The sequence below is a fragment of the Ochotona princeps genome, chromosome 26, assembly GCF_030435755.1.
Source record: "Ochotona princeps isolate mOchPri1 chromosome 26, mOchPri1.hap1, whole genome shotgun sequence".
NCBI classification, from domain to species: Eukaryota; Metazoa; Chordata; class Mammalia; order Lagomorpha; family Ochotonidae; genus Ochotona; species Ochotona princeps.
In genome coordinates this window covers 22,258,321-22,829,514 of record NC_080857.1, presented here as the reverse complement: position 1 = coordinate 22,829,514, position 571,194 = coordinate 22,258,321, and the positions used below count along the sequence as shown (strand labels likewise).

The 571,194-nt window shown below is 49.5% G+C and overlaps 9 protein-coding genes, 1 non-coding gene and 1 pseudogene across 15 annotated transcripts; 7 read left to right on the top strand and 4 right to left on the bottom strand.

The window, feature by feature from the left end:
* Positions 1-23,276: 23,276 nt before the first annotated feature.
* ACTN1 (actinin alpha 1) lies at positions 23,277-112,223 on the bottom strand. 3 transcript variants are annotated; one of them, XM_004584448.3, is made up of 22 exons: positions 111,722-112,223; positions 63,331-63,445; positions 59,038-59,157; positions 52,994-53,080; positions 52,017-52,104; positions 51,190-51,268; positions 48,427-48,508; positions 45,853-45,938; positions 39,363-39,455; positions 38,165-38,395; positions 35,737-35,884; positions 33,217-33,367; positions 32,557-32,665; positions 31,986-32,126; positions 31,129-31,311; positions 30,698-30,832; positions 29,530-29,709; positions 28,380-28,526; positions 27,405-27,485; positions 26,972-27,037; positions 25,721-25,879; positions 23,884-24,083 (listed from the first exon to the last, which is right to left on the bottom strand). In XM_004584448.3, exons 1-22 carry the CDS (start codon positions 111,824-111,826, stop codon positions 23,925-23,927), a joined length of 2,745 nt encoding a protein of 914 aa, XP_004584505.1. In that variant the 5' UTR covers positions 111,827-112,223; the 3' UTR covers positions 23,884-23,924. The 3 variants fall into 3 exon arrangements, with proteins under 3 accessions (XP_004584506.1, XP_004584507.1, XP_004584505.1); XM_004584449.2 differs by lacking the exon at positions 26,972-27,037 and having other exon boundaries at positions 23,277-24,083; positions 111,722-112,220; XM_004584450.2 differs by lacking the exon at positions 27,405-27,485 and having other exon boundaries at positions 23,277-24,083; positions 111,722-112,220.
* A 25,812-nt stretch (positions 112,224-138,035) lies between these two features.
* On the top strand, positions 138,036-138,124 carry LOC118759822 (U2 spliceosomal RNA; annotated as a pseudogene).
* A 25,071-nt stretch (positions 138,125-163,195) lies between these two features.
* DCAF5 (DDB1 and CUL4 associated factor 5) lies at positions 163,196-235,641 on the bottom strand. 2 transcript variants are annotated; one of them, XM_058655565.1, is made up of 9 exons: positions 235,325-235,641; positions 222,041-222,184; positions 215,626-215,662; positions 214,643-214,782; positions 212,979-213,108; positions 197,413-197,626; positions 185,289-185,355; positions 173,800-173,927; positions 163,196-165,081 (listed from the first exon to the last, which is right to left on the bottom strand). In XM_058655565.1, the coding sequence occupies exons 1-9, from the start codon at positions 235,536-235,538 to the stop codon at positions 163,312-163,314; spliced, it is 2,844 nt and encodes a 947-aa protein (XP_058511548.1). In that variant the 5' UTR covers positions 235,539-235,641; the 3' UTR covers positions 163,196-163,311. The 2 variants fall into 2 exon arrangements, with proteins under 2 accessions (XP_058511548.1, XP_058511549.1); XM_058655566.1 differs by having other exon boundaries at positions 235,504-235,639.
* A 571-nt stretch (positions 235,642-236,212) lies between these two features.
* Positions 236,213-293,762, top strand: EXD2 (exonuclease 3'-5' domain containing 2). 2 transcript variants are annotated; one of them, XM_058655567.1, is made up of 11 exons: positions 236,213-236,276; positions 238,749-238,877; positions 254,453-254,672; positions 268,719-269,131; positions 275,706-275,962; positions 280,038-280,164; positions 284,260-284,591; positions 286,185-286,291; positions 286,574-286,709; positions 287,617-287,973; positions 293,126-293,762. In XM_058655567.1, the coding sequence occupies exons 4-11, from the start codon at positions 268,763-268,765 to the stop codon at positions 293,340-293,342; spliced, it is 1,902 nt and encodes a 633-aa protein (XP_058511550.1). In that variant the 5' UTR covers positions 236,213-236,276; positions 238,749-238,877; positions 254,453-254,672; positions 268,719-268,762; the 3' UTR covers positions 293,343-293,762. The 2 variants fall into 2 exon arrangements, with proteins under 2 accessions (XP_058511550.1, XP_058511552.1); XM_058655569.1 differs by lacking the exons at positions 236,213-236,276; positions 238,749-238,877 and adding an exon at positions 251,458-251,474.
* On the top strand, positions 245,053-245,246 carry LOC118759819 (U2 spliceosomal RNA). Its single transcript, XR_009244289.1, has one exon. It is a non-coding gene; the product is annotated as a U2 spliceosomal RNA (small nuclear RNA).
* A 16,768-nt stretch (positions 293,763-310,530) lies between the features above and the next one.
* GALNT16 (polypeptide N-acetylgalactosaminyltransferase 16) lies at positions 310,531-393,464 on the top strand. The gene is made up of 17 exons (XM_012926741.3): positions 310,531-311,289; positions 311,664-311,958; positions 365,333-365,490; positions 367,639-367,737; positions 368,545-368,612; positions 369,488-369,553; positions 370,619-370,740; positions 373,335-373,422; positions 374,982-375,066; positions 375,356-375,459; positions 378,930-379,056; positions 380,353-380,445; positions 381,097-381,180; positions 385,388-385,529; positions 387,643-387,768; positions 391,620-391,759; positions 392,787-393,464. The coding sequence occupies exons 2-16, from the start codon at positions 311,782-311,784 to the stop codon at positions 391,755-391,757; spliced, it is 1,677 nt and encodes a 558-aa protein (XP_012782195.1). The 5' UTR covers positions 310,531-311,289; positions 311,664-311,781; the 3' UTR covers positions 391,758-391,759; positions 392,787-393,464.
* Positions 393,465-396,566: 3,102 nt separating this feature from the next.
* LOC131478021 (large ribosomal subunit protein eL33) lies at positions 396,567-397,006 on the top strand. The gene has a single exon (XM_058655168.1). It carries the CDS (start codon positions 396,632-396,634, stop codon positions 396,962-396,964), a length of 333 nt encoding a protein of 110 aa, XP_058511151.1. The 5' UTR covers positions 396,567-396,631; the 3' UTR covers positions 396,965-397,006.
* A 27,982-nt stretch (positions 397,007-424,988) lies between these two features.
* Positions 424,989-436,331, bottom strand: ERH (ERH mRNA splicing and mitosis factor). The gene is made up of 4 exons (XM_004584446.4): positions 436,177-436,331; positions 433,443-433,530; positions 428,733-428,853; positions 424,989-425,493 (listed from the first exon to the last, which is right to left on the bottom strand). The coding sequence occupies exons 1-4, from the start codon at positions 436,177-436,179 to the stop codon at positions 425,391-425,393; spliced, it is 315 nt and encodes a 104-aa protein (XP_004584503.1). The 5' UTR covers positions 436,180-436,331; the 3' UTR covers positions 424,989-425,390.
* Positions 436,332-437,156: 825 nt separating this feature from the next.
* SLC39A9 (solute carrier family 39 member 9) lies at positions 437,157-472,501 on the top strand. 2 transcript variants are annotated; one of them, XM_004584444.3, is made up of 7 exons: positions 437,157-437,423; positions 449,769-449,877; positions 459,460-459,657; positions 463,164-463,232; positions 464,571-464,656; positions 465,237-465,371; positions 468,778-472,501. In XM_004584444.3, the coding sequence occupies exons 1-7, from the start codon at positions 437,328-437,330 to the stop codon at positions 469,006-469,008; spliced, it is 924 nt and encodes a 307-aa protein (XP_004584501.1). In that variant the 5' UTR covers positions 437,157-437,327; the 3' UTR covers positions 469,009-472,501. The 2 variants fall into 2 exon arrangements, with proteins under 2 accessions (XP_004584501.1, XP_058511148.1); XM_058655165.1 differs by lacking the exons at positions 437,157-437,423; positions 449,769-449,877 and adding an exon at positions 459,133-459,366.
* Positions 472,502-480,174: 7,673 nt separating this feature from the next.
* On the top strand, positions 480,175-514,275 carry PLEKHD1 (pleckstrin homology and coiled-coil domain containing D1). Its single transcript, XM_004584604.3, has 13 exons — positions 480,175-480,592; positions 494,814-494,907; positions 495,108-495,197; positions 495,340-495,416; positions 496,087-496,178; positions 496,863-496,915; positions 508,699-508,793; positions 510,449-510,542; positions 512,098-512,255; positions 512,697-512,829; positions 513,150-513,294; positions 513,674-513,823; positions 514,084-514,275. Exons 1-13 carry the CDS (start codon positions 480,444-480,446, stop codon positions 514,266-514,268), a joined length of 1,515 nt encoding a protein of 504 aa, XP_004584661.2. The 5' UTR covers positions 480,175-480,443; the 3' UTR covers positions 514,269-514,275.
* A 30,037-nt stretch (positions 514,276-544,312) lies between these two features.
* Positions 544,313-546,482, bottom strand: CCDC177 (coiled-coil domain containing 177). Its single transcript, XM_004584443.2, has one exon. The coding sequence runs from the start codon at positions 546,480-546,482 to the stop codon at positions 544,374-544,376; it is 2,109 nt and encodes a 702-aa protein (XP_004584500.1). The 3' UTR covers positions 544,313-544,373.
* Positions 546,483-571,194: the final 24,712 nt, after the last annotated feature.

The following is a 571,194-nucleotide window of genomic DNA, read 5'->3' as shown; positions in this document are numbered from 1 at the left end:
TGCGACTCACTCCAGCGAGTTCCAAGTCTGGGTTCATATGTTAGATTTCCATCATGGTCTCCATAGCCCCAGCTCCTGGCTCACCAGTTTCCACCTCCTGTGATACCATGCTGAGGCTGCACCCGTTGTCTCTACAATCTTTCTCCCATTTCCGGTTGGAGCGGGTCCCAGGTTTAGGAAGACATCACGTGTCCTATAGAGCTAGGTTGTTGTTGGTGGTGATCTTGCTGGAACCTGTTGGCTGTTAGGTCTGAGGGTCACACGGATCTATTTTGACCCATACGATGCCACAATTGGTATTCTTTTTCTGTGGGACCAGTGCAATGCACTGAGCTCAGTGAGTTCTCGCTGAACTCAGCGCATGTGCAGCTCACTGTTGTCCACTGCAATCTTAAATTCTTTGCCACACTGTAAGAAATGGTGCCTGATGTGCCACTACTAGAGTTCTTGATCTGCTGGCCATCAGGTCTGAGAGCTACCTGGACCTGTCTTGGGTGGAGCCTGTCGGATACTACATTGTTGCAGTTCACTGAGTCAAAAATGAGTTCATTCCCAGCTCTGTGCATGGGCAGTCCTGCCACATAGCCTTTGCCTGCTTAAACAAAATGGCTCCCAATATGGCTCTAGTAGGCAGACTAGGCTATGAAATCCACCCCGTTCCTGCACTGCCCAACTGGGACCTGCTGCTCTGTCTCTGCTCCTGGTCAAATCAAACAGACCAGCAGGATGAGCAGTTCTTTGTCTGAGTTCACCTCTGGAGCTCCCAGTAAATGTCCCTTCCCACCTGGTTGCTGGTGGATTCTTGGCTGTGGGTGGAGTTTAGAGCGCTGTTTGCTGAATGGCACTGGGGTATCAGTCACTGTAACACCACACCGTTATGTCCGCTGCTTTCCTGTGTCTGTCAGTCTCTGGGTACCCCTCTGCTGTTGTTCTGTCCTTTTCTATTTCCTGGAATGTGTCCTCTCTGCTTCATACTGGCTAATATTTCTCCATCTGTTTAAATGTCTCCTTACCCTATTCCAACATTTTGTTTCCCCATGTTTTATCTTTTTAAAACCTTTATATTTTTGATTCTATTTTAAAGACAGAGAGAACAAGAAAAAGAAATCTTTCATCTGCCACTTCACTCCCCACATGCCAGCAACAGCCAGAGTTGGACCAGGACAAAGACAGACCCAACTGGATCTCCCACATTGGATGGCAAGGATCCAACTACTTCAGCCATCATCTGCCACCTCGCAGGGTCTGCACTGGAAGGGAATTGGATCAGAAAAGGAAGACCTGGGACTTGCACCAGGCACTCTGATGGCCCAAGCAGAGCCTTCACCATCGTACTAAACACCTGCTCCTCAATTCCATTTTCCCACAGCTATTTAGGAAACCCCTAGTACACGGCCCTCTTATTTTTCTAGTACTACGACTAAGAAGGATGACATTAGCAAGAGTGCAAGTGATTGTAACCCTCACGGTGTATGAATGAACCAAAGGTGGGCTTGCGCAAGAACCAACAGACAGTAACTGGCAGGTGCAATGCCAACCCTGCCACTTCCTGGGAACCCACTTTGCCCAGAGCTGAGTTCAGAGGCCATGTCCAGCTACAGGGGGCTCCTGCTTGTCCTGTCTCCTGCTCCCCAAGGAGGAAGCTCATCAGGGAAAGGGCGGGGGGTGCCAGAGTCACACTTCCTCTCCTGGGTAACAAAAAAGATCTGCCATCAACCTTGCCTTGTCTTGTGGCTCCCTCCCGTGGACATCCGCTTGTGTTGCACATGGTCAAGGTCACACCAGCCCTGGGCAGGGAAAGGCTATAATCCCACACTCCAGGTGGTCCTAGAATGAACTGTCCACTGAACTTCCACTGTACACCGCCACAAGCCCCACCTGGGGCTGAACTCAAATTAAGCCTCAATAGATTCAGTAAGATATCGATCTGGTGGTATCGTGGCTTAATGGGCTGAAGGCTCCACCTGCGGCATTGTGTCTGCACTACTCCACCAGCTCCCTGCTAATGGCTTGGGAAAGCAGCAAGACATGGTTCAAGTCCTGAAGAGCCCTGTTTCTTTATGGGAAACCTAGAGGAAGCTCCTGGCTCCTGTCTTCAGACCGGCTTAGCTTTGGCTATTGCAGCCATTTGGAAAATGAACCGCTAAGGAAGACCTCTCTCTCCGTCTCTGCTTCTCTCTGTAAAACAGCCTTTTCAAATAAAAATAAAATAAATCTTTTAAAAAACAGTAGCAGTCCTACAAACTACTACCTCCAGCGAAAATAAAAGACTCAATGACAGAAGAAAATCTGGAAAATGCATGAATTTGTGGAAATTAAACAACATAGTCTCAAACAAGGAATAATTTTTTTTTTAAACCACAAGGGAAATTAAAAAAAAAAAAAGAACTTTGAAATAAAGGAATGAAAAACACAGCCTAGCAAAACTTAAGAGACTTAGTAGAAACAGGAAATCTGTACTTAGAAATGCAAGAAACATCTCAAATCAACAACCTAACTCTACAACTTCAGGAACTAGAGAGAGAACAAACCGAACCGAAAGCTGAAAAAAGGAAGGAAATAATAAAGATTAGATCAGTGGTAAAGGAAATCGAGACTAGAAAAGTAACAGAAAGAACAATGAAACCGACAGCTGGCTCTTTGAAAAGATCAACAAGATTGGCAAACCTTTAACTGAAGGAACCAAGAAAAAAAAACAGAGAGAAGACTCAGATGATTAGAATCAGAAACAGAGACATGACTATCGGCTGTAGGAAAATAAAAGGGGTTAGGGCACAGGTTTTTGATGTAACAGGTTAAGTCACGTCTTGGAACATCACAGCCCTTACCAAAGTGGCCCAGCTCTGCTACCTGCAGCTTCCTACTCAGGTGCACCTGGGAGGCAGCCAGTGATGGATGGTACCTGGGTACCTGACACCCATGTGGGAGACCTGGGCTGAGTCCCCGGCTCTTAGCTTAAACCTGGCCAGGGCTTGACTGTGGAAAGCTCTGGAGAGTGAATCGATGGATGGCAGATCTCTCTCTCTCTCTCTCTCTCTCTCTCTCTCTCTCTCTCTCTCTCTGCCTTTCAAAGAGGAATACTGTTTTAAAGTCATATCCGAAAACCCCACAGCAAACATAGCTTTTTGTATTAGGAACAAGGCAAGGATGACCATTTTCTTTTCTTCTTCGTTTTTTTTTTTTAATGCTTTTTACATAGTTGATTAGGGTGATTAGGGTCAAGGGCTACAGGAAGACGGGTGAGATCATTATTTCCACATTCTCTCTTTTTCCTTCCTGTATCTGGGGGAAGTGGGGAGAAAAGGGGAGAAGCCACATCCAGCCCCCACAAACCTCTCCGTACCCTGGGATGGCAGACAGCCACCTGATACCACCCCAGGTTTCCCGATGTGGGACATGCTCTGAGGGTCCTGCTCATGAGGTTTTGATAGTTCAACAGTCCTGGATTACTGCAGATCCCACCACTACAAGCACATTGAAATCTCTCTAGAATCCACATAGTCTCACTTTAGAGTCTCCATTTGCCCAGATATTCACTGCCAACACATGGCTCGGGTAATCAACTTGTTCTGTCCTCCATCCTCTGTTGTGGTACCAGGTGTCCTCTGCAGGCTCCAATGTACTGCCATATCCTCCATGTGCACCTGGATATGCTGTCCACTGCTCTGTCTAAACCACTGAGGAGGCCCAGCTCTGACACATGCACTCCACGGTCAGACCATGGAACCTGCAATTTTCTCCATGGTTGGGGTTCTGAGTACAGCAATTCAGTTGGAAGGAATCCCCCACAAAAATTTCATCTGAGGTGATCCCAGACCTGATTCTTGTATGTGCTTGCCAACACAGGGTTCGGCACAATCCATTGCCCCATCACCTGATGCACACACTGGTGGTTGCAATTGCTGTGTCAGTTCTGTCTCCAGCCCTGTCTCCTACACAAACCAATGGGTGTTGCAGCCCATCCCGATCCCACCCACCACGCACTTGGCCTTCACCTACACTAGTGGAAGCTGCAGCCTAGTCAGAGCGACCCACAATAACCCCCAGCAGGCCCGCCCCCACCCTGGTTCCCGTGCTTGCCAGTATGTGCAGCAGACTGCTCCAGCCTGTCCCACAAGATGTGGCCATTTTCAACATTTCCATTCAGCCTGGTCCTGGGGCTTTCCAACAGAGCAATTAGGCAAGAACAATAAGGAGCATCCAAGCCGGAAAGGAACAGCTGGAAGATCTCCTTCCCAGAGATGATGCTCCTTTGTGTTAGAAAACCATGACATTCTACCAAAAGGCCCTCTCTAGACAAGAACTGAATTCAGAAAATTGGCAGGATACAAAGTCAATACACAAAAGCCTAGATGGATTTCATTTTTAGAAAGATTTTATCTGGAAGACAAATGGAGAAGGACAGAGAGAGTGAATGAGAGAGAGAGAGGAAGAGAGAGCCCATCGTCTGGGTCATTCCCCAAACAGGCCTGGGCTGTGGCAAAGCAGGAAGCTAGAGTTCAATCCAAGTTTTCCATGTAGGTAGCCAGGACTCAAAAACTTGAACCTTCACTGCTACCTCCCAGAGTTCCCGTTGGCAAGAAGCTGGGATTGGAAGCCAGACCCAGCTCCAGGCTATCCAGTGGGGGGTGCAGGCACCTTGATTTCTAAGTTAAATACATCTCTCAGCTGCATTTCTGCATACTAGAAATGAACAAAGAGGAAATGAAATTACAGATGCAATTTTACTTAGAGTAGCATTGGAAAGAACAGAACACTAAGGACCAAACTTGGCGAAGCAGGGGGAAAGCCAATACAACAAAAACTACTAAGCACCGCTGAGAGAGGGCATGAGGCGTGGAGCCATGGCCCATGATCACGCACGAGAAAGTCTTCATTTTCTTAGGATGTCACAAGGGTTTAAGTCAATGTACAGTCGAAGGAATCCCCATCAGTATCCTAACGGCTTTTTCTTTTTCGAAATAGAAAACACATCCTCAAATTCACATGGAATCGCAAGGACCTAACATTGCCAAAACAGTCTTGAAAATGAAGAGAAAAGCTTCAAAAACTTCTGCAAAGCCACAGGAATCTCAACTGTGGTTCTAGATTAAGGCAGACACGTAAACCAGGGGAACAGAATAGAGGGCCCAGGAATAAACCCTCATACACACGGCCACATGAATTTTTGATGCGGAAACCAAGGGAAAGGGACAGAATTGTCAACAAGCAACACTGGAAAACTGGACAAATACATGCAAAAGAACCAGAGACCTAAAAGCAAGACTTGTAACTTTGAAATGCTTAGAAGAAAACCTTATGCTCACTATACTTGAGAGAAGACAGGGTTCCCACCTACCAGTTCACTCCAAAATGCATATGAAGGTTAGGCTGGGCCACAGCCAAAGCCAGGAGCTGGGGGCTCAGGGTGGGTCCCAGGTGTAGGTGACGAGGACTGAGTTACTCGAGCCATTAGCCACGGCATCAGCCAGGAGCAAGAGCTGGGAACTGAGGCCAGACACAGTGATACGGGACACGGGTGTCCGAGCTGGCCAAATGCCCACCACAGGACTGTTTTGTTTCTTCACTGGAATCTGAGTTACATGGGTAGACACATTTGTTCAAACTCAAATGTAGCTGACATACACAGCTCAGGCCTCGGGCTGTCATCGTGGCTGTAGTGGGTACAACACACATAAGCCTCACTGCGAGGCCCAGCTGCTCCACTTTGGATCCAGTTCCCTGCTAATGCTCCTGAGAGAGCAGCAGTGGACCACCCAACTGCTGGGGCCCCTGTACTCACGTGGGAAACCTGAGTTCCAGGAGCCTGGCCTTGGCCTGGCCATTTGCAAGACAGAGAGGAGAGGGGGAACTAGGTGAGCTGCGCTCTTCAAACCCCAGCAAACACATGGCCAGGACAGCGCAGTCAGCTGGATGCTCTGAGAGGGAGGTCCAGGCTGGGGCTGCAATTCTGCATTTCATTTTAAGATTTATTCATGTTTATCTGAAAGGCAGAGTTATAGAGGAGAGAGCTTCCATCTGCTAGTTCACTCCCCCAAATAGCCACAATGGCCAGACCCAGGCCAGTCTGAAGCCAGGAGCTTCTTCCAGATCTTCTCCATGGATGCAGGGACCAAGGACATAGGCCATCCTCTGCTGCTTTCTCAGGCCACAAGCAGGGCAGCCAGGACACGAACCAGCGCCCTGCGGAATGCTGGCATACTGGATGGTGGCTTCTTTCACCTGCGACCCCACAGCACCAACCCTCACAGTTCTAAGCCTCCAGGTGCTGCTGCTGCTCACAGACCCTCCTGCCCCCGCTTGCAGCAGCAGGCTGTTGAGGATCCCACCTCTTCCCCCTACGACCCCACCAACTCCCTCTCCAGCTTGCACGGCCACCCCACGCATCTGCGTCCTTCTGTGCCCCCCACCAGCCTTCCTTGCCCTAGTCGGCCTCTTGCAACCAGGACAGCTAACAACACGGTTGCCATCAACGACTGTGCCAGCAGCCACCCAGAAGCCCTGACTGGGTGCCAGGGACCAGGCCATATGCTGGCCACAGCATCACCCGGTTGAATTCTTTCAAGAGCCTCATCCGATGAGGTTGATGCTGATATTACCCCCACTTTATGGATGATAACACTGAGTCTGGAGAGGCTAGGTATGTGCCCAAGATCACAGGGGCTCAGCCACTCTCCTGCTGCCCTTGCCTACAACTAAGGACACATGTGTGTATGTGTGTGTGTGTGTGTGTGTGTGTGTGTGTGTGGTTTCCACCAACTGTTGAGATCACACTGCATTCAAAGATCTGGTAAGAGCGCTCCCTCCTCTCTCCTAGTCACATCTCCCAGCCTCCCCTGGCAGGAGTGTTACAGCCCCAGTCCACCTCCCACGGGACTCTCTGCCTGCTGGCCCCTCTCTCCCAGCTCCCTACAGCCCTGAAGCTGCCCCAGTCCCCCAGCTGTGGCCACCTGCAGGCCCTGCCCTCTGATTCAGTCCTTCCTACCACCCCCCTAACCTGAGCAACTCCAGCCAATCTACTCTCACTTCCCAGGAGGACCCGAGACTAAAGCAATGGCTGCCCGCCACCCCTCTACCCTGTGACCTTAAGGAAACCCCACCACCCCACCACTCCAAGCCAACCGTTTCTAGATCCCAGGGGTTGTCCCTTTCTCTCTGCACCACTCTGGGCTCTGTGGGAGCAGGCACGGGCCTGTCTGGCCACAGCTGTGTCCACAAGGCCTGGCACTTCGCGTAGGGAGACCGGAAGAGGGGCCCCAGAGCTGTCTTGGCGCCCAACCCACCAAGGGCTTCCACACCCATTCCATCTCTTCACCATCCAAGTCCCAGCCAAAAGCCAGAGGCCCCGTGGTTGGGAGCTTGGCGTCCTCTGAACGACCCCGAGGTAGCTCGCCCCCCAGTCCCCCGAAGCCCCGAAGCCCCGGCTTGCAATTCCCAGCCCCGCCCTCCTCCCCACCAGTTTGCAGCGGTTTTGCTCCACCCTACCCGGAGATGGCTCTCGGGAGCAGGGCTGACTTTCCCAGACAAACTCGGAGATGCAATTTCTCCTCCGAAGAGGTTAGGCTAATTGCTCTTCCCAGAAGAAAATCCTCCGAGGTTTTCCTTGTGGTGGAATGCGAGGTTTGCAAATGACACGTTCGCGGCCTCGGTCGGGGTTACTATATTAAGTCCCGCATTCCACGAGGGGGAGTGAAGCGCCGCTTGCTGGCCACGGGGAGGATTGCAAGAGACGTCGGCGCCCCACCGGGCACTGGCGGACCCGCACAGCCCTTGGCCGCCTTGGGCAACGGACGGGGGCTGAGACCTCCCGTCGAGCCTTGGCTTTTCTCCTTTTAGCTAAGACTCCCATGTTCTTGTCCCAGGTCTGCTTGGGATTCTAATTTCCTGCTAATGCCAACCCTAGCTGGCAGCACCTGCTAATGCCACCCCTCTGGCACACCTGGATGGAGTTTCCTGGCTCCGGGGCTTCCGTCTGGTCCAGCCCTAGTCATTGCACGCATTGAGACAGTAAACCGGCAGATGGGAGCTCTCTCTTTTTGTCTCTTTCTCTCTTTGTCTTTCCCTTCCCTCTTAAGTCAATGAGGACGTTGATTAAAATGTCACTTGGGTAGCCCACACATTCTATCACAGGGGCTGGCTGCATCTGCCTCTCTGTAGCTCTTTCAAATTAATGAACAAAACAGAACACAGATTGTATTCTCTTGTTAACCTGTGTGTTTGTGTGTGTGTACGCGCGCGCTCATGCATGCTTAAAAATTTATTTATTTGAAAAGCTGACAGACACACTGAGGTGGCTGGAACAGCACCGAGCTAAAGCCAGCAGCCTGTAATTCCATCCCATTCTCCCACATGGAGAATCACCTACGACTTTCCCAGGCACAGGAGCAGGGAGCTGGACTGGAAGCAGAACAACCAGGACTCAAAACTACTACTATGGATGGGATGCAGTGTCACAGGCAGAGGCTTGGCATGTTGTGCCACCACGTAGGCCCCTCAACCACCCTTTGTGACAGGAATATCAACCTGCTCTGTGCCCACAGGTCTCTTATACACATGCAAACACTCTAAGACATTTAACCATTTCTCATGCCATGTAAGCAGTGCAGCTCTTCTCCCATTAGGTGAGTGGATGGATGGATTGGTGCACTTGGGAGAAATCCAATTGCAAACAGGCTCTGTCCAACACTGAGAGAGGAGTGTACGTTAGAAGGGACTCTCAGAGCCCGGTGTGGTGGCCTAGCGACTAAACTCCTTGCCTTGCACGTGTCAAGATCCCATACAGACGCCAGTTCTAATCCTGGCGGCCCCACTTCCCATCCAGCTCCCTGTCTGTGGCCTGGGAAAGAAACTAAGAACAGCCCAAAGCCTTGTGACCCTGCACCCATGTAGGAGACCCAGAAGAGTCTCCTGGCTCCAGGCTTCGGATTGGTGCAGCTCCAGCCATTGTGGCCTCTTGAATCAACGGACGAAAGATCTGTCTCTCCTCTGTGTGTATCTTTTCAATAAAAATAAAATAAATTTTAAAAAAGGGTGGGGAATTTTCAGTGGCTTCCATTATAAAAGGGTCAACTTGTGAATGCAGCAGCCCCCGGTTGACAGTGGTCTCTACATTCACATCCATATCAATGGGTACAGAAACCACAGTCCAGTGAATGGCAGCAGAGAACGGGATCACCAATAGGGCACTGGCTGAATACATGATTGTCCACCCCAGGGAGGGGAAACCAGCAAGCCCCAGAAAAAAAAGACTCGGGCTGTGGCTGGGACTTTTCCCTCAAAGACTCTCACACGGCAAGCCTGGTCCCCAGGGCAGCGGCGGTGTGAGGTGTAGGACACTGAAGGGGAGGAGTGGGCAGCGCTGCCCCAGAAGGGATTGGGGTGTTCCCCGGCTTTGTCCCTATGATGGAAAATCGCTATAAAACAGGCTCCCTCTTCTTCTGATCTCCTGTGTCTTTTTTTCCCCCAAATTTTCCAAAATTTATTTTGTTTGTAAGGCAGAAAGAACAAGCAAGACAGAACAGGCTCCTACCCAACTGTTCAGTCTCCAAATGCCCCTTCAGCCAGGCTTGGGTCAGGAGTCGGGAACTCAATCCACGTCCCGCAGTGGGGTTCTCACCCCTGCCTCACAAGCTCCGCTTCAGCAGGGAGCTAGTGCCGGGATCTGAACCCGAGGACTGTGACTTGGGAGGTGGGGGCACTCCCCACTAGCCTCCAGCTGCTTCCTCTGGGCTCCTGGTTCACCAGATGACCTGTTTGCTCCTGCACTCGCGCCACAATGCCATCAGACCCCAGGGCCTCAGTGGAGCTGCAGCCATTCTGCTGAAATGTTCAACCTCCAAAACTCAGCACAGTAGCCTAGAGGCCAAAGTCCTCACCTTGCATGCTCCAAGATCCCATATGGGCGCCGGTTCTAGTCCCAGCAGTTCCACTTCCCAACCACCTCCCTGCTTGTGGCCTGGGAGAGCAGTCGAGGACGGCCCAATGCATTGGGACCCTGCACCCGCGTGGGAGACCCGGAAGAGGTTCCTGGTTCCCGGCTTCGGATCGGCGCGCATCGGCCCGTTGAGGCTCACTTGGGGAGTGAATCATCGGACGGAAGATCTTCCTCTCTGTCTCTCCTCCTCTGTGTATATCTGGCTGTAATAAAATGAATAAATCTTTAAAAAAAAAAAGAAAATAGGTTTATTTATTTATTTATTAAAGATTTACTTATTTTTATTGGAAAGTCAGATATACAGAGAGGAGAAGAAACAGAGAGGAAGATCTTCAGTCCAATGATTCACTCCTCAAGTGACCGCAATGGCCAGTGCTGAGCTGATCCAAAGCCAGGAGCCAGGAACTTCCCTCAGGTCTCCCACACAGGCGCAGGGTCCCAAGGCTTTGGGCCGTCCTCGACTGCTTTCCCAGGCCACAAGCAGGGAGCTGGATGGGAAGTGGAGCCGCTGGGATTAGAACCGGTGCCCATATGGGATCCCAGCGCGTTCAAGGCAAGGACTTTAGCCGCTAGGCCACATCGCCGGGCCCAACCTATTTTCTTTAAAAAGTGCCCAGCCTCAGGAGTTTTGTTTTGGTAGCACAAAGAAAGACGAATCCACTTGCTGATACAGAGAGCAAAACAATGCCCTAACTCTGGGGCCTGCGGGGAATGCTGCATGACCCCATAAAATTACTTCAAAAATCAGCGAATGTACTCATAAAACATATGGATTTTATAGCATATAAATTACACCTTAGTAAAGCTTTTTTTCTAAATAGAAGACCATAAAAGAGAATATGTAATTTGTCCTCATCAATAAAACAAAACAAGAAATACATATATTATTATACACGCTTGCATATGCATAGTAAAAGTTCTGGAAGAATATATAAGAAATTTAATAATAGCTGCTTTTGGGGGTGGGGAAATTTTTTATCATATACACTTTGCACAATAAATAGCTTTCCTATGAGTAGGTACACTTTCAACAGTTTTTTAATAGGCACATCCATCATCGCAGACAGGGTCCATTGCAATACCTTCCACAGCAGCATTTGATGCAGAAGTTTAAATAAAGTATGAAAGGGGGCCTGGTGCAGTAGCGTAGTGGTTAAAGTCCTCACCTAGCAAGCACCAAGATCCTGAATGGGTGCCGGCTCTAATCCCGGCAGCCCTGCTTCCCATCTAGCTCCCTGCTTGTGGCCTGGGAAAGCAATCAAGGACGGTCCAAAGCCTTGGGACCCTGCATCCATGTGGGAGACTTGGAAGAGGCTCTGGGCTCCTGACTTCAGAGCAGCTCAGCTTTGGCCATTGAGGCCATTTGAGGGGAGAACCATCAGACAGAAGATCTTCCTCTCTGTCTCTCCTCCTCTGTGTATATATGATTTTGCAATAAAAATAAATAAATCTAAGTAAGTAAATAAAGTATGAAAATATTTTAATGATTTAAGGAGGAATTTGTTTCACCCAAAGAGGTCATCTTTATATCCAAATCCTTGTTCATACATAGAATTTATTTTTTTTTAAAGATTTATTTTATTTTATTACAAAGTCAGATATACAGAGAGGAGGAGAGACAGAGAGGAAGATCTTCCGTCCGATGATTCACTCCCAAAGTGAGCCGCAACGGGCCGGTGCACGCCGATCCGAAGCTGGGAACCAGGAACCTCTTCCGGGTCTCCCACGCGGGTGCAGGGTCCCAATGCATTGGGCCGTCCTCAACTGCTTTCCCAGGCCACAAGCAGGGAGGTGGTTGGGAAGTGGAGCTGCCGGATTAGAACCGGTGCCCATATGGGATCCTGGCGCGTTCAAGGCGAGGACTTTAGCCGCTAAGCCACGCTGCCGGGCCCCATACGTAGAATTTAAAGACAACTTTTTTTTTTTACAGTGATAAAAACCAGACAAGACACAGACAGTGAGTGGGATTTTATAAAAATACTACTTGTGTATGAGAAACATTTTAAATAGTTAAAACATACGAAGGAGAAACAGCAGTCACTCTGACACTCCCAACCACAGCCACCCGCGGACACGTGCAGATCCTGCCCACTGCCTCCCGGGAGCACAGGTCCCGTTTTACACAGCTGTACACGCTTCTGAGCATTTATCGGCATCCTACAACACTGCATTCCACCCTGTCTCACAGTTCCCTCAGCATGCACAACTTGCAATGTACTCAAATAAGTCCTTCGAGACGTGCTTTTCCACCTGTGCACGCTAGTCCACGGGCCGGGCTTTGTTGCCTGGCTCTTGCCAGTCTGTCTTGGTGGTGATTAACTTCAGCGCACTTCACTCCGTGAGCGAGCCGGAGCACTTGTCAATGTTCTGCCTCCCATCAGCGTCAAGCCAATACCGACCAAGCAGGCCTCTGTCGCTCTAATCCATTCTCTCCCATTGTAGGCGAAAAAGAACAACAGGACAGTGTCCAGAGCAAACCACTTGTCTAGGTGCCTGAGTGCCCAGAGCCCTAGGTAGGATTTCAGAGTCAACTCCAAGTCCATGAACCCATCAGGAAGAAGGCAAATATAAGCTTCACATAGGAAAAAATAAACAAAGTGAAGAAGATAAACAACAACCAACTACTTAGCCAGGATATTTCACAACAACAGCTTCTATTCCCCAACTTGATCGTGCGATGAGAGGGAAGTAGAGGTAAGGTCACATATTGAAGGAAAATGTCCACCAGGATGGAATAGGCAGCAAGGCCGAATCGCAGACCGTGGTAGGGCAGGCAGCAAGTCAGGGACCCTTGCATCCCTTCCCCAGGTCTCGGGGCACCAGTGAGGGGGGCCACAGGTCAAGCAGGAGCCAGTTGCCCTACACCTCTACACGCTGGAGCTGAGGGGGGGAGTCAGCTATGCGTCCTGACCTCCGGGACCTGGGGGAGTCACTGCAGCTCCTACTGGCCTAGGATGCACCTCCACTGGTGTCACGTCCATGGTGTCAACATGGTTGCTTAGAGGCAAAGGAGAGCTCAGAGACAACGGGTGCACAACCATAGCAGTGTGGGGGGGGTGGTTTCGGGGGAGAGGAGGGAAACCAATGTCCTTCTCTCTCCACTCCTTCCTGGCTGAGTCCTCACCTGGGCAGCTGGGGCAAGGCCAGACTATTACTGAGCGTTCTCGGAGCCGCATCAGTCCATTTCCCACAGCTGTAACAAAGTGCTGCAGACTGTGCAATGGGTGTGGAGAACCAGTGTATCCAGCTTACACGGGGAGAGGTAGCAATCCTAACGGCACAGCCCCGGCTCTGGTGGGGGCCCTCTGGTTGCATCGTGGCTAGAGCATATGCAACAGGGAGAGATCACATGGGGAGGGGCCAGCCTGGCTTTTATACCCCCACCCCAGTCATATAGGAACTACTTGGGGTCTCCACAACTCCTACTGTAGTTAATGCCTTCTGAGGGCAGCTCTGCTCATGTCCTGCTGGTAGCTTCACCTCTACTGGTTGCGATATGGAACCAGCCTTGTGGCTTAGCACGTTAGGTTTCCTCCAGTGAGGCTGGCATCCCACATCACAACACTGGTTTGACTCCTGGATGCTCCACTTCCAATACCACTCCTCACCAGCGTGCTGAGAATTGAACCCTCAGGGGATACCAGCGTTGCACACAGTAGTTTCACTTGTTACACCCCGGCGCGGGCCCCTCTGTGTGTCGGGGAGAGCTGTAGTCCTCAACGTCACAGTCCTCTTCTCTGCCAGATTCAACGATCACAGAGCAGAAAGAGTGAGTAAAGGGAAGGAAGTTTACTGAAAGCAGAGTGCACACCTGGCAGTAGGGAGGGGTTGCCAGAGAAATTCACCTGATTGGTCAAGGTATATGCTAATAAGGTATTTTATGTGAGCCAATCAGGGGACTGACATCAGAGCAGCCTATTTTGCATAGAAGCTCATACATCTGAGATGTTCTGTCCACTTCCTGGTCTAGGTGTTCTGAAGACCGTATTGTATATGCTTTTTCCTTCTCCCTCTCTGGGGCTCCTGGTGGGTTGCCCCATCCCCTCCTTTCCAGTGTCCCTAGAGTCTCTGTCACCTGTGTGACTTAACCTGCTGCTCTACAACCTTGGGCCCTGAACAGTGTCCTTTCTTGAGCCCTAATTATGTTGTAGGCACTAGAGTGGCCAGTTGGCATGCATCATCATACAGCTCCAACATGTCAGATGAAGATAAGGGCTCAGAGAGGTTAGGCAATTTTCCCGAAGTCGCACAGCTAGAGGGCAGCTGAAGCAGAGTTCACAGTCTGCTTTGCTGGGCCCTGGGACCCCTGTGCTTCCTACCATGTCACGCTGGTCTCCTTCTCTCCTAGGGCAAAAGGACACATCACCGTCCTCAGGTTTGCAGATCCTGGGGGAGGTCATTCCCCCAGGGAACTCTGCTTGGGTCCCTTGTGGCAGTAGACTGTCTGAACCCTCCTGCCAAACAGATGTTGGGGTGTGGTTTATTTGGGGTGTCCGTGTTCACAGCGAAGTACCTGGGCTGCAATACTGCCTCCACTTCCAATCCAGCGTCCCACTGATGTACACTCAGTGTGATGGCCAAGGGCTTGGCATCCTGCACCCAGGGGGGAAAGCCTGCACAGAGTTCTGGTCTCCTGGTTCTTCCAGACCCACCCTGGCTGTCGTGGGCATTTGCAGAATGAGTCAGCAGATGGTTCTCTTTCTGCCTGTCTGTCCTTCAAACAAAGCTAAAATGAACAAGCAAAAACCTGGCCCCTAGCACAGTTGGCAGGGAAGCCTATAGGAGGATATTGGTCATGAGGATGGAACCCTCAGAAAAGGGTTACCAAAGAGACCCCAGGGAGCTCTCCACCCCACTCGCCATGCCAGGACACAGACAGCGTCATCTGTGAACCAGGAAGTGGGCTGTACACACCTGACTCTGCTGGGACCTCAACCTTGGACTTTCAGCTTCCAGCCCCACGAGCAATCGTGACCTGATGTTTATAAACTGCCCTGTCTGTGCTGCCATGCTGTCATGGCTGCCCAGGCCGACTCAAGCCCCTTCTTACCCAGCAGCAAGTCCAGAAGCTTCTGGGAAGGCCTGGATTGCAGCTTTCAGCCTGGGGCAGGCCCTGGGCCCAAGCAGCTCAGATGAGTTGGCTTCTGGAGTCCGCCTCCACCTCCATCCTCCTCCGCTCTGTCTGTGGTTTCCTGTTGCCTGCCCAGGCCCATTGGGCTCCCAACTGGCCAAGCCACTCCTCCACCCAGCCCAGGGCCTCAGCAAAGAGGTAGAACTTCCTCCCCAGGGTAGCGGTTTGGGGAAAGATACTAATTTGCAAGTACTCTGAACTGCTGCTTACCCCAGTGGCCAGGCCTGGGTGCAGGGACAAGAGCCACCTGGAAAGCCTGCCAGACTCCCGCCAGCAGGCAAGGGGGTGGCAGCCAGGGTGCAGAGGTCAAACCAAGGTCACGGGTCAGAAGGACACACCCCCTTTTCTTCCTCTATGCCAAAACTCCTTTGCCCCCGCCAAGGCCCTGATATTTCCCACACACATCTGCTGTGTGTTTAATTCCTCCCTGCCATGGCTAGTACTGTAGCTCAGCAAGTTAAGCTACCACCTGAAAGCCAGCATCCCATATCAGTACCAGTTCAAGTCCTGGCTGCTCTGCTTCTAGCTTAGCTCCCTGCTGATGTGCCTAAGAAAGCAGAGGAAGATGGAACCCTGCCACCCATGTGGGAGACCCGGATAGAATTCTAGGATTCCAGCTTCAGCCTGACCCAACCCAAGCTATTGCAGCCACTGAGGTATAATCCAGCAGGTGGAATATCTCTCTGTCTCTCTGTCTCTGTCACTCTGCCTTTCTAACTAAATCAAATACATTTTTTATTTAGTTTTGAAAGAATAACAAGAATGGGAACAAGGTAATGGGGGCAGGGAGGGAGAAAGGGATTTTTTTTAAGATTTATTTATTTTAATTGCAAAGTCAGATACATAGAGGAGGAAAGACAGAGAGGAAGATCTTCCGTCGATGGTTCATTCCCCAAGCGGTCGCAATGGCTGGAGTTGAGTCCATCCGAAGCCAGGAGCCAGTAGCTCTTCCAGGTTTCCCATGTGGGTGCAGGGTCCCAAGGCTTTGGGCCATCCTTGACTGCTTTCCCAGGCCACAAGCAGGGAGCTGGATTAGAACCGGCACCCATATGGGATCTCAGTGCGTTCAGGGTGAGGACTTTGGCCGCTAGGCCACGATGCCGGGCCTGAGAAAGGGATTTCTAATCCACTGTTTCACTCAAATGGACTTGACAACCTAGGACTGCGCTGGGCTGAAGCCAGAACCTGAAGTTCTATTTGGGTCTCCCATGGGGTTGGCAAGAGCCCAAGCACGTGGGCCAGCACCTGCTGCTTTCCCAGATTCGTTAGCATGGAGCCGGACCAGAAGCAAAGCCGTCAGGACTCAGCTGGCATTGTCACGGGGGATGCACTGATGCAAGTCCCCGCTTCACACTGGGCCTCCAGTGGCTGTGTGTGAAGCTCAGTCCCTTTTACCAAACAGCAACAACTGAATTCTCAAGAACAAGCCAAGCGACAGCGTGAATCTTCTCCAAGGGTTCCAGGCTCACCCGAGCACCAGCTGCTCACAGAGCCCCAGCGGACTGTTCAGTGACTGGTGGGAGGTGAGTGGGGACCAAGGTCAAGTGACCTTCCAGAAGGAGGGGCGTTGCCCAATCCTGGCAGCCCATCTGGCGTAACCTGATGAGCCCGGGCACCTTATGCCTCAGCTGCAGTTTCCACCATCTCCAACACTGGGGCTGGGCCCTGCGTGATAGCCTAGTGGCTAAATCCTCACCTTGCATGCAACAGGATCCCATATGGGTGCTGGTTCTAATCCCGGCAGCTCCACTTCCCATCCAGCTCCCTGCTTGTGGCCTGGGAAAGCAGTTGAAGACAGCCCAAAGCTTTGGGACCCTGCACCCGTGTGGGAGGCCTGGAGGAGGTCCCTGGTGCCTGGCTCCAGATCGACGCAGCACCAGCCGTTGCGCTCACTTGGGGAGTGCATCATGGGATGGAGAATCTTCCTCTCTGTCTCTTCTCTCTGTATATCTGACTTTGTAGTAAAAACAAATAAATCTTAAAAAAAAAAAAAAAACATTTAAAAGAAAACAAAATCCTGGGGCTGCTGCCAGCCGTGGTCTCGTGGGCACTTCCTCCAAGGAGCCAGCTGGAGGCAGAAGGGAAAGGAGGGTCGCAGAGGAACCTGAGACACATAGCATCCCGATGGCCACCCAACCCTCTCTTCTGGGTTTCCCGCACAGGCGCAGAGTCCCAAGATTTTGGGTTGTCCTCAACTGCTTTCTGGGTTCTGGCCCTGCTCTATGGAGGCCTTAGCCTGTGACAAGCTTCGCTAATGCCTGTGTGTTTAGATTCTTCTTGGCATCCTGGTATAACATTTCTTCTCTTTGCATATGGGGCAGGACACCTGTCACGTGGGGTGGAGCGGTGTTTTTGAGCCCAGATGATCCCATGGCGGCATCTGAACACACACCCATTTGTTGATTCAGTTCGCATGATGTTGGGACAGAAAGCATTTGCTATTAAAATGATGGAGTCAGAACTTGCTACCCCAAGCCTGGTGCCTTGGTGAGCCGAGTTCCTTGACGGGGAGACAGCAGGGATTGTGTCCAGCTCTCTCTCCTCTTGTTCCTGCCCCACACATGGCAGCTGGGGGCAGAAGTGGTGCAGAGCTAACATATAGGCTGCATATAGCCTCAGCTGCATGGCCGGCTGAGGCATGCAAGTTCATTCCCAAGGCCTCCATGTCACAGAGCCCTTAGACCAAACAATCTGGTCTGTTCCTCTCCCGTTGAGTTCCCGTGGTCTCAGGGGTGTTGGCTGTGCACCTGGCAGTGGGCAAGGAAAGGTTCTACCCTGTGAGAAAGCTGGCTACACAGGCCGGGAGCCAGGGCTCTGAAAATGCCTTGCTTTTTCTTCTTTTTTCCCCCCTCCTATTCCATCTTCCAGCTGGGCTTAAAACACAGGTTATTTTTAACTCCATCAGGAAACTGAGGTTTAGCGAATTCAGTTGCTCAGTCACGGAGCTGGGCAAGAACAGATCTGAGATTTGAACACAAACAAGCAGAGCCTGAACTTTCAACCCCACCATGTCCTGTGTCTCTGGCTTTGGGCTCCAGTGCTGAGCGTCCCTCTACACAGTCACGGCTTCCCCCTCGGTGACTTCCAGGTAACATGTGGCAGAGGAGGGGCAGGGGTCTCTCAGCATCGCCTGCACATGGCTGATGGTTTCTCACACTGGAGTCTTCAACCCGCCCACGTCCAGGAACTGCCATTCTCTGAGTATCCATCAGTCTTGTCGGGCAGACATTTGGCCTGTGGTTCAGACGCTTGCATCCCACTTCAGAGTGCCTGGGTTTGAGTCCTGGCTCCTGCTCCCGACCAGTTTCCTGCAAACCCTGGAGGCACCCGTATCGGTTCAAGTGGGTGCATTTTTGCTGCCCACAAGGAAGACCGGAAGTAACATTCCTAGCTCCCAGCCCTGGCCTTGGCCCAGCCCAAGGGTTGTGGGATCGCCTTGTGGGTTAGTGAACCCGAGGGTAGCAGCTCACTTGTTTGCTCTCTCTGCTTCTCAAAGGTTTTTTTTTTTTTTTAATATTATGCTTTTTATTATGTTTTAAAAGATGACAGTTTTACTTTGTGTGTGAATGACAGACGTTTTAGCAGAAGACCTTAAATGGGCCCAGCACGATGGCTCAGCGTAGAAATCCTCATTGAGCATTGGGATCCCATATGGGCGCCAGTTCATATCCAGCTACTCCATTTCCCATCCAGCTCCCTGCCTGTGGCCTGGGAAAGCAGACGAGGATCATCCAAAGCCTTGGGACCCTGCATCCACATGGGAGACCCAGAAGCTCCTGGCTCCTGGCTTCGGATCAGCTCAGCTCTGGCTGTTCAGCCTATTTGGGGAATGAACCCTTGGATGGAAGATCTTTCTATCTCTCCCTCTTTCTGTAAATCTGATCTGCCTTTCTAATAAAAATAAATCAATCTTTAAAAGAAGGAGGAGGAGGAAGAGAAGACCCTTAATTGGCCAAGGCCTGAGATGATTTGAGAAATCCATGAAAACAAGCGCTTTTCCCCCCTTCTTTTAACAGATTTATTTACTTGGAAGGTAGAGTTGAAGGGAGGCAGGAGAGAGAGAGAAGCAGAGATAAAGAGAGTGATCTATCTTCCATCTGCTTGTTCATTCTCCAAACAGGTGCAACAGCTGGAGCTGATTTGAAGCCAGGAGCCTGGAACTGCATCCGGGTCTCTGGAGGTGGGCATGGACCATCCTCCTATACCTTCCCGGGCACAATAGCAGGGCTGGATGAGAACAGAAGCCATCCCTCAAAGGGGGGCACCCCCTAGGATGCCAGCGTTGCAGGCAACAGCTTAGCTCACTGTGCCACAAAATCAGGCTTCCTTGAGATGAGATGACGCCTACAAGCTGGGCCATCGTTGCCTGGGCTGGGCACACAGCACTATGAGAAGCCGGAGTGACGCCTTGCACTGGCTGAGCAAAGGACAATGAAGAGGAAGTGAGTCCAGGAGGACACCTGTTGTCTTTGCTTGTCCGGGTCTAAGAGCTGGCAGGGGGCACCGAGAGGTACGCTGCCGCCCTTCCCCCAACCCCGCCCTAGCACGTTAGCTTTGCGCCTGGACCTGCCTGAGCAGCCACCTGGAGGAGCCCTTATCCTTCCTCCCTCGGAACTGGTCAAGACAGCAGGTGCCTAGAACGTGGAGGGGCCCGAAGCCCGGTGCAAACAGGCAATGGGGTGCAGGGAGCGAACAGGAGCAGGAAGGAGGATGAGAGGAGCTCACTGTTGGGGGTGTCAGGGCATGGTATCCTCACCAAGAGCTCACTGTTGGGGGTGTCAGGGCATGGTATCCTCACCAAGAGCTCACTGTTGGGGGTGTCAGGGCATGGTATCCTCACCACGGACACGCGCCTTGGAGAGCGAGGGAAGGAACTGGGACAGAGCACAGACAGAAGACACCCCCTTTCCCCCCAGCCACTGAATCTTCTGGATCTCCTACGGAGGTGCAGGGGCCCAAGCCCCGAGGCCGCCCTCCACTGCCCCCTTAGGTGCAATGGCATGGAGCTGGATGGCATGTGGAACAGTTGGCACCCATAGGGCATGACGATACTGCAGGTGGTGGCTTAACCCAATGCAACACAACACTGGCCCCTGGAAAGTCCTCTTCTTTCCAGACACCACCTCCCTCTTGGTGAACATGCGATGTTAATCTAGAACTTGTCACGTGTGTTCTGTGAGCCATGAGTTTGGGTGAGCCGCTCGGTCCTGAGGCTTCTTAAACCTACTCAGCAATTCATGAGCAAGAGTTTGAGCATCTCTGACATGGCGGACGCAACATTTCCTTGGGGAATAGGGTCTGCTCTGGCTTCTGTCTTTAGCTCTCAATGGGGATAATACTGTCTAGATGAAGATCTAATGTGTCTAAATTGTTAAAGATGTGTGCCAATCCAGCATAAGCATGCAGCAAATGTCCATCATTAGTTTTCTCTCCGTAAGTGTCCTGCTCCTGCTGTCCCTCCTCCGGCACAGACCCAAGCCGCACGGCTGTCCCAAGAACAACTTGGCAAGGGGCTCCCTTGTCCTCTCCCACTGTGAACTGGTGTAATGTATCTGGGGCCACTAGGAGGCAGCATCGACCCAGCTAATTTCAAATTCCCGCTGTCTTAAAAGCAGCTGCGGGAAGCATGGAAGGGATGAATCCTTCTTGGGAGCCTCCTGGACACTGGCTTGGTTACTTGAGTCCAGGATTTTCTACTACATGAATAGATGTAACCAACATTAGGTTATAGAAAACACAAGTCATACAACGACCCCACTGCAATTCCCATTGTTTTTACCATGACCAGATGAAGCCTGTCCCCCTCAACCTCACCAACACAGTTACTGCCTGGGGTGGTAGAGCAGCCAGAAGAGAGATTTGGGGGTGGGGAAGAGGGGAATCTTTCCTGTGCGTTGCCAGATCCCTATACTGCAGTGGACTCAGGGTACAGGCCACCTTAGGGTTTCCTTTCCGCCTGTCCCAGCTGCCCAGGGACATCTCTAGCCATGCCCTCTTGAAATACTGCTTTCACCATGCGGACCAAAGTTAGAGCCAGAAAGGATCTAGCAGTGAGTGGAAGCGTCCAAGCTTCACATTGAGTAGAGGACGAAGGCGGGGAGCCAGCCCTAGCTGCTCAGGTGTGAAGACACGATACCCCAAAATCAAGGCAGTGGGAGCACGGCTGTTTCGCCTCCCCCAGTGGTTCATTCCTGCTAGCATTTGAAGAGCTGCTGCTTGTCTGAAGAACAGTGAAACATGAGCCATCTCTCATTTATTTTCACGTACTTAAATGATGAAGTGAGGTCTTCCATCACTTCCTCTTTGTCTTCCCAAATACAACAGCCAGAGCCGGGCCAGCCAAAGTCAGGAGCCTTGGAACTCCAACACCTCCACAGGTGGCGGGGCCCAAGCAAGCACCTGAGCTACCATCCCTTGCCTCCATAAGAGATGCTTGTCCCCTGAGCAAGTGGCTAACCCGTCACACAACGCCTGCCTCTAGGACAGCTTCACATAGCTCTTTCTCAAAGCCTGATCTGTAGACAGGCAAGTGGAGCCCCTTCTTGCTGGAATTGACGCTTGCAAGTCAGTTAAAATAACAATGTTTGTTTATTATTAGCCATGGGCCAGTCCTGGGCCAGAACTGAAGCTGGGAGCCAGGACCTCCATCAGGGTCTCCGGCATGGGTGGGAGGATCCAACTCCTGGAGCCATCAGGCTGCCTCTTGGGGACAGTGAGAGAATCTGTCATGTATTCGCTTTGTGTTTTAGTCTGAAATACTGTTGGCAAATAGCATTCGGGTCACCCAAGGAATTATCTTCAACTCAGTTACGCTGAGTGAGACTGTCCTGGAGACTTACTACAACTTGTCAATATAACTAAACATGTTTTAACAACATTTAATGAAATTTGCAAACAGGGTTGATTACTTCTGGGGAACTTTGTCACGTGTATGAATGATTAAAGAAAGTGTAGTAGAAATAACTTCACAGACAAACGCACCATCAAGACAGCATGAGGTATATACAACCTTAAAAACTAAAGAACCTGGGCTTTTGGTCCTGGCGTGATAGTGTAGTGGTTAAAGTCCTCACCTTGAACGCACCAGGATCCCATATGGGTGCCAGTTCTAATCCCGGCAGCTCCACTTCCCAAGCAGCTCCCTGCTTGTGGCCTGGGAAAGCAGTGGAGGATGGCCCAATGCTTTGGGACACTGCACCCACGTGGGAGAGCTGGAAGAAGCTCTTGGCTCCTGGTTTCGGATTGGCACAGCTCTGGCCACTGCAACCACTTGGAGAATGAATGAGCAGATGGAAGATCTCATTTATATCTATTGAAACTGTTTTCTGTTAAGAAAATATTGAGAGTGAATTGCAGTAACTTTCTTTCCACCCCAGGCAGCTTAAGCATCACTCTAAGGAAGGGCTCACATACCACTGCCCACAGAGCCGTGAAAGTTCAGAGAACTTGCTGGTTGCAACCACTCCACTTTCTCCGAAACAATTTTGCACATAGACTTGCCCCTTAATTAACTAAGCACGCCTGGCCTCTCTCTGGAGACTTTGATCCTCGGGTCTGAGTGGGATCAGATATCCCCTATGTCCAGCAGGCTCCCAGCAGATGCTGGGCAGCTGCACTTGGTGAACTTTTGGGGGGTGGGGAGTAAGGAGAATTTATTGATTGGAGAGGCAGAGAGGGAGAGCACGCCCATGAGCTGGTTGTCTCTCCCAAATGCCTGTGACTGCCAGAGCTGGGCTGGGTCCAAGCTGGGAGCTGAGAAGTCAACTCGGATCTCCAAAAGGAGTGGCAGGGACCCAACTGAGCCATCCCCTGCTACCTCCCAGGGTCTGTGTGAGCAGGAAGGGCACTCAGGAGCCAGCACAAACCCAAGTGTGGGCTGTGGGCACCTTAACTGCTCAGCTCAACCGGGTGCTGTCCCAGGAGAATTGATACAGCTAGGGAGGGAGAGGATTCCTAAAAAAGACATTGAAGAGTGAGGAGACATGCAGTTGCAGGTGGCCCAGGGCACAGCAGGGAGCATCTTTTTAATAAAGTTCTTGCTGACCAGCATAGCTGCCCTCACTCTGCAGGTGCATTTGTCCCACTCTGTCCTAAGGCAGAATTCAAATGTTTCCTGCTTAATCAAGAGGACAGTCACACGCCCACAGGTGGACTTCAGATTGTTGAGAAGCCACATGAATTTTTCTTCCTTAAAAAAAAAAAAACAAGCCATTTCAAAAGATCTCCTTTAATATCATAAAATATTTCCATGGACAAGTGAGCTAGCAAACACATGCACCCGTGTGCCTTCTGATAGAGCACCCCGCCCCCTCCCCAGCTCCTCTCCCACACCCGGGCGGACGTGAGACCGGAGAAAGGAATACAGCAGATGGAACAGATACAAGAAAAACAAGATCAGTAAAAAGGTTGAAATATGACTTTGTGCTTGGTTATTTTTTTTTCCTATGTCACAACAAAACAAAAACATCTCGGTGCAAATAGTTAATTTTTCCTCTTTTCCATTTAAGTCTGGTGGAGAAAAAATACTTTTTCTATAATAAAATATGTAGGGTTTTTTTGTTTTTTGGCTTTTTTTTTCACTTTTTTTAAATATAACTTTTTTTCTCCTTTTTCTTTTTTTTTCTTTTTTTTTTTTTTTCTTTTTTGCAGAAAATAATTTTGTAAACTGTCACTTTGCGGGCAGGGAGGCTTGACGCCACGTGGGTCCCAGCTCACCCGGGTTGGAGGCTGCTGAGATGTGACACCAAGCCCGAGCAGGGAATGGGGGAGGGTAGCAGAGACACGGACAGGGGGGTTGAGGCCGGCTGGACAGGGCAGGGGGAGGGGCGGAGCAGAGCGGGACTGAGCGGAGAAGGCGGATTAGAGGTCGCTCTCGCCATACAGCGCTGTGGAGAAGGACATGTAGTCCAGGGCCCCGGGCACGGCATCGGGGCCGGTGTAGGGCGCCATCCGGGCGATGCAGTACTCGGCCTGGTCGGGCGGCAGCTCGCGGCGCAGCTCATCCACGGTGATGTAGTTCTGCGGAGACAGCGTGGTCAAGGCGGCCGCAGGGCCCCGCAGGCTGAAAACTGCTTCCTCCCGTGCTTCCCGTTCAGGGCCCCTCCTCTTACTCCCCGGTTTAGGAAGACGCTTTCGAGCAGTTTATCCGAAGCGGAATGACAAATGGAACGACCGAGTGTTGTTTATTTTGGTGCAAAAAATTTTTTAATTCATAATACATGCGAAGTGCATGTTATGAAAAAAAATTGCACAATTTCATGAATTTTTTGCACCAAAATAATTCTCAGTTCTATTTTCCACAAACTGTTGGAGGTATCTTTATATGCATAGACAGACATAACCGCATGCCAACACACGCATCTGAAAAGGCACGTATAAGAGGGGGCCTCTAACGAGAAATCAAAGTTTTGCATTGTCTTTCCATTCCATTTTCCATGATCTTTCTGACGCATTCTCTTGCATTTGTAATATGTATTTGCAAAAGCACCTTGTGTTTCCAGAGCCTCTTCCAGAGCTAATTCATTGTGCTGATAACCACACCCTGAAGCCTCCCCTGTTTCTCATGTCTACAGAGGCCGTGCTCTGGGCAGTACCCCTGGGCATCATGAAGGTTCCTAGGAGACCTCTGGTCCATTCCCTGGGCCCCTCTGCAGGCTAAGGATTTATGGAGCCTCCTGTTGGTGATGGTGAGCGTCCGGGTTTGGGCATCACTGCCGCCAACAGCCTCTAAGGTCCTGCTGTACTCTCAGCCCCATTTACCACAATGTGGGCCTTGTCATGTCCTCTGCCACCTGCCAGCTCCCGCCCCGGGTCCCTTGCCTCCTCTCTCCCTCAGGCTCACTCAGGACAAATGTGCTGGAAATGGCCCGGGGGCTCAGACCTGCTGGCCTATCCCCCAGCTCCACACCAGTCCCCCCAGGAAGCAGCCTGAGCTGGGACCCCTTTCTGGAGCGGTCTTCGGGAGACGCCTTCCCGCTCCAAGGTACCGTAACTAACCAGGAATGCCAGAGCCTCCACCACACCTGTGCACCCCGCACGGCCTCAGTCTCCCCACACCCCACAGACTGAGACAGTTCACAAACTACATTCCCTGTTGTTTTGGGCTTCCCCCCAGCACAGGCTTTTTCTACAGACTTTACAGAAAGCAAGTCTGTCCCCCAAGCACCCCATCGACCCCCCAACTTTTCCCTGAATCCTCCTGGAGTCTTTTCTGTAATGAGACAGAGACCTGTGGCTCTTATAGATCCCTTTAGGTCCCTGGACCAGAGATGGTGCTGGAGCTGAGTGACATGCAGGCCCACCCATCATGTCCCAGCCTGCACCTCTGACTCCACTCTGCATTCATCCCTCCCACTTTTCCCAAGCCATGCCCTCCAGGAGATCTGGAAGCCGGAAGTGGCCCAGGGAAATGAGCGTGTCTCTTGCTTCCTACCTACACAGCATGTGTGAGTGTGGGAGGATTTTAAGGCAAGGGCCTAGGGCTTCTCATGAAGTCAGGCACCTCCCCTCACTCCACAGCCCTGCACCCTGGTTACATCCTCCCAAGGGAGAAACAGCCCTGCCCATGGCACAGGTCATGCTCTGTCCTAACATGCCCAAGGCATGGCAGAAACCCCTGACCCCTGATGCTCCATGCGCACGTCACAGGGCCTCACCTTGTCCCCAGCCAGGATCTTGAAGGAAGCCATGACTTGGTCCGCTGTGTCGGTATCTGCTGTCTCGCGGGACATGAAGTCGATGAAGGCCTGGAACGTCACTACACCCAGGCGGTTGGGGTCCACGATGCTCATGATGCGGGCAAACTCCGCCTCTCCCTGGAGGGAACAGCCCATCCCCGGGCCCGTAAGCCCACCATGGCCAGCTGGGAAGGTTTCAAGTGGACTTGAACCATCTGGGGGCTCAGAGTAGACTGCGATGAATGGAGGTCTGGCAGCATGGTGACCTAATCTGGGCTGTCCCAAGGGCATGACAGGGACACAACACCCATGGATGGGGACCCAGCTCAGGGCTTCCATCCCCTGCAGATGCCCAGGTTGTCCCTGGAGCAGACAATGTTGGTATTTCTCATCCTGATAACAATGACCATGGCTAATGCTGACATCGCTACATACCAGGCCTGACTTTAACTGTCTTATTTATTTTAATTCATTCAGTCCTCACCACCACTCTGTGATTTCTAGGATATATACATGGAACCTCTGAGGCCCCAGACAGGTTAACTGTCTCTTCCAAGTTCACCCGGCCAGTGGGAGAGGTGGGATCTGAGTTGGGGCAGTCTGGCCCCACAGCCTACCCTCTCGTCTCTACTCTGTGTTTTAGAAATATGAGGTTCGTGCAGGGGGGTCCTTAAAGCCCCTTCCCTGAACCCTCATAGTCAGGCTGCAGGCTTCCCCTCACTTCCTCTGAGGTCATAGGCTGGGGGTACGATAGTGAAATTGGCTCCCAGGGGCCACTGCGTCCAGTCCAGCCCTTGCCTGGGTGGCCATGGGCTCTGCATTTCCATGGCCTGCTCATTAAGACCAAGGAGAGGCCTAGGATGGAAGCAGTCCACCCAGGAGGCAGAAATGGCCATTTCTGTGCCTCACGGGAGAGCCAACCCCCTAAACTCAGCATGTCCAAGCTGCCAGCCCGGAGCTTGGTCCAGCTATCTGAAGATATGCCGTCTGCGCGCTCAGTGCCAGAAGCTGGGCGGGCACAGAGTTGGAGGTGACACAGGCCTCACGTCCAGGATAGAATTGTAGGTACAATCTTCCCTCGGAACCAGAGGTGGGAGGCTCTTCCGGGAGGGTAGACCCCAGCCAGTGGGACCCAGGCCTGGCATGGCCAAAGGTGTGGCCTCTCCAGCCAGCTGCATCCATGCCAGGGCAGGGCGAAGCCTGGCAGACAGAGGGCAGGGTTTACATTACCATGTTGTAACCCATGGAGATCAGGCAGGCGCGGAAATCATCCGTGTCCATCATGCCTGTCTTCTTCTGTAGGGTCAGAGAGGCGGGAGGAGGAAGGGCAAAACAGGCGGACGGCACAGGACCACAAAAGGAGGAGACGCACGGACAGCTCCGGGGAGATGTCCCCGGGGAAGAGGAGGACGAAGAGGGAGGCATGAAGCCATCCACGGGGAGAACAGTGGGGACCCGGCAGGTTCCCACAGAAGACCATCAAGAACGGAGGAGCCCAACATGGGGGCAGGCAGGGACAAGAACACAGGATGAGCCCCACGGCCCACAAGGAGAGAGGAGGGGACAGCAAGAACCAGACAGACAGAGAAGAGAAAAAGGAGAAAGGCGTTATTTCTTGCCCCAGAGACTACCCCTGAGCGTGCTCCATGCAGGAGGCGAGTACCTGGGGGTCGTTGCCAATATCATAGCCCAAGCTGATGAGGCAGGCTTTGAACTCCTCGGGACCCAGCGTGCCGGAGTGATCCTGGGGCCGCCGTGCGCCAGGCAGCGAGCCATGCGGTGCCAGGGAGGTGGAGGCCGTGAGGGGGTAGGGGAGGGAGGTGGGCCATGCCCGGTGGAGGAGAGGCGTGTGTGGGAGACACGGGAGGAAGCATGCAGATGGAGGGAAGGGGTGGAGGTGGAGGGGAGGCAAGGGGGAGGGGAAATAAAACACACACAGTTAGACGCACGGACCCAGCTCCCAGGGGGCCCTGTCCCTGCACTCACAGCCCTGCTTTGGGGCGGCAGGGCCAGTGGGAGCACTGTGAGCCACGAGGGTGAGAAGCTCCAACTGTGAGTGTCCCCTGAGGGCGTCCCCCACCCAGGTGCCTGGAGGGTGGTGCAGCAGGCAAGGCAGGTGGGCAGCACCCAGCCCTTCGTGTTCCTGTGGAGCCCCAGGGCCCCGGGAAGGGCAGCCCCTTGAGCACTGGCCTGTGCCAGGGCCCAGGATGGAAGATGGAGGCAGCCGCAGCAGAGGGCCCAACGGCAGCAAGGTTGGGAGCAATAGGTGGTGGGGGTCTGTCCTCTGCCTCCCAAGGGACAGTCCTTGAGCCAGAGTGTTTCAGGCCTTCACTGGTAGTCATCCTGATGGCCTTGTCCATGAGGGCTGAGTCCTCTGGGTAGCAGAGCAGGCAGCAGGGACAAAGGCCCTTTTGTCAGCAGCTCTCTCCAGGGAGGTCCTGGGGGTGTGGGGCTGCACTTTCCCAGGTGGCCCTGTGGAGCACACTGGAGCCAGGCAGGCTGGCAGCGGTTCCTCACACTGCCCCCATTCCTACTTGTCCAAGAATTGGTGATCTACAACCGGGGCTGTGCCCTCCAGGGCCCTGGAGCAGGAGCAGGGGCTGGGGCCACTCTAGGCCAGCACGGCAGGGGCTCTCACCCGATCAAAGTGGTTGAAGGAGGCCCGGAACTCATTCATCTGCTCCTGGCTGATGCCCTTGGCATCGCGTGTCAGGATCTGGTTCTCCACCTCATTGATGGTCCTGGCAATGGTGGTAAGCAGCTGCTCCCAGCCCACGCGGATGTGCTGGGGGCAGGAGAGAGATCAATAGTCATCCGGTGAAGCCTGGGCCCTGGTTCCCGGCCACCCCTGTCCCTTGTACTCCCTGACCATAGAAATGGCCCAAAACAATCAAACACAGGCAGTATTGTTGGGGTTACCAGGAGCAGGACCAGCTGCCTCCCAGGACAGAGGGCCCCAAAAGATGAAAGGGATTGGGGTAGACAGCAGAGGCTAGGACTGGCACAGGGCAACTGGGTAAGGATGGAGGGCAGATTTGGTAGTAGGGAAGAGTGACCAACAGAAGATTGGGTGAATGCTTGATTGTTCTACTCCACACCAAGCCATGTGCAGGTGCACAGAACGCCAACCTTCCCATTCAAAGCAAGTAGAGGTGAGTACCACACTCGAGACAGGGATACTGTCAGATTACAACTGGTCACCCCATCATCAAGAGACCACACAGCTGTCCTGGTTGGTGTAAGTACAGCTCTCTTAACCTGTTCCCTGGAGAATCAAGAAGGGATTGAAGACTGAAGCTTCAGGGGTATAGAGTAGTGGGAGGGGCCGGTGCTGTGGCATAGTGAGTAAGCCCCTGCCTGCAGTGTCAGCATCCCATACGGGTACCAGTTCAAGTCTTGGATGCTCCACTTCGGATCTGGTTTCCTGCTAATGCACCCGAGAAAGCACTAGAAAATGGTCCAAGTGCTTGGGCCCCTGTACGCACATGGGAGACCCGTAAAAAGTTCCTGGCTTCAGACTGGCTCAGGTCTGGCTGTTGTGGTCATTTGAGGGAATAAGCCAGTGGATGGAAGATCTTTCTTTTTCCCTCTCTTTCTCTAGAGCTCTGCCTTTCAGAAAAATCTTTTCTTTATAAAATAAATAAATACATAAATAAAAAGAATGGGAGCTCATCCTCCTGCTATTTTGTCTCCTTGGGAGAGAAGTCACCTCCATCCTCAGCCCTGGGCCCTGCTTCAGGAGGTGAGGAGAGAAAGGCGTACAGGCTTCCCGCCAGAGGCGCGCTCACCTCCATGGTGTAGTTGGTGTGTTTGTTGTCGAAGATGAGCGCCTCCTGGATGAGCTGGTGGTCGCCCTCCAGCTGGTCGATCTTTGGCTTGTAGTTGACGATGCTCTTCTCATACTGCCGCAGGTGGTTGAGCTGGTCCTCCAGGGTTCCGTGCATCTCAATAGAGATCCTCCCAATCTCCTGCAAGTTGTGAGGGAGACATCTTCATCCCCCTCCCTATACCAGCCCAAGGGAGGCTGTGCCTGGTAATTACTAAGGCGCACTTGGTAAGGGTGGTCCTTGGTATGGGAAGAATATACAGGTGTACAGCAGCATTTTCCCTGGGTGCAATGCCTCCATCTTAGCATCCATCAGCCTCAGTAAGGGAAGTCAGAGTCAGCTGATTAAACACATCCACTCTTTTGCTTGTCATCCAACTCCCCATCCTTCTGGAAACTATTCCCAACCCTGGTGCAATTCGGAGCCCCTTGCTGTACCCACCAAGACAATACCCTCACAGCCTTGGCACACCTGACTTAGCTCTGCAGTGGACAGGTTCTTCCTCCCGCTGTTCTCCCTCCCCAGAAGCCTGCCCTGGCCCACGCAAATCCCACCCACCCCTGCAGTCCAAGCATAGTGCCCGTTTCATCTGTTAACAATGCTGTGAAAGCACTGGCCGTCCACCTAGCCACTCAAACTCCAACCTGCAAAACTGCCCAGAGCATCTACTAAGCACAGTATGCCAACAGGGCATCGGCAGGGGAGTATAGCAGTGTGAGTTTAACATGGTCTCTATCCTCCAAGAGCTCAGAGACCATGGTCTAGCCGAGCCATGCCACTTCTGCCTGACAGCACCTCACTCTCTAGCAAAAACAAAAACAAAACCCAGTGCTCAACCAGGCTTCAGTTCTCTTTGTGGGAAGATCATCCTCTCTGATCCAGCTTGTGGCTCAGAAAGAACATGAAGGAAGCAAGGGGAAGCCAGGCCTGTGGGACAAGCCCAAGGGCTCAAGTGGAATGGGACTTTTGGAAGTGGAGCTTGTCCTAGGTAGCTCCTTAGTCTTGGCCTGCCACATCAGAAACCGGGATGGAGGCACCAGGCCTCTGCCAGGCAGCCAACCGGTCAATGGGCTCAGTCTAACCCTGGCTGGCTGCTGTCTACTTCAGTTGTCTGTGTGCTGGGACCCACCTCCATCTTGGTCTGGATCCAGGGCCCAATGACGTTGGCCTGGGCCCCAAACTGTTTGCGTAGCCTCTCATTGTGCTGCTGGCGTGCGTGCTCCTCCGTCAGCGCTTGGTCCCTCCGTGGCACCAGTTGCCGCACCTGGGGCAGGAACAACCACAAGACTTTGTGGAAAGGGCTGGCCATCTGCCCCATATATATGGTCCCTACCCCTCCATGAGAAAAGACAGGGCCTGGGATAGAGAAGGGCTGAGCAACAGAGCAAGAATGGAGACTTAAACCTGTTCAGCAATCTACTCACTGGACAAATGACAATGGATAAATGTGACAATTAAGAGAAAAAGGAAACAGACAGAAATCAAGCAATGACCAAGAAGATGGATGGAAGACCCTGTTCTGGCTCAGCCACTGCCCTCCGGCCCAGCCCTTGGACTCACGTGGTCCCATTTGCCGTTGATCTCCTGAGGTGTGATGGCCGTGTAGGGGTTGGTGCCTGCCATGTTGACGTGATATGTCTGGACGATCTTGGATACCTCGTTGTGAATGCCCAGGATGGCCAGGCGCTCCTTGTCAGCATCAGGGAGAGTGGCCTTGAACTGCTCATGGGCTGTGGTCAGTCCCTGGACAGAGATGGAGAGGCCCGCAGGTGAGATAAGCCAAGAGAACCACAGCGGGGCCACCAGGCCATGCAAGGGCCCTCCTGGAGGTTGCGTTCCTCAAAGCATACATCCTTGTGACTGGGCACCACTTGGGCAGGAGAGCAGGGGAAGGCACAGTGGTGTCCTGCAAGGCTGGCAAAGCTGGCAGCAACCATCCTGGCCAGTCAGACCATCGCCCCCCCAGGCCACCTCCCTGACCTTGGCTTCCTCAGCTCTCTGCCAGAATTTTTTAGTATCACACCCTCGAGCTGTAGAAAAGATGAACGAAGCTGGTCACAGATGTGAAACGAGCTCTGTGGCACATGCTGTGTTAACACTCAGCAGTGAGGACGCAGCCTGAAGCACTGTGTGTGCAGAAGGAGTACAGAGAAAAGCATGGCTCCGGGTGTGGGTATCTGCTGGTTATGCAGACGGCATGGAGATTTCCTCCAGGGTGAGGGGAATGGGGCTGGGTCTGGGTAATGACAGGAGACTTACTGCATACCTTTCTTATTTTGGGGAGTTTTATACCATGTGCATGTTACTGTGTCAAAATAATAATACTAAAACGCAAAGGCTTCCAATCTCAGGAAACCCTTGGGATACCCTTCCTCCATGTTCTGATATCAGGGTGGCCGGGCAGGTGGTGGGTGTACCTGAATCTCCTCGATGGTGTGTACAATGAAGGTGTCCTGCAGGTCCTCCATGGCCCCCTCCATCCAGTTGTTGAAGGGAGCAGCCCGCTTGGCGTACTCCAGGTACAGCTGGTCGATGGTCTCCAACAGCTTCTCTGTGCGCTGGGAGAGCCCGACAAGGGGAGGAGTGTTCAGTGGGTGACAACCAGGATCACCCCTATTGCATTCAAGATCTTCCTGGGGATCCCCACTCCCCAAAAGGGGTCTAGGGCCAGAAACACTGAACCTAAGCAGGCAGAACAGGCAGTGGTTCTGAGTCTGGGATAAAGCTCTTCTCACCCCAGAATAACCTGGCCTGGCCAAAAGGGAAAGGTCTCAGAGAGCTGGGGTGGGGATATGAAGACACTCAGCTGAGAGAGTTAGGCTGGGTCGGAAGGCACCTGCACCAGGGTGAGCTGAGTCGGCCACAGACAGGTCGACGGGGCAGGGGAGTGGGGCGTCCAGGGAACTCCTGGCATCTTTCAGCCCACACCAAGAAAGCCAAGGGCCAAGTGGTACATGCAGAGCTGTGGACACACGCGCTGGCCCTCACCTCCAGAGCTTCCCTCCGCTTCTGGGTCAGGGCTCCCAGGTTGTCCCACTGGTCACAGATCTTTTGGCAACGGGCATTGACACTGGGTGAGTCGTAATAGTCCAACTCACTGCAGCGGGAAGAGACAAGGAATTCAGGTAACTCAGGCTGATTCCAGGACCTGCTCTCCCTTTTCCTGGGGCAGGGGTGCAGGGGGCACTGGTGGCACTGGTGCAACAGCAGGGGGCTGCTCCCTTAGAACATTCCAGGCATCCCTCACAGCCCAACTGCTGCTCTTCCAGAAGGTCCAGAAATCACAGAAGACCCATCTTCCTCTCCAACACTCTCTCTGCCCCAACAGTCAAGGCTGAGGGTGAGGCGAGCCTGGGCCCTTGATGTCCAGCAGCAGGGAGCTGCTGAGGTCCAGTAAAGAAGCCCAGAGCTCAGATTCAAGATATGCATGCTCATTGTCTGGTCTCGCGCTAGTTGCAGGTAAGGATCAAAGACCCAACAGAAAGAGGGGGTGCGGGTTGTGTGGTCCCTCTTGGTAGGCACACCTTGTGTCAGCACCCATCTGGACCCCTGTTCTCTAGGCCACCCCATCTCCCCTACTGAGAGTAGCTGAGGAACCAGAGCCCTGGTTCAAGGGCAGGGGAGAGGGAGGGTCAGGTGGAGGCCTACTTGAGCTCCTGCGCAATGGCGGCGATCTGCTCCACTCGGTCCTGGTGGGCGGCCAGGTCGCTCTCGAAGGCCTCGTGCTTCTTGAGCAGGGCCTTGATCTCTGAGAGCGTGGCTGTCTCGTAGTCTTTCTGCCGCAGCATGGCCTCCTTGCCTGGTTCAGAGAGCAGGGACACTTGGTCTGAGCAGGACTAGGGGCGGGCACCTGTCAGGGTCCTGAGCCCCGTTTCTGGGGCCCAGCCCACGGGAGCATTTCCTATACAATGATGCAGAGAGACAGCTATGGCCAGGACACCCTCCTGCAGGTAGTGACAGGCCGGGAAAGCGACTGCTCTCCCAGGAGCACTTCCCTGGCCACTGAGAGTAGCCTCGGTGGCAAGAGCTCAGCCTGGCATTTGGGATGCCTGTGTCCCTCGTACGGATCTCTTGCTGACTCCCAACTCCAGCTCCCTGCTAATACAAATCCTGAGAAACAGAGATGATGACTCAAGAAACTAGGTTCTTGGGCCCGGCGTATGACCTAGTGGCTGAAGTCCTCGCCTTGAACACACCGGGATCCCATATGGGCGCCGGTTCTAATCCTGGCAGCTCCACTTCCCATCCAGCTCCCTGCTTGTGGCCTGGGAAGGCAATCGAGCATGGCCCCAAAGCCTTGGGACCCTGCATCCATGTGGGAGACCTGGAGGAGGTTCCTGGCTCCTGATTGGCTCAGCACTGGCTGTTGCACTCACTTGGGGAGTGAGTCATCGGACGGAAGATCTTCCTCTCTGTCTCTCCTCCTCTCTGTATATCTGACTATGTGATAAAAATAAATCAATCTTCAAAAAAAAAATCATAAAACTGTTAAAACAAAAAAGAAAGAAACTGGGTTCCTGCCTCTGGACCACACACACACACACACACACACACACAACCTGGATTGAGCCCCTTGTTCCTTATTTTGGCCCTAGCCCAGTACTGAAAATTTGGGGCATTTGGGGAATGAACCAGTGGATGAAAGCTCTGTCCCTCAAAAAAAAAAAAAAAAAAAAGTCATTTGTGCAGAAGTACAAGTGTATGTCAAAAAGTTCATGGAAATGGGAATAAAAATTGTTTATTTTCACAGGATTTTGAAAGCCATGAACATGAAGGGTCTTTCCAAAGTTCATGAAAATGTACATTATAAAGAAATTTGTATTTCCAGCTTTTATTGATTTACTTGAAAGGCAGGGTGACAGAGAGTGGGAAATGAGACACCTGTGGGAGTGATCTCCCATCCACTGATCTAGTCCCGCAAATGGCCACAGCAGCGGGGTTGTGCTAGATAACATTGTGAAACCACTCACTGCCCACTTGCAGCGGGGGTGGTTGGCCCTTATTACAAAGGTTGCCCTACAAAAGCTTGCATCCAAACACAGGATTCCCTGCAGACATGGAAATGAAATTGCTAAGTTAGGGTGCAACTGCCCCATTGGGAGGAGACAACCAAACTGTGTGCCCAGAGGTTGTGCTGGCATGCCAGCACTCTGTGTGCCCTGGCTGTTTCTGGTCAGCTGATGTGGCCTCTCTTGCTCTGCACCTTGGTTGTGACCTGTCCTGTGGCTGGCAGAAAGTCCCCAAGAAGCATCTGAGTGTTGTCCACTTCCAATCATGTTGCTGATTTCAGAGTGCCTGAGTTTGAGAATATGTGCACGGACTTCGCTGTCATAGCATCCCTAAACTTAAAAGACCATATCTGGTGCGATGGACCTGCTGAAGAGCTCGTCTTAGGTGCAAATAGACAGATAGTAAACACAGCCCCTCTACACCTCAGGTCAGAGCAAAGGGATGGGCCCCGGTTCACCGTCTTGGGCATTCACTGAGGGCCACACCCATCTGAAAGCATTCCACTTGCAAGGCACTGAATGAGGCTAAAAAAGCCTCACCCCAACCCTGCAAAGAGGTGGTAAGGGGCTTGAGTGGAATCCCTACCCCCAAATATACATCACTCCAGAACCTCGAAACATGACCTCTCTGTCCCTGTTTAAGATGAGGACTTAACCGCACTTGGACCCAACAAGCAGCCATCATTACAAAACACAAGCCAGATTCCATTACAGACACGGAGACAGAGAGAAGCTGTGTGAGGGCACGGGCAGAGACTGTCACAGGCTGAGAAATGCCAAGCGTGGCCAGTGGCAGCCTAAAGCAGGGAGGGCCTCCTCCTGACCCTGCCTGCCAACACCTCCAAGGGACAGAGCCCACATCTGTGGCCTGGAGCCTAGGAGCCTAGATCAGGAGGGCCCAATGTCATCTGTATATTACAGGTGGGGAAACAGGCCAGACTCCAGCTTCAAGGTGGCAGAGGCAGGACTCCAACCCAAGCTAACCGGCTCAGGGGAAGAAGAGATGAGGATAACAGTGATGAGATTGGGTCCACATTCATGGATATGATTCTCCAAAACCCGTGAGGGCAGGATGCCGAGGCAACCGAAAGCCCCAGGAGGTCGCCTGGCAGCAGACACGCAGTAACAGCAGCAGAGAGCAGGTGTGGGCCCGACTCACCATCAGTCCAGGCCTCGTGGATGGAGGCCTTCTGCCGGAACTTCTCAGCCAGGTGATCCAAGCGCTCCAGCCTGCGGATCTCATTCAGCAGCCACTCCTCATAGCCCTTCTCAGCCTGCTCCAGGCAGCCCCAGGCGTTGTTGATGTCCTGCCGTGGAGGGTGGGGAAGGGAGGCACAGGGTCACGGCCTGCCTGGAACCTGCTGCACCCCTTCCCCTTCTCCACCCCGCCACCTGAGCCATCCCCTTTTCTTGCCCCAGCTCTGGCTCCTAAGAAGCAGAGGCCCAAGCCACCATGAGTGCCAGCTCTGGGGGCTTCGGGAGTGGAGCTTGGTGGGCACAATCCGTGTGCTACAAACAAAATCCTCAGCTCAGATGTTGATGATGCTGCGGGGGGTGGTGGGGGGCGATCTCTGGGAGATGGATGGATCCTGAGGGTTCTGCCTGCCTGAGTGGGTAAAGCCGTTCATGGACTCAAGGGCCATAGTGTGAGTGCTGGAGTGACCAGGGCAGGTGGCTGGAAAGCCCTCCGCCATGTGAGGATGCAGAATGCCAGCACCAAGTCCTTGACCTTGCCAGCCTATATAGCCATGAACAAATCAATCTCAGCTCCTTATGGGGTTCCTGCTCATGACAGATGGAGGGAAAAGAGCCCACAGCTTTCCCCATCACAACTGCCTGGATCTCCCAGGGCTCGGACCAATCCCACATGAGCAGTTCTGCTCACAGGGGTAGGCCTCAGGGTGGGAAGTGGCACAGAGCAGCAGGGACCCAAGCCTGGGGAAGCTGGCCAAACATCTGAGAAGCAGGTGCCAAGCACCAGCTCACAGGCCCCTTGAGACACTCCCTTGGTAAGCACCAGGGGATCTGGCTGAGCGGTACATCATCACCCTGGGGCTAGTCCGGGTCTGTGTTACAGGAAGAACACTTGTTTCTGCTTCCCACAGAACATTCTGGCTGTCTGTCTGAGAGCTGAAAACGATGGCCATCTTCCAAAATTGCACACCTAAGGTCAAAGGGCTTGTGTTCTCCCTCCGAGAGCACCCAAGGCCACCTGCATCTGCTTGTCCCTGCTCATTTGGTTCTACATATCCATCCACTCTTACTATTGTTCATCTTAAAAGGTGATGAACCTGCTACATTTTCTGAGGTTTCTCTGGCTTATAAAGAATTTCCCCAAGACCTGAAGGCAGGAGGACAGATAACATAAAACTCAGGAAGTAGGTCACTATGGACTATGTCAGCTATGTGGGCTTGTTCAGTTATTTTTAATTGTGCCTTGTTTTGTTGCAAGAGACAGACAGGAGAGCTTCCATCCGCGGCTTCACTCCCAATGTGCCTGTAACAGGCGAGGCTGGGCAGAAGCCAAGAGGTCCATCAAGGTCACCTGGGATGGTTGAGGGACCCGGCACTTGAGCTATCACTGCTGCCTCCCAGGGTCCACATTAGCAGGAGCTGACCCGGGGAACTGAACCCAGATCCTCTGAAGAGGACCTGATGTATTAACCACTCAATCACTAAACGTTCACCCCAGTTTTTTTTTTTACACAGAAATTTATTATATGAAATATATTATCTTTAAAAAGTATGTGGAATAAAAGGTTCTTTCCAACAAAACTTTTTAAGAAGTTGGTATTAGGGCCTGGAGTGGTAGCCTAGCAGCTAGTCCTCGCCTTGCACACGCCAGGATCCCACGTGGACACCAGCTCATATTCCGGTCACCTTGCTCCACTTCCCATCCAGCTCCCTGCTTGTGGCCTGGGAAAGCAGTTGAGGACGGCCCAGAGCCTTGGGACCCTGCACCCACGTGGGAGACCTGGATGAGGCTATGGGCTTCTGGCTTCGGATCAGCTCAGCTCTGGCCATTGCGGCCACCTGGGAAGTGAACCATCGGACAGAAGATCTTCCTCTCTGTTTCTCTTCCTCTCTGTATATCTGACTTTACAATAAAAAAGTAAAAAATAAATCTTTTTAACAAAGTAAAAACTAGGTAAGAATATGTAAGTAATTTTTGTTTTCCATATTGTGTATATTTATATCCGTCAAATATCCTATCCCCTAAAACCCTAACAGATGTAGAATAGGTAATAAATGTACTTATATTTTTTTTAAGCACTGAAGATTGCATGGAAGTAAACATTAACTTCACTGTTACTGAATTAGGATCTGTTCATTCAGGATGTCAAGAGGCATTGGGTTTACCAAGATGATTTTCAGGGGCTGATGGAGGTGGGTGGACAGGCGCCCAGTGTGATCAGTGCAGGTGCAGTGCCTGGCAGCAGCTGGGAGTCCAGCCTTAGCTCAACCGTGTTTGCTCAGCAGAAAACCTCCCACCCACAGTGCAGCATAGTGCCACATAGCGCAGCATGGCACTACGCATGGTCACTGCGCAGCCCTGGGCTCAGGGGCCAGGCTCGGGCCATGCTCACCGAAACCATCCTGCCCTCGGAGGGCATGAAGGCAGGCCGGTTGCTGAGACGCAGCTTGGTCTGCAGCGTGTTGAAGTTGATCTCCAGCTGGCACTTCTCCTGCACCTTGGGTGGCTTGTGCAGGCGCCGGTAGTCACGGAAGTCCTCCAGCTTCTGCTGCATGGCGTGCATCGTGTTTTCTGGCATCCGGTTCTCCAGCCATGGGATAGTGCGGCGGATCCACTCCAGCAGCTGTGGGGAGGGCAGAGGGGCAGGGAAAGGAAGCTGGCAGGTGGGCACAGTTGGGCGTACACATTCCTCTTAAGTCTCCTACCTCCCTGGGGCCTTCCTCTGAACTTCCAAACTCCTCGCCTTGCTATACCAGAATCACGAGCCCAAGAATTTTCTGGGCCTCGTGTTGCAAGGGATCAACAGCTGCTCTCTGAAGTTCTGGTCCCCTGACCCTCTAGGGTTCTAAAACGTGGGATCTCTGTCCCAGTAAGGAAGGGGCTGCTTCTGGGGCAGAGGTCTGGCCTAGAGCACAGGCAGGGGACCATTCAGGATTGTTTTTCTGGAGCCCAGGGGATGGAAGATGGGGGAGGAGTGGAAATGAGAATGGGAAAATCCACGCCATGCCCCACAAGGTGGCTCCATTAGTTATGGATGGTTTGTAGTTCCCTTGCACTGGAGTGGGGTCAGGAGAGAAGAAGTATTTGTAGTTGGCCCAAGCTACAGACCAGGAAGCTGGTGAGGGGAATATAGAGCAGGGCTTTACAGCCAGGCCCTCTGGCTCTGTGGTCAGCAGGTGCACCGAGAGGTGGGGCTGGGCAAGTCACAAGACTGGCTACTCTTAGGGCAGAGGCCAAGGAAACCCTGGCCCCTGCCCCCTGCCAGGTGCTTGGCCCATCCTGTGCCCAGCCAGGACCACCAGCAGCATCAGTCACCCGACTCCTTCGTTTTACCTGAGACTCACTCACAGACTCCTGGTCTAACAGAACTCAGAGAGGTTCTGCTTCAAATCTCAGGGGAAGCCACCGAGACACAGAGAGCTAGGAAGGGACTGTCCAGGCTCACAATGCCCTGAGCCTCTCTGCCCTCGGGGAGATCAGGAACAATGGCCAAGGCGCCCTGGGTTAAGTGGGCTGGGTCCACAGGAAGGAGGTAGAGGGACAGATCTCAAAGGGACAGCCCGTCCAGCAGAACCCCAAGGGGTACCCACATCGCTGGCCAGCTTCTCGTAATCTTCCATCAGCTGCTCATTCTCCTGGTTGACGGCCAGCACCTTGCAGATGCGATTGGCTGCTGTCTCCGCCTAGCAACAAGACAGACAGGGTAAGTGCCAGCCAGTCAGTCAGTCCCCGCAGCAGGGGGACCTGGCATACACCTGTGCTGACAAAGCCCCTCCCTCACTCCTGCTCGCCACGTGGTTGTGGGGAGCTGTCACGCCTTCTCTCCTCTGCCCTCATCGCCCCCCGTATGAACCCATGGCTAGATCCCATGGATTGATGAGCCTGGATGGGGTTTTGGGAACTGACTTGGGAGCCTATAAAAGAGCCCAAGTTTGAGGCCCAACAGGCACATGGTGGGCAGACATGAATCCAGTGACCAGCAGAATTCTCAGGGCAGGTAGAGGAGCTGAAAAAATTGAGGTTTATCCCAGATTTTCAAGTGATGGCACGGGCATCCCAAAGTTGAGGGTCTCGGGGCTGGGTCTGCCAGGATCTTGCAGGTCAAATCTGGGAGTCCTGAGTGAAGGAGCTGACGGAGAGGCCATGGGGCCTCCTGATCCCTGCAGAATGTCCCCAGGTCAAGTGCACATTAGAAAACCGAGGGATGATCAATTATTGCAGCAAATGCGCAAGGGTTACAAACCAGCCCAGTGCGGGCGCAATGTCCAGCACGGGCACCTCAAGCAAAACCACGCTCATCAAGCATGCAGTCCTGGACCAGCAGATTGGAGAGAGGCCTCAGCCACAAGGAGATGGAGACTAAACATAATCAGCCTGGACCCCCTCCCCAGGGAGGCGCCACCTCCTGTGGCCAAGCAGGGGGCCACCACCTAACCAGCCACACTCTTGTGCCAATTTCAACTCCAAACCAAAACAAGACGGACTCGCCATGAGGGAGAAAGCAAAGGAGCCCTGGGGGGTCAGAGGAGGTGACCTTGGGGTCATAGAGCTGGGGATGGGCACTGGATGCCTGGATTAAGGTGACAAGGATAGGCCATCCCAACAGGCTAGGGAGGAAGCCACCGAGATGGGTGTCTAAGGCAGCAAGACGAACTTGCTGAGCCTGAGGGTGCTTGGGGAGACACAAAGGCAACATTAGCAACACCTCCTGGAACAACTTTTTCAAACAGGATCGTGTGCTCTGCTGGTGACGGTGGGGAAGGGGAATTACATCATCTTAAACATCCTTGTAGGACTCTGCAGAGCCAGGGGCCAGAGCAGGTGGGGGCTCCCTAAGGAGGTGACACACAGAGAGGGCAATGGCTGATCCAGGTCCTCTGGGTTGGGGCATGGAGCCCTGGGTCTCCAGAGATGCAGGCCAGGAGTCACACTCTTAGGTCTCATCTCCTATTCCCAACCATTTCCATTCTGCAGGGCCAGGGCTTGCCTCACAACACTCCACCTAGCTCTTCATGCCGCCCGAGACCAACAAGTCACCCCCGAGGAATTTCAAGACAAAGCTAGGAGGGCAATTTCTTGCCTGCACCTTCCCAAAAGGCACGGGTTTCAGAGAGGGCAGGGTCCTGGGAGCCCCTCTGCTGTGCCAACTACCCATCCGCAGCATGCTGGCTACCTCTCTTGAAGGCCAGAGCAGGGCAAGAGATAGCCCAGGGGTGTCCCTTCCAGGCTGACATTCACGAGAGGGGATAGCGTGGCTGCAGGCCTTGCTGTTGTAAGGCCCACCTTCCTCTCCATACATAGTCAGCTCACCATGAGCGCTTCGGCTCCAGGATTATAAATGGGTCTGTCTGTAGTTGAACTCCCTGGGGTCTGAGCTGGCTGTCCCAGGGGTAAAGGGGGCCTTTCTGGAGGAAGCCTACTGCAGGGTAGAATGCACCTGCTTCCACAGCAGTGCCCTGATGAAGGAGGGTCAGCCTCTACCAGCCACAGCCCCAGGTGAGATCAGCTCGGGAGTTATGGGCCCAATTGGGCATCCAGGGCCTGGGGGGCCTGGAGTAGCGACCTCTTGATGGCAGGTGCAGGGCCTAGCCCAGTGATGCCAGCTTTCTGGCTTTCTAACTTTGGGCTCCCCTGGCCACAAGAACCTCATACACCATTGAGGCATTTGGGAGACAAGCTAGAAGCTCAAAGAGAACATTTGTTCTGAGTTGAAGCGGTTTCAGAAGCCCATGCTGGGAGGGTCCTGCTAGTTGTGCAAGAGGAGCTGGGCTGCCCTGGACCCAAGCAAGCAGCATGAGAAGACTCAGAGAGCTTGCTGCAGCCAATAGGACCCCCCCAGGTAACAAGGTAAAGAGCCAATAGGAGCTGAGTGCACCATGTGAGAGCATCCAAGAGACTCACCAAGGCCCTTGGAAACGTGGGCTGTGGACACCCTACACATGGCTTCCAATTTTTTTTTTTTGCACCAAAATAAACTGATATTTTAATCCCACTTTCCGTGAGATTTTGGAAGTAGCCTCATTCCACGGAAACAGGCCAAGTGTTTATTTCCAAGGCTTAAGGATAGACTAAGATATGCGGGCTTCCTGCTCCATGGTTTGTGTTTGCGTATTTGTTTTGTGACTTACTTTAAACTGTACTATACAGCTAACACGCAGTTGCATGACTATTTCTCTATTAAAGAGGAACTTTAAAAAAGTTTCAGACTACTATCCCCAAGGTCTTAGCTGTCCCAAGCCAAAGTGCCACCCTAACAGTCAGCATCTACCAAGGTAACATAGCCAAACACGGCCAAACGACACGCCATGACTTCACATCCCACAGATCCATGTGAGTGCCACAAGACTCTCGTTGGTGACATTTTTAGACCAAACTCTCCCTGGACTAGCTGGAATTTTCTTTGTCCCCTCCCACAGCCTACTCTTTCCACATGTCCTGAGTCAGCCCCAGCTCTGGCGTTTCTGCTCACGAGATACAGGGTTCTCAGGCCAAGGGCCCCATGTCCCCAAGGAGAAGGGATGAAGGCAGGACGAGGCTGGGCAAGGGGACAGAGTGAAGCTAACCCCTAGAAGACACAAGCTTCTCTCCCGCTGCCGCCACCTCTGACGGGGCCCCTGGTTTCTTCTCCACCCCCCCACCCTCGTCTCTCTCTACACAGGTAGTCAAGGGGACGTTAACCTGCATCCTCTTAAGCTGCACTCTCTCAGCTCAAAGGTTCTGTGCAAGCTGTGGGCTGTGCTTCTCAACAGCTGGGCACGCCCTTTTCTGTGTGGACCCTTAGTCAAAGACTCTTGAGGTCAAGTGTATGCTGTGCTGGAGAACCTTCTCAGCGCCCTGTGGGCCCCACCCCACCCCTGGGCGGATCTAGACACTGCTCAGCAGACACTGCTCCTTGCAGCCACTGCTGGTTTCTCAGACCACCAACTCCAGGGCAGGATCAGGTTGGGTTCCCCACACCCTCGCCCTTAGACTGTGGGACGGAAGAATGGATGCCGAAGTTCCACCTGCTCCTGAAAGCACCCAGATCAAGTTCATGCTGTCAAGCGTTGGTCCTCAGAAATACCTCCTAGGCAACCACTTTAAACTTCAATACATGGACTACATTAAACAAATACTCTTGTTGCTCTCCACCATTCATTCTCCCTCCCTGTGTGGGATCAGGAAGGGAGAGGAAAGTGGAGCAAGAGTTAGAATCCCAAACCAACCTGTCCAACAGAGGTGCACCTACACCCACGGAGGATGGTCAATGTACACCATGGCTGTGGGTCTTTAGTTCCACTCCAAGGTTCCATGACAGCAGATTTTCACTTATCAGCGCCAGCCATGGACACAGTAAAGATGATATGCCAGGCAAAGAGAATTCTCCCTCCTGTGGCTCCACCCCACCACAAGCGGTGGGGGGTTCCCATACTGCTGGCCTCCTAAGCTCATGATCGGGGACAACAAAGACCCCTAACCCAGGATAGGCAAAGAGCACCACCTTCACCCCACCCCCTCTCAACTGGTGACCTTGTCCTTGGATGTGGACAAATACAGCGTGAAATGGTTGCAACAGGAATGAGTGAAGGGAAACGAGGGAGTGGGAGATTCTGGAAGAGCAGGCTGCCACACGTACACCCCCCACGTGCACACCGCACACGTATATGCACATCACACACCCCCTTCCAAGCTCTGATCAGCCAGGACACAGAAGGCCGCTGAGACAAGAAAGGCCAACATCAGTGGGCATGTAGCCCAGGGCAGATCCCTGAAGGGGAACAGGAGGAAGTGCAAGAGGAGGAGGAGGAAGGAGAGTTGGAGAGAGGGGGTACACCACAGAAGTCAGCCAAGCCAGGCACACGAGTGAGTGAGCTCACTGGACCAACCAAGGCAAGCTTGTCCCAGCCCAAAGGTGGGGGGCAGGGCTTGGGGGAGGATGACAAGAGCGCAACGGCAGAGGGGGTGGGATCGAGAGAAAGAAGACATAGGAGACAGGCCAGGGAGAGGGCTGGGCAGCCAGGACGAGTCCCAGTGGGCTGCTCTGCCCATGCCATGGAGCCCTGTGAGGAAGGCGAGGAGGGCCGGGGAGGGGCAGTGAACGGGCAGTGAGCAAGGCTGCTGCCAAAGGGCCTCTCTGTAGGATGCTTTTAAAGGCATCTCCTCCCCCAAGTTGCTTCTACAAGAAAGATGCCACGCTGATTTTGTTAAGAGACATTTTCAGTGACATCCACAGAATCATGTGAACACTCAACATTCGCATCTCCATTGTCTGCAGCACACACAGGGTATTCTTGTCTCATGGGCAACCTGCACAACCAGCTATGGCAGTCCTGATTGGGAAGCCCTGGGCAGGGCTCGAACTGGCCTGGACCCCAGAAAGATTCCTCCCTGCCCTTGGCTGCTGGCTGTATTTGGAGGGTGACCTTGCTCAAGCAGGAAGGAAGGAGATGAAGAGAGACAAAGGGGTCCTGGATGCTTAACGGATTGAGTCAAAAAGTAGAGCCAAGAGCCACAGCACTTGGGGCAAAGGCTCTTAATGGGGAGGCGCGGGGACAGGAAAGAGGCTAAGACCAGGAACTTCTTTTCTGTTTGGGGGTGTCCGCTCTTCCCAGCGCATAGGGACAGAGACCCCAGGGGCCATCAGAAGTTGAGCTTCTCTGGCATCTTCAAGTGTCCTGGCCCAGGTTCACACAGCATCCTGTCCCCTTGTTCTCATCCCTCCTTTCCCCCTGGGGCCTACTGCTGGAGCATCCAAGGTGGAGAGAGAAATAGAGAGAGAGAGAGAGAGAGATGGGGCAGGAGGGCGGCAGGGAGAGTGGGCGAGGCCAAGGGAGAGCTCACCTTCTGCGTACCCGAGAAGGCGTAGCAGTGACATGAAACATTAGGTCACATGGCCTTCCCATCCGGCCTACACATCTGCACAGAGAAGGAGAAGAGGTTGAGAGGAGAAAGTAGGCGGCAGCAGCAGCAGCAGTAGCAGCACAGAATAAACCCAAACAGCCATGGTGGACAGAAAAATCACAGGACAGACAGATGCGCGCGCACAGACAAACGAAAGGAAGGCAAGGGAGGGGGGATGAGACGGCAGCGAAGAGGGGGGATGGGTTGGAGATGAGCAGGTAGGTAGGAGGCAGGGCCAGAGGCAGGCGGGAAGGCAGAGGGTGGGCGGGGGGTCCCCTCATGCATTTCAGGACAGGTCCGCGGACGCCATGCGGAGGCAGGACACCTGCACAAGCATGGGATGAGGCCCCCAAAGCCACGAAGTTCTGCAGTCAAGGCTGCTTCTTCTCCCGGGGTCTTCTGGCCTAGGAGGGGAGGTTTCTGGAGGAAGGGGATTCTACTGTCTGAGCTAAACCTGGTCAGGAAAATGTCCAACTCTCCTACGCCTGCAGTATACGGGGTGCCCTTGCATGGTGCAGGACCCGCACAACTGGACTCCAACGCTCCCTGAGCACAACTGGGCCAGGACACTTGAAGGGGCTCACAGCTGCTTCCTTCCATCCTCTACCCCAGAGAGTGGAGTCTCTCTTCCTCTTTCTGGGATCACTTGGGGTGGCGGGGTGGGGGTCCTAGACAGGGGCCAGGAGAAGGTACTAGGGCTCACAGGGACTGCGGACAGATCTGCTAAGACACGTCTTAGGGCACAGTGTGGGAAAGGTAAGGGCCTGATGATACTTTTGCGAAATGGGTTTGTAAAGACAAGAATCTGTCCCCACAACCAGCCTCCCAAGGGGAAGCCCTGGAGCTCTGCCAAGCCAGGGACCGCTGCAAGAGGTAGGGTTGCTGCCCACCCACCTCCCGGGACTCAGCCCCACCCGCTCTCACACACACAGCCCGTCCTGCTGATGCGAGGCACCCGCATCTCAGAGGGCGCTGAGCCCTCGTCCAACTGTCTCAGGTCACAGTAGTGGGAAGATGAAAGAACAGAGGTGCGGAGTGGGAGAGGAGCCAGGCAAGACCAACACGCCACTGCAGAACCAGGGGCTAACTCTATCGACGAGACCATCAGGGTACCTGCCATGGGGGAAGGCGGGACAGGCAAGAGAGGAGGGGGGCATGAGGTATGCTGGGCATGGGAGGAGCAGAGGGGGCCCTGGGTACCTTCTGGGCTCCAGAGAAGGCGTGGTAGAAGCTGGACACATAAGTCATGATGGCTTTTTCATCTGGGCGGGCGGTTCCGACGATGTCTGTCGAGAACAAACTGAAGTTAGATGCAGCTCAGTAGCTCATGAACTCCACTCACCAAAGCATGAAGCCAAATCTAGCTTCTTGAGAATAGGTACTTTGATAGGCAGCAAAGGATGGCTCGAGTGACTGAGGGGGGGGGCGGGGGCGGGGCGTTGCCACCCATATGAGAGACTTGCATTGCAATCTGAGCTCCTGGCTTTGGCCTGGACCAGCCCTAGAGGTTGCAGGCATTTGGGGAGTGAAGCAGTGCATGGGAGACTTCTGTCTCTTTGCCTTTCAGATACATTAAGGAAACAAGAGAAATGATGTCCGAGCAAGCAAACAGCAAACCCTAGGCAGGCTATACCTTATAGGGCAGCAAGTCTGCTTTCTGTCCCAAACTCATGGCAGAAGAAGGGGAAAGAGCTGTAAGACAAATAGCATCTAACATGCAAGGGCCACACCTGCTGATTACAGCCAATGGATGAGACACGTTTCTAGACAACTAGGGAAATCTGATCTTGAACTCAGCGGTGGATACATCAAGAAATTACTGCTGGGGCCGGGCTGTGGTGTAGGCAGGTAAAGCACTTGCCTATGGCGCCAGCATCCCATGTGGGCACCAGTTCGAGTCTGAGTGATGCCACTTCTGCTGCAGCTCCCTGATATCAGTCTGGGAGAACAGCAGCAGATGGTTCAAGTCCTTGGGCCCCTGCACCCACGTGGGAGACCCGGAAGCAGTTCCTGGCGTCTGGCGTTAGCCTGGCCCAGTTCTGGCTGTCCGAGAGTTAACCAGTACACTGGAGATCTCTGCCTCCCTCTGTGCAATGCTACCTTTCAATTAAACACATCATTTTTTAAAAAAGAAAGAAAGAAATGACTGTCAATTTGCCAGCTGTGGGAGTTATTTTATGGCTCTAGAAGAAAATATCCATATTTGCAAAGCATGTTCTTTCAAGCACACAGCTGAGATTTGCTTTAACATATTTCAATTTTTTTAAAAAAAAGGAAAAAATATGACAAAGTCTCAAAGTCTCACTCATTCCATCTGGATAACATACACAAAAGCTCACTATAACATTCTTCCCGCTTTTGTGTGCTTGGAAGTGCTTAAAGATGTTCTTATGACACCGTAGAACTTCGGAAGCCAGGGATGAGGTAGGTGTTTGGTCTAGTAACGAAGGACCCCATGTTCCATACTGCAGTGGCTGTGTTTGACTCCAGGCTACTGGGTCTCTGCTATGCACGTGGGGGACACTGGACTGAGTTCCTGGCTCTTGGCTCCAGCCCAGCCCAGCCCAGCTCAGCCCAGCTCAGCCCAGATCAGCTCAGCTCAGCCCTGCCCTTGCCCAGCTCAGCCCAGCTCAGCCCAGCCCAGCTCAGCCCAGCTCAGCTCAGCCCAGCTCCAGCCCAGCCACAGCCCTGCCCAGCCCAGCCTTAGCCCAGCCCAGTCTAGCCCAGCCCCAGCCCAGCTCAGCTCAGCCCTGCCCCAGCCTAGCCCAGCCCAGCCCAAGCCCAGTCCAGTCCAGTCCAGCCCTTGCCCAGCTCAGCCCAGCCCAGCCCAGCCCTTAGCCAGCTTAGCCCAGCCCTGCCCCAGCCCAGCCCAGCCCTGGACTGTGTGAGCCTTGGAGGAGTGAAGCAGCAGATGACCGCTCTTCTCTTTCTCTGCATCTGTTGCTTGAAATTTGAAAAAAAAAAAAAAAAAAAAAAAAAGCCATTGGTGGGGCAGGGAGCAGAGGGGAAGAAAACAGGCTTGGATTGCCTGTCCAGCCCCAGTACCGGGAAACGGAGTATTTAAAGCCAAGGAGTCCCAGAGGGGAGGTGGCCATGGCACACCCGGCCCTCCAAGAGGCAAGAAGAGCAGAAAGCACGGAGTCCTAACTCAGGGTTCAGGCCAAGCTTCCAGAGGCCTTTCTCTCACCTCTCTAACCTCTGTGCACCCCGAGAGCAGCTCTGCATGGCACAAACATCCTTTCCCACCCCAGCCTCCCATCCTTGGTACAGATGCTCTTGTATCAAACCCCAGCCTGTCCCTAAGCAGGGTCTAACCCTATGAGGCACAGGAGCCCCTTGCTCAGGCTGGGTTTGCTCTGCAGGTCAGGCAGCGTAGGGAAGCTGCACCACTGGGGAGCCCCAGACAGAGCGGGTCCCCAGGACTGCCAAGACTGTGACAGTAACGGGAGGCCTCAGCACACACAGTCCATGGTCACAGCAGAATCAAGGCCATTGCGCCACCTACAGACTGCAGATCATCCCAGGGTTCATAGGGTAAGGAGAGAGGCGCCCCTGCAAGACGGCTGGCAGCCAGGGTGGACCTCCGGTCCCGAGCCAGCATCCTCTACGGCGACTCCTAGAGCCATCCTTAGGCGACCAACGCATGAACAGCCTCAAAGTCCTGAACTATGCCAGCTGCTACCTCACCCTTCCAACCTCAGGGAGTTATGGAATTCCCGACCTCCCCACCCACTGCCCCCAACTGCTGGCTGGCAGGTGGTGGCCGCCCTTCACCTTCAGCGTCCAGCATCTTGGGAATGTCCAGGTACTTCTCCGCCACATCGAAGGCCGTGTTGAGGTTTGTGAGGGGATCATCCTACGGGAAGGAGGAGAGACTGATGAGAACCGTGACAAGGACCCTGGGGACACCTCCACTTGGGAGGCGGTCAAAACAGGGGACCAAGGTGACTCTGCCTACCAGCCCCTCTCAGGAGGCAGCTCTGGGTGCAGAAGGTTATTCTCATTGGCTGGGGAGTTAGAAGGTTCTTTCCCCCTCCTCAGACTTAGGTGAGTTAAACACAGCAGCCCCATCACAATCAACAGTTCTGTTCCTGGCTTTCCACAGAAATTACTAGAAGGAAGGTCTCGCACACCCATTGCCACAGCAGTGTTACTTACGGTGAAGCAAAGATATGGCCCCAGGGGGCATCTGTGGACCAATGAATAAGCAAATAGGTTCAGACACACAAGGGGCGGGGTGGGAATGAGTCACCTTCAGGCCAGAAGGCCAGTGTGACAGGCTATACCACCAAGGACAAACCCCAGAGAATTCCCCTCTCGGGGCAGCCTGACTTGGCGAGGCAGAAAGTGGACGTGTGGTGCCTGGGGACAGAAGGGGAGGAAGAAGTGGACTTTAGGACAGGGGTGGGCATCAGCTGAGAAGGTTCTGGAACTGGGTGATGGTGATGAGTGGACAACGCTGTGCACATACCTAACACCCCGCAGCGTGTACTCAAACATAGCTGCCATAGTATGTTGTATGCCTTATATGTGTATGCGCATTTTACCAGAAGTTTCAAAACAAAACACAATAAAATTTTAAGGAGGCAAACACCCTGCATGAGGCCAGGTTCCTTACTGGTCTCTTAAGGGTTCTCAGGCTAACCGATGCCAGAGGCTTTGCCCACCCAGGCCTCCGCTGCTGTTTGCTCGAGTGAACATTAGCAGGTAATTGAGGCGTAACAGATTCACTGGGGATGTTTTCAGGAACAAGTTGCTCAAGACACAGAAGGTGGAGTCCTTCTGGGAAAGTCCGACAGGAGCCAATGGTTGAAGTCATTTCTGCTGGGGGCTCCAGAAGCAGACACAAGCACCCAGGTCCCTGAAACTCACTCGCCTGGTACACATTGAGCCCCCGGGGCCCTTCCTAGCCAGGACAGGAGCAGAGAGTTTCCCAACCAGGGCCTCTCTACTCACTCCCTGATTCCCAAGCATCAGTTGGCTCTGACCACTTCTGCATTTTCTGGAAAGTTCCTGAGGACCAGGTTCATGCTGGGATTTGGGCAGAAGGAAGGAGGAGGAGGCAAACACAGGGGGAACCGGACAAGAGTGACTATACAGCCACTAAGGGGGTCAGGGATGGGGTGAGCGTCAGTGAGGATCGGGCAGCGCCCCCTGGACACCCACCCTGACTGAGACCCTGGAGCTGCTGCATTGGAGCTGGGGACGTCAGAGCCATGGTCGGCACAGGCCCAGCCTTAGATCAGGACGGGTCATGGCTGAGGCTGACCTGGCCCGTTGCCGTGCACACTCAAGGTATGGGACCATGTCTTCAAATAACGGCCACCTCGAGGACTTCACAAGTGACTTTTTGCCCTTCTGAAACAGTACAGTCGGGAACTGGTGTCATGGTATAGCGAGTGAAGACGCTATCTGTTGCCGGCATCGCATAGGACCACCAGTTTAAATTCTGGAAGTTCCTCTTCCAATCCAGCAGTGGAAGATGGTGCCCGTGCCCCTGGGTCCCTGCCCCCGCACAGAAGACTTGACAGCATCCCAGGCGCTTGGCTTTGGCAAGGCCCAGCCCCAGCCAGTATGGCCATTTGGGAGGTGAACCAGTAGATGCAAGATCTCTATCTCCCTGTAACTCCTTCAAAAAATTAATAAATCTTTTTTGAGAAAACTGAAGTTAAGTCAGGGGAATGGAACCCCGTGCTCTCTGAGAAGGGAAAGGGCAGGTGTTTGCTGTCCACACAGCCCAGGACTTGACGCCGCACAGGGCTGGGCCGCTAGCTCCTCTCCCCCAAAGAAGCCCTTCCCGCCCCGAGCTCCAGTGAGGGGAGGTGTGGGGATCCACTGCTCTAAACACTCCTCCACACACAAAAGCCCAGAGTCCCAGGAGCTGCCAGCAGCCCCTTCTGGGGGAGGAGTTGGATATGCCTCCCTCAAAGGGTGCCTGGCCATGCAGCCTCTTGGCACTGACATGGACAGAAGGGGGCGCTCATGAGTTCAGTCATACAGTCATGGGGCAGGGCAGAGCAGGGATGCTCAGATCAGGCCCTGACCCAGCTCGGACATCAGAGAGAGGCAGCATTCACCCGCTCTTCTACCCTTGGAGCCACACACACACGTAACCTCAGGACAGAAGCGTAGGGGAAACCAAGCAACAAAGTCACAGCAAAGACCTCCCAGTGGCAGCCAGGTAGGAATCAAATTCATGCGTGGTACCAGTGGGGGAGCCTACTTGAGCCTGCAGTGTGGCTGGGAGTGTGAGCTGCACAGGTGAGCTGCACAGATTACAGCACCACCTTACAGAAGAGAAGGCAGGGATGTGGTTAAGGCTGTCTCGGTTGTGCATCTCTTTCTCCCAGCAGGCCAGGTACCAGCCCATGGACCTCTGTCACAAAGGAGTCCCCACTAGCAAGTGCCTTGTCTGCTCACATCTGCGCAGGTATGGCTGGCCTAAGAGGCAGACACCTCTCAGGGCAGGGAAGACCCTGCCCCATGTCCTCCCCGCCCCTGCCCAGCCAGAGGGCGAGGTCAGGTGAGGGCACTCACCTTCCGCAGCTTCCCGTAGTCAATCAGCTCGGGCCGGTGGCGGTGGATCAAAGCACAGAATCCGAGGCCGTCCTTCCAGCTGCCCAGGGTGAGGGAGGGAGGGAATTGGTGAGGCAGGCACCCTTGTCCAACCCCACCCCACCTTACCAGGCAGCCCGGCCCTAACCAAAAGCGGGGGAAACAGTAGGGGCAGGCATTGAGGCCCAGTGGTTAGAGATCAGCTCTGCCTCCTGATCACGCAGACCCCGAGAAGCAGGGTATTGATGCCTGTTGAGTGCCTGGTTCCTGCCACCCACAAGAGAGACCTGCATTGTGTTCCCAGCCACAGCCCCAGCCCAGTCCTGGCTCACGTGGGCATTTGGTGGCCAAGCCAGCAGATCAAAAATTTACTATCTCTCAATTTTTTTTTTAAACAGAATTTATTTTGGCACGAAATCTTTTGATACCCAAGCATGATTTTTTCATAGTACTCATTTTTCCAAGAACTTTTTGAACCCTTATCCCTAATTCTTTGGAAGCGGAGTTAGGAGAAGACGGGTTGGGAAAGAGACATTACTTCTTGTTGCAAATCTGAGACACTGGGACAAAGCTGCTACTCCAACACCTACCATGGTCCCTGGCCCCAGCTTGCTGTGCTGGAGCCCAGGCTGGGGTTTCCAGAACATTCTCCTTGGGGCCTCCTTGGCAGCGTGACTGTGAACCACAGGTAGTCCACCAACACCTCTTCCCACGGCCAGGTGCTTCCTCCCCCGGGGGGTCTTGACACTGCTGTGGCACCAAAACTGCCCCAACCAGGGACCCAGGGCTCACTACACCCGGCCACTCACCTTATGTGGAAGTTCTGAATATTGACGTTTTTGTAAGGGGCCGTCTTCCTCTGACACCACAAGAGAAGCCCTTCCTTGGCTGATGTCTCTGTGTAGGGAGGGGGAAGGCAGGAGGGTCAGTGGGCTGACCCGTGTGGACAGAGGCTGCCAGCGGCGGGAGGCCCCACCATGACACATGGGTATACATCACCCTGCCGCTACCAAGGACAAGGGGAGACACCCCGGGCAGCAAGTCCACGTCCTTGAGAGAGTGGGAAGAGTGACTGAGGGCCAGGAAAGCAGGCTTGGAGGTGTGTCAAAGCCAGTCATGCGGCACCTTCTACATTGGACATGTGGCAATGCTTGGCCTCGTGGCGAAGGCCCAACTTTTTTGCCATTTTTTGCCTAGATCTTACTGTCATCCAAGAAACAAGGTTCCTCTTAGGATTACGGGACAGTTGGAAATTTTGGGCAGTGTGTATCTTGTGTGCATAGTAAACATGCAAAGATTGCAGAGTAAATGCGTTCACATCAAAAGCAAAACTCAACAATGGCTGGAAGGCAGAATACTGAGCCACCAGTCACTGCTCCCAGCCACGGTAGCCCTTGCAGTTCTGCGAGGCGGCCAGCAGAGGGAGCTAAGGGAGCAGCGAGGAGGGCCTGGGTCATCTCTCCCTCCCTCTCTGGGCTGCTACTGCCCAGTTCTTCAGGGCTTTCAGGAGCCAAAGTAAGGTTTGCAAGATACTTCCCGCTGCAGCCTTGGGATCTTCCAAAGAGGGTAGTTTGCCCATACATATATGGGGATCGGCAGCCCAACATGTCCTTACAGACCAGGAGACAGGGCAGAAGCCCTAAAACAGGGAAGGAGCAGAGGATGCGTGGCCCATGAGGCAGGGTCCACTGAATGGAGTGAGGGAGAGTCCTCTCCAAGCAGAGGTTGCACATGGAGCTGGAGCTGCTGGAGACCCTAGGGGAGCAAGAGCCGCGCAGAAGCCCACCTTCCACGGAGATGTCCTGGATGGCAAAACGGAGGATGATGGTCCAGATCATGCCCAGGGTCATCTTCACGTTCCCGTCCACAATCTCTACAGAGACAGCATCAGGACACGTCAGGACACAAGCAGAGACACGGGCAGCACCAACGGCACCCACCACGTCCTGCGCCAGGAACACAGGATACCAGGAGCCAGTGTGACAGGTGCAGGTGCCAGCAGAGAAATCTGCGCGGAAGATGGAGTCAATGCCAGCCGTGGGCGGCGGGTGCCTCGGGGAAGGGCCACAAGAGGGCGCCCCAAACCCTGAATGGGGCTCCCCAGCCCGACCCAGAAGAGGGGAAGGTTTTCCCAACCATCTCAGATGTTCTGGCAATTCCATGAGCTGGGATGGGTCTCTTAAGTATTCAGCTCCCCACACAGCCATCCACACACACAGAGAGCCAAGCAATGATCCACTGATTCCCATGTCAACCTGCACCATGGGTGGCAGTTCTTCAGACCCTCTTCTTAGAAAGCCAGTTTAAGATCACAAGAGATAGCCTGCTCTCTTTAAACAGCACTCCCTAGACTTTCAAGCACTATCAATTCTATTACATTTTTCCCCTCTGTGCCCAGGAAAAAAAGCCCCTTTCTGAGGCATCTACATTTTGACCTCGTTACGGGCATGAGGGCTCAACCACTGACGCTCAAATGAAGCCTCCTTTTCCTCATCTCCATGAGGAAAACGTCGCCCAAACACGACGTCATGTTTCCCTACCTGCAGTCCTACTTAGGAGGGGAGCCCCAGCAGAAACACAGGAAGCGGCAGTTTCCAGGGCGTCCTGATTCCCACAGACTGTGTCCATTGAAGCTTGCGCCCCACAAACCCCATACACAAGATTGCCTTCCCATTAAGGAAGTCAGACCCTAAAGGCTCAGCCCCTTGCTCAAAAATGGAGCAGTGAAAACACTGCTTGGCTCGTCTGCATCCTACACTGGTGTGTCTGGATTGAGCCCCAGCACTGCTGGGTTCCAGCTTCCTGCCAATGTACACCCTGGTGCGGTGGTGGGTGAGTGAGAGGAGCACTAGCTGTAGTCCAAGTGGGTATACCCCAGGAACCCCCAGGAGACCCCTAGGCTGAGCTCTAGGCTCTGGGCTTCAGCCTGGCCCAGCTCCAGCCACCGCAGACATTTGGGGTGAACAAGTAAACAGAGGGTCTCCTCTGCTTTCAAATAAATGTAAATAAATAAGGTGCTAACTTTCAAAAAAGTGACCTGCTGCTCCACGGCCATGCTGGTACTAAGCAGGGAATAATGATAGCGCTGGAGGCAGGCCACAGCGCTGGGCCTCTCGGAGGGCTGTGTGAGGGCACAGCAGGGTTTAGCCTGGACAAGAGGGAAGAAGTGACACCAGGGGACACAATCCCCACCCGCGGAGACAGAGAAGATGATCACTGTGGTGGCATGAACAAGCGACACTGGGCAAAGTGTATCGGGGAAGCAGAGTCAGTTTGGAAAACTTCATCAGTGTGGGGTTGGTGCTGCGGTGCAGCTCATCACACTCTGTCTGAAATGCCAGCATCCCATACAGGTGCCAGGTCCAGTGCCAGCCACTTCACTTCCGATCCAGCTTCCTGCTAATGCCCTGGGAAAGCAACAAGAAGACGGCCCAAGCACTCAACACGGCAGACCTGGACGCAGCCGCTGGCCCTGGTCTGCTCCAGCCCTGGCTGTTGTGGCCACATGGAGAGTGACCTAGCAAATGGAGACTCTCTCTCTGTCCCTGCCTTCCCCCCCACACTCTCTCTTCCAACTAAATAAATATATTTAACAAAATTTTTTTATTTGCAACTTGTACTGGTTTCACATCTAAGAATCCAAAAGCTGATTTTCACCAAGGAGACAGAAAGCCTAACGTCTCAGTGGATATATGGGCTAAAGCCACAAACAGATCAGCCCCAAATCATGACCCATAAATAACCCACTTACAAGAATGTTCCATCTTACATGTAATCAGAGTAATAAGCCATTTCCTAGCTATTAAACTAGCAAAGTTAACACACACACACGCACGCACACATACCTTATGTTAACAAGACCACCATGCTGAAGCCACAAGTATAAACTGGAAAATACTGTAGCAAAAGACAGCATGCATCCTGAAGTCATTTGACTTGCTAACTTGAAATTCTCCCTAGGAATCCATCCCCGGTCAATGAGCTGAGATGCCAAGCAAGGATTCTATGTAGACGTACTTTTTGGGAAGCTGCTAAGCACAGCCCCAGCCTAGAAACTACAGACCCCAGGACCACCTCAATAGGAAAGCCTCACCTGGAGCCATGGTCAGTGAGACCCTCACAGTGCAGCCATGCACCACTGCAGCCCAGTTCCCATGGACTCCCCCACCTTGAGGACCCAGCCCACCCGGAGGTTCTTCGCCCTGCTCCCCATTTTATCTGACATTTCTGTGGCTGCAGTAGGGGGATGTCCATTCCTACAGGCAGCTCTATGGCAGGCACCTGCCAGGAATACTGGGCCCAAAGCCACAAGCAGGCTCCATCGGAATAACCTCAATGATTGATTAATAATGTCTGCCCTGGGAGTGGGAGGGAGCGGGCTTGTCTGGATTTCCCATTCCCGGTCTATAGGGAACTACAAGGCTACTCGTATCCTGTTTGCACTAGGAACCTGCTTCTCCCTTCTCCCCACTCCAGGGGAGAGAGAAAGAATGATACTGTAGAAGTTCCAAGTGATAGAAGCCGGAAGCCCAGGGCCACCTCCCCATCCAACACATTGGCTACTGCACCTCTTAACTCCTCCATCCTAAGGACAGACACCACATCAACAAGACCATTCCCAGTTCTTGACACCCAAGCCACCAAGCTTCTAAATAAAACATCTTTCTCATGTCCCCTTTGTGGTTCAATCCCAACCACTGAGGTGAGCGCTGGGTACAGTGGTTAGGGGCCCATCTGTGACATCCACTTGCCGTATCAGAGTACTTGGGTTCAAGTTCTGGCTTCACTTCCAAATCCAGCTTTCCTGCTGCCGGGCACCCTGGGAAATGGCAAGGTGATGGCTCAAACAACTGGCTCCCTATCACCCACATGAGACCGGAATTGAGTGTCAGGCTCCCAGCTTTGCCCTGCTCCAGCCCCGGCTACTGCAGGCATTGGGGAATGAACCAGCAGCTAAAGATCTCTTTATATTTGTCTATCTCTGCATAGCCAAAGGGGAAAAAAAATCGCAATTCACTCAGGACAAGTTTAACTCTGTGAAGTCTGGACATTCTGGAACCCAATGTAATCCGGGAAACCACAGGGACCTGACCTAACTCCTCCCTGCCATGGGGATGTGCCTGACCTCCAGGCTCCATTCCCAGAACACAGCTGTTCTCCCTATGGCTCTGCACTGACCAGAACTGGGCTGCCCTGGAGCATCTCATTTCCAGCCTGGTTCTGTCCTTCCGGGAGGACCGGCAAATCTGGCTCCTGCCCAGACCACTCCAGGGACAGCCAGCAGCACCCCACTTCCCGGACAGCTCATGGCACAGGGCGGTGCCACCGCCACCGGCTGCTTCACACGTCACAGCAGCAAACGTCATTTCAACTAGCTTAATTACATTTCAAAAACCCACTAGTTCTTGAACTCAGCAGAGTGGCCATCCCACCAAGAAGCCCCCACTAACAACACTGGCTCCCCACGGTGGCAGGAAAGAACACCTCATTTCTACATGAGCCCTTTGAAAATCTCCAGAGAAGCCAGGCCTGTGTTACTGGGACTAGAACTCAGGCCTGGCTGGGCAGGGTGCAGGCAGGCCTGGGCAGGGTGCTCTGCCATCCAGTAGCCGAGGGAAAATCAGATGTACAGGATCTGCCCTGGCACCACATGCTTTGTTCTGGTAACTTTCCCGAGCCCGCCACGAGGGTCCAAAGAGACAAGCCAGTGAAATATCCTGGCTGATCAGGCACACACGGCATGACGGTGGGAAGAGCTGTTCACACACACCTTCCCTTTCCAGCCCTCCTCCCCTAGGGTAAAGTCTTTCTGAAAAAGAAAAAAAAATTTTTTTTAAGATTTTTTACTTTTTATTGGGAAGTCAGATATAGAGAGAGGAGGAGAGACAGAGAGGAAGATCTGTCCGATGATTCACTCCCCAAGTGACTGCAACGGCCGGTGCTGCACCAATCCAAAGCCAGGAGCCAGGAACTTCCTCCAGGTCTTGGGATCCTGCACCCGTGTGGGATACTCGGGAGAAGCTCCTGGCTCCTGGCTTTGGATCAGCTCAGCTTTGACCATTGTGGTCAGTTGGGGAGTGAACCAGAGGACAAAAGATCTTTTTGTCTCTCCTTCTTTCTGTAGATCTGACTTTACAATAAAAATAAATAAATCTTAAAAAGTTAGAAATCTCACATCTGCTAATTGACTCCCAAAATGACAACAGCTGGAACAGAGTCAGGCGGGCCAAAACCAGTCCCCTCATCCAGGTCTCCTTGGTGGGGGCAGAAGCCCAAGTACTAGAACTTAGATCATCTTCCACAGGAACATTACCAGGGAGCTAGATTAGAAGTGGAGCATTCAGGACTCGAAGCAGGATATATGGGATATACTGGGGTTGCAGGCAGGGGCTTTAGCAATGACACCACAGCGCCAGTCCTGCTGAGAAGAGAAATATGGTCTCTGCAGCAGTTCCTGACCTCTGCCTGCTCTGTGCTCTGATGTTTACAGAAAGCCGTGGCAGCGAGGTCTGTATGCTGACGTGCGGGCCGGGGCACTCGAGCTGCTGAGTCCCAGCAGAGAGGAAGTGGTCATCGGTCATGCTCAGGAGAGGAGAGCCTTTCCCTAGTGTCACACACACCTGGATTTCAGCTCGGGCTTGGCCATGTGTGGATCCTGGGCAAGGAGCCTAACCTTTGCAAGCACCTGTTTTCCCATGGCAACGTGGGGACCAAACGTAGAACAGCTGCCTCCTAGGGGTGCAAGTAGAGATTTTTGCAGCGATGCTGCTGCCTTGGGCTCACGGACTGGCCAGAGCAGAACACACAGCACACACAGTCACGGCTCCATCTCAGAGCAAAGGGAACGTGCGTCGCTCTCTAAACAGCTGCCCAGTAAATATTTGCTGAATCCACAGCCATGCTGCTTGAGGGTTGGAACATTTTAACTCCATGTCTCCCTGCCCATCCTGTGCTCAGGCAGCTGAGCCGCAGTGGGTGTCGTGCACAGCGGCTCAGGTGCTGCGTGGGACAGCTGCATCCCACAGTGCCTGCGCCTGAGTCCTGTCTGCTGATTCCAGCTTCCCTCTCAGGTGTACCAGGTACAAGGGTTCCTACCACCGACGTCAAAGCCATGGAGTTCCTGGGCAGTTGCAGGTTTGGAGGTAGTGAGCCAAAAGAGGGGGGGAGTCTCTCTGCCTCTGTGTCACTGCCTTTCAAATAAATAAAGCTTACACAAAGTGAACTGTTTTACCTTTGTTTAATCATTGGGGACATGCTGATATGAAGGGACTTCAAAAAGCTTACAAAATAATGGAATTTAAAGATGTGTTTATTTTGGTGCAAAAAAAAATTTTTTTAATCCAAGCATAGTTTTTTTCATAATTCGCATTTTCCATGAACATTCTTAAGATGCCTCGTAATGGTTTAAACAGCTTTTCTAAGTGAGAGGAAAAACACCAAGACTACTGAAGACGTCCCTAAGGATTTGTGTCTAGTGGCTCCCTGCAGTCCAGGGAACCTCGGGCACTCCCCAGCCACTCACTGTGCTGGCAATACCCCCCTTCCCCTTCCAGAGCCCCAGGCACGGATCTGTGGATCTGTTTGGTTCTGGCCAAATGGCAGAGAAGAAAGACGGCATTCCGCCCCACCCCCTCCCCACCCCCAGATTGCAAGGCACCAGGATCTGGTTGAGGATGGAGCAGGAAGCAGCTGGGGGCAGGGCGGCGCCTGAAGGGCTGCAGGAGCAGTCCACAGTGCTGGGGGAACCACTTGCAAATGCCCCCAGCAATAACTGGGCACCCTCCCTAGCGGCGGACAACATCAGGGTGACTGGCGGTTGTGGGTACTCACCCTCGGCGCCAATGGACACCAGCTTGACGCCTTTGCTGGCTATGAAATCCAGGGCCTTGTTGACGTTGGAGATCTTGTGCACCCTCATCTTGCCTCTCTCGGGCTTGGCCAAGCGTTCGCCTGCGTGGATCAAGCAGGCAGAGAAGGGAGGTGAGCTGCTGTAAGCCAGGCAGGGCACACCTTCAACAGGGGTGTGTGTGTGTGTGTGTGTGTCACAGGCACAGCACAATGCTGCCCTGGAGGGAATGCAAGGGCAGGTCCAGCCTGCCTCTTCTCAGACCTAAACCGGCGTGTGGATGGCCCCTCGTGGTGCGCTCATAAGCCCCTACACGCATGCACGGTAGGGATGCTACGAAGAGGGGGCTGAAAAACTGCTCCCCGCATTTGTGTAATGATACCCCGGGACCTTAGATGGGGAACACACATGATCACACACAGGCAACAAACACCAAGAAAGATAAGTGTTCTTCCAAAGAGGAGGGGAAGGAATAACTTGGAGCTTACAGGAGGGGATCTTTGCTGCCAGGGGATCACACAGAAAGAACCGTAGGCTCTTTTGTTCTGGCAGTGGGGCAAAGGTCACCCTGATCATTCTGGAAAAGTTCCCCGATCTAGGGGAAGCTGCCTCCAGCGTCCCCCTCCTCATCTGAGCAGAATGCCCCCGTCCCAGGACACTGCCTTCCTGTGACCCCAGCTGCACCCCAGCCCTCTGTCCCGGGATAACCCCTACTCCTGCCCCAAGAGTTTCCACAAGAGTTTCTGCCTCTCAGAGTTCAAGGTCAGAAACTGTGGGGAAATGGGCACAGAAGCTGGCTGTCCAGTACCTTCATCCCAGAGTGGAGCGTATCCAGGGGCCTCCTGAAAGGACTCAAAGCTGCAAAAGTACTACGCATGGTGACACCTGGCCGGAGGGCGTACCTCACTTTCAGAGCTTCTAGGGCCTTCAGAATCCCACAACATTGAGAGCCTGGCACCCAGGCCTCTCCCATGCTTGTCCTATCTGGGCAATGGTCCAGCTAAGAGGGCTCAAGGGGCTGGCTACTGCAAGGCTGAGCCAGGCCCACCATGTTGGAGCCGCGGCAGCCAGCCAGGCCGGCTTCTGCAAACAGGCAGACTTCCTGTCCTACAGAGGATCTGGCTGTCGGCTCCCGGGGAAGTACAGCTGCTTTTTTATGAAATCAAGACTTTCTCTTGGAGTTCAACCAAAGCTAAGGCCACTGCTCAGCCAGGCAACCCGCCAGGCTTGGGGTAGGCAAGACCCGGGGGCTGCAGGGATGGTGGGCGGGCCACATGACTCTCACTGGCAGGTGCTGCCAGGCGCCTGCCTGAGCTCAGTGGGCACTTGCCAGCTGTACACACTGACTGGGCAGGGACCCTGCCACAAGGATAGTGGACAATGACTGAGAACAGGCCAAAGCTGGGACCAGGTGTTCTCAACCATTAGCGACAGCAAAAACCCCTGGAGAACTTGCTAGACAGTCAACCCCTGCCCCCTCCCAGGAGTCTGCATTTTGATAAGCAGATCTGTTGATTCTGATGTGGGTGGTCTAGGAGCCATGCTTGGAGAAGCTCTATGGGCAACATTCCTCTTCCTTCCCCCTGCCAAAAGATACTTAGGAGGAAAAGGGAACGTTTTATTGACCAGGTCTCCCCTCCGTGCCAGGGGAAGACACACACAGGCTGCCCTGAAGCATTGGCTGGTCCTCAGCTCAGGCTGGACCCAGCCAGCTAGATACGCCGCGCGGGTCGCACAGCTGCAGCTCTAGACAGTCGGCCATTCTGATACCACTGGAGTGTCACTCACTTGCCACGTGATGAGTCCCGCTTACCCCTCCAGGAGCTCAGCGTGCAGTGGGAAAGAAAACAAACTGCCAAAAGCACAGACACCTGACAGGCAGCTGTCCTGCTTGTTAGGACACGGGCCATCTGACGTTGGAGGACCTGGGTCACAAGCTGGGCTCCAGCTCCCTGCCAATACAGACCCGTGGAGACAGTGTGGATGGTTCACACGACTGGATGGCTACCACTCACGTGAGAGCCAGGGACTGAATATCCCACTCCTTGACCAACCCTAGTCATCATGACCAGGGCATGAACCAGCATGTGGAAGCTCTCTGAGTCATTAAATAAAAACTGAGTATGCCATATGGTGAGTGACACAGCAGAGGGCCAGCAGGTAGGGAGACAGACCAGGCACCTCCTCAACCCAAACTGGAGTGGGGGCAACAGAAGCTAAGGGAAGACTTCCTGGAGGAAATTCCCAAACTGGGTTTTCAGATTTAAAACAAAACAAAGCAAACAGACAGCCTTGTTTATTTTAAATGCAGACTGACAGAAAAAGAAGGGAACAGAGAGCTCTTCCATTCACTGGTTCACTCCCCAAAAGGCCAGAAGCCAGGGACTCCCTCCTGGTCTCCAACGTGAGTGGCAAGGGACCCAAGCACTAGGCTGTCTTCCCCTATTTTCCCAGTATATCAGCAGGCAGCTGTGTTGGAGGTCCAGCAGCCAGGACTCGAACGGGTGCAAGTATGGGACACCAGTGCCACAGGCAACAACTGAACCCACCTGCACCCCCTGGTTTTGAAGGAGCAAGGGTCCACTTGCTTGTTTCCACCTAGGGACTCTTTGGGGGAAAGAAATAGGAAACGACATTCCCAAAGGCAGTTAGAGGGAAACCAGTGTGGCAGTTCCTCAAGAAATTAAACACAAAACTACCATACGACCTAGCAACTCTACTTCCCAAAGAATTTATCACAGAGATGCAAAAAAAAAAAGTATCCTGCAAGCCCAGGTCCTTGCAGCAGTAGCCACAGTGGCCCTAAGGGGCAAACAAGCCAAGCACTCATTAGCAGGTGCATGCATGGACAGAGCGTGCTGGCAGCTACAGTGGAACCTCCCTCACCTATCAGGACAGGAAGCCGGACACCTGCTCAGACCTGGAGAACAGGCTCTACCGAAGGAAACACACAGTCCCCTGGGAGTGCTCAACTCACATGAGGCCCCTAGAGTGGCTGGGAGTCACGGGCACAGAATGGAAACTGCCAGGGGCCAGGCAGCGAGGAGAATGGTAAGTCAGGGTTCACTGGGGACAGACTTGACTTTGGGAAGACAAAAGTATTACGGAGATGGATGGCTGTATACAATGCCACATTTGCACTGTGCTTAATGTCACTTACAAACGGTCAAAACAGTAACTTTGATACACACACAGAGAGACTTTACCTGAAAAGGCAATATTTGCAAAGGTTAAAGTCAAAGCCAGCTAAGAGTTCAGGCAGAGGCACAGGGAATGGGGCATGCCCTGCCATCCGGAGAGAGCCACAGGTCTCCCCAGTGCATACGGCAGGGGGTCTAAGCTCCATCCCTTTTTGGTAAGAGTGGAAAACAAAGCAGGTGCCAGCTCCCACAGGGTCCTGCAAGCTGCTAAGGAATGCGGACTACAGGCTCCAAGCCCCAGGGGAGGCGGTGAAGGGCTGAGCAAGGAACAGCGTGACCATATTTGGGCTGCCACCCGATCCCTCGGGGCTGCTGTGAGCAGGGGAGGGGCAATGCAAGAGCGCTGGAGGCCTTCCTGGTGGTGTCATCCAGGTAAGAGATGACCCAGGTTCACGCTGAGACCCAGGCAGTGGAGGTTAACAGGATGATGAAGATGCAAATGCAATGAACAGGACACAAAGGGGCATGCTGGATAGTTCCCAGATTGGGGCTAGAGGACAAGATGAGGACTATGGGAGGACAGCGGGTTGTGAGGGCCAGGCGTGGTGTGGCCCAAGGTGACGAGAGCCACCCTGCTAGGGTAGCATGGGAGGGGGGCTCAGGGCGGAGGCCTGGGCTAACATTCGTTCTCAGGCTTATCGTTCTCAGGCTTATCAGCACCAAAGAGGGAGGTTCGGGGAAGAGAGGGGCTGAGAAGGTCCAGCAGATAAACCAAGGCCAGGTTCCCCAGGCCCCGAGAAGAGGAAAGTGCCCACCAGAGAGCTGGGATATGCACTCCAGACATCTGAGGTCGGAGAGGGCAGGGCTCATCGGGGTGCAGCCACAATTTAGACGTGGCCATTCGAGGTTTCATTCTCGGCCACAGGATCCTGACATTTGGAAGGACCTCCAAGATCATCCTTCCACAGGCAAAGTCAATTATCCAAGTCACCTAGACAGCTGGGAGCAGGCCCAGAAGCCAGACCCCTGCTCCCAGTCTCAGCCAGCACCCCCCAGCTTGTTCCAAACAGCCCAAAGCTAGTTCCAGCCATGGGTCCAGGACTCTGCCCAGAAGCCAGGGGTCTGGGGTCCCCTCACCTGAAATGACCTCCAGTAGCAACATGAGCTTCAGACCATCCCGGAAGTCCTCCTCAATGTTCTCAATCTGGGTCCCCGCCTTCCGGAGGTGAGAGTTGCACCATGCCGTGAACGTCTGGCCAAACAAAAGGAAGCAATGGGTTAGTCATTCCCACAACTCTAAAGCGCCCTGGCCCCTCAACAGCAGCCCCCCATGGGTGCCTGGCACCCGCCTGCCCTGGGGGATGTCCTTCCATTGTACTGATGGAGACACTTGCCCAGCAGAGCTCACAAACCCTGTGAGGAGCTGAGGTGGCCCACGCAGGGGGCACCAGTGAAATAGGCAATGTGGCATCACCCTCCACAACTCCCTCCCAGCCTCTTCCTTTCCACATTCACAAGAGCCGATTCCATCCTTAGCTATTTGCCTCTATGAGGCGTTGCTTCAATCTGCATTTTTTGGGAAGATTTATTTATTTTTATTAGAAAGGCAGATTTACAGAAAGAAGGGAGACAGAGAAAGATCTTCCATTAGCTGGTTCACTCCCCAAACGGCCACAGGACTGGAGCTGAGCCGATCCCAGGAGCTTCTTCCAAAATTAGGCCATCCTCCACTGCTTTCCAGGCCACAAGTAGGGAGCTGGACGGAAAGCAGAGAAGCAGGGACACGAACCAGTGCCCATCTGTGACCCCAGCCTTGCAAGGGGAGGTTTAGCCAATTGAATCATCATGCTGGGCTCCACTCTCTGCAGTTTTAAAGCACAGTAACCCAGAAGTAACAGGCTAAGCCAGATTGACACCTTAGGGTAAATTAGCTGATAAACACCTTTCCTGATTGGCAGTCAACCAAAGCAAAAATTGAACGAATCCTATTGGGGGCCCAGTTCAGAGACAAAAGAAGGGTGGGATTGTGTGTGCGCGCACGCCCACATGTGTTGGTTCAGAGCAGGAACACTTCACACTGCAGAACCAGATCACCAAGAGGTTACATGTGAAGTTGTGAACTCTGTAGCTACCTCTCTAGGAAGCTGACCACGATGGAGTAGGACACCAAGCTGGTATCTGCCAACAGCACCACCTGTGGCTACGGCCAGGAACAGCACAAGAAACAAGTGCATACCCACCCAAATCCCCGCCAGGCGTCTGTGACAGCCAGAGAAAAGAGCCCCCTTGCTCCCGATCTGCACTATTCTCTGGCAGCGCTGGACGTCTCTGCACCAGATGACGCTAGCCGCCACACGCCAGCCAGTGCCCGGGGGCAGGGCGTCGGCCTTCTCCCCATGTAAAGTCCCCTGGGTGAATAGCGGATGATTCATCATCCTAGTGTAGTCCTTCCTCCATCACTTCCTTCTGCCCTGGGGAACTCCGAAATGAAGAGTCCGCAAGTGGGCAGGCATGGTGGACGCAACCCTAGCGATTATTAGGAAGAAAGAAATGGTTGCTTAGATTTATGGAGGCACAGAGAGAGGAGAAAGACAGCACTCCACGCAGACAGGAAGTACTAACATCGTGACCCACACACTCCTCACCAACTTTCAGCCCCGTCTTTGCTTTTTTTTTATTATTATTATTCATTTCTTTATTTACTTAGTTGAAAGGCAGAGAATAGATTTATTCCATGACCTGCTTTGCTTTCCCAAGGCCTGCAATTGCTGAGACGGGGCCAGCCAAAGCCAGGAGCTGGGAACTCAGTTCAGATCCCCCAAGTCGGCAGCAGGGACTTGATGGCACTTGAGCCATCCCCTGCTGCCTCTCAGGATGTGCGTTAGCAAGAAGCTGGAATCAGCAGCACTTACACCCAAGCACTATGACGTGGCATACCAGCATCCCAGGGCATCCCTAACCACTATGCCAACAACCCGCCCTCGACTCTGTCTTGAAATCGTGTCTCATGATCAACTGAACCAACACAGGATACATCTCTCTCTTACAGACACCTCTCTGCTCTGGAGGCCAGCGCGCCCCTAGCGTACAGAGAACACGTGCACGGGGGTCTATCCCAGAGCCTCCGGAAGACTAGTACAGCTTAGGAGGTGAAGGCTGGGCAGAGGCACATCCAGAACTTTCAGCCTGTACCTTCTTCGGAAAGATGACTTCAAAAGTTCTTGGAAGGAGGCCTGAATGGTAGACACAGGCTAGCCTTTGCTAGTGGTGCCAGCATCCCATATGGACGCTGGTTCATGTGCAGGTTGCTCCACTTCCAATCTAACTCCCTATTAACAGCTTGGGAAAGCAGCGGAAGATGGCCCAAGTACTTGTGCTTCTGTACCCATGTAGGAGATCCAGTAAAAGCTCCTGGCTCCTGGCTTTACATCAGCCCAGCTCTGGCCATGGCAGCCATCTGAGGAATGAACCAGCAGATAAAAGCTCTTTCTCTGTCTCTCCTCTCTCTCTCTCTCTGTAATTCTGTTTTCAAATAAATAAATAAATCTTTCAAAAAAAGTTCATGGAAAATGATTTATGTTTTGAAATCCATGCATAGCTTTTCCCATAAGCCTTCTGAAGATCCAACATAAACCGGAAAAAAAAGTCTAGCCTTTAATTGCACCTGCCATGAGCAGAGGTCTTGCTGGGCAACTCACACCATCTTTCAAGATTGGACAAAAATATCAGCCCCTCCAGGAAGCCCATCTGGCCTGGGCCCAGGACCAATGGCATTGTCTGTTCACTCTGCTACTACTTGAGCCCCATGGTGTGGTCCTTGCCTGGCCGCCTATCTGTCCTTCACCCCCAAGACTGGGAGCCCCTGAAGGTCGGGGCTCAGGGCTTACGCCTGTACCTGAGTCCAGGCTAGAGCAGTGAAGAACTGGGCAGCTGGAGGAGGAGCTGTAGCAGAGCTGGGGCAGCCCCAGGGAGAGGCGGGCATAGCTGGTGTGGACACCCCTTGTGGGTGATGCTGTTTGGCACGGGGCGGGGGGAGGGCAGGAAGAAGACGGACAATAGTACACCTAGGGACGCTGAGAAGCAAAGACAGTTGGGACTGAAAAATACAACAGGGCAGGAGGGAGACACAGCAGGCGTCCTCCCTTAGTGCTGCCCCACGCCGCCCCCCAGGCAGACCTGCCGACAGGAGTGAGGGGAGCATGACCTGGGCTTCCATGGCGGCTGCACTGTAACTTTCTTGCAAGATCCCTCACATCATTTATTTTGGCTTTGCACCCGCTCTCCCAGCTGTCATTTGACCACGTCAGGCAGCCCAGTGTCACTGCACTGTGCATTCACAATGTGGTGGTGGCAAGGGGGGAGGGGCGCCATTTTCAGTGACCACCACCGTGGAAGCTCTGTGGAACCCTAACTCACCGTCCCTTCTCCGCCCACCTGCAGGCTTGTTCCTGCCTCAGGCAGAACTGGTCAGCCTCAGCAAGTCCAACAGACAGTTTCAGATCCAGGGTGGTTGGGGTCATAGTGGGAAGTGTCCAGAGTGAGCCCACCCAGATTGGGGCTGAAAAGCCCCCCTGCTTACAGCCCCACAGTGCAGCAGGGTTTGGGGGTGGGAGGAAGAAGTCACTCCGGTAAAAGAGACAGCGCTTTGGCAAGCGGAACCAGACTGTTGAAAACAGCCAGCCCCATTTCCGGGGGAAGCTGGGCCCCAGGAGACAAAAACACACCTGTGTTTGCTCAGCTCTGCTGGACAAATCCCACAAAGCCCTGAACTGAAGCTTTGCTACAATGCCTAACCTCCTTGCCCTCATCCCAGGGCCTCAGAGTCCTGCCTCAAAGGGGGCGCTGAGGCACCTCCCCAGCAGGCAAGCTCCTCTAGGCAAACTCAGGAAAGGGTGCAGGTCCTTCAGTGGCTAAGGACAGGCACCGCAGGAGGCGCACGAGCCAGGCTCAACCCCCACATCCACTGACTGTATAACCTTCAGCTCAACCTCCCTGAAACTCCCCCTTCCCTTTGCATACCACGGGACTTCCAGTGCAGCACTCTGGAAAAGTCAAGAGGAGTAACATTTTCTCTTTTTCAAAAAAAAAAAAAAATATATGAAACACAGTGACACAGACTCAAAGAGGTCTTCTATCCCTTGGTTTACTTCCCAAAGGTTTACAACAGTAGGGTCCTGGTTAGGCCAAAATGTCAGGAGTCCAGAATTCAATCTGGAGCTCCCACATGGGTGGCAGGTACCCAGTCCCATGAGCCGCCACCTGCTGCCTCCCATGGTGCAGAGGCAAGACTCGAACCCAAGCGCTCCCACGTGGGTTACACAGGGACCTCGAGCAGCATCTGAACAATGGCACCAAATAGCCACCCCGAGAAGATTAACGACAGAAAAGTGCTTATGAAGTATCCGCTATGTGAGTGAACGGTAGGAGGAGGAGAAGAAAGCCTAGTTGCCCTAACACATTCTCATGGCTGGGTCTGCAGACTCACTCCTCTGCACATCCAGCACCCCTCCCTGCCTCCAGCCACTAAATTCACCAGTCTTTGCTTCCACTCCACCATCCCACCCTCCCCCCACCCAGGGCAGAAGGCATTTTGCAAGGTGGGCTCCGAGTGTCTGGAGTACACTTCCGTGGGACCGCTGCTGTTGTCTTCAGGGAAGAGGGCTAAAATCATGAAACCAAATTTCCCACGGTGCCCTTACACACCTGCAGCAGAGGTTCTAATCCCAGCGGCCCCGCTTCCCATCCAGCTCCCTGCTTGTGGCCTGGGAAAGCAGTCGAGGACGGCCCAAAGCCTTGGGACCCTGCACCCGCGTGGGAGACCTGGAAGAGCTCCTGATTTCAAATTGGCTCAGCTTCAGCTGTTGCGGACACTTGGGGAGTGAACCACCGGATGGAAGACCTTCCTCTCTGTCTCTCCTCCTCTCTGTATATCTGCCTTTCCAATAGATTTATTTATTTTTATTGCAAAGTCAGATATACAGAGAGGAGGAGAGACAGAGAGGACCTCCGTTTGATGGTTCACTCCCCAAGTGAACACAACGGCTAGAGTTGCACTGATCTGAAGCCAGGAGCCAGGAGCTCTTCAGGATCTCCTACACGGGTGCAGGGTCCCAAGGCTCTGGGCTGTCCTCCACTGCTTTCCCAGGTCACAAGCAGGGAGGTGGATGGGAAATAGAGCTGCTGAGATTAGAATCGGTGCTCATATGGGATCCCAGTACATTCAAGGCAAGGACTTCAGCCACTAGGCCACTGTGCCAGGCCCATCCCTGCTGTCTTTTTTTCTTTTTTTTAAGATTTTATTTTATTGGAAAGGCAGATGTACAGAGAGGAGGAGAGTCAGAGAGGAAGATCTTCTGTCCGATGATTCACTCCGGCCGGTGCTGCACCAATCCGAACCCAGGAGCCAGGAACTTCTTTCCAGGTCTCCCACACGAGTGCAGGGAGTGTACAAAATATAGAGGTGTGCCACACCAGCAACAGCAGTTCCCCATCACGGGGGGACAAGGGCCAGGGGGCTCAGCAGAAATGCTCCCCAATGGGGGAGGGCAGTTCAATGAGTTCCGGAAAAAGGTAAGATGCAAGTTCATTGTGGTACTAAACATTTTGAAACCCACACAGAGTGTTTCCACAATACATAATTTTCACAAAATTGTTTTTAAAACGTTTATCCAAAAGGCAGAATGGGAGTTGAAGGAGAGAGAGCTTCCCTTCATTGGTTCATTCCCCAAAGGTCCATAATAACTAAGACTGAGCCAGGAGCCTGGAACTCCACTGAGTCGCTCATGTACAGGTGCCACGGCCCGCGTGGGCATCTCAACGGTGACTCAGCCCAGTGTAACACAACATGTGCCCCTTACATGAACTTTTTAAACAGCCAAGGATTTCCTTTTTTTTTGGCAGCAAACTTACTTTTTGAACTGTATTATTTTTGAAGCCTCACTTACAGGTCACAAGCGACCTATAGCTGCAGCTTGTGAATTCAAACAAGGGAACTTGTTTCATTTGCTAATCCCCACTTAGGGCGGGCACCATGACGGAGTGGGCTGTTTCTGTTCACTTCTGCTGGAGAGCAACTCGGAGTTGCTGGAGTGAACTACCAAGGCACACACCCTCAGCCCAACCCTGGCACTCTGTCCTGGGTAAACAGGACACCAAATAAAGGTAAAAGCTTTCTCGGCAGTGTTATTGACAAGGGGGAAAAAAAAAGCAACATTATCCCCAACTTTGATCAATAAGGTATAAGTTAGTTACGACTCATCTGCTCCACAGAATCTTACAGGCCAAAACGATGGATCCTCAAACTGCAATTCGATGTGAAAAGTGTAGGCGTAATTAACAAGAGCAATAAACAGACGGCATGAGCAAACACAACAAAAGGACTCGAAGGAAAACGCGTCCCCAGTGCACCTGAGACTTTAGTGCCCTGGCCTTTTAGTCGGCCCTGGCCTCTCTCTGCTTTCCTTGCCCGGCTGTGTGCAAATGTGCGTGCACGTGTTTAAAGATTTCTTTATTGGAAAGGCAGAGTGACACACATGAAGAGACAGGTGTCTCCCATCCACTGGTTCACTCTCCCAATGTCCCTAACAGCCACTGTCCCAGGCCAAAGCCTCCATCCTGGTCTCCCGTGTGGGTGGCAGGGGTCCACACGCTTAGGCCATCCTCTGCTGCGTCCTAGGTGCAGTAGCAGGGAACTGGATCGGAAGCAGAACAGTGGGAACTAGAACCGGCTCTCAGATATAGGTTGCCTGGTCACGGGCTGCAGCATGATCCGCAGTGCCACAAGTCTGGCCCCTGTGTCACTGGTTTTCCATGCCTGCTTCCTCCCTCTTCCCGGGCTCTCTGACTCGCCTCCAGGAACGCTCCACCCCCTTCCACTCCTGGCTGACCTCACCAGAGCAGCCTTCAACAAAGGTGCTTTTCTCTTCACACAGCCTACGTAAACAAGACAACTCACCTGCTGCTGAATGGCCTTGGCGCAGCGGACACAGGGACCACCAGACCCTGCCCCGCCTTGCCTGGCAACCACACTTCTGTCGGCACATCCCCCCCACTCTCTTGGACTGAGGATGCTAGCCCGGGCTCACGGCAGGGGAGCTGGTGTTCAGGAACCAGGGAACAGGAAAGCTGGGCCCTGCCCTGATTCCACCCAGCGTGTGATCTCTGGCCAGGGACCTCCACCCCTCCCAGCTCTGTAAAATCAACAGTCCTGCATACTTTACAAACTGGTGTCCAACGCCTTTCACTTTTTTTTTTTAACTTGTATTTATTTCAAAATTGACTTAAAAGGCAGAGAGATCCGCTGGTTCACTCTCCCCAATGTTCTCATCAGGCAGGGCTGTTGCTGGAAATAGCCAGGGCTGTGAGCTGGGAAGCCCTCCCACAGATGGGTGCTAAGGGCCCAAATACTTGGGCCACCCCCACCCCGTTGCCTTCCAGGGCGCACATTAGCAGGAGGCTGGATCAGAAGCAGAGTTGGGGCCAGAACCTAGGCACTCCCATACTAAATGCCAACATCTCCAGCAGCCTTTCAGGTCTGTATCAAAGTTGCCTCCAGCAACTTTACATGCCATTTGATACGACAAGTTTTGGGGAAACGGAATTAAAAAATGACTTGACTACATGGAAATGGAGTGACATCTTCCACAAACTTTCTGAAGACTGCTTGTAACGCACCTAGTTAAAACACATACCTAAAAGAACAGGCTGTGACCATCTTTCGTCCCCAGGGGGTGTTTATTTCCGCTGCTGTCAAAGGCAGCCAGTTCTCGCCACCCGCGGGGACAGCCTTGTCCCTGAGGAGTGAGAGCACCACTGGGTGTCAGTGTCACAGGTCCTGACTCTCCGACCTAGCGCATCGCGGTGACGAGCTTCCTGGACAAGCCGTAAAAGGTTGATACGAAAACACGCCAGGAGGACGTACAAAGATCCGGGAACAGAGGTGCCTCCGATGGGAAGGACTCCTGCTGCTTTTGCATTTTCTGTCCTGTGCTGTCACCATCTATTTCAAAACAAAAAAACAAAACTATGCAAATGTAAAGAAAGTATGTCTAGATGTGTGTAGATGTCAGTGTTAGCGCAGACCTAACAGTGGGCTGGGACACCAGGGACCTCCTATATTCCTGGGTGGGGATCCAGGACAGTGGCTGGACAAAGATGTTCCTCCAAATACAGGGCAAAGGAAAACAGAAAAATTTAGAATATTGATCAGGCTATCAGAGAGAGAGAGAGAAAAAGAGGTCTCCAAAAGGAGCTTTATCAATGAAAAAAGTCATAATTAGGAGCCAGGACATGAGACTAAAGCAGCAATTGGACATACCATCCCCATGGCTGAGCCAGTGCAGGGGAGGAGAGAGGCCAGTGCCCTGGCCTTATGAGCCCAGAAAACACTCTAAGCTTCCTTCTCACTCATAGTCTCCCCTTCCCTGTGCGACCCAGAGCCCTCCACTCCTCTGCTGGGTTGGCCTGAGTTTGCCATGATGAGCCTGTGTTCCGATCAGGGGATCAGGGTCCCTAAGGGGATGGCAGAGCCTCTTGGGCAGGCAAGCCAGGTTAAGGTCCCTGCCACATCCGCTGCTGGCAGAGAGGTCACTTGGAAGCAGGCTAGGAGCGTGCTCTCTCCCTCAGGCCACCGTGGCCGGTCTGTCCAAGCGAAGACCAGCCTAGAAGTGATCTCAGATGTCCGGTGTTCTGATGCTGTAAATAGCAGTATCTGGTTAACTTCTCCGGGGCTAGTGCCAGCCGTCAGCTGGTTTACTTGCACATGAAAAGGCAGAATCTGCCAGGACCTCTCGTCCCAGATCTATTTACTTTCCACCCATCTGGGTGTGGCTGTTGACAATGCTAACACTCCCCCAGGCAGTCTCCTCTACTCTCCAGCAGCCAGTCCAGGGGACAGGAGAAGAGGAGGGATCCAGGGACCATAAGTACAAGCAGATGGGGGTGCCTGAAGGAACTGGGCTGTATGCCTCATTAGGCCCTTGGACAGGATTCAAAGCCCCTAGCATCCCCATCTTGTTTATGGGGATAAACAAGACAGAACGGTAGCAAGAATCAGGTCTTCAATCCTTGAAGACACAGTCCCGCGCGAACGTTCACAGCAGATGCCTGAAAACTGCCAACCCAGCCAGCCCCTTCCACTCGCTGGTGGCACAACCTCAGTGCTGCATCTGTTGAGTGGGGGTAAACCACCTCATCGCTTGGCAGAGCTGGTATCAACATCAGCAAGAAGCCTGAATGCACCTGCTGAGGCATGGCTTCCCCTTGCCCTGCCCTCCAGTCTAACCAACAGGGATTGTATGCAGAGCCCTGGCACCGGCAGGCAAGGTCCTGTGATGTTTCCCTCCAGGAGGCTGAGACCAGTCTCTAGCCAGGGCCAAGAAGAAGTGGGAGCAAGGACAGGGGCCTACACTCCCTGCCTACTGCCAGTCCATTTCAGAGACACAGCTCTGGGCATCCCAAGCACCGCCAGGGCCAAGGAGCAAGGGGCCAGGGCTCACTTGGAGAGACTGTTTGACCTCATGAGCACACCCCACTGGTAGAGGAATTTCAGGACCAGCCATCACAAGGCCCTAGCATGGGCTTCCCACCTAGGCCCTTAAAGGGCAGATCATGACCTGAGGATGAATTCCTGTCTGATAAGACAGAACCTGTCAGCTCCTTGGGAAAGAACTCAAAATCTTCTCAACATTTCAGTTTAGGAGGTGAGGGGGGTACCTATCCATTATAATGGTTTGACACCCACATTCCTCATGCAAGAAATCTGAGGTCAATCTCCAATTCCAACTCCTGGCTACAGCTTCCTGCTCATGGAGACCCCCAGAGGCAGCATGGGCTCAACTATGCATTCCTACCACCCACACAGGAGACCTGGACTGAGTGCCCAGTCACTGAGAGAATCTAGGGGGTGAACCAGTGGACAGAAGAGCTGTCCCTCTGCCTAGCCCCACAAATAAATAAATAAAAATTTGGAATAAGACAAAGCATCATGATTCCAGGGAATAAGATCCATCCTGGTTATCGTTTGACTGTGATTGGGCCCCAGACTTCCTACAGGACTTTAAACGTCAAAATCAGCATGAATGGTACCTAAGGATGCCTGGGTTTGTGTCTTGGCTCACTTCCTATTCCACCTTCCTGCTGCCTTTTGGGGTACACATGAGCAGAATGCTGTAGCCAGGAGTTGGCAGCCCTCTTGGGCTAGCTCTGCCTCCAAATAGCAGCTCATAACCACACTTGGATGACGACTCCAAGCCATGAGGCACTGATCTCCCCCCAGGGGGCACCTTGCTACAGGAGGGCAGCATGAGGCCACTACTCATTCCAGTAGGGTCCCCAACATCTAGAGTCCAATCCTAGCACTGAGACATCTGACAGCACACAGACCTTGGTGGGCCACAGCTCACAAGAGTGGCCAGTACATTCCTTTCCCAAAGAAGGAAAAGCCACCCAAGGTGACATCATTTGGTTTTTTTCTAACACAGATGCCAACAGTTTCAGGTCACCCAATTCCACAGAGAATTTGTCCCAGATCACCAGAATTTGGCCAAGCCTGAAGCATCCAGTAGGCCCAGCAGACAATAGTCCTTAAGTTGACCCCTCACACAGTGGAACAAAACGCGATGGACACATAGTGGCCCTGTGTAAACCCCAGGTGACAGGGGCCAGGAAAGTTCTCACTCACTTGACTCCTTCCATCTGTGGTCTAGCAAAAAAGTTTTTTCTCTCAAAGCACACAGAGATCAGGGTGTTAGCAGACAGCTCTCCAAGCCCCTTTATGGAGAGGGCTACAGGCAGTCCATGAGCCACGGAAAAGGCCACTCTGGCCTGGACAAAGTGGCCCAGTGCCATCACGGCCTTCCTGCCCCCCCGCTGGGCCTGTCAGTGGTCAGGGGTATGAGCAACCCAATAAAATAGCACGGCCAGCTGGGCTCCCTACAGCAAGGAGGAGGGGGCCGGGGGACCAGGGCTCTATGTATGGGAACGCCCACATTTCCAAGCAGGTGTGGGACATTCAGCCACAGGCAGGCCTGGCTAGGACTCTGCACTTTTGCTGGGCAGCCCAGGCGGCTGTCTCCTGGGTGTTGGTGCATCCATCCACAGCCCTTCTCCAAGTGCCAAGAGCTCCATGTCTGCTGTGCCCACCAACAGCAGGGCTCCTAAGCTGGACTACAGAAGCCATGTAGCAGGTGCCACCCCCAGGGTGCCCACTCCCACTGCAGCCTTGTCCAAATCTTATCTTGGAGGGAAGTACAGTGCTGTATGCTCAACTGGAAGACAGGGATGTGAGGCAAACGGACCTCGGGAGCCCCCAGGAGAAGGACGGAGAGACAATCAGATCCTGCAGCTGCTCAAAGATACTGGCCTTGTGTGGAGCTTGGGTAAAAGTGGGCCTTGGGGACCAGTGCTGTGGTGCAGTGGGTTGGGCCGCTGCCTGAGTCACCGACATTCTCATATAGATGCAAGTTCAAGCCCCTTGTTACTCCACATCCGATCCAGATCCCTGATAATGTGCCTTGGAAAGCAGCAGCAGATGACCCAGGTGCTTATGTCCTTGCAGATAGACCTTAGGGTCAGAGATGGCAAGCAACCATCTCACAGCCACACAGCATAAGACAGAACACAGACCCCCAGGCTGCAGGAGCCTGCACCCTCTCCCTGCCTAGGGAGGGTCCTGCAGCTCTCCAGGCAAGCCCCTTACACTCTGCACAGCTCTTAGCACCACCCAGCTCTGCCAACCACCAGGTCCCAGTCCCAGGAGAGCCATGGGCAGCCTGCTTCCCCCCACACGGTCCCTGGGCTGGGAATGGGAAAGGCCACTGCAGGGTAGTACAGATGCCAGCCCAGCACCTCCCCTAACACCCACAATCAGCGATGAGAGAAGGCTCCCTGGAGAAGCAGAAAGGGTTGGGCAAGTTTTTCCTCCAAGTCTCAGTTTGCGACAGGCAGAAGGAAGGATTGGATTCTATCTCTCTTGGCTTTCAGAACACAAAGCCCATTGAGAGGGAGACCATGAATGATGACAGGGGCAGCCAAGCTGCTAGTGCGGGTGCCAGAGTGTGCACCACCGGCTTGTCCGGGCTTGGGCTGGCCCCCGGCAGCAGCCTCCCTCACAGCAGGCTTGCAGATGTGCCCAAGCTACCCAGGTTCCAGCTCCATGCCAACCAACTACAGCCGGCCAGGCACGTTCACACAGCAGGGACTTGGGGTGGGGGGGGACAGGCACCCGAGTGACACAGTGGGTAAACAAAGGCCCAGCACCAGAATCACAGAGCCCATAGTCTGATGGGGAAGACAAACCAGCAGTGATCAGGTCCTATCTGACCACTGCTGTCTAAGGCACTCGATACATCTCGAAGGCTGAGGATGACAACTTTGTAAATGGCCCAAGAGGGAGGCATAGATTCTGTCATCCCAACCAGGGCACCAAGAAATAAAAAAGAGGTGTCAGCAGCAATTACACAGGGACAACCAGGTGCAGATGCAAGATCTCTCTGTCTCTCCTCTTGTGCCCATTGTAATTGTACCTTTCAAATAAATCTTAAAAAAGAAGTCTGGAAAATGGCAGTGGGTGGGAGTGGGGCTGGGGCAGGAGAGGAGGTGAGGCTGTGATAGAAGTCCACAGGCCAGACATACTGGGGCCCATCTCGACACCTGCCCGATGTCATGGCAACTTCTGAGAACAATGAACATCACTGAAGACGTCTGGTTGGATTTCAGCTACAACACGTACATGAGGGGTGGTGGGGTGGGTGTGGGAATTGGGGGTTGGAGAACCAGCGTGACATGCACCTGTGTCTTAAGAGACGTGGGATAACAGCCAACAGAAGCAGACAAGAAAGGCAGCCAAGAGTCCAGCCGTGGGCCTGTGCAAAGAAGGCCCAGGCTTGAGACAAAGTCATCTCAGACCAGGTGGTGCTGGAGCCGAGTGGGTGGGTACAAGAGACACTTAGAAGAGCAGAGGGAGGGAGGGGCCAGAAGCCACACCTGGGTTTCAGACCTGAGCCAACAAGATGAACAAACAGGTGGAGAGGCCGGCGCCAGCCCGCAGCTGTTCCAGCCCACACTCCCAACCTGCCCAGACACCTGCAGCAGCTGCTCATGGCTATGAGATGCTCCAAAGATCTCAGTTTGACAACCCAATGGGAAAAAGGAAGGTCCCGGGGGGGAAGGATCCCCAATACTGAGATGCTGTCGCCAGTCTGCTGCACTTCAAACTCAGTGAACCCTGTAATCCACCTAGGAGGTGGGTGCCGTCACCAAGCCCAGTTTACAGACGATGAAACTGAGGCACAGGGAAGCTCCCTAAGTCACTCCCAAAGTCTGCAACAAACAGTGGTAGGAGGAGGCAGAGCACAAGGCAAGACTACAAAGCCCACATGTCTAGCCACAAACTTGACATGTCTAGCTATGAACTTAACTTGTCTCGGCAGCAGACTCCTCCTTCTTGATTGGTGCTGATCCTCTCTCCCCAGAGCCTTGCAACAGCAAAGTTCCTACAACTGCCCAGAGAAGGGCTCCTCCACCCTTGCTGCCCACAACCCACCCCACTCGATGAGTTCAGCAGGGGAGGAAGTCCTTAGATGGTAGCCAGGGCAGACAGAACTCGCCTGGGCTTTCCCCTTCTGGGCTACCATGCTAACCTCGGCAAGAAGAAAGCAGCAGGCCCGGTGAGGGACCCGGTGAATGGTCTGGACTTACCTGGCCAGCCAACCCTAGCCATCGGCATGCCTCTATCCTTCCATCTCAACAGGAGTGGTCTGTACTTACAGAAGTGCTCCAGGTCAGCCACAGAGAGGGGAGGAGAGCAGACCTCCAGGACTCTACCCACAGCCTGGGGAAGGTTGTTCCAACCCTGCTGGCCTGACCCGTATCACCTAAAACCATGCCTTTGTCAGCCTTGCAGCAGCCAACACCTGCTGATGATCAGTGGCTTTCAGAAGTCCCAGTTTTCAGAAGGCACACCTGGGAAGGTTTCCCAGCAGAGGGGGGCTGGGTTATAACCGCCCTTGGTCCCCCAAACCCATCTCTATGGCCCCCAAGTGGCCACTGCAGCCCACGCAACTGACCTCCTTCCTGTCGCTTCATGTCTCTCCATCCCCCAACATGTCCGCACTCCAGTAGAATGCCTACTGACACAACGGGTGCCCAGCCCTGGAAGATCCAAGTTCTAATTCTAGCTCCACCACCGAACAGGTCCTTTCAAACTTCAGTCGGCCCCACCTTACATGGGACCACAGTGGCCTCACTTCAATGGGTTCTGTGCAGAGTAAATGATAGGGCCACCTGCAGAGTCATTCAAGAAAGCAGAAAAGATATTGAAGATAGAGCCCCCCTGCACCTCCAACTACCATTGGGATCCAGGAGTTCTGGGGTGGGATCCATGGATTGATGCTTTAACAAGCAACAAGTATCCACAGGTAAATCCTATCATCAGGCAAGCCTGGGCAACTAAGGGCTCAAAGAGAGCAAGTCTATCACCTCATCTGTGGCACAGGGAAGACAAGCAGGGGGCTCTCCAGGGGATCCCTAGTACCTCACACACAAAGTAACGATACCTGCCCACACCTGGGAGCCCACCAGGTGCAGGCCACCAATCTGGCTGGGTGATGGCTGAAGATATCCATTGTCTTGTTTAGCCCCGGCCACAGGCCTGCACCATTGTGTCAGAAGGCAGACATGGAAGCTCAGAATGAGGTCTGGGCCAGGCTGCTGGGTTCAGGGGTTAAGGAACTGCTTGGGACACCTGCAGACAAGCCTAGGTTTCAGTCCTGGCTCTCTGCCCCTGACTCCAGCTGACTCCAGCTGCCCTTAGCAGTAGTGAAGGCTCAAACCATTGGGTAGGTTCCTGCCACCCTGATGGGAGACCCAGATGGAGTTTCAGGCTCCTGGCTCCTGCCTGACCCAGCTCCAGTTGCTGTGGGTATTTAAGGAGTGAAATGGCAGATGGAAGACCTTTTATTTACCATTTGAGTTAAAAACAAAACAAGCAAAAAAAAAAAAAAAAAAAAAAAAACACCAAAACCTCATGCTGGAATGAGGGGCAATTTCCTCTCCTGCGGAAGCCACCACCACCCAACTGTGGGCTTCCAGGCTACTCCCTCATCTCCTGCAGCCTCTCTAAGGAGAGCTTGACCTGGAATGGACACGGGCCCAGAAGCAGAGGGAGAAGGACTCAGGGGCCTCCCCAGGCCCCACCTAACTGAGGAGCAGGCACCATGACCCCTTCTGACACCGTGACAGCTTGCTTAGGAGACAGTTTATTATTTGAAAAATTGCATTTATTTGAGAAGCAGAGAAAGAAACACACACACTGACCAAACAAGAGACAGCGCCCATCTGCTTTTTCACTTTGCAAATGGCCAGCAAAGCCAGGGGCCAGGGACTCAGTCTGAGTCTCCCGTATGTGTAGCAAGAACCTGAGGATGGACATGAACCATCACCTGCTGTTTCCTAGGTGCACACTGGAAGGAAGCTGATGTCAGGAGCTGGAGCTGGGAACCCAATGCAGGCATTTAGACATGGGTTCACAAGCGGTCAAGCTGAACATCAGCTCTCAATTTTACACTGGTAACCATCCTTTAGAGCAAGTGGATTATGAGGTAGATGTTGGGGGATCCCCATTTTAGAGGTGGAAAAACTAAGGGGATAGGAGCATTGGGTGATTCAGCTTATGAAGAACAGGTCTCCAACCCAAAGCCAGGAGGTTCCCCAACATCAAATTCCCAATTCTTTCCCCATTACTTTATCACTCTTTCTAGCCCACCAGGTTGGGGGGTGGGGTACAGCCGAAGGGGACCAGATACAAGGGACAAGACCAACCACTAACAAAACCCCAAGAAAAAAATCAGAGGTAGTCCCAACTGTGATCTGCTGCTCAGAAGGTAGGTGCCCCAGTGAAACAGACAAGAGCCCCAGAGGGGCACCACACGTGGGTCCCTGCCAGCCAAAGGCCAGTGGCTCAGCCTAGAGCCCACGTCATGAGCAGGGTGACAGTCACATCTCTGAGCAAGCGGGTGGAGGGTGGAAGTAAGGCATATCTGGGGTCCCCAGATAGTAGTGGTCCACTGCTGGCTACAGCTGACTTACCGGAGCAGGAAAACAGGGGTGGGGATGCTGCTCCCTTAGCAAAAAACAGCCAGAGCTTTTCTCCAAAGGAAGCCAGGAAGTTCCCCCACACCCCCCCCCCCCCGCCCCCCTCCTAAGCTGTGACTCACTGGATCCTACACTAGCCCTTGGGGGCAGCCCTGGAGAGAGAAAAGCCTGGGGCAGGGAGGGTTGGGGGTGGGAGGCTGGGGAGAATGAGGCCACAAATTCTGGTGTCCACACTTCTCCCCAAGGCACCCAGGAACCTACAACAGGAAGAAATCAAGAAGGAGCATTGGAGACCTGACCCAAAGAGATTGTTTATCATCAGAAGATTCTGGAAACAATTTCAGACTAGCTCTGTGGTCCTAGTCTCTCCCAGAGCTGTGCCATAACCAGCATGGGCCATGACACATTCTTGGGGCTGCAGCTGGCCAGGGGAGCTGGAGGGTGTTGGGGGTGGGCAAGGCCAAGGTACTGCTGTCCTGCTAATCCTGACTGGGAAGCTTCAAGGACCCAAAGAGTACCACTAGCAGATACATCAAATTTAGCAATGCCACTGGTGCATGCAGACAAAAAAGAATGAAATGGAGGCCCTCCAACAGGTAGCTGCACATCCCTTTTCATAGCAGCACCACTTATCCCAGCAGTCAAGGAAAAAGCCAACCAAGTACCTAGACCAGAGTAGCAGATCGAGCAGGTGTGGTGAGGCAGATGGTGGAATATTATCCAGCCTTAAAAAGGAAAGAAATTCCAACACAGGCTGGAACCTGCGGCACAATGAAGATATCATGCTGAGTGGAAGCTTTCCCAGGAAACACACATGCTATCAGACTTAGCTCCCATGATGTTCCTGGGACAGTCAAGTTCAGATAGACAGAAAGGAGCATGGCGGCTGCCAGGGGCTGCTGGGAAACGGAAAACCGTCCTACGGGTTGAGAGTGTCAATTTTGCAAGGTTTCTGAACGTGGATGGTTTAGAAGCTGCTTCATGTCTCTATAAACTGTCTGCTGACCATGCTGGAAGAGCAGCTGGGTGTCTGGCCCAGCTGTTAGAAGGTCACTTGGGACGCCCACATCCCATGTCTGAGGGTCTGGGTTTGAGTCCTGGTTCCTCTTCAACTCCATCCAGCTTCCTGTGCTGGAACAGCAGATGACGGCCCAAGTGGATGGATCCCTGTCACCCATGAGGTTCCTGGTTCCTGATGTCAGCTTAGCCCAGCCCTGGCTATTGTGAACACTTAGGGTATGAACCAGAAGGTAGAACACCTCTCTCTCTTTCAAGTACGTAATACATAAAAATTTAAAGATTGTTAGTTGCAACATACACATATGTATCTGCTACATATATAATATACACCCATTGTATGTCCATATGGATTCAAGCCAGACATATACTGTTGAAATCTCCCAGTGGGCACCTGTTCTCATGTTACCATAAACAGGTCACATTTTTAAAAAAAGATTTATTTTTATTGGACAGTCAGATAAACAGAGAGGAGAGACAGAGAGAAAGATCTTTCATCCATTGATTCACTCCCCAAGTGGCCACAACATCTGGAGCTGAGCCAATCCGAAGCCAGGAGCCCGGAGCCTCTTCCAGGTCACCCACACATGGGTGCAGGGTCCCAAAGCTTTGGGGCATCCTCTACTGCTCTCCCAGGCCACAAGCAGAGAGCTGAATGGGAAGTGGGACAGCCGGGAGTAAAACCGGTGCCATATGGGATCCTGGAGCATGCAAAGTGAGGACTTCAGCTGCTAGGCTACCACACCGGTTCTGAATGGGTCACATTTTTAAGGCAAAACAAAACAGACCCTGAAGACTTGTAGACCAAACGCACTGCAAAACCCTGACTCCTGCAAGTGCTGAGTGCTTGCAGCCTGAGGAGGGGGGCAGACTGGGCTCCACCGAGCCTTTTCTGCCCTGTCCCCCGGCCCCCCGACCAGCCTGACCTGCAGAATACAGACTTGGGGTCAGCGCCTGCAGTACACAGAGCCTTCCCTTGACCTCAACCCTCTGGGAAACACTCACAGGAAGTGGTCCCCAGAGCAGGAGATGAAGGTGACTCAGCTCCTGTCTCCCAGGAAGGAAGTGAACCAACCTGCTGCTTTTCCCTTTCTAGGAAGGCACAGGGGCATGACTTGGCCCAATCCCAGAGGCCCAGAAAAGTCACTCAGCCTTCCAACTCAGGGGGGAAAGCAGCCAGAGAAGCAGGGAGGGCAGGTAGCAAGGGCTCGCCCCACTTGGGTGCACGGGAGAGGCAAGGTGGACGGGACCAGCCTGCTCTGGCCACCCTCACCCCAACACACACCCACCGGGCGGGCTGTCTGAGGCTGATGTGGGCTCTGACCCAGATGTGTCCACGCCTCTTGCCTCAGTGTCCTCATCTACTCCAGGGGATGGGACATTTGCTGTCTCAATTCCCTTTCAGCTTGGAAATTCCCTGCTTCTGTTGAGAGCTGGGGGCGGGGGGGCAGGGGGAAGGAGGGCTAAGGAAAAAAATAGGACAGGACGTGGCCTGGGAACATGGAGGCAGGGCCTCGTGCCTAGAGGCCCTTCCAAGGGCGATGGTCCTGCTGGGTACCCCAGCACCCTACTCAGGCCCAGCATCCCACACCAGGGTTCACACAGTCTGAGCCCTGACTCTGTACCAGGCACCGCTAGTGATGGAAATGGCAGGCAAGGACAGCCTTGGGGGCACTAGCAGCTTTGTGAATTGAATGGTCGCTTCCCCTAGGCTTCGGGGCCTGATGCCCACCAGCCCCTGTCCCTAGGGCCAGCCTATGAGAGAGAGTTCAGCCAAGTGACACCAGCAGAAAAGCAAAGAACCAAAGCCTGCTTGACGCCCCCCCAAGACTGTCAGGGCCCCTGGAGCAGTTTCTGTCGCCTCCCTGGGCCAGTCTTTATGTGGCCCAGGGGCTAGGTCAGGTCTCTAACCATCTAAGGATTCACTCCATCCGGGATTCAGGAGGGCAGGTCCTGCCCAGGACTGCAGCCTATAGACAAGCCCAGCTGACCATGGCCAACTCCGGGGAGTCTGGCGACACCAGGGATGCAGCTCCAGCCTGACCAGGCCCAGCTGCCGGGGGCCATCCGAAGGCGGACATCTCACTCTGACTTCGGGGTGGCGAAGACGGACATGGCTTGGGATGGGCTACCGGTGCCCTGTCCCCCATGCTTTACTGCCTGCAGGCGGGACATCAGGGTCCCCCACCCCCACTCCTCACCACCCCCTCCCCAGTTCAGCCAGATTGGAACCATAAACACAGCCTTCTTCTGAAGGCAAGGGCTTAACACAAACCAGATGCAATGGAGACTCCCCTCACTCCCCCTCCTTGGCCCTCAGATTAAACTTTCAGTGTCTGCTCTGGCAGAAGTCACTGGAAGGCCAGGCCTTAAAGAGCCACAGCCTCCACTTCTCACCCTCACACACCCTCAATCACGATCCCGCTTAAACAAAATGTCAAAGACCCCCCCCACACCCCGCAGAAGGGAAGCGAGAATGGGGTGGCCCCCAGCAGTGCCTGGCACCCATGCAGCGTGGGGACATGCTTAAGAGCGGGAGGCCGCTGGAGAAGCACAGAGAATCAGGGTGGATCTTCTACCACCAGCATTGCCACCAGCTCAAGGGCCAGAAACGGCAGTCCTGGGCCAGCCAGCTGCCGGGGCAGCTGAGGGAGGTGCCCGCTGGGGCAGCTGCCCCCTGAAGCACAGCTTGTCTGCTGGGAGCTGAGCTGCACCCTATGCCTGTCCCTGGTGACTCCAGAGAAGCCCGGGAGAAGCTCACCTCAGCTGGACCTGAACTTCAACTTCTAGGCTCCAGGAAACCACGAGAGGTGCAGACACCTAGCCAAACTCTGACCTCACTCAGCGCTGCAATGATCTGAACCGACAACCAGACCCAACTGTTCTTTCCAGGCCCACCGTTCCCATGCTGCCCCAGCCTGGGCCAACGGCTCCTAACAACTCAAGTCAAAGGCCCAGGTCCCTTCCAGCCACTCCCCGCCCTGAGTGCCACCCCTCACTTCACCACGCACTTAATGTGACACACAGCCCCTGGGCCCAGGCTCGGGGCACCATGTCTTACAGCCTGTGTGTGCCCCCCACAGAACCCAGCCACACACAGCATGCACTAAAATGCTGATTTGATTATTAACTCTTGCATAGATAATGCTTCAGATGGACATTCTCTTTCTTGCTACAATCTTTTTTTAAGGATCTTTTTATGCTTGTTTATTTGAAAGGCAAAGCAAGGGAGATGTGGGGAGACAGAGATCTTCCATCATCCACCAGATGACCACAACAAGCAGGTTGGGACAAGGCTGAAGACAGGAGCCAGGAGCTCCCTCTGAGTCTCCCGTGGGTGGCAGGAGTGTTAAGTCTTAAGCCATCAACAGCTGCCTTTTCAGATGCATAACAGCTGGATCAAAAAAGTACGGCAGCCTGGACTCAATCCAACACCCCAATATGCAATGCTTGTGTTGCACATGATGGCTTCACGCGCTGTGCTACAAGCCAGCCCCTTGCTGTGAAATTCAAACACTTTTAAAAAGTATCTACTCCTATAAGCATAATGTAGCCATGTTAGTTTTGTCTTTGACTTTGCTTCTTCGCACTGATTTCACAGTTGCAGCTAAGGGTAATGTACACACCACAGTCATTGTCCTACTTCCTGGAAACCACAGCACCACAGCCCAGACATACTGCTGCCCCTGTACACACGACCCCAAATTCAATGCCTTCTGTTCTTAACCAGGCATGCGTCTGCACTGTGGCCGTAACCTTTCCAACTTGAGGTGCGACAGCGAAACTAACCCAGATTTCTTTTTCTTCTTCATAAGTTCACAGGTAGAAGATCCACTCTGTATATCTTAGCAACTTCAACATACTATTTTTCTTATCAAGTTGAGATCTTTCACCTTTTCCCTTAAACAAGGCACTTCACGGATTCTCTTGCATTCCCAAACTGTCAACATCATTGCTCTGCCACTTTGGGGCCATTACTAAGTCAAACAAGCATTAGTTTTCACACAAGACCCCTGACACTGCAGCAGTGGCTGTAACAGCCAAGACAGCCAGAGTGACTGACAGGCAGGTAGCATGCACAGTGTGGAGACAACCCGCCTCCCAGGCAGGACACCGTGCGACGGCACAGGATCTCATCATGCTACTCAGGGTGATGTGTAATTTAAAAGTAGTGGATTGTTTCTGGAAGTTTCCATTCAATGTTATTAAATGCTGGGTGGGGCCATGAGAAACTAGAATCAGGGATGAAGGGATCACTCCATTTAGTAATTCTGCTTCCAACAGCCTGTGGAACATCTCTGTTCCTGCAGACGCTTCTTGATTATCCTTGTTAACGACCGTACCATCATTCTACCATGGTGAATCATGATGGTTAGCTCAGTTCCTCCCCCACAGTTGGAGAGACAGGGAGATGTTTTCTTTTCCCAGTGCTGGGCTCATGCATAGTACCAGAGAGCATTTGTAAGCATGTCTTCCTCTTAGCTGAACAGTTTCTGTAGGATGTGATAATTCAGGGGGAAGGGAGTGTGGAATTACTAAAACAAGGTTATGAACATGTTCATAGTTATGCAACATCAAGAGCCAGCCCCATGGCTGCACCCATCTGCAACACCTTTAGAATCGAGGGCATTTACTGATTTCATCAGAAGTGCCTGGGTCACTGTTGGAAACACACACACACATGTTTGCTTATGTGTGTAAGAGGAAAAAGAGAACAGGAGGAGACACAGAGCTCCCATTTGCAGGTTACTGGCCACCAAGCACCCCAGGTCTCTCTCAAGGGTGGCAGGGATTCAAGTACCTGAGCCTTTGCCCTGTAGCTGCACAGGTGGACAGCAGCAGGAAACAGGCGCCAGAAGCAGAGCCAGGACTTGAACCTGGCACTGTGATGTGCAGTGTAGGCGTTCCAAGTGGCAGCTTGATTGCCACATCCAACGCTCACCCTCAATCACTTTCCTTTTTAGGAATTGTTGCTCAGTTGCTTTGAGTGAGAAATATCACCTTCTCCAGGCCTCCAGCCAGCGCACCCTGGACATTTTTTTTTCCTCTTAAACCCTCAAATCCTACCCCGTGTTCACCAAAAACCCCAGCGCAGTCCATCAGCAAACTCCCAGCAGCCCCCCTGATGCGCTCTCTCTTAAGCCTTTCTCCCCGTGCCCTGTCTCACTGTATTTCTAGCTTCCTGCTCCCCATCCACTCGGGGTCCCAATCTGCTTCCTCAAAGCTCTCACCACACGCAGAAGCAGCACAAGTTTTCTTGACTCAAAATTCCCAAATGAACCCTGAGGGTGTGAGTCCTAGGGGTAACCCAGTCAAACTGTGTCCTGCAAGGGTTCTGCAGCTACCCTTTGCATGGACCCTGTCTCCAAGGGGGCTGTTAAAGTCTGCACCAGCCACAGAACTGACGGTTGCCGGCAGAACTCCACGCTGACGTAACTCCGCCCCAAGCCCTGATGGAGCACTGTCTGGATGGACACTAGATCCCAGGAGGCTCAGAGTGTCCAAGGTCATCCAGGAAGGACAGCTGCATGAGGCAGGCTGCACACAGCTGAAAACCCTCTTTCCAGGAAACCAAGCAACACACTGGCCAGACTAACCAGGAGAAGTTTGTGCTCAGTGACGGGGGGCTTGCTGAGCATGCATAAGTGATGAGAAGAGTGGATCATCTGAATCCCCATGGATGAATGAAGGGCAACATGATGACCTTGACCGCCATCACTGCCCTGTGCAGGCTCTTCAAAGGGATGGGGAAAGAGGCTGCCTGCCTGGCTGATTGCTTCACTCTGTACATACATGTTAGGATACTGATCATCCGGGCCCAGTGCGAAAGTGTAGCAGCTAAAGTCCTCGCCTTGAATGCGCCCGGATCCCATATGAGTGCCGGTTTTAATCCCGGTGGCTCTACATTCCAGCCAGCTCCCTGCCTGTGGCCTGGGAAAGCAGTAGAAGACAGCCCAAAGCCTTGGGACCCTGCACCCATGTGGGAGACCCAGAGGAAGTTCCTGGCTCCTGGTTTTGGATTGGCTCAGCTCTAGCCATTGCAGCCACTTGGGGAGTGATCTTCCTCTCTTTCCAATAAAAATAACTAGATCTTTTAAAAAATGATACTGATCATCCAAAAAAATTCTTGTTTTGAATATTTTTTAAGAGAAACAAAATGATCTTAAAAAAATAGAAGTGGGCATTTTGAGTAGCAGTTAAAAGTCACTTCTTGTGCCACCCACAACTGGTACTGGAATTTCCAAGTCTTGGCTCTGCTTCTAACCCAGCTTCCTGCTAATGCAGGAGGCAGTAGATGATGGCTCAAAAGCTTGGATCCCTGCCACTACATGGGAGGCTCGGCTTGGGGTCTGAGCTCCTGTCTTCAGCCTGGTTCCCTGGATGCTATGAGCATTTGAGTAAACAGATAATGAGAGATCTCTCTCAGGGCTGGCGCCATGGCATAGCGTACTAGGCCTTCATTTGCAGCACCAATATCCCATAGTGGGGGCAGTTCAAGTCCCAGCAGTTCCACTTCCAATCCAGTTCCCTGCTAACGGCTTGGGAAAGTAGTATAGTCCAAGTCCTTAGGCCCCTGCACCCTCAGGGGAGACCAGGAAGAGGCTCATGGCTCCTGGTTCCTAGTGTCAGCCCAATCCAACTCTGACCCTTCTGGCCATTTAGGGAGTGAACCAGTAGATGGAAGATCTTTCTTTCTAACTCTCCTCTCTCTAACTCTGGCTTTCAAATAAAAATACATTAAAAAATTTTCTTTCCATCTCTACCTTTTAAATAGAATGAAAATATAAACTTTTAAAAATTTAAGTAGTAACTAATAGACAAGATTTTGGTTTATAGTGCATAGATAGACTTACCAACCTTATGGTAAGGTAGAAGGGGTTCCATGCAAATCACCCCACCCCGATGATGGGACCATTGCACCTGTGCCACAACGGGCATCTTATATTTAAAAGGGAAAATTACACAGAGACATAAAGAAATCTCCCATCTACTGGTTCACTCTCCAAATGGCTTCAATGGCAAGGGGCTGGGACAGGCTGAAGCCAGGAGCCAAGAACTTCATCTGTGTCTCCCATGCGGGTGGTGGGGGCCCAAGCATTTGGGCCGTCTCTGCTGTTTACCCACGTGCATTAGGGGGGAGTTGGATTGAAAGTGGGGCAGCTGAGTTGGATTCAAACCAGTGGTCACATGGGATTCCATACTCTCGAATACCTTTAAAATAGCTTCCAGTCACCCTGTCTGCCTGCTCCAAGGCCAAAAGGAATCCACAGTGCTTCCTGACTATTCTTTACTTTCCCTCTAAGTAACAGGGGGCTTGGGCTGTAGGCGAGACACCATATTCCACTAAGGGCTGGCTAGTGAATTTATGGTCTTGGTCACGAGGAGACAACACGCTTTCAGAATATCCTGGAAAATGAGTAAACAAAAGGGAAGGCACAGAGTTTGTTTAGTTAAGCTCCTCCTACTCAGACGGAAGCAATTTATTCCTCCAGATGGCCTCTCCAGGTTTAGCTCCAAGTTAAGGGGGAGGTGTTAGAATGCAGATGCCTGGGCTCTGGCTTGAGCCTAGACAACACCCAGAAAGTGGCGGTGTATGTGAATCCCGGGTGGCCTGTGTGGACCACCTTTGCAGAAAACTGTAGTGGGGTGGCACAGGGTGGCCATGCCCAGGGGCACGGATGCACCCCCAGGGAGCCCCTGGAGGCCAAGACCATCTACTCTGGGGTGAGGCAAGAGGCCCTGCTGGATCACATGACCGGCTTCCAACCTCAGGGCACCGGATCTTCTGGAGGGAGAGAGCCTGCTCCTCCACTCCCTCCTGATGACTGGCAAGGAGACCAGCCAGCAGGGTTCTCTGCAGTTTTCTGGTGGGGAGGGGCAGGAAGGAGAGAGCTGTACACAAACCAGATGGAACAAATCAGCACCCAGCCCTGCCACAGGACCTCAAGTCCCCCAAGCCGGAGCTAGTCACTGTGAGCCCCAAAGGGCAACTCTCTCGGCCTCGGCAATGCGAAGAGCAGCTGGGACATTCTGCCAGCTTCCCTCTCTTAACCCCCTTTGTTGTTGTCAACTTCTGACTGCCCACAACCCCTGGTGAGGGCGCAGGTGCTCCTGGGTAGGCGGGGCATCAGGAATCCCCAGCAGAGCCCAATTGCTATCACTGTGTAAGGGGTTTGACCAACTCTACCTGACCGTCATCCAAGTGCTCACCTTCGCCTGAGACACCTGCAGATCCACAGCTGATCCCTGCTGGAGCCTATCCAGCCACGAGAGATGGACAAACCCACATAAGCCAGGGCCACCTGTATGCTACCCAGTGGCTCAGCCACCCAGGCGAGTTACCACAGCCACATAGCACTAACCCACCAATGCCTTCACCTGTTTCAGCATCCACCAGATGTTTAGAGCTGTTAAAGCCTCACGCCCTGTCCCTATTTCCTCCCATCCCAGCTGTGGGAAGAGCTTGGCTGCCAGGGGAGGGGACACTTGGGCCTGCAGAGGTCAAGAATTCAGCCAGCCTACTGGCAGCCAGTAGCCAGCACACCTCCTGGGGACAGTGGGTGGACAAGCATGGCTACCTGCACATAGAAGGGGAAGCCAGAGTGGGGTGTACAAACAGCAGATTCAGTTTCTCTTTAGCACATCTCCCACTTCCCTTCAAGATGAATCTCCCCTAAAGGCAGGAACCTAGGAGAGTGGCCAGTAGCCAGAGGGGGCCAAGAGGCCCCAGACAGCCACCTATTTGCTGACCATATCTGCTGTCCACACACCTGAAGCCCAGCATGTCCCAAGGAACCTGCCAAGCTGCAAGCTTCACTATATTCTCCCAAACATGTCAGTTCTGCGAGCAGTGGGCATTTGGCCTGGCGGTGACGAAGCCTGAATCCTACTCGTACCGCGGTCTTCCACGAAGACCCTGCTCTTGCTGCATGGCAAAGTGCATGAGGCCACAGCACCTGCTGACATCCAGAGCAGATCCAACACCGTCCTTAGAAGACAGCTTCACCCTCAACAGCTGGCTTACACATTCACAGCTCTCCCCCACACATGCCCAGCACCCACTGGAGACTGCCTCAGATAACCCCAACAGCCCCAAGCCAGAAGTCTACCCAGACAGTCCTCCGGCTCCTGTGGAACAGGGGCCATGCAGGAGGCTGCAGGGAGCAGAAGAGAAAGCCCTGAGAGCACCCAGCACCATGTTGCTTCTAAAACAGTAAGGCCACAGCACTCAGTGCTGACAAAGGCATCACTTCCTTTGCTGAATTGGTCTATTTCTTTTTACCGGAGGGGGGGGAAAACTGTACTCTTTCCAGTTTCCCTTTTTGCTTTGGTGGCCAGGGAGCTCAGCACCAGCATGTGTGCTGACTTCCAAACACTAATCTCTTCTGAAATGCAAATGCTACATTTTCTTGCTTGGATGTGGAATTTGAAAAAGCTGGACACACAGAAGCAGAGAGTGGAACCGTGGTTGCCAGGGGCTAAGGCAGACGGCACAAACTTTCAATCCTAAAGGGGATTTAATGGACAGCATGCACCTGACTGCAGTTAACAACCTTGTAATGTTTGTTTCAACTGTGCTGAGAATAGATCATCGTGCCCTTGCCTCACGAACATACACACACATAAGATGGTCATTACATAAAACGATGTCTGTATTGTTTAACTTAATGGTGACTGTTTTCTAATGGATGGCTATCAGACTGTCACACTCTACTCCCGACCTATAGATCTGCGCGGGGGGTACTTCAAAAAGTTCACAGAAGACAAAATAAAGAGATAAGCACATCATGCTGCAATAAATGTGGACATCTGGGCCCAGCGCAGTTGCCTAGTGGCTGAAGTCCTCGTCTTGCAAGCACCAGGATCCCATGTGGGCACCAGTTCTAATCCCGGCAGCTCCACTTCCCATCCAGCTCCCTGCTTGTGGCCTGGGAAAGCAGTCGAGGATGGCCCAAAGCCTTGGGACCCTGCACCCACATGGGAGACCCAGAAGAGGTTCCTGGTTCCTGGCTTCGGATCAGTGAAGCACCGGCTGTTGCGCTCACTTGGGGAGTGAATCATTGGACGGAAGATCTTCCTCTCTGTCACTCCTCCTCTCTATATCTGACTTTGTAATAAAAAAAAAATCTTTAAAAAAAGTTTAAAAAGAAAAGGAAAAGAAAAATGAGGACATCCACGCACAATTTTTTCATACCACGCATTTCCATGCACTGTTTGACAGCCCTCATACGCACAGATTTCAACATTTCGCACCTAAATAAACTTTCTTAATCCTAGCATCCACAAACTTCATAAACTTCACACACTTTTGCAGTGATTACCCCCTTAATAAAGCTGGGTAGGGAATTAAGTGAAAGGTTTGAAACAACAAATCTCTGTGCATTATTTTCTTGAACAAGTGTCTTGACTATCATCATAAGAAACTTCTAGACTGGGCTCAGCACCATAGACTAGCGGCTAAAGTCCTCATCTAGATGCACCAGGATTCTATATGGGCACCAGTTCGTGTCCCACTTCCCTTCCAGGTCCCTGCCTGTGGTCTGGGGAAGCAGTGGAGGATGGCCCAAAGCCTTGGGACCATGCACCCGCCTGGGAGACCAGCAGATGGGAGATCTTTCTCTCTCTCCTTCTCTCCATATATCTGCCTTTCCAATAAAAATAAATAAATCTTTAAAAATAAAAAAAAAAGTTCTAGGTCAGTGTCCAGTGTCGTGGCACAGTGAGTGGATAAAGCTGCCGTCTGCAATGCCAGCATCCCATATGGACACTGGTTCAAGTCCCAGCTGCTCCACTGTCACTCCAGCTCCCTGATATTGCACCTGGGAAAGCAGTGAAGGATGGCTCAAGTGCTTGGGCCCCTGCCACTCACGTGGGAGATCCAGAAGGAGCTATCTTTGGCCTGGCCCTGCCCTGGCCATTCTTCCCACTTGGGGAGTGCATCAGCAAATAGAATCCCCCCTTCTCTTTCTGTAACTCTCAAATAAATACATAAATCTTTTTTTTTTAAAGAAGAGTTCTAGATCTTTTAGCTTTAATCTAAAACTCTGCTGCAGGCTGTTGCGTCTACTGCACCAGCTTTTGTGGAAAAACGCAGAGAAACATGCGAGTCATTGCACATTCATGGAATAAGCCCTGTGCTTGAATGTCATGCTCTCCAGGGAGGGCCCATAAAGGCCGTGTGGCTATATAAACAAGTCATGCTGACAAAAGGCCAAGTGGGGAAACAGAAAAGAAGAATGAAGTTGCATATGCACCCTCACTGCCACTATCAAAACAATGGGGGTACAAAGACAAAAACGAAAAATAGGTTTCTGAAAGCATACATTGCTTGTTCAAGGGGTAGGATTAAGGCGGCCTCCATACCTACCCTGAAGTTTTATTCCAGGATCGGAAGGGGTGGCTCTGGGGAACAGAGGCAGTGCCACACCCAACAGGAAGTCCCCAACCACCATGAGGAACTGCAGCCACCAAACTGGCACACACACACACACACACACACACACACACACAGAGCCCCGGGCATCCTCTGGAACCACAGCCGCCCAACACACTGAATGGCAAGTCCTGGGCCCTGCACAGTTAAGGTTGATCCCAGGCCACATCAGCCAAGCGGCTCGCTGTGGGGATGACCAGCTGGGCTGGAGCGCAGCCAGAACGGCTTAGGGGCTGTCCTTCCTGCCTGGTCCATGGCTGATAACTCCGCCCTAGGCAGGGCAGCTAGTAAGTTTGGGCATAGGGTCTCCAGGTTCCTGCCTGGCCTAGGGGTGGGAGATCAGAGGCCAGGCTGACTCATCGGGTGCAGGTGGAGTGAGCTCATATAACAGGGCATCCTTAGAAATGGAAACCCACAGCCAAGATGGTTCCCATGGCAACCGGCCAGCACCTCCTCCACAGCTGCCTTCCAGAGAGCCCAGTCTCACTCCGCTGTCCTCCGCAGCCTCAACCTGCAGCACAGAGAAGAAGGCGGGGCCTGGGAAGACCAGGCAAGGCAACCGCATTGCATTCCCGTACACATCACTCATGCCCGACCCCAGCCCCCCTCCCACTCCTGCTTGGGGCAGGTGACTCTTAACCTGACTCCGAGCCGCATGCTTGCCCTCAGGCCAGCTCCACCCAGCCGTCTTCCAAGTCGCAGCTGGGCCTTTTTTCCACCGGCCAGATGCCTCCACACACTTATCCGACCTGAGAAGTGCGTCCTCTGTCAGTCTATGGCTCTCCCCACAGTGCAGGAGCCAGTCCACGTAACCACACGCTGAGCAGGTTCAAGGGCAAACCTGGTGCCTGTGCTGCCCACAGATGGCCACAGCTTGTCCTCGGCTGACACACCCAGGCCTCATCATCATCCCACACTCAGCTGCTCCACCACCCCTTTCACACTCACCCCCACACTTCCCTCTTGTCCCTGCCTCTGGTCACACTCACCTGGCTGGGTCCACCCTGTCCCCCCTACCCGTGTGCCTGATTCACCCTTACATATTCTAGGTGTGATTCTCAGCTCACATAATCACCTCTTCCAGGCAGACTCATCTGGTTCCTCCTGGTGGGTTGGACTCTTCCTCTGGGTTCCCTTGACTCTACTGACCCCAATATCTCTGCATATAATAGGACAGCCACGGGTGTCTCTCAGCCTGTTCCGAAGTGGAGATCATGTACCTGGACATGCAAGAGTTTAAATCAGTCCTCAGACACACAGCATGTTCAACTATGGTCCTTTAAGATTATAATGGAGGGACCCAGCGCAGTAGCCTAGTGGCTAAAGTCCTCGCCTTGAATGTGCCAGGAGCCCATATAGGCTCCAGTTCTAATTTTGGCGGCACTGCTTCCCACCCAGCTCCCTACTTGTGACCTGGGAAAGCAATCGAGGATGGCCCAAAGCCTTGGGACCCTGCACCCATGTGGGAGACCCAGAAGAAGCTCCTGGTTCCGGGCTTTGGATCGGCGCAGTTCCGACCATTGGTGGCCACTTAGGGAGTGAACCAGCAGACAGAAGATCATCTTCTCTGTCTTTCCTCCTCTATGTATATCTGACTTTTCAATAAAAAATAAATCTTAAATATATATATATATTACAATATATATATATTAATATATATAATCTTATATATATATATATATATAAGATTACAATGGAGCTTGGGTCGGTGCTGTGGTATGGTAGACTAAACCTCTACCAGCAGTGCCAGCACCCTTAGAGGTACCAGTTCATGTCCCAACTGCTTCACTTCCAAACCAACTGCTTGCCAATGCGAGGAAAGCAGCAGAGGGTGGCTCAAGTGTCCTTGGAGAGACCAGGAAAAAGTTCCTGTCTCCAACTTTGGAACGGCTCAGCTCTGGACACTGCAGTCATTTGAAAAGTGAACCAGCGGCTGGAAAATCTCTTTTCTCTTTCTTTGTAACTATGCCTTTCAAATAAAAATAAAATGAACCTTAAAAAAAAGGGCCCGGCACAATAGCATAATGATTAACGTCCTTACCTTGAACGCCCCAGGATCCTATATGGGTGCCAGTTCTAATCCTGGCAGCTCCATTTCCCATCCAGTTCCCTGCTTGTGGCCTGGGAAAGCATTCGAGGATGGCCCAGGGCATGGGGACCCTGCACCCATGTGGGAGACCCAGAAAGAAGTTTCTGGCTCCTGGCTCCGGATCAGCACAGCACCGGCCGTTGCAGCCACTTGGGGAGTGAGTCATGGGCCATGGGCACCCTGCTCTGGGGCAGTCATGCAAAGGCAGGCCCGGCACTCTGGGATCCCAGGAAGGCACAGATGCCCAGCAGAGGTGCATCCCAGTGTCAGGGATGTCCCAGGACAAGGGTGGCAAGTGGACAGACTCAAATTGAGCTTTGTGCTCCTGACATTGGTCTGCTATTGCAGTTGCAGGTATTTGCACAGGGAATCAGATGAAAGAGTCTCTCTCTCTACATCTCAAATAAATAAGTGTAATAAGCAACGATAAAAATTATATAACATAGTCTCTAAAAACCCACACATGGCCCTGAGCTGTTCCCACTTCTGCTCACAAAATAACAGAGATGGGCCCGGCGGCGTGGCCTAGCAGCTAAAGTCCTCGCCTTGAAAGCCCGGGGATCCCATATGGGCGCCGGTTCTAGTCCCGGCAGCTCCACTTCCCATCCAGCTCCCTGCTTGTGGCCTGGGAAAGCAGTGGAGGACGGCCCAATGCTTTGGGACCCTGCATCCGCGTGGGAGACCCGGAAGAGGTTCCTGGTTCCCGGCATCGGATCGGCGCGCTCCGGCCATTGCGGCTTACTTGGGGAGTGAATCATTGGACGGAAGATCTTCCTCTCTGTCTCTCCTCCTCTGTGTATATCTGACTTTGTAATAAAATGAATAAATCTTAAAAAAAAAAAATAACAGAGACTTCAGTCTCCACAGCCAGGACCAGAGACGGACCTGGTTCTTCAGGAGTGCACTGGAATGTACCAGTCAGGAGAGAGGCATGCGGGGCCTTGGCAGGGTGGCGAGGCGGCCCCAGCTCTACCAGGGGCTGGCAGCTGGTGCCTCTGACCAGCTGGGATGACCCAGCAGAGAGGAAGCGGCTGGGGCAGGGCTTAGGAGAGCAGGCTCCAGACAGGCAGCCCGGGGTCAGAGCCCAGCTCCCCACTAAAGCTGTGGGAGTTGGAGAAAATGAGTTACAGTGGGTCTCAGTTCCTCCTGTAAAGCGGGAATGAATGTCCAAGCAACTTCTCTCCATAGCACATTGTGCCTGTTCACTCATGCAAGGCACCCAAGGGATACAGCCCAGAGCTAGGTAGACAGGAGTGTGAGGTGTTAGCACTGGACCCACCACCACCACCGCTACCATTGCCAGGCTGCAGCAGACCCTCAGGATCCTTGCTCATGGCCTCCCTCAAATCTCCCATCCAAGTACTAACCAGGCCCGACCCTGCTTAGCTTCCGAGATCAGATGAGATCGGGCGTGTTCAGGGTGGTATAGCCGTAGACAACCTCCCTTTTAAACTCAGGAGGCCAGCGTTGTGGTGAAGTGGATTAAGCTACTGTATGCCACACCCACATTCCATGTGGCCACCAGTTCAAGTCTCAGCTGTTCCACTACAAATTCAGTTCCTGCTAATGCATCTGACAAAGCAGTGGAAGCCAGCCCAAGTGTTTGAGCCCCTGCTATCCATGGGAAAAACCTGGAAGAAGCTCCTGGCTCCTGGCTTCAGCCTGACTCACCCGCCCCAGCCACTGCCACCCTTTGGGGGATAAACCAGCAAAAGAGAGACTTCCCTCTCTCTCTCTCTCTCTCTCTTCTCTCAGTAAATAACCCTGCCATTCAAATAAATAAATAAACCTTATTTTTAAAAAATGTAAACTCTGCAGCCAATCCCTGGAGGACCCACCTGTCCATCACCACCTCCCCCTGCCAGGGCACAGCTATCTCCAAGTGTGGAATTCCCACGATAAGGACCACCCACATGGCAGCCAGAACCCCGGCAGCTCCATCTGCCTATGGAACAGACACCAGCCCACGTGCGCCCACCAGCCAGGGCTCTACAGTGTCAGCAGACAGGTTCTGTGGACCAAGAGAAGAGACTCCACCTTATCGAGTCCAGCCCTGAGGAATGAGCTCATGGACAAATCAGATCACCATTAGGGCCCTCAGCCCCTTGCTCTGAAGAGGGGAGGTCAGGTGACAGCATGGGTACCTTCTGGTGTGGGCTTTCTGATTAGATTTCTTTAAATGGCTGGCTAGAAGGTGTGGGCTTTCTGATTAGATTTCTTCAAACGGCTGGCTAGAAGGTGGGGAGAAGAGCTAAAGCTGGTCCCAGAAAGGAAACAAGTGAAAAACAAGGCTCCAGGTCCTGGGGCTGCAGGTCCTGCTCCCCAACTCCAGCACCAGGTCCTGGGGCTCCAGGTCCCACTCTGACTCCAGCACCAGGTCCTGGGGCTCCAGATCTGTACCCTGACTCCAGCCACAGTTTCTCGGTCTATAGATCATTCTGAATCAGCCAAGCCAACACGCGGCACCAGCTCAGGGACAACGTCCCGCTCCTCCTGAGCCCATGGCCCCTTTCCCCACCACGCCTGGAGAACCCGCAGAGCTAAAGCTCCCTTCACCAACCCGATAAGGCGCCATCCACTCTCCCTCCCCTGGCACCCCTGCTTCCCACTCAGGGCCACACCCTCAGGAGGCATTTCCAGAGGCAGAGCAGAGAGGCAGGGCCCCAGGAGTCACTCGGCTCTCCAGCTCGAGTTTGCCTGGGAGGGAAGCGCATTCACCTGACCCCACCCACGCCCTCCCTAGAGGGTGGCAGCAAATTCCTGAAGGCTGAGGACACAGAAGACTCCTAAAGATAAGGTCTGGCATTCCCAGAAGCCTGGCCTGGGAAGCCCAGGGGCCAGCCTCCAGCACGCCACCTCACCCAGACCCTAGAGGCGCTCTCCACGTGGTGCTGTCCCTGGGCTTGGAGGAGAGGCACAGGTGCACCTGGTCCAACCTCACCTGGTACCAGGACAAGAACTTGCATCTCTTGAAGCTATGGTCTATAATACAAGATAATTCTTCCTGCTCCATTAAGACGTGGGGCCCCAAGCAAGCTCTCTGCTCCCAGTGGCCCAAACAGGACAATTACGGCCAGACCCTTCCCTCACTCATCCTGGGGTTAGAGGCTGAAGACAGCAAGCTCCTGACACCCACCCCTGAAAGAGCTAGGCCTCAGCCCAGAGCTGGGGGAGTGAAGGAAAACCCAGGCCCAGGTTTGAGGTCCCCAAACCCACACAAGAGAAGCAGAAGCTAAGAGCTGGCTGAAGCAGGAGGCCCATGGCACGCGCAACAACCCCCACCTCCAAGGAAAGCGGCAGGGTGTAGAAAGGGAACCAGCCAGCTGCAGGGCCAGCACCTCGGGGAAGGAATGCGAGGCAGGCAGTGAGCCGGAGGAGGAAAACTTACAGCTGGCCTGCCGAGCAGAGCTGGGAGGCCCACACTGGCTGCCCATCGCCATGCTGCCTGCCACCAGACACCCAGGGTGGCGGGGAGGAGGGAGGCGCACTGTAGTGACCCCCAGGGCTCTGATCCTACCCCAATGAGAAGGCCACTTTCCTAACCCCCACCACCTGTGAATTCCAGAAGGAGCCACCCAGGCATCTTCTGTTCTGGGCCCAGGCATCCCCGTGCCCCCGCCCCCCCGCCCCCCGTCTTTGCAACATCCCTTGGCGGCTCGGGACCTCGCCAGTCAGCGCCTCAGCAGCTGTCAGATGTCTCCTGCTAGACTGCGGCTGTCCACACTGCCCCCCTTCCCGTCCACCCGCCCCTGCCACCATGCATCACCACCCCAGATAGTCAACAAGCACCTACTATGTGCAAGCTGGCCTGCCTGGCTTCCTGCTGTGCCAGGAGCCGGGATGAGCTGCTCAGGGGGCTATCCAAGGAGCCCCCTGTCAAGCACAGATCGGGGACATCCGTGAGGAGGCAAATAAATGCCTCCCAAATTCAGGGTTTTGCAACAGTGCCCAAAGGGAGCATCATGAGGGCTGCCAGCCAGCTGCCAACACAGCTATCCTGTCCAGCTTTCACCAGTCCATCATTCTGTCCAGGTATTCCCTGAGCAGCTAGAAGCCAGGGGACCAGCTCAGGAACAAAGGCCATGTGACTATGACCATCCTCCACTCCCCTACAAAAAAATCACTAGCTGCCCTCAGGGGCCCGGCTGAGAGGGGCCCACCCTCAGCCTCACCCCTGCAGCACAAACCTCTCCTGCAGTGCACCACCACACTGGCTTCCAAGTGCTGCAAGATGCTACTGCGAGGCAGAAGATATAAACCCACTTGGGAGCACTCCCAAACCCACAGTAGCTCTTTGTCCTTAGGTATCTGCTTCCACAACAAGTAATTAAAAAAAGAGAGAGAGAGAGAGCGGGTGTGGCAGGGAGCGACAGGCACTTGGCTAAGAAGCTGCTGACCACACCAGCATTCCACTCTCACAGGGCCAGGGTTGGAGTCCTGGCTGGGCTTCTAGCTCCAGCTTCCTGCTGGTGGACACTCCAGGAGGCAGCGGCTCAAGTGCCCAAGTGCCTGCCACCTGCAAGGAAGGCTCGGGATTCAGCTCTACTTCCTGGCTTCGGGCTCACCCCACCTATTGTGGACATCTGGGGAGTGAGCCAGTGAATCAAAGATCTCTCCTTTCATAAGATAATGAAAGCATAAATGCTACCCTAGGAAAAAAAAAGACAAAAGGAGGTGTGTCCCTAAGAACCTGGCACTCAGAACCTCAGGAAAAGAAGGCCAGAGGGCAGATACCCATAGGCGACAGGAACCAGCTGCCAAGAAAACAAGAACAGCGACTGACATCTCCTGCCTCCCTCATCAAAGGGCAGCAAGTCTTTGAACTTCAACAGGGCAGGGCACAGGGCAGCAGGTGCAACCTAAGAAAGCCGCCACAGAGACAGGAAGCTGGTTCTCATTGCCTATGCCACCTGCAAGGAGCTGTGTCCTCCCAAGGGGGCATGGGCAGGTTCCCCAGGCCTCAGCAGCGTCTCAGTGTGAGATCTGGAATGGAGACCTCCTGCCAAGTCCACATGGAGAGTGCCAGGGGTCAGGAGAGCGTAAGGAGAGAGGGGGAAGGACTAGCTGTGCCATTGTTTAATCAGGTTCTGAACTGGACACAGCCTGCTACAGAGGCAGGAGCAGGTCTCAGTACCCGCTGAGGAGAAAGAACACCAAATCCCAGACCTCCAGCAAGGGAAGGGGATGGGACTGGGAAGAACGCACAGCCCTCAACTCTCCCTTGGAATAAAAAATGGGGAAGGCAGCGCAGTTTTCGTGAACCAGGTTAAAAAAAAAAAAAACAAACTCACAGGTCCCTCATCCCCTAAGTCACAGGTGGATGCAATGGGGCTCCAGAGGGGCCTGAGGCTTGGTCCCCAGCTGGCAAGGTGGGCCTGACTTGACCAGGTCCTCCTATCCAGTAGCTACCGGGAAAAGGTGGGGGGTGGCCAGGAGCAGCTCCCTCAGGTGGGTACATGTGGGTACCATCATGGCATCACTTGCCCACACTAAGCACCCAAAGGTGAGCTGGGAGGAGGGTGCCACAAAGATATGCCAAAATGAGGCCACAACGTGGCATTCCTTAATATATATTTTTTAAACGAACAAAGGTACAGTGGGCCTTTAAGAAAGAAAGGGAGGAAGGAGCAGAAAATGACAGATCTGTCCTTTGGGTCTCAATTGGGAAAAATATCTGAGTTTCTACAGAGAGGCCTCAGGACGTGGTGTGGGCAACAACACCTCCAAACCTTCCGGGCCACGGGCGTCCTGGAGGAAGGCGCAGGAAACGTGGGGTCTGGCTGCGTGCCTCCCAGCCTGCAGGAAAACACACTTCTCAAGCCGCCTGCCGCCTCTAGGGCCCAACTCCCAGGGCCGAGTCTGGAAAAGCATTTTGGGTTCCTGGAAAGAAAGGCCCTTCCGAATATCGGGAACTGAGCTGGCAAGGGCCAGTGTGTGTATTATCTGGAGGATGTCTGAGGCGCTTGAATGGCAGCTACTCCTCTGCCAAGGTCAAGGCGGAGGCCAGCAACAACAGAGGGGCTTCCCGGAGCTACACACACACACACACACACACACACACACTCACACGCGCGTGCGTGCATGCCTACACGTGTGCAAACACCCACGCACGGATCCCACCAGGCACACCCACGTGGGCTCTGACCAAGATAGCACAGGCAGGTAGGATTTTGGTAGGGGCCAAGCCTCACCCCAGGGGTGGCAGGAATCCTACCCCTGGTGTTTTGCACTTGACTAAGGAGAGAAAATGCTGCCGGCTCCCCTGCCCCCAAATCACGTGGCCAGCCTGTAAGGGGCCGTGAGGAAAAAAGCCCCCCTCCCCACCCACCGTGTGTCTTGGTGCCTCTCTCTGCCATGTGAAGATCACCCACCTTGGGGCTCCCCACCCCTCCTTATGTCACCGCACCTACAGACAATTTGAAAATAGAGCCAGGCAGGGGCTTGGCGGCGTGGCCTAGTGGCTAAGGCCCTCGCCTTGATCCCATGTGGCCGCTGGTTCTAATCCCGGCAGCTCCACTTCCTCTCTCTCCTCCTTTCAGTGTATCTGACTTGGTAATAAAAATGAAATAAATCTTTAAAAAAAAAAAAAAAGAAAGAAAGAAAATAGAGCCAGGCAGCCCTGCGTCTCGCTCCCATCAGTTATAATCAGCTTTGCCGAGGGTGTTTGGAAAATAAATCTACAGGCCCATAAAAATGCTTCGCTGCAAGCCCCAGCCTGGCCGCAAATCACAGTCCTGTGACCATCCTCCAGGTAGCCCCACAGCTTCAACCACCAAGGAACAGAAAAAACAAGGGGACAGAGGGGACAGACCCTGGCCCCGCCCCTCCTTCCCCCTCTGCTTTTCTTCCTGAGCTGAACCATTTAGATCCCCACCCTGCTAAGGGTCAAATTTGGGGGTAGGATGAGAAAACAGCACTGCCAGGTGCAGTTCCTGGGCCTGGCTCAAAAACTCCCAGCCCTGCATCCAGGCAGACCCTCGGCAACTCTCCTAACAGTTTAAAGAACTCTGTGTGTTTCACCTGCACAGGCTGTTAAAAATCCAAATAGACCATGGGTTCAAAATCGGCTTGGTTCCCCTGGTGACCGCAAAGGAAGACTCCTAGCGGAAAGAGAGTGGGGAAACTAAAGGATCCCACACACAGTAGAAAGGGGTGAGAACAGAGGGTAAAAATTTGCAACAGGGCCAGCCAGCTCCCAAAAGCTGAGATCAGCTCCCAGAGATGCCAGCAGGGATGCGGAGCCCTCCAGGTTCAGGGATCCTGAGTCTGCTCCTGACAGTAACCCCCTGTGCTGAACAGCGGGGAGAAACCAGCTAGTATCTCCCTCCAGCACGGCCACTTTATCCCCTCAGGAGGACCAAGGCCCGTCAGCTCAGCCTCCAAGCCCTGCACAGCACCGGACCCCAACCCAGGACCCTCCCATCCCGCGCACCACAGAGTCTCAGTTACAAAGAGCATTCCTGAGTCTGACTTTCCCCCTCTAGAAAACGGGGCTTGGGCCGCACAGGCTCATGCATCACGACGCACGGGCGGAAGACCGCGTGTGCCCGTATAAAGGTTAAAAATCATGAATCACGTCACGAGCACTTGATTACACACCATCTTGGGTTCTTAACTTGTCTATTTATAATTCTTGTCTCCCAAATTAAACATCAACTCCTTCACAGCCAGGGTGTGTATGGACGCAGGTACTTCAAAAACCTCACCGATCACTTGACTTGAGGGCAATTTTTTTTTTAAGTTACTTATGTCAAAGGCAGAGAAACACAAAAAACACACAAGCTTCCTATCGCTGGTCCACTATCCAAGGCCCATGACATCCAGGAATTCAACTGAGGTCTCCCAGGGACCCAGGGCTCCCATTAACAGGAAGCAGAGCCAGGATTCAAACCCACGCACTCCCTGGATGACATGCACCTGTCCTAAGCATCTCCTTATCCCCCAGGCCAAATGACTACCCTAGGGAACAACCTCCCCCCAAAAACCTCTGAAATATATGTTTAATTTTTTCATACTATATTCTCTATTAGCTTTTGGGAGGTCCCTGGTTCTTCCAGCTAACAGCAAGGTTCTGGAGCCAGTGCTGTGGCACACTGAGTTAAGCCACCAGTGCTATTTCCAGTCCCAGCTGCTCCACTTCCCATCCAGCTCCCTGCTAGGGTACCTGGGAAAGCAGTAGAAGATGACCCAGGTACTTGGGCCCTTGCAGGCACATGAGAGACCCGGATGGAGTTTCTGGCTCCTGGCGATGACCTGCCACAGTACTGACTGTTGCAGCCATTTGGGAAGTGAAATCAGTAGATGAAGACCTCTCTCTCTTGCCCCCCGCTTCTCCCTGTAACTCTCCCTTTCTTTTTTTTTTTTTTTAAAGATTTACTCATTTTATTACAGCCAGATATACACAGAGGAGAAGAGACAGAGAGGAAGATCTTCCATCCAACGATTCACTCCCCAAGTGAGCCGCAACGGGCCGATGCGCGCCGATCCGAAGCAGGGAACCAGGAACCTCTTCCGGGTCTCCCACGCGTGTGCAGTGTCCCAATGCCTTGGGCCGTCCTCAACTGCTTTCCCAGGCCACAAGCAAGGAGCTGGATGGGAAGTGGAGCTGCCGGGACTAGAACCGGCGCCCATATGGGATCCCGGGGCTTTCAAGGCGAGGACTTTAGCCGCTAGGCCACGCCGCCGGGCCCAACTCTCCCTTTCAAACAAATTTCAAGCAAATAAATAGATCTTAGACACACACATGCACAGCAGGGTTCTGAAGTCAAACTGCCTGGGTTCATGTATAACCTTGCTTATCAACTGGTCAGTCCTGGGGAAGTTACTTAGCTGCTCTGAGATTCAATTCCCATCTGGAATTAAGGCATTTAACAGTACCTTCCCCAATGGCTTGTGTGATAGAATGAGGTAAACCAAGCCCTTTGACCTTCCATCAGAACGAAGGTTGAGTCTTTATGTTTGTTTGGAGAATCAGGACATTGTGGATAAATCCTGGCTAGTCCCTGGGTGGATATAAAACAGCTAACCCTCCTGCCCAATCTCCTCTTCTCTGACATCAACTCTCCCTTCCCAGGCAGCAGCCAGCGCTTACATTCATATCCCAGGGTCCTGCATCTACGAATGCCTTGAACCAAGTGGAACAGCTCCCTTCAGGGGTCAAAGGTGCCAGCCCTTCCTGGTGCACACCCAGGAGCAGCTCAGGCTCCCAGGCCAGGTTTCACCTGCAGTGTGAGCATCCCACAGGCCTTACCAGGCTGCCGTGAATGTCAAGTGAGGTCACGGGCAGAACACACCTAACATGCAGCTCACGTGCAAGGCTTTCTCCACTTCTCCCCTCCCACCACCCCTGCGATCCTGTAGGGCACAGGCCTAGAAAAGAGCCGCTCCCTCTCCACAGAGAATGGGTGCCATGCCGGTTCTAATCCCAGAAGCTCCACTTCCCATCCAGCTCCCTGCTTGTGGCCTGGGAAAGCATTGAAGGACGGCCCAATGCTTTGGGACCCTGCACCCACGTGGGAGACCCAGAAGAGGTTCCAGGTTCCCGGCTTCGGATCGGCGCAGCACCAGCCGTTGCGCTCACTTGGGGAGTGCATCATCAGACGGAAGATCTTCCTCTCTGTCTCTCTTCCTCTCTGCATATCTGCCTTTGTAATAAAAATAAATAAATCTTAAAAAAAAAAAAAAAAGAATGGGTGCCATTCCCAGAAGTAGCCGGCTGTAGCCAAGGACCCAGCAAGGCAGTTTCCAGGGGAACAGCATCCTCTGCATCTCCATCTCGGTTGCCTCGGGGGTGGGCTAAGTCACCTTTCCCCCACCGTTCCACGATTGCTAGGCAACCTGTGAGGGTGGTGCAGCTTCCTCGTGGGCGGGGGACCCTGCCCACGCCTGGGGCCCTGAGGGAGCCGCCTTGCTCCTCTTGCTGGCTCGCTCAGTCACCCTCTTCCCTGAGCCCTGGCACTGACGGAAGGGGAGAAGCAATGCAGGCCACCAGCATTTGTAGAGGCAGCTGAGATGCTCCTCGAGGGCTAGGGTTGGAAAAGTAAGAAAGGCCACCCCCACTTCCCTCCTCTCCTCCCCGCCCCAACCCTAGGTTGCTCCAACATCTAGCAATCCAGGCCAAGGGCGACATCAGACATTATGGCTTTCAAAAAAGCCACCTTTCTTCTAGGCTCTGTCATTCCCCAGGAACCTTGTGCATGAGCAGGATAGATAAGCCAGACATGCATGTGCAAGAGCGTGCGCGCACACACACACACACACACACACACACACACAAAACATGACACCATCAGGAGCCAGCCAGTGGTTGACAACCACTCTGGGAGATGGGGCGACAGGCAACTGCCATCTCCTTCTTCATATTACCTAGTATTTTTCTCAGGATTGCACAGTAATACTTATAAATGCCACAGTTACAAAGCATACAAGCCAGTGGTTTGGAATACACTCACAGAATTGTGCAACCAACACCACTACCTAATTCCAGAAGCCTTCCATCACCAAGGTTTTGTTTGCAGACGTTTGCTTGGGTTAAATGTTCCTATCCAACCCAGCACTGCTTTCATAAGCAACAAAGTGGTGAGCAGCACAAGTGCCGGAGCCAGGCAGCTCAGCTTTGGATTCCGGCGTGCAGGCCACATGTCCCCGGAAGTCCTCTACAGCCACTCTGAACCTGTTTTCCCATCTGTAATAATAGGCCAGCAGTGGTATCCACCTCATGGGGTTAGCTGTATCGGTGCCCAGGAAGTCCTTAGGACAGACAGCTGCTGGTAGGTGGTACACAGTCAGAAAGGGGGAGCCACTCTAAGCATTCTGAGAAATCTTTCTTAACTTTCGTAAAAGTTCTGCCGCGTTCCCAGCTCCGGTCTGTGCCGATGACCCTGCCCCGTGCACTGGGACAGCCACAGTGTCTGGAAGGGAGCTGAATCCATCCATACTGCTACAACCAATGGCACCACTTTGGGGTGCTTGAAGACAGAAGGGTAGCAATATTGCCATACGTGGCCCTGCAGCATCCAAAGACAAGACACACAGCGAACTCTGCCAATCCAAATCCAAGAAGGACCCAGCCCCCTCACCTGCTGGGACACCAGTCGGGGAACAGGTGGGAAGTCATGCTATGCATCATGAGAAGGCAGCTTCTCGGCTGGCTGTGCCCCTAGCAGGCTTAGTCTCCTGCCCTCAGAACCTCCAAGGCTCTACCAGACCATGGCTTTGGACCGGCACTGTCCAAACCACCACCCACTGCTGAACTCCCTGTTTCTGCATTCTGGGTGGGCAACCAGCCCAGCCCAGCTCAGTGGCCGCTCCTGCCAAGATACGGCCTGCCCACCACTCTCAAGGAAGTGTTTCAAGCTGGGCTACTGTAAAAGGCGTCCCTCAGCTTTACCAAGTCATGGGTTACATGCTGGGGACATCTCAGGTAGAACTAGCTAACTTGTGGGAATGATCCCAAGATCATCTCTCAACCTGCAAGCTACACAGCCAGCCCAGCCAGGCCATGCCATGCTCTCAGAAAGGAGAGGGAGGCCAAGCGAACTGGAGGCTGGGCCTCACCGCAGCTCGGCTGGGCTCTGCTTTGCTCTGGCCTCCTCGGGCACCTCCCCATCCCCTTCCCTGTCCTACTGTCTTTGACATACACACACCTTCGGCCAGGAAGAAGTGAGTATCCCAGCAGAAGTGGCTTCAAGTCCTGCACATCCTCTGAGACACAGCTCTCCACCTTCTCTATCATAGGACTTGGCTCCTGCCTTCTGTTGTGGCCACACCCTGTGGCCAGCCCTGACATAGCCTGGGGTGACCCTGTGTCTGCCCTTTCTACCTGCATTGTTGTCCGTGACCACACACAGAGCCCCTACGCTTAAGTGAGCCGCAAGCAACACCCACTGGCTCCACCAAGGAAAATCTTACCCAGTGAAGGAGCTGGGCCCTTTTCTAGAGATGTTCAGTGGCACTTCCATGACTGGTTCTCCTCTGTGACTCGAGCTGCCTGCCCTGGCTCCAAATCCACAACAGGCACGCACCACTAGGTTCTGTATGACAAGTCCTCAAGCCAGAGTCATGGCTTGCAGCTACTGGCTGAGAACCCAGCCGCAAGCCTGCCTTGAGAAGATGGGCAAGGAAACCACATAGCTGGCAGTATCCTTCCACCAAGGCAGCCATGCACAAACAGGGTCTCCTATTCCTCTTGGAAAACACCAGCCATGTATCCTGCAGGAACCTGCCAGTCTCCTACTGCTACAAACCCATTGCCAGCCTAGCCCAAGCTCCCAGCATGCCTCAGAACTGACATCGCTGGGACTCACTGCACTCCCAGCCTCCAAAGGCAGTCCAGGTGACAGTCACCCACCTGCCTCTGGGACCCCGCAGTCCAGCCCTGCTCCAGCTCTCTCCCCCACAGGTTGTAGTAATCACTTCACTAGTCGGTGAGGCATCCATTCTCAGCTCACCCATGTGGAGCAAGCAGGCTTTGGAGAGGAAGGAAATGTATAGTGTCCTGGGGTACAGCAAGGCTAGCTGAGCTGCTGGGAGGAGTGGGCAGGGCCCAACATGCCCTGAGCTGTTAAATGACGGGGTCTGAAGACACTGCCGGGCTAAATAGCTTTCTGAGCACATTCATACTGGGCAGTCATTTTCCCAGCACAATACCCAACTGACATCATTTGTAGGCATGTTAGCACACACCCCTTCATCTTGGATACCCAGGAAATGGGAAGAAGGGGAGGCAGGAGAAGCAATGACATTCCCTAGGTGGAAGAACTTAGAAATCAGAGATTAAGTAGCTTAGAATGAACCAGGGTTAAGTTTGGGGCCAGAAAGACAACACAATTCCCATGCACCCTAGGTAATCTTGGCTCCTCCGAAGATGGGTTCATACGCTGGAGCTTGTCTCCAAGCCTGGAGTTGGGGTTACAGGTGTGTGGACTTTCTCCAAGTACTGAACACGTATTGAGCACTCACTACATAAGAGGTGCTATTCGCAGTGCCCTACCAACATTGCTTCATTAAAACCTCAGGCAGGAACTACCAGGACCTCCACTTTCCCTCTGGTATCACCAGTCAGCAAGGGTAAGAGGTTTGTTCAAGGTCACACAGCTGGTCAGTGCAGGGACTAAGCTTCAGACCCCAGTGTGCCCAGAGCATGTCCTGGTGGGAGTCAGGGTACAGGCTCAGGAGGGTGCAGTTGAGCATTTCATTCCCACCCTCACCCACCCTCACCCTGGGGCTGGGAGCCATGCATGAGGCCATTTAGCTGATGTTTCAGTCCTATTGCTTCACCAGGCCATCCATAACACACTTGTACCTGTGCTTGGCACCGGGCATTCAGCAGAGAATGGGACAGACTGGGCCTCCGCCCCAGGGACACCGGCCTGGGATGAAGCAGGCAGCGGTACAGTAAGGGGTCTGAGCGCGGAGACAAGAGCCTGTTCCTCCGGCTGAATCCCCGCCAGGCCTGGCCCAGGCTCTGCATACCCACCCCCTTCAGTGCTGTCTTCCAGCTTTGTTTTTGTTTCCTTGCAAATTCAGATTTACAGAGAGAAGGAGGGCAGAGAAAGATCTTCCATCCACTGGCTCACTCCCCAAATGGCGGCAATGACCAGAGCTGAGCCAATCCAAAGCCAGAAACCCTGAGACTCTTCCAGGTCTCCCAGGTGGGTGCAGGATCCCAAGGATTTAGGCCATCCTCGACTGCTTTCCCAGGCCACAAGCAGGACGCTAAAAGATAAGTGGAGCAGCCGGGATACTAACCGGTACTCATATGGGATCCCAGTGCATGCAAGGTGAGGACTTTAGCCACTAGGCTAACATGCCAGCCCCAAGATGGCTTCTATTTGTCTGCCAGAATCCAGTGTGAATGCACATGGCGATCCGTCTTCCTGTGACCTGGCGTGACATGAGTGCCGGATCTGTGCCTTCTTCACAGCCACCCCTATGCATCTGCCAAAGCTGTCTCTCTGTTTCAACATTCATTCACTCAACAAATATTGGATGAAGTCTCTCCGTGCAAAAAGCCCCAGGGCTGGCACCTGTGAGAATACACATTCAAGCAGAGAATCTAGGACCAAAAAGGAAGCAGGGTCCGAGATGTACCAGCAGACTCTGACTCTTCCTCTGTCCTCTCAAACTTCCCTGCAGGCTGGGTCTCAGCTCCTTAGGAATAAGGAATCAGGGCTTAGAGGAAACTGCCCAAGGCCACAGCCTGAAGATCAATGTCACACAACTCCTAGACCCAGTCCATGCTCTCTCCAGACAGCCTGACACCTGCGCACACAAACACGTCAGAACCTGGGGGAGATCCGGGGGCGGGGGTGGCACCAGAAGCCACAGAGCCAGCCCCAAAGAACAGTCACTGACTCTGCCAGTGGTGCCTTCAGGAGCTCAGCCTGGAAGATCAGCAGGAGGGCACAAACTGGTAAAAAAAAAAAAAAAAAAAAAAAAAGCCAGGAAAGCTCCTCTACAGCTCAGGCCCTACCTACCCCTAGTACAACCGCATCTCATGTGCTTGGATGCACTGAGACCAGCTCGGGGACTCTGCACTGAGACTCTTCGGAGACAGGCCACAGCTAACCTGCTGGAACTTCCTGATTCACGTATGCCTCTTGCCTGCTCAGGTATCTGCCTGCATCTGTACTGACTGGGCCCTACTTTCACCAACGAAGCATTTCCTACGGTGGGGTTGCTTCAGATCCCGTAAGAGCCCCAGGGGCCAACGAAGCAGGAATGCATCCTTTTACACACAGGAAACACAATGGAAGCGCCACAAGAATGCAGGCCTGGCTTATCTTGCCCAATGCCCTAAACTCAACTCCCGGAACCAGGCCTGGCACAGAACAGGAGCTTACCAAGTACAAGAGCACTTCATAGAGTTGGGGGGGGAGGATCAAAATTAACAGCTGAGAGTTTTCAAAAGAAACCCATGCATACTTTTTTCCCTCACTATCCATGGCCCAAGCATTTTTAGAAACTCCTTTTGTTTTTGGAACAATCTAATACAAGCTCAGGGGAGGATGATGAGTTGCCCAAAATCCTACAAATGCCCAAGGATATGCCAGGGTAAAAACGGGCTCTGGGAGCAGGGTTAAAACTCGGGCTGGGAAGCTTGCATCCCACGCCAGGGTGCCTAGGCTGGAGCTGCTCCACTCCCAATTGTACGTCCTGCTCATGGGAGCTCTGGGAGGCAATAATGATGTCTCAGGTCATTGGGCACTCATCAAGCCAACTGAGTCCCTGGCTCCCAGGTGTTGCAGGCAAGTAAGAAGCAAACCATTGGATGGTAGCTCCTCTCTCACTCATCTCTCTCCTCTCTCTCTGCTCTTATATAAACTCTTTATAATATTTTCTTATATAATTATTTTTTTAAAGCTCCTTGGCTTCTTACCCAGTGTTCTTCTGTGTCTTCCCCCACCTCCCCCTCATTCCCGACAGTCCTGGTCCCCACTCAACCCCATCCTCCCCCAGTCAGCAGGGAGGCAGTGGAAATCCACAAGTTTCCTTAAGTAGCATAACCCTCAGCCCCCTTCCCTATGTATCACCACCCCCCTCATGAGTACCAAGCAAGGCAGAAAAGCCACAGACAGGGACACTGCAATCCACATGGAGAACCGATGGCAGGGAAAAAAACGCAGACACAGGGCTCCTTCTGTAGACCCCGCCTCCACCAACCCCATGGAGCAGGTGTCCTGGAGAGCCTCTGGCTCCGGACATGGGATGCCAAGCTCAGACTTTTCTGCCTCCCTCACCAAATAGGGCCCAGGGAGGGCAAGCCGCCTGGCCTGAACAGGTCCCATGGCACAGCAGCAGGGCATGCAGGCGGGCGACTTCCCCTCAGCGTTCCCAGCTCAAAGGAGCTGTGGGCACCATCCCCCACCAGCCAGTGCCGGCCCAGCTGAGTTCACTCTCCAAAGGCAGAAGTTCCTAAGTGGCCTGTTCCTTACAGGGCTGCACCACTCAGTTCAAGTTTTGCCAGTCTGCAGTTTTTCTCCCCCACCACATGTGAGACAATCATTCATTCATTCCATGGTCCTGCACTCTACACGCACATCTAAGACACTCAGTGACTGTCCCCAGGGAAGCAGTATACAGTGCTGGTCAGGGCCTGGCCAGGAGACAGGGCTCTCCTGGGGCACCTCCGGGCACAGGCAGGCCCCTCCAGAGCTCAGACGAAGGTCCTAAGGCTTACACCATGCTTACGCTCTTCACTTTTCCCAGACAATTTTAGATCATCCTCAAAAAGCTTCCCCCTGAGTTTCATTTATTTATTCATTTATTTAGTGTCTTGGTTTGTCCTCTATAGCAATTTCTAAATCACCCAACTGCTGTCAGCTTAACTCCACCAACTGGGGGGGTGTCCCAGGAAATCAGTGCGGTAAGCCTAGACTCATCCCCCAGACCCCAATTCTTCCTGAGAGGCCATAGGAACAGAGGGAGGGTTTGTTGAAGCCAGCACAAGGTTTGGAAGGAGTCAGTTCAAAGCCAGGGAGAACCTCCCGGTGTCACTGCAGATCCAGCAGAAGCCAGCACTGTCCCAGGTCCCCTCATGTGGAGAAGCGCATGGTGGGTGTGTTTTAAATTACCTCTGCTAGTCTGAGTAAAAGGGCGCCGATTCAGGGTTTAGGATTCCTGAGTGAGCTAATACAGGATGCCTTCGTCTGAGGAAAAAAAAAACTTCAGTCGGCTCTCTAAACTCCCCCCCCCCTTTTAAGTTTAAAAAAGGGAATGAATGTTACCATTTTTGGACATGAGCGTTCTCCCACAAGCCCAGCCCTAACCGCGCTATCCAGAGGGACGCGCCATCCTGCCCCCCCCATTCCCGGGTCAGAGGCAGCGGGGAGTGGGGGACGATGTAAAACGGGGAGGGGCCGGATGGGAGCGGGCAGCGGGCAGTAGGGGGGTGTGAGGGGTAGTGTGAGGGGTACGTGGCCGCCTGAGGCAAGGGCTCCCGGCGCAGGCAGGAAGCGGCACCAGGGTCGGGGTGCCCTCTCCGCTCCCCCCTCTACCCCGCAACAAGAGTGGTTTCCGACCTCTTCCTGCTACTGGCCACTGAGGCCAGGGTCCCCTTGCCAACCCCGAACCCAAGACCAGGGAGGAGCGCGCAGTCGCACGCGGGGATCCACACAGAAGGGTCCCAAATAATCGCGCGGACAGTCCCCAGCCCTGCAGTCCCTCCGTTACCCGTACTCAGCTCTACTCGGGATTAGAGAGGGGTCCTGGGGAGCAGGACGCAGACGTACGCCATGTGAGGCTTGCAGCCACCAGTCGCCGGGGTGAAGCAACAACCCAACCGTTGGCGGTCCCGACCCCGCCCCCACACGACCCACAGACAAGCCCGCGGCCGTCCCCAAGGTTTTCTCTGCCACAACCACACTCCAACCGGTCCACCTCCAGGAGGATCCCGCAGCGACCCCCAGCCCCCTCCGGCCTAGCAGGCAGGAAACACGGTTCCTCAGGTACAGAACCCACCGCTCCCCAGGAAACGCGCAGCCACCGCACGCCATATGGAGAGGCGGCTAGAGGGGCGGGGAAGAGAAAGGAAAATCGATCCTGAGCAAGCAGTCTCCGAGCCGGGGTCTCGGTCCCGGGGACTCCGGAGCGGCGCCCCCGCGCCCTGCCCACGCGGGGGTGGCGGCGGCGGGGTGGCCTGGATCGCCCACCGCACGGCGATCTGCCCGCCGGCGACGCCACCTCTCCGTGCTGGAGCTCAGCGTTCGCGGGGTCCAGGGCAGGGACGCTCCTCCTTCCGCCCGGTGCCTGTAACCCAACACCCGGCCGCGCCGCCCCCGCCCGTGCGCGCCCGGAACCCGCTCCGAGCCGGGAGCTGGGAGCCGAGAGCGGTGGGCGCAGCGCGGCGCGGCGCGGCGCGGCGAGGCCGGGGGCTGCGGGTGGGGGCGACCGCTAACCTTTCTCTGCTGCTTCTCCCAGGCCGGGTCCAACAGCAGGTCCCGGTCCCAGTCTTCCTCCGGCTGCATGTAGTCGTTGTTTTGCTGAGAATCATAGTGGTCCATGATGATGGTGCACGCGTACTAGGGGCTGGAGTTCTTCCCGGGGAGACCCAGGTGGCGGCGGCGGCTGCCCTGGCGTGGGGATGGAGTGGAACCGGGTTCTGGGCTGGGCAGACGGGGCCGGGCTGGCTCCCCTGCGCCCCGATCCGCCGCGGCGTTGCTTGCGGAGGCTGCTGCTGGAGGCGACGGCGGCAGCTGGAGCGCTGGAAGCCCGCGGAGCTGCCTGCCTGCCTGCCTGGGCGCGGGTGCTCCGACCTAATCCCCACGCACACTGAACGAGGCCGACACACTCGCGCTGCGGGAGCAGAGGCGGGCGGGGGCGGGGGTAGGGGCAGAGCCCTCCCGAGGTTCTTCATTGGCCAGGCCGACTTGCCCAAACTTCCCCCCATCGCCTCTCATTGGGAATTCCTGGCATCCGTCAGCCGGGCCGCGGCGCATATAGGTGGACCTGGGCGGCCCCCTCCCGGAGTGCACGCCCCCGCCCACTCCCCGGTTCCCACTCCCCGGCGGCTCATGTGACACCGGCTTAAGCAGAACACGACCGAAGCCGGGGGACACCTCTCTGAGCTCGGGGACCAAGCGGCCGCGTGCGCTTGGGGGTTCCCTCTTCCCCTCCGCCCCGGAGCCGCAGGGAGGCTACTCCAGTTCCCTGCCGGCGGGGAGGCGGCCGACGGGGGCTAGCCGGTGTCCGTGCGCTCCCACGCTCGCTGCAACCCCTAGCCCGGGCGAAGCGGCAGGCCGGAGGCGCGAGGGAACCCCCAAAGCATTTCACTTTCTCTTTCCCGGGGCACCTAGGTCCCCGGCAGGTTCGGGGGGCGGGGATGGGCCGTTAGGGAAAGGAATTTGCTGGGAATTTCCTGATCCGCCCCCCAGCCCCGCCCTGGCTGATCCTTTGCCCTGCAGGGCCAGGTTTCTTGCCCGCCCGCGGCTCACACAGAAGCTGCGTTCCCGCCTCGCCTCTGCGCTCCTCTCGGACCCGCTCGGGGACTCGGAAGACCGCTGCGCCGGGCCACTAACCAGGTGGCCGCTTCCTGGAATCCCCCCGGGCACGCCCCGGAGGCCGGCGCGGCGGAGGCGACCTCCGGTGTGGCCCAGGGTCCTGCCTGCCCCTTCTGCAGACCCTGTCACCGTCTTGGGACAGCCCCTCTGTGATCTCCCCACTAACAACAGATGGAGAGACTGAGACTGCAAAATCTAAGCTCCAAAAGAGACTGGTTGAGCCGGCTGAGGACTCCACGAGCTGGTCCTGTAACCTAACGCCTGCCCGACAAAGCCTCATTGTTAGCAGAGGAAGAAAGAGGTCAAAGATGGACCTAACACCTCTCTAACTTCTGCTTCCTACCTTCCTGAACTTCCCCCTTTGGACTCTAAGCGGAAGGGCTAACCGCGCTGGGCCAGCAGTACAGACCCCGGAAAGAAGCAAGCATCGCATCTGCAGAGGAGCAAGTCGGTCTGCGTGATGGGTTTTCCGTACAGGGTGATGGACAGCCCACGTGCTAGTCCTAGCCCGCAGGGGTCCTGAATTTGCACAGTCGGCCCTCTGTATCCTGGGGAGGGCTTGGTTCCAGGCCCCCGGGGGGGGTGTGAAACTAGTGGGATGTTCAAGGCTCTTATTAAAATGATACAGTATTTGTATCTAACTACAAAGACCTGTGTGCTTGAAATCACCTTTAGATCACATAGAATACTGAATGCAATGTAAATGGTTGTGATACTGTATCATTTGGGGCATGATGGCAAGGAAGAAGAGGATGTGTTCCTCATCTTTCCCCCCAATATTTTCCATCCACCACGTGGACCAACTGTATTTATAGGCTGAACGGTGAGTCCGCAGCAACAATAAATATCGAAGGAAACCCCACTGGTATGTCAATCCTCAAGTGAGTGGAGGAATTGAGGAGAGAGGCCCACCAACAGGAAGGTCCCTGAATGAGGAAAATGGAAAGGCTACCGATAGAAAAGGGGACGGAGGAATACCTCCCATGCTGCTGTAAGCAGACACAAGGTGGTGGTTTCACTGGCCGCATCATTGGGCAACCGCACACTTGTTGGTACAAGTGTCACCTGTCAGCTCTCTGCCTGCCACAAGGCCTTGGCAGAGGAAGTTCATCGTCTCGGCCAGACTCAGCAGATTCATGGACTCTCTGTGATAGATTTCTAAACTGTGGCTCTAAACCCCACCTAAAGGGGAATAATGCACTCTCTCCAATCAGTGCCTCAGTAAACATTTGCTAAGCACCTTCTGTGTGCCGGGGAAAGTGTTAGCTGTTATGTATAGAGACGCCACAAAGCTATAATCCTTGTCCCCACACAGCCCCGGAGAGATAAACCCAAAAACAGAATCATAGTGCCCAGGAGTGCAAGGAGACAGATGCTGGGGAACACAGACTTGGCAAAGGTGCTGTAGGAACCAGAAGAGGAGCCACAGGCTGCGTGGGAAGGGCAGCTCCAGGTTTTACATTTTGGAGGTGAAATCTGAATAAGCCTTAAGGAGGGAGAAAGCTGCCAAATAAGGAGGGTGGGAGGTTGGCCCAGGCAGCAGGAATAGCGTGAGCTAGCACACAAGAAACTGTGTGGCGCACAGTGAAATGCCTAGCGTCCTCGATGTGGCTACAATGGAAAACACAAGGTCCCAGGAGTGCATGGGGCCGAGAGGCCGGCAGCAAGCAGACCATGGAAGCCTCATGGGCAGTCAGCCAGCAGATCTGAAGGGGACAAGGAAGGCTGGAAGCTCTCATACCGAGGGCAAAGCTGTGGCCATCCGCGGATAGCAGCGGGAAGAACGGCTGGACAAGAGACACTTGGCAAGTAAACCTGGCCGAGCCCGGGGGTCTGGTGGGATAAACAGAGGAGAGTGAGAGCTCCTTACTGACAGGTCCACCCCTGGACGGAGCAAGCACTCTCCCAATGAACTCTACTCGTCAGATGAGAACTGTTGCCATTGCACAGACTAAGGCTCCACGAGCTAGTAACACATCCCCAAGTAGCATAGGTATGTGTGGCCTTTAGGACCCAGCCTTTAACCAGTGGTTCTCAACCACAGAATTTAGTGTTTAATTATTATTACTGTTTTAAATTGTGTTTGTTTATTCAGGAGGCAGCGTGGCGAGGTCAGGAGAGAGGGAGAGAGGGATCTTCTGTCTGCTAATTCACTCCCCTCAAATACTTGCAACAGCCAAAGCCAGAAGCCAGGAGGCTTTTCCGGGTCTCCCACATGGGTGCAGGGGTCCAAGCACTTGGGCCACCTTCCACTGCTTCTCCAGGCACATTAGGAGGAAACTGGATCAGAAGAGGAGCAGCGGGGATGGCAACATGGCAGGCGGAGGCTTAACTTGCTGTGCTACAATGCACTCATCTTAACCAGGTAACTCAGTGAAATTTCCTGTGCCTATACCTGTGGATTTTCTGCCCAGGTCAAGACGTAAAATACTTCAGCACCTCAGGTTTTCTCATGTACCTTCCAATTTATACTCCCAATTCATGGAAGGACTCTTTTTCTGTCTTCTGCTTGTTTCTAAACTTCATAGAAATATAAGGGACAGGCATTTGGCACAGTGGTTGAGACGCTGTGTGGGCCACCTGCATCCCGTATTGAAGTGCCTGAGTTTTGGGTCCTGATTCCTCACTTTCATTCCAACTTATTACTTAATTGCCTTAAATTCTTGAGTCCCTGCAACCTACATGGAGGACCCAAATGGAAGATACTAGATGTTCTCTCTCTCTCTTTCTGTCTTTTTCAATTAAAACCAAATAAGTGGACCCAGTGTGATGGCCTAATGACTAAAGTCCTAGCCTTGCATGCACCGGGATGCTGTGTGGCACCAGTTGTATTCCTGGCCACCCAGCTTCCCCATCCAGCTCCCTGCTTGTGGCCCGAGAAGACAGTTGAGGACAGCCCAAAGCCCTGGGACCCTGCACCCATGTGGGAGACCTGGAAGAAGCTCCAGACTACTGGCTTCAGATCTGCGCAGCTCTGGCCGTTGCGCTCACTTGGGGAGTGAATCATTGGACGGAAGATCTTCCTCTCTGTCTCTCCTCCTCTCTGTATATCTGCCTTTCCAATAAAAATGAATTAATCTTTAAAAAAAATAAGTAAATGAAACCTTAAAAGTAAACAATATAGACACTTTGGCTTCTGGATTTTTCACTCTCTAATATGTAAGAGATTCATGTGGCTTGGATCAAGTTTATTGTTGTATAGTATTCTATTGAGTGAATTTACCTTAAGTGACTTTTTTTTTCTGCGTGGAGATGATCTGTAATTGGTTACCAAGGCTACACAAGGCATGGCTTTGCTTGCAGTTCTCATCCCAGTCACCGCAGGGGTTCAAGCTACATGACCTCTTGGTATTCCAGATACTTGGTTGTGATGGGCTCTTCCAGCTGGATCCCCGCACTGCCCATCAGTGCAAAGGCTGGGTACATGGTGTGCGAGCAGTCCACGGGCCGTTCGTACAGGCACCTCATGTGCTCCATGTCGTAGAAGCTCACCTGGCCTTTGTCACAATCCAGGCAGATCCTTATGCTTGTGGGCATGGGCAGCACTCTGTCTTCAGGCTCATTAGAGGACGTCGGTGACTTGGGTATAAAGAACTTCTTCATGCCGACAGTGACCAAGGTAAAAGGTTGTGAAGAATCAAAGCTTGCATCTTCACTTCCGCTGTCATGACCACTGTCTTGCTCGTATCGTGGACTGGCTGCGTCCCGAGGAGAGCGGAGCCACTCTTGCAGTTTATCGCTGGAAGCCACGCCCACTTTCACCAGGTAAGAATACGGCTCCACGCGCAAGGCCCAAAAGTGCTTCCCCTTGGTGACGCAAGGGTCGCCGATGATGTAGTCCAGGGTCGTGTAGTAGCCCACCTGAATACGCTGGGCAGCGAGAAGGATGTTAAAGCCGGCTCTGCTCTCCACCCGGTCCCGCTTCAGGCTCAGCAAGATGATGGATATTCGTACTTTCGAGTCTGAAGCTGCTATGAACATTTTTCTTAATGACAGTGAATCAATGGCAACTATATGCTGAAAACAATAACCAAACCAAAGGCAACAGATAAGACGTATGATACTGTAGATTAGTAGAGCTTTCCTTGAGTATACTCAATGTTGGCAACTCAGCTTTAGGAAAACATTATGTATAAAAATTATACATCAGAATGAGTTAAGGTTATCTAATTCTTTCTCAGGAAACTTCTTCATTGTTCACATTTTGCTATAGGGAAATAAGCATTACCTAATTACGTCTGGTATTTTGTTCCACTTCTAATTCTTGTTTATGGAAAATAAGTAAATTATATAGAGCATGACAACCATTGGCTTGTATATATTGAGTGGGTAAAGGTAATCTATTGAAAGACTATAGATACTGGGGCTGGTGTTATGGCATAGTGGGTAAAGCTTCTGCCTTTGGCGTCACCATCCACTGTGTATACCAGTTCGACCCCTTTACTTTTGCTCCAGAACCTGTTAATGGCCTAGGAAGGCAGAGGGAGATGGCCTGGATGTTTGGGACCCTGCACCCACAAGGGACACTTGGAAGAAGTTCCTGGTTCAGGCTTCGGCCATTGTAGCCATTTGAGGAGCAAACCAGCAGGAGAGGATCTGTCTCTCCCTCTCTCTTAACTCTTCTTTTTAAATAAGTAAATAAATAAGTATATATATACATATATATATATATACACATATATATAAAGGCTAAGTATGATGAATTACATTTCTTATTCATATTTGCTCTCTCTTTTTTTTTTAGATTTATTTATTTTTATTGGAAATTCAGGCATACACAGAGGAGGAGAGACAGAAAGAGAGGAAGATTTTCCATCTGCTGGTTCACTCCTCAAGTGGCCACAATGGCTGGTGCTGAGCTGATCTGAAGCCAGGATCCAAGAACTTCTTCCAGGTTTCCCACATGGATGCAGGGTCTAAAGGCTTTCGGTCATCCTCGATTGCTTTCCCAGGCCACCAGCAGGGAGCTGAATGGGAAGCGGTGTGGCCAGGACACGAACCAGTGCCTATATGGGATCCTGGCACATGCAAGGCAAGGAATTTAACCACAAGGCTACCACACCTGACCCATATTCTCTTTTCTTTTTAACAGGTTTCTTTTTATTTGAAAGGCAGAGTGACAGAGAGGGAGAGAGGGAGAAGGGGAAAAGAGGGATATCTTCCACTTGCTGTTTCACTCCTCCAAAGGCCTGCAGCAGCCTGGCAGGGCCAGGCTGCAGCCAGGAACCAGGAATTCCATCTGGGACTCCCACATGGGTGGCAGGAACCCAAGCACTTGGGCTGCTGTGAACAGTTTAAAGCATGCATTTCATGAACATATGCATCCATTTCTGCTGGGTATATACGTAAGAATGGAGTTGATGGGTCATAGTATAGCATATGTTTTACTTCAGTAAATAACAGTTTTTTAAAAGGGCTGTAAATATTTTCTCTCTAAGTAGCAGGATGTGAGAATTTCAGCCACTTCACATCCTTCTACCACCTGGTATTGCCAATTTTCAAAAAAAAAAAAGCCATTATATTGGGTACATGAATAGTGGTTTCTCTCTTTGTAGATTTAAGCTTTTCATATGATTCTTGACCATATCAATTAATTAACAGCCATTCTTTTTTCTTTTGTAAAATTTATTTCTTTTTATTGCAAAGCCAGATATACAGAGAGAAGGAAAGACAGAGAGAAAGATCTTCCATCTGATGATTCACTCCCCAAGTGACCGCAACAGCCAGAGCTACGCCAGTCTGAAGCCAGGAGCCAGGAACTTCTTCCAGGTCTCCCACATGGGTGCAGGGTCCCACGGCTTTGGGCCGTCCTTGACTGCTTTCCCAGGCCACAAGCAGGGAGCTGGATGGGAAGTGGGGCCGCTGGAATTAAAACTGATGCACATTTGATCCAGAGATTAAGATGTCAGGATGCCCAGCTGGGTGCCTGGGCTGCAGTCCCAGTTCTAGCTCCAGACTCCAATTTCCTGTCCAAGCAAACCTGGGAGGCTTTAGTAACTGGCTCAAGTAACTGGGTCCCTGCCACCAGAGTGGGAGAACAGGTTGAGCCAGGATTTCAGGCACATGGGGATGAACCAATGAATGAGAATTTTCTCTCTCTCTCTCTCTAATTAATTAATTATTTTTACAAGAGGCCAGCCGTGGCTTAGCAAGTTAAGCTTCTGCCTGCAATATCACCATCCCATTGGGGCACCGGTTCAAGTTCCACCTCATATCCAGCTACTCCACTTCAGATCCAGCTCCCTGCTAATGACCTGAGAAGCAATGGAGGAAGGCCCAAATGGTTAGGTCTCTGCCATATGGGAAATTTATATGAAGCTCCTGGCTTCAGACCAGCCCAGCTTTGGCCATTGCGGCCTTGGGGAGTGAACTGCAAAAGAGAGATTGATCTCTCTCTCTCTCTCTCTGTCAAACTGCCTCGCCTGCCTTGCAGATGAAAGACTTTTACACGTATGTCTAAATCCCTGGGGTTTTATGTGCAAAGTGCAATGAGCTAAGACAGGAAGGAAAATGAGCACAATGGGAGAACTCACTGCAAACAGCACTGCCCTGTGCTCCCCAGGAGCTTTTTTGTTGTCCCTTCTCTCATCCATCCCTTGGATTTCTCAGGGGGCAGTGACAAAGGCAGAGTGTGTGGACAGAGTTCTGGCCATTACGCACACCAGTGGGTGTGAACCGAGTCCCGCGGCAAGCAAGAGGACACAGACTCTTCAACCAGTCAAGGGCCTTTCTCCAGGGCCAGAGCTTCCAGGCCACAGCAGCAGGCCAAACTAGCCTTAGGCATGGCCAAACAACCACTTCTGCCCAACACAGCCAGAACTAAGCGGTTTAGACCTGAAGATCCACCTTCGCTGGAGAGAAGGAGGCATCACCATGCCTCCAGCAGTTGTGGGCATCCCAAACCATGGGCTTCCTTGCCGAGAAGTCACTTGTCTGTGCTACACATGCTTACAGAGGATGAAAATAGCCTGGGCTGATGGGATGGCATGAGTGTGGTGCCAGCCCATTACCAGCTTCACTTAAGCTCTCCCTGGTTCTTCTTGCCCTGCTGTGTGTAGTTGACCGTGCAAGGGCCTGTGGGGAGCACAGATGATGTAAATGTCTATAAACTGAAAGCACCATGGACCAGAGACCGGGCGATTCCTTCACTGTGCCTTAGGTGCTCTAACCTCACAGTCTGAGGGTAATAGATCCTTTACGGGTGCTTCCTAAGGTTGAGCATCCCTAACCCAAAACTCTGAAATCCCAAATGCTCCAGAATCAGAAACTTTTACCTCTGATGTGATGCCACAAGAGGAAAATTCCACCTTGGCCTCAGTCAAAGCAGAGTCAAGGAGCAAGCGTGTAGCTTGGCAGTTGACACTTCTTGGGTTGCCCACAGCCCCTACCACAGTGCCTCAGTGTGACTTCCAGTTCTCCTGACTCCAGTTTCCTGCCACCGTGCACCTTGGGAAGTAGCAGGTGATGGCTCAAAGGACTTGGTTTCCTGCCAGCCGCCTGGGAGACCCAGACTGAGTTCCTAGTTCCTAGCTTCATCTTGGGCCAGCTTCACTGTTGGGGACATTTGGGAAATAACCAGCTGATGGGAAGTCTAGTGTGCTCTTGCTCGCTCGCTGGCTCTCCTCTCTCTGTCTCTCTTCTCTCCCCTTCCTCCTCCTTCTTTGCCTTTAAGAAGAAAAACACCTCAGTTACACTGAAAAATGTCCTACGAAATGACCTTTAAAGGCAGGTGGTGTGACATGTGACTCAACAGGTTTAGCTGCGACTAGAGACACCAAAAGCCCATGTTGGAATGACAGCTTGAGTCCTGGCGATCGGCTTCTGATCCAGCATCCTGCTGATGCATCCAATTTGCGGAAGACCATGCAGCAGCCGCTTGAGTCCCTGGCACTACGTGAGAGACCCACAGAGAGTTCCTGGCTCCGCGCTTCAGCCTTGCTAAGCCTCAGCTGTTGCAACTATTTGGGGAGTGAACCAGTACACGAAAACCTGCTCTCTCATGCTCTTTCTTACTTGTTTTTTTTTTCCCTTTGTCACTCCATCTCTGTCACTCTGCTTTTCAAAAACAAACAAACAAAAATGTCCTTTTTTAAAATGACCTTCAGGCTATGCTTACAAGTGTATATGAAACATGAGTGAATTTCATGTTTAGACTTGCCTCCCATCCCCAAATACCTCATTATGTATTTGCAAGCATTCCACGATCCCCAATAATCTCACAAAAGGAGCACATGTACACTTCAGATGTAAGCATTTCCAATAAGGGAGTCTCAATCTGGATTTACAGGCAGCAGGAAAGAAGTAGGAACATCTCTGGTATATGGGCTTTCCAGTTCAGGAGGCCAGAGCTGGGCTTTACTCACAGCTCTATAGCATTCTAACAGCCTCACTTACCCTGAACTCCACAGCACACACCTGTGGAGGAGTGCCTCCTTGGTCTTTCAGCCTTCACTCACCTCCTCCCCCTGGACCCTGCCAGGTGGTCTCACCCTCCTGCTTTCCCAACCTGGCTCCCCACAGTGCCTAGGACACGCCGGGTGCTTGAGTGGCCTGGCATATAAATGCCATCTCTCTGACTCCATTGCCCTCATTAACCTAATCTGTCATAAGCATTTCCTAAGTCCTGGGGCCTCCTGAGAAGCCGGTGCTAGAAACACTGTGTGGTCTTCCTGTACGTCTCTCTCCTCTCTCTGTTGTGCTGCCTTTCAAATATGTAAGTACATCTTTAAAATAATAGCAAATATTTCTTTGACTCTTCCAGGATTTTTTTTTTTTGAAAGAGAGAAAAAACTCCTACACACGGGTTGGCCCTGCAGATGTCCCAAATAGCTGGACTGGACCTGAACATGCCTTTGGTAGCTGGGACTGAACCAGGCTCAAGCCAGGAGCCAGGAACTCCATCCAGATCTGTCACATGGAAGACAAGAGCTCAGTTACACAAGTCACCACCATGAGACCCCACTTTTGCGGTCTGCTGTAGCAGAAAGCTGTGGTTGGAAGCCAGAGCCAGGTACTCTGGTCTGATGTTCTGGCACATTGGTACCGTAACCGCTGGACCAAAAGTTAGCTCCCTTCTGCGCATCTCCTCCTCCGTGTAGTGGTGGAAGTGCTCTCCTATCTCTCACTCAAACATTCCAGGAAGGACATGTAAGCAGGACCCTCAGATAACACACTGAGTCAGCTTTGAGCTTGTCCCACTCAAAAGCTGCCCAGCCTGAACCCTCCCGGTCATCTCTGGCTCCCAGCAGATAGCCCAAACACCCAGTCACAGTGGGAAAATTCCTCCCGAATAATCCCCACACTCCCTTGCAAACCGGCAGGAGTTTCCAGGCAGGGAAGTGTAAGTTGCAACAAGCTTCCCAGGTCCTCTGTAAGAGCTGAGCCCTAGAGGCATGGCCTGGCCTCTTCCAGGGAAATGATAGGATAGCTGGGGTGGGGGGCAGGTTGGACAGGGAGAGTGGGAGAGATATCCTTACTGAGAAGCAACAAAGGTAAGAGACCCTGGAGTCAGGAGAGGCCGAGGGAGAGGGCTACACTCCTCACTTGGACCTTAGGCTCCTGGCTACACAGTTCAAAGTCCTGTTGTCACACCTGCCGCAGCCCTAGAGTGCTCTCCCTCAACCCTACCTTCCTTTCAAACATTTGTATCAGCCTGAAAAATAAATCACTCCCAGACTCCTCCTTCAGGTCTCCAATGACAAGAGGGTTGGAATCTTCTGAAACAGTGTTTCCCAATCTTGAACACTAAGTGAAGTGCTTTATAATGGCTACAAATTTCTACAGCCTTACTTACATGCTATTAAAGGCCCTTAAATGTATTCAAACCTAAAGCTAGGCACCAACTGCTTAAGGTTTTAGACTCTTAATCAACAACAATAATAAAAACAAGCTAACACACAAGTTCTGCTTAAAAGAAACTATAAAATGAGTAAGACTCAAATTGGCCATATTCTTTGAGAAGTGGCTGTTGCTGTCTGCTAGAGTGAAATGGCTACTCCCAGGGTGGTTTCATACTGACAGTGAGCCAGCAGGTGCCTCTGGTTGGGTTGGGATGCTTGTACTGTCTTGTGTCCATGATGACTCAATTCTCCTACCACCTTTCTGAACTAGTACATCCAGGCATCACTTGACCTTCACTTGGTGGGAACACCGTGCAGTGTGTTGATTTTCCGCTGTTTTACTATTTGTGCTAACAGGATCTTTCTGTCAAATTTTAATATCCACGGGGCTGGTGCTGGGGAGCAGTGAGTTGAGCCCAGGACCGGGATGCTGGCATTCCATATGGATGTCAGTTTAAGTCCTGGCAGCTCCACTTCTGATCCGGTTCTCTAGGAAAGCAACAGAAGATAACCCAAATACACGAGTTCCAGCATCTTGGGTTCAGCCTGGCCCAGATCTCACTATTACAGCCATTTGTGGAGTGAAACGGGGGGAAAGGAGCAGAAAACTGCTTTTCTTTTCTTTTCTTTTTATTTTTAAGATTTATTTATTTTTATTAGAAAGGCAGCTTTACAAAGAGAAAGAAAAGCAAAGATCTTCCACCTGCAGGTTCACTTCCCAAGTGGCCACAAGAACCAGAAATGAGCTGATCCAAAGCCAGGAGCCAGGAGCTTCTTCTGGGTCTCCCATGCAGGTGCAGGGTCCCAAGGCCTTGGACTGACCTCTACTGCTTTCCCAGGTCAAAAGTAGGAAGCTGGATGGGAAGCGGGACTGCTCGGACACGAACCAGCACCCATAAGTGGGATCCCAGCAGATGCAAAGCGAGGATTTAGCCACTAGACATCATGCCAGGCCCTGTAACTGCCTTTCAAATAAATAAATACATATTTTTTTAAAAAAATGTTTTCAATGTCCTTGTCTATAACAGAGGGAAAATCATCTCCAATCCACTTACTTCACAGGATGACTGTGCATTCATTAATTCCTTCTTTTTAAATTGAGCTCCTACTACGTACCAAGCAGTGTTCCAGGCATGGAGGATGTTGCAGTTACCAGCATGAAGAAAGATCTCTGGCCTGTAGAGCTTATATTTCCATGGAAAGGATGGAGTTGAAGTTAGATAAATAAATTAATACACTGGCCTGAAGCTCAAGGGGTGAGATGTAAAGGGGGCATGAGACAGGTGTGGTGCACAGGATAAGCCCCCTCTTTGCTACATCCCAGATCAGCATTCAGGTAGCAGGTAGAAGAGTCTCCCTCTCTCTCTCTCTCTCTCTCTCTCTCTCTCTCTCTCTCTCTCCCTCCCTCCCACTCTACCTTTCAAATAAACAAATAACTCTTTTCTTAAAATGAAGGGAAAGGGAATAGAACATATAGGAAGAAGAAGATAACATTTAAAATATTTTTAAATAGAACTATTACCATTGTCTATTTTCATTGGGTTTATTGTGATTTGATTCTGTGTAAAATGAACAAATTGGGTTAGCTGGCATTTCCATCTCCTTAAACTACTAAAATAACTTTATGAACATCTAATAACTATGCATATTCATGGAGTGCAGGATGATATTGCAAAAAGGTGCATTTGTGAAATGGGGTACTCAGGGGAGGTCTTGGCTGAAATCATCCTTCGGACCAAACGGGATGAGGACGTGAGAGCATTTCAGGAATAGCCCGTAGGACACCGGGACAAGCACACAACAACAGGGGAATAACCCACATCCCTTGTTTCCCCAGCAACCGCCCCCCTCCTAGCAACCGTTCCCTGGTCTTCCTCTGGGGAGACTCCACCCCTGCCCCAGCGGGCGGTTCAGGTGGAGCTGACTCCACCTCCCGACTGCCAGGGTTGGGCAAATGGCGGGCTGCACCAATCAGAGCGCAACAATGGGTTAAGGGTTGGGCATAGGCCCAATCAAAGTGAGGGACGCGCCAGAAGCTTCCTGGGGGTGCTCGTGGGAGGGAGGTACATCCTTCTCCCGGAAGCAGCTAGGAGCTTTTGGAATCGCCGGATGCAACTTGAGAAAAAGGCCAACTCAGAGGAAGATGGAGCTAAGAGATGCAGGGAACTAAGCCCTACGCCACTGAACAAGAACAAAAACAGTATTTACTCGAGAGGCAGAGTGAGAAATCTTCCATCTGCTGGTTCACTCCCCCAAATAACAACAGCCTGGCCTAAGCCAGGCCTAAGTCAGGAACTAGGAACTCCATATGGGTTTCCTACAAGGGTGACAGGGGCCCAGGCGCTTGGGTCATCTGCTGTTTTCCTAAATACATTATTAGCAGGGAGCTGCCATCAGAAGCAGCACAGCTAGGACTCGAATCAGCATTCTGATACAGGATTCCAGCGTGGCCAGTAGTGGCTTTCACCCAGTGTGCTGCCTGCTAGAGATGTCATTTGATACCTGGCATCTGGTTGTACCCACCTCTAGACTGCTCGCGTATGTGTCCTAGTTAATTCTCTCTTTGCTTAGGCTGGGATTCTCATTATCTATCACTGCGTGATAAACTACAGTAAACTTAGCAGCTTAACGAACAAATATTTATTATCTCAGTTTCTGTAGAACGGGATTTGGGAAGAGCCTAGGCTGAATGGTTCTGAATCGGGGTCTCTCGGTGGTGTCAGACTGGATGTTTAACAACATGTCTACAGTCCTGCCTAGCCCTGCAGGATGTGCTTTCTAGGCAGGAGGTGTTAGCTCTTACCACGTAGGCATTCCATAGACCGAGTGTCTGTTGTGGAGCCAGCTTCCATCAGTTGAGCTGCCCGGGACAAAGCAAGTGGCCAGGAAGCCCAGGTGCTAGACAGCCACTCACACTTACTCTGACCATTAGAAGGGACCCACTAGGTCTCCTGCACTGAAATGTGGGGGAAGGGGGAAGGTTATCTTTGATTTGCTGGTTCATTCCCCAAACACTTGCAGCAGCCAGTTCAAGGCCAGGCTGAAACCAGGAGCCAAGAACTCTGCGTTGGTGGCAGGAATCCAAGCACTTGGGCCTTCATCTGATGCCTCCCAGGTGCGTTAGCAGGGAGCTGCATTGGAAACATGGTTGGGACCTGAACCCAGGGATGCTGTAAGATGCTGGTGTCCAGTGTACCGAAGTGCCCACCCCATATTTTAAAATCCTCGCGCCCAACTTGAGTTTAGTTTTCTGACAGATATTTAGGCCACCACTACTGTGTTATTGCTATCATAATTCAGGGCTCATAGCAACAGACAGAAATAGCTGAGAAAATGCCAACGAAGTATCTTATGAACAGCAGTTTGATCCTGTCTTCACCAAACTCAAAAAACTGGCTCCCAGTGTATAAAGGTTCAGATTTCTGTTTTTCTTTTTCTTTTCTTTTTTTTAAATTTGATTGAGTGTATTTGAAAGGCAGAGAAAAAGCTCTCTCATCTGCTGCTTCACTGCCTGGCTGACAGCCACAACGGGGGCCAAAGGCAGAAGCTCGGAATCAGGTCCAGGTCTTCCTTGCTAGTGGCAAGGATCCAAGTCCTTGAACCATCACTGGCTTCTTCCCCGAATACATGTCAGCAGGAAGCTGGACTCAGAAGCAGAGCAGAGGTGCCAATCTGCGCTCTGTGATGGGGGGTGCAAGCAGGCATCCGAAGCAACATCTTACTCGCTGCGCCGCACATCCACCCCAGACTTGGCCAGGATGCAGATGGTTGTGAATGCATGCATGGGAACTGGGTGGTCCCCGGCTTCCCAGACCCCACCCTCTCCAGAAAGGGGCTATGACACTGCTGCTTCCCTGCCTCAGCTGGTGGAGGAGGTGTTTGTAGACAAGTTGGGTGGAAATACTTTAATTGGAAACCAAGGGCCCTTGCTTCTGGTTCTGGCTTGTCCTCTACCACCTGGGCCACCTTGGGCAGGTCTGTCTGCCTCCAACAGCCTCTTCCCTCACATCAAAGGTAGAACTGCTACAATCAGGGCCAGGCAGGATTTGTGATACCTCCACAGAGCAGAAGCAGTCCAGCTCTCTGTGGGGTCCCACTGTCCAGGAGGCCGAGGCCCAGTGGGCACACTGGTGACTCAGGTGGGCTCTACTCAGACCCACGTGAACCCCTGTCCCACCCCCAGCACCATATCTCACAGAAGATAACTGTGATGCAGTCTCACCCCTCCGGATCTCCCACACGTGAGTACAGGGTCCCAAAGCTTTGGGCCGTCCTCCACTGCTTTCCTAGGCCACAAGCAGGGAGCTGGATGGGAAGTGGAGCTGCTGGGATCAGAACCGGCGCACATATGGGATCCCAGATCATTCAAGGCGAGGACTGTAGTTAACTAGGCCACCACGCCGGACCTGGTACATTTTCTGAAGCCCTCTAGGTAGGAGCTGAATGCAAAAAAAAAAAAAAAATTTGCACCAAAATAAACATGTTTTGTTATCATTTTCCTGGAACTTTTAGAAGTTCTCAGATCCAAACTATAGTATAAAAAAATTACAATATTATTACAATTCATGTACACAGAAATCAGGCCTGGGGTGCTTGCTCTGGCTTGCTTTCTGCTTCCTTATTCTTTCCTTCTTTCTTTCCTCTACCTAACATCAGAATACATTTGCTGTCTCACAGAAACTACCCAGTTGCTAGTTAAAAGAACCTCTGCTCCCCCTCAATCCCAGGAATTTCCAAAACATTTTGGGAACCACAGCTGCTCAAAATGTGTGAGCAGGTCAAACACCTTTTCCTGACTTGTTTTGGAAATAAACCTGCAGGCAGGCAGGGGATTAGCTAAAGTGAGAAGAATGTACAAAGAGGTAGGGGAGATGAGATAGCTCTCTCTCCACAACAATCGCTGTGACTTGACAACAAAATGGAAGAATGTGTGTTCTGGAACATTTTCAGCTGGGAGAAAAGGAAGTACCTGGGAGTGGCCGGTTACCCTAGCAGCTAAGGCATCAGCACCCCACAAGGGGAGCCTGGATTCAATTCCTGGCCCCAGCTCCAGACCCCAGCTTCCTGCTAATGGCAGATGCAGATCCTAGGCAGCAGCAGGTGAGTCCCTGCCACCTGCATGAAAGACCCGGATGGAGGATGGAGCTCCTGGCCCAGGCTTGGCTGTGCAGAACACTTGAGGGAGTGACTTAGCAGGTGGAAGCTCTGTGTGTGTGTGTCTCTGTGTCTCGTTTTCTCTGTCTGTCTCTCAAATTGAAATAGATAAATAAAAAACAGAAAGTGAGTGCGGAGCCAAGGGAGGTCAGTGACTGTGATTCAGTCACCCGTGAACATCTGGCAGCCCTAGCTTCCTGTAAAAGCATCACGGGGAGGGAAAAACCACAGCTTGCAGCTTCATGCAGAAGCCAACCCTGGGCGAGGAAAGGGGCTGGCGATGGAGCCTTCACCCTGGACAAGGTGAGCTATGGGGTACACAGACACAGGGAGGAAGGCAGGAAAGACCGAGCAGAACCAGAGTGAATAGAAACCAGGGGTGCTGCTGCACAGGGCGGGCAGTGTTCACCTGATCAGGAGAGCAAGATTTTGAATATCAGTATTTATTTGAGAACGAGACAGAGAGAGAGGCCAATGTGCTCCCACTTTCCTCGCCCAACTTCCTAAGCACTATTACCAGGAACCCAGAGACTCAATGCTGGTCTTCTTGATGGGTGGCAGAAACCCAGTCATTCAAGTCTTCACATCACCACTGCTTCTCAGGATCAGCATTAACAGGAAGTGAACAGGCTGGCACAGTGGCTCAACAGACTAATCCTCCACCCTGTGGTCCCGGCACAGAAAACAGAACTGAAAGATAAATTTATTTTGGTGCAAAAAATGTTGAGTTGCATACACATGAAATGCCTTTAAAGGGTTCACAGACAGAGCATGTCTTGAAACATGCATCTCCCTCTCCCTCTGTCTCTCCCTCTGTCTCCGTGTGTCTCTCCCTCTGTCTCCCTCTGTCTCTCCCTCTGTCTCCCTCTCTCCCTCGGTCTCTCACACACAATTTCTTTAAGGCTCAATTAGATCAGATGAGAATTAAAAATACCACCAGAAATGACACAGAGCCATAGGCAACACAACTCCACCAACTTCCTTTGGATCTTAGAATCCCAGAGGACAAAGCGGAGAGGAGGTGTGTGACTGTCCCAGCAGGTTGGGCTTCCTCTGATGCCACCTGCCTTTTACTGGAGGGTGTTTCCATCATGGTCCCAGGAGCTTTCTCCTCTAACACTATGCACACATCAAGCCAGCATCCTCCTGCACGGCCCTCTCCTTATTCTGGGCCCAGGGCCACACAGTGGAATCCTTGGACAATCTCTACATCAGGTTTCTGGGGAGCACGTTCCTTGGGGTGCCCTGTCCAATGGCGCCCATGTCGTTGGGGTGAGGAACAGCCTCAACAGAGCTGGACAGACTCCTCAGAGAACTCATGTCACTGCTGAGACTTGGCCCTGAGCCCCAAGACAAGGGGGCTCAACCTAGCCAGCAACCCTATACCAAGCACTTGGTCACATGGACTGTGACCTGAAACAAGCTCTGGCATTTTCTTCCTGTGACACTTTTTGAATCTCTTAGTTTAAATACCTCCCACCCCCTGAAGCTGCATTTTATTTACTTGCAAGGCAGAGAAAGAAAGTCAAGAGGTTCCATCTGTTAGTTCACCCTTCAAACGTGTGCAACAGCCAGGGCTGGCTCAGGTCTCCCACATGGATGGTGGGGACCCAAGTACTCGAGCAAGTCACCATCAGCCATCTCCTGGGATGCAGACCAGCAGGAAACTGGATTGGAAATAGAATAGCCGGGACCCAGATCAGGCACTCTGCTGTAGGATATGCGCAGTCCAAATGGCAACTTAACCTTTTCACTTACAAATCACACCACGTGGAGGGCTCAGGACTCGGAGGACCTGGGTCGGCCAAGTCAGTGACCGGCCTCTCTAGACATCAAGTTCCTTGCCTGTGACCATGGCTGTGGGGCAGATGGAATGACACCCTGAAGGCTGTGGGCACCCAGCCTCGTGCCTGGTGAATGCTTGCTGAATGTGGACTTTTTTTGCGCTCTGAGTATGAAGTTTAAAGTCAATCCACGGCCTATCAAGGTGGCAGTTTTGAGAGGCACAGTGCTTATCTGGGTGTGTAGGTCAGGAACATTCATCACGAAGCCAGTCCCACTGCTTTGGCCACAGCTGCTCCACAGGCCTGCTGCTTTCCTTCAAGCCCAGCTCCCCAGGAGCTCCCTCCCGCGCACGTCCGGCGTTGAGAACAGAAGCCAAGGACAGTGTTTACTTTGGCACAAAGCAGACCTGAGGAAGGATTTTAGAGGCACCCGCCATTTTAGAGAAAGCAGCCGTCTGTCTCCCAAGGAGGCAGCCTGTGAGGAGTGGGATACGTGCTTTGGAGTGCTCCGGGCCAGAGCCCTGCTAGCTGGGCTGTGCTCTGCGGGTTAGCTCCAGGTCTCAGCACAACCACCCCACGCTTTGAAAGCAGACCTCAGGAGCTAGCACTGTGGTGTAGGAGACAAAACTGCCACCTGTGACGCTGGCATACCAGCCCCAAGTGCTGATTTGAGTCCTGGCTGCTCTACTTTCTATCCCGCGCCCCACTAAGGCACCTGGGGAAGCAGTAAATGCTTGGCCCATTACCACCCATGTGGGAGATGTAGATGGAGTCCCCGGCTCCTGGCTTTGGCCTGGCTCAGTTCAGCCTGTTGCAGCCACTTGCGAGTGAACCAGAGGAGGGACGATTTCCCTCGTCTTCTGTCTGACATTCTGACTTTCAAATCCATGCAACTGTTTGGTTTTTGTTTTGTTTTAAGATTTCACATTTTAAAAAGAAAGAAAATGCCCCTTCATTTCTCTTGAGCTTGCGCAAGTTGGGCTGGAAGCCTGGCCCTTGCTCCTACCCTCTCCCTGAGGCTGCACGGGGAAGAACGCGTTCATATGTGAGTGTGTCACTGGATGGAGGTGTGTGTGTGTGTGTGTGTAGGTGGAGTGGGTGGCTGGATGGGGAGGTGTGCCCCTGGGAGTGGGTGAGGGTGTGAGAGTGTTGGTGGGGAAGAGTCCAGGAGAGTCCCTTCAGCTCTGCACAAGTCTGCTTTGGACCTCAGTAGCTTCTAAGCTTTTCTCCTTCTCAGTGGGATTCGAGACATGGCGTTTCTGACAGCTCAGGCTGATTGCACAGAACCCCACGGGACATCTCAGGCACGGCCAGGCCGTCAGCACTGAGGGACACCTGTCATTTGCTTCCCAGGTGCATTAGCAGGGGATCTGTGTCAGAAATAGAGCAGCTGGGACTGAAATCAGTGCTCATGCAGAACATAAAGTTACAGGGAGCAGCTTAACTTGCTGTGCCACAGCCCTGAATTCCCCACCCGCACACACATTACTTAAGAGTTTGGAATTAATTAAGATTATTTTACATAGATTTTACTTAATTTATTTTTATTGTGAAGTGACGTTTTCACAGAGAAGAGACAGAGAGAAGGATCTTCCATCCATTGATTCACTCCTCAGGTGGCCGCAATGGCCAGAACTGAGCTAATCCAAAGCCTGGAGCTTCCTCCAGGTCTCCCGCTCGGGTGCAGGGTCCCAAGACTTTGGGCTGTCCTTCAATGCTTGCCCAGGCCACAAGCAGAGAGCTGGAAGGGAAGTGGAGCAGTCAGGATATGAACCAGCATCCATGTGGGATCCCGGTACTCTGAAGTGGACGATTAACCTGTTGGGCCACCATGACAGCCTGTAAAATTTATTTATTTTAAAGTCAGAGTTATAGGGCCTGGCGCAGTAGCCTAATGGCTAAAATCCTCGCCTTTCCATGCCAGGATCTCATATGGACATTGGTTCGTGTCCCGGCTGCTCTACTTCCCTTCTAGCTCCCTGCTCATGGCCTGGGAAAGCAGTTGAGGATGGTCCAAAGCCTTGGGGCCCTGCACTCATATGCAAGACCCAGAAGAGGCTCTGGGCTCCTGGCTTCAGATTGGCTCCGCTCTGGCCATTGCAGCCACTGGGGGAGTGAACCAGCAGGTGGAAGATGCTTCTCTCTGTCTCTCCTTCTCTCTGTAAATCTGACTTTCCAAGAAAAATAAAATAAATCTTTAAAACAAATAAATAAATAAAAATAAAGTCAGATTTACAGAGAGGGAGAGACAGAGAGAGAGGGCTGCAAGAGTCAGGGCTGGGCCGGCAGCAGGAGCTTTGCCAGCATCTCCCACATGGATGCAGAGGCCCAAGAACTTGGACCATATTCCTTTGGTTTTCCAGGCACCTTAACAGAGAGCTGGATTGGAAGTAGAACAGCCCCGACATGAACCAGGACCTGTATGGGCTGCTGGCCTCCCGAGTGGCACCTTTATCAGCTACGCCACAACACTGGTCCCTGTTATTGTTGCTGTTTTTGACACTGAGAAGACAGTTGGTGGTAAATAAGGCAGGTGCACTCTCTCCACCCCCTACTCTGATCAATCAAACCTCCCCACAGCAGGACACAAGCCAGCTGGGTGGTAGGATGGGGAAAATGGAGCTGCCCCAGCTTGCTGCAAATTCAAGGTGGAAGCTGGCGGCTGCGAGTTCCATCTCTCTCAACAGCCTCAAATTACCGCCCCAGGTCTTATAGAGGTAATGAAATGGGAGTGTGGAGAGACAGTCCTGCGCCTCTGCTGCACACAGGGACTGTGTGTCCGCCTGCCCGAGGAATTACTGATCTCACTGCCACTCCCAGCAGCGTGGGCCAGCTGGGCAGGACTGCCCTTGCCCACAAGGCAGCGGCTGGCTTGGGAAGAGCAAGGAAGCAAGACTGAGGGTCAGCACTGTGGCACAGTGGGTTGAGGCACCAACTGCAATGACAGCATCCCTCGTGGGTAGCTGGTTCGAGTAGCAGCTGCTCCTCTTCTGGTCTAACTCCCTGCTAATGCACCCAGGAAAGCAGAAGATGGCTCAATTGTTTAGACACCTACCACCAATGTCAGAGACCTGGATGGAGTTTCAGACTTCTGGCTTCAGCCTGGCCCAGCCCTGACAGTTGGAGCCATTTGGGGCATGAAGCAGCAGATGAAAGATACATCTCTCTCTCTCTCTGTCATTGTGCCTTTCAAATAAATATTTTTAAAAACAAGTGAACAAGAAATAACACTGAGGGATCAGTGCAGTGGTGCAACAGACTAATCCTCTGCCTTGCAATGCAGGCATCAGTTCATGTCCCGGCTGCCCCACCTCTGATCCAGCTCCCTGCTTGTCACCCAGGAAAGCAGTGGCAAATGATCCAAAGCCTGGGCACACTATACTCATGGGGTGACCCAGAAGATGCTCCTGGCTCCCAGCTTCAGATCAGCAAATGTCTGGTTGTTGTAGCTATTTGTGAGAGAACCAACAGAGGGAAGAACTCTCTCAATGTCTCTGTAAAATCTGTCTTTTAAATAAAAATAAATACATCTTTTTAGAAGAATAGCATTAAGAGAGTTCCTTCTAATGGCCAACAAGGAGCTGAGAGCTTGAATTGCAACCACATGGAACAGGGATTAGCATCCCAGAGCTGGGACCATGATTCAGGAGGAGCAGGGGCAGCACTGGCTCAGTTATGCCACAGTAACGAACAGGTGAGAGAAGTTCTGCGTATCCCATAGTGCTGTCCAGGCACAGACTCGGGGACGCTGATTGCCCTGATTTTTTTAAGATTTATTTATTTTTATTGGAAAGTCAAATATACAGAGAGGAGAGGCACAGAGAAAGATCTTCCACCTGCGCAGTTTTCTCCCCATGTCTGCCATTCTCCAAATCCACTTCTCTTATTGTTGGCTCACTAATGTGTCCGTCTCTCACCGCCCACCCCGGTCATCTCCCCTAGGAGGGTCTTTGCTGCCTGCCTCTGGCCTGCTGTACTCCTGACACTTGGCATGCAGTCAGAACACTTATCCTGGCCGAGAGGATAAGTATTTCCTGGTGAGTGCACCACCTCGCACTTGGGTAAGGGCTGTTATATGATGCACCTTGTGGCTGCTCATTACCGCAAAGAAACAATTCCTGGAGGAAGCCAGATGGCCTGAGCGGACACATTGTTACTTCCTGGAGCAGAATGCACCCCCCGCACCAGAAGTAGATGCAGCAAGGCCAATCAAGTCCCCTCCCTTCTGGGGCGGGTGTTTGGTGCAGCAGATAAGACGCTGCAGGGGGCACCTGCATCCCATACCACAGTGCCTGACTTTGTGTTTTGGCTCCACTTCCTATTCCAGCATCCTGCTAAAATGCACCCCAGGAGGCAGCAAGGATGGCTTAAGCAGTTGGGTCCCCACCAGCCATGTGGCAGAGCTGGATTGAATTCCTCACGTGCAGTTTTGGTCTGCCCCAGCCCCTTCAGTTGCAGGCATTTGGGGAGCAAACCGATGAATAAGAGCTCTCTAAATAAAAATAAAGAAGTAAAAATAATAATTTTTTAAAAAATACATGAAAATGTAAGGCTTTCATTCTTTCTTGGCTTCTAAAACAACAAAGAAGTAAAGCCAATCCACCAGGCAGGGAGGCCCTGTTCAAACACCACCCAGGCTGCTCTTAATGAAGATGAATAATTTAATGCCTCTCAAGTCAGACAGTGGAAACATTAAGAGTTTCCACCAAAACATCATTTTGGCCAAGTGGGCCAGGCTCCAAAAGTCTCCCAGGACACATGTAGAGTTGGGGAGCAGGCCTCTGCCTTGTTTGGGAGTGAGGGTGGGGCTTGGGTGGGGAGAAGGCGGTAGAAAGGGAAGCTGGGTCTGAATAGTTTTCTTCTTCTTTTTCTTTTTAAGATTGATTCATTTATTTGAAAGTCAAAGTTACAGAGTGTGAGAGAGACAGAGAGAAGGAGGGAGAGAGAGAGAATGAGAGATCTTCCATCCTCTGGCTCACTCTGCAGATGGCCACGATGGCCAGAGCTAGGCCAGAATGAAACCAGCAGGAAGGAACTCTGGTATTCTACCTGGGTAGAATACCCAGGCCACTTTGCCCCTGCTTCCCAGGTGCGTTAGCAGGTGCTCATGCTTGGAGAGCAAGAAGTCTAAGTTGATGTGGACACCTGCGGGGAAGAGTGGGGAGTGAGATTATCTGGTGGCTTTTTACTCCCTAGGATCGTGAGCAGGTCCCTGTGGTTCCTGGGGACAAAGAGACTGTTCCTCTCCGAATCTGCATTTCCATGGCCAGCCAGGGCTGAGTAGGCAACCTGGGCACTGCTGCAGTGCAGGGTGAGCTGAAGGTGTTGCTGCCAGCCGATGGGCATCCACACCATCTCGGGCTGCTCCTGGCACTGGCTGTGACAGGGCCAGTTCCATCTCTCTGGTTCACCTGTAAGAACATCAGGGGTGAGGACAACAGGGCTAAGGCATCTCAATATTTGGGCCATTCTTACCTGCTTTCCCAATCACATCAGCAGGGAGCTGGAATGGAAACAGAGCAGCTGGGACTCAAACCAGTGCTGCAATGAGCTATGCTGGTGCTGCAGGTGGCTGTGCTGCTGGCCCCATCCACTCACATTGTCAGCGCTGCCTTCTGAGGCTGCCTAAATCTAATTGCAAGCCTCACCAGTTACTTCACTTGCCACCTTGGCTTGTTCGGATCCTGAAGCTTACATGATTGTGGAGGGTCCCATCTTAGAACCCCTTTGTGAAATCCTTGGATCCCATTTGCGTGGTCCTACTATGACAAGGGCTCTGCAGGACACGGGTCTCCCATGTTCAGGCTTCAAATCCCTGGCTTTGGAGCAGGGGGAGGCTCCCAAGGCATTCCCCTCACAGCCTGATTAAAATGTTATGTGTCCTTGAGCCGGACTAAAATGATCTTACCTCCTGCTGATTGGAAGCTCTGGCAGATGAATGCCTTTGATGAATTCAAACGCAGAAATAAATCAATTATGGTTTATAAAATATGTGTTTGCCTCCAGAAGCCTCTCTCTCAGGCATAAGATTTCCAGAGAAAAATCCTGGCAATAAAGGAAGGATGGTCATGATACGATCTCAGTCCTCGAAAGACCCCCATCAGTCAGGGTGTTTGGGGGTGGCTAGGTCACATTCAGATCCAGAGACTCGGTGAAAGACAAAAGGATGTGGCTTTTCTGATGGGAAGTGTCCCGTCCAGCAGGACAGTCAACGGGGTCGCAGCCACCTAGGAGAGAATGACTGGACAAGAGACACAAAGAATGGACAGCAAGACAGTAGGTCTGATCAAGCTGTCAGTTTATTGATTTCAACTGAGGGTTTTTATATTCTTCGGTAACTAAGGCTCAGGGAAAGAGAAACTGGGATGCAGGCCATGGTCTCAAGACCGATTGTTCTTGAGCAGCCACCATATCAACAATAGTAACCAACATATCGACAATAGCGTAGGTAATCAGTAACAAGATGTCGGTAAGTACAGCACTCCTGGCAGGTGGCAGGGCCTGCCTGCCATCCTAGGCCCCAGCTGAAGTCCCAGGGGAGCATGGGAGCAGAATTAGAGGAAAACCAGAATGTTTGTGATTTTGCCTTAACAGAAAAGATTGTTAACAAAGCGGCCTTTTCCTGAGCTCCCATCAAGTCCCAAGCACCTGACTTATCCTCTTTCTGAATTCTCCCAACAGCCTTAGAACAGATGGTACTATACCCAGAGAGAATGCCTTCATTCATCCATTAAGTTTTTGAGGGGCAATGAATGTCACAATGGGTTAAGCTGCCACTTGGAATGCCCACATCCTGCAGGGAGCAGCTGGATCCATCCCTATTTCTCATACAGCTTCCTGCTAATGCACTGGGAGCAGCAGGTGATGGCTCAAACACACTTCATCTTAGCCAAAACGCTGAGAAGCAATGTGATGGCTCAGGTACTTGGGTACCTGCTGCTCACATGGGAAACTCAGATGGAGTTCTTGGCTACTGGCGTCAGCCTGGCGTCCAAGGGCTGTTACACACGTCTGTCAAATGAACCAGCAGATGGAAGATTCATTCCCTCTCTCTTCCTGCCTTTCAAATGAATAAGAAAACTTCCCTGTTTAAGCTATCGAGTCCTACCATGTGCTCAGTGTTTTCTGGAGGTCCTGCTACACACAGCAGAGTCAGTCCAGCCCTTGCCTTGTGGCGTTTACCATCTAGCAGAGGCCAATCTTGTTGACAGCCGCAGATCCTGTAGCAGAATGTGTTTGGCACCGGGTCAGATGAAGCTGTCTCAAATAGCCCTGCTCTCCCTCCAATAAAGAAATGCTGCATCCAAAAAAAAAGTCTTAGAAATACAAAAACACTTCAAAAAGTTCATGGAAGATGGAATTAAAAGCTATTTTTAAAAAAAGATTTATTTTTAATAAAAGCTAAAAGGGGCCCTAAAAGCTATTTTTAAAAATTATTTATTTTTATTGTAAATGCAGATATACAGAGAGAAGGAGAGACAGAGAGAAAGATCTTCTGCCTACTGGTTCACTCCCCAAGTGGCCTCTCTCTCTCTATCCTCTCTCTCTCCCTCTTTCCTCCACCTCTTTCTTTCCCTTTCTCCTTTGCACGGTCTTCTCAAGGTTGTCATTTCAGTTCTCTTAGGAGAGAGAGACCAACAAAGGAAATAAAGAGGCGGCCGTTTGGCGCTCACGCCTGCAGGGTCCGCAGCACCTGCCATGGAGGGTGGGTGAATCCTCTGATTTGACAGGTTGACCATTAACCTCAGCAAGGGTTTGACTGTGGCTTGTCCCTGCTGTCACTCATGTTGAGCCTTGGTGTTGGGAAGCAGGGAGGTCTGTAAGAGGTGTTTGGGCCATGAGGATCTGTCTTTGTGAATGAGTTCACATTTTTCTTGCAGGAGAGCATTCTTGCTTTCGTAGGCCTGGTGTGGTAATGGTGAGGGCAGTTGTTCTACAGGGAGCCCGGCACCTGCTGTGGCTGGCACACATGCTCTTCCTGCTTGTGCCCACTCCTCTCCAACCTTCCCGGCATGAGCTAACACAGCATGAGGCTCTCACCAGGAACTGAGCAGAAAGTGGCACCATGCTGTCGGTTTCCAGAACAGTGACCCAAATAAACCTCTCTTCATTTACTTCCATTTTTATTAAAAAGGCAGAAAGACAGAGAGATTGTCCATGTGTTGGTTCACTCCCCAGTTGTCTGCAATATCCAGGGCTGACTAGGCTGACACCAGGAGCTTGGAACTCCATCTGGGTGCACATGAGTGACAGGAATGCAAATATTTGAGCCATCATTTGCTGATTAGCAGGAAGCTGGATTGGAAGCAGAGCAACTGGGACTTCCACCAGGCATTCAGATACGGGACACAGGGATGGGGAGCTGTGGCTTACCCACTGCACCAAATGCCTACCTCAACCAATCTTTCTTTCTTCCTTTTCTTCTTTCTTTCTTTAATCGCTTCTCGGCCTTTTGGCTAAGATCAAGTGTAGTATCTTTCTTTCTTTCTTCTTTAGATTTATTTATTTCTGTTGGGAAAACAGATCAGATTTACAGAGAGAAGGAGAGACAGAGAGGAAAAAGATCTTGCACCTGCTGGTTCACTCCCTAAATATCACACTGGCTGGAACTGAGCTGATCTGAATCCAGGATCCAGGAGCTTCTTGCAGGTCTCCCATGCAGGTGCAGGGTCCCAAGGCTTTGGGCCATCCTCTACTGCTTTCCCAGGCCATAAGCAGGGAGCTGGATGGGAAGCAGAGCAGCTGGGACACGAACCAGCACCCTTATGTAATTCACTGTGCTTGCAAGGTGAGGATTTAGTCACTGGGCTATTGTGCTAGGCCCTCAACTCCTTTCTTTACAAATGGCTTGTCTCATGTATTTTGTTATAAGAACAGAAAAAGTATTAAGACAGCCTTGATTATGTATTGTAATAAATTTCTACAAGCCCCCCAATGGTGAACTTGTTAAAGATGGAGAAGCAAGAAGTTAGAAAAAGATAAGTCCCAATGCAGAAATCAGCATCTTGTACCTGTGTGGTCCTGGCGGACACTGGCCTTCTATTCTCCTTGATGTGAAGTCTCTGCACCTGTAAGAGTTCATAGGTCATACTGGCTGCTGAGGACGAGGACTGAGTTCCCTGTGTGCATAATGGGTCTGCCCCGGTCTCCAAGCAAGGACATGTGATTTGGGTCCCTGGCCTTGAGGACACACAGCCTCTTGACCAGGACTGACCTGGCACTTGCAGTCTCAGACTGGAGTCAGATTCCTGAGTGAGAATCTGTCAGAAAGGTAGGCCAGGAGATTGGGGCAACAGGCAGTGATCCGGTTACACTGCCTTCCTGTCATCAGTAGGCTGCCTGGCACAGAGGGAGGGAAGGGACAGAGCAGGAATCTTCTCTCCCACCTGTGCAAAAAGTGAAAGTACTGTCTTTGGCTGAGGTTGGCACGCAAGCAGATAGAATGTACCAGAATATTTTACCTACTGACATGTTTCCCTTCCTGTTGGTCAGTGGCCATAGTCCTGCGCCTATGCAAGGGACCCAACGCTCTGTCCACTCCTTCCTCCTGGGGGGTCTCCCCACCTCCAGGACCCTGCCTCACACCCCCAATCTGAAGTCAACTGTATTGGGTCAGTCTCCTGGAGTGCTTGGTGCTGTGTGGAGCACCCCTACTCCTGGGACTTACATGTTGTTTACTGGTTGAAAGTTTGGCCCAGGAATGACCATCATAACCAGCTGGTTGTAACCACAGGAGCACATTGTAGAACAGCAAAGAGCATGGATGGCTCTCCTGTGGGTCAGGGCCTCAGGAAGCGCTGTGCTGCCTGCCCTAGACTGGACAAGTCCTGCACCTTTGCCCTGGAGGGTACAGCCTTGCTCTGGCTCTTATGTCCGAGCTGTGTGACCTTGAGAAACTCTTAGCCTTCGTGAGCACCCGTGAAACTGCCCCTGCTACCAGGTTGCCAAGCGAATGAATGTATTGAAAACTTGGGAACTCAGCCCTCATCTCAAGGTCCTGGGCTAAATGAGGAATTGTAAATATAGCAGCGAAGGATCAGCCTCCGCCTGCTGGCTCCTGCTGTTCCCAGAAGCACTCCCTGTCCCTGGTGATGGTTACCAGGATGCCAGGCTGTCACCAGGTGCTTCCTGGACCAGGGACAGCTTTCCCCCCATTCCAGGGCCTGAGGATGACAGGCAGGGAGGTGACAGGAGAGGGCTGTGGCCTGTGTGCTTTGCTCTGTCCTGCCTGCTTTCTTGGGAGTATGGCTCGCAGCAGGAAAAGGAGACAGAGCATCCATCTAGAATTCAGCATTGGGGACACAGTTCCATGTCTCTCCAGCTGCCTCCCATATCACAGCCCCAACCTACACCCCTGCACACATTCACACAAGTCCTGCATCACCACTCACACACACTCCTGCACCCACACTCACACATGTGCACCTGCTCACACACCTTCATAAAGCTACTCCAAAAGTTCAGTATTTGATATCTTTTTTTTTTAAATGTCTTTAACTGTCAGGAATTGGAGGAAGATGGCAAACTTGGGGGCCAACATTGTGGTATAGCAGGTTAAGATGCTATTTGTGACAATAGCATCTGTGCTGGCTCCAGTTCCAATTGCTCCATATCCCGTCCAGTTCCCTGCTGGTGCACCTGGGAGACAGTAAATGAAGACCCCCACGTTCTTGCGTTACTCCCACCCACCTACCTGGGAGACCTGGCCGGAACTCCACACTCCTGGCTCTGGTATAGCTTAGTCCTTGGCTACTGTGGCCATTTAGGGGGTTGAACCAGCAGATGGAAGTCTTCCCTCTTTCTCTCTTTCTCTCTGTAACTGTGCTTGTCAGATAAATGAATCTTCTGCAAAAGAAAAATTGCACATTTGCTCATCTGAATGAGGCGACCGCTGGGCCAGCTTCTGGGCTGCAGCCATAGGGCCTCACACTGCACGCAGGCTGTCTACGTAGGCTGTCTACGCAGGCTGTCTTCGCTGGGTGTGCTGAGGCCACAGGATTCACGGCAGAAACATTTTGATTGATGAGAAACTTGCTAGAATTCAAGCACTCAGAATGTTCCAGGCAAGTGTAAAATGCCTTATTTTTTTTTAATTGTCTATCAGGTGCATTTTATAATGGTATAAATAATATGCTCATAATGGTACATGATTTATCTGATTCTTGCACCAGCTCCATAGCAGCAATAAAGTAAGTTTGCTAAGGTGCAGAATTATATGGAAAGGGCACCGGCTTTGTGATGTATGGATTACTGCCTATTACACGATCATCCCATTTAGGCACCAGTTCAAGTCCTAGCTGCTCTATTTCTGATCCAAATTCCTGCTACTGTGTGTGGGAAAGCAGCCAAAGGTAGCCAGGATCCGTGGGCCCCTGCCACCTTTGTGAGAGACCCAGATAGGGTTCCAGCCACCTGGCTTCCCCCTGGCTCGGCCCCAGTCATTGCAGTCGTTTAGGGACAGCACTAGTGGATGGAAGATCTGTCCAGCTCTCTCTCTCTCTCTTTTTATGTGTAAATATGTCTTTCAAGTAAAGAAATATATCTTTAAAAAAGAAATATATTGAAACATATGTACAGTTTTTCATAACATGCATTTCCATGAACTTTGAAAAACTATTTATTTATTTGAGATGTCATAGAACAGGCAGCCAGAATGAATTCTCATCTACTGGTGCGCTCTCCAAATGCCTCCAACAGCCAGAAGGCCAAAGCCAGGGGCTGGAAACTCAATCAAGGTCTTCCACATGGGTGGCAGAAACTCAAGCTCTTGACTCATCACTGTGAGGAGCAGACATTGGGTTTATTTGCAAAGCAAGTTGTTCAGCTGCGAGGAGAAAATCACTCATAACTAAATAGCAGCTTGCGATGTAGAAAGTTACCCGGAACAAGCTAGCATAGGGCCCGGCGGCGTGGCCTAGTGGCTAAAGTCCAGGACTTGGGGTGGGTGGGAAACTGGGTGGGGCTTCTCCTTCAATATCCCCGTTTACCTCAGATACATGAAGGAAACAATATGGAAATAATAGTCTTACCCACTTTCCTATAGCACTTGAACCTTTTTACCCTAGTTAACTATGTAAAGATTGTCAAAAATAAAATTAAAACAATGAAAAAAAAATGCTGGCCCAGATATGGGGCAACTGGAATCTCACTTTCGCCAGTAGGAATGTGAAATGCCGCAACCATTCTGGAGAACAGTTTGGCAATGTCTCAGAACATTAAACATAGCGTTGCCCTGTGACCCAGCCATCCCCCACCCGAGAGAACTGGGAACATGTGTTTACACGCGAATGTTTACAGCAGTGATATTTATAATAGACCCTAAGTGGAAATAATCCACGTTTTCATTGACAGATGAATGGATAAACAACCTATGACATATTTATATAATGGGAGCTTCGTCAGCAGTGAAAGCAAGGAAGTCCTGGTACACGCTAAACGTGGATGAACATGGAAAATAACGTGCTGGGCGAGAGAACGCAGCCACGGAAGGCGACGCAGTGTGTGCTCAGAATCAGCTGACCCAGACAGACAGAAACCAGATTGTGGTTAACTGGGGATGGAGGAGGGGGGGTGAAGATGATCTGGAATCCGATCACAGTGTACAGAATTGAGTGGCATGAAATTTTGAGCATAGGAATAATCAGTGATGCGTGCGCTTTAAAATGGTGACTCTAGGTCAAGCTTCGGCCTAACAGATAAGACTGGCTGGGACACCCATGTCCCATATTGGTTCAGTATTGAGCTCGGGCTCTTGCTTCCTGCTAACGTAGATCCAGAAAGGCAGTGATCAGAAGAGACTTCTGCCACCTGCATTTAAAAAAAAAAATCCCTGAAATCATGAATTTCGTATGTTTAAGTAAATTGAAGTCAAAAAGAAATCTCCACCAGCAGTCCTTCAGGGTCAGATCGTTTCCATGGCAATGTCTGCCTAACATTTAAGAAAGAAAGAGCATCAATTTTACACAAACTCCTTCAGAAGCTAGAAAGCAAAGGAATACCACTCAGCTCTTTTTTTGAGAACAGCACTATGCTGATACCAAATCAGGCAAGAGATTTGATTATAGAGTTCCAAGAAAAGAAATGAATGCCTAATGAACATCGACGCATAGATGCTTAACAAAATTTTAGCAAATCAAATCTAGCAATAGATAGACAGGGAAATGAGCCATGACCAAATCAGGTTTATCCCAGGAATGAGAAATTTGTTTACTCTTTAGAAAATCAATCCACAGAATTCACCATACTAACACAATTAAAAAAAAAAAGACTATTGATCATCTCATTAGAGTTGTTCTAAAATGTTGACAAAATTCAAAAGCTAATCGACAAACCGGAAATACAAATAAACTGTCTGAACTGCATGAAGGACACCCATGGGAAAGCTGCAGTTGTCTGCATCTCTCTGAATAAACAAGTGTGTGTACACACACACACTTATATACACTATATATACACACATACACATACACTATATATATACACATATACACTATATATACCAAACATATACACACATATACACTATATATACACACATACACATACACTATATATATACATATACACTATATATACTAAACATATACACTATATATACACACATACACTATATATACATACATATACACTATATACACACATATACACTATATACACTATATATATATACACACATACACTAAATGTACACATATATATATGTAGTAACAAAAAATGGGGGTGAGTGTTTGGGGTGCTGTTTAGGCCATGGCTTAGGATGTTCATAGCCCATGTTTTGGTGCTTAGTTTATATTTAGGTTTCTATAAAATAATGTAATACCCAAGGTGCCCTGGAGGGTCTGCAAGGTGCATTTTTCTTGCTTCATCATTCCTATAATTTATTTTTTTAAATGTTTATTTGAAAATCAGAGTTACAGAGAGAGAGAGTGAAAGGCAGGGAGAATCTTCCATCCTTTGGTTCACTCTCCAGAGGGTCACAATGCCCAGAGCTGAGCTGATCCAAAGCCAAGAGCCTGGAACTTCCTTCAAGTCTCCCATGTGTATGCAGGGGCCCAAGGATTTGGACCATCCTCTGCTGCTTTTCCAGACACATTAACAGAAGCTGGACTGAAAGTGGAGCAGTCGGGAGAAGAACCGCTGTGCATGTGGAAGCTGATGCTGCAGGTGGTGGCTGTACCCACTACACTGCAATGTTGACCTCAGCACTAAGTGTTTTACATACATTGTCCTTTCCTTTTTCCAGCAACTCTTCAGTGATGCTGTATCGCTCCCTGTCATTGGCAGGATGTGAAGGACACTCAAACTGTGAGTTTTCCCAGTGCACACACACACACGATGCCAAAAGAAACGCACCTGTCAGAGCCATGGACCACAGGCTAGGTCATGCCTCGATGACATACGAGCGTTCTATCTCACTTACACTGTGAGGCAGATGTCCTTCTCACACAAGCCATCCGGAGCTCACGGAGATGAAGGTGTACTCTGAGAGGTGGGGTGAGAATGCACACTCTAGAATCATAATCCCTGGTTCAAATTCCAGCTCTGCCACTTGCTCTGTGGCCTTGGGTCTGTGAGGGAAACCCTGGCGCCTCGGTCTCTCCATCTATACAATGGACTGATAACAGCGTCAGAGCTCTGCTGAGAACACAGAAGCCTGCACAAGCAGGTCTCGGCACGTGGTCATCCCTCGTTATCCCTCAGTAAATTGCAGGGGGTGTGGAGCTGGTGGAGAGGCTGGGCCAAGCCTCACTGGGCTTTCGATGTGACCCCAACTTCCTGCCTTGAAGGTATGGGGTCTGTGTCCACGAGGGGCCTTGTCGGACAGTGGCTTCGGGATAGGTCTTGAGAATCTACTATGGATTCCTTAAGCATTTAGAGCATTTGACGATACATAAAGCAGCTTTAAAACTATTTATTTATTTGAGGGCCTGGTGCAGTAGCCTAGTGGCTAAAGTCCTTGCCTTGCACATGCTGGGATCCCATATGGGCGCTGATTCCAATCCCAGCAGCTCCGCTTCCCATCCAACTCCCTGCTTGTGACCTGGAAAAGCAGTCGAAGACGGCCCAAAGCTTTGGGACCTTGCACCGTGTGGTAGACCTGGAAGAGGCTCCTGGCTCCTGGCTTCGGATAGCTCAGCTCCAGCCATTGTGGCTGTTTGGGGAGTGAATCAATGGACATAAGATCTTCTCTGTCTCTCCTTTTCTCTGTGTATCTGACTTTCAAATAAAAATTTTAAAACAAGTCTTTAAAAGATTTATTTAAAGAGAGAGAGAAAAAAAGATCCTCATCTGATGGTTCACTCCCCAAATGCCCACAACAGCTGGAACTGGGCGGGTCTGAAGCCAGGTACCCAGAACTTGGACCATTCTCTGCTGCTTTCCCAGGTGCATTAGCAGGGAATTGGATCAGAAGTGCAGCAGCCGGGACGCGAACCAGTGACCATATGGGATGTAAGCATTGCAGACAGAGGCTTAACCTGTCACAGTCCTGGCCTCTATAAAGCATTTTCATGTCCACTACCTTGTGAAGAAGGGTTTTTTTTTATTTTATTTTTTATAATGATTGCATGGTTGACCAGGGTGGGAAGGATTGAGAGTTAGGGAAAAGGAGGTAAAATAATTGTTTCCAAATTCTCTATTTCTCCTTGTCTCTAGGAGGAGGAGAGAGATAAGGGGGAAGCCACACCCAGCCTCCCAAATGTTCCAGTACCCAGGGAAGGGGAACTGCCACACAATATCAACCCGGGATCCTGATAGAACACATGTTGTAAGGGTTTTGAGCAAGTAGCTTGGATAGTTCTGAAATGCTGTCTATTTCACTGCTTTTTTTTTTTAAGATTTATTTATTTTTATTGGAAAGTCAGATATACAGAGAAGAAGAGACAGGGAGAAAGATGCTCCATCCACTGGTTCACTTCCCAAGTGATCAAAACGGTTGGAGCTGAGCTGATCCAAAGCCATGAGCCAAGAAATTGCTCCAGGTCCCCCATGCAGGTGCAGGGTCCCAAGGCTTTGAGCCATGCTGTGCTGCTTTCCCAGGCCATGAGCAGGGAGCTGAGTAGAAAGTGGAGCAGTCAGGACGCGAACCAGCACCCATATGGGATGCCGGTGCTTGCAAGGTGAGGATTTAGGCACTGAGCCGCTACACTGCGCCCAAGGAGGAAGATGCTGATTCTATAGACGAAGTAGAGGGAAGCTGGGTGCAGGCACGTGACGGTGAAGGACAGAAGTCCAGAGCACCAGGGCCCTGTCCACCCAACTCTGAGTCTTTGGAGTCTGAGCTGGGCTGCCCTCACACTGGTTCTCTTCCTTGTAACTGAGCGCCTGGGGTATAGCAAGCACAGGACATTGACCTGGCAGGCCAGGTTCAGGGGCGGAACTTGCAGTGTGTCAGAAGCAGTGCATGCCCCTCCCATCACCTTGGCCAAGTGCAGGAGTGTGGGGAGAGGCCTGACCCCCCTGGATGGGGTCCTTACCAAGCCCCATCTTCTCCACGAGGCTGCCAGCTCCACCAACACAGGGTTGCCTGTAGGTAAGAGCCAAATTCTTCCAGGACACTCTGAGGACAAAACCCAAATTAGTTTTTGTTGATTTTTTAAAGATTTATTAATTATTTTTATTGGAAAGTCAGATTTACAGAGAGGGGAGCAGGAAAAAAAGATCTTCCATCCATTGGTTCACTCCCCCAGTGGCTACAACGGCCAGAGCTGAGCCGATCTGAAGCCAGGAGCTTCTTCCAGGTCTCCCACATGGGTGAAGGGTTCTAAGGCTTTGGGCCGTCTTCGACTGCTTTCCCAGGCCACAAGCAAGGAGCTGGATGGGAAGTGAAGCAGTTGGGACATGATCCATATGGGATCCCAGTGCATGCAAGGCAAGTACTTTAGCCACTAGGCTACTGCACCAGGCCCCTCAAATAGTTTTTTTTTTTTTTTTCTAAGAAGAAAAAAAACCAAAACGGAGACTTACTCTTTCAACAAGCATCTCCACATCCCTTGCCCCTGAAGAAGATTCCTGGGACTGAAACTAGTCGTGAAGAGAGGGCCACAGGACCCCTGGGGGCCGGGAGTGGTAGTGGCTGGAGGCCTTCTGGAGATGCAATCCCGCCTGGCCTCACTCCTGGCCTGAGAGGTTCCTGAAAGCTGTGGATGACCCTGACCTCCTGCGGTGTCAGCATACACCTGCCCCACGGCTCCCTACCCCTCCCACATTTCCCACAGGGCCTTGCCATTGGCTGAGACGCCGTCCTTCCTCTAGATGTAAATAGTTTGGGAACAGATCTAAAAACTGAATGGGTCTCTCTCTGGACCCATTTTTAAACTAAATGCTCAATAGATAACTTGCCCACAGCAATCAACCGGCTTCACCAAGCAAATAGTAGCTAATTCTAGATGGCAAAGCCCGTTAGAAAGGCAAGGAGAGGGTTGTGCAAATTAAAGTGGGGTGCTTTAGTGTATCTTTTTCATAATTAGCCTCAGCTCATCATTAAAAAAGAAGAAGAGGGGGCTGGTGGGTTAAATTGCATTTGTGCTGCTGGTATTCCATATCAGAGCCTGGTTTGAGTCCCAGCCACTCTGGCTCCCCAATAATGCACCTGAAAAAGTAAAGATGGTCCGAGTGGTTGGCCCGTCACCCATGTGGGAGACCTAGAGGAAATTCCTACCTTCAGCCCGGCCCAGCCCTGCCGCTACATCTTTTTGGAGCATGAACAAGTGGATGAGAAATTTCTCTCTATGTCATTGTCTCTTACTGTCTTTTGCCTTTCAAATAAATAAAATAAATCTTGTCTTTAAAAAAAGATCATTCATGGACCCAGCGGCGTGACCTAGCAGCCAAAGTCCTCACCTTGAATGCGCCCAGGATCCCATATGGGTGCTGGTTCTAATCCTGGCAGCCCTGCTTCCCATCCAGCTCCCTGCTTGTGGCCTGGGAAAGCAGTCAAGGATGGCCCAAAGCCTTGGGATCCTGCACCCACATGGGGGATCTGGAAGAGGCTTTGGGCTCTTGGCTTCAGATCAGCTCAGCTCTGGCAGTTGCGGCTGTTTGGAGAGTGAATCACCGGACACAAGATGTCTTCCTTTCTGTTTCTCCTCCTCTGTATATATCTTACTTTCCAGTAAAAATAAATAAAAATCTTTAAAAAAAAAAAAAAGCTCTGTGTGTGTGTGTGTGTGTGTGTGCACGCGCCTTGATTGCAGGTTAAACTTTTCTGGCGATACCCACAATCACACATCTGACTGCTGGTTTGAGGCCCAGTTCCTCCTTACCTGACTTGTCTTTCTGCTAATGTGACCCTGGAGGCAGGGAATGGTGACCTGAATGCTCAGGTCCCTGCCACCCACGTGGGAAACCTGGATGGAATTCTGGGCGGTAGCAGGCTGTTGGAGAGTGACCCAGCAGGTAAAAAGATCTCTCCCTCTGCCTTTCAAGCAGATAAAAACCAAAAAACAAACAAAAAACTAACTAGACATTAAAAACAGCTTCCATCTGCAGTTGTTTGGCTGTCCAGTGCAGGTCCCAAGGACACAGAAGGTCAACTGTGCAAACTCCATGGGCTATATGCTCTGATTCCTGATTCAATAAAGTTAGGCAGGGAAATGGTCCCCCATATTGTAATTATATCGACATTAACAAGCACACTGAAAGCATCTAACCCTTGGAGAGAAAAGAAAATTACAAATGAAATTAAAAATGATCTAGCAAATAACAAACAAGAGGACACTTCATCGTGTGTGCTGCAGGTGCTGAGTTCGCCCCGGGCCTAAGCTTGACCTTGACACAGAGCAGTCCTTGGTTCACATCCCCTGCCCCCCCGCTGGGAGCGAAGACAAATAAAGCATCAGGTAGTGATGTGTGCCAAGCGGTCAGAGCAGGCAGGCAGGCAGGCAAGGTGGGAAAAGCGGCTGGCAAGAGGGAGGGTCAGATGTGGGGCTGACCAATGGGGATCTAGAGTGCAGGAAGCCCTCCCAGAAGGGCTGGCCTTTAGGCAGATTTGCACCGAGTTGGACAGCGAGCATGGGAGAGCTAGGCCTGGAGTTCCTTGCAATTCCTGGGAGGAAAGTCAAGGGGGACAGTGGATGACAGCCACACTCAAAGGTGGCTCCGGCTCTGGCAGTGGAGACCCAAGAGCAGGGGGTGGCTCCTGACCATGGCCTCCCAGGGAAACAAGTGGGTTGACCCCAGTCCCAGTTTTCCGAGAAGGAGGCTCCAGCTCAGAGTTCACGTGCGTTATCCAGGGTCACAGCTGATGGGTGGCAAAGCTGCCTCGCTCTCTGCCCTGCCACACACTTGGCATGATCCTTGACATGCTGAGCTTTCATAGAGGTTGGGAGTGGATGGGGAGGGGAGGGTGGCAGGAATGAGACCCACAGGCACCTGTTCAGGCAGAGGAGCGAGATGGCAGGTCCAAGCTCCACTGGGTATTTTGCAGGGACATTTTGCCTGGTCCCGTTTCTCCCTCGGGCAGCTACCTGGGTCACACCAGAGCAGGTGCCAAGCCCTTGCATCCAAGGGCAAATCCCAGAATGCCAGGAGCCCTGGGGGAGCAGTGCCAGGCCTCCTGCCTGGGCTTGCCTGGGGGATAATCTTAGACAGGAAGCCCCAGCACCAGGTGTGACACATAGTAGGTGATCAGCCAGCGGCTGTTTATTATAAGAAGGGAGACTAGACTTTATTTGCAGAAATTGAATTGGAAGCTGAATTTCCTCCTGGTCTGAACCCTTGGGGCCAGGGCCGTGTGTTACAGATGAAATTTGCACCAAATGGGGTTCTGCACAAGCTCAGCTCAGAGTTCTATCGAATTAGCAGGCCCAGCGGACACAGGGAGGGCAGCAGGCTCCTTCCTGAACCAGGGCCCCCACCATCTCCCCTTCACTCCCCTCCCAGTCCGTCGGAAAATCATATTACAGGGAGGGCAGGGCCAGGGAGGAAACTGAGCTAACACAATTAGCAGCTCTGGCTTAGCCAGTGCAGCCTGGGCACAGGCAGGGCCAGGGGAGAGCTGTGGGGAAGCCAGACCCTCTCTCAGAAAATGACAAATCTGAGAGTGGATGAGACCAGCCCAGGGTCCATCCTCTGGCTATGCCTGCAGAGCCACCACTGTCACTTGCCCAGTGGGTCCGGTCTTGCGACAGCCAGGATGCCAGCAGCCAGGACTTGAACCTCCTCACTGAAGCCTTGGAGTGCACTACGGACACTCAAGCCACCAGCCAGATCATAGCTGAGGCTGCAGACAGTCCGTTCTGGACTTGCCTTCAACTAGATGTTGAGCCCGGAGAAGATCTTCAGCCTGTTTCTGCAGGGTTGTCTCCTCTCCAAGTGAGCTTTATGACTCTGTGGCAGGCGCTGGGTGCAGCAGGTTCTCAGCGTGCGTCCTCCCGCTCCCGATGTTACGGAAGCTGCCATCTTCCCAATTGACTGTGACTGATAGAAGCCCAGCTAGACAAGGCCACGCTTCTCCCTTTCTGGCATTGCAGGGATGGGAGGAGAGGGTCACCGAGGGCGTTGCCATGCCTATGGTGGTCCAAGCAGAGCCATCCTTCCGAATGCCTTAGGGGTAGGGTGCAGGATGCAGGATGGTGTTGGTGCCCTGGTGGGAAGGAGGTGGCATGTGGCCCTGAATGGGGATGGCGGCCACCTGCATGCTTCCAGGGAAGCCAGCCAAAGACAGAGAAGAGCCAGAGAGAGAGGAGAGCAGAGGAGGAGCCAGAGCGCAGAGGAGGAGCCAGAGCCCTGAGACAGCCCAAGGCCATCCTGTCCCAGAACTCCACAATGGCCACACCTCAGAGTTAGCTGTACCTGCCGCCTCTCAACGGTGCTAGCTTGTTTTAGGCAGAGGCTTCTTTTAGGCTTCAGAAAGCCACAGTGCTTGATGGGAAATGGGCTGCAGCAGGCCCACCCTGGAGCGCTCACCACTAACCACACCCACTTCATTCCCACAGGAACGGAGCCTGGGGCTTCCACAGCTATCCGGAGATGGGAAGGTCAGGAATTTTCCCAGGCTTCAGAGGAGGGTGCCAGGGAGGGCAGGGTAGATTGCAAATCTGCTGCTTTAGAGAGACACCGTCCTTCTTCGCTGTGCACCTGCTGCCAGTGTAAATAGTGTATATCCAGCTGCTCTTACACCCTGGATAGCTGACTCATAAGGCCATTGGATTCATGTCAGCCTCCCAGCAGCCAACATGTAATAGGATCTCAATTATGATTGCTCAGTTCAGACGCCTGCATCCCATACTGATACCTGACTCTGGCTCCCGACCCCAGCTTTTTGCCACCTGTGCCCTGGGGAAGCAGCAATGATGGCTTAAGTACTTGGGTTCCTGCATTCCACACATTGGGTTCCAGGCTACCAGCTTTAGCCTGGGCCAGCCCAGGCTGCTGTAAGCATTTAGAGAATAAAAAAGCAGGTGGGAACTCTCTCTCTCTCTCTCTCTTTTTTTTTTTTTTCTGTCTGCCTATAAAGAAATAATCGGGAGTAAAATAGGTTATGACCTTACTGGACCCTTCTAATCAGTTTCCCCAAGCTCAAGATTACATGAATGTTTTGACAGCATGTTTTGGGGGAGCAGGTTTCATTTTCGGGAACAGGCACGACATGTAAATTATGGTGCCTCATATTCCCACATAAGTTACATCATTTACTAAGCAAATTGCTCCAGCTTTATTTATGCAGATCTTCCAGAGAGGAAAACGGAGCCACACAGACATTAGTTAGGTCAATACTGACAAAGCCATGCAGGAAACATACACGGGTAGTAAGCTGTGAGCTGCTGGGGTGTGAACAGGAACCCCCAACCCAAGCCAGGACCAAGGCCCTGTGCGGCCCCTGCAGCTTCCTTGTTGAGGAAGGCCTCTGGCAGCTCGGTGGCCAGCAACCTTACGAGGCAGAGGAAGTGATCCGGGAGCTGGGAGCAGAAGTGGTTGGTCAGCCCTTTTCTGGAGTCAGCTCTGAGACAGTGCCTGACAGTTCTTGGCCAGTGCTGAGTTACCACGCCAGATGGGGCAGAAGCAAGGGTGCACCGGCGGTGCGAGGACGGCAAGGGCCTGTAGGCAGGGTTACGGCAGGTGAACCTCACCCTCAGCCGGTTCCCTTGTGAAACCAGAAGCACAAAGAGGAAGCAGCCAGGGGCCACCCGCATGAGCAGCCTCTCCTGCTCCACTGTTTCAAGAGGGAGCAGGAGAGAGAGAAAGAGAGAGAGAATGAGATCTGCTGGCTCACTCCCCAAATGTCCAACATGGCTGCGACAGGGGCGAGGGCTGAAGCTGGGAACTGGAACTCCAGCCAGGTGGCCCACATGGATGGCAGGAGCCCCGCTACTTGCCCCATCATCACCTGCTGCCTCTCAGGGGAACAGGAAGCTGGAAAAACGCGCAGAGCTGGGATTCCAACCCAGGCACTTCAAACTGAGAGCATATTAACTGCTATACCAGATGCGTGTTTTTCAGGGTTTTTTTTTTTTTTTTTTTAGATTTATTTATTTCTATTGGAAATTCAGATTTACAGAGAGAATTAAAGAAAAAGATCTTCCGGGCTTGGCAGCGTGGCCTAGTGGCTAAGGTCCTCGCCTTGATCCCATATGGCCACTGGTTCTAATCCCGGCAGCTCCACTTCCTCTCTATCTCTCCTTCCTCTCAGTATATCTGACCTTGTAATAAAAAAATAAAATAAATCTTTAAAAAAAAATAAAAATAAAAAAAAGAAAAAGATCTTCCATCCTCTGGTTCATTCCCCCAGTGGCCATCATGGCCAGAACTCAGCCAATCTGAAGCCAGGAGCTTCTTCTGGGTCTCCCATGTGGGTGCAGGGTCCCAAGGCTTTGGGCCATTCTTGACTGGTTTCCCAGGCCACAAGCAGGGAGCTGGAAAGGAAGTGGGGCAACCAGACACAAACCAGCACCCACATGGGATCCCAGCACATGCAAGGCAAGGATTTAGTCACTATACTGCACTGGACCCAGATTTTTTTTTTTCTTTTCTATTCTTTTTTTCTTTATTTAGATGTCTGCCTTGCAGTACGACTTGTGCTCCATAAATTTCACCCATATTCAATATACATACAGGTCAATTTTTTGTTTCTTTTTTTGTTTTTTAGTATATTTACTGAGTTGATAACCACAGATATAGGTTCACTCCATCGCTTTGCGTGGTCCCATGGTGCCCCTGGACACCTCACTTCATTCATCCACTCATCAGTTGACATGCATTCTCATTGTTTCCATGATCGGTTTCAGGAGTAACATTCACTTGCCGTGTTTTACGTGATCCGCATTTTCCTAGTCTGTCGTGTATCCCTCACCGTCCTTATTACACTCAAGTAGGTGACATGTTTATTATACAGAATGTGCGTCCTGTTTTATGTCTTGATTTTTTAAAAAATGCATATTCTACAGCCAGGATTGTGGTACTGTGGATACAGCTGCCTTTTGCAAGGCCAGCTTCCCACATCGGAGCACCAGCTCCAGCCTCAGCAGCCCCACATCCGATCCAGCTGCCTGCTATTGCACCTGGGAAGGCAATGGAGAATGAGCCAGGTGCTTGGGTCCCTGCCACCCCTTCCTTACGAGTGACCCGGATGGAGTTCCCTGGCTGCTGGCTTTAGTCTGACCCAGCCCTGAACGTTGCAGGCATTTGGGGAGTGAACCAGTGGGAGGAAGATTTCCATCTCTGTCTGTGCTTCTCTCTTTCAGCCTTCCTTTCAAATCAATAAATTTTTTAAAAAGATTTTTATTTTAGTTTTATTAGAAAGTCAGATATACAGAGAAAAGGAGAGACAGAGAGGAGGATCTTCAATCCGATGATTCACTCCCCAAGTGGTGACAACTGCCAGAGCTGCAGCGATCCGAAGCCAGGAGCCAAAACCTCCTCCAGGTCTCCCACGTGGGTGCAGGGTCCCAAGGCTTTGGGCCAACCTCAACTGCTTTCCCAGGCCACAAGCAGGGAGCTGGATGGGAAGCAGGGTGGTCAGGATTAGAACCAGTGCTCATGTGGGATCCTGGTGCATGTAAGGCAAGAACTTTTGCTGCTAGGCTACCACACCAGGCCCCACAAATCAATAAATCTTAAAAATTTTAGAAGTTGCCTTTGTTCTTAGGAGCAAGGGCCTTGACTGCTACTGACCATCTTTTAAAGATGCACTTATTTTGGTGCAAAAATTTTGAAAGTCTCTGCCTAGTTTTCTATTACTGTGCCTTTCACATCTCTTTGGAAGAACCACTGCTTTTTTTTATCTCTTCAGATGAATTATCTTTCTAATACATTATTGAATTTGATTAGCTAGCATTTTCCTTTTTTAAAACACATATTATTATTACATATTTCCTTTTTAATATACATATTATTATTATTATAGGTTCTGGGATTTCCTTTACCCCTTACTTCCCCCACCCCAATTTCCTCTATATTATTACAACAGTATAGTTCTTCATAACCTGTCATATGTCCATCACTGCGGGCATGGACAATGGCAGAGAGTCCAGCATCCTGTTGTTAAGATATAGTGAACAGTTTCATTGGGAGTCCATCTTTGATCTGGAAGTAGAGATGCACACTGCACTGTATCTTCACAAATGGATATAATAGTCTCCATTACACAGTTACTATTCACCCCCTTAAATAAAAAGCCACAAATCAAAATCAACAAGAAGAAAATAGAAATTTACAATATCTTGAGGTTAAATAACATGTTACTGAATGACTAGTGTGTCACTGAAGAAATGAAAAAGAAAGTCAAGTACCTTCTTAAAGAAAATGATGCTACTGTATGATCTGTGAGTCAGTGAAGAATTTAATATGAGGAAAAAATTGTTTTGAAGAAATGAAAATAGTAACAAACATATCAATATCAATGAGATATAGTTTCTGCTGCTGTTCATTGGTGAGATGTGGCTCTGTAGGCAAGATAGATGGGTTTCATTTTGTTCCAGTCTACTAATCTATGACATTTGATTGATGAGTTTGAGCCATTTATATTCAGAGTTAATATGAATAGGTGGTAATTTGGTCTTGTCATTTTGTCAATGGGTTGTTCATTACTTGCTTGATTTAGTCTTCTGTTATTTTACTGGGATGTTCTTCACATTTAGCTTTGGTTTTGGTGGGTGCTATTACTTTGTCAAGATAACATCTTTTTTTTTTTTTTTTTTTTTTTTACTTTTTTTAAAATGATGTTTACATAGTTGATCAGGGTGGGAAGGGTGGAGGATCAGAGGAAAGTCGGCAAGGTCATTGTTTATACATTTTTTTTCTTCTTCCTGTATCTGGGAGAGGGGCATCATTTTCTTCAAGAATGTTCTTCAAGAAGGCTCCTGGCTCACCACTCTCCACTACCCGTAATCCCGTGCTGTGGCTGCAACATTGTCTGTACAACCTTTCTCCCACTTCTGGTTTGAGCAGTTCCCAGGATTATGGCGATATCAGGTGTCCTAAATAACTAGGTTGTTGGTGGAGCTGATCTTGTCATAACTTGCTGGCCGTTTCGTCTGAGGGCCACCTATTTTGCGTGGGACCCATAGGATGCCAAAGTTGGTACTATTGAACACTGCTACAGCTTGACCACTTACGGCTGGAGTGCTGACAATCCAGCTTTATCCCCGTCTCTGACTTCTTGTCCAGTGGGGTCCTGGTGGCCAGCTTGGCCCATGTCCTTTGCATGTCTCTCCTTGGCTCCCTTTCCCCTGGGGGTCCAGGGCATTGACCTCAGAAGTTAGGACCAGGTTAGCCATCCCACAGTCCCTTCCTCCTTTCCTACCCAATGGCACCCATGGGCTTACCTAATCCTGAATTCTTCATTTCATGCACGTTGTCCTGGGAGACAAAATGAGTCTAAAACACCACCAAATTCAGCATCAGAGGATCTAAACCCCCAACTCCTCAAAAACAACTCAAATGTTCCTGTTGGGCTTGGATTGGGAAGGGGGATACGATGCTGTCTCCCAGATCCCAGATCAGGGGAGGGAAATGAGGATTGGGGTGAGTGGACCAAACAAAGGTGCTTCCTTTTGGCTTTGTTAGCCTCATGGTGTCACCCCCAATGCCCATCTTCAGCAGGGGTCCTGGGCCATGACATCTTCATAGGTCTTGCCACTGAAAAGCAACCTAGGGGAATTGTGGGATTAACAGTGGCCTAAGTCTCACCTCTACAGCCAGGTAGACCTGGAATGAGGCAGCGTCAGGACTAGCTGCCCACTCACTGCTGTTGCTGACCCACTCTCCCCATTAAGCTGAACTTGGCAGCCACTATGGGATTCCACCCCGGCAGCTGCTGGAGGAGCAAAGCACTGGGGTTTGCTTCCAGTAGGGACACTGGACATAGGGATGAGGCTAGGACCTGTGAGCTGCAGGCTCAGCTAGGGACAAGATCTTATGGGGCCCAAGAGGTGAGCGGAGCACAGGGACCTGACCCAGCCTTTGGGGTCCCTGCTGAGCTCACAGAGCCTGCTTACAATGTGTGTTTTCCTCTTTGGCTCAGGGTGCTTCCGTCTTGAAAGGTGTTCTTCCATTCTCGGAAGCCCAGGCGTGCCTAAACATCCAGAGAACTCAACTCTTTGCTCCCTTCTGTCTTTTTCATGGCAGTCATTCTAGTGGTTTATGCACATCGTCCAGCCTCTGAGACCTCGGGACACCTTCCAGAAAACTGTGAGGAGTCAGCGCTGGGGAGTTGTGCAGGCCCTGGGTGAGCATGGTCCAAGGTTAAGCTCAGCTGACCCAGCCTCTTTGCCAAAGGCTCTGTACTCCTCACTCAGCCTTCTAACAGGTGTTTCAGGTCCCTTGCTCTTGCTGCGCATACCGATGGGAGACTCAGCTGGAGTCATGCTGGGTGAGGGTGGGGAGGTGCTGGTAAGTTTCCTCAGAGCTGGCTGGCTGAGCCTTTGCCTCCCTACAACGTGGAGCTGAGCGGGATGATGCAGCCGGCCACTCTCCACACCTTCAGGACAGGCGCTGGCTCTGGAAGGCTTTGGCTTTCCCACACCTGCTGTCTCCCATGCTGCATCTCTTCCAGCAGATGGGTCTCATGTGAAAGACTTCTCTCCTGTCCCAAGTCTAATTCCATTGCTTCCTTTTTACTCACATTTCAAATCCCTCTTCAGGTTTCCCTGCCTGTCCCTTTCTGCACATGGGCCATGGGATTGCTGATCTGGATCTGTCCCCAGGGCACGGTGGGCTGGAGCTCAACTTGGAGCTGTCTCCTCCTTGGCCTGGTCAGACTTCCTTGTTAGTTTTGTACAGCCGAGTTTCCTCATCAGTCACAGAATCTCTCTCTCTCTCTCTCTCTCTCTCTCCTCTCTCTCTCTCACACACACACTGCATGGGACTCTCCAGTCAGAACTTTCATTGGCATACACAGAGCTTATCTATGGCCTGCCACTTGCCTGTTTGTTGTAGGGCTGGCCCAGTGCTGCATCGCAACAGTTCAGCTCCGAAGGCCAAATAGCACTGTGCTGCCCCAGCTCCAAAGGCCTGGGTCAACTCCAGCACTACCATGTTGAAACTGCAAGGTTCACCAAACCAGTCACTCCTGCCCGCCCACCCTTAACCAGCAAGGTTTCTAGAAGGCCTCCATTAGCCAGGCCTGGGTTCCCCAAGCTTCCAGGCTCCCAAACAGTTGGCTCCCTAAAACATAGGCCCACAGGTCAGCATCTATCTGGTCCTGTATTTTCAGATTAAGACTTTGTAATAAAGTGAATTCCTTCCTACAGATCTTGCTTTTTCAAAAGACTTATTCAAGGTCTGGCGCGGTGACCTAGTGGTTAAAGTCTTTGCCTTGCATGTGCCAGGATCCCACATGGGTACTGGTTCTGATTCTGGCTGTTGCACTTCTCATACAGCTCCATGCTTGTGGCCTGAGAAAGCAATCGAGGATGGCCCAAAGCCTTGGGACCCTGCACTCACGTGGGAGATGGGGAATAGGCTCCTGGCTTTGGAATCTGCAGAGCTCCAGCTGTTGTAGCTGCTTGGGGAGTGAATCAATGGATGGAAGCTCTTTCTCTGTCTCTCCTCCTCTCTGTATATCTGTCAAATAAAAATAAATCTTTTTTAAAAGATACATTCAGGCCTGGCGGCGTAGCCTAGTGGCTAAAGTCCTCGCCTTCAACGCCCCGGGATCCCATGTGGGCGCCGGTTCTAATCCCGGCAGCTCCACTTCCCATCCAGCTCCCTGCTTGTGGCCTGGGAAAGCAGTCGAGGATGGCCCAAGGCCTTGGGACCCTGCACCTGTGTGGGAGACCTGAGGGAAGAGGTTCCTGGATCCTGGCTTCGGATCAGCTCAGCATCAGCTGTTGCGGCTCACTTGGGGAGTGAATCATTGGACGGAAGATCTTCTCTATCTCTCCTCCTCTCTGTATATCTGGCTTTCCAATAAAAATAAATAAATCTTTTTTTTTTTTTAAAAGATACATTCATTTTTATTAGAAAGGCAGATTTACAGAGAAAGATCTTCTATCCACTGGTTCACTTGCTAAGTAGCCACAGTGGCAGGAGCTGAGTTGATCCGAAGCCAGGAGTCAGGAGCTAGGAGCCAGGAGCTTCTTCTGGGTCTCCCACATGGGTAAAGGGTCCAAAGGCATTGGGCAGTCCTCTACTGCTTTCTGAGACCATAAGCAGAGACCTGGATGAGAAGTGGAGCAGCTGGGACATGAATCGGCACCCATATGGAATTCCCTGTACTTGCACGGTGAGGATTTAGTCACTGGGCCATCGTGCTGGGCTCAGAATTTGCTTTCTTATATTCCTTGGCAAACTCCATTCAGAAACACCTTCAGTGGGGTGTGCACGTCAGTATGACTCAGCGCTGTGAGCAGGACAGCAAGCACTTCTGTGCCTTCTAAGTACCAGGCACAGTCCTAAGCTTATGGCATAACATAAATATCTTCTCTATTTATAAACTAATAAACATTTATACATATATATGTTCAATTAAAAAAAATTTAGAGTGATAGAAAGGAAGGGAGGGAGAGGTATATTGTATTCACCGACTCACTCTCCAAATGGCCACATAAGCCAGGATGAAGCAAGACTAAGAATTCCATCGGGATCTTCCACGTGGGTGGCAGGACCCCCAAGTACTTGGGCCATCACCCACTGCCTCCTGGGTGCACTAACAGGTAGCCTAATCAGACTCATCAGAGTGGCTGAGACCTAAGCCAGGCACTCCAATACTGGATGCGGATGTTCCCAGCAGTAGCTCGACTTGCTGTATACTCATGTAAGCCCTCTGAGCAGGTGCTGCAGAGGGAGGTCACCATTTTGCAGATCTCAAGGCTCTGAGCAGCCATGCCAAGGACCCTGGCCACCAACTACTTTTGGTGGGCAGAACAGTTAATGCAAGAGTAAGAATGCATCAGAGTGGGATGAGCCCCCACAGAAGCTGGGGTGGAGGGATTGAGATTTTAAATTTAAGAGGTGAGGGATTTTCATTTTGCTGTGTTTTGTAGACTGAGTGATATGACCAAGACTAATTTAGGTGTGGCATTGAGGAACTGTTAACCAATCCACTTCTCTTGCTAGTTCAAGGTCATGGAGAGGAAAGTAATAGTCTTAACTTCATTTTTTTTAAAAATTTATTTATTTTTATATGAAAGTGAGATTTACAGAGAGAAGGAGAGATGGAGAGACCAATCTTCCTTCTGCTGGTTCACTCCCTAGGTGGCTGCAACAGCCAGAGCTGAGCTGATCCAGTCAGGAACCAGGAGCTTCTTTCAGGTCTCCTACACAAGTGGAAAGTCCTAAGGCTTTGAGTCATCCTCTGCTGCTTTCCCAGGCCACAAGCAAGCAGTTGGATGGGAAGTAGTGCAGTTGGGACATGAAATGGTGTCTATATGGGATCCCAGTACATTCAAAGCGAGGATTTACCCATTGAGCTATTATGCCAGGCCCAGGGCTTATACCTCCTAATAAGGTCATTTGCCAAGGGAATTTTACCCAATCTGATGCTTTTTAACTTGTTACATCTGGGGATTTTGGTTGGGAGTTCTGGCGACATGTTTCTAGACAGCAGTGTGGTAGCACCCTGAATGCTGCCTCTACGGTCCAGGAAGCTGATGAATGCTGCCTCTCACTCATTTTTCCCACTGCAAAGTCTTCTTCATCTTCTGCTCCCAAATGTCTTCCTGTCCAGCTTCCATAGACAACATGAACTTCTTTGATGCCTCAGAATTCTGGCCTGGCATGTGGGTGTTTTATTGCCTTTCCATAGTTTTGCCGAGTACTACCAGCCACAAAGAGAGACAGGCCTATGTTAGCATTCTGGACGTCAGCTGTAATATTTCACAAGCTCATGACTTGGTGGCTATGAAAGGAGCCATTTCTGCACTTGAGAAATGTATCATTTCCTTATGATGCGATCATCTGCCAGTATAATAGAAGCTGTCTGTCCCTGGCAGGTAAGAGCTTGGTCTCTAAGCACCCATTCCTGGAGGCGTCTTCCCTCCTCCACATCGACCACGCAATCAGCTAGCATGCAAAGGATTGCACTTGCTTCTCATGGAGACTCTTCCCTTGCTTGCGAGATCAAAAATTACTTTCAAGTTCCCCGACTTCATGCTATTTCACTCCAGTACAAGCTCAAGGCCAGCCACCCTGCTGCTGTGAGCACTCTGGCTCACTGAGCCTTCCTCCCCACCTTGGCAATTCAATCCTGACATGCTTTGCTAAGAGGGCCCGAGGGAAGGCCTGCATTCTTACAGAAGTGCTGGTTTTCCTGATGGGAGTCTTGGTTGGCAAGAAATGTCCATGAACTGGAGGAGGAAGGATGAGTTTTGCTTCTCATTTTAAGAAAAAAAATCTGCAATTCATACCTGAGACAGGGAAGGGAAAGCAATTTGGTATTTGGAAACATCAGAAAACATAGTGTGCTATGTGTGTTGGTGTAACATGTGAGCTTGGGGAGGAAACCAAGCAGGTGTGGCCTCCTACCCCACACTGGCTGCCAAGGGTGTTGTTCCAACACGTAGAAGTGATAAAGACCATTGTCTTTAACATGACTTTGAATCAGAGGCTCCACAAGGCAAGGACTAAAATGAGCAAGAGGAGGGATGTCTAGGCAACCAGGTTGTCCCTGGAAGACGTGGAGAAGTGTATAAAAGGTTCATTTGCATAGACACCAGGGAGGGAGGGGCAGGGATGGGGAGGGAGAGGAAGGCAAGACCTCAGTGGAGGAAGGCACCTGGATTAATAAAGACACGCGCTTGGCTCCCTAAACCAAGCACAGTGGCCAATTTCACCTACCTCGAGTCAGCGGCTCACTACTTTACCCAGCTGCCGTGGAGAATCACTCGCCAAACCCAGAAGAACACAAAGCAGACAGGGACACTCCCACATCTCTCGACTTGCCACTTCGGCTGTACAGGATGTAGGGAAAATAGAGACACTCCCACCTTCCAAAAAGCCCTTAATCTTAATCAGTGCTAGCTGCCCTTTTGTAAATCTGTTGGTAAAAATACCTGTAGAGAAGAATGGAGTTTAACTGTGCCCCCAATCTACAAGAATTCAAGCAGAGGGAGCCAGGCATGGCATCTGCTGGACTTTCAGGGTCATGAGGTCTCTAGAAACAAGTGAGGTGGCAACAGAAACGTGCACGTCTCTGCCTGTCCCTGGGGGCCCCGTGGGGGCCTGCTCCCAATGAGCTGATCCCGGGCTGCTAAGGAGTCTCCAAATCATGGAAGGCATCCTTACTAAAAGTGACCTTTCTTGGTTTCTCAAGTTAATCAGAATGAACTCTGTATCCAAATCAGATCCAGGTTTCCAACATGAAGACTGAGTTCTGTATTTGGGAACGGTTGCAATGCAGCAGCTGGTGCTGCAAGGAACTTAACTACTTCTCTTCCTCCAAAAAGAGAGGACTGTCCTTAGTGAAGTCACGAGAGGCTCTCCGCTGATGGTAGGGGGCTGGGTAGACTAACAAGGGGAAGAGAAACACACACTGAGTGAGTATATCTTTTCTTGTGTATAAAGGGTTAAAAATTCCAATTTAATACATTTTTGGAAAAGCAGATGTAAAATGACTTGGGCTTATAAAACCAGAATTTACAATTATCTGTGAATAGTCAAAGACAAAAAAAATCATAGAACCATCTTGATTACAAATCCAAAGGAATTCTGCCGTTGGTTACACAATCTCTTTCCCGGTCCCCGGGAAGGGTCCGCGAGTTCATTGTATGTGCCCTCACTGCTACTCACACTCCCACAGCATGTTCACACCCCAGCGACACCACACATACTAGGCACTCTGAGTCCCTTCCGCGGAGCTCAGCAAGATGATGTCTACTTGTGGCTTCCCTCCACCACCTTCCTTTCCAGAGGAAGCCCTCCCCCAGCACCTGGATTCCTGCAAGCCTCCAGTATCCACAGGTTGTCATCCTTTGGTCCCAGGCCCAGGAGGGACAAGGTCCTTACCTAAAAGGCAGGCTGGCTCACCCGGGATACAACAGCCTTGTACCAGGCTCTGCTGTGCCAATTCCAGCTACACTCTACCATTGTCTAGCATCTTTGTGCTCAAAACAAAAGTGGCTCTGTTCTCCCTCTCCCCTTCATTTTTCACCAGTGATACCTGGCCATCCCTAGGTCTTCCTGTCTGGAACTACCCTCCGTTCATAACTATAACCACCACGGCAGTGCTGAAAATCACTTGGCCTTTTCTCAATGAGATGGGTCTCTTCTGAATTTCAGGGGTTTTAAGGCAGAAAATTCCTCTCCTCATTCCTTCTCTGCCTCCTAACAGACCTACTCAGTAAGAATCTGCCACCTGGAGATGCCAACTGCTCTGTGAAGTTCAGCCCGGACACTGCAGGCCCGAGGGAAGATGCCAGTCCCAACAACTCCGACCGATGGTGTTGGGTTGAATTAAATGAACATAGTAGCACATTCTGTTCACATACCTACAACATCTGCTCTAGTAGTCTGAGCGCAAAAGCTCCTGAGCCTTTCCCCGTCTTCCAGTATGCCTGGATGTCATCATGTGGTGCCCAAGAAACACCTGCTGGCTCTCAGGAACTAGCACCTGACCGGTTAGTGTGTCATCCATAGTCATATTGTACGCCCTCCAAACACTGCATGTTGTACACTGCTCGATTTGCAAACAATGAAACTGATCAGGGATCTTTACTGTCTTGATCTGATCTTGAGTGCTAACCTCTCATCAGCATTGAACATGCTCTGCTCGTAGTGTGTCCACACTAAATGTTCAGTGAGGAAGTATTATTCAGAGAAAGTGTGGAACCATGCTTTCCTCTCCAGCACAGCCAGCGGGGCTTGCAGGCCACTCTCCATTCTCCTCTCCTCAGCATCTCTGCTGCAGCTACTTACAGCTCGCTAGCATCACAGCCTGCTTTAACAGGCACTCGCTGTGTTACAACAGAACACCCATGGCCAAAAAACACAGACCCCCTAGGTGCTTGTTGGTGACTGACTAGAAGAAAGGTCTTATCAAATGTTCTCACACACACAAGATCAGGTCAATCCACGCGCACAGGGACACTATGCCGACTTCAGAGGAGTTGCTTGAGTTTCCCCCCACCCCATCTTAGCACGAGGCAGTGGCTAGTTAGACACTCAGACCCACTGTTGAAGGTTCAAGAGAAGGGAGCAGCATTAGACACAACATTTCAGGCCCTGGTTTTATGTGCCTTTAATACTTTTTTTTCCTTTCCTCTGTGTTCACTAAACAAGACATTTTTTTTTTTAATAAGGCTACTCTTTGTAGCTTTTTGTCTTCCCTTTGTGTTTGTCATGTTTTTAATTTCTTCTCTGAGGAGGAATTCTCTGAATCTGTATCTTCCAATTCAACTCGGTGCCTTTTCAGGCCACTGTGGCCATGAACAGCCCTGCTGCCGTCTGGGGCTGCGGGGTCAGAGGGGTCCTCTTTCGCTCCAGCACTGGGGGTTTCACAGGCCATTTCAGACCCACAACAATCCTTGTGTAGGAGCGTCCCCGCCAGGGATGAGTTATCACGGTCAGTGTCTGAATGTGCCGGGGAAGCGTAGGCTGCAGCCTCCAGCTCCCCCAGGTTCTGCCCGTTGTTGTGGGGGTGAGGGGGCCTGGGGTGTAAGCAGCCATTGTTGTGGTTGGCACAGATGGTGTCGAGACTCCTGTCCTCACTGTCGTCAGACTGGGTCCTAGGACAGCTGCCATGCCCACTGCTCAGATTGGAGCCCGATGTTTTGGGGACAGGAGGAGAGGACGGCTCCTCGGCCCGGCTGCTCAGGGCCTTGCTCAGGGCCTTCCCATTGAGCTTCTTGGACTCAAAAGTGTGTTCTACAGCGCCACTGTTGGTGGTGTCCTGGGAGGTGCCCTCCTGGGCCTCAGCACAAGGGGGGCCGCTGTGCTCGTGGCCTGGGCTGCTGCTGGGATTTCTCGAAGTCCCCTCCTTACAGACATCCTTGCTGCAGCCTTCAGGGGGCAGGTCCTGGTTCCTCTGGGCCAGGACTGAAGGCAGACAGGCATCTTTACTGGAAGAAGGGGCTGGGCTGTCCTTGCTGTGGCTGGTTCCCGCACTCCCTTCTTCAGCCTCCCCCACTCCCAGGGACGGTTCTCCATCTTTGTTATTTGAGTAAGAGATGTAGGAATAGCGGAGCCACTTGTAAGCTTTGTAAATCTTTCTCTCCACGGACTCCATGTCAGAGGTTGGGGATGTACGGCTCTGCTGGCTCTCCAGAGTGGCTGTGCCCCGCTCAGGGGAGGAGGCGGGGGAGGAAGAGAGGTCGTCCACTTTGATCTGGGGGTAATCGTAGTTGTCTTCTCCGATGTAGGTGGGAGTGGGCTTGACAGGAGCCCCGGGCCTCTCCTCCCGCAGTGCCTTCTGCCGGCGCCGCATGGCGTTCCGCTGCCGGGTGGAGGCCCGGCGCTCATTCAGCTCCTCCTCGTCCTCAGAGCTGCTGGAGCTGCTGGAGCTGCTGGACTCGTCCTCAGGGCTGGGTGAGCGGGGCCGAGGGAAGAGGTCTGTGTCCAGTTCAACCTCGCAGGCGTTCTCTTCAGAGTCGGACTCGTTGGAAAGGGCCAGGAGGCGCTTGTCCTGGTAGCGCCGTAGGGCAGACAGGCGCTGCTGGCGTGAGGCCGCATCCTCACACGTGGAGGTCGGAGGAGTAGAAGCCACTGTGTTGGTGGCAGGGACCCGTAGGGACCCCAGGTGGAAGGCGTTGTCGGCAGACTCATCTACTGTGGGAGGTGGGGAGCGGGGCAGTGAGGCCGAAGACTCGGAGTCCGTGTAGCCCGAGCGCTCGCTGACCCCAGCGTGTAGCTGCAGGATGGTGCTCTCGCTGAGGTCACTGTCTGAATCGGAGCTCCAGCCCTCGATCTCCCGGCGTACCAGGGAGTCGAAGAAGGCCATCATGCGCGGGTCCTCCTGCACCGACTGGTTGGCGTAGTCGTGCGACAGGCCACTCCCGCTGTTCAGCACTAGGCTGATGTACTCTTCGTGGGTATAGAGGCAGCGGGAGTCATCCTCGATCCGACCGTCCAGGTCTCCGGTACACCCTGGCTGCTTATACGGGCTCCAGATCTGCACAAAACGTGAAAAACAGCAGCAGTCAAGATTGATGGGCAAACAGGCTGCAGCTGAGGCCGAGCTTCCAGGCCCTGCCTGCCACCGGGCCAGAACCGCTAACCAACATGCCAATACACTCTTGACCAGACTGCTGCGCATGACATGGGAGGCTTCCAGAGGCACAGAGGAAGAAATGGAGCTGGACCTGTGAAGACCCTGAGTGCTGAGTCTAAGCCCGGGGAAAATCACACACTTTCTCCCCTACACACTCTCCCCTGCAGCTTCTCTGTCAGTAGCTTAGATGCTATGAGGAATGGGTGGGTTTTACCAGTGTTGTGTTCAAAACTTTCCAAAGACCGAAGCTGTGCACGGAGAGGTACCACGTTCCCAAGGAAAAAACAGACCAGTAGTTAGTCCTCTGTGACAGTTAATGTTCTGCCTACAGCCCCACTTCCCCCAACTGTACCATTTCTATTTTTAACTAATGGGAATTGCTTATTGGAGCTGGATAAGAATAGCCAACTGCCTACACTGCGGTTCCCTCTTGGACTTACAAGCATCAGTTACCCAGGAAACTGGTCTCTCTTATCCAGGGAGGAACCGGCTTGCTTTATAACACCTCTGTTAGCTGACGAACAGGTGGGGTACAGGGCCCTTGGAGTGGTGACCGCATCCCCGCCCTTAACATCCTCTACTCCGTGATCAGAGATATGGGCTCATAGCTAAAAGGCAGAAGAACTAACACTTGAACACAGGCCTGACTCAAAGGCTTAACTTCACAAGTTGGGTAAGTTATGCAAAAATCAGGCTCCAGGTAATTAAGCTGTCCTGGCAGAAGAGAGTGATGAGCTCCACCCAAGTGCCAGACTGGTCCAAAGAGCAGAGGAGCAGTTCGGTTCTAGCAAGCCTGTAGCCATGGCAACGCAGAAGCAATTCCAGGTGATGCCTGACAGGCTGGTGTCTATCTTTAGATGACAGCCGACCCAGAAATCGGCGGCCCCTCTCTACCCTTCCTCTATCAAGACAAAAAATTTTATTTTCCCAAAGGTATCCAAGGGCAAATCCACCTCTTGGTGAGAACTTCCCTGTGGCTTACTCCTGCCCCAGAAATTCCTTCACTAGGAGTTCCTGGGCGCAAGCGGCTCTTCCAAGGATCCCCAGTTCAAAGGGGGGGGGGGAGAAACCCAGACCAGCTTCCCTTTCAGTTGTTTCTCCAACCTCCCCGCCCCCACCACTTAGTCTCCTCCTTGGAGTTTGACACAGTGGTTCTCACACGGTGGAGTGCACCTACAGAGCCATTCATTACTATGTTGACTGCCAAGAGCCATCTTAGAGGTTCAGACTTAATTGAGTCCTAGGACTGTTTACTAAAAACAGTTTTTGAATTGGATAATCAGATATACAGAGAGGAAGACAGACAGAGAGGAAGATCTTTCCTCCATTGAATCATTCCTCACACAACTGCAACGGCTGCAACTGAGCTGATCTGAAGCCAGGAACCAGGAGCCTCTTCCGGGTCTCCCACGCGGATGCAGGGTCCCAAGGCTTTGGGCCGTCCTCCACTGCTTTCCCAGGCCACAAGCAGGGAGCTGGATGGGAAGTGGAGCTGCCCGGATTAGAACTGGTGCCCATATGGGATCTTGGCGCATGCAAGGCGAGGACTTTAGCCACTAGGCTACTGTGCTGGGCCCAAAAACGTATTTATTTTTTTATTTTTATTTATTTATTTATTTATTTTTATTATTTAACTTCATTGATTACATTGTATTATGTGACACAGTTACATAGATACTTGGGTTCTCCCACCCCTGCCCAAACCCTCCCACCATGGTGGATTCCTCCACCTTGTTGCATAACCACAGCTCAAGTTCAGTTGAGATTCCCCCATTGCAAGCATACACCAAACATAGAGTCCAGCATCTTATTGTCCAGTCAAGTTCAACGTCTTCTTAGGTATACCCTCTCTGGTCTGAACCCAAAAACATTTTTAAAAATTCACTTTTAACTTACTTGAAAGACAAAAAAGATCTTCCATTGCTAATTTGATCCCCAAATTCCACAAAACCAGGTCAGGGCCAAGCCAAACCAGGAGCTCAAACCCTATTTGGGTCTTTCATGTGGATGGCATTGACCTTGAGTCATGACCTTCTGTCTTCCAGGATGTGTGCTAGCAGGAAGCTGGGATTGGAAAGAGCTGGGACTCAAATTCAGTAAGGACTGCAGGTGGCCTGAACAGCAGGTTAACCGCTGTGCCCGGTGCCCGCCCTAACTCTATTAATAAGCACTCGGAGGGGAGTAGATAGGTGGGCCACCTTTTCACAAACAATGGGAAATCATCTGCAGAAAAGAGAAAGCTTGTGTGAATGGATTCTCAAATTCGTCATGAGACTCAATGTTTGTGAAACATTTAGACGCGGTCTCCAAACACAAGGCTCAAGCTATAAATGACTACATCTGAAATAGAAGTCTGAGGGAATAAAAAGAGTTTGGTGGCTTAGAAAAGAAGCTGAGGGAACCAAAAAGGCAAAGCCCCGGGATGTTTCTGGGGCCTTATTCACAATTCTGAACCAAATCTTTCATTTTTAGTTTAAAAATAGTAATATGTTACTACATTCTTTAATACGAGAATTCAGAGAAACAGAAGTTGTTGAAAGCGGTGCAGACTAACAATGGGGGGATGCTGTGTTAACTCCTCAGTGGCTGGCTTGAAGACTCCACCAGGTCACTCACTATCCAGCCTGCCTCCCACATCTTCACTTCAGCAATGAAAATCCCAACACAGAAAGTTGGCTTGTATTTGGGCTCTGGAATGTATGAAGCTGAGGTGGACTGTTCATTCCTGAGGACTGGAGTAATGGAACAAAGAGCAGCGGAGGCAGGCAGGAGACCTAGTGTGGGTTCCCACTCAGCTCCTGGTAAGCTGGAGACCTTAGATGAGCGGGTTAGGTAAGTCTCATTCAATCTTAGATCCCAGGCCACGACACTCCTCAAGGGACTGGCCGGAGTGCAGCACTGAAGCAGCAGGCACGGAGGGCAAGCAGCCCAGGCCCACCACTGCCCATGGCCCTGAACGCATGACTGCACTCTTGAAAGTCTGTCACCCATCAAAATCAGGCTGATGGAATGAAACAAATACCAATCCACACAGTGATTTCTCTTCCTTTTGGCAACTGCATACTTCAACCTGTGTCTGTGTGTGTTTTAAAATTTCTTTTTATTTCTATGAAAAGCACAGTGACAGAGTGTAGAAAAGGCTCTTCTATGCATTGGTTCACTCCCTAACTGGCTACAATGGTCAGGGTTGGGCCAGTGTAAAGCCAGGAGCTATACCCAGGTCTCCTACATTGGTGCAGGGATCCAAGAACTTGGGCCATCTTGTGCTGCTTTTCTAGAAACATTAGTAGATACATCCTATACATAGCCTGTATAAGATTCCACACTGCAGGCAGCAGCTTAATCCACCATGCCACAATGCGGGCCCCAATCAGAAATTTTTAGAGCTACCCTCTGAAAGACTTTCGGACACCAAAAGTACTCATTATTCCTATTCCTATTTAGGTCCTCACCCTTAAAACAGCAATTTGAAACATTGTAAAATTGTTCATTCCTTCATTCTGAAAACTGGCAACTCCGAAGTGAAGCAATGGAAATAACTTTCTGTTATATTGTAGTTAAATACGGCTAGACATGCCCCATCACGAGGCAGGCTCAGGACAAGGGAAGAGATGAGCTGCTTTCTCCCCAAGTTCAGCAGAATGTTTAATTCAGAGGGTTTGAGAAAAGGGTATGCAGTTCAATTCTTGTTCAAGGCTCATCAAAATGAGAAGCAATTAAGAGACAGACATTTGAGCCACACAGGTGACCACAGCATCCTTCTAGCTCCCAGCCCTTTTCATCGTTGGCACTGTTGTCCTGAACTTAGAAGGGTGTCTATCTACAGAAAACAACTGCACAGATAGGTCCTTGACTGCAATTCAAGAGCTCCCCCAGCTCCTCTGGAAGCCCCTGTCTGGCAGCTCTGCTCCTCAGCTCTCTCCTAGCCTCCCTTCTGCTCCTCTTCAGTTTGGACAAGCATGGCAGTATCAGGAGCAGTTCCTGGGTTGGGCTGCTTCTGAATACAATGCCTGGCACACAGAAGGTGGTGAATCAACATGTTTATCCCCTACCTTGAATGTCCCTCCTATCTTTATCCTCTTTCCTTCTGAAGTCTTTATCTACTCTTGACAACCTGGCTCATGTTAATATATCAAAGAGATGATCCCAGAAGAGACTCTACCCTTTTCCCATAGCCCTTTGTTTCTTTCTCTCTTTCTCTTTTAAACATTTATATTTATTTAAAAGAAAAAAAGAGATACAGACAGACAGACCTTCCATCTCTCGGTTCACCCCTCAGATGGCTGCAATGGCAAGGGTTGGGCCGGGGCAAAGTCCGGAACCTCCAGACTCACTGGGCACTCCTGCATGGGGAGCAGGGGCACCGTCTTCACCTCTGTATTTGCTTCTCGGCCCGGTATAAATAGCACACAATAAGCATATATCAAAAATAGGAGGTGAATAAGCAAATATTGATCTTTGGATGAAAAAAAAGTCAGAACTTGTCCAGCTCTTTCCCCTCAGCCATCAGGGTTAGCCCCAGAGCAAAGGTGTGGCCATTCACGGGGACAGCTGCGTGGTGAGCAACGGGAGTCTGGCCCTGGCAGCAGGCACTCTTCCCCCAGCTAGAAGGGAGGCAGCTAGGGGCAGGACAAGGACGAGGTGGAGCAGCAAGAGGAGGTGGACCTCAGACAGGGCACAAGATGCTCTCTGAACTACAGGTCCTCTGAGAAACAAGCAGGAGAGTGACATCTGCTCAAATAACCAGAAACTGTCAGACATGAGTGACTAACAAGAGCCTCCTGAGTAGATAATCCAAATGTTGCAACTGGGAGACAGAGCCCAGGCTGCTGAGGCTTGGTGGCCCTTCAGGCTGATGTTAACCCACGCCAAGGTAGGCACTCCAGCACACAGATGGGGCCAGCTTCCCACCTGGTCTCGTCCTTCATCTTCTCTCCTTCCTTCCTGTAAGGCTGTAACACTGTTCCCAAGAAGGCCTGTTCTTGGAAGAAGAAACCTGTGAGAAAGCAAAGTGAAGCACTCCAGAGCTTCCTGCTTTCCCGTCACCATGGCCATCTGTACACTTAAGGCTTGAGTGGCTAAATCTGCCTCCTGATGGGGCAGGATTCAGATCCCACGGGAACCTGGCAGCAGTGAGCTCATACTTCTGTCTGGATAACCTCAGAGGGAAAACATTTTCTTCTCTTTCTCCTCTGAGAACTTGGCTAGTTTCCAACTTATGACCTTTAGGGTAAAGACTGCAGTCAACTCAACAATAATTGGGGAGATTTAGCACAGAAGCATCCCAGAGTGCACAGACAAACAGGAATTTCTCTTCTAAAGGAGATGCCCAGGCAGACAGCTCTCTGAGACAACATGACGTCAGTGGGCCTAGAGAGGACATGTTACTGTGCCAACCCATTAGTCACAGGCCAAGCAAGAAGGAAAAGCCATGTAAGCGACAGGGCCATTTCAGGGACTGCCCAAGTGAAGTATCCTGAGTGACCATATGTGGCAGGGGTATCAGGCTACATGCTGCAGGACACAGTGGGCCACTGGGACAGCCAACAACAGGCCTCTATCCTAACATGACCACTAATTAGTGGTGTGACTTCAGACAGTTAATCGCTCATTTAAATATCTGTAAAAGGAAAACATTGGATAAAAAAATTGATCTTTTAGCTATGAACGTCAGTAGTGGTCCTCAGGTGCCCCCCCACACACAGAAGTTGACCCACACAGCCCAAAGCAATGACCAAATACCACTTTCTCATAGCTGCAGCTTGCCATCAAACTATTTAATTCTGGATTGTGAATAACAAGGAAAGAAAATGAAATACTGATTCATCACAAAAATCAGAATTTCTACTTGTCTTCGAAGCCCTTCAGCTTTTCCATGTCATTTTAATTAAAAACAAAAACCTGAGGGGTTGGTGCTGTGCTGTGGCGGTCAAGCTGCTGCCTATGTCTGACATACGCAGAGTGTCCTTTTGAGGTCCGTCTGCTCTGCTTCCAATCCAGTGTCTAGCTAATGTGCTCAGAAGTCAGCAAAAGATGGCTCCAGTGCTTGGGCCCCTACACTCACATGGGAAACCAGGATGGAGCTCCTGCCTTTGGCCTGGCCCACTTCTGGGTGTTGTACCCTTCTGGCCTGTGAACTAGATGATGGAAAACTTCTCATCTCCCCCCCGCCCCCGTTGCTCTTTCAAACAAATAAATATATAAATAAATGAATGGGGGGGGGGGGAAGAAACGAGCTGCTTAACTTTGGGGGAGAATATCTTCTATCCTCAAGACTTTATCACTGACCTTGAATTCTTATTTCCTCAGATGTGAAGGTTTCTAGCAATGGGAATGGGAATGAGGGGCAGTGAGCTATGCTTCTGGGAACACAGGTCTGGTGGGTCTGTCTGTCGCAGCTATGACAGTCCTCCTCAACAGAAGCAAGTGCATTCATCCAATGCGCAGCTGGTGCCAGTAGTTAGTATTCAATCAAAGAAGCTTCACTCACAACCAATATGGGTTTTTGACAGAATTTGGTAATTCATGGTTATAGTTCTGACAGTCATTTAATTATGCCTGCAACATATTAGGGCAGCAATGAATATAAAATGCACACTGCATGGGTGAGAAGATAGTGGCTTTCCTAACTTTCAGCAGAGGCTAGGAATGGAGAACTCATTATACTCAAAATTGAAGCCAAGGGACCACGTCATGGTATAGAATGCTAACCTGCCACCAGAAATTTTGAGATACCTGCATCCCATTTCAGGGTGTTTGGTTCAAGTCCTAGCTACTCCTTTTCCAATCCAGCCATCCTACTGAAGCATCTAAAAGGCAAGAGTGACGACCCACATACCTGGGTTCCTGCCATCCACATGGCAGACCCGGATAAGAGCTTCTGCCTTCTCGCTTCTGACTGGCTTAGTTCTGGCTATTACATGCGTTTGGGAACTGAACTAATTCTCTCTGTTACTTTGCCTTGTTAAATAAACAAAATCTTAAAAAAAAAACCGCAAAGATAAAAATGCAATAGTATATAAGCAGCATCTAGAAGACACAGCTTTCAAAGCTGAGTGACTTGTCTAAAAAATGGTTTTGGAATCGACTTGCCACATGATCCTGCAATCATACTTTTGTTTATACCTAACAAGACATGGACATGCTGCAGTAAAGAGACGCTGGCACTGGCACCCCCATGCTTACAGCAGTACTATTTACAATGGCCAAAATTTGGAATCAATCAGTGTACATGATTAGATAAAAGGATAAAGAAAATGTGGTGCATATGCACAATGGAATACTATTCAGCTATAACAAAGACAAACTGGACACAACTGGAAGACATCATTCTCAATGAAATAAAGCAGACCCAGAAAGACAATTGTCACATATTCTCCCTTGTTTGAAGAAAAAAAAAAAACGTCGTGTGCTTCAGCACTGCTGCAAATAGTCTTGTGAAATTTTTATACCTTTGTCAAAACAGTCATTAAGAAAGTTACACTAGGGCCCGGCAGCGTGGCCTAGCGGCTAAAGTCCTCGCCTTGAAAGCCCGGTTCTAATCCCGGCAGCTCCACTTCCCATCCAGCTCCCTGCTTGTGGCCTGGGAAAGCAGTCCAGGACGGCCCAGTGCATTGGGACCCTGCACCCGCGTGGGAGACCCGGAAGAGGTTCCTGGTTCCCGGCTTTGGATCGGCTCAGCACCAGCCGTTGCGGCTCACTTGGGGAGTGAATCATCGGATGGAAGATCTTCCTCTCTGTCTCTCCTCCTCTCTGTATATCTGACTTTGTAATAAAATAAATAAATCTTTAAAAAACCAGAAAGTTACACTAGCATAGTTTTAACGACGTGTGATCAGTCTAAAATCCACTGCATATGGTCATCTTCAATACTGATAACGGCCATTGTCTTCATTCCCTCCCAATTAGTCTTTTTGCTTTTTACTTGTTAAATTTCTTATCTGGTAAAATGGTGAAGTGTCAGGTCTTTTTATTAAAATCTAAATCTAAAGCATGTTACTGCAAAAACTAACCAAAAACACGGAAAAGAAGGGAGGCAGCATATGACAGTTTAGGTGCCTGGCCTCTGTCACCCATGTCAGACCCAGTGGGGGAGGCTCCGGATCGTGTGCTGGCATGGCCTGCTACAGGATGGAAGGCACCTCTCACACTCTTTCTTTCTTTTTTTTTTTACGTAGAATATTTATTTATTTATTTATTTATTGTTAAGATTTATTTTTATTTTTATTACAAAGTCAGATATACTGAGAGGAGGAGAGATAGAGAGGAAGTGGAGCTGCCGGGATTAGAACCAGCGGCCATGTGGGATCAAGGCGAGGACCTTAGCCACTAGGCCACGCTGCCAAGCCCCTCACACTCTTTCTGCCTCTCCCCCTACTCCTTCTTTAACTGCCTTTCAAGTAGATGAAAATAAATTAATGAACATTTCAAAAGGCTCTGAAAAGAGGGCTTTAAGTCACCTTTTTTGTGGCAACTTTCCAAAATTTTGCAACATGCTAAAATTCTTCAATTTTAAGAGACCTTGTATATGTTTAGTTATGAGGTCCTACAGACATGGTGCTAGTTTCCTATAACTTGGAATTACAGTAATTTCTCTAAAAGGACATCAAGATGTCTCACCTTGATAATCTTCTCTACACCGGAAGAGCAGATCATGTAGGTGTGGGGATTGAAGCGAACCTGGTTGACAATAGAACGATGTCCCTTCAGCACCATGAAGGCTCCGTTGACCACCCTACCAATGCCACCTGGGAAGACAGAAGGAAGCAAAAAACAAAGGGTAAAGTGAATGAAAGCCACAGGTTTCTAGCTACAACAGATAAACAGCTCTGCCTGGGAATCAAGCATTTTCCCCGACCTATACCAGCAGCTGAACAGGGCATCTTACAGATAAAGTTGCCAAGGAGCGAGACTAGAACACCTATCAGCCTGGTGCTCATCCCCAGAGCCTCTAGGGAGCCCTGAGGCACTGCTGACACCCACCTGCTGCAAACCCACTGTCAACAAAACCACAGCTACTTAGAACATTGAATTGTTGGTCTCCAACAAAGGCCTCTCATGAACAAAATAAGACAGAATTGCTTGGAAATGGTCAGGTGGCTGAACAGGGACATGCAGAATTAGAAGCATATCATGGGCCCGGCGGTGTGGCCTAGCAGCTAAAGTCCTCATCTTGAACACGCTCCAGGATCCCATATGGGCACCGGTTCTAGTCCTGGCAGCCCCACTTCCCATCCCGCTCCCTGCTTGTGGCCTGGGAAAGCAGTCAAGAACGGCCCAATGCTTTGGGATCCTGCACCCATGTGGGAGACCTGAAGGAAGTTCCTGGCTCCTGGCTCCGTTTTGGCGCAGCACCAGCCGTTGTGCTAACTTGGGGAGTGATTCATCGGACAGAAGATCTTCCTCTCTGTCTCTCCTCCTCTCTGTCTCTCCTCCTCTCTGTATATGCGGCTGTAATAAAAAAAAAAAAAAAAAAAAACCAACAAATTCTTTGTTCCATTTGCCTTCAAAAAACAAATTTTTTTTTTTTAAGATTTATTTTTACTGTAAAGGCAGGTTTACAGAAAGAAAGATCTTATGTCTTCTGGTTGGGAAAAGCAGCCACAGTGACTGGAGCTGAGCTGATCTGAAGCCAAAAGCCAGGAGCTTTCTCCAGGTCTCCCACAGGATTGCAGGGTCCCAAGTCTTTGGGCCATTCTCTACTGCTTTCCCAGGCCACAAGCAGGGAGCTGGATGGGAAGCAGAGCAGCTGGGACACAAAGCAGTGCCCATATGGGATCCTGGCGTGTGCAAGGTGAGGATTTAGCTACTGAACCATTGCGCCGGGCCCTGCCCTAAAATTCTCTGATGAAGAGAACAGAAAAAATTTAAAAATCCATCCCTTGCCACCCATAGCAGAGAAAACTAAAGGCAAAGGTACAGATCACTTTCATTATAAGCAGGGCCCAAGTATTAAGAATCTGAGTGACAACAGTAGCAGAACCTGCAACTCAGAACAAAACAAAGATGTCATTCATTCAGGAATCCAGGATGCACTCAGAGGTTCAGCTCCTCTGGGAATGGTCTCACACTCCTACAGAGCACACGTAGGCAAGTTCTGAATAAGGTCACTTCATCCACAGCCCAGTCCACAGCGTTCAACCTGGTTCCTGGGTCGCTGGCTGCAATCTGATATGAATAAGTGTTCATTTACTTAATCAGAGAACACCTTTTTGGTCCCTACCAAGAGGACAGCACCACTAGGGAACAAAGCATCACTAGGCACAATTCTTCTTCCATCTTGTTCAAACACTCTAAACATTTTCAGCATATCTGTGAGGGAAAAGGATAAGAAAATTCCTTTCCCCCAAAACTTTCAAGTTCTAGATCCGTCTTCTACTTCTGGCCCTCAGGGCACAGCACTTCCTTTGTTGTCATTTGCCAAAAAGTTCATGAAAAAAATGGAACTAAAAGACAAGTTCAGCTGCTATCTTAAATTCTTGAAACCGATTTAGTTTTTCTTACAATCACACTTTCTGTGAACTTTCTGAAGACGATGCATCTTTTTTATTACAGCAGGTGGTTTCAGACTAGACCCTCGGCAATCTGCTCCTTGGTGGTACCAACTTAGCCCAATCGATCTGGTGGGTGATAGAATGTCTTGGTTTTTGAATTGCCTTAAACATCTGCATTGCCTAGGATGGACAGCATATTTGAAGCCATTTATATTTAGTCCAACATCACTGATTTTGTTAATAAAAGACACAGAGTGATTAGTGTACAGGACCCGCAGGACTTTAACAAAGGACAGGGAGGCACCGGGGTCTATAGGCGCCGTGGGCACCTGGATCTGGTGTATTGTGCTCCTAGAGTGCAGCAGGATGAGGGAAGGTGACCTGGGCCCAGTCAAAACCAAAAAATCTACTTGAGAGAGTTAAGAGGGATCCATGGGAACCTAAGGAACCCAAAACAGTTGGCTGATGCAGAGATCTCAACTATATCCAAGGGGTTTCTTTGACTTAACTTCTTTTCCAATGCCTAATATGCTTCACATATATTGGGATTGGAATAGGAATGAAGTCCAACACACTACACAAGTGATAGGGGACTAATATCCAGGATTTACAAACAGCTTCAGAACCCCAGGGACATAGGGAAATCTGTTAAAAAATGGGCAAAGGAAATGAACAGACATTTTTCAAGAGAACAGATTCAAATGGCTAACAGACATATGAAAAGATGCTCAGGCTTCCTAGCCATCAGAGATACAAATGAAAACCACGTTGAGGTACCACCTAACTCCAGTGAGACTGGCCTACATTCAGAACTCAAGTAACAACACCTGCTGGTGTGGATGTGGGGAAAGGCACCTTCCTTCACTGTTGCTGGGAGTGTAAGCCAGTACAACAACTGTGGAAATCAGTATGGAGGATGCTTGGAGAAACTGTCATCAGCCATATGATCCAGCTATCCCACTCCTAGGAATATAACCAATAGAAATGAAATCTGCATATGAGAAGGGGATCTGTAATCCTTTATTTGCAGCAGCACAATCCACAATAGCAAAGACATGGAAACAATCCAGATGTGCATCCAAAAAAGAGTGGTTAAAGAAACTGTGGTGTTATCTACTCCATGGAATATTATTCAGCTATTAAGAAGAATGAAATTATACTATTTGCAACTAGGTGGTCCCAACTAAAGACCACCAGGCTAAGTGAAATGAGTTAATCACAAAGAACAAATGCCATTTGTTCTCTCTTATATAAGGAAACCAGCATGGAAAGTGTAACTTCAATAATCCAATCCATACTGGTTTTTTTTGGGGGGGGGGGCTGCATCCCGTGTGTTTTCATGTTTTTTTATCAGTTTTATTTATTCCAAATACTTTTTCTCTTGTCAAATTCATTGCTGACTCATGGATTACATGGTGGCATCATTTTTCCCAAGAGACTTCTGTGTTTCCTTTTTGTCATCCATTTATTGGTTACTCAGTGGTGCTTTCTTTCATGGTGCTGTAATTTGTTGTTGTTGTTGTTGTGGCTATTGTTCTAACTCATACCAGTTGTTGACCTTGTTTCATGGCTTCTCAATTATGGAAATGTATAGTGATGGAGTATTGGGGTCTACCATACCCAGATGTGAGGGTATAATGCATCCCTGCTTCCAGATGAAGGATGGATTCCCAATGAAACTGTTGGACATGTGTAAACAATGGGATGCTGGACTGTCTGACATTGTCTGTACCAACAATGTTGGGGTACACTTAAAGAGACTGATGGAATTATAATTCCTTATGAAGGACAATACCATTGTAGTAAAATGGGGAAAATCTGTTGGGGGGAATCCCAGTCTATAAGGAAAAAGAAAGAAAAAAAGGAATGGAGTCAAAAGCCTATAACTGGTTTCTAAACATTTGAAAAAAATATTACTTACAGAAAAGAAACAGATTTTATATCCATAGTCTTAAGAAATTACAATACTTGCTACTCTCCCTCCCCCTCAACCCTCTTCCTTCTTTGCTTCTAAATATTTCCAACAGCTACTAACCAAGCTGGTTTTCTTTTGAATTCCTCAATCTAAGGGGCTGTGGATGGGAGTAATCCCTTCCAATGGTTTGTTGAGTACAAGCTCCACAGAAGTTGATTTCTTTTACACTTGAATCCCTGGAACCTGGTGGGACAGGATAGGTGGTGGCAATGCCTAAAACATGCAGGTATACAGTAACTGTATTCTGAATGAACAGTGTTTCACGAGAGTGAAATTTTAGAATAAGTAACATCAGTGGAGAACAGATCGAAGGTTTCACATCTTAAAGAATCAGCTACCACAGTGATTTATCATTTATCAATCAAACCAACATTTCCGACAAATGCTATTTGGAAAACAGTTACAGTAACTTTCAGATCTAAAAAACAGCTGAAGGATAGCAATGTCTAAAAATTTAGAGCATGGAAAGCTGTTTCTAGTATTCTTTCATGTGCCATGATCTTAGCTTATTTAATCTGATTTCTCTTATTTCCAGCAATCCTTTATATAAGGTCACCTTGCCCCCCAACTCCTGCCAAAAAAAAATCCTGGTACCTAGTAAAAAAAGAGAGAGAGAGAGAGAGAGAGAGAGAGAGAGAGAGAGAGAGAGAGAGAGAGAGAGAGAGAGAGAGAGAGGCAATACAGCTAAGAGACTGATGCCGCAGACAAGCACAGAAAGAGTAACCACAGCCCCTTTTTGAGGGCTCTGCAGACAGAATCCTAGCAGTGCATGGGCTTCAGGGAGGTTCTCCAGTTTCATTCCTGCTTTCAGGGTTCAAACGATTGAATATAGCTGGCAACAAAGTTGAACTACAATCATTTTTCTGAGAAAACGCTTTTATTAGTCATGAAGGTCTGTGTCAGGATGAATCTTCCTCCACTACACAGCCAGACTGCTGGTCAACAGCAGGATCAACCGGAAGGACATCAGGCAGGGCATATTTTTTTCCCAAGGGTTATTTAATTTACACAAACTCCCTCTAGGGTTATTGCTAGCGCTGTGGATGAGGACTCTGACGAGATTCAGTATCACTCCAAGTGTGCTGAGCTGAATCACTAGCTGCTCATTAATGATGACACCAGTGGATAAAACAGAACACCCAAGACAAAGACGGCGGCCCGTTCTTGAGCTGCCACTGTTTATACAGCTTGCACAAGCCAACAGCAACTTCTTTGGGACATCTGCTCTGAAACATGAGGAAACTTCTTTATATACCTCACCAGGAAGTGGAGGCCCAAGTTCCTATCCATCCATCCATCCATCCATCCATCCATCCATCCATGTTTGTTTTAGAAAGGGTGCTGGACAGATAGAACAGATGATTTATATAGCCTACTCTAAGACCTCAGAGAAAAACGCTGGAACAGGTCACTCATAGAATTCCAGCACTGGTGACTCACCAGCTCCCATGTCTCCAGGATCCCAGGAAACTCACAAAACGCTTTGCCTGGGACTCACATCAAGACCTTCCTGCAATGCCAAGGCAAATGTCTCCTCCAGAGAGGGCAAGGGGCCAAGCCTCTGGGTCCTAATTTTCCCTTTCCTTCGCCACCTAGGCTCCTCTTTTCAGGACACTAAGCTGGAGTCTAATCCCCTAACCTCTCTGAGGTCAGAACAGGACGCCTATTTCTAGTTTCCTTCAGCCACTTCATTCTTGCCAATTCCATTCACCTCACAAAATGACTGAGCTTTTGGCTCAAAAAGCAAAACACAGCTTGATTAAGGTTTCTGGATGCCTTTGGCCAACAGTAACATCAATCACTCTAGCAAGTGGATCTGAGTAGCACTTGGGACGTAAAACAGTTCTTTCAAGTGGATTGCTCTGAAATGAATTCCAAATACAGAGTCAGAGTCTTGGGATTTTTCTCCCTTCTCTTAGTAAGCCATTAACCCATGGGTGAGACAAATACCTGAGTGAGAACAGGCAGAAAAAAACTACTGGAATAACTAATTAAAAAGATGCATTCCCTCCCCCTCCCCCATCACCTTGCTCTGCTCTTCCTATTCTCCCTTTAGAAACGTACTGTAGGGGGCCTGGCAGCGTGGCCTAGTGGCTAAAGTCCTCGCCTTGAAAGCCCCGGGATCCCATATGGGCGCCGGTTCAAATCCTGGCAGCTCCACTTCCCATCCAGCTCCCTGCTTGTGGCCTGGGACAGCAGTCGAGGACGGCCCAAAGCTTTGGGACCCTGCACCTGTGTGGGAGACCCGGAAGAGGTTCCTGGTCCCGGCATCGGATTGGTGTGTACCGGCCCGTTGCGGCTCACTTGGGGAGTGAAACATCAGATGGAAGATCTTCCTCTCTGTCTCTCCTCCTCTCTGTATATCCAGCTTTCCAATAATAATAAAATCTTTAAAAAAAAAAAAAGAAAGAAACGTACAGTAGGACATGTCTGTTGCTCTCTGTCTTTCCCTTGCTAGCACGGAGGCTCCGTAACGGCAGGCCTGGCATCTGCTAGGCGGACTCCTTGGGATGCAGTGGTGTTGGTTCAACTTACTGTATTCCTATCACCCACATGGGAGACCTGGACTGAATTCGCAGTTCCCGGCTGGTTTAGCCCTTGGCTGTTATGGGCATTTGGAGAGAGAACCAGCAGATAAGAGCGCACACGTTCCCTTTATCTTTCACACTGTAACTCAAATAATTTTTTTGTTTTGAAATTCATGCACAGTGTGATCTTCAAAAAGTTCAGAGAGCCTAGTACAGCAGCCTAGCGGCTAAAATCCTCACCTTGAATACGCCAAGATCCCATATGGGTGCCAGTTTGTATCCTGGCAGCCCTGTTTCCCATCCAGCTCCCTGCTTGTGGCCTGGGAAAGTTGAGGACGGCCCAAAGCCTTGGGACCCTGCACCGGGGTGGGACACCTGGAAGAGCTCCTGGCTCCTGGCTTTGGATTGGCTCAGTTACAGCTGCTTGTGGAGTGAATCAACACAGGGAAGATCTTTTTCTCTCCTCCTCTCTGTATATATGTGACTTCCCAATAAAAATAAATCAATCTTAATTAAAGTTCACAGAAAATACATGTTATGAAAAAATAATAATTTATAAATTTTTTCTATCAAACTTACCCTTAATTTCCATTTTTCTCGAATTTCTTGAAGTACCCCTTAATACATAGTAGTAACAAAGTCTCTCATTTGCTTGCACAGCTTTCAGAAAGTTTCCTGACTATTAAATCGCACAGTATAAGGCAGGGCAGAAGCATTCTACAGAAGTGATGTCTGGACAGTTACTTTTACATCATTTGCCTACAAATGAGCTATGCTCAAGGCAGCACTGGCCTTGAACCCAGGTATGACTCTAAGCCCAATACGCCCTCCAACATCCCACAGGCCTTTATGTGGAACTGCTCATCTGTTTATTCCTCTTCAGTATCACAATATTAAAACAGATGGCCTTTCAATGGGGTAAAATGTTGCACTGGGTTGCCTTTTTCCCTCCTCTGACACAGCAGAATTCACAGTTCATTCCTTCCTCTGATTTTAAAGGGAGGTTTTTTTTTTTTAATCGATTTTGAGAAGCAAGTTATTGTTTGACATTAACTAAAAAAAAAAAAAGAACCTGATCTTGTCAGGAAGCAAGTTTTATAAGGTGAGTCCAGGCCTTACATCTCAAAACAATATCCTCAGTCCATTAGGAAGCCTGTGAGTTGCACAGGGAGTTCATTTAGTCAGTATCCAGCTTACACAGTAAATAACATTCATCTCTGGAGTTTGGAGAGCATTGAGAGAAACTAACGAGTCTTTCTGAGCAGAACAGAGAATAACACGCCCTTGCCTTTGGCCCACATAGCTCAGCTCTCCATTCGGTTCTCTCAACATTTTGCACACACTGAAAAGCACACAGCAGGCATTCTATAAATGCTGATTGCTTGCCATCTAAAGTCAAGCTCTGCTTATGCCATTAAGGTATAAAACAGCAGTTCTTCCCGTGTGGCTTGCCTTGGTGTCTTACGTTCAACAAGCATGCTCAGTGCTGGCTCTCTGTACCATGTGTTGTCACAAAGGCAGGAGGTTGGATGTGGTGTTTTCTGACAGGATTTTCTCCATCTAAGCAGTCAGAGCTGCTACTTGTTTTTATTTGGCTTCCAGAATCTGGCCGTTTTTTTTTTTTTAAACCTGTCACTAATTGCCAATATTTAATAATGTACATATGCCATATATAAATGAGAGGTACTCAGTCTCCCTGAACCCGAGCTAACAGGGGGCTAGCAACAGCGTATTCAAAGCACACAGAAAGAGCAACAGGCCAGCACACTGCCCTGAGCCCACAGGGCCACGAAAGGGCCCTCCATGCCAGGAGAGGCCTGCGGGCTACCCAGTGAAAATGACCTCTAGAAGTTTCAGGCTGGATGGAACAATAAAATAAAACTTTTGCAAAATAAATTTTAAAAAGTAACAATACATTAAAAAAAAAAAAAAAAGCTTTTGAAAACTGGGGACACAGAACATAGCTGGTGGAGGGATTAAATAAAAAGATGTATAAACTTTTTTAAAAAAAAAAACTGCCCCAGAAAAAAAAATATTTAAAAAACTGTCCTACAACTTTAAAAATAATAAATTAAAACATGCACGTAGATCTGCCGAACCTCACAGATGACTCCGTTATCCTGCTCTCAGCGCAGCCCAAGTGCCAAACGCCTTCTAGCCTCTTTTGGTAAACTGACTGCTTTGGTAAACTGTACAGAATAGTACAAAGTCAATCATAAAGACCAAAACTGAAAACTCAACAATATTATTAGCATATCATTGGGAGAAATACGTCATTTTTAAAAAATCTGTAATAATTAATTTAAAAACTCCAAACCTGTATTACTTTGGTAAAGCGAAGCATTTAATTATAAAATAGAGGAAAGAAATCTTATAAAATCATAAAAGTACCCAACTGTAAAGCATAGTAGAAGTAGAGAAACCAAGAACAAGAGAAAGCAGAGACACTCGAGGAAGGTTGAATTCCCACAGAGGCGAGGCTCACCAACAGTAGTCATACAACGGCACTTGGGCTCGGTGTATAAGGCCAGCAAGCTACGCTGTGGCTAGGGACACCTGCATCCCATCTCTACATCTGTAACTCTGTCTGTCAAGCACATGAAAATGAGCAGACATTTAAAGAAAAAAAAAAGCATGGTGTTTTATGCAGATCAAGATGATGATCAAAGGGACAGACTTGCCAGGACTGATGACACAATGCTCAAGAATGATACAGAGAAACAAACTCCTCGAAAATCCAATAGGAGGGATAATCATACGTGCTCTCTCTCTGTGCAGACACCCGAGCACCAAGCAAAGGCTAGAGAGCCGTGTCAAACCACAGCCCTGTGTTAACGATGGGGCTTCGAGCCGCAGCTAAGTATAAGCTGACTGCGGGTTCTGTGGCCTCCAAAACAGTTTCTGTGACACTCGTTGCATTTCCTGCAACACCATGGAACACAGTTTAGAATCAGGAAGCTAAAGATTTTTCACTGGTCTCATCAGACTACATTGGTCGAATTTATTCAAGTATCCTTAAAGAGGAGGTCAAACACATTCAGGAGTCAGTACAGCAAGGGAACTACATCATTTCTTTGAAGAACTACTAAATAAACTTGAGGGAATTACCTCAAGAGAATATGCAGAAATGGCCATGAGTGTTAGCTTATGAGAAGGGGAAGCAAGACAGGGGATGCATGTTTGCAGTAAACGTTAAGGGCACAGTGAGAAGATAGACATTTGCAAGCCAAGGAGAGGCTCATAAGAAACTAAACCTGCTGGCAATGTAATCTTGAATTTCTAGCTTCCAAAACCGTGGGAAAACACACTTCTTTTGTTGTAGCTGCTCAGCCCATAGTACTTGATTATGTTAGCCCTAGCATCAAAACTAGCAAGGAGAGGAAAAATCCTATCATATTATGCTAATTTATCTGATTTTTCTTTATACAAACATGAAAAAGGTCTGAGAGAAAGGTTTTTCTGGAGGGGAAGGAGTTCACTATTTATTTATATTGGAAAGTCAGATATAGAGAGAGGAAAGACAAAGAGGAACACCTTCCATCCACTGGAACTCCCCAAGTGGCCACAACAGCCGGAGCTGAACCAATCCAAAGCCAGGAGCCTCTTCCTCCAGGTCTCCCACATGGGCGCAGGGTCCTTGGGCCTTGGTCCCTCCTTGACTGCTTTCCCAGGTCACAAGCAGGGAGATGGATGGGAAGCAGGCTGCTGGGATTAGAACCGGCAGCCCTACAGGATCCTGGCGCAGGCAAGGTGAGGACTTTAGCAGCTAGGTTACAGCACTGGGTCCCACTTTCTATTTAAAGTCACATAGATTTAACTAAAAGCTTTCCAAGATCAGGTAAAAGATACAGTGAAGGCCAAAGATTATTTGTCAGCTAATTAATTTAGGATTTATATGGATGACAGAGTTAATCCAGAACGATCTCCAGGTAGAACACCACTTGTCTGCTGCTATCCCATTGGCTCTGCTTCAGAGGTAAGCAGTTTTGCTTATGCCTTTAAGCTCTAGGACAGGAAAAGCCCTCTTCTAATTTGTTGGTATCAGACCACAGCAACTGAATAGTTAAGCTGAAAATGGACCTCAACAGGTTTTGAAAGGCAGATGTTTCAACAGGCAAAGCTGAAAGTTTCCCTTATCTCAGAACACTAGGCATATTTTGTGTAATGCACTTGGCATAATACTCTATTATTTTCCTGATGGCCATCTTGATGTTTGCAGCCATGTACCACCTGGAGCAGATGGCTGGGTTGAGCTGACTGTAAGCAGAAAGAGCAGACATTTTTGTACCCATTAGGTAATGCTCACTGGGCCCATGAAGATGCTATTATCAAGAATAAACAAGAATGCTCCATGCTTTTGGAAGTCAGAATGGCTTAGGTCCAAATTTATGGGAAGTACAAGCTGTTCTCAAAATGTACCTAGACCAAATGCAGAGATCCATCTAACTTTTTTGACATATGTCCATTAACGAAGAAAGCCCCCTTTTCGTTAACATCCCAGGGAAGCCAAACAAACGGAAGAGGCCCTAACAATGGTTTATACAGTAATAAGCAGGAATGTGAGAATGGATAATAAAGGCACATAAAATCAAGATAAATATTTCAGGTATAAACAGTAACAGAGGGGTAACAACACAAAGAAGATACATGAGGCCTAACAGAAGTTTTAGGATGAAAACAAATTAGGCATTGTTTATAAGGGAATGTTTGACAGCCCATCCACTGTGTTTGCTCCCCCAACGCCCACAGCAGCTTAGAAGTGGAGGCCCAGTTCAGGAGCTGGGGATTCAACTTGGGTTTTAGATTAAGTGGCAGGAACACAAGGAATTCAGCCATCACCTGCTGCGTTCCAGGGGACATGTTTGCAGGAAGCTGCAAATGATTGCAGAGCCCGGGACTCGAACCCAGCCAATCCGATATGGGCTGTGGGCATCCATGGCAAGGTCTTCACCAAACAGCTGCCCCTAATTTTCATTTTAAAATTTCCTTTTCTGACAATTGGCTTATGTTAAAAGAAAAATTTCTTCTTTCTACAGGTATGTGATTTCAGGGCCTAGCACACTAAAAGTCAGTAGAAGCACAACAGCAGTGGGTTCACACTGGGACTCTCACCTGCTTCTGGATCCGCAGGAATTCTCCACATATACAGGTTGAAGTCATCCGAGCCTGAGAGGATATACTGTTGGGGCAACAAGCATATTTTAATGTAATTTATTATTATAATTTATAACTGGGTATATAATTATCCAATTACAACATATACTTATATACAACACAAACCCTCACAGATTTCTATCTTATAGGAATCCATGCAGAAATGTAACTAGATAAATATGATAGATGGGTATGTATGTATAAGGTATAGCACATAACAAACATCCTCTAAAAAATAATCAAAAATAAGAACATAACCAAATTCAAAAATGGGTAGAAGACTTGAAGATGCTTCTCCGAAGAAGACATAAAATAATAAAGTAATACAGCAAATGATAGTCAACATCATTAATAACTCGAGAAACACAAATTTAAATCACAATGAAATACCAGCTCATACCCATCAGGATGGCTACTGCCAAAGAAAACCAAGTCCTGGTGAGGACGTGGAGAACATGTGACTTTGTGCATTGCTGACTGTACAAACGTGCAGCCACGATGGAAAACAATGAACATGGCACTGCCCTCGGACCCAGCAACTCTAATCCCAGGTATACACTCAAAAATTCAAAGCAGAAACTCTGTCGGCAATATACTCATGTTCATTGTGGCATAATCAATAAGAGCCATAAATACAAGTGTTTACCAACAAGTGAACATATAAACAGAAAGTGGCATTAAACACATTGAAACATTATTCAATCTTTTAAAAAAATATTCATTTTTTATTGAAAGGCAGTTTTACAGATAGAAAGATCTCCTATCCACTAGTCCACTCTCCAAGTGGTTGCAATGCTGGAGCTGAGCTGATCTGAAGCCAGGAGCCGGGGGCTTCTTCCAGGTGTATGCACACAGCTGCAGGGTCCCAAGGCCTTGGGCCATCCTCTACAGCTTTCCTAGGCCACAAGCAGGAAGTTAGACGGAAAGTGGAACAGCTGGGACATGAACCAGCGCATACATGGGATCCCAGAGCATACGAAGCGAGGACTTTAGCAGCTAGGCTATCGCACTGGGCCCACGTTATTCAGTCTTTAAAGAAGAGATTCTGCCATGTTACAACATGGATGAATCTTCAGGACATTATGTGAAGTATTTAAGAGCAGTGGAACTCATAGTAGCAGAAAGTAGAACAGCAGTTGTGAGAGGCTTGGGAGAGGAGAACGAAGTTCTTATTCAAAGAGTTCAGAGTTTCAATATGGGGTGGCCTCCACAGCTGGAGCTGAGGTGATCTGAAGCCAGGAGCCAGGAGCTTGCTCCAGATCTCTGTGGGTGTAGGGTCCCAAGGCTTTGGGCTATCTTCTGTTTCTCCAGTCCACAAACAGTGATCTGGATGCAAAGTGAAGCAGCTGGGACACGAACCAGTGCCCATAGAGGATCCTGGTGCATGCAAGAGGATTTAGCCACTGAGCCATTGCACCAGGTTCCCAATTTGGACTTAAAAACATTATCTAGGGCCCGGCAGCGTGGCCTAGCAGCTAAAGTCCTCGCCTTGAAAGCCCCGGGATCCCAGATGGGTGCCGGTTCTAATCCTGGCAGCTCCACTTCCCATCCAGCTCCCTGCTTGTGGCCTGGGAAAGCAGTCGAGGACGGCCCAATGCTTTGGGACACTGCACCCACGTGGGAGACCCGGAAGAGGTTCCAGGTTCCCGGCTTCGGATCGGCCCGCACCGGCCCATTGCGGCTCACTTGGGGAGTGAATCATCGGACGGAAGATCTTCCTCTCTGTCTCTCCTCCTCTGTGTTTATCTGGCTGTAATAAAATGAATAAATCTTTAAAAAAAAAAAAACATTATCCAACACCGTGTAATTACAATAAGCGAACATTCTAAGAGCTCATTTATTTCCAAAGATTAATGAAAGTTTTAAAGTGCAGTCACAAATATTCCTTATCTTTTTGTTTCATCTGCTTATTCCTTACTAAGTCTGTTGGTGTTTTGTTTTTTTAAAGATTTATTTATGTTATTTCAGACAGACAGAGAAAAGGAGAGAGAGAGAGATTTGATCTGCTGGTTCACTCCCCAAATGGCTTCAGTGGCCAGAGCTGGTTGACCCAAACCCTCTGGTTCCCCGTGTGAGCAGGAGCCTGAGCACTCTGCTCACCAGTTGTCTGTCGCTTTGCCAAGCGCATTAGCAGGAAATTCCATCATAAGCAGAGCAGCTGCTGGCTTAGCCTCTTATACCACAGTGTTGGTCCAAAGCTTGATTTTTGAAAAAAAAAAAAAAAATTTAACTTGAAAATGACATTGTAAAACAATGTAAAACAATTCTAAAACAGTGGTTAAAGTCCAGCATACCTACATCATTGAATGCTCGTTTTTTTAAGTATAGTATAGAATACAAACATGTAGGTATAAAACTACAACTCCATGAAACAGAAATCACTAGATTTCTGTTACTGAGGGTTAACAGAAGTGTCAAGAAAGATTTGAGAACTGAACCAGCCTTAGAGAAAAGATGTGGTTTTAAAAGGTGAAGAGATGGCAAGGAACACAAAGCAGTGGCATTCATGGAAACTACTACTGGCAACAGTACCAGGAAGTCGGTACAGCTTCCTTCAAGCCCCTTAGACCTTAATGCTCTGCCAGCTCTCCAGCTGCCAGGAACCACATCTGTTGGCCTGAGGGCTTTGTCCAAAGCTAGTGTATCGGCAGGCTGTCCTGGAGTGAATCCACTACAGGCACTGTCCTCATGACACTGCTGTGTTAATGTCCCGTTTCCTCGTCCCAGCCTCACTACTCTGATGAGGACCTTCCTTGCCCTTTCCTCACCCTCCAGAATCAAACTCCAGGTGCCCATGGGTGTGGGCAGGCTCCTCCAGCTCCCTCCCTCTCCTCCTCTACTTCTGCACGTCCAAACCAATTATTTGAATCTGAAACCTGACAGTAAATTGAGAGAAAGAGGAAGGGAAGCAGAACACAAAAGAACTATCCGCCTATGACTGACAACTTACTTGGTCCACAACAGCTCGTCCTTCCCTACCCTATGTTTACAAGAGGCCGTGCATTTCATAGAGAATGTCCCCCGCCCTCCTATCTGCACAGGCTACAGAAAGAAAACTTCAGATTAAAAAAGAGTATTCCACGGGTGACCTTCTTAGGCATTCAGCCCTCACTGGGAAGGACCAGTGCTTTCCAGTTTGCTCATCTGTTCCTCATGGCAAATCCCTGAAAACAGAAAAGGGAATGGGACTCCCAGACAGAATGCTGACTCAGAACCCTGCCTTAGAAGGAAGAAAACTCAGCGCGCAAGCTGGCTGCAATCCACATGACAGCTCATAGCTACACAGGAAATGTGGCGTGTACAGCCGTCCACTCAGGCGCAAGAACCACCCCAACCTCTCCTCCTCTTAGAACTGCTCTTCCAGGCCCTGACAAGGCAGTGGTCTGGGGTGTATCAAAAGAGAGGGTCCTGACCCTCTGATGTTTGGAGACACACACAACCCACACACACGCCATGTCCCCGCCCCCGCGGAACCACAAAGCAGCTCAAAGAAATTCTTTTACGACATTTCACGGTTGTCCGCTGGACTTCTTCCAATATTCAAAACTGGCTGCCTGTGACACTGCGGACTATGAAAGACCAAACTAAAAATGAATTCATGCTTTATTCGTTAAACAAATATTTATTGAGCGTCTGCTAAGTGTTAGGCCCTGTTCCAGGGAAGGGAACACAGAGCTGCTGGAGAGACACTGCCCTTGTCCTCATGAAGGTTACATTTTATACAGTGGGAGAACCAACTATATGCAAATTAGATACTTTTATAAATTTGTAGATAAAGGGACCCACGTTGTGGTAGCAGTAAAAGCCACAGCCTGGGACCATCAACCCACATGGCAACGAGTTTGAGACCCAGCTAATCCATTTCTGATTCAGCTCTATGTTAATACACCTGTGAGAGCAGCAGCAGCCAGCCAACACCAGCGTGAGAGATTTGGAAGACACATTGGGCTCCTGGCGTCAGCCTGGCCCAGCCCCAGATGTTGTGGCCTTCAGGGAGGAAACCAGTGAAATAAAGACCTCACTCTCTCTGAATGCCCTTCACTTTTAAAGGTTTTTTTTTTTTAAAAAGGGACTCATACAATGTCCACGACCACTGAAGGAAAGCTTACCACTTTAGCACTCCGTCATTATCTCAACTGCCCAAATTTCCTGTGTCTACTCATTAACTTTCATAAAAACAAGCCACTCACATACTACTTCCTGTTTTCTGACACCACTGCATTGTCCAGTAACCCCCTCCAAGAACTTCAGCCCCCTTAACAGTCTAAAATCACACAGGTTCTCTAGAAAGATCTTTTTTTTTTAAATTTACCAAGTGTTTTGCTAGCTGGTTACCCAGAGACAACTACATCTTTTCTTAAAAAAATTCACTTATGGGCCCCAATTTGTGTCTCAGCTGCTCTGCTTCCCTTCCAGCTCCCTGCCTGTGCCCTGGGAGAGCGGTGGAGGGTCACGCAAAGCCTTAGGAAGCTTCAGCCATGTGGGAGACCCAGAAGCTGCTCCTGGCTTCCGATTGGCCAAGCAATAATCGTTGCAGCCACTTGGGAAGTAAACCAGCAGATGCAAGATCTCTTTCTCTAGTTTCTCCTTCTCTCTGCAAATCTGACTTTCCAATAAAAATAAATAAATATTTATTTTTTAAAAAAGGATGAAAAGGATGAAGATTCGTTTGTTTTTATTAGAAAGGCAGAGTTACAGAGGATAGTGAGAGATCTTCCATCCACTGATTCACCCCTAATAGGCCACAACAAGAGCCAGAAGCAGCTTCTGGGTCTCCCACATGGATGCAGGGACCCAAGAACTTGCACCATGTTCCACTGCTTTCCCAGGCCACAAGCAGGGAGCTGGATGGGAAGTGGAGCTGCCAGGATTAGAACCGGCACCCATCTGGGATCCCGGGGCGTTCAAGGTGAGGACTTTAGCTGCTAGGCCACTGTGCCAGGCCCTGGAGTTCTTTTAAATATCAAAGCTATACCTTCATTGGGTGCTCCTCTGGCCTGAAGGGCATTTACTGCTACATTCCTATACCTGTGCTATCCTCACATAAGATCAACACAGAGAGGCTGAGTGTTGATGTAATGTCTGGAGCCAGGCCATGCTTTGAGCCGTTTTGTTGGATCACAGAGCACAAGTCAGCTCTTTTCTCCAGGGAATGGAATAGAGGATTTCTTGATCACAATCTAGACGAGTCTCGCTATCTATCAACCTCAAAAGGAAGACCTGTAAGAGAGAACCTCACTGCTCAGGCGCTCCAGTGCTCAGTCTTTTCAAGGAGACTCAATTACACTTCCTGCCCCGTCTCACTTTCAGCAAGAGGCACCAACTATGTAGGCCAGGCTCAGATGAGATTAGAGCAAGAGATCCTCAAATAATCGAGCTGTCCATCTCCAGGCACACATGCCTGCTAACTCAACAGACTTCTATGCTCTGCTGGACTCACAATCTAGGACAAGAGCCATTTAAGGGATTGTGAAAGAGAGGGAACAAAAGCCTAGTGCTGTCTTATAAGTGTGTGCCAGGAAAGCTGGCAGCTGAAAGTGGCATTCTTTTTTTCGCCCTGTTAAGAGCCCAGCTCACTGAATGCGCAGAGGAGACTGTAAAGGTTAGAGGACAGAATGCACCCAGTTAGGATTCAACCAAACAGCAAAACTCCAAGAGCAATGCAGAAGCCAGGGGGAGAATCCTTAGGTTCAGGCAGCTTCCAAATGAATGCTATGCTACTGTAATATTCCTCAGTGTAGTTGAATGAGAGAAGGTGGAATGACTTACAGAAAAAAAATCTGTAGAGGAGACTGTTTCTGTTGAGGGGCCAGCACGGTGGCATAACAAGCCAAGTCTCTCTCTATGGTGCAGGCATCCCTCACGAGCGCCAATTCAAGTCCCAGGCACTCTACTTCCCATCCAGCTCCTTGTTTAATGGACTGGGAAAGCAGTGGAGGGTGGTCCAAGTCCTTAGGCACTCTTAGCCATGTGGGCAACCTACAGGAGGCTCCTGAGTCGTATTCTAGACCAGTCGAGCTCTGGTCATTGCGGCCATCTGGGGAGTGAACCAGTAAATGAAGAACTCTCTCTCTCTGTCTCTCTGCTTCTAACTCTGCCTTTGCAATAAATATAGATAAATTTTGGGGAAAAAGAGGTAATTGAAAATGTTATTTACTGCATAGTAAATGCTCAGTAAATTATCTGCATGGAGGGGGAAGTGCATGAAATTAACAATTCAGTAAGAGCCAGGAGGAAGGAACCTGTCTCCACTCATCCATGACTCAGTGACTGATAGATCGCAGAACTCTAAATATGAAAAACAAACATCCTGTGGAAAGACACTCAGCGGTTTCAAACTACTGGCTGTCGAGCAAAGGAGGTCTGGTGGACAGATTTTTTTTTTCACCCACATAGTGAAGTACAGTTTGTTGTAACACTTAAAATTTAAAAAGGCTCTGGCATGCTGGGCCACATGGCAACCAAACAGAAGTTGTCCCTTTCGATGAGTCCTGCCTTTCCACGTTAGCCACAATTCCCCACTCTGCATCGTTACCACTGCACTCCCTGTTGTGCCTGCCCTGTTTCTATCAGCATCAAGTGATGACCATTTCTACAGCGGAAGGAGTCTCCACCAACAGCCCAGACACATGGGTTCTCGTCTTAGCTCATGTTGTATATGCTATGACTTGCTTACTTAACTTTTCTGAACTTCAGTTTTCTTGTCTATGAAAGGGAGAGTCTGTACAAAATGATCTTTGATCGCTGTTAATTAGAATTCAACTGCAATGATGGCAATGAGTATGGAGAAGATACAAAGTAGACTTAGCATGTTTTACACTTTATTCCTTGAATCAGCTTTCTTGAAATGTTAATTTCACTTGGAGATTAATGAATTACCTAGTGATCCTAGAATAATCTAAACAAAGTACAGGCTTCCTGGCACTGTATCTGGGTCCGTTTGTGTGGACTGACTAACCTCCTTGAAATCAAACGCCAGAAGCCTGCCTCAGCAGATAGGATCACTGACGGCTTTTCTTGTCCTTGTTCATTCCTATTATGGAAATTCTCAGGTTCCTCTTTGGGATGGTTACCCAAGCTATGACTAACTGAGGACTTCCAGAGCACAGCGCCTCGACCTGTGGGCATACTCAGGGTAACCAGGAGCAAGGTCAGATGTAAAGATCAATATAAGGGAAGAGCAGGCTCTAAAATCTAAAACATGCAAAACAGATTGTGTCGAGACCAGAGCATAGAGCCTGTCAGTGGTGCAGATCACATGGGGCTGCAGCGGCAGCTCTAGCCCTGCGTGTGCAGTCAGAGACCAGAAATCACCTTTGAGAGGCGCATTCCCAGGCTGGGACACCAACAGGGTTGGGCCTCTTGTATAACACTGCAAAAGCCATAAGCTCAAAAGATTACTTTCACTCTAAGTCCATTATTTAATTCATCTCCCTAAAATCCCCTGGAATTTGTGTAGGAAGATGATACATATTTATCCTAACTCACAGCTAGAAAAGCCTTAAACCCAGACAGCTTAATGCTGTATACTGACCAAATTACTGATGTTTCATTTCAACAAAAATTATGCTTTCCCTGCACGCCAGGATTTGGATACAAGACAATAATGAGTTTAGCTACATGTCTTAGTTCCTAAGGAGTGGAAAAACAAAAGCACATAAGTCTTTGGTTTTCCATTCCCTAGGTTAGATGCCTATGATAATCTGTAGGGGGACTATGAACAGATTTTCAGGCTTAATAACTGATCCAAAGTGACTTTCCATTCTTCTTCATCCAAAATCACTTTGTAGTGTAGTTTGTGAGAGAAAACAATGCCCAGAGATTCTTTCCATAGGATAAAACTCCTCAAATAATAAATTACTCAAACATGAGTAGAGAAAAATCAAGCCACTCCATATATTCATGATTTTACATATAATGTTAAAGGCAAAGACAACTCCATCACCAATGTACATACCCAGAATCAATATAAAACAAACACCTTGTGTGGTTCTGCCTGTGGCAATACTTGTCCCAGTGCTTCTGGGCAAAATGAGTAACAACTGAGATCAAAAATTCTTGACCTGGGACAATTTTCCCCTTAGGGGACATCAGGCAATTTCTGGAGACATTTTTGATTGCCCACAGATAACTAAGGACATTACTGGCATGTAGTGACCGTGCATGGGAGAGCCCCCACAGCACAGGCCATGCAGCCACAGTGTGAGTGGCGCCAAGGCCAAGGCACATGGTAGGTGTCAGCAATGTGGCGTCTTCTAGTCACCCTGGGCAGGGAAGCTGTGGCTTCCCAACCACAGCCTGTAGAAACCTCAGCGTCCATTTTCCCTTTACTTTTCTCACGTTTCACCTGTGTTTTTTTTTTAGCAATAAAGCCAAATAAGCCATTATATTCATACATAAGAGGTTGACAGAAATGGCAAACCAATTTTTTTTAAAAAAGGGAAAAAAATAAGAAAAAGAGGGTGATAAGGCGGGCTTAGATTGTCTTCTTCCATGGCCAATGCTAAATCAACCACTCCATACATTGGGCAGTTGTATGCTGTGATCTGCCTCAGAAACAACTTCCTATTCAAGAAACAAAGTGCCCGCAGCAACAGATAGGCAAATTGAAACCAACTCATTTAAAGGCATTTGGGGCATGCCGCTTGGGATACCCACATCTCACATTGCACTATCAGATATGAGTCCTACAAGTGCTGCTTTCAGTCCAGTTTCCTGCTAATCAGCACCTGGGTCTCTGCAACTCACATTAAGAGACGTATAAAGTACCAGGCTCCTGGCTTTTGCATGGACCAGCCCTGGCTGCTGCAGACATTCAGAGAATGAACTTATAGAAAGAAGATCTCTTGCTGATTGTGTGTCTGTCCAGCTGTCTCCCTTTGTCTAACACTCAAATAAATGAAAACAAACAAATAAAAATGATGCTAAAGTCCTTCTGGCAATAAGGCCTCCCTAAAACATGGCTTACGAATACATAACTGGGGCCACCTAGTGGTCAGCAATATGGATCTCAGCTTAGCAAACCGAGGATTTTATTTATTTTTGTATAGTTCTGTTATTTATTTATTTATTTATTTATTAGAAAAACTGTTGCTAAGAGAAGGAAAGGTGGAAGCAGAGAGAGAAGGGCTCCAAACTTTAAGATTTTAACTGGAGTGTAAATTCTGAATTTGGATATAGTCTGTATTTATAAAAGGGGAAAACTTAAATGGATATTCTTACCTGTGTACATGTCACTCAATCCTAATTAGCATTTATCCTGTTCTTACTATATATTCTATTCCTTAAACTAGATAGGGAGAAGTCTCTTACAACCTTAGCGCAAGCAAAAAATCCTAGCTTCCGCCTTTGAAAAGTATGGTATTGGCAAGTTCTCTACGAATTATTCCTTTTATGTCTTTTACCCCAAAATAACCCTGAAGAGGTGGGGTACCGACTGTAAAAATTATGTCAAAACTTGACATATTTGACAGTTCCAAAGACAAGAACTCTAAGCACTAGCAAGAAAACAAGGCTCCTCATTTTTCTAATCAATAAGTAAAGGTTTGTTGTGCTTGGGGTGGACAGGGAGCTAAGGGTTAAGGGACCGGATAGAATGCCTGAGTGCCATATCAGAGTATGGACGTCCGATGTGCAGCTATGACTCCAGCTTCCTGTCAACGCAGACCATGGGGTGCGGGAGGTGATGGCTCAAATAGCTGGGTCCCTACCATCCATATGATTTAATGTCCCAGCTCCCAGCCTTAGTCTGGCCCATCATGACCACTAGGAATTAAACCGGCAGATGGAATACCGTTCGTGCTCTGCTCTGAAATAACTTTCCTTAAGAGAGACAGAGAGAAAAAATTGTTTTGAAAGTCGGAGTTAGAGAGCAAGGGAGAGATCTCCCATCAGTTGGTTTACTCCCCAAACTGCCACACTTAGCCAGGCTGAAGCCAGGAACTTCAGCAGGGTCTCTCACATGAGTGACAGAGGCTATTTCTAAATACTTGGCCCATCCTTCCCTGTGTTTCTTGGGCTTTTACAAGGGAGCTGGATCACAAGTGAAGCCAATGAGAATACGAACTGACACCCACATGGTATACTGGCTTCTTTTGCTACGCCACAACATCAGTTCCAACAGCTCAAGAAACAACTACCACCGCCACTGGCGCAGTAGCCTAGCTGCTAAAGTCCTCACCTTGCACGCGCCAGATCGCACATGGGTGCCAGCTCCGGACCCCAACAGCTCTACTTCCCTTCTGGCTCCCTAGTTGTGGCCAAGGAAAGCAGTAGAGAATGGTGCAAAGCCTTGGGCCCCTACACCTTCAGACTGGCTCAGTTCCAGCCACTGAGACCACTTGGAGATTGAATCAGCAGATAGAAGATCTTTCTGTCTGTCCTCTGTAAATCTGACTTTCCAATAAAAACAAATAAATATTTAAAAAAAGAAAAAGAAACAGAGGTGCAACGATGCCAAGGTGTGTTCTTTTTGGTCTGTTTTGTTTGTTAACTGATGGGTCTAAGTGAAGATCAGTGCCTGCATTCGCAGTACGGTTGAGAAAAGGCTGGAAAGTCACTGCTGGGCCTTTCATTCCCGGTTGTGACGTTGGCAGTAAAGAGAAGGAGTTCGCACCTGGTTCCCTCTCAAGCCTAACTGCTCAGTCCAATTCAGCCAAGAAAAAGAAGCTATTCCAACACGCTACTTAGGGCATGTTAAGTCTCTTGGATGGTACTTAGAACATTTCGGCATTGTGTTTTACTGACACACCAAAAAAAAAAAAAAGTCTCTTGCTGGAAGGATAAGTTATAATGGGTTTTATCCTCTCATAAATGACACTTTCAGGAGCCCAGCACAGTAGCCTAGCAACTAAAGCCCTCGTCTTGCATGTGCCGGGATCCTATACGGGCAGTAGTACTAATCCCGGCAGCCCTGCTTCCCATCCAACTCCCTGCTTGTGGCCTGGGAAAGCAGTCGAGGATGGCCCAAGGCCTTGGGACCCTGCACTCGAGCGTGGGTATAGCTCATGGCTCCTGACTCCTAGCTTCGAATCAGCTCAGCTCTGGCCGCTCCGACCGCTTGGGGAGTAAATCTGCAGATGGAAGATCTTCCTCTCAGTTTCTCCTCCTCTGTGTATAGCTGACATTCCAATAAAAAATAAATCTTTTTTTTTTTAAAGATTTATTTATTTTTATTACAAAGTCGGATATACAGAGAGGAGGAGAGACAGAGAGGAAGATCTTCCATCCGATGACTCGCTCCCCAAGTGAGCTGCAACGGCCGGTGCTGCGCTGATCCGAAGCCGGGAACCAGGAACCTTCTCCGGGTCTCTCACGCGGGTACAAGGTCCCAAATCTTTGGGCCGTCCTCAACTGCTTTCCCGGGCCATAAGCAGGGAGCTGGATGGGAAGTGGAGCTGCCGGGATTAGAACCGGTGCCCATATGGGATCCCGGCGCGTTCAAGGCGAGGACTTTAGCTGCTAGGCCACAGTGCCGGGCCCAAAAATAAATCTTAAAAAAAAAAAAAAAAAAAGACACTTCTCAGGGACCAGTGCAATGGCTCAATGCCTGAATTCTCACCTTTCATGGGCCGGCATCCCATATGGGTGCCAGCTAGTGTCTTGGTTGTTCTACTTCCCATCTAGCTCCCTGCTTGTGGCCTGGAAAAGCAGCTGAGGACAGCCCAAAACCTTAAGACCCCTGCACCTGCATGGGAGACCCGGAGGAAGCTCCTGAATTCACAGCAGCTTTCAGCCATTGCAGTCACTTGGGGAATAAATCAGTAGATGGAAGATTATATTTTCTTTTTGTCCTTCTCTCTATAAATCTGCCTTTCCAATAAAAATAAAAGGTACTGTCCGCTACTGTTCACAAACCTGGTAGTTGGGTTGCTCAGAAGAACACAGGGTCGGCCTTGGCATTACCATGCATGTCTCACCTCTACCCAATGTCACCTTGTGAAGAGCCCAACTGTCCCCAGGTACCTACTGTTTCCCCTAAACTGTTTCTATCTGACTTGACACTGAAGAGAGGAAACCCAGTATGGTAGGAACAATCAGAGAGGAAGACACGCATGCCATGCAGTAGGCAGAGGGCACTCACCTGGTCACGGTCTCCTGCAAAACAGCAGCTTTTCATGGTGCACGAGTTAAAGTAACCCTGATTGTCAAACTGGAACACGGGTAGGCGGGAGTGGATGTCATAGAGTACCGGGGGCAGGCGACGCCTCAGGGCCAGGAGCTGGGTCCCGTTGCTGTTGAATCGCACACTCATGGCACTCTGGAGGGACAGGTTGCCACCATAGCGCAGCAGCGAGCTGGGGAGGAGAGAGCACAGAGAGCAGGCCTGAGGCAGCGAGATGGACAAGAGCAGCAACCACCCAGAGGCAGAGAATTTAAACCGTCAGCTTCCCCTTTCAACCTGAAAAGGAGGAAATCTCTTTAAATTCACAAGAAAATGAAAACAAAAACATTCTGAAAAAAAAAAAAAAAAGATGCATCATTACTGATTCTGTTTATTCAAGTTGACAGCGCAAAACAGTTCTCACCAAGACTGTGGGAAGTAAGTCCTGTCCAGCCTAACAGCCCAACCATGGATAATATTCACGTGACATGTATATTCTTTGTATTGTATTAAAGACACAATAACCATCAATAAGACAACAGACACTTTATTTATACTAGATTACTTGGTGGATCATTCATTCATTTGATGCCCATCTCTGCATCTTCTTCCCAGTATGTACTATCACTAATTAGGCCAATTTTTTTCGTCTTCATATTTATCACGTTAGTTTATGTGTGTGTTCTGTTTATTCTCAAAATACACACACACACATGCATTTATTTATTTGAAAGGCAGAACTAGAGAGTGATCTTCCATTCTCTAGTTCACTCCCCAAATGGCCATATTGATTAGGGGGTTGAGCCAGGTCAAAGCCCGGAGCATCTTCCAGGTTTTTCTCACAAGAATGGCAGGGACCCAATCATTGGGGCCTTTATCTAATGCCTTTCCCAGGCCATTAGCATGGAGCTCGATCAGAAGTGGTGCAGCTGGACCCAATACAGAGGCCTAGCGGCTAAAGTCCTTTACTTGCATGCGCTGGGATCCCACATGAGCTCCAGTTAATTCCTGGCAGCTCCACTTCCCATCCAGCTCCCTGCTTGTGGCCTGGAAAAGCAGTTGAGGACGGCCCAAAGCCTTGGGACCCTGTACCCGCGTGGAAGACCTGAAGGAAGCTCCTGGTTCCTGGCTTTGGATCAAGGTCACCTCTAGCCATTGCAGTCACTTGGGGAGTGAATCATTGGATGAAGATCTTCCTCTCTGCATATCTGACTGTCCAAAAAAAAAAAAAAGGTGGAGCAGCTGGGACTTGAACGAGTACCCATGTGGATTGCCACAATCGCAGGTAAAGGCTTCACTTGCTGCGGCCATGACACTGGTATATTCCCAATTTTTATATTCCACATGATGTAAGTAGATGGCTCATATTAAAGATAATTTTTAAATTAAAATGTGCAGGAAGTAGAACATTTGGAAAGGAAGAAGGCTTGTTTATTTTTACACCTCCAAAGCTTATACTTAACTTGGAAATATATTTGGTTAATAAATTTAATTTCATGCAGCCTTGCTGAGGAGTTTAAGTTCTGGCTTACCTAATATTCGATAATTTCACAATGTCCCTAACATGTTTTAAAAATTCACATGGTATGATTAAAAATAATTTTTAATATTTTATTTAAAAATCAGGGAGAAAGGCAGAGATGTCCCACCTGCTGGTTCACTCTGTTATGCCATTGAGAGATGACAGTTCACTGTTCACCCTGTCATAGGTAAGGTCTCTTTTGTATATGGGTTTAATTCTTGGAGTACTCAATTACTGGCAGAAGAGTGAGGCTAACTCATGTTAGAGGGATACCACAGACACAGGTGGCACATCCAAACTAAAAATGCAGTCAGCTTATAACTCTAATAGTATCAAAGAAAAAAAAAACAACCTTATAAATTCAAGACAATCTAGGAGCTGAAAATGGCCTCAAGATAACTACACTGGAGCCTGGCAGATTTCTCTGAGACTTGGAAAGTCAGCATTACAGAAAGATCTTCCGTCCACTGGTTCACTCCCAAAGTGGCCACAATGGCCTGAACCAAGCCGATCCAAAGCCAGGAGCTGGAAGCCTCTTCTGGGTCTCTCACGCAGGTGCAGAGTCCCAAGGCCTCGGGCCATCCTCTACTACTTTTCCAGGCCACAAGCAGGGAGCTGGTAGGGAAGTGGAGCAGTCAGGATACAAAACAGACATGAACTGGTGTCTATATGGACGTTAGCCACTAGGTCACCACACTGCACCCAAAAACATTTTTAAGGAAGAAGACTCAATAGCGTTTTATCTGAGCAAAACCTTAAACAGGCATAGGTTAAAAGAAAAGATATTTAATATGGAATGGCAGCATTTTGTTTCTTCTTTTGGTCAGTCCATGTGCCCCTGCCCCTTGCAGTCTTCCCACCAGAGGGGAGAGTGTTCTGGCACTGCAGCATACTGTGGCTGTGTGCAAAACCCAGCTTTGTACTAAACAGCCTCTGTCTTGTGATTGCAATGAAAGTAAGACAGAGAAGATTCAGAAAACCACCCCTGGAACTCCAGACATCGAGGAGAAATCTGGTAGTCCTCCTGAGAAATGTTTGTATAATGGTCCTGAACACAGGTCCCTCTTCACTGCCAGAGAATGAATGCCAGGGTTGTTGGAGTTCAGACACACTTCCTTGACAGGGTGACCCGACGGTCACAGGCAGGTGGTGCTATCTAAACACTGAGCTCAAAAACAATGAGAGGCTTTCAACTCAACATCAGCATCAACTGTGCAAATAAACCAGCACCTGTAGAACTGACTGGGAGTGCTAGGGATGGGAACAGAAACCAGATCTCAGGAGAATCAAGACGGTGGAATAGGGTAAGGACACATTTAAACAGACTGAGAAACATTAGCCAGTGTGAAGCAAAGAGGGCACATTCCAGGAAATAGGAGAAGACAGAACAACAGCAGAGGGGTACTGGAGACTGACAGACACAGAAAAGCAGCAAAAACAGCGGTATGGTGTTGCAGTGACTGATACCCCAGCGCCATTCAGTGAATGGCAATCTGAATTGCACTGGCAGCTAGAACTCCACCAGCAACAAGGTGGGAAGAGACTTTCACCAGGAGCTCCAGAGGTGAACCCAGACAAAGAACTGCTCGTCCTGCTGGTCTGTTTGATTTGACCAGGAGCAGAGACAGAGCAGCAGATCCCAGATGGGCAGTGCGGGAACAGAGCAGATTTCACAGCCCAATCTACCACTTAGAGCCATATCAAGTGTCATTTTGTTTAAGGAGGCAAATGCTACGGACAGTACTGCACATGTGCTGAGCTGGGAGTGAACTCATTTCTGACTCAGTGAACTGCAACAACATGGTATCCTACAGGTTCCATCCAAAACAGGTCCGGGTAGCCCTCAGACCTGACGGTCAGCAGATCAAGAACTCTAGTAGTGGCATATCAGGTGCCATTATGTATGAGAACTCACTGAGCTCAGGGCATTGCACTAAAAATACCAACTACGGCACTGTATGGGTCAAAATAGATCCATGTGGCCCTCAGAGCTAACAACCAACAGGTTCCAGCAAGATCACCACCAATAACAAGCAGATGCAAGCAGCGGAGCAATGTAAGATCAAAGAAATTACAAGCAGGAGGCTTGTATATCATCTTCCATGAGCACAGAACCATGGCCCAGAAAGTAAAGTGACTTAATCATTGGGGTCTCCTGCTCTTGTGACACCACCATCCTTCAAGTGAATTAAATTCATCCATCTGTTAATCTATGTAAGTGGCCAACAAGAAGGAAGAACATAACAGGTATTTACATGTTTTAAACATGTTATTTTAATTATATTCCATACTTTAAAGGAAATTGCTGATATTTGCAGAAACAAAGGAGAAAAAGAAAATTATTAAAGCTTTAAGAAGCCACTTAACAACTTAAACTAGACTCATCTGCTTTCAGAAAGTGACCCATGAAATAGATCTGTAGGAACTGACTACACGCCCCTTTGCAACCATAGTTTAAAACACTGACAAACACACAGAGTGATGGACACACTGACATCAAGCAGAAGGCATCGAGGGCCCTTTGAATGCTCAGGGAAAATAGAACTAAAAGGTAAGTTTATTTTGGTTCTAAAATCCTTTAAAATCCATGCATAGTTCTTCCATGCATTCATTTTCCCTAAACTTTCTGTAACCTCATTAATTAGACCAGCTTTTTATCTTTTTTTTTTAAAGATTTTATTTTTATTGGAAAGGCAGATATACAGAGAGGAGGAGAGACAAACAGGAAGATCTTCCCTCTGATGGTCCACTCCCCGAATGACCACAACAGCTGCTGCTGCACCAATTCAAAGCCAGGAGCCAGGAGCTGTTCCGGGTCTCCCATACGTGTGCAGGGTCCCAAAGCTTTGGGCCGTCCTTGACTGCTTTCCCAGGCCACAAGCAGAGAGCTGGATGGGAAGCAGGGCCACGGGGATTAGAACCAGCGACCATATGGGATCCCGGTGCATGCAAGGCAAGGACTTTAACCACTACACTATCGTGCTGGGCCCAAGTTTTTTATATCTTTTATTTTAATTATATATAGATGTATGTTTTATTTCCCACATTTTTCAACAATGAACATGAGCTTCTACAATCAGAAGAACGTAAGTTATTTCAAAATGCTTGCGTGTACATATTCCCTCCTTCAGAACAGTGCCATGGAAGATCATCTTGAGAAAAGAATTAAAAAAATAATAAGAATAACAAGCTTAAAGAACCTCTTACCAGAAATGTCCTATAGTGAAGTGTGCCATAGGATTCTGGCGCAATGCTAACTCATTTGATTATAATAATAAAATAAATTTTAGAGTATCTTTTACCATTGTTCTCACTGAGGACAAACCAAACCCTCCTCTGATGGGTTTTTGGACTCCCTCGGTTAGTACTGGACAAAGTCTTCTGGTCACTCTCTCTACCTCTCCTTCTGCTTTTCAAACAAAAATATAAATACAGCTTTAAAAATTAAAAATACATTAGTGGCAAAGTTATACTATCAGAAAAGAGTGCAAATTCAAAACACGAAGTATTAGGGTTGGCACCATGTCATAGTAGGCTAAGCCTCCACTGTGGTCAACCAGTGGATGGAAGACATTGCTCTCTCTAAATTTGCCTTTCAAATAAAAATAAATAAATCTTAAAAAAACTCGCATACACATGAACTATTTTATACAGAATCCAGAATTTACGGGCAGATTCTGGGTAAAGAAGCCGAGGTCTGTGAGCATGTACTAAGAAGCCCCTTTCCAGAATGTGAAACTTGAAACATAAAATTTCAGTAGTGATGACTCCTGTGATGATGAAATAAAACACCCACTGATACCCTTACAGAAGTGGTTGATTCATTTCCAATATGCTTTCATGTATCCTGTATTATCTAGTAATCCCACAAAGTGGCACACGGAGCAATACCATCCCAATTTCCTACCTGGGGAGAACGAGGTCCCGCAGGGATGGTACTTGGCCCCAAGCACACATTCAACAGCCGACAGGTATGTTTTCTCTGCATACGAGTTCAATCCAGTTTTACAGAAGCCACTGTGGAGATGGCTGATCCCTCCCAACCAAGAGCAGAGCTCCAGACTGCATGCTTCAGGGTCCCAAAGATTTCCGGAAGCCACTGGACCTTGCCTAAAACACAGTAACTCTTTCACTCAAACACTGACTGACTGACTATTTGCTTGCTATCCTAGGTACTGCGCCAGGATTCCAACATGAAATCAGATGAGTGAAATACATCTAATGACTAACTAGGGACAAAGCACACAACAGTTTCTGCCTTGAATGCACATGGATTTCTGTGAGTACATGCAGGAAAAAGCTGCAGGATCATACAGTGTAAACTCCTTACACTCCTGACTGCCACAGGAAGGGACAAAGGAAGAGTGACCCGAAGGGAGGGAGGCATGTTAGCCTTATCAACGGCTTTTGGCTTTTCTGTCCTTTTTAAGAAAAAAAAATTATTATGTGCTACTTGCATGCTTGCCAATAACTCTCTTTTTGAAATACAAGGGAATTTCAAAGCATTCTGGAAAAATGGAAGTAAGAGATAATATGTACTCCAGCAAACTTTCTTCTTATTTAATTACAGATTCAGAGAAAGTTGCAAAAAAATGTACCTTCACCCAGTGAGAGACTGTGGAACTAAAGTAGGAGCTAAATAGTACTAAGGTGTGCTGAGTGACAGATGAATCAAGAGAATAGTGTGTTAAGCAGTAGGTAAATAGTGCTAGAAGGATAGTAATAAGAAATAGAACTAAGGAGTAGTAGTAAGGAATAGTTCAATAATAAATGAATGTCTAGCAACAAAGAAAATAAAGTTAGGTTAAAGGCAAAAATGTGTTAAAAGATGACTTTAGGTGATTATAGATTAAGATCAAGGGATAGCTTTAAATAAGTAACTAATAATAAGATACTAAAACAAACATGTAGGTATTAAGACAGCGACTGGCAGAGGGTTGGATAAGTAATGCTAATTAGAACATATGACAAATGATGTTAAAATGATGCTGACTGATCACCTGGTTAAGCTAACCACTAAATGTGGCTTCTGTAATGAGAGCTTCTCTTGCTGCAAGGGGAACCAAGGTAAAGCCGTGACAGGCCTCACACAGGCTAGGCCTAAGTTTCAGTCCCGAGAATTGAGGCACCCGATTCCCCAAAATGGGCCGCCATACACCCTACACAGAGCCGACCAATCACAGGAGACTTGAAAGGTCCCTAGTCATCAGGTGGTCATGGCAACAGAGGCTGACCCCTGGGGTGGGCACAGAGAGACCAACCACCAGAGTGGTCGCGGGTGATAGAGACTGACCAATTACAATCTTGCCAATGCCTGTTCGTAGAATCAACGGCCCATTCCTAGAATTGTAGCCAAAGTCCTATATGAACTATGTGAAATATATGGTTGGGGTCCTTGTCAAGACTCCACTGCGCTGGATGAGACTTGGACCCTATTGCGCTAGCAATAAAGTTCCTTTATTTTTACATTATCTCGTGTGGAACTCTTCTATTCAACACCAGCTTCTCCCAACGTTACCAATTTGTAGAAAATAATCATCTATCAAAACCAGGAATGTTCACATTGGTACAATCCAAAGAGCTCAATCAGATTTATTCACAGCCACACTCGCCTGCGTGTGCAGACCCTACTAGGCATCCCGTCACATCTGAAGGCTCGTGGAGCCAGCACAAGTCAGACACCTGCATGCACCATGACAAAGGCTCCCCCGTTCCCACTCCCTCTACTCAGACTATTTCATGCAAATGAGACAGAATCACACAGCACACAGCCTTTTGAGATTGTCTGCCATCAGTTAGCAAGTTACTGCACGCACCAGCAGTTCACGCCTTGCAGATAACTCAATGAACAGCACTCCGCAATGCACCAAAGTGTGACTCCTCACCCACTCAGAGTCACACAGATCTGTTCTAGGTTGTTTAAGAAAAAAAAAAAAATTTCATTTCTTTTAGAGAAATGAGCAAGAATGCAATCGCTGGGCCATATGGCAAGTTCACCTTTAATTTGTGGAACTGGGTCTGGTGTGATAGCCTAGTGGCTAAGTCCTCACCTTGCACATGCCAGGATCCCATATGGGTGCCAGGTCGAGTCCCAGCTGCTTCATCTCCCTTCCCATCCCGCTCCCTGCTTGTAGCCTGGGAAAGCAGTCAAGGACGGCCCAAAGCTTTGGGATCCTGAACCCACGTGGAAGACGCAGAAGAAGCTCCTGGCTCCTGGCTTTATGTTGACTCATCTGGCCGTTGCAGCTACTTGGGGAGTGAACCAGCAGATGGAAGATCTTCCTCTCTGTCTTTCCTCCTCTATGTATATCTGACTTTCCAATAAAAATTAATAAATCTTTAAAAAATAATAATAATAAAAAATAAAGACACACATTAACAACAAAAAGAATTTCTAAGTTGCAAAAAATATGCCCAAAAAGCAGGCTCGGGGGTCCCCACCCAGACCAACAATTCCGTCTCTGGGTATGGGCTCCAGACAGGGGCATTTTCACAAGCTCTGCAGCTCCCACAGCGGGATAACAGGAGGGCAAAACTGACGCTGCAGCTCCACCTGGCGGCCTAAAGCCAGAACGCAGCCCCACAGAACCCCTGGCTCCCAGGCATTCGAGACTAGCAAGAACTCTTTCCTGTAAGTTTTTTATTCCTTACAACATGTGATCCATGCCATCATGCTCATGGATTGATAGGTCCAGAAATATTACCAAAATTTAGCTTTCAAAGCACACACCAATGCAAAATGCCACCTTCCAAAATTGAGTATTTTACTAATTTGTGTTCTCTGTGTATTCTGGCTAAGAATTTTTTAATTCAATATTATATTTCTTATTGTCCTTGATTCATATTTTTTCTTGGCAGTAAAATTGTGAGTAAAATTTTTCAATTTTGTATTTTTTAAATGTATTAATCTGGGGCAACAGGCTAATCTTCCACCTCAAGCACTGGCATCTCCTATATGTGCCGGTTCATGTCCCAGCTCCCCCACTTCTCCTCCTCCCTGCCCAGAGCCTGGGAAAGCAATGGTGGACGGCCCAAAACCTTGGGACCCTGCACCCACATGGGAGACACAGATGCTCCTGCTCCCTGGCTTCCGATCAGCTCAGCTCCTGCCACTGTAGCCACAAGGGAGCAAACCGGTGGATGGAAGATCTTTCTCGATCTTTCAAATCTCTGTAAATATGCCTAATAAAAAAATAAAAATTATTAATTTGAAAGAATGACAGAGAAAGGGAGGAGGGTGAAAAAGAGGTAGAGATTTTCCCTTCACTGGTTCACTCCTCAAATGCCTGCAACAGCCACGGTCTGGATACGCTGAAGCCAGGAGCCAAGAGGCCCTCAGTCTCCCGCGTGGACGACAGGCGCCCAAGCCCCTGGGCCATCACCCCAGGCTTGTGGGCAGGAAGCTGGGTCAGAAACAGAGAAGCAGGGACTAGAACCAGCACTCAGAGAGGACAGAGCAGGGGCCACAATGCCACCAAAAGTGCTTCATTTTAACGAAATCCAGTTACTCATTCTTTTTTCCATATATAATTGGTTCTGAGTGCTGTTGAACAATTTCAAAGAATCTCTGGCCAAATAGCCTTGTGGCCAAGGTCAGGGGAGCCTCACTGTTTTGACACACATGAAAGCCACGTTCCTTTTCCTGTTTCTGGGGCTGAATGCTGGGGCTCTGTTTATCCGAGTGGGCAGAGGACGGTCTGCCCCGACCAGAGGTGAGGAGTTCAACTCCGTGCGTCTTCTGTAGAAGCAGGATTTTCACGGGCCACAAAGAGCAGACACTTGACTTGGAGTTCTAACAGCAACTTCCTCTCACAGTAAGGATTTACATCCATGGCCCACGTCCAGATGTGTCATTCACACCCATGTAAAAGCGCCAGCTCTAGGGATGTGTTTAAGGTATTCCCAGCTTGTCCCCATCTCATTATTGAGTGACAAAGAACAATTTTCTTTATTATTCTTGTCAAAGCAAAACACTGCTACCTGTCACGGAACTAACAGTTCCTGACAGAAACTAAAGCGCTTACAAGAGAAGTGGTGAGTGAGCAGACAACTATAGCAGGCATCGAGAGGGGGCAGCGAGACGGGCAGAGTGACAGCAGGGAAAACAGCTTTTCCTAAATTCCCTGATACTCGTTAAGGGAGCTTGGTTTGGAAAACCGCTCCTACAGCCGCAACAGTCCAAGCAAGGCACAATGGGGAAGCTGACAGTGACCGAGCAGGAGCGCTGTGAATGACATCGGCAGGAATCACCTACGTGTAAGCACGCAGTGCTTTCTTGCACGCGTGAGACTGTTCTCTGCTAAGCAGTCATGTGGCCGCCTGGGGCCATCTCTGAGGCACACCTTCCCAGCTGTACTGTCTCCAGAGCCAGGCAGCATGCCCAGCCTGAGCCGACAGCGCCTGGGAGCCGTGACACTAGCATCCCACATGGAGGCCAGGTCTAGTTCATGTTAGTTCACTCCCGATCCAGCTCCCTGCTAACGTGCCTGGGAGACAGCTAAAGACAACCCAAGTGCACGGGCCTCTACCACCCATGGGAAAGACATGCATGGAGTTCTTGGCTCTTGTGTTTGGCCTGGCCCACAAGATCTCTCCCTCTATATAATTCTGTTTTTCAAATATATATATATATATTTATATATAAATACATTTATTTATATATATGTATATATAAAAGATCCAGCAGAGTGACTTTGAGCACCTCCCTTCACCCGTGACTCCGTCTCATCTGACTGCAGACAATGAGACCAAAGATCCAACAACAGCACATCTTTTGACTTTTTCAAGATGTTAGCAGTGGCCAGCTTTTACTGTGTAATTTTCCATGCTTGCATATAATATAAAGCAAAGTGTTGCTGTGGTTGAATCTAGCCTTCAGATAGCTATTTACAGTCTCATTTCTTTAAAAAAAAATTATTTTTATTGGAAAATCAGATATATAGAGAGAGGAAGAGAGAAAGAGAGGAAGATCTTCCATCCGATGATTCACTTCCCCAGTGAGCGCAACGGCTGGTGCTGTGTTGATCCGGAGCCAGCAGCCAGGAACCTCCTCCATGTCTTCCATGTGGGTGCAGAGTCCCAAGGCTTTGGACCGTGTTCCACTGCTTTCCCAGGCCACAAGCAGGGAGCGGGATGGGAAGTAGAGCTGCCGGGATTAGAACCAGCACCCATATGGGATCCTGGTGCCTGTTCAAAGCGAGAACTTTAGCCGTTAGGCCACCACGCTGGGCTGTCCTCTACTGCTTTCCCAGGCCATAAGAAGGGAGCTAGATGGGAAGCGGAGCTACTGGGATATGAACGGGCGTCCACATGGGATCCCAGTGCATGCAAGGTGAGGACTTCAGCCCTTAGGTTACCATGCTGAGCTTTACACTCCGTTTTCTAAAGCTTTGCAGGAAAATAAAAAGCACAGCCGGCTTCAGCACTAGAAAAGCAAGAAACTCAGCAAGTCAGCATGAAAACAGCTTGGTGAGACAGTGAAAAGAGGATTAACTTCAAGGAATAGAGTGTAAAAAATGCAGACTGTGGAGATGGGCAAGTCTCTGAAAAAATTGACAGGAATTATGACAAAGTTCTGTTCAAGAAGGCACAGATGAAATAGGGAACCCATTCAATTGAAATAAAAGGGGACACACAAGGAACATACTAGTTATCTTACGGTGTGTTCCTTGATTTTCTTAAAAGCAACAGAACCCACTTGGTGAGTTTCCAAATGATTAGAAGCGGCCATTATTCCCGTCCTCTGCCCCTGGTGTGTAATGCTGCCTGTTAGCTGTGACTACCTGAGGCACCGAGAGGTGAAGCAACTTGCTGCTGGCCACAAAGAGCCCAGGCCTGCTGCCTGCATCTATCCCCAGGTTGTCTGCCTTTACATTCTACCTGCCACCCCAGCCTGCTGAGCTCATTATTTAACCTGTATAATAAAGTCAGGTGAGCTGATACAAGGCCTTCTAGAGCTGACATCGTATCCTCCAATCAGCTTATTTCAGGGCAGCAGTAGCCCAAAGGTAACTCCGCTTCTACAGAAAGAGCGATCATGCTAAAGCAGGGAGGTGCAGGCAGCCTGAGCTTGCAGTAAGCCAGGAGAATCGGTCAAGCCTTCAGCAATGCACGGAAAAGAACCGGTGTGCAGCGTGAGGCCCCACACTGCTCTAAGGGGACTGTGTCTGTCTCCAGGAGCCCAGCGGCCCTGCAGTCACCCGCACGTCCACTGGAGTCACTATAAACCTGGAAAAGGACCACAACAGGTTCTCAACCTAGAACCCACACAAGCACTGAGCAATTCTCCCTAGGGTCAAGGATCTCTTTAAGAATATACAGTACATGGGCCTGGTGGCGTGGCCTGGCCTTGAACACGCTGGGATCCCAAATGGGCGCCGGTTCTAATCCCGGCACCTCCACTTCCCATCCAGCTCCCTGCTTGTGGCCTGGGAAAGCAGTCGAGGACGGCCCAATGCTTTGGGATCCTGCACCCGTGTGAGAAACTTGGAGGAAGTTCCTGGCTCCTGGCTTCAGATGGGCATAACACCGGCCTTCACTTGGGGAGTGAATCATCGGACAGAAAGTCTTCCTCTCTGTTTCTCCTCCTCTATGCATATTTGATTTTCCAATAAAAAAATAAATAAATCTTAAAAAAAAAAAAGAATATACAGTACAGGCTGTTGTTCTAATGGGATGCTGGGCTATCTGACATTGTCTGTACCAACAATGTCAGCGTACACATAAATAAGAGACTGATAGAATTAAGATTCCTTATGAAGAACTACACCATTGTAGTAAAACGGGGAAATCTGTTGGGGGTGGCAGTTCAGGGGGGAATCCCAGTCTATACAAAATTGTATCACATAATTCAACAATTCAATATAAAAAATATATTAAAAAGAATATACAGTACATACAATCTCATCTGCAATAACAAGGGGTCCCCCAGATCCCCTGAAGGTTCTTCCTAGACTTTCAATATCCCTCAATCTTATTCCAAGCGTGTCCTCCAAAGTGACTCAGAACTGCCCTCGAGACCTGGGTTGGGGTTTCTAGGAGGCTGTGCTGTGGAGACAAATTATCTATTGCAACTCAGCATAATGAAGCCTATATGGGGAAGAGAGAAGGCCCTCTCTCACTCGCCACAACAAGTTGCACTGAGCAAATTCAAACAGAAAAGATCAGTAAGCATCCCAACTCCAGAGGATGTGAAGTGACAACGTGTTCCAAGAGTATTTCATACCTTTTTTTCTCAGACACAAAAAGAGTTGAAGAAACAGGCATAAACATGCTAGCCCCCATGGCACCGTGTCCCTCACTCTAGTTCAAGAAGGAAATCAGACAAGACCGCCAATTAGCCTTATTAGATGACTGTTCTCCCACACGGGCTTTGAGAACTATAGGTTACCAAAGAAACCACATAACCTCAGCCATAATTGAAGAGGAAACCAAAGCAAGAAGATAGAATTTTTCCCTCCTAGGAAGAGGAAGTTTCCATGCATGTGGGGCCTGAAGAAACACACAGCCTCACACACAAGCATGGAGTTTGAAAGTCACTACTGCCTTGGGTGGTGGGCTATGACTTAACACTTTAATTGAAGTGCAAATGCCTTCATATAATTCATATTTTAGAAAGAAAATCCATTTATTTGTTTGGGGGAGACACAGAGATATCTCCATCCCCTGGGTCACTTCCCAAATAGCCACAAACCCAGGACTAGTCCGGAATAAAACCAGGAGCTAAAAACTCCATCCGGCTCTCTCACAGGTGTGGCACAAACTCCAGCATTCTAGCCAGCAGAGTAACCAGGATGTGAACAGACAGTCCCGAGTGGCAGCTTAACCCACTACATCAGACACTGGCCTCAACATATACCCATTGATGCATGCATGCAATCTTCTACAGACATTTGCGAAAAGCTAGGCCAAGACAGATGTGTAACCAGGTTCAAAGTGGCATTATTTACTACAGTCAAAAACAACAAGTCTTGGTTGTTGGAATATCACTTTCTCATGAACAGAAGGAGCTAGATCTGTAAATGCTTCCATGAAAAGGAAGCCAAGACAAGAATAATTGAGAAAAGAAGCGGGGAGGTGACTGCTGTGGTTGAGCAAGTTCAGTCACCACGTGAGCGGTCCGCGTTCCCTATCAGAGCACCTGGACTCAAACCCCACCGCTGCTGCTTCTCTGTTTTCCTGCGAACGCACTTGAGAGGCAGCAGGTGACAGCCCAAGTGCTTGGGCCTCTGTCAGGTCTTCGGGAGACCTGGACGGAGTTCCCAGCCCCCGGCTTTGATCTGGCCCCAGCTGCTGCAGCCATGTGGAGAGTGAACCAGCAGACAGAGGATACCTCTCCCATGCCCCCAACCCTTTTACTCTGCCTTTCCAATAGATAAATACACAGAGATAAACCAGCCTTTAAAAAAAAAAAGACCGAAAACAGTGAGAACAATGAATGGATGGTTCCTTTAACATGCATTAGAGGGTACATGCAATTAAAATTGCTGGTATATGCATGAAATTGTTCTGGAAGGATACACAGCAAATTATTTAACTACCTTTGGAAGGACAAGAACCATACTAATGAGCAAACATTTAAAAACGCACCGATAACAGTATCATCTGCAGATGGCAATTTTCTTTTTCATTATAATTTTCTACACAAAAATCTTAAACACTATGCATTAATACAAGAACAAAACAATTATCAAGTTAAACAAAAAAAGTCATGAGGAAGGAGGGCCCATTGTGTAGCGGGAAACCAGTGTAGCAAGCAGAGGCTGAGGCTCGTGGTCAACTGCAGGGAGGAATCGGGGAGGCAAAGCAAACCCTCATGTCCTCGTTCCTCTCCAGACACGGCTGACATCAGGAAATCCTCAGGCTTTCTGCTGAAGAGAAACAGCTCAGTGTCTCACTTCCGTCAGCATCTGTTCGCCACAGTTCTAAGCGGGCACAGAGTATGATGGGAGAAGGAGGCTCTAGTTCAAATGCTGTCTTGCAGAGCAAGGACAAGGCAGTCATTCCTAGACAGGAGACCGTCTTGCTGGCGGAGAACAACCTCCTTCACGCACAGTGCAGACACCTTAGGGTCCTGCCTCTCTATGCCTACAAGAGCAGGATTTCTCCAGGCCCCAAGGGCCCTGTTCAGCAAGAGGCAGGGCTACAACTGATCTGCTACAACAGCTCTGACCCACAGACTTCCCCACGGAGAGGATCGACTAGGACTAAGACAGAAACCATCAAGGAGAGGATCTCTGTATTCAACTGCTCCTTTCATTTAAGGCCCACGGAATACACCATGACCTCATGTTCCTTCTGCAACACAGCTACACGAAGTGAGAAATGACTTCCAGGTACTGTTTCCAGAGGAACTGGCTGGCCTTGCTCTGGGGAGAGGTACTGGACAAAGGCAGTCAGTCTCTCCCCTAAGACTGACCGGACACAACAATGCCTCCCATACTCCTCCCCCGGCCCCTGTCCCGATCTGCACACCCTTTAAGGATGCCCCCAGTCTCCTGCCAGTGCTGGGATGATCAGTTCAGGACTGCCTTCAGGAATGCAGACAGACAACACACACACAGGTCCTCAACACCACAGTGCATGGGGGCGCAACCTTCTGTTATTGTGGTCACTGATCCTTTTGAGAAACTGGGAAAAGGAAAGATTTACCTGCCCAAATACACAATATAGTGTTCGCATTATGTGGGGGCATTGTGTTCACACAGATCACTCAGAGAAGCCCTCCAGCCCGAGGTGAAGTACACCTGCACAGTAGCAACAAGTTGGGGAAATCTCTGCTCACTGCGCCTACAGCTCCCTCGCACCTGGGGAACACGGAGACTCGCACTACTTCACTGCCCAGGGAGCAGCTGAGCCGGGACTCCTCTCCGAAGTGCGCACGTTCCCGCTCTCTGTGGTTCAGAAGCACCAGTACAGGTCAGGAGATGACGCCCAACGACACCAACTGTCGCGCTGGCTGATCACATTACTGACAACACAGCTGGGGAAGTTTTCACTCCTTACGAATTAAGAGGGGGCTCACCTCTGAGGCTTCCGAATATCCCAGAGTCCCACTCCTTCCTTCGAATTGGCTGTCGCCAACAACCTGGGCTCCACAGGGTTGAACATGACACTGTGAAAGGCTGATGGATAGTTTGCCAGGCAGAAGGGCTCTGTGAAAGGGAAAATGGTGCGCAATTAGTCCATTCCAGGAAGCTCTGGACCACTGGTGGGCAGATAAGCAAGAAAGTGGGTGTAGGTGGGAGCACACTTCCTCCCACCAGGCACCCTGGTGCGCAAGGTCCCTGTGAATACAGTGCACACTTTCAGTACTAAGTCTGAAAACAGTGACCTAAACACACTTACACAGATTTAAACCTTTACACTCAAAACTACCTGTAGTGCCTGTTCAGATCCTGTGAGGAAACAGGGATAATCACTGAAGATGAGCTGTTACAGTCAGTGAAGCTGAAACCCACATGAGTAGGAAAAAACCACAAGCAATTACCAGCACAATCATTATACTTTTAAACTAAATGTGTTAGATCTAGAAACTATAAATGCCTAAACTTCACATGGGTATAAAAGTAGTTTTCCCTGTGGTTTACAATGTTCCATAAAGTAGAAAATGGCCTAATCATAAAATTTTATTATTTGACTGACAGCATTGCATTAATATATATATATATATTTTTTTTATTTAAGATGCTTAATAGAGTCAACCTCCCCCAGAAGGTTCACATTTATTTGTGTCAACCAGCAGGTTCCAGATGAGGAAGGAATCTCTGCTATCTTGGACATGCTCCTTTGGAACCTACTGAAATAACTGCACTTCTCAGCCTAGGATTCCACACAAAGTATTCCCAGGCCTGGGGGAGGGGACTGCAGCCTGCAGGCAATCCAAGCCAAAGGGGACCTGACCCACCAGCCAGGCCTGCTACACTTGCCTCACCTTACTTGGCTGGCCTCAGGAGAAGCTTCTTACAGTCTGTACCTCAACCATGAGCACAGCCCAGCATGGTAAGGACTTGAAATATAGAAAATGTTAAAAGACCCACATGCTGTCAGGCAACAGAACAGTAACTCTGTGTACCCGGCACCATTACAAAACTGAACATAAGGCGCCCCTATCGGAAGGGGCCTTTGAAGACAAGACTTAGAGAAAAAAATATCTCTGCAGGAAATGAACTGAGAACATATATTTCCTGAAGAACTCTGGAGAAAAACTAAAAACCAAGTTCTTCATTGTGTACATCAAACTCAAAGAACCTGTTTGGAGCAGGCAGAGAGCTTCCCTTAAAACAGCGTGTTTGCCATCACTTTAAGATCTGACACACAGATAAAGTGAGGTTTTGCAGCTCTTTCAACAAAACAAGCTAGAACCAGCACGTAAGAATACATAATACCCTTAGCACAAAAGCCCCTCCTTGGTGGCACACTCTGCTCCTTGGGGCTGTTCAACAGCCAACCACAGGGCTTGTGGAGGGTCACAGGAGGTTGGAGAAGGGGTGGCCAACGTGCCTCACCTCTGACCACTCTGAGTCAGGTGACCTTCAAAGACACGTGTACCCACCACGCAGCAGACTCATCCGCTCCTTTGGTTATTACTCTTCCTCAGATGCTCATGTTACCAAGTGAACTGGCAATGACCCCAATGACATCAAACTTGCTCAACACAACCGAACAGCCTTTGGCACAAGGACCTACCTCCATGGGGAGATTCCCGGATGTCCCAGATGAGAACCCGGCCATCGTCTGAGGAGCTCGCGAAAATGTTGTCATTCACTGGGCTCACCGACAAGCCATACACTGCATCTTCATGCGCGAACACGTCCAAGGTCTCACTGCTGAAAGACAGAGCAAGACAGGAATACAGGCAATTACACACGCCGCATAGTGCAGAGCCCAAGGGTACATGCTGCCTCTCATTTCTAAACAAAGTCAACTTCACCAAACCCAAAGGGCATCTTATTTCCTAAAAAGTAGCAATTTAACTTGCAAGAAAAACAAAACAAAAAGGTACTACTGTTTATATAAGATTGTTTTGTAGATTTCATGGCAATTTCCTTACTAAACAGCATATTCAAAAGTGACTCAACAGCCAAGTGTTGTGTTCTCCCTTACTGCAAAGTATGCCTGCTTGTGTACAGATGTGGGGATACTGGATGAATTCCAAAAAGCAAGGAAAAGCTTGAAAGCAGCCAGAGCTCATGGCAGCGAGAGTGCCAAAAGCCTCTCCTAGTATTCTGACATGCTAAGCAGAAATCTCATAATAATTTTACAAACCCCTTATTTATTTTTCAAAAAATTGATTGATTGATCTGAATGGCAGAGTGACAGATATCCATATGGGAACAATAGCTGGGATTGTTCCAGGAGTGGCAGGGCCAAGATTCACTGTCTTGCCAGGCACATTAGCAGCAAGCTGGACTGGAAGCAGAACAGCCAGAATTCAAACCAGCACTCCAGGTGCCAGTGCTGTGAGCATTGGTCAACGTACCGCCCCATACCGTCACCCTTCCCTACTTTTATTTATTTCACAACTATCACAGAAAAACTTTCTTTCAGAAGAGGGTAACTGTTTCCATGTTATTTTCCTTAAAAACAAAAATATTTTAGCCCAAAGAGGTATTTGCCTTTCTTCATTTGATAAGCTGAGTCAATCACTTTCACACCAAGAGTCTATTTACCTTTCAACATCATGGAGGATAACTTGCTCATCGTTTCCTAGAAAGGGAAAAGGCGGACATTTAATGATTCCTGTAAGGCGGTCCTTGTTCACATTACAACTTACTATTTTGAAGTTCACAGGGAAAAAAAATGAACAAAGTTTATAAATAACATAAATGGAAATGCTGACTAAAAAAAAAAAGGCTTGTAAAAAATAGTTTGGAAAGGATAGAATAGACTTATACAGAAATTTTTTTTAAGTAATAGTAGACAACTAGGTATAACAGTTATGACAATGTATTATCCAGTGCATGGAATAAAAAACTTAGGTCATTAAGAAAGAGTACCACATGATCATGAGCAAATCTGTGGGTTTTTTTTATTTCTTTTTTATTATTATCATTTTATGATACAGTTCCATAGGCCCTGGAATTTCCCTTACTCCCTCCCCGCCTTCCACAAGCACTTATTATTAGATAGGCTGTTTGTCTTCAAAGAGGAATATAAACTGTACCTGCCTCTCTGGGTGATTGTGACTGTTAAGAACACAGAGGTAAAAGCATGCAGAATAGGACAAGATGGTTCATCAGCCCCAATTATACTAACTGTTCACTACTATTTTTTTTTTAAAAGATTTATTTTATTACAAAGTCAGATATACAGAGAGGAGGAGAGACAGAGAGGAAGATCTTCCATCCGATGTTTCACTCCCCAAGTGAGCCGCAACGGGCCGGTGCATGCCGATCCGATGCCGGGACCTGGAACCTCTTCCGGGTCTCCCACGCGGGTGCAGGGTTCCAAAGCTTTGGGCCGTCCACGACTGCTTTCCCAGGTCACAAGCAGGGAGCTGGATGGGAAGTGGAGCTGCTGGGATTAGAACACCGCCGGGCCCTGTTCACTACTATTTTTAATTTCATTTTTATGGCATTAATATTTTAGGGCTATATGGTTCCAAATGTTGGAAAAGCTTTTAATCCACAAGTACTTCTCTTGAATTTCTACTATTCCATGGGGATCCGTAAGTACTATATTCATGACTGTACAGTCCTGTCTTTAAATGGTTTACAAAAAAAAAAAAAAAAAAAAACCTGAAGCTTCAATCTAAAAAGACACATTGGGGCCTGGTGGCGTGGCCTAACAGCTAAAGTCCTCGCCTTGAACACCCCGGGATCCCATATGGGCGCCGGTTCTAATCCCGGCAGCTCCACTTCCCATCCAGCTCCCTGCTTGTGGCCTGGGAAAGCAGTCGAGGACGGCCCAAGGCATTGGGACACTGTACCCGCGTGGGAGACCGGAAGAGGTTCCTGGTTCCCGGCTTCGGATCGGCGCGCACCAGCCGTTGTGGCTCACTTGGGGAGTGAAACATCGGATGGAAGATCTTCCTCTCTGTCTCTCCTCTCTCTGTATATCTGACTTTGTAATAAAAATAAATAAATCTTAAAAAAAAAAAAAGACACATTGGAGGTTGCACTTAAATGTACAACCTACAATAACTTACATAAAATGCAAAAGAAAAAGTAAGGATGTGGTCCAAGCCATCTTAAACCAAACATTGACCATAAATTCCACTGCAGGTGCATACTATCTAGATACATCCACACTAATGTCCTGCAGGAGTCACGCACAGTACCGACTGCTGATAGGAGAATAAGATTGGCCAAATCTTTGAAGAACTCACAGTCCAGCTGCTCTAACAACCAACAGCAGCAAGTGCATTTGCCTTCTTGTAGTGGAATGACCAACTTACTGGCACAATTATTTCCTTCATGAGCAAAAAGTAAGTTCATGAGAAAAGAAGACAGTTAAAGAGAAATTCAAAAACTAAAAACATTCAACCCTGAGACACCTAGGAAAACTCGTGGGGAACTACAGTTAAGACAAAAGAACAGCGAGAGCAAAAAGCATAGGAACAAATTAGTGAAGCAGTCTGTGATGTAAGGACGGGAATTGAGATAGTTCCCATTGGAGTTTATACCTTATTCTTTAGGCACTATAGGGTCAAAAGTTCATATGGTCAATTCTTTATTTTAAAAAAACAATTAACATAACCCCAGCTGTTGGCAACTGCCTAGGTTACCTTGTACCTGGCAAGTGTTACACTGCTGGGAGAAAAACAGCCAGTAACTGGTAGACACTCTGGCCCTGGTTAATGCCAAATTTGTGCTAACTCTACTAGTATGCCAGCACAGCTGTTTATACTTTTTTTTCTTTTAAAGACACATGGGCAAGGCAGGGAACACCAGGCTGGGACACACCACCGCAGCCCCAGGTAGGGGGGTTGCAGACTGCCTGAGGAAGAGGGTCTGGGGACATATCAGAGTGGGAATGGCTGAGGGCATGTTTGACAAATGGAGAATGGCTGAAGGCCTCTTTGACAGAGGAGGAATAACTTTTGAAAGCTAATACAGATTGAGCCACTGCACTTACAGGTTGGCAAGGGAGATAAGATGGAGTGCTTTAGAGTGGGGGAAACCAGAGGGCATGTCTGGGTCAGGTAAAGGCATCCACCTGCATATGAGACCTGAGGTTGGCCTAGGCCACAATACTTACAGCACCTACTGGAACGTGAAAGACCCAGATCTGGGGGCAGATTCTGCAGGGGACTTGTAGGCTTACCTCTGTGGGACTATAGCACCTACCAAGAGCTGGCGGTGATGATGGGCCAAGCCAGGCTGGCCACAGAACTCACCTGACAGGAACTCACCTGTGGACTCATATGAACTCATGTGGGAATGGGGCTGGGAAGAAGTGGGGTGGGACAGGGCTGCAGCACCTCTGGCACAGGCAAGGCCAGGACTGAAGCAAGAGCACGCCAACCAGGACTGCTGCATCCACTGGCATGCATGTGATCCAGGGATGAGAGCAAGCCTGGTAGGAACTCCCCTGCTAGCCTGCAGCTCCCACTGTGAGTATGAGCTGGAGCTGAAGGCGAGTAAGGCTGGGCCAGTGCACAACACACTGGCACAAGAGAGAGCCTGCAATGGAGTGCAGTCCAGGCCTGGTTGGACCACAACACCCACCAGTTCACATAAGGACTGGTACTAGGAGTGGACCAGAGGTATGTCATTTCAGACTGAGCCGCAGTACCCACTGGCATGCGTGACACCTGGATCTGGGAGTGGGCCTGGTGGGGGAACTTCAGGGACTCTCTTGATGGACTGCTGCTTCCACTGGTTGAGCACGAGAGCTGGGACTGGAAGTGGGCCATACCCACAGGAGAGCCAGACTGGGAGCAGGCCAGTAAGGCTAGGCCAGAGCATCAGTTAGCAAGTGCCGGGACTGTGTGCAAATTCTGTAAAGGCTTGACCACTGTATCCACTGACAGGCATAGGATCTGGGGCTGGCAGCATGCCTGGCAGCGGAACTGTGAGCACTCCCTTGCTACGCTGTTATCTATCACTGGTGAGCACAAGAAAAAGGGCTGGGGGCAGGCCATGCTGGGCAAGGGGGCAGCACCTCTCAACAAAATGAGGGTCGGGTCTAGTGACAGGACAGGACAGGCCTGGCCTCTAAAACCCGTGAGTGTGCACAAGAGCCAGATGGGATGTGGGTGGGACTGGGTTAGCTAGCAGCAGAGGCCAGCATGCACAAAACTGGAGCTGGGAGCAGACATGTTAGAGTTATAGGGGAGTCGTCCCAACTAGGTTGCGGCACCTGCTGGTATGTGTGAGGCTGACTGGGCTAGGCTGGGCCACAGCATCCGTTGGTTCATGTGAGGTATGGGGCTGGGATAGAACTAACCAGGCAGCTGCATCTACCACACCAGTATGTGCACTGGCTGGTGCAGGTGAGAGACCAAACCTGACCATGCACTGTTGTGGCACACACAAAAGTCTGAAGTCACTCCAGACAAGGTTTCTTGGGGGACTCACCAACTGGACCGCTGGACCCAGACTCCCACCCATAAGGAAAAATCACAGGATATGTTGGATATGTTGTCAGGCCTTTAAGTGCGTGTATTGAGACTGGGCTTCCTCGAGTGCTGATGCCTGTGCAGGGGACAGCATGGCCAGATGCACGTAGGGGGACAGGAGAGCCAATTGAGGCCTACCGAGGACCTCAACTGCCTCGTCAGAGGACAGAAAGTAGAACAGGCAAGACTGTCCAGACTGTTCTCCTGGCTAAGCTTTGCAGCATGTTTTTGGGTGTGTGAATGTACTATGTCAGCCAACAGACCTTGGAAAGATTTCTCAACCTGGAACAACAAAACCAGCAACTTCTCAGAACTGTCAAAACCACTCAATTAACACCCTCAGAACACTCCTCCACATGGGAATAGCTAGGGCCTCATCACAGGACCCCACATCCCAGGGTGCTGATGTAGTTTGAGGGGCTAGCCCTGAGGACCTGAGGACAGTGGAAAGAAAAACTGAAACACCTGTCCCACCTACCTTCCTCGGTACCTGCCTTCCACGCCCTAAGCAGAGGCCCACAAGCCGTACAACCCTCTCAGTTCAAACAAAATCTACAGAAGCAATGAAAGGGAAGGAGGGGTGGTCTAACAACAGAAATCACACATCACTGCAGTTGTCAAGGCCAAAGTAATCAGCACAGAAAGGAAACAGAAACTTAAGGATGAACAAGAGAGGCTTTCAAGCGAGATGTGACAGGACTTGGTGACTGACTAGATAGATAAATGAAAGGCAGGTTAGAAGACAGCTCCAAGATCACTGTAAGGATGAACCATGTGAAACTGCCATTACTCTAGGCTGAAGATGATAATATGCAGACTCCTAAAGTTAACCCTAACGGTTTGGAAGAAAGTACTTTAAAAAGTTTGTGGAGGACCCAGCACAGTGGCCTAGCAGCTAAAGTCCTCACCTTGAACGCGCCAGGATCCCATAACGGTGCCGGTTCTAATCCCGGCAGCCCCGCTTCCCATCTAGCTCCCTCCTTGTAGCCTGGGAAAGCAGTCGAGGATAGCCTGAAACCTTGGGATCCTGCATCCGTGTGGGAGTCCTGGAAGAGCTCCTGGCTCATGGCTTTGGATCGGCGCAGCACTGGTCCTTGTGGTCACTTGGGGAATGAACTAGCAGACAGAACATCTTTCTCTGTCTCTCCTCTCTGTATATCTGACTTTGCAAAAAAAAAAAAAGTATATCATCAAAAAACAAGTTTGTGGAAAATGTAATTAAAAGATGTATTTTGGGGGCCTGGTGGCGTGGCCTAGCAGCTAAAGTCCTCACCTTGAACGCGCCAGGATCCCATATGGGCGCCCGTTCTAATCCCGGCAGCTCCACTTCCCATCCAGCTCCCTGCTTGTGGCCTGGGAAAGCAGTCGAGGACGGCCCAGAGCACTGGGACCCTGCATCCACGTGGGAGACCCGGAAGAGGTTCCTGGTTCCCGGCATCGGATCGGCATAGCACCGGCCATTGCGGCTCACTCGGGGAGTGAAACATCGGACGGAAGATCTTCCTCTCTGTCTCTCTTCCTCTCTGTATATCTGACTTTGTAATAAAAGTGAAATAAATCTTAAAAAAAAAAAAAATGTATTTTGGTACCAAAAGTTTATAAATGCAAGCATAGTCCACAGTATGCATCTTCTACAAACTTTCTGAAGACGACTCCCATAACAGTGAATAGCACTAAGTGAATCCAAAAGATGATGGGAAGAACTAATCCTCTTGGTTCTAGATAACTTTAGGAAAACAGGCAGCAACGTAGCGGGAAGATCTACAGCTCAGAGAGAAGGTGGGGGCTAGAAAGGTGGTGTCAGAAAAGGATGTGACTGATGAACATCGTTCCCAAACGGCTGGCTTCAACAAAGGTGGACTCTGTCAGCCAGTGGATTCTGAAGAGGTTTCACCGTGCTTGGAATGGCGAGACTGCCAGCAATTCAAAACAGCTGAACTATCGCAACCAGTGAGCAGTGCTCTCAGAGCATGTCCCACATCGGGGACCCTGGGATGGTTGCAAGGCTGGGTGTGGCTTCTCCCTTTGTCTCTCCCCTTCCCCCAGATACAGGAAGGAAAAAAAGAGAATGTGGAAACATTGGTCTTACCAATTTCCTGTAGCCCTTGACCCTTTGTGCCCTAATCAACTATGTAAAGACAATAAATAAAATAAAACGTTAACCAAAAAACAGAAGCCATCTAATAGGCTGTTAGCAATTTGAGTCACAAGGAAATAAAATAGAATTTTTAAAAATATAACCCAAGGGTGTATATCAACTAAAGCATTTTTTCAAGCTTGTGTATTAATTTATTTCTGTGTATTAGATTGTTATGTGAAAAGTCTTCAGACAGAGAGCAAGAGGAGGAACAGCAAGGACAGCCATGATACACATTTCTAAACTGCAGCAAAGCAGGGAAGACAACCGGGGGAAACCAGAAATGCTACAACTCAGGGGGATACAGGAAGAAAAACTTGGGGTTATTTTAGCATTCCTAAGAGTCCCAACCACTTTCCCAAAGTGGAATCTCCCTTCTTCTCACCTCCAGAGAACACTTTGGTGTTTCCACTGTTGAACGCCAGGCAAAAAATGTTGGAATGATGTTCCCCTTTCAGCTGGATGGGCTTGACCCTGGAGTGGATGGCTTGCTCCATGTGCCAAAGCAGAACCCGGCGGTCGTCTCCTCCTTGGGAGGGAGGAAGAATCTAGGTTAAGAGGCTGACAGTGCTGCAAGGCCGATGCTTGTATTAACCTTCAATCCCATCCTATCCACAGCTAAGTCTCCCTCAACCTGCCAAGACTCTGGGGAGGCAGAGACCCAGATCCCGCTTCCACTCTTCTCCAATATCTACTTGTTTATAAATTTTTTCATTTGCCACCTAGAATATTTTACCAAAGTCCTTTATTATGTCTGAGTTGTTTTCTGCTTACAACCAAAGAATCCTAAAGTAACATACCTTCAGATGTAAATCCCCAGCACAATCTCCTGGATGTGATCTCATCATCTACAGACACTATAACAAAGGACACCCAGGCAATCCCTTGCCTTTCACAGCAGCAGGGTCAAAGTTCAGCTCAGCTCTGCCCTGTTTATCTCTCCACAGGCTGAATTAAATGAACAACATTTTACTGCAGGAATCAGCTCCCAGCAATGAAAAGAAATAGCTTCTACAAATTTTTTATATTATTGGAAGACTTTAAAAAGTATGGATGGGGGGAAAGTCGGGCAGGAGGCACTGACTGTTAACAATGGAGAGCATATACCTCTAGCAACTATGATTCAAGAGAGGCAGAGCGGACTGCTGCTGTGGTGCCACAGGTACAGCTGCACCTGCAATGCCAGCATCCCCTATGGGCACCAGGTTATGTCCTGGGTAATCCACTTCCTATCCAACTTTCTGATAACGGCCTGTGAAAAGTTGGCCCCTATAACTCATGCAGAAGACCTGGATGGAGTTCCTTGCTCCTGGCTTAAGCCTGGCTCAGTCCTGGTGGTTGTGGCCATCTAGAGGGTGAACCAGAAGATAGCAAAAAAAAATTTTTCTGGGCCCGGCGGCGTGGCCTAGCGGCTAAAGTCCTTGCCTTGAAAGCCCGGGGATCCCATATGGGCGCCGGTTCTTATCCCAGCAGCTCCACTTCCCATCCAGCTCCCTGCTTGTGGCCTGGGAAAGCAGTAGAAGACGGCCCAAGGCATTGGGACACTGCACCCGCGTGGGAGACCCGGAAGAGGCTCCAGGTTCCTGGCTTCGGATCGGCGCGCACCGGCCATTGAGGCTCACTTGGGGAGTGAATCATCGGACGGAAGATCTTCCTCTCTGTCTCTCCTCCTCTGTGTATATCTGGCTGTAATAAAATGAATAAATCTTTAAAAAAAATTTTTTTTCTGCCTTTATTTCTCTGGAACTTTGTCATTCAACTAAAACAAATAGGGGCCAGCATCATGGCAACTGGTCAAGCTACCAGTTAAGCTTCTGTCTGTGACATAGGTATCCTTATGGGTGTCAGTTTGAGTTCTGGCTACTTGACTTCCAGTCCAGCTCCCTGCTCATGTGCCTGGAAAAGCAGTAGATGGTTCAAGTGCCTGCGCCTCTGCAAACAACTGCTATCCACTTTCAGGTCATTTTTATCACCTCAAACAACAAAAACTCCATGGAAATCATGTTTCTACTTTCTGTCTTTATCAACTGGACTGTTCAACTATGTGCAAAAAAGTTAATCTATGCAAAGACTTTAAATTTAATATTCAAAACAATGAAAACACAGGAAGCAATCCTAGATAACCTTGAGTGTGACAATAATTTTCTAGATACAACATGGATTACATGATTCATTAAAGAAATAACAGACAAGTTGGGCTTCGTCAAAATTACAAACTTCTGCTCTACAAAAAAATAGTATCAGGAGAATGAGGAGACAAGTTACAAAGTGGACAAAATCATTGTAAAAGATACATCTAATAAAGGACTATTGTCCAAAATATGCAAAATGTACAAGCACAGGCCCAACAAGCACTTTCATTCGGGGCGGGTGGGAATGTAAAACAGTACAGCCAATTTGGCAGTTTCATACTCTTAATATACAATATCCACCAATCATGCTCTTTGGCATTTACCCAAAAGAGCTAAAAACTTATTTCTACATAATGACTTGCAGATGAATATTTATAGCAGCTTAATTCATAACTGCCAAAACTTGGAAACAAACAAGATGTCCTTCAGAAATATGATTGTTCAATGTTTAAAAAAAAAAAAAGAAATGGGGCCTGGCGCAGAGGCCTAGAGGCTAAAGTCCTCGCCTTGAACGTGCCAGGATCCCATATGGGCGCAGGAAAGCAGTGGAGGACAGCCCAAGTGAACTAGGCTTCGATGCCCATTGACATGTATGAGAGCTAAATGGGATGTGGGACAGACTGAACAAGTCTGCTGTACATACTGGCAAGCATGGGAACCAGGGTAGCGGACCGGCCTGGTGGGGGTTAGGGGGAGTCGCCCCGACTAGACTGCAGCTCCCACTGCTTTGCGTGAGGTCCGAGTATGAAGTGGGCAGGATTAGGCTAGACTGTAACACCTGTCGGTACTCATGGAAGACAGTCCTGGAAACAGAACTGACCCAGCAATTGCAATGACCAGCATGTGCATAAGCTGACTGGGGAGATGGACGGTGCCAGACCCTGTACTGGCAAGCACACACAAGAATCAGGTCTAGGATCACCTCAGACGAAGTTTCTCTGGGGATCCCTCCAACTGAACTGCTGATCTCAGAACCCCAACCATGAAGAGACTATGTCAGCCAGTGGATTCTGAAGAGATTTCATCGTGCTTGGAATGGCAAGATTGGCAGCAATTCAAAACTGATGAACTATCAAAACTGCTTGAGCAGGACCCTTGGATCATGTCCCACATCAGGGACCTGGGATGGGTGGGAGGCTGGGTGGGGCTTCTCCCTTTGTTTCTTCCCTTACTCCAGATACAGAGGAGAAAAAAATGAAATTAGTGTGGAAACAATGGTCTTACCCACTTTCCTGTAGCCCTTGACCCTTTGCACCCTAATCAACTATGTAATATTATCAAAATAAAAATATATTTTAAAAAAATTACATGAGAATGGAAAGGAATAAGCAGTCAAGTGCAAGGGCAGGGAGGTGCAGAGAGATGAGAAGATGTGCGACCTGCCCTTCACCAAAGGAGGGACCACAGGCACTGACCTCTGTGGACACCCTGTCTATACCCACCATCTGTCTTTTGAAGTTGAATCCACTTATCTACCTATTAACTCATTTCTTCATTAGGTAACTAGGACAGAAACATTCCACAACATGTAAGAAATTGTACAGCCAATAAGTCACTCACTTAAAAAAACTACAATTCCTGAAATCCCGGGGCTTCTATAACTTGAGAGAAGCAATATTCACTCCAGAGGCATGCTGGTGCTGCACGGACCTGCCACACAACTAAGCCTGTAGAAAATACGTAACATTGCCAGCCAACCCATTTTAGGTTAATAACTCCTCAGAGGAAAGAAAAAAGCTACTGAATAGAAAAACTTTCCTCAAAATGCCTTTCTTCAAAATCAACATTTCAGAGCAATAATTCAAAGGAAGATTTTAAGATCTTATATGTTGTTATTTGAAAAGAATTTTACAGAGAAAAAGATCTTGTATTCACTGGTCCACTTCCCAAATGGCTGTTAACAACCGCCACTGGACTGATAAAAAGTCAGGAGCCAAGAGCTTCTTCCACGTCTCAAACAGAAGTGCAGGAGCCCAAGGACTTGAGCCATCCTTTGTCATTTTCCCGGGCCACAGGCAGGGAGCCAGATGGGAAGTGGAATAGTTGGGACATCAATTGGTACTTTACCTGTTACACCACTACGCTGGCACAGATCACAGGAAGACTTCTAAAACAAATAGCAATGCTCTCCTACTCCACCTCCCGTAGGGGGTCGGTGCAGTGGCATAGCAGGCTAAGTGTCCATTAGCCCAACTCTACTTATTGAGTCAATTTGGGGGAGTCAATTAGCAGATGGAAGATCTACCTCATTCTCTCAGTAACTCTGTTTTTCCAATAAAAATAAATCTAAAAAGAAAAAAAAAAAAAAACAAGATGGCAGCACTGTGGTTCAACAAGTTACTCCTCCACCTACGAGTGTGGGCATCTCATATAGGCCCCAAGTTCATATCCCAGCAACAAAGGATGGCCCAATGCCTTGGGACCCCGCACCCACATGTGAGATTTGGAAGAGTATCCTGGCTCCCAGCTAGAGATCAGCTCAGCTTTGGCCACTGCAGCCATTTGGAGAATGAGTCAGTGGATGGAAGATCTTCTGTATCTTTCCTTCTCTCTGTATATCTGTGTTTCAACTCAAAATAAATAAATCTTTAAAACACACACACAAATAAATAAATAAATAACAATGAGGGAGTGTGCTATGACCAGAGTAAGCTGCTGGCACAGTGCCAGCATCCCACAGGAGCACAGGTTTGAGTCCCAGCTGTCCCACTTTTGATCCAGCTCTCTGCTGACTGTCTGAAAGCAACAGAAGAGGGCCCAAGTATTTATAAGACTGCTTAAGCTCCTGACTGCTGGCTTCAACCCAGCCTAGCTCCAGCCACTGATGCACGAAACTGGATCATTAGGGATTCCAAGTGGCGCTCTAATTTGGGACACCAGTATCCCAAGTGCTGGTCACAATCCACTGTGCCCCAGTGCAGTCCCACAAACTCTTTCAAGAAGGAAAAGAGTGCTAACAACGTCATGAAGACAACAGCAAATGTTGGATAGTCATAAATACACCAGATACACCATCACCATCCATAGGCAGAGAACTTGCATCACATCACCTCTGCAGCCTTGTTACAAGGTAATCTTTGCTCATCTCATCAGGCTGCGGGGCCCAGGCACAGGCAGAAGGGAACATGGCCATCAGCCTTCCCGCCAACATGCTCCCCACCACCTGGATGCACTACAGCCCTGTCCACCTCCTGAGATTGCATCCTCTTCTTGCTTCCTACACACCCCAGGCCTGAGAAATGTAACTTTCAGTTTTAAACTGGCCCTGAAGGTAAAACAGTGTAAAACATAATATAGGGCCTGGCACCGTAACTAGTGGTTAAACTCCTCACTCTGAATGCACCAGGATCCTATATAGGTACTGGTTCATATCCCGGCTGCTCCACTTCCCTCCCAGCTTCCTGCTTCTGGCCTGGGAAAGCAGTCGAGGACAGTGTAAGTCTTGGAACCCTGTACCTGTGTGGGAGACCTAGAAGAAGCTCCTGGCTCTGGATCAGCTCAGCTCTGGCCACCGTGGCCACTTGGGGAATGATCTAGCAGATGGAAGATCCTTCTGTCTCTCCTCTCTGTAAATCTGCTTTTCCACGAAGGCCGTGTCTGTTCTCTAAGCCACAGATCCCAACACTCATCCATCACTGTCCTTTCTCGGTTCTTCAGCACTTAGTTATGACAACCAACAGAACCTTCGAATCCCCTAGCCTTTCTAGAAAACAGGTAACACTATGTTCCAAAGGACAAACAAGACCTACCAAGCACTTAGCAGAGCGCCTGGCACACGATCCATCTTGAATAATTGTAGAAGAGTAATTCCTATGGCACGTATAATGTGTTCTCAACAAATACTTTGATTGGATAAACATACTTAGGTAGAACACATAACTTTATTTACAACAAAACACAGATATGATTTATCATTTAAGAGTAGCAACTGGACTTAAATACATACTCCAGAAATTCTATTATTCAACTTCCAGTTCTTCAAGAGATCCAAAAAAGAAAAGACGTACCCATTTAGAAACAAAAAATAGAGACAAAGAGGCAGTTTGAGAAACTCCTCTGGCCTGGGAGCAATGAGCCCTGCTGAGTGCCCTGCTTGCCAAAGGCTACGCAGAACAAGTCACCTTCAAGGTCTGCTCCCTTTCCCAAAAAAGAAACATCCTCCCCTCTTCTATCAGAAAAGATACAAAGGCTTACATAACACAACGTTCCCTCCAGCTTCTTGTCAGTCTTGATCTCATTTTCAGTTATGCCATATCCACATAGCGCCTTTACCATCATTCTTTAAATTGCGTTTCTAGGGCCCGGCGGTGTCCTAGTGGCTAAAGTCCTCGTCTTGAACGTACCGGGATCCCATATGGGCGCCAGTTCTAATCCTGGCGGTTCCACTTCCCATCCAGCTCCCTGCTTGTGGCCTGGAAAAGCAGTCGAGGACGGCCCAATGTATCGGGACCCTCCATCCACGTGGGAGACCTGTAAGAAGTTCCTGGCTCCTGGCTTTAGATTGGCACAGCACCGGCCGTTGTGGCCAATTAGGGAGTGAATCGTTGGATGGAAGATCGTCTGTCTCTCCTCTTCTCAGTATATCTGACTTTCCAATAAAAATAAAATAAATCTTTAAAAAAATAAATTGCCTTTGTAGAGGGACTCCAGCATCACATAAGCTCTAGTTTGACTTCCAGCTGCCCTGCTTCCAATCCAACAGCCCACTAACAGACCTCGGAAAGAGGAAGACGATGACCTAAGTACTTCACCCCAGCCACCCATGTGAGAGAAATGCAGGGAGTTCCAGTCTGCCGGCTTCGACCTGCCCCAGCCCTGGCCACTGCGATCATTTATGGAGTGAAACCACAAACGGAAGTCATCACTCGCTCTCCCTCTTTAACTCTGCCTTTCAAAAAGATCTTTACACTGCCTTTCTAACTCTGCCTTCAAATAAATAAATAAATCTTTAAATTGCCTTTTTTAAAAAAAAAGATTTATTGATTTTTATTGTAAAGGCGGATATACATAGAGGAGGAGAGCAGAGAGGAAGATCTTCCATCTGAAAATTCACTCCCCAGGTGACCATAATGGCCAGACCTGCACCAATCCGAATACAGGAGCCCACAGTACGTTAGGTGCTAGGCGACCACACCGGGCCCTAAATCGCTCTTTTAAAACCTCCAGGGTCCTGATTCCAGAAGGGCACAGTTCAGCCATTGTGTCTACTTGGGGAGTGAAACAACAGAGGAATATCTTGCTCTCTGTCTCTCCTCTTCTCTATATATCTGATTTTCAAATAAAAATAAAATCAATCATAAAAAAACAACCTCTCCTTAAGTAACAATTCCGTTAAAGCTTTTATCCAGGCCCAGCACAGTAGCCTAGCAGCTAAAGTTCTCATCTTGAACGCACCAGGATCCCATATGGGCACCAGTTCTAATCCCAGCTGCTTCACTTCGCATCCAGCTCCTTGCTTGTGGCCTGGGAAAGCAGTCGAGGATGGCCCAGAGCCTTGGCACACTGCACCCGCGTGGGAGATCCAGAAGAGCTCCTGGCTCCTGGCTTTGGATCAGCACAGCACTGGCCGTTGCGGTCACTTGGGGAGCGAATCATCGGACATAAGTTATTTCTCTCTGTCTCTCCTCCTTTGTATATATCTGACTTTGCAATAAAAACAAATCTTTAAAAAAAAAAAAAGATTTCATGGGCCCGGCGGCGTGGCCTAGCGGCTAAAGTCCTCACCTTAAATGCCCCGGGATCCCATATGGGTGCCGGTTCTAATCCCAGCAGCTCTACTTCCCATCCAGCTCCCTGCCTGTGGCTGGGAAAGCAATGGAGAACGGTCCAAATCCTTGGGTCCCTGCACCCACGTGGGAGACGTGGCAGACCCAGAAGAGGCTCCTGGCTTTGGATTGGTGCCACTCCAACTGTAGCAGCCTCTTGGGGAGTGAATCTACAGATGGAAGATCTTCCTCTCTGTATATCTGACTTTCCAATAAATTAAAAATAAAATCTAAAGAAAAAAAAAAGTTAATGCCTTTCCAGCAACAGCTTATCAGTATGTTTTGGAATTTCAAAGAAAAAAGCTCAAGAGTCAATCTGCTCAGCACCTCGAGGAAAGGCATGTTCTGTGAAAACTTTTCAGAAATCTGCCCCCCACCAGCCACATTTCTCCTGATAGTGCTAGTAGACAACCCCCCCCCACAAAAAAACCTGAAATCTGTAAAATGTCATATAACCAATGACTGGGCAACAGGAACTGACCATTGACTAATAGGTCAAATTAGCCATAGTTAAAATCATTGCTATTATTTCATGCTTAAAAATAAACTGTGATGACAATACTGTGGGTGATCTTACAAATCAGCTCACCTCCTTGACTGCTCCTGTGGAACTGAAAGCCCCCACCACCTAAACATTTCTCCTGAGGTCCAGGAAAACAATAATTGCACTGGCTGCGCCAGTGGCAACCAGTGCCAAGGCAGGGTGAGGTAGGGCCCTGTGATAAACGTTTACTAGTGCCACTTCCTTCAGTCCTCACAACTCGGCGAGGTATGACTGTAACCCGGGAAAGTTACCTCAGTGATCACTCAGCTGACTGCTACCATCCTGGCTGTCTGACTTCAGTGTTCATATTCACAATCTCTCTATAAATCCTCCTAATGATCAATAAGGTCAGAGGCCCAAGTGAAACACAGACTAAACATTTAATCCCGACAGTAAACAGTATGACCGACTTTTAAATATCTTTCCCCATGCAGTTGCTGATGCCACTGAAAAATTCCTGAACTTACTTTTTCTACGTTTAGTTTATAAGCACAAAGAGACCTTAGGGTCCAGCAGAGTAGCCTAGTGGCTAAATCCTCACCTTGCATAGACCAGGATCCCTGGGCCTGTTCGTGGCCCAGCTGCTCCACTTCCCTTCCAGCTCCCTTGCTTGTGGCCTAGGAAAGCAGACTAGGACAGCCCACAAACCTTGGAACCCTGCACCCACATGGGAGACCTTAAAGAAGTTCCTGGCTCCTGGCTCCGGATCAATACCGCTCTGGCCACTGCAGCCACTTGGGGAGTGAACCAGTGTGTGGAAGATCTCTCTCTCCTTTTCTCTATAAATCTGCCTTTCCAATAACAATCAATCTTTAAAAAAGAGAGACCATCCTCTGTAGGAGGACATTGTGACCGTAAGTCAGCGACTGTAGTCAGGGAGCACAGGATTACAGTTGATGGGACAATATTTGTATGATAAACAACTCAATGGATGTCTTGTGTGTGACTGATTGGATATCCTTTGCATGAGAACAACTGTATGGCTACCTTTCGTATACCTGATGAGATATCATTTGTATAAGAACAGTTGAGTGGGAAGTAATATACAAGGCAAAAGGACTTCCAAACTAAGGCATAGAAACAGTTGATGGTTCTGTTGATGAACTAAGTATCTCTACCCTAATCCTGTATGACCCTCAGCATATAAAGTCTGTTGCCCCTAATAAATTTTGGCTATTGATCATCAGTCAGTAGTCCAAGCGTGTTATTATTGGCTCCGTGCACCAAGTCCATCGCTGACAGCAACAATCGTCTTGCCATAATTCTAAACTTAAGTTTTAAACTTCAATTCAGGGCAAATATAGCAACTCTCAGAGAGCTCAATCTCTCCTATTTACTGCTAAGATGTCTGTTTGCACAAACCCTTTACAAGATAAAGGCGGAGTTACAGTCCAGGTCAGACACACACAGAGCTGCACTGTGATCAGTCTTCCAGGCAGGTTCCACAGACATGTTTATCTTCTTCACAAACAAGGCGGCAAACACAAATGAGCCCACTCAAGGGAAAAGGGAAACAAGAGACAGTGAACACAGTGCAAAGTATTAGATGCAGCCAAAACCTAAAATGTAAAGCCAGGACAGTTCCAACCGCGTACAGTAACTCAGTCTCCTTGCTGCTGTCAGATCTCTCATGCACAGCACACCAACAGCCCCCAGCCCTCACAGGATTCACCCCGAGAATCCTCATTAACAAGACCATCCTCACCATGCATGAGCTGGTCTCTGTAATGACCACTCAGAGCCAGGTGGTTTAGTGCTCGCACATATAACATGTCATCAACCCTTCACCACCATCCTGTGAGGGAACTGAGGCAATATGTTATGCTACATGTACAGATGAGTGAAGGGATTTACCTAAACTCACACAATGTGTGATGGGTGTAGCCTCCAGCGCCAGTCAAGGAATGCCAACCCAGGGTTTTCCACACCTCAGTCAGAGTACCTATTCGTCCCATACCAAAATGTCTTCACCATTTGCACAGCCTATTCCCAAAACTATCACGAACAAACGCCAGCTATGAATGACACCGGGTGTCCTGAGCACAAAACAGCATTTTCTCTGAGAGGCCTCCGACCTATACTTTGCCTAAAGCACTGCTCACAACAGCCTGCAGGAAGGCAACGCAATTCCTAAAGTGTTCCTCCACAAGCAGCAAGGCTTAGCAACCTGGCCTGGGTCACACCTTAAACACATAGCACAAAATGTGTCTGCTGTCACCCACTGCTTTGTATGGCAGAACAGGGAGGCCAAAGAAAAGCCTTTTTTGGGTTAAAATAAATTTTAAGGTTGTAAGATCGTCCAACAAGCTTTGTGCCACTTGTTGGTGTCACGCTCACTTCCCAGCATAGCACCTTCTTCCTGACTTTCTCTGGGTTACCCTTAACATCAGGTGGTCCGCTATGCCCTGGACAAAGAGCTGGAGCGTTAAAGGAAAACCAATCCATCTTCAGCAGCAGCACTACACACAGCCATGGGGATTATGTAAACATTATTTTAGCCCTGGGTCTAGATTAATTTTATCAAATAGGATGTGTCAGTTACAAGAAATGTGATCCTGCTGAAACAATTACGAAATGAAAATAATGAATCAGCTATGAACAGTCTATCATTTTAATCACTACTCTCTTAAGGGCTCTAACCAGTCCAGACAAGATACACAAACAATATGCATAAAAGTCATCTCACTGGCACCCCATCCCATTAGGGCAGGTATTATTGTGTATGATTAAGGATAGATAGCTAAAGTCTCAAAATACTTACCTGCCCCTCCCTCGGATTTTAATGTTAATGAGGGACTGGGACAGATAAGATAATTAAAGGATTTCCCAGAAAAAAATTTTTAATTAACTTTAACAAATTAAGGTGCTTTGAGACTCCCAAAAGGGGGTGGGTTCCTTATCTGAAGCAAACAGGAGGAACTCTGCTGAGGTTCACACAAGCTGTACTCAGGATGGCAGGTGCATTCTAACCAAAACTCAGCATTAAAGGAACAAGAACAATCAGGTCTAAATGAGCCAAACTGGAGGGGCCAGTTTAAAAAAAAAAAATCCTGCTAGAAGGCATAAGCAGATAAAAAGCAAAGAGGAAGAATTGAAATGGGAGTGTGAGGGCAGGAGGAGGAACAGCAGGGGCCAAAAAAGCCTGAAACCCAGGAAATACGATGGAGACTCTGGCGGCAAGGTCAGGAAATGAACTGGCAGACGCGGAGGTCTGTCACAGTAAGGACAGGGCCCTCCTCTTCCACAAGCTCAGACCGGCAAAGCTGACACACGGGGGAAGGTCCCGATAGAAATACAGCGGCGCTAACCAGTAGGGAGGGGAGTGATATATATTTTATAATTTTGTTAGTGCTTTCTAAACTGCATTAACTTTAAGTAGGTGAGTCTCGTAGAGTATGTAAATAGTATTTCCACAAAGCTGTTGCTACAATGTGTTAACCCAGGCATTCAGGATTAACTCAGTTGTCTGTAAGGCACCGACTCAGTGGTTAGCTTTTGGGGTCTGAGAACACTCCTGTAGGAATCTATCCTTTTAAGAGGAAGTCGGCAGCATTTTGAGAATAGAAGAAGTAGGAGAGGAAAACTGGCAACTCTGATTTGGAAAGGTCTTCCCCCACTTTTGCCCTTGACAGTTATTGTATAAAACATCATCGAGGAAGCTTCCGTTTGGGATGTGCCTTGAATAGGTGTGATCGGGTCCCCTCAGGGGATGATCACAGATACTCCGGTCAACACTGGAGAAACTCCAGGAGGTTTATCAAGAAACCATCACAAGTCCCGTCTCTGCTACCCGCCCCCATGGGACTGTACACCCCATGTCACTTCCGACTGCAACTCGCGAAAACGGATGCTATTGCCATGATCCCAGAAGTTTCTGGCGAATTGCCCACTGACGCAAACTAGAAAGCCATTCGAGGGCCAACCTGGGGGAAGCCAGGCGCCACGTCCAGCGCTGCTCTCCCCAAGCCCCCCCCCAACCTCAGACCTTCCAATACAGGAAGGGATCGAGACCCCTCACCCCCATAAGACGGGCGGATACCGCAGACCACCCGACCACCCGTCTGCACAGGGTCGGGATTGGGGAAGATGCCGCCCCCCCCCCCCCCAGCCCTGCAAACCTCCATCCCCTCTCCCGCTCCGCCCTTCGCCTAGGGCCGGCGACCCCAGGGAGCACTCCCTCCCGCCGGGCGCACCTCCTCCCCCGGGGCAGCTGTCGCCGCCGCCCGACCGGTCGGCCGGGGCCTCCCCGGGAGCAATAGGCTATCGATTCAGCGGCCTGTCGCTAGGAGCCCCGGGAGAGCGAGGCCTACACCACCCGGCCGGAGCCCCGGCCTCGATTTCGCCACTTTCCCCATACCGGAGGGGAAGCCGGGGGGCAAGCCGACTGGGTTGGGAAGGAGGGAAGAGAGGGAGACACGGAGACCACCTGCAACGGCAGCCGCGGGGAAAACGAGTCCGGGAGCCTAGCTCCCACCAACAAGTCCCCCGGGGGTCGCCCACCGAGCCCCTGCCGCGCAAGTTGCGCATTCAAGTTCAGACGGTGTCTCTCTGCCCTCAAGCCCCCAGCCGCTCCCTAACCCAAAATAAAAACAAGGGGCGGAAGAGGCCGCCGCCGCAGGAGAGGATCTGGGCCCTTCCCAGCGGCCGAGGGGGCAGGTCCCCTCGCCTCCGCTGACCCCGCCAAGCCCCTTGGGGTCGCGGCCTCCCCGGCCCTGGGGCGTCCGGCTCCATGTCAGCACCCACAGCCCCTTCTCCAAGACACGGGCGGCCGGGACTCCAGCTCCCCTCCTTGCTTCAGGCGGGCCTCCGAATCCCCAAATTTGCCCCCCCCCCGCACCTTTTAAAGTATACGGAGGAAGAGTTTGCCATCAAACTTTGTCAAGCGGTAACCTCGCCCCCTCCCCGACCCACACTTCCAGGGCCTTTGCTCCAAACAGAGCTCACTTTGCTCTTGGGATGTAGTGAATTAGGGACCTGTCAACCATTTTAGGTCTCTTTTTTTTTCTACGGAAGACATCCTCTTCTTCCCCTCCCGCCCGCCCTCCCTCCCCCTGCAATGGTCTTAATTTGACACCAAACCTTCCCACCGCAGAGAAAGGGGGTGGGGTGGGGTTGACAAGGAAGAAGGGGGGACGGAGGGCAGGAGGGGGTGGCGAGGGGAGAGCGAAGGGGGTGGCGGGAGAGGCTGGAAGGGGGACCGGGAGGTGCGGGGAAGGGGGTTGATTTACCTGAGACCAGCCACTGGCCTCCATTGTTGGAGAATTCAATGGCATTGACACAGCCGAAGTGGCCCAGGAGGTCCTTCTTGTAGAGGTTTCTGCAGCCCCGCAGGCGTCTCCTCTGAAAGTCCTGAGTGAGCAGGGGGTCCCCATGCAAGCCCCGCTGGGACAAGAAGCCCACCACTGACCTCATGCTGCCCCCCAGGCCAGCTCTCCTCTTCATGCTGGAACCGCCGCCGCCGCCGCCGCCGCCGCTCGCGCCGCCGCCCCTCCCTCGGCCTCCCGCGCGGCAGCCGTCCGCTCGCTCTCCCCCCCGCGCCCGGCCCTGCCCCCAGCGCTGCGATCCGGATGGTTCTTCAACCAGCCATGGCAGCCCGAGCGAGATGTGCAGACACTCGGTGGCGTTCGCGGCTTCCTCACGGCCGCCGGCCTGCCAGCCTCCCTCCCCTTCCCTGCGAAGCTCCTCCCCTCGGCTTCTCCGCCTCCTCCTCCTCCTCCTCCCTCAGCAGCTGATCCTCAGCTGCGGTCGCGCTCCGGCGATGCGCGGCCCTGGCGCCGGCGGCGGCGGCGGCGACGGGGACCGGGAGGACGCGGGCGGCGGCGGCGGCGCGGGCGGCGGCCCTTCCCCCACGGCGGGGGGCCGGCCGGAAGAACGCGGGCGGCTGCTTGGAGACCGCGGGCGGCGGTGGCTGCGCCTTCCTCTTGGCTGCTCCTTCGCGCGCCGGGAGTTGAGTGGCGCTTGGGCGGAGGCCCCCGCAAGCGCCCCCCGCACTCTGTGAAGTTGAATGCGCGTAACAATCAAAGCGGCCGTCCGGCCGCGGGGCTCGCCGTCTCTTCCCTCGGCAGCCGGGGCGAGTAGGCAGCTTACCCTGCAGGCCCAGCGCGTTTGAGTTCGGGGACGGGAGGGTAGGGGAGTAGGGTTGCGGCCCAAAGTAGCCAAGAAGTGAAAGCTGAACTGCGGGTAGGGCCTCCAGTTCTCCTCTCTCAGTCGATCCCACACCTTCCCTGAACCCACCCCGGCTCTAGCAGGTAGAAGCAAACGGGGATTTAGGACTGGACTTTTGAAGGGAGACAAACTCCCAGGGGATTTCGTACGTCTGCCTCTTCCTCCCCTCCCCTATTAGTTCTCTAATCGTCCCTTCACTTTGAAACAAATGGGGGACAGGGAGCAAAATTGTCCAACCAGGGAGATACAACAACAGTGGATGGAGGGGAAGAGGATTTTACTACAAGAAGACTGCCCAAACCAAGTTGGCCTGAGAAGTACTTCCATCCATCAGTTGCAGGTGCGTTCACAACATCAAAAGCATGGCTGAGATATGTGATATCTGCTGTGTGTGAAGCCGGCGACTGGCCCCGTGGCTGGGACCCCGATCTCCTACGCTGAAGGACCCGGCTTTGAGTTCCCTTCTTGCTAGGCTTCAAGAGGCAACAGTGGGAGGAGGCACTTCTGGTTTGAATTCCAGCTCCTGGCTTAGGCCTGATCCAAATGCCCGGCTGTTGTGGACATTTAGGGAATGAGACAGCAGAAAGGAGCTCTGTCTTTAAAAAAAAAAAAAAAAAAAAAAAGTTGCCTTTAGGGGGTCTTGAGTTTGGAGCAGGTGATTGTAGGAGCAGCTGTTCCCGGGGAGCCCTGAAGTGGCTGCGCTGGGCTGGGAGTCCTGGGTTGATCCTGGTGAGGAAACTGGGTGTGAGTGCTTTGGCATTTTACCAGTCATTTTAGAAGTACCCTTTCGAATATGCTGCGGTGTTTTTCCTAAAAGTTATGCCCTGTCATTAAATAGTAATCAGCGACTGAAATAGGCAGATGCCAGTTTTGCCCGTTCAAGTTAGCAGGAATTCTTGTCCTTTGGATCAGAGATGGCACTCGGGGGCATACAGCACAACCACCTTTGAAAGATGGGCTTCAGGCTGTTGACCATCCGGCAGTACACATGTATTACTTTTGGCTTCGTACACCAAGTCCATCACTGCTGGATAGCGAACAAGTAACACCTGAATAGGGACTTGAAAGAAGACAGAAAGTCTGATGGAAACCTCTACAGAAAGAGAATTTCCTTATGGATCCTCCAAAATACTGTAGGTTCCCCTAGGGCTCATCTGGCCTCAGAAATGCAGCAGTTTCCCCAAATACAACCCTGCCCTGGATAGAATGGAAGCTGCAGCAGAACCTCCTCTAAGACTGGAAGAGAATGCTCATAATTAAAGATGACTAAACTAAACTTAAAAAAAAAAAAGGAAAGAAAGAAAGATGGGCTGCAAGTCCTTGGGACCCTTAACCCTCATGTTAGACCCAGAAGAAGGTCCTGGCTCCTGGCTTCAGATCAGCTCAGCTGTAGCTGTTGTGGTCATTTACGGAGTGAACCAGTGAATGAAAGATCTTTGTCTACATCTGCCTTTCCAGTGAAGATAAATCAAGAAAGAAAAGTGGGCTGAACGCTGAAGAGGGTCACCTGTCAAGCAGAATGATCTATTACTTTTTTTTCTAATAACAGCAATAACTTGAAATACATTATCAAGTGTGCAAATGTTTAATTTGAAAATGCATGTTATAGTAACTATTGCTAAACCTAAAAATTCCAGAAGTTAACCCACATCTGAATACTGCCTTCCTAAATAAGGAAAATGTGTACTGTAAAAAAAGAAACATTTTCCAGATTAAATTATTATTGTTATTTTTGATGATTTTTACATAGTTGATTAGGGTCAAGGGCTACAGGAAAGTGGGTGAGATCACCATTTCCACATTCTTTTTCCTTCCTGTATCTGGGGAAACACCTCTGCACCCAGGGATGGAGGACAGCCACCCAGCACCACCCCAGGCTCCCCGCTGTGGAGCATGCTCATGAGGTTTCAATAGCAACAGTTTTGAATTGCTGATATCCCGCCACTGGTTGACATAGTCCACCTTAGAATCTCTATTTACCCAGTTATTCACTGCCAACACTTGGCTGGAGTAGTTGATGGATTTGTTCTGTCCTCTGTCCTCTGTTGTGGTACCAGGTATCCTCTGCAAACTCCAGTGTGCTGCCATATGTAATTTAGAGTATTTAGTCATGTAATCTCCATATCACAATCTAGTAGTGCACCTGTTTGATTAGATTTCTAGTGCCAACATCTTCCCTTCACAGCAATATCATAATGCAGAATTATTTCTGTGACCTTCTCTGCCAAGGTCAGGGAGCATGTCACTTCTACGCAGCTCCCATCTCACTGTCCCTTGGGCGTGAAAAAGTCAGTCCACACGCTCAGAACAGGGACCTCTGCCACCTTCTAGTTAAGAGGCCACCATTATTTGCTTGAGATGGGGAAGAGGAACATAGTAATGATGTGTTTTAAGTGATGGTTGCTACGCAAAATGTGAGACACACCCTTCTCCGCCCTCTTAGCATACCCTTCTCCACTACTTCAGCTATGACTCTTTTTTCCCCAGAATTCCTGGGGAAAAAAAGCCTGTCCCATTTACCTCAACCTAAAAATAGACAAGATCTGTTCACACGCCAGCTTTGTGGGAAACTTCCTTTACTGTCCAGTGTCAGCAGCAGTACAGACCATCAAGCCTGTAAGTATCCTACGGCTACTCCGTATTTTTATTGGAAATGCAGATTTACAGAGAAAAGCAGAGACGGAAAGATCTTCGATCCACTGATTGACTCCCCAGACAACAGCAATGGCCAGAGGTGAACAGATCCAAAGCCAGGAGCAAGGAACCTCTTGCAGGACTCCAATTCAAGTGCAGAGTCCCAAGGCTTTGGGCCATCCTCTATTGCCCTCAATAGAGCACAAACAGACAAACAAAATGGGAAACGGAGTAGCCAGAACACAAATCAGCACCCATGTGGAATGCTGGTGCCTGAAGTGGAAGATTAGCTAGTTGAGCCATGCTGTTGACACCTTGACAGCTTTTTTTAAGCAGGGAGGGATATTACTAAAACCTTTGTCTTCTATTCTTATCATTAAAGTTTCCAGATAAAAAGGCACCCAGTTCAGTATAAATCTCCCCTGAACAAGGAGCTGTGTGTTGTAGCATAAGTATGTCCTATGCAATATTTGAGATACAAGGAAATGTCCCATTTTTTATTTGAAATTTAGATTGAATTGGGCATGTTGTGTTTATTTGCTATATCTGGCAGCCCTGCCTGTGATGCAACTAACTTGAGAAAATCAAGCCCTGTGGCATCTGTTTGCTTTTTTATTAACAGTTCAGCACACTCTCCTTGTGCAGTTTATGGCAAACTAACATTTGCTGTGGTTTGACTGGTTCTGTTCCCTTAAACTCCTGCAGAAGTATAATCTTCCCAGTCTTAAATTAATGTGATAAACTGACTAGAGTTTTAGAGGTGGAGCCCCTGGAGGGTAATTCCATGATGTCATTAGGGTGGGACCCAGGATTGACTCCTGGTAGCTGTGTAATAGAGGCAACACCACACAGCTCCAGGAAGACTTGCCACGTGGTTCTCTGCACTGCCTAGAGACCCTGCCGGGAAGAAGATCATCACCAAATGAGGCCTCCAGACTTTGCACATCCAGAACTATGAGCCAGAATAAACCGTTTTATTTGTTTGAAAGGGAGAGTTGCAGCCAGCACGTTAGCCTAGCAGCTAAAGTCCTCACCTTGAACCGGCCAGGATCCCAAATGGGCACCAATTCTTATCCTAGCAGCTCCACTTCCCATCTAGCTCCCTGCTTGTGGCCTGGAAAAGCAGTTGAGGACGCCCAAAGTCTTGGAACCTTGCACCTGTGTGGGAGACCTGAAGAGGTGAGGTTCCAGGCTTGGGATCGGCACAGCACCGGCCATTGCACTCACTTGAGGAGTGAATCATCAGACAGAAGACCTTCCTCTCTGTCTTTCCTCCTCCCTGTATATCTGACTTTGCAATTAAAAAAATTTAAAAACAAAAAAACAAAAATCAATCCCCTTGCCAAACATTTCCGAAGTTTTACTATATTAAGGTGGATACTACTCTGCCCAAAGGCACGATTATTTGGATATTTCAAGTTAATGGAATCATAATATACTGACTTTGTATATGGCTTCTTTCATTTAGCATAGTATTTTAAAGGTCTATCCATCTCATAGTGTGTCTCTATATGCTATTTTTTTAAATATTTATTTATTTTTATTGGATAGGCAGATGTACAGAGAGGAGGAGAGACAAAGATCTTCCATCTGCTGGTTCACTCCCCAACTAGCTACAATGGCTAGTGTTGAACTGATGTGAAGCCAGGCTCCAGAAGCTTCTTCCAGGTCTTCCATGTGAGTGCAGGGTCCCAAGGCTTTAGGCCATCCTCTACTGCTTTCCCAGGTCACAAGCAGGGAGCTGGACAGGAAGTGGGGCAGCCCGACACAAACGGGCATCCATATGGGATCCCAGGGCATTCGAGGCGAGGACTTTAGCTGCTAGGCCACACCGCCGGGCCCGGGGGGAAAACATTTAAGCATCATGTTTTTGTCACTGGATATGTATCTGGAATATGTTAACAACTTTTACAACAACAGAAGGACAAAAGAGCTCAATTCAAAATGGGCAAAGTATATGAATAGACATTTTTCCAAATAAGAGATGCAGCAGGTACATGATAAGCCATTTAACCTTACCAGCCACAAGGGAATTGGAAACCAAAACAGTGATAAGACCCCACTTCACATACTAGGATGGCTATAAGATAGGGAGTAAAAAGCATGGTAAGCTAGTGGCTAAAGTCCTCGCCTTGCATGCGCTGGGATCCCATATGGGCGCCGGTTCTTATCCCGGCAGCTCCACTTCCCATCCAGCTCCCTGCTTGTGGCCTGGGAAAGCAGTCGAGGACGGCCCAGAGCACTGGGACCCTGCACCCGCGTGGGAGACCCGGAAGAGGTTCCAGGTTCCTGGCTTCGGATCGGCGCGCACCGGCCCGTTGTGGCTCACTTGGGGAGTGAATCATCGGACGGAAGATCTTCCTCTCTGTCTCTTCTCCTCTCTGTATATCCGGCTTTCCAATAACAATAAAATCTTAAAAAAAAAAAAATGTTTTCCCCCATTCTGTGAGTTGTCATTTTACTTTCTTGTTTATAGCCTTGAAAGATGAAAGTTTTTGGTTTTTATGAGCCCAAGTTGTCTATTTTTGGTTTTTATGAGCCCAAGTTGTCACTTTTGCTTTTGGTGTCATGTCTAAGAAACCACTGCTAATCCAAAGTCATACAGATTCCTAAAAAGTTCCTACTTTTAGCTCTTACATTTAGATGTGTTATCCATTTTGAGCTAACTTTTGCATATAGTGTGAGATAGGGAGTACTTTTTCACTCTTTTACATATGGACATCCAGTTGTCTCCACAGAATTTGTTTTAATATATGACTTTTTCCTCCACTGAATTGCTAATGCTTAGAAATAGTTTTTAAAAGATTTATTTTATTTTTGCTGCAAAGTCAGATATACACAGAGGAGGAGACACAGAGATCTTCTGTACACTGATTCACTCCCCAAGTGGTTGCAACCGGAGCTGAGCTGATCTGAAGCCAGGAGCAAGGAGCTTCTTCTGAGTCTCCCATAGGGTGCAGAGGGTACCAAGGCTTTGGGCCGTCCTTGACTGTTTTCCCAGGCCACAAGCAGGGAACTAGATGGGAAGAGGAGCTGCTAGGACACAAATCAGCGTCCATATGGGATCCCAGCACATGCAAGGCAAGGATTTTAGCCACTAGGCCATACTGCCGGGCCCCAAGCAGAGTCTTAAATGCTGTGCTATGCACCCAATGTGATAGCCTAGTGGCCAAATTCATGCCTTGCATGTGCCAGTATCCCATGTGGGAGCCTGTTCGAGTCCCGGTTGTTTCCATTTTCCTTCCAGCTCCCTGCTGGTGGCCTGGGAAAGCAGTTGAGGATGGTCCAAAGCCTTGGGACCCTGCACCCCTGTGAGAGGCCCAGAAGAAACCTTGCTCCTGGCTTCAGATTGGCTCAGTTCCAGCCTTTGTGGCCACATGGGGAATGAACCAGCGGCTAGAAGATCTTTTGTCATTCCTTCTGTCTGTAAATCTGCCTTGCCAAGAAAACAAATAATTTTTAAAAATGCTATGCTGTATGTCAGCCCCTCACAAATCTTAAAGTGAATTCCCAGAATGTGGAATAGTTAGACTGAATTATTAGTCATAAAGTTACTAGACTTTTCTAATCACATTTTAATTACTTTACGGACATTTGGTTCAAGTTTTTCATGCACATTTGTTCATGATGAATGAAGAAATCTACTTTAAAATAATATTTATGGAGTGAAAGTAGGCAGAAATCCTCAATGGCAACGATTATCTGCTTGATATTTATTCAGTGACATTTACCTGTACCATTCTTTGCCAACCATCTTTTTTTTTTTTTAATTTATTTATTTTATTACAGCCAGATATACACAGAGGAGGAGAGACAGAGAGGAAGATCTTCCATCCGATGATTCACTCCCCAAGTGAGCCGCAACGGGCCGATGCGCGCCGATCCGATGCCGGGAACCAGGAACCTCTTCCGGGTCTCCCACGCGGGTGCAGTGTCCCAATGCATTGGGCCGTCCTCAACTGCTTTCCCAGGCCACAAGCAGGGAGCTGGATGGGAAGTGGAGCTGCCGGGATTAGAACCGGCGCCCATATGGGATCCCGGGGCTTTCAAGGCGAGGACTTTAGCCGCTAGGCCACGCTGCCGGGCCCCAACCATCTTTTTTTTTTTATTTTAGCAGTCCATATTTATAACTCCTAAGGAGTGGAACAAAGAGCTACTAAAAAGAGCTAGTGGGGCCAGCGCTCTGGCATGGCAGGCCTGTGGCACCAGCATCCCATATGGGCACCAGTTTGACTTTCCAGAGCTCCACTTCCAATCCAACATCCTGTTTAGTGGTCTGGGAAGACAGCAAAGGAGGGCATAAGTACTTGAGCCTCTGCACCCTCATGGGAGACCTAGAAGAAACTTCTGGCTCCTGGCTTTGAATCAGCTCAGCTTTGGTGGTTGTAACCATTTGGGGAGTGAACCAGCAGATGGAAGATCTCTCTTTCTCTCTCTCCTCTCTCCAACTGTGCCTTTCAAATCGATAATTACTTAAAAAGAAAAATGAATGCCATAGGAGTTAATGCACCATTTGGGACACCTGCGTCCTGCATCATAGTTGTGGGTTCAATTCCCAGACTAGAGGTCTATTGCAGCTTCCTGCTCATCTGCAGCAGGTCATGCTTCAAGCAACTGGGTCCCTGCTGTTCATGAGGGAGATCTGAAATGAATTCCCAATGGCCAACTTTGGTCTGGCTCTTGCAGGCATTTGAGGAGTTAGCCACAGACAGGAGTTCTGTTTGCATCTCTCTCTCTGGCTTTCTACAGAAGCAAGGAAGGAATAAAGGAAGAAGGAAGGAAAGAAGGAAGAGTGGTAGGGAGGGAGGGGGAGGGATAGAAGGGAGAAAGAAAGGGCAGGAAGGGCAGGAAGAGAGGAAGGGGAGGAAATGGAAGAAGGGAGAGAAGGAGGGTGGAATGGAGGGAGGGAAGAGGAAGATCGTCCATCTGCTGGCTCATTCCCCAGGTGGCTGCAACACTGAGAGCTGAATTAGACCAAAGCCAGGAGCCAGGAGTTCATCTGGGCCTCCCTTTTCGGTGGCATGGGTCCAAACACTTGAGACATCTTCCACTGCTTTTCTCAGGTGTGGAGCTGGTTTAAAAGTGCAGCATCCTGGTATGATAGGGGGTGTCAATGTCACAAGAGACAGCTTAACCCTCTGCCCCACAGCACCAGCCCCGACAGATGAATTACTTTTTTTTTTTTTAAAGATTTATTTTTATTACAAAGTCAGATATACAGAGAGAGGAGAGACAGAGAGGAAGATCTTCCGTCCGATGATTCACTCCCCAAGTGAGCCTCAACGGGCCGGTGCGCGCCAATCCGATGCCGGGAACCTGGAACCTCTTCCGGGTCTCCCACACAGGTGCAGGGTCCCAAAGCATTGGGTCATCCTCGACTGCCTTCCCAGGCCACAAGCAGGGAGCTGGATGGGAAGTGGAGCTGCCAGGATTAGAACCGGCGCCCATATGGGATCCCGGGGCTTTCAAGGCGAGGACTTTAGCCGCTAGGCCACGCTGCCAGGCCCCAAGATGAATTACTTTTGGCAGGGTGCTTAGATAGGTGCCTGGCTTATATGAGGGTGCTTCACAAAGTTCACAGAAAATGGAAGTAAAAGTGTGAGTTCAGTTGCTACTTCTGAGGGGCAGGTAATGCACTCCCCAAGTGACCTCAACGACCAGAGCTGTGCTGATCCCAAGCCAAGAGCCAGGAGCTTTTTCCAGGCCACCCACACGGGTGCAGGGTCCCAGTGCTCTGGGCCGTCCTCGACTGCTTTCCCAGGCCACAAGCAGGGAGCTGGATGGGAAGTGGAGCTGCCAGGATTAGAACCGGCGCCCATATGGGATCCCAGGGCGTTCAAGGTGAGGACTTTAGCTGCTAGGCCACGCTGCCAGGCCCTGCAGCTATCCTTTGGGATGGCCCTAAGTGCTGATTTGCATTCTGGCTACTCCTAGCAGATGACAGCATAAGTATCTGCCACTCTCATGAGTTCTGAATGACGTTCCTAGTTCCTGACTTCAGCCTGGCCCAGCCCTAACTATTGTAAGCATTTGGGGAAATGAACTAGTGGATTGGATGACCTCTTCCTTTCTGTCACTGTGTTTTTTCAAGTAAATAATAACTCTTTTTTAACAAAATTTAAATTTACAGGTGTTTTTTTTTTCCAAAACAGATTTTATCGCTTCTCGGCCTTTTGGCTAAGATCAAGTGTAGTACCTGTTCTTATCAGTTTAATATCTGATACATCCTCTATCCAAAATGCAGATTTTCCATGTACTGTAAAAAAAAAAAGTTTGCATAAAATCAGGTTGATAGGGCCCAGTCTGAGAGCCTAGTGGCTAAATCCTTGCCTTGCGTCCACTGGAATATCAGATGGGCACCGGTTCATGTCCCAGCTGATTCAGTTTAGCTCCCTGTAAGTGGCCTGGGAAGGCAGTCGAAGACGGCCCAAATCCTTGGGACCCTGTACCCAAGTGGGAGACCTGGAAGAGGCTCCTGGCTCCTGGCTTCAGATTGGCTTAGCTCTGGCCATTTAAACCACTTGGGGAGTGAGCCAGAGGAAGGAAGATCTTTTTATCTTCTCCTCTTTGTATACCTGCCTTTCAAAAAAAAAATTCAGGTCTATATTTATTTAAAGATTTATTATTGATTTGAAAGGCAGAGTTACAGAGGGAGAAAGAGAAATCTTGTATCAGGTGGTTCACTCCCTAAAAGGCTGCAACAGTCAGAGCTGGGCTGCTCTGCAGCCAGGAGACAGGAGTTTCTTTCAAGTCTCCCATGTGGATGCAGGTGCACAAGCTCTTGGTCCATCCTCTGCTGCTTTCCCAGCTGAGCTGGGGGATGGATTGGAAATGCAGCAGTCCGGATTCAAACGGGCCCACGTGGGATGCTGCGGCTGGCTGCAGGTGGCAGCTTTACCCATCATGTCACAGTACTGACCACCCAGAGGCATATTTTGAACTCCATTTTTCCATGTCCTTTTTGGAGTTCTCGGTTAGGCCTGGATGTTAGCTGTGATAATGATAAAGGGAAATTAAAATGAGAAAAATCAAGACCCTGTGGGGCGAGATATCTAAAAGAAAGCCACAGTGGCTAAAGCACATAATGTGGGGAACACGTCAGATGAGAACATAGTTAGATAGCAGCTAAATTCTGCAGGAGTCTGGTGTATTAAGGATTTTTGTCTTCACCTGAGAATCAGTGAAGGGTTTTTAACAGGGAGCTTGTGTGATCAGATAAACATTTTATAGGGGGATTTTGGCACTTGAGGAGTCAGGATTGGCAGGATTTGAGTGAATGACTAGGAAGCTTTGGACAAGGAGTAAGATGGTATCTTTGATAAGGTCAGCACAGTGAAGTATGAGAGTAAATAGACTGAAGATAAAAAAGGGGGAGACTTGCGATGGATTAGAGCAGGAGGATGATGAAGGGTATCAGGGAAATAAACTAGGACTCCTGGTAAAGGTCTCACTTATACATACAGCTGATCCTACGCTGCCTTTGGTACTCCCAGGAGCCTGCGTTGAGATGCAGGATCAGATTGGAAGTAGGGGGTTGGTCTGTGAAGCCTCAGGTTCACACCTGTGCAGCCATTCAGGGCAAGTATCAAGTGAGAAGAAAGGAGAACTCAGCCCAGGGGGTGTGCTTTAGGGTGGATGTTTGGGTAGGCCGGGATATACATCAGGAGTGGAAAAAGTTGGAGAAAATAAAACCAGAGAAGAAAGTCATTATACTGACACAAAAGGGTGCACATTGAGATAGTCACATGGAGACAGTCTCAAGCTAAGACAAAAGGGCTTATCAATGAGGGAGTGGCCAATTGTATCCACTGTGATTGAAAAATGTTGGATTTCGGGTGAGGCAATAATCCTGACTATCAAGATGGTTAAGACACCCACATATCACTTGGGGAGAGCATGAATTAGATTCTCATAAAAATAAAGCTTTTAAAAATAGGGCCTGGCATGGTGGCCTAGCAACTAAAGTCCTCACCTTGAACACGCTAGATTCCCATATGGGTGCCGGTTCTAATCCCGGCAGCTCCACTTCCCATCCAGCTCCCTGCTTGTGGCCTGGGAAAGAAGTCAAGGACGGCCCAATGCCTTGGGACCCTGCACCTGCATGGGAGACCCAAAAGAAGTTCCTGGCTCCTGGCTTTGGATTGGCACAGCACCGACCATTGTACTCACTTGGGGAGTGAATCATTGGATGGAAGACCTTCCTCTCTGTCTCTTCTCCTGTATATCTCTGACTTTGCAATAAAAATAAATAAATATTTAAAAATAAATAAATAAATAAACAAATAAATAAATAGATAGATAGATAGATTCCCAACTCTGGCTGTTGACTCCAGCTTTCTACTAATGCAGCCCTTGAAAGACAAGTGCCAGCTCCAGTGCGTGGGTTCACATGGGAGGCCCAGGTTGAATTCCCAGCTGCTGGCTTTAGCCTGACTTCTGGTTTGAGGCTTACCTAGCCCTGTTCATTGTGGACATTTAGGGAGTGTGCCAGCAGATAGAAGTACTCTCAATCTGTCTTATCAAGTTGATAAGCTGACAAAAGGTTGAATTTGTCCACATTAAGGTCTCATTGTAAGGTACCTTGTTGTTCCTAGATTTTGAGATCCCCAGAAATCACCAGGAGTCTAAAATTGATCCAAGTGAAACTCAGCACATCTGAGTCTGGGCTCTTGGTTGAGAGCAGGCAGCTGGCTGACCAACCGGCCAGCAGGCTGCAGGGACAAACACCACTTACCAAGAGTGTGGCCTGGAACAGAACATTCATAGGGTTTTTATAGGGGCAATCCACAATAGCTTGAAAAGGGGAAATTCACAATAGTCTGCAAGGTGAGGGGAAATAGCACACATTCCCTACCTATCTCAGCTGGACAGCCCATGCCTCCAGCTACTAAGGTAAGCACTCAATTACTTGGAGCCACCTGTGAGACAACCAATCTTAAGTGGGCCTTGATTCATAAGAATTGGGACCCATCAGTGCTAAAGGTCACTTAAGCCATTTAGCCTGCAAGCTCACACAGTTTGTTAGTAGCAATGAGCCATGAACAAATGCTTGGGATTTTGAAACTGAGGTTCTTCAACCTGTGATCTCAAAGCTCCCCAAGGCTATGATAGGGTAGGACCCCAAAGAGCAACTGACTGTACAGTGAGTGGAAGGAAATGAGGAGAGGCTTAGGATAAAAAAAGAAAAGGGGGTTTGCTTTGTTTGATACAGAAAGAATGAGGGTGCTTAGAAACCACTGATGAGTGGCGAAAGTCCTCACCTTGCATGAGCTGGGATCCCACCAGTTCAAGTCCTGCCTGCTCCACTTTCCATCCAGCTCCTTGCTTGTGGCCTGCAAAAGCAGCGGAGGATGGCCCATAGCCTTGGGACCCTGCACCTGCATGAAAAATCTAGAAGAAGCTCCTGGCTCCTGAGTTTGGATTAGCTCAGCTCCTGCCATTGCAGCTGTTTGGGGAGTGAACCAGCAGATGCAGGATCTTTCTCTCTGTATCTCCTTTTCTCTGTACATCTGCCTTTTAAATTCAAACAAACAAACAAACAAACAAAAACGAACACCAAGGAGGCCAGCTCTGTGGCACAGCAAGCTAAGCTGCCAACTCAAGGGTAGCATCTCATATGGGCACTGTTCCACTTCCAATCTAGCTCCCTACAAATGATCTGGGAAAAGCAGTAGAAGATGGACAAGTGCTTAGGCCCCCGTACCCAAGTAGGAGACCTAAAAGAAGCTCCTGGCTTCTGCCTATTTCAGCCTTAGCCATTGAGGCCACTTGAGGAGTGAACCAGCAGATGAAAGAGTCTCTGTAATGCTATATTTCATAATCTTTTTTTAAGATTTATTTATTTTTATTGGAAAGGCAGATTTACAGATAGAGGGAGAGAGCATCTTTCACCCGCTGATTCACTCCCTAAATGACTAGAAGCCTCTTCTGGGTCTCCCATGGGGGTGTACAGGCCTGAAGACTTGGAGCATCCTCTACTGCCTTCCTAGGCCATAAGCAGGGTACTAGAGTGAAAGTGGAGCAGCCAGGACTAAAACTGGTGCCCATATGGGATGCCAGCTAGGACACTAGGCCAGCCCCTAAACATGAAAAAAAAATATTTTAATTTGAAATTTTATTTAGTATTTACTACAAGCTTTGAGGGGTTGTCCTGCCAAGTAGGCTCTGATTAGAATGCAGAGGGTGAGGGGGTGAGGAAGAGGGGGAGTAAGTGTTTCCGTCTGCCCGCCTGTGTCTGCAGGGGTAGGGTGGTAAGGGGGAGAACAGGTGCATTGATCCCTGCTGTCAGGCTACTTCAGCACCAGGGGACAGAGCCAGTCGGTCCTTTTAGGGACCCTGGCAAACAGCAGAATGTTCCCAGGGTGTTACTTGGACGGTCTTGACGGCTCTAAGAAGCTGTCTGTTTTGCTGCACCAGAGTGAGTAATCCTAAGGCCGTTGGCTGTCAATGTGTCCACAGACTCAGGCGCCAGAATATGTCGTTTTAGTCAACTCATTTCCTTCTTCCCCCACTTTTTTTTTTTTATTAAATAGTGAGACAATTTCAAGTAACCTATAAGCTGAAAGATTTTTCTGCCAAAGCAAAGGTAGCTTTTTCATTCTTTTTGAAAGACAATTCCCTTCTGCTGGTTCACCCTCCAATGCACCCAACAAATAGAGCTGGATCAGGCCGAGGCCAGGTGCCAGGAACTCAATGCAGGTCCCGAGTGTGGGCAGCGGCACTCCAACATGGGACGCTACTGTCATAATCGACAGTTTACCTGGGTGCACTGCATGCTGGCCACTGCCACCATGTTACCTGTTTTTTCTTTTTAAAGATTTATTTATTTTTTACTGGAAAGTCAGATATATAGAGAGGAGGAGAGACAGAAAGGAAGATCTTCCGTCCAATGATTCACTCCCCAAGTAACCACAACGGCCAGTGCTGTGACGATCCGAAGCCAGGAACCAGGAACCTCCTCTCCCACGCGGGTGCAGGGTCCCAAATCTTTGGGCCGTCCTCGACTGCTTTCCCAGGCCACAAGCAGGGAGCTGGATGGGAAGTGGAGCTGCCAGGATTAGAACCGGCGCCCATATGGGATCCCAGGGCGTTCAAGGTGAGGACTTTAGCTGCTAGGCCACACCGCCGTGTCCATTGTAGAGATTTTTATGGAAGTACAGGTGATTTTTTATCTCCAAGGAGTTAAACCTTCTACATTAGCAGCTAATCAGAAGGCAATAACATTTTATATTTTACACAAACGTAAATACTAAAATACACTAAATCTTTTTTGCTTTGAAGATTTTAAATACAGCAACAAACTGTTGCCTGTGTTTTTATAAGTGGCATATATTTTTTTGGCAAAATATATTTTTTATATATATATATATATATATACACACTAAAATTGGAAACATTTCCAAATATCATTTTTCAAAATGTTCCTTCACAATCACTTTCACAGAGCAGCTGTTTTCTCAGTTATCAAAATATCAACTTCACGTTGAAGGAAGCTTTAAAATATTGTTTCTTAGTACCGGTAAAATAGCATAATGCTGACAGCTGCCTGATTATCATCAGAAAAGCCAAGAAAGTTCAAATGCTTGTCTTCTTGCAAAAGAAAAGTGCAAGTTATTTACAGATTCTGACAACTATTTTAATACTTCAGCAGAAATACCTAGCAGCATTCTGAGTCAAGCCAAATATTTTCATCATGAGTCACCATTTCATCACAGACTACTGTATTACAGAGTCTCTTGTCATGGCAAACTCTCATTGCTACAAAAATTAACACCCTGCTATCACCCCTTGGAGGAGTGCCACTATCGTTCCGTCTACTCTGCAGAACTCTGCCGTCTCTGTGCAGATCTCATAACGGGGGCTATGGCACAGCAGCTAAAACTGCTACCTGGGGTGCCGGCATCCCATATGGGCACCAGCCAGTTCGAGTCCTGGCTGCTCCATTTCTGATTCAGCTCTTTGCTAAAGTGACTGGGAAGACAGTAGAAAATAGCTGAGATGCTTGGGCCTCTGCACCCACGTAGGCTACCTGGAAGAAATCCCTGCCTCACAGCTTTGGTCAAGCCAAGCCCCAGCCATTGCCACCAACTGGCGAGTGAGCCAGCAGATAAAACATCTGCCAGCTCTCTTTTCCCTCTTTCTGTTTGTAACAGTCTTTCAAATGAGTAAATAAATATTTTTTCAAGGTATCAGAATGGGGGCTGGCATCTTAGCACAGTGGGTTATGCTATGACACGGGATCCATGCATCCCATATCTGAGTGCCAAATTGGAATTCCACCTGCTGTGCTGTAGATCCATAGCCCAGCTTATGCATCGAGGAAGCGGCAAATGACAGCCCAAGTACTTGGCTCCTTGCTACCCCTGGGAATGACCTAGAGGGAGTTCCTAGCTCCAGGCTTCTGCCTGGCCCAACCCTGGCTACTGCAGGCATATAGGGAGTGCACCAGTGGGTGGAAGATCTCTCTCTCTCTCTCTCTCTCTGTGTGTGGGCCTGTGGTGCAAGGGTTTGGGTATTTCTCCTCCTCCACTGCAGAGGAACATGAGGCTTAGGCAGAGTCAGCAGACTGGAGAGGCCTGGGTAAGATGGCTCCATCCCTCATCAGCTGTGTAAATTACATCATCACTGCGGTTCAGTTTCCACATGCATAGAGCAGCATAACATGGTGAAATGGAGAGATAAGACCTCATGGAACTGAGTGAGACACAAGAATTTTGTTGCTATGACCTTAGTATCTTTCCTAACCCCAACAACTAAGCATAATCCTTAAACACAGGTCCTTAGCCTAGATTTATCCACTTCACAAGGACCTCAGAGGCCATCAGCTGAACCTCTCCACGGGACTGTTATTCAAACATCATTTTATCAAGAAAAAAATCATCTTATCCAAGAATCACCTTCACTTTTTCAGTTGACTATTTTTTTTTTAAGATTTATTTCTGGGCCCGGCGGCGTGGCCTAGCGGCTAAAGTCCTCGCCTTGAAAGCCCCGGAATCCCATATGGACGCCGGTTCTAATCCCGGCAGCTCCACTTCCCATCCAGCTCCCTGCTTGTGGCCTGGGAAAGCAGTCGAGGACGGCCCAATGCATTGGGACCCTGCACCCGCGTGGGAGACCCGGAAGAGGTTCCAGGTTCTCGGCATCGGATCGGCGCGCATCGGCCCGTTGCGGCTCACTTGGGGAGTGAATCATCGGATGGAAGATCTTCCTCTCTGTCTCTCCTCCTCTGTATATCTGACTGTAATAAAATGAATAAATCTTTAAAAAAAAAAAAAAGATTTATTTCTATTGCAAAGTCAGATATACAGAGAGTAGAGAAAGAGAGACAGAGAGGAAGATTTTCCATCCACTGATTAACTCCTGAAGTGGTCACAATGGCCAGAGCTGAGTCAATCTGAAGCCAGGAACCTGGAGCCTCTTCCAAGTCTCCCACACGAGTGCAGGGTCCCAAGGTTTTGGGCCATCCTCCACTGCTTTCCCAGGCCATAGGCAGGAGCTCGATGGGAACCAGGGACACCAGGATTAGATCCCATATAGGATTCTGGTGCATGCAAGGTGAGGATTTTAGCCACTATGCTATGGTGCTGGGCCCTAATCACTCCATTAAAATTTTTGAAAGGCAGATTTACAGAGAGGAAAGACAAAAAACCCACAATAGCTGGAGCTGAGATCTGAAACCAGGAGCTTCTTCCAGATCTCCCACATGTGTACAGGGGCCCAAGGATTTAATTCAGCCTCTGCTGCTTTCCCAGGTCATATGCAAGGAGCTGGATGGGAAATGGAGCAGCTAGACAGGAACCTGCACCGATATGACATGACAGCACTGCGGGTAGAAACTTAGCCAACTATGCCATGGCACTGGCCCCTCCGTCTGTGTGCTTTGAATTATCTCATTTTACCTTCCTAGGGGCTGTGTTGTATTCATAACTTGTTTTCATGTCCATATATTTATTTGAAAGGCAGAGTCACAGAGAGGGAGAGCTAGCATCCTTTGGTTTACTATCCAAATGGCTTTAATGGTGAAACTTGAGCCAGGTCAAAGCCAGGAACCTTGAACTCCATCTAGTTCTGTCATGTGGGTGGCAGGGGCCCAACATTGTCTCCTCAGACACATTAGCGGCAAGATAGATTGGAAGCAAAGCAGCTGGGACTGTAACCAGTCACTGTGATGCTGGCATCACAGGTGGGGGCTTAACCCACTCTGCACAACCTCAGCCACAATCCCATATATTAATCCATTCCACCGATTACATGCCTGTCCTTCTAAATTGTTTTTTTTTTTTTTTTTTTTTAAGATTTACTGATTTTGATTAGGAAGGCAGATATACAGAGAGGAGGAGAGACACAGAGGAAGCTCTTCCATCCTCTGATTCACTTCCCAGGTGACCACAACTTGGTCAGAGCTGAGCCAATCCGAAGCCAGGAGCCAGGAGCTCTTCCGGGTCTCCCATGCAGGTGCAAGGTCCCAAGGCTTTGGGGTCATTCTCAACTGCTTTCCCAGGCCACAAGCAGGGAGCTGGATGGGAAGCAGGGCTGCTGGGATTAGAACTGGCGCCCATATGGGATCCCTGGGGCGCGTTCAAGGCGAGGACTTTAGCTGCTAGGCCCAGGAAGGACATTATTGATAAAAAATATATACTAAGGGGAGGAAATTTATATACAGTAGGTCCACTGTGACCTCTGGACCTTTCAGCTTCCTGCGGCATTGAAGGTTTAGACATTTGGGTCCAGCATCCCCATTCCAAGTCGTAGCATTAGGCCCTTTCCAAGAAATACTATTTCATAAAGCGGGGTCACAACTTTTTATGGTCTCTTATTTAGGCATTCTGGAGGGCTCATATCTCCTCGTGATTTTACCTTGTATTCCTCCTTATTGTTTGCTGGTTTTTCAAGGAGTTATAGCCCCAAAATGCAAGGTGTTAATTCTATGTATTTTCTGAAAATTTCCCCTAATGGTACTTAGGCCCCTTTCCGCTGAAATGGAGTCAGTGTAATTGATTAGAGGAGCAATAAGTTGCTTATTTACTAATGAGCTAAAGTGCTTTGCAAAGTTCCTAGCAGTTTGCAAGCGCGGTCATCCAATCTCAGCTACCATGTTTTATATTGGTTATTTATGCACATGTCATTTCTTCTGTTTCACACACTGCACAACAAAGGAACACTATAAGGCATACATCAGTTGCCTCACATATAATAGTTGTTCATAAAGGCCCACTGAATGAACGTCTTAATATAAAAAGGAAAGTATTGTGGCTATTGTTACAAAGAGGGCATAAATTATCACAACGAGTAGGGGCTGATACCCACAGCTAATGAGGCTTACATTGCTTAAAGACAGTGTCTCTCCCCTACTTATGGCCATTTAACAGTCACGAAAATTAACGTAGGGCAAAAACACTACCAGGATCACGAAAATCAGATGTCTCACATTGCATTTCTCTCGTGTTCTACAGGTTTCTATTTAAAAACCAAATCATAAAATGCAAAATATCACCTCAGAAAAAAAAGCAGCACTCTGTCGAAACCTGCCCAAGCTAAACACATCCATTGTTCCACAGCCGAGAAACTGGACGGACAACTATTGCTCCAGCAGCTTCCGTACAAGATGGCGCTCCTCGTTCTCACGCGTCCCTCGGGCTACATCCGTCGGTCCGGCCACAGGACCGGAAGTGGTTGCGAACCTAGCGGATCCGGGTGGGTGTGCGCAGGCGGTCACGGAGGTTCCAGCTCTTGAAGCGTGAGGTGCCGCAGGTGTTGGCGCCGGGAGCGAGGCCGCAGGTAAGCGTCGCGCGGGGGCTGGCTCTCCGGCCCTGCGGATTGTGCGCGGGGAGGAGGGCGCGGATCGCGAGGAGTCGTGGAGGGAGGGATGCCAGAGCGTGCGGGGGCTCTTGTCTGAGGAGAGGGAGCCCCCTGAACTCGGATCCGGGGGGTCCCGTCCCTCTCCCCTTCTCCCCTCCCCTCTCCTCGGCAGCTTCACATCAGGCAGGGGTGGCTGAGTTCCCAGGTGCGCGGTCCCGGGCCCCCACGTCCATCCCGGGGCGCTTCGGCAGCAGCTCGTGGACTCTCGGGGTGTCCTGACCCGTCGGGATGGAGTGGAGGCCCCGCCCGCGGCACCGGGTGACTCCTCGGCCGGCAGCCGGCGCTCCCTCCGCGGCGCGCGTGGGGCCGCGCCGCCCCTGAGGCCGCCTCTCCAGCTCAGCCCACACCTGCTGCTATTCCGGGCCCTGATGGGAGCCACAGCTTTCCTCTTTTCACATCCCCGAGATAGGTCAGAATAACGACTTCAACTTCTTATTCTAACACGGGCACCTGTTCATTAAACTACAACCACACGCTTTTTATACCTTGTTGAACTAAAACACACACACGCAACAACAACAATAACAACAAAAATAAAGCCGAAACTCCCTTATCTGCCCACTCCTTGACAACGCCAAATTAGGTCTGGTTGTACTTTCTTAGTTGTATTGCAAGGAGAGAAGGAATTGCACTGAAAGTTTTTTTTAAAGATTTATTTATTTATTATTGAAAAGTCAGACTTTTTAACAGAGAGAAGGAGAGAAAGATGGTCCATTTGCTCACCAAAAGATTTTGTTGATAACCCAAATTAGGATGTGTGGGAGGCAAGAGATGTAGTTGGGAAAGGATGCCTGCCTTTGGCTCTCTTGAGCTTCTTTCAGACACACATTTACTCTTTGTGTTTGTTTTAGACATGGTCTGTTCAGTCCTGTTAAAAAAAATTCATATAAAATTTTGAAAAAAGATTCTTTTTGATCTATATTTTCTTCTGTATATCATCTTTACTAATTCTGTCCCCCCAAAGCAAGAACTGTTATTACTGTGGAGTGTATGTCTCCATTCCTCTTTCTTTACATTCGTGGACAAATCTGTGCACAGGTAGGATACATGTTGGTAAGGTTTTATGTGAAGCTTTTGCAAATGCATGTTTCTGCAAATACGGAATACTATACCATTCTGCAGCTTGATATTTTATGCATAAAAATGGGTCTTGCAATTCTGTCAGTAAGTAGAGTACATATTCTGTGAGGATACTTCAAAAGATTCATATAAAAGTTGGATTTTTTTTTTGGCACAAAACAATTAAAGGCCATGCATAGCTTTTTATTCATAATACGCGTTTTCATGATTTGTGACTCCTGGGACGGGCTCCGTACCTTGTTATCACTGCACAGTATGTGAGAGGCCATAGATGGTCTCCAGTGTTTCACTGTTAAATGCAACATAGCAGAAAACAGCCTTCTACTGGCCTATGCATGGCAGTGCCTAAACATGTCCATGTTTCCCAATTTATGACGTCAGTCTTTTTTTGTTCTGTTGTGTTGAAAATGGTTTATCCTTGGTGTTAATTTATAGTGCCCTAGTGATGTTGAGAATTTTTTTTTAAAGATTTATTTATTTTTATTGGAAAGGCAGATATACAGAGAGGAGGAGGGACAGAGAGAAAGGTCTTCCATCTAGTGATTCACTCCCAAGGTGACTGCAACATTCGGAACTGAGATGATCCGAAGCCAGGAGCTAGGAGCTTCCTCCGGGTCTCCCACACGCTGCAGGGTCCAAGGCCTTGGACCATCCTCAACTGCTTTCCTAGACCGCCAGCAGGGAGCTGGATGGGAAGTGGGGTCGCTGGGACACAAACCGGCACCCATATGGGATCCTGGCCCGTGCAAAGTGAGATATAGTCACTAGGCTACCACGCCGGGTCCCCAGAATACCAGGATTTGAATCCTGTTATGTTGGTGACTCCAGCTCCCTGGGAGGCAGTGGGTGGTGACTCAGGTGGTTGGCTCGCTGCCACCCACATAGGAATTTGGATTGAGTTTTGGGCTTCTGGCTTTAATCTGCCCTAGCCCTGTCTGTTTCAGGCATTTGGGAAGTGGGCCGGTTGATACATCTCTTTTCCTCTGCCTCACAAATAAAATAAATAAAAGTGGAAAAAAAAGAATTGTTGTCCTTTTCTTTTTAGGATTTATTTATTTTGATTGGATGGTCAGATTTAAAGAAAGAAGGAGAGACAGAAAGGTCTTCCATCTGCTGATTCGCTTGCCAAGTGGTTGCAGTGGCTGGAGCTGAGCCAGTCTGAAGCCAGGAGCCAGGAGCTTCTTTCTGGGGTCTCCCATGCAAGCAGTGTATCCCGAGGCCTGGGGCCATCTTCCTTTGCTTTCTCAGGCCACAAACAGGTTACTGGAAGGAAAGTAGAGCAACCATGAGCTGCACTCACATGGAATTCTGGTGCATACAGTCAAGGACTTTAACCACTAGGCTACTGCACTAGGCCCAAAATGTTGTGCTTTGAAAAGTAATACGGTTAGTATCTTTCGAAATAATTCTATTGAAAGTCACATGCTTTATTGCTTTACAAAAATCTGGGTTGGGCCCAGCGGCGTGGCCTAGCAGCTGAAGTCCTCGCCTTGAACGCCCCGGGATCCCATATGGGCGCCGATTCTAATCCCGGCAGCTCCACTTCCCATCCAGCTCCCTGCTTGTGGCCTGGGAAAGCAGTTGAGGATGGCCCAATGCATTGGGACCCTGAACCCGCGTGGGAGACCCGGAAGAGGTTCCAGGTTCCTGGCTTCGGATCGGCGCGCACCGGCCCGTTGAGGCTCACTTGGGGAGTGAATCATCGGACAGAAGATCTTCCTCTCTGTCTCTCCTCCTCTGTGTATATCTGGCTGTAATAAAATGAATAAATCTTTAAAAAAAAAAAATCTGGGTCAGGCCCAGCGGCGTGGCCTAGTGGCTAAAGTCCTGGCCTTGAACGTGCAAGGATCCCATATGGGTGACGGTTCTAATCCCAGCAGTCTCACTTCCCATCCAGCTCCCTGCTTGTGGCTTGGGAAAGCAGTGAAGGATGGCCCAAAGTCTTGAGACCCTGTACTTACATGGGAGAATCAGAAGAGGCTCCGGGCTCCTGGCTTCGGATTGGCTCAACTCCAACTGTTGTGGCCACTTGGGGAGTGAATCACCGGAACAGGTGGAACTGAACCAGTCCGAAGCAGGAGCCAGGAGCTTCTTCCGGATCTCCCACGTGGGTGCAGGGTCCCTGCCAGAGTCCAGCTCCTGCTGAGTTCGGAACTTGAGAAGGGTGCGTGGATCAGGGATAAAGAGGAAATAAATGAACCACTACGATTTCATGATCATAATGGACGGTGCGGGAAAGCTGTCCACTTTATTTATACAGAAGCAGACAAACTCTGGCTCAGACTTTTTATGTCATGGTCACGTGGGTGTTTCTAAGGATAATTCTGCCCTTTGTTTCACCTTAAAGCAGGATGTTATCCATCCTGACCCTGTGGTCAGGAAGTTCTCAATAGATGTTGCGTATCAATCAGCAACACATTGCTACTACAATCCTCATTCTACAACTTAATCTTGAATCTTCTTAAGGGAAGAAATGCATCACAGAAGGAAGGACCTAAAAATCAAGGAAAGAGGGAAAGAATAGATTCCCACTATATCTAGGGACTTCACACCCTTGATCAGCGTATGGTCAGTGGGGGCAGCAATAATAAAAGGCCATTTGGCTAAAACGGAATCAGCAACGTCAACTTCCAAGCTCACATTGGTAATAAACATTAACTGCAGAGGCAGAAAATGCTTAAATAGATTATAGAATAGTGTCCATGCAAAGGGAGGTGGAGCCGCATCCAGGTGGTTGTAGAGACATCATCTGGGCCCTGCCGTGCAGCAGGAAATTCCTGGCGGCCCTTCCTACAATGGAACAATACTCTACACACCTTCCTGTCTTCACAGCCACCACAAGGACCCCAGCAGTCCCAATGCATTTGGCCGTTTTGACTGCTTTCCCAGGCCACAAGCAGGGAGCTTGATGGGAAGTAGAGCAGCCAGAACAAAAACTGGTGCCCATATTGGATCCTGGGCGAGGATTTAGCTACTTGGCCCAGTGTATTGGTTTCTTATGGCCGCAGTTGAAAAGCCATGCAAACTGAATGGTTTACAACATACATTTATTCTCTTAGAGTGCCTGAGGCTAAAGTCAAGGTCAGCAATGTTGTGCTGTCTCTGAAGGCTGTAGGGCAGAATCCTTCCTTGCCTTGTCCCAGCTTCTGGTGGTGGGCGGCAAGCCTGGCATTCCTGGGTTGGCAGTTGTGTAACTCAGTTGTCTCCATGTGGCTACCTTCCAGGAGCACCTGTGTTCACATTGCATTTTTTCTGTGAGGGTCTGCCTCTGTGTCTCTTCCTATAAGGACAGCAGTCATAGTGGATTAAGGACCTTCCCCAGTACAGTATGACATCATTTTAACTATTTCCAAATAAGGACACATTCACGGTTACTGGGGCTTAAAACTTCCCTGTCTCTTGCCGGGAGATGTAATTCCATCCATCACAAGTAGACCTTTCCCCTTTTGTTTATCCAGTTCTCAGCTAATGCATATTTGGATTTTTTTTTTTTTTTTTTTGGCTAACCATTATGAATGATGCTGTTGTGAGTTTTTATGTGAATTTATGAATATATACCTAAGGATGGAATTAGGGAGCCATAGAAACTTAGTGTTATTTTCCAACGCAACTTGTGTCCGTTGACATTTCTGCTAACAATGAGAGTTCTCATTTCTCGACACCGTTGCCAGATTTATTATATTTTATAATGACTTATTTGTTTTTATTGGAAAGAGAGATTTACAGAAAGAAGGACAGAAATAGAGAAAGATTGGGCCTAGCATAGTAGCCTAGTGCCTAAGGTCCTCAACTTGCATGCACCGGAATCCCATATGGGCGCCAGTTCATGTCCCAGATGCTCTACTTCCCATCCAGCTCTCTGTGGCCTGGGAAAGCAATCAAGGACAGTCCAAAGCCTTGGGATCCTGCGCCTGCGTGGGGGAACTGAAAGAGGCTCCTGGCTCCTGACTTTGATTGGCTCAGCTCTGGCCGTTGTGGCCACTGGGTCAGTGAGCCAGTGGATGGAGGATCTTTCTTTCTTTTCTTTTCTTTTCTTTTTTTTTTTTTTTTGTTTAAAGATTATTTATTTTATTGGAAAGGCAGACATTCAGAGAGTAGGAGAGACAGAGAGGAAGATCTTCGTCCGATGATTCACTCCCCAAGTGACCGCAACGGCCGGTGCTGCGCTAATCCAATGCCAGGAGCCAAGAATTTCTCCTGGGTTTTCCACACAGGTGCAGGGTCTCAAGGCCTTGGGCCGTCCTTGACTGCTTTCCCAGGCCACAAGCAGGGAGCTGGATGGGAAGTGGAGGTGCCGGGATTAGAACCGGCGTCCATATGTGATCCCAGAACGTTCAAGGTGAGGACTTCATCTGCCAGGCCACACCACCGGACCCACTTTTTTTTTAAAAATTTATTTATATTTATTGGAAAGTGAGATATATAAGAGAGGAGGAAAGAGAGGAAGATCTTCTGTCCGATGATTCACTCCCCACGCGGCTGCAACAGCCAGAGCTGAGATGGTCTGAAGCCAGGAGCTAGCAGCCTCTTCTGGGTCTCCCACATGGGTGCAGGTCCCAAAGCTTTGGGTTGTCCTCGACTACTTTCCCTGGCCACAAGCAGGGAGCTGGATGGGAAGAGGGGTGGCCAGGACACGAACTGCTGGTGCCCATATCAGATCCCAGTGCATGCATAGAAAGGACGTTAGCCACTAAACTATGGTGCCAGGCACCTCTAAACACTTTTGACCTAATCATTTAATTAGATTAGATGCAATTATTTTGTCAAGTGTGATATTTATTTGTCCTGTCTCTAAAGAGCACTGTGGGGCCCTGTGTAGTAGCCTAGCAGCTAAAGTTCTCGCCTTGCATGTTGAGATCCCATATGGGTTTTGTGTCTAATCCCGGCAGCCCTGTTTCCCATCCAGCTCCCTGCTTGTGGCCTGGGAAAGAAATCGAGGACGTCCCAAAGCTTGGCACCCTGCACCCACTTGGGAGACCTAGAAGAGGCTCTACGCTCCTGGCTTCAGATCGGCACAGCTTCAGCTGTTATGGCCATTTGGGGAGTGAATCAGCGGACAGATTTTTCTCTCTGTCTCTCTCCTCCTCTCTGTATATCTGACTTTCCAATAAAAAATAAATCTTTAAAGTATGCATTAAAACATAAAGGGCACTGTATTAGGAAATGGCACCATAGCTCAGTTGATTAATCCTCCCCCTTCAAGGGAAGAAATCCCGTAGAGGTGCCAGTTTGTGTGTTGGCCACTTGACTTCCCATCTAGTTCCCTACTTATGGCCTAGGAAAGCAGTAGAGTATGGTCCAAATCCATATGGGAGACCCGGAAGAAGCTCCTGGCTCCTGGCTTCGGATTGGCTCAGCTCCAGCCGTTGCAGCCACTTGGAGAGTGAATCAGCGGCAGGCAGTCTTTCTTTCTGTCTCTCCCTCTCTCTGTAAATCTGCCTTTCCAACAAAAATAAATAAATAAATAAATAAATAAAAGGAGCACTGTTAAAAAACACTTGTATTTTCCTAATTATGGAGATATACATACTTGTATGATGCTTGAATAATAAGTTGTTCATAATCCTGCCACCCTTGGTAACCACTGTTAATGGATGGATGTTGGCTATTTATACAAAAAAACTGAATGTCAGGTCATTCCAGTCAGGGCAGTCAGTGGGGCGCTGAGAAGTTTGGATCCCAGAGCGGGTCTTCAGCAAGGTTTGTTTTTTCTCATTTCAAGTACAGAATTGAATCACATTTCCTCTTTATAGCATTAAGTTTCAATAAAGAAAATGATTTTTTAATGTGAATAACAGAATGTTTTAATCTGATGATTGAATTAGAGTCATTTATCATCAAGATGTTAGCACATGACAGATTGAACTGAATTTCATGCATTTAATAAATGCCTAGTGGATGTGTTGTGCTCTGTGATGTGATGTGATGGAGAAGTAGCCCACACAGGGGATTTGCACTCCGGCAGGAAAGACAGTGACTGGACCAACAGTTTATCAGGTCAGCAGGAGAAAAGTTGGGCATCTTCCTGAGTTTTCATACATACATACAGTTTTGTAACCCAGGACCCTATCAAGATGTGGCCCTTTACCACCATTCTAGGAAGTTCCCGCCTGTTTGAAATGTTCTTTGCTAGCGTTTGGCATGATTGAGTCCTTTTTGTCATTCAGAATTCATTCACAATTCAGTTTAAGTGTCTTTTCCTGTGACCCTGCCTTTATAACAACTACCATTCATGAGTTTTTCCACCACAGATAAAACGTTTAACGTCAAGAAGTTTCCCAATATTGGAGCATATGGTATCTCTCTTAAATCTGGCTTCGGAATTGGTTTCAAGTGTTTGAGGATGCATCCATGTTGCAGGACTCACTTCACTCCTTTTTCTTTTTTCTTCTCTTTTTTTTTTTTTAAGATTTATTTTATTACAAAGTCAGATATACAGAGAGAGGAGAGACAGAGAGGAAGATCTTCCGTGCGATGATTCACTCCCCAAGTGAGCCTCAACGGGCTGGTTCGCGCCAATCCAAAGCCGGGAACCAGGAACCTCTTCCGGGTCTCCCACGCGGGTGCAGTGTCCCAAAGCTTTGGGCCGTCCTCGACTGCCTTCCCAGGCCACAAGCAGGGAGCTGGATGGGAAGTGGAGCTGCCGGGATTAGAACTGGCACCCATATGGGATCCCGGGGCGTGTTCAAGGTGAGGACTTTAGCTGCTAGGCCACGCTGCCGGGCCCCCACTCCTTTTTCTTTATATACATGCACTATGTGGTCTGTTTCATCTTTTGGCTATTATGAATACAACTACTATGAACATTCTTATGCCAATCATTTTGTGGAAAGGTTTCCTTTTCCCTGTGTGAGAATCGGAGCTTGACTCAATCTGACATTTCCAGATCTTTATTGTGTGGAAAATGGATTTTTCAGTGTGTTCTCCTTATGTTGGTCCCTTCCACCTCTTCACCTCTCTGTGTTGCCTTCTGGGTACTTCCTGGATTGATCTCCAGTTTACAGATTCTCCCTGTGTATGTCTGATCTACTGTTTGATTAGCCTGCTAAGTCCCAAATTAAATTTTTTCCAGTGTTCAATACATTGTGACATTTCAAAAAAATTGTATAGGATATTATCTTTAAAATTAAAAAAATATTGTTTTGCGGCCAGCATGATGACATAACAGGCTAATCCTTCATTCCATACCACCAGCCATTCAAGTCCTGGCTATTCCATTTGCTGATGGTCTGGCAAAACAGTGCAGCGTAGCCCAAGGCCTTGGAAGACCTGGAAGAAGCTCCTGGCTCCCAGGTTAGGACCAGCCCATTTGGGGAGTGAATCAGTGGGTGGAAGATTTCTCTATTTCTTTTTCCCTCTCTCACTCACTCTCTTCTTTTCGCTGTAACTCTGACTTTTAAGTAAAAGTAGACCTTTTTTAAAAAAAACTTCTATTTTTCCTGAAAGACAAGGATAAAGAGAGGAGAGAGAGAGGGAGATCTCCCATCTGCTGGTTCATTCCCCACATGCCTGCACCTGCTGGACAAGGCTCAGCTGACTCTGCGGCTGGCAGCCTGGTTCAGGTCTCCCATGTGGGACAGGGACCCAATGACTTGAGCCGTCACCTGCTGCCTCCCAGGATGAGTATGAGTGGGAAGCTTGAATCGGTGGTGGCTCTGGAGCTTGAATCCAGACATTCCAGTGTGGGATGTGGCCGTCCCGAATGAGGACTTAACAGCTGGGACAAATGCCTTCTCTTTGTTTGGATTCGTTGGTGAGCTTTCGAAGAAGAAGGCCCGTCTTTCCATATTTCTTATGTGATTGAGAAGCACCAGTGCATACGGGACACACTTCAAGCATATTTATGACTCTGCTTGCTTCCCGCTGAATTTACCAAGTCTGAATGGATTCAAATTCAGTGTCTTGGCCCTGGGGCTCCTTGGTGAGGATATTATGAACTTAGTCTCTGTGCCTGTCCACAGTACTGGCTTGGGAGTCTGTGCCCATACCCTAGTCTCTGTCCATGCCCTAAGCCTTGGCCTTGGTGGTTGGGCACTGCCGGGTCCCTGTGGTTGGGCAAGGCAACACTCTCCTAGGTCCCAGCTGTGTCCTGTACTGGCAGTCTACATTTTTTTAACATATTTTATTCAGATAACAGTTTCAACATGCATGGTCCAAAACCATTCAAATAATAAGTCAGATGTTAAAGACTAGTCTTTAAACATTATAGCCAAGGATGCCACACTTGCTATGATCTCTCCGATATAAAACCACACCCACACCTCAGTGGCCACCAAGCCATTCAGCAAAGCTTCCTAACTGTGAGCTGTTTGAAGCTACTAGTCTGAGCACTTTGGACTATTTTTTTTCAGGCTTTGAATCGCTGTAGGGATCTCAGCAAGGGTTGGAGGAAGCAGCATAGTGCTAAAATGTGGCCATTCAAGGCTTCCAGTAAGTCACACAGTATTCACTGGCACAGGGACCTCCTCCGAGAGGTTACGGACAAATTGGGCCATGGTGGTAGTGCCAGCCTACCCTTCTTCTTTTTTTTTTTTTTTTTAAAGATTTATTCATTTTATTACAGCCAGATATACACAGAGGAGGAGAGACAGAGAGGAAGATCTTCCATCTGATGTTTCACTCCCCAAGTGAGCCGCAACGGGCCGATGCGCGCCGATCCGAAGCCGGGAACCTGGAACCTCTTCCGGGTCTCCCACGCGGGTGCAGTGTCCCAATGCATTGGGCCGTCCTCGACTGCTTTCCCAGGCCACAAGCAGGGAGCTGGATGTGAAGTGGAGCTGCCGGGATTAGAACCGGCGCCCATATGGGATCCCGGGGCTTTCAAGGCGAGGACTTTAGCCGCTAGGCCACGCCGCCGGGCCCCAGCCTACCCTTCTGACCCAGCACTAGTGTAGCCCTGTGCTGGGGCTGCTGGGAGCCTGGTTTCTGCCCAGCTTTGCCCCCACCCATTGTGTGTTCCTTCTTCCGTTCCTGGCACCTGACCATTTCCTTCTTTTCTTTTTAAATCTGTTTATTAATTTCTGAATCTTTGAAAAAATGTTTATTTTCATCTGTTTGAATGGGAGAAAGACAGAAAGAACGGGGAGGGCAGAGCGAGAGATGAAGAAAGAAAAGCAGGTTTCCAAATGCTCACAATAGCAAGCGTTGTGCCACTGCGAAGCTGCAAGCCAGAAACTCGCTCCAGGTCTCCCCATGAGCGGCTGGAACCCGGAAATTTGAACATCATCTGCTACTCCCAGGCATCAACAGGAAGCTTGTTTGGAAGTAGAGGTATTGGGACTTGAACCAGCACCTGGTTAGGGGAAATGAGCAGCTCTGACTATAACTTAACCCACTATACCAAAAGACCCACCCTACTTCTTAACAAGTCTTTTTTCTTTTCAGTTTTCTTTTCTTTTGTTTGTTTCTTGTTAACAAATCTTTTCTATGATTTTTTTCCTGGATTTTCTTAAAGTGGCAAGGATTTTCTGTCTTCTCAGCATATGATGATAGAGGTTTCTCTGTATACATGATTCAGTCTCAGTAAGCCTCAGTTTCCTCTTCAGCAGAAGCACTGGGAAAAGCACCTATGAAGCATGAGGCACAGTTTTTGGACTAACTAGAATAAAGTGAAATTTATTTTTAAAATCACCAGCTCTATTATTATTTTTTATTACAGTTAATAACCATTACCATTCCAACTTTCCTACAGTAGCCAAATATCTCTGTGCATATGGGCATGATTATAATTTCAGAGTTGCTTCACATATGAAATGATTTTTTAAAAATGGCACACATTCGTCGGGACAACCTCCGCAGTAGAAAGCGTAGGTGGGGTGCAGCAGAATGTTGCAGCTCTGGGCGGTTTGCATCTGAGGCCAGAGCCTCACAGATGGGTAGCCCAGCACCCAGAGTGTTTTTGTTTGGTTGGCACAATATTTTTAAAATCTGAGAGTTTATTGTTAACACTTAAAGGTGATGACATTTCATGAACAGTGCAGATCCCTGACTTCCGTTGAATGAACCAAGTATCTGCCCATAGCAGGCCTTCTTCCTGTGTGGGACCATCAGCTGTGCTCAGTGGTGCTGCCCGGAGTTTCCTCCCTGGATGACACTGAGGACCACTATGCTAGTCACCTTTTTGTTGCTACACCTGAAGTCCCGAAACAACTAACTTCATAAAGGAACAGTATTTATTGGAGCCAGTATGATGGCATAGTTGGCTAAGCCTCTGCCTGCAGCACCAGCATCCCATGTGGTTGCTGATATGAGTCCTGGCTGCTCCACTTCCAATCCAGCTCCCTGTTTATTGCCTGGAAAAGCAGCAGAGGATGGTTCAAATTTTTGGGCGCCTACACCCACATGGGAGACCCAAAGGAAGCTTATGGCTCTTTGCTTTGAAAAGATCCAGCTCTGGCCATTGCACCATTGCTGCTATTTGGGGAGTAAATCAGAGGATAAAAGATCCGTCTCTCTTTTCTGTGTAGCTCTGCTTTTCAAATATATCTAGCTCAGTTTTGAAGGATTAATCCCAAGATTAGGGGGCCCCCATTGGTGTGGCAGCTGGTAGGGGTGGTAGAACTTGCAAAGGCATGACCATGTGATGAGTGAGGGGGAGAGAGGTTGGTCCCAAATTCAGGCTTTCGTAACAACCCTGCGCCTACACTCAGTGCCCCAAGGACCTCCCTTAGGCCCTGCTGCCGTGACTTGCCAGTCATGTTCTGTGGTGAACATTCAACATCTGAATTAATATCAAGCCACAGGAGCCACTTAACGGTTATGTTCAGTCCTTGACTGTGCTGTAGAGAAGTAAGTACTGTGTCCACTCATATCTCCAGAATGGGAAACAAAAGATGCGTCCCAAGCAAAATGACAATGGGTCAGTGTGTGTCCACTTACTTACATGACCACGCCTGCCTGAGTAGACCTTTCGCTGTGCCATCCCCTTGTTCACACCGCGGCTGTCTCTCTCCTTTTGTGTGGCCCTCCTGAGTCAGTCTCTGTGACCAACTAGGGAGACTTGCTGAACCACCAGGAAAGTGTTTACTCAGGCCAGTTTCCTGTACTCCCCCACTCCCACACCTGCCAGAAAAGCAAAGTCAGTAAAATCAGTCTCTCCAGCAACTTGCTTTTAAAATGAGAAATGAAAGCTTTCATTTAACTGTTAGGAAATTTAAGGTTTAAAATATCAAGATTAGGGGGCGGATGCAATGGCTTAATTGGCTAATCTTCCACCTGCAAGTGCCGGCACCCCATATGGCATCACTTTGTGTTCCAGCTGCTCCACTTCTGGTGCAGCTCCACTGCTTATGGTTTGGGAAAGCAGTGGAGGATGGCCCAAAGCATTGGTGACCTGAGTGAGAGACTGGGAAGAGGCTCCTGGATTTAGATTGGCTCAGTTTTGGGGAGTGAACCAGCAGATAGAAGATTCTTCTGTCTCTCCTTTCTGTCTTTCCCATAAAAATAAATACATCAGTCCTGGAACATAACCAAGTGGCTAAAGTCATCACCTTGAACATGCCAGGATCCCATATGGGCGCTGGTTCTAATCCTGGCGGCCCTCCTTCCCATCCAACTCTCTGCTTATGGCCTGGGAAAACAGTCAAGGACAGCCCGAAGCTTTGGGATTCTGCACCTGCGTGGGAGACCTAGAAGAAGTTTCTGGCTCCTAGCTTCAAATCGGCACAGTTCTGGCAGTTATGGTCACATGGGGAGTGAATCATCGGACCGAGGATCTTCTCTGTCCTCCTCTCTGTGTATCTGACTTTGCAATAAAAATAATTTTTTAAAGTATATAAGTAAAATACAAACATTTTAAAGAAGGTCCCTACACTAAAAAATTCACTCACTAATAAATTGGCATTTGGAAGTGAGAAGCTAGTTTATTCTGCTTTGATTGATACAGTTTTACTTAAAATTGTTAACTTCATGTTCCTTTTTGCTTGAAAGGTAGAGGGAGAATCAGGAGGTGGAGAGGCAGATGGAGAGATCTTCCACCTACTGCAAATGCCTGCACAGCCAGGGCTGGTCTAAGCTAACTGCAGAGCCCAATCCAAATCTTCTCCGAGGGTGGCAGGGACCTGAGTTCTTGAGCCATCATCCGCTGCCTCTCAGGATACCAAGTGGAGACACAGCAGCCAAGACTTGAATCAGGCATTCTGATATGGTTTTCTATCGTTAAGAGAATCGTGGGGACCCGACCTGTTAGCCTAGTGGCCGAAGTCCTCGCCTTGCATGTGCTGGAATCCCATTTGGGTACCAGTTCATGTCCTGGCTGCTATACTTCCCATCCAGCTCCTGCCTTGGGATCCTGTGTCCATGTGGGAGACCCAGAGGAGGCTGCTGCCTCCTGGCTTTGCATCAGCTCAGCTCCAGCGTCGTGGCCACTTGGGGAGTAAGCCAGCGGATTGAAGATCTTTCTCTGTGTCTCTTGCTTCTCTCTTCCTTTCCAATAAAAAATAAATAAATCTTTATTAAAAGAAAAAAACACGGAAAAAGAGAATCCTGGGTAACTATCAGAGTATAGAGGGTAGAGAGTAGATGTGTTCTAGGGTGAGGATAGAGACAGAGGTGGAGTACAGTTATTAAAAAAAATGATGAGGGGCTCGGCGGCGTGGCCTAGTGGCTAAGGTCCTCGCCTTGATCCCATGTGGCTGCTGGTTCTAATCCCGGCAGCTCCACTTCCTCTCTATCTCTCCTCCTCTCAGTATATCTGACTTTGTAATAAAAATAAAATAAATCTTAAAAAAAAAAGTAAAAAAAATGATTAGAATTTTGTTTCACTTAATGTACAGTAGTGATTTTGCTTTACGCTCATAGGAATTATAAATGAAACACTGAGGAGAAAGCCTGTTTAAGTGTATATTTTGCATATAAATTAGAAACATGTTTTTTTCTCTTTTGCAGATTGTGGGCCTAGTGATGTGTTTTCCTGAACAGTAGAGTCCAAGATGTCGAGGCCCAACTTCGTGGCTTTGACCGTGACCACCCTTCTGGGTGTGGCTGTGGGAGGATTTGTCCTGTGGAGAGGCATACAGCAGCGGTGGAGAAAGACAAGCCCTGTGACCCAGCAGCAGCAGCAGCAGGTGCACGTTCAGGAGGAGGAGCAGCCGCAGCAGCAGCAAGTGCCGGGCAGTGGGGAACCGCCCACTCCAGCAGAAGACCAGCCGCACTCCCGCCCCCCCAGAACCTCCTGGGAGGACAGGATCCTCCAAGGGAAGGTGGTGGTAGTGTCGCAGGAGGCAGAGTGGGAGCAGATCGAGCCCGTGCTTAGGAGCGACTTGGAAGATTTTCCAGTTCTTGGAATTGACTGTGAGTGGGTAAGTCGAAAATCAAAGGCAAAAAAAGGAATCTCTTCTTGACTTGGGCCTTGGAAGGTCAGGTAGAGGATAAGGGGAAAGGAGAATTGGCCTGTTCTGCACAGGAGGTCCTGGCCAGCTGGCAGCTGCTGCTGTTCTCGGGTTATGCGATTGCTTATGATCCTGGCTTCTGCGTTCAGACGAGCTGTGAACATGGATAAACTGCTTAACCTCTCTGTTGATGGTAGACATAAAATGGTACTTAGCTGCCAATGGCTTTTCTCAGGATACAAATAGATTACACCTACAAAGTCTTCAGCTCAGGTAATACGTGTTCATGAAACACCATTCATATTTTTAGTAGCATTTTCATAAGAAAATGGAGAGGACAGGTTTGTTGAAATAAGAATTATGACCTAAGTAAGAATTTAGAAAGATAACAGCTAACATTTGAAATGCTGTCTATCCTAAGACATGCAGGATACTGTTTTACCTGTATCATTTCATTTCGTTTTCATAGTTACTTCATAGACAAGAAGAGACTGTTGTTATCCTCACTTTCCATAGGAAATAGTCACAGATCAGTAGGAGTCACATATTGTGTCATTGTGTGACAGTGTAGGGAGAGGAGTCACAAAAGCCCTGAGACCTCAGCCGCTGAGGGTGTCCAGCACCGGCGGATGCTAAAGCTGCTTCTGACCTTGGGCCAGTGGAAGGATCGGATGCTGTAACATTCTACAGACAGTTATGTCAGAAAAATGCATATATCTTCATATAATTTTCGAAATTTATCTGTAACAACAGTTTTTAAAAATCTTTGGTAGATTAGAAAAATTTATATTTTCAAATCACCTTCATTATTTCAAACTAAACAGTATAAATTCAACAATGACAGGGTAGTCTGAAATGAATAATTGATAACAGAGATTAGCTTAACAATAACATATCTTGGGCCCAGCACAGTAACCTAGCAGCTGAAGTCCTCGTCTTAAATGCTCCGGGATCCCATATGGGTGCCGGTTCTAATCCCAGCAGCCCTGCTTCCCAGCCAGTTCCTTGCTTGTGGCCTGGGAAAGCAGTCAAGGACGGCCCAATGCCTTAGGACCCTGCACCCGCATGAGAGACCCGGAAGGAGCTCCTTGCTCCTGGCTTCGGATCGGCTTAGCTCTGGCCAAGCTGCAGTCACCTGGGGAGTGAATCATCGGACGGAAGTTCTTCCTCTGTGTCTCTCCTCCTCTGTATATCTGACTTTCCAATAAAAATTTAAAAAATAATAATATACCATAATTACATAGTAAAGTGGCAAATAATACAAAATTCACTTTATTTGAAATGTTTGTTTATGGATGGATGCCACATCTCCCTGCAGGTATGACTGCATTTGCCTAATTGCTGTGACAGAAAAACCATGAGAAAGTCACCCATCCTTGCTCTGTCTCTTCTTCTATCACTGTTTCTCTTTCGCCTTCATTCACTTTTGTGTAACTGTCATTTAATTGTTATCTTTTCTTTTTATTTTTTTTAAGATTTTTTTTATTTTTATTGGAAAGATAGATATACAGAGAGGAGGAGAGACAGAGAGGAAGATCTTCCATATGATGATTCATTTCCCCAGTGAGCGCAACAGCTGGTGCTGTGCTGATCCGGAGTTAGGAGCCAGGAACCTCCTCCAGGTCTCCCATGTGGGTGCAGGGTCCCAAGGCTTTGGGCGTCCTTGACTGCTTTCCCAGGCCACAAGCAGGGAGCTGGATGGGAAGCAGAGCTGCCAGGATTAGAACCAGCACCCATATGGGATCCCAGTGCCTGTTCAAGGTGAGGACTTTAGCCGTTAGGCCACCACACTGGGCTCTTCTATGTTTTCTTGAGTGTTTTAAAGATTTATTTTATCTGAACAGCAAAGTCACAAAGAGAGATGGTGAGGGAGAAGGAGAAGATGAAGAGAGGAAGAGAGAGAGAGATTATCCATCCATTGGTTTACATCCCATATGGCTACAATGTCTGAGGCTAAGTCAGGCTGAAGCCAGAGCCAGGAATTTCATGAGTCTCCCGCGTGGGTGCAGGGGCTTCTGCTGCTTTCTCAGGCATATTAGTAGGGAGCTGTATTAGAAGTGGAGCAACGGGCTTCTCTGTTTCCTTTTCTGATTTCCCTTCTGACTGATACATAAATATGGAAGTGACGTAGATGTGGTGTCTTCTGTAGCCATCCCAGGAACTGTAAGTTACAGACAGGTAATGTAAATGAATAATGTAGCAGGAGTGTATTTTTGGATACATAATATTGTTCTTAATTCATAGAGAAATATATTCCATTTCTTTCTCTCTCTTTTTTTAAAGATTTATTTATTTCATTACAAAGTCAGATATACAAAGAGGAGGAGAGACAGAGAGGAAGATCTTCCGTCTGATGATTCACTCCCCAAGTGAGCCGCAACGGGCCGGTGCACGCCAATCCAGTGCCAGGAACCAGGAACCTCTTCCGGATCTCCCGCGCGGGTACAGGGTCCCAATGCATTGGGCCGTCCTCAACTGCTTTCCCAGGCCACAAGCAGGGAGCTGGATGGGAAGTGGAGCTGCCGGGATTAGAACTGGCGCCCATGTGGGATCCTGGCGCGTTCAAGGCGAGGACTTTAGCCACTAGGCCACGCTGCCGGGCCCTCTTTCTCTTTTTTTTTTCTTTAGCACACAAATATCCAGGATCTTCCATTTAGCTTTTTTTGTGGATCTGAGGAATATTTCTTTGTATTAGAAGGCAGTTGGCCTAAATGTTGAAAAGACAATATGGTGAATCAGAGAATTCATGCCTCATATAAATGAGTAAGCTGCCATACAGTTTAAGCCAAGTGCTACCAAATTACCCAGTTCTTTAAGGAGGAACTTGGAATATGGGTTTTTAAAAATGTGAACTCTACTAATTAAAAAAATTCTTGCACAAGTATTTAAATATGACAACTTATCTGTGGGTCAACAGATGGGTCCGTGGGCCACTAATTTATGTCTTCTAATCTCCATTCTTTTCCTGTGATCTCATCTACTTTTATAGCTTTAAATATCATTGCCATGCTGACAACTCTCAAAATTAGAATGCCAGCCTTTTATATCCACCTGCTTGCTTGCTGTCTCCCCTGGAATGTCTGACATTCATCCCAGACTTAGCGTGTTCCTAAGAGAGCTCTGGATTCTGTTGTGTTAACCCTAGTCTTTCCTGTCTTTCAGGGGATTAGTCTCTTCCCTGAGGGCTCCCAAGCCCACCAAGTAATAGGATTAAAACTCAGACATAAACAGATTGTGATTGTCTGTTAACTGTATTGAATGCCAAAATATATGGAGAGTCCAAGAAGCATAGAGCAGGGAATAGCCTGTATGCTCCCCAGTGGATGTATGGGTTTCCAGATCTTCCTGAGTTAGCCCTGGTGATGCACCACTGAGGGGAGCAGTGTAAAATGAGGGTTCTGGGCCCGGCGGCGTGGCCTAGCGACTCAAGTCCTCACTTTGAACGCTCCGGGATCCCATATGGGCGCCGGTTCTAATCCCGACGTCCCTGCTTCCCATCCAGCTCCCTGCTTGTGGCCTGGGAAAGCAGTCAAGGACAGCTCAAGGCCTTGGGACCCTGCACCTGTGTGGGAGACTTGTACGAAGTTCCTGGTTCCTGGCATTGGATCGGCACAGCACTGGCCATTGTGGTCACCTGGGGAGTGAATCATCATATGGAAGATCTTCCTCTCTGTCTCTCCTCCTCTCTGTATATCTGACTTTGTAATAAAAATGAATCAATCTTAAAAGGAAAGTGAAATAATAAAAGTGAGGGTTCTGCCATGTTTCAGAAGGCAGCATTACTTTCTTCTGAGGAGATTGGGTGGAAATGTCTAGTACCTTTCTTGCCCTTTAAAGCTGCTGCCTGTTCTTTTCTGGGGATTCTGACTACGTATGTCCCTACAGGTGCAATAAAGATGGAGTGGCGTAAAGGTGGTTTCTGCAGGAACATTCTGTGGGCTCAGGCGTACCTGAAATACACTCTTGTCATTATTTTTTAAAGATTTATTTATTTATTTAGAAAAAAAAGAGTTCTTCTTATTTTTTTTAATTGGAAAGGTAGATCTATAGAAGGAGAGACAGAGAGAAAGATCTTCCATGTGCTGGTTCACTCCCCAAATGGCCACAATTCCTGAAGCTTAACTGATCGGGAGCCAGGAGCTTCCTTCGGGTTTCCCACTTGGGTGCAGGGTCCCAAGGCTTTGGGCTGTCCTTGACTGCTTTCCCAAGCCACAAGCAGGGAGCTGGATGGGAAGTGGAGAAGCTGGGCTACGAACCGGTGATCATATGGGATCCCAGGGCATACAAAATGAGGGCTTTAGCCATTAGGCTACCACGCCAGATAATTGCTTATATGTTCTCTGTTTTAAGGATTATTTAACTTTACTTATTTGAATGGCAGAGTTACAGAGAGAGAGGGAGCGACAAAGAAAAATCTTCCATCCATTGGTTCACTCATCTTAATAGCCACAGAGGCTGTGTCTGAGCCAATTTGAAGCCAGGAGTCTGCACCTCTCTCTAGGTCTCACTTGCATGCAGGGGCCCAAGCACTTGGACCCTCTTCTGTTCTCTCAGGTGCATTAGTGTGGAGCTGGATCAGAAATGGAGCAGCCTGGACGTGAACTGGTGCTCTTGTGGGATGTCTGTATCGCGGATAACTCAACCCACTGCCCTGCAATACCAGCTCTACTTAGATGTTCTGGCCACTATCAGCATGCATGATTTTGTCTCCTACTGTCTTTCCAACCTGTCCTTGTTGCTCTCTATTCACATTGGGCTTTCATTCTGGCACTTGTACTTTGGCAAGTTCATGCTTGCCTCAAAGCTGTGGTCTGATGTTAACTGAATAACTCTCCAACCTGCTCCAGCACAGAATGTGCTCCCACATCCTTCTTTACTCTCTGCTGCCATCGTGGGGTCATGGAGAGAATCATAGGTCTTCCCTGAAACCCTCTGGACTTTTAAGGTACCAAAGCTAAAACAGATTACCCACTGGTCTGCAGGAAGGAGAGTCTCTAACCAAAATGTTCTTAAGTGAATCATGGAAACACAGGGAAGAGTGTTTGAAATTCTGGGCCTGGCGGCGTGGCCTAGCAGCTTAAGTCCTCGCCTTGAACATGCCGGGATCCCATATGAGTGCTGTCTGTAATCCCGGCAGCTCCACTTCCCGTCCCGCTCCCTGCTTGTGGCCTGGGAAAGCAGTCGAGGACGGCCCAATGCTTTAGGTTCCTGCACCCTTGTGGGAGTCATGGAGGAAGTTCCTGGCTCTTGGCTTCGGATCAGCACAGCACCAGCTGTTGCACTCACTTGGGGAGTGAACCATCAGATGGAAGATCTTCCTCTCTGTCTCTCCTCCTCTCTGTATATCTGACTTTGTAATAAAATAAAAATAAATCTTAAAAAAAAAAAAAATTCTGTCTAGAATGGCTGATGGGGCCATTCATTTAAAATTATACTTTCTTGAATACTTCATAATGTAGCATGTTAGTACAGTACTACACATGTGTAATTTACAAATGAACATATACACAGTTATGTATTGCTTAATGGGGCTACAAGCTGAGAAAAGCCGGAGGCAGTTTGTCATTGTATAGATGTTGTAAAGTGTATTTCCATAAACCTAGATGATGTAGGCCAGTCACTGGATATGACCTCTTATCAATCAAGAGATGAGGTAAACTTGAAGCATTTGTACCTGTAGCTAGCAAAACACCACACCTGTTTTAAAATATTTTTTTTAAATGTTTATTTCTTTTTATTGCAAAGTCAGATATACAGAGAGGAGGAGAGACAGGGAGGAAGATCTTCCGTCTTATGATTCATTCCCCAGGTGACCGCAATGGCAGGTGCTGCTCAATTCTGAAGCCAAGAGCCAGGAACTTCCTCCAAGTCTCCCACATGGGTGCAGGGTTCCAAGGCCTTGGACGAGGACTTCAGCCACTAGGCCACCACGCTGGGCCCTTAAAGCATTTTTCAAAAGTAGAATTACACTCTAAAATAATGATAAAAAGCATAGTAAATAGGTAAATCAGTATTATAGTCATTTATTGTCATTATACACTATACATAATTGTATGCTGTACTTTAAGGATATTTTAAAGGTAATTATTTATTTCACAGTCAGAGTGTATTTCTACTTGATTTTCCAAGTAGGTTCTGGAGGCGATGATAAGGTAAGAAAGGCTGGTGGGTTCTTGCGGTCTGGGTAGTTGGAGAGCTGTGTTCTCAGTGGGCACACCTCTCCTCAGCTTTTTTGTCTGTTAACTTGTAAATGTGGCGTGTTGTATAACTGCCAGTGTGTCTCTGAGCTTCTCTGGGTCAGCTGGTCACTGTTTGTGGACGGCTCAGGTTTCAGGCCCTGCAGTTTGCACCTTCTGGGACCTTGGCCTAGGCTGCCCCTCACAAAGTCCATTGCATTAGTTAGGATGGGCTACTTGTTAGATTTTACCCCAAATCTGGCCTGATAACTCCTGTTGGGAAGCTGAAGCTTAGATGTTCCTGCCATCATTGTAGGGCTTGCTTGCGACTACCCTAGGGCATGAACCCAGCTCTTATTGTGTTGCAGGTGAACTGGGAAGGCAGAGCCAGTCCTCTGTCACTCCTGCAAATGGCCTCCCCAAGTGGCCTCTGTGTCTTGGTTCGCTTGCCCAAGCTGATGTATGGAGGAAGAATGCTACCAAGAACATTACTAGACATCTTGGCAGATGGCAGCATTTTAAAAGTTGGAGTGGGATGTTCGGAAGATGCCAGCAAGCTTCTGCAGGACTACGGCCTCGCAGTCAGGGGCTGCCTGGACCTCCGCTACCTGGCAGTGCGGCAGAGGTAGGGTGTCTATGCATGCTGGACTCAGGTAGCCTTGGGGGCAGACATCTCGGTGAGCGAGGTCTGTAGAGCCTGGAATCAGTAAGGGGTAGCACTTGAATGACTTCACCGATGAGAGGCCTCCGAGATGCCCACTGAATTCATGAGACATCACAGCTATTGAGAAAACTTCAGTTACCTACAAACTGTCTTTTTAAGACAAATTGTTAACTGTAAAATACAGATGATGATTAGATGACCCCACCAGCTAAATTAGGCCTACCAATGTGCTTTGGTATAACTTTTTTTTCACATGTGATTTAAAAAAATATTTTTAAAGTTCAGAGTATTTATTTAATGTAAAAAAAAAAAAGTGTATTCCTGGCTTCTCTTGAAAAATCAAATGATCTGATTATACCAGGTCCATAGCTCCAGCTGGCTGGGTGGTGGCTATTCCTTTTAGAGGAATATGCACCGTTCAATTTGCCAGAGTCCCTGCCACCCCCGTTGAAACCCTGACTCATCCTGGTAATACTCGAGTTTGTGAACCATGCATTAGGCCAGAAATGATGGTAGACCTGTCTAGAAAAGAATAGGAAGGAAAAAAAAAAAAAAGAGTATCCTTTCCCTTAGAATTCCTTTCTTATGGAAAGTCTGTCCCAACCTTTTCTTTTTTTAAAAGATTTATTTATTTTTATTGGAAAGGCAGATTTGCAGAGAGAGACAGAAAGATCTTCCATCCACTGGTTCACTTCCCAAGTGACCACAGCGGCCAGAGCTGAACTGATCCAGAGCCAGGAGCCAGGAGCTTCTTGCAGTCTCCCACACGGGTGGAAGCATTTTGAATGTTTAGAGTATACTTCCTCCTTCCTGCAGCACCACCTTTCTAGAGATGCCACTGTCACTGTGTGCTGTTAGGCCTCTGGTTAGAGGCTGAACTGTTTGGGTGGGAGTCTCTGCTCTGCCACTTGCCAGCTGTGTGACTTTTGGCAAGATACAAAATCTCTGTTTTCAGTTTCTTTGTAAAGTGTTCTGCCCTCACAGGATTGGTATGAAGATTAAATAAGTTGAGCTGTATAAAGAGCTTAGAAATCGTGACTTATATATGTGTATTTGCATGCATAAGTATATATAAACTTAACTATAAATATGCCGTATAAATTTGCTATATAATTTTCACTATTAAGTGTTATCATTGTCATCGTCACTGCCACCTCCAGCACCGTCATCTGATTGCTTTGTTCTTCCAGATCCTTTTTTATGCATGTACAGTCATCATGATGAATGGATAGAAACTGCAAGTACATTGAATTCTCTGTTTAGCTAAATGCAGACTATCCTAGCATTAGAATAAGAATTTGGTCCCAGCAAGATATCATCATTTACTTGCTAGGAAAAAAGAACAGAATTTTTATCAGTTCTGTTTTTAAATACAACCTCATTAAAATTTTAAAAATTATTTTTGAATATTTTGGTACTAAAAGTTAAAATGTTAACATACAGTATAAAAATTTGATATCATAGTACAAGAATTATACTTAGATCTATTAGCTACTAAATTACTCCTGCCGTTTACTATGAAAATTAGTTGTAGTTTCAGCTAACTTGAAAGTTGGAGGCAGCATTTTCTGGGGGGTAATGGTCTTTTTTCATGATTCTGTAGACTTTTTAAAACTAATGTTAAACAAAGTTGACTTACTGTAGAGGCTGTTGTATGTGGTTTTGAAATGTTGCCCATTAAAGCTTTGAAGTGGCAAAGGTGACATTTAAAAAATTAAAGTTTTTAAGTTTATTTGAAAGGCAGGCAAAAGGATAAACAGAGAAAGATCTTCTTTCTGTTGGTTCCCTCCCAGCTGCCCGCAACAGTTGGAGCTAGGCCAGGCGGAAACCAACAGTCCAGAACTCAATGCAGATTTCTCGCATCAGTGGCAGAGACCCAAGGGCTGGAGTTACACGTGCTGCTCCCCAGGCAGTGTGCTGACAGGAAGCTCGGCTTGCAAGTGAAGCTGGGGTTTGAGCCCAGTCTGGTCGGGGCAGTGGGCCTATCTCCACTGCGCCTCAATTGTTAGGCCAAGTGCCCGCTCCTGCCTCTGCTTTTGTAGACCAATGTCTTCTTGATTTCACATTGAACTCTTAGCTGGAATCTCTAGTCCTTGGGCAAATGATTGTATTATTTTTGTTTACTGCTGTACATGGATTTTATTCTTTTTTTTTTTTTAAAGATTTATTATTATTGGAAAGCCGGATATACAGAGAGGAGGAGAGACAGAGAGGAAGATCTTCCATCAGATGATTCACTCCCCAAGTGAGCCGCAACCGGCCGGTGCGCACCAATCCGATGCCGGGAACCAGGAACCTCTTCCGGGTCTCCCACGCGGGTGCAGTGTCCCAAAGCTTTGGGCCGTCCTCGACTGCTGTCCCAGGCCACAAGCAGGGAGCTGGATGGGAAGTGGAGCTGCCGGGATTAGAACCGGCGCCCATATGGGATCCCGGCGCATTCAAGGCGAGGACTTTAGCTGCCAGGCCACGCCGCCGGGCCCAAATTTTATCTTTTTTGAGAAGCACAGAGATAGAGCGAGCCTCCGTTGGCCAGCCTGCCTCCTCAATGACAGCAGTGGCTGGAACTGAAGCCGGGATGAATCCAACCCATGTTTCCCATGTCGGGGGCAGGAACCAGTTGCTTTGACTGTTTAGCTGCTGCCTTCCAGGGTCTGCCCTGACAGAGCTGGGGTCGTAAGTCAGCGCCAGGAGGTGAACCCTGGCAACTGCGGGGTGGGACAGCATCTTCCAATTGTAGATAGTTATTATTAAACTCATCTCACAGGGATGTCAAAATATTCAAGAATTTTAGATGAGACTTGCTATTTCTTCATGTTCTACGGATACTATTTATAGTTTTTTTTTTTTTTTAGATTTATTTTACTTTTCATTACAAAGTGAGATATACTGAGAGGAGGAGAGATAGAGAGGAAGTGGAGCTGCCAGGATTAGAACCAGCAGCCATATGGGATCAAGGCGAGGACCTTAGCCACTAGGCCACGCTGCCGAGCCCTATTTATAGTTATTTTTAAAAACTTTGCAAATACCATATATTCTCTCTCATATAAGAAAGCTAACATGGAAAGGTAGAGTTCATCAAGTGCCCATGGAGTTCTGATCTAAATATAGATTGCTGCAAGTCAGGTCCCACGGCAAGAGATGGTGAAAATTCTCTGTTCTAGGCATGTTGGCATTTCATGGATGAAGTAACAGCAGAGTATATTTAGCATGTTGTGAACATGAATATGGTAAATTGGCAGTTTCCATCAGTTGCTGGCAATAGTTTAGAGTGATGACAAATATTATTTTGATTTTTTTGTGTGTTATTTAGTTATGAGGAAAGTGTATGGTAAGCAGTCCATTTGATGGTTTACTAATTTCCTTGCTGTTGAGAAGTCCAAGTTGATTATGTATTTAATATGATAACCATTTGTGTGCTGTGAATTGCATTAAGAGTTATGTAGGGCAGAGATGATGCTTACTAAATGTACAAAATGGATTGATGAGATTAGCCAGTTAAATCTTTTCACCAGTAAGGCACTCAACAGCCCATGAGATATTTATTAAAAATGTCAAGTAAATCCTCTTATTTTTGTATCATAGTGTCAAATAGCAGTAAAATAAACATGTTAAGATCCTTAATCTACTGCTATGTTTCACTGTAAAATTTACCTTTGTTAAAATTTGCTTCTGTTCAAATTTGTTGAGATCGCACGTAAAAGTATCCTAATATTACTTTGGCTGGTATTTTCTAATTACTGTATAATATTTTGGGAATGCAAATTTTATTTGAATGTCAACTACAGTTAAGCATGTGCCGTTTGTTTTTCTTGCTCAGGTTTTGTAATTTGATGGAATGTTTTTATTATAGTTTAATAAATGTTTGCTTTATTAAAAAAAAACTTTGCAATGTGATGGAAAAATTATGTCTTTTTTTGATGATTTAATGAGAAGATCGGTTATCTAGATGTTTATTGGCATTTATTTGTCTTTTCTTGATTTTCCTGTTCATATCCCTTACCAACTTTTGATACATGCTTTTATTTATTTGTTCTAGAAGCAATTTGCTCTGTAACGGGCTTAGCCTGAAATCACTCGCCGAGACTGTTTTGAACTTTCCCCTTGACAAGTCCCTTCTACTTCGTTGCAGCAACTGGGATGCTGAGACACTTACAGAGGAACAGGTACTCTTTAAAAGATTTTGGTGTTGTTTATTTCTTTGAGAGAGCAGTCTCCTCCACTGGTTCATTTCCTCAAAACTCTAAACAGCCAGGACTGTGTCAGGCTGATGCCGGGAGCCTAGAACTCCTTGTGGGTGGCAGGACACCAACTACCTTAGTCATGCCTGCTGTCCCCCAGGGTCAGCGTCGGCAGAGAGCCGGAGCTGGAGCTGGGTACTAGGCCCAGGTCCTCCAGCATAGGCCGCGGGCTGCTCAACTCGCACCTGCCCCGGAACAAGGTATTCTTATCAGAGTAGCTGGAAAAAGTAAGAATTGCTGCCACCAAAGGCATAATTGTTTTTAATATTCTAATCTCCAAATACTGTAAAAGTATTGGATAGACTAGTATACAATAATGCATATGCCACTTACATAAAAAAGTAAGAATTCCAAACGCATTTTCGAATGCTTACTGTATGCCAGGCTATTTAGAAAATAGTCTTTTTTTTTTTTTTTGATGAAAATAAATGTGTAGTTTAAAAACGCACACATTTATTGAAAAGAGTGATAGCGAGAAAGGGAGAGACAGAGAGAACAAGATCTTCCCTCTGCTGGCGTACTTCCCAAATGGCTGCAATGCCAAGGGGTAGGCCAGGCCGAAGATGGGAGCCACGAACTTCATTCATGTCTCCCACGTGGGCAGCAGGAACCTAAGCACTTGAACCATCATCTGCTGCTTTCCCAGGTGCATCAGCAGCTGAGACTCAAAGCAGTGCTTAGATATGGAATGCTGACAGTGTAGGCAGTAGCTCAACCCTCTATGCCACAATGCCAGCCCCTGTCACTGAGTTTTAAGAGGTATTTTTAGGGCCCGGTGCAAAAGCTCAATGGTAAAGGTCCTCGCCTTGAACGCCCCGGGATCCCATATGGACGCCGGTTCTAATCCCTGCAGCTCCACTTCCCATCCAGCTCCCTGCTTGTGGCCTGGGACAGCAGTCGAGGACGGCCCAAGGCTTTGGGTTCCTGCACCCGCGTGCAAGACCCAGAAGTTCCCGGATCCTGGCTTTGGATCGGCGCAGCACTGGCCATTGCGGCCACTTGGGGAGTGAATCATCAGACGGAAGATCTTCCTCTCTGTCTCTCCTCTCTGTACATCTGCCTTTCCAATATAATAAATAAATCTTTTTTTTTTTTTTTAAAGAGTTATTTATTTAGGGCTTGGTGTAGTAGCCTAGTGGCTGGAGTCCTTACCTTGTGTGCGCTGGGATCCCATGTGGGCACCAGTTCGTGTCCCGGCTGCTCGACCTCCCATCCAGCTCCCTGCTTGTAACCTGGGAAAGCAGTTGAGGACAGCCCAAAGCCTTGGGTCCCTGCACCTGTGTGGGAGATCCAGAGAGGCTTCTGGCTCCTGGCTTGAGATTAGTTCAGCTCTGGCCATTGTAGCCACTTGTGTAGTGAACCAGCAGATGGAAGATCTTTCTCTCTGTCCTCTCTGTAAATATGACTTTCTCCAAGAAAAAAAGAGTTGTTTATATATTCTGGATACTAATCCCTTACCCAGATATGCTAATGCTATTTAAAAATATTTTCTGGGGCCCGCGCAGTGGCCTGCAGCTAAAATCCTCGCCTTGAACGAACCTGGATCCCAGATGGATGCCAGTTCTAATCCCAGCGGCCCTGCTTCCCAACCAGTTCCCTGCTTGTGGCCTGGGAAAGCAGTCAAGGACGGCTCAAATCCTAGGGACCCTGCACCTGTGTGGGAGACCCAGAAGAGCTCCTGGCTGCTGGCTCCGAATCAGCGCGACACCGGCCATTGCGGCCATTTGGGGAGTGAATCATTGGAGGGAAGATCTTCCTTTCTGTCTCTCCTCCTTTCTATATATATCTGAGTTTGCAATGCCTTGAACACGCCGGGATCCCATATGGGAGTTTTTAAAAGAGTTATAAAAAAATAAAAATATTTTGTCTCATTGTTCAGGTTATATTTGCATCTTGATGAGATCAAACACAAAAGTTGTAATTTTGATGAGCTCTAATTGTCTGATTTTTTTCTTTTATTGCTTATACTTTTTGTATCATAGCCAATAAAGTATTGCCTAATGCAAAATTGTGAAAATTTACCACATACATTTCCTGTAACTTTTGCACTTAGGTTAGTAATCTATTCTTAGTTGATTTTTATGTGTCATTTGAGATAAGATTCCAAGGCCCAGTGTGATGGCTCAGTGGCTGTATCATCACTTTGCGTATGCCAGGAACCCATATGGGTGCTGGTTCTCATCCCGGCAGCTCCACTTCCCATCCAGCTCCCTGCTTGTGGCCTGGGAAAGCAGTGGAGGACGGCCCAGAGCCTTGGGACCCTGCACCTGTGTGGGAGACCTGGAAGAAGCTCCCACCTTCGGATCGGCTCAGCTGCAGCCGTTACGGCCACGTGGGGAGTGAACCAGTGGATGAAAGATCTTTGTCTGTCTTTCCTCCTCTCTGTAAATCTGCCTTTCCAATAAAGTCAAATCTTAAAAAAAGAGAGAGAGAGGGCCCGGTGGCGTGGCCTAGCAGCTAAAGTCCTCGCCTTGAAAGCCCCGGAATCCCATATGGACGCCGGTTCTAATCCCGGCAGCTCCACTTCCCATCCAGCTCCCTGCTTGTGGCCTGGGAAAGCAGTCGAGGACGGCCCAATGCATTGGGACCCTGCACCCACGTGGGAGACCCGGAAGAGGTTCCTGGTTCCCTGCATCGGATCGGCGCGCACCGGCCTGTTGCGGCTCACTTGGGGAGTGAATCATCGGATGGAAGGTCTTCCTCTCTGTCTCTCCTCCTCTGTGTATATCTGGCTGTAATAAAATGAATAAATCTTTAAAAAAAAAAAAAGAGAGAGAGATAAGTTTCTAAATTCCTTCTTTCACATGTGGGTGTCTGCCTGTCTCCCAGCACCATTTGTTGCGACATATTTGGAAGCAGTATGTTAAAAAGCCTTCTTTTCACAAGCAAGCACTCTCTTTTCTGTTGGAGAAAAATCTCCTGATGGATATTTACATTATCAGATCTAGGTGGAAAATTTTGTCTGAACTTGTTTTATTCTAAAGGCATCAAAAAACCTTACTAATAGAATTATTTACCTTGCTTGGTTATGAAAGGACTTTTGGAGTCTTACACTCTTTGTTGGGAAAAGCTATTAACTTTCATTTTGACTAGGTTTTTTTTTTATGATTCATTTATCTTTTTTGTGGAAGGCAGATTTACAGAGAGGAGAAAATACAGAGAGAAGGATTTCTGTCTGCTTGTTCATTCCCTAAGTGGTTGTAATGGCCTGACCTAAGCCAATCTGAAGCCAGAAGCCAGCAACCTCTTCTGGGTCTCCCACGCGGGTGCAGGATCCCAAGGCTTTGGGTCATCCTCCACTACTTTCCCAGGCCACAAATAGAGTACTGGAAGGGAAGTGGAGCATCTGGGACACAAGTGAGTGCACATGTGGGATCCCGACAGGTGCAAGATGAAGATTTAGCCACTAGGGTACTGCGCTGGACCCTTGACTCGTTTTGTGTATGACTGGGTTGCCTTTCACTAGTCCCTTGGAAGAAGGGTTCTTTTTTTTTTTTTTTTTAAGACATGTATTTATTTAAAAGATAGAGTTGCAGAGGCAGAAGGGAAAAAAAAGCCAGAAAAATAAAAAAGAAAAATCTTCGTGCTGGTTCATTCCCCATGAAAAACCACAAGAGCTAAGCCTGATTCAGGCTGAAAGCAGGAAGCAGGTCTCTCATGCAGGTCTCTCATGCATCTTCTGCTGCCTTTCCAGGCACAGTGGCAGGGGCTAGATCAGAAACGGAGTAGCTGGGACTTGAACCAGCACCCACATGAAATGCTACATTGCAGACTGTAGCTTAATTGGCTGTGCCACAGTGCCACCCCTAATTAAAAAAAAAATGAGCAAGTGAGAAATTTTATGCTGTGCAGTTTACTTTGATACATTCTGAAGTCTTTTGTGATCATTTTTTTTTTTTATGGTAGGTTATTGACCATTTTGAATTGGGATTCTCAAGTTTGTGTCTTCCTGACTGTGTTTGGAGCTGGTCTCTGTGTTGTGCCTTCCGGGTGCCTATGATGTCTGAGTTCTCTCTCCAGGTGACGTATGCCGCCAGGGACGCTCAGGTGTCGGTGGCTCTCTTTCTGCATCTCCTCGGATACTCTGTGTCGAGGAATTCTGCCGTACGAGAGAGCGATGACCACACTGGCTGGAGGGAAGTCCTGGAGAAATGTCGGCACATGGTAGACGTCCCGTTCCGCAGCAAAGCGTTCAGCAGATTGGGAGAAGAGGTTAACGGGGAAGCCACGGAGTCGCCGCAGAAGCCAAGAAATAAGAAGGCTAAGAGTGATGGAGCAGTGCCTGGCAGCCAGCAAGGGAGAGACCCCAGAAGACATAAGAGAAAGCCCTTGGGCGTGGGCTATTCAGCCAGGTAACTGGTTCTTCTCTTGGCTTCAGCAGGGGTGTGATGCGATGTGGGGGTTTGGGGTGAAGGCCTGTCAGGAAGCTTCCCAGGATGTGTTTTCTTGTCCTTTTTATTCAAGGACATTTGGGCCATCCTTTGCTTTATTTTGCGTTTTTTCCCTTTTCCCCCCTTCTTTTATTATTATTTTTCAAATATTTAATTTTATTTATTTGAAAGGTACAGTTATGGGGCCAGTGGAGTTGGGGCATGGAGAGAGAGAGAGAGAGATCTTCCATCTGCTGATTCATTCCCCAAAGTCCACAACAACCAGAGCTGAGCCCGGCTGAAGCCAGGAACCAGGAATTTCTTCTGGGTCTTCCACATGGGTGCAGGGGTCTAAGTGCTTGACCATCCTCTGCTGCTTTCCCAGGCATATGGGCAGGGAGCTGGATGGGAAGTGGAGCAGCCAGATTTCAAACACGTGCCCGTATGGGATGCTGTTATCTCAGGCGTCAGTTTTACCTTCTATGCTACAACATCTGCCTCCCCTTATTTTTTTTTTTCTTTTACTCTTTGCACAATTGGAATGGAAATGAGGACCACTTAGCCTGACTTTGTCACTGAACCTGATGTGACTTATACCTGTAAGCTCTCCAGCTGTAAATGGGGAGATATCTAGTCTCCTTTTTTGCTTCAGTTGACTATGAAAGGGACTCCTGGAGCAGCTGGGTACCTGCAGGGGCAGTACATCCCCTCCTTTCTCGCTTGCTTGGTATTGGATAATTTCGAATGAGACGCAGCTATAAACCAGCATCGTTCTCTAGCCAGCACAACTTTTCCAGTACAACCTTTACTTTTGTTGTTGGGAGATGACTCCATTTACTTTGGAATGGAAGTTTGGTCCCTGTAGGAAAATGCCTTTAGGAAATGGATGATTGAAAAGTGGAGAAAATTTGGGGCCAGGCACGGTAGCCTAGTAAGCTAAATTCTCACCTTGTATGTGCCAGGATCCCATATGGACGCTGGTTTGTGGCCTGGGAAGGCAATGGAGTATGGCCCAGAGCCTTGAAATCCTACACCTGCATGGGAGACTTGGAAGAAGCTCCTGGCTCCTGGCTTCAGATTGGCTCAGCTCCGGCCATTGTGGCCACTTGGGGAGTGAATGGATGGAAGATCTTTCTCATGGTCTCTTCTCTCTGTAAATCTGCCTTTTCAATTAAAAATAAATAAAGCGGAGAAAATTTTACATGAGAGCTTGAAATAAATTCATGTGGCCCTCATTAGTTTAGCTTGAGCTTTAAAGTTTCCTCGTGCAGTTATTTGGTGCCCTCTTGTAGCACCGGTGTTGTGTGTGTCAAGGCAGAGCTATGTAAGCGCCGCCCGGTTCACCACCTAATGTCTTCGTCAACAAGCATGAGAACTAGAGGCAACGATGAATTTATTGTTAGTTTCTGCCTCCTCACCCAGTGTAGATGGAGGGCTAACTGGTTTCTTGCCCTACTTGTTTTTTCCATAATTTGTATGGGTGACCCTGGTGTGGAGATCGGTTTGAGAATGGGAAGACCACGGAGGCCTTGACAAGCAGGTGGCTCTCTGAGGTTTCTCTCTCCTTCCCGACAGGAAATCACCTCTTTACGATAACTGCTTCCTTCACGCTCCTGACGGACAGCCTCTCTGCACCTGTGACCGAAGAAAAGCCCAGTGGTACCTCCACAAAGGCATTGGAGGTGCGACATGTGGCCAGCTTGGTGTCTCTGGGCTGAGGGCGCGTGGGCACCAGTAGGAGTGGGCTGCATGGTCAGGGAGGGGGTGAATAGAAGACGACAGGCCTGGAGACACACGACCGGGGTGGTCACAGCACATAGTGTTCTGTTGGGACCCAGCAGGGCACAGCTGTATCATCTCCCTGGATGTGGGGGGATGTGGGGGGATACCTGTGGGTGGGTGGGGGGATACCTGTGGGTGGGTGGGGTGGGACAGTTGGCTTTGACTTCCTTCTTCCCTCCCAGAACTGGTGAGCGAAGAGCCGTTTGTGGTGAAGCTCCGCTTTGAGCCCGCGGGCAGACCTGAATCCCCGGGAGACTACTACCTGATGGTCAAAGAGAACCTGTGCGTGGTGTGTGGCAAGCGGGACTCCTACATCCGGTGAGCGGGGTTGTGAGCTGCCTTGACCAGCTGCCTCACGTAGACGTTGAGGTGTAGCTAGAACCTGCCAGCTTGGCGAGAGGCTCGTCCCCCGTGCACAAGCCAGTCTCCCCGATGGCTGGCCTCTTCCTCCCAGAGCCACCTCTTGGTTCCTGGAATACAAGGCTCTGTGACAGCATCCTGGTCCCCTAGAGGTAGAGAGCACAGCTCCCTCTTGCTCAGGAAGGACCAAGCACCACATCCTTTAGGGGCTGGGTCCTTGTCTTCTCCCTGAGTGGCTGGTGAACTTTCTGAGCCTTGGTGTTGTTCCTGGAGGCTGCTCTGGGCTGTGCTGCTTTTCATGTCAAGGTCCGTGCACAGTGGCATGTGGCCTAGGTGCTCGGATGTTTGTGCCTTCTTCTTGGCTGCCGTGTCGAGACTCTCTTTGCTCCTTCTCCTGTGCCCTTGCTGCTGCCTGGTCTGCCCTGAGTACTTTGTTCCCTCAGAACACCATGGTGGGCCTTGGGGAACCCAGGAAGTCGTGTTAGCATGAGGGATTTCCCAGATGAGGGATGCTGCCCCCCTCTCAGGCCACCAGGCTTCGCAGAGTTGCTTTCTGGCTGTCGGGGACCATTCAGATATCCTTACATTTCTTTAAGTAACTCTTCCTTCTAGAGCATGACAGCCTCATAGCAAATAATTTTTGCTATGAGACTGACTAGGAGGCTCGAGGTATCTGAGGAACAGGTGAGGCAGGCAGCTGGAACCCTGAGACTCATGCAGGGCCAAGAGTGGAATTGGCTTTAAGGAGTGTCTTTTGGTTGTGGCACTCAGGGCCCAGATTGGGATCCCAGTAGCTCCCTGCCCGTGTGGCCTTTGCTCGGAGTACCGTGCTGATGAGCCCTGCTCTCCCGTGGGCTTGTTCTAGGAAGAACGTGATTCCCCACGAGTACCGCAAGCACTTCCCCATCGAGATGAAGGACCACAACTCGCACGACGTGCTGCTGCTCTGCACCTCCTGCCACGCCATCTCCAACTACTACGACAACCACCTGAAGCAGCAGCTGGCCAAGGAGTTCCAGGCCCCCATTGGCTCCGAGGAGGGCTTGCGCCTGCTGGAGGACCCCGAGCGCCGGCAGGTGCGTTCCGGGGCCAGGGCCCTGCTCAACGCCGAAAGCCTGCCTGCACATCGCAAGGAGGAGCTGCTGCAAGCACTAAGAGAGTTTTACAACACGGACACCATCACGGAGGAGATGCTGCAGGAGGCCGCCAACCTGGAGACCAGGTACAGCTGACTAGGCCAGGGACATCACCCTCACCCCTTTGGGGACAGGTTTGCTAGGGATAGGGCCTGGGCCTCCTGCTCAGCACAGTAGGGCGTAAAGATGCCTCGGGAATGGATTAGGACAATCTCGTTCAGATTTGACTTTCCACAGTAGACTGGCTGTTCCTAGGGTGTCTTCCCTTGACTCTTTGATGCCACATACTTTAGTCCAGGCATCTTTATGATTAGTAGGAGAGTTTACACGCAAGAGTTGTGTCTTACAGAAGAAGTCAGCACATGGGACAAAAATAACAACCCAGGGCTGCCTGGGAATCGGAAGTTTCAGGCCAAGTGCTGTTTTGGTGAGTTCACATCCCTGGTCTCCCCCAAGAGTGTGAGAACTGTGGGGTCACGTCTCCTGTCTCAGCTGCGCTCCAGGGACCGGCCTGCTGCATGGAATGCTGGGCAGACCTGTTGTTCCCAGCTCCATGAATTTTCTCTTCTTTCCTCCTCCCTTGCTTTCTCCCTCCTTCCCTATGCGTACAGTGTTAAATTCATATGACTTAACTCAGTGCCCCTAGATCAGATGCTTCTGATCCTAAAAATGAAAGGCTGCATGACTCTGAGTCCTGGGGCTGGGAGGTACAGTTTTCTTTCCAACTCTCCCTTTTTTTCAGCAGTACTGGCGGAGGAGGTCATTGAGCCAGTAAGTTCACAAAATCCTGATAACAGCTACTCATAGTGTTTCTGTTATACACACACACAAAGTAGGTGCTGGGGTTGTGGCATAGTGAGTAAAGCTGCCACCTTAGAGGCTAGTATCCCACATGGGCACCAGTCTGCATCTTGGCTGCCCTGCCAAGCTCCCTGCTAGTGACCCGGGAAGGCAATAGAGGGTGGTTCAGGTGCTTGGGCCTCTGCCATCCACATGGGAGATCTTGAGAAAGCTTCTGGCCTGTGGCTTTGGCCTAGCCCAACCACCAGGGGGGTGATCCAGTGGATGAAAGATTCTTTTTTCTGCGACCCAGCCTTGTAAAAATCAAATGAATCTATAAAGAACAATAAAAAAAAGTAAGGGATGGGTCAGCATTTGGCAGTTACTTACCATGCCTTAGGATGCCTGGGGTGTCTGGCTCAAGCCCTGATTTCTCGGCTTCCTACTAATGTGAGACGTGGGGGGCTGCAGGTTCTTGGGGAGCAAAGCAGAAAATGGAAAATCTCTTACTGTCTGTCTTTCAAATAAAAAGGTAGTCCAATAAATAAATAAAAATTGAGAATGACTTCACTAATAAGAAAACAGCCAATTAAAACTGTAATTATAGTCACAAATATTTGTCTATTTTCAGAGACAAGAATTTTACCCAGGCTACTGATTGATCACAGATCTTGCATATGCCTATTAAACAGGCATTTATACACTGTATCTTATAGTACTAAGCTAACAAACCTTAAATAAATTGCTATAATTATTTATTTATTTAATTTTTAAAAAAGATTTATTTTTATTGGAAAGTCAGATATACAGAGAGGAGGAGAGAAAGAGAGAAAGATCTTCTGTCTGTTAATTCACTCCCCAAGCGGCCACAACAGCTGGAACTGCACTGATTGGAAGCAAGGAGCCCAGATCCTCTTACGGATCTCCCACATGGGTGCAGGGTCCCAAGGCTGTCCTCGACTGCTTTCCCAGGCCACAAACAGGGAGCTGGATGGGAAGCGGGGTTACCGGGATTAGAACTGGAGCCCATATGGAATCCCGGAGCTTGCAAGGCGAGGATTTTAGAACTAGGCTACCACATGGGGCCCTGTAATTATTTATTTTTAAAATTTACTTATTTTTTGAAAGTCTGAGTTGTGGAGAGGGCAGGAGGGACAGAGAGAGAGATTTTTTATCTGCTGGTTCTTTCCCCAGATTCCATGACAGCCAGGTCTTAGCCAGGCCGAAGCCAGGAACCAGGAGCTTCACCCATGTTTACCACATGGGTGGCAGAGGCCCAAGTACTTGGGCCATCTTTGTTTTTTCCAGGCCATCAGCAGGGAGCAGGATAGAATATGGAGCATCTAGGACTCAACCCAACACCCGTAGAGATGCTGGCCTCACAGGGAGAGACTTCACCCACTATGCCGCAATGTTGGCCCCACCATATTCTTTCTTATTGCAACCTGCTAAAATAAGGTTTAGATATCTTACTGGTAACTGCTAATATTATAGCTTGCATTTAAAAAGTCTTTCCAAGTTATAATAATTTTAAAAGGCTTTTAAAAATAATTTTATTATATGAAAAACTTTATTATTGAATTTTATCCCGTTATTTTGTGAGTTGTAGAATGCATGTTATTTTATAAGTTTTATGTGTGATTGTTTGAGGTTATATTGATGTTATAGGACACATTAATGAGATTGGCTCATTTGATTAATTCCCAAATGTATTTCCTGAGCCCCCCCCCACCCATCTCTGTGCAGCCACAGGCCATGCTGGATTGGTATGTGGATGTTAGGCTTCAGGCCGAGAATAGCCAGCCCCCTTGAAGAAGACTGAATTTTAAAATATTTAGGAGGGTGAGGTTTGCTGACATGTTCAAAGAAATTTAAACATTATGCATTTTGTGCAGAGTTAATTGCTGCTCAGGACACCCACATTCCACTTATGACTGCCTGGTTTGATTCCTGACTCTTCTTCTTCTAATCCAGCTTCCTGCCCGTATCTGCCTTGGAAGTAGCACATGATGGCTCAAGTGGTTGGATCACTGCCACCCACACGACAACCTGGGGTGGGTGCCAGGCTGCTGGCTATGGCGTGGCCCACCCCTGGCTGTGGCAGACATGCTAGGAGTCAGTCAGTGGATGACAGATCTCTGTCTGTCTCTCTGCCCTTCAAATAAAAGGAAAAAGTTCTAAAAAATGATCAGATGTATGAGTACAAATGCTTGCATGGGTCAGAGGGAGATGGTAGGCAGGCAGTGCTTACAGTTAGGTGCAAATTCAGATTCAGAAAGTTGGTCATTCTGATATAAGGAGATCTGTTTATTTCCAATATAAAAGTCACAGTTGGAAACAAAGTAATGACTAAAGCATTCCTGGAGCAAATATATGTTCACATAGAACCACACAACTAAGTGGATTACATGGAGGTCTGTGACTATAAAGACGACGTAGAGAGTGGGGAAAAGCTAAAAGAGGTAGAAAAATTGATTTCGTTCCTTGATGGCTAAAACAGAATGTAACTTCACTCTAGCCCAGCTTACCTCATCTCAGAAGGCATACACATGCACCCTGCCTCAGCTGCCTTCCAGGGCCCAGGGAGCGGTGGTCATTTCTGCTAATGCTTCTTGCCGACTTATGGTTTCCTTTACGTCATCTTGTCCTGGATTTCTATTTTTTTTTTTAACATGCAATTCGAGATTTCAGTAAATAGGGAATTGATTTTGTATTTGCTGCTTGGGGTCACCAGCAACCTAGAATGGCAGAACTGACAGTATTCTTAGGAGGAGTGAGGGAAGCCTCTGTCTTTTTTTTCCCAAGATTTGTTTATTTTGGGGCCCGGTGCTGTGGCCTAGCAGCTGAAGTCCTCGCCTTGAACACTCCAGGATCCCATATGGGTGCCGGTTCTAATCCTGGCAGCTCCATTCCCATCCAGCTCCTGCTATTGGCCTGGGAAAGCAGTTGAGGACAGCCCAAAACCTTGGGACCCTGCACCCATGTGGGAGACCTGGAGGAAGTTCCTGGCTCCTGGCTCCGGATCAGCACAGCACCGACCATGGTGGTCACTTGGGGAGTGAATCATCGGATGGAAGATCTTCCTGTCTCTCCTCCTCTCTGTATATCTGACTTTCCAATAAAAATAAATAAATCTTAAAAAAAAAGATTCATTTTTATTTGAAAGGCAGATTTTGCAGAGGGAGAAGGAGAGACAGAGATCTTCCCTCTGCTGGCCAGAGTTGAGCTGATCAGAAGCCAGGGACCAGGAACTTCTGGGTCTCCCACATGGGTGCAGGGTTCCGAGCACTTGGGCCATCCTCCACTGCTTCCCCAGGCCATTAGTAGAGAGCTGGATGGGAAGTGGAGCATCCGGAACAGAACCAGTGCTAATATGGGATGCCAGTGCTTGCAGTCAGAGGATTAGCCAATTGAACCATTGCCCTGGTCTCCACAAACTTTTATTTCAACAGTATTTCCCCTTCTATGTGGTAACATAAGGATCTTATATGAAAATTAAATATCAAAATAGGAAGAAGAAATAACTGAGCTAATTTGCCCTTTGCGTTTCTACCAGGAGATTTTGGTAACAGAATATTTCTTTAGCTTATCCATGCAAACACCAGTTGTTAATCACTCAGTAAATGTTTCTCTGTATAGAACAACAACAGAGAGACTGAGAACAGCTGTTGGGAGACAGACAGGTCAGTGGCAAGCTCATCAGCTGAATCACAAACTGTCGCCTGATGAGGAGGCTCTTGGGAGGGAGGGGTGAGAGCTGATGTAGGGAGAGACAGGATTCCATAGTGGCCAGCTGCCTCCTTGAGAAAGGTGCCCTGGCTCACAGAGGGGGACCATAAACGGGCACTGTTCCATGGTGTCAGAGCGGGTCCTAAGGGCTTCCCGTTTGGGAAGGAGACAGAGACTCCGTCTTCCCGCTCTGTGGCCCCCTGTGCACAGCCACGGGCCTCAGCAGCTTCATCGCGGGGACACTGCTCACCAAGGCGGCCTGGCAGAAGGCAGTCAGGCAAACAGAGCCTGCTGCGTTTTACGCTCTGGTGTTCACACTGTTGTGAAGACCTGGAGCAGCTGGATCGCATCCCAGGCTCCCATGGACACTGAGTTTGACTCTGAACAAATGCCTTTAAAGAAGGGGAGTTGACCTCTGGGGGGTCTTGGGCTCGGCAACAGCCCAGTGTTCTTCCCTCACCCCCATCATCAGCTAGACCGTGGGGCTTCCCCAGGGAGCACTTGACCCTGGGCACCAACCTGCCCCTGGGTGTAGCTCACAGCTTCCAAAGGCCTTCTCTTTGGATTGTGAACCGTGGGGCTCAACTACAAAAATAAGCATGGACGAGAAAGAGCCTGCAGGAGTCTAACCACCTCCCGCAAGACCCTGGGCCAGCAGCGCTTGAAGCTGTTTATGCCACCATCCCATGCTTGTTTCTCTCATACCCTTTGTCGTTCATGTCTCTGCAGGATCTCCAATGAAAACTACGTCCCGCACGGGCTCAAGGTGGTGCAGTGTCACATCCAGGGTGGCCTGCGCTCCCTCATGCAGCTGGAGAGCCGCTGGCGCCAGCACTTCCTGGACTCCATGCAGCCCACACACCTGCCCCAGCAGTGGTCGGTGGATCACAACCATCAGAAGCTGCTCCGGAAATACGGGGATGACCTTCCGATCAAGCTGTCATGAGCGCTGCCCCTGCCCAGGTTAGGACGGGTGGGAGGCCGTGGTCGAGGTGGAACGGACCTGTCTTCCTGTTGGACTGCATCAGCATCAGTTGTCAGAGCCCGAGTCAGAGTGCGGGTCAGGATGCTAGCCTGTACAGATCCCGGATCTCCTGGAGCCGTCAGGGTGCGATCTTAAGGGCAGCTCAGGGTTTTTGGATTTTAACTGGGCAAGAGCAGTACGCATGCTTTTTTCCTCTTTTGTTTTGTTTTTGTGAGCAGGAAAGGCCTCAACCTTTATTCCACTCCCTTTCTTCCTTTCCTGCACCAAGGGAAACTGAGGATTTCTCCAAGAAGCCGCTTGTCTAGACTCTTAGATCGTCGTTTTTTAGCACACTGCCTGCCTGTGAAGCGCACCGATTGGCCTCAGTGGTCGAGGTCGGACACCCAGGGCAGCCCCCCCCACTCCCCACCCCCCAGGATCATTTTCTTTGGCTTTGTGCTCTCCTGTGACTCACCCATCCCAAGCGGCTTGCTTCCGTTGGTCTCCCAGGCTTGACTATGCTCCCCTTGTCACACTGGAAGAAACACAGCAGTGTCCTGCTGTGCGCGCTGCCCCCTCCTCAGGGAAGCCCTCTGCTGCAAGTAGAGGTGGGGCGGTGGGATCGGGGCAAGCGCTGGGCTGTCCTCCCGCTGTGCCCAGTGCTTCGGTTCCTGGCTCAGCTCTTCCCTGTGCGTTGTTTGCTTGCTTCTTGCATGCTCCCTGCCCAGCACTGCAAGCATTTCTGGCTCTCTCCCTTCCTAAGGGGGACATTCTATTTTTCCAGAAACTGTCAGCTCCATATACTTTGTGTTCCATGCATTTGGTGACACCGACCTCATTTTGGCACGTAATACACTCTAGAGGTCAGGTGGCCCTGGAACCACCTTGCATTTCGCCTGAGGCCCGGGGCCCCAGGTTCAGGGAACCCCGTACATGTTTGGGAGGGTGATGCTTCATCTTTCAAAACGTTAAGTCACTGCTTTGAGTATAAAATTAACTTATTAGTGATCGTACTTTTTCTAAAAATTTTGAGGAAACTTTTACATTTTACAAGATCTTAACAAGTTTAAAAAGGACATTTAAGGTCTGAACCAACAAGAGCTCTGTTTTGGAATTGTACCCAAGTTGGTGATGACTGGTCTAACCTTGATTGATTAAAACTTCTAAGCACAAGACTCACTGCTTGTCCGTATTAACACCCTTCTGTATGGCTTTTTATAAAACGGTGACTGTGCGTAGGGGAGGAGTTAACTACCCTGCAGGTGCCTGCCCCGTGGCAGTCCACACACACACACACACACACACACACACACACACGAGCACACGCGTGCACACACGGCACCATAGGCCAGCAATAGCTGCCCTACAGTCTGCATTTTGACCTACCACAGAAGTGGGGAACATCAGACCAGAAGGCCCTACAAAGAGGCAGCATCGTGTGGCCGATGTAACCACAATCAGGACTCGCAATTCAGTAAATCTATAGCAGGCTGATTTTAAGCTGATAATTGTATATAGTCCACAAGTGATGCTATACATACCGGACTGGCATAGCAGAATAGGCATTCCTGGGATCTCGACTAGAATTCGTGAAAGCCAGTGGCACGAGCCACTTTGAGGTGAATTGTAGGACCTGTGCCTCCTGGCTGTGTTGTGCAGGGACTGGGGTGGAGGTGGCCTTGGAGGAGAAAGGAAATCAGTGGTATCTGTTCCTGTTTGGATTCAGGTTTGCCACAAGGTGGCGCTTGTAGATTTGTGTTTAAACTCATTCTTAAGTGGCTCTGGTACAGTTACTGAGCCTAACCCGTATCTGTTTTTGAGTCATTTCAAGAAAACTTTCTTCCTCTGAGAAGTACAGGTATGGATTTTTGTTTTGTCTGATCCCCATGCTGGGAGCTGAGAAACACGCGGGGGCTCATGTGGGTACTTGGCCACAGAAGGAGAGCCTCTGGCCGGACCCAGTGAGGGAGGTGGAAGAGCCAGGCAGGGCGTGCCAGGCAGGGCGTGCAGGGTTCCCCTTCCAGCCCAGGAGGTTCGCTCCACTGTGCGGCTTTGAATCGTCATCCTCTGCATCTACCCTCAGCTTTAGGACTGACAGGTGCCATCTCAAATGAGAGATTTTAGAGTAATATATTTTATAACAAATATTTCTTTTCCTCTCATATAAACGTAATATGTCTTCTTATAAAAGAAGGATCTGGAAAGAGAATAAAACTAATTTATCTCGAGGCCAACGCAATAGCTCAATTGGCTAATCCTCTGCCTGCAAGCCCTGGGATCCCATAACAGTGCTGGGTCCTGTCCTGGCTGCTCCATTTCCCATCCAGCTCTGTGCTTGTGGCTGAGGAAATCAGTGGAGGATCATCTAAAGCCTCAGGACCTTACACTGACTTGGGATACCCTAAGGAAACTTGTGGCTCCTGGCTCCTGGCTTCACATCAGCTCAGCTGCTGCCCTCATGGGCTTTCAGGGAGTGAACCAGCAGATGGAAGATATTTCTCATTCTGTCTCCTTCTCTCTGTAAATCTGCCTTCCAGGTAAAAATGAATAAATCTTTGAAAAACAAAACAAACTCCATGTGTGTTCTCCCCCCCTCCCGCCCCACTCCAGTAGCACAAGGCTAAATGATGATGAGTTTCCTTTCAAAATTTAAAAATGTGTGTAATGTGTGTAAGGCCTAAGCCAGAACTAGAAATCCTACAGATCCACGGGCTGCTGCCCTGGCTTCCCCCCACCTCGCAGGTGGCACCGCCCAGCTGAGCATTCCTGCAACGTTGAGAGCTTTGCTTGTTCCGGTGCCTGGTCATGAGCGATGGACATGCTGAGTCGTTTCCAGTATTTCTCTGACTCCATCTTTGGTAGTTTCTTTAGACTTGGATCTTTGAAGTTACACCATGAAGAGGAGAGCTCACTGCTACAGCGGGAACCGGCTAGGAGTGAGGCACTGCTGCCCGTGTCTCATGGTGTCCCGCAGGCCTCCAAGGGAGTGGCAGTGAACGCTCAAAGGCGGCCTTCCCTGCCGTGTCTCCTGTCCTGTGTTGCTTCATTGCCCTCCTGCAGTCAGTGTCTTTTAAAAACACAACTGACTTGATAATACAATGTTAAAAAGAAAATTAAAAAATAACTTATTTTAAAAGAAAGGTGATAGAGGCCAGTGCTGTGGCATAGTGAGTGAAGCCTCTGTCTGTGGTGCTGGCATTCTCACCTGGATGCCTTTTTGAATCCTGGCTGTCCACTTCCAGTCCAGCTGCCTGCTAATACATCTGGGAAAGCAGTGGAAGATGGCCCAAGTGCCTGGGCCCCTGCACCCTTGTGGGAGAAGCTCAATGAAGTTCCTCAGACTGGCCCAGCTGTGCTGTTCTGCCCGTTTAGGGAGTGAGTCAACAGATGCAAAGTCTCCTCTGTCTCCTCTCTCTCTGTGACTCTGCCTTTCAGATGAATAAACCCTGTGAGTAAGTAGAGGTGAGAGAGGGATTAGCAGTTCACCATCCCAGGGTGATGGAGGCGTGGTCTGCGGGGATTTCTGGTTGCTGAAGAATGTGATTGTAAGTGATTTGTTCTCACCTGTGTCGTGAATAGAGCTCTGATGACAGCCCACGTTCTGCTGACAGAATGTCCTTTTAGACTCTTAGGCTCCCAGCAGACAGAAGGAGCCGCTGCCAGCACCCTCTGCTGCTGCTGCTTTGGGGCCGTAACGTTTTGGTATCGCTACCTTCCTGCTTTAGCCTGCCTCTTAATTTAACTTTCATTCTCTCTTCTTTTTTTTCCCTTCATTATGCCTCATCCTGTGGAGAACTGCTCGTTTTTTTCTTATAGAAGAAATGCTTGTTTACCAATTACTATGTATTCTAAGTGAATTTTAGCTTTTTTCCTGGTCTTTCATCCTATCTACTGTAAGACTGTCATTATTGAGTACCTGGTTCCCTCAGGAATTTGGTGAGATGATGAGATTGGCCGAAAAGAGGGCATAGCGGTGATTCTTGTGTTGATTAACTCTTGATTGGAATTACATAAAAATATTACATAGACTCTATGGGGAGCAGCCTTACGGTGCAGAGGGTTAGCCACTGCTTTTAGTGCTAGTACCCAAGGGCCAGTGCAAGTGCTGGCAACCATGTTTTCAATCCAGCTTTCAGCTAATGTGCTTGGGCCGGCAGTGGGTGATGACCCGAGTACTTGGGTCTCTGCCATCCACTTGGGAGAGCAGGACAGGGTTTCTGGTTCTAATTTTCGACCCAGCTCAGACATGGCTGTTGCAGCCTTTTAGGGAGTGAACCAGTGAATGGAAGATCTCTGTCTCCGTTTTTCCCTTTCTATGTAACCCTGTCTATTAAATAAATAAATAAGTAAGTAAGTAAATGACCTTTACTTGAAAAAAAAATAACCGTCACACAATGCAGCAAAGGCTCTGTTTAGGATTCGGCTGATCTTCTCAGCCATTCCCCACATTGTATCTGGGTCCTGACCAGATTTCTGCCTGGCCCGTTTGTGAGTGGTGTTGCTTCAGGTGGCAGAGCAGGGCTAACAGGCAGACTTGTCCTGTTCCAGCAGCCTGCCAGGAGCTGCCCAAGTCGCTCCCTGTGCTGTAACTTCTCCATGTGTCTCTGATGTGTTGTTTCCTGCTCAGCTTTGTGGCCAGCTCTTGCTGGAGGCCCCTTGGACACTGGATGAGTGCATGGGCGTCAGGAGTGTCACAGGGCCTGCTCCATCCCTCCTGGCTTCTAACAGGATGCATGCTGTCGCGAAGGTTACAGCTGTGCGCTGCTCTGAAAGGACATGACATGGTTGAGGTTTTCAGGTGAAGGGAAATTAATAATAATAATACGTCACTGATAGAGAACTGACTAAAACTGGGCACTTCAAAGGCAAACATTAAGCTGATAAGTAAAAACTTCCTCCCGCCCTCTTTTATTCTTACTACTGTTTGGTCCACTGTTGTCCATCCGGGAGTCTTGAAACATGACCAACTCAGAATCAGTCTGTGGACTCGTTTGTCTGACCCTGGCCTCTGTGGACTTTGCCCTGCTCACCCTGGCCTTGGCCTGAGGAGCAGCTCAGATAGGCATGTGTGAAATGTAAGATTTGCATCCTGTGAGGTGTGTCTCTGAGTCGCCAGTTTCCATGCACCGACAACAGATATGTTTTCCAGACCATCTGTGCACTTGGTTTCCGTGGTGGACACATGGCATGGGCTTTTCTGTGTGTTAGCACCCGGTTGTTCTAAGTATGCTCAACTCAGATCTCTTCACAGCCGTTGTCACCAAGATGTGCACAGGAGCCCCTAGTTTCTGCCAACTTGCAGTCATCTTTTGTTGCTCCAGAAATAGTGAGCACACTTTAAAAGAAGTTCAGGTTCGTGTCTCTGCCTTCTTCCAGGTGGGCCCTAATTGATCTAAAGTTCTGACCAGCTTTGTTATATCTACAGAGCCAGCTAAAGCCCCAGTCAGCTGACTCGGCTGCTTCCTAATCAAGATGTGCACGTTTGGCCCTGCAGGCTTGGCAGGTCTGCGTTACAGCACATATGGTTTCCTCTGAGTTCTTGGATCCAACAGACAAGGCTAAAGGTGGCTCTGCCACGGAGCGTAAGAGGACTTGGGGTAGTTCCCAACCTTCCCCTGGCCTGCCCCACCATCAAGTATTGTACAAGTGCAGAGCAGTTGGCTGCTGTCCTCTCAAACTATCATCAGAACTTGACCTTGGCCAAGATTTTGCCTCATCTCCTCGGCATTTCAGCCCCGAGTTGCGTTTCAGCCATGGAATGCTTAACCAAAAGCACATGCTCATGGTGGTGGTTTCCAAACAGCGAGTTTTGCGAAAAAGTCCAAAAGAGTTGTTTTCTTAAAACAACAGCTTTCTCTGAAGCAGCAACCCCCCAAACCCTCCATACAGTGACTGGCTTATTTTTGACACAAGGACTGGAATGATGTTGCTAACAATACTTTATCCAATGGAAGCACAATGAAACTACAGCAAAGTACACAGATCTCAAGAGTGCAGTTTGACAGGTTTTGACAAACGCATACATCCCTATAACCATCCAGGACCAAGGTTTTTTGTTTGTTTTTTTTTTCTTTATTTTTGACATTCTTTACGTAGTTAATTAGGGCAAAAAGGTTCAAGGGCTACAGGAAAGTGGGTAAGACTATTATTCCCACATTGTTTTTGTCATGTATCTTGGGTAAAGAGGGAGATAAAGGGAGAAGCCCCACCTAGTCTCCCACCCATCCCAGGTCCCTGATGTGGGACATGCTCTGAGGGTCTTGCTTAAGTGATTTTGATAGTTCAACAGTTATGAATTGCTGCCAATCTCGCCATTCCAAGCATGATGAGGTCACTGAAGAATCCACTGATTGACATAGTCCATCTTAGGGTCTCTGTTTGCCCATTGCCAACATATGGTTAAGGTAGTTGATTGACTTGTTCTGTCCTCTGTCTTTTCATGGTTAGGGTTCTGAGTCTGGCAGTTCTGTTGGGGAGATCCCCAAAGAAACTTTGTGTGAGTTGTTCCCAGACCAGATTCTTGTGTGTACTTGCAAGCACGGGGCCGGCACAGTCCATCACCCTGATCAGCTGGTGGTTGCAATTGCTGGGACAGTTCTGATTTCAGCCCTGTCTTCCACTGGAACCAATGGGTGTTGCAGTCCAGCCTGATTCTTCTCAGCACACACTCGGCCCTCACACAAACCAATGTGGGCTGCAGCCTAGTCAGAGCAACCCACAATAACCCCCACCAGGCCCGCCCCCCCATCCTGGTTTGCCAGACTAGTCCCGTCTGTCCCACATCCCATTCAGCGCTCATACATGCCAATGGGCATTGAAGCTTAGTTCAACCCAACCAGCCCGACTATCTAGCCTACACACATGCTGTTGGGTCTTTTCTGTCTAGCCACCCCAGCCCCTGTCCTGGTTTTCTTGCCCTCCAGTGGGAGTGGTAACCCTAGAGGAGGAGCCCACTATTTCCCTTCTAGGCCACTCCCACTCCCGGATTATGCACTCTGCAGGGGGTTCTGCAGTGTAACTTGACAGAATTAACCCCCTGTGCCAGCTTCTGCCAGCTGATGCTGTGGCTAAACCCAACCAACCCTCACACACTCTAATTTTTGTTTGTACCAGTAGGAACAATCAGCTCAGTCTGGCTTTTCCCTGATCTAGTCCACATGAGGCCCACAGGTGTTGTAGCCCTGCCTAGTCTGGTCTACCCCATCCCAGCTCATGCTCTCCAGTGGGAATAGCTGTTTAGCAAGGGGGCCCCTCCACATTCCCCCTGCCAGCTCTGCCTCCTCCCTCCCTGGTTCTCACGCGTGCTGTTTGGGCGCTGTGGTCACATCCGGTACAGGTCACTTCACCTTGGCATTCCGTAATGTGCACTGTTTTTTTTTTTTTGCACTGGTTTTTGTCGCAACCGAACCTGGCTCGACCCACACTCTCTCCTGGTGCTCGGATTCGCCAGTGGGTGGTGTGAACTGGTTCAGCCTGGTCTGCCCCTGACCCATGCCAAATGTATGCCAACAGGAAACTTCCCACATGGCCTGTTCTGGGCAGGACCAGGGTTGTTAACATCACAGGAAAGAACCTATCCTTGAACCTGATGATGGGCAACTTGGGATTGAAAAGTTGTCCATTCGTCTACTCTGAAACAGTAAATCCTGGTCACAAATATGATCGAGGCTTAGAGGTCTGGGTCCAGGCAGTTCGCCCCTGTGTCACATCTAGTAGACTTGGCTCCTGTAAAGCTTCATAAAGTTAATTTTCATAAATTAACTTTTTATAAACATGTCTGATGGTCACATAGCACAAAAATGTTTTTGAAATACATAATAAAAAGGAGTTCTCTCACGTCCTTTCCCTCCTGGAAGGTAGCTGGTGTTACTGTTATTTGAAACAGAAAGAGAACATGGTATCTGCTGATTCCCTCCCCGCAAGTGGCTACAACAGCCAGAGCTGAACTATGACAGAGCCAGAATCCAGGAGCTCCATCCTCGTCTCCCACTTAGGTGGAAGGGGTCCAGGCACATTGGGCCACGTGATCCTGCCTTCTCAGGCAAAGTAACTACAAGCTGGTTTGGGAATTAGGGTAGCTTAGACTTGAATTGGCACTCTGATATATGATGGTGGTATCCTAAGTGGTGGGATAACTCTCTGTGCCACAATACTGTCCCTGTGTCACTATTATTTGTGTATTGCACACCCTTTAGAGAGATTGTAAATGTGCTTTGTTTTTACAGCCCACATTTCCTTGATTTTTCTTATCAGGTGGGCAGGATTTGACTCCCCAAACTCATGTGAACCCTGAAATCCTGTATTACCAATGAATGGATCCATGCTGATGATTGACACATTAGGATATCCAGGACAAAGCCAAGAACCCGGAGCTTCTTCTGAGTCTCCCACATAAGTACAGAAGCCAAGCACTTGGGGCATGTCCCATGGCTTTCCGAGGTGCATTAGCAGGGAGCTGGATCAGAATTGGAGCAGCTGGTTCTCAAACTGGCACCCGTTGGGATGCTGAAATCCCATTTGGAAACTTAACTTGCTGCACCACAACACAGACCCCATGAATTTTTTTGAAAATCCTTTACCTGTCTTACCTAGCAATATTTTACTCATTGGGCTGTTTTTGTTTTGTTTGTTTTGTTTTGTTTTGTTTTGTTTTGTTTTTTTATGAAACTGTTTGCAGTGTTTCCTCTTTCTTTCTTTTTTTTTTTTTCCTCTAAAGGCAGATTTCCATCCTTTGGTTCACTCCCCAAGTAGCCACAATGGCTGGAGCTGAGCTGATCTGAAGCCGGGAGCTTCTTCCAGGTCTCCCACGCGAGTGCAGGGTCCCAAGGCTTTGGGCCGTCCTCTACTGCTTTCTCAGGCTACAGGCAGGGAGCTGGATGGGAAGTGGAGCAACCAGGACACGAATCAGTGCCCACATGGAATCCCAGCACGTGCAAGGCGAGGGTTTAGCCACTGGACTATCACACTGGGTCCTTACTCATTGGCTTTAAGGGCTAGGGAGACAGTCTGCTCACCTGCTAACCCTCAAAGCTTTGGTGAATGGTTTTTCTTGGGGCCTTGTAGCTTCCAGACTTATTTTCTACTTCCTCTGGCAGGTGCCCAGCAGTCCTGCCTTCAGTCCAGGCAAAGGAGTTCAGCACTTGGTGTTCCAGGTCAAGCTCCGTGTGGCTTCCTTGGGGAAGCCCTTTCTTTTGCCTTCTTTGTCTTGCTCCAGGTGCATCACCCAGTACCTTTCAGCGCTCATTACAAAATCCCCACTGGCCAGGAAGCTCCCTCTGAGAGCTATCACACTTAAGCAGCATGAGCTCTCTGGCAAGCCTGAGGACAAAGGTCTGTCCCCATTGCAGAGGACCAGAGCTGTGCTCAGTGTGCCAGGGACACAGCCTGCACAGGGGAGGCTAGAAGCAGGGCCATTCAAGAGGGGCAGGGGTCCTCAAGGTCTCTGCCTGAGGTTCTAAAGCTGGAACTGATTTCTTCAGCCTCTGGCTGCAGCATTTTCTGGGCAGGGAAACATGAGGCGAAACGCATGGCTTGTTTGAAATGGATTGTGCTTGCTGCAGCCAATAAGCCTGGAAGCTTGGAAGGTGAGTGACCCCTTCCCGGGAGATTGACGCCGTGCCAATCCTCTGGCCTCCAGCTGCCCGGCTGGCCCCCTGCCTCCTCTCTGACCCCACAGTACTGCTCTCTGCACGGTTTCTCTTCAGGTCTTTCTGGTCTTAATATTTCCTATGCTGGTGTTGGCTTTCAGCCTTTTCTCCTGAAACTACCTTTCCTTGTGCCCTGTATCTCTTCCTCTCCTGGGTCTGTGCATGTCCACTGCGCTGCCTTCCCACCTGACTGCTGGGAGCAGCTCCATCCCTGCTGGGCGTGCAGTTGCGAGGCGGGAGACGCTGACCCTAGAGGCAGCAGCCAGCATTCCAGCATGGCCCTGTCTCCCTGGGTCAGCTCAGGGGCGTGTTTATTGAGAGGACGTGCAGAGTCCCAGTGCGGCATGGTCTCTCTCCACCCCAGCCACAGAGACGGGTCACGAGACCTAAGAGTGACCTCAAGCATATGGTAACTGTGACCTCTGAATTCACAACAGGACACAATGCAAAGGGAAGGCACTTTGAGAATGGGAAACTGGCTGTGTTGGCTCCTGGAAGACATAGGGTGTGGTGAGGGGAAATAGCTGGAACCTGCCTCTAGCAGTCTCAGCTGAGTCCAGGTGACAGCTCCAGATGGGGCAGTTTCATCTTGGCAGCGTGGCCTGGCGACAGGTTAGCCACAAGTGGGAGCATGAGAGGGACCAGAGGAAGGCGCAGATGAGTGATGGGCCAGCACCCATCCAGGGTTACAATTGGAGAAGGAGGCAGGGAAGGAAGGCTGGTGGGGATGAGACATTGTGAGCAAAGGCTAATAAGGAGCCGGCCAAGAGGAGAAAGCCGAGGTGGGTGAGGTGGACGGAGAGGCAGCAGCCCCGCTGTGCCAAGGAGAAAAGGTTGCCACGGAAAATCCTTCCTGCCTCTCATCTCCAGCCCTTTTTTTCTGCCTTGTCGCTGTGTGCACATTAATCGCAGCAGAAAACAAAGTGGCAGGCTGGCTTTGAATGGCTGGTCTCAGGCCTCTGTGCCCTTTGGATTGCCGGTGCTGTGGAACCCTCTGAATAGAGTCCCTGCTGTACTGTGCAGAGTGGCACAGTCAAGGAAGCTGGCTGGGGTGTGCCTGTCAGGATCCCTGCCGGCCTGTGGGGCAGCCGGGACAGCTGGCTTATAGCTCCATTGCTGGCTGGGCTCATCTTCCCTGGGACCCAAACCACATAGAGGCCTGTGGTGGGAGAAAGAGAAAGGAGGATGTTCCTCTTAGAGCAATGTCTAGGTGAGGAGGAAATCAATGCTCGAGGTCCTGGAGGTAAGAAAGGATGTGCAGGGAATAGAGGGGTCCCTGGGGTGCCAATTCTTTGCACGTCCTTCCCGTTCTCCTTCGCTATCCCTGCTAATCTGCAGGGTTTAGATTCTTAGTCAAAGGGAGTGTTTTAAATTGCTTGAGTGTACATGTCATTCTGTGAGTCTATGTGTAAGATTTATTTTATTTTTATTATAAAAGCAGTTACAGGGAAAAGGAAACACAGAGATCTTCCATCTGCTGGCTCACTCCCTAAATGGTCACAATAGCTGGAGCTGGGCCAATCCAAAATCAGGAGCCAGGAGCTTTCCCCGGGTCTCCCAGGTGGGCGCAGGGGTCCAAGGACCCTGCTGCTTTCCCAGCCACATTAGCAGAGAGCTCGATTAGAAATGGAACCGTCAGGACTCAAATGGGTACCCATTTGGGATGCCAGCGCTACGGGGTAAGGTTTAGCCTACCATGCCAAGGTGTTGGCCCTGATTGCCACTGATTTTTGGGGGGAAGGTAATAGTTTGAAATATTCAAATTAGTAAATAGAACCCTAAAATGCTCATTAGCATCAGGAAAGACCTTCCGAATACTTTGGTACCAAAGCTCTTACTTGTAAACATGCTAAAGAGGCCCAGGTAAATGACTTTTTTCGGGTTCCTAGGCTGGGTGATAGCACACCTAGGGCTAAAACACAGCTTTTCCTCCTCCTAATCATCCCACTTTCCCAGGAACACGGCACATGTTCCGTTTTTAGGTAGCAGCCTCTGTAGGGATACTTGATTTTAGAGATGGAAGGATGACAAATGATTAAGTTTGAATTCAGATATTTCTTGCAGCGGACACAAATATTGGGAAAGGCATCGGTCGTTCTAGGAAAAGCCTAGAGTCAAATTCCAGTGGAAAAGTAGAGGGGTCAGCATTGTGGCATAGCCAGTAAAGCTGCCTACTACAGTGGAGGAATCCCTTATGGACGCCTGGCAGTTTGCTGTTCTGCTTCCGATCCAGCTCCCTACGTACGGCCTGGGAAAACAGTGGAGGAGGACCCAAGTGCTTGGGTCCCTGCACGCGTATAGGAGACCTGGAGGAAGCTCCTGGCTATTAGCTTCGGCCTGGCCCAAACCCAGCCATCACTACCATCTGGGGAGTGAACCAGTGGATGGAGGATCTCACTTTCCTTCTTTCTCTGTAATTTTGCCTTTCAAGCAAGCAGAATAACTTTAAAAAAAGAAAAAGAAGTGTGCATGTGCACGCAGACACTGGCAGAAGATAGAAGAAGCTAACAGTTGATCAAATCAGCCAGCTAGGGACTGTAAACAGCACAGCGCCACCTCTGTCCAAGGACTCTGCGCTGGACAGAAGGCGCGGGCAGGCATTTTCTGATTGGGCGGGAGGGAAACATGTCAGAACAGACAGAGAGAATGAGCCATGCGTGGACCTGGGGTGGGGATACTGAGGGGGGTGAGGTGCCAGCCCATGCCACCTGACAGCTCTGCCACCATTGGCTCCATGGGCCCCAGCTGGTGACCACCAGCTACCAGGAGGAAGGTTTTTGTGCTGACCAAACAGCAGGATGATTTTTAAAAATTACCTGCCCCAACACCAGCTCCTGACACGGTGGGCACTGTCAGTATCCAAGACAGGCGGTTGATGGGCCTTTTGATGGCCCCAGAGGGTGGCTCGGTGGGTGGCAGCAGGTCATAGCCGACTGTCAACACAGGCTCTGTAAAAGCCCTCAATTGCTATGAAATGGTAAATTTTCCAAGCAGTGTGGATCTCATGTTACACAGCTCCTGCATTAACAGCTTTTTCTTCCTGTTCAGTCATTTTGACTGGTAAGGGAGTAGAAATTACCCTCCAAAAGGTCTCAGTAGGTATTTTCAGCCCAGCTGAGAGGTTCAAATATATACCAGTCCCAGGAACATTCTTTATTTCCGCTGTCCAGCTTCACCAGGAAAAAGGTATCCCACTTAGCTAGCAGAATGATGGAGTTGGGACCTTTGCTGAAGGACTTAACAATTGTGATAAGGGAAAGCAGTGGAGGGGGAGGGGGTTGGGAGAGCGGAAGGGGAAATCCCTGAGCTTATGGAGCTCTATCATGAAAAGTAAAAATAAAACAAAAAGAGAAAATGGAGTTATCCATTATAGGCATCAGATGGAAAGAAAAACAGGGCCAGGGTCACAGGTCTGTTCAACTCTAATTCTTTCTGGTCTTTTGTCTGGTCTCCAGGAAATCGAGCCAGGGTCTGTTCCAAGCCTCCCCCTAGGAGCTTGTTCTGATACAGAGCAGGTGATGAAATCTTTGATTAAAAAAATAAATCAATCAATAAAAAGATGTTCCTCTGCTTTGTCAGGATGCAGTCCCTGTAGGTAAGTGCAAGAACCAAGGCAAGAAGCAGCTGAGACCATGCCAGCTTATAGTACCCGCCGGCATGCATGTGGGTCAGGTCTGGGGGCAGGCCAGGCTGGGCTAGTTCTTAACATTCACTGGTAAATCTGAGAACCAGGATGGGGTGCAGGACCAGCTGGATTGGGCCACGACACCAGCCAGTCCACATTAGGGCTGGGACTGAGAGCTGGTTGGAATGGATCAGGCTGCAGCACCCACCAGCAGGAGCTGGAACTGGGGCCAGGCTGGACAGAGCCAGGTTGAAGCAACCACTGATGGATGCCTAGGTGAGGCAAGGCATGCCAGTCTGAGCACTGTGGATGCCCGGTATGTGAGCCCTGGGGGCAGGGTGTCCTGTGGAGACCAGGTTGCCTGGCCTGGGCCTTTGAGCCCACCTGCAAAAACTCATCCTCTTCATTGGAAAAGACAGAGCAGTGGATGGCATGTCCAGATACACATGGAAGATATGGCAGTCCATTGGAGCCTACAGAGGACGTCTAGCACCATAGCAGAGGAAGGAGAACAGAGCAATTGGAGAACTACCCCAGCCAAACAGTGGCAGCAAAAATCAGGGTGAATGGAGACTCTAAGGTCGACTGTGTCAGCCAGTGGACTCCTGGGTTTCGTCATCCTTGGATCAGCAAAATCAACAGCATTTCAGAATACTTGGAAACCAGTTGGGCAGAATCCTCAGAGCGTGCACCATGCTGGGACCCTGGATCAAAACTGGGTGGCCTTTCCCATCCCCAGATACTGTGGCCGTTGGGAGGCTGGGTGTGGCTTCTCCCCTTTTTTCTCCCCTTTCCCCAGATACAGGAAGAAGAAATAGAAAATTTGGAAACAATGATCACACCCACTTTCCCCTAACTCTTGATCCTTCCCACCCTGATCAACCATGTAAAAATGATCAAAAATAAGGTATTCCTAAGGGCCTGGCTCTAAGGGCTTGAGTGGGCAGCTGACAGAGGCAGATAAAAATAAAAAAAAAAAAGACCCCAGACTCTTCCTCACAGGAATATTTTGAGATCCTTAAGTATATTCTCCATTTATTGCAGCCACCACCTTCTTTTTAAACATCTATTTGAGAAGCTGAGAGAGCTTCTCCCATCTGCTGGTTCACTCCCCTCAGGCCTGGCATAGATAGGGCTGGGCTGGGGTTGGGGCCTCAATCCAGGTCCTCCACAAGGGTGGCAGAAACCCAGTGTTCTTGAGCCTTCACAGCTGCCAGCCTGGAGCCTTAGTAAGAAGCTGGAGTCAGGAACCAGAACCAGAACTGAAGCAGTACTGAACCCAGGTGTTTGGATATGAGCGATGGACACCCTAACTGTTAGGTCAAAGGCTACCCCCACCCAGCATGCTCAGACCAGACACGGGCAGGGCAGACAGACAGGTCCTCTCAGGACAGCAGCTCAGCAGGTCCCTGTTGAATCCTAGGCAAGGCGGGAGAGATCCACCTGGGGACTGCTCTGGAGAGAAACACTGCCCAGTGCCTTCTGTGTGCCCCAGACAAGCCTTCTCAGCCCCAGCAGTCAGCAGCAGCGTCTGTGAGAATGGTCCCCAGGAGGCGGAGCTCATTGCCAGGCACTGGGTTTCCCTTGGTCTCTTCCATCCTGTTTTCCCCAGCAATGCTGCTATAGTTTAATAGCTGTCCATGCCTCACTCTGCAGACCCATGACAGCATTTGCAGATGGATGACAGGGGTCTAATTGTGCACTGAGCCTTGCTCTGGGCTGCGCTGTCTCCCCTCCTGTTGCTTACTTATCCCTCCCCATAAAGACCCATGCCAAAGGCACTTGGGGGCAGAGAGTTCTGGGCGAGGCATGTGTGTTTGGAGGAGGGACACGTGACCTATGCCTGAGAGAAACTGGAAAGTTTACAATGACTCAGTTGGAGAGACCCTAGGGGATATGTCTACAGGCACCTGTGGGTCATGTGACAGTAGCCGCAACCTGTGTGTGCCTCATCCTCAGAGAAGTGCCCGTCCACCCAAAGGAGCACTGGGTGTGACATGCAACACCTAGAGAGGCCTCTTTCCGGCAAGAGCGGCAGGAAGCCCTCTCCTGAGGATGCAGTGCTGGAGCGTGCCCTGTTAGCTGTAGATGTGTGCAGCATGCTCACAGTGGAGTCCTGGGGAGTAAGCCATGAGCCTTGTGGCAGCCCTGCCCAACTCTAGTTCCTCCCTCCTGGTCCTCAAGGGGCTGTCACTTGGTGTGGTCCAACCCCAGCCAGCCATGCTGGGGGCGGGGTGAGGCAGAGCCTTTCACCAGGAGGTTCAAGACCAAGGGCATCTACATTAGGCACAGCGTGGGCTGGGGAGAGAGTAGCAGCCGAATGTGGTTCCTCAGGGCTTCTAGGACTGACCCCTTAGAGCCTGTGTGAGAATGGGGGTGTGCAGGACAGGTCCCTTTACCTTTCTTAGTTGCCTGGGAGGACTGTCCAGGAGCCTGAATCCTAAGGCACAAGGTTTTCCTTGCCCTGACTGCTGGCTCTGCCCTGTGATTCCTGTGGTGACCCAAACAGTGATTGTATAGTAGTTTTTATCCATCTACACAAATCAGCCCTGCCTGCCTTGCAGTCACAATAAATTCCTAGGCTATAGGGACCTAGGAAGCAAGGCTGGTTGGCTCCTGCAACACCATGGCCTGTCCACGCACTAACCACTGTGGTTTGTGACCACACATAGCTTGTGCTATGGCTTCCAGGCTCGTTAAACAAACAAACAAAAAGAGGGTCTGGCACAGTAGCCTAGCGGTAAAAGTCCTTACCTTGCATGTGCCAGGATCCCATGTGGACACTGGTTTTAATCCTGGTGGTCCTGTTTCCCATCCAGCTCCCTGCTTGTGGCCTGGGAAAGCAGTCGAGGACGGTACAAAGCCTTGGGACCCTGAACCTGCATGGAAGCCCTGAAAGAAGCTCCTGGCTCCTGGCTTTGGATCGGCTCAGCTCTGGCTGTTGCAATAGTCACCTGGGGAGTCAGTCAGTGGACTGTCTTCCTCTCTGTGTATTCTGTCTTTCCAATAAAAAAAATCATTAAGAAAAAAGGAAGGAAGGATTTATTTATCTGTCAGGTGGAGTGACAGAGAAGGAAGAGATTTGCCATCCACTGGTTTACTCCTCAAATTGCCAGAACAACCAGGGATGGACAGGCCAAAGCCAGGAACTTCATCCCAGGTCTCCCATGTGGGTGTGGGAAACCCAAGACTTGAACCACCTCCTGCTGCCTTTCTAGGCATGTTAGCAAGAACGTGGACCAGAGCAGCCAGAGCCGGTGGTTTGACACAGGGTGCTGGCAATGCAAGCAGCAGCGTAACTTGCCATGTCACAGAGCTGACCCTCAGCTACTGTCACAGATCCCTGTGAGAACCTCTTTGGGCATTCTTATTTTCAGAGGCTCACAGTGCTGCTGGGCCTGGTTTTGGACAAATTTAGACATCCTTGTGATAAGCATGGGAATCGCAGTTATGGTGGAGACCCGGGCTTTCTGCAGCATAAAGGCAGCCAAGAGCTTCATTCCCTTTCTCAGTAATGGATAGGGTGCACCTGTCACAGGCATGGCGCATCCTGCATGCTGAAGGAATGAACCAACCAAGGCTGCCTTCCTTCACTTGTGTGAAGTGGGGATGGGGCAGCACTAGTGGCTTCATTTGGAAACTGGAGGGGAGGGGCTATCTAGGTCTTCCTGAGTTGCAGTGCCCAGCACTCCCAGCAGGAAACAACGTGGCTGCCTACTCAGCTCTCCTGAGTCCACACATACCGCCCCCCCCTTCCAGCTCCCACGGAATCCATCCAGCATCTTGGTCTCTGTGCAGTGCTGGGCAGTGGTTCTCCAAATTCATCAAGCACTTCCATGCCCTGAATCTCTGCTCCCATTACCTTTGCAGACTGCAGCCCCCAGTCCCCCCCCCCCCCTTCTTTTCCCCTTTGGAATTTAGTCAAGGAATTTGTCCACTTCCTGGGAGAAGTCTCCCAGAAGATCACTTCACAATACATTTTCTTCCTCTGTGATGCCTAACTCCTGCTAATCTCTCATCTGTTCCTAGAGTGTGCCAGTAACCAATCCAGTCCATCTTACCCTCTGCCCCAGCCATTCCTTAATGCCCTCAGGCCGCCTGCGCAAACTCCACGCTGTCAGTGTCTGAGCTCTCCCCATCGGGTTTTGCACTTTGGTGGTGTCAGACGGAGAGAATGGGGGTCTGTCTACCGCTTAGCCCAGCGGGAGAATCATCTGGCCTGTCTGGCCTGCCTTTGCCTGCGTTGATGAAATGGTGATGAGGATACCTCGGACGTGGCCAGCGGACAGCGAGGCGAGTGGAGGGAAGCGCCCTGAACGCCACCGTAAGCCCCTGGGTAGTGAAAGACGTGAGGTGGCTGCACCCCCTCCCACCCCATTCTCCTTGCACCAATTTCAGAGCGCCAGCTTCCAATCCCTCCTCAGGGCGGGTCCTTAGGCAGCGCGGAACCGTGGGCTGCGGAGGCTTCCAGCACCAACTCCGGCCTCTGCCTCCTGCCGGCCCAGCCGCTTCATCCCAAGGACTCGCCGCACACACCTTGAACCCCGCGCCAGAGCGCAGTCGAAAGCGCGGCCCGGAACTGCAGCTCTCTGCGGGGCGGCCCAGGCCCGGGGGTCGCGCATCTCCAGCCGCTGACTCAGGGCCGCTCGGGCCGGGGGTGAGTCCAGGGGAAGCGGCGCCGAGCAGAGCCGCGCGGGGGCAACCGCCCGGTGCTTGGGTGGGTTGGGTGGCGGGGAGCGCCGGCTCTGGCAGAGGAGGCTGGCTTCTGGCCCGTCGCCATTCGGCCGCGGGCGTTCGTTTCGCCGGGTCCCCGGGCGCGAGAAGCAAGGCCCGCGCCTCCGCTTCCCGGGGCGCAGCGACCGGTGGCGGCTGGAGCGCGGAGCGGGCTGTGCTCGTGAATGAATGGGCGCCCGGGGGACGCGCGCGCTCGGGGCTGAAGGGCATTAGGACCGTGAGGATCGCTCGGCGCTCCTGTCTCTCTCGCTATCACCCCCCCACCCGCCCCATCTCGCTCCTTTTTCTGCTCTGCAGGACTGAGCAGCCGGGCGCGAACGCAAACAAACAGCTGGGGCTGCGAGCGCCCCCGCCCCGGCCCGGAGAGCAGCCGGCCCGGCCCCCCCATCAACTCGGGGCGCTCGTCCGCCCCACCATGAGGAAAATCCGCGCCAACGCTATCGCCATCCTGACCGTAGCCTGGATCCTGGGCACTTTCTACTACTTATGGCAGGACAACCGAGCCCACGCAGCATCCTCCGGCGGCCGGGGCGCGCCGAAGGCCGGTGGGAGGCCGGAGCAGCTCCGCGAGGACCGCACCATCCCGCTCATTGTGAGTCTTCCGCTTGCGCTGCGCGGGCCGTCCCCGCCGAGGGAGGACGCGGGGCCCGGCCGGGGTGCTGAGTGCCCGCCGCGCGGAGCGGGCTTTGTATCAGTCGGAGCATTCCAGCTCGTTGTTATGGCAACCCGGGCCCAGCTGGAGGGGCCGGGGGAGTGGTGCCGGTTTGAAGGGAGAGTGACAGTGGATGAGGGCAAGGAGAAAGTGCTGCAAGTTTGGTGGGCCCGGGGTGCGCGCGACTAGGAACGTGGCGACTCTTCCCGCACGGCGCTGCGGGCCCAAGGCTTGGCTGGCCGTGCGAGCGGCGCGCGGCCGAGCGCGTAGGTGGAAGTGCGCGCCCCTTTTCCAGTCTCCTGGGGCCAAAAGACGTCAGGTGGGGGGCGTGGGCAGCGCAGGGGCACGAGGCTCCAACCTTCGAGCTCCGTTCTCAACCCGCATCAACTTGAACCGGTTTCCCCGCCTTCCCCCCCCTCCCCTGCACTGACACCCTGCTGTCTTTTCTGAGTCCAGAAAAGGTCTGTCTGCGTCCCTCATCCCAACATTAGAACTCTTCCCCACCTCCACTGCCCCACCAAGGACCTGAGCAGAGGGCGATGGTCGTTCCCTAGCAGCCCGCGTCGTCTAACCCACCGAGGAAACAAAGGCTATGGAGCCGGGCAGGCGCCCCTGCGGAGCTGCGGGGGCCGTTGGAGCCTTGGGGACCCAGGTGGGGGCGTACGAGGTCCCAGCCATCCTGTAGAGGGCGTTCCCGTCTTCGCCTTTGCCTGGGTGACAGCTGCGTGTGTCCAGGCAGGGGCACCTGTTGAGACTGCAGCCTGTGGTACCCGCCGAGAGCACGCTCAGGCGCACGCGGTCTTCCGACTGCGGCGGGTGGTGGGCGACAGCTTGGGTGACCTTCTGGACCGGCTGCGGGGCGAGGGTGACCCGCTGCTTGGCCCGTGGGGCACCAGGAGGACCCAAAGCGGCGGAGGTGGGGGCAATAGTGACATTGAAAGATCTGGGCCTGGGGAAGAGGCACGGTGAGCTCTGCGGGAGAGATGCCAGGTCGGCAGGTGCTTGTTCACCTTGAGCTCTGCACCGCAGGAATCCGTGGGGCATCCGTATGGACGAGTGGTGGCCTGGCCCCTTCTGCCCCGTCCTGGAAACGCTGCTCCCGGAGCATTGGTGGGCGTTTGGACAGAAAGACTGAGGAGGGGGGAGGCCGGCTGCGCTGGAAGCCCATAGTGTTGATATCTGCAGGGTTGGCCGGAGATGGCAGGAGGAGACAACCCTGAGAGCCCCTCCAGCCCCAGCCAGCCCCAGCCCCACCCCCATTCCTCTTCGCAGAGAGAATCAGTCTTGGACCCAGGGAAAGTGGCCGAGGAAATGGCACGGGAGCCCTGGGCTGACCAGGCGCCCTGTTGGAGCTGCGGGGGGCCGTCAGAGCCCTGCAAGGAGAAGAGGAGGAGGGTGGGAAGAGGTTACAGGAAGGATGTCCATCGGAGCCTCTGCTTCAGACCTCTGAGCCCTGAGCCCCGTCCTTACCTTCCTCGCTTCCTCCTGCCCCTCCTAGCCCTCTGCCGCGAGCCCTGCTATGGGAGCCCTGCAATGAGCAGTTGGCGCAGCAGGCACGATCGGTTTTGAAGGATGAGGATGGGAAGTCACAGGGTGCCAATGAAGTCCTTTAGCCCTTTCTTACTGCCTCCCTACTCTACTACAGGATTTAACTTCCTGCAGAGGAGAAAGGGACTGAGAACTGGAAGCGAAGTTTGAGATGAGATACCTGGCAGCCAGGTAGCTTTGGTTAATATTTACTTATTGGAGAGGCACTGATTCATTTCCCAAATGTTCACAATGGCCTCCCAGCAGAAGCCAGAAGTCAGGAACTCAGTCCATAGGTAGGTAGCCTCCCAAACGCCTGCCCAAGCCAAGCAGGACACTGGAGTTGAGTGAAGCTGGGTACCAAGCCCAGGCTCTTCCCTATGGGAGACTTCGCAATTCCAGGCCAAATGCCTGTCCCATCCTCTTAATTTCCCCCTTACTAGTTCATTCCCAGCTCCAGCTTGGCTGGAGGTGAGGAGCCAGGACAGATTGCTTTTCCTTTGAAATTGGTGGTTAGCAATACACTGTTTCCAAAAGCAGTCCTTTGAGTGAACTAGGGAGCGCGTGTGGATTTGCGAATACTTAGAGAATGAGGTGGCCATCCGTGCCGTCAGAAGCTGGGCAGATTCAGACACTGTCATCATCATCATCACTCCCCTGAGACATCAGGGAGCTGAGCTGAGACAGGGAGGGCCCGGACCAGGAGGCGGCTCTGCCTTTACAACATCTCATCTCTTGAAGCCAGCCAAGTTGCGTCTGGACCTTGCAGATGCTTGTTTGGCATCTAGAGTGTTGGCATGGCAACTGTATGGGCCAGCCTTCTCGAGGAGATCTTGATTTGTGCTATTCTGTCCTGCTGTCAACCCATGTGTGGTGAGATCTGTATAACTAAAGGAAGGGACTGATTGTCCCCCGATGTGGCTGTTTGCAATGTGGCTCAAGGCTTGTGTTTTATTTTTTTTTTTTTTCTGCACTGCACTTGCTGGGCAAGGCCAGGCATCTGGAGCCAGGGCCTTGAGTTTACGTCAGTTCTCGTTGCCATGGGATGGAGCTATTGTGGGAAGCAGAGCAGGTCCTTGGGTCTTCAGAAGTCTCTCAGCTTGAGGGTGGGAGCATTGGTGGTGGTTCTGATTTGGGACACAGAGGAGTAGGTGGAAGGCCAAGGTGATACATGAATTTTCACCTCTCATAATTTTTGCAAAAGGTCAGCCATCTTGAATATTCATGGCATGGATGTCTCATTGGTGACAGGTGTCTCCCACTTAAGAAGGGTTTGCCAAAATTTTTGCTAAATTGAAGTTGTTATTTATTTTTTTCTGTAACTTACTTAATTATTTGAAAGAAAGAGTTACAGAAAGAGAGAGTCTTTCATCTGCTTATTCACTCCTCAGATGGCAGCAACAGCTGGGACTGAGCCAGGCTGAAGCCAGGAGCCAGAAGCTCCATCTGGGTCTTCCACATGAGTACAGGGGGCTAAGGACTTGGGCCATCCTTCATTGCTTTCCCAGGCATATTAGCAGGGAGTTGAATCCCAGGTGGAGCAGCTGGGGCCTGAACTGGTATTCACATGCAGTGTCTGCATTGCAGGCGGCAGCTTAACTGACTGTGCTACAATGCTAGCCCCTAAACTGGAGTTTTTCATCCTGAAATTGGGCCGCTGCCGACTAACCCTGTATCAAATACCTGTTATCTCAGGACCTTGGCTGTTGTGTGTGTTCTCTTTAGGTTAAATGATTTGCAAGATTAGCAGATGGTTGCTTTTTCATTTCTCCAGGACTCTCCTGGGGCGGGGTTTATGTGTGCAGAGGTCCTGCCTGCTGGGGAGGTCCCACAGTCAGCTCCAGGCTTGCTGGATCTTCACCCTCCTGGCAGATGGGGAACGGCTGACGGCTTTCCTGGCACTGTTCTCCGAGAGTGAGAGAGGAGGTTTCAGTGAGATCTGGATGAGTTTATATTTTATTTATAATGTGTGCATTTTGAAACTGAGGGAGTTGGGTTTGCCTAAGTGACAGAAAATGATTGTGTATTTAATTTGTCTGGGTGCCATGTGTGAGAAAGGCATGAGACACTCGCAGTTGCCTTGGCCCAAAAGTTCAGTGTCAAGGCCATGGCAGTGACGGTTAGGGTCTGTTGTCATGCTGTGTTGGGACCTGCCAGTGAGACACCGGGCCAACCCAGAAACATCCAAGACCGGGCTGGGGTGGAAGGAGTCCTTCTTGGAAGGCTGGAGGCCCAGGAACACGGAAGGAGTTTTGGGGTGCTATGCATCCTCCTGGCAGGTGCCTGATGCCCCTGCTGTACCAGCAGCTCCCCACCCTCCCCCAAGGGTCCTGGGAGCAGGATGTGCTTGTCTGGTGCTGATTGGTGTCTGGGAGCTCTGAGCAGCAGAAGTCCTCAGGTCTGGAAATGCCACTCAAGAGGGCACCCTGGTGGTAGGGTCAGCGAGACCAGACCTAGTCACTGCAGGGGACAGTCTTGCTGTGATGAAAGAGTGTCCTGAGGTCAAAGGGGAATCTCTGGCAGAGCTCCCCATTGCACTCAGAGGTGGTGGAGTTACACTTCGTTTTTGGAGTCCACCTGCGGCACCTCCCTGGTTAATGGAACAGCGGGGCTAAGATGTGAGGAGGCTGCCTGGATGAAGACCCACGGCTTGCTGAGACGAGCAGGGTGGTGAGATGACGCCACTAGGTCCTGCGTTCAGCTCCCTTACTCATTGTGCGTACTCAGGACGGCCGCAGACCATGGAAGCCATGTCAAGCCTCTGAGTGTTTTTCCTCTGTATGTTTGTCGTGGTCTTTAATCTGGACCTGCCCAGCCTCCGTAATCGCTGTCCACTCTTTATTGGATTGATGGAGTCACAGTCATTGGATACTTGGATTCTATATTGGATTCTATATTGGTTGTTTTACAATCTTTGCCTCAAGAGCCTGATGACTTAGGCACCATGATTAAGTACTGTTGTTGAGTTAGTGAGCAGGCTAAGTGTGGCCTGACACCTAGTAAGTGCATCAGAAATGAGGTGTTCTCACCTATAAAGCCGGTGCTTAGCTGGTCCCTGTCCTGGAGCACCACGGGGCTGAGAGCTAAGTCTGATGGGTGGGGGACCTTCTGTCTTTGCAGGTTCTATGCAAACAGGTCTGTTCAATATCAGTTAAAAAATATTGGGGGAAAATGGACATACCCAGAATTCTTTCCTAGTTTTTATTCCCTATCCAATACAGCACAACAGCCACTTACGCAGCCTTTCCATTGTGTTTGTTTTTATAAGTGATCCAGAGATGATTTAATGTAGATGGGAGGGTGTGTAGGCTATTTGAAAATAGTATGGCATTTTAGACAAGGGATTTGAGCATCTGTGGCTTATGGTACCAGTGCAGCATCCTCGAATCCACACACCTCAGATATCCAGGTACAGTTATATTCATGTTCTTGCCTGGAGTACCCGGATAAGCACCTTGTTTTGTATTCATTCCAAAAGCATTTTTAAAAAGATTTATTTATTTTTATTTTTTATTACAAAGTCAGATATACAGAGAGGAGGAGAGACAGAGGGGAAGATCTTCCATCCGATGATTCACTCCCCAAGTGAGCCACAATGGCCAGTGCTGCGCCGATCTGAAGCCAGGAGCCAGGAACCTCTTCCAGGTCTCCCACACGGTGCAGGGTCCCAAAGCTTTGGGCCGTCCTCGACTGCCTTCCGAGGTCACAAGCAGGGAGCTGGATGGGAAGTGGAGCTGCCGGGATTAGAACCGGCGCCCATATAGGATCCTGGCGCGTTCAAGGCGAGGACTTTAGCTGCTAGGCCACGCTGCCGGGCCCCAAAAGCATTTTTTGAGTGCTTTAAAAAATGAGCAAGAAACCATATAGAACAAAATATAAATCTCCTTCTATCATTTGCTTTTTCCCGTGAATATTTTCTATAGCATCTACTGAGAATAAAATGAAAAAAATCAACAAAGATCATTTTTAAAGAAGATTTATTGATCTTTATTGGAGAATCAGATTTATAGAGAAAAGGAGAGACAGAGAGAAAGATCTTCCATCCACTGGTTCACTCCCCAAGTGGCCACAACAGCCGGAACTGAGCCGATTGGAAGCTGGGAGCCAGGAAAAAGACCATTATTATTATTATTTATAAATTGTATTTTTAAAAATAATGATTATATGATTGATCAGGGTGGGAAGGCTCAAGGTTTAGGGAAAATTGGGTGAACTCATTGCTTCCAAATTTGCTTTTTCTTCTAGTTGTTCCTGGGGGAAGGGGAGAGACATAGGGGGAAACCACTCATGACTTTCCGCACATCCCAGTACCCGGGGATGAGGAACTGCCACCTCATATCAACCCTGAGTCTCGGTGTGTACATATTCCGAGGGTTCTGTGCAAGTGGTTTTCGTGATTCTGAAATGCTGCTGATTTCACTGATCCAATGATGACATTTTTTAAACTATTGGATGACTAAAAGTCACTCTTGATTCCTTAATCACAGTGTAAACCTCCTTTTAAAAAAAATATCATTTAAAAGGCAAAATGTTAAAGAGAGAGGAAAAGCTGTTGATGGTGGGGAGAGAGAGAGAGATCTTCCATCCCACTGGTTCACTCCCCAGATGTCAGCAACAGCTGGGGCTGAACTAGCTAAAGCCTGGAGCTAGGAACTCCAGCCACACAGGCAGCTGAGTACTGAGGCCGTCATTTGCTGTGTTCCTACTGGCAGGAAGCCAAACAGAAAGTGGAGACAGGTACTCCAATATGGGATGCGGGTGTCCCAAGAGGTTGTTTAACCTACTGTGCCACAGGCACACCCTAAAGTGTAAACCTCTTAACCACATTCGCTCTTGGAGCCCTCATCAAGGCTTAGCATGGAGCCAAAAGAAAGGCAAGAGACTTACGTGGGTTATTCTGTGGGGCTCCAAGGGCTAGAATTGGGACCCATGGGTAGGAGTTGCAAGGAAAGATTTCTTTTTCTTTCTTTTTGCCTTCCTTCCTTATTTCCTTCCTTTCTTTCTGATTTATTTATTTATTTTATTGGAAAGGCAGATATACAGAGAGGAGAGAGTCAGAGAGGAAAATCTGTCCGCTGATTCACTTCCCAAGTGGCCACAGTGGCTGGAACTGAGCCAATCTGAAGCCAGGAGCCAGGAACCTCCTCTGGGTCTCCCACGTGAGTACACGGTGCCAAGGCCTTGGGCTATCCTCGACTGCTTTCTCAGACCACAAGCAGGGAGCTTGATGAGAAGCAGAGCCGCTGGGACACAAACCAGCACCCATATGGGATCCCGGGTGCGTTCAGGGGCTTTAACCGCTAGGCTACTGTGCTGGGCCCGCAAGGGGAGATTTCTTAACAAAAGAAGGAAAGCTTTCTCTGCCTTAGCAGGCAGCCTTGGAACGGCCCAGAGCTGATCAGGGTTATTGTCCTCACTCTCTGTGCTCAGATAGGAGCTTCTACCAGCAGCAGGAAGAGGGAGAGGAAAGACTGGCCCAGGCGTTTCACTGCAGGAGACCTGGCACCCTGGGCAGTGGGGCTCTCCCCATCCTTGCTTGGAGGTGGGGAGCTGAGTGTCCTGCTGTGCCTGCCCCTTCCTTGGTCAGCTGCCCAGCAGGGAGGCTGCTAGGGGCCACTCTGCAGAGATGCAGACGATAGGTTTCATCATGTTTCCTGTGTCCCAGGCCAGAGGCCCACAAAGGTACTCCCTCCTAGGACAGGGGGTGCTCTTGCTCCTTGAGCCCAAACTTTCCATATCCCCCTTTTCTTTCCCCAGTGCAGCCCACATAGGCTTCCAGGTTGCCTTCACATGTCGCAATAGGTTGATAGATTTGAAAGGCAAAGTGACAGAGGGGAGGGAGGGAGACAGGGAGAGAGAGAGAGAGACTGAGAAAGATTTTCCATCTGTTGCTGTATTTTCCAGCAATGGCTGGGCTGATCCAGAGCCAGAAACCTAGGACTCCATTTGAGTGGCAGGAGCCCAAGCACTTGGGCCATCTGCTGCTTTCCCAGGTGCATCAGCAGGGTGCTGACCTGGAAGCAGATCATTCCCCCCGCCCCCCAAGGGGCATTCTGACCAATGTGACGTTGTCATTGCAAGCAGCCACTGAACCACAGTGCCGACCTCTTGAGGGACATTCTGATTATAATGGAAGGCAAGACGAAGGCGGCCCAGGGGCCGTTCTGCCCCAGGTAAAGCCTCTCTGCTTTTCTGGACCTGTTTAGGAAAAATCTTGAAGATTAGCTGACAGGCTCCACGGTCTCTTTCTGGCTATTTCTTTAAGAAAAGTGTAGACTAGGGACAGCATGGCCTCAGAGTTCAGAGAGGGGTGACATTTCACTCGTTTTATAGAAGACTTATTTATTCATTTGAAAGAATTATAGAGAGAGGAGAGATATAGAGTGAGGGAGAGCGAGGGAGAGAGAGAGAGAGAGCTTCCGGCTACTGGCTTCTTCCTCAAATGGCTGCAGTGGCAATGGCTGGGCCTGGGGGAGGTTGGAGCCAGGAGCTGAGGATTTCATCTGGATCTCCCATGTCAGGGCAAGTACTTGGGCTGTTCCCCACTGCTTTCCCAGGCACATTGACAGGGCTGTTTTCCTAGATGAGTCACTTGTCCTCTGTGGACTCTTGGCGCCTCATGTGTCTGATGAGGACTGAATTAGAGCAGGGGTAGGGGAAGTGTAAGACTTGCTAAATCACGTGATCTGACCCTACCCAGACGATCCCAGGTGGGACTTGGAAGGCGATAAATCTGTAACAGGCTCACTTTTAAGTTGATAATTGTGTATGGCCTGCAAATGATGTTATAAACATTCACATGACCCTTGGCAGAAAAAAAGTCCACCCCCTTTCTCAGAATTAGAGGATTTTAAAGTTCCTCCTAGCTGAGACCACCCTTGACTTTGTGCCTGTACTGGGACAGTCAGGTGGCTCCCCAGTGTGCAAAGTCACCTCCACCTGTGACACCGACATTCCACATGGGCACGGATTTGAGTCCTGGCTGCTCCACTTCTGATCCAGCTGCTTGCTAAGGTGCAGCAGAGCATGGCCCAAGTGCTTGTGCCTGCACCCCTGTACCCACAGGGGGGACCTGGGTGACGTTCCTGGCTCTTGGCTCCAGCCTGGCCCAGCCCTGGCTGTTTTGTGACTGTTTGGGGAGTGGCTCAGCAGATGGAGCACCTCTCTCAGGCTCTTTTGATCTCTCTTTCTCTTCCTTTCTGCCTTGCAAATAAAATAAATCCTTTAAAAAAGAGAGAGAGACTAGGAGGATAAGGCCTCAGAGATGGAGACAGGCAGAAACCTGGCCTCTGGGTCCTAAGGGCTAGAAAAGCCTCCGTTATCATGAGTCAGTCGGGCCCTTTCTGCTCCTCTCCATCAGGTCACGCCAGTGCAAGGTGTGACTAGAAGCCAGCAGTCTCTGACTGTGACCAGGGACAGGGAAGCCCTGCATGTGGGGGCATCTCCTGGTGCCCTCTGACATCTCAGCAGGTCTAGAGGACCAGGAGGAATCACAAAGACCCGGAGTGGGGATTACGTGTCATAACACGGGGACCCAGCGGTGTGGCTTAGCGACTAAAGTCCTCGCCTTGAACGCCCCGGGATCCCATATGCACACCGGTTCTAATTCCGGCAACTCTACTTCCCATCCAGCTCCGTGCTTGTGGCCTGAGAAAGCAGTTGAGGATGGCCTAATACCTTGGGATCTTGCACCCATGTGGGAGACCCGGAAGAGGTTCCTGGCTCCTGGCTTCGGATCGGCACAGCACCAGCCATTGCGGCTCACTTGGGGAGTGAATCATCAGACGGAGGGAAGATCTTGCTCTCTGTCTCTCCTCCTCTCTGTATATCTGACTTTGTAATAAAAATAAATCTTAAAAAAAAAAAAAAAACTAGTCACAACATGGAAGTGAAGCGTGCCGGTCCCAGCTTGGACACTAAAGCTACTTCCAGAAACCGGTGGAAGTTGACTCGAGAGCTTGGTCATCTCCTAGCAACCTTCAGTGCTTCCTAGGTTACGAAAGCAGCCAATTAGACAAAGCAGGATGGGGAAGTTGCTCGGAGCTGCTGACACACCGGCAAGGGGCAGCTGACAGCAAGGGGGTAGCTTGGAAGGGCCACAGAATGTGCGAGTAACACCCCCACCCCACACCCTAAAACACATGCCTGGGCGGAGTGCAGCATGCATTCCTTCTCTTGATCATCACTCCCCAAGCACCTGCTGTGTATCAGGAACCTCAGTTCTGTAGGAAATCAACATGTTATGTCCAAGGTGGTGGCGAACACCATGAAACTAAACTAAGCAAGGGAAGGAGACAGAAGGATGGGCACGCGGCATGGCCAGGGAAAGATCTAGGAGAAGGTGATGTTTGAGCTGAGGCACGAGGGGAGAGCGGGAGCCAGGCAGATGAAGAGGGAGGCCATATCCAGGCAGCCAAGGCCCCAGGACGCCGTCCCAGGAGGGTGTGTGCTCGGTGCACTTTGCTGGGTCAGCCTGAGCCAGTGGGCATATAGCCAATGGTGGAGGCCACAGCCAGGCCTCCAAGGCTGGTGTGGGCATAGCTGGAGAGCAGCTCTGAATCAGCAGGAAGCAATAAGTGACACTCCGGGTAGTGGCCTGGGAAGCCAGGGAGCAATGTGACTCACTGGAGATTTTCTAGCAAGATGATCAGAGCTCACTCTTAACAAGGTGAATGTAAGTTTTCTGGAAAATGTTCTGTGGTATTGGACCCTTCGTTTCCTAAGGATGTGGGATGAACGAGGTACTGGCTTGCGTGTTGTGGTGTATATGTGTGTGTGGGGGGGCTTGTGTGTTGTGGTGGGGTGTGTACGATATGTACATATGGAGTGTGCAGTATGTGCACATAAGTTTTGTATTGTGTATTATATGGGCTCTGTGGTTCAAATATGGAGTGTGTGTGCTATGTGTGCATATGATACGTGCATATGGCGTGTGAAGTATTTATGTATTTGTGGTGTGGTGTGATTGTTGTGGGGGGCATATGGTATGTGTGAATGTGGTGTGGGATATGTGTTTGATGTATGTCTATGGGGCATATGTATGGTTTGTATGTGTGTGGAATGGTGGGTATGGTGTATATGGATTGAGTGTATGTGGGTGTGAGATATATATGGACTTTGTGTGTGGTGTGTGCGATGGGGTGTATGATATATGTATGTATGTGATATTGTGTACACATATGTGACATTGTGGGTTGTGGGGTATGTGTGCCATCTATGATGTATATGTGGTTTAGATAGGATTGTGTGTGTGTGTGTGTGTAGGGAGTGTGGTGTATGTGGGGTTGTTTGTGTATGTGTGATATGGTGCTTGTACAGGAGATGTCTATGTGCGGGTATATGGAGTGGTATGTATAGTGGGTATATATGTATGATGTGGTATGTATGTATGTGATGTGGTATGTACAGGGCTTGTGGAGTGTGTGAAGTACATATGGAGTTTAGGGCTGAGTGTGTATGTGTATATGGTATGTATATGGCGTGTATGTGTGCATGTGGTGTGGTGTTTATATAGGGCATGTGGGGTGTGCGGTGTATATAGGGTTTTGGGCCGAGTGTGTATGTATGAATGTGTGTATATGTATGGTGGTGGTGTGTGTGTGTATGTATGTGGTCCTAGGCCCCGTGGCTTTTTTCGGGCCAGCAGCAGATGGAGGGGATGGCTTCAGGAGGCAGGTGGTTACGCCCTCGGCATCATTGACCCCATGGCTTCCACCATGCCCAGGCGACAGGCTGCTGCTGTTTCTGTGTCCCAGGCGTGCTGTGCCCATCACAGCTGCTCAGTGCCATGTCTCTGTCGGTTACATCCATTAGCTACGCCCCGTTGGCCACGCCCCTTCAGGTGCGGCATACCGGATGTCACATTTTCTTCCCTTTCTCTTCTCTCAGCGGTTCTGGGTTTTAGCTTCTTTACACAGACTGTGAAGTCTTCGGACCTCTCAAGGCCTTTTGTTTCAAGGGCGACTGACCTTGGAGTGCAACAGCCGGCGGGACTCATGTTGCCTTTCAAAGCTGCCAAGTCGGTAATCAGCTCCTGGGGTGTTGGCGTGCAATTTCTTGCAGATCTGTGGTCCGATTGTTTCCTTGGGAGCCATCTCTCCCCTGTGGAAGGAAGCTGTCACTGGAGTTGGGAGATGGGTGTGTGTGAGGAGGGCAGGGTAGGGGGGTCTTGGGACATTTTCCTGGGGATGGAGAAAAAAAAAAACATGTGATTGATTAGTGATGTCTGTTGTGGTTCTGTTGGCTAGAAGGGGTAGAATGGTCAGCCCGAAATAGTCCACGGGTCCAAGGGGCTCAATGAAGAAAAGGGAACCAGGGACCGGGACCAACACCCTGTAGTGGCAGGGAGCAGGCAAGGAGTGCCCTTTGGAGCAGTCAGGCCATGGGGTCAAAAGCAGAAGCTGCCCACTTGTGATTTTGCTAGCACCTTGTGGGGGCATGGAAATGGCAGGAACCTTTTCCCAAAACTTCAAAATGATGCATCCTTGGGTGCACCCCAACATCATCAAACCTTATTTGGGAGGGGGTACAGCAGAGAATTTATCATCACCTTAATAGAAAGGGCTTTCAAAATGTTTATGAGACACAATTAGAAGAGAAGTTGAGGCACTGGTGTTGTGGCACATCAGTTTAAATTGCTGCATGCAACACCAGCCTTCCATAGCAGAGTGCCAGTTTGAGTCGGGCTGCTTCATATCTGATCCAACTCTATGTTAATGGGCTTGGAGGGCAGCAGATGACAGCCCGAGGACTTGGGTCCCGCTACTCTTGTGGGAGACCTGGGTTGTGTTCCCTGGCTCCTAAATTTCACCTGGCCCAGCCCTGGTTGTTGGTAGCCATTTGGAAAGTGAGTCAGTGGATAGAAGATATCTCTCTGCCTTTCACATTAATTAATTAATTAATTAATTAACTAACTAATCCTTTTTAGAAAAAGACACGTGGATTTTGGTGCAATCTGAAAGTCAGTGGGCCTAGCGTGATGGTTTAATTGGCTAAATCCTTACCTTGCAAGTGCCAGGATCCTATATGGATGCCGGTTTGTGTCCTGGCAGCCCTGCTTCCCATCCAGCTCCCTATCTGAGGCCCGAGAAAGTAGTCAAGGACGGCCCAAGGGCTTGGGACCCTGCACCTGCATCGGAGACCCAGAAGAGGCTCCTGGTGCCTGGCTTTGGATTGGCTCAGCTCTGGCGATTGTGACCACTTGGGGAGTGAATCAGCAGCTGGAAGAAGATCTTCCTATCTGTCGTTACTCCCCTCTATGTATCTGACTTTCCAATAAAAATAAATAAAACTTTAAAATATATATTTATTTTATTTTCATTGGAAAGGCAGTTGTACACAGAGAAGGAGAGACAGAAGAATCATCATCTGCTGGTTCACCCCCCAAGTGGCTGCAACACCTGGAGCTGAGTTGATTCGAAGCCAGGAGCCAGGATCTTCCTCCAGGTCTCTCACGTGGGTACAGGAGCCCAAGGCTTTGAGCCATCCTCTACTGTTTTCCCAGGCTATAGGCAAGGAGCTGCATGGGAAGTGGAGCAGCTGGGACATGAACCGGAGCCCATATGGGATCCTGGCACTTGTAAGGGGAGGATTAGCCAGTTGAGCCATTCCATGAAATTTCTGAAGTTTAAAGAATGCAGCTAGCCCTCTTGGTTTACCTTGACTTTAACATGAGTCTTTCTGGTCCAGCTGTTGGAAATCCATCACTTGTGGGCACAGCACACACCCTAGCTTAGGTCCTGGTCTTCAGACCATTATTAAAAGCAGGGTCAGTCACCACCCGCCCCCCTTCTCTTTCAGAAATCCCTTCCAGCTCTTGCTGTGATGAAAATGGGCTTTGGAGGAGGGTTAGGAGCCGTGGAGGTGGGAAACCTTTTGCTGCCCTGGAGAGTAGAGGGATTAGTTCCAGTCTGCTGCTCTTGGTGTTTCATCTCTGTCCTGTTAGAACCAGAATGACAAATAAGCCGCAGCCCTGATGCCAGCTCAGAGCCTATGGAAGCGGCTGCCCAGGGCACCGTGGGGAAAGGATGCTGAAGTTGCTCCCAGGCTGAGAGGATGAAAGAGGCGGTGATGGATCTGCCATGTCTGTGAAGACTTGGAAAGGGATGTGAGAACATGGGTCTTTCCTGCACTCTCTAATCCTGCCCCAGATGAAGTTGTCTTCACTGAGGAATCTCTCGGCTGTGTGTTGGCCACTGTGAACAGGCAGGGCCGGGGCTTGCCTGGAGGAGGCATTGCTCATCTCCATGGGCCAGAACCCCACCCGGGAGATGTGCAAAAACTCTAGTAGTGTTTCTGCCTGGAGACCCTCAACACCCACTTGACTCTGACCAGGGCAGTCTACCGGCAGCAAAGGCGATGGTGGGGGCTGTAAACCCAAGAGGAAGGCTCGGAGCCTTAAGGGTATGGAGCGAGCGGGGACGGTTGGTTCTTTTCTTTATCCCTTCCTCCCTCCCTCTCACTTCCCAGGGGTAGATTTCTGGCTATGGATCCCTCTGTTCAGGGTGGGGCATGAGCTGGTGGTTAGGGGCACCAACACTGGAGCCAGAGTGTTGGGATTCATGTTGCAAGTTCTGCTACTTGCAAGCAAGGTACTGAAGCATTCTGTGCCTGATTTTCCCTCCTGTGTAGTGGGGATCCCAGTGATCCCCATTTTAGGGGTTTGCTGTGAAGAGTCAATGAATGGGTTCACAGGTGGAGATTACAGTTGTGTCTAGCAAGCAGGAAATTCTGTCCTAGAGTTGTCAGTTATAAGAAGTCAATGTTATTTATTTTCTGTATTTTCTTTTTCCAGTGCTGCCTAGCAAGTCACCCTGAAACTTGATGATTAAAAAAAAAAATGATCATTTATTCCTTCATTGTCTCTGTTGGTTGGGGAGTTGGAGGTGGCTTGGCCACGGGTTTTTGGAGATGCAGTTACTGTCAGTTGGGGGTTGTGGTCATCTAAAAGATCTAAGGTGTTTCTCATCTTGGTACTGGCTATTGCCAAGAGGCCCTCGCATGATTCCTGCTTGACTCCTTTAAGGACTGGTGGTGGCTTCCCCAAGAGCAAGTAAGCTAGATATCAAGGCCAATGCTATAGCACCTTTCTGTTCTAGCCTTGGAAGCCACCTAGACAGAGGAGTAAGAAGGAGGGATTCCCATGGCTGCTGGTGAGAATAAACACTTCAACAAGGGCCAGGGCGGAAGTGCTTCTTGACTGCCGTGTGCTGCCTGCTACTCGCCCGCTAACCATCGCAGCAGGCCTGCGAGCTGAGCTGTACTCTCCCCATTCCACGGAGAAGGCACCTGCTTTAGCAGAGCCCAGTTCCCAACCAGGGCTGCCTGGGGCCAAAGCTGGAGTAGATGTCCACCACCTTTGGGGCACAGCTTGTGGCAAGTGGGGAAGATGGATTTGTGTAAGAATCTTAATTTTCTTATGACTTGAAGCCAGGAGGGTTAACCTGGGAGGGCAGTGAGATATTCATGGGTTTGCTAAAGGAGTAGGGTGAGGAGAAGGTGATCTTGGCAGGTGCCACAGCTGTGGGAAGATGCAGGGGCATCTTCCAGGGAGTTGGGAGGTTTTATGAACTGCAAGGATGTAGGCTGTGGTAGGTCCCTATCTTGGTTTCCACAGTGGAGACTCTGGGATCAGGAAAGCCTCATTGTCACTTACACCCCAGGGAGTTCCATGCATGGTCAACCTCTTGCAGTAGTGAAAGAAACTAGGTCAAAATAGACCAATATGAGTTGAGCTTCTAAATATTAGATATTGAGGAGGGAAAACCCAGTTGTAAAACAAAATGATTTAGTCTGATACTCTTTAATTAAACTAAAATAAACAGTAATTCTTGCTATGAGAGAACTTCAGGAAGTTTATGGGAGGGGTCAGTGCAGTGGTGTAACAGGCTAATCCTTCCCCCTGCAGTGCCAACATCCTTTATGGGAGATGGTTCACATCCCCAGCTGCTCCAACTCCTTTTTTATGGCCTGGGAAAATAGCAGCAAATTCTTTTTTTTTTTTTTTTAATTTTATTATTTTTTCTCCATTAATTACAATGTATTACGTGACACAATTCATAGGTACTGGGATTCTCCCCCCTTCACCCCAAACCCTCCCCCCGCCCGGTGGATTCTTCCATCCTGTTGCATAGCCACAGCTCAAGTTGTTCTGGGATTCCCTCATTGCAAGCATACACCATACATAGAGTCCAGCGTCCCATTGACCAAATTCAACGGCCTCTTAGGGAGGCCCTCTCAGGTCCGAGGGCAGAGTCAGCAGAGCATCACCTCGATCAATTAGAAGCTCCAACATATCATCAGCAACAATCCAGGTACGATGAGACTGGTGCAGAGTCCACTGATTGACATAGTCCATCTTAGAGTTTCCCCTTGTCCAGTTTTCCGCTGCAAACATATAGCTGAGGTGGTTGATTGATCTACTCCATCTTCCATCTTTTCTTGGTTAATGTTTTGATTCCTCCAAGTAGCAGCAAATTCTTGAGCCATCTTTTGCCGTGGAACAGCTGGGACTTGAAATGGTGCCCACATGGGATGCTGGCACTACAAACAGGGGACTAACATGATGCTAGCCCCTGTTCTTACTATTCTTAAGATAATAAAAAGTATTTATTTATTTATTATTTTTATTGGAAAGGCGGATATACAGAGAGGAGGAGAGATAGAGAGGAAGATCTTCTGTCCGATGGTTCACTCCCCAAGTGGCCTCAACGGCTGGAGCTGAGCCAATCTGAAGCCAGGAGCCAGGAACTCTCCCTGGTCTCCCATGCAGGTGCATGGTTCCAAAGCTTTAGGCCATGTTTGACTGCATTCCCAGGCCTCAAGCAGGGAGCTGGATGGGAAGCGGGGCCACCGGGATAAGAACCGGCACCCATATGGGATCCCAGGGTGTTCAAGGCGAGGACTTTAACTGCTACACTATCGCACCGGACCCAAGGAAAGTATTTATTAAGGAGAGAGAGAGAAAGAGAGAGCTTTCATTCAGTGGTTTACTCCCCAGTTGCCCACAACAGCTAGGGCTGGGTTAGGCCAAATGCAATCTAGGTCTTGCATGGGGGTGGCAGGGACCCAAGTATTTGAGCTGTCATCACCTGTTACCCACAGGGTGCACATTAACAGGAAGCTGGAGTCAGAAATGGGACTGGAACACGAGCATAGGCACTCTGATAGGCCGTATGAGTGTGCCAAGCAAGGTCTTAGCTGCTGCTCCGAATGTGGCATTATCATTTTCCTGGAACTGTTTGGCTCTAGACCAGTGCATAGGGGGGTCAGTTGACTGGCTTTTCAGTAAGGTCCTCTAATTTTCGTATCAAGCTGTCTGCTCTGCACCTGTTATGCATTATCATCCACATCTCCTCCGTAGCTGAGGCTCCTGTAATTGCCTGGAACTTAGGCCTATTGGAGTTGCTACGGAGAAAGGAGTTTTTGCAAGGACACCTGAGACCTCAGAGGCCCTCCCTCGGGGTTGTCACCTCCACTGTCCCTTCGCCTCCTGGGCACACCCCGATCCTGATCTCCCAGCCTTCTGGGTCTTCAGCTGGGCATCCTTGCCTGTGCATCTCTGTTTCTTACCTCCCAGGAGGGCTCATCTTCCTGAGCTGGGCCACAGGGACTGCAGGTCAGTCTATTTTTTTTCTTCCCTCCAAGACTGATTAATTTATTTGAAAGGCAGAAAGAGTGAGAAGAGAGAGAGAGAGAGATCTTCTATCTGCTGATTCACTCCCCAAATGGCTATAACTGCTGGAGCTAGTCCCATCTGAAGCCAGGAGCTTTTTCTGGGTCTCTCACACAGGTGCAGGGTCCCAAGGACTCGAGCCATCCTGCCCTGACGAGTGTCTGACTCCTGGAAAAAGCGGAGAGGAGTTGATAGGTTGGGGCCAGGTTCCAGGATAAACACATGATTCCCTCGGTGCTGCTGGTCTCCTGAGGGGAACCTCCACAAGCCGGGGCACTGTAAGTGGCCTGCAGGGCCTGGCTGGTGCTTCTACTGGCTGTTGGGAGGTCTTTGGGGGAACTGTCATTCTATGGGATACTCTCTACTTAGCGGCTCTTTCTGTGTCTTTGACTCCACCGCTATTGATACGGTTGCTGTGTTGCTTCTCGGTACGCACCCTGGAGCTTGGATACCCAGGACTTCACGAGCAGGGGGACTCAGGTATAGTGGCTGTTGTGGGCCCAGACCAGTGCCTCCCATCCACGTGTTCAATAAACAGTGGCTGGATCCTTGCAAGGAGGAATAGATTGTTGAATTCAGTACTGGAAGAAAATGACTCATTTTTTTTTCATGGGACTGAAGGGCAAACTGTCTCTTAGTAAAACATGAGAACTGGACAGTTCTCCTGGCTGCCTTTAAGGTGTGGCTGGAAATTCAGTTTGGTGAGCACAACTGCCGCTGGGGCATCCTGCACTGGGACTCCTCCATGACTTTGCGTTTCCTTATCCTCCTGGCTCTGAGGCTACAGGGTATCCACAATAATATGTACCTGAGCATAAATCCTCAAGTGCAACCTGTCATTTGCTGGTGAGGTAACCAGCTCAGAGAGGTTAAGTGACTTACCCAAAGGCACACAGCAATAGAGCCAACACAGCCCACCTCTCTTACCTCTAGTTCTCTGTCTTTGGGCTTCCCTCTGTGTTCAGATCTGAGGTGAAACCTCAGGTTGCCATGATGCTCCTACGTCACAGTGAGACATGCAAGCACCGTGTCCTAACTGCAGGTCCCCATCCACTCCCACTTGAGCCTCATCTGTGAACTTGGTGACCAATCCTGAGAACCCGGTGAAAACCCTACAGCAGCACCAGGGGCTCCCTGAGTTCTCCAAGACCAAGGCGGCTCAGAAGCCAAGGAATTTTTTTGCAATTGGGGAGCTTTCAAGTTCAGTTAGCTGGCAGCACTCTCAGCCATGACCTGTGTCAAATCCTTGTGCACTGCCTTCTAGCAGGGGCTGATGAAATGACCTGGAAGGTAGCCGAGGGGGCTGATGTACAGAGGGAAAGAACCAAGGTCAAGAGCAAGTGTCACTTGTCTAAAGTTGCAGAGCTTCCTTGGGTAGACAAGGGCTGGAAGGGAAGGCCTCCCACCCAGCTTCCTAGACACCACTCCTCCCACTGCACCAGGCTTCCTCCTCAGAAAGCCACAGGCCATTTGTTCTGCATTAGGGCAAACCACTAGGCAGCTGGAGTGGCTTGCCGGCCAGCTGTGAAAAAGCCCGTGACGCCATCGCTGGTGAATGGGTGCCACTGAGGCTGAGCTCCGCTGACATGCTGGCCTGTATGACACAGCAGCTGCCACCAGTAGCCCCCGCCCATGTGCACCCCAACTCCCTGCTATCCCTTGGGGGGGTGCATGGAGTCTGCAGCCAGCAAACGAGCTGTGATCCCGGACTCACTAAGGTACCGTCTGAAAGTATTTGATAATGATGAAGTTCCTGAAACCTCCACACATCCTTAAGGCCTAGAAGTTTCCAGAAGGATTCTACCAATGCTGAAGTCTATTGGTCCTCTATTCAGCATCAGAAAGCTAACACAAGGTCTGGAAAAGTCTTCACCCAGAGACTGAGAGACTGCACCTGTGGGCCATGGCCTGAGCGTCTACGGTGGTCTGGGCCCTTTCCTTAGCTGGTGGGCAGAGGCCTTCTAGAGTCTTCCTCTGAGGCCCTGGAAGCCTCAGGGAGATGAAAGATGGTTGAGCCCACACAGCAGTTATGGGTTTGATGGAACCATAATACCCTAACTTATGCAAAGGGACTGCAAACAGGCTGTGGAATTAAAAGTAAGTTTGTCAGGGGCTGGTGTTGTGGCATGGTGGGTTGAACTGCCTCCTGCTACCCTGGCATCTCATACAAGTATCAGTTCAAATCCCATTTTGATCCAGCTCCCTGCTGATATGCCTAGGAAAACAGCAAGAAAATGGTTGGTCTCCTGGCATGCATGAAGGAAATGTGAATGGAGCTCTTAGTTCCCAGCTTCTATTTGGTTCAACTTCAGTTGTTGTGGCCATTTGAGAAGTGAACCAGTGGATGGACAATCTCTCTCTCACTCTCCTTCTTTCCTGCCCTCATTCTCTGGCTCACTGCCTTCTCTTTCAAACAAGTAAAATAAATCTTTTAAAGTGGCATAATTGACCCCTCAAGCAAATTACATCAAATGGAAGGAGACTTCTAAAAGCTTGTAGAGGGCCAGCACTGTGGCATAGCATCTAAAGCTGCCGCCTGTAGCGCCAGCGTCCCATATGGATTTTGGTTAGAGTCCTAGTTTTCCCACTTCGGATCCAGCTCTCTGCTAACACAGCTGGGAAGGCAGCAGAGTATAGCCTAAGTCCTTGGACCCCTGAACTCTGTGTGGGAGACCTAGAAGAAGCTCCTGGTTCCTGGCTCAGACCAGCCCAGTTCTGGACTCTGCAGACATTTAGGGAGTGACCCGTTGGATGGAATCTCCTTTTTTCTCTTTCTAATTCTGTATTAACATTTTATTTTTAAATTATGGGAATATGGAATTAGGAGATGAGTTTGTTTTTGCACAAAAATATTGGAATCCTTGCAGGCTTTGTTCACGCTATGCATTTCCCATGAACTTTTTGAAGACTCTGTGTATAAGGCCTGGTCAGGCCATGTCAGAATCTCCATCTGGAAGTCAGAATGACCAAGTGCAGTCATGAGGGGAGGTAGTGGGATGCAGCTACTGAGCAGGCTGGAAACGAGGGTAGGCAAGTCTCCTTGATGCAGACTGCTGAAGGCCTGGCCTCATTGGCCAGCTCAGATTTTACAGATTTGCCGCTGCTGTCAAGCTGGGCACCTGTGGGGACGGGCCCACCCTAAGCCCCATGGCTGCTCATGTGGAAGGAAGCCATGGATGCCTCCCAGGGGTCTGCCGGGGCCCCTCTTGCTGGCGTCCCTGATGGTGCTGATGGTGGCAGAAGAGACCTTGCCAGAAAGCCAGGCCGTTCTCAGCAAGGTGGAGCAGGTTCCGCGTGTTGCTGTGAATCTGTGTGTTGTGGTCACACGCTTGGTCGGTCCACAGCGGGGCTTGGGCGTGCACAGTAGGGGCTGTAGAGTGCGGGCTGAGGTGCTCCCTGGACAACGCCTGTCATCCGCACTGCCCTCCGAAGGGGCTCTCAGGTCTGCACGCTTAGGCCCCGCTGTTTGCTTTTCACTGACTGGCCTGGCTGCTCCAGGGAGAAGGACCCTGTTGTGCCTTGGGAAAACAACATCTTGGACGGCTTGGCGAGCAAACAGGAAGGCGGGGGCAGACAAAGCTGTCCTGTGACGTCAGAGGCAACCCAGGCTGCCTGTGGCTGGGAACAGGCCTGCAGGGGCCGACTTCCAGAGTCCTCAGCGTTTGGCGCCTCCCCAGAGATGCTCCCACGGATTCACTGCTGGTGATCCTAAACGGACAGCAGCAAACGCCAAGGCTGTGAAAAGAGGAAGGCTCTGGTGGCCAGCAATGGAAGATTTTCATTAAGAATGCAGTCCCTGAAAGCATCTTCTGGAACACGGACCGGCATAGGGCAAGTCCCTGGATGGATGTCTCGTCCCCCGGTTCTGGAAAGCATCTCAGTCCAGCAGCGAGGGTCTTTGTGAGCCCCTAGCCCTTGACGTTGGGGGTGGGGGGCGGGGAGGAAGGAGCCTCCGAGGCCTCTGGGCAGGGGCCAGCCCATAGCAGCACCTGCTCTCAGTACCCTCTCAAGATAGGAGCAGAAGGGAGCCGGAGCGGGGCTCATGCCTTCCTACAGGCCCACCCTTTCCCGCAACTCCGGGCTCCGTGGCCCTCTATTCATACTTAGTATCAACCCCAGGGGTCTTCCTTAGGGGCAAGGGCTAGGGAGATGCTTTTGGAAGAGCAAGTGTCTCTCTCTCTCTCTCTCTCTCTCAACATTACTGGGGCAGGCATCATGCCTGAGCAGGTTAAGCCACAGTTCACAATACTGGCATACTGTATCCTAGTGTTCCTTTCTACTCTGTTTCCAATCCAGTTCCCTGTTGTGTTCTCTAGTGCTTAGGCCCCTGCCGCCCATGGAGGAGACCTGGGCAGACTTGTTGGCAATTGGCTTTGGCTTGGCCTGACTTGGCTGTTGTGGCCACTTAGAGAGTGAGCCAGTGGCTGGAGGATCTTTCTTTCTCTCTCTCTCTCTCTCTCTCTCTCTCTCTCTCTCTCTCTCTCTCTCTTTCACCTCCCTTCCTCTTTGTCACTTTGCATTTCAAATAAATAAATCTTAAAAGTAATAATAAAATAAAAAGAGTGGGACTGGCATGCTTGCATAGCAAATTAATCCTCCACCTGCGGTGGCGATCCCATATGGATACCATTTAAAGTCCTACCTGCTCCACTTCTTATCTGGCTCCCTGGCAGTGGCCTGGAAAAGAAGCAGAGGATCGTCCAAGTTTTTGGGTCCCTGCACCCATGTGGGAAACCCAGAATAAGCTCCTGGCTTCAGCTTCGGTTCAGCTCAAGCTGTTGTGGCCATTTGGAGAGTGAATCAGTGCATGGGAGATCTCTCTGTCTCTTCCTCTCACCCTCTTTGTAACTCTGCCTTTCAAGTAAAATAAACAAATCGTTTTTTAAAATGTTGCATAGGAACCTTGGAGAATTGTCCCCAAGGCCTTCTTAGCGAACTCAGTCCTGGCTTTCTCTGGCTATTGGCAGCCTTTGGCCATGCTAGAAAAAGTTTGATCGCATGCCAAGGGTGCATGGCATTCAGATCATGTTCCTACTTGATTCTCTTCAGGGAGAAATGCATTTGTGAGTGATGAGAAAAATGGGTAGAAGGCAGTGGCCTCTGGAGGTGCAGCCCTGAGCATGCGCCATGCACCCGTGCTAGTCCTCTGCCCACGCTACAGTGTGCAATCCTCACAAACTTCATTTTTTTTTTCAATCCACTTTAAGGAGGTAGAAACTGAGATGTAATGAATTCTGAATATTGCCATCAGATGACCACAGCAGTGAGAAGGAGGCTGGATACACTTGTGCTGCCTTGCCCTGACACCTGGGCTCTGGACTCCTCAGCCCACTGCCTCACTGTCCCTACTGCCCCTCCCCGGGGAGGCTAACCCCTGTGGCTAGGCTGTGGGGCTCAGGACTCGTCTGCCAGACACACTGTGTCCCAAGCAGGCTCGGCTTGCTTCTCCCTGAATGTTTCAATGTTTCAGAGTATAATTAGACATAACCAAACCGCTTGAGTCAATTAAATAGTGGTTTCCTCCCTGGCTAGTGTCTATGAAGTCCCTACTACATATATATATCAAGCTCTGTGTATTATTTATTTTTATTTAGTCCTAGATTAACAACCTGAATGAGGTGATGTCAGTCTGGCAGTTTAACATTTGGTCCTCTGTGTGTGTGTGTGTGTATGTACATATATCTACACGCACATACATAGTATATATATAATTTATTTATGTGAAAGGCAGAAAACCAAGCAAAGGAGAGAGAAATCTTCTATCTACCACTTCATTCCCCAAATGGCCATTGAAGCCCAGAGTCAGTAACTCCATCTGGGTCTCCCATGTGGGCAGCAGGGGCCATGCACTTGGGCCATTTTCCACTGCTTTCCCAGGTGCATTAGCAGAGAGCTGAGTAGCAGCTAGGGTTCAGACTGGCTCTCTGATAGGGGATGCCCGCACCCCAGGCAGTGGCTTAGTGTGCAGTGCCACCATGCCAGCTGTCAACATTTTGGTAATCATGAAAAATGTCAAGTATATGAGAACACCTCAAAAATGTTGTATAAGATGGACTGAAGATAATTCAATTTCTGCAGAAAATATTTTAAAAATCCACCTGAAATTCTTTCTCATAAACCCCATTTTCTATGAACTTTTTGAAGATTCCTCATAAAGTGAGTCCTCGCAGACCCATCAAATACCATCGATGTTTAACATTCACCTTTTGTTTCCATTGGTGCTTCATTGAGACTTCTTCCATGATTTTTTTGTCTAGAATATTTTATACCAAATCCTAAATATTATTCCATTCTATTCTTTAACTCCTTTTTGAGCATATGGGTTTTAGTTAATTTCTTTCCTTTTAAAAAGATTTACTCATTTTTATTAAAAAGATTTACAGAGAGAAGGAGAGAGAGAAAGATCTTCTATCTACTGGTTCCTCTTCAAGGGCCACAAGGCCTGAGCTCAGCCAATCCAGAGCCAGGAGTTTCTTCCATGTATTCCACATGGGTGCAGGATCCCAAGGCTTTGGGCCATCCTCTACTGCTTTCCCAGGCCACAGGCAGGGAGCTGGATGGGAAGTGGAGCAGCTGGGACACGAACTGTCTAGACATGGGATGCTGGCACCTTCACAGGGAGAATTAGCCACTGAGCCATTGATCCAGGCCCTTAGTTAATTTCTTTTTCTTACTTTTACTCTTTCTCTCTCTTTCTTTTGTTTTTTTTTTTTAAAGGTTTATTTATTTTTATTGGAAAGTCAGATATACAGAGAGGAAGAGAGACAGAGAGGATCTTCCATTCGATGACTTTCTCTCCAAGCAGTCCCAACGGCCAGAGCTGAGCCAATCTGAAGCCAGAAGCCAGGAGCCAGGAGCTTCTTCCCGGTCTCCCATGAGGGTACAGGGTCCCCAGGACTTTGGGCCATCCTCGACTGCTTTCCCAGGCCACAAGCTGGGAGCTGGATGGGAAGCAGGGCTGCTGGGACATGATCCCGGCATGTGTGAGGTAAGAACTTCAGCCGCTAGTCCAGCGTGCTGGGCCTTCTTAGTTAACTTCTAATGGAGACGTACTCATAAGGTTATGAGACCGGAGAGTGTAAAAAGTGTACAGTTTCACTCTAGAAAGTTCTATCTCCCATCTGTTCAGTTTTCACTCACAGCCTTTCTGCTGCTGAATGTTCCAGTATCCTTCCAGAATTTTAATATACATCTGAAAGAAAATATGAATATACGAATTTCCACTTTTTACACAAGAGGCTGGGTACCAAGTGATATTTTGTTTTCACTTAATGGTATACCTTAGAAACCTCTTCATCTCAGAAGATGGCTCCCACCTTCTTTTAATTTTATTCTTACAGCTGTATATTATTTCATGATATGGTTATATTATATCAGTCCCTTGTTGATGGAATTTGAGTTATTTCCGATCTTATACTACTGCAAGCAATGCCTGGTGTGCACATCGCTTCTCGCACTAGAATATCAATGGGGTAAATTTCCTGTAAAGGAATTGCTGGGCTGGGGGGCATGTGTGTCACATTTGTAATTTTCATTGATTTGCCCTCTTTGTTAGTTGTACCCATGTATGCTCCTGCCAGAATAAATACAGTGACGCCATCCCCTAGTGCCTCACAAGAGTGAGGTATCTGAGTTTAAACTTCATCACAGTAGGTTTTGCTTGGCAGCCCTTGCCTCATCTTTTTTGTTTTATTCTTATGTTTTGCTTGCATTTTCACTAAAAAAAAAAAAAAAAGCATTACTTATTTTACCTGAATAAATTACGGAGAGAAGGAGAGGCAAATCGTCCATCTGTTGGTTCTATCCTCAAATGGCTGCTATGACCAGAGCTGGGCCAGTCTGAAACCAGGAGCCAGAAGCTTCTTCTGGGTCTTTTTCATGGATGCAAGAACCAAAGCACTTGGACCACATTCTGTTGCTTTCCTAGACCATTATCAGGGAGCTAGATAGGAGTGAAGCAGCTAGGGCAGGGACTGGCACACATATGGGATGCCACAGAGGACTGGCCTGTTACACCACCGGGCTGACCCCAAGATTACATATTTTTACTGAGAAATCAAGCCCTGGGGGAATCAAGATGGCGGAATAGGGTAAGGACACGTTTAAACGGATGGAAAAACATTTAATTAGGATGAAGCAGAGAGGACATATTTCAGGAAATAGGAAAGGGCAGAACAACCTCAGAGGGGTACCTGGAGACTGACAGACACAGGAAAGCAGCGGACACAACAGTGTGGTGTTGCAGTGACTGATACTCCAGCAGCATTCAGCTAACAGCGATCTGAACTCCACCAGCAGTCGGAACTCCAGCAGCAACCAGGTGGGAAGGGACTTTCACTGGGAGCTTGGGAGGTGAACCCAGACAAAGAACCGTCCATCCTGCTGGTCCGTTTGATTTGACCAGGAGCAGAGACATATTTTTACTGAGAAAATATGTGAGTGGGAATTCTTTTACACTTTGACTCGTATTGTGGGACCTTTGAAAAAGAATGTCTTGATTGAGATACAGTCCCATCCAATTCAGCCATGTGAAGTGTGTGGGCAAGAGTGGCCACTCCTCAGCTCTTGCTGAATGCTCATTGTTAACTTTATTATTATTACTATTAGAAAGTCGGATTTAGAGAGAAGGAGAGATAGAGAGAAAGATCTTCCATCTGCTAGTTTACTCACCAAGTGGCCGCAATGGCAGGAGCTGAGCTGATTCAAAGCTAGAGGCCAGGAGCTTGTTCTGGGTTTCCTACTTGGGTGTTGGGGCTCAAGGCTTTGGGCCATCCTCTACTGCTTTCCCAGGCCACAAGCAGGGAGCTAGGAGGGAAGTGGAGCAGCCGGGATAGGAACTGGTGTCCATATGGGATCATGGCGCATGCAAGGTGAGAACTTTAGCCACTAGGCTACTGTGCCGGGTCCTCAATTCTTTTTTTTTTTTTGTCTTATCTTCCATCTTATTATGTCCCCAGCCTGTGACTGTGCTAACCAGCACAGCCATCATCAGGGGTGACAATCACAGAGATAAAGATGGGACCCTGCTGTGGGCTGGGCACTTTGTCTTACCTGCCTCCTGCACTCAGTCTCAGTGAGTTCTAGAATACTCGGATAAGATTGGGACTGGACTCCACCCTAAAGAAATCACAAGCCAGTGAGGTCACAGAATTTGCCTAATGTTAAACAGGTAGCAAGCAGAGGAGCCGGGGCTTGAACTTGGTCTGTGTGACTCCCATCTCCCCATTCAACTCCAGTTCAGACTAGAGACCCCTGGGGCTGGCTGGAGGAAGCAGCTGCTTGCTGAGGAAGTCATGAAGCCATGGGACAGGCACAGGCCTTGGAGCCCATCAACACCAGGTTTGTGTTGGGGCTGGTGAATGGCCAGTGCCTGCATATGCACTGGCAGATTGTCACCTGGCTGTATGTGCCCTCTTTGCCCTGGAGGTCCCTCCTTCCTTTCATTCACAGAGAGGACAGAAGGCAGGGGTGGTGTCCTTGGAGAAGCAGTTGGCATCACAAAAAGGTGTGGGGACCCATCTGCACAGGTCATTCATTGTATATCTCTCTCAGCTCCAATCTATTGGTGGGAATTGTAGACAATCCCCAAGAACATGGAGCTTCGAAATTCTTGAATGCATTCCCAGTCCCTCTGCATTCTTCCCAGTTCCACCCAGCCTGTGCCAGCCCCTCAGATACATTGGGGGTGGCCTTCCCAGTAGTTCCCCAAACCAAGCAAGCAGCAGGAGGTTCTCGGCTGTCTGCCAGAACAGCGGGCTGGCTGTGTGGTTGCCGTGGTAACGGTTGTTGCAGTACCAGGTCCCTGGGGCCAGAGACAATTTAATAAAGCAAATCTGGGGTCGGCTGGGAAGAGCTGGTGGAGGCTTCACGGGGCACCCTCTTGGGTGAGGAGTTACAGCAGTGCCTGTGACTGAGCCTAGCTGGTGTCTAGGGGGCAGGTGTGAGCCTGAACCTGGGGACTCAGGGCTCCTGACCTGCACCTAAGAGCTCAGGGATGCGAGCATGACATGCCATGTGCCCAGAGATCCTGAGCCTTTACTTTGAATGTCACCCCAACCTGAGGCCTTGAGCTTGAACCAGAGAATGGCATGTACCTGTGTGAAGCTCAGGCTGAGGTGGCCAGGGCAGGCGCCCACACATGGGGCTGGCCTTGGCACCTGCCGTAACCCTGGAGAGACAGCACACCATCTCTGGGTCTTAGTGTTGTGGGTACGACAGCAGCAGGACTTCCAGGCAGAGCTGTTTGGCCCTGCACGCTGTTTCCCTTCTTCCGCTTGGAAGAAGACATGTCCTTGCCATGTCTCCAAACCTGCTCTTGTCAAGGTCACCAATGGCCCAGTTCTCATCCTGTTCAGCTGTTTTGACACTATTGCTCCCTTTCCTTGCTTTTTACAAAAAAATTGGTCTGTCTTTATCTATTTATCTATCTATCTCCCCAGTTGCTTGCAACAGCTAGGGTTGACTCAGGCCAAAGTCCGAAGTCAGGAATTCCTGGGTCTCTCACATGGTTTCATGGGCCCAAACTTGCACCATCATCTGTTGTCTCCTGGGTGCATTAGCAGGGAGTTGGATCAGAAATGGAGCATCCAGCTTGGATATAGGATGCCAGCATTACAAGCTGAGCCACAACACCTGCGCTAACTGTCTCATCGTACCTTCCTCTTTCGTCTATGTGGGGCGGGGGCGGGCGGGGCCTTCCTCCTGCTAGATGCTAGAGCCTCAGAGGGCCCCAGGGTTCAGGGCCTGGTCCTTGGTCGTTTGGTCTGTTCTGACTGCTTTTACTCCCTAGAGGCCTTAATTCACTCATTACCCTCACCCCTGGCACCACACAAGCAGGGCTTCTTGGACCCGCCCCAGAGCCTCTCACCTGCCAAGGAGAGGAAACATTTTTCTCTAGAGGGGCCAGAGCCTGAGGTCCTGCCAAGCTATTCCTATCTCGTGTTTCCTTTAACGATGCATGAGCTGGGGCTGGCATTTGGCACAGTGGTTAAACCACAGCTTGGGTCTTCCACATCCCACATGGGGGTACTTGGGTACAAGTCCCAGCTCTATTGTCAGTTTCAACTTTCTGCTACTGCAAACTCTGGGAGGCAGCTCAAGTACTTAGAACCCTGCCACCCAATTAACATGGGAGGCTCAGAGAGAGTTATCAGATCCTGGCTCTGGCCTGGCCCAGCCCTGGCTGTTGCAGGCATCTGATAGATGAAAGGTCTCTCTGCCTTTTTTAATAAAATAGAGTTGTAAATAAGGAAATAAATGTGTACAACAATGCACAAGCAGTCTGTATACCTCTTGCTCTTACTTCTTGTTGAGTGAAAGAAGCATTTGAGTGCAAGGAAGTGGCGATGGCAGTGATCTTGTCTTTTGTGTGTCCTCTGATGGAGTACAGCATGTCCTTGAGGCACACGAGCCCTGCCTTGACAGGCACAGGCCTAACTCCTTTCTCTAGTGGACCCAGGCACCAGGAACCAGGGCCAACATGCGGCTTCCACCTTCACACCCCATGTGTCCACCACCCCCTCGCCTACCGTTTCTCCTGGTGCCTGCATCATCCGCAGGCCTGGTACATCTGCCCTCTTTCCCCTGGGGCTGTCAGACTGCAGGCTGGTTTGAAGGCTCTCTCCCAGTCTCCTGAGACCTCCCTTCAGGGCCTAAGGGAGCTATTCCGAGCTGGGCAAGAACTCCAGCAGCCCCAGAAGCAAGATGACAGATGAGGCCCTGGAAGCCTCCCCTCGTCCCAGTCCCTGAGCTGCTGCTCTGAGCTCTGAGTGTGCAGATGTGAGTTGAAGGCTGTTTCCTGTGCTGCTGCCTGCTTGTCTGCAAACAGTTCAGACTTTCAGACAGAACCACCTCCAAGACCCATGACTCTGTAACCACAGAGTGAAGCTCACAGTGCCTTGGAATTAAGGCATGTGTGCCGTACCTTATCCATACACGTGCAGCACACACGCATGCATGATCTGAGAAAGCACATCATATTCCAACCTACACATGAGCACACACATGTCACAATCCGCTGAGGCTGTTTTCCAGCCCTTGTACCTGCTGGGCTCCTGGCAGCCACCAGGACCCCCTCCAAGATCGGCTGTTCCCCGGGGACCTCAGAGCACCCTTTTCTGATCTCCCAGGAACTACTCTTACTTTCCACCTGCTGGAGGTCCCCAGGGCAGAGGGTGTTGGCAGCCTGCAGGAGTTGTTCTGTGTGTTGGAGTAAGGAGAGACCATGGAATCATCTATAGAACATTTGCCATGTCAGTCAGATGAGGGTGGTGGGGGTGACTGCCAAGGTGCCCCTTGCATTCAGGGCCTCCCAGGCTCCTGACAGCCTTCTGCCCTTTGTCAGTTGAGGGAGCCGACTTTGATGGAAGCAGTGCCCACCCTGTCTTCCTAGAGGTGTAGAGGAAGCAAGAGGCACCAAGTTTAAATTCATGACTCTTCTTCCTATCCATGCCTGCTTCCCAACTCAGATGCTTTTAAGAGGTACTAAGAGTGCATTATGGGGCCAGGCGTGGTGGCCTAGTGACTTAAGTTCTCGCCTTGAATGCGCCGGGATCCCATATGGATGCCAGTTCTAATCCCAGTGGCCCTGTTTCCCATCCAGCTCCCTACTTAGGGTCTGAGAAAGCAGTCGAGGATGGCCCAAAGCCTTGGAACCCTGCACCCATGTGGGAGACCTGGAGGAAATTCCTGGCTCCTGGCTTTGGGTCGGTGCAGGACCGGCTGTTGCAGATACTTGGGGAGTGAGTCATTGGACGGAAGATCTTCCTCTCTGTCTCTCATCCTCTCTGTATATCTGACTTTCCAATAAAAATAAATAAATCTTTAAAAAAATTATTTAAAAAAAAGTGCATCATGGCTTTCTCTCTCTCTCTCTCTCTCTCTCTCTCTCTCTCTCTCTCTCTCTCTCTCTCTCCCTCTCACACACACACACACACACACACACACACACACACACACTCCTCTCTCTCTGTTTTGAATGTGCTTGCTGTGAAACAGTGCCCTGGGAATGCTGAGCTAGATTCTATCCCTGGCTTGTCCCTTTTTCGTTTTAATCCATATTTAGCCAGTCTGGCCCCCAAGGCCCTTGGCTGTGTCAGGGCTCCAGCGGCTGCCAGCGGCTGGGGATTTCAGCAGGGGCTCTGAGAATGGCTCTCTGAGGTTTGTGATCACTCACAACTGCGTGGGAGTATGTCTGTGCTTCTCCCCTTGAGTAAAGAGTGTAGCAAAGAGTGTGTGGATTTAAAAAAATGTATTTAATTATTTATTTGAAAGGCAGAGTGGCAGAGAGGGAGAGACAGAAAGAATCCTTCCTTCCTTCCACAGGTTAACACTCCAAATGGTACAACAGCCAGGGCTGCACCAGACTGAAGCGAGGTTTCTGAAGCTTTACCCTGGTCTGCCACATGGGTTGCAGCAGCCCATGCACTTGGGCCTTCTTCGGTTACTTTCTCGGGTATATTAGCAGGGAGCTGGATCAGAAACAAAGCAGCTGGGACTTGTACCAGCACTCAGACACGGGCTGCCAGTGTCACACACAGGGGGCAGCTTAACCTGCCGTGCACCAATGCTCACTGAGTCCATAACTTTGAACAGAGTCTCAGAGCAGGTGCATGACTACTGCCCCAACTTCTCATCCCCGAACAACTAAGAACCGTGGCCTCAGGGGCAAAACAAGGAGCCCACTAGGCTGGCAGAGTTGAAAGAATTGTGTTCTGTAATCCAGAACGGGGTGTGCGGGTATAGCAGGCTGTTGTGTGGGCACATTCCTTGCACGTGTGACACAGGGATTTGTTGCATCCATTGCTCCAGAGAGACCCTGACCTAAATATGAGGATTAAAGACATACAGACTTGATGAAGTCCAAGTCAGTGTCATCTAGGAGAACTGAGGCTTTTCATAATGGTTCTTTTTCAAATCGAAAATGCCTTAGTTCATGGTAGAAGTTATGAAAAAAAAACCATCCTGCAGATCTTCAAACAGTCACCAATAATCCCAATATCTAGAGAAAATAATTGCCGTTTTGTGTTTGTTTTGCTTTAGTTTTCGAAAGGCAGAGTTATAGAGAGAGGGACACACACACAGAAGCACAGAGAGACAGAGATACAGAGAGAGAGAAAGAGGGAGAAGAGAGAGAATGTGAGATTTTTCCATCTCCTGGTTCACTCACCAAATTGCAGCAATGGCCAGGACTGGACAGGCTGAAGGCAGAAGCCTGGAACTCCAGGCAAGTCTCCCACATGGATGAGAGGGCCAGGCACTTGGACCATCTTCTGCTACTTTTCCAAATACAGTACTAGAGAGCCAGATTAGAAGAGCAGTTGGGACTCAAATTAGCACTCAAATGGGATGCTGGTACTACAGGGAGCAGCTTAAACCACTGTGCCACAACCAACCCCTATAACTTTTTTTTTTTCTTAAAAGATCTTTTCAGAGTAGCTATTGTCACTCTATTGTGCTTATCTCACTGGCACGGGTGTGTATGTACGCTAACTAGAATCATATTGATTTGAATGTTTTTTTTAATTTAATATTTACGAGAACTTTTCTACTGTTGTTAGTTTTCTAAAGCAGTGCTTTCAAACTTCTTTTAGTAATGGATTCATTTTTATGATTTATTTACTTGTTTGAAAAGCAGAAAGAGAGAGAGAAATTTCATTCATTGATTCACTCTCCAAATGCCCTCAACAGCTGAAGTTGGACCAGACCAAAGCCAGGAGCCTGGAACTCAATCTGAATCTCCCCTGTGGGCGACAAGGACTCAATTGCTTGAACCATCACCTGCTGCCTTCCAGGGTGTATGTTATAAGAAGCTGGAATTGGGAGCAAGGTTAAGACTTGAATGTAGGCATTCTCATATGCAGCAAATTAAACACTGAGCCAGTGCCCGGCACGGTGGCCTAGCAGCTAAAGTCCATGCCTTGAATGTGCCGGGATCCCATATGGACACCAGTTCTAATCACTGCAGCTCCACCTCCCATCCAGCTCCCTGCTTGTGGCCTGGGAAAGCAATCGAGGACGGCCCAGAGCCTTGGGACCCTGCACCCATGTGGGAGACCTGGAGGAAGTTCTAGGCTCCTGGCTTCGGATCGGTGCAGCACCAGCCGTTGCGGTTTGTTTCTGGAAAGGCTAAATAAGCACTGATCCATTCGTAATGGTTTAGACAAGTATTTGGCTCAACAGTTAAGATGTGAGAGACTCAGAGGGCCTAGTGCTGTGATGTAGCAGGTCAAACTGCCTGCTGTGACACTGGCATCACTGGCATCTCAGATGGGCACCAGGATGAGTCCAGTTCTGATCCAGCTTCCTGCAAATGGCCTGGGAATAGCACAACCTCTATCACCCATGTGAGAGACCTTGAAGAAACTCCTGGTGCTTGGCTTTGGCCTGGCCCAGCCAGATGTGGCCATCTGGGAAATGAATCAGCAGGTGGTGGAAGATAGATCTCTCTTTCTCTGCTCCTTCACTCTTACCTCTTAATTCTGACTTTCAAGTACATAATAACTAGTCTTTTTAAAAAGATGCGGAGAACCATCTCATAGTACCTGGGTTCCATTCTTGGCTTTTGAGTCCCGCTCCCTGCTACTACAGACCCTGGGAAGAAGCAATGAAGACTCAAGTAACTAAGTTCTGGATACGCATGGGTGAGACCTGGGCTGAGGTCCAAGTTCCCAGCTTCAGCCATGAATATCTGGGCAGCAAACTCGTGGACGGAAACTTGTGCTTTCCTTCTGCCTCTTGAATCAACCAATCAATATTTAAATAGTGGCTTACACTAGTTTGTCATCATGACCAGCAAGATCCTGAGACAGTAAGACTGAAGACTGGCCAGTTTTACTCATAGAGTCTCAAGTAACTAAAAATGGGGAGAAGATGTTGAAAGTGCTGGAGAACCCGAAGGGCACACTGATGAATCCACCATCAGCTGGCTGCATGGGGTCAGGGGTCACAGGTCAGGGGCCAGGGTAAGGATGGTAAAGACTTCACTCAGGGCCAGGAAAAGAAAGCTTTAGCCTTTGGGAAGGAGACCGTCCTTTTCCCATGCAAAATAGCAGACAACTGGACCTCGGGTGGGCCTTATTTTTAGTAAGCAGCCTTCCTTCCCACGAAGACAACCGTTCCAAGGGAGAGGCCCCAGAAGAAAATGCTAAAAGGGGTTGTGTTTCTTTCTCCCACTCAAGAAATAAAAATCACATAAACATAGCCAAAAACCGAAAGGAAAGAAAATTACCCGTAATCTGCTCATCCTAACAAATCATAGTTTTTATTTTGTTCAGAAAGCCTTTTTTTGTCAAGATCCATAATTTCTACATAACTGCAATCACCGAGCATATACAATCTGTATCCTGCCCTTTCCTCCTGTTATTGTGCAAGCATTTATGTGTGTTTGTGCTTTAACAGAATTGTCACAGTGAAGCCTATTGCTCCAATTTTTTTTTCCTGGTTCACAGGTAATAATTATTCATTAAGATAAATTAGAGCATCTGATAAACAAAATAAGAATTACAGTGCACATGCTGCTCTGCCACTTGTTTTCCCAACATGTAGCTGTGACTCGCGAACATCTGTCCCTGATTTCAAAAATCTCTGCTTGCTTCTTTCTTTCTTTCTTTCTTTCTTTCTTTCTTTCTTTCTTTCTTTCTTTCTTTCTTTCTCTCTCTCTTTCTTTGAAAGAATTGTTTATTTGAAAGGCAGAATTACAGAGAGAACAAGAAGAGGCACGTGTGCACACACACACACTCCAGATGGCTTCTGTGGTTGGGGCTCAAACAGGCAGAAGCCAGGAGCTTCATCCAGGTCTCCCGTGTGGCCCTGCTACATTGTCTTCCCAGTCATATTAATGGGAGGCTGAATCAAAGCGGAGTAGCCAGGACTCAAAGGAGTGCCCATATGGTATGCTAGCGCTGCAGGTGGCTGCTTCGTTCTTGGTAATGGCAATGGATTCTGCTAATTAGGGGCTTATTACTTTGTTCTCAGGTTTTGTGATACTAATTTCATGAATGAAAAGATGGAGGTTCAGAATATTTAAGTGACTTCTAGTAGATCATGTGTTAAAGAGAGGAGAAATTCCATACATAGTGTTTTCTACGTGGTGAGAACAATTGACACGGGCTTTGCCCCTGAGCAAATCTGTGTGAGCCGTGCTTGCTGGCATGCTAGATGTCCGGGGTTCATTCATCTTGCTGGATGGAAACTCTGTGTTTGTTGACTGGAAACACCCCATGTCCTGGTCCTCCAGCTTTTGGCAACCCCGACATTTTGATCTGTACAGATCGGACATTCTGGATTCCTTATATAAGTGGAAAGGGCAATGCAAGAAAAAAAAATGAGGGATGAATTTGTGGAGGAGAACACGGCTCTTGCACTCTCAAACTAGTAAATAAAACCTGTTTTCAAAGAATCCCTCAAATGGCTGCAACAGTTGAAGTTGAGCCGATTTGAAGCCAGGATCCAAGAGCTTTTTGTGGGTCTCCTGTCTGGTTTCAGAGAACCAAGCAGTTGGACCATTTACTCTTGCTTTTCCAAGTGTGTTAGCAGGGATCTGGATTGGAAATAGAGCAACCAGGAATCATCAGACCAGACCCAAATGGGATGCAGCACCATAAGCAGCCACTTTATCAGTTATATGATAGTTCCGGCACCCTAACCCCATTTTAAAAGGATTTTTACTTATTTATTCACAGGCAAACTGGCATTGTGAGAGAGGGAGATACACATGCACACACACATAGATAGATGATAGAGAGAGAGAGAGAGAGGCAGATAGAGAGAGCTTCCATCCAAAATGGAAAGCTGGCGCAGGCCAAGCTGATCCAGAGCCAGACCTGAACTGCACCCAAGTCTCTCACATGCTTGGAGAGGACCCAAGAACGTGGGCTATCTTCTGCCTCCTTTTCAGGTACATTAACAGGGGGCTGGGGCGGAACAGAGACACCAGGGTCCCAGCGATCACCCCAACCTGGGACACTGGCATCTCAATTGTCTGCTTAAGCTGCGGCCCCACAACTCTGGCCCCATCCTTAGCCCATTTTAAAATCAGGTTATTGGGTTTCTTCCTAATGAGTTACAAGAGTTCCTTCTGTAGTGTGGAAATTAACTCTTGAGCAGGTACATGGATTGCAACTATTTTCTCTCTGTGTGCAACTGGGTTTTTTACACCGTTCTTCTTGTCTTTAAATGTGCAAAAACTTTCCCTTGTGCCACCTGTGCTTTTGGTATGGTTGCAATGAGATCAACAAAACAAGGACAATGTTGCAAGGTTCTTCCATTATGTTTTCTTCTGGGGGTTTCACACTTTCAGATCCACATTTTAATCCATTTTGAGCTGATTTTAAGAGTGATGTAAGATAGAGATCTAACTCATTCCTTTGCATGTGGATATCTTGTTTTTCCAACACTACTCATATTAATAGAAGTAACTGTCTTTCCCCGTTGTGTGTTCTTGGCATGCTTGTCAAAGACAGCTAATGTGTATGTGCAGATTTATTTCTGGGGCCCCCTGTTCAGTTCCATGAGTCTATATGTATATCTATATATCTTTGTGCCAATATCATGCTGTTTTTGAATACTCTACATTTGAAATATATTTTCTTTTTTTTTTTTTTTTTTTTTTTTTTTTAAAGATTTATTTTATTTTTATTACAAAGTCAGATACACTGAGAGGAGGAGAGACAGAGAGGAAGTGGAGCTGCCAGGATTAGAACCAGCGGCCATATGGGATCAAGGCGAGGACCTTAGCCACTAGGCCACGCCGCCAAGCCCTGAAATATATTTTCAAATCAAGTAGTAGGATGCCTGCAATTTTGTTCTGTATAAAATTGACTTAGCGACTCATGGTCATATCATGGATATATACGATTTATTATACCAAGTCCCTAGTGCTGGGAATTTTTTTTTCCATAATCTTTCTTTCTTACATATGGATTTTTAAAATTTATTGCCTTAGGAAATGTTCCTAAAATTGAGTCATATGAGTAAGACAGGAAGAGACGGAGAACAAGAGCTACCGTCTGCTGGTTTAGTCCTCAAATGCCCGCAGTGGCCTCGGTAAGGCCAGGCCAAAGTCAGGAACCAGAAATTCAATCTAGGTCTCCCATGTGGGTGGCAGGGACCTCATTACTTGAGCCATCACTGTTGCCTGTCAGGGTCTCCATTAGCAGGAAGCTGGGGGCAGGTATCAAACCCTGGTTCTCTGCTGGGCGACTGGCTTCTTAACTGCTGAGCTAAACACCTGCCCTCCTCGTTCCCATTTGTTCAAATCATACTGTTAAAAGTTTACTTCTTGAAAACTTATACCAGTTTACACTCCCACCAATAATGTATAGGGTGCTTATTTTCCCATAGCATATAGCAAATGTTGTAAAGGACTGCCAAATATCCTATTCAGTGGGTGATTACATAATTTTTGGTACTCTTTTCTCAGTTGATATTTAGATTGTTTTTCGAATTTTCATGCCCATATATAAGACTGAACGTTTTTGTGCCTAATATTTATCTGTCATGTGAATCCTGTTTCACGTAGGGACCCTGAGGGAAAGGGCATATTTATACATGTTATTCTTTTCTTCCCGAGAGTGAAGTTTACATCTTCTGGGCAAATGGGAGACTGGGGGCACTTTGCCAAGGTTGGCGGGAGGTAACAGACAGAATGGAATCGAAAAGGCCATGTGCCAAAGGATACAGCACAAGGAATGTACTGCCAGACTGTCTTCCAAAAAGGTACTCATTTAATAAGCATGCATGTGGCTTAAAAACAATTTAATGTACCATTCAAAGATATTAGGTTAAGCAAGAAAAACATTAGTCACCATTAACGTACAATAATGTCATTCCCCATGGAAGACTGTTCCACCACAGTGAAGCACACCATTCTGTCCCTCCGGGGTACATCTGCCTGGCTCACACCCATGGCAGAAGCCTCCTGGCTGGGGTTGGGGGTGGGGACTGCCAGGATAACCTGCTTTTTAGGGTGTTCCTGATTTAAAGATCCTTGGCATTCATATCCTCTGCTAAAACTTCAGGTCCCTGAGGGAGTAAGTTCCATTTTGGTGACACTTAATAAGAGCTGCAGGTCGGTATCATGGCACGTTAGTTAAACTGCTTACAACACTGGCACCCCATATTGGAGTGCTGGTTCAAGTCCTGGCTGTTCGGCTTCCCATGCAGCTACCTGCTCATGTACCTGGGAAGGCAGTGGATGAGGGCCCAGGTGCTTGGGCCCCTGCCACCCACATAGAAGAGCTTGATGGAATTCTAAAGATCCTGGCTTCAGCCTGCCTGTTGCAGCCATCTAGAAAGTGTACCAGCAAATGGAAGATCTTTATTTATCTGCCTTTCAAACAGATCAATCTTTTTTTCTTTTAAATAAAATCAGAGTTGCTGGCTGCCCCCGGCTCCTGCAGAAGCCAGGTCTCTGTATACATTGTACACACACATCTTCATCTCTGTGTACTTACTATGTGCTGAGCAGATATGGGTCATGCAGAGATGCCTGTCCAGAGCTCTTGCCCTCACTGTAGTGGCAGTACCTCTCTGATCTGCTGTAAATATGCACTGGACAGTGATGGGCCGAATGGATGTTGTTGCTGATCATTTAGCGTCCAGGTGAAAGAGGCCTTGGAAGTGCAAGCTGAAGTCCCTCTCCCTGCACCATCATTTCCCTCTGGATTCGCTGCAATTTTGTTTAAGATGCTTGCACCCCCAGGCAGTATCATTACTTGCTTGCTACAGCTGAAAATTGCTATGCTCAGCTTAGCTCACACCTGCTGCAGAATGACTTGAGGACTAGCCCTGGGGACTGGGTTGACAGCTCTTCTCAGCATTTCTTGACCAGCCTGTCCCCTTCAGCTAACTTACTAAGTTAAGCACACCTGACACTTTGGAGAAAGTGAAGACAGGGTGTGTGTGGGGGTAGAGATGGGTTGGGGGAATGCACCGAAAATGAAGAGGGAAATGGCACCAATCATCTATGTGTCTAAATATCAGCCTCTCTGGAGTGTCCTGTGGTTGGAGTCTACAGGGCAGGGCAGGCTCATGGCTCTTGATCAGGGCTTGGCTTCTTGACAAGCCTTGTTGTTGCTATTGTTCCTATGTATTGACCAAGTATAGTTAAACTTATTTACAGAGAACAAAGGGATGTTTGAATTTGGGGGTTTCCTATGGAACAACCAGACCCAACCAACCAACCCAGCCATCATTTAAAACACCTGATGTCTTCCAAGATTAGAACATTTTTAAAAATATATGTATTTGTTTATTTTTATTAGAAAGGCATATCAGAAGGAGAGACAAAGTGAAAGTTCTTTCTTCCACTGGCTCACTCCCCAAGTAGCCACAACAGCTGGAGCTGAGCTGATCCTAAGCCAGGAGCCAGGAGCTTCTTCCAGGTCTCCCAAGCAGGTGCAGCATCCCAAGACTTTAGGTCATCCTCTACTGTTTTCCCAGCCCACAAGCAGGGAGCTGGAAGGGAAGTCGAGCATCTGGGACATGAACCAGCATCCAGATGGGATCTCAGCATATGCAAGGTGAGGATTTAGCCACTAGGTTTTGCACCAGGCCTGAAGATCCCTTCTATACATGAGAACATGAGGTACTTGTCTGTATCTGGCTTATTTCACTTTGTAAGGAACTCTCCGATACTCTCCATGTGGTTGCAAATGAAAGGATTTCTTCCTTGTCTGAGACTGAAAAGGGAGTTTCCGTGTGTGTAAACCACATGTCCTTTAGCAGTTCAGTTGTCATGGGCACTTACATGACTTACTTAGCTACCATGAAAATGCTGCAGCAGGTGTAGACATTGTGGACAGATCTGGCTCGTTCCCAGCCTCCTTTCGGATGTTAGCTTGTGCTTGGGGGAGAGATCGGGGGAAGACAAGCTGGGTCTTCAAAGGTCACCGGAATGATGGATCCATTTGTGAAGTATCCCCTGGGTGCACCCCAGTGCTCAGCTGTCTTCTCTGCGCTTCAGCCATCAGGAGTGAGCCACTGTGGACCCCCTACTTCTGCCCCCACAGTGTCACCACTGAACAAGGACTTAACTTCTCATCCATTACTAAACCCTGACTTTCACTCGAAACATGAGGATGCTGGATGATGACAATAATTAGCTCAACCTTTTAAGTAGAAAAGAATTCAATTCCATCTCCCCCCCCCCCCCCGAAGAGTATTATTAGAAAAGAGCAAATGCTTGTCTATAAGTATGGTTTATACAACTGGAATTCTTCAGTTTTCCAGCTTACACTAGGGCCACTTGCCAAAGGTTTGTCCTGCATTTTTCCCAGATAGCTGTGTGTTTGCATTTGTCTGGGCTATTCGTGTAAGATGAACCACACTGTATATATCTAAGCTATTCGCTCCAAAACTCGTTTTAGAATTCTAACCTAAGAGGACGTGTATTTGGCACAGTGGTTAAATAGGCATTTGGAATGCCTGCCTCTCATACTGGAGTACCTGGGTCCAAGCCCTGGGTGTGCTCTCACTTCCAACTTGCAGCTAACTCCCACCCTGAGAGGCAGCAGGTGATAGAGCTCAAGTACTTGGGTCCCTGCCCTCTGTGTGTGAGACCTGGAGAGAAATCTTGGCTGCTGCTTCCTGAGTTTGGCCTGACTCAGCCCTGGTTCTCATGGACCTTTAGGGAGTGAAACTGGCATGCAGGAGATCTCATTCTCTATCTTCTCTCTCTCTTTGTCTGCCTTTCAACTAAATAAAAATTATAGGATGAGGGTTGGCATTTGGCACAGCAATGAAGATGCCATTTGGAACATCCCTGCCTCATATTGAAGTGCCTGGGTTCATGTCCCCAGGCTATTTCCTCTCCAACTTTTTGCTAATCACACTCCAGGAGGCAGAAGGTGATGGATAAGATATTTGGATCCAGGGCTGGCATGGAGGACTAGTGGCTAAAGTCCTCGCCTTGCATGCATCAGGATCACATATAGGCATCGGTTCATGTCCTGGCAGCTACTACTTCCCATCCAGCTCCTTGCTTGTGGCCTGGGAAAGCAGTGGAGGAACAGCCCAATACCTTGGGATCCTGCACCCACGTGGGAGACCCGGAAGAAGCCTCTGGCTTTGAATCGGCTCAGCTCCAACCATTGTGGTCACTGGGGGAGTGAATCATCGGATGGAAGATCTTCCTCTTGTCTCTACTTCTCTCTGTGTATCTGACTTTCCAATAAAAATAAATAAATCATATATATATACATATTTAAAATATATATTTGAATTTTTGCCACCTATGTGGAAAGCCCAGGTGGAGTTCCAGGCTCCTGACTTTGACCTGGTCTAGACTCTGCTGTTGGGGACATTTAGAGAGCAAATCAGTGAATGGAAGGTATTCTTCTCTCTCTGACATCCAAACAAATAAACTAAATATATAAATAAAGCTTTTTAAAAAGTCTATTGCTTTGAACTATGATTAAGCAACAAGGTGGAGGAACCCACCATGTGGGGAGGGTGTGGGGAGGTGTGGGGAGAATCCCAGTTCCTACGAAATTACAACACAATGTAATTAATGAATAAACTTAATAAAAAACAAAAAAAAAGTCTATTGCTTTTTTTTCTATTGGAAAGTCAGATATACAGAGAGGAGGAGAGACAGAAAGATTTTTCACCTGCTGGTTCATTCCCCGAGCAGCCCCAACAGCCGGAGCTGAGCCCATCCAAATCCAAGAGCCAAGAGCTTCTTCCGGGTCTCCCATGTGGGTGCAGGGTCCTAAGGCTTTAGGCCATCCTCAACTGCTTTCCCAGGCCACAAGTAGGGAGCTGGATGGGAAGTGGAGCTGCTGGGACACAAACTGGTGCCCCTATGGGATCCCAGCATGTGCAAGGTGAGGACCTTAACCACTAGATTACTGCGCCGGACCAATAAATAAAGCTTTTTAAAAAATAAAAGAATCCTAATGCAAGGAGAGACCATACTGCCAAATCAGCCATCTACTGACATTTATTTTCAGTACTTTTTATAACCAATAATGCTGCCATCAATATATTTGCACATTTCACACACTTGAATTGTGACTAGCTGTAGTGAGATTAATGCTTAAGAACATGAAGTGGCCACAACTGTCACCCAGTGTGGACAAATACTACTTCAGTGGACTCCTGCCAACACAGGTGCACATTAGGTCTGTTGTGGAAAAGCCGGGCTTATTTTCACCAAGACAGGGAATTCTTGTGAGGTCAAAGAACAGTCCTTAACGTGATGACGTTGCCACGCAGCCTGCCATCCCGACCGTGCCGACTCATCACCCGCCAGCTTACCAGAACTTCTGCTTCTTCCAACTGTCAAAATCCTGAGTACTGACAGTCCTCTGGAACTTTGTCAGATGAATCAGGAAAAAGGGATGGCTTGTTTGAATTTACACTTATTTAATAATCTCTGAGGGTAAACATTTTGTACTTGTTGTTTGGTCATTGTATTTAATTTTTCTTTGGAAGATTTACTTTTTTTTTTTTATTTTAAAAAGTTACACAGACACAGAAGGCATTACTATGACACTGACTGGCATTCAAGAACCATACTCGGGGCTATAATGTGTGAGGCATGCGTGGACCAATCCCCTGACACTCTGACCCCATTGGACGGTTTAGAAGGGCCGGTGGAGTCTATGCAGGAGGCATGACAGTCTATAGGATGCTCTGGGCTGACCAGAGCAACCTCTGGCATAGTTAACAGTGGCTGGCAACAGGCCTGGTTGGAGAGCGTGGTGGAGGCCTTGGCTGCGTGGAGCCTACCACTAAGGGGCACAGGAACTGGAGGGAGGCTGAGTTCTGGTCGGGTCACAGTTGTAATCCCTTGGCACAAATATCAATTCGGCTTTGACGCACCATGCCGGATTAGACCACAGCACAGTTTGGTGCTCCAGAGGACGGGCTCGGCTAGGCCTCAACCCCATCTGAGCCATATATGAGATACGCGTGGGTATGGACGAGCCGTGGCTGGGCTGAAACTCTCAACAGCAGGAACCAGAATGGATTGAAGAGCGGAGCTGGCCGAAGGACCTGCTGGAATGCGTGAAGCCCGACACCATGAAGGAGTCGGAGGGAGGAACCTGAACAGTTCCTCTGACAGGACACTGACTCTGCAAATAAACGCAAGAAGCATGGAGGTAAATAACCCAGAAGAGGCTTTGGAATGTGACCCACTGGAATACACTTGGCTCGGGTTGGGGCAGACCAGGCTGAGTCGGTTCACGTCATCCACTGGCAAGCCCAAGTGCTGAAACTGTGTGGGGGCCTGGCCGGGTTTGGTTGCGATTGAAAAAAAAAAAAAAAAAACAGTACAAAACACAAAATGCCAAGGTGAAATGGCCTGTGCTAGTAGGGAATGCAACACCCGACCAGCACTCCTCCCACTGGTTTAGGTGAGGGACGAGAGTGTGATGGGCAGAGCCGGGGAGAGATGCGATACTCATTGGTTCCAATAGAGGTCGGGGCTCAGAAGAGAACCAATCCAGGGGTTAAAACCAGCAGCTGATCGGAGTGATGGACTGTGGCGGGCACTGTGCTTACTAGTAGTACATGTAGGAGCCTGGACTGGGAATGCCTCAGAGTTTTTTTTAGGGGGATTCCCCTGAACAAAATGGAGGAATCAAAGCATTAATCAAAAAAAGATGGAAAATGGAGTAGATGAATCAACCACCTCAGCTTTATGCTTGCAGCGAAAAACTGGACAAGGGGAAACCCTAAGACGGACTATGTCAATCAGTGGACTCTGCACCAGCCTCATCATACCTGGACTGTTGCTGATGATATGTTGCAGCTTCTAATTGATCGAGGTGACGCTCTGCTGGCTCTGCCTACAAACCTGAGAGGGCCTCCCTAAGAGGCCGTTGAACTTGAACTGGACAAGTGGGATGCTGGACTCTGTATGGTGTAAACTTTTAATTAGGGAATCTCAACGGAACTTGAGCTGTGGTTATGCATCAAGGTGAAGGAATTCATGATGGGGGAAGGGTTTGGGGTGAAGGGGGGGAAATCCCAGTACCTATGAAATTGTGTCATGTAATGCAATGTAATTAATGAATAAATGAATATTAAAGAAAAAAAAAAGTTACACAGAGAAAGGAGAAACAGAGAAAGACAGCTTCCATCCACTGGCTCATTCCTCAAATGGCCACAATGGCCAGATTTTGGGACGGTTCAAAACTGGGAGCCAGGAGCTTCTTCCAGGTCCCCAGTGTGGGTGCAGGGTCCCGAGGCTTTAGGCTGGATGCAGAGTCCCAGGCTTTGGGCCATTCTCTACTGCTTTCCCAGGCCACAAGCAGGGAGCTGGATGGGAAGTGGAGCAGCCGGGACACGAACTGGCACCCATACCCATATATGGGATACTAGCACAGGAAACAAGCCATGTATTTCATTTTTCTATTGGCTACTTGTTTATATCCATTTATCTCTATATGTTAAAAAAATAGTGGGGTTTTTAGATTTATGTAAGCTCTTTGTATATTAAAAGAGTTACCTCCTTGAACTATGCTAGTTGATTATTTTCCCATTGTTGCGATGTGTGTTTTTTGACTTTGTGAAGTGTCTTACCTTACAAAAATGCTAAGTATTGGGCTGGCACAATGGCTCAATGGCTAAATCCTCACCTTACAATCTCTGGGATCCCATATGGGTTCCGGTTCAAGTCCCGGCTGCTCTACTTCCCATCCAGTTCCCTGCTTGTGGCCTGGGAAAGCAGTAGAGGATGGCCCAAAGCCTGGGACTCTGCATCCAGGTGGGAGACCTGGAAGAAGTTCCTGGCTCCTGGCTTTGAATTAGCTCAACTCTAGCCATTGCATCCACTTGGGGAGTGAACCAGTTAATGGAAAATCTATCTTTCTGTCTATTCTCTTCTCTGTAAATCTGATCTTCCTTTCCAATAAAAATAAATTAATCTTTAAAAAAAAAAAACCTGAAATCTTTGGGCTAGCACAGTGGCACGGCTTGGGAGAAGTTCTCACCTGTGGCATCAGCATCCCATATGAGCACAGTCCAAGTCTTGGCTCCCCCGCTTCCAGTCCAGCTTCCTGCTGATGACCTGGAAAGCAGCAGAGAATGGCCCAAGAAGACTGCCACCCATGTAGGAGAAAGGAGATGCTCCCAACTCCTGGCCTTGGCTGGCCCATCCCCAGCTGTTGCAGCCATCTGGGGAGCGAACCAGCAGATGGAAATCTCTCTCTCCCTCTCTGCAGCTCTGACTTTCAAATAAACAAGGAAATGATAAAACATACTAAGCCTTAGATACTGTTTTCTTATATTGCATCAGGGATTTATGTCCAAGATTAGAAAAAAAATTAGAAAAAAAAAACCAGGATCCATGTTTTTCCTCTATACTTTTTAGTTTGCTTTTCAGATTTAAATGTTGAAGCCACCTGGGATTTATTTTGGCTTAAGAAATGTGCTCAGCTTCATTCCCCTCCTCGTTGCCAATTTTCCTGGCATCATCCACCATGTCACTGGCTCCCCACCAGCACTTGAAGTGCAACTGTATCTCCCCGTCAACCTTTTGTGTGCCTTGGGCTCCTTCTGCCCCCTCTGTTCTCTGTGATTGATTTGTTTGGCTTTCCAACAATAGCATTCAGCTATAGGAAGTCTGTGCTCTGACAACGTGTCTGAATATCTGAATAGGCTATTTCCCCATCTTTAATTTTTTTTTCAGCTTTCCCCTGATTATGCTCTCATGTTTAAATGCTTCTAGCTGAACCTCCCCCGCTCCTCCTTCCCGTTGTTATCTGATCGGGATTGCTTGAGTCTACAGAGGAAGCTGAGAAGGTTTACGTTTCTCCATCACCGAGTCTCTCTCAAGGATAAGCTATGTCTCCCCTGTGAGGTCTGTTTAACTACAGGGTGGGTGGCCATAAAGGCAAACTTGGACAAGCACACAGGGCCAGTGGTTTATTTAGATCACTTCACCGTAGGATGGGGCCACGTGGTTGCGTGTTGGCAACGCACACTTCAGTGTGCTGTACAAAATGGCAGCGAATGCTGTGTTTCCCACAGGCCTGTGACATGCTGTGATCAAAACATTTGTGTCTCTGACTTCACCGTGAGCAAAACTATGCCTTTAGCACATCCCAAAAGTAATCCAAATGAGTGTTTAAATCAGATTAGCACTATCCACTTTCAGATTTTGTGGGCACTTGGTAGATTGCTCCTAGATAAGTGTCTGGGCTGCAGGAGTAGCTGCCAGTGCAAGGGGCCCAGCAGTGTCCCTGACTTAGCATGTGCATGCTGTCGTAACAGAACGCTGTAGACCGATTGGCTTGGAAACAACGGAGACGTTTCCCTTGTGGTTCTGAAGGCCAGGAAGTCTGAGAATCAGGGCCTGGCCTGTGTGGTGTCTGGCGAGAACTGCTCTCGGCTTCCAAGCTGCTGCCTGGAGACTGCAGGGGAGCACAGTCTCTCCACCTGGCAGAAGAAGGAGCCAAAGGGAGCCCTCCCGCTAAAGTTGCTGTTCTGTTCTGAAGGGCTTGGAGTTAGTCGTGGGGGCAGGGCCTTGGATCTCAGTCACTTTCCCAAAGCTTCACCTCCCCATGTCCCCACGATGGAAACTGAGTTCCAGCATAAGTTTTGGGACACTCCCCCTGAAAAGTCACACACAGCAGGTTGCCCTTTCCCAAGTTCTTCTCCCGCTCTCTGTTCATACTTATACTTCGTAAAGACTTCCTTCTTCCATGATTTATAAACCCAGCCCTGTCATGTTCTGTCCCCTGGGTATAACTGAATTGTTTCAATGCCAGTCCTAAACCACAGGTAAGGTCCTTGTAAATTTGACCCCCCTGCCAAGAACATACCCCACCAGCTGCTACCCTAATTTGACTCTGTTCTGAAAAGTGTTACAAATGGGTTGAACTTGATCTTGGCCCAGGGGATCTTGGCCTCAGTTTGGGGGTGTGGGGAGGGTGCTGTCATTCACTACCTTTGCGGTGGCTGCGCTGTGTGTTCTGTGTCTGTCGTGGCCCACGAATGTTCTGGTTTTCCCACTTTGGTGGATTCTGACTGCGAAGCACCTGCTGTGAAATAATTGCATGTGGACCTTGACAATTAACACCCATGACTGCAGCGTAACAGGCTTTGACCTAAACTGAATGTCAGCTGGGAGGGAGTTTGCTGGGTCCTGGGGGAACTTTGACTCAGAATTCTTCACACCTCTTTCCCTCAGCCTTAGAGCACAGCCGTGTTGTTCAGGAAATTGCTGGGCAGAGAAGCCCCTGAGCAAGACTTGGCCTTGTCTTTCCTGACATCTGTGTACAGCTAAGGGTCATCAGGACCCTGAGGGTGTCCCAGGAGGACCTATGCTAACCTGGAGAAAGCTGGCCATGCGCTGTTTCTCTCTGTGAAACACCAACACCAGTAATTTTTCTTTTTCCCATGTTCTTTTGAGCCATCAGCCGAGAGGTGCTTCCAAGCCCATGTTCAAGCCAAGAGGTGACAGTACTGGGCAAGTCCCTGTGTGAGCCATGAGCTGATGCTCCTCCGATCCCTGAGCCAAGGAGGGAGGCAGCCTCCTGCCTGCACTTGTCAGGGCCTGGTTGTGGGCTGGGCACCAGAGGCCAGCTCGTTGTGGAGCTGAGGAACTCAAAATTACACAAGAGTGCTGGGCACATTTAGGGGCAAGGGCTGTCTGCAGACACACAGAGAAGGTTTTGTGCTTTGGCCTGACAGGCAGACCGCCCTGATTCCAGCCCCACCTCGCTGCTTGGCTGTCTGGGACCTTGAACATGGCATCATCCCTCTGGACCTCAGGTTTCTACCTCTGCAAAAATAAGGTGAATGTGAGCTCCCATGTTTGCTGCTTGCAGCTGCCCACAGGCACCTGGCATAGCAACCAGGGCACAGCAGGCCCTTAGTGAGCCTTCAGTATGGGCTCACCACTTAGAAGACCCTCACACTGCCCGCTCAAGCCTACAGTCACAGCAGCTGTGATGAGAATCAGGCTGGGTTCAGATACCCTTTGCAGATCCAAGCTGAGCTATCACACCATCTGTCTCTGGTGGGGACCATCCTCAGAACTTTGCACCCCAAGTGGCCTACGTGCTGGGCAGAGGGTGAAAACTAGACTCCTGAGAGGCTTGTTGAACTTGGAGGACTCCTCTCATCTGAGCAGAGACTGTCTGGAATGGTAGCCTGATACCTTGTCCCTGCCTTGAATTGCAAACCCTGGTGGGGTCAGATTCCTAGGGGCATGGGCTTGGGGAACCACCAGGACCACCAGAATTGACAGATCTCCTCACCAGTGTGCGTCATCAGCACACAGTGGGGGCACATGCTAAGATGCAGTAGAGGGGCTGATGGGAGGCTCTCAGTGGAATTCCCTGCTGCCTTGCCATTTACAATTAACTGGAGCCTTCCAGGCTTGTGAGGCAAAAAAGTTGTTGGTGGAGGGGTTTCCATAGCAACATGGAGGCTGGGTTAGTACCGATAAAAGCTGAAGTTTCAAACTCACGTTGAGGCTTTTTTTTTTTTTTTAGATTTATTTATTTTTTATTACAAAGTCAGATATACAGAGAGGAGGAGAGACAGAGAGGAAGATCTTCCATCCGATGATTCACTCCCCAAGTACAACAGCTGATGCTGTGCCAATCTGAAGGCAAGAACCAGGAACTTCCTCCCACATGGGTGCAGGGTACCAAGGCTTTGGAGGCGTCTTCGACTGCCCCCCCAGGCCACAAGCAAGGAGCTGGATGGGAAGTAGAGCTGCCGGGATTAGAACCGGCACCCATATGGGATTCCTTGCGTGCTCAAGGCGAGGACTTTAGCCATCGCACCCGGCTCGCAGTGAGCTTTCTTAAAAAGGGCAGTTAGAGGGCCCGGTGGCGTGGCCTAGTGGCTGAAGTCCTCGCCTTGAACGCCCCGGGATCCCATATGGGCGCCGGTTCTAATCCCGGCTGCTCCACTTCCCATCCAGCTCCCTGCTTGTGGCCTGGGAAAGCAGTTGAGGACGGCCCAATGCATTGGGATCCTGCACCCGCATGGGAGACCCGCAAGTGAATCATTGGATGGAAGATCTTCCTCTCTGTCTCTCCTCCTCTCTGTATATCTGACTTTGTAATAAAATAAATAAATCTTAAAAAAAAAAAAAAAAAAAAAAGAAGGGCAGTTAGAGCACCCAACGCAGTTAGGCAGCTCTACTTCCCATCCAGCTCCCTGCTTGTGGCCTGGGAAAGCAGTCGAAGACTCAGATCAGCACAGCCCCGGCCTTTGCGGTCACTTGGGGAGTGAATTATCGGATGGAAGATCTTCCTCTCTGTCTCTCCTGCTCTCAGTATATCTGGCTTTCCAATAAAAATAAATAAATCTTTAAAAAAAAACAATACCACAATTTCTTCATTTATCCACTGGTGGACTATTCGGTTGATTCCATATCTTGACAATTTTGAACAGTGCTGCAATAAAACATCTTTTCAGGTGATTGTACTGTGTGGCCAAAGAGAACCAGACAAAAGGCAGGCAAGATAATAACAATAACAATCATAATCATACTACATATCCTATCTTCCCAAGTAAAAAAGCAAGCTCTGACGAGTGACTTTCTAAAGCCCCAAGAGCCCTAAGCACCGGCCCAGCTCAGATCTCAGGACCCTGACTAGTCATCACTGTAATTATTGCCTGGGAAGTGGAAGATGGGGGCATGACTAGGGTGGGCTCCTGCAAGCCCCTAGCACCTTTCTCCTTGTTCCCTTGTACATAGCCGAGCTTCCTGCCCGCCCCGTCTGGTCTGGCTGGATGAGAGCCTGGCATCCGAGTGGGCTGCTGCTGCCCGAGGCAGGTCTGCCTTTCTGTCTGCGACAGTGGGGATCCAAGCTATTGGGCTCAGAGCTGGTGAATCATGCACTTGGCTTTACGGCTGATCTAATGAATGGCAGTCTTTCAACTTGGGACAGAGCATCCGATGAGACTGCGCTCCCAGGAGACAGGTGGAGTGGGGTGGGGGGAAGCATGAAGGGGCAGTGGTGTCAGGTTCACCAGGTGTTTATAGTTTAGCCAAGACTCAAGAAAATAAAATTAAATCAGGAGCCATCCATAAAATAAGGCCAGGACCTTTTTATTTGCACTTCCACTGAAATTCAGTGAAAGGCAAACCCAGCAGGTACCTGTTTTAACTGGCAGTAAAAAGAACTGGACGGCAATTATTTAAAAGGAGTTGGAGTTGTTTAAATCTAAAATTGAGGGGTAGGTTTAAGTCTTAAAAGAAAGTTTACAAGGTGGAAGATTGGGGTTGAGCTGTTTCTGATTAAAATGACACGGAAAATGTTTCTCATGCTTATTTTAAACCTCCCCCCTTTGCTGTTTGCTTACTAAATTTAGCAGGCCAGGAAGCCATAAGCAAATGTATTGGAAGAAAAAAAAAATTGAAGTCAGGCAGATTTGAAAGTTGAATCAAAGTGATGGACTGAGAATAAAGCTCTCCAAGATGTGAAGTTAGTCCTTGCGTTTTGTGGAGTCGAATTGTTATTTCAGCTTAAACAGTCTCAGATGTGACTGACCTTATTGGATGCGGAAGTGCTAGCCTTGGCACGCTCTAGAAGGACCAAGACGGAGGAGGGAGGTGGCTGCCACAGCGTCAGCCAAGAGTTCCCTACAGGAGGCTGGAAGACTGTGGGAGGCTCTTCAGGCCTTTGTTCCTCACCATGGCAACGCGAGGGCTTCCCAAGTCGTGGCCCAGATGGAGCCCCCTGCCTCAAAGCCCGAACACAGTCCTGTTCCCACCGAGCCCTGGACTTAAGCCACGGGGCCCAATGCCGAGAGAGTATCCTGCTCTCTTGCAGGGCACGGCTGCCACTTCCACTGTGTCGGGTCCATCAGTGGCTTAGGTTTGGATTCTGCTTTTTTATTCTTGGAGGATGACTTTCTGAAAGGACTGAATGACTGGTAATGTCTATGAGCTTTTGAGTATTGGAAAAAGACACTCGGCTCCAACCAATTAGCAACAACGACAAAGACTGACACCAAAAACTGGATCGGTGACTCACACCATTCAACTGGAACTCTTTCGTTCCATCTCTCAGCTCTGGTTGTTTCTTCGTGGTTCTGTTCTTCAGACGAGATTTCTTCACATGATAGACAAGAAGATCTTCATTTCCCGAGCTTGCCAGTACTGATGAGAAAGAGCTCATTGTATGGAACGGTCTCAGGGAGGGGTGAGCTGGAGGTGCTGCTCTGGATGCCTGGATCCCATTTCAGGTGACTGGGCTCTGCTCTCCACTCTGGCTTCCTGCCAAGGTACACCCTGGAGGCAGCAGGGAAATGCCTCAAGTGACCCAGTCTAATGAACCCCTTTGGGAAGCAGCCAGTGATGGTTCAAGCGGCTGAATCCCTCCCACCCCCCTGGGAGACCCAGAGTGAATTGCTGGCTTCTGGCTTCATCCTCAGCCCAGACCCTGCCTCTGAAGGCATTTGAGTAACGACGTAGCAGATATGGTGCCTTGCCAAGTGTGCTGTTATATTCCCCCTCTCTGCCATTGAAGTGTGTGTGCAAACAAATAAAGCCTCATATGAAGATTCTGATTGGCTTAGCCAGATTCATATGACCTTTCCTGAGCCAATCACTATGTCTAGGGCTGCAGCACTCCTATTGGTCTTGATGCTTCTTTTGCTCACCTCCTCCCACCCCTGTGGTCATTTCTGCGGTGTTGGTGGGAAAGGGGGATGGTAAATAACAGTAGGTGAATGGGGAAGCATATCCCCAACACAAGCAAAAACTACCTGTTCCCTGCCTGGTCCAGCTCAGTTTCAAGTGAGGTGTTGTGCCAAGTGTGTGTGGAGGAGGGAGTAAAGGAGAAGAGGAGGTCTGGAGGTCATGATCACTCATCACTCATTTATTCATCAGTCGTTGCTTTGGGGAGCCGACCATCACCTAGGCACTGCTCTGCGCTTCGAGATCCAATCTTTCCCCAAACAACCCTTACCCTGGTGAAATTTATACTGCTGTAGAGAAAAAGTGCCCAACAATAACACAAGTAATCAAAGTGTATCATGTGATGCTAAGAGCTATTTGGAAAACAATAACAGAGCAGGACATGGCCTGGGTTGGGGTTACAGTTTTACACAGGGTGGTCGGGGAAGGCTCACAGAGGAGGGGAGGTTGGAGCAGAGTCCTGTAGGAAGCCAAAGGAGGAGTCCTGCAGCTGTCTGGAAGAAGAATCTTCCAGAAGGAACAAAAGGGTTCAAGGGAAAGGTTCCTGGTGGGCTTAAGGAACAGTCATGAGGCCAGTGTGGCTGGAGCAAAGCAACAAGGTCATCGGCAGAGGCTGCAGGAGGCAGAGCATTAGGAAATGGCTCCTAGGGGCTCTGGTGGGCTGCTGGGAGTGCCAGGCTTTATGTGGGAGAAGTCACTGGAGGCCACAGGATGTGTCAGAGGAGCCCATCTGTTTGATGGTGCTCTCTCCCCAATAGATTACAAGTGGTTTGAGAGCACGGACAGTATTTCAGTACCCATCCATCCATCCATCCATCCTCAGCAAACACTTGCTGGGTACCTCCTAGGTGTCCAGTGTAAAGGCATCTCACTGTGCAGTGGGAAAGAAAGAGAAGGACAACACAGATAACCAGGGCCATGCAACATGTGCCCTGACCTAATATAAATCCAGAGTCCCCTCACCCTGCAGGAAGGGCAGCGATGCTATGCCACCTGGGAACTCCAAGCGCAGGATCTTCAGGCCCTTGGACTGGTCCAAACTGTACTCCCACAGTTCTGTAGCCAAGGGCCAGATGGTGCATTTCCTTCCACACTGATAGACTTGGAATACAGCGTGGATGGGAACGCAGGAGAACCATTCTCCTTTAGAAGAGGGGAGAAGGAAAGCCGCGTTCAGTGGTCCCCAGTCTATGGGCATTGTCTCAGTTGGGGTGGAGGTAGAGGGAGACCTTGCGACGCATTCTCGAGCTGCTTATGCACCACATTTGCATTGGGATTGGGCAGGAAAGGGGTCACATTCCTAACTTCCTCATCTTGGAACCATACTTTCTTTGGTTTAGTCCCATATTTCCAACCTCTGAGGCATGTGTGTGCATACAACAGGTTTTTAGTGGATGATTGTGTGTTGATACTAGCAGCATATCCACAGGAATGGGATACCCCCATGACTGGATGCTCAGGGCAGATCAAAGGTCGGGCTGCAGAGTGTGGGAAAAGGCATTGAGGGTGGCCTGATGTACCCAGGGTGTTTGGTCCATGACACCTGTCATCCATCTCTCCCAGCACTTGGCACTGTGGACCCAGGATGTGTGACTGGGCCATATCAGCAGCAAGCGTGGTCCCCAAGAAAGCTCATCTACCTGGGCCTTGGCACCCTGCAGGCTCCACCTTTTTATCTGTGGGGTTTGCTTGTCTCTGCAGCAGCTCTGCCAAATGTCCGTCCCAGCCTGGGGCTCGTGCCTGGCTCTTCCCTTGGAGATGCCAATCTATAGGGGATGTGGCAGGCACTGTGCTGTAGTTTGCAGTCGCCTTAGGACAAAGAACATTGATTAAATGTGTGGGTGTTGGGGCATGGTGGAGTAGTGTGACCTTGCTATGCCATATGGGTGTCAGTTCAAGTCCCAGCTGCTCCACACATTTTAAAAATGACTTATTATTAGAAAGGCAAATTTTGCAGAGTGAGAAGGAGATACAGAAAGAGATTTACCATCTTCTGGTTCACTCCCAGAAGCTGAGCTTATCTGAAGCCAGGAGTCAAGAGCTTCCTCCAGGTCTCCCACATGGGTGCAGGGATTCCAGGGTTTGAGTCATCTTCTCTTGCTCTCTCAGGTCACAAGCAGGAAGCTGGAACAGAAGTGGAGTAGCTGGGACATGAATGCTCGCCCATAGTGGAATGTTCACACTACAGGTGGAGGCTTGGCCTATTACAACATGGCAGTGACCCCAAACAAACAAACAAACAGTTAAGGGAGAGAGAAAGAGAGCAGGTGTTGGAGCTAGAATGGTCGATTGAAATCTAGACCTTGTGACTTACCAGCTCTGACCTTGGGTACTTTTTTTCAAGCCTCTCATGCCTCAGTGGCCTGATCTGTCCCCTAGGGGAGCTAATGCTCTCCTCACAGAGTTGGGGTGACGCACAAACAACTGGGAGCCATCAGCTGCTGCCTTCTGTGTGCATGGTGGGCTACTCCAGCTGACAGGGACCTTTGTCTCAGGTGACAGGGACACCCTCCAAGGGCTTTGACGAGAAGGCCTACCTATCGGCCAAGCTGCTGAAGCCTGGAGAGGACCCCTACAGGCAGCATGCATTCAACCAGCTGGAGAGCGACAAGCTGAGCCCTGACCGGCCCATTCGCGACACGCGCCATTACAGGTATGGCTTCTGTCGGCGGTGATGGAGAAAGACAGGTAGACAAAAGGAACTGAGGGGGCCATGAGCCTGTCAGACCATTGTCTTCAGGACTTGCCTGCCCTCTCTTTATTTCACTGGCCCCTGAGGGGCTGCTAGGCCAAGGATGCCCCTCATTTGGGGCCAGGCAGACCCCTGGTCACCTTGGTCTGACATTCCAAGAAAAAGAACCTTCTGGGAACCATAGGTGACTGGGGGGCATGGATGGGCCCAGTGCTGTTGGCATGTTACCTTGCTGGTGAGGCCCAAGTTGAAGAAGGGCCACCAGTCTTGCCCAGTGCAACCAGTGGGATGCTGGAAACAGCCTCCATTGACATCTCTTTCTCCTGTCCCCACTTCCTCAGCCACTCCCAGAAATGCACCCCAGTCCTGCCATTAGTTCTCCAAGATCAGGATCAAGGATACCAGCATCCAATCCCAGCTCTGACTCAGCTCGGGGTCCATAACCCCGAGTCTTATCACCACTGGTGGTCTCCTCGTCCTGAGCCCCTGATCTGGTGCACAGCGTTCCTTGCAGCCTGACCTCTCCCTCTACCTCCGTCCTCCCTGCCCTCTGCAGCCCCATCCTCCTCTGTCCTCCCTGGCTTGTTCCCTCTCAGACTCTTTCCTCTGCCTGAACACTCCATCTGCCACACCACCATGCCCTCTCCTGTTGCCACTCTTGCCCCAGGGTCTTGGCACCTGCTCTGGACTCCGTACAAATGTCCAGCCACCAGAGGGCACTACCAGAGCTCACCCACTCTCCACTGGCAGCTCAGAATGACACACAGAGCTCATCTCTGAGCTAGGCTATGGCAAGTGGGAAGGTGCTACAAGTTGCTGCCAAGCCCCCACTGGGGCAAAGGTGAATTGAGTGTGTGTGTATGTGAGCATGTGTGTACGTATGTGCTGTGTGATGTGTATGTAGGTAGAACAAAGGACATGCTGGGTGTCCTGTGGTGGAGCCGGGTGAGCTGGCCTGAGCCGTGCCCTTCCCCTTGAGCCTCCTGGCTGCCATTTGTGCTGGACTCCAAACTGTCTGCCAAGCTCCTGGTCCAGCCCTCCATCTAGGGATCCCTGTCCAGGGCACAGAGAAGACCCCACCAGCCCAGATCCAGAGGAGGGGGTGGGCCAAACCCTTTCAGAAATCCTCATGGGCGGAGTGTGTGTGTGTGTGGGGGGGGGGTTAAGTACACCCTCCAGATAGGGTGTGGGTAGTTTGTCCCCTGTCGTCCCTTACTCAGAGTCCCTCCTTCCTGGGCAGCAGGTGAATGGGGAACAAGCACAGAGCCCTTCTCAGCCAGCCAAGTCTGCTCCTGCCCCACCTCCACGCCAGTCCCACATCTCTCTCCCAGAGGAGAATTAAGTGTGAGAATTTCTCCCATGGGGGTGCCAAGCTAGTGGGACTGGTGCCTGTGTGACACGGTTGGTCCACGTTGCAGGGCAGGAAGGGGCCTGGGAACTTGGGCCATGCACAGCAGACAGTGGGATAAACACCCAGGGTGGGGATAACTGGAGAGCCATCCAGTGTGAGGTGCACCAGGGCAGGTGCTCGACGGTCCACCAGGCCTGGGGCAATGGATGGAGGCGGAGGCGCCAGTGGGGCCACATGGTGTCTGGAGCTAATGAAACCCTGAACTGCTGGTGAGGGTCAGGGACCAAGGTTGTAGCACAACAGGCCAAGCCACTGCCTGGGATGTTAGCATCCCCTATGAACACTGGTTCAGGTCCCTGTTACTCAGCTTCTAAGTTAGCTGTCTCTTAAGGCATCTGGGAACGCAGCAGAGGATGGTCCAAGTGTTTGGGACCCTTGCACCCATGTCAAAGACCCAGATGAAGTTCCTGGCTGCTGACTTTAGGCTGGCCCACCTCTGGCCATTGTGGCCATTTGGGAAATGAACCCAGCGGAAGGAAGATTCTGCCTTTCTGTCATTCTGAATTTTAAATATTTTTTAAATAAAAAGTTTTTTAAAAGGAAGAATGGGCCCCCAATCTCTTAGGACTCCTGTTGCTTCTTCTCCTTAGACCCCAGGCTGTGTGGCATCTGCGTGCCTGGCCAGTGTGGGCTGCAATGTGGTATGTGGGATAGGCCTGGCCCTGGGGCTACTGCTGATCTCCCTGCTCCCTCCACAGTTGCCCATCTATGTCCTACTCGCTGGACCTGCCAGCCACCAGCGTCATCATCACCTTCCACAATGAGGCCCGCTCCACCCTCCTGCGCACGGTCAAGAGGTAAGCCCGTGCCTGGCGGAACCCTCATCACAGCAGGGCTGCCCCCCGCCACAGTCTCTATGACCTGCAGCACCCACCTCTGGCAAGGGGAGTTCATGAAGATGGGGTGCCATCACCATGTAGCCCCTGGAGGAGAGGCCCCCCCCTTGAGAAACTGAGATGGGTGACCTAGAGTCAAGGAGATTCCCCAAGAGCCCACAGCCATCAAACGCAAGGTGGTGGTTCGAGAATCAGGGCAGAAATTCAGGGATCAAGGGCAGAGGAAGGCAGGGAGGGAGGAGGTGAGGTCACAGAGAGGTACCCCTTCCACTCTCCTCCCAAGCTTGGCCTCGTGGTGCAGTTTAGCTCTCCTTTATCACATTTCCTCCATGAACTGAGATAAGAATGGGAAGGCGTGCCCAGTGGTGTTCCAGGGACAGGGGAAGAGGGCTCTTGGGGAATAGCTTCCTGCCCAGGAGCCCCACCCAGCAATGCGAGCTAGCTACCCGCTCCTGTCCCTGGGAAGACTGGTCAAAGCCATGGCCATTAGAGCAGCCCCAGTTCCTGCCTTCCTAACAGCCTGTGCTACCACCTGGGGGTGGGCCCAAGGGCCTGATGGTCCAGACAACAGGGACAGCCATGTCCTCGGGTGAGCCCTGGTTTAGCCAAGGCATGCATGCTTCCCAGCCTCTGATGAGGGAAGGCTAAGAGCAGATGCCCCCGGCCAGTGTACTGACCTGGCAGCTGAGTGCCAGGTAAGCTACGTGGCACAGGAAGGTAGGTGGTTGCTGAGTTGCGGCTCTGTCTCTGTCCCCACGGCTACTGCAGCGTCCTCAACCGAACTCCTGCCAGCTTGATCCAGGAGATCATTTTAGTGGATGACTTCAGTTCAGATCGTGAGTATTACACCTGACCCTGCACCTCCCCTGCTTCTGTCTCCCAAGAGGCGGGAGGCAGGCATGCCTGGCATAGCCCTGGCTAACACCAGATGACCTTTCTGATCTTAGGGGGGACCCTGTGGGGCTTTCTAGGCGCCTCCCTAGCTGGTACTAGAGCAAAGGAACAAAGGGGTGTTGCTTTGGCTGGCACCCCAATGAGAGGACCTTAAAAGGGCGGGAAGTGAGCATTTGGTTTAGCAGTTTAGATATCCATATGCCATTTTGGATTGCCTGCATTCAGTGCTGACTGTAGCTCCTGACTCCAGCTGCCTGGGAGGCAGCCATGATTGCTCAGGTAGCTGAGTCCGGCCACCCATATATTTGGGAGACTTGGATTGAGTTCCCAGCTCCCAGCTTTGGCCGTGGCCTAGCCCAGCCTTTGCACACATTCGGACAGCCAACCGTCATATGGGAACACTCTCTCCGCCCCCATCTCCTTTCCTCTCCCCCACCCACTGAATAAATGGCCTTTTAAAAATGGGAGCAACATCTACAGCATGTTTTATTATCCCAGTTGTTGCATGCAGGAGCATGTTCCTTCCACAGGGCTCTGAGAGCCAGGCTGGTAGCCAGTGTTGGTGCCCTTGGAGCACCCAGAGAGGAGGTGCAGTCATGCATGGGTGCAGCCAACCCCTCCGTCTGGCCTGAGGGTAGGAAGCAGAGCAGCCCTTTGGGCAGTAGCAATGACCAGGCCCTTCACCCTACCTCGTCCCCAGTCCCTTCCAATGCCCGGTCAGGGAGGACAGCTTCTGGGTGGTGCCCATGGCAACCAACCCCCTTGTGGTCCAGCATCCAAGCCTGAGTGAGCTTGCCTTTCTTCTCTCCACCATCAGCTGAAGACTGTCTGCTCCTGACCAGGATTCCCAAGGTCAAGTGCCTGCGCAATGACCGGCGGGAGGGTGAGTCCTTGGACCCTTTTCCTTGGGAAGCATTCTCACGGCAGGCCAGTGAGGCCCTGCTGGGCTCCTGATGGCTGGGGCCAGGGTCTACAGGAGACATTCCTCCTTCCCAGGCCGGCCCCTCTCCTGGCATGAGTGCCGTTCAACCTCTGATAGACCTTGCTGTCTCTCCTGAGATGCGGGAGGACAGTGCCTGTCTGCCTAGCTAGGTTATTGTCAGCAACAAACTAGATATGCCGTAGGAAAAGGCTGTGGTCTGGAACGCCGGCCACAGCACGGCATTGAGCACAGCACTCTAAGGGACAACAGAGAAGTACAAAACACGGTGCTTGTCCTTGTGGCCAGGGGGTCAACATCTGTCACAGCAACAGGCTGGACATAGTTATGTGGCAATAGCATCTCTATCAAGAGAGGGAGTCCACAGAACGCTGGAGAGAGCCAAGAAGAAGGAGTGGACCTTGGTGGCGGAGTTGGGGGAGGGGGACGAAGGTGAAGGGAGCCAGGGAGGGCAGGCTAGGCTGGGGCGCTGCCAGCAAAGGCATCAGGCAGGGGGAGTGCTAACAGCCCCTGCAGAAGCGCTTCAATTCCAGGCTCTCAGAGGGAGAGCCCCCTACAGCTCACAAGGCACAGGGGGCTGCCTTAGCAGGGGCATGACCAGCAAGGAGCTGTCCAAAGCAATGAGCAGCCGTTGAGCTCGTCTAGCATAGTCCGGTAGGCTTTTACTGTGATGTGGCTGGAGGGGGGACCACCTAGAGCCTTCCCGGGGTGTGAGGGGCAGACTTTGTAGCCCAGTTGCCCTTGCATTCTCCACTCACTGAACTGACTGTTGGTGTGTCACCAGAGCACAGTGTCTGATGCGTGGATGGCATTCAGGGCATGACCCTGGAGTCATGAGAGCAAGAGGGGTACACAGTGAACGAGGCAGGAAGCCAACAGAAGCCACCAGGAAGGTGCAGTCACAGGCATCGGAGGCATCATCCCAGTTCCTGAGGGACTCTGGGGCGATAGCTGAGAAGCCAGCCTGGTTCACCACCAGCAGCCAACCCCCGTCCCCTCCCTTTGCAGGACTGATTCGGTCTCGAGTCCGCGGGGCAGATGTGGCCAGCGCTACCATCCTCACCTTTCTGGACAGCCACTGCGAAGTGAACATCGAGTGGCTGCAGCCCATGCTGCAGCGGGTGAAAGAGGTGAGCCGGTCCCCATCCCTGGGGACTCAGCAAAGGGGGTTGTCACGTGCGCTGGTGGGCTGATGGGAAGCTGGGATGAATGCTCTGCTTCCCGTCCCCCACCGTGCCGCCCCCAGTGACATCAACTCACTGAGCTTTCCTATCTGAGAGTGGGGATAATTGTGATGTTTGCCTGGTTGGGACAGCTAGACGGGGTGGGGCGAGGGAGGCCTGGGTGTGTGCTGAGGTCCTGTCCGTACATGGGAGTTGTTTATCTCCTGGAGGAGGCAGTGCCCTGGAGTGGAGGGAGGGTTGGTCCAGGTGGGAGGTCATAGAGAGTGTGGGGAAGCAGGTGAAGGGAGAGTCAATGATGAGCACAAATCTAAGAGCTTGCCTCGTGCTTCTAGGCACACCAGACGGTGGAGCTACTTTGCAAAAACAGTTTGACGATTTCTCGGAAGTTTAAAACTAGACTTAGCATGTAGTCTGGCAGTTCCAGAGCCAGATGTAACATGGAACTTCAGAAAGTTGGTGGAAAATAGAATTAAAAGGTAAATGGGAGAGGGGTCTGTTGTGTGGCATAGCAAGTTAAGCTGCTGCCTGTGGTGCCAGCATCCCATAAGAATACCAGCTCAAGCTCTGGCTGTTCCACCTCCAATCTAGCTCCCTACTAATGCATTTGGGAAAAAAGCAAAGGATGGTCCAAGAACTTGGACCCCTGCACCCATGTGGGAGATCTGGCTCAGCCCTTGCTGCTGTGGCCATTTGGAGAGTGAATCAGAGAATGGAAAAAAATCTCTTTTTCTGTCTGTCTCTCTCTTTCTGTGACTCTGCCTTTCAAATAAATAAATCACTCTAAAAAAAGAGAAATGGGGGGGCAGATTTTTAGAACAGAGATGAAGATGTCAGGACACCTGCCTTCCATACAAACACTTGGGTTCAGCCCCCAATGCTGGCTCCTGATCCCTGCAGGTGCACACTTGAGGATGGAGTGCTGCTGACCCAAGTAACTGAATCCCTGCCAGCTGTTTCTGGCTCCTGGCTTTGTCCCCCTGACTGTTCAGGGTGTGTTTAGAGTGAGCCTGCAGATGGGAGCTTGCCATCTCCATCTAGGACTCTCCTCCTCAAAATAATTTAAAAAAAAATAAATAAAGTTACTCTGGTGCAAGCATTTCAAAATCCGCACATAGGTTTTTTTTTCATAATACACATTTTCAGTGAAGTTTTTGAAGACACCTTCTATGCATGAGTTTCAGATTTTTTTGCACCAAAATAAATGTGCCATTTCCATGAACATTTGAAGTCTCCTCATATAATCGAGAAAAATAAAAACCCGTGTCTGTATGAAAGCTTATCAACCCACGTTCAGAGCAGCGCTATTCAGAAAAATCAAAAGGTGGAACCACTCCGTTGCTTAGCAGCCAAAGGAAGGATACCCAAACAGTGTCCGTAACTGTGTTATCCACCCATAGAAACACATGAAGGATGGTGCAGTGAGAATGCATTTGAAGTCCTTGTGCAAAATAAAGTCCAGGCACAAAAGGCCACATATTATGTATAAGATGTTCAGAATAAACATGTCTGGAAATCAGAGCTCGGTCAGGGTTGCTCACTGAAGTGATGAAAACATTCGCCACTTGATGGTGGGAAGGCCGCTACAGCCTTGTGCACGTGCTAAAGCCCACTGGACTTCTGAAAGCCTCCCTTCCCTTTTGGAATGGTGAACTGTGTGGTGGGTGCATTAGATCTCAGCATGAAAACGTCTACCGAGTAGATGTGTGTTCCCTCCCCACCCTATGGAGCACTGAACCCCTGATCTGTTCTCCATCTGTTATTGTGAGACTGTATGAATGGAGGGACAGAAGGAGTTCCAAGAACAGACCAGAGGATGTTGAAGTCAAAGAATAGAGAGGAAGAGTGAGGAATCTGAGTGTCTGGTTCCCCCATGAGGGAAGCAAGAAGACAGAAAACAGGAAGACAGGTCTCTGGGGAGACCCCTCCTCCCTGGGTTGGTGTACATTTCTGAACATGGTGAATGACATCATCCATCACCAGCACCCCAAGGACTCAGTGAAATCCACTCTACTCACCCACTGGATGGGCTGGTGTTATGGGGGGTGCTGAAGGCAATGTTGGGTCTGACCTTGAAGTGGCTATGGCTGGTTTCCATGGGGACCAGAGTGTTTGTGCCCTCAAGCTGCTGGTGGCCCAGTTGGAAAGACTCAACGCCAATATTTACAGAGGTGAATGACAGTGAACAACAAAGAAGCCCTAACCTGCAGCTGAACGGCCACCTCGGGCAGGAATTGGCTAGACTATAATCATGAACACAGCTTAGAAGAGGAAGTGAACTGTTAGCCTGCCAGTCATCAGGAAAGGCTTTGCTGAGGAGGGCAGAATCCCAGCAGGGCTCAAGGCTGGGAGAGAACTGTGCCTGAGGGACCCAGGTGTGACCTTCCAGGAGCCAGGGGGGCAGTGGTAGACAAATCACTCCAGGGCACCCCTGAGCCCATCCTGCAGGAGGCACTGGGACCTATCAGACCCATCTCCCCAGAGCAGCATCTGGGCCTGTGTTTGCAAAGGAGTCTTATGCCATTGTGCGTCTCCTCTCCTAGGACCACACCCGTGTGGTGAGCCCCATCATTGATGTCATCAGCCTGGATAATTTTGCCTACCTCGCAGCATCTGCTGACCTTCGTGGAGGTGGGTCCTGCTCCAAGGGCATTGGTTCTAGGCTTGAAAAGCAGCAGGTGAGGTTAGGTACCCTTCCCCATGATGCCAGAGTCCTATGCTCCCCCCACCTTGTTGTCAAAAGGGGATTGTTTGGAGCCCTGTGGCTGAGGGCAAAGGGCTGGCAACTGCAAGAGCCACATGAACCCCTCCTCTTTCCTTCTCCGCTCCCCACCCTGTAATGCTGTCAGTCCCAAGAGGATCATGCCACAGTCCTGGACACAGGTTATAATGTGACAGCCATCCTGAGATTGGGGCTGGGGGAGCCCTGAGCTGTCATGAGCCCTTAGCAGTCACACCCCAGAGATGTCACACCCCAGACCTGTTGTGTCTCTCAACCAGGGTGGCTCTTGAGATGGGATGAGTCTCAAAAAGTTGGAATTGAGATATGCTGTGGACATAAAAACACACACCAGGTTTCCAAGACTTAGTGTGAAAGAATATAAACTATCTCCTTAGTAAATGTTTATGTTGACTATATGTTGACATGATAATATTTTGAATATGCAAGAGTGTTCAAAAACCTTGTGGAAAATTCAGATTAAGAGCTAATTTCAATGCAAAAAAGAAAATAAAAATCCATGCCTAGTTCTTTCATAATACATATTTCATGAATGTCTTAAAGACTTCTTGTCTGTGTGGATTTTGATTTTTGGGGAGGAACCAAAATAAACTTATCTCTGAATTCCATTTTTCATGAATATTTTGAAGTATCTTGGTATTTCATTAAAATTCTCTATTCAAATTAGTCTCATATATTCTTATTCTTTGGCTAGGATGATGAGGTCATTTTTAAATTCCATTTGTGGCTTCCATTTTGTGGCTTATATTGTGTTTCTTTTGGACCACTCTGGTGTCAGTTCTAAAGCTGTGCTGTTGAATGCAGTTGACAATAGCCGTATTTGACCATTTGAATGACTTAAAGGGAAGTAGAATTTGAAATTCAGTCCTTTTATTGTTCTTAGCAGTATTACAAGTGCTCAAGCGCTACATGTGGTTAATAGTTATCACAGTGTATAATGCAGGCAGAACATTTCCATGTGAGACAGTTCCTGCCCCCTGTGACTCTGGTGTTGGAGCCAGTTGGCTGTAGGGATTTCCCATTTGAGGCCTGGGATCCCAGTTAATGGACCCAGCCATTGGTTAGTTCTTGGGGTTGAGGGGGTAGCCAGGCATTTCCATATTGGGAAATCGGGGGCCTTGTGTATCTGCTGTGGCCTCTGCCTGGAATTTGCTGTCCTCGAACATCTGCCTGGGACCCTGCTCTAGTGCAGGTGTTTCCTCAAATGCACCTTCACTGCCTTAGTGTGGGCTCCCTTCCTTTTACCCCAGACAACATCTCCACCCACCTGTCTCTGTAGCTGCATCTTATCTCCGAGGTCTCACCCAGTGGGGTGTAGACTCCATAAAGTCAGAGGCTGGCCATCTTCTAAATGTGGAGCCTTGTGTTCAGAAACCCATGCAGAGCCCAGGATCCTCCTCCAGTGGGGGAAGCTGCCCTGAGCTCCACCCTCACTCTGCTCTGGTCCTAGGATTTGACTGGAGCCTGCATTTCAAATGGGAGCAGATCCCCCTGGAGCAGAAGATGACCCGGACAGACCCGACCAAGCCCATCAGGTCAGGCTGCTGTGGGTTCTAGGGAGACCCCTCCTCCCTGGGTTGGTGTACAACTGAAGTGCTGATGGTTTGGCGCCTTCGGACCCAGCCTGCAGGGACAAAGAGGACAGAGGCTGCGGGAACAGGTATAGGAGTATAGAGGTCCTTAGCCACATGCCCTGCCCTAGTGACTTTGCAAGCAGGTGTGTGAGGACCAGTGTCCTTGGGTCTTGGAGCTTCAGGAGGGGCTCTCAGCTTTTCCAACTCACGTGTCACTCCCCCCTCACCAATCTCCCCTTCTTGTTCCCAGGACGCCTGTCATAGCTGGAGGAATCTTCGTCATTGACAAGGCCTGGTTTAACCACTTGGGAAAGTATGATGCCCAGATGGATATCTGGGGTGGAGAGAATTTTGGTGAGTTGGGAAATAACGCCAGCAGGTGCAACAGCAATTCTAACCATAGTCACCTCTTACCCAGTGCCTTAGGAAGTAGTTTAATCCTAAGGTCCACTGATACAAATGCTATTAACATCTATTATACTGATTAAAACAAATACACCAAACCCTAAGGCACAGGGAGGGCTAGCAGTTTGTCCAGAGCCACACAACCATCTAACATAGAGCCACACAACCAGCTAACATGGCTGTCTGGGGGAGCCGAGGGTCACGTGGTCCAGCAGAGAGGTTGAGAGGACAGCCTGGAAGGTGGTGATGGATCACATGGCCTGAGAACACACCCTGCCCTTGCCACCTGCAAGCTGCTTGGCCCCGGATGTGTGACACTGCCTCACTGAGGCTGGGGAATTGACGGGTGGGAACATAGAGACAGGGCTGGTGGCCACTGGCTGGACCTTGAGTGAGCAAGGTCTGGGGCACTATGCTGTGTAGGGCTGTGACTGCCAGGAGCTGGGAGATGCTGGGAAAGCATGTCCCTGTAGTTTTGGGTTGTGGGCTCTTGGGGAGGAGGCAGAGGGAAAGACCCACCCCTATGCTCACCCCATTTTCCAGCGGGCAGTCTCCCAGGCAGAGCAGGGTGGGGAGTCACTGAGAGGTCCCTGGGAACCTGAACGGCTCCAAGTCTGTCTGGGAAGGACCCTGGCACCAGGCCCCACCCTCCTGGCACACTGCCTGCTGTTCAGCCCAGCAAGGTTTCTTGGCCAATCAGCAGGGCTGGTCTGTATGTCCTCCATTAGACAGGTGGGAAAGCCAGTGCAGTGGAGACAGGTGGGGTCGGAGTTGGGCATGGGCCATCCCTTCATTACTCACTGTCGGGAACCATTTTCAGGCTGGTGTTTGGAAGAGATGTTGCTGAGTGCCTACCACAGGGCAGCAACCCATTCGTCCAAACACCCTTTTATGGGTTTGGGGCCCAAATGATCCCCTTTGTGTCATGCCCCCCTCCCAGGGAGCTCTGCCTGCCCGAGTTCCAGAAAGCCTTTGGAGGCTGGGAAGCTGCCACTCCTGAAGGCTTTCTTTTCTTTCTTTCCTTCTTGGGCTGGGGATTGATGCAAAAACAAGTGAATGATCAAATAGCTCCCTCCCAAATCTGCCCGAGGCCGGGGCCCAGTGCTGGGCAACTTAAAGGAGAACCGCTGAGTGGTGCTGGCAAGGGTTTTGTTTCTTAGAAGAAATTCAAAGAAAGGTCCAGGCTGGCTGCTGCGCTCAGACTCCTGCCTCTGGTGGGCCTGGGCCTTTCTTTGTTGAAGCAAAGGAGATTTCACAACCAAGACCTGTTCATGCATCCTCAGGCCTCTGGGGACAGCCAGACTCTGCAGCTCAGGGGCCACCTTGAGAGGGCTGGTGAACCTGCAAACTTTGGGATACAGGTGAGGGATTCTCTGAAAAGCTAGCTAGGCACAGGCACATAGCCTAACGATTCAGCCATCCACCGCCCTCGTGGGGGTGCCTGGGTTTGAGGCCCGGCTGCAGCTCCTGACTCTAGCTTCCTTCGGAAGCAACCTTGAGGAGGCATTGATGATTGTTCTCATAATTAGGTTCCAGCCTAATGATTAGATCTGGATTTAGTTCCCAGCTCCTAGCTTCAGAAGCCCAACCCAGTCTAGGTCACAGACATTGTGGACACTTGGGGAGTGAACCAGCAGGTGGTAGCTCATTCTTCTCTCTCTTTCTCTCTCTCTTACTCTCCCCACATCCTGTCTGTCTGCCTCTCGAATAAATAATAAAAGTTAAAAACAAAGCCCATAGCTGGATCATATTCCTCCTCTGCCCCAAACCTGCTCCCATGTCCCCTCTGAGCAAACCTGAAGACCCTACTGGGACTACCAGGTCTGTGTTATCAGTCTTTCCCGCCATAGCCGTAGCCTGTGAACCTTGCCTTCATCTTCCACTTCTCTCATTCTACCTCACTCCAGCTGCCCTTGGCCTCCCTGTTGCCCTTGAACTTGCCAGCCTTTCATTCAGACCCTGTCCCTGGGCCTGGGGCGCTCATTCCCTGACAACAAAGTGTTGCGCTCCCTCCTCTGTTTCAGTTCCCATGTTTTCTTGTCAGTGAGCATGTCCCTAACCAACTTCATCCAACACATAGCACCCCCACTCCAGACACACCCCTTCAGCCTCTACCCAGGTTAAGCTTTCTCCAGTGTATCTATTGTGGAGGGTGGAAGTCTGCATCTTTTACTTATTTTCTTGTTATTTGTGTGTTTCATTTGTTGTTTGACTGAGTTCTTGGATCCCTCCACCTAGTAAGAGGGAGTCGCAAGCAGTGTATGATAAGCAGCAGATAGCAGATGCTCAGTAAGAGCTTGTGGTTCTGACTCAAAGCAGGAGCTGTCTTTGATACAACTTGGAGAGGTCAGCCCCTGGCTGTTTCAGTCATTCGAGGAGTGATAGCAGATGGAAGATCTCTCTGTCTCTCCCTCTCTCTGTGTCATTCTGGCTTTCAAATAGATAAAATAAACCCTGCCTCCCCCACCCCAAAAAAAGACTGCCCAAGATGGGGTTACTTCGCGAAGAATGAGAGGTTTGTCTGTACACCCAGTTCTGGAGGCCCAAGGCCCAGGGCCCCCACCTGCTGCTGGCTTCCCGTACAGCCAAGCCTGAGGCAGCCCAGAGCATCCAGGGCCGGGAGACAGGAGCGCATGCGTCAGCAGCTCCCTGTTGTCTCTCTGTGTGAAGCCAGCCAGCAGCATTCAGTCACAGGGTTTTCATTCTAATGACCTGAACTCATCATAGACTCCTCCCTGGAGGCCCCATCTCTAGACACCATCATTGGGTCAAGTTTCTGCCTTCTTAGTACCATGAACCTAAGATGTGGGGAAGTTAGGGCAGGCATTTGGTATACAGGTAAAACTACCGCCTACAACACTAGTATCCCATGTGGATGGTGGTTTGTGTCCCGGCTGTTCTACCTCTGATCCAGCTCCAAGCTAACGCTCCTGAGAAAGCAGCAGATGATGTCCCAGAAGGCCTTGGATCCCTGCCATTCATGTGGGACACCTGGATGAAGCTCCCGGCTCCTGATTTTGGCATGGTCCATCACTGGCCATTGTGGCCATCTGGGAAGTGAACCAGAGGGTGGAAGATCTCTGGCTCTCTTTCTCTCTGTAACTTTAACTTTCAAAATACATTTTTAAAAGGGACAGGCAGACTTGCATGATTTCCAGGGCCAAATCATATTCAAACTGTGGCATGGAGTGGGTGTGTCCCTGCATGTTTCTGTGTGTGCACGTGTGTGCATGCACATATGTTTAGGGGAGGTAAACAGGTCAGGAACATGAGCACTCCACTGAGGCAGGCCCAGGAGCTCTGACCCCAGCATTTCCCTACCCCGAGAGACACCGTGGAGAGGAGAGCCCCTTCGCAATGCGCCTCAGGGGGCCTCGCCAGGCAGCCCCTTGCTGGCTGACTCCTGCCGTGTCCTGCAGAGCTATCCTTCAGGGTGTGGATGTGCGGTGGGAGCTTGGAGATCATCCCCTGCAGCCGCGTGGGCCACGTCTTCAGGAAGCGGCACCCCTACAACTTCCCTGAGGGCAATGCCCTCACCTACATCAGGTGGGTGTCAGCGGGCAGGGCCCTGGACGGGGAGCGGCACACCTGGGCTCTAGACCCCAGTCGTGCCACTTGCTCAGCATGTAACTGCACAGCCACCACTCCCTTCTCACTTTTTGGGCCTTGGTTTCCCCATTTGTCCCCTGCCAAATCTGACATTCTGGGATTGTGGGAACTCCAGGGGTGGGACAAGGAAGCTGCCAGCAGGCCTGCCTTGGCCCCTGGTCATCTTGGACCGAGATGTTGATACCAATCGACTCCTTCTCTGGTGTCAGATCTCAGCTCTTCGCAGTGAGGACTTCCCAAAGCTTCCCAAGGAGAAATAAAGTCCTCTCCCTCCCTGCTTACTTTTTATGCATTCCCATAATATATTGCATATTTTACTCACTGAGTTCTGCTGCTGCCCTCTCTGACCCCCAGGTGCTGGTCTTGGATGCCAGTATCCTGGCCCTGATTGATCAGGTGTCTGTCCAGCCGAGTCCCCAGGCACAGGATGCACCTGCTTCTGGGGACATGACTATGGCCTGCAAGATCATTCATGACCTACCTGTCCTAACGGAATAGCCAAGGCAGGGTAGCTGAGACTTTTGTCAGCCTACCTCATCCCATTTTTATAACAGTGATTCATGTTCACTGCAAAAATTCAGGGAGTGCCAATGTCAACGTCAGAGGCACAGACCCATGCAGGTTCGGTTGGGGATTCAGTTCCTCTCATTGTGGTAGAGAAGAAGCCAAAGTGGTTTTGGCCCCGCTTCCTCCTGGGTGGCCCGCTTAGCTCTACAGGAGTAGCTGCTGTTCTCAGCCAGCAGCTCTGCACCTCTGCCTCTGTGGATCACATGCACAGAGACTGCCACAGGCTGTGCTGCCGCTTTTATGGAAAAGGAAATGGGGCCAGGCTGCGGCTTTCCTGACACCGATGTCTTGGCCACTGTGCACCGTGTTAGGCAGGGGCATCAGTCGCGTGCCAACCTTGGAGCACCCTTTGTGGAGGCCACCTTGTTCTCCACCAGGTAAAGGGCATTTTGCTGGCTGCCAGTGCTTTGTTGCACATGTGTTCTTGAAAATGGCCTTGCTGCCACCTGGCAGGCACTGGGTTTCTGCCAAGTAGATTCCTTAGTTAGAGAGTGCGCTGGTTTCTGCCTCCCCAGTCTGGGTCACTTTGCATGCATGCCAGTGCGCCATGGCACTCATCTCCCAAACCATATCCTTCTCGTTAATGAACAGGGAGTTAACGCAACCCAGATTCCGCCTCGCTGTGGCCTTCCCTGGGGACCTTATTCCACTCTTCCATTCTTCCAGGAACACCAAGCGCACCGCGGAGGTGTGGATGGATGAGTACAAGCAGTACTACTATGAGGCCCGGCCCTCCGCCATCGGGAAAGCCTTTGGCAGGTGGGTGCCTGCCCCTTGCCCCCTCGTCTCCCTCCCTCTATGTGGGTGCTACCACAGGTCATCTCCCTAAAGACAGCCCCCACTAGGGCGGGCTCCCCTGGATCCCAGGAGAGCAAGACCTGGGTCCTGCAGTGCCTGCCACTGCCCAGGGCTGAGACCACGAGAGAGTACTGCTTGGGGCTGAGTTGCCCTCCACTGCTGCTGGCAGGAACAGGGACACCCGTGGGCAGACTCAGGAAGGGACTGTCTGCAGAAAACATTTGGGCTTTCCCCTCCACCGCCTGCTCAGCTCTGGGATCCGTTGGCCTGTTTCCCTGTCGTGGGCTGTGAAGACTCCAGTCTAGTTAAGCATTCTCAAAAGGCAGATGGGTTGTGAAAGCAATTTAGTGGGTCGTGATCAGCATTGAAAGAGAGCAGAGGGGGAAGAAGAAAAATACTATGAGTTAGATTAGTACAGAACAGAATGAAAGCTCAGCGTTGATTCCAACGAGGGCTAAACATTGTGTTAGGAAATTCTCAGTGGGGTGTGTGTGTGTGTGTGTGTCTGTGGTGTCCTACACAGGTGCATAGTGTGTCTTGGATCACAGTGGAGGACATAGCAACAATCTTCAAAAATACATGGAAAATGTGCGTGTGTGTCTCCTTTTTCAGCGTGGCCACACGGATCGAGCAGAGGAAGAAGATGAACTGCAAGTCCTTCCGCTGGTACCTGGAGAACGTCTACCCAGAGCTCACGTGAGTGTAGTGGGCCTGGCCCTGGGGAGGGGGCTGGCAGCCTGATGACCCCTGCCTTGAGGTGCAGGCTCCTCCTAGCCCTTGGGGTTTGCCTTCATGTGCAGGCCCTGGGAGGGAAGACTGAGAGACCATTTCCAGGAGCTGCAAAACGGATGTGGCAGAAACTTAGGGATCGGGTCTCACACCTCAAGAGGGGCATTATTCCATACTTCTGAATGCAGCCCTGCAACTGAGGCCAAGGCCACAGGTGCAGCTGTCCTCTTTAAACTGGTTCTCTCCCTCCTGGAGGGAGTGCATCCTAAGGAAATAAAGCAGCCAGGACAAAACGCTACTGACCACTGGTCACAGCAGCCAGCTTGCCAGCTTGTAAACAAACCAGGCATTTGCTAATATAATTGTAAGGGCTGTCAAAGCACGAGAGCCAATGAGAACAAAGCAAAGTGCCAGTGGCATGTGCGCAGCGGTTCTTTTCATGTTTAAGGTTTATCTATTTGATAGGCCGAACGACAGAGAGAGAGGGGACAGGGAGAGAGAGAGAGATCTTCTGTCTGCTGCTCCACTCCCCAAATGGCTATTACTGCTAGAGCAAGGCCAGGCTGAAGCCAGGAGTAGCAACTTCCTCCCGGTCTCCCACATAGGTGCAAGGACCCAAGGGCTTGGGCCTTGTCATGAAAAGATCTGTGTACTTTGGTGCCCATCCAAACAATGATTGAAATCCATGAATACAAGCAGTCTTCAAGAAATGTACAGAAAATGAGTATTAAGGGGAACACTGAATTTTTTTTGCACCAAAGTAAACGTAGCTTCTTTGCTAATAAATTATTTGAGAGACAGAAATACAGCTCCCTGCCATGTGTTATATTCCTCAAATGCCTCCCAGTTGGCCCAGTGGGAGCCAAATCTGGCAACTAGGAGCTCTATCCGGGCCTCCCACATGGGTGGCAGGGACTCAGCAACTTGAACCATCCCCATGGCAGCCCAGGGTGCATCGGCAGGAAGTTGAGGTTAGCAGCGAGAGCCAAGAATTAAACCCAAGGAGACAGGTGCCTTCACTTCTCGGCTCAGTGCCCATTCCAAAATGATCATTTCATTCCCTTTTCCATGAACTTTTTGAAACTCCCACATATCTGCCAGGTAGTTCATTTTTGGTATCATTTCCCTATGATTTAGCTCCATGATTTTTCTTGAGTTTGCTCGTTGCTTTATCTGCCATAGTTGCAAAACAGGCACCTGGCAGACTCTTTGAACAAGTGGTGTGACCAGAATGGCTCAGGGATGTCTGAAATGAACATGGTCCCTCAATAGCCCTCACCTTGAGGAACAGGACTGACCCACCCCAAGGTCACTGCCTGGCGCTCTGGAATGTCCCACCCCTCAGAGTTTGCATATCCTTGAGAAAAGCAATCTTTTCTCAATCTTTGTTTTTTGAGGACAGGCTTAATTATTTTTGGTCAACAGCCATGGTGAGGTTATAGCCAAGTCCAGTGAATAAGCCAGATGATTAACTCGGGTAATAGAATCCCCAGTCCGAGATACAGCCTGCCTCTGTCGACTCTGCTTGCTGTTTCCAAGAAATTCCGGAGCCATCTGAGAACAGCAGCATGTTTGGAAGCAAGCTGACAGCACTGAGAGCCCCTGGCTCCCTGGACAATAGCTTTGAGAGGAAGGTCATGAATTTCTAACTCGGTGATAAATGAGCAGCTTCCTGAGGGAACTGCTTTTAAGGGGATAGTGTTAGTTGCCGTGTGCCATTTCAGAGAGGCTGAAGGGGAGAAGTTCCTCTTTTACTTCCTGTCAGAGGTTACAGGGCATTTGTATGGAGCCTAGTGACCCCTGGACCAGCAGCAGGAGCTGAGAAGCTCAAAGGTGAGAGTCCTGGGAATGTATCCTTCCTTTCCACGCCACATTCCCTGGCACAGGGTCCCCTGAGGACCAAGAGGACAAAACGCTCTGTCTGAATCCTGAACCAGGGGGCAGATGTTTAGCACAGCAGTTACGACTGCCTAGGGGCACTGAATTCCAGATCAGAGTGCCTGAGTTCAAGTCCTACCTGCACTCTCCATTCCAGCATCCGACTTATGTGCACCCCAGGAGGCAGCGGGTGATAGTTCATGTGGTTTTGCGTGAGGTACCTGGATGGAGATCTGGGCTGTCACTTAAGGCCTGGCCCAGCCCTGATTGTGGAGGGATTTGGGAGGATGAACCAGTGGACGGACGATCCCTCAGTCTGCCTTTCAAATCAATAACAATCTTGAAAAGAAGGAGAAAGAAACCTGGATGGATCATAAGACAGAGAATGCGGGAAGCTGGCTCTATTAAATGAAATGCCTGAGTCATCTTTGGTCTGCTCTGTCACCATGTGACTGCTGGGAACTCCAGAACTCATTCCTCCCTGGGTCACTGAACCAGGAGAGGATAGAAGGTATGGGTTAGGTGGGAGATCCCAAGGCTCGGCGGGGAGGGGTTCCCACTTTCCTCTAGGGGATCCTGAGCGGGGTGCACACTTGCAGAGGCTCAGTGGAAGGCTGGCCTGAAGGAAAGTGCTCTGTAGCCAGCCTCAGCCTCAGCGAATTCCTGATGATAATTAGGAGCAGCAGGAACGGTTGTGCAGGCTGTGCACTGTATAAACCCACCCTGTTTGGGAGGGTACTAGTTATAAGCAGACGTGACACATTGATTATATTTCCAAGCAGATGATGGTAAACACCCCTTATCTAACAAAACCCGTATATTAGCACAGGTTTCTTTTTTCTATAAATACTTATTTAATGAAAGGTAGAGAAAGAGAGAGAGGAATCTTCCACCTGTTGGCTCATTCCTCAAATGGCCACAGTGGTCAGGTGGAAGCCAGACCCTTGAACTCCACCTGGGTCTCCTCACATAGGTGCCAGGAACCCAAGAAGTCAGGATTATCTCCCATTATGTTCTCAGGTGCTGTAACAGAGAACTAGATAGGAAGTGGAGTAACTGGAACTAGAACCGGTGCCCATATGGGATGCCAATGTTGCAGACAGGGGCTCAACCCATGCAGCCACAGTGCCAGCCCCAAAGACACTTTGCCAACAGATGGAAGTGGATTTTCTTGAGGAACGGGCATCCTAAAGTTCAATGGCATCCTCCCTTCAAAGGGCTTCCCTAAAAGGAAGCAGCTGCAGACCTAAGCCCTACTCCCTCCCCCTGCCAGCACCACCACCACCACCACCAAGCTGCACTCCTCTGAGCAGAGACCTCCAGGAGGCCTTAGCAGGCACCGTGTAGAGAGGAAGAACATGACCTGTGGCCCCCTGGACAAGGCACCCACAGTGCCTTGCACCTTGCAAACTCCAGTTCTTTCTGATGGGCCGAGTGACATAAGGAAGTCAAGGGGGTCGGGGTGAAACAATAGGAATTTGTGAGGACTGTAGCAAACTGGGAGTGCAAAAGCCCCAAGTGGCAGCAGCTGCCATGCAAGTTCAGTATGGTCTGATCTTTTTTCAAAAAGAGCCAGTCCAGGTTTTCCTTCAAATTTTGTGAGTTTTGCCAACTAATAAAAAGCAGCAAGTTAAACTTGTAACTGTTGCTAAGGGACTGCGTTACTATGATAATATGGGGGAAATGGTGGAGGGAAAAACAGGGAGAGGGAAGGGGGGAAGGATAAACCCCTACACTTCAAAACTGTATCGTGAGAAATAATTTTTAAAAAGAGAAATGTATTTGGTGCAAAAACGTTGGAAAATCTTGCCTAGCCTTTTCATAAGATGCGTTTTTTTACAAACCCGTGTTTGTGTAGATTTCAAATTTTTGCACCAAAGTAGCCTCCTCCATTTTCGCAGCCCCCTGAATGGGACAAACTGCAGACTCCACAGTGTGTCTTCCTCTAGTGAAGCTGAACACATTTTCACTTGCGCCTTTTAAATGGCCCGTTTATTTTAAATCACTTTCCTCTCATTTTGAGAATGATTTCTGAGCTCATATTTGGGCCCCAGCCTGGCCTGAGTGTCCTCTTTGTACATGGAAGAGCCTGCTCTGTCCACAGGATTCTTGTGCCTCAGGCCTGACCTTCCAGGGCTGTCCCTGGAGCTTCAGGAAGAGCCCACTGGAGGCCTGCCCTGCCCTGCCCTGCCCCAACTCCCATCCCGTGTTGGTCAGGCCTGTCCCTGCCCACAGAGAGCCGGGTGGATCAGCAGGGAGGGCAGAAGCCTAGCCTGACTGCCATCTTTCCTCTCAGTGTCCCCGTGAAGGAGGTACTCCCGGGCGTCATTAAACAAGGGGTCAATTGCTTAGAATCCCAGGGCCAGAACACAGCTGGTGACTTCCTGCTCGGCATGGGGATCTGCCGGGGGTCTGCCAAGAGCCCCCCTCCCGCCCAGGTAAGCAGCCTAGGACCTGGGGTTGGCCTGAGAGTGGGAGAGCAGCCAGGGGCACGGAGCGCTAGTCGAGTAAGGGGCTTCCCTCGGCACATCTTGTTCCTGCTCTATACCCTGGGTCTTCCTTAAGGGGCCCACACTCTGCGCCTGATAATGAGCTTCTCCTTGCAGAGCAGGATGTGTGGTTCTCCCTTGGCAACAGACTTCTGGAACTCCTCGGTGCAACTTAGGAGTGTCAAGGCTTGCCTGCATCAGAACCGGAGCAGGGGACGGGCCCAGCAGTTTTTAAGTCTCCAGGTGGGACATGCATGTCCCACATTGGAGGTCCTGGGTTCCGCTCCTGGCTCCAGCTTCACTAAGCAGACCCTGGGAGGCGGTGATGATGGCTACTTGCCTTGTCTACAGGAGACCTGGGTGGCACTCCCAGCTCACCACTTGGGTGCCCCACATTTGGGGAGTGACCGAGCAGAGGACAGTGTTTTCTCTTACTTTCTCTCTCAAATTTAAAAAAAGAAGAAAAAAGGGCATGGCGCAGTAGTCTAGCAGCTAAAGTCTTTGCCTTGTATGTGCCAGGATCCCATATGGGTGCCGGTTCTAATCCCGGCAGCCCTGCTTCCCATCCAGCTCCCTACTGGTGGCCTGGGAAAGCAGTCAAAGATGGCTTAAGGCCTTGCGACCCTCCTGGCTCCTGGCTTCAGATTGACTCAGCTCAGGCTTTTGTGGTCACTTGTGGAGTGAATCATCGGATGGAAGATCTTCCTCTCTGTCTCTCCTCCTCTCTGTATATCTGACTTTCCAATAAAAATAAATAAGCCTTAAAAAAAGAAAAAACATACACACAAAAGAAAAACACAAAAACAAAATCATAAGCGAACAAACATGTGACCTAGAGCAGGTGATGAAGGCCCCAGAGTGGTCCAGCTCCCTGGCTCTCCTGATCTTATGTCCTGTCGGTCTCCCTTCCCCCCAAATCCCTTGGTACATGGCTCCAGCTCAGCTATCCCCGCCTCCAACATGTCTGTTTTCATTGGAAAGTCAGATTTACAGAGAGAAGGAGAGTCAGAGAGAAAGTTCTTCTGTGTGCCCAAGTGGCCACAATGACCAAAGCAGAGCTGATCTGAAGTCAGGAGCAAAGAACCTCTTCTAGGTCTCCCACACAGGGTCCCAAGGCTTTGGGCCATCCTCAACTGCTTTCCCAGGCCACAAGCAGGGAGCTGGATGGGAACTGGTGCAGCCGGGACTTGAACTAGCACCCATATGAGATCCCAGAGCATACAAGGCAAGAATTTTAGCCACTAGGCTATCACGCTTGGCTCTCCAATATGTTTTTATGAAAAGCTTAAAATATAGAGAAAAATGGGAAGAATTATACAGTGAATACCAATGTGCCCATCTCTAGTCTCTACAATTATTAGCAGAAAATTCTACAAAACATGCAGTGTGCAAGCATACTCAAAAAACTCATAGAAAAAGCAGAATTAAAATATATGAGGCTTTTTTCTTCTCTCTCTCTCTCTTTTTTTTTTTTTTCCCAAAAAGGTTTGGAAAGCCATGCAAAGTTTTTTTCATTATCCATATTTCTCATGCCCTTTTGGAAGATCTGTGCATGGGCTTTAACATTTCTGTACCAAAAACAAGTTATTTCATTCCATTTTTGTCAACTTTTTTGGAGTAGCCTCCTATTTATTTTGTCACATAACTATGCATATATTCACTTAGCACTGTATTTTTATGGTCTAGAATGTTTACTAGATTGTATTTATTTGGTAGGCAGAAAGAGAGAGAGAGAGAGAGAGAGAGAGAGAGAGAGAGAGAGAGAGAGAGAGAGATCTTGCATCTGCTGGCTCATTCCCCAAATACCAGGGTGACGCTAGGAGCCCAGAGCCTGGGTTGAGTTTTTCTCCAGGAATCCCATAGGGGCACAACCACCTGGACTACTGGCTGCTCCCCACCAGGCGGAGGGTTAACAGGAAACTGTGATCAGGAGTGGATCCAGGGCTCAAACCCAAGGAGCTGGTTTGGGATGTGGCCTTCGCAAGGAGCAGCTTAATCGTGGGTCCAGATGCCCGCCCGGGGCGGTGTGTTCTGACTTGCTCTTCCCGCTCCTCATCTGCAGGCCTGGCTCTTCAGTGACCACCTTATCCAGCAGCAGGGCAGGTGCCTGGCCGCCAGCTCCACCTTAATGTCCTCGCCCGGATCCCCAGTCATGCTGCAGGCATGCAACCCCAGAGAAGGCAAGCAGGTAAGTCTCCTCACCCCGGGAGAGTCATGTGAGAACTGGGTGCCCAACCTTGGCAGATGGAGACCTGTAGGCTCAAGCAAGCCATCTTTGGTGAGGTTCCTGGGGCTGAAGGCAGTGTCTTTACCTTACTCATGAGCAAAGACTTTGGCAAATATCTAACATCTTTCCTAGTGCCTGTCGAGCTTTGTGAAGCCAGTGACGGCAGGGCGACTGTTCAGAGAGTTCCGGGACAGTGGAATTAAAAGATTAGTTTGTTTGGTGGCCATTGTCGTGGTGAAGCAGGTTAAGTCGCTGCCTGTGACATTGGCTTCCCATTGCAGCACCAGTTCGTGTCCCAGACACCTGTGAAGACAGTGAAATATGGCTCAAGTGCGTGGGCCCCTGCCACCTACATGGATGACCATGATGGAGCTCTTGACTCTTGACATGAATTTCAAAAAATTTTGCTCCAAACTAATCTTACCTTTCAGTTCCATTTTCCATGAGCTTTCCAAATTGCCTTCGTATCTGTCTCGTTTAAGCTGTGTTCTTGCTCTTGACAGCACAACTCAAGAACTTTTTTCACATAGATCATCTCCTCTATTCTCCTCAGCCACCAGGTGACATGGGTCCTATACATCTGTTTTAAAGGTTTATTTTATTTTTATTGGAAAATCAGATTTACAGAGAGAAGGAGAGACAGAGAAAGATCTTCCATCCACTGGCTCACTCCCCATATGGCTGCAACAGCCAGAGCTGTGTCTATCCTAAGCCAGGAGCCCGGAGCTGCCTCTGGGTCTCCCACGCAGGTGCAGAGTGGCAAGGCTTTGGGCCACCCTCAGCTGCTTTCCCAGGCCACAGACAGGGAGCTGGATGGGAAGTGGAGCCACTGGGATTAGAGCCAGTACCCATATGGGATCTCAGCACATGCAAGGTGAGGAATTTGGCTGCTAGGCTATTGCACTTGGCCCTACTGTCTCCATTTAATAGGTGAGAAAACTGAGGCTTGCTGAGTCGGATCCCACATCTGGGAATGGAAAGGAGTGAAACTTGGATTAAGTCGGGTCCACATGCCTGCTAAACCCACTATCATAAGCTGCTAGTTCACCAACAACAATCCTGTTTTGACTACCAGGTGAATGGGGGACTTGTGCCCCAGACACCCTCATTTCTGAGCTGGCATGGCCAGCATCACGTGACCGCTGCCTATCCCGTCTGCTCAGCTCCTGCCACTCATACCATCTCTCTGCTAATCCTGGGAGTCAAGGCCGCCCGACCCGTTGAGAGAGAAACGCTGCCCAGAGAGACACTGCCACTTGCTCATTACCCAGCAGCTAGTGACAGGGCACAGCTAGAAGCCAGGTTTCCAGAGTCAGCAGCTTCCTTTCTGTGGGTGGGCTGGGAGGGGGTGGGGGGCAGGGAGTAGGAGCCAAAGGGCAGAGGCTGCCCAGCTCAGCCCTCACCCACTATTCTTGGTAGCTTCCGTGTACATGGTGCTGGCCAGCCGGCAGAGCAGGTCAGCACAGGGTCCTGGAGGCTGGCTCCTTACTAACCTGCAGGGTTCTCTGCCTGCCTGTGCTGCCTCTCCTGTTAGGGGTGACAGGCAGTTTGCTATTCCGCTCCGGAAAAGCAGCCACTTCCTCTTCCTCCAGCCTGTATATGGCACCTTCTGGAATCTGAGCTTTCCTGCTTGGTCCCCTGTTGTTCCTGCTGCCAAGGCAGATGGATTTCATGCACCCGATGGAGTCAGCAGGTCCCAGCCCAGGTATTCTCTGCCCCCAGGCTCCCCACTGCTGCCTACTTCCAGCCTGCCCTGCAGGTTTGAGGCTGTGGGGAGGAGGGTGCTGCAACTCTACCCAGGCCCAGAACTGAGTGCTAGGACAGTCAGAGAGGCCCTGGAACTGTGCCTGATAGCACTGGTAGGGAGTGAGAAGCCTGCGAATAGGGAAGCGCAACCCAGAGATTGGGCCGTTCATGAACAGGTAGACTACTTTATGCTAGGGGATGTACACATCATGCTGGCCACAAGGATGAAAGAACACATACCTGACCCCAGAGGAGCTAAAGTCTGGTGGGGAAGAAGGGGCAGGGCAGAGGCAGCCACCACTTTACCGAGGGCTGTCCGCAGAGGGACAATGAGTGACATGCCAGGCTGAGCAGTTCAGAGACGGCCCTGGGACCCGGCTCTCCCACCCCAGGAAGTGGGCACACGCTCCCTCTACTGGCATTGCTCAGGGTTCAGCCAATGTCAGGAAAATGTGAAGGCCTAGAAGAGCATGAAGCAACAGGATGCTGTGAGATTCAGGGGGCCATGGGCCTTTGCCCATCCACCACTGCAACCTTACGCCCTCTGCTGGAACTGCATGGGTCCAGAGAGACTGCTGCTTCTCAGCTCTGCATCCCCAAGGGCAGCCCTGGCCCTGCAGCTGGCTCCTCCCTCCTCCCCAGTTACTACAGTGAGAACCCCCCCTTACCTCCCAGGGCCCTCAGATCTCCTCCCACACATAGTTACCAGCAATTCCCACCTGCTGTGGAGACCAGGTATCAGAAAAAACGAGAGAAGACTGCGTAGGAGGGAAAGCAGAGTGAAACTAAAAATAAACCTGTCTGGCTGAGTCTTAAAACCTGGGTCTCAGCCTCCTGTCCCTTCTCAGTGTTCCAAATACTCCATTCTCCATCTAGATACTTCTAGAATGTTCTAGAAGGACACCTTTCTGCCCTTTCCCCACTTCCACATCCCCGTCATACCTGGGAGGAGATCAGGCAGCAGAAGGTGAAGGGACTGACCCAGGATCCCCTTTGTGCCTCTGCCTGTGATGAAGGAATTGCAACCTCCCCATCATCCTGCCAGATGCATTTTCTTTCCTCAGCTGCCCTCATGGCTCCAGGCCAGGTCAGAGACCCAGAGCTACAAGAACACTTGTATGAACAGGAGATTCATCCAGACTGGGACTCACAGTCTCTAGGGCCTGCTGGGGGGGAACACCTTATAGGAGGAAAATGTGGTCCAGCCAAGAGCAGTGGCAAACTGGAGAAGGAGAGACTCCCCCGCAAAGCAGAGATTTAATCCTCAACCCCAACCAAGGAGGGTCCCTGGTGCAGACTTTGGGCATAGCGGCTCACTTCCTATTTGAGTGCATGGATGTGAATCCTGGCTCTGTCTCTTGATTCCATTTCGTGCTAGCGAGCAGATGACAGCTCAGGTACTTGGGTCCCTGGCACCTGCCACGGGAGACCCAGGTGGACTCCTGGCTCCTGGACTCCACCAGGGGCCAATCCTCACCACTCCGGGCATTTGGGGAATTAGCAAGTGAATGAACGAGCTCTTTCTCTCTGTTTCCCTCCTTCTCTCTCAAATAAATACAAATTTCAAAAAGAAAATGTCTAGCCAAAAGACAGAAATGTAGATTTTTATGAGGCAACTAAGCCAAATTATAAGTAAACATTTTGCAGGCCAAACACAATTCTTGGTTGGGTTGGATCCAGCTCCTGGGCCTCAGCGTGAAGGTTTCAGGTCTGGAGGGTAACTCTACCAGGCTGCACAAGCAGGAGACCCCACTGGGGCAGACCCGGCATAGGGCTGGGGGCCAGGACAGCCCCTCATCTGGGGACACGTAGCAGGCTGTTTTCAATGAGGAGGAATGTCCTGGGTATGTGAGGTACTTTCATACATACAAGGGCTCTCCACAAGCTTCATGGAAAACGTTGTTTGAGAAGAAAACCAGGCACAGATTTCGCTTTTTCTTCTGCGCCAAAATAAACTTCGCCAGCTGCCCTTGTCTATGAGACCGTGTAACTCCCTGTGAGATGAAGGCATCAGTATTTTGCATCTTGTTTCATGACTGTTTTCTCACTCCCTTCCTTCCTCCCAGAAATGGAGGCGAAAAGGCACGTTCATCCAGCACTCAGTCAGCGGCCTCTGCCTGGAGACCAAGCCCGGCCAGCTGGCCACAAACAAGTGTCAGGCCGACGCCCCGGCTCAGCAGTGGCAGCTGCTGCCACACACCTGACGGTACTTCCCGGATCTCAAGTGGCCTTTTGCGTGAGACTTTGGGACCAGATTTGAGGGCGGAGGGGTTAGGGTTGAGGAGCGTCCGAGGGGTGTTTACACCCTCCCCTGCCCCTCCATGATACACAGACACGCACGTTTCTCCAAAGCTGGATTGTGGAGGACGCAGGGGGCATCCCCCTTGCCCTTTGTGGCCATCCCAGCCTTGCCCCAAGGGTGGAGATGGTTGGGGTGTAGACTGGCTGGGCAGGTGCCTGACCTTTTGTCCTCTCCTCTGACGCGCCCCTCCGTCCCCCCAGCAGTGGGGGATGTGGTAGGCCCTTCCTCTCCCTGTTGCCTGGGGAACACAAGGACGGAATCCCACAGGGCCCAGCAGGGTCTTGGGGCCTGCCTGTGAGGACAGGTGTGAGAGGTGAAAGTGTGGGGAGCCTGAAGTCTGGGAGGAGGGAAGGCAGGCTCGGAGGGAGCACCTGAAGGACAAATCAAGAACAGGGTTGAGGGGATGGGGGTGCCAAGATTGAGTCCAGGGCAGTGCTGGGTGTGGGAGGGAAAGGATCCAGGGGCAGAGAAGGGGGAATTTGTCCAAGGACTCAGAGGGAGGAATACCCGAGCCCCAAAAGCATGAGGTATTTTCTCCAGGATGTAGCCCCGTCCACACCTGGCCAGCCTTGGGGCTAGAGCCCCAAGATGCCTCCTGTTCCGACTCTGTGGGTGCCCATATACTCAGCAAGAAGCTGCAGGGGGACTTCTAGGGACAGACTTGAGGTGTTCTTCATTCAACACACTTCACTTCTGCCCACTCTCTCTGCGACCTCGATGTCCAGCTGGTGCCCTGGGCCCCTGGGCAGCCCCAGACTCATTCACACTCTCAGACCCCTGCTTTCACAAAGGCCTTTGCTTCTGTAAATATAACTCTGTAGGTTGGGGTGACTGGTGGAGTTGGGACCTGCTTTTTGGAGCAGGAACAACCCATGTGTCACATAGGGACTGTGTCACCTGGCTAACCACCTTCTTCCCTTCCCGACTACAGGAAGGATTCCAACGGAAGGCCAGCCACTGCAGAGCACTGGGAGGCTGGCTGGTGGCTCCTGGTTGTGTAGCGAACTCCCAGTTCTTTGTGCCAGCCACTGACAACACATCTACCCACTCTGCCCCATGGCCTTGTCTTGGAACCCCTTCTTGCTGTGCCCCTCTCCCCTACCCACTGGCTCAGGCAGTGGGGTTTTGGGCAAGAGACTGTTGGCACCAGGACTCCTGGTGGGGGGCAGGTAGGTCTCCTTCTGAAAGCCAAGCAGCCTGGGGAAGACATAGGTATCCTAAGATACCTTTCATAGACTACAGAGCCGTGCACTCATTGGAAACTCATGGATTCCAGAAGGTCTAGAAATCTTCCAACAATGACCCCCATCACCACCACCACCACCCAAATACTGTATGTGGGTGCCTATGTACACTGCCCTGGAGAAAGGACCTATGGGTTTCCCTAGCTTCTAAAAGGAGGTCCCCTCTGGTCCCCAAAGGGGCTGAATCTCTGATCCGGATTGGAGCCGCTGCTCCCTGGTCTCCCTCCCTGGTGTCCCCAAACTGCTGTCATCCTGCACACTGCCCGTGGCCCTCGGTCTGGAGTGGTGGGCCGCAGCACCGGTCTCTGGCAGTTTCCTCTCAGCTCCTGGTTCTCACCAGCGGCCTCTGTGCAGTGTTCCCACTGGCCAGGTCCCTTGGCTTTCATGGCCACATTTCTCCTTCCTCCCGTCTGCTGCCACTGGGGGAGTGCCTTGAACCCCTATTCCTCTAGGACGCTTCCTTCCACAGCCTAGGACAGAACTGGGGCCTGGGTAGAGGCCTCCCCCTAGAGGCTGTGTTAACTACCCCCTCCCTGCCCCTTCCCCGGGGAGGAAAAGGGCCAGGCTTGGGCCAGCCCTGTGGGGCCAGGGAGCGTGGGCTTCCCTGGTTGAATGTAAGAGGACTGCTGCTCAAAGGGTCTCCCCCTCCACTCCCATGGCCAAGCCAGGCTCTGCCCTCGTCCACCATCCTGTGGGACGCAGCCCTGTTCTGTTTTGCTTTTCCTCTTGACCAAAGCATGTGCCACTAGCTGTCCTCAAGGACCTCGTCTTTAAGAATTACAAACCTGGAATAAAACCACTTCTTACATGCTCACGTGCACCTGTGTCTTCCTTTCTGAGTCCAGAGCTGTGACCTTGGGGTGCTGCCCTCCAGCCTGAGCTCCCAACCAGGCTGGACATGCTCACACCTGACCCTCCCCTCGTCCTAGCTAACTTCTCTACCTGAGCACTTCGGGGAGCCTCAGGGACTCTGGCACTGCCCTGGCTGGAGTGCCGTGGGAATTCTGCTGCCATGGATCTAGGCCTAGAGCCAGGGAACCACCTCAGGTCAGATTGAACCAGCTTCTTGTGACCTTACCAGGTACCTTTCAGATTTCTGGAAATGGAAAACTCTGGTGCTCTCTGATTGGATCCAGCCCTACAACCTCACTTGCCTTCAGCCAAGCCACTCTCTCCTTTTTCAGGAGCCAGCCCTAGCCCCTCTGAGCTGTCCTTCCCTTCCTGTCCCACACAAGAAGGCAGTGGGGAACACTCAGGTGGGTGAGACACCCATCCTGGGCCGAACCAACAGTGACATTTTGGAAAGCATCCCACCCGCCCAACCTTGCATAATTGGATAGCAGATGCCCTCCCTAATGTTTCCATGGGAGCTGCAGGATCACCCCCCAGCAGTTCTGTGATCAGAAGCTGAACCTGTCAGGTAAAGAAAAATGCAGCTGTGACACACCTAGACAGCTGTAGTCTGCAGGCTGGGATGCTGCTACTCTGTCAGGGACACGATTTCTGATCTGACCTCCAGCTTTGACCGAGGGCTGCAAACCCAGGATTCTCCAGGACTTCTGACGTCTTGTGGGCCCAAGGGTGCTGGGGCAAAATGCTGACCCGCTGAGTATACAAGTTGGCAACAGCACCCAGGGAGACCTGGGCCTGGGATGCCAAGTCACTGCAGAAAGCAGCCCTTACTGCTGTCCCTGTCCATGTCCATCTGTCCTTTTAGGACCACAGCCCTCAGCCCACTCCTTCCCAAGCCAGGCTGGCTAACACCTTGGCACCTCACTCCCACTTCCAACCTGGAAGGGCTGTAGCCCTGGCAAATCCGAGTCAGGCAGCCTGTCTTGGTCTTCTCCAAGTTTTTCTTTCGTCACATCCTCTCTTCTGGGAACTAAAGTTCTTTGCCTTAATCCTGCCTCACCTCTGGGGGAACTCAGCAAAGCCCTGGGACTAGTCGTTAACAACAGGGTCCTTGCATAATCAGCAGGAGCTGTACCCTGAGCTGGAAGGACATCTGCCCAGGGACCAGCCTCTCACTGACCCAACAGGGAGCGATTTCTGGATCCCAGGCTCTTTGCCTACTGCTCAGGAGGGCTCTTCTCACTACACCCAGGAAGAAAAACCCAGACACGTCATCACTGCTCTCTAGGGATGGGGGGGCGGTGGTGGGCAGCAGAGCAACCCAGGCCTACTGTGGAGAGGAGCTATCTTCTAGCTGCAGGGGGGTGTGGTCCTCTACCAGCAGGGAGCAGGGAAGGAAGCTGGAGTTGGTGATGTCCCAGCAATGTTCTCTGTGTCCCCTGTGGATTGAGTCATGTTTTTTTCCAGGAGGGAGGAGGCCTCTGCTGGCAGGTCTGAGCAAAGGCCTGGATGTGCAGCCGGGAGGGGCCGTTCTTCCGTTCCACAGCTGGGCTGGCTGAGTGGCTGGGCTGGTCTGTGGCTCCGGGACCATCTGAGGACAGTCGTTTCCCATCCAGCTCAACCCCATGACATACAGGGATGAGTGTTCTAGGAGCCATGGACCCTTGAGGCTCCATCAGCTGGGCCAGTGCCCCACTTTGCCACTTACTAGATGTGTCTTTTGGAATAATGGCTTCCTAGCCTCTAACAAAAAGGGTCCTAAAGGATTTCGAAAGGACTGATTTAGATAGTGATTGCTAAGCACCTGGTGCTCTCTAAATGTTTAGTAGGTCAGTGTTGTTACCTTGACTAAGAACTGTTTTCTGGGAGTAGATGACATGTCATGCCCATTGCTATGGGGGATGACTCAAATACAATCAAGACGAAAATGAACCTCAGCCTCAGGAATTCCCATCCTGTGCAGTGTGTGAGCTACCGCTCGACATGCCTGCATCTCACATTGCAGTGGCTGGGTTTGAGCTCATCTTTGCTCCCAATTCCAGTTTCTTGCTAATGTGTACCCAGGGAGGCAACAGATGATGACTCAAGTATTTGGGGCCCTGCCACTCACATGGACCACCCGAATGAAGTTCCTGACCTCTGGCTTTGACTCAGACCATGCCTGGTTATTGTGAGCATTTGGGGAGTAAATTAACAATTGGAAGATCATGCTCTCTGTATATGTCTCTCTGCCCTTAAAATAGATAAAAGAGAAAATAAATGAACTTTCAAACATAAGTGGGGCAGGTTCCGTGGCATAGCAGGTTAAGCCACCATTTGCAGTGTTGACATCCCATATAGGCTCTGGCTCCAGTCCCAACTGCTCTACTTCCAATCCAGTTCTCTGCTACTGTGCCTGAGAAAGCAGTGGAGGGTGGGCCAAATGCTTGGGCCATTCCATCCACATAGGAGACCAAGAAGAAGCTCTGGCTCCTGGCTTTGGCCTGGCCTAGACCTAGTCATCACATTCATTCGGAGAGTGAACCAGTGGATGGAAGACCCCTCTCTCTCTCTCCTCTAAAACTCTGCCTTTCAAATAAATAAAGTAAATTTTTAAAAAGTAATTAATACTCGTCTTCCTCTTTCCGCCATCTTGGGTCCTGTGGAGGCCTGCTGGGAACAGGACTTCTAGAAGGCAACAATGTCTGGAAGGCTGTGGTGCAAGGCCATTTTTGCTGGCTACAAGCGAGGTCTCCGGAACCAAAGGGAACACACGGCCCTGCTGAAAATCGAAGGTGTTTATGCCCGGGATGAAACTGAATTCTACTTGGGCAAGAGGTGTGCCTACGTGTACAAAGCAAAGAATAACACAGTGACTCCTGGCGGCAAACCTAACAAAACCAGAGTCATCTGGGGAAAGGTAACTCGTGCTCACGGAAACAGTGGCATGGTGCGTGCCAAGTTCCGAAGCAACCTGCCTGCGAAGGCCATTGGACACAGAATCCGAGTGATGCTGTATCCCTCAAGAATTTAAAACTTGAAAATAAATAAATAAAAATGGATTGATTATCTTGTATTTTTGTTTGAAAAACTTAATTGGCCTATGTTGAGTTATTGTGTGCTTAACTGTCATTAAACAGCATTGTCAGAAAAAAAAAAGTAATTAATATCCTAGCAGGGAAGATGGACAAATAGGCAGTTGTAATGTCATGATAAAAACTACAGAGCTGGGTGGCTATCCCCGGAGCGCAAGGCCCACGTTACTCACTGAGTAGCTGCCATGCAGGCTAGCTGCCTGCAGGGTGCAAGGAGCCTGGCCCTGTGCTCCTGACAGCCTGGGGGTGCAGGTTTGTCGGGGAGCAGGCAGATGGTGCCGGTGGGACCCGAGGAGAGTTGGAGCTTCACATTCAGGCGGGTGGAATGAGCTTGGGGATCTTCCCATGCGTGTACCTGTGGATTAATCCGGGAGGGGTGTAAGGAGATGTGTGGGAGGGAAGACCGCTGAGGGAATATGTTGCAGTTGAGGACTAACTTCTGAAGGACTCCCATCAACAAAGCCACTGTACTTGCAGGTAAGTGAGAGGGCAGAGACCGAACAGTTCTGAAGGTGGAAGCTGTTGGACTTTTATGGGTCAGACAGATGTACCATCCCACATGAGATATCTCAGCTGGGCTAGTTAGCATGGTTCACAGCTGACCACCACCCACTGGTGCATGCTAAACCTAGGGCTAGGGGGCATGCCCGGCAGGGCTAGATCACAATACCCAATTAGTCAGAGTTGGAATAGAAGACAGGTAAAGTTAGGCTGAGCCATGACATTAACCAGTACATGAGAGAACCAGGTCTAGGGGCAGAATAAATGGGAGATATGTGGACCCACCCCTGTGGAACTATAATTCCCACTTGTTAGCTTAACAGCTGGGGGTAGTGATGGGCTGAGCTAGGCATGACCACAGAACCCTCCAACACTCATGGGTACTGGGATTGAGAACAGGCTGGACAGGTCCAGGCTGTAGCATCTGTGGGCAGACCCAAGAATAGTGTGTGGGGTGGGCTCATACAAAGGTTGGAATGGAGGGGCAGGCTATGCAGGGTAAGGGCCTGACACCCCACGGGTGAGCATATGTTGGTCAGGGTGGGCAAGATAGTTCCACCCATTGGCAAGTATGTGGGTTGGTTCTGGAGGGTGGCAGGTCAGGCAGGGCTGAGCCAACCTTACCCCACCAGCAGGATCTGTGGGCTGCCCATGGAGTGTATGTGTCAGAGTTGGGCCTCCTCAGTGGCTTAGATGGAGCAGTGGACGGCATACCCAGATACAGATGGAGGTTATGGCAGTCCATTGAAGCCTGCAGAGGACATCTGGTACCAAAGCAGAATATCACAACCACCTGGGCAGAACCCTAGGAACATGCTCCACTCCGGGGACCCTAGGATGACTCGGGTGGCCGTTCCCCATCCCTGGGTGCTAAGGCAGTTGGGAAGCCAGGTATGCCTTCTCCCCTTGTGTCCCCCTTACCCCAGATACAGGAAGAAGAAAGGGGAGGATGTGGAAGCAATGGTCTCACCCACTTTCTCCTGACCCTTGACCCTTTCCACCCTAATCAACTAAGTGAATATTATCAAAATAATTTTTTTTAAAAAAAGCTACAGAGGTGGAGCAAGCTTCGGCATGGAGCAGCAGGACAAGTCAGTCCTTGGGACTCCTGCGTGCCGTACGGAAGTGCCAATTTGAGTACTGACTGCTTTGTTTCCCAGTCAGTGAATGCCTTCAGGAAGGAAACAGATGATTGGACAAGTGCTTGGGCCTTGCCATTCACATGGAGACCTGGATAGGGCTCCAGATCCCTGGCTTCGTCCTAGTCCAGCTGTTATAGGTATCTAGAGGATGCGCCCACAGAGGAGACTTCTCTCTCTCGTTCCTCTCTGCTGCTCTGCCTTTCAAGCAGATGAAAATAAATAAAATAACTACAGAAGAAGGCAGGAACTGTGGGAGTAACAGGGGCCTTTCCATGTCAGTAAGTTGGTACTTCTGGGACAGCTTAAAATGACATCCCAGGTCAGTGGGCACCTTGCTGGGTGTCCAGGTGTGCATAGCATCATGATGCGATAGGCCAGGCTGTGACTGTTAAGGTAGCTAGGTAGTTATAAACGTATGTGTGTGCAAGAGGCAGAAGAAAAGTGGGGATTTCTGTGTGATGGAGCAAGGAAGCAAGCCTTGGAAGCAAACCAGCACACACAGATAAAAACTCTTGCTGAGTTATTGTTCAATAACCTGGTTAGGTGGGGTTACAGCCCTATACCCAGGGGCAGCTTAGAGGACGCTCATCTGCCCTCCACCAAGGGGGCTGTTAAGAAGTTCTGGGAGGGATTCCAGAAAGCTCCCCACCCAGCCACATCCCAGACACAGTGTAGGGGAGGAGTCAAGGGTCCACAGCCAACATTATAATAACTTCAGTCTAAAGGCAGATTGGGCTCTCGAATCTTTCCCGAGAGGCCCACCTAGTCGGCCAGGTATATGCTCTCCAGTAGTTCTTTCCACTAAACACTGCTAGCCTGCTCATGGCTACTCCCTGTCTCACACGAGAATTTTTTTCATGTGCAGAGACAAGAACCACTCCCCTTTCCCCTGCCTCCAACAACCAACTCCCTGTAATCTGACAGAAGCATTCTAGAAGGAAATGCCAGGTCCCCTGTAACCCCTCAGACATGCCCTCTACTCCTGGAAATGGTGACCCTTTTCCCCTGGCCTCATTCCTTGGGAAGGAGTAGGACCCAACACTTGGCGAATTCAGTGCTCCCTGGCTGGGAAACAGGAACATGAGTGTGACCAGCGGCTGTTCCAAGAAGACTGTGTTCCTCCTGGCCTGGATCCCCTCAAGCCATGGGAAACCAAGCCTGGTGGTCCACAGAGCAGCGTCCATGCCTGGGCGAGCTGAGCTAAGCCCACCAGCCTCCAGACTGGAACCAAGCTCGTGTAAGAAGCAGAAACCAGAGAGGAGGGAAGGCCACGCCTGCACTCCATACTGCATGTCCCCAGGAACCAGAGGAAGGTGGTGGGGAGACCCAGATCCAGGAGCCAGTGATGTGAGCCAAGCACTGGTACAGCGAACTTCTAATTGCGACACCACTGGTTGGACAAGCATCTGGGCTGGCAGGACAATGCATGATTCTTTCTCTTTTTGTATTTCATCTCTATTGAAAAGACATATTTACAGAGAGAAGGAGATAAAGAGACAAAGATCTTCCATCTGCTGGTTTACTCCCCAAGTAGTCACAATGGCCAGAGCTGAGCTGATCCAAAGCCAGGAGTTAGGCACTTCCCCCCGTCTCCCATGCAGGTGCGGAGTCCCAAGGCTTTGGGTCATCCTCAACTGCTTTCCCAGACCACAAGCAGGGAGCTGGATGGGAAGTAGAGCAGCCAGGACATGAACCAACACCTACACAGGATCCTGGCACTTGCAAGGCAAGGATTTAGCCATTGAGCCATCGCACCAGGCCCTAGTGTGAGGTTTGTATCCACAACCAGGAATGCTTTAGGGCCACTTCCACCGGGCCTCTGAGTGGGCCTCTCCCCATGGCCTGGTTGGGGTAGTCCCCTGCTTCGTGGAGACCTGCTATTCTGTGCCCTAGAGAGGACAACCCCAGAGCTCAGGTCCTTTGATCAAAAGGGCTGCCCTGCCCCCACACCAGGCTGACTCCACTCCCCAGAGCCTTGGTCTCTGTGTGAGTGTAAGAACAGCAAGTTGCTAAGGTTTTTCTCAAGTCACTGTCCGCAGCTAAGGCACTGTGGGGGCAGCTAAGTGGACCTGGGATTTCCTCCTGGGCGTGCTGCAGCAGGGACCTTGGTCCTAACATCCTTCAGGTAGTGGGCATGGGACTGACTTCTGCATTCCTGAACTGCTGGGAGGGGTCACAGTTTCTGGGCTGAGCTTCCAAGGGACATCCTTGGGAAGACACATGGACTCAGACAACTGTATGTTGAGTGCCCAGGTTTCAGAGAACATGCACAAACTTGGAGGGCTCCTGAGGACCAGTGGCCATCCGGGTCAGGTCAGCCTCAGCTCCCCCGCTCTCCTTCTCCTGGCTTTGGATTGGCTCAGCTCCAACCTTTGTGGTTATTTGAGGAGTAAACCAGCAGATGGAAGATCTTTCTCTCTGTCTCTCCTTCTCTCTGTAAATCTCTCTTTTCTATAAAAATAAACACATTTTAAAAAATAAGATAGCTATGTGTGTGTATGTTTGCTTAATTTATATTCATCTGTAGGACAGATAGAGATCTTCTATGGTTCATTCCCCTATGCCCACAACAGCTAAGGCTGGGCTGGGCCAAGTTCAATCTAAGTCTCCCCATGGGTGGTACGGAGTCACCCACTGGAGTCACCTCCTGTTGCCTCCCAGGGTGCGCACTGCAAGCAACTGCCATCAGAAGTGGAGCCAGGACTGGGCGTTCCAATCAGTCCCCTAAGTGCTAGGCAGGACACCATCGCTGTTTTGTTCTAAAAACAGGACATTGCTGTACTTAGGAATCACACCACTGTGTCTGTAAGTATGAGAGAAGGAGACAACAAGTGAGAGAGCATGGGGCTGGGGTTGCCACGCAGCCAGCTGCCACATGCCAACCTTGCTGTTTGTGATTTATGAGTTTCTTTCCCAACACCAGCCACATATGGCTGACTTCGTTCTGGCAGAGCTTTCGCTCCAGAAGACCCATTAATCAAGGACTTTGTGGCGCATGGCCCGGCCTGCAGGCCAGGAGTCCGTCTCAGCTGAGTCAGGATCCTCTTCCGCTGCCGCTCACTGCCACGCTTATCACTTTTGCGCCCAGACACACTGGGACTTAATGCACTTGAACTTGGCTGTCCTGACACCCATGACAGAAGCAGAAAGACAGACAGGCAGGCAGAGCTCCCATCCGCTGGCTTGCTCCTCCAATGCCTGCAACAGCCAGGGAAGGACAAGGTACAAGGGAAGAGTCAGGAGCCAGGGGCCAGGAATTTGGTGCAGCTCTCTGGCATAGCTGGCCGGAAGCTCATCACTGAGTCTGCACTGGTGGGAAGCTGGAGTTAGGAGTGGAGCTCAGGTTGCAGTGTGAGACACGGATGTCCTCATTGCCAGGCTAAGCACTCACTCCAGGTGCTCTCAGTATCATCCCATTTGCAAATTAGGACACTGAAGCCTGCAGAGGTTCGCTGGGCCTGCCTGGGGTTACCCAGCCGATAGCAAGCAGAGCCGATATCCGAAGTCATGAATTTGAGATCCTGGCCTGCGTGGCCTCAAGTTTACACCAGTGCTGAGCTATATGGACAGGGAGCCCATGTGTGTAACAGCTGTCCCCCTCCAGGACACTGCAGCTCCATGTAGCTCTCCCAGTCTCCCTGCAAAGCCCAGCGCCAAACTTGGTCTATGCTATCTTACATCCTCACTGGCTACCTTCTTAGAAGCCTAAGAGGCAGGGACTGGGTCCCTGCTGTCATCACTTTGCAGGTACACACATCGGCTAGGAGAATGAAGCCCCTTGGGACAAAGAGCAGACAATGAGAAGCAGAGGACGCGGCCACACAGCGACATAGGCAGCCACCGGTGAACTGCCTGGTGTCAGGCCTCTTCTCTGGAGCTCAGAAGGTTGACAGTCTAGAACAATCTGTCCCCAAGAAGCCAAGGGCTCTTTGGCTGTTATGGCCTGCTTTCTCTTTGCCTTCTGGTTAAGACTAATTTTTTTCCTCCCCAATGTCCTTCTGGCCTTAAGGCTCTCTGCTCAGTGTTACTTCTTCTGGGAAGTTAGCTTTGTGTTTGTGGGTACCCCGTTGGAGGTAGCTTGCCCTGTGGCCCTCTCCACCCAAGGTGGGGAACTCAGGGTGCCTGATAGAAGCCTCGTGAACTCAGGGTTTTCATCAGGTGCTTGGGGCTCTGTCCACTCACACAGCAGCCTGGCTTGCTTGAAATGTGTTTTAACCCAATGTGTCTGTACTAGTGCTGGCTTGGCCGCCTTCCCGTGTGACAGCAGGGGTGGGGACGAGAGCACTTTGGCACTGCAGATGCAGAGTATTGGTTTCTGCTCTTGCCCAATTACGAGCTCAGATATGGCCAGCAAGACACTCAAGTCTCCGGAATCTGAATTCACAACTTAAAAAAACAAAAAACAAAACAAAACAAGACAAAAACCCAAAACGTGTCAGGTCTCCCCTAGAAGGCAGGTGCAACGGTTTGGAAACTGTTCGGAAGTATTTGCCTGACCCAGGACCATGCTAGTGCTGGCAGAACCCTGAGCCACGGCTTCTTCAACTGTTCTGCGCATGCTCCAGCCATAAGTGAAGGAATGCGGCTCACCCAGAAAAGGGGTGGCACCCACTTGGTTCATGATGGAGGTGGCTGACCTGTGAGCATGCAGTGACCGGGTGCTCCAACCATGCTTGCAATTATTTTCAGAATAAAATATTCTGAATAAAATATTCAGAATAAAATATTCCCATGAAGCCACTGGTAAAATTTAGATAAGGCAGGGGTCAGGGTTCCATTTGGGGTCTTTAGAGCAGGGTAGCTCCTCTCTGGTCCATGTGTCCTGTCTCACAAGATTTAGGGCCCCTAGCATCTGCCCACTGGAGTACAGGAGAGGGAGGCTGCAGGCCTAACCCCAGGCCAGTGGCCTCTGGCTGCAGAGGTGGCCCTGGGGCATGGCTTAGCCCCTCTTACAGGTCTGAGTGAATAGGGCCTTGTCTGGCTGTCTGGGAAACATTCAACACTTTATCCACAGTACAAGGAGGCTTTAGCCTCCTTCCCGGGGCTGGCAGGTATCAGGAGGCAGGCTGACGCTGGCCGGCCCTAGGATTAGCTGGATGTGCAGTAATGGGTTCCTTTAGCTTTCTGAAATACAGTCAGCCTCCTCGCTGCCAAGATCCCCACTCATAGGCCTGCTGTGGGAGTTCTATAAGGTGGCGTTGGTAATGAGCAGAAGCAGGTACAGAAACAGAGGTCTGGCATCCAAAGAAGTGCCAGGCTTTTGGGGTGAGTAGGATACCATGGGAAGATACTCCACAAAAATTGTTGAGGAGCTGGTGCCATGGCATAGCACACTAATCCTCTGCTTATGGTGCTGGCATCCTATATGACAGCAGTTCATGTCCCAGCTGTTCCACTTCCACTTCCACTAATACGTCATTGAAAATCTGCATTCTGCATGACTTTTAGGTTTTTTTGCACCAAATATAAACTTAATTTTTCATCTTTTTCTTTTAAAGACTTATTATTTATTAGAAAGACGAGTTACAAAGAGAGGAAAAGACAAGATCTTCCATCCACTGGCTCAACTCTCCAAATGGCTGCAACAGTTGGAGCTACAACCTGTCTGAAGCCAGGAGCCAGGAGCTTCTTCCAGGTCTCCCACATGAGTACAAGAGCCAAAGTACTTGGGCCGTTCTTTGCTGCTTTTCTAGGTACATTAGTAGGGAGCTAGATCCCAAGTGGAGCAACTGGGACTCTTACAGATGCCCCTATTTGAGGCTGGTACAGCAGGTGGTGGCTTTATCCACTATGCCACAATGGCTGGGGCTGGGCTAGGCCAAAGCTGGGAGGTAGGAACTTCTTCTGGGTTTCCCACCTGAGTGGCACTTGGGCTACCTTCCCATGTTTTTCAGGCCATTAGTAGGGAGCCAGATGGGAAGTAGAGCAGCTGGAACCTGAACTAGCAGTCAGGTGCCGTAAGTGGTAGCTTAACGTGCTACACCACAACACTGGTCCCTCCGTGAACTTTCTGAAGTCCCTTCATATTTGTTCTGCTCAGAGCTGAACCACAGAGCCCTACACAGAAGGGGTGGTCAGTAACTGGAATGAATGAATGAATGAATGAACCTCTCTGGGAAGGCCTTGGCTCCAAACCCAGCCCCAGCTTTAGCCAGCGTGCCCAGGTTCTAAAAAGGGGCATGTATCCAAGTCAGGGGTGTGTTGAGCTTATGAACTGGGCAGACAGAGGAGTCGTGATCGTGTTGGATCCCGGAGATGGGGCAGCAGATGCGAGCCATGGGCAGCAGTGACAGATGCTTCCCTGAGATTTTCTACCCTCATCCCTAGCCTCTAAGGAACACTCCTCCCTCCAGGGGCCCCCTGAGTGCCTCTACTTCCCCTTTTACCTTGACTCAGGATTGCACTAAAATTGCCCATATCTAGGGCTGCCATACACACACATACACACTAACTTTCAAATAAATAAAATAAATCTTAAAAGAAAAGTTGAACTCCCTCTGAACTCCCACTAGACCACAAGCCATAAGAAGGTGGGAGGTCTAGTACCAGCACCCAGTGCGTGGCAGTTGTTCAGTGTTTGCGTGAGGATGAGGACAACACACCTCTGCTCTCCCTCAGTTCTCAAGTCCCTGGGCGTTGAGATGCCTGTCAGCTTTCTCTTCTCCTCTGGCTGTGGACTTGGGCTTGCATTAAGTCAGCTGCGTTCTTACCCAATGGAGACCCAGCCTTTGCAAGCAAATGCCAAACCCGTGCTGGAAAGAACAGATAATAAATGTGAGGATGAGGATGAGGCAAACACAGCGGAGAGGATGCGGCAGAAACCGATGGGGAGGCAGCTGCTGGATGGAGCACGGTCTTCCATATTAATGAATTTGTCACAAGGCTGAGGCGGTAGAAGCTGTAGTTCTAAAATTCTCTGAGGTTTCCATTTCACCTGGCAGCGAGAAGAAGCTGATGGAGGTGCAGTCAGTATTTCAGCTTTTGCCCAGGGCTAGGTCTCTGCTCCGGATCCAGGCGACTTTGGTTTATTTGCATACAAATTGCAAAAGTCTACAGAGTCTTCACTCAAGCAATTTTTAAGTAAAATGATATTGCTTCCCTGGAGGCTAGCATTCCCCAGGTTTTCTCTTCAACATTCTTCTCACTTAGCAGCTACTCACACAGATGCAGATATTTATTTATTTATTTATTACCCCAGGAGTGTCCAGGAGAGCAGAAGAAACTCAAGGAGCTGGGGGAGTGGCTAACTGATCATAAGTGCTTTTCAGACTCCCTGAGCCAGAAGTGTCGTAGTGTTGATCCTGTCATTCAATCCTCAAGTCAGCTCTGCAACCTGGAGATCACTGTCTTCTCCATTTCTAACAAGGACATGGAGCTTCAGAGAGCTTTTGTCATTTTTCTCACCATCACACAGCTAGAAAACAGTAGCTCCTGGAATCCAAGCAGGTCTGGCTCCAGAACATATTCTGAGACTATGTTATTCTCTTTGGAATTAGGTGATTGTGTTCAACGTATTATACAACAATATATGCCCCTGCATTGTTCTCAAATTGGAATGAGCTGGGAGCATTCTGGAGTGAAAGCCATGGTAGGGTGAGCTACGCGATATTGCAGATTTACTGGGAAACGAAAATACGCGTCACCTGAAACATAAACTCTAAAGAATCTCAAAATGATGACAGCAGAGCACTAAACGGAGTAAGGGGCCCTTCTCATTAAGGACAGGGCCCTGTACAACTACACAGATTGGAGCTACATGTGATGATGTCTGCTGAGTCAGGGTCTGGGCGGAACATGGTACCTGGTATGTTGTCTGGCACATGATAAACATTTAAAGGCTGTTGGTCTGTGTACACGCTTCGCATAGTAGTTGAGAAGCTCCCGCATTCCATATCAGAGTCCCGACTCCACTCCCGACTCCAGCTTCCTGCTGATGCACACCCTGGAAAGCAGCAGGTGCTTGGCTCAAGTGGTTAGATCCCTGCTACTCACGTAGGAGATTCAGATTGAATTCCTGGTTCACAGTGGCTTTGGCCTGGCCCAGGCCTGTTTGTAGCAATTCGGAAGATGAGCTAGAAGATGGAAGATCTCTCGTCTCTCTCTTAAATATATTTAATAAATAAATAAATAAAAAACCTGTTGGCTACTTGAAAGAGACAGCACAATAAATATTTATCGTTAGCTGCATGCCAAGAAATGCTCTGGGTGCAAGGGACACAGCTGTAACGAATGAATAGAAGACCCCTGCCCTGTGGGTGCTTGGCTTCTAGACGGGCAGAAAAACAAGTAAACAGAAGTTATACAAGACCATTCTGATCCTAATGGGTGTTATGCAGGGAATAAAACATGGCAAAATAATTGAGTAAGAAGGTGGGAAGGAAGGATAAAGGCTAACTTTATTTTTTTCTTTTAATATATTTGAAGGTTAGAGAGAGAGACCTTCCACCCACTGGTTCACTCCCCAAAAGTTGGGGGTAGGCTAGGCCAAAACTGGGAGCTGAGACCTCATTCCAGGTCTCCCACAGGAGGGAGCAGGAAGCCAGTCGTTTGTGCCATCATCTGTTGCCTCTCAGGGTACACATAAACAGGAAGCTGGAGTCAGGAACAGAGCCAGGACTCGAACCCAGGTACTCTGATGCGGGATGCAGGTGCCCCAACAACAGACAGCTTATCCACCAGGCCACATGCCTGCTTACACTTCAATTAGCTATGGGGCAGGAGTTGGCATTCGGTACAAGAGCTGAGTGATGACAGCCAGCCAGGGCATTGTGTGCAGAAGGGCACGTGGGCACGGGAAATAGTGATGGCAGGGCCTAGTTGGTGGGAGGGGGAGCACTCTTGGTTTGAATGAATGAATGGCATATGGGAAGTGGGTGCATTCCTGGTGGGGTTTCTGATGTGGTGAACTGGTGTCACGGGCTGTGGTGCTCAACCATGACAACCTGTCTGATCTCATTTTGTGCCACCCTCCAGCTCCTCTGTTGTGCTCGTCTTCTTGCAAACCCTCAGGGGACCCATGTCTCTCCTGATGAGTTCTCTGCACCTCTGCCCACCTTGATCTCAGACTGCAGCCATTAGAACCGGGAGAGAAAGAATGCCGCCCAGTCTAAGGTCCCAGAATGGCCCTGAATGACTAAGCCAGTGTAATGGAGAGAAAGGATTTCAAGCAGGAAGGTGACATCATTGGACAGTCTGTATAGAAAAAAAGCTCTCTTTCACAGCCAGGAAAGGGAGAAAGCTTCAGGGAGCGGCAGTGGGCACCTGCTTGTTCATTGGCCAACACATTCTCAAGCGTTTCTTTGAGGAAATGCACTTTCTCTTGGGGTTTGAATAGTAGCTTCCATTTTATGACAAACTGTGGCAAATACCCCACAATTACTGGCTGCAAACAGGTAACTTTGTTTAAACTCTCAGTTTCTATGGGTCAGGAGTCCAGAAGTGACTTTAATGGATGGTTCTGGTGAGAAGCCGCGGTCAGTATGCCAGTTGGAGCCAGAGAATCTGCCACTAAGTTCACTTGTGTGGCCTGAGGCATGGGCTCTGAGGATCTGCCCCAGGCTGGACCACTTGGGCTGTCCACTGGAGTGAGCCACAAGTTACACATCCTGAGGCAGATGGATACATGGTCTTTCTATGACTCTGTGCTGGAATTGAGACCCTGTAACTTTTGTTGTATTCTGTTTACTGGGAGCAAATCATTACTAAGTTCAGCTCTTAGGAGAGGGGCAACAGGCAAGACTGGGCCCAGGTCAAAGCTAGAAGCCTGGAACTCCATCCTGGTTTCCTGTGTGGATGGCAGGGCCCAAAACATTTGGTCCATCTTCGCTGCCCCCAGGCACATTAGCAGAGAGCCATGTGAGAAGTAGAGCAGTGGACCTGGAACTGGTGTTTCATGTGGGGGTGTAGCCCACTGTGCTCCCATGTCCATCTTGCTTAAGTGGTCCCAATAGGCTTTGCTTTATGAACTTAGACCCCTCTCCTTGGAACTCCAGATAAGGGAGGCAGTTAGGCAATGTGTCCAGTTTGACTGGAGTGTGACCATGAAGGCTGTGAGCAGCGAAGCCCTGCAGGTGTCTGCAGGTGTAAGGGGCGAGTCAGGCTGGCCACTCCCAGAAATGTGCTCCTTGGTTTCAGCACTGTAGTCAGATGTGCAGGGCTCCAGAGAGTGCGCAATGCTATTATTGAATCTCTTTTATTTTATTTAACTTCCCATCATGGGAGATTTTAAGAGGAGGTTTCTACAATGATTCATTTATGGCCAATCTTTTTTCATCTACATCCTGCCACGAGATTATTGGAAACAAATCTTAGGTATTATGCCATCGTACCTGCAAATATCTCAGTATACAGGGGGATTTCAAAAGGCTCATAGAAAGTGGGATGAACAGATAAAAGTTTGTTTTGGTGCAAAAATTTGCAGAATCTGTGTCTGGTTTTTTCATGATGCACATTTCTATGAAGTTCCTGAAGCCCTCCTGTACACTCTAAAAAAGCCAGAATGTCCATGTTTGCTCTCAGCAGCCTTCTGGTGCCTACCTATGCCCCTCCTCTGCAGGAAGCAAGAGGCTGCCTCCCCTTCCCCCTCCCCCATCACTACAGGCGCAGCTTCCACTGTGACGGGCTGGGTAACCTGGAACACTCAGGCCCGTTCTTCCTGGAACAGCAGTGTGGCTGCCAGTGGGTGACCGACAGGCACCTGGGCTCCCACAACATGTTGGGAATGGCCATGGCTCTTGGAACGACAGGACCAGCACTGCCAGGGATTCTTCAATCCCTGTCCTCCTGGAATGGACACTAAAAGACTCAGCCTTACTCTTTTTCCTTCGATCTACCTGGCTGGGTTCTGGAATCCTGCACCAGTGCGGAGTCCCCCCACAAATGCTTGTGGGCAAAGGTAGGAGTTGGTTGTTACCATGGCAACCCTTTCTACACCAAGGTTCCAGGGAAGAACTCATGATCTATCCCATTTCCTTTAAATTACGGTCCAGGGACCTTCAATTCAAACATCCCCTGACAAGGACACAGAGCCTGTCTCCGCTAAGTGATGTAATCAGTTCTCATTAGCCCTCTCCCTGCTCTCTTGAAAAGCATAAAAGAAAATTACCTTTGGCACAGAAAAGGCTTTTAAACCAACCCTTTCACAATATGTCTCCAACTGAACGTCGAGTGGAGGCATATAATTACCAAGCAGAAAGGGGTGTGCCAGACCAGTTGACACAGGCTTGCTCAAGGCAGCCCAAGGGACGGCGACTGTTGTCTTCGAAGGCAGAACGTCTCTGTTAGAGCAAGTCCATTTGCTGAACTGTGGAGTGGAGCAGACAGGGCAGGCGAAGGGGAGATGCTGGCCCCTTGAAGACTTCCATAACTAAGTTGCTCCCTGGGCCGCGGGAGATGCTGTCCACATCTCCATCCCCCGCCATGGCCTCCTGAGCTTGGGTTTGTGTCTCCTCCTTGTCTCGATGCCCAGTGGAGAGCTGGGCTGGCCTTCTGACATTGTACCAGCTATGTAGGATCCCTGGTGCCCTGAGTATACCTCCCATCCCGGCATTATTCTCTTTTGTGACAGTTTGGTTTTGCTCCTGGAACTAAAGTGTATGCCCTTTTGTGTCCACACTCTCCCTCCCCAATCATTTGTTTTTCTCTTTTGTAGCTAACCATGTGTCTTGCTACGCTTACTCAGATTCGATCACTGTTTACGGTGCACTTCACACACACAAGCTCTTCCCTGTGTGTTGACTCATGGAAAGCAGTGTGGCGTACAATCCCTTTATATTCAGAGTGTGTCATCAGAAGTTTGTTAAAAATACATAGTATCTGGGGGCCCATGCATTGGCGCAACTGGCTAATCCTCTACTTCCAAGTGCTAGACACCCATGTCAGTTTGTGTCCAGGCTGCTCCACTTCCCATCCAGATCCTTGCTTGTGGCCTGGGAAAGCAGCTGAGGATGGCCCAAAGCCTTGGGACCCTGCACCCATGTGGGAGACCTGGAAGCAGTTCCTTGCTCCTAACTTCGGATTGGCTCAGCTCCAGCCATTGAGGCCACTTGGAGAGTGAATCATTGGACGGAAGATCTTCCTCTCTGCCTCTCCTCCTCTTTGTATATCTGCCTTTCCAATAAAAATAAATAAGCCTTTTTTTTTTTTTTTAAAAAAAAAGACGTATTGATATGAAAAATAGTACAACAGAAAGGAAGAGAGAGAGAGCTTCTTTCTACTGGCTCACTCTGCAAAGGCCCACGACATGCAAGACTGAGCCAGAACAAAGCCAGAAGCCAGGAATCCCATCCAGGTCTCCCTTATGGGTGACTGGAACCCAAGTACTTGGGCCATCCTCTGCTACTTCCCAAGTGTGTTATCAGGAAACTGGATCAGAAGTGTAGGTAGAGGACCAGCATTGTGGTGTAGCCGATAAAGCCGCTGCCTGAAATACTGGCATCCCAAATGGGTGCCATTTGTGTCCCAGATGCTCCATTTCTAATTCAGCTCCCTGCTAATGTGCTTGAAAAGCAGCAGAAGATGGCCCAGGGCTTGGGCCCTTGCCATCCACATGTGAGACCCAGATGAAGCTTCTGACTCCTGGCTTTGGCCTGGCCCAGCCCTGGCCATTGTGTCCATCTGGGAAGTGAGCCAGCAGATACAAGATCTCTGTCTGTTTCTCCTTCTCTCTCTATAGCTCAACAAATAAGTCTTTAGAGAGACAGAGAAAAGTGGAGGTGGGACTTGATCTTATGTACCCAGATATGGGATGCACATGTTGAAGTGGTGGTTTAACCTGCTGTGCCCCAATACATGCTTCTCTTGAAACCCTTTATCAATTACACATCACAAAATTGTAATCTCTGGAAATAGTTTTCATTATAAAGTCTGCTCGTTCCTTACCCATGGCGTCTGCATGGCATGTTTGCCTCCCAGGTTTTTATTTATAATTTATTTGTGTCTTTACAGTGGGTCCCCTGTAGACTGTGCCTGATTTTACTGATACAGTCTGACAATCCAGTGTTTTAATTGGAGTGTTTAGATCAGTTACATTTTAATATAATTATCCACGTGATGACATAAATCCACCACCCTGCTATTGGTTCTCTGTTTGCCCACCTGTTCTTTGTTCTGGGGTCCTGGAATAGAGTAAGTCCTGGAGCACAAATTCTTGGAGCCAAAGGTGGGAGTCAGCGTTACCATGGCAACTCTTCTGGCTCCAGATGTCCACCTTATTCTGCTATCCTACATTCGTTTGTACTGAATAGTTTTCCCAAGTGGCTGCTCCAGAGTTTACAAATAAACACCTCTAACTTTTCACAGTCCAGCTTCAAATGATATTCTATAAATTCACCTTAATGTTAAGAACCATTTCAGCACTCTATTTCCATTTCCTTGACTGTCCTTTCCACTGCTGTCATACATTTAAATATAAATGTCATACATTTAAATTCTGTTACAAACTGCACGGTGCATTTTACTTTAAACAGTAAATTATTTACTAAAGACATCTTAAAATGAGAAACATCTTTTATACTTGCCCATATATTTGCCATTTCTAGTACTTTTCATGGTTTTTTTTTTCCTGTAGGCCCAGAGTACAGTTTGTTTGCATTTACCTGAGGAATTAATTTTCCCATTTCCTGCAGCACAAGCCTACTTTCCAGATTAGAGTGCCCCAGGTTGGAATCCTGGCTCTACTTCCAATTCCAGCTGCCTGCTAATGTGTACCTTGGGAGGCAGCATTGATGGTGCGAGAACAGGGAGTTCTGCAACCCACATAGCATCCCCAGACTAAGATTCAGGCTCCTGGGGTTGGCACTGTGGCTTAACAAGCTGATCTTCCATCTGCAAGCACCGGCATCACATATAGACACTGGTTCACATCCCAGTTACTCTGCTTTTGGTCCAGCTCCCTGCTTATGGACTGGGAAAGCAGCAGAGGATAGTCCAAGTCTTTGGGACACTGCTCCATGTGGAAGACCTAGATGAAGCTCCTGACTCTGTGCTGAATATTGGCTCAATGCCAGCCATCGCATCCATCTGGGGAGTGGGCCAGCGGGATATGAACCGCCACCTATATGGGATCTTGGTGAATGCAAGGCAAGGACTTTAGCCACTAGGCAGCCGTGCCAGGCCCATCAATTTAAACTTTTTTTAAAAAATATTCTTCAAATAAGCAAAATCTGAGACAACCAATTGTTGGCTGGGCGGACCTATGTATATTGGGCCTAGCTGTTAAGATGCTGGTTAAGGGGCTGGCATTGATGGTCCAACAGATTAATCCTCTGCCTGCAAGTGCTGGCATCCCAAATTGGCACAGGTTTGTGTCCCGGCTGCTCTACTTCCCATTCAGCTCCCTGGCTGTGGCTTGGGAAAGCAATCAAGGATGGCCCGAAGCCTTGGGACCCTGCAACTGCATGGGAGACCCGCAAGAGGCTCCCTCTTCTGGCTTTGGATGGACTCAGCCAATTGGAAAGTGGCCAGAAAATGGAAGATCTTTCTTTCTGTTTCTCCTTCTCTCTGTTCATCTACCATCCTAGTAAAGTTAAAAATAAAAAGTGGAGCAGCCAGGACTGGAAATGATGCTGTGCTGTGGATGCCAGCATCAGACATGGTAGTTTAAGCTGCTGCACCACAAGGCGAGCCATTGTGCCCTTTAAATAAAAACGAAAAACTATACTGGTTAAGGCACTAATATCCAATCATCTGGCTCTTGCTCCTCATTGCAGCTTTGCAACAGACCCGGAGAGAGGGGCAGTGATGACGCAGCTAGTGGGGTCCCTGCCGCCCAGGCACGAGACCTACACTGGGTTTCCTCCCATTCTTGGCTTTGATTTTGTCAAGCCGTGGCTGTTGTGGGAGCATGACATACTTTTTCTTTCTTCCTCTCAAACACATGTCAAAAAAAATTTTTAAGCTGATTATATTTTAATCTGCTGGGCCAAACTCCTGCTCCAAACTTGCTATTTGGATTCATGTGTGCACTGTGGAATGGCTAAGTCAGGCTAATTGATGTATGCGTTCTCTCACAGACTTTTTTTTTTTTGTGGTGAGAACATTTTCAATGGAAATAAGGAAGGATTCATAAATGTGCATGTCATCTTTGCACAAAGAGCCATTTGAGTCTTGTCTGTATTCCGATTCTTGTATATGGGCTGCTGGAGCCAGCACTCAGGAATATTTTATCTTGTCCCCCTCCCCTTTTTTTCCTGGCATGATGTTTTTCCCAAATGTGGAATTCTAAGTTGACACTTTTCCTCTCAGCATTTAAAAAGGATGTTGTTCCCCTGTGTTTGGCTTGCATCGTTTCAGATGGGAAGTCTGCTGTCATTCCTGCTTGTCCCACTGCACCTGCCGTGTCCTCCCTTTGGCTGCCATTAACAATGCCTCTTTAACAGTAGTTTTCATCAATTTAATTAGCGTGCATGCTGGGATGTGTGTTTTGCTTTTGAAAATGTATCTTCTCTGGATTGGTCTATCCTTTGGATCTGAGTATAGAGTTCTCATGAAACATGTAAAATATGAATTTCTACCTGCTTTTTTTTTTCAACCTCTCTTTTTTTTTTTCTGGTTCTGCATGTCTCTACCTTCTTTTTCTTGAGACTGCAATTATACATGTTAGACCACCTATTACTGCCCTGCAAGTCACTAAAGCTTGGCTCATTTTTCAAAAAATTTTCCCTTCTACTTCAGTTTTGAAGTTTCTTTTCAAAAAATCTTTGGGCCCGGCGGCATGGCCTAGCGGCTAAAAAGTCCTCGCCTTGAAAGTCCCGGGATCCCATATGGGCGCTGGTTCTAATCCCAGCAGCTCCACTTCTCATCCAGCTCCCTGCTTTTGGCCTGGGAAAGCAGTTGAGGATGGTCCAAGGCATTGGGACCCTGCACCCGTGTGGGAGACCCGGAAGAGGTTCCAGGTTCCTGGCTTCGGATCGGCGTGCACCGGCCCGTTGCGGCTCACTTGGGGAGTGAATCATCGGACGGAAGATCTTCCTCTCTGTCTCTCCTCCTCTGTGTATATCTGGCTGTAATAAAATGAATAAATCTTTAAAAAAAATCTTTATTAATATAAGGTTTACTTTATTTATTTGAAAAGCAGAGTTACAGAGAGAGAGGGAGAGGTAAAAGACACTGTCCAGCTGCTGGCTCACTCCCCAGATAGCTGCAACAGCCGGGGCTGCATCAGGTTGAAGCCAATAGCTTGGAACGCCATCTGAGTCTCCCACGGGGGCAGCAGGGATCCAAGCACTGGGACCATACTCTGCTGCTTTCTCAGATGTATTAGCAGGGAACTAGATCAGAAGTGTTACAGCCAGGACTCAAACCAGCATGCATATGGAATGCTGGCTATGGCTTAATCTGATGCATGGGCAATGCTGACTCTAATTTTTAAGTTTCTACTGATCTATCATCAAGTTCTCTGCTTTTTTCTCCCCTTCAATGTTGAATCCGCTGTTAAATTCACATAATGAATTTTTCTTTATTGCAGATACAAAATTTTACTCTACATTTAAAGACTGTGAGAGGCAGGGCCTGGTGCAGTAGCCTAGCAGTTAGTCCTCGCCTTGCATACACCAGGATCCCATATGGGCACCAGTTCTAATCCTGGCAGCCCCACTTCCCATCCAGCTCCTTGCTTATGTCCTGGGAAAGCAGTTGAGGATGGTCCCAAAGCTTTGGGACCCTTCACCTGTGTGGGAGTCCTGGAAGAGGCTTCTGGCTTCAGATCGGCTTAGTTCTGGCCATTGCGGCCACTTGGGGAGTGAATCATCGAACGGAAGATCTCTGTCTCTCCTCCTTTCTGTATCTGAGTTTCCAATAAAAAATAGATAATAAAAAAAAACAAGGAAAAAAAACCTGTGAGAGGCAATAGAAATGCGCGGGGCAAAGTGGTACGATAGCTCAGTGGCTAAATCCTTGTTTTGCAAGTGCAGGGATCCCATAGGGGTGTCCGTTAGTGTCCAGGCTGCTCCACTTCCCATCCAGCTCCCTGCTTGTGGCCTGGGAAAGCTGTTGAGGATGGCACAAAGCCTTGGGACACTGCACCTGCATGGGAGACCTGGAAGTAGCTTCTGGCTTCAGATTGGATCAGATCAGCCCCAATCATTGCAGCTTAGCAGATTTTTTTTCTCCTACCTCCTTCTCTCTATAAATTTGCCTTTCCAGTAATAAATAAATAAATCTTAAAAGAGAGAGAGAGGGCCCGGCGGCGTGGCCCAGCGGCTAAAGTCCTCGCCTTGAAAGCCCCGGGATCCCATATGGGCGCCGGTTCTAATCCCGGCAGCTCCACTTCCCATCCAGCTCCCTGCTTGTGGCCTGGGAAAGCAGTTGAGGACGGCCCAATGCATTAGGACCCTGCACCCGCGTGGGAGACCCGGAGGAGGTTCCTGGTTCCTGGCATCGGATTGGCGCGTACCGGCCCGTTGCGGCTCACTTGGGGAGTGAAACATCGGATGGAAGATCTTCCTCTCTGTCTCTCCTCCTCTCTGTATATCTGGCTTTCCAATAATAATAAATCTTTAAAAAAAAAAAAGAGAGAGAGAGAGAAATATGGGGGAGAGAGGAGAGTGAACCACTATCCAATGGTTCAGCCCACAAATCCCTAGCACAGGCAGGTTTGGACGGAGCCAGGAACTCACTCAGGGCTCCCACGGGTGGCGGGAACCCAGCTCCTGGAGCCATCACTGCTGTGTCCCACAGTGTATACTGGCAGGAAGCTGGAGTCAGGAGACAAAGTCAGGAATTGAACCTGGGCACTGTGATATGGGATGTGGGTAACTGAGGCACTAGTCTGGGAGGGCTGCTTCTACTCTACATTTTTAACACAGCTGCAGAAATACTCATATTAAAAGCTGTATGTATAGAGAATGCTATGATATGATGGAGTACGTAAAAAGTGGAATAGTAAAATCAGGCTAATTAACATACGCATAACCTCACATTCTCATCTTTTCTTGAAGTGAGAACAAGGACACTTTGCCTTAAAAGTGACTTATTAATTCTAGTGCATCCAGTCCACTTTTCACTTAGGTGATTGCAATTTTTCTTTTCATCTCTAGAAATCATTTCTTAAAGATTTATTTATTTATTTATATTGGAAAGTCAGATACACAGAGAGAAGGAGAGACAGAGAGGAAGATCTTTCGTCCAATGATTCACTCCCCAAGCGGCCTCAATGGCTGGAGCTGCACTGATCTGAAGCGAAGAGCCTGGAGCCTCTTCCGGGTCTCCCATGCAGGTGCAGGGTCCCAAGGCTTTGGGCCGTCCTCGACTCTTTCCCAGGCCATAAGCAGGGAGCTGGATGGGAAGTGGGATCACTAGGACGTGAACCGGTGCCCATACAGGATCCTGACACGTTCAAGGCTAAGATTTTAGCCGCTACGCTACTGTGCTTGGCCCAGAAATCATGTTTTAAAAGTTATCTTCCTGGTGTGAGTGTTGTGGTGTAGTGCGTTAAGCCACCATGTAGGATGCCCTCTTCTATCAGAACATCAGTATGAGTCACAGCCTTTCTACTTCTAATCCAGCTTCCTGACAATGTCCTTGGGAAAGCAGCAAAGGATGGTGTTCACATATGTGTGCTGTTCACACAGGAGACCCACATGGGGCTCCCAGCTTCAGCCTGGCCAACTCCAACTCTGCTGGGACCCCCCCACACACACACCCCGTATGCCACCGATGGGAATGTATAATGATGCAGCTCATGTGGGATATGGCTTGGTAGGTCCTAAAAAATATTTTTCCGTCAAGCATCTTCCATTTTCTTCCTCATGCATTCATTTTCAGGGCTCCTCCAGTCGCAGGTGGCTGTCTGCTGGCCTGGTGTGTTGCTTTCATCATCTCTGGCCATTTCTGCTTTGACTTCTGCTGACTGATCGGACTCTCCAGTTTTGAGTCATATTTTCCTGTTTCTCTGTATGCCCAGACATTTAAATGCTGGGCGGCGAATACAAACATTACTCGATTCAACTCGGCTATTGTTATCATCCCATTAATGAGTGTCGGACTTTATTTTGGCAATGAAGTTACTCACAGGGCATGGAGATATGATTCTGAACTCTGCTAGGGTAGGACTAGAGTAGCCATGCGTGAGGGACAGTTTAGTCCCTTTTTTCTTTTTTAAAGATTTATTTATTAGGACCAATGCTGTTGGCATAGCACGTAAAGCCACTGTCTGCATCCCATGTGGGCACTGGTTGGAGCATCAGCTGCTCCATTTCCAATACAGTTCCCTGCTAATGTGCCTGGGAAAGCACCAGAGGATGGCCCAAGTCCTTGGGCCCCTGCACCCACGTGGGAGACCCAGAGGAAGCACCAGGCTTCTGGCTTCAGACTGGCCCAGTTCTGGCTGTTTTGGTCACTGGGGAGTGAATCAGTGGATAGAAGACCTTTCTCTGTAGTTCTTTCAAATAAATCAATAATTATTTTAAACGATTTTTTTTAAAAAAGAGTCGTACTTATATACCTGAAAAAAATTACAGAGAGAAATAAATTTTATGTACCAGTTAACTCCCCAAGCAGCCATAATGGTATGAGCTGGGACAAGATGAAGCCATGAGTTTGGAACTCCATTATTGTTCCCAACATGGGTGGCTGGAGCATACTGAATTGGAAGTAGAACACCTGGGACTTGAACTGGCATTGCAGGAGGCAGCCTAAGCTGCTGCACAGTGCTGACCCAGATACTCCAGTCTTGTCATTGAAGTGGAACACTCTGGGTCTTCACAGCATGATCAGATTGCTCACTCAGGACTGGCTGGCTTGTGCCTCCTGTCCTCCACGATCTCTGAGAATTGTTCTGATTTCTGCCAGTCCCAGCCCAGCCTGGGACTCAAGATGTCTGGAGACGCATATGCAGTCAGTTCTTCCTCTGAATAGCTCTTTCCTTCCAGATCTTGGCCCTACCACTCCCAGCTGCCTCAAACCCTCCCATCTGCAAGACCTAGGACCTTGAGCCAGCCCTAGGCATAGGTGTAGGGTTTAGGTCTCATTTTCCTTCCTCAGGGCTCACAGCCTCAAGCTGGCTGACGTCTGATGTCTGGAAAGCAGTCCCTTCTTGCACAATGCCCGGCAGCGTAGTTGTCAAATCTGGTCCTTGTTACTCTAAAATGATGAGCTTTTCAGAAATCCTTATTTTCCCAGTTCCCAACTCATACTGACCGGATCAAGCTTTCCAGAGCAGAAAGCCATGAACTTGAGCCCACAGGTCAAAACCAAGTTGCAGTTTGTTTGGTATGGCTGGCAGGCTAAGAACAGTTTCTGTATTTTTAAGATAGTTATAAAAAATTCTTGGCTCACTCCTAGAGGGTCTGAGAACATGGTTTAGTCCCTCTTTTTAAGACTTATTTATTTGCAAGGCAGGGTGGTACACCGTAGGAGAGACAGAGTTGAGATTGTTCATCCACTGGTTCACGTTCCCAAAGCAACATGTGGAACTGAGCAAGAGCAGAAACCAGGAGACAGGAGCTTCTTCTGGATCTCCCGCATGGGTACAGGAGTCTGAGGACTTGGGCTATCCTCCACTTTACCAGACCACAGGCAGGGAGCTGGATGAGAAGTGGAGCAGATGGGACTCAAACCCCTCTGCTCTGAGGTGGGATGCAAGTTGCAGACAGCAGCTTAACCTGCGGTGTCACAGTACGCTGGCCTGGAGAACCTAGTTTTTTTTAAAAAAAAAAAAGTTCCAGCAATAGTGTGTGCAGACATCTCAATGCCAGCTGGTGCACTGGTAATGGGACCACTAGTTATGGAAAAAATATCATTTTGACATTGGGTTTTCTTGCACAATCTTGGATAACTGCTCTTAATTCTGTTTCTCAAGAAAGAAAAGTTTTTTTATCAGCTGTAAATTAGGATAATAGACATGCAGGAAGGAGGAAGGCAGCAGGTGAAGTATCTGTGACACTGCACACGCTGGAGATGGCTGGTTTTAAATACACTGAATAAAAACCCTTCAACGTCTAAGACTCCTTTCTCTTGCTGTGTGAATGCTTCTGGTCTGAAGTCATGGCGTGCTAACTACTTCTACCAAAAATGTGTTCATCTGCCCACATCTTCCCCCCCACCTCCAAGGCCTGTGACAACCTAGTCCTTTTCCCCTAGACAGCAACTTATCTGATCTATTTAAATGTGTCAAAATCATTAAACACACTCTCAGCTTTCCATATAATTTCTTCTTTAGGTTAATGTACACCTAAACTTATCTCTTCAAATGACACAATGCAATCCTTTTTCTTTGCAAGATTTATTTTTATTGGAAAGTCAGACTTTCAGAGAAATAGAGACAAAGATCTTCCATCTGTCGGTTCACTTCCCATTTGGCTAATCTGTTGCCGCACAAAAATGCTGAGCTGATCTGAAGTCAGGAGCCAGGAGCTTCCTCCAGGTCCCCTATATGGGTGCAGGGTCCCAAGGTCCTGGGCTGTCCTCGACTGCTCTCCCAGGCCACAAGCAAGGAGCTGCATGGAAAGTGGAACAGCCAGAATACAAACTGGAGCCTACATGGGGCCATCACAGCTGCAGGGTCTCAAGGCTTTAGGCCATATTGCCTTCATTGGCTACAAGCAGGGAGCTGGATACGAAGTGGGGTAACTGAGATACAAACTGGCAGCCACACGGGATCCTATCCCTTGCAAGGGGAGGATTGGCCAATTGAGTCATCGCACCTGGCTGGTTACCATGATCTTGCTTCTCTGATTTGAAACACAGAATGACACAGAAAAGAGGGGAGCAGAGAGAAACAGAATGAGAGAATCTTTCATCCCCCCAGTTAACTACTCAAATTCCCTTAGCAACCATGGTTAGGCCAGCTGAAGCTGTGAACTACAACTGGGTCTTACATGTGACTGATGACACTCAAGTCCTTGGGCCATCAAGTGCTGCCTCCCACAGGCACTGGCAAGGAAGCTGTCTGGGAAGCAGTGGTGGCCTGCATCTCAGCACTGTGACCTGGAAAGCCCCAAGCAGTGACTTAACTTGCTGTGCTACAATGCCTATCCCTACCTTGACCTTTTGTCTTCAAGGACTTTCATGTTCTCTTTTAATTTACCATTTCCCTCTTACCTGCAGCTCATAGTTGTCTTCCTTGTTCTGTTACTAAGAATGCCTAAAAAAATCCAAACCAAGAAGCCCATTGTAAATTCTAATCCTTTCTCATGGAAACATTTCCTTGTCTTGGTTTCTGGGATATTGTGGGTTCTGGCTTTCCAACCCAGGCTACAAAGTGCAGCCTCTAATTCTTCTAAGGCAAAGATTAAACAGGTGAGGTCTCAAAATCTGGAGAGATTGCCTGCAGCTGGTGGAATCAGAGGTGAACCCTTACCCCGATGTCCCAGGCGCTCAGTCACAGCTTCCCCTGACTCCCTTCCATCTCTCCCTACTCCCTTATGTCAACCGTGAGTTTACTCGCCATCCAACCCCTGCCAATATTTTACTATCTCATTATTGAACCACAAGAACTTTTTTTTTTCCTTTATTTTTGACAATCTTTAATTAGGGTACAAAGGGTCAAGGGTTACAGGATAAGTGGGTAAGACTGTTATTTCTTTTTTTTCCCTGTATCTGGGGCAAAGGGGGAGATAAAGGGAGAAGCCACACCCACTCTCACCCATCCCAGGTCCCCGATGTGGGGCATGCTACTAGGGTTCTGCTCAAGTGGTTTTGATAGTTCAATAGTTACAAATTGCTGCCAATCTTGCCATTCCAAGCACGATGAAGTTGCTGCAGAATCCACTGATTGACATAGCTCACCTTAGAGTTTCCATTTGCCCTGTTTCTCACTGCCAACATATGGCTGGGGTAGTTGATTTTTTCTGTCCTCAGTTGTGGTGCCCAGTATCCTCTGCAGGTTCCAATAGACTGCCATATCCTCCATGTGCTGGTAATGCTCTCCACTGCTCCGTCTGAGCCTCTGAGGAGGCTCGGCTCTGACACTGGCACTCCATGGCAACCATGGAACCTGCACTTCTCTTCATGGTTAGGGTTCTGGGTCCGGCAGTTCGACTGGAGAGATTCCCCCAAGAAACTTTATCTGAGATGATCTCAGACCAGATTCTTGAAACACAAGAAATTATTTTCACTTTGTTTCATAGGCAGAAAGCACATGGCGAAAACAGAGGGTTGATATGCTATCCACTGGTTCACTCTGCAAATGAGGCCTCCAAGCCGGAAGGGCTCGAGCACCTGTCTTCAGAGGTATTCTTGGATGGCTGTGACCACGCTCAGAACTCCCAGCCACGAGGAAGCACTCGGTGACAGTCTGGGAAAGCTGCTCTGCATGCTGTATGCTGAATAAACTGCTGTCAGTGTGACCTCCCCAGGTTGCTAAATACAAGTACTGATCGACTCTGAAAAGTCCCCTTGGACAGGCACCAGGGATCTGCTCCTCAGCTCACCTGGTGGGTTTTTCACCTTCCTCGAGATGTGTGAGGTTTAAACCTTGTCTTTTTCACCAAGCCGACTCTGTGCTCCTATCATCTGGACCAATTACTTGGAAAATCAGAGTCTTTTCGCCTCCATCAATAGAGAGTAATTACTTCCTGCTCCCGAGGAGTGCTGACATGGAGAACATTTCTAAGCAGTAAAATGCTAGGCCTTGGTGTGAGCACTAGCGCCACCTTTATTTTTCTTAAAAGTATCCTTACAAATAAAGTAATATTTAAGATAGTTCACAAATTAATCCTGGTTTCCACTGCCATCTTCAGAGACTAAAAACAACTTGGTAATGGAGGCTTGGTTACTGAGATGTAAAACTAAGTGCAGTAGCTGGGACACAAACCGGTGTCCATATGGGATCCCAGCGCTTGTAGACAGAGCATTAGCCAACTGAGCTATTGTGCTGGTCCCCTCTTCCTCAACTCGTGGTTAAGATTCAAAATACCATCCTTCTCTCTGCTCTTGGCACCCACTACCTAGAGCCCGAGTATCTTCACATCCCTCATTAATCCTTCCTTCCCCAATAAGCCAAAGACCACAGAGTACCCAGCCCCAAAACCATGGAATTTCATTCCAAGCACACTTGCGTTCAAATATGTTTTCACAAAATGAAGCCAAGATCTTATCTGTTAGAAAAACTGTATTAGGAGACCAGACCAGGGGAAAAACAGGACAAAATGATTAACTTGGAACTGATTTGATTCTCAGAGGATATTTTAGTTTACTTTTAAAGATTTACTTATTTTAGTTGAAAATCAGTTACAGACAAGGAAAGGCAGAGATCTCCCATCTGCTGGGTCATATTCCAAAAGGCAAGGACACAACTAGCCTGAAGCCAGGAGCCAGGAGCCAGAAGCTTCCTCTGGGCCTCCCATGTGGATTCAGGGCCCGATGTTTTCCATGCTGCTTCCCCAGGCCATTAGCAGAGATCTGGCTGGGAAGTGCAGCAGCCAGGACTCAAACCAGTGCCCCGATATTTCAGCATTAAAATGTGGCTGAGTTTTAACAGATACTGTTGTGATTCAGTGCATCAAGCTGCTCCCTGGGATACCTGTGAACTAATGGGAGAGCTGAGCAGAACCACATACGCACAGCTATACTCAAGGGGCCCAATATCCTCATTCCAAGTGGTGACATTCCACTAACGGGTCCATTTTATAGAAAAACTCAGCACACACAAAGATTAACTCAAAAAGAAAGTTATGGCCCAAATGTGTGTGGGCAAGCTGGGGGATCAACAGCTGTCTCCAAACTGATAATCTTAGAATCAGGAGTGTCTACATAGTTGAAGACTGAAAGAACAGTTGTGGGGGAAAATACTAAAAGCCAGCTTCACTCTGGTATAAAACAATTCTGAAGTCCACGCCTTAAAGGGTGCTTCAAAATGTCCATGGAAAAATCTGTACCATAAAAAAAAGGGAGGAGGGCAATGGACTATACATCAAAGCAAATAAAGAAATAACATTAAAAAAAAGAAAAAACCTATGCATGCTTGTTCCTAACCCCTTTTCCATGGAATTCTGCTGGGTGTGCCTTTAGGTTAGCACAGCCCATATGGGACACAGAGGGCAGGATTATCCTTTTCCCTTGGTAGTATTTCCCCTCCCTCCCGGCCTCCACACAGGATGGCCATCAAGCTGCCCAGGACTATCTTAGGATGTGCTGGGTCAGAGGTGAGGAGCCGAGGCTGCAGCTGCGGACAAGCCCTGGCACCAGAGCCAGCGCTCCCTGTCTCATGGTGAGGCCACAGGAGCACAGCAGAAAACATACTTGGATTTTAGATCTTTGCCTGAGCTAGTCTGCAGCTGGGCACAGCAGCACAGAAAACTCCCCAGGAAACAATCCAGAATCCACAATGAACTGTCTCGTTGAGCTTGCACGTTCAGTAGGTGATGTATATTAAATGTTAAAAAATAAACCAAAAACCAGAAACAATAAAATGGAAAGGCAGATAAGAGTTATGGAAAAAAGAGAAAGATCTCCCATCTGCTGGTTCATTCCCCAAATGGCCATAACAGCTGGAGCTGAGCTGATCCAAAGCCAGAAGCCCAGAACTTCCTCCAGGTCTCCCATGCAGGTGCGGTGTCCCAAGGGTTTGGGGGTTCTCAACTGCTTTTCCAGGCCACAAGCAGGGAGCTGGAGGGGAAGTATAAGGCAACCAGGATATGAACTAGCGTCCACATGGGACCCCAGCACTTGCAAGGTGAGGATTTCACCAATGAGCCATCACACCAGGCTCTAAATTTATTTTTAATTTGGGATACTTTTAATGTATGGTGAGTTCTTTGGAATATTCCCCAGGCTAAGTCCACAAATATATTTGTATAATGTACTCATCAATGGTTGGCACAAACCTTAGAGCCACCACTAGAGTCTCACATAATGACTCTATAAAAAAAAAGAAGTGAAGGGCCCAGTGGCATGGCCTAGCAGCTAAAGTCCTCGCCTTGAACGCGCCGGGATCCCATATGGGCTCCGGTTCTAGTCCCGGCAGGTCCACTTCCCATCCAGCTCCCTGCTGTGGACCAGGAAAGCAGTCGAGGACAGACCAAGCCTTGGGACCCTGCACCTGCGTGGGAGACCTGGAGGAAGTTCCTGGCTCCTGGCTTCGGATCGGCACAGCACTGGCCATTGCGCTCACTTGGGGAGTGAATCATCGGACGGATGATCTTCCTCTTTGTCTCTCCTCCTCTCTGTATATCTGCTTTTCCAATAAAAATAAATAAGCCTTTAAAAAAAAAGTGAAAGTTTATTAGCTTTGCATAAACCACAGTAAAATGCATTCAGTACATATGCAAATTTCTTCAAACGCTTTATTTTATGTAGTAGCCTGTTGGTTTTGAAACTGATAATACTTTACAAGAAAACTCAAAATGTTTAGAAATAAAACCACCACCACCACTCAGGAAAATATAACTAAAGAACATTTATTTTCCACTAAGAGTTTGTCTTGAGGACATAACTAAACTGAGCCACCCCCCCATCCCATCTCCAAGGGTTAGTATAGTGACTGTTATAAAAGCAGATCTCAACAGTCTCAAGTTCTGGAACCAATATTAACTGACAAAAAAATCTCCATCTAAATCCTCATAAAAATGTTTTAAGTAAAAAAAAAAAAAAAAAAGAAAAAAGAAAAAAGGCAATGGGGGTTGCAGATTGAACAAGAGCCTCATGCTTCCTGTAATACATTAAATCCTGGCTAGAGTGTAACAAAATGGAAACAGGATTATTATAATACAAAACCCCCACTACAGCTCGCTGTACACACCTGTGTTCCAAGCCCACCCCCAGCCCCATACTGCGGCCAACTCCGTTACTTTCCCGCCTGCTGGGCCTGCCTGCGGAGGAGCACGTAGATCTTCTCTTTGATCCAATCTTTGTTATAAGGCTGGTATGTCTGGGTATCAGCCCGGTAACTGAGGAGAAGAAAGGTAAGAAGCAAAGTTAGAGCAGTGACGTACCGTCATGTGCTTTGGCCCCCAAACCTTAACTACCCAGGACATGGGCGTGCACCTCTTCCACGCATGAACTGGAGGTCACGCTTTTCTCACCCAGGTACCAGGTAAAGCACCAAAAAAAAAAAAAAAAAAAAAAAAAAAAAAAAAAAGTTATAACTGTGCTTTAAAATTTGCTTATTCCAGCAAGGATTCAGGCCTTCCTGAAACAAGAAATGCCTCCAGATCTCAAACTCAAAACAGAAGCAGTGCAGCTGACTGGAGCCAAAGGGAAGCCACAGCATGACAAAGCAAGCACCCAGCACTTCTCACTGCAATCACAATGAGTGCTTGAGACTTCCAGCTGTGGGCACCACCTGCTGGGCACACTGCAGCGCAGCCAGGGCCCACTTGATTGGCCTGCTGAGAAAGACATTTAAGGGACACTCTAAGAAGCAAAAGAACTAGGAGTATTGTCTCATTTTTTAACCTCTCAGCAAAAATCATATGCAACTACAATCAACATTCACAAATAACAGTAAAAAATCAAGATGTAACCAAGCATGAAGTATTGCTTTAATCTGAATTAGTTCATACCACCCTTTTTACATCATCTCTTTGTAATAAAGGAAGACATTAATGTTCAAAGAAATGAAGCAACTTAATAGCTAAACGACATTGAATACGTGGAGGAGTTTAAACATCCCTGACTCCAGGGACCTCACTGAAAACCTAGCCAGAAACCAACACTCCCAACTTTTGGCCAGGAGAATAAATTCCCGAGAATTGCTTCACCCAAACAGCAGCACAGGCTTCCTCCGGAGAGGGGCAGAATCGGCTTGATTAAAAATGCACATTTTACAAAATGGTTAGCCAAGTAACATCTGGTTTTTACTGTTCTTTTTAAAGCAAGAAAAAAAAATCTAAAACATGAAATAATTTCGACTCTCCTATTCAAGCTTCATAGTTAAATAAGTACTAATCTATCTATAAGGTGCGGCAAGATAGACTATAATATTTAATAGCAATGGACAAGAACGAAAAGGGAATAGAATTTCTCAGAACTACCATTTCTGGTGGGAAAGTCTTATCTGGACCATTGCCCCTCTCTAACAAGATCATCCTAGCTCATAAAAATCTCAGTTTGTATGTTATTTTCTGACACACAAAAGAGTAATACCTTCTTTATGGCAAGCTATATGTTGATGACTGATAACACTTGAGAAAGTGACAGTAACAGTGCATTAATAAAATGCCTCGCTGCTGGCTGCTTCACAGCCTACTGCTGTAGGACAACGGTAGAAGCCACAGCCTGAGCAGTGAGGTCAGCAGTGCCCTCACAACAGCAAATTGTCCTCCTGAATGGAGACCTTCTCATCACCTCAGCCTCCGTCTTTAAGCACACCTGCACATTACAGGCTCTTAGTTACTGGAAACTCAAAGATCAAAAAGATGTGCAAACAATCCATACTGTGTGAGCACACAAAATGCAGACTGTGCGTGTCATGCAAGGTCAGTCTGCCCTGGGTTTAGTCATGTCACCAAGTAAAATTGTAATTACTCCATTTCTCACCTGGGTTTTCTTTTTCTTTAACAAAATCTAAGTGTCATGTTCCTATATACCTGACAGAAGCCATGAGGACACAACAATTTAGACAGCAGGCTCCATCTGTGGCTTGAAAATGAACAGTTCAAAACATAATTTACTTGATTAGGGCCCGGTGACGGTGTGGTCTAGTGGCTAAAGTCCTCGCCTTGAACGCGCTGGGATCCCATATGGGCTCCGGTTCTAATCCCGGCAGCTCCACTTCCCATCCAGCTCCCTGCTTGTGGCCTGGGAAAGCAGTCGAGGAAGGCCCAATGCTTTGAGATCCTGCACCTGTGTGGGAGACCTGGAGGAAGTTCATGGCTCCTGGCTTCGGATCGGCATAGCACCGGCCCGTTGCACTCACTTGGGGAGTGAATCATCGGACGGAAGATCTTCCTCTCTGTCTCTCCTCCTCTCTGTACATCTGGCTTTGTAATAAAAATAAATAAATCTTAAAAAACCCCATAATTTACTTGATTCAACAAAGTAGTGGGGTGAACTACCACAGGAAGCCACAGCCACAGGTGACGTTTTTGGAAACACCTCAAATGGGATAGAACCAAAGTCATGTGGGAAAAATGGTTCTAAATCCAATTCTCTACGTTTTCAGAGGTCAGAATGTTTTTCAACATTAAGAAACACGGTAGGTATAGTGCAGCAAGTTAAACTACCACCTACAACACCCAAATCCCACACTGAGTGCCTGCCTGCCTGGCGTCCTGACTACCAGGCTTCTGATCCAGCCTCCTGTTTATGCATCCTGGAAGGCTTATGCGCTTGGGCTCCCGCCAAGCACGGGGGAGACCAGGATGAAGTCCTAGGCTCTTATAGTACTGGGCTCCAAAAGTATTAGTGACTAATGTGCCAGGTATACACTTAGCACTCAAACACTTGCCAATTATGTGTGTGCTTCTATGAGACCCGTCAGGAGAAACGCAGACCAACTACTGACATTCACCCAGTACAGTATCCATAGCTCTACTCGTGGCTTATAACTTTTCCAGTTATAATAAAGACTTTGTAGTTAGCACATCTCATTAATGACCAAAAACAGATCACCTGAATGTTCTGAGTAAGCAAAGCAAAATGGCTTCAACACTAAAGAGGCATGGACAGCAACTCAGGGCAGGCATTTGGTCCAAGAGCTAAGAAGCCTGTGTCCTACACCACAGTGCTGTGTTCCAGTGACCCACGTGGGACACCACAGGGAGGCTCTGTCTGCCAACTTCGGCCTGGCCCAGTCCTGGCGGTCATGGGCATCTGGTAATTGAGCCAATGGATAGGAGCTTGCTTGCTCGCAAATAAATAAAATAAAATAATCTGAGGTAAATAACACAATCTGTTATTCTTGGTAGCAGTGCTAAAAATTAAGGGGGAGAAAGGCTCCAGAAGATGAAATTTCTTTAATCAGCACCCTGTGCACAGTAACTATACCAGTCAGTAAAAGTTCTCCAAATGTTCCTCTGCCTTTGGCTTTACATACTCAATTTAAGATCCACGGCCAAGAAATATTAGTTACTCAGTGTGCAAAATGCGGAGATTACTCTCACACAGTGAGCCCTTGCCACATCCCTCACCTCAGACAGACAAGACAGAAAAACACAAGTGAGGCCACGAGGCAGCTGACACTTACACAAGGCAGCTGAGGTCTGCCAGATCGTCGATAAAATCAAATAACTGACTGATATCATACGTGATTGATGGACTGTTGGGATTCATTCTTTTCAGATGTTCCTCGTACATTTTACAAACACCTAGTACAGGGAGAAAAACAGTAAGATCTTACAATCACATCAGCTTTCAGATGAGCAGTTAATACCACATGGGTTGGAAAAGGGACAGCAGGATCAACACCTTCCCTTCATTTGTGCCCCTAGCAAAAATAGTCACCAGACAGAAAAGTTAACTCCAAACTGCTGGTGCTTAAAGGGTTTTAAAGATTTGTAACCTAATGATTCAAACTGTTTTGAAATGTTAATGCAACAAAAATCTCTCTCTCACACACACACACACAAAAGGAAACCAGCTAAAGGACCATACTAACACAGGACCAAGATCCAGCACTGGGACTGGCAGGGACCAGAATTCCAGCTCTGCCTTTATCAATGAAGAAACCTTGGGGCAAACTACGCCATTTCATGAGCCTTACTTGTCACACTGTAGTACTTCTCCATCAGCTATTACTGAAGATATTATGTGAAACAATAGATACAGTTAGCACAAGTAATGAGCATGTACTCAAACAAAGGATAATGAAATGAGTAAAACCACTGCTGGCAAGCCTACAGCGCTGCATAATTATCTAAAGAGCATATTAGCTATTTAACGTATTCAGTGAATCATTCCTTTCTCATTCCTAATACTAACTACCTTTTTTGTTTTTGAAGATTTCATTTATTTCAAAGTCAAATAAATGAGATGGAGAGAAATCTTTTCATCTGCTGGTTTACTCCCCAAATGGCTGTAATGACCCAGGCCAGGTCAGAGTGCAGCCGGGAGCTTCATCTAGGCCTCCCACATGGGTGCAGGGACCCAAAAACTTGGAGCCATCTGCCCCTGCTTTCCCAGGTGCATTAGCAGGGAGCTGGGTAAGAAGTGGCTGCACTGCAGACAGCAGCTTAACTTGCTGTCATAACACTGACCCCTATCAACTACTTTTAAGATTACTACAAAAAACAGACAGGTGACATAAGTATTATTTGGGAAAACATGTCCTAAAAGAAATACAAAGATGGCTCTAGGTACCTCTCAAACCCCACAAATGTCCTGGTTAGAAAAAAACAACATTGGGGGAGGGCCCTGGGGTCCAGCAGATTCCTACACTTTGATCAGTTAGAATCCTGGCTCCTATGCCTGTAAATCAGCTTCCTGCTAACACACCTGAGAGGCAGGAGACGATGGCCAAACAGCACTTGCACTCCTGCCACTCGGCCTGGCCTGGCCCTGGGAGTTGAGGTCCTAGGGGAGTGATCTATCCCTCCAACTCTCCTGTTACTCTACTTTTCAAATGAAATTTTAAAACTTTCTAAATATTAAAAAAATTACTTTCAACCACTGTAGAAACTACTTTATGGTTTCTGATTGCTGTTGGCATACAACATCAAAACCACAGAATATCACTCATGGGTTACTAAATGAAAAGATGTATAAACGAGGCAAGTACATTCATTGCTCATCTTAAAAAGGCATTAACTAACAGCTACCATGATACCTGACGTGAGAGACTGTGGGCTCTTCTGCTAAGGTTAGGCAGACTGGAAAACTGCCCTTGCCTTCACTCTTGTACATGGCCCTGGAGGCTCCAGCCAAGAGGAAGGGAACAGGTACCAGACTGGACACCAAGTCCATCCACCTACACTCGGGGATGATCCTGGAGGTGCAGAATGCTAAGGAAATCACCAAAAAATGACCAGGATACGTCAGTGCAGCAGTTGCAGAAGATACCATTAACGTAAAAACTCATTATATTTCAGCACTTTTGATAGCAAAGAACCTGAAAATGAAGAAAATCACTTACAACAGCATAAAAAAATTTTTTTGTAGGTAAATTCAACAAAAGAAGGACATTATTGGTACCCTGGAAACTACAAACGCCATTGAAAGTAAAGACTTAAAACAAATAGAAATATATCCTAAGTTCATGGATTGAAAAACACTAGAAACTCTACATAAAGCTACTCCAATCAAGACAGGATAGGTCTTCCATAAGGATAGGCACATACACCAATGGAATAAAATACTAGAAATAAACCCAGACTTATGGTCAACTGCTTTTCCACAAGGGAGCCAAAATAATTCAAGGGAACAAGATTGGCTGTCTGCAGGACAATTTAATAAATGCACACAACAGAAAGAAGTTGGACCCACAGGTCACACAAGGAAGGTAGAAAACCCTCTGAAAATGGTCTAGGAGCATTGTGCGGAGTCCTGCCCTGCATCAAGCCAGCCTCCTGCCAACATGCTCCCTGGGGAGCAACAGGTGATGGCGCAAACACCTGGGTGACTGCCGCCCACGTGCTGATGTAAGACGGTGCTTCTGGTTTCTGTGCAGCCCAGCCCTAGCTACCGCAGGCATCTGGGAGTAAACCAGTACGTGGAAGCTCAAACAAAACGAAAAAATGGGCAGGAGAAATGGCTCAACTAGCTAATCCTTCTCACGTAAGTTCTAGTAACCCATATAGGCAGTGGTCTGTGTGTCGGCTGCTCCACTCACCCATTCACTCCACAACCCAGCTCACTGCTTATGCCATGGGATGGCTCAAAAGTCTTGGGACCCTATATCCGCATGGGAGTCCTGGAAGAAGCTCCTGACTTCGGGTCGGCTTGGCTCTGGCTGCTGTGGCCCTTTGGGGAGTAAACTAGATGAAAGATCTGTCCATAAATCTTTTTTTTTTAATATTTATTTTTATTGCAAAGTCAGATACACAGAGAGAAGGAGACAGAGAGGAAGATCTGGCTGATGATTCACCCGCCAGGTGGCTGCAATGGCTGGAGCTGAGACAATCTGAAGCCAGGAACTTCTTCCAGGTCTCCCATGCGGTACAGGGTCCCAAGGCTTTGGGCCGATAGGTCAGCATGCCAGGCCCTGTCCATAAATCTTGAAAACAAAAGTACTCTTACCTGAATTACACAAAGCCTCCCTAAGACTCACCAATAAAAAGTTAAAAACAGGGTGGAATGGGGCCATTGCTGTGGCACAGCACACTAATCCTCCACCTGCAGCACCAGTATCCCCATATGGGCCTAAGTTCATCCCCGGCTGCTCCATTTCCAACCCAGATCCCTGCTCGTGGCCTGGGAAAGCAGTGGAGGATGACCCAAGGACTTGGGACCCTGCACCCGCATGGGAGACCTGGAAGAGGTTCCTGGCTCTGGCTCAGCTCCAGCAGTGTGGCCATTCTGGGAGTGAGCCAGTTGATGGAAGACTCCTCTGTTTCTGCTCTCTCTAACTCTGCCTTTCAAATAAAAACAAAGCTAAAAAAAAAAGGAGCCGGAAGATCTGAATAGGCACCTCACCAAAGATGCAAACAATAGGTAAGCATAAAAGAGGCTCAACACAACATCACCACGGATCTATAAACTGAAACAATGAGGTGTCGCCACACACCTTCTAGAATAGCCAGAACCTACAACACGGACTCCAAATACAGGCAAGGATGACAAGCATAGGAACTCGCCATCACTGTTAGTGGGAACGCCACTCCTCAAGAGTTGCAGTTTATTTCAAAGCCCACCCCACATCTGACCACATGAGCAGACACCCACACTCCTAGGTGTTTACCTAAGAGGTGACATGTAGGCCCCCCAGGACACAGTGATACACAAGTGTAAAAAGGCAAGCAGGTCATCCTAAGTGGGTGGACACTGTGTGGTACGTTCATACAATTCAGTATCATTCTGTGATAAAACGAGATAAACTATAAACTCACACAAACCCAACATGGAAGACATTCACTGGTATTTTCCTAGGTAGAAGAAGCCAATGTGAAAACGACATAGCGTGTAATTCCCACATAACATTCTGGAAATGGCAAAATTAGAGGCAGCAGTAGTGGCGGCCCAGGGTTTGGGGAGAAATAAGTGGAAGAATAAAGGGCTTTTTGGGCTATTCAAATGAATTATGAGGGTAGATATATACCACTACACATCTGTCAAAACTCAGAAAGTTCAAAGCCAAGTGGCCAATGACCTTTTTTTACCCAATACACAATGAGTGACACTGATTTGGTTTCATTTGCCTTTCCTAAAGGAGCTAATAAACTTTATTTCCTAACACCATTCTGATGGGCTGGGAGCAAATCAACAATTGCTAAGTTAACCAAGACTCAGAAGCCATTCCTAGAGCCCTAGCTACTCCATCTTGCCGGTTTGTTGGATTTGAAAGTCCGAGCCACAGAGGGAGGAGAGTCATTTCCCACTTGCTGGCTCACTTCCTAAATGGCTCCAACAGCAGAGCTGGGCCAACGAAAGCTGGGAGCCAGGAGCATAAGTGAAGCAGCTGGGTCTTGAACTGGTGCCCATGTGGGATGTTGGCACCACAGGCAGAGGTTTAATGAACTACTCCATAGCATGGACCCGACTCTGCTAATTTTAAGAATATACATGGTTATCTGTATAATAGGTCCACAGCACAACCAAGTAACAACCAGCAGAAGACCTACAAAAACAGTGAGAAGCCTTACATACAAGGCTTAACTCTGAAACAAATACTTTCAGCAGGAAAGGCTTATAAAGTCAACAATTGAAATAATCAACAAATATGGTCTATCCTAAGCACCCATTCTCCTGAACAAAAGAATAAATTCTTCAGTGCGGTCTGGGGAGGACTCAGCGTGGGGCTCACCTTCCATGCACTCATTCACGGACTCATAGTCCGCATACGTTCTGCCTTCCGGTCTCTTGGTCGGCTGCACCAGCAAAATGGTGTGAGACTGCAGGGGAAAAGGTAGTTTCAAAGTTGATATTTGAGAAGTTCATAGTATTATAGAAAACTCTATTTAGGGCATAATGATTGATGTTAAAACACAATTAGTGTGTTCACCTGCAGTTTTCATTTCTAACATTTATTTGAAAGGTCGAGACAGCAATCCCAAGCCTTATGTTAGCCTATATTGTTTCCCAACCTTTGCACAACAGTGGAATCACATTTCCTTCAGGCCTTACACTCTAATATCAAGGAATAATATAAAACTGGCAGCATGAAAAATTAAAGCATGGTTAACATCACTGTAAGTAAACTATTCAGCCTCAAAGAGCCATCTTTATCAAAAGCACACATTTCTAAACACTAGACTCAAACAAAATGGTTATAAGGAATGTGTTACATAAGAAATGTGAACATGCCTGAAGAACAACAGACTTTGTCTTCCAAGTTCGGATGCCAGCAACCCTCTGCCTGCCCAAGACCGTGACAACCAACAAGGCACCCAGACATTGTCAAATGTCCCTTGGAAGTGGTGGGGAAGGCATTACAACCACACTGAGATCCTGCCCCTACCCAATTATTCGCCACAGGAGGCCGATCAGTGAAATGCTAGCATGATGCAACTCCACTGTAAACTCAATCCCGAATCAAATACTGATTTTTGCTTTGGCAACACCAGCGTTCCTCCCCACACAAAATATCTAGCCTTTGAATGACCCTTAGCAGGGCTCAGCACAATAACCTAGCGCCAAAATCCTTGCCTTGCAATCGCGCTGGGATCCCATATGGGCGCCAGTTCATGTCCCCGTGGCCCTGCTTCCCATCCAGCTCCCTGTCTGTGACCTGGGAAAGCAGTCAAGGACGGCCCAAAGCCTTGGGACCCTGCACCCACGTGCGAGACCTGGAGGAAGTTCCAGGCTCCTGGCTTTGGATTGGCAGAAGATTTTTCTGTCTCTCCTTTTCTCCATAAATCTGACTTTCCAATAAAAATAAATAAATCCTATAAAAAACTGCTCTCAAAATGGTTACAATTTTTAAGTGGCAGTGCTTTCCTGGTGCCAGCTTTTAAAGATCACAAACATCCCTCCAGTAAGTTTTGGTCACCTGGAGCTGCTTTTCAGAACCCTTTGATTTCACCAAAAAAATTCAAACATGTTTGTCTTATCGGGTTTTCTGGTCCCTTTCTGGACAGACTTGGTACTTGTCCTCCTTTCGCAGGGGTATCGGGTTTTCTAGTTATTTAGTTTGCAGTACATACTGTTGTATTTACATAACAGCAAGTGAGGATGGTGAAAACTCAGAGTTGGGTAGGGGCGGAACTGATACAGAACTTCCTTCAGGAAATCCTTGCGCCCTGAGGATGAGGCAGCAGAGATGGAGGTAGTGTGTTATTGCTGAAAGTTCACAGCACCTACAATGTGTTCACTAACTTCAGGTACTTTCCCCAAAAAACTATAGAGAAGGAGGAGGAGAAGCGTTCCTCTCCATCGCCCCAAAGGCCCAGGCTGTGGAGGCAGGAACCAACAGCCAGGAACCGATAATCGCTCACTTCAAAAACAACCTCGGATCCTTAATTCTACTTGCAACCATGCTGACAGCCACCCAAGTGGGGGGAGGGGGGTGAGCGGCCCCTGCTCCTGTTCTCAGACCTTAATCGGAGCATTTATACCCAGTACCACATGGCGACATAAAAGGCGGCCACTCAAAGCGGTAGAATGACTCGGCCAAGGTCACACCGCTAGTTATGGAACTTGAGAAGCCAAACTAATTTACAGTGCTGGGCTGGGGTGCGGGTGGGAGGGAATCACGTTTTTGGGCCAAGCACTGAAATAAATCGACTCTGGACAGCGCTTTCTGAATAAATTCCCTGGTAACAACTTAAGCAGCCAGAAAGAGAAAAAGTTTTCCGGATTGAAGTTACCATGAATTTTTCGGGGTCCCCATGCACCTCTCTTATTGGATTTAAACAGAAAAACCCACCCATTCCACCACTGCCCCGCTCAGCCTCAGGAGATTGGACCTCGAGTGGGGCCTATCTCCTCTGCCTCTAGACCCCCAGGGACTTAGACAACGGACTACCAGCAAGATTGCGGACGGCTGATGCCTAACGAGGCACTTTGTGGAGTCTTCAGAGAAGGCGGGATGGGGACCTGGGGGACCCGAAAACAAAGTGGGGGAGGGAGCGGGAAACGGCAGAGCGCAGGAAAACCAAAGGGGATGCCCGAGAAAGCCCGCCTAGAGAGCAGATAGGAGCCCTCTGCGTTCCCAGGCTCGGTCCGGGCAGCTGGTCTGTCAAGTTTCCGGGAGAGGATTTGTCATCCGTCCCTCGGCCATTGTTCCTACAGCAGCATGTTACCGCGCGTGGAGGGAGGGCCCGGGCACCACCCGCCCGCTTCCCTCCACCCAGCGAGAGCAAAGCGTGGCCTCGGATCCGCGGCACACGGCCAGGCCTGGGCGGGCGCGCACTCGGGGGCCGAGCCGGGCTCCGGGGCCTACGGGCAGGCGGCGGGAAGCCGGAGCGGCGTCGGGCCTCGAGCTGCGGGGGGCCGCACGCCGCGCGGGGGAGGATCGGGCCCGGAAGGGACCGGGATGTGGGGGCGCGGGTCGCCCGCAGCGAGGCGGGTGCTCAGGGGGCAGCCCGGGCTTTTCTCACCATCGCGCCAAACTCCGGTCTTTGCAGCCGCTACCGACACCGTCGCCGCACACGAGCCAAGCCGCAACGCCGCCAACAGCCAATCCCCGCGAGAGGAGCCCGGCGGAAGTCGTCGGGAGCGCGACGCTCAAGAACCCTCGGCACCATAGAGACGCACACGCTTCCGGCGGCTAGAGTCGACGCGGATTCTGTTTCAGCCATCTTGGATAAGGGCGAAAAACTGCGTAGCGAAAGCCTCGGCGCTTTAGGAAAGGTGAAATTTTTGAAGAGTCTGTTTTCCATACTCTTTTGTTTAGCCGTAAGACTAAAATGCTGGAAGAGACAGGGACATCCGTTCTCTCTTCATCAGCCCTCCTCAAAAATGGCGGCAGCAGAAGCGTCCGGGCCATAGGTCGGTTGTAACCCGGAAATGCTTTTCTGAAGCGAGGCGGGGTGGTGGTGGTGGTGGTGGTGACATTACCCGGAAGTGGGTGTAATGAAGAAGTGCCACTTGGCGGCCATGGCTGCTGTAGTATCCGCGACTCCGGGTTCAGACCCGGCTGAGGGGAGGACCATGGGCAGCGCCGGGGATAGGGCAAAGACACCTTTATGTCATTTTTGCTGCTGAACCCCTAGGACTTCTCGTTAAAGACAGACGGGACTCCTTCTCCCCATTCCAGACTTGGCGGACAGTTGGCTGGGAACGGTGGGCTGGTCCCATTTCTGCGGGCGCGGGTGACCGCCGGGCCGGCTTCGGGGAAGCCAGGGCGCCGCCGGGAACCAGCAGCTTCCCCGGGACCGGCCTCCGCCGCCGCTGCCGTCCGGGACGTTGTCTGGAGGGAGAGGGGGGTCGAGGACTGAAGAAGTGACTCGTTGGCATATTCTCCCTCTCCTTTTGTAAGCCTCGAGAATCCAGTGCCTGGTACCTACCAACCCGCGCCGAAAAGTTCTCTCTGGTGCTAATATCAGCCACAAACAAGCAAAAGGGGGTGGGTGGGAGGGAGGGCGGGGAGTTGTTTCAGGTGCGTTCGAGGGAAAGGTGCCTCGTGGACACACCTGGTAAGGAGGCCGGAAGAGCCGGAAAGCTCGCCTGCTCCCTGGCCACCGCCACACGTGTTTCGGGAAGCTGAGTTTTGGAGCCTGGTGGTGGTGGTTGGCTAGAAGAGAGCAGAATGGATGATTTCCTGTCCATCAGTTTGCTGTCTCTGGCTATGCTGGTGGGATGTTACGTGGCCGGCATCATTCCCTTGGCCGTGAATTTCTCCGAGGTAAGACGTTTCTCCATGTTCTGTCAGCTCTCGGGACGGGCTCCTCGGTCAGGCGCGGCAGTTGTCAGGGCAGTGCTGCCTTTTGGTTCGTCTCCAAGCTGAAGGTCTTTCAGGAAGAAAGAACAGAGAGGTAGCACCGAGGCATAGGAAAAAACCAAAAACCCAGCGTTATCCAGAAGTAGAGCCGATCCTCTAGGGAACCTCACGGGAGATCGGGGAACTTGCCTGCGAAGACTGGGGGCTCTGGGCATTTCCTGGAGGGTGGCGTCATGCCCCCATTCCTGTTCATTGTTAGAAGTGTCAAGGAGTCCAGACTGTTAGCAAGAACGTAACTGGAGGATATTGTTTGCCCATATGCGTAACTTCTCGAGAAAGACAAATGTTTGGTTGAGGAAATCTAAGGGTCTTTTGGGGGGTATTGTCTATACTAGAAGATATGTAAGAAGAAGAATAAGAAACGAGTAGGTTCTTAGGTTACATTGCTTCTTTGAAGAAGTGCATTGCAACACTTGTTCTGAAGTTTGCCTCGAAATGCATTTTTGATTAATTATGTTTTGTGCCTTGGGTTATCTGGGTTATCCTGTGGGGAACAAACAGTAACAGAGGGGGAAGGAAGGAAGATCAAAGCGTTGTTCAGTCAAAATGTAGTTCCTTTATATCGTCCTGTGGTGCATAGTGATTAAAGATTTAGGGAGAGAAAGGATTATATTCACAAGTCCCAGGGTTTTATGAGTTTGTCTGGAACTTGGCACTCAAGGAAGCTTGTCCTGAAAGTGCCTTCACAGGGGAGGGAGAGCAGAGGGCCTGAAGTAGAAAGGACAGGTGAGGTGGCAGGAGGGAAAGGCGCGCCAGCTGGCGGCAGGAAGAGAGGGAGAAGCTTGGGGAGGTACTGGCTGGCCACCACTGGAGCCATGCCTTTTGTCCGCACACCTCAGCCTCCAATGGCAGCGTTTTTTTCTGTTATGTACTTTACCTAGCTTCATTTTAGGACCCTTTGAGATACAGATGAGTGAACTAAGCTCAGATAATGGAGTTTGTACAGGCTTATGCCATGTACTGGATTTAGAGCTGCTTTTAAAAAGCTTGATTTTTTTTTTTTAATTAAGCAATTCTTAGCCACTCTGTTCATTGAAGCAAAGGTCCAGGATACCTGGACTCGTGTTGGGATGCGCGCATCCCTCAGCCAAGTGCCTGTTAGAGTCCTGGCTCCTCCGCTTCGGGTCCAGCTGCCTGCCGCTGTACCCTTGAAGGCAGGTGAGGATCACGTGTTTGGGTCCCTACCAATCACAAGGGAAACCCGGATGGAATTCCAGGCTCCTGACTTGAGGCCTGGCCTAACCCACACTCTTGTGGGCTTTGGGGAAGTGAAGCAGAGGATGGAAGGTTGATCTCTCTCTCTCTCTCTCTCTCTCTCCCCCTCTCCCTCTCTCTCTCTCCCCCTCTCCCTCTCTCTCTCTCCCCCTCTCCCTCTCTCTCTCTCCCCCTCTCCCTTCCCTCTCCCTCTCCCCCTCTCCCTTCCCTCTCCCTCTCCTCTCCCTCTCCCTCTCTCCCCCTCTCCCTCTCTCCCTCTCCCCCTCTCTCCCTCTCCCCCTCTCTCTCTCTCCCTCTCCCTTCCCTCTCCCTCTCCTCTCCCTCTCCCCTTTGGTCTTTCCTCTCGCTCACTCAAGTAGATGAAAACATACAAAACATTCTTTAAGTGCACGCACCTGTGTAAGGTAGCCCTGTTTGAGGGAGCTTAAAAAGTTCCCGGGAACTGTACTTTTATGTGTGTGTGTGTGTGTGTGTGTCTGATTTATTTGTTTTTTATTGGAAAGGCAGATTTTCAAAGAGAAGGAGAGATAAAGATCTTCCATCCAACCATTCATTCCCCAAGTGGCCACAGCCACCAGAGTTGAGCTGATATGAAGCCAGAAGCTTCTTCCTAGTCTCCCACTTGGATGCAGGATCCCAAGGCATTGGGCCGTCCTCTACTGCTTCCCCAGGCAATAAGCAGAGAACTGCATGGGAAGTGGAGCAGCCAGGACACCCACGGGCACCCATATTGGATCCCAGTGTTTGAAGGTGGAAGATAGGCCAGCTGAGCCATTGCCCCCCCCTTGTTTGTGTAAGAGTCGCTTTATTTGAGCGTTACAGAGGGAGAGATGGACAGAGGGCTCACTCTGTAGAATGACTGCAACAGCTGCAGTTGGGCCAGCCCCAGCCCCGGGCGGAGCCAGGAGCCCGGGGCGCATCCAGGTCTCCCTGTGGGTGCAGGAGCCCAGCATTGGGGCCGTCTTCCACTGCCTTCCCAGGCACATTAGCTGGAAGCTGGATCGAAGGTGTAACAGCTGTGGCTGGGGACTTGGACCAGCACACATTAGGGATCCAGGTTAACCCGGCCATGTCTTAATACCAGCCCTTCTAATTCGACTTTCCACAAACTTTTTGAAGCCTTCTTGTACAGATTCAGTTCAGAGTTTTTAGGTAAGCAGAACACTCAGTTTTATTTTTACTGTATTTTTGTTTTGTTTGCCTAAAGTCCCTAAAGGTAACAGCTGTGTTAATTGGGACACTTGCCTGACCAAGATTTTGTGAGCAGGCTTTCTTTTATGTAAACCAGATTTTTGTACAACTGCATTAGAGTTGAATTGGCTTTGTTAGGGCTAGCATTGACTTGCACATTGAAAGACTTACTACAAATTAATTCAAATAAGTAACCATAAGGCTAAATTTCTATAAAATGGTTAAAATGCTTATAATTTCAGGGTATTCTCAAACTTTGCTGAATGATGAGTGCAACGTGGAGGTATATGCTGTTTTCTTTTTCACAGAAAGGGAATGTCTGTGTGAGTGGCATTGTTAACCAGGCGGCGGACAAAGGGGTAAAGGTCGTCGGTGTGCCGTGTCATTTGTGGCTTTCCAAATTGGCAGTCAGATGGTCTTTCCCAGCTTTAGGTAGGAAAGTGCTGGAAGTCAGAATCCATAGTAACTGCTGCTTATTATAGCCGGAGCACTGCATTTTGAGCTGTTAGAATAAAAATCGCAATTACTTGTAACATAATAATAAGATAAATATAACAAAGTGAGACTTAAAATACAGTTGGTGTTTTCTTTCTCCTAAGAAGTATACTTTTTTCGAGATGTGGGGTGCTACTGGGATATGTGAATCTATAGTCAAACTGCTGAAATGATGAATCTGGAAAGCTATACTCCATCCACGGGGCGCTTCAGTGCAGTTTCTGCTTTTAGAGACTCCTGTATTGTCTAAGTGACTTTCCTTTTTAAGGAACTCTACCTTTTCTTAGGGACTGATGTTATAAAAGAGTCAGGTAAACCTGTTTTATTTTACAATTTGTTTTCACCGACATGAAAAGATAGGCTTTTTTTCATGTTCTTAATCTTGCAAATGTTTTGTTCATAGAGAAAGTATGAAATAAAGACTTTGAAATTTCTCAGAGCAGGAATAATGACCAAATGACCAATATAGCCTTTAAATATGGCCAGGTTAATATTTAGAAAGACGTCATGGTCAAGTTGTCTGAAATTGCTGGAGTGGAGTCCATCTGATGCCGAGCAAGAGGCTTACAGGCCTCCACTTTCCCTTTTACTTTCCTCAGCATTCCTTACCCCAAATCCATCTTTGTTGTGAACTCTTTGGTCTTCAAAGCCTAATTGTAAAACAAAAGACAAAGCAAGTATAAGTGACTATGGTAGTCAGAATGCCAGTCCTCCATGGAAAGGGCAAAAACTAAGCCAGCAACAGAGGCCCTGGTGCTTCACACAGACAGTCCTGTCCAGGAAGGGCATTGCACATACTGTTTAACACTGCCTTGTTTTCTTAAGTTGCTAATGAGATGTTTTCTTTGGCTATAAATACCCACGCTATATAAACAGGTTGAGAACCTGCCTTACCTGGTATAAACTCAATTTGGCAGCAGCACTGATCCATAAATTGACAAAGAGGTAGCCAAAGTGGGATTTTCCACTGATTGCTTAAGGATTTTTAGAGTGTTTACTTGGCATGTCTTCTCTGTCAGGGAGCTGAGTAGGAGAGCAGGCTGTGTGTGCTGGAGAGCACTGCTCCTCAAATGATTCGCTCCAGCGCTCATGTTTGTTCCTTAGGTTCTATCTCAGTCCGGACCAATCCATTTGTAAAAACGAAATGTCAGAAAAATGAAGTGGAAAAAAGGACATTTAAATACAAGCCTACATGTATTGTTACTAATTCAATAGATATAAAATTATGCCTATACTTCTAATAATCGTATTATAAGCATTTCTGAAGCCTGTCTCTCAGCTTGCCTGCTTGCCTGCAGAGCAGTTTGAGTTAAAAGGGCATGTGTTTTTCTGTGTTAAAACAGCATAAATTGCTAAGTGGGCACAGGAAGGGCATGTTACTCTTCATATGAGTTTAGTGTTTAGTATGATTAAAGCACTGATTTTAAAAGTAATTGTGTAGTACAGTGGAGTTCAACATTGTTACCTGAGCAAGATTTTTTTCTTTTTCAAAGATTTATTTATTTTCATTGGAAAGGCAGATACTCAGAAAGGAGGAGAGATAGGAAGATCTTTTGTGTACTGGTTCACTCCGCAAGTGGCTGCAACAGCTGGAGCCAGCTGATCTGAAACCAGGAGCATCTTCTGGGTCTCCCATGCTGGTGCAGGTCCCTTTCCCGAGGGTCCCTCTACTGTTTTCCAAGCCGCACATCTGTCTCGTTTAAGCTGTGCTCTTTCTCTTGACAGCACAACTCAAGAACTTTTTTTCACAGAGATAATCGCCTCTATTCTCCTCAGCCACCAGGTGACATGGGTCCTACTACTGTCTCCATTTGTTTCTAGAGATTTATTTTATTTTTATTGGAAAGTCAGATATACAGAGAGCAGGAGAGACAGGAAGGCATGGAGGTTATAAACTTTGGTCAAGGCAGAGTTTAAAGCTAAGTCTAAAGCCAAAGCACTTGACCACTAGAAGATATTGCCTTTCCTAGTGGTCACTGTGTGTAAAAGAAATGAAAGCGCTGATTTGATCATTTAGATAGGTGGTGTAAGCTGTCCAGGTTAGAAACATGCTTAACACCACAAACGTTTACCTTCCACAGTACATCCTGTGCCTTGTGCTTGGTCAGGATAGCAGCAGTTGGAACTCCAGAGATGGTCTGCAACTCCCACTACCAGATAGGAAACTGAATATGGCTCAGATGCCCTTGCTGAGTTCCAATTTCAAGTAGCTCTCATTTGGAACTATAAAAGATGAATGTCACACTTGGTGTCTTAAATTGCGCTGTTCGAGAAATGACATTTTTGAGAGAAGAGGATATGAAATGGATTCGTATGTGACAGTCTTCACCCCTCCTCTAAGTGAAGAATTTAGAGATGAGATTTTGGTTGAATGATAATGAGAGTTAAGTTTTCCTACAGCCCCATTTGGAATTCTAACTAACAAAGAGTGCCAGGTATGAATTCAGGGTTTTTTTGTTTGTCCCTCTATTGATTTATCTGAAAAGCAGAGCCAGAGAGAAAATAGAGATCTTCCATCTCTGATTCATGCTCTACATGGCCACAACAACCAGGGCTGAACCGGGTCAAAACCAGGAAGCAGAAACTCCATCCAGGTCGCTCGTGTGGTGGACAGAGAGGAACCCAGGTACTTGGGCCGACACCTGCTGCCTCCCAGAGTTCCCGTGAACAGGAAGTTGGGCCAGAAGCTGGGCCAGGGCTCAGTCCTAAGCACTATGTGAAGGGAGGCCTGTACCCACAGAGGCAGCTTAGCCAGTATTTTCTTTTCTTTTTTTTTTTTTTAACTGTGATGGGGTTAGAGAAATCTGTGTTCCTTGAATACAAATTTTCAGTTTCTAAGTTCATAAAAATAAAGATAGGTATTAGACTGGAAAATCTATTTAATTATTCAGATTTTTAAGTGATGGGGTCTTGGAGTTAACTATCAGTGACAAACTATCTATTACAAACCCTGTGTTTATCTAGGAGTCAGTTTTCTATTAACTGAAGCATTGCGCACTAGCCGCTACACCTTACTGTACGCCCCTTTCATTAATTCTTTATGCATCTGACAGAGGCAAACTGATGCTGAAACAGATGCTAAAAGCAAAAAAACTAACCTGTGACATGGTGTTTGTAGCAAAGTGATGTAGCATAGTGCTTCATTAGATTCTGAAATTAGACTGCATGGGTGCAGACTGCACTGCTGGCCAGCTCAGCCCAGGCATGCTGCTTGCACTCGAGTTCTGTTTCCTCATCTGTGAATTGGGGGATAACAGAGGTGCGCGTCTCGTGGGATCGTTTTGAGCAGTATAGGAGCCAATATGTGTAAAGTAATTTAGCAGAACATGTGTGGCAGAGTAAACCCTTACTTAGTAACTGTTAGTTAGGGTAATGGTGAGGGAGAACATTGGGAGCACCTCTCAGTGTAGAACTTGGCCATCCAGAAACCCTGTTGCCCTGAAAGAGCAGAAAAGTCTCCGACTAATCACCCTGAAGCGTAAACATTGTGTTTGCTCTCTGCTGGCCTTGGTTCTCACTTGGTTCCTGTGCAGTATCTTTTATCCCAGTAGACTAGTGTGCCAGTAATCAGATTATTGCCACCCAGCCCTGAATTCACTCTTCAGTACCTACTCTACAGAAATGATGCTATACATATTTATGTATGTATTGTCTGCCAGTTGGCACGGTGTCAGAGGGTACTGGAGAGAAATGGTCAGACAAGGGCATTTTCCTTCCTCCTGCTGGTGTGCTCGTTCAGCAGTACTGCAGCTTCCTCAGTGCAGGTTCCTGCACCCTGCGTGCCTTCCCCTTGCCCAGCTCCTGTCCTTCACACAGTGCTCCAGCACCCAGCACTCAGTACTTTCTGCTGGCACCACCAGTGGGTGATTTTGTAGGGGAGTCTGTCCTGTGAGGTGCTTTCTTGTGAACAGCTTTCCCTGGAGCCTGAAGTACAGATTTCCAACAAGTTCAGCACTTTGGCACCCCAGTAACTTGCCCACCACTCTTTGAGCCAAAGCCTCTTCAAGAAATATGACTGTCAGCATTTACGGGATTGCTTCTTTGAGCCCGCTTGTTTCAGTCCTAGGGCAGTAGGTGTTCTCCCTTACTAACCAATTCTTTCTTCTAGTCCTGTTACCGATATTTTTTATATTGAACTTTATCTATTAGATGTATGACTGCTCTTTCTGATTGGACCCTGAGTGATGCCACTAGGTAAAAGGTCAAAGTTGAACAGTTGCTGCTGTGTGAATCCAACAGGTGTGAGATATGACAGCAGAGTGTCCTGGTACATGGCAGCAGACCCTCCATGGTCAGTGCTCAGGAGTCATCAAGTGGTAGTGACAATTTCGGTCAACTGGAAACCCTTTAACATCCCCAGCCCTGGTTTTTCCCAGCCTTCCCGTTTCCTAAAGTTTGAACTCTGAATATTTATGTGAAATCTCCTGAATTTGACCCTCTGATTTGAACTCAGCACCATAAAAATGTGTGCTTATATGCCATGTTCTAGGTTACTTTTGACAGTACCCTTTTTTGAAAGAGAAGAATTCTTACCCTGTTTGTAAATGAGGAAACTGAGCTTCAAGTTTACTAACTGCAAAGCTTTCATTTATCTAGCCTTTAATTAAATTAATTTTTAAAATTTTTATTGTAAAGTCAGATACACAGAGAGGAGGATCTCCTGTTTGTTGATTCACTCCCCAAGTGACTGAGATGGCTGGAGCTGAGCCAATCTGAAGCCAGGAGCTGCTTCCAGGTCTCCCACATAGGTGCAGGGTCCCAAGGCCTTGGGTAGATCCATATGGGATCCTGGTACATGCAGTGCTTTTAGTCACTAGGCTACCGCGCTGCCCCCCACCCCTTTTTTTTTTTTTAAAGATTTACTTATTTTGATTGGAAAGTCAGATTTATAAAGAGAAGGAGAGACAGGCAGAATGATCTTCCATCTGCTGATTCACTCCTCAAGTAGCCGCAACGGCCAGAACTGAGCTGGTCTGGAGCCAAGAACCAGGAGCTTCTTCTGGGTCTCCACCGCAGGTGCAGGGAGGGGCCCAAGGACTTGGACCATCCTCAACTGCTTTCCCATAAGCAGGGAGCTGGGTGGGAAGCGGGGCTGCTGGGTTTAGAACCAGCACCGTTATGGGATCCCAGTGTGTGCATAGTGAGGACTTTAACCCCTATGCTACCATGCCAAGTCCCCTCAGCTTCGCTTTTTACCACCACTGAGCACAGATGATGCAGTGCCTAAAGTGACTTTAGGAAGCACCTCCTTGGAGTAGGCTTATTTACAAAAATACAAAGAATGCGTTTGTTTAAATTTTCCTTGGTCCCTGGAGATTTGAAGGGACCAGCCTTTAATTCTTTAATAATAGATGCATTTTTGTTCTTTGGTGCTTTGATTGCTAAAGTGGGCATGCATGAGGACTAAGATAAACTGTTTTCATATCAAAAGTCTGTTGGCTTGTATTTAGTTAAATCAGATAGTTTGTTGACTGTTTCTATGAGCAGGAAATGAAAAGTCATTTACTATCTTAGTGTCTGCCAAGAAAATTAAACTGACTTCAAAGCTTTGTGCTTGTAGTTAATGGCGTTGAATACAAGCTGTTGTTTTAATTAATACATCTGGTCGATCCTTTGGCTCAGTTAGGATGCAACTGTGAAATTCTAATATGAGATAACGTAAAACCAAAGGCATTGCACAGTTCGTGCCCCTCCTGGGCAAATGTTTTATTTCTCTGACAGAAACCATAACTTTGGAACTCTCTTTTCATCTTGAGCTGCACTTCATTTAAATACTGTAGTGATTAACCATAACAGGGGAGGAAATGTGTTGCATGATAGATGCACAATTTGAGATTGAATCCAAGTTGTGAAGTTTTAGGAAGGAAGATAGCCAAGCCAACAGCATAGCGCCACATCACTAGTGCTTGAAATAAATCAGATTGAATGTAAGACGATTCAAGTAGGTAAGAATTCATTTAATTTTTATTTGAAAGGCAAAAAAAGTTACAGAGAGGAGAGACACAGCGATTCCTTCTGGTGATTCGCTGCCGCAGTGGCCCATCTTCCTCCGGGTCTCCATGTGGGTGCAGAGGCTGAGGACCTGGGCTAGCCTCCAGGCCGTAAGCAGAGAGCAGGATCAGAAGTACAACAGGCTTGACATGAATCAGAGCCCATGTGGGATGGCACTCACAGGTTGAGGCTCAGCTTACTGTGCCGCAGTGCCAGCCCCAAGAAATTTTTCTCAAATAAGAATTGAAGCTGCAATCCCAAACAGTGATTTTCTTTTTGAATGCTGATTCTTATTCTTTCTTTTTCCTCCTCCTTTTCTTCTTGTCCATCCATCGTCCCTCCCTCCCTCCCTCCCTCCCTCCCTTCCTTCCTTCCTTTCTTTGTAGTTGAAATTATGCATGGTCACAATGGCTAGAGCTAAGCCAGGCTGGAACCAGGGGCTTCTTCCACGTCTCCCACCTGATCAACAGTGGCCCAAACATTTGGGCCATCCTTTGCTCTTTTTCTCAGGGAGCTGGATGGGAAGTAGAATGGCTGAGACTGGATGGAGCCAGTGCCCATATGGGATGCCCACGCAAGCCCCAAGGCTGGGAATTAGGCTTTATACTGCCCTTCACACAGCCCCAGTGGTATGGTTACTGCAGGTGGACTAACCTGTAGGAGAAGGTCTGATCTCAGGGTGGTCGTTTGTCTTTGGCACAGGTCATTGCCTCAGAGTCTCAGCTGTGGGCAACACTCCCAGCAGCCGGGGAAACGTGCCTCCAAGCTGGAGAGTCAGGTGTCACCATAGCATGCTCCACAAATGTATGTTCCATGAGTATTTTCTTCAACTCTGTAAGTTGTACCAGGTCATTTTCTTAATGAGTCAACTAGTGTTTTAAGTTTTGATGTTGGATATTTTTCTTTTATAGTTTGTTTGTATTCTTGCCTAGAAATCCTGCCAATCTCAAGCTTGCAAAGATATCTTACGTTTTGTTTGAGAAGCTTTTCAGTGTTAGTCTTAGGTTCAGGTATGTAATCAAAATTAATTTAGTGTTTGATGTGTCAGCTCATTCTATTGTAGGTACACCTGTATTGTCATTTCTTTTGTTTGTTTGTTTGTTTTCATCAATTTACAAAGCAGAAGCCTCTTTCGTTTCTTTTTCCCAGAGTAGCAGAAGTGAGGGCCAGCAGTGAGTACAGTGATAAAGATGCTGCTGAGAACAGTCATGTCCCATGTCAGAGTGCCTCGGGTCACGAATTGGCTGAATTAACCATTCCAGCTTCCCAAGGCTGATGCTCACCCTGGGAGGCAACAGGCGATGGCTCAAGCATTTGGGTCGCTTCTCCTCCCCGCCCCCGTGTGGGAGAAAATGGAGTTTCTCGCCCCTAGCTTTGGGTGTTCTGAGTTTTTGGGGAACAAACTAGGAGTTGGAAGATCCTTCTCTTTAACATTTTTTATTATTCTTTAGGTTTGTTTTTATTTGAAAGGAAGATTTTACAGAGACAGAAGGCTTCCCATCCAGTAGTTCTTTCCCCAAATGATCACAGCAATCAGAGCTGGGTTGATCTGAAGCTGGGAGCCAGGAGCTTCTTTTGGGTCTCCCATGTGGGTTCAGGGACCCAACTTGAATCATTCTCCATTGTTTTTCCAGGCCACAGGTAGGGAGCTGAGTGGGAGGTGAAGCAGCTGGGACACAACCCAGTGCCCATATGGGATTCCAGTGCCACAGCATAGAGGGTTAATCTGTGTCCCTCCATTTTTCAAGTAAAATATAATTAAATTAAAATGTTGACAGTAGTTTAAACTGGCAGGTTACGAAACAAGTTCCTGGAAGAAAATGGTAGATTCAGTTCAGTTCACTTTTGCCCTGGATATTGTCTGTTCATAGGAGTGATACTTTATAACCAGGAATTTATTTTTAAAAAAGAAGCCTGGGGCCCAGTGCAGAAGCCTACTGGCTGAAGTTCTCACCTTGCATGCACTGTGATCCCGTATGGACGCTGGTTTGTATCCTCAACTGCTCCTCTTGCCTTCCAATTCCCTGCTTGTGGCCTAGGAAAGCAATAGAGGATGGGACCCTCACATGGGAGACCTGGAAGCAACTTCTAGCTCCTGGCCTCAGACCGGCTCAGCTCTGGCCATTGCAGCTACTGGATGATGATGATCTTTATCTCTTCTTTCTGTAAATATGTCTTTCCAATAAAAGTTTAAAAAAAAAAGGAGCCTGATAAAAACACTAATTACCCTGTCACCTTTTATACAAAATAGAACTGTCTTTTTATATAGCATTCCCTCTACTCTGATGGCTTGTCTCAAATGACTGCTAGGAGTAGCCTCATTTTGAGGGCATTTAGTAAACTGGAAAAGACAAAGATTTGGGACCAGCACTGTGGCCTCATGAGTTAAGCTGTCACCTGTGGTGGCAGCTTCCCAATCTCACATTTTAGCATGTACCTGTTTTGGTTGTGTATTTTCTTATAAGTATTAGATTGCCAGCATGTATATTTTGCCATCAGCTTTTTCCTATAGCAGTATATTGTAGCTGTTTATATCCATGACCAATCCCATCAAGCTTTTCCATGGTTGAGTGTTGTGGTGCTGTGATGTTTACTTAGTCTCCTTTGTTGCACATTTGGATTATTTTCAGGTTTGCGCTTGTGAGAAGTACAGTATTCATCTTTGCACAGTGCTTTCTTAGAATGGATTCTAAAGGCAAAATTTGTGAATCAAAGAATTCACATTTTTGAGGCTTGAAATCTAAAATACCAAACTATGGTTGATATAGATTGAAACAATTTCCATTTTTTCCAATGTAAGAGGAGTATATTCATTCCTTTCTGTCATGAATAGATATTTTTTCATACCATTGCCATCCTGGCCATTTAAAAAGTAGTGTTTCTGGCCTGGCGCGGTGGCCTAGTGGCTAAAAGTCCTCACCTTGAACACGCTGGGATCCCATATGGGCACCAGTTCTAGTCCCGGCAACCCTACTTCCCATCCAGCTCCCTGCTTGTGGCCTGGGAAGGCAGTCAAAGAGGCCCAAAGCCTTGAGACCCTACACCCACATGGGAGACCCAGAAGAGCTCCTAGTTCCTGCCTTCAGTTTGGCTCAGCTCCAGCCATTGTGGTCACTTGGAGAGTGAATCAGTGGACAGAAGATCAGTCTCTGTCTCTCCTCCTTTCTGTATATCTGACTTTCCAATAAAAATAAATAAATTTTTAGAAAAAAAAAGTATCTCCTTTGAATCAGCCCTGATTACCCATTTTTACTGTCTGCTGCGGATGGCGGTCTCATGAATGAGCAGCTCCCCGCTTGATGACTGGCACATCGACATTGATCGGCATTTTCCGGGATCTCTTTTGTTGTTTTCCAGGAGCGACTGAAGTTGGTGACTGTCTTGGGTGCTGGCCTTCTCTGTGGAACTGCCCTGGCGGTCATCGTGCCCGAAGGGGTCCATGCGCTTTATGAAGATCTTCTGGAGGGTAAGAGGAGCCTTACTTGAGCCGCATTGGTGTGGAGGGTTGGACAGAAAAGCTTGGCATTTTTTTCTTGAACACAGTTCATGTGTTCCGTGGAATTCTGCCATAACACGAGTTCTTAAGAGAGAGAGATTTTGACATATTTTCCATTAAACATAGCCATAGCCCCAATTCATGAAGAACACTTAATATTTATTTGCACTAATGTATAATTTTAGTCTTTTTCTCTTTTGTATGTTGCTTCTTTTTAAAATATCCATGCAAAAACCTAAAGCCCACATAACAGTGATTGTATTGTTAGTATTCTTTAGTTAGCAAAATATGTAGTTTTATACATTTAGATTCAAGTATGTTTTATAGTAAATTTGTGGGTAATTGATAACGACCCCTGCAAGAATGGATTAAAATGTTGGGGAATGCTTTCCTGACCTCAGTAACAGTGAGCAGGGAAGAGTTGTGTTGACCTGAAGGTAAATACTCAGTGGGGACTTGGCTCTCTTACCAGCTACATAATGTGGACCTAGCCTTATGTGAACCACGTGAAAAGCCAATCCACATTTGTGACTCAGAGTATTACTCAGTGTGTCCTTTCTGTGATGACATGCTGCTGAAGGAGCGATTGTTCTAACTCACCGTCCTGGAGTCTCAGAGTCCACACAGCGTGGTGCAGGCTTGGCCACTAGCAGGAGACCCAGGGATGGGGAAGGGGAGCTGATGGTGGAGCATAGAGAGGAAGGACCCCAGGCAAGACAGGAAGCAGAAGATGGAGTGGGGCCAAGGCTATGGCTTCTCATGAAAACTCCTTTCAGAAGGCGTACCCCCAGTGACATAAGGATCTCCTACTGAGCCCCACATTCTGTCACCTCCCAACAGCTCCACCTTGGGAATCAGGCCTTTAACATGTGAGCTTTTGGGAGAGACTTCACATCCAAACCCTAACTCAGCAAAAGCAGGTTACTACATATCGTGAGACTTGAGTTACCTGTGAAGGAGTAAGTGCATGGCTGTGGGAAGTCATTGAGTCAAATCCTGAAAGTCTGCTGGACACCAGGAATAGTACGGAGGTAGGCACTGTCCAAGTTTCTTACTAGATATCTCCCAGCTCTTGTTAGAAGAAAAGAACTGTCCTTTATCCAGGGTGCTTCCATTCTTGGGCCTAGTGTGGACATTTGGTGACCAGACAGTGGCCGCACAGGTTGCACGTGACAGCTGTGGGAGGCTAACTGCGGGAGAGACAGGAGCTTCACGGAGAGACCGCCAGGAATCAGCGACCCGGGGCCGCCCCCTCTCCAACCGACTCTGCTTCAAGGAGCCTGTTTGCATGTCATTATAGCTTGCTTATGTTTCTTTCTTCTCTGAACCTTAGAATTATGTATTCATGTAGATACATATTTTCTTTTGTATATATTTTGTCAGAGCTCAGTATACCATACTTACTAAGTACTCTGATGCTTTTAATAAGCATTAAATACTAATGTGAAAAAGAACCTCTCACACACTGTTCTCTAATTATAGCTCTGAATTCACCAAAATTAGATGATTATTCATGTTCATCTGAGAAAATGGCTTCCTGTAGAAACAGATTTTAGGAACTATATGAACTTTATTGACTAATAGTGCTTGTTTTTGTTGGTGCTAAAATTTAAAACCACACAATTTGGAATATGTGTGTTTGGGAAGGAAGACAGCTGGTTCAAAGAACTAACTGATATATTCATAACAGTTTGGATAATTGTTAAAATCTTTGCTGTTAGAAATAGTTCATGTGGGCCCAGCATGACGGTCTCAGTAGCTAAATTGTCGGCTTGCCTGTGCCTGGATCCCATATAGGCACTAGCCGCTCCACTTCTTGTCCTAACTGCTCCACTTCCCATCCAGTTTCCTGCTTGTGGCCGGAGTAAGCAGTACAGAATTGCCCAAAGCCTTGGGACCCTGTACCCACATGGGAGGCCCAGATGAGGCGCCTGGCTTTAGATCAGCTCAGCTTAGCTTTGGCCATGGCGGCCACTTGGGGAGTGAAACAGCATATGGAAGATCGTTTCTCTGTGTCTCTCCTCCTCTCTGTAAATCTGCCTTTCCAATAAAATGAATAAATAAATATTAAAAGAAAATAGGTCAGTGTTGGGGGCAGCACTGTGATGTAGTGAGTAAAGCTGCAGCTTGCAGTGCCAGCATTCCATATGGGCACCATTCAAGTCCTGGCTACTCCTCTTCCACATCCAGCTCCCTATTAATGTGCCTGAAAGACAGAAGATAGCTCAAGTATTTGAGTTCCTGCACCCAAATGGGAGATGGCAAGGAAATTCTTGTCTCCTGTCTTATGCCTGGCCATTTTGATTATTTGGGAAGTGAAACAGATATTGGAAGATCTCTGTTCCCCTCCCTTCCCCTTTCTCTGTAAAGGTACCTTTCAAATAAGTAAGATAAATCTTTTTTTAAAAATTAAAATACTTCAATTTGGATTATTCCACTAATTTTTGCAGTTTTCCTAAGAGTATAACAATTTTTTTTTGATAATGATGTATACATATGATGGGAAAGATCGAGAATTAGGAGAAAGTAGGTGAGACCATTGTTCCCAAATTTTCTTTTTCTTCATCCTATATCTGGGGGAAGGGGAGAGATAAGAGGGGAGAAGTTACACCCACCCTCCCAACTCCCAGTAGCCTCAGTACCCAGGGATGGAGAACAGCCAGCCACCCAATGTCATTCCAGAGTCTCCAATGTGGAGACTCTGCTGCTGGTTCTGCTGAAGTGGTATTGATAGTTCTGAAATGCTCTCGATTTTACCACTGCAAGGATGAGGGAATCCTTCCAAAAACCATTGGCCCAGATATTTAATGTCAATGTTTGACTGAGGTAATTGATAATTTGTTCTGCCCTTCTTCCTCTGCTGTGATACAGACGTCCTCTGCAGGCTCCATAGCCTGCATAGCCTGCATAGACTGCCATATCCTCCATGTGCAGCTGGGTTTGCCGTCCACTGCTCCATCTGAGCCACTGAGGAGGCCCAACTCTGACACATGCACTCCATGGGCAGATCACAGATCCTGCGATTCTCTACATGGTTGGAGTTCAGCTGGGGGGCAATCCCCAAAGAAATCTCATCTGAGACAGTCCCAGACAAGACTCCTGTGTGTGCTTGCCAGTATGAGGTCTGACTCTGTCACTCACATCTGCCTACATGCACACTGGTAGTTGCAATTGTTTGGTCATTTCTCCAGCCCCGTCTTCTATGCAAACCAATGGGTGTTGTGGCCCAGTTCGATGCTGCCCACCACACACTTGGCACCCACATACACCAGCAGGAGCTGTAGCCTAGTCAGAGGGACCCCCAATCACCCTCATTAGGCCCACCTGCAGCCCTGATTCCTGTGCTTGCCAGTATGTGCAGCAGATTGGTCCAGTCTGTCCCACATCCCAGTCAGTTCTCATACATGTCAGTGGGCATTGAAGCCTAATTCAACCCAGCTGACCCCACTGTCCAGCTCACGTGCATGCCAGCAGGTGCCATCACCCACCTAGCCAGTTCCAGCCCCACATCCTGGTTCTCATGCTCAGCAGTGAGAGTTACAGCTCATCAGAGAGGTGCCCACTGTTTCCTACTGGGTCCACTCCCAGTCCAGGATCTTGCAGGTAGTTCTGCAGTCTGGCTTGACAGGATTTGCCCCCATTCTCAGCACTTGCCAGCTGATGCTGCAGCAAATCCCAACCAATCTGCAGTTAATCCTGGCTTATGTATGTACCAGTATGTAAAGTCAGTAAGCCCGGCCTGGCTCTCCCCCAACCCAGTTCACCTGTAGGCCAACAGGTGTTGAAGCCCTGCCCAGCCTGGTCTGCTCCTGATCCCAGTTGATATGCTTGCTAGTGGGAGCAGTGACTAACATATCATTCTTTAATGAAGTACAGTTATCTGTGGTGACTTCTGTTATTTTACTAGATGTTTAATTAAAAGAGAGACTCAAGTAGGAGCAGTTGGGCAAGAAAAAGACAAAGGCTTCCAAGTTAGACAGGAAGAAGTAAAATTTGTGTCAGCAAAAGAGGTGATTTTATTTATAGAAAACCCTAGGACTATCAAGTAACTGTTAAAAAAACATGAAGTTATAGAATATAAAATCAACATGCCTACAAAAATTATTTTTATTTTTATGTGCCAACAGTGTATACACAAAAGGTAAGAGAGCAGTCCTATTTACAATAGCATAGAAATAATAAAATGTTTAGGAATAACTAGGTAAAGGTTTTATATACTGAAAACCATAATATATGGATGAAAGAAATTGAAGCAGACACAAATAAAATATCTTGTGTTCTTGAATTGGAAAAATTAATATTAAAGTGTTTATATTATCCAAAGCACTTACAGATTTTGATAGTCCGTATCAAAATTCCGATGTTGTTTTTTCACAGAATAGAAGAAGCTTGTAAAATTCGTGAAAGCCAAAGCAGTTTTGAGCAAGAACAAAATTGGAGACATTGAAGTACTGTAATCAAAGCAACATGGTAACAGTATAAAGCAGACACCATGACCAGTGGAACACAGAGGAGCCCAGAAACAGATCTGCACACTTACAGTCAGTTGATCTTTGGCAGGATCATACAATAGGAAAGATAATCTCTTCAATAAATGATATTAGAAAAACTATTTACATGCAAAAGAATGAAATTGGACCTACATCTCATACTGTGTGTAGAAAATTAATTTAGCGATTTAAAGACTTAACTGTAAAGTCTGAAACTCTCAGGGAGGTTAGATTGCCCCCTGGGACGCCTTACACATATTGAGGTGCCTGGATTGAGTCCTGGTGATGTACTTTCTGCTGATATACCCCAGGAAGGTGGCGCATGATGATAGCTCTAGTACTTGGGTCCTTACCACCCACTTGAGGGATCTGAATGGGGTTTCCAGGCTTCTGGCTTTGTTCCCAACCCTGACTTGCTGCCAGCATTTGGCAAGTACTGGTGGAGGATCTCAGTCTCTATCTACCAAATGAAGTGAAAGTACATAAATAAATGAAGATCCCTGCAGCCACATAAAACTACCAGAGCAAAAGTCCTTAATGTTGATCTAGGCAGTGATTCTTTTTTTCTTTTTTTAAGATAAGACCCCAGGGGTATAGGCACGAAAAGCAAAAATAGTCAAATGGAATTCATCAAAGTAAAAAGCTTGTTTTGTTGTTGAGTTTTATTTATTTCAGAGGCTGAGAGAGATTCCGAGTGTCTGTAGGTTCACTCCCTAAATGCCTGCACATTAGTTGGGGCTGGACCAGTGTATGCTGAAACCCAGAGCTAGGAACTCCATCTGAATCTTCTGTGTGGGTGGCAGGAACTTGAGTACTTAAGCCTTCATCTGCTGCCTCCAAGGCACATTGGCAGGAAGCTGGATTGGAAGTGAGAACAGCTAACACTTGAACAGACCCTTTAATGGGGTTGCAGGAATCCCAAGTGATTCACTAGTTTAGCTAGCTGCACAATGCCAACCCCCACCCAAACTAAATAGCTTTTGCATAACAGAGTAAAGAGACAACCTATTGAATGGGAGTAAATATTTGCAAACTCATACCTGTGATAAGGAATTAATATCCAAAATATGTAAGGAATTCAACCAATTCAGTATCAAGAACACTAATAATTAATAGCTTAATTATAAAAAATAGGCAAAGCGCCTGAGTAGATATTTTTCAAAAGAAGACATAAAAATGGCCGAAGGGTAGATGGAAAAATGCTCAATGTTACCAATTACTCTGTTATTAAAATGACAAAAATTGGGGATGGTTGCTGTGGCATAGCAGATTAAACTATGACATGAAGTCCCGCCTCTGTTTCCTATCCAGCTGCTTGCTAAGACTCCTGGGAGGCAGCAGGTGATTGGTGACCCATGCTTGGAATTCTGCCACTCGTTTGGGAAACCCAGATGGAGACCCTGGCTCCTCGCTGCTGCCCATGTCTACAAAAAGAGATCCTCTGTGAGCTAGTGGTGGGCGGGTAAAACTGCTGCAATGGAATTTTTTTCTCAAAAAAACTAAAAACTGAGCTGTAATCCAGAAATCCTACTTTTCTGTATACGTCCAAAAGGCATATTGGTAGCTTTTTTTTTTTTAAAGATTTATTTATTTTATTACAAAGTCAGATATACAGAGAGGAGGAGAGATAGAGAGGAAGATCTTCCGTCCAATGATTCACTCCCCAAGTGTGCCACAATAGCCAGTGCGCGCCGATCCCGAAGCCGGGAACCAGGAACCTCTTCCGGGTCTCCCACGCGGGTGCAGGGTCCCAATGCATTGGGCCGTCCTCTCCTGCTTTCCCAGGCCACAAGCAGGGATCTGGATGGGAAGTGGAGCTGCTGGGATTAGAACCCGCGCCCATATGGGACCTTGGGGCGCTCAAGGCGAGGACTTCAGCCACTAGGCCATGCCGCCGGGCCCAGCATATTGGTATCTTAAAGAGATAACTTTTTTCATATTAATGATGGTATTATTTGTAATAACCAAAGTAGGGAATCAGTGTAACTATCTCAGTGGATATATAGATAAATTAAGACACACACACACACCCCACACACAGACACACACACACACTGGAAAGCTATTCAACCTTTAAGAAAAAAGAAACCCTGACATTTGTGACAAGCTAGATACAACTCCATGGAAGAACTTGAACCCAGAGGACATTGTGCTAAGAAGTTAACCAGGCATAGGAAGACAAGCACTGCCCGACCGCTCGTTAGAGTGTCTGGGCCAAGTCCCAGCTTCCAAGCCAGCTTCCTACTAATGCACAAAGCAGAATGGAGTGCTTGGCCCTGGTCCTGACCAAGCTGTTGTGGCCATTTGGAGAGTGACCTAGAGATAGACGTTCTCTCTCTACCTCCCTCGCAAACGTCACTCTGTTTTTCAAAAAAAAAAAAAAAATGAATGAATGATTTAGAAAGAAATAAAAAGGAAAGAAAAGGAAGGAAGGAAGAAAAAGAAAGAAAGAAGGAAAGGAGGAAGGAACGTACCCCACAGTAACTGGTCTTTAGATAAAACCTAGTATTTTACTTCATTTATTTCACATTCTGAAGACCATGCTGATCTGCTCACCCTGCCCACAGACCTACTTGAAAAGGAGTTCTGCCATGTTAGCGTCCAATATGAGAATGCTGAATTTGAAGAATTAAAACGCTGCCTGTAAAATACTGTATACATAAAAGTTGATGTCAGCCATTTAGGAAAGTATACTTGCTGACAGTATACACAGCCAAGTGTGGAATTGTCCACCATCACTGCCACCAGTAACTTAAGAACTAGGCCAAACATCTACTCCTATGTTTGTTAAACTTTGGATCTGATTTTTACTTTATTAGTGTGCTCACTAAATCATGATGTAAAATTTATTTTTTTTTAACTGAGTTATCTTTTTTTTATTTGATTTACTTACTGGAAAGAAAATGCCAGAGGGAGAGATAGAGAAAAAGAAGTTGTCCGTCTGCTGGTTCACTTCCCTGAGGGCTGCAACAGCTAGGACTGGGCCAGGTGGAGGTCAGGAGCTGAGAACTCCATTTGGGTCCTTCTTAGGCACATTAGCAGGGGTCTGGATTGGAAATAGAGCAGCCAGGGACTCTAGTCAACACTCTTATATATACATGTGCGCAGTGCTTACTCCTGAGTTGTCATAAAAAAATTTTTTTTAATTTTTTAAAAATCTCAAGAGTTTCAAAACCCATTTAACGTTAGGTTTTAGCTCTGATATTTAGAGACTTTTTTTAGATTAATAAAGTGAAAATGCAGTGACTGGCAGTTTTTTCCTGTGTCGTTAAGAAGCAATGTAGCTCATTTTAAGATGCTGCTATAATAATGGAGACTTAAGAAAATAGCTAAAGGCAAATTTCCATCGTAAATGTAGATTTCACAGTCCTTTACCAACTGATAGTAAACTGAACCCAGCAATATAAAAATATAGGATAACAAAAAATAATAAATAAATAAAGGATAACTTGTTGACCATTGTTTTCTCTAGCAATGCAAAACAAATATTGATTAGTATCCGTATATCAATATAACTTCCTAATTAACATTCAAAAACCACATTCTTTTTAATTAGTGTAGATGAGCATTTGACAAAATTAAGGTCTCATTCATGAAAAAATTTCTCGGAAAATTAGGAAAGAAACTTAGTTTTGGGAAAAAAAAAAAAGGGCATATTTGGGTCCTCACCTTGAACGCTCCAGGATCCCACATGGTGCTAGTTCACATCCAGCTCCCTGCTGTGGCCTGGGAAAGCAGTCCAGGATGGCCCAAGGCCTTGGACCCTATACTCATGTTGGAAACCCAGAAGAAGCTCCTGGCCCCTGGCTTTGGATTGGCTCAGCTCCAGTCATTGTGGCCACTTGGGGAGTGAATCAGCATACAGAATATCTTCCCTGGGGCAAAGCTCTGTGTTCTCTGTTTCCACCTTGGTGGTAGTTCTTAGGGGATTTTACATTTGTAGATACTCACTGTGCTTTGTTGTATGTACATTGCACTCCACTGAAGTTAATTTCTTTTGAAAGAGTTAGGCATTTAGAAATCAGTGAAAGTACTCGTAGGAAAAAAAGAATCATCTGATTTAGTTTCTCAGGGAGAGGGAAGGGATGGGTGGAGGCGGGAGATGGTGGTGACTGCAGGACCATGTGAGCACTCTGTATGCTGTTCAGCTGGTTACTCAAAAGTTATTTAAATGGTAAATGTTATGTAGTTTTTACTACTTTGAAAAGAAAGAAAAAGCTATAGAGACAAAACAAAAATCTTCCGCGAAGTTTTTATTACCTTCAGATGCTTCTGCTTTGTGCAACCCTCAAGAAATACCTTAATAATAACATAGAGTCTAAAATATTAAAACAAGCCTGTGGAGTTTGTTTTCTCAAAAGGTTGAGCTGTTTTATTAAGTTATCATTATAACTTAAGTGCTGTCTAGAGTGTTAAGCCTCAATTCATGAAAACAACAGTGATTTTTTTTTTTTTACCTTTAATCACTTGTGTTTTACAGTCAAATATATAGAACTAATTAGAGGTATCATTCGGTCAGAAGCCATTTATTCAGTTTCCTCACAAACTCTGTGTTTCTAGAACTGAATTTAGACTGCAGGATGTATTGCTCTTCATTATTCTTTTTAAAAATGAAAATTTTATTCTCAACATGTTCTTTGTAATTTTTACAACAATGTAGATATCAAACCTAGGTGAACTTGATTTTAATTTTGTTCATTGTTACTTCTCTTTGTTCACCTGTTTTTATCAGAATAAAACTTACTGTAGTTTCTGCTGAGATTGGCATGAATTTCTCGCACAGTGATTTGAAGCTGCAGTTCCTCTGGGAATATGATATTGTTTCCCTGCATGGTGATTGGCTGCTGCTTCCCAGGTTTGGAGTGTGATAGACAGTCAGAAGGTCGGCCCAAAGCAGAAGACACTGGGGAGTTTTTTTCATCGTGGAGTTTATGATTGGATTACAGTTTGGGAAGTGGGTGTCCTTGATGTAAGTAGAGCTTGAAACACAGAAGAAGGATGCTTTTCACGTGAAAATGTTTGTAGAGGAAAGACATAGGTTCTGTTTATGGCTTTTCTGCAGGAAAACCCCACCAAGCAAGTGAAACACAGAATGTGATTGCATCGGACAAGGCGGCAGACGTAGCGGTTGTCCGTGAACATGAGCACGGACATGACCACACGCAGCTCCATGCCTACATCGGTGTTTCCCTCGTCCTGGGCTTCGTGTTCATGTTGCTGGTGGACCAGGTTGGCAGCTCCCACATGCATGCTACTGATGGTGAGTGCCTGTGGATCTTTCTGGAAAGGCAATGCATTTGTAGTTTAGAAAGTTACAGGGAAGTGAAGAATTCAGTCTACATCCTTGACCTTAGTATAGTGTTGATGCTCTTGTCTTCCTTGGGCTCCTATGAACATTTTATTCACTTAGGGGAGCTGTGGAGTTGTGGATGTGGCATAGACAAGTGTTTATTGGTTTATTACTCCGTTTGTCTTAGAGTTGTTACATTTGGTTAAGGGGACAGCAGAGGTTTTTAGCCTTTTGAAATATTGTTTTTAAATTCTTAAAGCATAGTTAGTAGGATTACCAAAGAAAACAATTATGTTGAAATATTGTTAGTAGAGCAGTAGAATAAATTTGTAATGTCATAATGCATTCCATCTCTTTATAATTGACCAGATAATACATTTAAGTCCTAAGTAAGCTAGACCTGAAGCTATTATTGCCTAGGTGGCTTGCAGGCATTGAATTATAAGATATCTTTAACAAGCCAACACTTGAGCTAAGTCGAATGTTCAGTTGTAATTTGTTAATGGCTGTTAATATAGAATGTCCTGATTTACAAAGATATTTGCTAACAAATGTACTAAAACACAGCGGTAGCTTGCTTCTCTTGAGCAAGGACAGCTAGAATTCTAGATTAGTTGAATGATGAACTGTGATATGCACACAGTTGTATAACTTGAGAAAAAATATAAGGAACAATATATCTGAATGCATAGGGGCAGTTTTCAGGAGATATCATTCAGTGAAAGGAAAGTCAAAAATGTGAGTGAGCATCTAGTACGTACAGAGGAAGTGAATATATGTTTGCCTCTTACAAAAAACAAACAATATACCACATACAGGGTCAGCTGGAAAACAAACATTTGCTTACCAGTATGACATGGGCTGGAGGAAGTGAGAGTTCCAAGCTCCTGCTGGGAGCAGCCCTGACTGCTGGGCATTTGGAAAGAGAATCAGGAGAAGAGAACCCTGTCAGTCTCTCTCTTCCTTATCTGCCTTTTCCATTGTAAACCTTTGTTTTTGTATGCTAAGTACCTTAAGAAATATTAAATACAAACAAAAAAATAAAAAGGAGGGAAAAGAAAAGTTTTTCCCATTTTTTTCTTTATTTTTGACAATCTTTGCATAGTTAATTAGTGCATGAAGGTTCAAGGGCTACAGGAAAGTGGGTAAGACTATTTCCACATTGCTTTTTTTCCTGTATCTGGGGTAAAGGGAGAGATAAAGGGAGAAAAGAAAAGTTTTAAAGAGGGCATAAGAATAATTCTCTGGAATTTATTTGACTGATATCCATCTGTCATTTGACCTGGCATATTGATATCCCCTTCATTTCAAATTATATAATGTTGATGCTGTTTATTCATATGAAGCAGCTAAATGTTTTTACCCTCCAATAAGAATTTTTAAGGTAATTTCAATGGTAGCCTCCTCCCCATTGAAGAGAATTTTTTAAAAAGTATTTTATTTTGTATTGGAAAGGCAGATACACAGAGAGGAGGAGAGACAGAGGAAGATCTTCCATCCATGCATTCACTCCCCAAGCGGCCACAATGGCCAGAGCTGAGCTGATCTAAAGCCAGGAGCTTCTTCCGGATCTTCCACGCGGGTGCAGGGTCCCAAAGCTTTGGGCCGTCCTCCACTGCTTTCCCAGGCCACAAGCAGGGAGCTGGATGGGAAGTGGAGCTGCCGGGATTAGAATTGGCGCCCATATGGAATCCTGACATGTGCAAGGCAAGAATTTTAGCCGCTAAGCTACTGTGCCAGGGCTACAGTAAGAATTTATTAAGCAGCATTTTTGGGTACTCAATTCTGTGGTACCCAAAAATGAGACAGAAATGTTGGAGAGAAGAGTAAAATATTTCTTTGTTGACTATAGTCAGTCTGTGAATATACAATATTTTTCAATAGAAATAGTAGCAATGTATAAGTCCTTGGAGTAGCATCTGGAAACTGCACAGAGCTTCGGAAAGGAGTTCTCTTTTGAAAAAAAAAATTTTTTTCCATTTTATTTGCAACACAGATACAGATCTTCCATTCACTTATTCACTTCCCAAATATCTGCAATAGCCACAGCTGGGCCAGAAGGAGTCTCTGAGTCAGTGCTAGAAGCTTGGGACTCTGTCTGGGTCTTCTAAATGAGTGGCTAGGGGCCCGACAGCATGGCCTAGCAGCTAAAGTCCTTACCTTGAACGCGCCAGGGATCACATATGGGCGCCGGTTATAATACCGGCAGCTCCACTTCCCATCCAGCTCCTTGCTTGTGGCCTGGGAAAGCAGTCAAGGACGGCCGAAGCTTTGGGACCCTGCACCCGAGTGGGAGACCTGTAAGAGGTTTCAGGTTCCAGGTTCCCAGCCTAGGATCGGGCACAGCACCGGCTGATGCGCTCACTTGGGGAGTGAATCATTGGATGGAAGATCTTCCTCTGTCTCTCCCTCTGTATAATGACTTTGTAATAAAAATAAATCTTTAATAAATAAATAAATAAATAAATGAGTGGCTAGGACCCAGTACTTGGGCTGCTGTCTACTGCCTTCTATGGTATGCATTGACAGGAAACAGGAATTGAAATCCAAACTAAGGTGTGACCCCAGGCACTTAAGAATGGGAGGCAGGCCTCCTAAGTGATACCTTAAATGCTATGCCAAATATCACATCATGAGGAGCTGTTTTAACTTGGAATTAACCTTTGGTTCTGTCTTAGGGATGGTAGGCCTAGATTTAGACTTGCAACAATATCTAGATTGTAAGTTGACCAGAAGGGACACTGAATACTTGCCAAGAATTAGGGTGAGGAGATTCTCTGGTAAGAATGTTTTTGTAAAAAGGTGTCAAACTGGCTCAACTGGATTTGATAGGGAAAGGCAACATAGAATCAGTTGATAAAGGGCTTACAAACCTACCTAATAGAGCTGTTGGGTCTGAATTTGAAAAGCAGCAGATTCTTAACTACTTAATTGACACATCACAAGACTAGGGTTCTGAAAAATACATGTGACAAGGACATGTAAGATGAATTAGGTAAGAGGAAAATGAGAGTAAGGAGAAACCAGTGGCAGCCTATTACTAATTCAGGTTTAAGTTGGTGAAAGTTTAGGTTAAGATGTTGGCAACAACAGGAAAGGCAGGTATGACAGATGTCAGGATGAAAATGAAGTTTCCGGAGACTGGAGGAGACACACGCTGACAAATTGCTGAAGAGAAGTGGTCTGAGGCAATAGAGTACCTTCCACTGGAGAGCAGAAAACGAAGGAGTGTGAGTTAATTGGCAGCTGGGGTACAAATTCATGAATTTGTATGTTTAGGCAAGACTGGGTCAAATAAGTTCTCTCCTGCCTGCCTTTTGAGAGCAGGGAAAATATCTAGGTGTTTGAAACAAAGAAGAGACAGCAATAAAAAAAAAAAGTAATACTCTAGCTTAGAGACTTTTAGAAAATTCTTCCACCTCCAGACCGATGTTCAGTTTCTGCCTCACATTATTGCTTTCTCTGTTTCACTTCAGATCCAGAAACCTCAAGGCCTAGCAATTCCAAAATCACCACTACGCTGGGTCTGGTCGTCCATGCTGCAGGTAGGGTTCAGTTGCATTGAAGCCTTGTGGGATTTGGTCATGCCGGGGAAGGCTTGTGTTTATATTACAGGAACCATCCACAGTGAATGCTGTTGGGCTGACCTTGGGAAAGGTTGCTAATGAAGTCCTCCAGCACAAACTGCATACCCTGTGTCAGAGTTTGCAAGCTAAGAATGGTTCCTATTATTTCTAATGGTTAGTTATTTTTAAAAACTATTTCATGGTACATGAAAATTATATTTCAGTAGTTAGTTTTATTGGAATACCACTATGCCTACATGTCCGCGTATTTTTTTTTTAAATCCATTTATTCATTGGCATACCCCTAAATGTCCATAATGTTTGGAACTGGGCTAAGGCCAAAGCCAGGAATCAAGAAGTCAGTCCAAGTCTCCCATGGGAGTCGTATGAGTCCTGTTACTTGAGTTATCACTGCTGCTTCCCAGGGGCAGCATTGACAGGAAGCTGGAGTTGGAAGCCAGAGTAGGGAATTGAACCGGGCACTCTGGTATGTGATGTGGAAGCTTACCTGGCTAGTCTAAGTGCCTGCCATTGTGACAGCAACAGCAGACTTTTGTAGCAAGAGACCAAATTGCCTCACAAAGCGCAAAATATTTACTACCAGGCCCTTTAAGAAAAACTTTTCTGACCTCTGCTCTAGAATCTTATCAGGGTAAGGTATTTGGCAATTTTTTTATTGAACAGTCTTGCTGCCCGGTGTGTACCCAAGAGTCATGATTAAGTAGATGTGGTCTCTAAAATGCAGAAATCCCAGCTTTTCTATTGGGTCACAATTTAGAATTTAACAAACTGAGTTTCAAGAGAAGGATTCTTTCAGAGAATGACAAGCAAAGACATGTCAAAGGTGGCACATTGGTTTGCCAACTTCTAGAGTAGTGTGCTTTCCCAATAAAATTCCTGCATTCAGCCAATACTTACTGTGTATAAATCATCTATGGGGAATACTCGTGTTTTTGTCTCATCTGTAATGTACAGAGATGGCTGGCTTCGAAATTTTTCTCTGACATTTCTGTTATAATTTAATTAACCAGTGAATTTTTGAATGCTGTGCCTTTTCTGTTAACAACAGAAGTAACATATTGAATACTCCAGGCCAGGTGTTGAGCTCTTTACATATGATACTTCGTTTAATATTATGAAAACCTTAAAAATGCATGCTTTACTGAACCATTTTTAATGATGCCAAGGCTGAGGTTCAGAAAGGGTAGCTTTCCAGAGGCTGATCCCACTCTTCCAGACCTGAAAGCCTACCCACTCAGCCACTACATCCTTGCTGTTGCTATTTATAGTACTTTGTTTTACTTTTTCCCAATGTAGCTGATGGCGTTGCTTTGGGAGCGGCAGCCTCCACCTCACAGACTAGTGTCCAGCTGATCGTGTTTGTGGCAATAATGCTACACAAGGTAAGCAGACTGGGTGGCAAATTTAATACTCAATTTGTTCATAATTGAAGTTCTTTTGGTTCTTACATGTTTTTCTGGGTGGGAAGATTACTTTTAGGGTTGCTGTCATTTGGAGAACTAACTGTATCTATTCCTAAGTACTTTTTGCTACTGTTTTCTTGAGCTTTAATATTTTTTGTTTGTAAATACAAAGTGTTCAGTTTTCTGTGGGTTTCTGTATTTCATAGTAAATTTTGACTGTAAGAATTTTTTTTTCTTGTTTTCCTTTCCCACCAAGAAACACCCATGACACAAATAAGATCTCTTGTTGGATTCGGGTGTGAATTCCCGAAAGACAGCGAACTCCATCTTTCTTTTTTTGGCCTTATTTATTATTATTATTATTATTAATCATTTTATGATACAGTTCCATAGGCTCCTGGGATTTCCCTTAACCCCTACCCAGTTCTCCCCCACACACACACCTAGAGAACTCTATCGTGGATACTGTACCTGACTTTTGGATTTGAAAACTCACAGTCGCATGACATCTTCCTCTTGATGTAGAAGCATCCATGCTAATGGAATTTTTTATTTCCAGGCACCGGCTGCTTTTGGGCTTGTTTCCTTCTTAATGCATGCAGGTCTAGAGCGGAATCGAATCAGAAAGCACTTGTTGGTCTTTGCACTGGCAGCACCAGTTATGTCCATGGTGACATACTTAGGACTAAGTAAGGTAAGCATTCCTAGCTTATCTAGATAAGCTGCTGCTTCTGTTGGAATGTAAGATTTCTTTTAAATTATTACTTATTTCTGAGACAGAGAAAGACAGAGACTTGCTATCTACTAGATGCCTTCCCCAGTAACCACAGCAGCCAGGGCTGGCCAGAACTGAAAACCAGGAACTAAATCCAAGTCTCCCATGTGGGTGGCTGGCACCTGGTTAATTTGAACTATCAATCCTGCGTCCCAAGGTCTGCACTTGGGGGAAGCTGGAGTTGGGAGCCAAAGCCAGGAGTTGAACCCAGTGGGCATTCCATTATGGGAAAACATAGGTGTCTTAAATGCTAGGCTACATGTGTGCTCCTTGTGATTTCTGAATGTTGAAGCTTTGAACTAAATGACCCTGCTAAACTGAAGATAAAAGTAAAAACCTCTATGAAGGTATGTCGTAATTCCAAGTCAATTGTTTTTATTAAATCTAGCATTTCCTTGTTCATCTAATTAGAAAACTTCCTTAAAAGTTCCAAGAATATTTGTACAAATATGTGATACTGTTTCAATACTTAATACATAACTTACCCACTAAGTCAGAGCCATCAGTGCTTAATGTTGAGGTAGGCACATAAAACGTAAGTGGCAAGAGTAGAGTGTATGCAGAGCTGGTACGGCATTTAGCTGAGACCGCGTTCTTCTGGCTGTAGACCCGGGGTGACTTGTGTCATTTGTCAGCACAGAACCTGTGCATTCTGTTTCCAAGCAGGACCTTTCCGTGCTTTGTTAATTCCGTTTGGGCTGCTGTGTAGCAGCAACAGCCCTACCTATTTTTGCCTAAGGTTACCTGCTGGGAAAATCTTAGAACCACACTGATTCCACCTGCTTTCCCACATGCCCTCTGTGAAGGTCATTGACTTCGGAGTGTCAGATCAACTCGGTGTTTGATAAAACTTGCACTAAAAGGGATATATGAAACATGAAATGGTTAATTTCCTATTAATCAAGAGGTTATTGATCTCAGTCAGGAGTTAATTGTTACAGAACCCCTTTCTGTTCATCTCAAGTTCATCTCAACCTAATCAAGAGAATATACATTGTTCCTTTTTTAAAAAATGTGTGTGTGTGTGTGAGAGAGAGAGAGAACTTAATTTGAAAGACAGATTTTACAAAGAAAAGAGAGTGAGGTCTTCCATCCACTAGTTCATTCCCCAAATGGCTGCCATGTCAGAGCTGAGCTGATTGAAAACTAGGAGGTGTGAGCTTCTTCTGGGTCTCCCAGGTGTGGGTACAAGGCCCAAGAACTTAAGTCATCCTTCACTACTGTCCCAGGCCATAAGCAGAGAGCTGGATCAGAAGTGGAGCAGTCAGGACATGAACCGACATCCATATGGAATGCTAGCATGACCACAGGCAGGGGATTAGCCTGTCTGCCACCCTGCCACCCCCATATCTAATTCCTTTAAAAATATTGTTTTCCAGGATAGTGTTGTCTAGACGATACAACCACTGCTGGCATCTCATAAGCACCAGTTCAAGTCCTGACTATTGCACTTCCAATCCAGCACCTGGGAAAGCAGTGGAAGATAGTCCAAGTGCTTAAGTGTCTACCCCCATGTGGGAGATTCTAAAGCCCCTGTCTTCTGGCTTTAGTCTGGTGCAGCCTTGTCCATTGCAGCCATTTGGGGAACAAACCAGAGCGCATGCTCTGTCTTCTCTCTGTGTAACTCTTTCAAATAAATAAGGCTTCAAAGAAATTACTGTCATCACTTCTTGGCCTTATAACTAAGATCAAATATAAAATATATGTATTTTTAAAGATTTATTTATTTTTATCAGAAAGATTTATAGAGAGGAGAGACAGTGAAAAAAATCATTCCCTAGGTGGCCACAATGGCTAGAACCAAGCCGATCTTAAGCAAGCAGCCAGGAACTTCCTCCAGGTCTCTCATATGAGTGCAGGGTCCCAAGGCTTTGGGCCATCTGCTACTGCTTTCCCAGGCCACAAGCAGGGAGCTGGATGGGAAGCAAGGCTGCCGGGATTAGAACTGGCGCCTATATGGGATCCCAGCGCGTTCAAGGCGAGGATTTTGCCACTAAGCAATTGCACCAGGCCCCAATATATTTTTTGTCACTTCACAGGTCAATGTAAGTTTTTAGAACTTTTTCATTTTTTTTTAAAGATTTATTAATTTTTTATTGGAAAGGTGGCTATACAGAGAGGAGAGACAGAGGAAGATCTTCCGTCCGAAGATTCACTCCCCAAGTGGCTGCAACAGCTGCTGCTGAGCCAGTCTGAAGCCAGGAGCCTCCTCCCGGTCTCCCACACAAGTGCAGGGTCCCAGAGTCTTGGGCCATCCTCAACTGTTTTCCCAGGCCACACTCAGGGAGCCGGATGGGAAGCGGGGCTGCCGGGATTAGAACTGGCGCCCACATGGGATCCCGGCGTGTTCAAGACGAGGACCTTAACGCTATGCTATCGTGCAGGGGCCTAGAGCTTTTTTCTTTTCTTTTTTCTTTTTTTTTTAAGGGGAGAGCACAATCCCATGCACTGGTTCATTGCCTGAATGTCCATAGCGGTCAGAAGCCAGGGGCTTGGGAGTTCAGTCTGGGGTAGGAATCTGCCACCTCCTAGGGGCTGAAATGGTTAACCTGAGATCTGGAGCCAGAGGTGGATTGAGCCCGTGCAACCCAAGGTGGCACATATGATTAACAAACACCCTCTCTGCATATTCTTTTCTTAAATTATAATTAGACATCTTAGTCAATAAGTCTACTTTTTTAATGGTAAAAGTTGAAATTAGCTGCATGGTGATTAGCTTATGAGGTGATTTTAAGCTCTTGTGAGAGCAGCTACTGTATCTTGATTGCTAACTGCATCTCAAGCACCTGGCCTAGAACCTGGCACATAGGGGATGCTTGTCAAATAGGAGCATACATGGATTCATGCCTGAGACGTTTGCGTCAGTGTGCTGTGGAATCCATTGCAAGAAGAATGCCGGGACAAGCTGTTTAGCTGGCCCTCCAAGATTGTTTTAAATTGCAAATGTGATAAATGTGGCTCATAATAGTATATTATTGTATATCTAAAAATTACAAGAGAATAAATATTATATATTCCTACCACAAAAATGGTACATAATTTGGGGTGCTAGATTGGTTGCTTACGTTGATTTAATTGTGTTTGCCTGCATAAATACTCATATATATATTCATACACACACACAATTATAAGTTGCCAATTTATACTAAAATTTCTTAAGGCCTATCTGGAAGCTTCTTGTCAACAAGTACCATAAAATCACTCTGAATGCGAGATAGCCTCGCGTGTCTGAACAGCTCTAGGTGTGAATAGTGAGTGTTGCATGGGAACGTCTTCCCTGAAGCTGACCTCACTCCGTTTTCCCTTTCTCTCTTTTAATTCGCAGAGCAGTAAAGAAGCCTTGTCAGAGGTCAATGCCACTGGAGTAGCCATGCTTTTCTCTGCCGGGACCTTTCTTTACGTGGCCACAGTACATGTCCTCCCTGAAGTGGGCGGAATGGGGCACAGCCACAAGCCGGACACCGCGGGAGGGAGAGGCCTGAGTCGCCTGGAGGTGGCAGCCCTGGTTCTGGGTTGTCTCATCCCACTCATCTTGTCAATGGGACACCAGCACTAGATGTTCAGGCTCCAGCCCCATGCTGTGGCTGTTTGTCCTCCAGTGAGAACAGCAGGCTCGTGAGAGCTACTCACTTCCTCAGTCTCTGTCTGGCCTTGCCCATCTCCACCTGTATTCCTAGAGTCTGGAGGGAGGTGAGATGAAAACCTGGAGAAACAGGAATGCTTTTAGAGTAGAAGCAACACATTACAATTAGATATAGACATTCCATTGTGTTGTCTTTTAAAGGGCCCTTGGATTTTGAATTTCGATGTTTCTATTAACCCTATTCTCAGGGAAGATGGAATTTAGTTTTAAAGAAAAGTGGAGACCTTTATACTCACAGTGAAATAGTAATTATGAAGGTACAGTGTTCTGTAATGGATCTAAAGTCTTTCTTGTTAGTTTCAAGGCTCTGGTGCCTACCCATCGTGTGTGATGTGGTCCTCACCGTGTCGGCCTGAAGCTTTAGCATCTGGGCCGCCTGCCTTGAGAGAAGGTCTTAGCCCCAGTCTGTTAGAGATGAGGGTGACTGCGGCCCATTGGGGAATCGATGCGAGTCACTGAAGGTGACTTTATACTTGGAAGAGCTGCGCCTGGAAAGGCATGTCAGCAGAGACTTAGACATCTCATTCTGCGTGTGCCTCTCGCAGTACAGTGTGCCAATCCCTCGTGGGAGCAGCTGGCTTCCAGGGGTGGGACTGGCTGCTGAATAGGTGACCAGGCCTTTGGAGCATTTCTTGTCAAGTTCTCTTTTGCAGAATACCTGCCCCTAGCACATTCTTCAGAGGAGCCGAGTTCAGCTAAGGTCAGGTCTACACTTTCCTTTGAGAACAATTAAAATGCAGTTTATCTTTGGAAATGAAGGGATACTAAATTTTAAGTGAATTTGAGTAATTAATGACATCTTTGTAGTAACCTTTTAAAAATAAGACTACCAAAACCTGTGAAATTTTTGGTGGTGTTGTTTCTTATATGTGTTTTACTCTCTGGCTAAACGCTTGGTCAGCTTGGGGTGCTGTGTATCTCCTCACAGAAGCCCCTGAAGCCGTGAGGAAGGTCTGTCGGTGTCATAACTGGGAAGCGTTTGCCTGTCGGTTGAAAGCTTATTGAAATCATGTCTCTGTCTCTGCATCTCTTCCCTGCTTTTCTTCTCCCGTTTCCCTCGGCCCCCCTCCCCACAACCTGCTGCTCACTGCTGATGGCGATGTCCATCCTTGCGTGAGATGAATCCTCGTGAGGACAACCACTTACTGAACTGTGATGGTGATGCTAATAGCATCTATCCTTCACGGAAGTTACCTTTATGTCAAGTGCAGTTTGTTAAGCCCTTAAAGTACCACCCCCTCGTGTGTGAGTGATTCCATCACCTTCAAACAACTGAGATAGCAGAAAGTGATTAATAAACTAGGGGGATTTTTTTTCATATTTGCCAAAATTTGCATAAGCCCTATTTTGTCAAATAAGTGTATAATAATGTATTATTAATTTATTTTGATTTTCTGTACCATTTCAAAACACATTAAGAGGGAACAAAGACTGATTTGTTCAGGGTAGTGAATTTAGTCATTTGTAAAAATGTTTTATAAAAAAATGAGGCAGAAGCCAGCATGCCGTGGTTGCTTTTTTTTTCTTTTCTTTTCTAGATTTGTCACTGGGTCAGCAGCTGTGGAAGTAGACTTTGCAGACCCTCTACTGGCTGCGATGGAGAAAGCAGCAAAAAAAAAAAAAAGGTGGTCTTTCTATATAGTGGCTGGCAACCATTGCACACAATTTCGAAATAAAGAGGGACAAAAAGGTTTTAGAGTCTGGCTTGGTTTGGATAGTAATATTTTCTATAATATTGATGTGTGCAATGGTCAGAAGTTTGTTTCTGCTGGCCAAAGCCTCTTTCAGCAGTGCCTTGCCATCCTGCTTTAAAAAATTGGCTAGAATATCTCATAAGGATTGAACCATTGAACTTCCAAATTTGCCTTCCCCGGTGGACCTCACTATGAACAAACAAACCTTTCCAGACCTGTCAGCTCTCAGAAGCAATGGGCTTTCCCAGATTGCACAGCTGCTGCTTAGGGAGGTGCTTGTTCCTCACCTGGGCAGCAGGCAGAAATAGCCATACACACCTTCTAGGGCTCCCAGGCAGCCAGGGGAGCCAGCAGCCCACGCAGAGGGAGGCTTGCTCCTGCCGTGGGCAGTGTCCCACGAGAGGCCATACCAGTGCTCCCTCTGGCACGTTTTGGTTCCGTTCCTGTTTAAAACTGCCTCCTGAGATATGGATGCCTTAATGCTCTGACACGTGGGAAGACACTGGTGAGACTGAAATTGCTGCCATGATTACAGGTGGAATTATTGGCTACCAAAGAGGTGAGGTCAGTGGTGGAGAGTGTGGTCCTGCCTCAGCACCAAAGCGAATATCTAATTGCATTTGAGCTCCCTCTTCCCAGTAGAGATAGACTTCAGGTTCCAAGTGTTCTCCTAGAGGCAAGTGAAGTGGAACAACACTAACCCGCTCCCCTCCCTGGTTCTCAGTTGCCATTTCACCAAAACGGTGATGTGCCAGGTTGGATTCAATTTTCTGTGTTTTAGGCAAAGGAACTGCCCCAGCACGTAGTGTTAGAAATGGAAGTAATCGAAAAGCCTGTATGTTCTCTCCACCTGCCCTTTCCCACTTCATCTTTTCATTTCAAAATAGCTGAGTTGCCTTGTTGGAATGTTTTAACTCATTAGAAAAAAGAAAGGGAGTGGCTGTTTTGAAGTGTCATTTCTTTGTAGAAAGGGGGGGAGGTGTGATTTCTTTTTTGTAGCAGCCAACTTCTTAGTGTTTTTCTGCCCAATTTTTCGAGGATTAGAACTAGGAGGACACACCAGCACTGCAGGGTGTTACGTCCCTGATACGCAGTAGCTGGGTACTGAACCTGGGAACTTTATGTCAGCAGCGCAAGCCTCCTCCCACCCCAGAGAATGTTCTGCCTTTCGGATCCCTTGGACTGAGAATAATGATCAGAACCACCCCCGCCCTGCTGCAGTGCAAGGTCAGAGCCCTCCATGGATGTTCTGTGGGGGACACATCCTTGGGTCAGAAACTCCCTGCTTGCTACAGAATGGCCTCAACACCCACTGTTGGAGCTGCTGTGATTTGAAGCCTCGGGACGTAACCAGTGTGAGCTGCAGACACCTCAGTTCACCGTGGGAGACCTGAAGGAGATCAGTGGCTTCTGAGAAAGGATGAGACGGCCATCAGTAGCTCTCCTAACACAGTTGCTGAACACGGGAGCCTGGCCTTGACCTTTCTGATGGCATCTTCCTGCAAGTTGGAGTCTTCTGGGAGATTTGGAGCACACTACAGTTCCCTTGGCTCAGTGGCCTGGGCAGTAGTTTTAAATGTCCCTTTTCTGGATCCTTTGTAAACATGAAATCATTCCATGGATGGCTGCCTTATAATTTTGTCTCTTTCCACTTTAATTGTGAATGGTTAAATAATTGTTGTTTTCTGATATTAAATTTTTATTAGTGCACACCTTATGTGAGTGGCTTATTACTGTCCTACTGACAACTTGTTTGAAGACCGACCAGACCTACACTGGGGCATGAAAGGTAGCACGGAGCTGTGAAAGACACTGGAAAGACGTTCCTGCAACACACACATCCTTTAGGAAGGAAGGGAAGACAGAGCAAGGTAGCATCTTGTCTACAGAAAACATGGAATCACTGTTTGGGGTTTTGCCTTATCGTTTTTTAAAAAAGATTAATTGGAAGACATTTCCCATTTGCTAGTTCACTCCATAAATAGCTGCAACTGTCAGGGCTGGGCCAGGGTAAGGCCAGGAGCCAAGGCCTCCATCTGGGTCTCCATGTCTGGCAGGGACTACCAGCCGCATCCCAGGCACATTAGCAGGACGCTTTCTTGCAAGCACAGAGTAACTGGGACTTGAACCAGGCAGTGTGACGTAGTAGAAGGGGTCCCAGGTGGCAGCTTAACGTGCTGTGCCGCCTTGCCATCATTAGCAAATACTGTCCATGAAAGTATCTCCCAGGAAAGATAAGCAGGCAGCACATGCCAGCCAAGGCAGAGTCACCTGGAAAGGCATAGCTATGTATGTCTGTCTGGATGCTGTTAGCAGCCAACCCTGCACATAGAGATTTAAATAGAAGTATAACTTGTGAATTTGGCCAATGTTTTCTCCCCTGTGGACTTTAATGCTGGGGCCCTTTCCCTTTTTACTTTAATGTAATATATGCTAGATCTGGCCATGTGTCATTGAGACCTCTGCTTTGTGGCAATTTCCTGTATGTAACACATACTACAGCTGGTTACTTGAAAAGCACTCTTTGTGAAGGAAACCAGCAAAGGTGATTGTTAACTTGTGATTCCTGTCATTTCTGAGTTCAAATTCCAGCTCCTGTTTCAATTCCAGCTTCCTGCTAATACACGTACTAGGGAGCAGGTGATGACTCGACCAGTTGCTCCTGCCGCCCTCCCGGGATACGTCGACGGGACTCCTGCTTCTGGCTTTGTCCTGACCCAGCTGCTGTAGCCATCTGTGCAGTGAACCAGGGAATCTCCCAAGATCCTTGTCTTTCAAACAAAATAGAATTTTTTTTTTTTCTAATTTAGTAGTGGTGGAAGGACTTGACTAAAATACCCAGCCGTTCTTTGTGTGTGTGTGTGCATGTATGTATGTTTGTTTTTACAAACGAGCTACTTTCTACCACGGTATTTTATAATTATGAAGTGAGCAGCCGTGTGTCTGGATTGCTGTTCCCCCAGCCTCCTCAGCTTCAGGTCTGGATCCAAGGTCTCCTTGCCTCAGGCCGACAGTGGCCACCTGCCTGAGCAGTCTGCACCCTCAGGCCCCTTATGCTCTTCTGAATCTTTTTTTCTGTAGTGTTGATACTTATTTTTTCCCCTAGAGGAAGGAATTTTATTGAAAGATAGTGTGACGTGGAGAGACAGAGATATTCCATCCGCTGATTCACTCCCCAAATGCCTGCGTCTGTCAGCTAGGACAGGCCAAAGCCAGGAGCTAGGAACTCTGAGTTGTCCATGTGTCCTAGCAGGAACCTAGTGTGTGAACCGTCATCTACTCCCTCCCGGCCACATTGTCAGGAAGCTGGAGCAGAGCTGCAGGGCAGCCGGGCACTGACGTGGGATGTGGCTGTCCCAAGCAGTGGCTTAGCTTGTCCCACCACACCTGTCCCCTTGGATCAACTTTCATATTCTTACTTTTTCAGTCTCCCCTTCCAGGCTCTCTGTAGGTTCAACTGTGGTTGAATGAATTGGTCTACCTTGAGGGACCACTCTGTTACTACCCCCACTTCCATGTCATGTTTCCTCAGCTGCAGGCCTGAACCCTGAAAGAAACCGCTGCCAACCTCATGTCGCTTTGCCTCTGCCTCCCACTTGGAGAGGGCAACAGAAGTTAGCAACAGAAAAAATCATCAAGAAGTCGAGGGAGGAGGTGTTGCTGTGGTGTGGTGGCTTAGTTGGCTACTTACGATGCTGGCACCTCATGTTGGGGCACCAGGTCAGGCCTCCGCTGCTCTGCTGCTGCTGCAGCTCCTCTTTAATGCACCTAGGAAAGCAGTGGGTGATGGCTTCCCCATCCAAGTGGGAGATCAGGATGGAGTTCCTGATGTCTGCCCTTGGCCTCACCCAGGCACAGCCATCTGGGGAGTGAATGTCCAGGTGGGAAGTTAACTGGGTTCCTAATCCAGTGTCAACTAGTCTTCAGCCATGTTTCATGGATTCTGGGATTGGAAGACTTGGATCCCATTTCTGGGGGAGCTGGTGATTTCTGTTGCAGAGTTAGCACTGCCCAGCTTTTTAATAGACATTGAGAAACTGTGTGGGTGTTGCAGGGGAGGGGTGGCAGTGGTTGAGAGGAAGCATTAAGCATTTGACGAGGCTTGCTTGCCTGTGGCTGGAAGACTCGCTACACCAAAGCCCATATTCTCCACAGGGTGGGATGAAAAGGAGGTTGGGCCCTGCCTCGGCTGATGGAGGCCCTTCTAAGGGCGCTAAGTCACTGCTACTGCCTGAAGAGCTTGTGACACAGGGATTCAATACTTAGGGAAAACACAGTGGGCAAAGCATTAGGAAGCAAGTCAGCTCAGGGCCCTGCAGGTGTGTTCAGGGGCTGTGAGACACGAGCTAGATCTAGAGGTTGAGCCTAGCCAGCAGAGGAAGCAGTTAGGAAATGGGCAGGAAACCTTTCAGGGGTGAGGCCTGGTGGCTACCAAGAACATCTGCCTAGCAGGTGCTGCTGCTGCTGGTTGAAGGAGGAAGAGGCATATGTGGGAGTTTGTGCTGCTTCAAAACTCAACAGCAAATTGGATCTAGACATGGTCTTTATTATTCTGACTGCTGCTCTGACCAGTGACATTTCTTAGCTGTTATCCTGGCTGGCCTCTAATACAGTAGTCAGCAGGCTCCAAGTGATAATGTCTCTAGGGATTCCTCTGACTCCCTTACAAGGTGGAGCTGGCTTGTGGTAGGTCCAGGTTCTCTCCAGTGCAGGAAAGAATTCAGGTTAATGGGATAAGATTTATTAGCCAGGTGAAGTCCACACTCAGTGTAGGCAAGGCTGGAGAGCAGGCTGCTTCCTGTGAAGTGAAAGTCACCCCTTTATGTGATCTGGAGATGGGGCGGTGGGAAGGGTGGTGCTTTGGGTTGAGATTTCCAGGAACTTGGTAACTTCTCATTTTCTTGCCTTTTAGAAAGTCTCAGAAGTAACCTGGCATCAGGTGCATGCTGGGAGCAAGAGTGTCAGCCATGGTTATTAGTTTGTGGTGATGATATTACAATGGGATCATGTGTTAGGCCACCCTTGTTGGAGATTTATAGCTGGTGCTGCCCGCTCACACCCCCACCACACACACACAGCTTTGCTACAATAGCAATTTTAGGTTGAAAAAGTGACAGGGAAACAGAGAAAGCCTACATCCACTGGTTCACTCCTCAAATGGTTGCAACACTTGGCTAGAGGCCAGACAGAAACCAGGAGCCTCAAGTATGTTCTCTCTGTCCCTTTTTTCATCCTGTTCAGGGTTTGGCAAAACCAGGAGTGTGTGTGTGGTGGGGGGGAACAAAACAGAACAAACAAAAACATGCTGTTGGGTCTAGAAGAAACATTCCAAGATGACAGGTAAGGTAACTTGTCCATGACCTTTTCACTGAGCACAGCCTCTGTACTGACCCCATAAATGTACACTTCTGTTCTGGACGAGGGACCAACACCCTGACTCTCTTAGTGGCTGCTATGACAGGATGTGTGACGCTGGAACAATGAATGGCTCTGGGCTTGCTGGCCAGAATTCAGCACCGCTATCCCTCACCCCAAATCAAACACTGCTTGCTGCCAGAAACAAAATTAATGTTTTCATGCACGCATCACCCACAAGAGGGAGCTCTTGAGTCTTCAGCGTTTCCTAGCGTTGTGCAGCCCAGGGCAAATTCCCTTGGACACCTAGAGCTCACAATAGTGCCATGAAGTGACTGGAAGGCCAGGAAGGCCCTCCTGTGAGCAGGGCAGGAGGAGAGGAAGGGGTTTGGGGGTGAGCAGCTGGGCAGTGAGAGGACAGGAACCTAGCAAAAGGTTGATCCTGCTGATGACAGCAAAACCTACAAGGGGCCTTTTAAAAGTTCATGGAAAAATGCAAATTACAAAAAGACTAGGCATGGAGTTTTTTTTCTAGTTGCAGCAAAATCTTTTAATTCCCTTATTCCACCAACTTTTGAAGTCCAGTCTAGTGCAAAGGAAACCAAAGTGACATCTTGCACTTGAGTTTCTCATTGCTGTAATGATAGGCCAGCATTTTAAAGGTTTGTTTAACTCACAGTTTGGGAGTTGGCCCTGCAAGAACCCCACTCCCCTGCTCTTGACTGTCGCTTCATGGCCAATGGTGATAGCAGGAGCATCACCCTACAGGAAGCCACACTGTACTGGCTCAATGTCACAAGATCCTTAGGAAGCCTACTTTGATAATGCTTTTGAATGACCCGAGGACCTCCTTCGAGGCTCACCTTGTTGAGGTCCTCACCCCCACCCATGGAGAGCCAAACCTCTGACACAGGCACCCCTGGGGGACACACCACACACAGCGGGGGCTGCCACAGTGGCTCCAGCCAGGCCTGACTGCTGTCTTGTGGTTCCAGATAAGACCAGGCAGCCCTGACGCACTTGATCAGGGCAGCGGCTAGGTGGGCACTTGGCTTGTTTTGTCTTCAGCAGAACTATCAGCCAAACAGCCAGCACTCCCGCCAGCTGGGGAAGCACAGTGGGCTTCTTGCAGGGCTGACCTGACCTGGCAGCTCTAGACTGGTTCATGCAGGGGGACAGAAGGCACACAAGTCTCCCCAGGCCCATCCGACACACTGCTAACCTCAAATGGCTGCAAATGGCAGAGCCTTCACCTGTTAGCTAAAGTCTCTTTAGGCACTTGGCATGTAGAGGGGGCAGGCAAGGACTGGATCCTCTCTGTTAATCAGAGAAAAACCTGTACCCACGTCTGCTCTGAGAGCCCCAGAGCCTGCCCCAGGATCAGGTGGGCTCTCTCAGCCCTGGGAGAGGACTTCTGGAAGACAGCGGGCAGCCTGCCTATCTCCGGTGCTCCGCTCTGGTCTCTGCTCTTGGCTAGTTACCACAAGCAGCCCAGGCCACCACTGACCTGATTCAGCAGAAAAGGAATGAATTTATTGAAATGAATGGTGGGGGGAGGGTGGCATAGAGAGCCTGGGCTACAAGGAGGCTTCCAGGAACAAAACCCTAAAGCACGCTTTGGAGGAGGTGGCCTGAGCGGGACGCTGCGACTGTCCCCAGGCTGCCCGGAGTCAACCTCCCTGCCATGTGCTGCAGCCAGAGCCTGCACTGCTCCTGCCCTGGGAATGCAACCTGCAGCTACCCCCGAGGTCCAGAGCAGGTGAGATTCCTCTGCCACCACCTTCCCGTGAAGGGCACCTGCTTGTGCTTACACGTGCCTCACATTCATCACAACTCCCTTCCTGTCCCCCTGCCCGCGATGAGCACACTCTACCCCCTCAGGTTTCTTGAGACCAAGAGAGGCTCAGAAATAGGAAGGTGTATCAAGCCTTTTTATATGCTAGCCAGAAAAGGGCCAAAACAGCACTGAGATGTCTGTCCCCATAAACCCAGGGCATCTGCATCACGTAACATGGGGAAGGAAACATGGTTGCTTATGCTAGCGGTACAACATGGAGTGAGGACAGCCCTGGGTCCCGGTGTGACCCGGGGTGAGGACAGCCCTGGGTCCCGGTGTGACATGGGGTGAGGACAGCCCTGGGTCCGGAGGACTGTCCCTAGAAGAACATGTCTGCTGATGGGCTTGCTAGGACAGGGGCAAGGACAGATGTAGCAGTTGCCTTGGTGTCTGCACACATTCACAAATGTGAAATACTTCTTTTTGTGTGGCCAGCAGCTGTCAGTGGAGTCAATCCTCTTCTCTCTGCCTCTTCATCACATGGCAGAATTTAAGAAAAAAAAAAGCCTTATTTTAAACATTTATTTGAGAGGTAGAGACAGTGAGAGACAGAGACCTCTCTACCAGCCAGGTCACTCCCGGGATGCTAGCAACAGCCAGGCCTGGGCCAGGGGCTAGGCGCTCAGTCTAGGGCTCCCTCCAGGGGGAAGGAACTCAGTCCCTGGAGCAATCCCCTGCTGCCTCCCAGGGCACGCTTTAGCAGGAAGCTGGAGTCCAGAGCACAGGCACTGGAGACAGGATTTATTCACCTGCAAGGTCAAAAACCTGCCTTACCGTGCTTTCCCCACTCCCGCTCCCCACCCCGCTCGGCAACTCAAATTTTCCTCATCACTCCTAATATTTCACCATCTTGGAAAAACAAATAAGATTCCCCAAAATAGGCACAAACATGAAATATCCCCTTGGAACCCACCCCTGGGCGCTCACCATCATTATCTTCCAGCTCCTTTCCTCCCACTTGGAGTCCAGTGTCCAGCTGCGTCCTGGGGTGTGCTGCAGAGAACCCCCAGCCGTGAGAGACCCACCCCCAGGCAGATAGCCCCTCTGGATGGAGACTCAGGAAGCCCCCCTGGAAGGTCCCCCTTCTTAACTACATTCCTTAACTACATTCAAAGTGAGATCCTGGCAGAAACTCCTGAGGGCCTGCAAGAGCCAGGAAGGTAAGACAACAGGTATACCCCATCCGTTTGCTCCAACCATGTATTTTTCACAAACATTTTGAAGAACCCTTGTCTGGGTGGCTTGCGAAATATTTTCACACCAAAATAGAACTCACTTTTGATCTATTTCCTACGAACTTTCTGGGGGGAAAAGTGAATGCCTCATTGGGGCAAGTGAATTAAGTGTTGTGAGCTGCTCAAAGGTGTGTTTACGCTTTCCCTCCAGATCGCCCGCCAGTGGCTGCTCCATGGGCACGTGTGAGCCCTGGCTCCCCCCTTTGGAATAAGGTGGCTGGGGCGTGCGGGCTGGTCCGGGTGGTCTCCTGCCCCAGGAACCCCGTGCTTCCACCTGCCGAGAGGGGCAGGGGACCGGCAGAGCCCGACCTGGAGGCGGGGAGCGGAAGCGGCAGAGTACCTAACCCAGGGAACACGACCCAGGAGCACAGGGAATAAATCAGAACACGAGCCGCATTGACGGTTCCAGATTGGCAGCGAGTGCCAAATGTCGACACAGACTGTCCAGTTCCGGGAAGAGAAATCCAATCCCGACCAGGCGGCTGCGCGAAGCGAAACCGCGGGAGGAGCGGAGCGGGGCGGGGCGGGGCGGCTCTCCTTGGGGCGGGCCTGTGGGCACTTACCCAAGTCTAACCAAGCCCCTGGCCCCAGCCCATCACCAAACACACGCATCCTCCGACGACCCACCCCCCGCCCCGCCTAGGCTCCGCACCACCACAGAGAACCTGGGGTGGGGCAAAGACCCTTGAGGTTGGGGACAGGGAGGTCTGTGGGCAAATCCCCGGGCCCGGGGGAGGGGGAGACCCGCCAGGACCTTCCGGGCGCACGGAGTCCAGCTCCGCAGCCGGCGCCCATCCTGATTGGCGCTCCAAGCCTGCCTCCCGCCGGCTCACCTGCCACTCCCAGCCAATCGGGGCCACCAGAATTGGGGCTGTCACGGGGGGGAGGGGAGGAGGGAGTAAATGGGGCGGGGGATGATGCTGCGCGCCCGAGGCTGAGCCACCCTCCCGCCCAGTTCCCGCTGGGCGCGCCGCAATCCCAAACCTGAGTAGGAGCCGTGGGTTGCGCGCCCCGCTCGCCCTAGAGCGCACTCGCTTCCCCCTCGCGTTTGGATGCGGCAGCTCCCGGCCGGGGCCACGCGGGGCCACAGCTCGCTGGGACGCATCCCCGACGGTGCCCCGAGACCCCAGCAGAAGCCACTTGTCCACGGCCACCAGCCGCCCGCCCTGTCCCTGCCGGCCTCAGTGGAGGGCCAGGCTGGGCCGAGGGCAGCCCCGCTGAGGCAGTATGTTCACGTCCAAGTCCAACTCGGTGTCGCCGTCGCCGTCCCTGGAGCAGGCCGACTCCGACGCGCTGGATATCAGCACCAAAGTGCAGCTCTACGGGGTGCTGTGGAAACGGCCCTTCGGGAGGTCCTCGGCCAAGTGGTCCCGGCGGTGAGTGTGTGTCTTGCGGCCCCGAGAGGACCACCGGGAGCCCCCTGCCCGGGGGGCTGAGAACGTCCCCCCCAGCCTCTGCTTCCCCACTACTACGCCGTGACCTTGACCTGCCCCGTTTCCACTCTACGAAGGCTGTCCCTAGTTCTTAGTCGGGTTGGGGACGTCCAGGCGCGAGGGCTGGGAGACGTGGGGTGGGCCGCTGGCCTGGAGAAGGAACCCGGGGTCCCGCAGCGGGCCACGCACTGGTGGGCTGAAGAGATGCGAATGACTGTGCCTAGGGCCCGGCTGGGCCAGGTTGGAAACAGCAATCTACCGTGGAGGGTCAAACCCATCTTCCAGTCTGAGATGGTCTCCTCCCGGGACACCGGTGCCAGCTCCCTCCCCTGATGGGCGGGAAACCCCTCCCAACACTGGGTCGGCTTCTTTTGCAAGGCTGCGATCTCTGACGCTGAAATCAATAATAAATAAATTAACACAAATAAGCAAATAAACATTTGTAATTGCGTATAATTATATGTGATTACATGCAATTATTTGTAATTCATGTCTATAATTATTGACTTGCTTGTGTTATTTGAAAAGCATAGAGAGAGATCTTCATCTGTCTGCTGGTTCACTTCCCAAATGCCCCAACAGCTGGCTGAGGCAAGCTGAAGCCACGAGCCAGGGTTGTCATCCAGGTCTCCCACATAGGTGGCAGGGCCCCAGGTCTTGGAGCCACCACCTGCTTCCTAGGGTGCACACACATTTGTGGGGCGCTGGAGCTGGGATTGGAACCCAGACATTCCAAGCAGCCTCTTAACCACTGTGTGGATATTTGTTACATGGGCCAGGTGTAGGGCTGCTGGGAGCAGCGGGGAGTGGACAAGCAATCAGTCAGGCAGGGGTGGATCCTTTGAAGGGACTGCTCTGCCCCCACCTTGTGCTTAAACACCAGCTTCCTGATCCCCAACTCTGAGGAGATTCCCAAGCAGCCACTAGTGGCTTTGCCCTTACAAATGGGGCTGCGAGGTGTGGATAAGGGGGAACTTATGTGCCCTCCGGAACCTGGACTCTGTGGCTCACCCAGGAAATCAGGGGTTCATCTGGATACCCCGAGTCCCCCGCCCCACAGCACGAGTGTGGTCCTGCGCAGGGGCGGGAGAGGCAGGGTTCTGAGGCTCACAGGGGAGTAGGAGTGGTTAGCTCTGGGGCTCTGTCTTGATGAATAATTAAATATTTCTGTGAGACCGCAGAACAAATGGAGCTTTGGAGTGCCTTTCAGATTTTACACAGCTGGGTGCATGCGTGTGCTGTGGTTACTTCTGACAGCCTTCTCCCTGGGATTTAATGGGATACAGGCCCCTTGAGGTCCCCCACAGTTAAGCTTAGCTCTGATCTTTCCAGCAGAGGCTGGGGCAGTGGGAAGAGTGTGTGACAGGCATCCAGGCACTGCTCATGGAGCTGGAGCCTCCAAGGTGCACTGAGGGGCCAGCCCTGTCTCTAGCAGGGCCCTCAAGCAGCACTGGGAAGGCAACCTGGAGATCCCAGGAGCTTCAGCAGGAGACTCCTCTCCACCCCACCCCCTACTTCCTCTGCCTCTGCTACCCCAGGCAGCCAGTACTTCTGCTCTGTGGGGTCTGGCATGACCCTGAACCCTGTCATCCATCATTCTTCATACCAGGCATTTTCACTTAATGGCAGCCCCCAAGGAAATGCCAAGTGTCCATGACTTGCCCTTCCTCCCTAAGGTATCCCTCCTGCCTTCCCTCACCGTGCAGGTACCGGGTGGACCTGGCCCCATTAGCCGCAGTTGGATCCAAAGCTGGGAAGTGTCGACGTAACCCTCCCAGCTAAAGACACACCCAAGGTGAAGGTGAGGGAGACTGGAGAGCTATAGGGCCCCCTCCTATCCCAGGAATCACCCCCAAAACCATCCAGGGCCAACAAATGTACTTGCTCCTCAAATACAGCTCTGAGTCCAGTCTCCCAGCTCCCTGTGTTCCCATCTCTTATAGCTACTTGACAGCTACCATCCTTGTTTCCTGGGGCTCAGGAAAGAGGTGACATCCCACACTCCCCTCTTAGCCTTGGGTCATCCACAGAGCCACCCACGGAGGCTCTGGAGAGTGGGTGGGTGGGTGGGGGAGACATGAGGCTCAGAGCAACCCCTCTTGCTTTCCAGCAGGACCCCCTGGACCCCCATTTCCATTTGTGAAGGGGAGTGTCTGAACCTGAGCTGGTCAGCAGCCACAGGAAAGCTTGGGGACAGGGCAGCGGAGGCTGGCCATTGCAGAGTCTTGCCATTAGGGCGATCGATGCCTGGCTGGGGTGGCCCAGGGGAGGGGGTCTGTGGAGGCTCGGTGCTGCATAAATAGCCAGTGGCAGGACAGAACCGGCTGCAGCCAGCTGGGTTCCAGAAAACCTCTTCCCCTGTGGGTCAGTCTTAGTGTCTCTGCCTCCAGCTCCTCCCAGTCCCAACCCCCCAATGCCTTCCCCAGGCTGGAGCACTCAACAGGCGGAAGCTGTTACCTACAGCAACCAAAAGCCTTGATTAGCAGAGGTGAGTGGACTGGGAAGAGGCGTGCAGAGGGTGAGGTTGATGGCTGCCCTCCGCCATGGCGCTGCAGGTGCTAAGTCCCAGCTAAACCCGTTCTGAGACAGGGGCCACGTGTCCCCAAATCTCAAACCTGCACCGACTGAGGCTCTTTGCAGATGGCTGTCACCAAGCCAAAAATGTTTAGGGGGAGGACTTTCTTCTCAGAGGGGTTTAGGGCCAGGCTGCTGGTACTACTTCCTGCCTTTGACCTGGTCTATTCCTGGCTGTTGCAAGCCTTTAGGGTATGAATCAATGCGAGGAAGATTTTTCTTCCTCTTTGTCTTTCTGTGTTTCAAATAAGCTCAAAATAAATAACTTTAAAAGATACGTGGTGTCTTTTTGGCGCCAGCACCTCGGTATAGCCTACTAAGCCTCGGCCTGAGCCACTGGCAGCCCACTTGGATGCCAGTTCGTATCCTGGCTGCTCCATTTCCCATTCAGCCCCCTGTCAGGGAAAACAGTGGGAGATGGCTCAAGTCCTTGGACTCCTGCACATGCATGGCAAACCCCTGGCTTCAGATTGGCTGAGCTTTTGTGGCTGTTTGGGCAAGTGAACCGGCAGGTGGAAGATCTCTGTCTCTCCTCTCTGTAGCTCTATCTTTCGAATATAAATTAAACAAAAATAAAACAAATCTTTTTAAAAATAAAAAATAAGCGATGTCTTTTGAGAGCATCTGTGGGTATGGGGGAAAGTTCTAGGTCAGCTGCATGACCAGGGTGGAGCAGATGCGGCTTTTCAGCGGATAGTTCCAGAAAGGCCTAGAGCGTACCACCAGGCAGTGGACATCAGGTTGTGCAGTTGCCAGCTCTCCAGCTCTGTCAATCAGCACTTCTGTGCTTTTTGCCATATGGTTTGGACAATTCTGCTGAAAACACCTCAAGGACCCTTGAATTTGGCCATATCTGTGGGCACGGGTGCCTCCCAGGTAGCCTTCCTGGTGCCAGACAAGCAGCCTGAGCCAGGAAGAGTCAACCAGGCCGCCCAGGTGGGACAAAAAAAAGACACACAGTGAGGCTCCAGGGACACAGTGGGCTCTTGTTTCTGCCTTTCTCCTGTCACTCCTGAAAAGGACATATCTGATAAACTGGCCTTCCTGGTGCCAGCCCCACACTCCTATTCACCGCCCGCTTCCCTGAGGGGCTTGGGAGGCTGGGTGCTGGGCCTCTTCTGGAAGTTTGTTCCTGGAGAGAGAGAGGCCCAGGCTGCATGTCCCATGGAAAGCTCAGGCATCCACACGAAACGAGGTACACTAAGCATCTGGATCAGCTCCCCTGTCCTGAGGAAGTTGCATGGTGACTTCGGGTTTCTGCTGGCCCCAGGAGGTTCTGAACCCTGACCCCTCCTGTGTGTCTTTGTCATCCATGCGGGTGGACCTTATTGCACAACCCCAGGTGGGGACTCAACACATTGCTCACCTCCAGGGAGAGAACACAGAGGTGCCATGAAATGAAAGAGGCTCGGCTCTGTGTGCACAAACACGCTCAAGCTGAGTCTTAGCTCCCTGGTTTCTCGAGCTGTCCAGACCCCAGACATGATGGCGTGTTTGGGGCCCAGACTCTCACCCCTTCCCCAGGATCTTCCCTCCTCAGCACCCCCTTCCTCCTCCTTCCCACTGTCCTCAAGAATTTCCTTCAACTTCAAATCTCTCTCCCTCTTTTATCTCAAGCCCTTCTGCAGCTCCTGCTCCCAGATTTGACGTTTGCACCTGCCAGCACTGAAGGCCTTTCTCCAGGCCCCATGCGATGGCCTAGTGGCTGAAGTCTTCACCTTGCATGTGCTGGGATCCCATTAGGGCGTCGGTCATGTCCCAGCTGCTCCACTTCCCATCGAGTTCCCTGCTTGGGAGGGCAGTGGAAGATGGCCCAAGGCCTTGGGAGCCTGTGTCCACATGGGAGATCTGGAGGAAGCTCCTGGCTTCTGGCTTCAGATCAGCTCAGCTCTGACTGTTTTAGCCACTTGGGGAGTGAATCTCTGTGTCTCTTCTCTCTGTGTATCGGCCTTTCCAGTAAAAACAGATAAATATTTTTTTAACTTTTCTTTTTCAAAATTTATTTTTATTGGAAAGAGAGCTATACAAAGAGGAGGAGAGACAGAGAGGAAGATCTTCCATCCGATGGTTCACTCCTCAAGTGACCACAACGGCTGGAGCTAAGCCAATCCGAAGCCAGGAGCCAGGAGCTCTTTCAGGTCTCCCACGTAGGTGCAGGGTCCCAAGGCTTTGGGCTATCCTTGACTGCTTTCCCAGGCCACAAGGAGGGAGCTGGATGGGAAGTGGAGCAGCCAGGATACAAAACAGTGCCCATATGGGATCCCAGTGCATACAAGGTGAGGACTTTAGCTGCTAGGCTACTGTGCCGGGCCCAAACACAAATGTTTTTAAAGGATACATACAACAGTAGTAGAGAAGAGAAACCTGTTGGCACCTGGGGGTCCTTAGTTCTTGTTGGAGAGCACTAATGTCCATCCTGTCACTCAAGTAAAAGTCTTCGCCATGGTGTCAGACTGTTCACCTTGCCCTCGTCTAATTATTCAACAAGACCTGCTGACTTTATTTCTCAGTAGCTCTGATTTTCCCATTTGTTTTGCATGGACCCCTCAAGACCCTCCTTCCTCTGTCTAAAACTACGATTTAACTTCATAAGTGTCCTGCTGAAAACCCACCAAGGGCTCCCCCAGCTGTCCTTGCACAGGCCTGGTCTCTTTGCAAGGACCTCCCATGCCCTGCTCAGGTCTCGCTTTTCTCTCTGGCCTTAACCCACCCCTCCTGCACTCTCTCCCTGCCTATAGATCAACCCTTTTGCACTTGTCAGCAATGAACCTACCATATTTCCATAACCTTGGACATGCTATTCTTTGCATGTGCTGTTCCCATTGACTGGAACATGTCTGTCCCTTCCACTTCCTCCCAAACCCCCAAGATACTCCTATTCATTCTTCCAAACTGATTTTTTAAAAAATATTTATTTATTTTTATTACAAAGTCAGATATACAGAGAGGAGAGACAGAGAGGAAGATCTTCTGTCCGATGATTCACTCCCCACGTGAGTGCATCAGCCGGTGCTGCGCTGATCCGAAGCCGGGAACCAGGAACCTCTTCCAGGTCTCCCACGCGGGTGCAGGGTCCCAAAGCTTTGGGCCATCCTCAGCTGCATTCCCAGGCCACAAGCAGGGAGCCGGATGGGAAGTGGAGCTGCCGGGATTAGAACTGGCAGCCATATGTGATCCCGGGGCATTCAAGGCAAGGACTTTAGCCGCTAAGCCATGCTGCTGGGCCCCCAAACTCTGTTTTAATGTCACCTCCTGTCAAGGATTCTTCAGCTAATCTCTAAACCACTCATTCCTCCCTGTCTGCTTCTTCTGGCTCCTCACACAAACCTCTCTGATGCTCTCTGATGCTTCACAGCATTGGCTTGCATGCCCAGAAGGGCCCAGCCATGTTGCAGGGTGCTCTGCAATGTTGCCCCAATCCTGGCACTTTCCAGTTATCCTAGCTCCTCTATTTACCAACTGTGCAATCTGGGACATGTTACTTAACTTCTCTCTGCCCCATTTCCTCATCTGCCTCCTCTGAGGAGTGAATGAATTCAGTCCTGTTGGAGTTAGTCTGGTGGTCCGGGGACTTACGCCAACAGTTGCGATGCCAGCATTGCATTTCCAAGTGCTGGTTCAAGAGCCAGCAACTCTACTTCTAATCCAACTTCCTGCTGATGTGCCTGGGAAGGTAGCACAAGATGGCCCAAGGACTTGGGCTTCTGCCACCTACGTGGGAGACCAGGATAGAATTCCTGGCTCCTGGCTTCAACTGTTGCCGTTTGGGGAGTGAACCAGTGAATGGAAAATTCTCATTCTCTCTTTCTTGCTCTCACTCTCATTCTTGTCCATTCTGTCTTTCAGACGAATAAATAAATATCTGGGTTTTTTTTTCTTTTTTTTTTTTATTATTTAACTTCATTAATTACATTGTATTATGTGACACAGTTACATTCTGGGTTTTTTTTCAATGTCATTCCTGTAATACTGCGTGGCACAAAGCAACAGCTTGGTAAACAATAGCTATCTGTTGCATTATTGATGCCTGCGTTTTCCCTCCTACATTCAGCTATAAGCATCCTGAAGGTAAAGCACTAAATGCCAGGGTCTGGCATTGCGTGTAGCTATACCAGGTGATACAGCAGTCACCTACAGAGACAAGCTCTGGGAAGACAAGTCCTTCCAAGTCATGGGAGGAGGAGGGACCAACACAGTTGAGAACGTGGACTTTGTCTATGGAGATCTCCGAGTTCCACGTTTGCACGTAACAACTGCTTACTATATGTAGCGCCTCAGTTTCCTCACCAGATAAAGCTTCCACACTTCATTCCTGAGAGTTGTGAGGAATTGAAACACGATGATGTCAATAAAACACTTAGGAAAGCGAATGTCTTGGCACTTTGCAAGGGGCCCTTAAGCTAGAGGTGAAAATTTGTGGATAGCAGGATCCCAAGCACTGGGGCCATCTTCTTCTACCCTCTCAGATGCATTAGCAGGGGTTTGGAGCAGCTGGGACTGGAACCTTTCTATGGGATGCTGCTGTTACTGGCAGTAGCTTCGCCCACTGCACCATAGCAGTGGCCATGAAATACATTCTTTGAGACCAGAGAAGAGCCAGCCAGCGCTGGTATCAACCTCTTACATGAACGTCACATTTTCTCCCCAGGTGTCACCATAATCCATTGGGAAAAGACTCAAAGAAGCTTCTCCCAGAGCTAATGTGGGAGCCTGGAAAGAGGGAAGAGTATTACCAGGAGGAGGGTAGACCCAGGAAGGGGTCTGCTGCTTGGAGGACAGGGAGGCAGCAGCAAGAGGTTGAGTTCTTGTCACCCATGTGGGAGACTTAGATTGAGTTCCTGGTTCCTGACCTTGGCCTCTGTCCAGCCCTGACCACTGTGGGCATTTGGAGAGTGAATCAGTGGATAGGAACTCCTGCTATGCTAGTTTGTTCTGTGTGTCCAATCTCTCTCTCTCTCTCTCTCTTTCATTTTTACTTATGAAACGGAGAGTGAGCTCTCCCATCCATTGAGTCCCTCCCTTCGTGCCTGCAACAGTCAGAGCTGGGATATGTCCAAGTCAGGAGCCTAGACCTCCAGGTGGATTTCTCATATGAGTGGGCCAGGAACCCAACTCCTTGAGCCATCACCCGCTGCCTTCCAGAACGCACACCAGCAGGAAGCTGGATCAGAAGCAGAGGAGTCAAAACTCAAACCAGGTGTTTTGACCTGAGATGCTAGCATCCTAGTGTGACTCACTGTTGACCCAAAAACCTGCACCTGCTTCTATTCAAAGTCATTAGGCGAGCAGACTCACCTGTGTACTGAGCTATTGATCCCATTACTGTCCTCAGGTTGCATGTGAGAAGTTCAAGGCCTTAGAGGACTAATTAACTTGTTCTATCACATCATTGGGAAGTGGAGGAGCTCTAGTCCTTGGCCACCCCAGCCTTATCACCTAGGCTACTTTGGTCCATCTGTTTGTCGGGGGGGAGCAACTTTCTAGACAGTGTCTGTGAGGAGCAGGAGTAGGGACTATGATCCATGCATTCCCAGCCCCAGTTCCACTCTGTCCTAGATGGGCTTTGCATAGATCCCTGCTAATGCACTTGGGAGATGTCAGATAATGGCCAAGTACTCGGCTTTCTGCCATTGATGAGGGAGACCCAAATGCGCTTCCAGGCTCTTGGCTTCCACCTGACCCATCCCTGTCTGTTGTGGCCATTTGGAAAGTGAACCAGTAGATGGAAGATTTCTCTCCCTCTCTTCAATAAATAAATATTTTAAAAACCATTTTAATAAATAGTGACAACCCCAACTCTTGCATATGCAACCCAGCTTGGCTGAGTTCAGGAGCGGCTCCTGACTTCTGGTCAGAATGAGAGTGTTTTAGAAGAATGGAGCTTTGGGGGAAGGGATGAGAGAATGAGGGGCCCTGTGCAGGACTCCTGGTTCTGGGCCCCCAGCTGCAGGGAAGAAGCTGAGAAACGTCAGCTGGATCCATGGCCATCAAAGAGCCAGTGTGGCCGGTTAGGGGTGAACTAACAAGGGGCTCAGCCCTGCCAGCCAGGCTGGCTGTTGTCTTTCTCCAGGTCTGTGCTGGTTTCTTCTGCTCACTTCGCAAGCCAAGCTGAGCATGGCTGGAGCTGGGCCCAAGTGCAGTATGCACACTGTGTATGGCAGCAGGCCCTTCCATTCTCTGCAGCCCCCCAGAGGGCCCTGCTGCCAGCACAGGGCAATAGGCTTCCCTGGACATCCTTCTCCCTTTGCCCCTCCCAGAGGACATGCACAGAGATGCAGGGATGTGACGTTTGGGAATACATCCTCTGTTCAGGCAAATGCTGAGGACTTTGCTTGCCTCTAGCCACTGGCTCTTCTCTTGATCCCTGATGACACACGGTAGGGAGCTCATATGGAAACGCCCTCTCCTGCCCTGCCATGATGGCCCCAGTGCTCTGTTCTCACAGCAGCCAGGAGGGGTGAGCCTTCTGCTGTGCAAGATGGGTTCATGCCCTCAGCCCTTCGTGGCTGCCTCTCTAACTCAGAGCCAACCAGCAGCATGACTTTGAGCAAGAGCTGGCACCTTTCTGCTACATTTTGCCCTGGTAAAATGCAAAGAGCACTTATGTCAACTGGGAGTATCAAATGCACTTAGCTGCACAAATGCAGCCACTGCTTGGGTGGAGGAATGGCTTGCGGGCAGTGCTGAAAGTGAGCCAGGCTGTTACTGTTGTTGTGTTATCTATGCAGCTGCTGCCAGCCTTGCAGCTGCTCTTGGAACCAGGCACACTTCTCTCCCAGGACCCTTGTGCCTGTGGCTCTTCTGCCTGGACCACCCCTCTCTTCCAAGGCCATCTTCTTAATTAGGCCGTCCCTGGCCATGCTGTCTGATACCTTATCACTCCCAGTGCTCCCCCCTCAACTCCTGCTTTATTCTCCTCCGTGGCATTTATGAGCATCTGCTCATGCGTTCACTTTCTTTTTTTTTTTTTATTCAAGATTTTATTATTATTGGAAAGCCAGATGTACAGAGAGGAGGAGAGACAGAGAGGAAGATCTTCCATCCGATGTTTCACTCCCCAAGTGAGCCGCAACGGGCCGGTGCTTGCCGATCCGATGCCGAGAACCAGGAACCTCTTCCAGGTCTCCCACGCGGGTGCAGGGTCCCAATGCATTGGGCCGTCCTCGACTGCTTTCCCAGGCCGCAAGCAGGGAGCTGGATGGGAAGTGGAGCTGCCGGGATTAGAACCGGCACCCATATGTGATCCCGGGGCGTTTAAGGCAAGGACTTTAGCCACTAGGCCATGCCACCGGGCCCATGCGTTCACTTTCTAACCCCTCATTCTCCCACCAGTTTTGTGGAAAAGGCAGTTTTGTCTCTTACCCACACCACCTGGTGCAGAGAGGGAGTTCACTTGTAGGCTCAGTAAGAGAATTGTCACTACAACTCTCAAAAACATAAGTGGCCCACATCAGTGACCCTGTCCTTTTTTTTTTTTCAAGGCATAGTTACAGGTCCAGCATGATGGCTCAGTGGCTAAGTGGCTACTCCTTGTGTTGCATGCATCAAGATCCCATATGGACGTTGGTTGTATCCCACCTGTTCCGCTTCCCATCCAGCTCCCTGCTCGTGGCATGAGTAAGCAGCAGAGGATGGCCTAAAGCCTTAGGACCCTGTACCCATATGGGAGTCCTGGAAGAAATTCCTGGCTCCTGGCTTCAGATAGGCTCAACTCTGGCCTTTGCGGTTATGTGGAGAGTACACCAGTGGATGGAAGATGTTTCTCTCTGTCTCTCATTCTCTCTGTAAATCTGTCTTTCCAATAAAAAATGAATAAGTCTTCAAAAAAAAGGATGGGGGTGGGGAAGGCATAGTTACAGAGAGAAGAGGAGACAGAAGAAAGAGATCTTCAATCCACTGATTCACTCCCCAAACGTCCAAGCTGGGCCAGCCTATAGCCAGTAGGTTCTTCTTGGTCTACCGTGTGGGTAAAGAGGCCCAAGCACTTGATCTATCTTCTTTTGCTTTCCCAATTGCATTGGTAGGAAGCTGGATTGCAAGTGGTACAGCAGGGTTTGAACCAACACCCAAAGGGGATGCTGTGCCACAGCCGGCAGCTTTGTATACTATACCACAGCACTGGCCCCAATTCCCCTGTCTTACAGAGGCAGGGGGAACACTGGGCAAACCTAAGAGTGCACCTGCGGCTGGAGCTGGAGGAGCCAGGTTCCTCCCTGCCTGTGCTCTGTTGAGTGGAGTGGGGCTCCGGAAGCGGTGGGGAGGCAAGAAGGGATGTGTCTGAGGCAGCCAAGGCCACGAGGTACCATTCATGTTCATTTCTCACAGTCCTGAGGCTGGGAGTCTGGGATTGGTCTCAAGAGAGCTCTCTTCCTGTCTTACAGCTGGCTGCCATCTTGGTATGTCCTCACCTGGCAGAGGGAGAAGGAGAGAGAAACAGAGCAAGCAGAAGGGAGAGAAGCAGGGAAAGGCAGAGACAGAAATGGGGACCACGGCTTTGCTGAATTAGGGCCCTCCTCTTAGGTCCTCATCCAACATGATCCCTAAACACCTGGCCTCCAATTCAGTCTCATCTGGGGATGAGGCACAATGCAGCCCACAGCAGGATTTCAGAAGCCATGAGGCAGCAGAGGAGGAGGAGAGGAGGGCCCGAGGGCAGCCCCATGATGCCTGTCACTGTCACCTCACCCTTTCCCCCTGTCCTGGGGCATCTGGGAAGGGGGCAGAGCAATGAATAAAATTGCATTTGGTTCTAACCATGGCTAGTTAAGGTAGGTGTCATTACCCCCATTCTCCTGGTGGAGAGACTGACGTGCAGGGTGATGAGCTGACTGCTCCCCAAAGTCCCACAGCTGGAAATGGAAGGTCTGTCTGGCCCCAAAGCCCGTACTCTTAACTCTATGCAGTTCCATGGGACAGGCAGAGGACGGCTACCTTTCACAGCCCTGGTCTCTAGAGACTCTTCAGGAGGGTGTGGCAGTAAGTGCCAAGTGCCAAGTACACAGCCAAGTCAGGCTGCCAGAGGAACTCCAGCGTCATGGGGCTGGGGTGGTGCCCAGGGGTGAGCCAGATGGAGAGCAGGTGGGAGGCTGTTATAGATGCACCAGCCCAGTTTCCATGTCCTGGTCCCTGCAGACATTGTGGAGGAGGCAGTGAACCCAGCTAGGAGCTCAGGCACTCTTAGAGGGCAGCGGTAGCCACCCTGGGAGTGGCCAGGGGACGCCTAGAATGTCACCATAGTTCTGCAGCAGGTGGGCTTCAAGTGTTCCAGGGGAGGAGCTGGCATTAGCAGGTTGGGCTCCATGGGACTGCATTGGTTATATGCCTGAACGGAGAGGATCAGTGAAGATGAAGACAATAGGGAGGCGTGAGGCCAAAGCCCAGAGCCGGGAGAGGAGGAGGGCAGCTGGCAGCAGTCCCAGGCTGACAGCTGTGGCCTTGCGAAGGATGGTGTGGGGGTGGAACCTTCAGGAATTTGCTGACTTCATGACTTTTTCTTTTTTCTTTTAAGATTTATTTCTTGGGGGCCAGCATAATGGTACAGCATGCTAATCCTCTACCCTGTGACGCTGGCATCCCATATGGGTGCCAGTTTGTATTCCAGTTATTCATTTCCAATCTCTGCTTGTGGCCTGGTAAAGCAACAGAGGATGGCCCAAATCCTTGAGCCCCTGTATCCATGTGGGAGACCTGAAGAAGCTCCTGACCCCTGGGTTCAGATCAGCTCAACTTTGGTCATTGCTGCAATTTAGGAAATGGACCAGTAAGTAGAAGAGAGTCTTCTCTTTCGTTCTCTCTGTAAATCTACCTTTTAAATAAAAAAAAATTACAAAGTATTTATTTTTTGGGCCCAGCACAATAATCTAGTGGTTAAATCCTTAACTTGCATGAGCTGGGATCCAATACGGGTGCTGGCTCAAGGCTTGGCTTCTCCACTTCTCTTCTAGCTCCCTGCTTGTGCTGTGGGAAAACAGTCAAGGATGGCCCAAAGACTTGGGACCCTGCACCGCATGGGAGGCCCAGAAGAGGCTTCTGGCTCCTGGCTTCAGATCAGCTCAGCTCTGGTTGTTGAGAGTGAACCATTGAACGGAAGATCTTTCTCTCTCTCCTTTCTGTAAATCTGATCTGCCTTTCCAATAAAAATAAATAAATCTTTTTAAAAGTATTTATTTCTTTATTTGAAAGGTAGAGTTATAGAAAAATAGCAAATGAGACAGAGACACGGAGAGACAGAGATCCTCCATCTGCTGGTTCACTCCCCAAGTGACCACAGTGGTCAGAGCTAAGCTAGTTCAAAGCCAGGAGCCAAGAACTTCCTCTGGGTCAGCCATATGAGTGCAGGGACCCAGGCACTTGAGCCATCCTCTGCTGCTTTCCCAGGCTGTTAGCAGGGAGCTGGATCAGAAATGGTGGAGCCAGGACTCAAACCCATGCCTATATAGGATGCCAACATTTTAACCTACAGCTTTACATGTTGCGCCACAGCTTTGGCCCCTTAGACCCCAAGAGGGCTCTTTCAACCACTGGTGCCCTGGTAAAGGTTTACCAACTAGCTCTTGTTTTTTAGAATTTTATTTTCATGATGTAAATCCTTCACCATGACCAATAGCAAGTTACGGGCACTTTGTCACTGAAGACAGAGTTGTTGGCCACTGTGAGCCAGTCCCAGCTGGCTCCATCACACCTTGCTCTGAACCCCTGCTCGCCAGCCACCCCCCGACACACATACGCACACACACACACACACAGTTTGCAGGTCATCACAGTCTGTTGACTTCCCCCTACTGTCGTGCTTGCAGGGGCCCTAGAGGAAGCAGACAGGCATACCAGATGACCCCAAACTTTGGGACTTGCTTGAAAGCCCAGTGGAACTTTGCCCAGGGGGCCATGTGATGTCTGCCATAGTCAGCACCAGTCATCAGACAGGTGTGTGTGCTGTGTCTGGCTTTGCACTGGGTGGAGGGCACTCAGTTATTCAAGAGTGAGAGTCCCCAGGGCAGGCCATGTGCACCACCTGTTGGCATCAAGACTGTCAGCTTCTGGACAGTTGCAAAGACTAAAGTCACAGTGACCCGAGGTTTGGAAAGAGAGTGGTGACACAGTCAGAGACACAAGAAAATTCTGAGCTCATCCTGTGTGGGCTTCAGGGCTGCAGCAACCGGTCACAGGTGGCCGGCCTGTGTGACTGCACCTGAAGACCCAACTTGCTTCTTCCCCTCCTGCTTCTTCCACTCCTCACTCCACGCTTTCAGGAGACCCTGAGCCGGGAGGTGATAGCTCGAAGGGCTGAAGGTGCTCGGGGACAGATCAACCTCTATACAGCTGTGCCAAGGGTGATGAGTGGGGGCAGGGGAAGGAGGTAACCCGAGCTAGACAGTGGGCCAGGGTCTGCCACTGCACTGCCCTGGTGCATGAGCATTGCGGGGAAGGATGGCCACAACCAGTGGAGGCCCTTGTGCTGATGTGGGGTGCGAGTTGGTATGGACAAGCGTAAGCCAGCATCCCCATGAGCTCCACCATGAGTATGGGGCCCCAAGAGTGCTCGTAGCGTCTGAAGGATCCTCACTGTTTCCTTGTCCACTGCCCACTGCAGGTTTTTCATCATCAAAGAGAGCTTTCTACTTTACTACTCTGAGAGTGAGAAGAAGAGCTTTGAGACCAATAAGTACTTCAATATCCATCCCAAGGTGAGGGAGTCCCTTCCCCGGGCCCCATGGAGAGGGCTAGCAGGGCCATGGAGGGAATGCCAGGAGACTGTGGGACTGGTGGGGGTGGTGGAGCTGCCTGTTGCTGCAAAGTCTGACTTCTGGTCTATGGCTCTTAGCTAGGGTCTCTGAATGACCCGAGCTGGGCAGGGTGGGGACAGCTTATTCTGATTCTTTCTCAGGGTGTCATCCCCCTGGGGGGCTGCCTGGTGGAGGCCAAGGAAGAGCCCAGCATGCCCTATGCCATGAAGATCTCCCACCAGGACTTCCATGTGAGTGAAGCTGCCTTTGCTGCCTGGGGCAGCCTGGCCTGGGAGGGGTGGGGTGTCCCAAGCTGTGAGGGTGGAGGTGGGAGGCAGGTGGGAGAGCAGAGCTGGGACTCTCAGATGCTTCCATGGCCCCTCTCCCTGGCAGGGGAACATCCTGCTGGCGGCAGAGTCCGAGTTTGAACAGACGCAGTGGCTGGAGATGCTGCAGGAGTCTGGGAAGGTGTAAGTGTGTGTGAGCCAGGGAGGGTTGGGGGGTGGGGCATGGATTTGGTTGACTTTGAACTCCCTGCCTCTTCTCTGAAATCTTCATGGGCACAGAGACAAACCAGGGTTTGGAGCATCTATAAGGGCCACCCAAGGGAACCTGGCTCATGACTAAAGTCACAAGGTGGCAGCGTAGAAATCATTGGAGCAAATGCAACATCCCAAGTTGGAATTGGCACTTCTCCATATTCTTGTCTACTCCGCTGGCTCAAAATGAACTGGAGCAGGGCCCTGAGTTAGTGCTTTGTAACTCAGGATCCAGATCACACGGTAGCTCAGCCCTGCCCCAACCCCTGTGGACAATAGCAGGACCCTGCATTTCACCCAACAAGTGTACTGTGTGCTGCACCTGGCCTTGTGCTAGGTGGAGAGCATTCGGCTGTGTAGACAATGGTCTGCTGGCAAGCAATCTCTTCCTTACTGTGCAAGTGTGGGGGGCCCATTTTGCAGCCCAAGCCAACCTCCAGTGACTGTAACTGATGGATGCGTGCTGTGCCTGGCTGTTAGAGACAGTGCACGCCAAGCCTCAGGAGGATGAATGAGGGTGCATTCCCCTCCACCCTTCAATGTCAGTGATTTTGTGTTTCTTCCGCTTCTCTCCTCTGTCCCATCTGTCCTCCTTCCCCAGGACTTGGAAGAATGCCCAGCTGGGAGAAGCCATGATCAAAAGCCTGGAGGCCCAGGGGCTTCAGTTGGCTAAGGAAAAGCAGGAGTATTTAGGTTGGTTGGAGGACTGGATTGATGATATAGCCCAGGGCTTGATGGGGGAACATCAATTGTAGATGCAGGTGGCTCAGGCTGGACCTGGCCAGCTACAAGATACCTGAGACAAGCTTGATGCCTAGAGTTTTCTGGTGCAATACATGTTCTCTTTAGCCAGGGTGGCTGGAGGCAGAGGTGCCCAGTGATTAGGAACCTGGGCTTTGGGCCCAGCCTGGTCACTTAAGTGTTGTAGGTATGTGTGTTTTTAGACAGCCTGCCTGTCTAGGTCTAAAATTCCTACCTCTTACAATGGAGAGAGAAATAGCCCGTAACTTTTAGGCATGTACAAGAACCAGGCAACACAAGAAAACACCTGTAAGAGCTTGTGGGAAGCACACAGGCACCTCTCCCTCCCAGCCCAGCAGTCTGCCTTCTCCTTCTGGCCAGACATGAGTATGGCTGGGAGAGAGCTGAGGGCTACAGCCACCCTATGAGCGCTCAAAGCAGGAGGGATGGGAGGGGTCGCAGGGCAGGCCAGCGAAGCAGCTTCCATCACCAGAGCCGCCCCCAACCCTGGTTAGCAGGATGCCCCTCTTCCTTGGTAAGTGCTGGGGGTGACAGAGCCACCTGGGGCCCCTGCCTTTCCAGGCCTCTCGCTCTGGAATGGGTCTTTCATGTGTGTGTGTGCATTTGCCTTGGCAGACAAACTGATGGAAGAGACGGAAGAACTGTGTCTTCAGAGGGAACAGAGAGAGGTGGGTATGCCCAGTAGATGCCCAGGGTCTTTCATAATGGCTGGGTTGCCCTTGCTTGTGTTCCTGGCATTAGAAAATTAAGGTGGGGGAGCTGGATCCTGGGGGAACGGGAAGGAGCAGGAAGCCATGTGAACTGACCGTGCTTGGGCGGGACTTTGTGTGACTTCTTGGTAAGAAGCCAATCCCTGCAAGGAATGTACAAAGGGCAAGCTGAGAGACCCTAGAAGAAACCAACCAGAAACATCCATGGCATCGGGAGGCAAGGAGCTGCATGGCTGCAGTGTTCGCTGCAGGTCGTGATGGCCTTCACCCACACAGGGGCTTTTGAGTGTGATTGATTTGGTCTGATGAGCTCAGAGGCGCCTTAATGTCCTCCATGTCACAATGTGAGAACAAGTCCCCAGCAGGCTCGAGTCCACTGCAGGGAGGTGGAGAACCGCTATAGTGCTCTCCCATGCAGATCTGTGTGCAGTGTGGACCCTGCCTGCCCTGAAATGCCATCACTACTCCCGGAGGGCAGGGGAGGACAGTGGTCAGCATACAGGCTCTCTGGAGCCACGCTGCCTAGGCCTGTATTTGACCTTCTAACTGTGTGACCTTGGGCAAAGTGTGGAGAGTCTTGTTTATTTGTTTTGTTTTGGAGTGGGGGTGATTTTTTTTTTTAAAGGATTGAGTAATTTATTTGAAAGGGAAAAGTGACCCAAGGGAAGAAGAGACCAAGAGAGAAAGAAATCCTCTATCTCTTGGTTTATTCCTCAAGAAGTCCCATTAGCCAGAGATGGGCCAGGAGCCTGGAATGTTGTGGGGTGGGTGGTGGGATCCCAAGCACTCAAGGCATCCTCTGCTATTTTCCAAGGTGCATTTCCTTCCAGGAAAGGGATTCACGTCCAGCAGGGACATGAACCAGTGCTCTGTGATATTGGTGTTGCAGGGTAGCAGCTTAACCCACTATGCCACTACACTGGTCCTGACCTTGAGCAAGTTACTTAACCTCTCATCTGGAAGATGGGGGTAATAATAGAACTGATATTGTGAGGGGCAAGTGAGAAGCTGTGTATAAAAAGTGTGTGGTGCGGAGTATGCATGCAATGAGGACGTTGTAGTATTATGATGCTGTTATTAGTTATAGACCAGATCCACTGTGAACTGTCTGAGGCCTGAGGGTGCAGAGTGGCTTGTTAGGACACTCAGAAGGAGCGCCCGAGTTAGCCCACTTCTCTTTGCCCACTCACTTTGTTTCTTGCCTGCTTAGCCGGTCCTTGGACAAGCGCCACCAGCCATGGCTCGGTGCCTGACAGTGACTTTGTCTCTCAGGAATCCCTGCCCTTGCCATCCAGTTTGTATCGGGAGCTCCCAAATGGGTCCTACAGCCCAGAGGCATCATGTCCCGTTCATACGCCAAACACTCCCAGGGCCTGGTGCAGCCCTGGGAGATGCGTGCTTGAGCAATGTTGTTGGGATGACTCAGTGTGTGAACAGGACGACCCATCTACACCCAGAGAAAGCTCTTATCTCCTGGTCAATGGCCAAGTGCTCTCAGTGGCTGGGATTAGGCTCAGGGTGGAAACTGGGGTGCCGGGAACTCAATCCAGGCATCCCAAGTGGGTGTAGGGAGCTAATTATTAGAGTTCTCCCCACTGCCTGCCAGGGAGGGCCTGCATTAGCAGGCAGTCAGAGTGGGGACCCAGAGTCAGGAACTGACACAAAACACAGGTGTGTTTATGGTTAGGCTGAAAGCCTGCCCTAAACCCACAGGTTTGAGTCTTGCAGCACGTTTCCCCAAGACTTTAATCTGATAGAAAAATACACCCTTGTTTTCCTTCTTCCCAGATCAGTTAGTTATGCCTATTTACTCTCCTGGCTGGACTTCTGAATCATCTTATTGATTATAAAGGGAAGAAAATATTCACACCACAACAATTAAGGATGTCTATTTGGAGGCACGGATTTGAGGACTGGCCCTGAGGACCGGCATGGAGTCTGTTTCTTCCCTCCTCCCTGTCCCCACGGATGGGCCTCTGTGTTAGTCATCCAGGTCCCGACTTTGAATTTTCATGTTTTCCTCGCACGGTTCCATGTGTTTCTGGCGGGACTTCTTCTGTTCGCTCAACAACTTAAAAACAGGTGGTTCTGGAAGTCCAGCAGGGCACAGAATGACAACCTGGGCACCAGTGGGGAGGGAGACTGACTTAACCATCAGAGAGGATAAATCTGGGGCAGCAGTCCGCTGGAGGAAAATTTAGACACTCTATCTAGGTCTTTATCAGGAAATTAGGACAGCGGAAACCTGCTACACACAGGCCTCACTTAATACCACAGCGCATTGAAGGAGGAAGCTGAAAGCTTGTGGACTCATTTTTTTTTTTTTTTTTGTCTTTTTGGTACAAATTTAGGCCCAGCTGATGCCTATAGTGGAGGCCTGGCTGGGCAGATGAGGAGGGGATTCCTCCCAGGTTCCACTTGCGTTTCAGATTCTGTTTCTGGTTTGGTCACACCTGAACGCTTCTGCTAGGTTTTCCTTCCTTCACTTGCTTATCCTGTTTCTGTATCCTCGCCATCTCTTCTGCAACTCGGAGAGCATCTGCATGTGCCCCAAACTGTGCAGAAAGGCGTTTGGTCCGATGTCTGATGACTTATGTGGTCTCAGAGGGACGTTATGGTCGAAAGGGAGACCCATGACCCACCTGACTCCTTGTGATGTGAACTTGGGCGTGTCAGTTGACCCCTCTGAGGTCAAAGTCATGCCTGCTCCTGTCTTACTGCATTTCTAGAACTACCAGGAGAAAGTTAGCAAGCACTAATAAGAGGGAACCTCCCAGCCCTGTTTCTGATTTTAGAGGAAATACTTTGAGCTTTTCACCATTAAATATGGTGTTAGCTTGAGTGACCTTTAATTTTTTTTAAAAGATTTAGTTTTTTGAAAAGGGAAGTGACAGAGAAGAGAGCTGAGAAATCTTTCTTCCACTGGCTCACTTCTCAGAAATGCCCACAGCAACTGGCATTAGGCAAGACTGGAGCCAAGAGCCAGGAACTCCATCTGGGTCTCCCACGTGGGTGGCAGGGACCCAAGAACTGGAGCCATCATGTGCTGCCTTCCCAGGTGCATTAGCAGGTGTTGGATCAGAAGTGGAGTAGCTGGAGCTCAGACCATGACTCCAGTATGGAAGATGGGGATCCCAAGTGGTGACTTAACTTGCTGAATCACATTGCCTACCCTAAGGTTAACTGATTTTGGAATGTTGAACCAGCCTTGCATACCTGGAATAAATCTCACTTGGTAGTAGAATAGAATTGTTTGTACATCGTTGGCTTTGGCTTGATAAAATTTTGTTGATAATTTTTACATTTATGTTCATGAGAAGTATTAGACTATAGTTTTTTTAGTTCTTTTTAAAGATTTATTTATTTTTGTTAGTGAGGTAGATTTACAGAGAGAAGGAGAGACAGAAAAGGATCTTCCATTTGCTGATTTACTCCCTAGATGACCAAGACAGCTGGAGCTTAGCAAATCCAAAGCCAGGAGCCAGGAGACTCTTCAGGGTAAAGGGTCCTAACGCTTTAGACCATCTTCTGCTGCTTTTGCAGGCCATAAACAGGGAGCTGGATGGAAATACAGCAGCCAGGACACAAACTGGTTCCCATATGGAATGCTGGTCTTGCAGATGAAGGATTAGCCAGTTGAGTTATCACATCAGCCCCAGTTTTATTTTCTTATACTATGTTCTCCAGGTTTTGATTTTAGGGGCAACCTAGAATGAATTATAGTGTCTTCCCCAGACTTTAATCTTCTGGAAGAGCATATAAAGAGATATAATGTCTTTCTTAAACGTCTGATGGAATCTACCAGTCAACCTGTCTGGGCCTTCTACTTTCCATTTTGGAAGGTTCTTAATTCTTGATTCAGTTTCTTGAATGTAGTTGGGTCTGTTCACATTGTCCATTTCTTCTTTTGTGACTTTTGACAGGAACGGTCCACATTAGCTACACCATTATGGCATGTACTTGTTTGTAATATTGCTTTACTGACCTTTTCTTGTCTGTGGAGTGTGTAGTGATGTTTCCCTCGTCTCTTCCATTTCTGAAATTAGTAGCTTGTGACTTGGTTTCTCTCTCTCTTATTCTTACTGGTTAGAGGCTTATACATTTTAGTGATCCAGAAACAACATATTTTGGTTTTTTGTTGATTTTCTTTCTTGATTTCTTATTTTCTACATCAGTAGTTTCTGCTCTAATTGTTTTAAAATGTTTGTTTATTTATTTGAAAGGTAGAGTGATGGGGTGGAGAAACTCAGCCTCCCTCCCCTACCACACACACAGAGATTTTGCAACTGCTGGTTCACACCATTCACTCCCAAAACTCTCAGTGGTTAGGGCCAGGCCAGTCTAGGCTGAAGTCAAGATTCTTTTTCCTTCTTAGTAGTAACAGTCTACCATTTCTCCTGCTGCTCCTTGTAGCAAGCATGGAAAAATATGCAGAAGCAAATACACTTTGTCCCTTTTAATGTAATGAACAGATAACTGCTGCCAAGTTTTTAGTGTTTTTCATTTCAGTCTTTCCCCATGTATTATTCTTATATAATGTATCTAACATTATCATGGATGTATTCAGGTTTGCGGTTTGCTTTTTTATGACACTTTAACTAACACACCATTTTCATTCAACATTATTTGAAAACATTAGGTTTTAAAATGGTTTTTGTTTTGTTTGTTTCCTTTTTTTTTTTTAAGATTTATTTTATGGGCTGTGTGCAGTAGCCTAGAGGCTAAAGCGCTCGCCTTGTATGCACTGGGATCCCATATGGGCACCAGTTCATGTACTGGTGGCCCTACTTCCCATTTAGCTCCCTGTTTGTGGCCTGAGAAAGCAGTGGAGGATGGCCCAAAGCCTTGTGGGAACCCCAGAAGAAGCTCCTGGCTCCTGGCTTTGGATTGGCTTTGGATTGGCTCAGCTCCGGTCATTGTGGCCACTTGGGGAGTGAATCAGCAGACAGAATATCTTCCTCCTCTCTATATAGCTGACTTTCCAATGAAAGGCAAAGTTACAGAGAGAGAGAAGAGACAGACAGACATTTTTCCATCTGTTGGTTCATTTCCCAAATGGCCAAATGACTAGGGGTGGGCTAGACCAAAGCCAGGAACCAGGAGCTTCTTCCAGGTCAGGCACGTACATGGTGCCAGGACCCAATGACTTGGACCATGCTCTGCTGCTTTCTCGGCACATGGCATGTACTTGGATCCTGGGAAGCTGGATCAGAAGTTGAGCAGCTGGAACTCAGCCCAGCTCCCATATGGGATGTCAGCACTGCAGGTAGTGGCTTCATGAAGCTTCTATAGTATTATCCTCTTAAGAAATTTTTTAGTGATTTTTTTTTTTTACTTATTTGAGAGAGAGAGAACTCTCACCTGCTATTGCACTACCTAGGTGCCCACAATGTCTGGGATTGGGGCAGAGCTACAGCCAGGAACACAATCGAGGTCTCCCATAAGTGTGGTAGAAACCTTATCACTGCTGCCTCTCAAGGTCTGCTTTGGTACCAGACCCAGTCATTGCAAAGGCAGGGGGTGTGGGAAGTGAAGAGACAAAGAGAGAGATTTTCCAGCTGCTGGTTCTCTCCCCAGATGACTGCAACAGCCATGGCCAGGAATCCATCTAGCACTCCCACGTGGGTGGCAGGGCCCCAAATACACCTGGGCCATCATTTCTTGCCTCCCAGGATGTACATTTGCAGGAAGCTGGGTTGGAAGGCACAGGAGCCAGGCACTCTGTCCAGTACGGGATGCACGCAGTGACTTGGCTGCTGCACCAAATGCCAGCTGCAAATGGCAAGAGCTTGGAAGATTCCTGATGTGGTTGCCAAATTGCCTTCCAGAATCTTTGATTGACACTGCCACCAGCAGTGCATGGGGCTTTCCATCCTGGCTCACCTCACTGTCTGGGGTTTGAGCTCCTCCTTCAGCATCAGCTGGACATGTGACCTAAGCAAGTAGCTTGATCCTGACATACTGGTGATTGTCCCACCTACACAGTGAGGAAAATGAGAGCCATCGAAGTCGTTGGGAGGGATGAGTCAAGACACGCAAAAGAGCGGCCAGATGCGGGCTGCAGCCCTTGGCTTTGCCAGTCAGCTCTCTGACTTGGAGCTGTTCTCTGCCTCGGGTTCTGCAGACTGGGGTACCCAGGCTTCATAGCTGAGCAGGGGGCTCCACAAAAGGCTGAGAGTGAGGGGGAAGGTCCAGGGTGAGAGGCAGTTGCTGGAGGGAGACAAAATTTAAGTAAAGGATGAAGAAGTCTTCCTGGGCTGCTCCATAAACAAGATGTGGACTTCTCGAGGGAGAGCATTACCAAACTTCCCCAGAACCTTGCAGCCCACCCACGTGTCAGTGATTGTGGCTTCTGGAGAAGCCAAGCCTCGCTGGGCATTAAAGCCTGTGCAGAAGGCTTCCCCCACCTTTCTGCTTTGTGATTTATTTATTTTTGTTTGAAAGTCAGATCAATAGAGATATTCTATCCACCAGTTTAGCTTCAAAATTCTCCATTAACAACCAAGGCTGGCACAGGCCAAAGCCAGGAGCCTGGAACTCTAGCTGAATCTCTCCACGGGAATGGCAGTGGGAAATGTAACTACCCTTGGAGTTACCACCTGCTACCTCCCAGGATACACATGATCAGGAAGCTGCAAGCGGAGGGGGAGAAGCTGGAAAGGGAACTGGTTGCTCTACAAAGGAACACGGGCAGCCCAGGAGGCCACTTACCCAGCACGCCAAACCCCTGGTCTGGAAAAGTTTCTGGAATCAAGTTGTTCAGGGGGAAATGAGCTATCTTAAGAAGAAACTTTCCCAAGAGCCTTTCATGCTGAATCTGAGTGCTCTCTTGGCAGGAACACTGAACAGAGAATTAAATGTCTGAAAAAACAAAAAAAGAAAACAACAACAACAAGAAGAAGAATTAAATGTCTGCTAAGGGCAGAATTGCCTTTTTTATAAAGGTTTATTTATTTTTATTAGAAAGGTGTATCCACAGAGAGGAAAGACAGAAAGATCTTCCATTCACTGGTTCACTGCCCAGATGGCCACAACAGCTGGAGCTGAGCCAATCTAACGCCAGGAGCTAATAGCTTAGCCCACATCCATCCACATCGGTGTAGGAGCCCAAGGCTTTGGGCCATACTCCGTTGCTTTTCCAGGTCACAGACAGGGAACTAGACAGGAAGTAGAGCAGCTAGGACATGAACCAGCACCCATATGGGATGCTGTTGCTTGGAGGTGGAGGATTATCTAGTTGAGCTATTGCACCAGCCACAGAATTGCCTTTAAACGTGAAGGGCTTGAATTCATGGGCACTCGCTCCTCTGTCTCTTTCATGCAACAGGATGCGTGCACTTACTGACTCATATGGAGCATGCATTTCAGGGTTATACCTGGGCCAGAGGGAAAGAAGGGAGAAGGACAGCCAACTAGAACTGCTTTCTCAATTTTGTTCTTAGTGGCTTAGCTGGGCCTGCTGGCCTCATGAAGTACATAGAAGGGAACTTCAAGAAAATTGTACCAGGGCTGGCATTGTGGTGCAGTGTGTTAAACTGCTACCTATGACCATGGCTTCCCATGTTAGGAGTGCCAGATCATAGTCTGGCAGCTACACTTTTTTTTAAAGATTTATTCTATTTTTATTGGAAAGTCAGATATACAGAGAGGAGGAGAGGCAGAGAGGAAGATCTTCCATCCATTGATTCACTCCCCAAGTGGCTGCCATGGTTGGAGCTGAGCCGATCCAAAGCCAGGAGCCTCTTCCAGGTACCCACACGGGTGCAGGGTCCCAAGGAGCCGTCCCTGACTGCCTAGCCAGGCCACAAGCAGGGAGGTGGATGGGAAGCAGGGCTGCTGGATTTTAGACCTGGTGCCCACATGGAATCCTGGCATGGACAAGGGACCTTAACTACTAAGCTACCACATCAGACCTGCAGCTCCACTTCTGATCTAGCTCCCTGATAATACACAAGGAGTCCTTGCCACACATATGGGCAACCCAGATGAAATTCCTGATTCCTGGCTTCAACTGGCCCAGAGCTAGCTGTTGGTGCTATTTGGAAGGTGAACCAGCAAATGGAAGGTTCTGTGTCTTGCAAATAAGCAAATTTTTCAAAAATAAATGTAGTAATTTTAAACAAATAAATATATATACACATGTAGTTATTTATTTAGAAAGTCAGAGTTATAGAGGGAGATACAAACACACACACACACACACACACACACACACACACACACACACACGGATCTAGCGTCTGATTCACTCCCCAGATAGTTGCAATGGCCATGGCTGGGCCAGGCCAAAGCTAAGATCTAGCAGCAGCTTCTTCCAGTTCTCCCACATGGGTGGTCGGGGCCCAAGCCACGGGCCAACCTCTGCTGCTTTTCTTAGGCCATCGGCAGGGAGGTGGATCAGAGGAGAAGCAGCGGGCCCGGTGCAGTGGTCTAGCAGCTAAAATCCTCACGTTAAATGCACCGGGATCCCATATGGGATCTGGTTCTAGTCCTAGCAGTCACAATTCCCATCCAGCTCCCTGCTTGTGGCCTGGGAAAACAGTCAAGGACGGCCCAAAGCCTTGGGACCCTGCACCCGTGTGAGAGACCTGGAAGAGGTTCCTGGTTCCTGGTTGTGGATCGGCTTTGCTTCTGCTGTTGCAGTCACTTGGGGAGTGAATCAACAGATGGAAGATCTTCCTCTCTGTCTCTTCTCCTCTTTGTATATCTGACTTTGCAATAAAAATAAATTAATCTTAAAAAAAAAAAGAAGAGAAGCAGCTGGGACATGAACCAATGCCATACGGGGTACTAGCTCTGCCACAGTGCTCAGCCCTCAAATAAGGAAATAAAAAAAAAGGAAAGAAAGAAAGAGAGAAAGGAAGGAAGGAAGAAAAAAGTTGAGAAAAAATTCAAGAAGCTTGTTTTGGGTCGAAATAAGGAAGATTACTGAATATAAGTCTTCAAAAAAGTTCATAAAAATACAAATTATGAAAAACACTATGCATGAGTTCCCAAAATTGTGACACAAAAATGAACTTGTCATTTAATTCCATTATTCCATGAAAGTATCTGAGGAATCCTCATCAATGCTAGGCAGAGAAAAGACATTCATCAGTCACCTGTTCCTACTGTCAGCTGCGAGGAGACAGCTCAGGGTTCTATTACGCAAAGGAAAATGATTGCAAGTGGGGGAAGAATATCTGGGAAATTGGGAGTCTCCTTGACCTCCCTCCTTGAGTTTGACCGATTTGCTAGAGTGGTTTGTAGACCTCAGGGAAACACATTTGCCATTTGGTTATAAAGGATATTGCAAAGGGCACCAGTGAAGAGATGTGGAGGGCGAGGCATTCGGGCAAAGATGCTGAACCTCCACCCTGCTGGGGAATGCCACCCTCCAGGTTCCTCTGCTACCCAGAGTCCCAAACCAGTCCTGGGAGGTTCACCTGGGCGTGGCTAATTAAATCATTGACCTTTAGCCATCAACTCAACCAGCTTCTTTCGTCCTCCCCACGGAGTAGTTGGTAGTGAGGCTGAAAATCTCTGTCCTCTAACCTCTCTCTCTCTGCTGGCCAGTCCCCATCCTGTCACCTAAGGACTGCCAGCCATTGGTAATCTCGTGTGCAATACAAGGACACCATTGTGGAGTCCAAGGATTTTTGGAGTTGTACACTATGAGAAAGGGCTTCGACGATGTCACGGTCAGCTCTGTTAGAGGTTGATCAATAGTAACGCATGTGTCAGCTACTGAGAATGTGTGGGGGTGCTTCAAGAAGTTTCTGGGAAAATGGCAGACATGTGTAGTAAGTTTTGAAATCCATACATAATTTTTTAAAAAACAAGTTTATTTTCTTTTTATCTGAAAGGCAGATTTTACAGAAAGAGATGATGGTGAACTCTTCTGTGTACTGGTTTGCTCTCCAAATGGCTGCAACAGCCAGAGCTGAGCCAATCTAAAGCTAGGAACCAGGAACTTCTTTCTGGGGTTACCATGTGGATACAGAATCCTCTGTGATTTTCCCAGTTCATAAGCAGGGTGCTGAATTGAAAGTGGAGCAGCCGGGACACAAACCAGCACCATATAGAATGTCACACTGCACGGAAGGATTGGCTTGTTATGGCACTGATTTTTTTTTTATTTGTATGCATTTTCCGCGAACTTTTCGTAGAGTTCTCCTATTCGAATAGAGGGTTCAAGCTTTTTTGAAGCTCTGAACATTTTTATCATTAAAAAGGGGGTTTGACAAGATGAGATTTTAATTCTTTAGATGCAGGCTAGTCAATGTCCTCTGCAATAAACACATCCCTAGGTACGTGTGGCTTTTAACAGCAAAGCTGCATTTCTCACTCAAGGGTGGCAGTCAGCTGCAAGTTCCACTTCTTGCTCCCCATTCCTGGGGATCCAGGCTAGAGGAGCCTCTGCTCTTGCTAGTGGCAGGGGAAGAGACCTCAGCATGTCACCCCGTCTAGTAAGGGCACCAATGGAACTACCCTGCTTCTGTGTACACTTCTCGCACGGACTTCGCCCAGTCTCCCGGCCCACCCAGCAGGAGCAGGTACTCTGCAGCCACACAGTGTGCCCAGGTACAGCCTCTGGATATGAAGGCACTTTAACAAGCTTATAGAAAATGGAATGCACAGATGAGGGGTTTTGGGTGCAAAAAAAGTTTTGAAATCTGTATCTAATTTTTTCATAATGCCAGTGAGCATCTTTTGGGAGGACCACATTTGGCAAACTGAGACTGGTTTCTAATGAATGAGCCACGTCCTGACACCAATAGTGACTAGAAGGGAAGGGAATAGTGCTTGTATGGGTGAAGAAGGTTAGGGGTAGAGGTCAGGGCTAGGGCTTTAAATCAGACTCTATGTATTAAACCTTCTCCACATCTCAAGCCAATGACAGCTCATTCCTGTGGGCAGTCCTGCTTCCTGTGGGTCTCCACTGTATTTGAGAACAAAGGCCCCAGCTGAAAATGGAGAATGCAATTTCGAACTAGAAAATGAAAAAGTAGATGTAGGAATAATTGTCCCCTCCCTGCCCCCATATCCCTACAGTGCAAAATGTGAAGAGACAAAGCAGTTGTCATAAAAATGCTTCAAGCCAAACCTTACCAGAAGCATATACCCCCATACCACCTGCCATTGAACTTCAGAACAAAAGAATCCCCTGGGGGGCACAGCCATTCTGGGTGATGCTAGGCTAGTGTCCTGGGACGTATCATGGGCTTCACGGCCCTTCCCCACTGCTGGGACTGACAGAGTGGACACGTTCATGCTCATTGCCCGCCAGATGCCGTGGGGGAAAAAAATCCTATTCCCTAACTTTTGAGTTGGGAATGACTTCTCTTTGCCACTTCTAGCAAAGGGATGTTTTCTGGAAGTGCCTGTTAACCTCTTTCAGTGGGCTGAAGGGCCAGCCAATCTGCCTTAGGGATCAGAATGTTATTCTGGAGCACACAGGGGATTAGACATCTGGCATTCCAGGCACATCCAGCCATGGGAAGTAGCATCAAGATCATTTCTAAATTACACCTTCTGCATGCCACATGCCTTCTCTACCAGTCAAGTTCCATTGCACACTTGGGGTTTGTGAAGACTATGTCATTGAGTGGTGCCAGGGCTCCTCGGGTCTTCATTCCAAGTCTGGTCCAGCCTAGACCCCAGACCATTGTCAATCCCAGAGAGTCCCTTGGGTCAGAGTGGGGGTTCCTGATCTTGGGGATCCCTGGCTACCACTGATTCTTCCTCTTGGTTCTCTGCAGGAGCTGGAGCGTCTTAACCAGGTGCTGGAGGCCGAAAAGCAGCAGTTTGAAGAGGTGGTACAGGAGCTGAGAATGGAGCAGGAGCAGATCAAGAGGTGATGATGGTGGCTGGGGGAAGGCAGGGGTTAGGAAGAAGAGGGGAGGGGAAGCTGTGTCCCACTTTGGCCTTGCAGAGCCCACAGCCAGGCCCGGGAGGGTTCCACTCAGGGCTTACCACTTTGCTGAGTCCACCCAGTGCTTGGGCCTTTGGGGTGCCCAAAAGGAGAGACAGGACTCCCACCCCACAAATGGGTCATTTCTGCTGCCTGTAGCATGTGGCCTGGGTGACTGCAGACAGACACCCCTCTGAGTAATACGCCCACTCCCCTGGATGCCTCTTCCTCAGTGTCAGACAGGAGCAGGCTGGCCTGGAGGGCCAAGACCGACCCCCTGCTTCTTGTTTTGTCATGTAGTCTTTCCTAGGTTGTCGCTTGCATGCGTGTGAGTGTCCTGAGAAAAGTGCTTGGAAGAATTAAAAGATGCTTATTTTGGTGCTAAAAAAAAAAAAACCTTTGAAATTCATGTGTAGTTTTTCTCTAACAATCATTTCCCATGAACTTTTAAAGATGTATTTTATTTATTTGAAAGAGAGAGACAGATAGACAGAGATTCTATTTGCTGGTTCACTCCCCCAATGGTTGCAAAAGCTAGGGCTGGGCCGGGCCAAAGCCAGGAGCTTCATCAGAGTCTCCTATTTGGGTGGCAGGTGCCCAAGCACTTGGGTCAACTTCCCTGCTCTCCAGGTCCATTAGCAGGGAGCTGCATTGGAAGAGGAGGAGCAGCTGAGACTCAAACTGGTGCCCGTAGGGGATTTTGCTATTTCACTTATGCCCCAATGCTGTCCCTCCATGAACGTTTTGAAGCCACCTTGTATTTACATGTTATACTTACTGACTGAATTAGAATCTCTCAAAGGTGGTATCCAGCCATCAATATTTTTTAAAAAGCACCTCAGGTGACTCTGATGTGGTCTAGCCAGAAATTTGATGACTAGTGCTCTGGGTGATATTGATAATCACCACCAGCATCAACATGCCCATTGCCATAATCATAACCATCATTACCTGATCACCCAACTGGGTGATATTACTATTACACCATCACCATCACTATTACCAACACCAGCATCACCATGTTTGTTGCCATCATTACCATACCATTTAGTTGGATGGCATCACCGCCACCTCCATCATCACCATTATCATCACGTCATCATCATTATCACTACTACCACTTTTGTAGTGATATCTTGTACATTTTTTTCTTGCAACAGCCTTATAAAAGAGAGTCAGACAGATATTGAGAGAGGGAAAATCACAGGGGGTCTTTCCACATATATTGCTTCATTTTGTCACTCCAGAAAGAACCCTTAGCCATGTGCAATGTCAGAATGCATATGGATGTTACACATGTTGTCTAGGGAGCTTGGGGCTGCGGGGTGAGGCCCCTTCCATTCTCAACACCTCTCTTTGCCTATGGAGTAACCTCAGGTTCATTACTACTGACAAGCTGAGTGTACCCCTGGAGCAGGTGACTCCAGCCTTGCTTGGCTGGGACTTCCTTCTTTCAGTTTTGGGGTCCAGGCATGCCGAGGGGCTGGCCACCAGGCACACTTTGGGGCCCCATTGAGAGGGGACATGGAAATACTTCTTTGTGGGGAGGAGGTCGGAGGGAGGTGGGCACTGCTACGTCTTGCCCTCTGTGCCCACAGGGAGCTGGAACTGACTGCTCGATGCCTCAAGGGCGTGGAACAGGAGAAGAAGGAACTGAAGCAGCTCACGGAATCCCTGCAGCAGACGTTGGAGGTGAGAGCTGCTGCCGACCGGGTGGGCCACCTGAGGCTGGTTAGCTGACAGTGTTCCTCGTGGGTTATCTGCAAAGCAAGTGGAGCCCAAGGGGCACAGACTGAAAGGCCATCTGCCCCGGGGTTACTGGGAATCCCAGGCAGCACCTGAGACCCAGAGCAGGCCTTGGTTGATCTCAGACTCAGGGAGCAAATCCCAGCTTGCCCCTGCTAGGATCAGTCTTAGGAAATCCACCCTCTTCAAGGCTGATGGTTAGGGTAGACTGTGGAGCCATCTTCTGCGTCCTTCTTGTGGCTCATTTGTTTTAGCTGCTGCTGAGTGAAATTGAACAAGAATCAAAAATGAACTGCCAGGACACCTGTGTCTAATAATAGCCCATGAACAGGTGGTGTGTGCCCAGGACAAAGTGCAGACAGTGGCCCCAGCTCTCTTCCCTTACCACCTCACTCTGCTGCCCTCCTCTCCCTGCCAAGCCATGCAGCCCCTGCTCCAGCCCCTGAGCTCTGTGCCCCGGGGAAGCCAAGCTCTTGCAGCCTCCCTACGCTATGCTTTATGCATCACAACCTTCCCACCTCTTCTCTGCCCGGTGGACTCTTATTCATCCTCCTAAGACTCAGTTCCAACGTCTCCTTAGCCAGCCTCCTCGCATGGCTCTGTGCAGGTGCTTGCTCTGAGCCCAGGGCACCCGTGGCATTTTGTGCAGCTGATGTGAGACTTCACAGTCTAGGTTTCCAAGCTGTGAACTTCACCAGACTCTAAGCCCAGTGCTTGGAGAGAGCCCGGGGTGTGGGAAATGACCCGTGTGGGCTACTGAACCCACTGAACCCACTGATTGCCTTGACAACCAAGCAGCTTTCTCATCTCTGTTCGATGACTGGGTCTCTGCTTGGGGTGCCTTTATGTCTTTATCTTCACATTATGGGAGGTTCCCATGAGTATATTTTTTGAAGACTTATTTATGTTTATTTGAAAGATTTACAAAGAGGGGAGACAGATTTAGCTTTTTTTTTTTAAGATTTATTTATTGTTACTGTAAAGACAGATTTCCAGAGACAAGCAGAGACAAACAGAAAGATCTTCCGTCTGCTGGTTTACTCCCCAAGGGGCCACAACGGCTGGAGCTGAGCTGATCTGAAGCCAGGAACCAGGAGCTTCTTCTGGGTCTCCTACGCGGGTGCAGGGTCCCAAGGCTTTTGGCTGTCCTCAACTGCTTTTCTAGGCTACAAGCAGCGAGCTGGATGGGAGGTGGGGCAGCTAGGACACGAACTAGCACCCATGTTGGGATCATGATGCATGCAAGGCGAAGACTTTAGCATCTAGTCTACCGTGCCAGGCCTGACAAGTTTAATTTTAACACACACAATACTGGTGGACACTTAAGCCATATGAAATCCCAGCAGTACCTTGTGTTTTTTGGTGAGGGAGATCTTGGCCATGTGCCTGAGGAGGAGGAAATATTTTTGGTGTCCATCACAGGAGACAGAGAGGAGGGATAAAAGCGGAGGTGAGGGCAGCCACCCATGCGCCTCTTGCTCCCCTTCCTCCCGCTGCACAGGAGCTCTCCCTGGAGAAGAAGAAAACCCTGGAGATGCTGGAGGAGAACGAGAACCAGCCGCAGCCACCCCCGCCCAGCGGCAGCCTGCAGAACAATCTCCGGCAGATCGAGGAGAAGATGAGGCAGCTGCTGGAGGAGAAGCTGCTGGCGGAGAAGCGGTGAGGAGCGCCTCCAGCCGGTCCTCACATCTCCCGGGTTCTCATTGGCACTGGCCACTGGCACTGACCATGCAGGACACTTCATTCTTTCTGCTGAGTCTTCAGTTTCCCCACTAGGCGGACGGGAAGAGACCGTGCATTGCCCACAGCTGACTTAGTCATTTTGTCGAGGGCTGTAGTCAGGTGCTCCTGGCAAACCGGGCTGGGTCTCTCAGGTCCTGGTACCTGTGAGGAAACAGCCCCAGAGGGCTCCTCTGATGAGGCCACAGAACTGGCAAGCCTTGGATCTACGCAGGGGGTTCCCATCAGGCTGTCCCTGCTGTCACCTGGGTGATGTCCCAGAAAGTTGAGGTTTTTCCCAGCCAGGTGTCTGGGAAGGGCCAGCCTCCCCTTGCTCTGGTCACTGAGCGTTGGGTCACAGCACCTCTTGGGCCCCTGCAGGATGAAGGAGAACGAAGCGCGCTCGCGGGCCCTGGAGGAGGAGCGGGAGTTTTACTCCAGCCAGTCACAGGCGCTGCAGAACTCACTACAGGAGCTGACAGCGGAGAAGCAGCAGGCCGAGCAGGAGCTCAGGGTGCGGGGTGCGGGGGGTGGGGGGGCTCCCTCCTTCCCAGGGGACTTGGGCCCCTCTTACACTGTGCAGGTTGCCAGTGATCTGGACGCACCTGGCAAGCATGTCAGGTCCCGGGGAGATGGAGGAGGAGCCACAGGAGGGGAGGCGGTGAGCCTGCTGCGTCGTGGGTACAGATGGCTGCTGGCTGTCAGCCACAGAGGCTGGTTCTAGTAACTTCCACCCCAGCCCACTGAGCCAAGAGGAATGTGGGAAAGCTTCCGGAGGAGGTGTCAGCCATTGCCCGGGACCCAGCCTCTCCATTCCTTCCCGGCTTTGCTCAGGCTGAGGTGAAGGTCCGCATGGACCTGGAGAAGCGGCTGCGGGAGGCAGAGGGCGCCTTGCGGAGCCTGGAACAAGGCCTCAATTCCAAGGTGCGGAACAAGGAGAAGGAGGAGAGGATGCGGGCGGATGTTAGCCATCTGAAAAGTAAGCTCTGCCCTCCTGCACTGCCCTCCCCAACTCCCTATCCCTACCCCAGCCCTGGCAAGTAGGCTGCGCAATGGGATCCTGCTCCACGCTGCCTCCTGGCATGGGGCACTGCTTCCTTCCAGCTGGTGGTCTGGGGTGCAGGGAGTCGAGACAGCTGGAGCTTCCGTCCCTTCTTAAGCCTCAGAGCTCCACTGGGGGCAGACCTGTGTGAGAAGGTTACAGACTGCGGCTGGAGGGGCCTGGGGGGGCCTTCTGCAGGTGGCTCTGGAATGGGCTCGACCTAGGCCCCCTGCACCCACCAGGGCTTTGAGAGGTGAGGGGTGGGTGGAGAGAGGAGGCTGCGGAGGGCGCTCATGCCTCCTGGGCCTGGCGGCAGAGTTCTTTGAGGAATGCATCCGGAACGCCGAGCTGGAGGCCAAGATGCCGGTCATCATGAAGAACTCGGTGTACATCCACAAGGCCGCCACGCGCCGCATCAAGAGCTGCCGCTTCCACCGGCGCCGCTCCAGCACCTCCTGGAACGACAGTGAGTGCGGGCTGGGTGGGCACGGCCTGCTGGACGAGGGACAGCTTGGCTAGTAGGCAGCGCTGGTCCTGCACCAAGCCTGGCCAGTACAGCCCCGGGAAATTTGACCCGAGCAGCCTTGGGCAAACAGTCTGGGGTTTCTTGGAGTCCCAGGAGCTCAGGGGGGAAGCCCCCAGCCAGCACCCGGGGGTGGAGGTGGGACCCGGCCTTGGCGCCATTCAATCAGGCCGGACCAGACCGGACCGGCCCTGTCTCCCCAGTGAAACCGTCCCAGTCCTTCATGACTTCCCAGCTGGAGGCCAACAACATCGAGGAGCTGAAGGAAGTAGCCAAGCGCCTCAGTCGGGACCAGCGCTTCCGGGAGTCCATCTACCACATCATGGCGGCCCAGCCTGCCGCCCCTTCTGCGCTCCCTCGTGGCAGCAGCAGCAGCGGTGGAAAGTGACGTGGACCCTTCCCAAGCCTCCCAGATCAACTTACCACCAGGAAGGGATGGCCTGGGAGGAGGCCTGGCTTCACCTCATTTCTTTCCTGGTGGACATGGGGCCTGTCTCTCCCTCAGTGCCACCCGACTGTCTCCTTGGGGCCCAGGGTTTGGGGTGGGGACGAGGAAGGCGCCTCTCTGTGGCCTTGGCTCCTCAGGGTCAAGGTCTCCCTTCCCTGGGGAGGACTGTATGCCTACAGTGACTCGGCCTTTCACATCCCGATTGCCCTTCTCCCATCCCTGTGTTCTAGCCCTCTCTTTACCTCTGCCCTCATAGACACACCACATGTTGGGGTAGAGAAGAAAAGGCGGTGGGCTGGCAGGGCAAGGCACAGGGCACAGCCTTGCCTGCCTTGGCTGTGGGATGAGGCTCTGCCAGGGGACGTGATGAAAGCCCAGCAAGGAAGATGGTGGCTGTGGCCACAGCTGGGCATGAGACCACAGATGTCTCCCCACTCGGCAGCCATCTGCCTCCTGTCCCTCAGAGCCTTGCCCCGCTGAGGTTGAGTGACCATGAACCCCAGCAGATGGGCCTGCAGTGAGGCAGGGGTCTGTTGGACTTACAGAAGAGAGAGCCATCGGCCACCAGGGCACTCGGGACACTGGTGGTGTTCAGCGCGCAGTGCTGATTCTGGGCTGCTTGGGAAGCCAAGATGTTCTAAGAGGGGGACAGGCGGTGGTGCAGAGCCAGGGGAGGCTGCGGGCTCCATCCCCATCCTCCAGAGGATCCCACAGACTGTCCTGCAGCAAGAGGACTGGGGAATACACACACACACACACCACACACACACCCCTACACCCATGCAGGGCAGCCCTGCCCCTGCACAAGAGTGCTTGGTGACATTCGTCCCTATGGCCCTTTCCCAACTGTGGCTTCAGCCAGTTTTCGGGAGTTGGTTCAGGGACCCGGAGAACGATGTGTCTGAGAGGGCTAAGTCCATGTAGAAACCTCCATAAACCTGAACTGCTTTATCCAGTGGGGGGAACATAGACACACCCAAGCTACCGTTATTTTTGGTTGTTCCCAAAGAATTATGGGAATGGTGGCTTGCCTCGGGAGCAAGATCTTTTGGGAAATTCCCAGTGCCTTTCACCAGAAAGGAAAGAGCAGGCCTGAGACTGGTTTGTGCTGCCACAGCTGAGGTGGGGTCGTTGGCAAAGGATAGAAGGGTGCTGGCTTACAGCTTTGGCTTCTGCGATGCTCCCAAGATCAAGGTGCTGGCGAATGGGCTGAGCCTTTTTGTCTCCTCACCGTCTGGCGGGAGGGCAAAGGGGTGAGCGAACCCTCTCCTGCAATAAGGAACCCACTGATGAAGGCAGAGCCCTCATTGAGCCTTCATCGCCTCATCACCCTGAAGCCGTATACCTGTTAGTATGACCACCGTGGCAGTTGCATTTCTGACATGCGTTTGGGAGTGCACAGCCGTTCACAGCGTCAGATGTACCAGTCCCTCCTTCATTTCTTTCTCCAACTTTCACCCTGGGCTTTAAATGCCTCAGGCAAGTCTGGGTTATCTTCAACAAGATCAATCCATAAGTGTTTATTTGGTAAAAGCTTGCTAAGTACCTACGGCCGGAAATAGAAAAAGACTGGCTTCTCCAAGTGAAAAATATATAGAGGTGGAAACTGCTTACTGGAAATACATCGATCTGATTTTTTTTTTTAATTTGTAAAAACAAAAGCTCATTCTTAACCAATTAAATGTGCGCCTTGCAGTGTTTTTTAAAGACATGATATGGCCGTTGCTGGAGAGACGCTGCCCCCTGCAGGCTGAGGGTGGGATTGTAGCTGGCCATCCGCACGCCCCAGTCCACGTTTCTCTGGCTAGGACCAAGAACTCCCCGCCGGGTCGCCTCCTGTACTTCATTATTAACTGGGAAACCTGCGCTCCTGCCCTGAGGTCCTGACTGTTTCCCCGTAACCAGGTCTTCCAGCGGGATTTTCTTCCGAGTTCAGCAGAGACCGTGAACAGAACTCAAAGGACACCTAGTTTTAAGAGCTGTTAGTTTTGCAGTATCCACTGCAAGCTGACAGCCGCCTCTCCTGATGAGGAAGGGGTTTTGCTTTGTTTAATGATTATACAAGGGAATTGCCAAAGGCTCATGAAAAACATACATTATCTTTTCTTTTTATTTAATTTTTTGAAAGGCAGAGAAACAGACAAAGCTGCTGGTTCACTCTCCTGATACATACACCAGCCAGGGCTGGCCAGGCCAAAGCTGGGCGCTGATAATTTAACCCAGCTACCCCACGTGAATGGCAAGCATCCCACTGAGCCATCGTTGCTGCCTCCCAGGGTGTGCGTTCCCAGGCAGCGGGATCAGATTCAGAACACTCAAGAGCTGTGGGTCTCCTGAGCAACAGCTTCACCCACTGTGCCACATGCCTGCCTTGTTTTTAGCTATTCTAAAAAGATGCATTTATTTATTCAAAAAGCAGAATTACAGACAGGGAGAGAGACTTTCCAGATGCCCACAATGACTGGATGTGGGGAAGGCTAAATCCAGGAGCTTCTTCCTGGTTTCCTATGTGGATGCAGGGTTCCAAGGACTTGGGCTGTCCTCGGCTGCTTTCCCAGGCCATAGGCAGGGAACTGGATCAGAAGTGGATCAGCTGGCACGCTAACTTTTATCCATATGGGATACTGGAGCCTTGGATAACAGCTTAAACCACTGCGCCCCAGCACAGGCTCCATTTTTTTTTTCCTTTTGGTAAAACATACTTGACAGCATATATCATTTGAGCCATTTGTAGGTATGCGATTCAGCAGTGGTGAATATGTTCGCATTGTTGTATAACCCGTCCCAGACTTACCAGCTTACAAAACAGCAACTATACCTGGTACACAATGACTTCCCCTTTAGATTCCTCAAATAAAGAGAACCATGCAGCAGGCTTTTTTTTTTTAACTTAAAGATTTATTTAACTTGAAAGTCAGATTCACAGAGAGAGAAGGAGAGACAGAAAGATCTTCCATCTGCTGCTTCACTCCCCAGGTGTCCACAATGACCAGAGCTGAGCTGATCTGAAGCCAGGAGCTTTTCCGGGTCTCCCACATGGGTGCAGGGTCCCAAGGCTTTGGAACATCCTCTGCTGCTTTCCTAGGCCACAATCAGGGAGTTGGATGGGAAGTGGAGCAGCCAGGACACAAAGCAGTACCCACATGGGATCCCAGTGCATGCAAGGTGAGGATTTAGCCACTGGGCCATCGTGCTGGGCCCTCTTAACTAGCCTTAAAGGCCAGACCAAATGGTCACCCTTGATGTATGTGTGTCCTTAGGGTTCTTTAACATTATGGCAGCACCCAGAATTTACTTCCTTTTTAAAATAAATACTATTCCATAAGCGTATATTTATGAAGAAAACCTGGTTGAAATCTTACACGTCTGACAATTTTTTTGGCTAGTGGGGAGAGGGTCTTGCTTGTATTTGAGGACAGCAGAATCAGGGGAAGTGGGTGTCTACCCTCTCCTTTCCCAATTTTCCCCCCAACTCCACTCCCTCAGCCGCCCTTGCCTGGTGCTGAGGCACCCCGGCAGGTGCACTGCCTCCTTCTCCGCAGCAGGTGGCAGCAGGCGCCGAGCCGGCCTGCGCCCTGGGCGGGCTCCTGTAGGAAGGGGCGGGCCTTGTCACTGCCAAGGTCCTGAGTGATTGGTGCTCAGTCCCCCAGTTGCTCTCTCTTTCAGATGGGAAACAAAAGACGGCTCCAGCTTTGTTCATTACCGATTCACCACGGACCAGGCACCTCCGCACTGCTTCCCCCTCTCTTTGTCCTCACATCGTCTTCTCTGATAGAGAGAGAGATGCAGGTGCAGCTTGCAGACCACACAGAAGTCGAGCCATTTGAGCTCTTTCTGGTGTCCGCTGAACAACTATAACTTTTTAGAAACAGACTCATGCCTTTACTCAACAAGTGGGGATACTCTGTTGACAGTCTACTCAGGAATCTTCAGGGCTGGCTCATCTCTTTGGGATGTCTGGGTCTTCTGGGTGCTCATTCTCGCCCCCAGGCCTTTCCTGCTGCCTTCCTCCACAGACCCCTTCCCCTGCCTGTTTTCTGCTTGTCCCAGGCTCTGGGTCCCACGGAATAAACAGAACCCCTTTAGGGAGAGAGCAGTCGATGGGAACAGCTGGGAATGTGGGGCTCTGGAGTGGGGGCGGGGCTGAAGAAAGGCAGCCAACTACCATGTTGTGTAAAAGGGGTGTATGCACCGTGTGATCTCCAGGGCCTCCTCCTGGAACGGTGTGGCCAAGTGACTTAGTGCTGTGTGGCTTCTGCCCTTCAAGACGCCATGATGTCACTAGGCTGTGTGATCTGGGTACACTGTCCTGTACGCAGCACGTTCTTGTTATGTCCTGTGTGGGCGTAGATCTCAAACCCTTCTCCAGTGCTGCTGTCTCTCAGGGCCTTTCTGCTCTGAGGGATCTTCCAGAAGCTTCCAACTGTCCACCAGATGAACAGGTGCCGCCTTCCCATCATTCGGGCTGTGTGGAGGGGGACCTGTCCATAGCGGTCTGTCCACACAGAGAGGAGCCGGCACTGAGCCACCTGTTGACCCTCTGGGAGCCCAGGGAGTTGCCTTGTAGAAATTTTCTTGGGACACTTCCATTTTCTTTACTCTCTTAAAAAATTATAATTTTGTTTTTAATTTGGAAGTCAGAGTTTTTACAGAGAGGCAGAGAGGGAGTTTGGCTCATTCTTAAAATGGCTGCAATGGCCAGAGTTGAGCTGATCCAAATCTGGGAGGATAAATCAGCGGATAGAACCCTCTCTCTCTATCTCTCTCTCCCTTCCTCCCTCTGTCATTCTGTCTTTCAAATGTATAAAGAGATGCAACTTGGACATCCATATTCCATATGGGAACATATAAGTTCAAGTCCAGCAGGTGGAAGATCTCCTTGTCTGCCTGCCTTTCAAGTAAAGAAGTACAGGGACCGGCGGCGTGGCCTAGAGGCTAAAGTCCTCGCCTTGAGGGCCCCGGGATCCCATATGGGCACTGGTTCTAATCCCAGCAGCTCCACTTCCCATCCAGCTCCCTGCTTGTGGCCTGGGAAAGCAGTCGAGGACGGCCCAAGGCTTTGGGACCCTGCACCCGCGTGGGAGACCCGGAAGAGGTTCCTGGTTCCCGGCTTCGGATCGGGGCGCACCGGCCCGTTGCGGCTCACTTGGGGAGTGAATCATCGGACGGAAGATCTTTCTCTCTGTCTCTCCTCCTCTCTGTATATCCGGCTTTCCAATAATAATAAAAATCTTTAAAAAAAAAAAAAGAAGAAGTACAAAGTGTTTTTTAAGATGTATTTTTATTTTAGAAGTGGAGTTATGAGAGAGAGGTTTTCCAACGGTTGGTTCACTCCTCAAATGGCTGCAACAGTCAGAGCTGAGCAGATCTGAAGCTAGGAACCAGGAGCTTCTTCCAGTCTCCCACGTGGGTGTTGGGATTCAAGGACTTAGGCCTTCCTCCTCCTCCTTAGGCTATAAGTAGGAAGCTAGGTTGGAAGTGGAGTGGCCAGAACTTGAACAGGCACCCATATGGGATGCTGACACTATCGGCAGATTAGCCTACAATGCCGTGGTACCAGTCCCTGTAACAAAGGTTTCTAAAGACCCCGGCTCATATGACAGTGAGGTCTGTACACAGTCTCCTGAGAGACGCTTCATCACCAACAGCCCCAATGCCCTGGACGCCGGCAGTGTGGGACAAAGACAGGGATCAGACTTGAAATGCAAATTTCCTGAAGGACCCAAGCCAATTTATGGCATTCCTACTTCCTGTGCATTCTGTGACAAGAGAAGAATTTATGACTAGCCGAATCTATAATAGGTCTGTTCTGAAAGTATAAAATAAGAATCTTAGAAGAAAGCGCAATGCCACAGTTCTGTTGGCAGCATTTCCACTGCAGGTGGTACCTGCAACAATGCCACTGGGTGGCATCCTCGGTCAGTACTGTGCCTAGTACCGCTTAGGGCAGCAGGCAGGAGACACAGAAGCTGGTGTGAGTGCAGGTTGGCTGTGGAACCTGCCCTAGGCGGGCCATGCAGAAATCCACACAACATCCACATTTTCCTCACCAGCCCCTGGGGGGCCCTGCTGTTCCAGTGTCCAATTACTCAAAAGGATTTTCCCTTTCTGTGGTGTGCACGCACGCACACGTGCACACACACACACACCCCTATGCACACTCCGTTGAAGCTCATTCCACCTGACACTGAGGATGAAGCCCATGATGTGAAACTGGGACACTGAGGCCTCCAGGGACAGCAGAATTCCCAAGAAAGGGAGAGAGCTGGAGCTATGGCCGCTCTTGCCCCCTGCGTGGCAGTGGGATGGGTCGCCCTTCGGCAGCAGTCTGATAATGGTTGGCCATGCCACCTGCCAGCCGCTGCGCCGGGGTTCTGAGTGCGCCTCTCTGCGCTCCTCTCTCTCCAAGGTGAACCATTCCTATTGTGTCACTGTGACCAATTCTGTTCCCCATCTCGCTTCTACCCTCACAATTTCTGAAGAGCAGAAAGATGGAAGAGCTGTGGAAATTGAAACACAGAGAAGGGAATGATTACTTTAAAAAATTGTTTACTTATTTGAAAGGTGGATCATGGTTTGGGAGGAGAGAGAGATGGGGATGGTGATGAGGGCGGAAATCTTGCATTTGTTGACTTTCCAAGTAGCCACAACAGCCAGGTCTGGGCCAGGCTGAAGCCAGGAACTCCATCGAGGAGCACTTAGCAAGGAGCACTGGGACTCAAACTGGCACTCTGCTATGGGGGGTGGCTGGCATTGCAGGTGGTGGTTTAAGCCACTCTGCCATGCGACCCAAGAAGTGATTTCTCTAGATGCGGCCAAAGGGAAGGGTGGGAGCTAACAGAGAAGAGGGCACTGGGCAGGGGATATTTCCAGCTGCAATGACAGAACACGGAGGCTTCTGACGCTGGGAGGCCTCAGAATCAGGGCCATGGGAGGGTCAGTGCTCTGTCTGTCCCTGCTTCTTTATGCTATAACTTTGCTCCCTCCCAATGTAGGAGCATCAGCTTGGCACCCACACAGAGCATCCTGCAGCCATCCCCAGGAGGTTAGCTGGTCCTCTGCAGCCCAGGTTTCTCCCGACTCGGTTGGGTCATATATCGGGGGAATACGGGCTTAGGTGAATGCACTCAAGCTAGGTGGGAGGAATATGTGAAGAGGGTGTGTGTGTGTGTGTGTGTGTGTGTGTAGGGGGGTGTGCAGTGAGCTGCAGCCTGCTGGCACAGACTGCTGCATCAGAGGATGAAGGACGTGGACGGCAGCCACCACCTCAGCAGGAGAACCACATCCTTTCTGGCCTTCAGCTCCTGCTTCTGGAAGACTGGATCGGCAGTGGTCGGCATGGCAACCGCCTAATGGGTGGCTGTTAAGGAAAAGGCTGAAGCTGAAGTGTTTTGACTGACACTTGCCTGTTGAAAAAAAAGAGAGAGAGAAAGCTACTTGGGTATAGGATGTGACACTGGGTTTAGGCTTCCCTTCCTGGGTTTGGGCTTCCCACCCTGGGGTGCCAGCTTAGCCTGGGTATGGCTGTCACCAGTTAGCACGGATGCGTATTTCTGGGCTTTGTGAATCTTCCAGTGTGTGCAGGTACAACGGGTTGCTGAGATAACCTCTCCCAATGGCCTCCTTTCCTCCAGCTTCTCCTCCTCTGGCAGCCACCCTGATGCTCACAAGTCACTCGCCCCAGCCTGCTTTCTCTGTCTGAGTCCCTCAGAGACTCCAGACTCCCAACACAATGAAGTGGAATGAAGTGGAAGTGCCTGAGCAGGACAACTCTCGCCCCCCTGGGCTCATCTCCTCATCTTCTCCTTGCAAACCAGAATTCCCACATAGCTGCCTGTCTCTGGGCCTTTGCACACGCTGTGTGCAAAGCAGGTCCCTGCTTCAACTGGGGAATTTCCCTCTTGAAATAAATCATGTGACTCTCAAAGGAGGGAGGCCCAGCCACCTGCCCTTATCTGTAACCTCCTGAGCCACACGCTTCCCACTGGCTGTCCAAAGCCAGGGCCAAGGTCAAGCTTGCTCGGCCCTTGTGTCCACCCGCATGCCGTGTTGGGCGGCTTCCCTTGAGAGATGCAAGGTAAGCAGGAGCTGCTCTCAGGTTCTCTTTGCACCTTTGAGAAGAATGAGTCATTGCTTCACCAGACAAGGATGCAGTGGATCCCCAGTGGGCACCAGGCACTGTTCTAGGTCCTTGGCTGTGTCAGCGGTGCAGAGGCAAAGTGCCCGTCCTCATGGCACTCACACTCTTAGCAGGAGAGACAGACATGATAAGCAACACATAGCAGAGAAAGTCATTCCATCACTTATGACAAGGCACTGAGTGCTCCGTGGGAAATAGAATGGAGCAAGTGAGGGTGTTCGGAGTCCTGGGAAGGGAGCCTGAGCAGGTGCCTGTGGCTCTAGAGCAGCAAGCATCTGCCTTCTATCAGGCAGCCAGAGCCCCTGGAGAGCACCACAGGCTGGGAGGGAGTTCTAAACAGCAGGAACTCGTTTGTCACAGTTCCGGAGGCTGGTGCTGGCAAGTTGGATCTCGGTGATGCTTCCTCCGGCTCAGAGGTGACTGTCCACTTACTGAGTGCTCGTACGATCCCTTTGTGCTTGCACAGGCAAGACACGTGTGCATCTGCTGGCATCTCTTCTTCGGCTTCAACATTAAAAACAAATTATCTTAAATCCATAGAGGGGCAGAGACCGTGAACTCCCATCCGCTGGTCCACTCTCCAGTTGCTGGCAACACCCAGGGCTGGGCCTCCACTGTGGGTTGGTAGAGTGGCTGGGGCACAAGCACCTGTTGCCTCCCGGGGTGCACATCAGCAGGAAGCTGATATCTGGAGCCGGGATTTGAATCTAAGCCTCAACTGAGGTGTTTTAATCACTCATCCGGACACTTGTCGCTCTCTTCCTCTTCTTCTAGGGGAGACTGCCCTATTGGGTTAAGGTTTCAAAGGAGAAAGTTCTTTCATCTGCTGGTTCACTCCCCAAGTAGCTGCAATAGCTGGAGCTGAGCCAATTTGAAGCCAGGAGCCAGGAGTTCCCCCTGGGTCTTCCACGTGGGTGCAGAATCCCAAGACTTTGGGCTGTCCTTGACTGCTTTCCCAGGCCACAAATGGAGCTGGAAGGGAAGCGGAGCAGCTGGGATATGAACCAGCGTCCATATGGGATCCCGGACATGCAAGGTGAGGACTTTAGCCACCAAGCTACTGTGCTGGGCTCAGGGGTCCATCCTTATAACCTCACTTACCCTTCATTTCTCCTTCGAGGTCATAGCTCCTGAAGCCATCACATTGGGAATTCAGGTCTCAGTACATGCACTTGGGTGAGGGCACAGTTGAGCTCACTCAAGCCTTGCTGAGAAGGAGGGGAGCGGATTAGGGCATCCAGGCAGGTGAGTTGCTGAAGCCAGGACCTGGGGCCGGAGAGTGCCTGGTGAGCTAGAGGAACAGCAGGGGTCAGGGTGATTAGAGTGGGCAATGGTAGGAGGTGAAGTTAGGAGGCATGGACCCAAAGCATGCTGGGCCTCCTGTGCCATGTGAGGACTTTGGAAGGGGACCCCTTGCTGAGCTGAGGACTCACGTGACCTGCCTTAAGGTTGAGACCATGTCCTGGGCTGTATGGAGAGGAGGCCCTAGCTTCAGTATAGAAGCAGCAAGACATGTGCAAGTGCCTAGAGAAAGAGAGATGGTGGCCTGGGTCAGGGTGTTAACAATGGCAACTAGGAGCCAGTGACATAGCGCAGTGAGCTAAACCACCACTATGATACCAACATCCCATAGGAGCACTCAAGGACTCGAACCAGTGCCCCATTTGGATACTGGTGTTGCAAATGGCAGCTTTCCCAGATACTCCCCAGCGCCTGGGCTCCTGTTCCTGAACTTTTATGTAGAAGCACACACATGTTGGAGATTTTGGTCTCACTCTGACCTCTCCAATTTCCACCACACAGGGTCAGGGACCAGTGCCTGGAAGTCTCCCCCCTCACGGGGTCCCAGATGGCATTTCCTGCACCACCCACTTGGTCCCTGCTGCACCCCAGCCTTGCTGTATTCCGACTCCCCTTCCACCCCGGTGACCTGGTGTCCTCACCCGCACCAGCTCCCCACAGCTCACCCGGATGCGCACATGCCCTAGAGCAGTGAGTGCTGGGGAAGGGAGCTGGGCAGGTGACTGCGGTGGGGACGCGTGCACTGATGCTGCCGTGCGCAGAGGATAACACCTTGGGGCTTTTGGGACCCTCCCTGGTCTCAGGACGGACCGGGACCGCCACAAGTCACGAGATCCCAGGCTCTAGTCTGAGAAGTCAGCGACGCTCTTCTAGGGCTGCCTGTGCCTTGGTTGAGATCGCGGAGGCCGAGGTGGAGTCCTGAGTCTCCCCGTCACCAGTAGCTGTATCACGCGGCGCCAGGGGGCGCCAGGCACCCTTGCCTGCACAGGAACCCCCAGATCATCTCCTCCTCCAGCTGGCTAGAGCTTCCTGTGTTCAGAAGGCAGGGTTAAGGAATGGATCCCATTCTTCTGCGCGAGTTTATAATTGTTAACTATGTATTATGGTCCCACTCACCTCCTCCCAGACAGGATGAACCTGGGGTCTGCGCTGTAGTGCAGTGGTTTGGTTACTGCTTGCGAAGTCAGCATCCTGTATCCGTCCAGCTTCCTGCTAGTTTGCCTGGGAAGGTACAAAGGGTACCCTCTCCCTCACACACCCTCCCTCCCCCGCCAGTCAGTGATTGGGCCCCTGCTGCCCACATGGGAGACCAGGATAGAATACTTAGCTCCTGCCCCAAACCTGGCTGTAACAACCATTTGGGGAGTGAACCAGTGGGTGGAAAAATCTCTGAGTCCATCTCTCCCCCTTTGTCATTCTGTCTCCAAACAAATAAATATATCTTAAAAAAAAAAAAAAAACAGGCAAGGCCATGTGAGTACAATGCTCTATACTCTAAATACCTCCAATACGCTAATGAAATTTAAAATGCTCATTACTGGGCCTTTGTTGTAGTGCATGGATTATGTCAATACCTGAGACACTTTGGCATCCCAACTGAGCACCAGCTCAAGCCTTGGCTGCTCCACTTTCATTCCAGCTCCCTGCTAAGGCACTTGGGAAGGCAGCAGAAAGCCAAATGCTAGAACCTCTTCTATCCATGTGGAAGATCCAATGGAGCTCTGGGCTCCTGGCTTCAGCCCGTGCCAGCTCTGTTTGCAGCCATTTGGGAAGTGAACCTGCAGATAAAAAAAACTGTGTGTGTGTGTGTCCTCAAGTTTGCTTGGTAGAACAGTTCAAGAAAAAGGAGAGACGAGGATTTTCGAGGGAGCAGCCAGTCCAGGCTGTAGGAGGGCTCAGGGGCCCCCAGGCATTCAGCAGATGAAGACTCGAGCAGGTTGCGGTGGGCCATCACCATGTCCTTGCACCAGAGCAACAGACGAGGCCCAGGGAGCCCACCCAGTGCCCTGTGCCTCCAGTCTTTCTCCAAGGAATTCCTGGTCTCTATGTATGCTGAGTGGAGTTATGCAATCCCAGCAAGTGTGTGCTCCGAGCGAAGGAGGGGGTGCTCCTCCAAACCCCCATGGAGAATAGCCTTGTGTTGTAGCTTGGCAGGGTGGGCGGGCATGCACCTCTTTCCTGTGAGCCATCAGGTTTCAGAAGGATTTCTGCAACTGTGGGGTTAAGGACCAGATTGCAAATCCTAGTGACCCCATCCTGGCATGGGGCTGCCTGGTGCCTGATTGGCAGAAGTTGTGGAACTCTTCTAAAACTCTCATGCTAACTGTACACACCAGCTGCAGAGGTAGGCGGGGACCAGATGGCCTGCCACCACGTATCGTTAGGGTGCCTCTGGGATGTGCTTTGTTCTCAGCTAGCATTTAAGCAGCTTGCAGGCAGAGGGCTGTACCATCAAGGGAGTGCCCATCCGGGGACCTGTGCAGTCCCGATGTGCTCATGTCCCCCTGCATTGCACAGGGCTTTCCCCAGTCATCCCTTGGGGGCTGCTGTCTCCACGGCTTTCGCTTCTAAAGATGAGCAGGCTGAGTCACAGACTACTGACCGCAGAGATCTCATTCCAGTTAGGCACCAAATGCCCACAGCTGCTGGGGCTGGGCTGCTTGAAGCTGGGAGCTGGAAACTGAATTAAAGTCTCCCCTGTAGAGGGCAGGAAGCCCAAAGTAAACTCAAGCCATCTCTTCTCCTCATCAAGTTCTGAATTAGTGAAAGCTGGAGTTAGAAGCCGGAGTGGGGCATCAGCTCCAGGCCTGTCTAAGGAACAGACTGATGCCAAGGCTGAAACATGCCAGTGCCCAGGGCAGGAGGAATTGTCCTAGTTGTACATGCCCTTCCTCCCTGGGTGCACATGAGATGGGCAGCCTGGACCTGTTTCTGAATCTCTCACTTGCTTGGCATGCTTCTCCTTCACCTAGCCTTTCCTCACCATGGGCAGGTCTAGGAGGTTTGGGGTTCAGGAAAAAGGAAAAGTAAGCTCCTTCAGGAGAAGCCCCTAGCCTCCTTGAAAAGGTTCCTGTTCCCGGGTAGCCTGGCCTAGCAGCACAGGAACGCTTCCAGCTTGCATTTGCTGTGACGGAACAGGACCGGAGGATCGCTGGCCAAATCCTGTGATCTCATTTTCACCCCATTCACTCTGTGCCCCAGTGATATGCCCATAGTCCCACTGCCATGAAAGGCGGAACTGGGGAGCCTGGCACAGTAGCCTAGCAGCTGAAGTCTTTGCCTTGCATGTGTCGGGATCCCGTATGGGTGCCAGTTTTAATCCCGGCAGTCCTAAAAAAAAAAAATCCCGGCAGTCCTGTTTCACATACAGCTTTCTGCTTATGGCCTGGGAAGGCAGTTGAAGAAAGCCTTGGGACCCTGCACCTGCGTGAAAGACCTGGAGGAGGCTCCTGGCTGCTGGCTTTAGATCGGCTCAGTTCCGGCCATTGTGGCTTCTTGGGGAGTGAATCGGCAGATGGAGGATCTTCTTCTCTGTCTCTCCTCCTTTCTGTATATTTCACTTTCCAATAAAAATAAATAAATCTTGAAAAAACAAACAAACAAACAAAGACAGAACTGGGGCTGGAACTTTCAAGTCCCCATCTCTCTCCCTTGACTTACTCTGGAAACAGGACTAAGCTGAGGTAGAGGGTGGCCTGCACAGGCTTGGTGCTTTCTTGGCACTGGAGTTCCAGTTCTGCTGCAGCTCAGGGGCCTGGGGCACACAAGGTCTGTGCCCCATCCCTTCACTCCTATGCAGTCCCGGGGGCAAGGGGAAATGTCACTGCAGAAAGTTCCCACAACCACAGCTGAAACCCAGAATGAGCTAAAGTACTGGGGTGCATCTAAGATAGGATTTGGGGGTGAGTTCTGCTGTGTGTTTCCTTCCTCTTTGTCTTCCCCTGCCTCTCTTGCCCTCTTCCTCCCAGCTACTCGCTCAGACCCCAGCAGATGCATCCTGCCACATGCTGTCTGTGGTTTTCCCAGCTCAGAGGCATCAGAAACCAAATACTTCCCCCAAGTCAGGAGCCATGCTGAATAATTCATCGGCCAAATCCGTTGCAAATCTCAGCGTGGTTTTTCTTCAAGGTTGTAGCTAACGAGGCGAGCAGTGAAAGAACACACCCAGCAGTCCTGGCAGTGGGAAATCAGATAGCCTGGGGTCTCGGTCTCAGGGAAGAGAAGTGCCTTACACAGGGACTTGTACGCCCTTGGGCGTAGATGGAGCTCTGGTCTCCATAAACGTTTTCATCGCTAGATAGATTGGACATGTGTGTGGACATCCAAGCCTTAGGCACTCTCTGTGGCTGTACAGGCTGTCTTCTTTGTGCTGGACTATTCATAAGGGCATCAGGATACTCAGAACTTTCTGCCAGGGATCCTGGCTGCATAGGTGTGGAAGTTCCCGGGCACCAAGTGTGCTTGAACTGGCAATGGTGTGTCACCCTCAGGTATGCAGTGGGAAGGGCTCCTGCTCTGGGTGGGATGGAGATCCCATGTCTGTGAATGATCTTTCACAACCATCCCACGGATCAGTCACCTTAAAGATCAGGATCACCTTCACACCTGCAGATGTGGGAGGTCCTTATGCATTCTGGGACTCAATTCCTAGGCATCACGAGGCCTCAGAGCCAAACCTGCACCTTGCTTCTCTTGCACTCTGAATGGCCTGGCCCTCTCAGGCACTGCGTTGCTGCTCTGCCCTCTTCATTTACTCCCTGCTGTGCCCTGCCGCTGTCACCCTCTGCCAGTGACTCCTGGAGTCTCCCACAGCCTTTCCTACCTTCTGGTTAACTAGCTCTGCCAGAAAGGAAGTATAAAAACCTTCAGAGCTTTTGTTCGTGTCCCATTGGTCAGAGTAGGCCCTGGAAAGTAGTACTCGCCCAGAGGACATGTTGACAGTGGTCAAGTCCAATCTACATGGTTTTTTTTTGTTGTTTGTTTGTTTTGTTTTGTTTTTCCAGACACCCTGTGAGCTGTTAGCTTAGAATTTTGAATCCGTTGTTACATCTGTGGCCTTGGGCACATCACCTAACCTCTCTTCTCCCTTGCTTGTGTTCCTCCGAGGACCCTTCTCCCTCCTTCGGACGCAGATTTCTCATGGTCCATCAGTGCCCCATCTACCTCCTTGCTTCACACACAGCTACTTAGCCACACGCTGTATTTTCTAGCCAGGAGAGCCAAAGGTGTATCATTTATCCCTGGGATGTTCTGATTAAGCTCATGAAGAGAGCACACCCTCACTAGATTATGTTTGTCTTGAAAACCTAGACAAAATTGGAATTTTAAATTTTAGTAACAAGGGGATAAAATTATATATCAAGTGCAATTATTTTATTTTATTTTTATTTGAGAGATGGAGTGGGGGAGAAGCAAAGAGGAAGGCAGAGAGACAGAGATTTCCTGTCTACTGGCTCACTCCCCAAATGTCCACAATGGCCAGGACTGGGTCAGGTAGAAGCTGGGAACTGGGAACTCAATTTGGATTTCCCACATGAGTGATGAGGATTTAACTATTACAGGCATCACCTGGTATCTCCCAGGGTGGCCGTCAGCAGGAAGCTGGAGTCAGAGCAGGCCAGGACCTGAACCCGGGCACTCCAACACAGGGTGCAGGTATATCCTATGGAGTCTTAACTGTAATGCCAATGCCAGCTCCTGTATTATCAGGTGTAATTGGGAAAAAAGTGTGCAAATTCTTTTTATAATTTCTGCACCTGTACAACTATAGAGAGCTGTGTATAAATATAGAATAAGAGAGAGCTAGTAGACTCCTCTGGTCACAGCATAGAGGGACTTAGACACGCTCCAGGGACTTGGCAGCCAAATCTGCAAGGCATGGACACTGGCCCCAGGCCAGCCTTTCCTTGAAGACACTTCCCAAGAGCATCGACCTTGGCAGCATTTAGACACTGCCACATTTATTAGCACTTCCATCGCTTTGGCCAGACTCTTCTTTGAGTGTTCTAGTGGCTCTCATTATGCCTGAGGTTCCGGAGGACACAGCCTGCCTGCCTCACTCCACCAGCCTCTGCATCAGGGAATACACGCACAGCACCAACCGCACGCCTAGGCACACCTCCACATGCACGTCTCATGTCCCACCACCATGTGGCTGGATCCTGCAGCAGTTTTGGGAGCACTCCAAACTGGGGGTATAGACAAAGCTTTAGGACCTGAGCTCACCCCAGAGCTGGGGGTGCTACTGCCTTCTGCCTCACAGTGAGACTGGGATGGGGGCTGCCTTGTGGCATGGTGGGTAAAGCTGTTGCCTGTAGTGCCAGCATCCCATAAGGGCATTGGTTTGCATCCCGGTTGTTCTATTTCCCATCTAGCTGCCTGCTGGCAGCCTGGGAAAAGCCGTGGAAGATGGTCCAAGTGTTTGGGCCCCAGCACCCATGTGGGAGATCTAGAGGAATCTCCTGGCTCCTGAATTCACTGACCTAGCCCTGGCAGTTGCAACCATCTAGGAAATGAAACAACAGATGGAGGATTTCTCTGTTTCTCCTTCTCTCTCTATAACTCTGACTTCCAAATAGATGAATACATCTTCAAGAAGTAAATAAGTAAGAGTGAGACTAGTGTTTATAAAAGGAAGGAAATTGCTGTTGCAGGGCCATGATGCTGGTTTAGCTCTCCCTGGCGGTAGAAAACAGAATCCCACAATTCTGTCCCTGGAGGGCCACCTCTTAGCTTCTGCCAGCTGCAGCTTGGGGTAAGGTGAGGGAGGAGAGGAAGGGAGGCCACTCTCGAAGAAGCCTGTCTCAGTCTGCGATCTGTAACAGAATCTGGAAACTGGGTAATATACGAAACATAGAAACTTACTTGGCTCCTGGATCTGGAGGTGGGAAGTCCAGGGCCATGGTCCCAGTGAGGGCCTCAGGCTGCTTCAACTCTTGGCAAAGAGCCAAGCATGCAGGTGACTTCATTTTGTAGCAGTGCACCTTCCAACAGCTATGCCAGGCCCTCAATAGCACAAACTCCCTGAAAGAGGCCTCCGTTCCACTCCACAACCTGATGGCCTGGTAAGGTCCCCTCACCTCCCAGAACTACTGCTTTGGAAATTAACTGTTCAACACATGGATTCCACACACCATATTCAAACTGGAACAAAGGCCACTACACAGAGTCACTAATCCCCTCTGCTCACTCCTCATGAGCTAGGCAAGGTCACTATCCCAAGGTTCATGTTCACTGCCCTTTAACCTGCCCATGCCCTGGTCATTTATAGGTGTCCCCAGCCTTGCCCTCAAGGAAGATACCCCAGGAGCATCTTCTCTTCCTGGTTGCCCAACGGGCCATCTAGTCTAGTAGCTTCGCCCAATAAAGTCTTAGGAGGAATTTCACCTGTGTTGCACCTGGTAGACCCTTTGTTCAGAAGCAGAGGGCCGGGGGGAGGAGGAACAGTGGGAAGACCTGGACGCCTTCCTTACAAGCTCCAGTCTGAGTAGGGACTGTGCTCTCAGCCCATTCCTGAGGTGCCTGCCTGTCCTATCAGCTGTTTTATCTCCATTAAACCAAACACCCTTACTTACATCAGCTGAAGGGCTGGGAACTCGCTCTGATTCTGCATGGAGAGGTGCCGATCTGTTCTGATGGACACCATGCCCCGTTAGACTGTGCTCTCTTGCCTACCACAATTCTCTGTCTCACACCTGAGTTCTTTCTTGGGCAAAGACAAGAAGCTCTATTCTACTTCTGTCCTAACAGAGCTCAGAGATTTCAGTAACCCCTGTCCACCAAGCCATTGAAGAGGGGGTCTGCTTAGACAAGAGGGCAGAGGGCTAGGGAGAGGGGCCATATGAACAAGGCAGTGGTCGTGGAGAAGTCAGGGAGACTGTGTGGCTTCCTGCAAGGAGCAGGTGATTTTGTAATAGGCAAGCTCAAGTGAAGGGTAGAGTTAGGAAGGAGGATCAATGTGATCTACTCTTGGTCTTGACTTTGCCCCTTTCTCTAACTTCCAGATAAGCCTTGCCCTTATGCCTGTGGCTTGCTCATTGATCTGTAGTCTTTAAAAATACATTTATCTATCTATCTATTTATTTATTTATTTGAGAGATAGAAAGAGAATGCCCATCCAATGGTTCACTCCCCAGAGATTGGCCTGAGCTGAAGCTGGGAGCCAGGAACTCAATCCCGCTCTCCCACGTGGGTTCAGGACTCAATTACTTGAGCCATCTGTTTCCTGCTGCCTCCCAAAGTTTGCATTCATAGAAAGCTGGAGCCATGAGCTAGAGGCTGGCATGGAAACCAAGCTCTCTGGTACGGGACATGAGAATCCTACCTGGAATTTTAATTGTGAGGTCAGGTGACCACATCATGTAATTTTTCTTTTCTTTTTTTTTTTAAATATTTATTTATTTTTATTGCAAAGTCAGATATACAGAGAGGAGGAGAGGCAGAGAAGAAGATCTCCCATCCGATGATTCACTCCCCAAGTGACCGGAATGGCCAGTGCTGTGCCAATCCGAAGCCAAGAGCCAGGAAATTTCTTCAGGTCTCCTACCTGGGTGCAGAGTCTCAAGGCTTTGGGCCGTCCTCTACTGCTTTCCCTTGGCCACAAGCAGGGAGCTAGATGGGAAGTGGAGCTGCCGGGATTAGAACCAGAACCCATAATGGAAACCCGGCGCGTTCAAGGCAAGGACTTCAGCCGCTAGGCCATGCCGCCGGACCACCATGTAATTTTTCTTGACGACCCCTTCCCACCCGGACAAAATACTGTCTCCAAGACACTTCTCTGTAATGCTAGGTCTTTATCACCATCTGTGCTGTTTGACAGTCGGCTTCAAGGATTTATGCCACCGTTAAATATTACACAAGGGAGAGATTAGCAATTCTGATTTTTTGGAAGGGCTCTGGACACTTGTGAGGTCATCTGGGATTCAGAGTCTACTGAGCGGGATGACCACCCTGAGACACACCCTCCAAACAATAGGTTTATTGAAAATTTGTTCAGTCATAAGGCACTGGCAGCCCATTTGCAAGTCTAAGTATTTGCTGGTTTCTCATAGTTTCTCTTCTCTTTGCAGCCATAAAAGATCTGGCAAGAAGTAGGGACATGGGGCCTGCCATGCACTGTCTGGCTCCTGTGCCAACACGAAGGCTGGGAGTGTGGTTGCTGAGCTCCTGGCTCCTGGGGTCTACTCAGTACCCAGAATTCAGGGTGGATTCGTGCCCCCTTTACCCTCCCCTCATTCACATTGCCTTATTGCCAAAGCAGCGTTCTGGTGTCCCCAGTCACCTCTGTGCCTCTCTGCACTGCCTGCCTCAGGGCCTCTCTCTGGCTGGCTCTGAGCCTGCAGCTCATGCTCACCGCCCTGCGTTGTCATGGAGAAGGTTTTAGAAGCACATTGTTGGGTGGCAGGCAGATTTCTGCCACCTGGAAACAAGTGGGCTTGTGGAAAAGCCACAATGGAGAGGAAAAAAGGACCCCTGGAGGGTAGAGCTGGTGCCAGGGATGCTGGCTGCAGCGGAAGGCCTGGAGCCTCAGACGCTACTTACTGCTTGGTATGCTGGGCAGGCAGCAGCATGCTGAGAGCCTTGGGAGCCCCTGTCAGTCAAAAGGACACAGCCTCTGCAGCAGAGTTTGCTGATTCTGGGGAAAGCAACTGTCTGCGGCCCAGCCTGGGGGAGGAGACAAAGTGGGAGGGCGCACGGCAGTTATGCTTCATGCAGGCAGAAAAGCTGCAGCTCTCGGTCCATGTGTGCACACAGGCTGCCCTTGGCCTGTCTGGGCCAGCTCCTCAAGGGACCTGGGTGTCCTGGCCATCTGGGCATCTATTCCCCACACCCAATTCCAGTAGGGACTGCAGGCAGTCCATTTCAGGACATCTGTCACCATGCTGTCTGCTGCTCTGTGGGTCAAAATTAGATGAATAGGGAAGGTTCATATTACTCGGCAGAATCTAAAGCTTCAGGGAAATCTGGCACTTTCCCCAGAATTTGACAAAAAGAATATTAAAGAAAATCAGCTATAGATCATCAATTGCCCAATAATTATAATCTATAGCTTTCTAAATCATTCTAAAGGGCAAAATTGTGTTACAGGGTGTTGAGCCATTGCTGGTGATGTCAGCATCCCAATTTCCCATATGATGGTGCAGCTACAAGTTCTGATCATTCTGCTTTCAATCCAGCTCCCTGCTGACATGACCGGGAAAATAGTGGGAAATGGCCCCCAAGTGCTCGGGCCCCTCTCAACCACATTGAAGACCTGGATGGGGTTCTTGACTCCTAGCTTAACCCTGGCCCAATCTCTGCCCTACCAGCTGGGGAGTAAATCAGCTGATGGAAGGTTTCCATACGTGTGTGTGTGTGTGTGTGTGTGATGGGGGGGAGAGGGAGAGAGAGACTTTGTTTATCAAATAAGTAATAAAGAAGCTTTTCTAAAACAAAATTAAAAAACATTCTAGGCTAGTTTTGTGACATGGCCACATGAAGCCACTTGTGGTGCCAGCATTCCAAATAGCTGGTTCAAATCCTAGCTCTTCTACTTCTGATCTAGCATCCTGCGCATGTGCTTGGGAAAGCAGCAGAACATGGCCTCAAAGACTTGAGGTCCCCTACCACTTACCTGGGAGATCCAAATGTAGTTACAGATTCTCAACTTTGCCCTGACCCAACTCTGGCCATTGTGGCTAGTTAGAGAATGAACTAACAAACGGAAGATCTCTCTCTTTCTCTCTCCCTCTTTCTCTATGGAAGTTTGCCTATGAAATAAGTTAATACATATTTAAAAAAATCAATCAGTCATTGCTAAGTCCAGGGCCCTGTGCACTCGTCAAGTCTTCAGGTCATGCACCTGTTGTCAGTTGTACCCTCCGCGTGGCAGAGCATGTTGCCTTTCCCTGGGAGCCGGCTGTACACTTTGTTTGCCTTCTTGAGGCAGAGAGGAGATCCATTCTGATGCCCACATGGAGAAGAAGTAGGTCAAATAGTGAACTGCTCTCATCATAAGCACAGACAACCATATATGTTCATTGCTTGTACATTTTGTTTTTTGAGAGGGCGAGAGAGTAGACCGAGTACAATCCAATGATCCATAGCCCAGATTTGTATAGCAAACAGAACTGGGCAAGCCTGCAATCTGCAGCCAGGAACCCCATCTGGGTGGTAATGATCCAACTAGGTTTGCTGTCATAGTTTTGCTAGCCTCCAGGTGTGCATTGGCAGGAAGCTAGAATCAGAATGAGTCAGGAACTTGAACCCAGACCCTCCAACAGGAGAGACAGGACCGTTAGCCACAGTCTTGGGCCACATTCCCACCCCTGTACTTACATGAGTATCCTTTCATACATCAACTTCCTCCCTTCCCAGGAACTTTTACTTCCTCTCTTCCCTCCCTTTGATGTGTTGCTTCTTTTAGTGGCTGTAGGAAGTGGAAGCCCAGGTTCAGTTCTCAGCCTGCCTGTGGCAACAGAAGCCAACAATGACACCCAGGATCAGAGGTTTTGGCTGGATCTACATCAAACAAACAACTTCAGTTCACTTGTTGTTTGGTGATGGGTTTTTAGCAAGAAGCAGGAAGTGCTTGTCTGGAAGATGTTACTGGTGTACCAGGTGCAAGTAGGTCCAGCCTTCTGGCTTTGGGTGAACTGTTAGATTTTCTCAGGCACTCTGTAGCTCAGCCTAATAAGGAAAGCAAACACTGACCTATGTGTGAACAAATGAAGGTAGGCAACACCCAGAGGAAAAATATTTGGACAGCTAGCAGCTCAAAAACAAAGAAAAAGAGGACAAATTTTTAATCCAACCACTTTAATGGACAGCTTTTCTTCTTCTTCTTTTTCTTCTTCTTCTTGTCCTTCCTCTTCCTCTTCATCTTCTTCCTCTTCTTTTTCTGTCTTTAGTGAGATGAAGCCTTCTAGAAAACTGTATGCCTAGAGAGAATTGGAAGTCAAGACTTGGACACTTACAAGCATCTCAATAAGGTCAGAATCCAAGGACCCAGCATGCATCAGAGAGAGCTGTAGCACAATGCCAGTCAGAAGAATGGGGGCAAATGCTGAGTCTAATGGTTAAGATGCCCATGCCCTAGACTGGAGTGCCTGGCTTCAGTATCTGCCTCTTGGGAGGCACCTAGGGACCTTAGGGGGCAGCGGTGATGGCTCAAGTCCTTTGGTCCCTGCCACCCATGTGGATGACCTGGATTGAGGAGTTCCTGGATTCCAGCTTTAACACCCAACCAGGGGCTGCTGTGGAATTTGCGGAGTGGATCAGAGGGTAGGAACATGCTCTCTCTCTTCCTCTTGTTCTCGCTCTCCCCCTCCTTTAAAATAAACACAAACAAAATAAGAATGGGTAGCTACAAATTCGTTTGGGTTCTTACATATCATGACCTGGTGGACCAGGATGTTAAAGCCTTGCCACAAATGACAAAACTCCTACCTGGAAAGGGAGAATGGCACCTACCAGAGCGAGTCCATCATGCCTGTCAACTGAACTAGAGCTGGACTTGCCTTTGGCACAGGATTTCTCAGACTTAATGTGCCAGGTGAGTCTCCTGGGGTCCTTGCACCAGAACAGACTGATTCAGAGTTCTGGGGTGGGGGATGAATTCATTTCTAGAGAACTCCCAGGGGATGCCAATGCCGCCTTAGAATTTTCTATGCAGATGGCAATGTTCTATATCTGTGCTGTTCTCTGAGTGCCAGCCACCAGCCACAGGAGGATGTTGAATCCTTGCGGCTAGTATGATAGAAGAGCTGAATTTTTAGCTTTATCTTAAATTTAACTAATTTACATTTAAATAAGCAGAGGTGGTTCATGGCTATCGAGCTAAAAAGCCTGGTTAATTAGAAAATACTGGTTCTGTGACGTTAAGTGCCCGTCAGCAGCACTGGCAGTGCTGGTTAGAACTCAGAGCAGGGTCTCAGCCCCAGAAGCTGTAACACTGAACTGATGGGAATGATTTATGGCAGGGGGGCCCTCTGGAGTATCCCAGTGCCAGCCTGCTAGCTGAATTACATCCTGCCTCATTCCAGGTGGGCACAGAGAGTGTAGACGGGGGCTCGCCGCTTAGGGAGATAGGTGCTGCTGTCCTAAAGCCCACTGCCCCTGGTATGCTACAGGCTTCAGAGCAGCCACCTCAGGATGAGCCCTCAGTCATTGCTCAGTGTCACATCTTCCAGGGATGACACCCTATTCTGAGTGATAACCGGATGTCTCCATTCTATCATCTGTAAATAACCACAGTCCCTACCACATTGGTGTAGTGCTTACCTGCATAGTATCAGTGCTTAGCAACGTTGGCATTCACCATCCCTACAACCCCAGCCTCAGGAGGTGATTCCCTTCTGCTAGGGGCTTTGCTGCACCCTCCTGGTTTCCTTCAAACAAGCAGCTGTGCCTGGTCTGCTATTGCTGAGGGTTCAGGATGCTTCTGAGGTCCATTAGGGAACCCCAGAGCAGAAAGAACCCCACTTCCCTATGCACAGCCACTGTGGGTCAGTCTACCTTCTACCCTAAACACTGGGGAACAGCCATAGGGGAGATGCAGCTGTCTGCAGGGCCGGGGGACAAAGAATGGAGACTGGGGTGCTGTGGAGGCTTCTCAGAGAAAGCCATTGGCTGTGGAGGAAGTGTTGGGATGGCATATCCACCTCTTTCCTCCCTGTTCTACCGCTCCTTCCATGAGCCCATTTGCATGCTCACAGGTACAGCTAGTCCCACACCCCTTTTCTCATTCCCTTGTGGGCACAGCAGATCCCTGTGGGCACATACATTGCAGAATCCCTGCCAGGCACCACTATTGTGCAACATCACTGTGCTCTACTCCCCACCCCGACCTTTGACCAATGGTGGCTCTTCACAGTCTCTCCTGCCTGATTCTGCCAAAGTTGACATCACAGAACTCAGGGGAGCAAGCACACCTTCTTTTGCCCAAGAAGATATGTGCATTTTAAAGAGTCTTGGTCATTTTAGTCATCATGTAGGAAGTGTAAAAAAAATGTCCACAATTATCATCAGATGTCAGTTTTATTGCCAAACAAGGTATTTTGGTAAACAACATAATCCCACCTGCTTTCCAAACCTCAGGCTACTGTCTGTTACTAGGGGAACCACAAATCTACAGCCGTTTCCTTTATTCCAGAAGGAGCTACCATTCAGGTCAACTTGGCTAAAGTTTAACCCTCCTTTACTACCCATCCTAATCCAGCATCACAGCACCCAGGAATTGAGAGCCTTTAGCCCCCAGCTGTGCTGTTTTCTAAGCACGTACATGTTTAATGACTTTCTACCAAGCAGAATCTATTGATTGTTTCCATTTTATAGACTCTGCCCTGTAGTGGTCATGACCACATGGACTGCATTATCGAGACCTTGTACACATCGGTTATTCTGTTACTCTGCTGTGTTCCCAAAATGTCAATGTTTTGGTATCTAAATTTCATATCCCACTCAATCTCTCACCATGTATGAGAGGACACTCTGGGAAAGAGACCTACAGTGGCAGAAGGAACATGTTTTATCACTCACAAGGCTCAGTGACGGCTTTAGGAAATACAGACACCAGACTTACATCCCAGAGCCTGAGACAGCCTTGGGATTGGAGGTAGGTGGAGGCCATGAATGCCCACCTAGGGGCAGCTTGGTTTTCCAGAGCTTATTGTTCCTTGGAAGAATAAGATGGCTTCACATTCCATCCCTCTGCAAGAACATGGAAGTGGAATGGCTGGGGGTGTGGAGTGCGAGTGCACATGGATCAGGTTGCTGAGAATCCTGTGAAGTGTGCAAGTGTCTGACACAAAAGCATGCCATCGCGACTGTACTAGGGGAGAGGAAGAAAGGGTGGATGCATCAAAATGGCAGCTTGGCCTTGTTTTTCATGCTTGTATGGGACATGACAGAGAATAACTCGCAAAGTATGGAAAATGGAAGTAAATGATGTTTGTTTTGGTGCAAAAGATACTTGAAATCCATACATGTTATTTAATAAATATATTTCCATAAACTTTTTTTTTGAAGCTCTTCACAGGCATGGATTTCAAAAATTTTTTTGCAACAAACTTAACATTGTCTTCCCTGAACTTCTTCAAGTACTGCTGTTTGTGATGAATTGCAAAGGAATAGCATTAGAAGCGATGACATCAATTGCATTCCTCAGGAAATGCATCACCCCCTAACCCTGATGCCATACCCTAATCATGGCTATTAGTTCTTCCATCTGCTCTAGCCCTGCCCCATGGAGGCTAGGACAACCTCAGTGTTAGTGGTGAAGCACTGGGTGACTGCAGAGGGATGGAAGGAGGTCTGTGTGGAGAGAATGCCAGAGGTCTCCCCATAACAGAGGACACATGTGGACACATGAGGTGCCCTGTGCAAAGATACACACCATCAAACCCCATGTGTAGATGTGTACTGATGTGCTACAGCAGACACCCAAAGCCAAACACAGCACAGACTCAAATAAAAGCATCTCTAAAACTGAGGTGACAACTGCTAGGTTCCTGAAAGCCTCTTAAAATATATATACATACCTTCATCTTATTTGAAAGGCAGAGAGGGACAGTCATTCACCCCAAATACCCATAACACAAAGGCTGGACCAGCCCAAAGCCAGGGGCCTGGAACTCAGTTTGGGTCTCCCGTGTAGGTGGCAGAGACCCAAATACTTGAACCATTACCCGCTGCATGCCAGGGTGTGCACATTAGCAGGAAGCTGGATCAGAAGTGGAAAAGCCAGGACTCAAACCAGGTACCCACGTGTGGGAAGCAGGTGACTCAAGCAGAGTCTAAGTTGTGCTAAATGCCGACCCTCTGAGAAGCCCTTCCCAGGACATGCCAAGCAATGCCAAGCTTCTTTGTGCTCGTCTGTCAAATGTTTCTGGAACATGCAAGGTGGAGATGTGGTCATGTAATGCAGAAAAGACAAGTCTACCCAGAAACTGCAATTATGAGTCTTGAGAACTGGGATATTGTGGACATTCTTGTCCATTCACTAATGAGGGCGGGCATTCTGTGCATACCAGTTAAGAGGCCCATGTACCAGTGCCTGGTTTGAGTCCTGGCTCCACTTCTGATCCAGCTTCTTACTAATGTGCTTCCTGGGAAGCAACAGGTGATGGTTCAAGTAGTTAGGTCTCGGCCACCCATGTGGGAGATGCTGATTGAATTCCATGCTCCTGGTTTTGGTCTGGCTCAGCCCTGAGTGTGGTGGGCATCTGAGGACTGAACCAGCAGTTGGGGAATTTCTGGTGTATAGTTATTTGTCTCCGTGCCTTTCAAATAAAATTAGAGTTAAAAAAAAAAAAAACAGAAAAACTTTGGAAATGTTGACTTTCTTAACCCAGCAAGAATAACTGAAGGATAGAGTCTATAACCTTTAGGGTGGTCAGTGGCTCCATTCTTCGACTCCATGAGCATTGGGTATGTCACCTCTCTTAAGGGCGTGACGCATAATGCCCTTGAAGGCGATTAATCTGTCTTTTTACTGCTACTTAGAGTTGAGTGGATGCATGACATTCTACATTTGAACAGATTCATCAAATCACCTCTGAGGGAAAGACAGAAACAATAAGTTAATGATGGTTGACTGGTGTGTGGCTTGTCTCCAGCAAATGGAAAAGGCTTGGTCCACCATTGGATCAGCTTGTGGAGGGGATACCTGGGTGGCAAGGTAGGGAAGCCCAGTGGGAGGAGCAAAGATATCTGTTCACAACGATTCCAAGGGACAATCATCAAAGAGACTTAGTGGTTTTTGTTTTTACCAGCAGCAAGAGCAGTGCTTGGAACATAGCCAGTGTCAGTGATAATCTGTTGACTGGACGGAGGACTGTCTATCTGATTTGTCCTATACAGATTCACTTTGATCAACCATCACATGCCCATTATTTATTCCTCCCTCTACCCTCTCTCCATCCAGCATTTTTATGTTTCCCATGTGGGAGGTGCTAGACCATGGGCTGTGTAGGGATTAAACGCCAAGCAAGAAACAGCTGCCCTTGTAGAGCCAGCCTTCTGTATCAGCAGGTGTTTTTCAAGAGAGGCAGTGATGGATGGAGGCCTCTACACAACAGATTGAACATAAATTACATTCTCATCACTGTGGTGAGAGTATTGTCTGCTCTTCAAAGGATCCTGTGCTGGCTCCCAGAGTGGCAGGAGTGAGGTGGTAGGGCAGTGAAGGGATGGAGCTCAGTGCAGGGGCCTCAGGTCTTTGGGTAGTCCACTCTCATGAAAAGGCTTATGAAGGTTTTGTACAGCAGAGTGCACCATGAAGGAACAGCTCAGTTCCCAAGAAGGGAATTGATATAAAAGAGTAATAGTGGCTCCTCCCCCCTCTCTTACTTCCTGTCTCCCATTGTCACTTCTGTCTAGTCCCTACCATGTGGTGCCATAAGTGGTGAGGCCCTCACAAAACCAAACAGATGGCAGTGCATGTTCTTACATCTCCAGAACAGCGAGTTAAACAAACTTCTTTTCTTTACAAATTACCCAGCCTTCAGTATTTGGTTGGAGCACTGTAAAACGGACTAAGACACTTGTCTGTCTTCAGCATCTCACAGACACTTTCTTCGACAAATCCCAGCTACTGCTCCCATTGAAGAGTTCCAGTCTGTGCTTCCAAGAAGAAACTTCTGCCTTACTGTCCAGATGCTGTGTAGGCTTTGGTGATTGCCTTGACAGGACGTTGGACTAGCTTCACTGATGATTTCATCTGAAATGGTTTGATCTTGCTTGCTTCCTTGATAACCAGCGAACTAAAGCTTCTTCCAACCTATCTCCTTTCCATGTCACTCCACTGCACAGTCTTTGCTTACCCAACAAGGAGATGTTCCAAGAGGGAAAATGTAAAGGTCTGTAGTCATTTCAAGACTATAATCTCCTGGGCAGTAAGGAAACTTCCAGCTTGGTACTCTCAGGCCAATTCAGGGCACTGGAATGCCACTCAGGGACAATGCGGCCCATCAGAATATGCATTAGTAGCCTCTACCTCTCACCTTCCCTGTGCCCCACAAAATGTTATCTTGCTGCACTGAGGAATAAGAAATCATCACAGGGGGCCCCAAGAAGATTCTGGAAACAGCTCCTCTTTAAAAAACACGATCACTTCTGCTAGAATAGAGAGCAAATGATCCAGAATGTGAGAGAACCATTCTTTACTGGTGAGTAGATTTGGCTTTTTTTTTTTCTTTTACTTCTACTTGACTCTGTGGAATTTCTTTTAAGAATCCAAAGTCTTTGCATGTTGCTTCTATCCAAGCGCTCACTTCTAAGCTGGTGACACCCAGGCCTGGGCCTTCCATCACACATGGCATTGTGATCTGCAAGGTGCTTTTCAAGATCACTTCTTTCTACATCAGTTGTTTCGTGTGCATTGCTCATTCAGGCTCCCGTACAGTCATGTGACCCTTCGTGCTTGTAGTGATTGTCCCCGCAGGTCCACAGCCACAGAACAAGGAGGAACACTTGGGTTCTGGGCAGCAGACACGATCCCCACTGGAGAGGTGGGGCAACCAAGGAAATCTAGAGAGATAATCGAGCCAGAAGGACCCAGTGAATCAGAAAACAAACTGAGTAAAAAGGGCCAGGGAAGCTCACCTGTATACCTTTTGGAGCTTCATCCCAAAGACCAGATTGTCTCCTCACATGAGCGCACATGATTTGGAAGTTAATGATCTTGTGGTGGTACATTCTGTGACTTTTCAAAAGCCTGGTAGCAAACTCAGGAACCACAAGGTAAAAACCAGCATCACACGAACCTTTTAGTTCAATGCTCCTGACTAACGAACAACACCATTACAGCTCACTGACAACCTGGTTACCAACAAGAAAACTCTGCACACCATTCACTAAGCAACCTTCCTTAGGACACAGCTCCTTTCCTAGCTTCACAATGTTTTCAGTGCACCAGCTAAGCACTACTTCCTTCTACACAACACTTCCTACACTTGTTGGCATACGAGGGGTGAGGTGGGGGCAGAGGGCTGACAAAGTGGGGGGTGTGTGTATGTGTAAATAAACAAACATCTTAGGGAGAATTCTGCCTAGCGAAATTCACAAGAAACATGCCTAATGTATTTTTTTTTTTTTTACCCTGATTGCCTTTTTTCCCCTTTTGGTACTTTTAAAAAATTTCCTGATCTTACTTTACTGTAAAAAATTGATGTTTCATTTTTGATCTTTTCTGTTCAAGGTAGAGTTAAGGGGTGGGTAAGGCTAGGGGCCACTTTTGGCTTCGTGGAAGGGAAGCACTCTAAGAGGGGAGGTGGGGTAAGATCACCTTGGTGACAACGGAACACAGCCTTTGGGACCTGCTGTTGCAAGTGTTTCCCCCAAAGGCTAAATGACCATCTGTGTCCACAATGCAAGGCCAGGAAATCCAAGTTCCCAGAAACAAACTAGGCCAACATCGGCCCACCTGCTTCCCAGCTCCAGGTCAAGGAAAGGCACAGAGAAGAGTCCCACAGATCCCTGCAGTGGGCCTTGGGTCCAGCAGACCTCCAGGTCCCAAGAAAGGAATCTTGACAACCTAATCTGGAGGGTGAGAAAGGCGAGGCACCGAGAGAGACAGAGAGATGAGAGAGATGGAGGAAATACCTTTTGGTTACAGGGGAGAGGGTATCTGGGACTGAAGGGAAGGGAGATGGATACATCAGCAACCACAGTAAGTATGACCCTCAGCCAAGGGCAGTTCCAACACTATCTGCAGCCATAGCCGAAGAGATCCTCATTGTACTCTTCACAGAGGGAACCCTGCACCCCAAAATGCCTGGGGCCCACCCTTGAGTCTGCATTCAGGACCAGAGATTTAAGGTGGCTCCACTTTTTAAGGCATGGCTGCTGTCTGCGAAGCCCTGGGCCCTGACTGGGAAGTGGACAGCAGACGCCCACTCCCTGGAACCCATCTGCAAGGATGTCCAAGTGGGTACAGCACTGTTGCCTAACGACCACAGCTTCTCCATTGGAGTTGGGGTGGGGGTGGGATTTTCATTAAAGCTAAACATCATCAAACCAACCCATTTCCTGTGCCCTCTGGGAGAATCAGGAAAGTGGAAACAGAAAGACACAAATGGTCCATCATCTTGGGATGATTGTCTAACCAGAAAACCTAAGGGACTCAGTTGAAAATTTGCTCAGGTGACCAATGAAAAGTCAAGCAGACTCAAATCAGTATAGCGGTTGGGGTCCCTTGAGGGCACTCGGACACCTTCAAGGAGCTGTGCTTCTCTTGGAGGCCACTAGCCTTTGTGCAACTCGCCTTATCAGAGCCACGGAGGTGAGCCAGGGAGGCAGCGCAGCGACCCAAGTGTCCTCCTAGACACCAATGTCCCAAAGAGAAAACAGGACTGTTACAGGGGGTGCGGGACAATCACCTTCAATCCCTCCACCCCACTCCCAAATCCCTGTCTGTTCCAACCCTCAAGACACATAGAGGAGTTTGGCAAAGGCTGGTGTGCAAGCCATCAGGGTCAGGCGTAAGGAAAGATTGTGCCGTGTCATCTCCAAAGTAAGTGAGTGTTTAAAAACCAAGGGAGGCCAGACAGGTAGGTCCCACACATCCTGTCCACCCTCTCACACTGCCTCAGTAGCGTGCCACTTGGATCGGCGCAGGGCAGCGGTCACTTGCGATCCAAGCTCGCGTGGAGTTGGGCTTCCCGCACCATGCGGTCGAAGGAACGCGTGTTGGTCTCCTCGCGAACCTTCTCCCGCACGTGGAAGGAGGCCCGGGCCGTGGAGCGGGCGCTCTCCAGCGCGCTGCGCCGCTCCCTTGACAGCTGCTCGCTGCGCTCCAGCTTGCGCCCGATGGCCTGAATCAGTTCCCGCCGGCGGCAGTCTTCGTCCTTCTCCACCTTCTGCTTGTTGGCACGCTGGGTCCGTTCCTTCTCCAGCCGAGTCTGGACGGCGCGCCGCGCCTTCTGTTGCACCGCCTCCTCGGCCACCTGCGTCGCGTGCTGCAACCGTCGCTCCCCGGCCCGGGCCAGTGCCTCCAAGTGCGCCTGGTGCTGCCGCTCTTGGCGTTCAGCTGCCTCCTTGGCCCGCCTCCCCTGCAGCTCCTCCCGCCGGGCCCGCTCCCGCAGCTCCCGGGTGCGCTGCTCCACCACCTGCTCGTAGTTCTCCTGTGCGCGGCCCAAGCTGGCCTCCAAGGAGCTCCGCAGGCCCTCTCGCTCCTCTCGCTGCTGCCGGGCCCGGCCCTGCAGCAGCGCCTCGTGGCGCGCCCGCTCGGCCCGGCTCAGCTCCCGCTTCTCCCGGCGCAGCTGGCCTTCCTGCGTCTGTTTGGCGCGGGCAGCGCGCTGGGCACGCTCCCTGCGCACCTGCTCGGCCCGCTGGCGCCCTTCCTGCAGGCCTTCCTCGCGCTGCTTCAGATTCTGCTCCTGTTGTAGCTTGCGCAGCCGGTCCTCCCGCGCCGCGCGTTCCACCCGCTCGCGCCGCAGCAGGCCCTGCCGCTCGGCCAGCTCCCGGCGCCGCTCCTCGCTGCGCTCGTACTGCCGCTGCCGCTGCCGTGCCGCCTCGCGCTCCTCGCGGCCCCGACGGCCTCGGCGCTCCTCCACCTGCGCGGCCCACGCACGGCGGCCCTGCTCCAGTGCACGCTGCTTCTCGCGTTCCTCGCGCTCCCGCCGCTGCTCGGCTCGCACGCGCTGCTGCTCCCACTGCCCGTGGGCCGCGGCGCGCTGTTCCAGCAGCAGGCGCTCCTCCTGGTGGCGAGCCAGCATCAGAGCCGCGATCTTCCGGTCGCGTTCCGGCACCCCGCGCAGGCCGCGCTCGGCGCGCACTTGGCGCACGATGCGCTCCACGTGCTGCGCCGTCTGCGGCGAGTGGCTCAGGTCACCAAGGCTGAAGCTGCGGCCAGTGATGGGAACCAAGGTCAGGGCGGAAGGGCGGCCCAGAGGGTTAGGGGCGGAGGCCGCCGACCCCGCCGGATAGCTGTTCCTCGCCGAGGCCCGCGGCGGCCAGCGCAGCTCCCGCAGGCTCTCCCCGCTGTAGGACGAGGAGGACGCGCCGGACTCGGAGCTGAGCGCGCCCTCCCGCCGACGGGAAAGCGAGTCCAGCGAATGGCTCTTCCTACCTGTCCGAGAGCCCGCGGGCGGAGGTTGGGTCCGGGCCGGGGAGGGACTAGAGGAGGCCTTGCGGGGCGCGCGCGGGGCTGGCGAGGCCGGGAGGCTAGCGCTGCTGCAGCTACTGCTGCTGCCCGCACTCGGGGCCGGTGCCGCGGCGGCCGCGGGGCCCAACGGCGTGAAGAGGCGCCGCTTCTCCTCGCGCACGATGCGCTCGCGCTCGGCCCGGCACTGCTGCAGCTTGGCGCGCCGCTCTGCCTCGTATGCCTCGTACAGGCCGGTGGCTACCCGCATGGAGCGGCCAGGGGCCTCGCGTACCAGGTCGGCCAGGGCCCGCGGCAGCAGCTCCACGGGCTTGACGGCGCAGCGGGCGCAGGCCTCCAGCGAGCGAGGGCTGGTCAGCACATAGCGGCTGCCCTCGGCCTCGGGACAGTCGAAGTTGAAGAGGTCAAGATGCAGCAGCGGGGACTGCTCCCGCCGCCCGCCTTCGGCCGCGCACGGGACTTCGGCTTTGCCGGGTCCTGCTGCGGCCACCGCCGAGGCGGACGCTGAGGAGGCCGCGGGCTGCTGGGCGCCCTGGGCCTCCAGGGGCACTGACGCCGCGGCCGCGTCCCCTCCCGAGCCGTCGCCGGGCTCGGCGCCTTCCTTCTCCTCCTCAGGCACCGGGTCCACCATGGTTGAGCCGCGTCCGTGATTGGAGTCTCTGCGGGGGACAGAGAGGGACATAGGGGAACGCATCTGAGAGCTGTCGCCCCCTCCGCATTCATAGTCATCTCTCCTCGCTTAATCCGCTTTAGGATTAGGTTTAGAGGCCTGGTGGAACGGAAATCCTAAACCCGGTGTCCTGGAAAACACCGGCCGGGGGCCTGGGGTGGGGGCCGCGGGTGCTCAGAGCGCAGCCCCAGCGTGCTGGGTGGAGGCCTGCGGGGAGGCCACCTGCCCCCCTGCCGCCACTGCTGCCGCTGGCGTCTTGCCCGCTGGATGCGCGCCCCTTCCTGCTGCAGGTTAAAATGGAAAGATTGCGGTACAGGCGGCGGCGGCCACCGGCGAGGGAGGCGCTGGAGGATTCCCGGGAGGATTAGCGTATTGGTAGCTTAGGCGGGCTGCCGCTTTGCAAGAACAACAAAGAGACCTGTTCATCCCAAAGTGCATGACCACAAGGATCCCGTTTGCCTAGGGGGAAAAGGTGAGGGTTGGTTTCTCATTGCCCAAGGAGACTCATGCGCGGGGCCCACCCATGGGTGCTGGCAGGGCTGAGAGAAATCCCCAAAGGACCTTCCTGGAGGGCTGGCGGATTCTTGCTGCAGCTTCTTAGGCAAGGCTTGCTAGGAGCTCTGCCTGCCTCTGCCACCCCAACCCCTAGCGGCTGCACGCGAGGGATGGAGAGGGCGGCCACAGCCCCCTAGATGCACCCGATCGCCTCCTAGTCGGAAGGCACTCAAGGGGCCCTCCGCCCAGTCCCCCCCATTGCCCACCAGTTCCCCCAGCGCATCCCGGCGGGGTGGGCTCCTGGAGCGCCTGTACCCGCAGCTCCAGCTCCCAGCGCGGGTTCACTTACCCACGTCCCCGGGCTCCGGCCCCGCGCCGGGGGCTTTTGTTCACAGCTCGCCTCTCTCCCCGGCGCCTCTTCAGTCCCTGCGCCGGCGGGGTCGGGTTACTGCCGGCTGCAGCCGCCAACGGAGCTCCCGCTGCCGCCTCCAGCGTCTCTCCATGAGGTCGGCGAGCTCGGACACTATCTACGTACGAGAAAGATAGTGCGACCAGGTTCCCTCCCAAATAACGCGGATCTGCTTGCTTGACTTATACAGATGGTTTAAAAGGGAAGCTCGGTTCCAGCGCTGCTGCATCCGTCGCCACCTCCACAACCGCCGAGGTACCGCAGGACTTTCGCCTCCTTGGCACCTCCTGGTGGACAATCAGGAGTGTTGGTTCTGTTTGCTTGGAGGACGAAGACATCAAATGTATGCGCGTACACTCCGTCATCCGTAATATTTATGTAGCCATGATACTTAGGAGACATGACATGTTTGGGTCCATACTCGTGCCAATGCTACACGCATGTAGAATGCCATGTTCGTAGATATCCATACAGCACCAAGAAACCCGCAGTCCATGAGCCCTTCACTGGGTAGAATGAAGGAATCTTGGGCCTGGTTCTTAAGGCGACCCTGGAAAGTAAGCACGGGAAAAAAAACGTGATGGTAAGTAATTGGATAGAAATGTGGTACCTGATGCGAACTGTGACTTTTATCTTTTCAAGAAAAACCAAATGCTGTCATTTTTGGGTTTGGGGCAGGTAAAAAAAAGATGAATGGCTAGTGTTTAATGCAACATGGTGTGATTTCCTGGTTCCACATCATACATATTAAAGGCAGCTAGTGCTGCTGCTTGAGTTTTGAGACACCTCCTCCCTACCTGCTTTCCGTTCTGAATGATAGCGGCTCTGGGAGACCAATGGGAGAAATACTTGAAGAAGAGAAGGAGTGGGACATAGAGTCAGAAAGCGTGGTGGGTTATGTTGCTGGATAACGTTGGACATACTGAGCTAGGTAGGAAGTGGCTTGGTTTGGCTTATATTTAAGGAACAGAGATGTAAAGGCTTTACAAGGGCTAAGAGAAGCCAGGAAGTACCGTTAACTGGACACGGCAATAGTCTGAGGCGGGAGGACTAGATCTAAAGGGGTCCAGCAGCAGCAGGAGTGAATCGGAAGAGCGTGGGATATGGATGCTAGAAATAGTGCAAAAGACAACACTCAATGATAGAGTGGCTCTGCGGTGTGGAATACAGCAGAGGGGGCGAGGATGGCTGCCTGGAGCGATGGAGTGGCTGCGAGCATCTCAAGCAGAGTGGATGCAGGTTAGGAGGGATGAGCTGATGTTGATGATGGACCAGGCTTCTACTTGGAGCACTGAAGCTGGAGGTGGAGCTGCTCACCACCATCAGGCCGCAGAACTTCACTCAGGAGCCTGGAGCAGAGCTGGAATTTGGGGTGTCATCCTCACCATATGACAGGGTTCCTGACACCCATAGTGCGAGTGAGATCAGCCAGGGAGGGCAGGTGGAGCTCCATGAGGGGCAGCAAGACATCCAAGGAACTGCTAAGTGGAAAGGACCCAGGGCAGGGACCAGATGAGGGAGGCACAGGAAAGAGGGGTCCCCTGCCTAGCAGAACGCTTTGAAAGGAGAGTGTGCCCCTGGTGTCAAGGGCTGTAGAAGTCCGGGAGGAGTTTATCTGGGGGTCAAACACAATCTCCAAAGGGCAAGTTACCTTGATTGGCAATGGCTTGGCTAAAACAGCTTCATGCTGTGCTGGGAGCCCAAGGGCAGGAGATTAAAGTGCAATGGGAGGGAAGAAAGTGGGTGTCATTGGGTCACAGTGCTAAGAACTATGAAGGATCATAAGTCAGCCAGCCACAGTTTCACTGGTGCTGGTCGGAGACACCAGATTCCAGGGTCAGAAACAAGATTTTGCTGTTTGTGGTGCAGCATACAGGAGGGTTGTATTTTTGTCATTTCTCCTTGCTTCGCTAGTCCCATGGGTCATGGAGAAGTTGCTGCATTTATGTCACAGCGGAACAGCTCCAAGCTTGGCAGAGGCCTGGCTTTAAATGGAAGTACCTGGCAAACCTGCTCAACTTTTGCCCCAGAGGGATACATCGTCTTCCTGACCCTGACTTGGAGGCAGACAGCACTGCTGTCTCCTGGGGATGGTTGCTTTACTAACTCCTTCACGTGACACACGGAACTGTTATGAACACTCACTCTCATCAAAGAAAAGGGGTCACTGGGGACCAGCATTGTGGCACAGCAGGTGGACCTGCCAGCTACAATACTGGCATCCCATATGAGCACTGGTTCAAGTCCCGGCTGCTCTACTTCTGATCCAGTCCCCAGTTAATGTGTCTGGAAAATGGCAGAAGACACCCCAAGTTCTGGGTTTCCTGCCTCACCATGCAGGCCATGCAGGAGACCCAGATGGAGGCCTGAGCTCTTGGGTTCTATCTGGTTCAGTACTGGTCACTGTGACTGTTAGGCAAGTATAAGGATGGAAGATTCTCTCTCTCTCTCTCTCTCTCTCTCTCTCTCTCTCTAACAACCCTTCAAACAAACAAAAATAAATAACTTTTAAAAGTTCTCTGTCACATGACTGGGATTTGGCCGTGGCTCCTTCTAATGTTGAAGTGAATCCCATATGTTGTATTTCCATGGCACACTGAACTTATGCAAGGAGGTAGATTCAGAGATGAGTGGGCATTATGTCTACCTCTCCAATCTTTGCTGTCCCCATCTTCCCAAAGAATCCCATCTAACTGTCTCCTTCACAGAGTAATCACTTCAGTGAAACAATTTTATCATTGTCCTTTAGTACTCCTGTTTTTTCATCAGGGACCCACCTTCCCGGGCTGCTGTCAGAATTGGAAAGATTGTTCGTAAGGAAACTAGACCAATATACTGCCAATATGCAGGGATAAGAATGTTAGCATTTATTTTGTTAAACCTGATCTTGCATATGTGATCAGACTCCCCCAGGGAACATCTGTCACATTTGCAAAGTCCTAAGAGATTGCCAAGTAAATGTCCTATCCTTGGTTGGGGAATGTTTCACCATCTGCCAAGGTGAAAGGAAGGAGCATTAGAAGAGGGCCTGAAAACAGGACCCTAACCTAGCCAGCCACTCCAGCCAGAGCTGGCCTAGCCATAGGCCAGGTGCCACCGAGTGGTCAGAGCCCTCAGCTCTCAACTCCAAGTGTCTGGGACATTTCAGGAGAAGGCTTTTCCACAGGGTCGTGAGGATTTCCCTCTGGTTGGGTGTCCTGGCCTGCCTTTGATCAGGACACTCAATATGACTTCCCTGTGACGCCCAGCCCAGACAGCAGCTCAGATGAGAACATCTGCTTGTGTGTGCCAGGCTGTGCGCACAATGGTGCGGAATGCAGGTCAGGGAGTCCGGCAGCTTGGTCATCAGATTCCACTTCTGCCAGGCGGCGTGATGAAGGGAAGGTTTCTTTACCTTCTCTGAGACCCAACTTCTAGTCTTTATTTTTATGCATTTTAAAAAGATTTATTTATTTATATGAAAGACAGAATTACAGAGAAAGAGGAGAGACAGAGAGATCTTCCATCTGCTGGTTTCCTACTCAAATGGCCACACTTGGCTGAAATCAAGAGCCTAGAACTCCATCTGGGTCTCTCACTTGGGTGACAGGCACTTTATTACTTGGTACGGTCCTGCCTTCTCAGGAATATTAGCAGGGAGCTGGATCAGAAGTGGAGCAGCCAGGACTCAAGCCAGTACTCGTACGAGATTCTGGTGTCATAGAAATGACCTAGTCCGCTACACCACAATGGTGGCCACTAACTTCTAGTCTTTAATAGAAGGTGTAATAGACTGTTAGAGCCTGTTGTGATGGCTCAACGGCTGAATCCTCACCTTGAAAGCACCGGGATCCTACATGGGTACCAGTTCGTAGCCCAGCTGTGCCACTTCCCATCCAGCTCTCTGCTCGTGGCCTGGGAAAGCAGTAAAGGACGGCCCAAAGCCTTAGGACCCTGCACCCATGTGGGAGACCTGGAAAAAGCTCCTGGCTTCAGATCTGCTCAGTTCCAGCTGTTGTGTTCACTAGGGGAATGAACCAGTGGATGAAAGCTCTTTCATCCTCCGTAGATCTCTCCTCTCTGGAGATCTGATCTGCCTTTCCAATAAAATAATTAAGTCTTAAAAAGAAATAGAGATTGTTAGCTTGCCTTGCACAGACCCTTACACACAATAATGCATTGGGTATACGGTCAGATCATTCATGCAAAAGCTACTCTACGGACACAAAAAACACGCCGCTTGGACAACATGAGCTCCACTTCAGTCCTTTTGCTCACCCCCCACCGCTCTAAACTTGTTCTCCTTCCTCCCAGCATGTTCCTTTGGAGAATAGTTGGGTTCTTTTCACTCTGGAGTGCTGCCCCAGGAGTTGTTAAACCACCACTGCCTCTTGTTTGTTTTGATTCAGAGACTGAAGCAGAGACCAAAGCTGGAAGGCCGAAGCTCCATCTGAACTCAGTCTGTGTCTTCCACACGGGTGACCGGATCACACGTACTTTGATCCTCAAGGCGCATATTAACAGGAAACTGGAGTGGGAAGCAGAGATGGGACTTGAACTCAGGCACTTTTCTGTGGTCCATGAGTGTCTTTGCTGCCCAAAAACCTCAGCCCCCACTGCCTATTTTTAAAATGAAACTTTACAGGAATACAGTTGTGTTTATTTGCTCACATGCACAAATGCTTCTGAAACGTGATGGAGACTGCACTTAAAAGACAAGAACCTGCATCCCATATTGGAGTGCCTGCACTATGGGGACAGCAGGGGATGGGCCAATTACTTGGATCCTTGCCACCCATGCAGGAGACCTGGATTGAGTAGGAGGCTTCTGGTTTCAGCCTGGCCCAGTTCTGGCTCCTGGGGACCTGTGAGGAAGGAGCTAGTAGATGAGAACTCTTTTATCAGTGTGCTTGTTTGCCAATCTCTGTCTCTCAAGTTGAAAGATATTTCTTGTAGTGCAAAAAAAAAAATATTCATTCACACAACGGCATCTGTAAGAAGTTCATAGAAAAACTAGGGGAGGACACCATGGCACAGTAAGTTAAACCGCTCCGTGGAGCATCAGTTAGACTCCCAGCTACCCTGTTTTTGATCCAGCTCCCTGCTGCTGCGCCTAAGAAACAGTGGACAATGGCTCAAATACTTGAGTTCATGCCACTCGTGTGGGAAACTCATATGGAGTTCCTGACACTTGACTTTAGTCTAGTTCAGTCCCGATCATTGTGGTCCTTTGTGGGGAGCAAACCACTGCATGGAAGATTCTCTCTCTCTCTCTTTCTCTCTCTGCCCTCAGATAAACACAACAAATCTTTAAATTAAAAAAAAGCAGGTGAATGTTCTTTTTTCTTGCACCAAAATAAGCTTATATTTTAATTCCATGATATTTCAGACCTTTTGACACCCCCTCACATTAGCTGCACTTCTTTTGTGTAACAACGGTTGGCCTCCTCAAGCCAGTTTTCAGAGCTCATAGCTCACAAACCCTAAACTACGTGTTATGGAACTCTTCACGAAAGACGGAGGCCAGCGCCTGTCTTCAAGCCTGGCCATGGCTCACGGGGTTATCAGTGGACTGCCTCCCAGCTCCACTTTCCCTTGCTGCACCTGCTCTGGGATAATGTGCCCCAGGCACTTAACCATGAACCCAAGCTGAGGGTTTACTAGCAGAGGGAGCCAGAGGGAGGAGAGAGCTTCTTTCCTGGTGCCTTTGGGCTGTGATCTTGGCTTTCTCTTCTCCCTGCTGCGAGGTAAGTGGCCTCTGGCATTGAGAGAACATCCTGCAACCCCTGGGCTGCAGCCACACTCTTAGGTAGTCAGTTCCTTGGTGATCTCACATTCTTTGCCCCAGGCCTGGCGGCACCTTCTAGAACCTTCCTACAGGAGCAGACTGTGTTCCAGGCCTTACCAGCTTCCTCACCAGCTTCCTTTACCTGTATTACCAACGTTACCTACAACCTTGTGCAGCAGCTCTGCCCTGGGTAGAGCTCTCTGACACCCAGCAGGCTGCCACCTTGTCTCAGGATGGAGCCTCCTGCCAAACCCTCCTCCCTGGGATGTTCACCTTCAGCTTTTAGGGGCTGTTAGGGACCTCGACCTCCTGCTGTGCTCTCCCCTTTCACAGCTTAGCACCACTTTATTTATTTTTTTTAAGATTTATTTGTTGGAAAGTCAGGTATACATAGAGGAGGAGAGACAAAGAGATCTTCTACCCACTGATTCATTCTTCAAGTGGCTGCAAAGGCGACAGCCGAACCAATCCAAAACCAGGATCCGGGAGTTTTTCCCAAGTCTCCCATGCAGGTGCAGGGTCCCTAAGTTTTGGGCCATCTTCGACTGTTTTCCCAGGCCACAAGCAGGGAGCTGGATGGGAAGTGGGGCCACCAGGACATGAACCGGCACTCATATGGGATCCCAGAACATACAAGGTGGGGGCTTTAGCCTCTAGACTACTGCGCAGAACCCATCACTTTGCTCCTCACAGCCTCCTTTCCAAAACCCTGAAGGCCAATGAGTAAGAGTGCGCCTGAACACACACACACACACACACACACACACACACACACACACACACTTGCTTGTTCCTCCTTCTTTCTTCCTTTTTAATAGAACAGCTCTAACTTCAAGTTCTGTGCATCACTTTCTTACACCAGTCACCCCCTACTCTATATTTGGAGATTCAGAGCTGAGTCATGCTCCATTTCTGGAGACAGTGGCTCCTTTTCACATTTCTCTTGGAGGCTGGGACTTTGCCAAGGGGCTCCTGCTTACCCCTTCAAATGTGGCAATCACACAGTAATAACTAAAGCGAAAAATCATAACAAAAAGTACATGGTCACAAAGCACCCAGCTCAGCCAGAGGGTCTGGGAATGGTGAGAAGAACCGTGGCTCCCCCTTGGAGTAATAAGATGCCCCCAAACCAAGAAAGCAGACAATACAGTCTGAGTCAGGAGAGCAGGTCCACAATGTAAAGCAGTGATTCCAGGGCAGAATGTGAGTCGTGTGTTACTAAGTAGCTGCACAGACCAAGTCCTTCAACCTCTTTCAAGCTGTTCTCTCCTCTGGATTGGATTCATTTGAAGGGCTACTGTAAGGAAATGCCACAAAGGCAATGGCCGAAGCAGCAAGAATTGATGGTCTGGGCTCTGCAGGTGCTCAGCAGGAGGCGCTCCTCCTGAGGCCACTCTCCTGGCTTGCCTTCCTGCGTGTCCTCACCGGCTTGTCCTGAGTGTTCTGTGTCCTAGTCCCTCTTTCTAGCAGCACATCAGTGATGTGGGGTTAGGGCCAAGCTAATAACCCCATGGTAACTTGGTTCTATCTTAAAAAGTAATCTTTTATTTTTTTAAATACTTTTTTTTTATTTGAAAGGCAGAGTTACAGAGAGATAGGGAGGCAGTGAGCGGTGTCTATATTCAAAATGGCTTCACTGTGGCTATCCTACATGACTCCTGACAGAAGCGAAGAGGCAGGTTACTACCGCGATGCTTCACATCTGCCCCTGGTTGCTGCTACTGTGTGCCCTAGGGGGCATCAGTGATGTGCGCCCTGGGGGCATCAGTGATATTTCTAGTGGGTTCCTGCCACCCATGCAGAGACCCACATGCTTCCTGTTTTCTACCTGGCCCTGTCCCCATTGTTGTGGGCTTTCAAGGACTGAACCAGCGTAGGGGCATTCACTTTGTCCCTATCGGTCTCTCTTTCTCTGCCTCTCCAATACACCATATATAAACATTTTAAATGAAAAGGCATTTATGAGCAGACTTAACAAATTAGGTGAGTGATTAGGTATGGGGTTGTTGGCTGTGGCAGTGGGATTAGGAGGCATGTATGGAGGTGGGGAATGGAGAAGGAGACAGGGAAAGATGATATGTTCCATCTCCAACTTGTTTAATGGCTGTATCTTAATGTAAAGCTTAAGCGTGAGTTTCAGGGACTGGTGTTGTGGTGAAGTAGGTTAAGTGACCGCTTGCAATGTTTACATCCATATTTGAGTGCTGGTTCAAGTCCCAGCTGCTCCACTTCCAATTCAGCATCCTGTTACTGCACTTGGGAAACAGTAAATGATCACCAACACACTTAATCCCCCACAACCCTTATGGGAGACACAGATGGAGTTTCTGGCTGCTGGTATCAGCCTGGCTCAACCCTGGAGGTTGCAGCCAGTTGGAGTGGACCAGCAAATAGAAGATGCCTCCCCCTCTTTCCCATAGGTCTGCCTTTCAAAGCAATAAAAAACGAATTCTTTTCTTTAAAAAGAAAATATGCTTCAGAATCCAAAGACCAGAGTTCAAATCCCATCTTGTCCTTATCCTGTGCAGGAAGTCTTTTTTCGACAGACTTACTTACCCTCTTGAAGCAATCGGTGTTAGATCAGTTCGGCACACTCCACAGTGTCCCCAAGAATGGGAAGTCACTAGAGTTGGATGAATGGCTGGGCAAATCCAAACCTTCCCTCGGTCAGTTTCCTTTGTGTTTACAGATGGATCTCCACCTTGGATGTCAGTTCCGACAGATCTCTTTGTCTGTAGAAGGCAAAGTTTGGGAACTACACACTCTGACCTGCAGGTGGCGCCCCTCATCTGCGCATGTGCTGGAAACTGTTGTTAATTCCACAACAGAAGCCAGAGCGGGAAAACTCCAACCAAACCCTTAAAACCCAAAGGGCAGTTTTACAAGGGGCCTTGTAGAAGGAATGCATCCTTCATATTCCGACCACAGAAACTGACCTCTGCCGACAGTGCTGTCCGGAGGCTGTGCTGCCACCACACACACTTGTCCTGTGTTTTTTTGGATGGCACCTGCTCAGAAAAGCCTTCCTTGAGGGCTGCTTTTTAATCTGCGTTGGGTACCTCCCCACTGTTTTCACCACACCCCGCATAAAGATCGTATTTGGGTGAAGCCACAGCACACAGGTTCACATCTTATTATAGAGAATTTCAAATATAAAAAACATAATGCAAAAGACCTAATAATCCCACCCCCCATGTCAATCTTGCCAAATTCTGTTTTTCTTCTTGTTTCCTTTTGCCGTTCGGCCCTTAGATACCATAAGGAGAGGACCTGTATTGTATGACATTTTGTTCCCAGAGCCTGTGCCTGACACAGATACTCCAAAAAGAGCTTGATGAGAGACGGTGTGGTGGCGCAGGGGGTTAAGTCATTGCTTGGAATTCCTGCATACCATATGGGCATGCTGGTTTGAGTCCTGGCTACTGGTCTTTCTACTCACAATTGCCAGAGCTGAGCTGATCCAAAGCCAGGAGCCAGGAGCTTCTTCTGGGTCTCCCACACGGGTGCAGGGTCCCAAGGCTTTGGACCATCCTCAACTGCTTTCCCAGGCCACAAGCAGGGAGCTGGAAGGGAAGTGGGGCAGATAGGACATGAATTGATGCCCATATGGGATCCTATTGAGCTATAGTGTCAGCCCCCCTTTGAGTCTTGATCAGTTTTTGAGAGGCAAATAGAGTGGCCATGATCCCTCCCAGCAGCCCTGAGGGCTAAGGGTACCTTGGCATGGCAGCCTCCTCCACTGATGTTCACTGGGTTAGAAACAACCAGACGGGAAGGGGGTGGCATTTGGCACAGCTGTCATGATGCTGCAGTACACCACATCCCACTTGGGAGTGCATGGCTTGAGTGCAACTCAGCTGTCATGATGCTGCGTTCTCTCTAACACCGGTGGGGGGGGGAGGCGGGTGGGGCAACAGTGAAGTGCTTGGCTTGCTGGAGACATAGATGAATTCTTGGCTTCCTGGCTGTGACCTGGGTCAGCCTGCCCTGTTGTGGGCATTTATGGAATCAATGGAGCATTCTCACGTGGGCTCGCTCGCTCTCATTCTTTCTGCATTTCAACAAAAATAAAAAACAAAACAAAGTACTAGTAAAAGAAACAGGGTGGGAACTATTCAGGCAAGTTTCCAAATTTCAGCTCCTTTCTCTCTCTCTCTTTTTTTAAATGGTGTTGATTGATTTGAGAGGCAAGGAGGGAGCCTTTTCTTCCTCCCTCTTTTCCTTTCCTCCCTTTGTTCCTTCCTTCCTCCCTTTCTTCCTTCTTTCCCTCCTCCTTCCTTCCCTTCTTGTGAATTGACAAGTTATTGAGCATCTCTCAGCCTCAGTGGCATTATCTTGTAATTAGATTGCATTGCAGAATGGTTATGAGACTTCTATAGCTCCATCCCATGTCACAAGGCCAGTTGGAGTCATGGCCGCTCCGTTTCTGATCCACCTGCTTGCCAATGTTCCTGAGAAAGCAGCAGAAGATGGCCAGAAGGCTCGAGACTCGATCATCCGTATGGAAGACTAGGATGGAGTTCTGGCTCCTGGCTTCAGCCTGACCCAGATCTGAAATGGAAGGTTCCCACTCAACCCCAATTTCTCTGTCCTTGAAATAAATAAATGGATTTTTAAAGTAGACTGCAAATACTGAGAATCCTGGACCTTGCAAGCCAGTGTTTTTCTGACCCCCCAATCTTTACCCCCTGCCCTGAGCACACTCTTCTGTCCTCTGGAATGACCTTTTTTCTCTTCCCGCACCACTGTAGCTCTGGTTGCCTCCCTGTACCAGAACAACCAAGCCACACCCTCAGTCTGTCCTTCCTGCCAGAGGCCAGGGCCCTGGGAAGCCCCGGAGACTGGCAAAGGCACTCAAATATTCCATTCCTAGGCAACAGGACTCAGCACAGCCAGGAGCAAAAAATGAACTTGACGTCAGCCCTGGGTGGGGTCAGCTAGCAAACGTTCTGTGAACTTCAAAGGGAGAGAGGGCTAGCCAAGAATGAAGCTGGGCTGCCTTTCGCTTTCTTTGCGTGACTAGGCTAGTGATCAGGACAGTATTTGCAGGCACAGGCGGGCTCCTTGGTGCTCTGTGTACATGAAATGAAAAAAAAATGTGTGCCTGTTCAGACTACAGTCGTGTGGTGTGTTGTCCTGAATTCTGTGCTATTTAAGGGTTTCATAAACTACTTAAACTATGATACAGTCCCATGATAGCCAACAAATGAGGAAGTTGAGACTTAGGGGAATTAAGCATCATGCCCAAAGTCACAAGGATAATGAGTGGTGAGATGGGCTGGAAAGACTTCCTGAGATGCTTCACTGGTATTGAAAAACTCTGTCCGTCTATCAACCTATCCACCCATCCATCCATCCACCCACCCACCCGCCCACCCATACATCCACCCACCCACTCACTATCCACCCACCCCCCTGTACATCCACCCACACACACATCTATCCACTCACCCACCTCTCATCCCCCCCATCCATCCACGCACCTAAAGCACTTCATCGGCACTCATGGACAAACTCTGCATTTATTCAGAAATTCACCCATCCACCCACCCCAAAATCCATCCATCCTTTCACCCATTCCTCCACCCAACCACCCATCCGTCCATCTACTCTTTTATCCATTCATCCACACGTCACCATCCATTAATCTACCCATCAGGTCCTTCCAACAAATACTTATTGAACATTCTCCAAGTCCAATGATCCGGGTAGGCAGATGACATCCTGCTCTCAAGTGTCCTGTTACAGAGAATGAGAATAAAGAAGTAAACACATTTAATAGATAATATCTCAGGAATGCTCTAAATGGTAAAGTAAGGTAATAGCATAGGGCCACTTTATGATGAATGATTAGGCAATGGGGAGGTGACCTCTGTGGCAAAAAGGAGGTGCAAGGGGGGGACTTTGGGGAAGACTCTCAGGAGTCTGTGGGCTTCTCTGAGAAATAGGAAAGATGGAAATGGATTCTAAGCAAGCTCTGATTCTATACTGAGTTTTGAGAAATTGATTGGAAGGAAGCAGCACACACACACACATATCCCACATATAAATGATTTTTTTAAAATCCTAAGAAATAAAATCACAATTTTCTTCAAAAAAAAAAAAGGGCAAACATTTAATTTAGCAGTTGAGACACTCAAGTTCCACACTGGAATGCCTGGTTCAAGTCCCAGCTGCCACTCTTAATTCTGGCTTCCTGTTCATGTGAGCCCTGAAAGGCGGTTGTACTAGCTTAAGTACCGGAGTCCCTGCTACCTTGTGGGGAATTCCTGGATTGGAGTTCCAGGTTCCTGGCTTTGCCCAGTCCCAACTGTTGTGGGCACTGGTCCAGAGGATGGGAGATTTTTCTTCCTTGTGCCTGTGTTTGCTTTTTTAAAAAAATACATTAGAAAAATAAATTTTAAAAAAGAAAGAAGAAATTGATAGGGATACATGTCAAGTCTTGTGCGTATAGTCAGAATAGAAGCATCCTGGTACAGGATGTTGTAGACCCTGAACATGATCCAAGTACAAGAAGCCAGAGTGTGGTTGACCTGGTAAAGTCTGTGCCCTGGAGTTGCTTGGATCCAGCAGAACCCGGGGTGGAGAAGGAGGTGTCTTGTCCTCTCTGGGCAGGCCACTGGCGCTGGAATGAACTGTGTGCTCTGCATAAATGTGGACTGACCCACCCGGGGCAGTTTCCCCAGGGTAGAGAGCAGGATAGGTCAGCAAAAGCAGTTACTCCAGGAACAGGAGTTATGGGAAGGTAGGAGAGTTAGCTCCAGAATTATCTAGGGCCCAAGTGAAGAAGTTAGAAGGAATATAGCCTTTTTTTTTTTCTTTCCTTTTCTTTGGAAAAAAAAAATCTGTGCAAACAATTCCTAAAGTAGAAAAAAAAAAGAAGCAAAAAGAAGGAAAGAAAGCATTTTAACAATTAATTCAAAGTGCAGAGAGAAGCAGACACGGAGAGTTCTGATCCACTGGTTCACTCTCAAATGCCCACAGTGACCAGGATTGGACCAACTTAATGCTGGGAGCCAGGGACTCAGGCCAGGCCTCCCATGTGGGTAGCAGGGACTCAGCACTTGGACCATCCCCTCCTGCTTCCCAGGATCTGCAACAGTAAGAAGCTGGAATGAGGAGTGGGACCCAAGCACTCCTATACAGGATATGGACATCTTAACTGCCATCTTAGCTGCTAGGCCAAATGTCCATCCCAAGAAATCACTTTTAGCCTCATTATCCAGAAGAAATCACTGAGGACATTTGGCACACTTCCTCCCGTTTTTAAAAGGTGGACATGTACACCGTTTTGTTAATGCATGTGAGTGGGCTTGTGCCTAGAGCGGCAGTGAAGGAGGGTGGCTGGAAGGTGGCCCCTGCAGCCCCTGGCCAGGCTCATCCTGGCAGTGCCTCCTCCGTGTGACCATGACAAGGTACTCTATCTCTCCTCTTTCAGGCCCCTTCTCTGAGAACTCAGAATTAGACTTGTAGCTAGCACCTCGAGGTGTCTGAGCAGTAAATGAGTTACAAATATTGGTACACACTAAAAGCATCGCCCGTGCAAACCTAAGCTGTGTTTGATAACCACGTAGCCTCCTGTAAGGGAGGAAGCAAAGAACCCGAGACATCTGGGAATATGCCTGTGTCTCTTCTATCTGCTGACACAGCTGCCTGCTACCATTGTGTCAACAGAGGAAAAGCGTCCTAACATCTGCTCTCAGTACTTCCTTCCATCAAGCTGCTTGACCAACTGACCTTGTGGTCCCTTCTGTGTGGTCCTAAGTCACGTGGGCTGCAATGCAAACCCATCAACGCTGTAGGAAGTAAATACTGCAAGAAACCTTCTTTTAGGGCGCAGGCCTTTTGGAGAGAACTCGGCTGAGCCCGTTGATGGATAAACTCTTCTTGCTCTCCACACCAGCTCTGTTGTGCCTGCTGGTCTGCGTAGGGGAAGTCTTCTACCCCTGTTTACTGTGACAACATCTGTAACTGCCTCATGATAACATGGAGAACTTTACAGAAGCATCCCTCCCGAGTCTCGATACATCTCTTCCTCTAGTATGATGATGGTTTCCTTTAATGTCCCCCTAATGGGAGACATTGTTTAGATCTCATGTTTCACTACTTATAGGGGGTACGGGCGGTGCTCATCTCGTGCCAATCATTTGGTCTACATTTCCAGCTGGTGATAACTTACTAATTAATTCTTTTGAGAACTAGAAAGACAAAATGAGACAAAGAGACAGAATTTGCTTCCAGTGGTTCACTCCACAAATGTCCAGAATGACCAGGGCTGGGTGGCCAGAAGGCAAGCCTCCCACAGACATGACAGCAGCCCAGCTCTCTGAGTTATCATTCAGGTCTCCCAGTTTCCGTATTCTCAGCAACATGATGGAATCAGGAGCTAGAGCCAGGAATTGAACCCAGGCATTCCTAATCAGAGTCTTAACCCTGAAGCCAAGTGATCAGCCTCTTTTTATTTTTTAACATAAAAATGTATTTCTAGGGCCCAGTGCAGTGGCTCAGTGGGTAAAGCCACTACCTGTGGTGCTGGCATGCCATATGAGCACTAGTTCATACACCTACTATTCCACTTCTGGTCCTGCTCCCTGCTAATGACCTGGGAAAGCAGTCCAAGACGGCTTAAGTGCATGGGTCCCTGCTGCCAACATGGGAAACCCAACTGAAGTTCCTTGTTTCTGGCTTTGGACTGGCTAAGCCCTGGCTATTGGAGTCACTTAGGGGTAAATCAGCAGTTGGGAGGTCTTTCTGCAACTCTTTCAAATAAATAAATAAATAAATAAATAAATCTTGCATTTCTAGATAGGCAAAACATAGAAATGGTAAGATACTCAAACAATTCCAAAGGATAAACAGTGAGGAGGAAGACTTTTTGCAACTCCTGCCTTCCAGTTTCCCGCTTAGAGGCACAACTGTTTTTGCTTAAACAACTGTTTAACCGTAAACATGAATAAAAGGACGATGACCCCTATTTGATCACAAACATCAGAAACTGACACATGGCGAGCATGTCTGTGCTTCTCACTTAATGAGGAGACCTCACAAAATTCATGGAAAGACCATCAAAAAATAAAAGTTTATTTTGGGGCCTCATTGTTTTTCATAATACATGGAAAATTCCTATTATGGAAAAAAAAAAAAACACCACTGTGTAAAGAACTCAAATAGTTTTTGTGCCAAAATAAGAAGGTACTTCAAAAAGTTCATGGAAAATAAGGTGACAAGATAAATTTTAGGGATGGCTGGTGGGTCTGGCACTTAGATACCTGTTGGGCTGTCTGCACCTCCAGTTAGAGCATCTGACTTAAGTCCTGTCTCCTTCCCTTCCTACCCAGCTCCCTCCCTGCCCCAGGAGACAGAGGTGATGGCTGCCCACGTGAGAGACCCCAAGTGGACTCCAGGCTCCCAGCTTTGGCCTGACCCAGCCCGGCTGGTAAGCCATTTGGCAGGTGAACCATAGACAGAGGCTCTCTTTGTCCCTGTCTCTCTTCTTTCTCGATAAAATGAAATAATTTTAAAAAGATAAATGTTACGGCAGCATTTGGAAATCCTTGCATACAACAGATCTTTACAAAGTTTGACAATGCATATCACATGCAAAAAAGTTATGCATGGGTTTTAAACAACTTTTGCAGTAACATCAATGTATTTTTTCCACACACATTTGGAAGTACTCTGGTGTATCTCAAAAACATTTCTTGTCATTCTACAAAGAGCTTTCTCATACATTTCAATAATTGCATAGCAATTCCTGCTGAGGACAGACATAACTAGTGGTTTTAAAGATGTTTCATACCAGGTCCTGCGTGATAGCCTAGTGTCTAAATCGCTTACCTAGCATGTGTTGGGATCCCATGCGGCACCAGTTCATATCTTGGCTGCTCCACTTCCCATCCAGCTCCCTGCTTGTGGCCTGGGAAAGCAGCAGAGGACAGCCCAAAGCCTTGGGACCCTGCACCTGAATGGGAGATCCAGAAGAAGTTCCTGGCTTCAGATTGGCTCAGCTGCACTCTTTGCGGCCACTTGGAGAGTGAACCAGTGGACAGAAGCTTGCTCTCTCTCTTCTTTCTGTATATCTGCCTTTCAAATAACAATAAATAAACCTTTTTTAAAAAAGATGTTTCGGGCCCGGCGGCGTGGCCTAGCGGCTAAAGTCCTCGCCTTGAAAGCCCCGGGATCCCATATGGGCGCCGGTTCTAATCCTGGCAGCTCCACTTCCCATCCAACTCCCTGCTTGTGGCCTGGGAAAGCAGTTGAGGACGACCCAATGCATTGGGACACTGCACCCGCGTGGGAGACCCGGAGGAGGTTCCAGGTTCCCGGCTTTGGATTGGCGCGCATCGGCCCGTTGCGGCTCACTTGGAGAGTGAATCATCGGACGGAAGATCTTTCTCTCTGTCTCTCCTCCTCTCTGTATATCTGGCTGTAATAAAATGAATAAATCTTTTTTTAAAAAAAAAAAAGATGTTTCATGCCTATCTATGACTTGTTAAGCTGAATTGAGCTCCGGTTTATACCAACCCACTGTAACTTTAGTTAATTAGTGCATCCAAGATTAAAAGTCAGATCAGCTCACAGCTACACTATTTCTACAGAGACATGCTAAGATTAATTAACAATAATAGTCCCTGGTGGGGGGACTTGGTTGCTGGGAAATGCCCTTCCCTGTACTGCTTGGGGAAGATCTAACTAAAAGGGAGCTGGACTCACTCAGGAGGCCTAGGGCTCTCCCTGAAGGTCAGGCACAGGCAGTGATGGATAAGAGGCTGCTTACCAAGCTCGCATGCCACATCAGAGCACCTGGATTTGATTCCCAGGTCCAGCTCCTGCCTTCAGGTTCCTGCTAATGCAGATGGTGCAATGGTGCAGGTGCCAGGGCTTCTGCCACGTACCCAGGAGACCTGGATTGCGTTCTGAGTTTCCGACTTGGCTTACAGGCACCTGGGGGGAACGAACCAGTAGATGGGTGCTTACTCTCTGTCTCCCTCTTCTCAAAAAATAAAGAACTGGTTGACGCACCGCTGTGGTCTCCTTCTGCTGCCGCTCCTGGGGTTACCTGTGTGCTCATTCTGTGCAGACCTGGTGCCCGCCTCCCCATTGAGAAGCAGCAGCTAAAGAGACCCTGGCTCTCCACAGTCAATCAAAATCCCAAGGAAGGGGTTAAGACAGAGAGCAACCATCCTATGAATTTGAAGGTGGTGGGGCAGGATGGTTCTGGGGTGCAGTGTAGGATTAGTAAGCCGATGAAAGCCTGTTGTGACTGACAGCGTTTGTCAATGAGGCAGGATTATAAGTTGATGTGTACCAATTGATGAACCAGACATATGTGCACAGTAGCTGGAAATGGAGAATGAAGATAGAACGGATGTGTTCAGTCTCTTCAATTCCGATTTCTTGGACATTCAAATAAACAGCTTAATTTCAGCTTGCTGGCTTGGAAGTTTAGCGCAAGTGAATTCATTTTCTCCATTTTAACTTTTAGCCTGATCTCTCAGGGCCCAGTGCATGAGATTAAGCCAGAACAATGGCCTTTATAATTTTCATTTAACACATAAATTGCAGATAGAACATGTTTATTTATAAAAGAAAATACACCTTACTACGGTTCACTCTGAGGAAATTTCAAAGCTGGTAGTGCTACTGGCTGCCTGGAACCACACAGCCTCCTTTGGAAACTCCACTCCTGACTTCCGATAAAAGCAAAATTCTCACAGGTTCTATGTTTAATGACAAAGGTCAAAGAAGAGGAAAGAGTTAAGGGGCTTAATTAGTTTACCACTCCAGGCTAAAACCGACAGACGACCACCCTGCTTCCCTGGAATGTGCGTTGAAACTCTGACCCAAAATCCCAGGCCCCATCAGTGTGTGTTTAATGTGCATCTTCTCGGCTGGTAACCCCAACACGCCTCAAAGCAACGAGCACTCACACACTGCCCTCCTGCTAAAGCGCCCCCTGCTTTTAGTTACCCCAGACCTTCTAGCGATTGCTAAGGTAAGGGCACAGCACCACTTGAGATACCAGCATCCCAGATGGGATTCCATATGGGTGCAGGTTCGAGTCTCAGCTGCTCCACTTCCACTGCAGCTCATCTGTGAATGCACCTGGGAAATCAGCAAAGGATGGCGTAAGTACTTGGCTTCCTGCACTCATGTGGGAGAACTGGATGGAGTTCTAGTCTCCTGGCCAGGTTGTTGGGGCCGTTTGGAGTGTGAACTAGTGAATGGAAGATCTCTCTCTCTCTCTCTCTCTCTCTCTCTCTCTCTCTCTCTCTCTCTCATCTCTGCCACCCTCTGTAACTGCCTTTCAAGTAGATGAGTAAGTCTTTTATATATATATATACACATAGTTTTTTTTAGAAAGACAGCATTCTGGCTCAGTCCACTAGAGGGCAGGGTTTCACAAAGGGCTGAGGACCAGCGGCCTCTTCAAGGTAGGCTTTTGTCAAGCTAGGGCTGCTCCATTTCCCTTGGTAACTAGGAATCCGACTCTATTGTGAGAAACGGGGGTAAAAATCCTGATGTTCATGTCAGCGGTGGCAGGTGGGACACACACGCTTGCTGGGCATCAGACCTACAGAACCGTCTTCCCTGTTAATATGGTGGCTGGCTCCTTGATCCCCACCGGTCTGGTGAGCCTCGTTAGAGCTAGCGTTCCCACCCCACCGGCTGGGGTCAGCTCCTCCGCTATTCCTGCCTGGTTTTAGTGGAAAATACTTCACACTATTGTCAGTATTTAGCAGCTCGCTCTCAGGGTAAGGGCTGTTTGGGAGAGAATTACTAACTCGTACTGTAAAACCTTTCGCGTGACTAATGTCAAACCATCAGTACGATGTCTCTGAATGTGGGGTCAGGAAGAGGCACTAAGTAGTAAATTATGTATCTAGGTAGCATTCCTACCACCCAGTAGAACGGATATAAACAACCAGAAAGCACACACAAAAGCACCATTTACCCGAACCCTGAGACCAACACCTAGGTGAAACCAAAAGGTTCATTGAGTCTTCCCAGATGTGAGCCAGAAAAGGGTTAGACCCTGGGCTAAGATCCTGCAACTGTCAGCATTAAGGATATGCCCCACACCCTACACCTGAGAAGTTTTTTTTAAACAAACAAACAAAAATATGTTTATTGGGCTGGTGCCATGATGCAGTGGCCTGGGATTGTGTCTGTAGTGCTGACGTCCCATGGGGGCACCAGTTCGGATCCTGGCTGCACCACTTCCCATCCAGCTCCCTGCCTATGGCCTGGGAAAGCAGTGGAGGTTGGCTCAAGTCCTTGGAGAGCCACGTGGGAGATCCAGAAGAATCTCCTGGTTTGGAATCAGCTCAGCTCTAGCTGTTGTGGCCATCTGAGGAGAACCAGAGGATGGAGGAGCTCTGTTTCTCCTTCTCTCTGTGTGTAACTCTTTCAAATAAAACAATGTTTTAAAATCTTCAAAAATTATTTATATACTCACTTTAAAATTTATTTGAAAAAAAAGAGAGTGCTAAGAGAGATTTTCCCATCTGCTGGTTCATGCCTCAAAATACTCACAACGGGGGTTGGGTCAAGCTGGAGCGAGGATCTGGGTTTCCACACATGGGTCGCAGGGAGCCCAGCACTTGGGCCATTGCCCACTGCATTCCCAGGTGTGTTCGCTGGAAACTGCATCCGAAGCAGAGCAGCTGGGATGGGACCCCCAGCACTCTATCATGAGAGGCAGGTATCCCAGCAGCTGCATCAAAAAGCTTGTCAATGGTGGCTGATGAGCTCACAGCCCCCTCTGCCTCTCCAGTGTGGAGGTTAGGAATAGCCCATTCCTCCACCCAGAGCAGCTCAGAGCCGCCGTGCTCATACAATATCCATTGCTGACTACTAAATCCCACGAAGATGGCTGGGGTGGGGTCGGGGGTACAGGTAGGCATTTGGTACAACAGCTAAGTCAGCACTTGGTACTCCGTATCAGATGCCTGTGGCGCTTCTGGATCCTGCCACCCGTGTGGCAGATCTGGATTGAGTTTATTCCAGGCTTCTGGCTTTAGCCTGACCCAGATCTGGCTCTTGTGGGCATTTGGGAGAGGACTGGAGAAGGTACTTTGTCCAGCTGTTGCTGGATTTGGTCTAGGCGCAGTCCTGGCTACGTGCATTTACGGAGTGAACCAGCAGATGGGATCTTTCTCTCTCTCTCTCTCTCTCTCTTGCTTTCCCTCCTCCCCTACCTCCTATCCAAGCAGTCACCAGGGGGAGGTAGTGTCACATGACCTGTAGCAGGTCAGAAGGGCCTCAGGCCTGAGCAGACGCCAGGGCTCTTCCTCCTTCCTTGTGCCTGCCTGGCAGAGGCAGTGCCCAACCTTGCGGCAGTGGTAAGGATCAGGAGAGCTGACCTTCCTCCTCTGAGCTCCTGTCTGGGTCTGGAACCTGTATGAGACACACAGGCTCCCTTCCTACTCTGGATTCTTCCTGTGTGAGAAAAAAAAAGTTGCATTTCTGCCACTTGCCTGGCATGTGTCTGGGCTGATAAGGTCCAGGAAGAACTGTTAGTACTGTGGAGAGTCAGCTGGGACTGGGTTGCCCTCCTCACACTCCTGCTGACCAAGCAGCCTGCAGGGAGCAGTTCCTAGAGCTGGGGCAGGTAGGGATTCCTCCATGCTGCTCTGGCTCTGAGTTCTGAGCTCCGAGGTGTGCAAGACCCCTCCCAACCAATAGCCAACAGGGATTGGCTCACCACGCCTGACTCTCAAGTTCTGACAAGCTCTGAGCAGCATGCCTTGGGTCATAGTGCAGGCCCATGTCATCAGATAACGCTAACACTTGGAACTTCCTCCTCCAGCTCACACTGGCCTTGTCCCACTCAGGCCAACTGTGGTAGATATTGACTGTATATGGGAGGGGCACTCTGAATACCTCTACCTCCCCTGGGTTCAAGTGGATTTACCCTTCCATGGATTTTCAAGGTTGCTTAATGAATCTTTTTTAAGCTTCAAATTTGTTTTCATCGCACTTGAAAAGCAGAAAGATGGAGAGAAAGATATATCTTTCACCTACTGGTTCACTCACCAAATGCTTACAACAGCTGGCCAAGCTGAAGTTAGGAGCCCAAATCTCAATCTAAATCTCCCACATGGGTGGTAGGAAGCCACTTTACTTCCTGCCTTCCAGGTGTACATCAGCAGAATACAGATAAAAAGTGGAGCTGGGGGGTGCAGGAGGATTGTGGCATAGTGTGTATAACTGTGGTCTGTGGCACTGGCGTCCCATATGGGCACTGGTTTCAGTCCTGGCTGGTCCACTTCTGATCCAGCTCTCTGCTAAATGTGCCTAGGAGAAGCAGAAGATGACAATCTAGTTCCTTGGGTCCCAGTACCCATATGGAAGAGCGAGAAGCAGCCCCTGGTTTGGGTCTGTCCCAGCCCTGCCAAATATGGCTATTTGAAGAGTGAATCAGCAGATGGAAAACCCTGTGTCTCTCCCTGCCTCTCTGAAACTGTGCCTTTCAAATAAAACAAAATAAATATTTTTTTTAAAAAGTGCAGCTGACTTCGGGAGAATTAACAAAAGATACACGTTGTGAAACTGGAGGGAGAACAGAGGGGAGGGGAGGGAACTTGGAGGGAGAAGGGAGAACCCAGCACCAACTAAATCGTATCAAAACACAACAATGATAATTTTTTTAAAAAGTGCATCTGACACTTGAACTCGGTATTCCAGCATGAGATGTGGGTGTTCCAAGTGGCGTTTTTTACTGCTGTGCCAAAGCCTGTTGCTGGTCCAAGGAATCTTGAAAAGAAACATGAAACTTCAGTTAATGCCTGCAAGAGATAAAACAAGCCAGTTATCTGCTTGCGGTCTTAGCTTCCTTACAGTTCAAAGTGAGGGGTGATAATGTTTTTCCATTTTCCAGGACTGTTGTGAGGATAAAATGAACTGGTGCACAGTAAAGCCTTTTGAGAAAAATCAAGAACTACTGGAACTGGGCAGTGACGCAGCAAGCTCAGCCTCTGTCTTTGGTATTGCTATCCCCTCTGGGCACTGGTTTGAGTCCCAGCTGCTCTACTTCCAATCCAGCTCCCTGCTAATGGCCTGGGAAAGTGGCAGGAACCCAAGCACTGGGACCAGCACTGGCTGCTTCCAGGGACCATGAGCAGGAAGCTGGATCCTAAGTGTGTTGTATCCAGGGTGCAGTCCCCACTCCACTACAGCATGTGCCACCCCCTCTAAATTTATACTTTTATGCCTTAACCATGTGATTGCACATTTTAGCTGTGAATTGGTGGTCTGTGAACCATGTCTCTACAAGGCTGTTAATTTATTGGAAAGTCAGAGAGGAGGAGAGAGAGGAAGATCTTCTGTCTACTGGTTCACTCCCCAAGTGGCCGCAACAACTGCAGTTGCTCCGATCTGAAACCAGGCGCCTTTTCTGGATCTCCTTCTGGATCTCCCATGCAAGTGCAGGGCCCCAAGGTTTTGAGTGATCCTCTACTGCTTTCCCAGGCCACAAGCAGGGAGCTGGATGGGAAGCGGGGCCGTTGGGATTAGAACTGGCGCTCATATGAGATCCTGGCATGTTCAAGGCATGGGCTTTAGCTGAGCAGAATGCCGCAGCTTTTGCTCAGCTCTGATAGGGCAGACCAGTGGAGTGTCAGGTAGGAGGGCAGAAGGGAAGAGGAGAAGCTGGGGGAAGAGGAGAAGCATGTACCAAGGGAGGAGAGACCCGAAGCAGTAGGAAGTGAACGCCCAACCGAGGCTCAGCCACAGTGCCACAATGGGGTGGGAGGAGCAGCCCTGGAAAGGTTGGTACGGGTTCAGTGGGGAGGCCATTCCAGGTTGGGAGGACTGCAGGGCCAAGGGCTCTGAGCCGGGACGGCAGAGAGGCCAGCAGCTGTGGTGGGAGGCCTGCGTGTGCAGGGGCAGGGGGCAATGCCACAGACGGTGAGGAGCTCTCTGGTGGCCTCCAGTGGGTGACTCCTAAGGATTTCGGGGTGGGGATCTTAGCGCCGAACACAGCTACACAGAAGTCCTTGTAAATTGTGAGAGGCGTTGGGTCTTCGGGAAGGCCATGGGGTTGGTGGTGCCCAGCAGGGGCTGGCTGCCTGCACCATGACTTACCTGGAGGTATCTGCTTTCTTCCCGTCCTCTCTTGTCTTTCTCCTCCCCACCCTTCCTTCCTTCTCCCTTTGTCCTTGTTTTCCTCCCCCCCTTGGCCGCTTCCAGAGCCCTGGGTCGGCCTGGGGTGTTGCCATCGCAGCCGCCACCGCCCACACAGGGGCTCTGCTGCGGAGGCACTGTTTACTTTTCCAGTTTTCTTCTCCGTGTGGGAGACAACGAGCAAGAAGAGAGGGGTAGTACCATGCCCAGTGAGCCTGAACACCAGGGGGCAAGAGAGAAACATGCTGGAACAAGGAGGACAAGGTAAGACGCCAGCTGCAGATGGCGGTGAGCCCCCTTCCCCAGGTGGGGAGGGCAGCTGGGTTGGCCTCCTTTGAGATGTTTCAGACTTGCCCTGTTCTTGGGCGTACTTTTGCTGAAAACCTATCAGAAGCGGGATTCGAGGTGGAAGTGGGGCGGAGTGTCCTTATCCCACCTGCCTAGAACAAGGTGGAGCAGGCAGGACTGTGCGTCCAGGGCCCGACTCTATATCATTGACTTTCCATTAACCAAGCACCTCTGAGACAAGCACTTGACTCAAGGCCCTGGGGCACAGAGATAAAAAGCCACAGTCCCGCCGTCCAGGGACCTTGAGCTCTGTAAACACAAAAGCCAGAAGCCACAGATAGGCTGGGTGGCAGGGTGCACCGACTGGACTGCCCACTTCCGAGGATTGGCCCGAGGCAAGGCTGGGAGCGTGGCAGGACTCCGTGTTTGCCTCTGCCAGTCCTCGCTCTGAACTTGAGCATTTGAACCTTGAGACTTGTGAGTACTTTTCGAGTGTTGAGCCATCACTCGGGAATGCTCATTAAAACACCCGCGCCAGCCCGACCCTTGCTGTACCACTCCGAGTGGCTGCAGGCGGGGGCCCTGGA

Bases quoted from the DNA above. Each gene is read 5' to 3' on its own strand.
- ERH (XM_004584446.4), bottom strand. The intron at 428,854-433,442 runs GTGAGCCCCACG...TCCCTGTACTAG, and splicing joins CGTGAATGAGTGCATGGAAG to GTGTTTGTAAAATGTACGAG. The intron at 425,494-428,732 runs GTAAGTGTCAGC...TCTTCTCCTCAG, and splicing joins GCAGACCTCAGCTGCCTTGT to TTACCGGGCTGATACCCAGA.
- GALNT16 (XM_012926741.3), top strand. From the start codon at position 311,782: ATGAGGAAAATCCGCGCCAACGCTATCGCCATCCTGACCGTAGCCTGG. The intron at 375,067-375,355 runs GTCAGGCTGCTG...TCTTGTTCCCAG, and splicing joins GACCCGACCAAGCCCATCAG to GACGCCTGTCATAGCTGGAG. The intron at 381,181-385,387 runs GTGAGTGTAGTG...CTTTCCTCTCAG, and splicing joins AACGTCTACCCAGAGCTCAC to TGTCCCCGTGAAGGAGGTAC.
- SLC39A9 (XM_004584444.3), top strand. From the start codon at position 437,328: ATGGATGATTTCCTGTCCATCAGTTTGCTGTCTCTGGCTATGCTGGTG. The intron at 459,658-463,163 runs GTGAGTGCCTGT...GTTTCACTTCAG, and splicing joins CCACATGCATGCTACTGATG to ATCCAGAAACCTCAAGGCCT. The intron at 465,372-468,777 runs GTAAGCATTCCT...TTTAATTCGCAG, and splicing joins CATACTTAGGACTAAGTAAG to AGCAGTAAAGAAGCCTTGTC.
- DCAF5 (XM_058655565.1), bottom strand. From the start codon at position 235,538: ATGAAGAGGAGAGCTGGCCTGGGGGGCAGCATGAGGTCAGTGGTGGGC. The intron at 185,356-197,412 runs GTGAGTGCCCTC...TTGCCCCAACAG, and splicing joins TTGCAGGAGACCGTGACCAG to TATATCCTCTCAGGCTCGGA. The intron at 173,928-185,288 runs GTGAGAGTCCCA...CTGTCTTCCCAG, and splicing joins TCCTGCGGATCCAGAAGCAG to GTGGCATTGGTAGGGTGGTC.
- CCDC177 (XM_004584443.2), bottom strand. From the start codon at position 546,482: ATGGTGGACCCGGTGCCTGAGGAGGAGAAGGAAGGCGCCGAGCCCGGC.
- PLEKHD1 (XM_004584604.3), top strand. From the start codon at position 480,444: ATGTTCACGTCCAAGTCCAACTCGGTGTCGCCGTCGCCGTCCCTGGAG. The intron at 508,794-510,448 runs GTGATGATGGTG...CTGTGCCCACAG, and splicing joins GAGCAGGAGCAGATCAAGAG to GGAGCTGGAACTGACTGCTC. The intron at 512,256-512,696 runs GTGAGGAGCGCC...GGGCCCCTGCAG, and splicing joins AAGCTGCTGGCGGAGAAGCG to GATGAAGGAGAACGAAGCGC.
- ACTN1 (XM_004584448.3), bottom strand. From the start codon at position 111,826: ATGGACCACTATGATTCTCAGCAAAACAACGACTACATGCAGCCGGAG. The intron at 45,939-48,426 runs GTGAAGGGCGGC...TGTTCTCGACAG, and splicing joins CAAGATGCTGGACGCTGAAG to ACATCGTCGGAACCGCCCGC. The intron at 33,368-35,736 runs GTGAGTCGGGCC...TCTCTGAACCAG, and splicing joins CCACGAGGCCTGGACTGATG to GCAAGGAGGCCATGCTGCGG.
- LOC131478021 (XM_058655168.1), top strand. From the start codon at position 396,632: ATGTCTGGAAGGCTGTGGTGCAAGGCCATTTTTGCTGGCTACAAGCGA.
- EXD2 (XM_058655567.1), top strand. From the start codon at position 268,763: ATGTCGAGGCCCAACTTCGTGGCTTTGACCGTGACCACCCTTCTGGGT. The intron at 284,592-286,184 runs GTAACTGGTTCT...CCTTCCCGACAG, and splicing joins GGCGTGGGCTATTCAGCCAG to GAAATCACCTCTTTACGATA. The intron at 287,974-293,125 runs GTACAGCTGACT...ATGTCTCTGCAG, and splicing joins GCCGCCAACCTGGAGACCAG to GATCTCCAATGAAAACTACG.